We start from the raw sequence: 562,044 nt of genomic DNA, 5'->3' as shown, positions 1-562,044 counted from the left end.
TTCTCTCTGTCTCACTGTCTCTCTGTCTCACTGTCTCTCTGACTCTCTGACTCTCTGACTCTCTCTCTCTCTGTGTCTCTCTCTCTCTCTGTGTCTCTCTGTCTCACCTCTCTCTCTGTCTCTCTCTCTGTCTCTCTGCCTCTATTGTCTGCCTCTCTCTCTCTCTATGTCTCTCTCTCTGTCTCTCTCTCTCTCTGTCTCTCTCTCTCTCTGTCTCTCTCTCTCTCTCTCTCTCTGTCTCTCTCTGTCTCTCTCTGTCTCTCTCTGTCTCTCTCTGTCTCTCTCTCTCTCTCTCTGTCTCTCTCTGTCTCTCTCTGTCTCTCTCTGTCTCTCTCTCTCTCTCTCTCTCTCTCTCTCTCTCTCTCTCTCTCTCTCTCTCTGTCTCTGTCTCTCTCTCTCTCTGTCCCTCTCTCTCTCTGTCTCTCTCTCTCTGTCTCTCTCTCTCTGTCTCTGTCTCTCTCTCTCCCTCTGTCTGTCTGTGTCTGTGTCTCTCTATGCCCCACCCCACCTCTCTTTTCTCCCCCCAATCTCAATCGCAGGTTCCATAAAAACCTGAATCTGTCCGAAGTTCGGAAGCACGTTCCTGCTTCAGCGCCTGACGGCTGTGAAACTGACAGCGCGATATTTTTAAAAGCTGGTCTGAAAGAAGCAGTCAATGGAAATTTCTTATCTCCTGAAATATATCCGCGGGCCAGATGGAAACATTTGTGGTCCAAATCCAGGCATAACGGGCCGTATGTTGGACAATCCTGTTCTAGAATTTAGGAGAATGAGAGGCAATCTCATTGAAGCATACAAAATTCTTACAGGGCTCGAAGGGTAGATGCAGGAAGGATGTTTCCCTTGGCTCTGGAGTCTCGAACCAGGGATGCAGTCTCAGAATAAGAGGTAGGCCATTTAGGACTGAGATGAGGAGGAAATTCTTCGCTCAGAGGGTGCTGAATCTTTGGAATTCTCGACCCTGTGGAGGCTCAGTCACTGAGTATTTCAAGACAGATTGATAGATTTCTAGATATTAAAGGCATCAAGGGATATGGGAATAGTGCGGGTAAATGACGTTGAGGTAGAATATCAGCCATGATCTATTTTAATAGCGGAACAAGCTTTAGGGGCCAAATGGCCAACTCCTGCCCCTATTTTCTATGTTCCTATGCACACATACACGTGAAGGAAGTTTGCTTACTGAGTATGCAGTTGAGGTTTCAGTAGTTGCGGTGGATCTTTTTGTAAAAGACTGAGTGCCTCTGTCAGTACTTAATTTCTTTTTTTTTAATAAGTCTTGTACAAAGAATAACGATTGAAAGAAAAATGTGACTCTCTCTTTCAATATTGACTGGCTGACAATCTGGGAAGCTGTACAGAGTGTGGGAGCAGGACAAGCATTTTCAGTTGAAATCACAAGGTATTTTGGGTTAATAATTGATTGTATCTGTACTGACGTCAGTGAACCTCTCACTTTGTCAACCAGAGACATAGTTGGTAAGTACAGCCATATTGACAGCTATATAATAACCTCAACATCCTAACTTATAAGTCTGTACACTTGAGTAGATTATAATTGCTGTATTTCTTTTAATTTTTGGTTATGCTCATCTAAGGACAAGGGATATAAGTACTAGAGAATGCAACACATTTTTATCCTGTATCATATACTCAGAGCAGAATTTTGCCAGCCAGGTGAAGGCGGGCTCTGATGCACGCAGGGTGGGAAAGTCCCTGAAAATGACATCTGGTTGGAATCCTGACATTATCCCGTCCACTTCTGGCTTTCACCAGGGTGGGTTCCAAGTCCTGCAGAGAACCCGTGTGGGTCTGGCAGGAAAGCAATTGAGGTGATTTAAAAAAGGTAATTAAGAGCCTTTTTAACCATGAATTCCTCCTTTTCCAAAAGCGTGGCTTCAGTGCTCTATCTGCACTGCACCAGGGTCACTGAGGTGAGAGCACAGTGGGAAGAGCATCTTCAGTGAAACTGACCAGCTGGGAAACCTTTGATCAGTTTCACTGAAGAGCTCCAACCATGGCCATTGAGACACTGCTGTTCAAAGCACTTCTCTCAGAGTGCGTTCACTGCTTGACATGATTGCCAACTTCTTGGAAGTCACTTCACCACCTGTCTGGTACTTCACTCACCTACAACTGCACAACCCTGCTGCCGTTCTTTACCACGGCATGGGAGCAACTTATACAACTCCCCCTTCCACCTCTGCTGAGGATCAAGAACAGAAGTCACACCACCGCCAACTGCTCCAGTCGGAGCAACACCAGCAGCACCATCTGCCTTCTCCTCTGCTGCATGCCTTCAACAGGACAGAAGGGATGGACACCGAGATCCAGCTGGAAGGAGATGAGGCCCCCAACACGGGATCTACAGACAGAGGATTAGCACTCTACGTTTGAGTGCCAGTGCCTCAGGAAGCGCAGGTTCTCACGGCAGGTCACTGCTGACATCTAAAACCTCCTGGAACAAGACCTCCTTCCCAGTGGACCAGGTTGGCAAGCATTGATGATGGCCGACAAGGTACCAGTCACTGGAGGGCCATCACCCGGGCCCCTGCCTCTCGCCAAGGTTGTGTTCTGTCCTCCTGCAAGGAGAGAAAGCAGAAATGTGTGAGTGTTCATAATGGCTTGTGTGGAGAGGAGGGAAGGACATCATTTGTGGAGGGTGACTGTGAGACATGGGTGCAATAGGGTGAGGGTGGGTGATGGCTGTTTGGATAGGGATCAGGTGCCTACAGAAAGAAGAATGAGTGGAGCTGCAAGGTATGCTAACCTGAGGTGTGCTGGGCAGCAGAATGATGGGCAAGTCAGACTTGAAGTTTTAGCACCTGAAATTGTTATGGCACTCACCTGTCATGCCCTTCTGATCTCCTGGATCTTCTCGGTGCATTGTTTCCAGTTTGTAGGGAGTACACTCGTGTTGCTCACTTACTCAGCCACTTCATCCATGCCTGCCTGGTTGGACAGGTTGTCCTTTTTCTCCCGCTGTTGGGAGAGCTCACCTCCCTGCAGGCCCTCAGATCCCACAGCAGGACCTCCAGGTAAGAATGAGAGACCTGGAGAACAGGTTCCCAGGACTCCAGTCCATTCCTGTGGATTCTGCAGCCTCAAAAATCTCTGCTAGTGAGCCCTTGTAACCCACCCAGGGGTCCCTTTAATTATAAATCCTTCCTTTAACAGAATTGTTATGTCATCCTGCCCGTCTTCCCAGATTGATCAGGGAACCCAGAGGTGGGATGCTAATGTCGTTGCTATGGGAAATAACCTCGGCAAAGCATGCCCGTGCAGAAATCAGGGCCCCGGCCTGAAAATTGTCCCGCTGTTCCAGCAGGGACTAAGTGACGAAGATTCCGCCCTTGGTGTCTCTTCAGGTGTTTTCGAGTGGGGTACTGCACAGTGGAATGTAGAATGACGATTTTCCCGCTCTGCTCCAGCATTGCGCTTTGGCCTTGAACTCAGAAGAACACCTTAATGTATCAGTGTGACAATTCTATTTTTCTTTTAAATCTCTGATTGAGGTTCGCAATTTAGGAGCAGTTTTATTTTGCAAACTCTTGCCTACTACGATCTGGGTTGAGACTGCCCAAACTCATTTCACATTGGATCTTTGCACCTATCAATGAAAGATAATTTTCATCTCCTCAGTCTGGGTTGGATGTGAATCCAGTCCCAGAGATGAAAAAGCTGTCTGCTTAATCCAGTTGCCAATCAGTCTCCCACTGAGTTGTTTTTTCATTCAGTACATGTAGTTCACACTTGGATGTGGGTACAATAAATATTTGTCCCTGGTGGAATATTCTCAGCAGTCCTTCTGTTCTGCACATAAGTTTAGAAGCTGTTGTTTCAGTAACCATTTCAAGAACCGTGTAAATAGATACTGCATATTCATTCTGGTTGATTACAATTCCAAGCACTTGAGTGCACATAAACTATATGCAAAGTGTAGTAGTCTTGTGCATTTAAGGTTTGAAAGGTTCAATTTAGTTAATAGATGGCTTTTGAAAGGAACAAACAAGTCTCTAACCTCTTAAAAAAAAAAAGCCGTTTGAAGAGATAAAGATCACATGTTCCTTTATGATCCGAGTGTTTCAAGCCTGTGTCCTCAGTACCTTGCTCTATGGCAGCGAGGCCTGGACAACGTATGCCAGCCAAGAGCGACGTCTCAATTCATTCCATCTTCGCTGCCTCCGGAGAATACTTGGCATCAGGTGTCAGGACCGTATCTCCAACACAGAAGTCCTTGAAGCGGCCAACATCCCCAGCTTGTAGACACTACTGAGTCAGCGGCGCTTGAGATGGCTTGGCCATGTGAGCCGCATGGAAGATGGCAGGATCCCCAAAGACACATTGTACAGCGAGCTCGCCACTGGTATCAGACCCACCCCGGCGTCCATGTCTCCGCTTTAAAGACATCTGCAAACGCGACATGAAATCCTGTGACATTGATCACAAGTCGTGGGAGTCAGTTGCCAGCGTTTGCCAGAGCTGGCGGGCAGCCATAAAGACAGGGCTAAAATGTGGCGAGTCGAAGAGACTTAGTAGTTGGCAGGAAAAAAGACAGAGGCGCAAGGGGAGAGCCAACTGTGCAACAGCCCCGACAAACAAACTTCTCTGCAGCACCTGTGGAAGAGCCTGTCACTCTAGAATTGGCCTTTATAGCCACTCCAGGCGCTGCTTCACAAACCACTGACCACCTCCAGGCGCGTATCCATTGTCTCTCGAGATAAGGAGGCCCAAAGAAAGACATTGTAGCATGGATCTAGATATTCCAATTTGAGTGTAGGGCATCAATGCAGAATGGGCATGAAGCACTCTGGTTGTCCTAGTGCATGTGCTCCTCAACACGCAGTGTCTTGGCTTCTGTCAGGCCCTTTGGCAGGAAGGACAAAGCAGAAATGAGGCGGCTACGCAGCCATCATTTACATTGAAAAAACGTTGTCGTCTTTGCGTGTGATACACCTAATGAATAGTTATTGTGTTCACTATCCCAGAAACATCGATGAACCCTTTAATGAGCATGCTCACTGTGTTTTTCTTTTAATCTTCAATATGTTGTAACCGATTTAGAAGAAAAATAACTCAAACTGTGAATCTGTGATGCGCAGATATCCAGGGTAAGCCTCTTGGAAGAAATGTGAATTTGAGGGAGGGTGGCTCAAAGTCTGAAAGAAATGGCTGTGTGGTTTCAGTAATTGTCAGAAACCTTGTGCAGAAACTTTTGCAAGAATCATGTAGATGACTAAGCAACAGTTCTGTTAGAAAGTCTAATCCTTCCCTTTTACCCACGATATTAACTACAACACAAGAAGCTTTAAATTTATTTTTTTATTATGATGTCCTGGAGTTTGATAATGTAAATTAATTGATCGTTGCATCCATGCTATCTGTCAAAGGTTGTGAACCGCTCTATATAATAATACAAAATATGTTTAAGCCCTCTATCTGTGGCTAGATTCAAAATCCATCTTAAACTTTGGAGCCAATTTGCCTGATTTATAATTGATTTTAGATAAGTTTGGGCTGCTGTTGAATTCAAGCCCACTTTTCCATACTGTAGAAGCATTCAGATTTTTAATGGAAGACAGCACATCCCAGCTACTACTTTGTCATGTATGTAAAATAATTCTATTTGGTGGCTAGATTTCAGTAGAAGTTTTGATATTTGCACAACCTTGGCCTCCAATTTGCAAGCCACAGATTGTGCTGTTGCAGTTGCCTGACCAAAATAGAGCGATGCAAACCCCAAAGCTTACTCAAACATCCTTGTGACCTGTACACTGTTCTCACTTCCATTACCACCAGCTGAACTGGTTGAGGTGCCTGGTTTCTGTCCAGCAGACCCCTGGTTCATTCAACCCTTCCTTATTGAGCATCATAACCGTGACGAGAATGGCGAGTTAAGAGAAACAGAGCTGCTGGATGTGAAGTAAAAGCAAAGTGCTGGAATTACTCAGCAGGTCAGGCAGCATCTGTGGAGAGAGGATCAGAGTTAACGTTTCAGGTCTGTGACCTTTCATCAGAACTGGCAAAAGTTAGATATGTAATAGATTTTAAGCAAGTGACGCAGGGGTAAGGGGAAAGAGAACAAAAGGGAAGGTGTGTGATCGGGCACAGTGCCAAGTAGAATAAATGATAAAGATGTCATGGGACAAAGGCAAAGGGAGTCCTAATGGTGTGGTGAAAGACAAAACATTAGTCCAGAGAGATAGTTAATGACGGAATAATGAGCAGCTCTGTCCAAAAGCACAAACATGGTTAAAAAACAATAAAATAAAATACAATATAATAAAAAAAAAGGCCAGTCATGCTCTGAAATTATTAAACTCAATGTTGAGTCCGGAAGGCTGTCGAGTGCCTAATCGGAAAATGAGATGCTGTTCCTCGAGCTTGCGTTGATGTTCACTGAAACACTGCAGCAGGCCAAGGACAGAAATGTGGGCATGGGAGCAGGATGGTGAATTGAAATGGCAACCAGAAGCTCAGGGTCATGATTGTGGACTGAGTGGAGGTGTTCGTCATTTAATCGCTCCTGCCCTCTGTCTTATCCGCACCTTCCCTTTTGTTCTCTTCCCCCTGCTTCACTTGCTTAAAATCTATTACATGTCTAACCTTTGCCAGTTTTGATGAAAGGTCACAGACCTGAAACGTTAACTCTGCTTTTCTCTCCACAGATGCTGCCAGACCTGCTGAATATTTCCAGCACTTTGTTTTTATTTCAAGTTTCCAGCGTCCACAGTTTATTGCTTTTATTTTGCTGTTGAATGTGAAGGTTTTCCTGTTTAGATTTGTTCATTTGTAATTATCTTGATTTTTATTTTCCAATAAAAACCTCCTATAATCAGTTTCCAAAGCATTTTATGGCAATTCTGAAAACATGAGGTGGCTTGAGGTTGTGGCAGTGATATATTGAAACACTGTGGTTTTTACCCCATCATTACAAAGACCTTGGAAAAGATGCCCAGTTCAATAATCTGGGATTTTCTGGAGGGGACCAGAGAATCTGAGAGGGGGGAGCAAAAAAAAATCTTAACTGAAAGGGTGGGGCTGAAAGTAATTGAATTTATTTTTGTGCTTTTCTAATAGTTTAGGAGAGCTTGCAAGCTACAGAAGCTGATCATTTCAGTCATTATGAGCAGGATTTGCTCATCCATTTTTATCCCTCCTTCAGAGGAACTCTCCCTGTTGTCCTGGCCAATAGTTATCCCCCCTCAACCAATATTACTAAAACAGATGATCTGATCATTATTTCACTGCTGTTTGTAGGAGTTGGCTGTGTGCAAATTTACTGCCATGTATCCTCAATTACAACAGTGGCTACACTTGAAAAAAGTAATTCATTTGGCGGTAAAGCGCCTTTTGGGACCACCTGAGGTTGTGGAATGCGCTATATAAATGCACGTTCCTTCTCTTGCTTACATAGTTAAGGGGCTGTGTCATTTTGCTGGTGACAGTGAAGGACTTGAACAATTACAGAAGTGCTTTGCCCTATTAAGGCTGATACCACACCAACTAGGCCTGTGTCTTGCTTCACATTCATCATCATGACGAATGGCAAACCTACTGCATTCAGCTCATCACTTCTGCAGCGTTTTTATTTAACTCTGAACAATCTGTAGAGAAGCTTCTGCATGAAAACTGTATCATTTAATTGGTCCAGACATTGTGGTTTCTGAAATGATTATAGCAAACATGCAGCTTATTGCTGTTTTAGATCCTGCTGAGTGGGTGGTTTGCTTTCGCAGGAGAGAGTTTTTGACTTGGAAGCCAGCAATCTGTAAGACAACCATCCCTACATTAAAGACCAAACTTGGGTCATTTTTAGTTTGAGTGGGGCTGTGGTTCCTCATAGCATGAGAAAAGTTGATCAGCCTTCTGGTGTCGAGTATTGAGGTTTAAAATTCATTGATCTCTCCTGGAGTTTCTGGTTAAAGAAACCCCATGGATTTATGTTTAGTATCAGTAAAGACATATAACTACACAAACCACATCAATTGAAGGCTTTGTGAGAGCACCTGGTTCTTCAGAGGAATTCAAGAGTTTCTAAACTGCAGAACTTACATTTGAGTTTCTCTTGCATTAGATATTTTTACATCTCGGAAACAGTTTCTAGCTTGTTGCTGACCGAAATTCCCTTAATGTATTAACGTTTCTTAAGTTAAAATATAAACTTTAAAAAATCACTTCTTGCAGCTTACTCCCAGTCACACCATTCCCTTGCTCCACAGTTGGCTCACATTTTCTCTCTCAACCAACACAATTACATTACATGTTAATAAGTCATTCGCTTCATTACTGTGGGATCATTGTGCCTACATAACAACAATTACTGTATTGCAAAGTAATTTTTGTTTCACTCATTCAAGGCCCCAGTTTGTAACTTTCGGAAAATATTGCAGCAAGTGTCAATATAATAACAAAAACAGGAAATGTTGGTAGTACACACCAGGTCAGTCAGAATTTAAAAGGAGAGAAGATGTTCCAGTCGAAGAACAATGCCCAAAAAATCACATCCTGTGTTTTCTCTCTAAAGATGCTGACTAGCCCACTGAAAAATTCTATACTTATTTCAGGTATAGATTTGTTTTCACTTCTTAATATAATGCTGTCGACTGTGTATAGTTTTAATTTCCCACCTCCCATAGTGTGTTCTGCCTTGTTTTTAGAAGAGAGATCAATGTCTGGACTAATAAAATTCTGACTGGCTTAAAGCCATTATTGTGGTTGAAAGTGAAACAGCTTGGCAAACAGTTACCAGGTTCAGGAGGAAACCCAGCAAGACCATACGAGGGTCAAGTGAACTTTGAAGAGGCAGATGTGTTATCAATGATTGGAGGGAGCAAAGTATCATTCCCTGGATATGAAACACGATGTGGCACTACTATTGGCTATAAAATGCTTTAGGTCCACCTGAGTTCATGAAAGTCACTGTGTAATTGCAGGATTTTTTTCCTCCATCAGGGAAAAATGAAAATGTTACTAGTTTAGGCCAAGACAATGGGATGAGTCACAGCCAACTTAAAGCTGTGAGGAAGCACTGAGCCTTGCTTCCCTTCTCTACAGATGGAAATTCATTCGGGGGGGAAAAAATCAGTTGAACAAAGGGGTTGCAAGTTAAAAATTCCATTTATTTCCAGTGGAAATGAGAATTGATTTTGACCCTTTACTGGATTCCATTCAAAAGTATCAGATTCTCATTCAATGTTCTCATTTTTTCAAATGTTTTTATATACCGATTGTGTTTTTAAAAGAAAATAGCGGTACAAACTCCTAAGTGATTATTTGCCCCTTTTTTCCCCCTTGGTCTTGCAGATGTGCCCCACTTGAGCACAAGAGGCTAAGCTGCTGACCTATCACACTGAACAGACCCAATGGAGGTGTGTAAGAATAGCCCAGTGATAGGTCTTAATTGATTTTTCTCTGTTCTCTCCATGTATGGCGGGGGGGGGGGGGGGGGTGGTCGATGCTGCATGCCTTGCCCCTGCCCTGCATTTCTAGGAATATAGCTGAGATAGTTCATTCTGCAGGTACCAAGGCAAGTCCCACTACTCTGTGACACCACACTTTAATACTGCAGCACACCTTACTGCCAAGTAACCCATGGGGACAGTTTCAACCCTTTAAAACCAGGTGGGGTTGGCTCAGGTAAGAGGTTAAAAAGCTAAAAATCTGAAATAGCAGCCCAACTGCCCCACCCCACCCCCACTCAAAGAACAAAGAACAGTACAGCACAGAAACAGGCCATTCGGCCCTCCAAGCCTGCGCCGATCTTGATGCCTGCCTAAACTAAAACCTTCTGCACTTCCGGGGACCGTATCCCTCTATTCCCATCCTATTCATGTATTTGTCAAGATGCTTCTTAAACGTCGCTATCGTACCTGCTTCCACCATCTCCCCCGGCAACATGTTCCAGGCACTCACCACCCTCTGTGTGAAGAACTTGCCTCGCACATCCCCGCTAAACTTTGCCCCTCTCACCTTCAACCTATGTCCCCTAGTAACTGACTCTTCCACCCTGGGAAAAAGCTTCTGACTATCTACTCTGTCCATGCCACTCATAACTTTGTAAACCTCTATCGTGTCACCCCTCCACCTCCGTCGAAACAGTGAAAACAATCCGAGTTTATCCAACCTCTCCTCATAGCTAATGCCCTCCAGACCAGGCAACATCCTGGTAAACCTCTTCTGTACCCTCTCCAAAGCCTCCACATCCTTCTGGTAGTGTGGCGATCAGAATTGCATGCAATATTCTAAGTGTGGCCTAACTAAGTTTCTGTACAGCTGCAGCATGTCTTGCCAATTTTTATACTCTATGCCCCGACCGATGAAGGCAAGCATGCCGTATGCCTTCTTGAATACCTTATCCACCTGTGTTGCCACTTTTAGTGTCCTGTGGACCTGTACGCCCAGATCTCTCTGCCTGTCAATACTCCTAAGGGTTCTGCCATTTACTGTATACTTCCTGCCTGCATTAGATCTTCTAAAATGCATTACCTCACATTTGTCCGGATTAAACTCCATCTGCCATTTCTCCGCCCAAGTCTCCAACCGATCTATATCCTGCTGTATCCTCTGACAATCCTCATCACTATCCGCAACTCCACCAACCTTTGTGTCGTCCGCAAACCTACTAATCAGACCAGCTACATTTTCCTTCAAATCATTTATATATACTACAAAGAGCAAAGGTCCCAGCACTGATCCCTGCAGAACACCACTAGTCACATCCCTCCATTCAGAAAAGCACCCTTCCACTGCTACCCTCTGTCTTCTATGACAGAGCCAGTACTGTATCCATCTTGCCAGCTCACCTCTGATCCTGTGTGACTTCACCTTTTGTACCAGTCTGCCATGAGGGACCTTGTCAAAGGCTTTACTGAAGTCCATATAGACAACATCCACTGCCCTTCCTTCATCAATCATCTTTGTCACTTTCTCAAAAAACTCAATCAAATTAGTGAGACACGACCTCCCCTTCACAAAGCCATGCTGCCTCTCGCTAATAAGTTTGTTTGTTTCCAAATGGGAGTAAATCCTGTCCCGAAGAATCCTCTCCAATAATTTCCCTACCACTGATGTAAGGCTCACCGGCCTATAATTTCCTGGATTATTCTTGCTACCCTTCTTAAACAAAGGAACAACATTGGCTATTCTCCAGTCCTCTGGGACCTCACCTGTAGCCAATGAGGATGCAAAGATTTCTGTCAAGGCCCCAGCAATTACTTCCCTTGCCTCCCTTAGTATTCTGGGGTAGATCCCATCAGGCCCTGGGGACTTATCTACCTTAATGCTTTGCAAGACACCCAACACCTCCTCCTTTTTGATAATGAGATGACCGAGACTATCTACACTCCCTTCACTCGGCTCATCATCCACCAAGTCCTTCTCTTAGGTGAATACTGATGCAAAGTACTCATTTAGTACCTCACCCATTTTCTCTGGCTCCACACATAGATTCCCTTCGCTGTCCTTGAGCGGGCCAACCCTTTCCCTAGTTACCCTCTTGCTCTTTATATACGTATAAAAAGCCTTGGGATTATCCTTAATCCTGTTTGCCAATGACTTTTCATGACCCCTTTTAGCCCTCCTGACTCCTTGCTTAAGTTCCTTTCTACTGTCTTTACATTCCTCAAGAGATTCGTCTGTTCCTAGCCTTCCAGCCCTTACAAGTGCTTCCTTTTTCTTTTTGACTCTCACCAGACAACTTCCACTTTTAATGGAGGTGGGGCAAGCGGTCAATCTGCTCTCAGGAGGTGGGTTGGTCATTTAAATATTTTAATGAGGCTGTACGCCGTCACTTTACTGGATTCTATTCATAATCATAGTTAGCTGGGTTTTCCTGGCCAGGAAGAGCAGGAGTGTTTCCTCCAGGCCCAACATGCTTACCAGTAATCGCCCCCCTCACAATCGGGTCCCCGGACCATCATCTGCATCCACCCCATCCCCTCCCAAATGATCTCTTCCACATCCCCATTAGACCTATCTGCTCTCATCTTGGCTGCAGCCTTCTGCTGCAGGCTTTCCTGCCAAACAGGAAACCGGCCTGTTGATCAGGCTGCTGTGGACAGGAAACCTACACAAAATAATTAAGAATCCTGCAGTTAAAAATGCAAAGACATTCGGGAAGCTCATACTTCAGGATTTCACGTTCCTAACTCCATTCCCAATCTCTGAACATGCCTGGAGATGAGATTGGGACCCATGTTTTTAATATACTTTAGTTTTGGTCTCAAACGAAGGGGTTTGACCTTTGTTAGTATTCACCTGGTGATTTCGGTCTGTGACCTTTGAATTAATGTTTGAGTGCTGGTGTGGATTTGTGCACCACGTAAAAGATGCATCATTCAGACCTTACGTTATACATAAGATCATTGTCAGTCAAGTATCCATTCACTATTTATCTTGCTCTGAGCCACTTGAGACGATTACTCATAGAGTAAAATGCATAGCCCATTGGCCTGTTCTGTGAATTCTGTGAATCATTGGAAATTTATTCACCCCTACAGAAGAATTTACAGTGAATTCCTAAGCTCAACTCATGCATACCACCTCAGTCATTCTTCATGTGTGAGCCTAGACCATGATCAGCGTCATTGGGAATTGGGTTAGGGGGGAGGTGATGGCAGTGGGTGGATATGGATAAATCCCTCCTCCTCCAGTTAAGGTACTTATCCAAGCTGCAGGTTCCTTAACACTGTCGAAACCCTGACCTGTGATACTGTTACTTTTACAATTTGGTGCTGCTGTTTCTGTTGCAATTTGGTTGCATCCTAGAAATGTCTTACTATGTTTGAATTGTATGCATGGTGCTTTCCTGTGTTTTTGAAAAATCTTTTGCTCTTGTCTCCAAATAAAACAATGGATGAAATTGGAGAAGTGGGTGGAACATGTTCAAACAGAAGGTAATTTAACATGCCCTTTTTTCAACTCCATTTTGCTCTTGTATCCCCAGAGGGAGAGTTTTGTGCATGAATGAAAATCTTCACTCTTGTTGCAGGTGTTCTTTGTTGAAAATGGAATAGAAATCTGTAGTAGTGGAGAAGCAAATTGTTGTTGAGGTCACCTTTAAAATACTGGCAGTCCCTCATTATTTATTAATAGCCTTCATCAATGTGAGACCTGTTCTCACTTGCCTGAGCTTGTCTTCCTTCATCTCAGCAGGAAATTCCCATTGACATTTTTCAGCTGAGTTTGAGCGAGTCTGTAAATTGGGTCAGAGCCCAGAGGAGCTGTCAGCTGCTTGGTGTAGACGAGAAAGAGGCCAGAACGCAGCAGTTGCAGCCAGCTTCATCAGCTTCTGTAGCTGAAGCCGCTTCCCCTTCTTCCCTCCCGAGCTATCCCATCTTACTTGTTACTTACTGAAAATGTATATTGAACCTGAAATGTGATATTGGCACTGGCTGTGCACATACATTCCCAAAGGAACAGATTTTAGTCTGTTGCGATAGTTTTATTTTGTTGAACAGTCCCAAAACAAAATGATGATGCAGGTGAAATTTGCATTTGGAGGACAACACTGGTTTTAGTTTGCATTTGGTCATGAAACCAGTGGATGAAAACTGGCAGATGGAAAGGGAGAGAATTTGAGAAAGAGTTACTCTAGAGTGGTCCCTGATGCTTCCTGGCTGCCAGCTACTGGAGGCACCGGCATCACCCTGCGCCCAGACGTACTTCCACCCTTTTCACCTGAGGTTTGTCAAGCCAGCAGGATAAAGAGTATTTCTTTAAAAAATCGCGAAGAAATGAGGGAAATTACCCTACAAAAAAAAGCGAAGAGCAACAAAATTGATGTCAGATATGACCGAAATGAAGTATTAAGAAAGAAAGCCCTTTAAACATGCCGCCCATCACCTTCTTCCGGGTCATGGGTCACGCAGCCACCACATTACCTCCCACCTCTGGTGGTAGATTTATGGCGACCCCACCTGTCAGCTGCTAATTGACCGGCCGGCACGTGATCACAACGGGTCTGGAGGTCTGAGTGGGAGGGCCTTCGCCACCCGCTTCCACTTCTGCCTCTGCGACCCTGCTGCTAACAGTTAAATTCCGGCCATGGAGTCAACTTCCTCGTGTACATTGATGATACCCATTTCCATCTCCCCATCACCTATCTCAACACCAGCAAACCACCACCCTGCCCCCCCCACCCCCAGCTTCCTTTGCGCTGTTAGACTGCTTGTCCAACTTTCAGTTTTGAATGAGCTGCAGTTTCCTCCAGCACTGATTCCATCCCCCTGCATGGCCATTATCTCTTAATCAGTTTTCAACCTCAACATCCATTGGTTCTCAAACTTATTTATTTGAAGGACCCCTTTTCAAATGGATTCGTAATCATGGACACCCAATCTAAATTATAAAACCCATATTACAGAAAGTGTTACATGTAAAGAATGTTAAAAGCATTATTTAAAGAAAAAAGGTAATTACTTGTAGCAGTCTGGACTATTTAACTGATGTAGACAGTGATGAGACAGAGGAGATAACCAGAGATAAATGATAAGTGTGACTCTATAACACTGTCGTACACGCCAACTGCACAGTTTGTAATGTGGTTAAAGATTGGGCATGTATGACATTAAGAGACAGTCAGTTCACAGATCACATCAGTCAAATCAGTATGAACAGCAGTCACGCCATATTTAGGTGTTGAACAGACTCAAAGAAGGTTACTATTTTTTAATTTTTTTAAAATAACTTCCCATAAACCGATAAGTTTCCGTTCCTCCAATTCTATTAGAGTACTCACCTGAATGAGACATTCTTAGGAATATTTTACAGATCATTGGAAGCCCAGTTTCTCAGCATTATCTAATTATTCAAGGAATTTAGATTGCTGCAACATGGTGGAATATTTAAGTAAGTCCAACTGACAGCATTTCCATGATTACAAGAATCAAACCAACAAGAGATTAATATAAAAAGAAAATGCTGGAAATATTCAGCAGGCCGGGCAGCGTTATAATGGCACTTGCTTCACTACATGAGTCCAAATTGAATGCACAGCATCAGAGCAGCAGCTGGCCTCTCCTCCTCCCGCCGAATGTAAATGTGAGACTCACCACTGAAAACCATGGCAACCAAGGTAGCCACCACTGTGGTGAAAGCCTAGTGTTTGGGAGTGGACATCTTGTCAGTTACTCGAGCAGGACTATCACTAACTACCATTAATTTGTTCATTTATGCAAAGTAGATGGCTTGCCTTTATATCTTTCCTTTTCCCCTATGTGTTTCTTTTCTTTCTTTCTCTCTCTCTCTCTCTCTCTCTCTTTCTCTTTCTCTCTTTTTCTTTCTTTCTCTGTCTTTCTCTCTCTCTCTCTTTCTCTCTCTCTCTCTCTCTTTCTCTCTCTCTCTTTCTCTTTCTCTTTCTCTCTCTCTCTCTTTCTCTTTCTCTCTCTCATTTTCTCTCTCTCTCTCTCTCTCTCTCTCTCTCCACTATCTATAAACTTCAGCTCATCCAAAACCCTGCTGCATATATCCTATCACACATCAAATCTCATTGACCTATCACCCCTGTGCTCACTGACCCACATTGGCTCCTGGTCCAGCAACACCTCCCATTTAAAATTCTCAGCCTTATGTTTAAATTCAGCTTGACCTTCACCTCCCTATCTCTGTAACCTTTTCCAGCCCTAAAATTCCCTCCAAAACTCTGCATTCTTTTTCTCTCCTTGCCGCACTATTGGCAACCATGCCTTCAACCTATATCCTATATTCTGGAATTTCTTTGCTAAACCTCTCCACCTCTCTCTCCTCCTTTAAGACCCTCCTTAAAGCACATCTCTTTGACCAAGATTTTGGTCACTCCTAATAGCTCCTTTTTCAGTTGGGTGGCCATTTTGGTCTGATTACACATATGTGAAGCACCTGGAGACATTTTTCGACATTAAAGACACTGACCACCTCCAGGCGCTTACCCATTGTCTCTTGAGACAAGGAGGCCAAAGAAGAAGAAAGGTGCTATATAAAAGATGGTTGCTGTTGTTTCTCCAGTGATGGAGTAGATGAAAGTACCACATCATGTGCTACTCGGCAGTAGAAAGCAGAAAGTGCCAGGTTCTTCACCAGTAGGGTGCTGCAATTGGTATTGGTTTTCCCAGGCTAGGGAGGGGGCAAAATGGGCAGCGTTCTCATTCTTGATCATTATCTTGTGATCTCTGTCAGAAAGTGTGTATATATGTTCTTATCTCTCTAATGATGAGAAGGTCTGCTAATACTTGCGGTTTAGACACAATGTAAGGTGGTGTTCTGGAGGACAGACATATTGCAGAACAATACCTCAGTGTTAATCATCTCGACCTTCAGGAAATACATTATTGCCAGCTCTAAAATATAAGAATCATTGGCATGAAATCTCATTGTGTGTTATCCATTTGAAAATCCCTTGTCTGCTATTTAACATTTCAGCAAAAATAACCACGTTTCAATCAAGGTTACTTGTATCCAAATGATATTATTACAGTGCACTTTACCCCCTCCCTCATAATGCGTTATTGCCCCCTTCCAATAATAATGCCCCTTTCGTTTTATGCTGCAGTACATAGCTCCTTTTTCTTCCACAGTAAAATATTTACATTGACTCTGATCTATTTGTTGCCACATGTATAATGCATTTACTCCAGTAAGTCATTTTTGAAAAAAAAATCAGACAAGAGGTTTGTAAAGTTAAGAGATGTGACTGAATTCTATTTATTCAATCTGAGAACTTGTATTTATTCTCCAAGAAAAGTATGTAGTGGGATGTCATTTAATTGATGGACAAAATGGCTGAAATACTTAATAGGATCAATATCCAGCACACTTTGGAGGAAAAGAGCAAATTACACAGTAACTCAGGGATTTAATGATATGACTATTAGAAATTCTGACTAAAGTGATTACATCCAGCTCGCAAACTTAATGTACTCTCTACTCACAGGACGAAACATAGGAGCATTGTGCTTGAGCGAGGAGGTCAGTATTTACGGCAAATATTTGTATAAACTCGAAGGTGGAGAAATTCATTTGTGTAACACCGCTTCAAGTGGTGCTACACAGACTTCTGTCAGTTTCCCCCGGGGCAAGCAGTGCTGCGGGCCGCTACTTGCCTGGCACTTTTCATTTGATATTGTTGAAGAGCACCTTGCAGGTAGCGGCCCACGGCACTGTCTGTCCCATAGAATCGAGGTAAGTCTGTGGGCTTGACTTTACCGACCCCCTGACGTCGGGTTTCGTGATGGGGGGGGGGGGGGGGGGTTGCTAGAAAATGCTTCCTGGAGAGGGTCTACATGCACTCTGATGCTGGGAGGGCCCGACCCAATATTGTCAGTGGCGGCAAGAAACTCAGCTAAAGGGAGATAAAGACTGCTGCTTGGAAGAGGTAAATGCCTTAACAGCTTTACAGGGGAATTCTAACCTAATAAAATGGTCAGGGTTGGGTTGGGGAGGGGGTTGGCTGAAGTCTTTAAAATTTGATTCCCGATCCTAACCCGCCCACTTGTGACTTTAACTGAGGCCAGAAGGTGGGCTGGCAACCAACGCACTCCAAGGCAAGTTGGTACTTTAAATATGCAAATGACACTGCTAGCCTCGTTGCCATTCAGTTTTTCAACTTTAACTGCTGTCGACCGGGTTTCCTGAGTGTCTGGGAGCCTGACAGCTTCATCCAGGCATGGAGTGGCCTGATTCATGAGGTGAGTGCCTTTACACCTACCTCCTGGATCCAGCATGACTGCTGAAGAAGCCTCTACGATTGGCACTCCCCCACCGCAAAGCCTTCGATTTCCCAACTTTACCCTCGCCCCCCCCCCCCCCCCCCCCCAATCCCATCCCAGAGATTGGTAGCCCACTGGCCCACTTGATAGATTCCAACCCCTCGCACAGACCTAGCTGGCTCTCTGTTTGTTTGTCTGCCTGTCTGTCTCTCTCTTGGTCTCTATCTATAGCTGTGTGTCTCTCTCGCTGTCTCTGTGTGTGTGTGTGTCTCTCTCTCTCTCTCTCTCTGTGTCTCTCTCTCTGCCTGTGTGTTTCTCGCTCCACAGTCTTTCTCCACTTTGATCAGTTAACTCGGAAAATGCTGTCAAACAAATTTGTGTCTGCACAACACAGATTGCAAATGCTCAGTGAGGACAGCAACATCAAACTTCAATTCTTCACAGTGCATGGATAGAAATTCCAGTTACTACACAAGTTTTCTGAAGAAGATTGCTTAAAGAATAATTAGCAGAATGCATCAAAAGATTGTGAAGTTCAACAGTGTTCATTTTATTTTTAAAAAAGTTAGGGATTTGAAACTGTTTTCAATTTAATCATCTACACTTAAAATATAACTTTTTTACTAAAGTTGAATTTGTTAAAAGATGCATAAATGTAAATTAGTGATATTAGAAGAAAATATTGGGGTTTCTCACTTTTCATATTAACACAATATTATTCGAGTAAAGTTAGACAAAGAGACAATTAAACCTCATCAGTTCCACTAGACATTGTGACATTTACACAAATTCTGATGTGGGGCAAAGGCAATAAGATTTTTCTGATATTTCCATCAGTGTAAATTTATTGTCATGTGGACTAGCTTGAACTTATTTTAACCTCAATTCCTTGTTTATATTGTATTGTCATAAAATATTAGCAAATCAGTATTTTTGAATGGTTCAATCTCAGTGGAACATGCTCTTACTCCCTTTCCAGATCTATTTTATTAGTAAGTATTATTGATAAGGCAAATGTATTACTGACAGCACACAGTGTAGGGTTACAATACACAGTGAATAAAGGTTAGCAATTCACTCCCAATTCACCCACATTTGTGACTTTATAGTTTATATATGACTTGTCTATGAATCTGGCACACGTTTTCTGTAAACACTTAAGAATGTCTGCCCAAGACAATACTCGAAAACAGGATAGGCTACCTTGATTATGTATGAGCCATGATTTTTTTTTTGTCTAGCGACAACATCCTTATAAATGTTTCATGGCTTCTGTACAAACAATATTCATATACCAATCTAGACTTTGTACTATGCACTTGTTTGTACTGTTCAAAGGGTCAGTTTTGTGTTAATAGGTTGTCCTTCACTGGTAAGTTAATGGCACCTTCTTGCTTTGAAGAACCCTTTCCTTAACAATTAAGCCTCTTTGCCTGAATTTTGCCCTGGCGGGAACTTACTCAGTCCTACAGCCTTTACTGACTGGCTCCTGCCCAACTGGAAACTATGCCTGACCTCCTGCAGGGTCACTGACCCACCCCACCCTCTTCCAGGAATGGAACACAACCCCCCCCCAACAAACCCCAATGTTATCAGTTTCCCAGCTGTGGCTTCCTCCAGAACATTCCCCACTCGATAGGGAGCCAAGCCTTTCAGCCAGGCCGGCATCCAGAGGGGATTCTACTGACAAAAAAGTTGCACACAGCGGAGTTAAAACTCTAAGTTTTGTGGGGGTTGTTGTGTGGGGGGGGCGGGGGGGGGGGACACAGACTTTCAGTTTTCCCAACCACATCTGCTCCCCTAACCCCAGCTCAGAAAACGTGCCCCTGACTAGATCGGGATCATTCTTTGTAATGTTAATGATCTCCTGATTTATTTTAGAAAGGGCATGTCTATTCTGGAAGAACTTTTATTCATATTTTAAAGATAATTCATTCCTGGGCAGATTGGAAAACAACCCCCTCGCAGACTGTTGCAAAGAATATAGGCTACATTTTCCCGGCTGGCTGTGAGGAAGCTAGCTACTAGTGTGTAAAGTACTCAGGAAATGATCTCCTATACTTGAACACGTGCAATAAGTTTATCATTCAACTGAAAAGATGAATAGCAGACTACAGGAGTCACGTCAGGTAAGGTAAAGCAGTGGCAAGTATCAGCAGAGAATCCTGCTAAGGAGATATGGCAGCTGGGGGAGGCACAGTGCCAATTGCAAAGAAAGTGTAGATGAATCATACTCAAAATTTCAACTTTCTAATACTTGAGTAGTCCAAAAATATGGTCAGAATTGTAAATTCTTATGATTCAGTTATGTAAGTTGTTCCTTCTGAGGAAAAAAAGATAATACTTAAATATTCCAGTTAGACCTCAAACATTCAGTGGTTATGGCTGTGTACTTGAATTAGCATCCAAGCTTAGTTAAGTTACTGTGTACGCTGTTGGAAATTGCTTCAGAAAATTTGAAAACACCTGTAATTTGAATAGATTTGAACACCACCTCCCTCTTATTACAATGTGTTGCCATTTACTAGATATGTAAAATTAACATGCACTTGAGTCACTTCATTAAAGGAAGGTGATGCAAGGAATCTTTTATTTTCTTTGCCTTGATCTTATTTCTTTTTATATTAGCCCACATTTTGTTGCTTCACCTTGGCTTCCAGAGTCCAGTGGAAAGCTGGGTGAGCAAATGTTACGTTTCCCACCAGGCTTCCAATGAAAGACCAGACATAACATTTTATTGCAAGGGTAATGGAGTAGAAAAGTACAGAAATCTTGTTACAACTGTACAGGGCGTTGGTGAGACCGCACCTCAAGTACTATGTGCAGTTTTGTCTACTTATTTAAGGAGGGTGTACTTGCATTGGAGGCAGTTCAGAGAAGATTTACTAGGTTGATTCCTGCAATGAAGGGGTTGTCTTATGAGGAGTGGCTGAGCAGGTTGGATCTCTACTCATTGGAGTTTCGAAGAATGAGAGGTGGTCTTATTGGAACATAGAAGATTCTGAGGGAGCTTGATAGGGTAGATACTGAGAAGATATTTCCCTTTTGTGGGGGAATCTAGAGCTAGGAGACATAGTTTCAGAATTACGGGTTGTCCATTACAGATGGAGATGAGGAGGAGTTACTTCTCTCAAAGGGTCATGAATCTTGTGAAAACACGTGAACTTCAAAGAGAGAAAAGTCTCCTGCGTGAACAAGGTTTAAGCAGAATACTGGGCCCCAATGAAACGTAAGAACTACCTACAAAAGGACTATACCATGAGCTTGAAGCACAGTAACAAGATATTGCCTCAAACTGTTTGACTTTATCTTTTCTTCTCTTTTCTGTCCCTATTATGGAAAGATGTAGGAGCAACAGGGTGGTGGTGATAGGAGATTTTAATTTTCCCAACATTGACTGGGATTCACTTAGTGTTAGAGGTCTAGATGGAGCAGAATTTGTAAGGAGCATCCAGGAGGGTTTTCCAGAGCAGTATGTAAATAATCCAACTCTGGAAGGGGCCATACTGGACCTGGTGTTGGGGAATGAGCCCGGCCAGGTGGTTGAAGTTTCAGTAGGGGACGACTTTGGGAATAGTGATCACAATTTCGTAAGTTTTAGAATACTCATGGACAAAGACAAGAGTGGTCCTAAAGGAAGAGTGCTAAATTGGGGGAAGGCCAACTATACCAAAATTCAGCAGGAGCTGGGGAATGTAGATTGGGAGCAGCTGTTTGAAGATAAATCCACATTTGATATGTGGGAGGCTTTTAAAGAGAGGTTGATTAGCGTGCAGGAGAGACATGTTCCTGTGAAAATGAGGGAGAGAAATGGCAAGATTAGGGAACCATGGATGACAGGTGAAATTGTGAAACTAGCTAAGAGGAAAAAGGAAGCATACATAAGGTCTAGGAGGCTGAAGAAAGACGAAGCTTTGGAAGAATATTGGGAATGTCGGACCAATCTGAAACGAGGAATTAAGAGGGCTAAAAGGGGTCATGAAATATCTTTAGCAAACAGGGTTAAGGAAAATCCCAAAGCCTTTTATTCATATATAAGGAGCAAGAGAGTAACTAGAGAAAGGATTGGCCCACTCAAGGACAAAGGAGGAAAGTTATGTGTGGAGTCAGAGAAAATGGGTAAGATTCTAAACGAGTACTTTGCATCGGTATTCACCGAGGAGAGGAACATGACGGATGTTGAGGTTAGGGACAGATGTTTGATTACTCTAGGTCAAGTCGGCATAAGGAGGGAGGAAGTGTTGGGTATTCTAAAAGGCATTAAGGTGGACAAGTCCCCAGGTCCGGATGGGATCTATCCCAGGTTACTGAGGGAAGCGAGAGAGGAAATAGCTGGGGCCTTAACAGATATCTTTGCAGCATCCTTAAACACGGGTGAGGTCCCGGAGGACTGGAGAATTGCTCATGTTGTCCCCTTGTTTAAGAAGGGTAGCAGGGAAAATCCAGGTAATTATAGACTGGTGAGCCTGACGTCAGTGGTAGGGAAGCTGCTGGAGAAGATACTGATGGATAGGATCTATTCCCATTTGGAAGAAAATGGGCTTATCAGTGATAGGCAACATGGTTTTGTGCAGGGAAGGTCATGTCTTACCAACTTAATAGAATTCTTTGAGGAAGTGACAAAGTTGATTGATGAGGGAAGGGCTGTAGATGTCATATACATGGACTTCAGTAAGGCGTTTGATAAGGTTCCCCATGGTAGGCTGATGGAGAAAGTGAAGTCGCATGGGGTCCAGGGTGTAGTAGCTAGATGGATAAAGAACTGGCTGGGCAACAGGAGACAGTTGTAGCAGTGGAAGGGAGTTTCTCAAAATGGAGACGTGTGACCAGTGGTATTCCACAGGGATCCGTGCTGGGACCACTGTTGTTTGTGATATACATAAATGATTTGGAGGAAAGTATAGGTGGTCTGATTAGCAAGTTTGCAGACGACACTAAGATTGGTGGAGTAGCAGATAGTGAAGGGGACTGTCAGAGAATACAGCAGAATATAGATAGATTGGAAAGTTGGGCAGAGAAATGGCAGATGGAGTTCAATCAGGGCAAATGCGAGGTGATGCATTTTGGAAGATCCAATTCAAGAGTGAACTATACAGTAAATGGAAAAGTCCTGGGGAAAACTGATGTACAGAGAGATTTGGGTGTTCAGGTCCATTGTTCCCTGAAGGTGGCAACGCAGGTCAATAGAGTGGTCAAGAAGGCATACGGCATGCTTTCCTTCATCGGACGGGGTATTGAGTACAAGGGTTGGCAGGTCATGTTACAGTTGTATAGGACTTTGGTTCGGCCACATTTGGAATACTGCGTGCAGCTCTGGTCGCCACATTACCAAAAGGATGTAGATGCTTTGGAGAGGGTGCAGAGGAGGTTCACCAGGATGTTGCCTGGTATGGAGGGGGCTAGCTATGAAGAGAGGTTGAGTAGATTAGGATTATTTTCATTAGAAAGACGGAGGTTGAGGGGGGACCTGATTGAGGTGTACAAAATCATGAGAGGTATAGACAGGGTGGATAGCAAGAAGCTTTTTCCCAGAGTGGGGGATTCAATTACTAGGGGTCACAAGTTCAAAGTGAGAGGGGAAAGGTTTAGGGGGGATATGCGTAGAAAGTTCTTTATGCAGAGGGTGGTGGGTGCCTGGAACGCGTTGCCAGTGGAGGTGGTAGACGCGGGCACGATAGCGTCTTTTAAGATGTATCTAGACAGATACATGAATGGGCAGGAAGCAAAGAGATACAGACCCTTAGAAAATAGGCGACATGTTTAGATAGAGGATCTGGATCGGTGCAGGCTTGGAGGGCCGAAGGGCCTGTTCCTGTGCTGTAATTTTCTTTGTTCTTTGTTCTATTTGCATGTGTATATCGCATGTGCATGCTAGCATGGGTGCGTCATATATCCGTAGGCGTGAACCATATTAGAGTTTAAGTCTAAGTTTTAATAAATTTCACTTTTCTCCTTTAAAACTTAAGAAAAACCTGGTGTGTTGGTTTCTTTGCTTTATAATTGGAAAACTGTGAACAAGGACTCAAAAATGGGGAGCTCAAAACACAGTGTGTTTAAAATAAAACCCTGTTACAATAAGTCCAGGTAAAGACTGCAAATGACCCCTCGACACATTTCTCACCTGGTTGTAACAAAAGGCTTTGAATTATCTGGAGTAGACTGTAGGTTCAAGTTGTTAATGATAAAAGACAGCAGTGGAAAATCTGGAGAGAATAATGTAACATTTAAAAAATGTGTCCATTTATAAGTAATAACACAAGAATATACCCGTGCTCATTTTCTGTTGAATTAATTAAAATGTTCTATTCTTGTTATGTAACTGCAGTCCCCAAATGGTACATCTGCAGTTTGCATTCAATCACTAGTGCATTTCAGATCAAAGCTGTAATAATGATGTCCTGACATAATATGTTGCACTGAGACTCTGACATGTTCCAGAAAGAAACTCTGGAACTCTCAAATTGGTAAGAAGGGCTGTAGCTTGAGATTCTGTGTCCACACTGGCTACGAGACAATGCATCTAAGGCTTTCCCTCTGCTCAAGTAAATCTGCTTAATTCACTTGTTTTTCCAAGCACGCAAATAATGCTGCCACAAATCAAGCTCACAGACAAAGATATGTTCGGAATTCTTTTTAAATTGCGACTAGGTGAGCAAGTTCCTTTTCTTAACTTACCTTGATGAGCACAAACCTGCTGCTTTAACTATTAGCCAAAGAAAATTAATCCTGAAAAGGCATGACTGCCCTCTATGGTGTGGCAGGAGACTTGGGAAAAGGGGAAGAAATCATTGGGTGTGAGATGCAAAACTAGGAATGGAACAAAGAAAAACAGAAGTATTTGTGGTGTTTAAAAATAACAAAGGAATGTTGCTTTCTTTGTGTCACCACAATGAGAAAGCCCTTCGTGTCAGTTGGTAATTGGAATTTAACAGGGATGCCCTCTCTTGCCAGCTGAATTTGATTTTATTGTGTTGGGTTATTTGGACTGCTCATGTACACTCTGCTTCCTGAGGAACTCCTCATTTTCCCTTTCTCCCACAAACGATTGAAACCGCTGATGATGGGCCAGGCAGTTTTTCGCTTTTGCTACAAACAATGGCTGGAATTTTACAGCCCCTGCAGGGGAGGACTGATAGCAAGGGGGCCCTAAAATTGAGTGGGAGGCAGGTGAGAGCAGTTCCCATCATCTTCCCCACCCCCCCCCCAACCCCTATAATTTTATGCGGGGCGGCGGCAGCGAAAAATAGCCCTCCCACCCCAAGCCAATCAAGGCCCTTAAGTGGCCAATTAACTGCCAATTAAGGGCCTCCTCCCACCGCCGCTGGTATTTTACCTGTGGCGGGCAGAAAGCAAAGGCCGCAAGAATGCCACCAGGTAAAACGTGGTGACCCTCTTGTGGGCTGGGGAGGGGGCCTGCTGATCGGGCACCCTGTGCCCCACTGAGGGCACCCACACGCCCCAACCACTCCCAATGCACAATACTCCTGACTCCCCCCGCCTCGCTGTGGTCCGTGAGGCCCCAAAAACATACCTTCTTTCCAGGGCCATCGTCCCTCTTGCTGCCGTTGGCTGGGTGCAGTCCCACCAGTGGCTACTGCTCCTGGGGAGAAATGAAGCATTCTGTACACATCATTAAACATGTGCCTTATGTACCAAGGAAGTAAAGACCCTTAAAAAGATGTAGAAAAACAGATTTGATCATTTAAATTCTGAATTTCCATCACTCACAGGGTAGAGTCGTCCAAGCAGTCTATTTGATTTCCTTATATATTGTCACCCATCTTATCCCCCAAATGCAACTGCTAAGTCTGGTGATCTTGGTTCAACTAGCCTTTATGTTACACTTGTTAATTACTTTATGCATAAAGTAATACTGCTTGATGTTGGTCCTAACTTCGCCTTTCACAACCATGTACCCGTGCTGTCTTGTCCTGGTACTCTGGTATATGTTTCAGATTTACTTTATCCTGTTAAGCATCTTGTAAATGCTTATAAAATCTCTTTTGTTACGCTGCATTTTGAGCCTGAGTCGGAACAGCTATCAAGTCATTCCTCATAGCTGATTCCTTTAACATTGGGGAATCTACTTGATTGCTCTTATTTGCACTGCTATAGGACTTGTGTACAAGTGGCCAAACCGTACTGTATTCCAGGACCAACCTAAACAGTGCATTGAAAAGCTTGAGAATGACTTCTGGGGATTTGAGCTCCATTGATTCAGGACAATATAACCCAGTGTCAAGCTCATTTTGCCTATTGTTTCTGTGCACCTCCTGGGCATGTTGAGTTAATACACCAACAGAGTTTGGTACTATATTTGCCTCATTTGCCATTATTTTAATAGGTTAAAGTTTGCCTCTTACCCATATCACATGGTTCTGTGACTAAATGCAGTGTTCTGATGTAGGGATAGGCCATATAGAGGGGGAAAATCCCAGATAAGATTCCCTGTTTGTGTTAAATGGGCTGATTTCTACCAGGTTAACAGTTGGGATGTTTGCTTCAGTGCCCCAAAGTGGAGAAGGACAAACTCAGCTGGGGTCCTGCTCCTGCAAGTAAGCATTGGCCAGCTCAGCTGTGATGCCTCCATACCCATCCCCAGGTTAAATAGCACATCATAACTAATTTTCACATTAAGAATATTTATCTGGATGAACTTCTGCAAGTGAACCACTATGGAACCCATATACCTGAGCACAGCCAAGAACTTCAGGAGAAGGAAGAAAAGGGAACAAAACTGGGAAGGGGAAGAACAATGGGCTGCATTTCATGACACCAGATGATTGGGCAATTTCCCCTGTTAATCACACCTGGAGACTGCATTGCTGTAAATGACGGATTGATTTTATGCACAGAAATTGTCTGTAACTATCTCCTGTTAGTCAAGTGAGGAGAGGTCGAAGGGCTTCCCTCTTTTTTCCCCCCTTGTCTGACCACAACAGGTTTAATTTTTTCTTAAAGTGAACGCACTGGCCAATTCAGTAGGTGTTTGATTACTTACTTGCTACGATCAAGGGTAGTAATCTCTGGATTACTCCCAAGGCCACATGCCAGTGAGTGTAGAAATAGGAGAATACACCAGATGAATGCATGGCTGGAGAGATGGTACATGAGGGAGGTCTTCAGATTTCTGGGGCATTGGGACCGGTTCTGGGGAAGGTGGGGCCTGGACGGTCTCCACCTGAACAGGACTGGGGCAAATATCCTTGCAGGGGGGTTTGCTAGTGCTTTTGGGGATGGTTTAAACTAAATTGGCAGGGGGATGGGAACCCAAGGGCAGATTCAGATAGGACAATTTCAGGGCAAGGAACGGAAGGCAGAAAATTAGCAAGTAACTCTGAAAGACAGAAGAAGCAAAGGTTAAAAAGCACAGGAAATTGGCAGTATTAAAAGATATTTATTTAAATGCAAGGAGTATAGTAAATATAGCTGATGAACTGAGGGCACAGATAGACACGTGGCAACACGATATTGTTGCTGTAACAGAAACTTGGCGTAAGGTGGGGCAAGAATGGCAGCTCAATATCCCTGGATATAGAATTTCCAGACAGGATAGAGGGGGGGACAAAAAAGGAGGGGGTGTAGCATTCTTCGTTACGGAATCAATAACAGCTGTGAGGAGGGATGATCTGCTAAATGAATCATCAAATGAGGCCATTTTGGTGGAGATCAGAAATAAAAAAGAGTTTTCCTTGATTTTACCTGCCAATATTTTTTCATGTCCTCCCTTTGCTTTTCTAATTTCCTTTCCACTGCTAGGAGTGTATTATAGAGCCCCAAATAGTGAGAATGAAATAGAGGAACAAATATGTAGGCAAATTTCTGAGTGCAAAATCTACAGGGCAATAATAGTTGGGATTTCAACTACCCAAATATCAACTGGGATACAAACAGTGTGAAGGGCACAAAATTCTTGAACTGCATTCAAGAGAACTTTTTTAGCCAGCGTGTAACAAGCCCAATGAGAGGGGGCGCAATTCTAGATTTAGCTTTTGGTAATGAAGCTGGGCAAGTAGATGAATTAGCCGTGGGTGACCATTTTGGAGAAAGCGATCATAATGCAGTTCGTTTTAGCATTATCATGGAAAAGGACAAAGATAAGACAGGAGTTAAGGTTCTAAATTGGGGGAAGGCAAATTTTATGAAACTGAGGGGCAATCTGGCAAAAGTGGACTGGACACAGCTACAGGAAGGAAAATCAGTGGCAAACCAGTGGGAGGCATTCAAAAGTGAGATTCTACAGGCGCAGCATAGGCATGCCCCACAAAGATAAAGGGTGGTATGGCCAAATCTAGAGCCCCCTGGTTATCTAGAAGCTTACAGGGTGTGTTGAAGCAGAAAAAGAAAGCTTATGACGATCACAAAAATCTTTATACTTTAGAAAGCCTAGAGGAGTATAGAAAGTGCAGGGGTGAAGTGAATAAAGAAATAAGAAAAGCAAAGAGAGGACGTGAAAAATTATTGGCAGGTAAAATCAAGGAAAACCCAAAGATGTTTTATCAGTACATTAAGAGCAAGAGGATAACTAAGGAAAGGTTAGGGCCTATCAGAGATGAACAAGGGAACTTATATGTGGATGCAGACGATTTGGGCAGGGTTCTTAATGAGTTTTTTGCCTCTGTCTTCACAAAGGAGAGGGATGATGCTGACGTAGTAAAAGAGGAGTGTGAAATATTAGATACGATTAGCATAATGAGAGAGGAAGTACTAGAGGGTCTGACACCCTTGAAAGTGGATAAATCACCAGAGTCGGATGGATTGCATCCCAGGTTGTTAAAGGAAGCCAGGGAGGAAATAGCAGATGCTAAGGATCGTCTTCAAATCCTCACTAGATATGGGCTAGGTGTCAGAGGATTGGAGGTCTGTGAACCTTATACCATTGTTTAAAAAGGGTGTGAGGGATAGACCAAATAATTATAGGCCGGTCAGTCTGACCTCAGTGGTGGGTAAATTGTTAGAGTCAATTCTGAAGGACAGGCTAAACTTCCACTTAGAAAGGCACGGATTAACCAGGGATAGTCAGCAGGGATTTGTTAGGGAAGGTCATTTCTTACTAACTTAATTGAATTCTTTGAGGAAGTAACAAGGAGGTTTGATGAGGGTAGTGCAGTGGATGTGGTCTACATGAATTTTAGTAAGACATTTGACAAGATCCCGCATGGCAGTCTGGTCAGTAAAATGAAAGCCCATGGGATACAGGGGAATATGGCAGGTTGGATCCAAAATTGGCTCAGTGACAGGAAGCAAAGGGTGGTAGTTGACAGATGTTTCCAGTGGCGTTCGACAGGGCTCAGTGTTGGGTCCCTTGCTGTTTGTGGTATATATAAATGATTTGGACTTAAATGTGGGAGGCATGATTGGGAAATTTGCTGATGACTCAAAAATTGGCCGTGTAGTTGATAGTGAAGAGGATAGCTGTAGACTCCAGAAAGATATCAATGGTTTGGTTGAGTGGGCAGAAAAGTGGCAAATGGAATTCAATCCAGAGAAGTGAGAGGTAATACACTTGGGGAGGGCAAATAAAGCAAGGAAATACACAATAAACAGGAGGATATTGAGAGAGGTTGAAGAAGTGAGAGGCCTGTTCGTAGGTCCCTAAAGGTGGCAGGACAGGTAGATCAAGTGGTGAAGAAGGCATAGGGATTTCCTTTATTGGCTGAGGTATAGAATACAAAAGCAGGGATGTAATGCTGGAACTGTATAAAAAGCTGTTTCGGCCACATTTGGAGTATTGTGTACAGTTCTGGTCGCCACATTACAGGAAGGACATAGTTACTCTGGAGAGAATACAGAGGAGATTTACTAGAATGTTGCCAGGGCTTGAAAGTTGCAGCTATGAAGAAAGATTGGATAGGCTAGGGTTGTTTTCCTTAGAACAGAGGAGGCTGAGGGGTAATTTAATTGAGGTGTACAAAATTTATGAGGGGCCTAGATGGAGTAGACAGGAAGGACGTGTTTCCCCTAGCAGAGAGGTAATTACCAGGGGACACAGATTTAAGGTAATTGGTAGAAGGATTAGAGGGGACATGAGGAGAAACTTTCTCACCCAGAGGGTGGTGGAGGCAGAAACCCTTAATTCTTTTAAAAGGTACCTGGACATGCTGTAACCTGCAATAAAGGCCTGCTACCTGACCCGAACCCGACGGGACCCAACGACATGTGTCCGGGTCCGGCTTTCAGGCTCAGGTCGGGCCGGGTCCAGGTCAGGCCGATTCGGGTCGGGTCGGACACACATGGTAAGTGCTCTGCCGGTAAGTATTAAAAATAAAAAAAACTTACCTGAGCTGGGAGTCCGGGACGAAACTGAGTCTGTGCAGTGAGCTAGTGACATCACTATGACATCATCACACATGCGCTGCAGCTTCATGGAGTTTCCCAGTTGGAAGGTAATTAGAGGGGTAGTCGGGTCGGGCTTGGGGCAAAATTGGAGGGACGTGGATTGGTGGGGTTTGCGTCTGGTTCTTTTTCCCAACCTGAGCAAGCCTTTAACCTGCAAGGCTGTGGACCAGGTGCTAGAAGGTGGAATTAGATTGCGCGGCTAGTTTTTTCCGGCTGGCACGGACGCGACGGGTTGAATGGCCTCCTGTGCTGTAATTTTTCTATGTTTCTATGGCAGCTGGAGGCTTTGTTAAAATCTCATCAAAAGAATAGCATTTCAGACAGTGCAGCACTCCCTCAGTACTGCACTGAAGTGAGCTTAGATTTTGTGCTGACGTCTGGTGTGCAGATCCTGCCTGCTCCCCTCCCCTGCCCCCCACTCCCCAGCCAACCCCACACAGCCACTCTGGGGCACTGCAGCTTATTGTATTCATCATATACTGCCCTCAATGAAGTTGGATAACTCCGTACTTAACTGAGGTTAATCTTGGTGCTTTTCTGGCCTGCATAGGTCTGAACCATGGCATGTGAATTTACTCACTGAGTCATTGTGGTGCAAAATTATTTCCTCAAACAACTGGGGGTGGGAGTTGAGGTATTTTTGTCTCCCCATAAACTGGTAGCCAGTGTTTATCAAAACACATTGACATGATGCCATAATGCAGTTTTGGTTGGTCTTAATAACCTTAAAAAATCCTACTTGACATCCCCTCACTCTGTTTATCAACCAATCGGGTTACAAATATATTTTGACTTTGGAGCAGTGGGATATAAAAGATTCTCACAATTGTGGATTTCATACTTTCCAATGTTACTGGTTGATATTCTTACTCCCTTTATCATGTGGCGTAAATATATAATTTTGTATACCAAATCCTATGACAAGCCATCTTAACTTCATCTCAGATGCCACAGGAACAATTTTCCTGACCTGGTTCCCAGGCAACATCCAGTTCCCCAGGTACAAAGGTCACAAAATAGGGTAAAGACGCATTTTGTCTGGTTTCCATCCTTTCTACGTTACCCCAAGGTTTTTGGGACTTTCCTATGGGGGTTTGGATGAAACCGAATTGGAGCTTGCCTGCATCTGGAGAAGGAGTGGGTCCATTGGAAGCTTTCAAATCAGGCAGGACAGAGTGTTCCTGACTTCATTTTTCAGTGTGGGCATCGGCTAGGTATCCCAGTGCAGGAGTGCCTAAAGAACATGGTGCTTTGGCCTGCCACTGAGCCCCTGCCAGACAGAGGTGTGGGGGTAAGACACAGACTGGAGGTTAAAAAAAAATATGTTTTAACCTCTTTAAAATGTTGAAGTTTAGTCAGTATTTTCTGGCTATGGGGTGAAGGGCATAGAGAGGGCTTGAGGTAGGTGGGCCTGCACTTTGGCTATCGCTGAATTATATTGATAGTATATGACAGGAAATCCCATCTCTACTGGGCTTGTACAGGAAGCAGTGCCAACCAGAAGGAAAACAGTGCTATAATTGTAGGAAACATAATAGTATACAGGTACAGGAGTAAACCATATTCGGAAAGTTTCAGAAATCGCCACTGGGATCCCATTAGATAGACTATAGGTTTTCGAACTATCAGAATATGCAATCATGTGACTCCTTCCCAAAGAGAATATGGTACCTTTCGGTGCTCTGAGAGGGTCGAATAATAGACGTAACTCAGCTCACCACTAGAAGCGAACCTTCTATCAAGAGTAAAACCCAGAATGATGCTAATATTGGCAATGAGACAGCATGGTTGGTTAGTGGGGAGCAGTTCTTCTGACATTATAGAAAGAGGAAGAAAAGCAGTATGAGTGAATTTCAAGGTGTCATAATGTACTGACGTCTTGACACACTGTCCCATAGGGGCTAGTATTTTCAGCCTATATTTCGTGCATGCAGCCAGAAGAGTGCCAGGTGGAGATAAGGGAGGATGGATAGAAAACAGCCAAGGCTACTGTTATGCATTTGCCATCTCAAAATTGGCATTGGCAGAAGACTGGGAGAAAATTGTCTGCCTGCACTCTCCGCTTTCTGCTGGTCTACACTTAAACGTGGTAATAAGAAACTAGAGTGAATTGCTGTCATGTTGCCATATCCTAGTGGAGGATTTAGCCACTGCACTTCTGAGGTATATTTTATTGTTTCATCACACTTTGTCGTGTTCTCAGGAGACCCATACCTCATTGCTTGCACACCACATATATCCTGTTAGTCCAAGCCAGCAGGAAGATTTACAAAAGTACAATAACACAGCTGTACTTCAAGTAACATTTCTATTCAGATTCCAGGAGTCCCAAGTGAAGCCAACATTTTTTGCATTCATGCACAGACTGTGGCCCAGATTTTGCAGTATTAACTAAAACTGTCAGCGTTCGCCATCATTCCTCTTCTGAAACCGACAACAACCTCTGGAGCCTCCACATGCACAGTTAAATGCGGAAATCTGGAAATTACTGTCAGTGATTCTAAGCTTCCCCATAATGTGCACTGTTCAAGTCTCTACAAATTGTAATTGGTTAGAAATCACTGAACTAACGAAAACTTCCCTTTTTATGCTGTAATATCACTGCTAAAACCTCCAATAAAGTTGTGTCTTGTTAATGAGGTTCTCTACAAACCCCTAACTACTGCTGGAAATCTTACTGGCCTTGGAAGACAGTGCTATAATTGTGGGAAATATGTGTAATGTCAATTTTTTCAATTCTGATCATTTCAAATTTTTGATTTTTTTAAAGTTTGTCTATGATCTCCCAGCTTTTCATATGTATGCCCCAATCATCTATTTCATTCTCTGTAAACTTTATAAAAGGTGAAAGATAATAAATGCATTTTATTTCCTGGTTTGCTGTCTGTGAGAATATTCTCAATGTACTTGATGACATCACTGTTGCTGGACACCTGGAGATCCCCTCAGCTTGATCGTCTTAGATGCAAACTAACCATGGGCAAAGGGAAATCTGCACCATAAAGATCGCTAGATTGTTTTGGACAGTTTTCTTCAAGGTCAGCAGCAAGCACCATCCAAAGCATAAAATGCATGTCTGTAGGTTAAAACTTCAGTGACCTGGAGGCACAATTAGTTAACCTGTTGCAGCAAGGGCTATAGGACCTGGTTCTAAATGCCAACCATAGTATTCACGCTCCGGTTCTGACCCGCAGCTCCCATTTACCCCCACTGCCCACCCCACTCATTGTAATACTAAGCACAGCCACAATCCACAATAAGCATGAAACGGGCAAAAATCATCAGTGTCTTTGAGCTGCACTTCACGTTGCCCCTAACAATTAGTCTCAGGGGGCTTGGCAGAGGTTGAGTGAATATTTGCAGGCCCCTGACTGTTCTCTCGTACAGGGACCATTGTGTGCAGCCAGGGAAATTAGGATTTTAAAACTGCCTTCTCTCTCCAGTTCAGCTTTCTTTTCTTTGTGTACAAAGTCTTCCTCCACTAGAAAAGGCTTTGCTGCAGTTTCTATGGTGAAATGATTGTGTCTGTACTGAAAAGAGTGAGAGACAGTAAAGGGCATGCACATTAAATATCCATTTAGTTTCAATGTAGAAGAAATGTACATCCCTCAACACAAGCACCATCTTAAAACTGGTGCTGTTGTGATTAAGTGTAAGACAGTGCATTGCACTATCACAAATCAATGGTGACTGATTTGTCAGGGTGAAACAAAATATTCTGTGTTCACTAATTCTCTTTTGTCCTTTAAATTTCTTTCAAGATTTTTAGAGGGTTATTTTGGCCAAAGGGTGAAAACTGGCACTAAATGATACTGTGCAAATAAAATACACCTGCCTGAAAGTCTGTTTTTAGAACACAGTTTTGATCCTAATGTTGATTACCAGAATTTGAATTTGTCTGGAACTGCTGAACCAGAAACCTGCAGGTTCACCACTCAAGTGCTGATAAGATGCAATTTTTGTGGAGCAGCATATTCAGCCTCCACGTACTCCCTACACATCCAGGCAAATTTAAGTTAGAGAATTTAGGGCCACAAATACATTTCAGACAGAAACAATAGCTACCTTTATTTTGAAGAAGTGACTTGACAGACTGACTGATATATTATTCATGCGATCAGTGTCCATTCCAAAGTTAGCCATCTTGGGAGTAAAGCCTAAAAGCCGCAACCTCTTTTTCAACAGAAACAAAGATATCTCGCCACTTCCTTTCAGTTGCATTGTGCAGTTACCATTTCTCTTGATGTTTCTCAGCAGTGTTCCTCCCTTGGCTGCTTTCTCCAGATCAATTTGCAGTTGTGTCGGGACACATCACAGTATCTTTTCCTCTGTCTACTGAGCCCATTTACATTCTTTTCTCCATCAAATGACAAAACCGTGAATCTTCTGTGCTTTATCTCCCTCATCAACTATAGTCAGTAGCAAAAAGCAGAAAAAAAAGCTTGAAATGCATAGCAGGGGAAAATCAGCAAGTCAAAAATGTGAGAACAAGACCCACAGGATGTATCGGAAGAACGGGGCCAGTTAACCAAGCAAGAGTTCTGAGCACAAATGCAGCTTAAAGTGTACAATGTAGTAATCATTACAGAGACCTGACTAGAAGCTGGGCATGATTGGGAGATAAATATTTTAGGATATATGATCTTTAGAAAGGACAGAAAAATTGGGGAAAGGAGGGCGAGTTGCAATATTGATAAAAGATACAATCGAGCTCAATCTTGTCCTCACTCAACACGTTCACATTAACAGCCGATATTTTTGAATTGTGATTGAGCTTTTCCGAGGCCAACTGCAGTGGCCCTCTCTCTCCTGCAGTGGAAATTAGCTGATTACCACAGGTCGGGGATTAAACCTGGAACCTTCCTGGTCTGTGTGACTAAGGTACTTACTGGATTCATTTAACTAACCATTAGTGGAGCCAGAGTGATAAACTTAACATGGAAAAAATAAATTCTGTACATATATGTATTGTACAGGATGCACACAGCCTGAAATATATAAAGGTTCATCAATAACGTGCAGAAACTTCATGATGTTATCTCTAGTCAAGGTTGTGTTATTCCCTTGTCTCACACTACATTCTCTGAGTCAATGTGTTTCTTTGTTGTTGAAGCAGCTGAACATTTGTCAGATATATCTTTTTTAAAAGAAACACATTTAAGTACATAAGATGTAGACAAATAAGCCATGGCCACATCTTTGAGTTTAAGCAGCAACCTTCAAGAAAAGTTCCTCTCTGGCCTTAAAATTTCTGTTCATAGTTTCCATACTATCTGGTCTGGTTACTTACCACTGGTCTTTTCGGATATCAGCACAGTCCATGATTTCCATAATCGGTACCCACATTTTAGTGAAGATTCTATTTTGCACTGCATAAAGGCAGCCATTTTCTCAGTATATCCGATAATGCAGGTGATTAATCTATTTTTATTTGTTTTAGAGTCATTTGGATCCCTGAGCTTTCAACTTTTTTTTCTGGCTACATGCTGTACAGCACACTGCAGAATCATTTTACTCTGGATCTGTAAGGAGGCAGTTCCTATTTTAATTACTGTTTGGTTACTGCACAATTCTGTCATTTCTGTCCATAATGCTTTACAGAAATTGGATAGAATAAAGTTGTCCTCAGGGAAATTCTATAAATTGTAATATTCCAGTACAGTAGCCCCATCCTTTAAAGCACAACTGAGACTGTAATTCAAGTAATTGTAAAAAAAGGTACTGTCCTTCCTTTCATTCATAGTGAAGTGGACTGATGAGCACAGAATGACCCATGATATTCATGCTTTGAAATCTAGTGACACTTTCAGACCAAAACAGCACGCAAAACAGGATGCAGAAAAAGAGTGACTGTTGTGGGGGCCCCGAAGCATGTAGGTGGTTAAAGTTTTAGTTACCAGTTTAAAATCTCTCTCATTTTATGAGATCTTTACCTTTCTCGTCGATTACAGAGATCAGATGTGACTGCATTTTGTTTTTTGCTTGGTTCACAACAGGCAAAACAAAAGTATAATTTGTATAATGTTCTGTTGCAAATATATCTGGACCCTTCAGTTTTCTTAAGACTTGTGTGATGTTTGCAACTGGAGTCTCTCAACATTTGGTGAATCAAGGTTAAAAAAAAATTACATTGTATTTTAAAATCATCCATGTTTCTGATATCTGAGGCCCTGGATGGGGAAGTGGAAAAATATTCATGGGGAGGAGAACCAGAACATTACCCCTCACCTAAACATATTTGGGTGGGGGGGGGGGGGGGCGTTGTTTCTTCACATGTTTTGTGAACAGGCCCTTGGCAAAGGGTAAATGTGCTGTAAGAAGTTGTGATTTCAGCTGTGTGCCTGAGATTAAAATCAGTCTACCTGATATGTGACATTAATTTCTCCAGTTTTATAAAGTTCCCAGAGAGTAGAGGTCCACAATGCAAATTGTGTATGGGTCAGTAGTAATTTTCCTTAAACTACAAAGAGCCTTTATTCAGGCATCAGGGTTGGCTTGTGTTGGAAAAGTTAGTCATTCAGCATGACCTACATCTGAACCTAGAGTAGCCGACATGTTGGAGGCTATCTGAGCCTCATTTGACATGTATCTGATTTATGTTAATTCTGGCTCTGAACTGCTAGTTAGGAAGACTGGGTACAAAGAAGGAAGCATTCTATCACTGCACCATGATCCTTCATCTTAAACAGCATAAAATCTATAGAAAAAAGTTTATAAACTATTAGAGCAGCACTCAATCTGATTACAGGCCTAGAAATACAAGTTGACAACAACTTATTCTTCAGCTGTTTACAAGTTCAGTCTTCATTGTGGCCAACTGTTTGTTCATTTGCGTGAGCAGTCAACAGTTCTGGCCTCCGTTAATGTCCCAAATGTAAACATATTTCTGCATATTTAAATTAGGCCCATATCTGTTGTATGCTGTCTCTCTCTTGCACATGCAGGATGCTTCAGTGTGTGCAAGCCTGGAATGTTCACAGGCCTACAGACTGAAGCATGTTAGCTCAAAGATTGAAAGGTGTAGCTTTACGCTGTTAGCTACAGTTATGCTGTAAGGGTAGAGAACAGGTACATATTGATGTGATGCATGTACAGAGACAGATAGGAGAAATCCTTTCATATACACCATGAACACATTAAATATTGGACAGATGGTTGTTAAATCCTAAGTGGAAATCATTTTCTGGCCTATTTTGTACTCTATTGAAATTCTTGTTACAAAATTGAAAGATATTGCTACTCCTTGGGATCGTGGCACATTATTTTTGTGTGCTATAAGTGTCTTTCCTCCATTGTGGCTACTGATTATGGCAGGGAGCCCTGTGACAAAGTAGGTCCTTTAAAAAGGAATTAGGGCTTTTCAGTGGTATTCACCATTTTTATAGCAGTTGTGTAGGTGTTGACTACTTCATTTGACTTTATTCAACCTCTGTAGTGAACTGACATTCACATGTGTGCATGTGTGGGTGTAGCAGTTTTCTCTGTTGTGAATTGACCATGTTTAGCCTGATCATTTAGTTGTTTCAGCTGCTGTAGATAGTGAAAGCATGTTTCCTTTACTCCTGCACTGTTCACGGACATTGCAAAGAACTGATACATGCTAAACCCCTCTTATGCTGTCCTTGGACATTGCACAAAGTTGCTTTCATTCATCCCCGTCACTCACTCTAATCCCACACTGAATGAAAATCATCCAAGCCACACGGCTGGTTCTATATCAAACAGTCCCTCTAACATCACGAGTGTAGACTGCGTGGTTGCAGCCTCCAAACTTCTCCTTCAAACATATCCCTGGCATTCACTTTCTCTGCTGCTCACAGAGGAAATCAGGTGAAACTGAGAACTCTCAGTGTGAAGATGATAAATTTGTACAGAACTGTGACACAGAGCATTGTACACTTAGACACTGGGTCTTCAAAAACAAAGATTTTCTACTCAGATTGTAACAGATTACAACTAATTTAATTATGTACATTGGAAAGCCTGATTAAAGCATCGGACCTCAGTTCTTTTTCTCCTGTTCAAAGCTGTGAGTAGTGAGTGTTCCAGCATGACCAAGCTAGTGAACTGACTTCTTCTATTCCAGGGAGTTCATGAATCTAAGGGTGTGACGGGGGATTACCTGCGTTTGGAGTTGCTGATACAGAAGGTGGTGTCTCCGTACCTGGGAACATATGGTCTGCACATGGGGGACGAACAGGTTACACACTCAGCATGTTTTCTGGGTAAGAACATTCATAACCAGTTCTCCATTACAAATTACAAACTACAAATCATTGAGAAACGGAGTTAAGTAATTTATAGAACGGTCAAATTGAATGCCATTAGAAGAGGTGAGGTTTTGAAAAGAAATCCCAAATATATATAAGACTATTCACCAGATGAAAAGTATTAATGGCTTTTTGAATAGTCTGGGCATGATGGTGTTACTCATCTTTGACTCTTGAAAGCCATTCTATTACATGTTATATTTACCTGTTAACATGCTAATTGTGTTGCAGTGGTTGTGTTTGGCAGGTTATGATAGCTAACTATAATTTGGCCCTCTGACTTCTTCAAAACTCAGAGCAAACATAGGCCACATCTAGTGTCACACACTTTAGCTGCCATCCAATGCACTATCTATTGCCCCCATGTGTTAAACTTGAACTGTTTAAGTATGTGTGGGGCACCACAAAGTGCACTAGATTTGTGGCGTTGTCGACTGCAGATGTTACACTGGACTAACACAATATTGGCCCACTGCCTGAACACTCCCTTGGTTGAGTTTCTTTGGAGGCGGCACGTCAAGCAGGTCTGGTTCAGGAATGATCCGTAAATGCAGTAAATGTATATGTGTCACACCAAAAAGATAAAATATCCATATTTGTATGGCCCTAAGCCTACCACAAAAAGTGCACGTATTTTCCTTCTTGTAGTTGTAGGTGGGAGATCAACTTTTGGGATTGGATTCAACTCTAGATTTCAGGACTGAAAAGCAGTGTTTGAACTCACTGGAATACCTAGTTTCTCTTTGATTATATTATTAACTTTCTCTTTTTCATTAAGTTGCAATTTGCCTTTGTGTCTTTTGAGCATTTTGACAGTATCCATTCATAAATCACTTATATAATAAAAGCAAAATACTGCGGATGCTGGAAATCTGAAATAAAAACAAGAAATGCTGGAAATACTCAGCAGGTCTGGCAGCATCTGTGGAGAGAGAAGCAGAGTTAATGTTTCAGGTCAGTGACCCTTCTGCAGAACTGGCAAATATTAGAAATGTGAAAGATTATAAGCAAGTAAAGCGGGGGTGGGGCAAGAGATAACAAAGGAGAAGGTGTAAATAGGACAAGGTCACAGACTAGCTGACCAGAAGCTCATGGAGCAAAGGCAAACAATATGTTAATGGTATGTTGCAAGACAAAGCATTAGTACAGATAGGGTGTTAACCGATTAAAAATTGAACAGCTGCAAGTACAAACATGAAAAAAAAAGTGGGTAAGCAAACTAGACAAACTAAGATGAAATAAAACAAAAACAAAAATAAAAGAACAAATAACTAAAAATAAAAATAAAATGGGGGGCTGTCATGCTCTGAAATTATTGAACTCAATGTTCAGTCCGGCAGGCTGTAGCGTGCCTAATAGGTAAATGAGATGCTGTTCCTCGAGCTTGCGTTGATGTTCACTGGAACACTGCAGCAATCCCAGGACAGAGATGTGAGCATGAGAGCAGGGGGGAGTGTTGAAACGGCAAGCAACCGGAAGCTCAGGGTCCTGCTTGTGAACTGAGTGGAGGTGTTCCGCAAAGTGGTCACCCAGTCTGCGTTTGGTCTCCCCAGTGTAGAGGAGACCACATTGTGAGCAGCGAATACAGTATACTACATTGAAAGAAGTACAAGTAAATCACTGCTTCACCTGAAAGGAGTGTTTGGGGCCTGGGATAGTGAGGAGAGAGGAGGTAAATGGGCAGGTATTACACCTCCTGCGATTGCAGGGGAAGGTGCCAGGGGAAGGGGACGCGGTGGTGGGGGTAATGGAGGAGTGGACAAGGGTGTCATGGAGGGAACGATCCCTTCGAAATGCTGGCGGGAAGGGAGGGGAAGATGCGACTGGTAGTGGCATCACGCTGGAGGTGGCAGAAATGGTGGAGGATGATCCTTTGGATATGGAGGCTGATGGGGTGGAAAGTGAGGACAAGAGGAACCTTGTCGCCGTTCTGGGAGGGAGGGAAAGGGGTGAGGGTAGAGGTATGGGAAATGGGCCAGACACAGTCGAGGGCCCTGTCAACAACAGTGGGGGGTGATTCCTCGGTTGAGGAAAAAGGAAGACATATCAGAAACGCTGTCATGGAGGGTAGCATCATCAGAGCAGATGCGTTGGAGACGGAGAAACTGGAAGAATGGAATGGAGTCCTTTCAGGAGGCAGGGTGTGAAGAAGTGTAGTCGAGGTAGCTGTGGGAGTCGGTGGGCTTATAATGGATATTAGTAGACAGCCTATCCCCAGAGATGTAGATAGAGAAGTTGAGGAAGGGAAAGGAAGTGTTGGAGATGGACCATGTAAAGGTGAGAGAAGGGCGGAAATTAGAAGCAAAGTTGATAAAGGGGCAGGAGCAGGAAATGGCACCGTTACAGTCATCAATGCACTGGAAAAAGAGTTGGGGGAGGGGGCCTGAGTCGGACTGGAACAAGTCAAATCACTTATTCCTGCCAGGCTATTTTGCATTTTCTATCTGAGAGTGGGCAAACAATCTATTCTAGCCCTCTGTTATTTCTGTCTCCGCTGCACGTATATAATGACTGCTATCTGTGGTCCAAGCTTCTCTGCTTACCTTTTTTCTTCTTGCCTTGCCTTCTGCCCTTCAACCCTCGTCATTCTGCCTCTGCCTATCATTTTACTCTTACCGTCCCCAACTAAATTTTCCCAACCTACGTTACTAGCTGCACCTTTCCCAGTACTCACTCCTTAAGACTTATTTTTTTTCTGCTGCCTCAGGCTCTCATTCCTTCTTTCTACCTCAATCTAGGCAGTGACTGGCAGCTCTGCCCAGTAGTTACTCAAGTCGTCTGATTCCTCGTCTGAGGCATTATCCGTCTACCACCAAAACATTCTCCTGGAGTCAATCTCGCTAATCTTCCCTTTCCTTCTCTGGCTGCACCTCTCCACACTCCATAGCAAGTCTTCCCTGTAGCCATCAATTTCCCTGGTGCATCTCTAGTGGCTTTCCACAAATTTAAGATAAGCACAAGAAGAATTAAAGGGAAGTTTAGAAAAAACTTACTTTCCACAAAGAGTGAGACAAACAGTTGCTAAAGCAAATTCCATAAATTCCTTGAAAAGGGAATAAGAAGAGGTTATTAAAGGTTACAGAGAGCAATCTGAAGAGCAACATTAGATAGGGTAACTCTTGCAGAAGTTATGGTATGTTTTTGTACAATGGAATCTATGCACTTAACTCTGGGAAGGAGGGAAAAACCAGAGGCTAAGTTCTCTTGAATTAACTCTTTTCGCTAACCAGCCAGTTGTGGAGTAATTTTTTATGGGCCTTGGGAGGAGAGTAGGTGGACATTTGTGTTTCTCAACAGAAGGATAACTCCTGGTTTGCAGAGACCTAAAGAAAAGCAACGTGGAGACGATAATTTTAATAAGAAAACTATAATTTTATGGTAATAAAATTGCGTTGTTCAGTCTCGGCAAAAACACAAGAACAAACCATTATTTCAATAGACAAAGCTGCATCGCAGCATATTTTACAGACGTCATTTCAGTTCCAATGCCTCACTGAAACTTGAAGTGTGCTCTAACTTCTGAGTCCTGTTAAGTCTCACCCATTTGAAGTAATGTACATTCATTTTAGTTGTCAGAAATGATTATTTCAATGGACACAACTGTGTATGTTGAAGCAAGTTTGCAGTCAGGTTTGCTGGTTAATTCTCCCCCTCAATCTCAGTCGTAGCAGTGGCCTTGTTTTGACGTTATGGAAATGTTGTTGCTAAAAGGATAAATTATCTATTTCTCTTTAATAGAAAAGCGATTCTTTCCACGCTGTTCCAAATCAAATGAAATTCTGACCAAGAACCCAGTGGTGCGCTCAAAGAGCTACAACAATCCAATGCTAACCCCGGTTGCAGAATATGAAAGCGAAGGAAGTCTGGTCAATGGCACAAGCATCAGAAGGCACTCTGTATCAGAAATGACAACTTGCATTGAGTCTGAAGGCTATTTAAATCTCAGTCCCTGTGTCACTACCCCCACTATAGACCCAATGTCTGTCACGACTGCCACAACAGCACGGAACCACTTGCCAGGAGAGCAAGAGCGAGCCGGCATACACGCCATTAGTGAACTTCTCCAGTGCAAGACTATGAGCGAACCCATCATCAGCCAGCAGCAGGATCTTTTCCATGTTCAGGATCGCACAGATGCCCAAGACAATGCCTTTAAGTTGTCACGTAACCCTTCCTTGATACCTGCAGCATCATCCAGTCCTGAAAGCACAGGGGACAACATTTTAGAATCAATGGGCACAGACTCAGAGGGGATTTTTCTTGACTTTGGCCATAGATGTTCAGAGACGCCAACATACAGCAGAGAGATGAGCAGACAAAGTGTGGTGTGACATTAAGAACAGGGAAACTAATAATGTAGTGACGCAATAAAAGAAAACCCCACACAGCCAGGCTGTTGCACTGTTGCACTGCCAGTTATTAAATGCTCACATGTTTTTAAATTCATCAAATTGAAGGAAGAACATTTCTGATAAACACAGTCTGAATTTGAAGTATGAACCTAGAATGCTTTATGAAGACCAGCAACATCTTATGTCTGCAGTAAGTTCATCTGAACCTAAGCCTCTCCTGTTGCAATTTATATATTGAATGCCAGCGCCAAAACCAGCCTGAGCCAACGTAGCGAGAGACAAACTCCTAGTTTTCCCATTACTCTCCTCTCCCGACACCATTAATCTGTGGTTTTGCAGGGCCATGAACTGCAGGAGTATTTCTGCAGTGCACAAACTCAGATAGTATTGTTTTAGATTATTCTGAGTTAATGCTCTCTCTGGATTTGTTTTTGCTGCAATTCCAGCTTATGGCAAATTTACAGAGAAGCAAATGTGTAAATCTTACGTGACAGAAAGAGGTCAATATTTTAATGAAGTAATATTAAAAAAATAGGACTCAGTGAATTTTCCTACTCCACAATTGTTAGCACTGTTGAGCATAAGAGCCAATGGTTTTGACTTTTAAAATAATACTCAGACGATGTTGCCCAATTTGTGAACAAAGTGCATTCAGAAGTCACCTTCCTTTACCCATTGTAAATCATAAAAATACCCTAATTTCACATACTCTGCAGTGACTCACGTATTAGGTCTATGATTTGTGGATTTTTTTGAATGCTCATGATTCATGCGATAAATTTAAGCGTAGCTTTCTATGTGGATAAATCTATTGAATGAATTATGACTGCTTTAAAAAAAACTGAGTCTATGACAAAATCTACTGAACTACCCGTAATGCAGTCTTATACTGGCAGATATCTGAGCTGTTAGTGTTAAAGACTTTTAAATTGCTGATTAGAGGATGCCTGGAAGCAACGTCATGATTTCCAATACACTGACTTCATGAATGGGATCAGTTGGACTGAGGAAGTAACATAAAAGGAAATCCTGTACAAAGGAGTGTTCCCAACTTAATCAGCTATTCAGTAACAAGGGTGATTGAAAGATGTCGGTATGTGCACTGATATTTCCCTTAACAGGAGAAATCAATAGAATCAATTTCTCCTTTTTATGCTGCTCGGTGGCTTGATGTGTTAATCTCAGTCTCATTCTGCTGCTGTAGTTTAAAGTGAAAAAGATTTCCTGTTTCAGTGCTGAGGGATCCTCCATGGAATACCCATGTGAGAAAGCACTTTGTTACTTGAATGTAAAATAAGGGTGGGGGAAGAGAAGTGGATAAAAAAAAAAAACCCTGCACAGATTTTTTCCAAGGAATTCTGAAACTAGAAATGGATCAGTCCAGTCTTAGCCTGCCCAGTCACCCCAAAGCAGAGACCAATATATAAGGATAAACTGGATATCTTATTAATACATAAGGCAGTATAGAAAACCTGAACACAACCAAGCACAGCGTCTGGTGTATCAACTAATAAGAGAAGTTACCGAAGCAATAACTAAGTCTTGATTCAGCAGAGGGGATGAAGATGGGAAGTGTTGGGGCAGGCAGGGTTACCATTCCACATAAGCATAGTCATTTTACCACCTCATCCTTTTCTTGAAGATTCTGCATTTAGAATTCTTTCTTAACTTTTGTTTGTGGGGGATACAAACAGGTGCCTCTAGAGCAGTGTATTCATTTTTTTCAGCATTTTTCCCTATCTCTCCTATCTGACGGTGTTGACTGTTTTCTGGGTACCAGGCAGCCTCTGGCACCTAACTCATTTCAGCCTATTTGACTGTGGAGGCATTGCTGCCAACCCCAGCACTGTTTCACCAGGTATAGATAGCAATCAGGAACATTAACTAGAGGTTACTAAGGTAACTAGAGGAAACTAAACCCAACCGGATACTATAACACCAGTTGAGATCATTTAACTCAGCACAGAATGGAGATCAAACCTGGCACTTACCTGGTTTGTATGGCTGAACTGCCCTCTGGGTAAGCTTGCTGAGCTGGTGGAGTGAGTAGCAGAATCTTGGTGCCACTTTGACTCTGCACTTGGCAACTCTTGTTTCTGTTGCCTGTCACCATTTTATTTTACTGCACTGAAGATGCATGACCTGCCACTCACCATATTCTGTAGAAATCAATTGCAATAATTAAATGCAGTAGAGACCAGTTGAAAGGCACTTTGTTAATGAAAATATTACTTTAAGGAAAACCTTTGCTTATTCCCATTGCATTCTACAATATTTGCTTAACAGAGTCATTGGATATAGGGTATGTATTTGTTTTCCTTACCATGGATGTGCTCCATTATGAGGCTTACAAACTTGTATTTACAATTGTAAACTTTTCTGTAGAGTGATATAATATCACGAGAAAACTCATGAATATTAATGAACAGCAAATCTTACTTAACTTTCTTCACTTAATGACTGTCAGGTTGATCAATATATTGTTAGACAACTGACTTCATATGAGGTTGCTATAGAAATGTCCTACCTGAATTATATATGTTTTATCATGCAAAAGTGCAAGTTCGTTGTTTAGGACTGTAACAGTCTCAAGGTTTATTTTTATTTAATGGAGCTTGCACTGATAAGAGTAAAAATATTCCCATTTATTTGCTGGTTTCATGTTATTTCATTCCCGGTACATGTTGGATTTCCATGGGCGCCAGTCACCCTCTGTACTCAGGCAAGTGGTCATTGTTCAGCGAATGTTTATAGGCTATTTGACCATGGGGCATGCTATTAACTAACACACACACACACAATTTCCAACATTGATCATTGAAAAGTAATGAGCAGGCACACTAGCTGATCTTTCTCCGCCTTAGTTCAGGGACGCTGAGATCAATTAATTGCATCACTGCTACAGCTAGGGTGTTAATTAAACACTCACAAAGAATTCTCACTAATTTTCCCTGTTAATGTTTTCTTTGTTGACTTCAATTTTTAATTCTATTTGAACAGTGATGGAATTGTCAGGGAAATGTGATTGGAGGAGGAGCTGTGAGGCAGCTGAATGAACATCCCTTGTTGGAGCAGATGCACCCTGCAACTAATATCCTTCTGCGTACACTCATACACTTCTGCTCCTAAGTCCTTTGTGTTTCTTTTCTCCTAGGGATGAAATCAGCACTAAAACCGTCTAAACAAAACAATTTACTTATACTGAAAAAGGAAACAATTAATTATCAAAATCCATACCTTATGTAAATACAGTTTTAAAAATGAACACGCCAAGTGGGTTTATTTCAATTCAGTTTTTATTTTTGACCTTTCCTGAAGGGAATGACTCACCCAGAGGTGATACTAGCAACTCTCTGGTATCATGGTTGGGTTGCTACTGTTAATTTATGAATTTATACAGATCCGGATAGCTGCACCAGTGTTGTTGGGAGTGGATGTAGTGCAGGCTGGTGCTTGGGATGAGAATCCCTTATTGATTCAAAGCCAGTAAGGTGGTGCCCAGACCTGGAATCCACCCACCTTTCTCTGCCACATTCCTGGCCCACTGAATCCTTCTCTTTGCTAGATTTTCCGTGCTTCTCTCCTGGTCTGCAATTCTGCACAACCACTCATATCGTCTTTGAGCCCATCTTTTGTTTCACCCATTATCACACCTTTTTGAGTTGCACCATCACTCCTTTAATCTCTCCTGCCTTCCATCCCCCCCATCACAGACCTTCCCCTTTGTTCTTCCCTTGCCCCCAACCCACCCACTTTTCCCGAGCACTGTTCTGGCTTAAAAGCTGTTACGTCTCTTAATGCCTTCAGATTTTAGTGAAAAGCACGAAACATTGGGGAGAATTTTCCCATTCAAAGGGAAGCCAGTTCGGGTGCATGCAGGGAGATAAATCCCTTAAAAGTAACATTAGGTCGGGATCCAGACATCAGCCTGCCCCTTCTGGCTTTCACCCCGGCAGGTTTGAAGGCAAGGGGAAGCTCCAATGCAGCTATCAGGTAAGGGATTTATATATTATAGCAAGCAATTAATTGCTGTTTTAACCAAGGATTCTGCATTTAGCAGGCAGCAGACCGAGCTGTGTGGAACTCATCAGGGTCACTGAGGTAATTGCACAGCAGGGAGTGCTACTTCAGTGAAAATGAATGGCTGGGATGGCTTTGATCGCTTACACTGAAGAGCCGTGGCCATGGCCAGGTGAGAGGCTGCCGCTCCTGCTTGCAGGAGATTGCCAACTTCTTGGAGGTCACTTCACTTACCTGGAGCTGCACTTCCCTGGTGCCAGCCTTCACCATGGCATGGGAGCTGCTGATGCAGCTCCACCTTGCACCTCTGCTGAAGAGCAAGGGGAGCAGTAACACCAACAGCAGCTTCTTTCTCCTCAATCACATGCTGCTCCACAACGCAGAGGGGATGGACACAGATATCAAGCTCCATGGAGGCGAGAGCCCCAACACAGGGTCTACAGGCAGAGGATTAGCTCTGGCCAGCGATGCCCACATCCCATGAATTAATTTTAAAAAAATGTTTGTCAAACAGGTGTGTCAGCTATTTCTTAGTTTTTTTATGATTTATTCACACAGTGAGATCCTCCTTTTCTTCATGTTCTTGTTTAATGAAGGGCTGCTCCAAAGACACTTCCTCCTGTATAGGCAGCAGGTGTATGGCCAGCTGCACCATGTCGGAAACAAATTGATCCATTCATGAACAAGGTGACATTAATGAACAATGGATTCCTGTTGGGCAAAACAGATGCAGTGCTCTAAAAAGGCTATCTCTCAGCACCAACGCAATCAAATACATTGTTTTATGTTAGACAAAGGTCACGACATACTGTAAATTCTTCATTCTTTAGAAGTACAGCTTTCTTCTAACGATTATTCAATTATGTTAAATTGGTTAATGAGCCTGTGCGGAGAAGTTGGCTAAACTAACTTTTACTACAATTAACAGGGTTTGAATTTCCTGTGTATTTGCACCTGAAAACCTGTACAATTGAGCCACAAATAAAATAGCGCGGCCTAAACGATTGCAGCATTTTCAGCAGAAGCAAGTTATGTGCCTAACTCATTTATGATCAAATCTCCTCAATCATTTCCATTCATATACCAATCCTCTTACCCGAACGTATCTCTGCCTACAAAACTGGCCCTGCCAGCCAGATTACAAATACAAGCATCTGCAATTGCATTGGGCCAGAGGACCTCCTCAAAATGCAAGCAGAATTTCAGGCACAGCAGGAAACAGAAATTTTTCTGCTGTTTTTACTGGGCTTACGTGACCATCTTTGTTCATTTATCCTCACACAGAACTGCACTATGTTTTCTGTTTTGTCGAAGACAATTTATGACATAAGTTAAAACATCTCTGATTGCAGGTTAAACACGCTGTGCCGAATGTGTACGATTGATGGTTAAATGGGTTGGTAATTTTAGCTTTCATACTTGAAGAAATATATAGTGTGAGTTTGGCACTTTCCTTGGATTTATGTCCATTTTAAGTTTGGACATGTTCTTAAGCAATTCACAGGAAATCTGAGGGTAAACTGATATTGCCAGAATGGGCACAGTTTTGAGTCTCACTTCTAGGTTGTGCCACACAGAAAGGTCCAGGCTATTGTGTGGGTTTTATCTGAGGTGGAGGAGGGCTCTTTTTCATTAATAGTTGATTAATATTTGTCTTGATCTTAAAGTTTAACTATTTTTTATTTTGCTGCATTTTAAAATTCCATTAGAGTGAAGGTTATCCTGCTGCAGAAGGAAAGCTGTTGCTACCGAAAATCATTTAGCCAATCATATCTGTGTGGCCATTTGCTGAAGAAATCTAAAACTAATCGCACTGCCCTGCTCTCTCTCCCCATAGCCCAGTATCTTCCCCTGCTTCAAATATTTAGCCAATATTCTCTTAAAACCACCCACTGTTTCAAAGCACATCATGCTCCAAAATACCTTATGTACAAAGAACTTTCTCCTCACCTATTGGCAATAAGCGAGGGAATCTTAACTCAGAAAGGTGCTAGGAAATTTGCAAGAGCAGAAGACAAGGAAGATATTTTAAAAAGAGGTCGGAGGATGAGGTGCTGAAGGGAGTAGAAGGTACCAAATTGCGAGAGCAGAACAGGGAGACATGGGTTCAAACTGGTAAAAAAAAAATGAAATAATGTCAGAAACTTCACACAGAGAGTGATAAACACTTGGATGTATTGGATGCAAAAACTTGGAATCCTTTAGAACCAGTTAGATGCTGCAATGGGGAAACGTTAGGGTATTTCTGGACTTCTGGCTAGATGAACTGAGATAGTAGAAATGGCCTACCTCGTCTGTAATTAATTTGTAAAGAAGGCAGTAGGCTGAGATGGACCTAGCAAAAGAAGCCATGCCACCGCCATGATGGTTATGGTGAGTGATGTGATGAAATAAAGTGTCAGATGGAACAGCCTGATTTAGGGAGAATGTGTTACTCTCTGTGAGCCAGGTTTCACTGTAGTCCAGGATATTATTTAACCCAGTTAGGATAAGAGTTTAGGTGCTGTGATCCTTATCTATAAGGAAGCAGACATTTTGAAAGGCTATGTGCAGTCTATACATAGTAGGAAAGTGGCAGAAATGATCAGAAAGAAGGGGAAGAACAGAGGCAAAGACGGAGAGCAAATCAGTAGAGGAGCAGCAGTAATGGGTTGAGGCAGGAGGCAATTAAGGTCAGAAATGGCCAGTGACTGATTGAAGAAATCAAGAAAGTTGTAATGGACAAAAGTATAAAGTGGATGGGAGGCACTTAACAAGAGAAATGAGGATAGGGAGACCCTATTCTGGGACAGCAGACAAAATGTGCACACAATGGAGACAAAAATCCTAGCTATCCATTATTAAATGTACAAACTATCTGAATCCCATGATCAAATTCCAGTCTTATAATGACTCCCTATAACTACCATTCACTAAATCAGGAATATCCAAAGCTTTGTTTTTGTAGGCCACTAAGGTGAATGCATGGAGCTTTGAGAGCCATGTATCAGGTTTAAATGTCTTCCCATTCATTAATATCTCGATTTGCTGATATTTAACAGTTTGGATTTCATATTTATCCACCAATGAGGCAACTGTGCTACGACTTGCCCTTATCAAACTTCTAGGGAACCAAAACTCAAACAAGAAAACCAGCCAGCAAGAAATAAAAGCCCAAATTAAATTGAGTTGCCTGGGTTTCGTGGGCTAGATTTGCCAGGGTCTCATACCCATTGTAACCCATTGGTTTGTCCAGGGGTCCCCTGAAATTGAGGATTGATCTCCCAGGCACTCCAGAGAGCAAGCTGGGAAAAATCACTGCTGCTGTATCTGAAATGCTGCAGTTTATTCTTTACTGGCTCCTTCCCAGCTCGACACAGCTGCTCCCAGAGCCAGCCCAGAGTGAGTCTGTGCAAGTGCAGCCACCCCACTGTCAAAATAGAATGGTTTCAGTGGCACTGGGAATTGTGGGCATCCGGTGCCACCTTGCTGTTCTTGTATCAGATATCACATGATCAGGTATCACATGATCAAATCTCCACTCTGCCCAACAAGAGTTGGAAATCCTATCTCACAGCCATCTGTTAGCTGAATGTACACCCCTGGAAGCTGCTGAATAGCTGCTGTTAAATAGATTTTTGATAGACAAGGGAGTCAAGGGTTATCGGGTGCAGACAGGAAAGTGGAGTTGAGACCACAACCAGATCAGCCATGATCTTATCTTATGGTGGAGCAAGTTCAAAGGGCTAAACGGCCTACTCCTGCTCCTAAGTTCTATGTTCCTATGAAACGGGCTGCTAGGAAGATAGAGTTTAGCAAACTGGTAGCACTAATGCAAGCCTCACGCAATGTAAAAGCAGTTGCAATAGTGTGAATACCCCTGTACTTAAATGCAGATTATATCTTTAAACCTCAAGTATTAATGTCACTATCACCACTCTGCTGTTAGTTTACTGCAGAAACCCACAACCGTAGCTGTTTGTCTGAGGCCAACCTGCTTGTATAAACACACTTTAAGCTGTCCATAGTGACTATACCTTATCTTCTGTGTGTGTTCTTCAAATCTCCCCACCCTCCACCCTCCTGGCACTGACTCTTGCGAAGATACAGTCCCACCCACATCTGCAGCCCTCTGGTATCTCTGCCGAGTGGTCTCTTTTCATTAGTGAGCCTGCACTGTGATTACCAGCAAGCCATTTGAGTGAGCATGAGCCTCAAACTTTGAGCCCTGCACAGTACCTGAGGCCAGTCCTGTCCTTCTTAAAGCACAAATAGAAAAGTTAGGCTTCACCAAAACGAGAAATGTATCATATTGCCCTAATTCTGCCAGTCTGTTGGGCTTCAAAAATAAAACTGTTCCTGTGGACAGGTGCATGAGATCAGTAACTGCCTCCTTTAGTTGGAGCTTCTCACCGAGCCGTATAAAGTTTAGTCTGTGAAGGCCATCTAGTGCTGGTTATACAAAATTCCACTCTGAAACAAAAAATAAATGGATATAAAGGTCTGTCACCTAGTGTTCAACATTGGTAATATCATCACCTCAGTCTGATGCAAAAGATCCTTTTAAAAACAAAATTCTCTTTTTTCCACGAATATTTCTCCCCTCCCCTCCCCTCCCCACCTTTACTTCAAAGGCATCAATCGCTTGTTGGTGTACAGTTCCATGATTATTAGGCATCCTCTGGTACCTCACTGAAAGTTATTACTCAAATGTGAGCCTTCATCATGAGTGTTGGCAGGCAATTTGACTGTGAAGGCATCACAGCCACATCCAATCCTATCCACATATACCCACATCTGTTAGCAACCCAATATTTAAATGTGTGCACTTTCCAGAAGAGGTCATTGAATAGTGATTAGTAGTAGGAATTCTGGCTGCTTTTGGTTTGTTTTTGTCTCCATCCTAACCTAACTGGAGCATGATTATCACCATCCTGGCTGAAGTAAGACTTTATGGCTGGACTATTCACTGAGTGAAACCATTAAAATTGGAGGCAACCTACTGACATCAATAATGAATTGTTCAGAGGTAGGAGACGGAGAGTTGGGATAATAGGTATTTACTCCACTTGGCAAGATGTGCCCCAAGGATCTGTATGGGGGCCTCAGCTTTTCACTATATTACTGTTTAAAAAAGGGTGTAAGGATAACCCCAGCAACTACAGGCCAGTCAGTTTAACTTCAGTGATGGGAAAGCTTTTAGAAATGATAATCCTGGACACAATCAACAGTCACTTGAACAAATGTGGATCAATTAAGGAAAGCCAGCATAAACTTGTTAAGGGCAAATCATATTTAACTAATTTGAATGAATTTTTCAATGACGTAATAGAGAGGGTTGATGAGGGCAATGCAGTTGATGTGGTGCTCATGGACCTCCAGAAGGCATTTGTTAAAGTGCCGTATAACAGGCTTGCCAGCAAAGTTGAAGCCCATGAAATAAAGGGATAGTGGCAGCATGCATACGAAGTTGGCTGAGTGACAGGAAACAGAGCAGTGGTGAATGGTATATAGGGGGTTCCCAGGAGTTGGTATTAGGACCACTGCTTTTCAGTGACCTGGGGATATATGTACACAAATCATTGATGGTGGCAGGTCAGGTTAAGAAAGCGGTTAAGGCATACAGAATCCTGGGCTTTAGAAGCAGAGAGTAAAAAAGGCAAGGAAGTTATGGTGAACCTTTATAAAATACTGGTTTGGCCTCAACTGGAGTAATGTGTCCAATTCTGGGCACTACACTTTAGGAAGGATGTGAAGGCATTGGAGAGGGTGCAGAAAAGATTTATGAGAATGGTTCCAGGGATGAGAGACTTCAGTTACAAGGATAGATTCGAGAAGAAGAGGTCGAGAGGAGATCTGATGGAGGTTTTCAAAATCATGTGGGATCTGGACAGAGTCGATACAGAGAAACTGTTCCCATTTGCTGGAGTCGGGGACCAGAGGACACCGATTTAAGGTGATTCGCAAAAGAACCACAGGCGACATGAGGAAAAACTTTTTTATGCAACAATTGGTTAGGATCTGGAATGCAATACCTGAGAGTGTAGTGGCAGATTCAACTGTGGCTTTTAAAAGTGACTTGGATAATTATCTAAAGAGAAAAAATTTGCAGGGCTACAAGTGAAAAGGCAGGGGAGTGGAACTAGCTGAGTAGCTCTTACAGAAAGCTGGCACGAACATGATGGGCCGAGTGGCCTCCTTCTGTGCTGTAACCATTCTATGATTCTATATTTATCAATGACTTCAATGAAGGAATTGAGAGCATATCTAAGGTTGCTGACCCACTAAGGTGGCACAGTAAACATTGTAGGTAGAAGGAGAAAGTTGCAAAGGGACATTGATAAATTAAGTGAGTGGGCAAAACTGTGGCAGATGGGGTTCATTGTCCGAAAGTGTGAGGTCATCCACTTTGGACCAAAGAAAGATATATCAGTGCATTTTCTAAATGGTAAAAAGAACCTGAAGAACCAAGACAGCATGGAGTGGGCTTCGCCATCAGAAACTCCTTGCTCAGCATGGTAGAGCCTCCCTCAAATGGCTCGGAACGCATACTGTCCATCCGACTGCTCACCACCTCTGGTCCAGTACACCTACTCAGCATCTATGCTCCAACACTCTGTTCCGCACCTGAAGCTAAAGACCAGTTCTATGAACAACTCCATAACATCATTAGCAGCATCCCCAACACCGAACACCTATTCCTGCTGGGGGACTTTAATGCCAGGGTTGGGGCCGACCATGACTCATGGCCCTCCTGCCTTGGGCGCTATGGCGTTGGAAGGATGAATGAGAACGGGCAGAGACTGCTTGAGTTGTGTACCTATCATAACCTCTGCATCACCAACTCGTTCTTTCACACTAAACCCTGTCACCAGGTTTCATGGAGGCACCCAAGATCACGTCGTTGGCACCAGCTAGACCTCATTGTCACAAGGCGAGCCGCCTTAAACAGTGTTCAAATCACACGCAGCTTCCACAGTGCAGACTGCGACACCGACCACTCCCTGGTGTGCAGCAAGGTTAGACTCAGACCAAAGAAGTTGCATCATTCCAAGCAGAAGGACCACCCGCGCATCAACACGAGCAGAATTTCTCACCCACAACTGTTACAAAAATTTCTAAATTCACTTGTAACAGCCCTTCAAAACACTCCCACAGGGGATGCTGAGACCAAGTGGGCCCACATCAGAGACGCCATCTATGAGTCAGCTTTGACCACCTACGGCAAAAGTGCGAAGAGAAATGCAGACTGGTTTCAATCTCATAATGAAGAGCTGGAACCTGTCATAGCCGCTAAGCGCATTGCACTTTTGAACTACAAGAAAGCCCCCAGCGATTTAACATCCGCAGCACTTAAAGCAGCCAGAAGTACTGCACAAAGAACAGCTAGGCGTTGCGCAAACGACTACTGGCAACACCTATGCAGTCATATTCAGCTGGCCTCAGACACCGGAAACATCAGAGGAATGTATGATGGCATGAAGAGAGCTCTTGGGCCAACCATCAAGAAGATCACCCCCCTCAAATCTAAATCGGGGGACATAATCACTGACCAACGCAAACAGATGGACCGCTGGGTTGAGCACTACCTAGAACTGTACTCCAGGGAGAATGCTGTCACTGAGACTGCCCTCAATGCAGCCCAGCCTCTACCAGTCATGGATGAGCTGGACATACAGCCAACCAAATCGGAACTCAGTGATGCCATTGATTCCCTAGCCAGCGGAAAAGCCCCTGGGAAGGACAGCATTACCCCTGAAATAATCAAGAGTGCCAAGCCTGCTATACTCTCAGCACTACATGAACTGCTATGCCTGTGCTGGGACGAGGGAGCAGTACCCCAGGACATGCGCGATGCCAACATCATCACCCTCTATAAAAACAAAGGTGACCGCGGTGACTGCAACAACTACCGTGGAATCTCCCTGCTCAGCATAGTGGGGAAAGTCTTTGCTCGAGTCGCTCTGAACAGGCTCCAGAAGCTGGCCGAGCGCGTCTACCCTGAGGCACAGTGTGGCTTTCGTGCAGAGAGATCGACTATTGACATGCTGTTCTCCCTTCGTCAGATACAGGAGAAATGCCGTGAACAACAGATGCCCCTCTACATTGCTTTCATTGATCTCACCAAAGCCTTTGACCTCGTCAGCAGACGTGGTCTCTTCAGACTACTAGAAAAGATCGGATGTCCACCAAAGCTACTAAGTATCATCACCTCATTCCATGACAATATGAAAGGCACAATTCAACATGGTGGCTCCTCATCAGAGCCCTTTCCTATCCTGAGTGGTGTGAAACAGGGCTGTGTTCTCGCACCCACACTTTTTGGGATTTTCTTCTCCCTGCTGCTTTCACATGCGTTCAAATCCTCTGAAGAAGGAATTTTCCTCCACACAAGATCAGGGGGCAGGTTGTTCAACCTTGCCCGTCTAAGAGCGAAGTCCAAAGTACGGAAAGTCCTCATCAGAGAACTCCTCTTTGCTGACGATGCTGCTTTAACATCTCACACTGAAGAATGCCTGCAGAGTCTCATCGACAGGTTTGCGTCTGCCTGCAATGAATTTGGCCTAACCATCAGCCTCAAGAAAACGAACATCATGGGGCAGGATGTCAGAAATGCTCCATCCATCAATATTGGCGACCACGCTCTGGAAGTGGTTCAAGAGTTCACCTACCTAGGCTCAACTATCACCAGTAACCTGTCTCTAGATGCAGAAATCAACAAGCGCATGGGTAAGGCTTCCACTGCTATGTTCAGACTGGCCAAGAGAGTGTGGGAAAATGGCGCACTGACACGGAACACAAAAGTCCGAGTGTATCAGGCCTGTGTCCTCAGTACCTTGCTCTACGGCAGCGAGGCCTGGACAACGTATGCCAGCCAAGAGCGACGTCTCAATTCATTCCATCTTCGCTGCCTTCGGAGAATACTTGGCATCAGGTGGCAGGACTATATCTCCAACACAGAAGTCCTTGAAGCGGCCAACATCCCCAGCTTATACACACTACTGAGTCAGCGGCGCTTGAGATGGCTTGGCCATGTGAGCCGCATGGAAGATGGCAGGATCCCCAAAGACACATTGTACAGCGAGCTCGCCACTGGTATCAGACCCACCGGCCGTCCATGTCTCCGTTATAAAGACGTCTGCAAACGCGACATGAAATCGTGTGACATTGATCACAAGTCGTGGGAGTCAGTTGCCAGCATTCGCCAGAGCTGGCGGGCAGCCATAAAGACAGGGCTAAATTGTGGCGAGTCGAAGAGACTTAGTAGTTGGCAGGAAAAAAGACAGAGGCGCAAGGGGAGAGCCAACTGTGCAACAGCCCCAACAAACAAATTTCTCTGCAGCACCTGTGGAAGAGCCTGTCACTCCAGAATTGGCCTTTATAGCCACTCCAGGCGCTGCTTCACAAACCACTGACCACCTCCAGGCACGTATCCATTGTCTCTCGAGATAAGGAGGCCCAAAAGAAAGAAGAAAGAAAAAAGCTAGGAACTGAGGAGGAGCAGAGAGATTTGAGGGTCCATATGCAGAAATCATTAAAAGCTAGTGATCAGGTACAAAAAATAATTTAAAAGGCTAATGGAATGTTGAGATGGGGGCTGGAATATGAAGCAGTGGAAGTTATGCCATGTATTGTATACAGCTCTAATCAGACTGCATGCGACGTAACTGCGTTCAGTTCTGGGCACTGCAACTCAGGAAGGATATATTGGCCTTGGAAGGGGTGAGCACAGATTCACCAGAATGATACTGGAGCTAAAAAGGTTAAATTACAAGGACAGGCTGCATAGCCTAGGCTTGTATTCCCTTTTTTATTTTATTATTCTTTCATGGGATGTGGGCATCGCTGGCTAGGCCAGCATTTATTGCCCATCCCTAATTGCCCTTGAATAGTTGGTGGTGAGCTGCCTTCTTGAACCGCTGCAGTCCACGTGGGGTAGGTATACCCACAGTGCTGTTAGGAAGGGAATTCCAGGATTTTGACCCAGCGACAGTGAAGGAATGGCGATATAGTTCCAAGTCAGGATGGTGTGTGACTTGGAGGGGAATTTGCAGGTGGTGGTGTTCCCATGCATTTGCTGCCCTTGTCCTTCTAATTGGTAGAGGTCGCGGGTTTGGAAGGTGCGGTCTAAGGAGCCTGGGTGCATTGTTGCAATGCATCTTGTAGATGGTACACACTGCTGCCACTGTGCGTCGGTGGTGGAGGGAGTGAATGTTTGTAGATGGGGTGCCAATCAAGCGGGCTGCTTTGTCCTGGATGGTGTCGAGCTTCTTGAGTGTTGTTGGGGCTGCACCCATCCAGGCAAGTGGAGAGTATTCCATCACACTCCTGACTTGTGCCTTGTAGATGGTGGACAGGCTTTGGGGAGTCAGGAGGTGAGTTACTCGCCACAGGATTCCTAGCTTCTGACCTGCTCTTGTAGCCACAGTATTAATATGGCTACTCCAGTTCAGTTTCTGGTCAATGGTCACCCCTAGGATGTTGATGGTGGGGGATTCAGCAATGGTAATGCCATTGAATTTCAAGGGGAGATGGTTAGATTCTCTCTTGTTGGAGATGGTCATTGCCTGGCACTTGTGTGGCACGAATGTTACTTGTCACTTATCAGCCCAAGCCTGGATATTGTCCAGGTCTTGCTGCATTTCTACACGGACTGCTTCAGTATCTGAGGAGTCGCGAATGGTGCTGAACATTGTGCAATCATCATCGAACATCCCCACTTCTGACCTTAGGATTGAAGGAAGGTCATTGATGAAGCAGCTGAAGATGGTTGGGACTAGGATCCTACCCTGAGGAACTCCTGCAGTGATATCCTGGAGCTCAGATGATTGACCTCCAACAGTCACAACCATCTTCCTTTGCATTAGGTATGACTCCAACCAGTGGAGAGTTTTCCCCGATTCCCATTGACTTCAGTTTTTCTAGGGCTCCTTGATGCCATACTCGGTCAAATGCTGCCTTGATGTCAAGGGCAGTCACTCTCACCTCACCTCTTGAGTTCAGCTCTTTTGTCCGTGTTTGAACCAAGGCTGTAATGAGGTCTGGAGCTGAGTGGCCCTGGTGGAATCCAAACTGAGCATCACTGAGTGGGTTATTGCTAAGCAAGTGCTGCTTGATGGCACTGTTGATGACACCTTCCTTCACTTTACTGATGATTGAGAGTAGACAGATGGGGCAGTAATTGGCAGGGTTGGACTTGTCCTGCTTTTTGTGTACAGGACATACCTGGGCAATTTTCCACATTGCCGGGTAGATGCCAGTGTTATAGCTGTATTGGAATACAAAAGGTTAAAGGATGATCTAATTAAGGTGTTCAAGATGATTAAAGGATTTGATGGGCTGGATGGAGACTCCCTCGGTAAGGGGAGTCCGGAACCAGGAGACATAACTTTCAATTTAGAGCTAGGCTGTTCAGGGGTAATGTCAGAAAGCATTTCTTAACACAAAGGGCTGTGTAAATCTGGAACTCTCCTACCAAAAGGTTGTTGAGGGCCAGGTCAATTGAAAATTTCAAACTGAGATTAACAGATTTTTGTTGGACAAGGTATTAAGGGATATGGAACCAAGATGGATAAATAGAGTGAAGATACTGAGCAGCATGCTTTAACTGAATGGTAGGACAGGCTCAAGGGCCTGAATGGCCTACTCCTGCTCCTACGTTTCTAGAAACAGCTCACAGAAAGCACCTGACCATATCCACCTGCCTGCACCAAGCAGAGGCCAACCTTTTCCCCCCAGGGTAGGGAAGGAAACCCATGGAAACAGTCCTCACAACCGTACTGCTCTCATGCAGTTGCAAAGGCCTGGAAATTGGTATTTGCTGGTGTTGCTGGCCAGTCATGTGAGCATCACCATGGGTACAGTCCTGGAAATAGGTTCTCTGCCTGCTCCGTTAGCTTGGCAATGGTACATAAGACAACAATTTTTTTTAAAGCTATATATAGTTATTTAAAATAATGAAATGAGTAGAAGCATCCAATATTGAATTTTATTTCCTCAATAGTATAGAGAGGTTAAAAAAAAGAACCAAGTGTTTGGTTACAGTGCTGCTGAGATTTTGGGGGCTTTGTTTCAGCTTGGTTGAAGATAAGGATTTTACGTGAGGGAAGATCAGCATGTTGTAGAAGATAACCAGCAAACAATGCAATCTGCTGAGAAATGCTGAGCTTGTTCAATGACATCTACCAGAACAGGGAGCGAAACTGAGCACTGACTTCTGTAATTGCATTTACTGCAGGGACTCATGAGAGCAATGTCTGCAATTAAATGAACTCGGTCAGGTTGGAATTAGATGTTTGAGATACTGGTATTGGTTGCATTTAGTTTCCAGTGCATTCTCGTACTTGTGGCTTTCATACAATGTAATTAGACAATTTATGAAATACCGGGTGGAGTTGTCACACTTGAAAATGATTGACTTGGCATGTCTATACAAGACAAAGCTGCCCCATTAAGCACAAGTTATAGAAGGTTTGCAATTATTTACATCAGTTCACTCCCAACAGTTTTCATGAACCTGTGGACGTCTGGATTCCTGTGGCTTCCTCCATGACGACTTTAATTTATTTATTTATTTATTTATTGAGAGAGAGGCATTCCTTCTGGACAGTGGAAGTGGTTTCAGGTGTAGAAACAGATTAAAGGTCCACTGATCTTCCCCAACAATGGGTTTTAACCCAAATCTCAGAACCAGCACCCTTATTTTTTGTTCCTTACATAAGCACTCCTGTTGGACTGCTTGAATGAGGTGATTAATATTGTATTACTTAATGATAAAGGATAGGTAGTCTTGTGGGTCTACAGCCATCACAAGCTGCACTGTGACTGTTCAAAACCTTATAAAAATGCCCAGAAATCCTAAAAATGGTGTTTACATAAATGTTGCTGAACTCTTGAGGGGGAAAAGCACCATGAACATTCCAAAACAACATTTTGAGGGCAAAAAGATCTTTTGTGGTTAGCAACTGCTTCCCATTAATGGCTGGCGTTAAACACACCCAGGCTTGTCAAGATTGAATGGAGATTTGTTTTTTAGACCAAGATATGAAGTACCAAGAGTGGTCCAACTGCTTCCATAGAGCCATGGCCAAGAGAGTGAGCAAGAGAGAGAGAGAGAGAAAGGCAGCACCAGCACTCCGGGCGCACAGCTCAACCTTCTCCTGCCTTACACCAACCAGCAGCCACTGTGAATTAAAATTTTATCCCCTTCAATTTTAAACGATGGGCATCCCCAAGTTTTACCACTGGATAACAATATCAGTGTCTGAGCCAAGTGGTGAAGGAGCATCAGTGAGAATAACATCAATTCTCAGAAGCACTATATTTTCAGCAAATTGTGGCCCATTGAGCTGAGCCTCGGCACCTGGTATGTGCAGGTCTCAATCAGCCAGGCCAACTCTCAGAGCAAGTCACTACAGGGCCATTGACCTTCTGTTCCTGGCTCATCAAGCGGCGAATCCTGGCTCTCAGCTGCTGCTAGGGGTCTGGGCCACGGGTCTGTCCAAGCTTTTCGGCGATTGTGAGAACAGACACGAAAGTTAGTCTCAAGCTTCCAGATGATGTCTCCTGCTCCAGCGCCACTAACAGCTCCACTTGCACTACTCTGTTACACGTGTGATGACCTCACAACAATGTTAAGCCTGCAGGTTTAGCATTCAAGCACTGATTAGGCCCAGTTTTCATGGAGCAGTATATGTGAAATCCAAGCACCCACTTCCAATGAAGACATGGAATGGGCTGGCTGACACATAGCAGCACATTTCAAGATGACTTAGGGACCGAATGAGAGGGGGCACAGGTTCTCAGACGCAGCACGAGAGGTCCTGAAGGAGAAGGTGCAAAGAAAGAAGGATTTCCTGTATCCGCAGTGGGGGGAAGAAGGCCGCCTCATCCTCCTGTCCCAGCTGTCCCTCTCTCCTGCAGCAGTTGGTGCTGCTCTTCCTGGCCTCATGTCTTCCCTCCACCATTCGGCCCCTCGAGCGTGCTACATCGTTCAATACAACCATGGCTGATGTTCTACCTCACTCCACTTTTCAGACTGCTCCCCATATCCCTTGATTCCCTGAGAGACCAAAAGTTATCGATCTCAGTCTTGAATACTCAACAATGGAACATCCACCAACCCTCTTGGATAGAGAATTCCAAAGATTCACAACCGTCTGAATGAAGAAATTTCTCCTCGTCTCAGTTCTAAATAATCGGCGCCTTATCCTGAGGCTTGCCTCCATGTTCGAGAGTCTCCAGCTAGGAGGAACAACCTCTCAGTGTCTACTCTGTCAAGCCCCTTCGGAATCTTATATGTTTCAATGAGATCACCTCTCATTCTTCTAAACTCCAGAGAGTATTGGCCAAGTTTACTCAGCCTCTCACCATTGGACAACCCTCTCATCCCAGGAACCAATCGAGTGAACCTTTGCTGTACTGCCTCCAAAGCAAGAATATCCTTTGATATGGAGACCAAAACTGTGCACAGTATTCCAGGCTTGGGCTCACCAAAGCCCTGTACAATTGTAGCAAGACTTCCTTGTTCATGTATTCCAGTCTGCCTGCAATAAAGGTCAACATGTCATTTCTTAATTGCTTGCTGTACCTACACACTCTGAACATCAACATTTAAAAGATTCACACCTTTTAAAAAATATTCTTTACTGTTCTTATTACCAAAGTGAATAACCTCACACTTCCCCATATTATACTCCATCTGCCACCTTGTTGCCCACTCGCTTAACCTGTTTATATCTAATTGCAGCCTTTGTGTCCTCCTCAAAGGTTACATTCCCACCTAGCTTTGTACCGTCAGCAAACTTGGATACATTACTCTCTGTCTTTTTGTCTAAGTCATTAATATAGATTGTAAATAGCTGGGAGCTCAGCACTGATCTGTGCGACACTGCAATAGTTACAGCCTGCTAGCCTGAAAATGCCCTGTTCATCCCTACTCTCTGCTTCCTGTCCATTAACCAATCCTCCATCCATCCTAATATATTACCCCAACTCTATGAGCCTTTATCTTGTATATTAACCTTTTGTGTGGCATCTTATCGAATACCTTTTGGAAATCCAAGTGCACTACATCTACTGGTCCCCCTTTATCTACCCTACTAGTTACATCCTCGAAAAAATCTAATAAATGTGTCAAACATGATTTCCCTTTACAAAACCATGTTGACTTTGTCTGATCATACTATGATTTTCTAAGTGCATTGTTAAGACTTCCCTAATAATAGATTCCATCATTTTCCAGACAACTGATGTCAGGCTAACTGGCCTGTAATCCCTGTTTTCTCTCTCCCTCCTTTCTTGATTAGCAAAGTTACATTCGCTAACTTCCAATCAGCTACCCATGACCAATCATTCCCCTTCTCCTGGTAATTCCTATAAGCTGTCGGAAAGGCAGAATAGCACAGCACTTACTCTCTTTAAAGAAGAGAAATACTTGCATTTATATAGCACCTTTCACAACCTCAGGACATCCCAAAGCACTTTACAGCTAATGTAGCACTTTTGAACTGTACTCACAAACAGCAATGTGCTAATCACCAGATGATCTGTTTTTAAGTCGTGTTAATTGAGGGATAAATGTCGGCCAGAATACTGAGGATACCTCCCCAGCTCTTCTACAAAATAGTGCCATGGGGTCTTTTACAATTATCTAAGAGGCAGACGGAGCCTCGGTTTAATGTCTCATGTGAAAAACAGCACCTCTCCAGTACTGCACTAAAGTGTCAACATAAACTTGGTACTCAAGTCTCTGGAGTGGAACTTGCACTCAAAACCTTCTGAGTCAGAGGCAAGAGTGCTATCCACTGAGCCATAACTGACAATTTTAAGCCCTCATAGAATTTCCAGAATAAATGTTGAGTATTGGTGAAGTTTTGACAGTGTCCCAGAAACTATCCTGATGTGTTTCAAAATTCCTCTCCAAACCTCCAGCAGCAAGTAAATAGTAAAAGGCAATGTACCTTTAACTAGTGCTCAAAATCGTCTGCAATGACTAGTTTACTCCCAGTTCACTGGTCACTGCAAGGAAAGGGTGTTAGGATGAACACCATCCATCAAAATGCCATGCAGCCTCCTTAATAAGTGCCATCAGGCAAATTACATGGTAATCAGCTGCTTAACGATCCTCCTTGCAGACGTTCTTCATGCAAGCTTCAACTCCTTTTACCAAGATGGCATCCTCTGCTAAAGTGGTTTTTTCAGCTTAAGACCCCATCTTGGCCACGTCAAAGTCTCTTTACTGCCTCAAATATCTGAGGAAATTCACACCAGAAGAGTGGCCTAACCCTCAACCAATATTTGGCCAAACAATGTGAAAGAAGTTTGCACCTAATGGGTAGACCTGGCTTTTCTCAAGTAATTAAAAATGTGTTTATTTTAAGTCTTTAAAATGTACCTGTCTGAGATAGTGTCACCAATGAAGGGATCCTTGCAGTAAGCCACATCACTCCAATTGGCCAAAGTAGAAATAAGTGGGAAAGAGAGAAGTTGAGACAAAGAAGTCACGAAAAAAAGAATAGAAAACATTTGAGAGATAGAAGCTAAGGAGTTCAGAACACTGATAGCCAGGGATGGGTAAATTATTCAGCATGTTAAATTCCTGTGGACAAAAGCAAAGTTATTGTTACCGAGAGAATAAATATTGGCTGAGTTATGACGACAGATGGAGATTCACCACACTGATTTCCCAGAGGCAAACCTGAGTATCTTAGAGTGAGTTAAGACCATCAACCCGACTGCACCGACTCAGAAGGATAAAGTTGTGTCCTTTGCTAAAGCTGTGTGCTTAGCAGCATTGAGCTGAACCATTTGGAATTTTAACAAATAAAATAGCTGTCGACTTGTAAGCTATATATAGAGCCTAATCTAAACTAATCTTGCTGGCTTTATGTCAATGTCAGACTTTAAAAGAGGAATTTTAACATGGAGCAGCGTGTGGGTTTAGGAGCAAATGAAGAGTTAAAACCAGAGAAATTGAGAGCGGGATGGGAAGCTGGCTCCAATCCACCGACTTCCACATTTCACTCCAGCATGCGTGCACACAACCCACTCGGGCGAGGTGGTCAATCGCTCAATATGAGCACTATTTATACAGGCTTTGACTTTAATGTCGAGTTCACAGGTTTCCCGGGTGTCCTGCACTCCCCAGTGAAAATGAGGTGAGTCCACAGCAACAATAGAGGGGGTTGAAACAACCTCAGGCAAAGATGCCAATTTTTACTCAGTACTCTCAGTTGCTTTCTTACCTGCTAGTGGGAAAGGTTGTTCACAGTACTTTTGCTGACAGTTTGCTTTGTATTCTTTGGAGGTCTGTTCCATCATTGGTGGTACAGGATTGGTGGCACTTTGGATGCCTTAGACTGGACCTCAAATGAGAAGGAACATAATCCGCAGCAGCACCAGCAGCCTGCTGGTCATGGACCTGTAAATGCACAGGAGAGAGAGTAACAGCAGAGAGGTGCTCTGTTTTCCTACAACTCTATGTAGTGCAACCCCTCTGGCTTGTGCAGAAGTAGAGGCAGGCTGCACATATCACAGCTCTGTCTGCTAAGATGCTCTTGGCCAACATCCTCTAGGTCCTGCAGCCCATGAGGGTCCCACTAAACACTGCCCCACCTGCCCCTGTGCAGGGGCAGACTCGGCCATTAGGAGACGAGGCAGCATGTGGATTACTGCCTGAAGGCTGGACTGTGGGTGAGAAGTGGAAGCACTTTGAGTGGAGACCCCACACCCATGTCCCCTTTCACCATCATCCCTCTCATGGCCCAGTCACAGTTCACTGATGCCACTGTGCTTAGAAGGCCTGTTGGTGCATTGCACATTCGCTGCTGCTTCTCAATGGTTCTCCTTTTCATCAGCCCCAGGATACAACATTTGTGTGCAGCTGAGCTGTGCTTGCAAAGGGCTGCGCCCTCCAACATATACTCTGCACTACTGTCTCTGGCACCACCATCTGCTTTTGCTCACTTGTGAAGAGAGAGTCACCAGGTGGAAACCCAACTATCTGTCTAACCGGGCCGACTGAAGTGTGAATAGTTGAGATGGTGCATGATATAAGGAATCAGCTGCCAGAATACAGGGCATTCATCTGCATGATGCACTGAGCAAGGTCACATACCAACTGCACATTCAGGGAGTGGAACCCTTTGCAGTTACGGTACATCTCTGCATTTAGATGCAGCGCCTGCAAAGCCATGTGTGCAGTCAATGGAACCTTGCACCATGGGAAGCCCACTATTCTGGTGAAGCCACGCGTATGCTCCACCTGTTTCTCTTTGGTCAGAGAGAATGTAATGTACTCCCCTCTCTTGGCATGAAGAGGGTCAGTCACCTCCCTTATACAGCAGTTGATGACAAACTGGGAGGTGGTAGAGATGTTGCCTGCTCCAGCCTGGAAGGTTCCCAAGGCAAAGAAGTTCATGGCCACGGTCATCTTTGCAGCCACTGGCAGCACAGTCCTCACCCTGCTCTGAGGCTGCAGCTCTGCCTATAGCAGATTGCGGATTTCAATGAACACCTCCTTCATAGTCCAGAGATATCATACACACTGTTCCTCAGTGAGGTTGAGGTAAAAGAATTGCTCCCTGATGTTCCTGGGTGGATAGATCTCCTGCGAGAGCCTTTCTCCCTCTCCTTCTCCCTCTGTGAGAATCTTGTTCTCTGCTTATTCTCACTATAGTACTGCAGGCCAAGAGGGATGGGTTCTACAGCACCCATGACCAAAGCTTTCACCACATGGAACACCACGCCAGCATTACATACTAACTGATGTCAGTCAGTCTTCACAAAGACAGATTACCTGGTCATTATCGCATTGCTGTTTGTGGGTGTTTGCTGTGCGCATACTGGCTGCCGCATTTCCTGCATTACAACAGTGATTACACTTCAAAAAGTGCTACGTTGGCTGTAAAGCGCTTTGAGACGTCTGATGGGTGTGAAAGGTGCTATGTAAATGCAGGTCTTTCTTTCTTTGATGTTATGATTTGCCTACTCAGCATACGTTTGGTGGACCCTCCTAACGTCCATGCTAATGCCCTTGCCAAAATGTGCATGCCCAGCATGGATGCAATTTTGCACCCAAAACACCACCCACAGCAGCGAGAATACAGGCGCTACAGTGACACATTTTTACAGCCTATGGTTTTAAACTTCCCAATGTTTAATTTGGGGAATTGTGGCTCATCAACTATCAACATCCTGGGGATCACCATTGACCAGAAATTGAACTGAACCAGCCACATAAATGCTGCGGCTAACTCACCTCCTGACTCCCCAAAGCCTGTTCACCATCTATAAGGCACAAGTCAGGAGTGTGATGGAATACTCTCCACTTTCCAGAATGGGTGCAGTCCAACAACACTCAAGAAGCTCGACACCATCCAGGACAAAGCAGCCCACATGATTGGCACCCCATTCACCACCTTCAACGTTTACTCCCTCCACCACTGACGCACAGTGTCAGCAGTGTGTACCATCTACAAGATGCACTGCATCAACTCACCAAGGCTCCTTCAACCGCACCTTCCATACCCGCGATCTCTACCACCTAGAAGGACAAGGACAGCAGATGCATCAGAACACTGCTACCTGCAAGTTCCCCTCCAAGCCACACACCATGCTGACTTGGAAATATACCGCCGTTCCTTCACTGTCTCTGGGTCAAGATCCTGGAACTCCCTTCCTAACAGCACTGTTACATAAGAACATAAGAATTAGGAGCAGGAGTAGGCAATTCAGCCCCTCAAGCCTGCTCCACCATTCAAAACGATCATGCCTGATCTCATCTCGGCCTCAACTCCACTTTCCTGCCCGTTCTCCATAACCCTTCAAACCATTACTAATTAAAAATCTGTCTATCTCCTCCTTAACTTTACTCAATGTCCCGGCATCCACCTGTTGGTGTACCTACCCAAGGACTGCAGCAGTTCAAGAAGGCAGCTCACCACCACCTTCTCAAGGGCAATTAGGCATGGGCAATAAATGATGGCTTTGCCAGTGATGCCCACATCCCCCTGAACAAAAAAAAGATCATCCAGGACTGGATGTCAGACGTGAAGACAGCAAGAACGCAGAGAAAGTGGAGGAACCGAGAGGTGGTAGAGAGCTAGAGCTGAGTGGTATCAGCATACAGGTGGAACATGACACGTTTTTGGATAGCATTGTCGCGGGGCAGCATGTAGATGAGAAATAAGAGGGGGCCAAGGATAGATCACTTTGGGATCACCAGAGGTAACAGTGCAAGAGCAGGAAGAGAGACCACTGCAGGTAATCCTCTGGCTATGATTGGATAGATAAGAATGGCACCAGGCGAGGACAGTTTCATAGAAACATAGAAAATAGGAGCAGGAGTAGGCCTTTCGGCCCTTCGAGCCTGCTCCGCCATTCATTATGATCATGGCTGATCATCCAACTCAGTAACCTGTTCCCACTTTCACCCCATATCCTTTGATCCTTTTAAACCCAAGAGCTATATCTAACTCCTTCTTGAAAACATACAATGTTTTGGCCTCAACTGCTTTCTCTGGTAGCGAATTCCACAGGCTCACCACTCTCTGGGTGAAGAAATTTCTCCTCATTTCAGTCCTGAATGGTTTACCCCGTATTCTTAGACTATGACCCCTGGTTCTGGACTCCCCCATCATCGGGAACATCTTTCCTGCATCTACCCTGTCAAGTCCTGTTAGAATTTTATAGGTTTCTATGAGCTCCCCCGTCACTCTTCTGAACTCCAGCGAATATAATCCTAACCAACTCAATCTCTCCTCATACGTCAGTCCTGCCATCCCAGGAATCAGTCTGGTAAACCTTCGCTGCACTCCCTCTATAGCAAGCACATCCTTTCTCAGATAAGGAGACCAAAACGCACACAATATTCCAGCTGTGGCCTCACCAAGGTCCTGCATAATTGCAGCAAGACATCCCTGCTCCTGTACTCAAATCCTCTTGCTATGAAGGCCAACATGTCATTTGCCTTTTTTCCACCTGTTGGACCTGCATGCTTACCTTCAGCGACTGGTGTACGAGAACACCCAGGTCTCGTTGCATATTCACCTCTCTCAGTTTATAGCCATTCAGATAATAATCTGCCTTCCTGTTTTTGCTACAAAAGTGGAAAGCCTCACATTTATCCACATTATACTGCATCTGCCATGCATTTGCCCACTCACTCAACTTATCCAAATCACCCTGAAGCCTCTGTGCATCCTCCTCACAATTCACCCTCCCACCCAGTTTTGTGTCATCTGCAAATTTGGAGATATTACATTTAGTTCCCTCATCTAAATCAGTAATATATATTGTGAATAGCTGGGTCCTAGCACTGATCCATGCGGTACCCCACTAGTCACTGCCTGCCATTCAGAAAAAGACCCATTTTATCCGTACTCTTTGTTTCCTGTCTGCCAACCAATTTTCTATCCATCTCAATACACTACCCCCAATCCCATGTGCTTTAATTTTACACACTAATCTCTTATATGGGACTTTGTCGAAAGCCTTCTGAAAGTCCAAATAAACCACATCCACTGGCTCCCCCTCATCAACTCTACTAGTTACATCCTCGAAGAATTCTAGTAGATTTGTCAAGCATGATTTCCCTTTCGTAAATCCGATTCTACCACTGTTCTCCAAGTGCTCTGCTATAAAATTTTTGATAATGGACTGTAGAATTTTCCCCACTACCAATGTCAGGCTGACTGGTCTATAATTCCCTGCTTTCTCTCTACCTCCCTTTTTCAATAGTGGGGTTACATTAGCTACCCTCCAATCTGTAGGAACTGTTCCAGAGTCTATAGACTCTTGGAAGATGACCATCAATACATCCACTATTTCTAGGGCCACTTCCTTAAGTACTCTGGAATGTAGATTATCAGGTCCTGGGGATTTATTGACCTTCAATCCCATCAATTTCCCCAACACCATTTCTCTACTAATACTTATTTCCTTCAGTTCTTCTCTCTCACTAAACCCTGTGTTCCCCAACATTTCTGATATGATATTTGTGTCCTCCTTTGTGAAGACAGAACCAAAGTCTGCATTTAGTTGGTCAGCCATTTCTTTATTCCCCATAATAAATTCCCCTGTTTCTGACTGTAAGGGACCTACATTTGTCTTCACCAATCTTTTTCTCTTCACATACCTATAGAAACTTTTACAGTCAGTTTTTATGTTCCCCGCAAGCTTGCTCTTGTACTCTACTTTCCCCTTCTTAATCAATCCCTTGGTCCTCAATCCCTTGCTGGACAATGGAGGAGAGATGCTGAAAGAAGATGGTGTGGTAAACCATGAAAAATGCATAGAGGTTGAGAGGAATGAGTAGTAATAGTTTACCGCAGTCAAATTTACAGATTATGTCATTGTACTCTGATTAGGGCTATTTTGTGCTGTGGCAAGTGCAGAAACCTAATTGGAAGGACATCGAGTTACAGGAAATGTGGGGATGGATTTGGGAAGTGACAAACACTTTCAAAGACTTTGGAGAGGAAAGGGAGGTTGGAGATTGGGCAGTAGTTTGGGCTAAAGGGAAGGAGGGATACAGCAAAGGCAGAAATTTTAGTTTGTAAGTTCAATATCTGACTTCCTCTTTGATGACTTCAACAGGAAATGGTTAACAATTACTCAGTAGCTTATGTATATTCTGATAAGAAGTTGGTTAATGTCAGATGGTTCAAGTCAGCCAAATGCAGCTATCTAGTATTACCCTTGACATGTTTTTAGTTTTTAGAGATACAGCACTGAAACAGGCCCTTCGGCCCACCGAGTCTGTGCCGACCATCAACCACCCATTTATACTAATCCTACACTAATCCCATATTCCTACCACATCCCCACCTGTCCCTATATTTCCCTACCACCTACCTATACTAGGGGCAATTTATAATGGCCAATTTACCTACCAACCTGCAAGTCTTTTGGCTTGTGGGAGGAAACCAGAGCACCCGGAGGAAACCCACGCAGACACAGGGAGAACTTGCAAACTCCACACAGGCAGTACCCAGAATTGAACCCGGGTCACTGGAGCTGTGAGGCTGCGGTGCTAACCACTGCGCCACTGTGCCGCCCTCATGAAAGGTAAACTGTGGTAAAAATGTAGTGCAAGTGCACTGTTGCAGTTTACATTAATAATTGCTTAAAAGTTGAGATTTTCTACTTGTGCTTTGTGGCTACCTTGCTTCACCTCCTCCTAAAATGAGAAGTCCTGGGAGTTCCATGCAAGGTAAATATTTACGATCACAGAGGAATATACTGCACCCAGAGATATACAGCGATTTACCTGTACTTCTTTCAATTTTGTAGACTATATTCGCTGCTCATGCTGTGGTCTCCTCTTCATTGGGGAGACCAGACGCAGATTGGATGATAGCTTTGTGGAAATCTTCCATTCAGCTCGCAAGCAAGACCCTGAGTTTTCTGTTGCCTGTCATTTCAATTCTCTACATTGCTCCCACCCTGACCTTTCTATCCTTGGCCTGCTACAGTGTTCCAATGAAGCTCAACGCAAGCTCGAGTAAGAGCACTTCATCGTTCAACTGGGCACCTTACAGCCTTCTGGACTCAACATTGAGATCAACAATTTTAGATCATAACCTCTGCCCTCATTTTGTTTCGTGCTTTTTGCTGGTTCAATTTTTTTCTATTGTTTCTTTCTTAATTACTTTGCATTCAGATGGCTTCTACCCTGCCATTCACACATCATCCAAACACATCTTCTGTTTCTTTACTTGTCCCATTACCACTTCCTTTGTCTATGTACTGTGAAATCTTTTGCCATTTAATCTCTCCCGCCCTCTACCCAATTACAGACCTTCCTTTTTTTTCTTCTTCCCAACCTTCTCCCTTTCAGTTGCTCAAAGCCTATTACATTTCTAACTTTTCTCAGTTCTGATGAAAGGTCACAGACCTGAAACGTTAACTCAACTTCTCTCTCCACAGATGCTGCCAGACCTGCTGAGTATTTCCAGCACTTTCTGTTCTTATTTCAGATTTCCAACATCTGCAGTATTTTCCTTTTGTTTTATACTACTCTTAGTGTGAATTGAATTCTTTCTGGATGCTTCAATAGATTTCAATTGATTTTTGGGCACAGTCTTGTGAATTATTAGAACCTAATTGTTATAACTGATAGGGACTGGCATAAGACAGAGCTTTGGAGTTGAATTTTTCCAGCTTGCCTCTGATCTCGGCAGCAAGCTTCAAAAATTGTGGGGCGCACACGTGGGATTTACTCCACGGAGCCGCCGCAATATTTGGCATGGCGGCTCATTTAAATGGACGGGGCAGACCACCCACACACCCCCCCCCCCCCCCCCCGCCAATGACGTGGAGAAGGCGGGCGCGACATCCCTGGCAACGGCGTCCAGCACCACTGCGCATTTTTAAAGGGCTTCAAGCCCTTCAACTTCATTTAAATTTTTTAAGTTGTATATGTTTTAAAATTAAAGTTAAAAATTTACTAAAAGATTCAAGCCCCTCTCCCACCACCCCCAATGACTAAACAATTTATTAATCGCCCTCCCCCCCACAAAAAAAAACTTACCTTGCGATCCTAACCGAACGGCGATCCGAAGGCACAGGAGTCCCAGGCGGTGCAATGAGGTAAGTATTAATTCGTAAATTTGCATGTATTAACATATTTTAATTATGTTCTGGTAGCCGAGCGGCAGGGGGCCACCATGAGGCCTCGCCGCTGGCAGCAATATGGGGTGGGGCCTTCCCGGCGTCACGGCCCATGGCGGGCCTCTCCTGGAGGTATTTTCCGGGGACCCCCTCACCCCCGCCACAACCCCTGACATCAGGGGTCTGGTACAATTCACCCCATGGATTAGGTTGTTTCACCAGAATCAGTTCAAGGCCTTTGCACTATATCCACGAGGACTGAAACATTTATTCACTATGGTTTACTAGGATGTGGTGATTTTTTTATTTTTTTTATTTAGAGATACCGCACTGAAACAGGCCCTTCGACCCACCGAGTCTGTGCTGACCATCAACCACCCATTTATACTAATCCATATTCCTACCACATCCCCACCTTCCCTCAATTCCCCTACCACCTACCTATACTAGGGGCAATTTATAATGGCCAATTTACCTATCAACCTGCAAGTCTTTGGCTATGGGAGGAAACCGGAACACCCGGCGAAAACCCACACAGTCACAGGGAGAACTTTCAAACTCCACACAGGCAGTACCCAGAACTGAACCCGGGTCACTGGAGCTGTGAGGCTGCGGTGCTAACCACTGCACTGTAGTGATTTAAGCTGCATACATGCAGTACCTTGAATACATATCTTGATTTAATATCCATGCAGTTTATGTCCTACATCCAACAACTGGAAAAGCATTACCATAGATAACAACTCTTCCTCCTGTCATATTTTCAAAGTTGAAAGCAGGGAGAAGCAAAGTCTGATTTAGTCTCAGGAAACATGTGGATTCAAGGCCTCTGAATAGTTGATTTCCCACACCAGTTGAAGGAGATGAAAGTCAGATAAAATCCATGTGAAAATAACTATTTTATTACTTGCTATTCTGTTCGACAAGACCTGATAGCAAAGTAATTCAGGATTTATGTTTTGCCTGAAGCATTTACAATGGTGCTGTCAGAAAAGAATCAGGTACTGAACCTCTGAACTATCTCTGTTTTGTTTGTGATATGAGCTATCATTCCACAGATTTAAGACCAAGGCAGACAGACCTATCTGAGAAATATTCCAGCCTATGGCAGCAGGGTGATCATATCTACAAAAAAGATTTTTCAAGAATATAAGTGTGCAGACTGATAACTCACAACATCAGATTCTTTTGAGAATTCAGTTCACAATTTAGTGAAATATTCATTTGATGCTTGTAGGAATAACTTGGACTTTAAATCAGAAGGAAATGCTATTGATGACAGGTACACTTTGAAGTAAAGCAATGTTGCATTAAATTCAAGTGCTGTGTGACCATAATAGCCCTGCAATAAAATATTTGTATTCCTTTGAGGTATCTACTTGTAATAAAAGCTGGGAAATGATTGCCATGATTCAATAGTAGTTGTAAAATTAGTGAGTGAAAGGAGCACATATCAACTGGAATTTGTCTACTTTAGCTACATATTTGTAACAACACTGTCCCATGGCAAGAGAGGATAGTCAGAAAGTTGCATTCTGACCAAGGATGAAGTCTTGAAGGGGAACTTGTAAGCTTGCAATATGAAGAATCCTATACCACTGAAATGGGAATGGGCAGCATGATCAGTATCTGACCTTGCACCAGAAGAGATACAGTGATAAGATATTTATTGAGATTAACTACACCTGTAATGAGTGCCACATTCATCCACATGATGCTATCTCTAGGATCATATGTTAGTTCTGAAGGCTCTTTGGTCTGTACAGCTAACACTGGAATAAATCAGGAGGAGAAGTGATATATTAGTTTATTAGAATTTAGAGTGATTAGATTGGCTCTTTAAAAAAGGAAAGAACTTCAGAAGGTACAGACCAAGAAGAATTACTTTGACTACACAATTTGTTTCATATTAGACAAAATATATCTAAGGTTGTAGGAAACAACAGCACTGCATTCCTCCATCAAACACACTAAAACAATTCATTGGATTTTTGTAAGCTACTGCACCTTTAGTCACAATGTTTGGTGTGATTCATTGGATAATGAAAAAATGTAAAACATTGACATTTTTTAAAAAAGTGTTATGAAGATATTAGAAATGCATCCCTACATTTCCCATCCTTTCCCAGCAACTCACACTGTGTTCATTTCATTGAAAAGAGTGAGCTTTTGGAAATATTAATCATTAATGCATGACCTATGAGTGACCTAGTAATACTTTCTCTTGATTACTACACTGACTGCTTGTAACTGATGTCTGCCAGCTCTTCTTTACAGATGTGGCACTGGTCTATAAATGGCAGTAGGAAGAGACAATAAAATTGTACCTGTGTCAGTTCCATTTGCTGTGATCTATTGTTACAGCTGCTGCTTTCTGATCATTATTTATCATTATAGCAATCATTTAAAAATGACCCTTTTTACTGTTTTATGTATCAAGATGAAAAAGATATTGCCATGTTTGTGTTTTTAATGGTAATGTGAGGCACACTTGTTTATGACTACAGTGTGAACTTGATGGCCTCGCTATTTACAGGGAGGTGGGGGGGAGGGGGGGTTACTGTGGGCACCTATCACCGGCCAGGAATGCCAGGAACACAGGAATTCAGCAGGACCGCATTAGAATTTTTTTACTTTGGTTCTATTCCGTCAGCTTGTTAGATTGAAGATTGGCCAGCTGAATGACAGGAAAGCTAAGGGTGCAAGGCCACAGCTGAGGATCACTGGAGATGGTCCCCAGCAATATGGGTTTGGGGGTTTTGGGGAGCAAGGAGTGCAGCAGAGAGGAGGGAAGGACTTCTAATTGCAGGGTGGGGAGAAATAGTGGAGAGGTCTGGAGATCTCCGAGCTGGGAAGCAATAGAGATCGCAGGAGTTGGTGGGGGTGGTGGTGGGGGTCAGTCGAGCGCAGGTTTGTTTGAGGGGCCGGGACTGGGGGGGTGCAGTCTTGCTCCTCTTGGCCCACAAGCAGTGCTGGAAAAGCACCTACCTGCTGGATCTGGCATCCCCTGCGTCCCTTTAGGCTGTGAGTTTCCCAAGCTCCATGAAACCCATGCTGGATCCAAATCACGACACATTTTGAGGCACGGAGCCTCATTTAAATATTATAATTACTGATCAGTCTCTTGAGCAGGTGACTTAGCCAATCCCAAACCGCTCCAGTTAAACGGGAAGTAGGATGTATTGTAGTCGGGCTTCCTGTTTTTCGCAATTTAACCACCACCCTCCCCCCACCCTCCTGACACAGTCCCATCATCCTGGTGGGGTTAAAATTAGCCTCAGTGTGTCAATGTTAAACGATTGCAGTTTAGGTCCTTTCTGACTTTATTAAAAAGAAATTTAACTCACAACTGCCTGTGTTTCCAGTGTAAAATTGGCCTAAGACCTCCCAATTTCATGTTGTGGTCTGCCTCGCGCAAACAGTGTTGAAAGTGCACAAGACACCATATTGTCTTGGTAACCTTTAGTTCTCTAGGGCGCCTACCTGAAACAGGCATTACAAGCTCCTCAGAAATGCAAATCGTGGTCCTTTGCCAGTTGTAAACACCGAATGTGAAACTCAGGCACAACTATATGGAGCTTGCTCTTCCTGGTTGTACCATGTATTGAGCATCCTAACCAGCGATCGTTAAAGGGACTGCTGGAGGTCGCGCAAAAAAGGCTCAGGAGATTTTCGGTGTTCATTTGCATGAGACAACAGGAGCAGGTGTGCTCCTCCAAAACCCATAAGAAGTTGCAGCCTGCTCCTGGCATATTTGAAGCCCACTCAGCCACAATCTGTGTGTCACCTGAGGACAGGAAAAATATGGGGATTTCATAGCTGGAAGAAAAAACACCTTTCTTCCTGTTTGAGGTCAGAATGGATGAAACCATGATCTGAGGTCAGCGCAACACACGGACCTTATTTTCCAGCAGCTGAGTTCATCCATCACAGTCAATTAAACCACTGTCAGAAATGTGCAAGGGAAATGCTAATAATTGAGTAACTTTGAATATTTAATCACTGCGCCCAGCGCATATTGTGCTGATCATCTGTTATTCTTCTCTGAGCAGCAAGAACAAGGGTTAAAGTGGAGTCACAGTATTTATAGTGACAACCATGTGCATTTCCTGCTCAGTCAGCAAGGTAAGGGTTAATGGAAAAGGAATTTGAAACATATATAAATTATAAAAAAGTTACTGTTTAAAAAATTTCATGAAACAATTAATTGAAAGCAATGTTCTTTGCAAATTTTGAGAGGAATGGACATTTTGAAATTCATGATCTCACCATAGACACTATGGGGGGGGAAATACAGGTGGGGAGAGCATAAAACCAGGTGAATCGGGTGGGATGGTGGCAGGGAGGGTTCCCACCACCATCTCGCCTCTGCCAAAATTTAGTCCAGGGTGGGAAGGCCTGTGAATGGCCTTCCCCACCCCACCCGCTCCCCCCCCCACCCCCCGCCACATTGTCAATTGAGGCCCTTAACTGGCCAATTAACTCCCAAGTAAGGGCCTTTTCCCACCACAGCCCCAATTAACTGTGCGGCAGGTGGCCCTGTCGCCACACCGGAAGCACGGTATGGAAAACCATGCAGACTGCTTCCCGGCTCCATGGGAGGTGGGGGACGTTCCCTCATTAAAAGACACATAGTACTGAACAAGGGACCCAGCATCGAGAAGAGGGGGGCCCGCTGAGAGCCACCTCCTTGCCCTTGCTGCCGATCCCCCTCCCCACAAGGCTCTTCCTACCCTGACCTACCTGTGGCCTGGGTCCAGTGACGCTCCTCAGCCTCCAGAAAGTGCTCCTCCAGCAGCAGCCACCACCTCTGTGGTGGCATTGCATCTGCCAGCCTCAATAGCAGACGTAATGTACAACAACGCTGCGCTCCGGTTGATCAACGTGTACGCCCCGGTTCAATGCAGCGAGCGTCTGACCGTCTTCCAGCAGCTCCCACTGCTGCTGGCGACATCCAGGCTGGTCATCCTAGGCGGTGACTTCAACTGCATCATCGATGCGGCTGGACGATCCGGCAGAGACGACAGCAAACTGGACGCTACGTCCAGATTCCTAATAGAAACAGCTAAAGATGTCAAACTGCACGACGTCTTCAGCAAACCTGCAGACGGAGCTCAGGTAGATACACATGGTCAATTATCGGACGGGTCTGCCCATTCCAGGATTGACTTCCTGTTTGTATCCCGTGCTGTCACGGTCGGATCCACCGACGTCAAGCCGGTGTTCTTCTCCGGCCACTGCCTCTTACTGGCCAACTGTCACTTACAGGACGACCAGCGGGTTAGCAGAGGGAGGTGGAAGCTCAATGCTACACTGCTGACCCCAGAGAACGTTGAGGAACTCAAAAGGGATTACAAAGGTTGGAGAACTGTGAAACCCCTCTTTGAGTCTCCAGTTCACTGGTGGGAAGCAATCAAGGAGAACATCAAGAGGTTCTTTATCCTCAAAGGTGTTCAGAGGGCGAGAGAGAGACAGAGGGAAATGTCCTGACTCCAGAAAAGTATGCAAAATCTGCTGCGGCTGCAGTCGATGGGGGTTGTGGTCAAGGAGGACCTCCAAGAGATGAAAAGCCAGCAGGCCTCGCTCTTTGCCACAGAGGCCACCAAGGTCATCCTCCGGTCCAGAGTCCGCTCCATTGAGCAGGATGAGACGTGCTCGCGTTACTTCTTCCAAAAGGTACACACACAGCGCTCTGTTATCAGCAGCCTGAAGGAAGAGGATGGCTCGGTAACGTCTTCGCAGTCCAACATACTAAGGATCAGCAAATCCTTTTATGCTGGGCTGTATGACGCGAAGCCCACAAACAGCAGAGCCTCCCAGTCCTTCCTGTCATTTATCACAGAGGTCTTAGATGACAGCAGGAGGGAGGGACTGGACAAGCTGCTAACTCTGGACCAGCTGACAAAGGCCGTCGAGTCCTTCGAGACGAGTAAAACTCCCGGAAGCGATGGCTTACCGGTCGAGTTGTATGCGGCCCTGTGGGACTGGGTGGGCCCGGACCTTCTGGAAGTATACGAGAGTATGCTCCTGGCCGGCAGCATGTCAGAATCCATGAGGAAAGGCATCATCACCCTCATCTACAAGGGAAGGGGGAGAGGGCAGAAATCAGAAATTGGCGGCCCATCTCACTGCTTAATGTTGACTACAAGATTCTGTCCAAAGTCATAGCCAGTCAAGTTAAGTCTGCTCTGGAGTTGGTGATCCACCCTGATCAGACCTGTACTGTACCCGGCAGGAAGATCTCTGATAGCCACACGCTACTCAGGGATATGATCGCCTATGTACGGGACAGGAGGGTGGACCCCTGCCTCATCAGCCTGGACCAGGAGAAGGCTTTTGACAGGATATCGCACACCTACATGATGGACGTGCTTTCCAAAATGGGGTTTGGGGAGGGAATCTGCAATTGGATCAAACTGCTCTACACAAACATCAGTAGCGCAGTCTCAATCAATGGGTGGGAATCGGAAAGTTTCCCGATCCAATCTGGAGTCAGACAGGGCTGTCCTCTCTCTCCCCGGTCTTGTTTGTTTGCTGTATTGAACCCTTTGCTGAGTCTATTAGGAAGGATGCGAGCATAAGAGGGGTGACAATCCCAGGCAGCGGAGGCACTCAGGTTAAAACCTCCCTGTACATGGATGACATTGCCGTCTTCTGCTCGGACCCGCTGTCTGTGCACAGTCTGATGAGCATCTGCGACCAGTTCGAACTGGCCTCGGGAGCCAAAGTTAACCACGGCAAGAGCGAGCCATGTTCTTTGGGAACTGGGCTGACCGATCCTTTGTCCCCTTCACCGTCGGGCCAGACTATCTGAAGGTGCTGGGGATATGGTTCGGAAGGGCTGGGGCGTGCACCAAAACCTGGGAGGAGCGAGTAGCCAAGGTACAACACAAGCTGAGAATGTGGGGGCAGCGATATCTCTCCATTGTGGGCAAGAACCTGGTAATCAGGTGCGAGGCGCTCATGTTGTTGCTGTACGTGGCGCAGGTCTGGCCCATACCCCACTCCTGTGCTGTGGCGGTCACCCAAGCCATTTTCCGCTTCATCTGGGGATCCAAAATGGACCGGGTCCGGAGGGACACGGTGTTCAAACCTCTGGATAAGGGCGGGAAAAAAGTACCCAACATCGCCCTCATCCTGATGATTACCTTCATGTGCGGCTGCATCAAGCTGTGTGTAGACCTCCAGTACGCAAACTCCAAGTGTCACTACATGCTGAGGTTCTATCTGTCCCCGGTGTTGCGAAGGATGGTCCTGGTCACATTGTCTCGGAACACTCCATGCAGTTGGACTGTGCCGTACCACCTATCCTTCGTGGAGCAGTTTCTGCGGAAAAACACCTTTGACCACCGATCCATCAGGCAGTGGTCTGCACGGAATGTCCTCAAAGCTCGGCGGGAAAAGGAGACGGTGGATCCTGTCGGATGGTTCCCCGAGCAGACCGCCAAAGTCATTTGGCAGAATGCCTCATCACCAGAACTTTCAAACAAGCACCAAGATGTAGCTTGGCTGGTGGTGAGAAGAGCCCTCCCTGTCAGATCCTTCCTGCACGCCCGAAGTCTCGCCCCCTCCGCACAATGCCCTCAAGGTGGCTGTGGTGGGGAAGAGACAGTTGCTCACCTCCTTCTGGAATGTGTCTTTGTAAAGCAGGTGTGGAAAGAGATGCAGTGGTTTTAGTCAAGGTTCATCCCAAGCAGCTCTGTAACACAGGACTCTGTGCTCTACGGGCTGTTCCCAGGGACACACACCGAGATAAACATCAACTGCTGCTGCAGGACTATCAATTCGGTGAAAGATGCCCTTTGGTCTGCCCGAAACTTGCTGGTCTTCCAGCGCAGAGTTGTCCACGACCGAATGTTGCAGACTGGCACATTCCAAGGTCCAGGACTACGTGCTGAGGGACGCACTAAAGCTTGGGGCAGCCGCAGCAAAGGCTCAATGGGGAAAGACCACTGTGTAAGGTCCCCCCACCAAGCTGAACTGAGGGGCTGGATCCATGGAAAACCCCTCGAACTGTATCGGGAAAATTTTGTGTGCTGTAAAATGTAAAACTGTATATGGCATGACAAATGAAAAGGAAGGGTTGTGAGGCAACTCATGATTGTATTGAAGGAAACTGATTACTTTTGCACTGTTTGTATTTTTTGACTTGGTGCTGTTTGAAACTGTATTTTTAACAGATTTTTATGAATAAAGTATATTTTGGAAATTAAAAAAAAGCTGCCAGCAGCTCTCCAAGGGCGGGACTTCTGGTGCCGGGGTCCTTCATTCTGTAGAAGACCTGCTGCTGTCCGCTTAAATACCTGATTGGCACTAGATTCAGTGGGCTTCTGGAGAAGAGGCGATGTGGGGATCTCTGAGTTACTTTTCTGAATGTTGAGACCCCCAGCGCCAGAATAACATTTCCCCCATGTTCCCCTTTAAATCTGGAAAGTGAATTCTGGCTGGAATCTGAGTTTGTGAGTTATATTCATTGTCATAGTTACCCTGCCAGAAACCACACTGCCCTGTTCCCTAGGACAATGGAGCTTTGTTTTTGCCTTTTAGGATACGTAAGCAGACTTCTTCTTACTAGTAACTGAGTGTTGCTTAAATATTAGGCTGCATTTGCTGACAACGCAACCACTAGGTGGCACAGTACTTGCACATGTGCAAATGCAACCTCATGCACTGAAACGTCACTGTCTGTGACGTTTTTCGCAGCTGCCAGAATAAAGGTGGCACTGCTCAATTTATCACAAGAACAAAAGAAACCCAAATGCCCACAGTGGCTGCGATGGCTGCCTCCATCGCACCCCAACAGCTCCCTCCTGCCATTGCACTTCTCTTCGCCGCTGCCTCCCATGCCCGTCTGATCACCACTCGCTCCCTGCTTCACCCCCACCCACCCCACCCCCCTGCCACCTGTGCGTCACTCGCTCCCAGCCTCGCCACTTCATCCCCTCTGCTCTGCCTCTGCTTCTCGCACCCTCCCGCTTCTGCTCCCCACTAAGTCTGGCTCACAATCTCCCTCCCTTCCCCTGCCTATCTTGTCACTCTCCCTCGTTTTCCGTGTGTGGGGAAGAAAGGTGGCGATCGCGGGAGGGAGTGGGGACCAGAAGCGGGAGGGAGTGGGGAAGCAGAGGCAGAGCAGAGTGGGGTATGCAGCGAGGCCGGAATGAGTGGCCCACAGGTAGGTGGGGGTGGGGGGGGTTTGATGAAGCGGGGAACGAGCGGCCGAGGGAGAAGAAATGGCGAGGTGGGGAGTGAATGGTGAGCAAACGTTGCAGCACGCGATGACGTTTTCGCATGCATGTGCGATTTAATCCTGGCAAGCTGGGTGCTGATGTAGGCTGCGCATGCATGGCACCATACTGACAGCAAGGGTCCATTCTGCATGTGTGCGAAGCTGGAAGTGCTCTGATGACATCAGTGCTCTGCTGTGTTGTCAGGAGTCACTTTGTTTATTATTTCTACCTAATCTAAGTAATGAGTTCCAATTACACAGCATTTTGAACCAGATAATATTTAAGACATTAGTGCATTGTGACTTGTAATTTAGCACCAGAATAAAACACAACATAAACAAGAAAATGTTAATCAATTTCCAGGTCATGAACATCTGAGTCTATATGTATATCTTACACACCCGGGATGTTATGTGATTCTTGCTCAGCACTACACTGCAACTGTATTTGAACCAAACTGACTGCCATTAATATATAAAGGAACTTTATTCCACTGCCTCATCTGTGGGTAACAGATGCAAAAAAGCAGGTGGGGGGTTGTGGAAGGAGAATGGGCCCATTAAAATGTCACATAAAATCTTACGTGTTTGAAAAAATCATGTTATTTTTATAAGAAGTTTTATCAACAGAATGAACATCATTATTCTGAAATCTCAAGAGGGCGTGGGTTTTAGTTCACAGTTGTGGTCTCTCAGATAGTGCGGTTTTTCGAAGGCAATGAGTTGCCATACACATGAATGGTTCTGATTTTCAATCCACTTGAAATTGTTCCCAGTCAAATGAATGATGCTTTATTGTATTTTACTTGTAGGTCACATCCTGCACCAAAAGGCCCACTGCAGCTAGCGTGTAGTCTAATAAGTTGGAAATATTTCCAACAGCTATTGTGGTAAATTGTGAAGCACCACTGATAGAGACTAGGCAGCAGTTTCTTCACCCTGTTTGTCAGAACACAATGGAGAATAATTTGATAGTCCCACAAACAGCCATAGGGAAGGTTATACACGATTAACCTGCTCCCGTTGTTTCCCATGCAGGTAGCGCACCAGCTTCATAAAAACGCCAAAAACATTGTCGAGTGGCCGCACACCACAGCAAGAGCGTTGCGTTTCTGAAAGACTAGCACCCCTTAAAGATAGCCTGAATTACTTAAAGCCAGCCTGCATCCCTTAAAGGGGAGGCACATCTGTAGCAATTGCTGAAACTGTGGCCTGAATTTTATTAGGGCAGCACAAGTTGCGGCCGCGCGCTTTGAAGTGGGCGGTCTACCTGGGCGGAGCGGCCGCCACTGAGGCCCCGCGATATTTCGCATGAGGGCTCATTTAAATGGAGGGGGCAGAATGGCCGCCCCCGTTAACGTAGAGGGGCTGGACGCTCCGGCCCTGGCAATGGCATCGGGCGCCACCACGCAGGTGCCGCACCATTTTTAAACGGCTTCAAGCTGTTCAAAGTAATTTGAATTTTTAAAGTATTATTATTGTGCATTGTCTTCAAAAAATTAAATAAAAGCTGGAGGCCCTCCTCCCCACTTACCACCCCCCCCCCCCCCAACCCCACCCCCAAATGTTTGTTTTTGGGCCTATCTCACCAAAATTAACTTTATACCCAACCTGAACTTCCCCCACCCCCGCCCCCAATCTCGTTACCTTTGCCCTTCAACCCCTTCCCACAATCCCCACAGCCAATACAAAGTCTTTTCCCTGCTCCCCCACCCACCACCACTCCTGCCCTGATAATTTCACTCCTTCTCCCCCCCCCCCCCACCAATGTCATGTCTTGGAACTCCGAATGGTTTGGAACTCCAAAGGCACGGGAGTTCCTGCCAGCAACCAGAATATCGGTGTGTGATGGCTGCCGGGACAAGGTAAGCTTATTTGCATTTATTTCAATTAATTTTAATATTAAAATGAAGGCCCCACCGGCCGAACTGAGGCCTCGCCGCCACCAATAAAATGTGGCAGGGCCTTCTTGGAGTCAGGGGTCATGGCGGGCCTCTCCCAGAAGAATTTTCCAGAATCCCCCCCCACCCCCGCCATGACCCCTGCATTGGACGGCTAGTAAAATTCAGCCTTGTGTGTGGAAGAGAGTCTGAGCAGAAGAAGAGTGAATTATTGTGCAATAGGGGAGGGAGCAGCTCCAATGTTCCCTTACTCTGCACTGGACGTTTGGTGGAGGAGATGGAGAGGAAGTGAGACTTTATCTATCAACAGGGGGCCAGGAAGCCCTCCAGATAAACTGCAATGAAAGCAGATAACCATGGCGGTCAATGCCAGGAGTCAATCCCTGAAGGCCTGGATGCAGTGCTGCAAAACGTTTAATGAACTCACATGAATGGTCAAAGCCGGTGAATGCCGTATCCCACCAACTGTTCAACTAGTCTCACACACTGCTCAATTCAACACATGCCCATCACTCACTGATCATACCTAGCATTCATAGCTTCACCTCATCCTCACATACTTAGCACTGTTGCAAGCCTCACACCCACAACTCAACAGCTTGCTCATAATGCCAGCTATTCAACCAAATGGTCACACCATCCAAACAGACCCTATGACACTCACTGACACACTTCCCTCTCTCCAGGAGAAGGTGACACACAACTAGAGGCAACAAGAACTAACCAGAGGGGAAGAGGTGTGCCTGACTGTTCTAACCCCTGTGGAAGAGATGGTGCTGGCCATTATGTGAAGGGCCATTACTGAGGCCGTAGCCATCAGTGGGGTTGAAATCATTGAAGATGATGGTATCCTCATACCTAATCCTCCTTTGCACCTCCCCCTCATCCCACAATCTCTTCTGATTTACAAGCTACAGATCATTTAATCATGCATTCATACTTTCTTTACTCCCTTCATCACGACTTTACCTTTGTTCCTTTTGTCTTTCAAATACCCAAGAACTGCAACCTGCCCAGCCAGTGGAGGAAAGCCGAGAATACAGTGACGATGAAGACTTACCATCACTTGATTTCACATTTGCAGCCACCAGCTCGGATATTGACACTGAACACAATTTAGAGTATAGCATGGAGGTGGGATCTGAGACACTGGTGTTACAACCAGGTGAGAAAGGTGTCTAGGGGTCCCTCTCAGCCTTCACCTGGTCTTACCATAACAGGGTTTAATTTTATACACTGTTTTTAGCTCCCCCCTTGGTGAATTCTTATTCACTGCTTTCCAATTATAAGGCAAAGAAACCAGCACAAACAGTCTTTCTTAAGTTTAAAGAAGAAAAGTTGAAATTTATTAAACTTAAAACTCTAATTCAATTGACGCTTACAGCTACGCCCATGCTCGCATGCATACGCGATACACACATGCAAATAGAGACAAAAAAGAGAAGAAAAATAAAGTGGAAAGGGTTGAGGCAATATCTGAAGAGTTATTGTTACGGTTCTTCGAGCTCACTGTAGAGTCCTTGATTGTAGATAGATCTTGCTTTTCGTTGGGGCCCAGTATTCTTCTGAAACCTTGTTCGCTGTAGGAGAATTTTCTCTCTTGGGGTTCATGTGTCTTCAGTGGATTCAGAGGCTTGTGAGAAAGAGATGGGAGCAGACAGGAAAGAGATCTTCTCAGTCCAGGAGCAAACAGACATTCTGCCCAAACTGTTTATATAAATTCAAAAAATTCAGGTTGCCCAGCAGGTTAGTCATGTGACTAGCTGGTTTGACCATGCCCATTTGTGTATTCCGCCATCTTAGCAGTCAACCTGGAATGCGAGCTCCCCCACCTTCAATGTCTGGTGATCAAAAGTCCATTGTGGGTTGAATGTATCAGGGAATGGCTGCTTAGTCCTTCCAAACACTGTCTGTTAATGTGCAAATGTCTTTTCTAGCCACGGCTGATCTGTTTAACAAGTCCTTTCTTTACTCCAGTAACAGTTTAAAATCAATGATCATGACAAAATTAATGTGCCTCATTCTTGGCAGGTGGGGGCCCAGCAGACACTGGGCATAAGTGTGCTGCAGCCAGGACAGGGAGAAAGGAGAGCACTGCTGCCAGCTGTCCAGAAGGCGAAGTTGCACATGAGTACTGACGCAAAGAACTCAGAAGAGGGCTTTGATGGGTCAGGCTATAGGAGAAAGGCTGATGGGTGTACACACCTAAATGCTTGGTGCATTAGAAAACATGCCAGAAAGTCTGTGTTCAATGTCAAGCATGTACGAGTCCAGCACCAATTTGGCACAACGCTTTATGAAGAGCTTGGAGCCACAGAATGAAGGCGTTATGACTACTTCCAGGATACTGGCCATTGACTTGCATGATTTGCTGTCTATGATCACACAGCAGCTGGATGTTGAAGGAGTGGAATCCCTGTGGTACATCTCGGAGTTGACATGTGGCGCCCGCAAAGCAATGTGTATGCTGTCAATGGCACCCTGCATAATGGAAAGCCTGTAATCCTCACGAAGCTCTGCTCATCACTGTCAAAAGAGAATGAAAGGTCGTCGACTGCGTTTGCATATAGAACCTCAGTGACCTCCTTTGCGCCAGAGTGTATGGTAAACTGGAAGATGTTGCAAATATCATCTGCTCCAGCCTGGAAGGCGACAGATGCATAAAAGATGCCAGGATCCCCTTCATGGCCACTGGCAATGCTGTCCTTGCCCTGATCTGACGCTACAGTTTTGGCTGCATCAGGTGGCAGATTTCAGTGAACATGCCCTTAGTGAAGCAGTGACATCTGACACACTTTTCCTCATTGTGGTTTAGATTGAAGAATTGCTCCGTGTACACCCTGGGTGGGTATGGCCTCCTACTGAGAGCCCTCTCTCCTTCCTCCTCCTCCATCTTCCAGTAGCTTGTCCTGTTCTATGTCACCTCTGATCATTATCTCTGTCATGCTGTGTAGTCCACGGAGGATGCATACTAGTACACTATGTATGGGAGCAACTGGATTGTGCAGAATCCTTGAAGTCAGGACAAGGTCCTTCAGTGCATGCCACGCCACTCCCTATAGACTTTAAAAACTTAAAAGAACTTTAGAAACCACCAAACACTTCCACAATCACAGCAGCAGCCTGTAGAAATCAATTAGCAACTCACCTTTAACTAGCACTGGTGGGGGGAGACCCTTCCTGTTGCTGAGCACGTGTTCAGCTGTGTGTGTTTAAGAGATGAAACACTGAGTTTCAAAATAGCATTAATGGTGTCAAATCAATGTTATACGCTGACTGGCATTACAACCTGCCTACTCTGCATACTGTCAGCGGACACTCCCTGCGAATGTGTTAACGGCCTCACCAAAATGGCATCCAGCATGTCTCTCACATGAAATGTGTGTGCGCACCGCGGATGCCATTCTGGAGTCAAGGCGGCACTTGTAGCGCCAAACATATGGGCATTAAGTAGCCAAATTTTGAAGCCAATGTTTAATGAGGGGGTGGGCAATCGAATAAGAGGGGTAAAGAGGTGTATTGAGAAGACCACGTTTGTTGCCTGCTTTGTGCTGCATTTGCTGATCTCAGCTGGGGCCACAATGGGGCACCAGGCTAGAGAGTGGAAAAATCAATCCAGGGTTTATCTTCCTGATCACTAAGGACAGGATTAGGTTCTGGTCCTAAATTACAGTTTGCACATGCTCCCTTGTGGGATCATACATGAGGAATAGCAACTTGGCTGCTCGTGCCCATGGAAACCGTACCTCCAGCCAGGATTGCCAGAGAGGAGGGGGGATAAAATTGGGAAGAATTAAAAAAGAATTTTCATGTTGTAAGCGCTTCCAAACAATTAAATTTTTAGTTACTTGTTCCTGAAACAGGAAGCAGTGTATGTGACGTTTAGGCACAAAACAAAAGATTATATTTATGGCATCTCATTATGATGGCTGATAAATACATACTAACTGAGTCAGCATTGCAATGTAACAGGCCATGAGTTAAAATGAATGTGTAACCAGGATTGCAATTACATTCTGGGAAGCCAGCCAATATCTAACTCCTCAAATGTTTTATTCCATGAATACTTAAACAGAATATTTCTAGACACCATTAAAATTGTCTAATGTATCTGCAAAAAAGGATACTTGATGTACTGTGCTTGACCCTCCATTTCCTGTAGTGCATAAACTTGACCATAAAAAAGTAGGTTTTGAATAATATCGAGAAGCTCCTATAATTTTGCTTCAAATAATATAAGTCTTCCACTATTGGGCCGTCATGCATTCAAGTTAATTTGATAGCTCTTTTAGTGGGTAAATAAATCTTGGGACATGGTACTGAACTCTATGGACCAGAAAATCCCGGGTTTAATTTTTAATCTGTGGTGTGTTAGCTGATCTTAACTAGTGCAGCAGTTAGGTTTCTACAATTGGCTGCAGTTCCTGTGGATTGGTAAAGGGGGATAATCAGTCAAGGCTCCCATTCCTGATTATCTCTGCAGTGACCAGAGCTGAAGGTTGTGGAGCAGCTGTGATGTGGGCACCAGCGTCTGAGTATATGCTCATGGACAGCTCGTCCACAGCACAGGTGCCCCAGATGCCTTCTCCCTTCTTCCTCTTCCTCCCGAGTTGGCCTCCAAAGACTTGGTATCAAGGGCTGTGCCCTCATGATAGCAAGGTTAGGGAGGACACAGCAAATCACCATAAACTCTAGTGAGTACTGGAGGGCTCCCTGCAAGTGGACCAGGCAGAAGAATGTTGCTTCAAGACGCCAATGGTTTGCTCCACGATGTTCCTGGTGGCTGCATGGCTCTCATGATAGGTGTGGTGTCCTTGCGAGGTGGGGTGGTGGAGGCAGTAATGAGCCAGATGTGGGGCAGGTATCCCTTTTAACCCAGCAGCCAGCCTCTAGTTCATCGTGATGGCCTAAGGATGCTGAGTATGGCTGACAGCTGCAGAATGAATGCATCGTGGCTACTGCCAGGATAATGGTCATTCACTGAAAGGATCTTCTAGGCTAGGTCACACACCAGCTGGACGTTGATAGAGTGGTAGCCCTTGTGGTTACAGAACATCGCCTCACTAACACGTGGGGGTTGCAGAGCCATGTGCGTGCAGTCGATTGCTGCTAGCCTGGCAAAGCCATGTGCTTTCTCCTCCTGCTCTTTCTGGCCACTGAGAAGATGATCAAGTTCCCTGCTGTTCTACACAGGGCCTCTGTCACCTCCCTGACACAGTGATGGCCATCAAACTGCAAGATGTTGCTAATCTTGTTTGGAAGAATTCACTGGTGATCTTGATAGCTACTGGCAGTGCTGTCTTCACTCTACTGTGCAACTGAAGGTTGGTTGTAGGAAGTGGCACAGTTCAGTAACCATTCCTTGGTGAAATGCAGATACTTCAGACACTGCTCTTGGCTGAGCTAAAGGTGCGAAGTGCTCTCTAATGACCCTCAGTGGGTAGGGCCTTCTAATGAGAACCCTCCTCCGCCTCCCTCTGCGCACGGCTTCTCCTCTCTGCTGCCTTTGCTCCATTTCCAAATCATGCTGAAGCCCAAGAGGAACTGCAACTATAGCCCGCATTACTGAAGCAGGCTGTCTGCTGGCATGCCAACCAACTCCTCTGACTTCCTTGTCAAGATCCAGCCCCACTCCCTTCAAAATCCAATACATTGGCAGCACAGCGGCGCAGTGGTTAGCACCGCAGCCTCACAGCTCCAGCAACCTGGGTTCAATTCTGGGTACTGCCTGTGTGGAGTTTGCAAGTTCTCCCTGTGTCTGCGTGGGTTTTCTCCGGGTGCTCCGGTTTCCTCCCACAAGCCAAAAGACTTGTTGGTAGGTAAATTGGCCATTATAAATTGCCCCTAGTATAGGTAGGTGGTAGGGAAATTTAGGGACAGGTGGGGATGTGGTAGGAATATGGGATTAGTGTAGGATTAGTATAAATGGGTGGTTGATGGTCGGCACAGACTCGGTGGGCCGAAGGGCCTGTTTCAGTGCTGTATCTCTAAAAAAAAAATTAGCAAAACTCCTCCAATAGCAGAGAACACAGTACTTACACTAACTCTGACCTAGCAAAACAAAGTCAAAAGCACCTCTCCTGGAAGTTGGATGGTTAACCCTTTAAATAACATTGGGGGAACAAAACATGGACCTCTACACCACGTTTGTTGACCTGACTATGGCCCTCGACACAGTCAGTCGTGAGGGCCTTTGGAAGGTAATAGAGAAATTTGGCTGCCCTGAGAGATTCATCACAATGGTTCGACAGTTCCAGGATGACATGCTCGCATGTGTCCTGGATGATGGGGAGTTTTCTGACCCATTTCCCAGTCACTAATTGAGTTAAGCAGGACTGCGTGCTAGCACCAACCCTCTTCAGCATGTTTTTCTCGACCATGCTCTCTGATGCCTTCCATGATGGTGATCCTGGCATCGAAATCATATATCGCATGGATGGGGAGCTATTCAATCCAAGATGACTCCCAGCAAAATCCATCAAGATCTATAAAGCGAACAAGGGGCAAAAAAATGGGAAGAAAAAGATGTTAAATTTAATCCAGATCTATTTGAGGACCTTTAGTTCACAAATGCTTACAGTGTGCAAACCAACTAGAGTGAGGTCATCTTACTTAGAATATGTAAGTGCAGTGTTGAGGGCACCTGGCAGACAATTGTTTTCATGACTAAATGTGACATTGTTAAACTAGCACTGAATTCCTCCATTAGTAATGTACAGCAAAACATGACATCAGTCCCAGTTCACAGTGAAAACCAATTTGTCTACTTCCCAAATAACAGCATGTATTTCAAAAGCACACAACGTAATCACCTGAGCACACTGCCAGCTTAATCCAGTTCAATGCAACATGATCAGAAGTGACTATTTATTTAAGTGCCACTCAGACTTTGGAAAAAGGAAAATACATAATGATTAACTTGTTTAATCTAGATCGCAAACTGATTTGTGCTGCTGGATGGAGCCATTAGGTTTTGACAGCAACCTCTCTGTCACTTATGCCAGTAGCTGGGTATTGTTTTGTTCTGATTCATTTAAATATTAACTATAGAGTTTGAAAGTTTCACAGGAACTGAAACTTGAAAGAAGGCCAATTTAGAGAGGAAAAAATTGATTGCGCTCTAAATAAGGAAGGGACAAGGAGATTAGTTAATAATACAAAGAGAGAATGAAGATTTTTAAACTGGATATGGAGAGGGAGTCTGACCGCAACCACTGAAAAATAGAATTTGGAAGGTGATAACAAGGAATGAGAATTTACGTAAAGTAGGAAATAAATTAAGACACAATAAGCTTAAAGAGGCTAAAAAAAAGATATAACTAAGTGGGGAATCATGATACACAATTAACCTGTGCCTATTCATTGCGATGCAGGCAGCATGCAAACTTGATGCTGTTTGCTTATAATGATAACAGCATGCAACCCAAAGCTAATTATGCTGCTGAGTAGCTGCACATCTCTGCAGGCACCCAGGTTTGTGAGAGGCTAGCACCACTTTAAGCCAACCTCTTAAAGGGGAGGTGCATTCTGGCTGCAGTTGGTGCTGGAGCTGTTTGTGGAAGAGAGTCTGAGCAGAAAGAAGAGTGAAAATGTTGCAACAGGGAAGAGAGCATGCTCCAAGGTTCTCTGATGCAGCACTATTGGCCTTGGTGCAGGAAGTGAACAGGAGGAGAGAGGATGTCTTCCCACAGGGGGCCAGGAGGTCCTCAAGACAGACATTGAGAAGGCAGTGGGAACAGGTAGCTATCACTGTCAATGACAGCAGTGTAGCCTGAGGACCTAGATGCAGTGCAGGAAGAAGTTTAATGACCTCACACGAGTGGCCAAGGTCAGTAAAAGCATCTTGATATACCATTTCCTTACAAATGAAGCAATAGCTTCACACACAGCTCAATTCACCACACCTCCTTCAGTCAACTATCAACAAACTCTATCAACCACAATTCATACTTCACATTCATAGCTTCACCTCACCCTCACATACTTAGCATTTCAGCAAGCCTTACACCACATCTCACATTGCAAGCAATTCAACCATGACAGACACATCACCCAAACACATTGCACCACACTCACATATACACTTCACTCTGACTTAACCAAAGGCAGTAGGAGCTGACCAGCAGGGCTGCATGTACTCACCCTGATGGAGGAGACAGTGCCTGTCATCATTGGAGTGACCGTGACTGGGGCCATGGTCAGTGACTGGGCTGATACCAATGAAGATGATGGTATCCTCATACCTAATCCTCCTTCTCACATCCCACGTCCCCTTCATCCAACAAAGCCTTCTGACATACAAGCTACAGATGGTGTAAGCTTGTGCCTCTTGCTTCTCCACTTCCCCTATTTTTGTGCCTTTCTCCTCTCAGATACCCAAACACAGCCACCTGGTCAAGCACTGGTGTGTAAGTGTGAAGTGCAAAAGGAGAAGGACACTGATGAAGAAGAAATAACCTGACTTGATTTTACACTCATAACCACCAACTCAAATACTGGCAGTGTGTGAACTTTAGAGAGTAGCATAGAGACAGGAGCTGCACATGGTGATTGACCAGGCATAAGTGGCCTGTAGTTAGGGCAGGAGGTAAGTGTAGCATAGGAGCCAGCTTCCTGGAGGGCGAGGTCGCACACAAGTTCTGCTGCAGGGACTCAGGTGAGGAGTTCAATGGGCCGATGTATAGAACATGCATTCAGCAGCAGGTTGGGCTCTCCCCAATGCTATTTAAAGAGATCATCAATCACTCTCAGGTTAGCTCCTGATTAATTTCTACTGGCTCTGTCTAGTTTGTAGAAGTGCTTGGTGGTTTGGAGGGTTGGTTAAAGTTGCTGAAGTCGATTGGAATTGGTGCTGCATGTGGAGAAGGCCTTGATTTTGACATAAAGGGTTCTGGTCAGATTACTTGCTCCCAGTCATGGGTGCCTTTAGTTTCCATTCCCCTTGACCTGCAGAGAAAGGGAGATGGGGCAGAGGCAGCACAGAGGAGCACAAGCTGCTCACAGAAGGAGGAGGAAAAGGTTCTCAATAGGAGACCTTATCCACCCAGGGTCTTCTGGGACCATTTCTCTTATCCCAACATAAGCCAGGAGCAATGTGTGCATCAATTCTGCTTTACGAAGGTGGTACTCATAGAAATCTCCCACCTCTTGCAGACTTATCTGCAAATCTCAGAGCAGGGTGACGACAGTGTCATAGAGTCATAGAGAGATACAGCACTGAAACAGGCCCTTCGGCCCACCGAGTCTGTACCGACCAACAATCACCCAGTACTGCCAGTGATGGTGGTCCTAAATTTCTTTGTGTTGGGATACTTCCAGGCTGGAGTAGACGACACTGTAACATCTCCCAGTTTGCCATCCATTGCTATATAAAGGAGGTGACTCATGCTCTTTATGCCAGGATAGGGGAATACATTGTCTTCTCTCTGACCAGACAGAAGCAGTGAAGCATACATGTGACTTTGCCAGGATAACAGGCTTCCCCATGATGCTTCTTAGGCAGTCCCTCAGGAATTCCAGGGTTGTGGGTCCCTAGGTGACTGAATAGTCCAATTCTGGATCCGCACACACTGCCACAGGTGGGGCAAGTGGTGTTTGGTGAGGCGAGTGAATGGGATGCATGAAATTCCAAATGCTTCTTCTGCTATTTGTACTTGGTCGCTGTCTGGGCATGTTGACGTTGTTCGAACTGGCTGGCACCTTCACGGATGCTTCTTCTCCATTTTGGGCAGTCTCAGGCAAGAGATTCCATGAATCAGTGGAGATGTCACATTCTTTCAGGGAGGCTTTAAGGACATCCTTGTAGCGTTTCCTCTGCCCTCCTGGTAGCCGCTTGCCATGACAGAGCTTAGAGTAGAAAGCTTGTTTTGGGACTCTTGTGTCAAGCATGCGGACGATGTGGCCCGCCCAGTGTAATTTACTAGTCATAACCAGTGTCTCGATACTGGGAGTGTTGGTCTGAGAGAGGATACTGATATTAGAGTGCCTGTCTTGCCACTGAATTTGCAGGATCTTGCGGAGGCACCACTGGTGATATCTCTCCAGGGCTTTGAGATGTCTGTTGTACAGTGTCCATGTTTCCGATGCATAGAGGAGGGCAGGAAACACTGCAGCCCTGTAGACCATGACATTGGTGCCAGATTTGAGGTCTTTGTCATCAAACACTCTTTTCCTCAGATGACCAAAGGCTGCGCTGGCACACTGGAAGCGATGCTGAGTTTCATCATCGATGTCTGCCCTTGCTGAGAGGAGGCTCCCAAGGTATGAGAAGTGATCCACATTGTCCAGTGGTTCGCCGTGGATATTGATAGTCGGGAGGCAGTGCTGCGCTGCGGGAGGAAGCTGGTAGAGGGCCTTTGTCTTCCGGATGTTTAGCTTAAGGCTCATTCTTTCATATGCCTCCATGAATGCATCAACGAGGGTTTGTAGCTCGGCCTCTGAGTGTGCGTATGTGCAAGCGTCGTCAGCGTACTGCAGCTCAATGACAGAGGTTGGAGTGACCTTGGTTCTGGACCAGAGGCTACGTAGGTTAAATAGTTTGCTGCTCATCATGTAGTGTAGATCTACTCCCACAGGGAGCTTCATGGAGATGAGGTGGAGTGTTGCAGCGAGGAAGATGGAAAAGGGCGTTGGTCCAATGACACAGCCTTGCTTGACCCCAGTTTGCACTCGGATTGGGTCAGTGGCAGATCCGTTGGCAAGGATTACAGCTTGCATGTCATCATGCAGCAGGCAGAGGATGGTGACGAATTTCTCCGGGCAGCCAGGTTTAAGGAGGATGTTCCATAATCCCTTCCGGTTGATAGAGTCGAAGGCCTTTGTGAGGTCAAAGAAGGCCATGTATAAAGGTTTCTGCTGCTCCCTACATTTTACTTGGAGTTGTCTAGCTGTGAAGATCCTGTCCACTGTGCCTCTTGATGGGCGGAATCCACATTGTGATTTGGGTAGGAGCTCTTCAGCCACAGGGAGGAGGCGGTTGAGAAGGACTCTTGTGATGACCTTCCCTGTGGCGGACAGCAGGGATACCCATCTGTAGTTACCACATTCAGTCTTGTTGCCTTTTTTGAAGACGGTCACAATTACGGCGTCTCGGAGATCCCCTGGCCTGCTCTCCTCCTTTCAGGTGAGGGAGATGAGACCATGTATTTGCATCAAGAGTGCCTCTCCACCATATTTTAGAATTTCGGCGGGAATCCTGTCTACGCCGGCGGCCTTATTGTTTTTTAGCTGTCGGATGGCATTTTCGATCTCATCTCGGGCTGGGGTTATGCTGAGGTCATGGCGGGTAGCATGCTCTGGAATGTGGTAGATGTGTATGCATCCATGGTGCAGGGTGCCATCGACTGTGGATGCCACAACTCATTGTTGCAATGGATCACACCCACACAAGCATCATGCGATAGACAAAGCTAAGCAATGCCAGAACCAACGGGTCAGATCAAAGATCTGCAGTCCTGCCACATCCAGTCATGAATGGTGATCAACAATTAAACAACAGACCGGAGGAGGAGGAGGCGCCACAAATATCCCCATCCTCAATGATGGGGCAGCCCAGCACATCAGTGCAAAAGACAAGGTTGATGTATTTGCATCTATCTTCATCCAGACCTGCCAAGAGAATGATCCATCTTGGCCTCCTCCTGAGGTCCTCAGCATCACTGATGCCAGTCTTCAACCAATTCAATTCACTCCACATGATATCAAGAAATGGCTGAAGGCACTGGATACTGCAAAGGCTATGGGCCCTGTCAACATTCCGGCAATAGTACTGAAGACTTGTGCTCCAGAACCGGTCACGCCCCTAGCCAAGCTGTTCCAGCACATCTACAACACTGGCATCTACCAACAGTGTGGAAAATTACCCAGGTATTTCCTGTCCACAAAAAGCAGGATAAATCCAATCTGGCTATTTACTGCCCCATCAGTCTACTCTCGATCATCAGGAAAGTGATGGACAGTGTCATTGACAGTGCTATCAAGCGGCACTTACTTAGCAATAACATGCTCACCAATGCTCAGTTTCTGTTCTGTCAGGGCCACTCGGCTCCAGAACTCATTACAGCCTTCGTCCAAACATGAACAAAAGAGCTGAATTCCAGAAGTGAGGTGACATCAAGGCAGCATTTGACCAAGTATGGCATCAAGAAGCCCGAGAAAAATTAAAGTCAATGGGAATGAGGGGAAAAACTCTCCACTGGTTGGAGTCACACCTAGTACAAAGGAAGATAGTTGTGGTTGTTGGAGGCCAATCATCTTAGTCCCAGGATATCACTGCAGGAGTTCCTCAGGGTCGTGTCCTAGGCCTCATAGGCTTCCTAGGCTTCCAACCTCATAGTCCCACAATCCCAGACAGCCCGCCTCTACCTCCTTCCCAAAATCCACAAACAGGACTTTCCCGGCAGACCCATTGTGTCAGCCTGCTCTTGCCCCACTGAACTTATTCCTTCCTATCCTGACTCTATCTTTTCTCCGCTGGTCCAGTCTCTTCCCACCTACAGCCGTGACTCTTCTGACGCCCTACGTCATTTTGACAATTTCCAGTTTCCTGGCCCCAACCGCCTCCTCTTCACTATGGACGTCCAATCTCTCTACACCTCCATTCCCCCACCAGGACGGTTTGAGGGCTTTCCGCTTCTTCCTTGAACAGAGGCCCAACCAGTCCCCATCCACCACCACCCTCCTCCGCCTGGCTGAACTTGTTCTCACATTGAACAACTTCTCCTTCAACTCCACTCACTTCCTTCAAGTAAAAGGTGTTGCTATGGGTACCCGCATGGGTCCTAGTTATGCCTGTCTTTTTGTGGGATATGTCAAACATTCCTTGTTGCAGTCCTACTCGGGCACCCTCCCCCAACTCTTTTTCTGGTACATTGATGACTGTATCGGTACTGTTTCCTGCTCCCGCCCCGAACTGGAAAACTTTATCAACTTTGCTTCTAATTTCCACCCTTCTCTCACCTTTACATGGTCCATCTCTGACACTTCCCTTCCCTTCCTCGACTTCTCTATCTCCATCTCTGAGGATAGGCTGTCTACTAATATCCATTATAAGCCCACCGACTCCCACAGCTACCTCGACTACACTTCTTCACACCCTGCCTCCTGTAAGGTCTCCATTCCATTCTCCCAGTTTCTCCGACTCTGACGCATCAGCTCTGATGATGCTACCTTCCATGACAGTGCTTCTAATATGTCTTCCTTTTTCCTCAACCGAGGATTCCCCCCCACTGTGGTTGACAGGGCCCTCGACCGTGTCCGGCCCATTTCCCGCACCTCTACCCTCACCCCTTCCCCTCCCTCCCAGAACCGTGACAGGGTTCCCCTTGTCCTCACTTTCCACCCCATCAGCCTCCATATCCAAAGGATCATCCTCCGCCATTTCCGCCACCTCCAGCGTGATGCCACTACTAAACGCATCTTCCCCTCCCTTCCCCTGTCAGCATTCCGAAGGGATCGTTCCCTCCGTGACACCCTGGTCCACTCCTCCATTAGCCCCACCACCTCATCCCCTTCCCATGGTACCTTCCCCTGCAATCACATGAGGTGTAATACCTGCCCATTTACCTCCTCTCTCCTCACTATCCCAGGCCCCAAACACTCCTTTCAGGTGAAGCAGTGATTTACTTGTACTTCTTTCAATGTAGTATACTGTATTCGCTGCTCACAATGTGGTCTCCTCTACATTGGGAAGATCAAACACTGACTGGGTGACCGCTTTGCGGAACACCTCCGCTGAGTCCGCAAGCAGGACCCCGAGCTTCTGGTTGCTTGCCATTTCAACACTCCCCCCTGCTCTCATGCTCACATCTCTGTCCTGGGATTGCTGCAGTGTTCCAGTGAACGTCAACGCAAGCTCAAGGAACAGCATCTCATTTAACGATTAGGCACACTACAGCCTGCCGGACTGAACACTGAGTTCAGTAATTTCAGAGCATGACGAGCCCCCCCATTTTTAGTTTTTTTTTCTTTTTTCATATATTTTATTTTGTGTTTATTTTATTTTATTTCATCTTAGTTTGTTCAGTTTGCTTGCCCACTGTCTTTTTTCATGTTTGTACTTGCGGCTGTTCAATTTTCAGTCCGTTAACACCCTATCTGTACTAATTCTTTGTCTTTCAACACACCATTAACATATTTTTTGCCTTTGCTCCACGACCTTCTGATCAGCTATTCTGTGAGCTTGTCCTATCAATACCTTCTCCCTTGTTATCTCTTGCCCCACTCCCACTTTACTTGCTTAAAATTTTTTACATTTCTTAGATCTGCCAGTTCTGAAGAAGCATCACTCACCTGAAACATTAACTCTGCTTCTCTCTCCACAGATGCTGCCAGACCTGCTGAGTATTTCCAGCATTTCTTGTTTTTATTTCAGATTTGCAGCATCCGCAGTATTTTGCTTTTATTTTAGTGTCCTAGGCCCAATCATTTTCAGCTGTTTCATCAATGACCTTCCCTCCAACATAAGGTCAGAAGTGGGGATGTTCACTGATGATTGCACAGTGTTCAATATCATTCACAACTCCTCAGATACTGAAGCAATCTGTGCCCACATGCAGCAAGACCTGGACAACATTCAGGCTTGGGATGATCAGTGGCAAATAACATTTGCGCCACACAAGTGCTAGGCAATGACCAACTCTAATGAGAGAATCTAACTATCTCCCCTTGACATTACCATCACTGAATCCCCCACCATCAACATCCTGGGGGATCACCATTTATTAGTAACTTAACACTACTGTGGTTACAAGAATGGGTCGGAGGCTGGGAATTCTGTGGCAAGTAATTCAGCTCTTGACTCACCAAAGCCTGTCCACCATCTACAAGGCACAAGTTAGGAGTGTGTTGGATACTCTCCACTTACCTGGATGAGTGCAGCTCCAACAACACTAAAGAAATTCGACACCGTCCAAGACAAATCTGCCCATTTGATCGGTGCCCTATCCACTACCTTAAATATTCATTCCCTCCACCACCGACGCACAGTTGCAGTAGTGTGCATCATTTTCAAGATTCATTGCAGCGGTTCACCAAGTCTCCTACAATAGCACCTTCCAAACCCACGACCTCTACCACCTAGAAGCACAAGAGCAGTAGATGTATGGAAACACCACTCTCTGCAAGTTCCTCTCCAAGACACACATCATCCTGACATGGAACTATATCACCAATTCTTCACTGTCACTGGGTCAAAATCCTGGAACTCCCTCCGCAACAGCACTGTTGGTGTACCTACACCGCAAGGACTGAAATGGTTCAAGAAGGTAGCTTACCACCACCTTCTCAAGGGCAATTAGAGATAGGCAACAAATGCTGGCCTTGCCAGCAACGCTCGTCTCCCATCTACAAATAAAGAAAAAAAAATTATTCCTGATAGCTGTCCCAAATTTTTCACTTTTTCATATTCTTTCATGCGATGTGAGTTTTGCCGGCAAGGCCAGCATTTGTTGCCCATCCCTAATTGCCCTTGTCCTGTATACTCTCTAATATTCCTTCTAACTCACCTCCATTTTCTTTACTCCTAGCTTAACCCTTTAATACGAGAGAACAGCCTCATGGCTTCTCTCTGTACTAACTCCAAGTTTTGATAATTTAAATTTGTTCTTTGGGTATCGGTGATTCTGGCAATTTCCCTGAAAAGGTGATGGCGGTCCTTCTCTTGAACCACTGTGGTGAAAGTGCTTTCATGTTGGTGTTAGGCAGGATTTTGACCTTGTGCAAATGACGAAACATTGATATATTTCCAAGTCAGGATTATATTTGTCTTGGAGGTGAAATTGATGTGATGATGTTTCCATGATATTGCTGCTCTTACCTACCTTGGTGGTGGAGGTCATAAGGCTGAGGGCGTTCTGTTTAATTAAGCTTGGGTGTCTTGCTGCAGTGTATCCTGTAGTTAGTATATACTGCAGCCACAGTGCATGGGATGGAAAGGATGGTTACTGAGTTCACAGTCAGAGTCATAGAGTCATTTACGACAGAGATGGAGGCCATTCAGCCCATCGAGTCCATGCCGGCTCTCCACGGAGCTACAGTGTCAGTCCCACTCCCCGGCTCAATCCCCATAACCCTGCAAGTCTATTTCTCTCAGGTGACCATCCAACCTCCTCTTGAAGTCGTTGATTGTCTCTGCTTCCACCATCTCTGTGGGCAGCAAGTTCCAGGTCATTACCCCCCACTGTGTAAAAAAGTGCTTCCTCATATTCATGGGCGTCATCAAGCAAATTACTCTGTGCTGGATGATGTTGTGAAGCTGTACCCATCCAGATCAGTAACAAGTATTCCATCACAGTACACACTTGAAGCTTGTCGATGATGGACAGGCTTTGAGGGGTCAGGAGGTGGGCCACTAATTGCAGAGTACTCAGCCTTCTCCTTGCTGTTGTAGCCATGATTGTCTGTCCACACCTGCTTTTGGCCAGAGATAATCCCTCAACATGTTGATTGTGGGAGATTTAATAATGGTGGTGCTTTTGAGGATGAGGGGCAATTGGCTAGGCTTTTTCTTTATGTAACACATTGTACAGCGATTTGATATGTTGGCCTGGCAATTCATTGGCACCGTGCACATTTTTCAGGTGCCTAAGCATTTAATATCGTTGACGACAGACGCTTACTGTGCCCGACATATTGGTAAAGGCTGATAAAAAAGGTGTCCAGGGCTCAAGAAGTGTTAGTTCCTATATGTAAACATCTACTTGAGGTGCAAATTGAAAAATTAGTCTGTCTTGATCACAGCTGGCTGCAGGTGCTCTTTTCAAGAAAACATGGTTTCCATGTAGCCAAATTAGCAATCCTTAAATGGACTGCTGGAGGCTGCCACCAGAAAAGTCAGCTTGTTAGAAATATTTACCTGAATGTGGAGCCACTGGGACCATTGCCAACATCTATTTGGCCCCCTTCCAATTCTCTCTCCACCACCATCCCCCCCACCCCCTTACCCCCATCATTCTCCCTATAACTTCCCTATCACTTTTCAAAATATAACTTTTGATTTTGTTTATTTTCCGGGATTTTCCTTTTAATTTAAAGAAATTTTTCTGAGAGATCGCTCATTGTTTCTGGACTTGATGCAATAGTTTTTCTTAATTTCTTTATTTCCTTATTTCTTTTATCGAACTTCTGAGGATATTTTTCTTTGTAGAGGTTGTGGAGTTGCCTGTTACTTTATATTTTCACTTTAACAAGGTCAATACCAGTGAGAAAGGTGCAAAGGTAGAGTGTATGGGTGGCATGTCCTTCAGAAATAAATCAGAACATCCCAAGTTCAAATTCCGCTGTGTTTCGAATTGAATTGTTTTGGTTATGGTTGAAATGAAGTTACATTATTTTTGCACATACTATCATCAGTTTATTGATTTTCCTTTTTTTCCCATTATATACCATGTCCTTTATACTGTGGAAATCATAACTGAGTGCCCATTATTTTATACACATTCTTCCACTTATGTATTTCATTTTTATCCCTTACCAGCATATATTAATTTTTCCCCTTACCTGTATATTTTTTTCTTGAATGTCTAATTTTATAGGCACAATGGTGGTGTAGTGGTAATGTCACTGAGCTATTAATCCAGAGGTGCAAGCTAATTTCCTGGGGACCTGGGTTCAGATTCCACCATGGCAGCTGATGGAATTTAAATTCAATTAATTAATAGAAAAAAAATAAGTCTCAGTAATGGTGCCTTCACTATGGGACGTCCAATCTCTTTATACCGCCATCCCCCACCAGGACGATCTGAGGGCTCTCCGCTACCTCCTTGAACAGAGGCCCAACCAGTCTCCATCCACCACCACCTTCCTCCACCTGGCTGAACTTGTTCTCACTTTGAACAACTTCTCCTTCAACTCCACTATTTCCTCCAAATAAAAGGTGTTGCTATGGGTACCTGCATGGGTCCCAGTATTACCTGTCTTTTTGTGGGGTATGTCGAACATTCCTTGTTCCAGTCCTACTCAGATCCGCTATCCCAACTCTCTTTCTGTACATTGATGACCGTATCGGTGTCGTTTCCTGCTCCCGCCCCAAACTGGAAAACTTCATCAGCTTTGCTTCCAATTTCCACCCTTCTCTCACCTTCACCCAGTCCATCGCCAACACTTCCCTTCCCTTCCTCAACTTCTCTATCTCCGTCGCTGAGGATAGGCTGTCCACTAATATTCATTATAAGCCCACTGACTCCCACAGCTACCTTGGCTACACTTCCTCACACACTGCCCTCTGTAAAACTTCATTCCATTCCACCAGTTTCTCCATCTCTGATGCATGTGCTCTGATGATGCTACCTTCCACAACACTGCTTCTGATATGTTATCCTTTTTCCTTAACTGAGGATACCAGCCCCCCCACCACCCTCACCTCCACTGTGGTGAACAGGGCCCTCAACCATGTCCAAACCATTTCCTGCACTACTGCCCTCACCCCTTCCCCTCCCTCCCAGAACCTTTCCACCCCACCAGCCTCCACATCCAAAGGATCATTCTCTGCCATTTCTGCTACCTTCAAACACATCTTCCCTTCCCCTCTCCTGTTGGCATTCCAAAGGGACCATTCTCTCCGCGTCACCCTGGTCCACTCCTCTATTACCCCAACACCTCATCCCCTTCCCATGGCACCTTCCCATGCAATCACAGGAGGTGTAATAACTGCCCCTTTACCTCCTCTCTCCTCACTATCCAAGGCCCCAAACACTCCTTCCAGGTGAAGCAGCGATTTACTTGTACTTCTTTCAATTTAGTATACTGTATTCACTGCTCACAATGCAGTCGCCTCGACATTGGGGAGATCAAACGCAAATTGGGTGACCACTCTGCAGAACACCTCCACTCAGTCAGCCAGCATGACCCCGAGCTTTTGGTTGCTTGCCATTTTTATTCACTACCCTGTTCCCATGCCAACGTTTCTGTCTTGGGCCTGCTGCAGTGTTCCAGGGAACATCAACACAAACTCGAAGAACAGCACCTCATCTTCCGATTAGGCACACTACAGCCTTCTGAACTCAACATTGATTTTATTTTTAACAATGGGCCTGTTTTTAACATGTTTTTCAGGTTTTTGCTTTTGGACAGAGCTGTTTATTATTCTGCCATTAACAAGTTAAAGTAAGCAAGTCCAGTAGACGGGCCGGGCAGGGGCAGGACAGGGAGTGTGGAAGGTCTGATAGGCTAAACTGCATTTACTTTAATGCAAGAAGCCTTACAGGTAAGGCAGATGAACTCAGAGCATGGATCGGTACATGGGATTGTGATATTATAGCTATTACGGAAACGTGATTGAGGGATGGGCAGGACTGGCAGCTCAATGTTCCAGGGTACCGATCCTTCTGGCATGACAGAGGTGGAGGTAAGAGTGGAGGGGGAGTTGCACTATTGATGAGGGAGGACATCACAGCAGTACTTAGAGAAGATATCCCAGGGGGAATGTCCAGTGAGGCCATATGGGTAGAACTTAGAAATAAGAAAGGGGTGATCACGTTGATGGGATTATACTATAGGCCCCTCACTAGTCAGAGGGAAGTGGAGGAGCATATATGTAGTGAAATTACAGATAGGTGTAGGAATTATAGGGTTGTAATAGTAGGTGATTTTAACTTCCCTAATATTGACTGGGACTGCCTTAATGCTAAGGGATCAGATGGGAAAGAATTTGTTAAGTGTGTCCAGGATAGTTTTCTGAAGCAGTATGTGGATGGCCCTACTAGAGAAGGGGCTACGCTCGACCTCCTCTTAGGAAATGAGGATGGGCAGGTGGTTGATGTGTCAGTGGGGGAGCACTTTGGGACCAGTGACCATAACTCTATTAGCTTCAAGATAGTTATGGAAAAGGATAGGACTGGTCCTCAAGTTGAAGTTCTAAATTGGGGGAAGGCTAATTTCAATGGCATCAGACAGGATCTCTCAAAAGTTGAATGGGAGAGGCTGTTTATAGGTAAAGGGACGTCTGGCAAGTGGGAGACTTTTAAAGGTGAGATAGGAAGAGTTCAGGCCGGCATGTTCCTGTTAGATGAAAGGGCAAGGTTGGCAAGTTTAGGGAACCTTGGTTGACGAGGGATATTGAGGGTCTGGTCAGGACAAAGAAGGAGGCATATGTCAGGTATAGGCAGCTGGGATCAAGTGAGTCCCTCGAGGAGTATAGGGGATGTAGGAGTACACTTAAGAACGAAATTAGGAGGGCGAAAAGGGGCCATGAGATTTCCCTGGCAGATAAGATAAAGGAGAATCCTAAAAGATTCTATAAGTATATTAAGAGTAAAAGGGTAGCTAGGGAGAGAGTAGGTCCCCTTAACGATCAGTGTGGTAATCTATGTGTGGAGCCACGGGAAATGGGTGAGGTCTTAAATGAATATTTCTCATCAGTATTTACCGTGGAGTAGGTCATGGAAGCTAGTGAGTTCAAGGGATGGAACAGCGATATCCTGGAGCATATCAACATTACAAAGGAGGAGGTGTTGGAGGCTTTGAAGCGCATTAAGGTGGATAAATCCCTCGGGCCTGAACAGGTGTATCCTAGGATGCTATGGGAAGCAAGGGAGGAGATTGCTGGGGCCCTGGCAGAGATTTTTGTATCATCGTTAACCATGGGTGAGGTACCAGAAGACTGAAGGATAGCTAATGTTGTGCCTTTATTTAAGAAGGGCAGCAGGGATAAGCGAAGGAACAACAGGCCAGTGAGCCTTGCATCAGTGGTGGGAAAGTTATTGGAAGGGATTCTGAGAGACAGGATTTATATGCATTTGGAAAGGCATGGACTGATTAGGGATAGTCAGCATGGCTTTGTGCGTGGGAAATCATGTCTCACGAATTTGATTGAGTTTTTCGAGGAGGTGACCAAGAGGATTGACGAGGGCAGGGCGATGGACGTTGTCTAAATGGACTTTAGCAAGGCCTTTGACAAGGTCCCGCATGGTAGGCTGGTCCCGAAGGTTCGAACACATGGGATCCAGGGTGAGCTAGCAAATTGGATACAAAATTGGCTTGGTGATAGGAGGCAGAGGGTGGTCGTGGAGGGTTGTTTTTCAGTTTGGAGGCCGGTGACCAGTGGTGTGCCGCAGGGATCGGTGCTGGGCCCTCTGTTGTTTTTCATATATATTAATGACTTGGATGTGAGTGTAGGGGGCATGATTAGTAAGTTTGCAGATGACACCAAAATTGGTGGTATAGTGGACAGTGAAGAAGGTTGTCTAAGGTTACAACAGGATATAGATCAACTGGGAAAGTGGGCAAGGGATTGGCAAATGGAATTTAACGCAGACAAGTGTGAAGTGATGCATTTTGGGAAGTTAAACCAGGGCAGGATATATACAGTGAATGGCAGAGCCCTGGGGAGTGTTGTTGAGCAGAGAGACCTTGGGGTGCAAGTACATAGTTCCCTGAAAATGGCAACACAGGTAGACAGGGTGGTGAAGAAGGCGTATGGCATGCTTGCCTTCATCGGCCGAGGCACTAAGTACAAGAGTTGGGACGTCATGTTACAGTTGTACATAACGTTGGTTAGGCCGCATTTGGAGTACTGTGTGCAATTCTGGTCGCCGCACTACAGGAAAGATGTGACTAAGCTAGAGAGGGTGCAGAAAAGATTCACAAGGATGTTGCCTGGTTTGGAGGGCTTGAGTTATAAAGAGAGATTGGATAGGCTGGGTCTGTTTTCCCTGGAGCGAAGGAGGCTGAGAGGGGACATGATACAGGTATATAAAATTATGAGAGGCATAGATAGGGTAGATAGCCAGAGTCTGTTTCCCATGGTAGGGGTGACTAAAACTAGAGGGCATAGATTTAAGGTGAGAGGGAGGAGGTTTAAAGGAGATCAAAGGGGTTAATTTTTCACACAAAGAATAGTGGGTATCTGGAATGAGCTGCCTGAGGAGGTGGTGGAGGCAGGAACAGTCGCAAAATTTAAGAGGCATCTGGACGGGTACTTGAATGAGCAAGACATAGAGGAATATGGAATTGATGCAGGCAGGTGGGATTAATATAGATAGGCATTATGGTCGGCATGGACATGGTGGGCTGAAGGGCCTGTTTCTATGCTGGACGACGCTATGACTCTATGGCACTCTCTGGACTAATGCTTTGCTTTTTAATACTGCTATTAGCGCTCCCTTTGCCTTTGTTCCGTGACATCTTTGCCATTTAATCTTTCCTGCACTCTTCTCTATCACGCATCTTCCCTTTTGTACTTCTTCCCCCCTCCTCCTTTTCACTTGCTCAAAGCCTATTACATTTCTAACCTTTGACAGTTCTGATGAAAGGTCACAGACCTGAAACATTAACTCTGTTGCTTTTTCCACAGATGCTGCCAGACCTGCTGAGTATTTCCAGCACTTTCTGTTTTTATTTCAGGTTTCCAGCATCCGTAGTATCTTGCTTTTGTCATTTTCAATCCTTATTAGGAAGTATCCTGGGATCTTTACTGGTACTTTGGTATTGATTTCTACCACGTTGTCTATTATTCTGTGTAAATTGTAAATTAATGGTTTTATTTTATGTATACGCCTTACTGTTTTTAAAACTGAAGATACACAACTGGATGAAATGGAAGGTCTATGAGTTGGAGGTAGGTGCTTGGTATTGGTAAAGTGGCACTGGAGATATGGGCTTTACTTGGACTATGTAGCACTGAGAGTGATCCTGGACTTTAATAGCATTGAGGGGATGATCTGGAGTTTGGTAGCTCTGGGGTAAATTCCCTTAGGTTTGGTAATACTGGAGTGGAACTGATGGTATTTAGCAGCAATCCAATCCTGCCTTGATTCATTTTCAATGTCTAGCATTAGCCTGGCCATTTTACTGTCCTGTAATGATTCAATTACCTATTTTCTCACCATCAACGTCTGCCCTTTTTATTTGAACTTGTCTGTACCTTGCTCTCTAAGTCCATAACCGTTTCTTTAGACTGATCAGTGGACAGTTTTCATATCTCTTCACTCATCTATTATACCTGGCTTTTTCATTCATAAATATCTAACAGCAAACACACCTCATAGCCTCCATCTTTGTACCTCTTGACTACTCCCCTTTTAGTCTTCACCCCTCTTCCCCCTTTTAGTTTAAGTTTTTAAAAAAATCTGATGTGCTCCCTTATTGATTTTATTTCTTTCTGGTGCTCCCTTCTAATTTTTATTTCCTATAGGTGCTCCTTTTTAATTTTGGCTTATCTCAGGTGGTTGCTTGCATCATCTATTTCTCTCAGACACTTCTTTTCACCTTAGCTTCTCTCCAATGCTCCCCTTTAATCTTGACTTCCCTTGGGTGCTTCCCCTTTAAATCTATTTCAATCTACACTGCCTCCTTTAAGACAAAACAGTCACCAAGGTTATTGATCCCCTTTGAATTCTTCTTCACCATTGAATTAATCTGGTCGATGAGCCTTCACAACATATCCAAAGCTTTGGAGAGTGGAGATCTCTCATGGTGAAGTATCGCATCCTTTACTTCACCATTTCTGTTTCTTTTTGCTCTGATCATGATGACTCCCAATGGAGTCTTTCACCCACCTTTACTTATTTTGTTGGATGATAGCACTTGAACGCCCTGATGTTGTGAGATTTTTATTAAGATTGCTAGGGCCTTCTTGAAACTCAGTAGCCACGCCAGTTGATCAGAAGTTGTAATCTTCGAACCAACTCTTGAGTGTTTTTTTAAGTTAATAATTAGCAACATAGGCCACGATGGGATATTTGTAAGGTCTGCGTCCAGCGAAGTCCAGAGTTTTGCATAGTTACTGGTTCATTCATTCGATGTTGCCTAAATCAACATTATTGACTTCAAATACTTTGAAAAGATTTGTTCTGATGTTATCTGGAGGAGAGCATAATCTGTTCAGACTGGTCTGTTTCCCAGGTTCTACGGCAATGGTGAGGTAATCAGGAAGGTCGCCAGTGTAAGATCAAATTAAACCTAGTTTTCAGTGATAGCAGAAGACAAAATGTTGTGGTTGTGATTAATGATTAACTTCATTGAGTGATGTGCCTGACCAGGAAGACTGCAGCATAACTGTTACAATGGGTGTGTTAACAGCCACGTTGCCTATCAGATTGACTAAATGGGATCTTTCCTGTTAAATACCGGGAAAATTTCTGCTCCCAGTGACTCATTTGATTCCAATCTGTAATTAAAATGCTTGTGTTGCCAATGACATAAAAATAAGTTGGCTACAAGAAGTTACTAAGCTGAATATTGTAAATGCCATTTACACTGTTCTTCCAGGGTTTCCGTGGCTCTTCCACAGTCATGTGTCTCAGTTTAGACACAAAGGGCTGAATTTTAACACTGAGACATGCTCACAGCAGGAGAGACCGGCAGCGGGTCAGGAACCTGAAAGATCTAGGAGCGGACTTTGCCATGGATTTTTAACTCAGCCATGGCATTAGAATTCCACTAATGGGTCTCCAAACCAATTGGGGCAGACGGGCATGATGATGACTTGCAACTGGCTGTCAAAGGATTTCTATTTAAAGGAACCCCAGCAGGGGTTACAATTCATCCATTCCCCAAGTGTCAGCACATAGGCAGGAACTTCTGTGTTGGAATGCCAATGTGGGAAGGACACCCCTTCCATCCCCCACCCTGACCCCTAACCCCACAGTTCTCAGATACATCCCTGGAGGTAATGCTGCAAGGAATAAGGGCCCACAGAGATGTTATTCCCGGCAGATATGAGGAAGAGGCCATCATCTGAGAGCAAACAGGTGTGATTGGAAGTCGAGGAAAATGTGAGCAGCAGAAATGTAGTCCGCTGATCCTAGATACAGTGCCAAAAGACATTCAATCACTTCATCAGGGCAGAAAAAATTGAGTGGCGTGCCACCTTCAAGTACCAACTCCCTCACTCAGACGTCCCAAACCTTCTCCTGCACAGCACTCCTCAGACCAACAAACCTTGCCACTCCACCCATTCCTCTCTCTGCAGGTACCTCCTCACATCCCCATCTGAATACCCACTGGCACTCACCCTCATCTTATTTCCACCCATCCCTCACATTCACTCTCCATAAGTGTTAAGATCCCCTCCTCTCCACATAATCCGTTTCTGACATTCATAACTCTCTGCTTTCTCTCCTTGCAGAAGAGAGAGCAGAACTCCAGACAGAAGCAGAGAATCAGGGGTGGTCCTCGTTTCATTGCCACCGACCGCTGCAGAGGAGGGAGCATTGGAAAACAACTGAGTGCCTATCAACTGGAGATGAAGAGATGGGGATCTCCCAGATACTTGGTGACAGAATTAGCTATCACATAGCCACTTGGCACACGACAATCACTCAAGTTGACATGCAGTCACCTCTAACTGAAACATGATCATCAGCACAATGATGACTTTGAACCCTTTTCCTTTGTCCATTCTAATTCATGTTGTTCACTTCCTCTTGGTCTTTCAAGCATGATACAGGAGCTGGAGCAAGAGGAGGATGAGGATTCCTCAGAGGAGATCGTGCATTCTGAGGAAGACTGTCACATGGTTCATGTGCACTCTCCACCAGCTCAGATACACTCAGCACAGTGAGGCCTCCATGGAAGGTAGCTGGGTTGTCATATGATGAGTCACACTTCACAAATGAGCAGGTGCAGGTTTTGGAAACAGGAAGAGCAGTGGAGAGTCCCCTCAGAGGGCACAGGACACTCCAAGCTCTGCTCAGCTGGATGCAAAAGCTCAGTGTCAGAGGTCATCGACTGAAAGGACTACTCTGGATCAGTAACAGAAAATGTGCAAGGTTCTGTCAACATTTCCAGAGGCACTGCTCACCATTGGACAGAGATTGGAGGAGTCATAGGATCCTAGGAAACAGGAGCAGGAGTAGGCCATTCAAATAGATCATGGCTGATCATCTACCTGTGGGCAGTTTTTCTACACTATTCCTATATCATTTGATGTCATTAGTATCCAGAAATCTATCGATTTCTGTCTTTAACATGCTCAATAATTGAGCTCCACAACCCTCTGGGGTAGAGAATTCCAAAGATTCACCACCCTCTGAGTAAAGAATTTCCTCCTCTTCTCAGTCAAGAATTTTATAGAGTCATAGATTCATAGCATTATACAGCACAGAAACAGGCCCTTCAGCCCATTGTGCCTGTGTCAGCCATCAAGCACCTATCTATTCTAATCCCATTTTCCAGCACTTGACCCGTAGCCTTGTATGCTATGCATTTCAAGTGCTCATCTAAATACTTCTTAATGATGCATCACATCACACTTCTCAGGATCAAATTCCATTTGCCACTGCTCTGCCCATCTTACCAGCCCATCTATATGCTCCTGTAATCTAAGGCTTTCCTCCTCGCTATTTATGACACCACCAATTTTCGTGTCATCTGCGAATATACTGATCATACCTCCTATATTCACATCGAAATCATTAATATACACTTCAAAGAGCAAGGGTCCCAGCACCCATCCCTACGGTACACCACTGGTCACAGGCTTCCTTTCGCAAAAACAACCCTCGACCATCACCCTCTGCCTCCTGCCGCCATGCCAATTTTGGATTAAATTTGCCAAATTGCCCTGGATCCCATGGGCTCTTACTTTCTTGACCAATCTCCCATGCAGGACCTTATCAACAACCTTACAGAAGTCCATGTAGACTACATCAACTGCTTTACCCTCATCTACACACCTAGTCACCTCCTTAAAAAATTCAATCAAACTTGTTAGACATGATCTCCCCCTGACAAAGCCATGCTATCTTTGATTAATCCCTGCTTCTCCAAGTGGAGATTAATCCTGTCCCTAAGCATTTTTTCCAATAATTTTCCTACCACTGATGTTAGGCTCACTGGACTGTAATTACCTGGTTTATCCCTGCTACCCTTCTTGAATAATGGTACCACATTCACTGTCCTCTGGCACCTCTGCTGTGGCCAGAGAGAATTTGAACATTTGTGTCAGAGCCCCTGCAATCTCCTCCCTTGCCTCACATTGTGTCCCCTGGTTCTAGACTTAACAGCCAGAGGAAACATCCTATCCAGGTCTACCCTGTCATGCCCTGTACGAATTTTGTAAGTTTCATGAGATCACCCCTCATTCTTTGAAACTCTAGAGAAACAGGCTCAGTTTCCTCAATCTCTCCTCATAAGACAATCCTGCCATCCCAGGGATTAGTCTGGTGAACCTCCATTGCACTCCTTCTACAGCAAGTATATCTTTCCTTAGGTAAGGAGACCGAAACTGTACACAATACTCCAGCTGCAGTCTCACTTATACTTTTATACAATTGCAGCAAGACATCTTTCCTCTTGCACTCAAATCCCCTTGCGATGAAGGCCTACATACCATTTGCCTTCCTAATTGCTTGCTGCACCTGCAAACTAGCTTTTAGTGACTCATGAACAAGGACACCCAGGTCCCTTTGGACAGCAACATTTGCCAACCTCTCACCATTTGAGAAATACTCTGCCTTTTTGTTTTTTTGACCAAAGTGCTTCACTCCACACTTATTCACATTATATTCTATCTGCCATGTTCTTGCGCATTCACTTAGACTATCCAAATCCCCTTGAAGCCTCCTTGCATCCTCCTCATAACTTACATTCTTACCTAGTTTTGTGTCATCGGCAAATTTGGAAATATTACATTTGGTCCCCACATCCAAATTATTTATATAGATTGTGAACAGCTGTGGTCCAAGCACTTATCCCTGTGGTATCTCACTAGTAACAGCCTGCCAACCTGTGAATGACCCATTTATTCCTACTCTTTGCTTTCTGTCTGTTAACCAATTTTCAATCCATAGCAGTATATTTCCCCCAATCCCATGTGCTCTAATTTTGTTTACTAACCTCCTCTGTGGGACCTTATCAAAAGCTTTCTGAAAATCCAAATACACCACATCCACTGGTTCTCCTTTATCTAAGTAACATCCTCAAAAAACTCAAACAGGTTTGTCAAACATAATTTCCCTTCCACAAATCCATGTTGACTCTGCCTAATCATATCATTATTTTCCAATGTCCAGTTATCACATCCTTTATAATAGATTTTAACATTTTCCCTACTACTGACATCAAACTAGCAGGTCTGTAGTTCTCCGTTTTCTCTCTCGCTTCCTTCTGAAATAGTGGGGTAACATTTGCTACTTTCCTGTCTGCAGGAACCCTTCCAGAATCTATAGAATTTTGAAAGATAACCACTAATGCATCCATTATCTCTATAGCCACCTCCTTCAATACTCTGGAATGTAGCTCATCTGGTCCAGGGGATTTATCAACCTTCAATCCAATAAATTGTTTGAGTACTACCTTTTTATTCATACTAATTTCTTCGGTTCCTCATGTTTACAAGTCCCTTGGTTCCCTAGTATTTCTGGGAGATTTTCTGTGTCTTCCTCCGTGAAGACAGACACAAAGGTTTATCTCTCCGCCATTTCCTCATTCTCCACCACAAACTCTCCTGTCTCCGCTTGCAATGGACCCACATTAGTCCTTGCTAATCTTTTCCTTTTCATATACCTAAAGAAGCTTTTACAGGCTGCCTTTATGTTTCTAGCTAGGTTGCATTCATAATCCCTTTTCCCTTCCGTTGTCTGTTTTTTGGTCCTCCTTTGTTGGATTCTAAATTGCTCCCAATCCTTGGGCCTACTACTTTTTCTGGTGACCATATAAGCCACTTCCTTTGATCTAATGCAATCTTTAACTTCTTTTGTTAGCCACAGTTGATTCATCTTTCCTGTTGGGTTTTTGTGTCTCAGAGGAATGTATATTTGTTGTAAACCATGTAATACTTCTTTAAATTTTAGCCATTGCCTGTCTACTGTCAAATCTTTTCATGTATTTTCCCAATCCACCATAGCCAACTTGCCCCTTATACCTTCATAGTTTCCTTTGTTCAGATTTAAGAACCTAGTTTCAGAATGAACTATATCGCTTTCAAACATCATGTGAAATTCTATCATATTGTGGTTACTACTTCCTAATGACTCCTTTTACAGCAAGGTTATTAATTAGCCCTTTCTCATTCCATAATACTAAATCTAAAATAGCCCGATTGCTAGTTGGTTCTTCAACATACTGCTCCAGAAACCCATCTCGTACACATTCCAGGGATTCATCCTCCACAGCACTAGTGCTGTGATGGAATATAGGTATAATAGGCTTAATTAAGTAGAATTTGGAAATAGTGTATGATGCTTTTTAAAAGTAAAGATTGAATAAATGGTCAGTTTTTAGAACTTACTGATATTCCCCTTTAAGAAGGTAGAGTTAAATATTTCCAGGTCCCTGTTAGAATAGAACTTCTGTTGCCAGGGAATTGGAAGATAAACACACACATTGAAATATCCTGTGTGACATCAGTAAAAGGTAGCAAAAAACATAATTAGTTTATGGGGTTGTTGATGCAGACAAATCAGCTCCGGATGTTGCTTTAAGGTACCATTAAAAAGGCAATTATAGAAAATGGACTCACAGGAACAAGAGGTCAAGTAAACACAATTATAAACATTTTGACCAGATAGAGGCTTACAACGTCAGAAAACAGGGGGTTTCCAGTAAAACATTAAGTGGAAATGGTAATTAAAAAATAGGGTTTTAAAAGGAACACAGGAAGGTCACATAAATGCTGGAAGTCAGATGACACCTTAGAAATAGTATAAAAATGAGGGGTTTGAAAGCAAAGTTTATGGGTGTTGTATCCTCAAACAACACTTCTCATCCCATGCCTTACTTGGGGGATTTAAGGTAAAAGTTTACTTTAAACTGTGATGGATATTCTGCATATGCTAAGATAATTTTGCTGTAACATTAGCAAGGTTAAACTTTTGGATTCTATGTTAGAAATAAGAATGTGTGTTACATCTCTCAGTAATATTTGATATTGTGATATACTTATCCACTTAAGAAGTTAATTAATGTTAAATTCTTTAATAAATCTATAAAAGTTAATAAATCGTCTCATGTAGTATTCTGTTTACAGCTACAAGAACCCTCTTTGGACCCAAATAATTGTCTTGAGAATTTGTCTCGTTTGAACTTGATTAAAGGAGATTTATAGGAATGTACTCCTGATTTGGTTTAGTCCCTATAAAGGGTTAAAGTCATTAATCACTTCAGTGTGAATTAGGTATACCCAATCTGTATGGAAATTAAATTCGCTATTATTACGGTATTGCCCATACTATATGCAGCTCTAATTTCCTGATTTATACCATGCCCAACATTACCACTACAGTTTGGTGGCCGATAAACAACTCCTACCAATGTTTTCTGGCCCTTGTTGTTTCTTATCTCCACCCAAACTGATTCTATATCATGCTCCTTTGATCTAAGATCCTCTCTCACTAATGTACTGATCTCGTCTCTTATTAATAGCACTACCCCACCTCCTTTTCCCCTCCACCTATCCTTCCTAAATGATGAATAACCCTGAATATTCAGTTCCCAGTCCTGGTCACCCTGTAACCATGTCTCCGTAATGGCAATTAAATCATACCCATTTACCTCTATTTGTGCCTTCAATTCATCTACCTTATTTCAAAAGCTGCATGTATTCAGATAGAGTGCGCTTAACGTTGTCTTAACATTATTCCTCATTCCGATCCTATTTGAAGTTTACCTTTGTCTCGTCTGCCTTCTAATTTTGCTTACTTTTCTACTTCCTGTTTTGCTTCCCTCCAATCTGAGCTCCCTCTTAGATTCCCAACCCCCTGCCAATTTAGCTTAAACCCTCCCCAACAGCACTAACAAATCTCCCTGCGAGGATGTTAATCCCAGTCCTGCTAAGGTGTAACCCGACCATCCTGTACAGGTTCCCCTTACCCCAAAGCTGGTCCCAATGCCCCAGAAATCTGATGCCCTCCCGCATAAACTGGTTCTCCAGCTGTGTGCTCAATTGCTCAATCCCTCCTATTCCTATGCTCACTAGGACATGGTACTGGGAGTAATCCTGAAATTACTGCCTTTGAGGTCCTGCTTTTTAATTTCTTCCCTAACTCCCTAAACTCTGCTTTCAAGACTTCATCCCTCTTCTTACCAATGTTGTTGGTATCAATGTGGACCATGACCTCTGGCTGTTCACCCTCCACATTCCCTTTATCAACCTTTTTCAGAAAGCTGATTACCAATAAACCCTATGTTGTGGGTAGTACCTCCTGGCAGCTGGAGGCCTATGTTTTCCCCTGTATCCTGTGGAGTGTCAGGTGGCTGAGGAACAGGCAGCTGCTGTTCCTCTTGTTTCTCATAAGCTGCATATGCTGCTTCCATGCTGCTGTGAAGGTTGACAGCTAGGAAGTGCAGAGCAAAGTCAAAAAAGTCCAAGATAACAGGAATGACATCCAGTGTTGGAAATCACCTGCAAAGTGATGAAAGTGCACTCTCAGAAAAAGCCCCGTGAGTAAAATACTTTCACATAGGCAAAGAAACATCTGGCCTGGATCAGTATTTAAAGACTTTCCAGCCTGTCAATTTCACTGCCCCGTCAATCCCCACTGTGCTCCCACCTTGACGACTCTGGTGAATTTCACACAGTCGGGGAAACGCATGCACTGGCAGTTAAAGCCTGAATGCAGGGTTAAATCTTCATTCAATTGCCTTTTTACATATTTTAATTGCTGCCCCGATTGTCACATTGGAGATTTCCTGCACGCCTCAGCGGTGTCCAAAAGAACTTGTAAAACTGGTTTACTGTGTATATCAGTCATTCCCTACTGCTCATTTTCTGCCATGTTGGCAAATGGAGTCAAGCTTTAACATAATGGGCTGAGTCAAACTGATTCACTCTCCAAGCATCATCCAATAGGAACCAACATATTTTAAAGTAAAGCCAACATATTCCCATAGCCTCTTGCCACATCTCAAAGCACTTAACATACAGGTGCTTTGAAGTACATTTACCATTTTATGTAGGCAAATAGGACAGGCATTCTTCCCACAAATAGCAGTCTGATGAATGACCAATTTTGGTCATGCTGGTTGAGGGAGCAATGTTCATATGGATACCACACATCTTTGGATTGTAGCTTGGAATCTTGAACATCCACTTGTGGCACATTGGTTGAATATTATATCCAAAGGACAGCATTTTTTTTTCAATACTGCACTGGGGTCATTACACTGGATTGCATGCTCAAGGTCTGGAGTGGAGATTGAACACACATCTCCTCATTCAAAGGCAACAGTTCTATCAGCTGAGTCAAACTGACACTGTGGCTGGAATTTTATACCCCCCAAACAAGCTGGCTGGGGGGGGGGGGGGGGGGGGCGTAAAATGGAGTGGGAGGCTAGGGGGCTGTTCCTGACCCCCTCCCATCCACATTGTAAATTTACGCAGGGCCCTAGCGTTGAGAAACGGTCCCCCTTCCCCAGGCTAATCAAGGCCTTTAAGTAGCCCTTAAGCGCCCCCAATGTACAACACTCCCCTGCCACCCTAACCGACCCCACCCTTGCCTCACCAGGGCCCGACTGATTGTCCCCAGCAAGGCCCTAAGAACTTACCTTTTTTCTGGGGCCATCCTTCATCTTCTTCTGATGGCTGGGTGTAGTCCCAGCATTGTCTACAGCTCCTAGTGGCGCTGCTGGGACTAAGATGTGCCGGCCTGCTGATTGGTCAGCAGCTCCATTAGGCGGGACTTCCTGTCACAATGAGCTGGAAATCCCGCCCAAGACCAATTAAGGGCCTGGAGATCGTAAATTCCGGTCAGGCTCCCCAGGCCGAGAGAGGCGGGCTCCCCATCGACTTTTCGGTGGGTGGACGGGGCTCCCCCACCCAACGAAAAATTCCGGCCTGTGTTCCATTTTTCTAAGACTGGCGAAACGTGGTTACAGATTTTTTAAATTCCCAGCTGATTGGAGATATTACTGCTGCACATTTAAAGAATTCGCAATATGCCACATATAGTCTCAAAACCTGCACAGGTTGAAGGTAAAAATTAGTCCCAGTTAAAAACAGGCTCATAAGATTTTGTCCTACAAGGATGTCAATGTATGAAAATTTAAATCATACAATAAATTAATTTTCAATCTGCTGCAGAATGCACACAATTGCCCAATAACAAATAAACATTTATTAGATTAAATTATATAATAATTATAATTAATTTACAATATATTTTAAATTGACAGTATTATTTTTTTTAAGTTTCCTGATTGAGACAAAGATTTCCAATGAATATTCTTTAAATAATGTTTATTTTGAATTCATTAATAAACTCAGAAAAATAATTTGTATGCTGGATGACATTTTAAAACTGATGTCTTATTCCAGATTTCCAGCATTGATAGTATTTTACTTTTGTGTGACTTTATTTCAAATCTTGACAAAAACATAAAAGCTTTACCAAACATTTTTCATGACTGCATACAACTTAATAATTCAATTTCAAATAATAAATAGTACACATTGCTTGTTTATTCTTGACTTAGTTATTAGCTGGTATTTTAACTAAAATGTTTAAGTTTCAGATATTTCTAACTTTTTGAAAACATAGTAGTCCAGAAATATTCATTCTGAAAGGTGCATAATAATTTGACGTGGAAATCAGTAAAACAAATTCCAGTTGTCTTCTCTTGTTTTTCCCTCTCACATTCCGCCCATCATGTCTGCACCAGCTCTCTGAATGAGCAATTCACCTAGTGCAACTCCCCCACCTTCTCCCCATAACCCTGCACACACTTCCTTTTCATATAACTGTCTAATTTCCTTTTGAATGCTTCAATTGAACCTGCCTCCACCACACTCCCAGGCAGCGCATTCCAGACCTTAACCACTCACTGAGTGAAAATGTTTTTCCTCATGTCACTTTTGCTTCTTTTACCAATGACTTTAAATCTGTTCCCTCTTGTTCTCGATCCTTTCACGAGTGGGAATAGTTTCTCCTCATCTCCTCTGTTCAGACCCAGAACAATTCTGGGCGAAAAAGTATTTAAGGGCATTTTGAATCGGCCAAAAAGAATCTCACTCCTTCCCTTTAAAAGAGCTGGAAGAACTTGTGCAGCAGGTCGTTTAGAAGTACTGGCGGAAGCAATTGCCTCATTCCTGCTGCTCTGATTCTATGGAGAGTAAGTAAAGCCTACTCGGAGGAAACAGCATTTGTGGCTTGGCTAAGATTCTCTTTTGCTCGCGTGCTGTCTCCTTGCCAACGGCGCGAGCTCCTGGGCCGCGTTCTGACCGGGGTTTAATTTATTCACCTCCTCCATTCCCAGAGTTTGCTTCACTTGCAACTGAAAGGAGTTCATTCCAGAAACCAGGAGTGAAAGGAAAGTAACGCGCATGCGTTGTCTGGAGACCTTGTTATTGGAAAGTCACCTGGACAGAGTCAGTGCAGGTAACACACAGGGCAAAAAGGTGTGCATAAATCACAGGCTGGGCTTTTTAAAACATGGGGAGGAGTTAGTAACAGTCTGTTTAAAACATGGGAATGGATTACGAGCATTGGGCTGAATTTGTTTGAAACATCTTTCGTTACATCGGGGAGGCGGGTTCCTCAGGCAACTCAGGGTTTCTCTCGAGCTGATTGGATTTAAAGTGACCTGAGCTGAGATGACTGCAAGTCTCAGATAGTTTGAAATCCGTGCTCGCGGTGAGTGGTCTCTACAGACCGTGGCCTTAGACAAGGAAAAGAATGTGTGTTATTATCGCCATCACAGGACGTCCCAAAGAGCTTTATAGTCAATGACGTATTTAAAGTTTTATTAAAAAGTGAAACTGTAATTACTCAAAATAGGAAAGCTCGACATGTGGCGGTCTTGCTGTAAACTCCCCTATGGTGCAGTGGATAGATACTTAGCGTGGTTTTGTACAGACTGAGAAGGTCTCAGTTTCCATCAGTGTCTGTGATCTCGGCTAGTGTGACGGGGGAAGTGTCCCTGAGCTCGGGAACATTAGCCTGGCTTCCACTAGTGATCACTGCTCAGTACTAATTGCTGCAAAGTGCATATGTGCGGATGTTGGTCAAGAGGAGGATCAGATCCGGCTGTGTTGGTGGAGATTCAACATGAAGCTTCATGTAAAAAGTCTGTGCTTTGCCAGTGGAGTAACACATGTATGTGGCATTTCTGCGATGCACGCTGACTGGTAACCTACATTCCCAACTAAACCTGTTTTGTCACTGGTAGTCTATGTACTACTATTGGTCTAGACACTTTGTATATAAAGGTAAAGTAATTGACATTTGGCAATAAGGAATGCTTATTCCTCTGCATTCGTTTCCTTAGCAAAAGAACTTTACCTTTGAATACTTTGGAAGTTTACATTTTCAGAAATTAAGTGTTGTAAAATATAAAATTTATGGAAAGTAGATGATTTAAAAACTTGGAGAGGTAGGTCTTGTGTCCCACTAGTGAGCTGATCAGGCAAGTCACAAATGATGATCATTAGTAATACAATTAGTGCCATTGGTAGCAAATGTATCCTATCTGGAAATGCTCCATATTGTATTTTAATTTAAACTATGACTAATCCTTCCATAAGTAAATTGAGTTCTTTTTGTGGTGTTGTGTTGCATTGGGAGTTGTGTGGCAAAAGTTTCCTTCCCTGCCCTTCTGCCAATTTTCTCCCCATGCCTGCAGTAGGTACTGATGGTCAGTAGCAGCAGACAATATGACCAAAGAGCTATTGGAGTCGACCAATATCTTGCCCTCCAACCAATATCCACTCAAATACCTTTTCAGCGATAAATTCACTGGTTAGTGTTTCGGAATTGAAATCATTTTTAAACGATATTTTATTTTATAGGTTATGGGACGTAGTTGAAACTGTCTTTCAACGTAAATTTTCCAAAGAAAAATGATTTCCATTAATCAGGATGTGATATGGTGACATCACCTCCATAAAATCTTAAAAATAAAAATTAGCTGATGATGACATCATTGATAAAATGAATATTGTCTGGTGGAGACATTGCGAGCTTCAACAAGTTTGTGAACAAGTATGTAATTCTTACACAGCAAAAGAAACCGCAGGTTTTCTTTTGTAGTAAAATTTGTAATCAAAGATGTGTAATATCTGCTACAGTATCCAGTACTCAACATCTGATTGAAGGGGAGATGTACTATTGCCACAAAGTCATTATTGTATGTGCATGTTAGAGCTGCACCTTTTGTTGCAATGATTCTGTACTTCATAACCATATGTAAGATGACACTTGGAAGCAAATATTTTGTGTATAACAACACCCACCCCTCCTTTTTTTTTAAATTATTCGTTCATGGGTGTTCCCAGCATTTATTGCACATCCCTGATTTCCTCTGAAGGTCGTGGTGAGCTGCCTCCTTGAACCTCTGCAATCTGTGTGGTGGAGGTTTCCCATAATGCTCTTGGAGGGAATTCCAGGATTTTGATCCAGCTATAGTGAAGGAATGGTGATTGTATTTCCAGGTCAGTATGGTGTGTGACTTAGAGGGGAGCTTGCAGGTAGCAGTGTTCCCATGCACCTGCTGCCCTTGTTCTTCTAGGTGGTAGAGGTCATGCATTTGGAAGGTGCTGTCAAAGGAGCCTTAGTGAGTTGATACAATGCACCTTGTAGATGGTCCTCACTGCTGCTACGGTGTGCTGTGTTGGAGTGAATGTTTAAGCTGGCAGATATCATGCTTAGAGAACGGATTGTTTTGTCCTGGGTGGTGTCGAGCCTCTTGAGTGTTGCTGAAGCTTCTCTCTTCTAGCCAAGTGGAGAGTATTTCATCACACTCTTGACTTGTGCCTTTTAAATAATGGAAAGGCTTGGGGAGCCAGGAAGTGAGCTACCTGCAGCAGAATACCCAGCCTCTGACCTGCTCTTTGTAGCCACAGTATTTATGTGGATGATCCAGTTAAGTTTGTGGTCAATGGTGACCCCCAGGATGTTAATGGTGGGGGATTCCGTGATGGTCATTAAATGTCAAGGGGAAGTGGTTATACACTCTCATTAGAAATGGTGATTGTGTGGCACTTGTGTAGCAGAATCGTTGGCACATTTGTATGCATTACAGTCAATGGATTTCCGAAAGTGCCTTCTTTAAAATTACACAGTCAATATTTCTGGCCGAGCCTTTTGTCATCTGCCCATACCTCTCCCTTCCTGATTCAAGGCCTGTTTGTCTTGTGTCTACCTGTAAATCATCTTTAGGGTGTTGTTTTTGTTAAAGGGACTATATATAGTGCAAGTTGTTCTGCTCCCTTGTAATACCTTGGAATGTATCTCTGGTAAAACTTCAGACAAATGTTGGAATCTCTACCAGTGTCACTATTTTCCTTACAGTCTCAACTGTCAGTTTTGAGGATTTTTTTTATTGCTGTTAATTGTGCAAAACAAGATGACCTGCACCTGCCCTTACTCATTTTCTTTAAAGAAGCTATGCTACCTTTCCTCACCTAGGAAATAAGATCAAGTAGCAGCATGATGAACTTGTAGCTGGAATCTGATCAGCCCATTTTCATTCCAAATTCAGCACTGGTGCAGGTAATGGTCTACATTGCTGTATATTTTCAAATAGCGATTACTTATTACTTATTGCAGCAGCTTATTCGGAAGCAGAGAGTGCAAGCGAGTGATCAGCTGGGAAGGTCAGTTTCAAATTAAACTTCATTTCCTTTTGTTTCCGGCGGACCAGGGGGCTGCTGGGTAAGTAAAAACCTATATAGTTGGGCCGTGCTTTTGCTAACGCTGTTGGGGAGGGTTTAAACTAATGTGGCAGGGGGATGGGAACCAAATGAGGAGGTCAGTGGACAGTAAGGAGGGAGTAACTAAAGCCTGTAAGGAACTAGATAATGAAGTCAGCGTGACTAAGGGAAAGAGTAGGCAGGGAGCAGATGATGAACGCAAAGGGACTGGTGGTCTGAGGTGCATTTGTTTTAATGCAAGAAGTGTAGTAGGTAAAGCAGATGAACTTAGGGCTTGGATTAGTACCTGGGAGTATGATATTGCTATTAGAGACTTGGTTGAGGGAAGGGCATGATTGGCAACTAAATATCCCAAGATATCGATGCTTCAGGCGGGATAGAGAGGGAGGTAAAAGGGGTGGAGGAGTTGCATTACTGGTCAAAGAGGATATCACAGCTGTGCTGAAGGAGGGCACTATGGAGGACTTGAGCAGTGAGGCAATATGGGCAGAACTCAGAAATAGGAAGGGTGCGGTAACAATGTTGGGCTGTACTACAGGCCTCCTAACAGCGAGCGTGAGATAGAGGTACAAATATGTAAACAGATTATGGAAAGATGGAGGAGCAACAGGGTGGTGGTGATAGGAGATTTTAATTTTCCCAGCATTGACTGGGATTCACTTAGTGTTAGAGGTCTAGATGGAGCAGAATTTGTAAGGATCATCCAGGAGGGTTTTCTAGAGCAGTATGTAAATAGTCCAACTCTGGAAGGGGCCATGCTGGACCTGGTGTTGGGGAATGAGCCTGGCCAGGTGGTTGAAGGTTCAGTAGGGGGCTACTTTGGGAATAGTGATCACAATTCTGTAAGTTTTAGAATACTCATGGACAAAGACGAGAGTGGTCCAAATGGAAGAGTGCTAAATTGGGGGAAGGCCAACTATACCAAAATTCGGCAGGAGCTGGGGAATGTAGATTGGGAGCAGCTGTTTGAAGGTAAATCCACATTTGATATGTGGGAGGCTTTTAAAGAAAGGTTGATTAGCGTGCAGGAGAGACATGTTCCTGTGAAAATGAGGGATAGAAATGGCAAGATTAGGGAACCATAGATGACAGATGAAATTGTGAGACTAGCTAAGAGGAAAAAGGAAGCATACATAAGGTCTAGGAGGCTGAAGAAAGACGAAGCTTTGAAAGAATATCGGGAATGTAGGACCAATCTGAAACGAGGAATTAAGAGGGCTAAAAGGGGTCATGAAATATCTTTAGCAAACAGGGTTAAGGAAAATCCCAAAGCCTTTTATTCATATATAAGGAGCAAGAGGGTAACTAGAGAAAGGATTGGCCCACTCAAGGACAAAGGAGGAAAGTTATGCGTGGAGTCAGAGAAAATGGGTGAGATTCTAAACGAGTACTTTGTATCAGGATTCACCGAGGAGAGGAACATGACGGATGTTGAGGTTAGGGACAGATGTTTGATTACTCTAGGTCAAGTCGGCATAAGGAGGGAGGAAGTGTTGGGTATTCTAAAAGGCATTAAGGTGGACAAGTCCCCAGGTCCGGATGGGATCTAGCCCAGGTTACTGAGGGAAGCGAGAGAGGAAATAGCTGGGGCCTTAACAGATATCTTTGCAGCATCCTTAAACACGGGTGAGGTCCCGGAGGACTGGAGAATTGCTAATGTCCCCTTGTTTAAGAAGGGTAGCAGGGAAAATCCAGGTAATTATAGACCGGTGAGCCTGACGTCAGTGGTAGGGAAGCTGCTGGAGAAGATACTGAGGGATAGGATCTATTCCCATCTGGAAGAAAATGGGCTTATCAGTGATAGGCAACATGGTTTTGTGCAGGGAAGGTCATGTCTTACCAACTTAATAGAATTCTTTGAGGAAGTGACAAAGTTGATTGATGAGGGAAGGGCTGTAGATGTCATATACATGGACTTCAGTAAGGCGTTTGATAAGGTTCCCCATGGTAGGCTGATGGAGAAAGTGAAGTCGCATGGGGTCCAGGGTGTAGTAGCTAGATGGATAAAGAACTGGCTGGGCAACAGGAGACAGAGAGCAGCAGTGGAAGGGAGTTTCTCAAAATGGAGACGTGTGACCAGTGGTGTTCCACAGGGATCCGTGCTGGGACCACTGTTGTTTGTGATATACATAAATGATTTGGAGGAAAGTATAGGTGGTCTGATTAGCAAGTTTGCAGATGACACTAAGATTGGTGGAGTAGCAGATAATGAAGGGGACTGTCAGAGAATACAGCAGAATATAGATAGATTGGAGAGTTGGGCAGAGAAATGGCAGATGGAGTTCAATCGGGGCAAATGCGAGGTGATGCATTTTGGAAGATCCAATTCAAGAGTGAACTATACAGTAAATGGAAAAGTCCTGGGGAAAATTGATGTACAGAGAGATTTGGGTGTTCAGGTCCATTGTTCCCTGAAGGTGGCAACGCAGGTCAATAGAGTGGTCAAGAAGGCATACGGCATGCTTTCCTTCATCAGACGGGGTATTGAGTACAAGAGTTGGCAGGTCATGTTACAGTTGTATAAGACTTTGGTTCGGCCACATTTGGAATACTGCGTGCAGTTCTGGTCGCCACATTACCAAAAGGATGTAGATGCTTTGGAGAGGGTGCAGAGGAGGTTCACCAGGATGTTGCCTGGTATGGAGGGCGCTAGCTATGAACAGAGGTTGAGTAGATTAGGATTATTTTCATCAGAAAGACAGAGGTTGAGGGGGGACCTGATTGAGGTGTACAAAATCATGAGAGGTATAGACAGGGTGGATAGCAAGAAGCTTTTTCCCAGAGTGGGGGATTCAATTACTCGGGGTCACGAGTTCAAAGTGAGAGGGGAAAAGTTTAGGGGGGATATGCGTGGAAAGTTCTTTACGCAGAGGGTGGTGGGTGCCTGGAACGCGTTGCCAGCGGAGGCGGTAGACGCGGGCACAATTATAAAGGGAAAAATAGAATACACAACAATTAGGCCAAAAGATTGTTTTTGAGTAGATTTTTAAAGGAGGTGGAAAGGCTTAGGAAGGAACTTCCAGAAAGTTAGTCCCAACTGCTTGAAGATTCTGCCACTGATGTTTGATGGGTTGGGATGGGGGCATAGGGAATATTAAGTGGAAGGAGATTACAGATGTAGGATGGGGCAAGTTCATAGAGAATGATTTCAAGACCAAAGTGAGGATCTTAACATTAACATGCTGGGGATGTGGACCCAATATAAGTCAATGAAGACAGTGCTTTGTGGGATTCTTTGAGTTTTGTCCAGGAGTAAAAATATATCCTGTGCCCCAGCACTCTTCCCACTTTCAGTACATGTGTACTTGCAATAAAAAAGGGCTGTATTCAATATTCCCACAGGAAGAGCAGATTTGAAAGAAATTGTGCAAGAGGTTTTTAGGTGTTGACATTTTAAAAAAAAAAAATTGCTTTCAACAATGGCAGCTTGAAATCTCTTTCCCATTGATTTTTACTTTTTTGGAATTTGTTTTTGTCTAGAAACAGCACTTCTGTATGAGATTTAAATACTAGCCTGTAATATTTTAGTATATTGGAGCAGCGGTGTCGTTGTTATTCATGCCAGTTTTGCTGTATTGCCTGTTCAGCTAGCTGAGCATTGGATGAATTTATTGGTACAGTTTACTTGTAGAAAAATTCACACTAAGGCAATATGGTTTAATCTTGTGCAATTTGTTTCTTGAATGATGCTCTCAACTCACCACCTCAAATTGCTTCTGCTACGCCCACCACCATTACTTCACCCTAGTATTCTGCGACTCAGTGCTGTCCCCAGACAATGCCAATCTTTGGAAGGACAAAAGCTATAATTCTTGTTACGGCCACGTGCTGCGACATGGGTGGTTCCCGCTGTTCAACTCCATACCTGACTGCATCAAGTGTATTTGTATTGAGAGTTTAGCCCCTTTGTGTTTTATTTTTTCAAATAAACCGAAAGCGACAGGTTTTTTTTTGTAGATTTTTAAAAACAAAGTCAATTGTTTATTGATCAATAAGCCTTATCCCAAAATTGTCGCAGCCGCATGCACTCACGCATTTGAAGAAACTGATAGAGAAGGAAAAGAGGTAGGTGGGTTTTAGAGGGGGAAGGAGGGTTATGATAAACCTGTTGAATTCTCTTGAGACGCTAAACCCCAGATAGTTGCAGGCCTGTGGTGATTGTAGATTTCTGTCTTGTCTGAAGGTTCTGTCGAAGTTGGTGGGTCACTTCTAGCTCTATCTCTGCTGTTTGATGCAGATGTTGGATTTTTTTTCCAGCTGGGCATGTTCTTTCTGGAATGCCAGCAGTTACAAGTAGTGTCTGTGTCTGTCTTTTTTTTTAAAGGTAAAGCTGTCACTTCTCACCTCCTGTTAGGAGACATTCTGGTTTCTCCCATGGTGATCACACAATGTCCCAGGACGTGGCTACTTCGCACCTCCTTTTGTTTTAGAAGATATTCAATTCTGGAATGTTGCTATGATAGGTATGAGATGGGTTTCATTGTCCCCTTTTTGTCTTTGTCAGATTATTTGAATATACAAAAGGTTAATCGCTCTTCTCTTCAATGGCTATTTTGGACCATTGTTCACTTTTTCTTTAAAAAAGGTTAATTTTTTTTTTAAAGACAGTCAGTTTTATCATAACTCTTCAGAGTTACTCGGTGAATGTTGCACCTCCGAAGTGTGTGACATTCTACTCTTGGCTGCTTTTCACAGATCAAGTGGACATAGAAGAAAAGTTTCACATGGCCAACATTATACTTTATTGAAATGCTAAGAACTGTATGGATTCACAAATGGCCACATTAACAAACTGTTAAAAATACTGTAAGGGACAAACCATGCAACAAATGACAAAATGCTCAAACATCCTGCCAAAACACACTGCTGCTGCCATCGTTCATTGAAACTGTGTTACATAACACCCTCCATTAAATGCATATGGAGCATTTTCCTTTTGTGCCCCAGATTCCGGATGACCAGACCTAATTGTTATGTGAAATGTTCCTTCAGCACTACGGCTTTAAGTTGGCAGAACTGGATTGGCAGATTGTATACTACATTTGGGAAATGTAACGACCGTTGTAAAAGTTCAGGGGCAGGTGGACTGTTAATACAAAGATAAACATTACTTGTGCTTTGAGTATTTTTGGTCCTCTGTATGTCACTAGTTTAGCCATTTGTTGCATGTTGTCAGAGTGCTTGTGCATCTGAGTGCTTGGATGGTAAGTAAAGGTTTCCTCTCCACCTCAAAGCCGTTGTTATAACCTCCACTCCTCTCCACCTCTACAAGCCCACTCTCATCAGTTACTACCCCATAATCAATTTCTTTTTCCTCTCAGGTCATGGGCCGCACAGTGGTGCAGTGGTTAGCACCGCAGCCTCACAGCTCCAGCGACCTGGGTTTGATTCTGGGTACTGCCTGTGCGGAGTTTGCAAGTTCTCCCTGTTACCACGTGGGTTTCCGCCGGGTGCTCCGGTTTCCTCCCACAGCCAAAGACTTGCAAGTTGATAGATAAATTGGCCATTGTAAATTGCCCCTAGTGTAGGTAGGTGGTAGGGGAATTGAGGGGATGTGGTAGGAATATGGGATTAACGTAAGATTAGTATAAATGGGTGGTTGATGGTCGGCACAGACTCGGGCCGTGCTGTATCTCTAAAATAAAATTAAAAATGTCACCTTCCAACTTCTTGCTCACTCTTCCATTAGTCCCTCTTCAAATTTCTTCAGTCCAACTTCTCAACTCAGTGCTGAAACAGCCCCAAACAAAGTCATGAATGACATCCTCTGTGACTCTGACACTTTCCTCCTCCTCCTCGACCTCTCACTATAGTTCAACATGGTTGACTATGTCATCCTCCAAAGCCTCTCCTCCACTACCCAGTTCCATTGAAACTACCCTAGCATGGTTCCATTCCTACCTATTAAAGCATAACTAAAGACTCTTCAATAATGGTTTCTCTTTCTGTGCCTCATGCCACACTATCACCTTGAGTTCATATGTGCACCAATGATGCCCATCTGTACTTCACCACCTCTCAATTTTTTGATTGCTTTTGTATTTATCCAACACCCATTCAACCCATAATAATCTTTGCTGATTTATATTGGTCTTGCATCACCCAATGCTTCACATCCTTGTCCTTATCTTTAAAATCTTCCCATGGCTTCATCCCACCCTATCCCTGCGTCCTCCTCGAGCCCCCATTTCTCAGACTCTGGGCTCTTGTGCTACTTTCCTTCTCTTTGTCTCACCATTGACAGTACAGCTTCGTGGTCTACTGTTAAGATTCCCTTTCTAAAATAACTCTCGCACTTGCTCACACTCTCACAGGCTCTTTCTCAAGGGGATGGGAGAGGAAAATTCACACAGTAAATTTAAAAAGTGTGAGGTAAAGACCAGTAGGATATACAGGGTGAATGGGAATAGTTACCCAAATAAGATATGAATGCACATAGCTTAAGAAATAAAATAAGTGAGTTTGAAGCAAAAATTTAGCTTAAAGCAGTATGATATAGTAGCCATTACAGATACCTTGCTCTATGATGGGGAGCTATATATTCAAGGCTATAGGATATTTAGAAAGAAAAGGGAGTTTGGCAGCATTTTTTTTTTGTAAGTTTCTTCTCTTTGCCCTTTTAAGACGTTTCTTCATGTTCCTGTATTCATCCCAATGTACTCCTTTTCCTTTTCTGCAAAACTTGTAGAAGTAATTTTTCTTTATTTTACTTCTGAGTTATTGATCTATTTACGGTCATACTTGATTAGTCTGAGCTTGTAGCTTCTTGCTATGTATTTATGCTACATTCCTAGTATTCCTTCTAAAGGTATTCCATTTTCCTTTTATCCATAATCTCCACCCACCCGCCGCCCCCCCCCCTCCCCCCACCCAGTCAATTTGCTTGAGCTTTCTCTTTCTTTCAAGTTATCCTTTTTAAAATTGTATATCTGGTTCTGTGTCCTTGGAATTTTTGATTTGAATTCAATAGATTCTGGGTTTCATTGTGTAATCACTGACTCCCAACGTTGCCATAGCTTCCAGTTTCTGTACATTGTCTGAGCCATTTATGAATACCAATTCAAAATGAGTGCTTCATGTGGCTTCCTTTTGAAGCATTAGTCATAAAACAGTCATGCATTTCATTCACCAACTCCAGCTCAACCACTGCAGTTTTCCCAATTTTATATTAGATTGAAGACGCCCATTAAAGAAACTCCTGTTTTTTGCATATTCTTCCGAACTCTTCAGAGAACAAGCTGTCTTTCTTTGTACTCTTCCCCGCTGGTCTGTGGCATTCCCCTCGTGTTAGTTTGTTTTCTCTCACAACAGACATGTCAGCCCAGATTCGTTCTTTCTGCAGCAATTTATTTTCCTCAGAGTCAACATATAAGGCTACACTTGCTCCTTTTCTAGCCAATCTATCTTTTCTGAACACACACTACCCCTGATTACTACATTAATAAGCTCTTAGATTTTGCCTTCTTTTGGATAGTCCTATTACATCTACTTCACTGTTGCTACAGAACTTCCCATTTTGGCATTGTATTGCTAATGCTTCTAGCATTGCTGTCCATAGATATAATGCAAATTTGCCACTTTTCAGGTGCCCCAGTATCTGTCTTCTCCTAGTCTCCAGTTCATATATGTCTCTGAATTTCTCCGTCTTCACCCTCCTTTTGTTTACCTTCTGCTCCATGAACAGTCTTCACTGCAATCTGGTTGCTCACCTTCTCTCCTCTTCCATCTATCTAGTTTAAATGATTCTGAATTGCTGCCTCAATGTTACACATTGATCTAGATTGATACTTGGTTATACACTGCATCTATTTCCTCTGTACTAGTTATTTCTATCTGAAAGTGGTCCACTTTGTTATTTTCACACTCATTTAGCTACTCATTTACAACTTTGTGGAAGAAATGGGGCAGAAAGTGATTTAGTAACTGGACAGGCACATGGGGTGAGGACTACTGCTCACCTGAAGGATAAACACCAACATGGACTGGCTGAACCAGGAACAGCCTAGCCTGTTCAGTGTTGTAACTTTTGTTTATCTTGTTTTTAAATTTTTTTATTAATGTATAATTTTGGTTCTCCCCCACCTGTTTGAACACCGACTTCAGACTGTTTCTGTTAAAAGGTGAGGCCAGGCATGTCTATCGTTACATAATTATTGGCTTTTGCTGAAAGCTTGTGGCTCAGCTTTGTCGCACAATATTTAAAAAGTCATATCTTTAAGTATGTGTCTAAACAGTTTGCAGAGTTGAACCATAGGGGAACTGGCAGTTTTCAGTATTGCCAACATGTAGGAAGTGATACTAAAATTTCCTGTATTGATTTGCCAGTATTTAAATAAGCCACAACCCAACAAATCATGGGACTCGAGTGATGTCTTCTATGTTACTGACGCTAAGGATTTTTCTTGGTAAATAATGGAATAGGCAAAATAAAAGTGTTTGTATGTGTATTGAGGAAGCTGATGAGATCAAAAATTTTATAACTGTTGGAGTTATGAAAGCCCCATAAAATTGAACTGCCTTGTCCAGTTCCCAGTGACCGTTTGTGATTCGTTACTCACATACCTGTTGTGAACCTTGCCTTCAAATGAAGTAAGAATTTGACAGGCAGTCACACATGTTTAATAGCAGCCTCTTAAAGTGGCTAGTCCTGCACAATGTTTGTGCCCTGCTCAGTGTATAAATATGACACATGATGAGACAACACAATATCTAAATTACAGAATGTGATAAAGTTCAGTTTAATAAAACACAGCAAATATAAAGTAAGCAAGAGCAGATCTCACAATTATACATGGAGGGATACCATGAGGGAAACCAGGATATTCTTGAACATTAAGCAAACTGGCTACAAGTGCAGTTTTAATTGAAGAGCTGTGGACAGCAGATGTCTGTTTCCTTCAACATCAGCAGTACTTTTTTTTAATATAAATGAACCAATCCATAGAGACGCAGTGACATTGAAGACCCACAGTTCAGCTGTTTGCTCGCCATTTAATGCTATAAGCGCAATCCCTCCATTCTAGCAATAGAAATTGTAGATTTCTGGACTTAAAATTGCACTCCCTGTTTGAGCACTATTTACTGTTGGCCACTTTCATGAGGTGCTGTGTTTATATTCGAGCCACCACTGGTGGCAGCTTGACTTTAATGCTACAATATAAATAAGACACTATAATCCTCCTTCCACTGGCATAGAGTACTCCAGAAGTGTTTTTCTATCCTGAGCTGGAAAATTAAATGGCGACCATTGGCTGCATGGACCTTCTCTCTCTGGTCAATGCCAACTATTGAGGAAGGTTTAGGGCTAGAAATAACACTTGTCGTTCTGATTTTGAAACCACTTTGCACATGGAACCTTATACTTGTTCTTGTGTTTCTGCTGATACTCTGGGATCTGTCCTGGAGTAGAAATGCAGTGAATTTTCGACTAATGGTAACCAAGGCACAAGCGTACACACAAGCTATTCTATATAATGTTGAGATATCAAGGTTCTTGGATGGTATATTTCAGAACATTTGCCATTAAGAATGGGTGTGAAATGCAACCCAGATCCCTGGCTGCTGAGCCTATCCCATTTATACTATGGGCTGTATTTAACAACAGTGGAGATTCACATAAGAACTTAGTGCAAATTTACATTCTCAATTTTGTCAATACTGACTAATTATGCAGGACGTACATTGAGGGCTTCTATAGGTCAGCTAGCTTGTAGCCGGACCCAAAATGACAGAGTCTACTTAAGCTGACTGGCAGCAATGGTTTATATTGTAGGCACAAAGTAAAACCCACTCCAAGAGGTTATTTTTTCTCTAGTCTATGCCAGGAATAATGTCGCTTTCTCAGGCAGCACCTATGATAACCTGAAGTGATCCTGTAAATTATAAAATCGTTCAGCTGCATTTCAGGTACCTTAGCAGTACTTCTGCCCTTTAGTTAGGAAGGTAATCTGGTACCAATTCTTGGATGTCTTCTTTCCTGAAAAAAGGAACTATATAGTATCCTCCCAGTATCCCTTTCAAATATTAATATATATAAATTTAACATTTTCAAACAACCTTCTCGCTTCTGTCAACCGCTCTGTTTCTAACCCATTATAAATCATTGCCTATTCTATTAAACTAAGGGTGTAGCCACGCAGTTGTATCTAAATATGTAATTTACTGATCCATGCCCCTATTTTCATGTATGCTAATTACGTTAATTACTCTCAGGGTCTGTTTCTTTCTTCCTTTCTTCAAAAAAAAAATTACAAATTTCAAACTCCAGTAAACTCGAGTCTTTTACCAGCCAGCGTAAATGCCTTCCTATATGCTAATTTTCTCCATCAGGTTCCTTTTTTGCTTTTTAGCATAGCTTGGTCTATTTTTATTCTCTTTTAAACTGTAAATGATGCATTATCAAAGGATCAGGTTTGCAGATATTGCTAGACCTGACAGCATGACAGAACTAACATCAGAGTTGCAGTCATTTTTACCCTAGAAGCGCTTTAGTGATTTTTGTGGTTATTAATGTTGTTTTAGATCTCTCATAACTAGGCTCAGTCACTATTTCCTCCAAACCAATTTAATTCGAATATACCATTAGCATTCAGTGTTTTCAATGAAAATATACTTAAGATCAACTTGGATAGATGGGAATGTGGGAGACGTGTGGTTTTAATAAGTACTGTTCCCCGGGAGAGTACCTTGATAAGCGAGCTACCATGTTTAGATTAAATGGTGGTGGGGCACTGCATCTAACCTTTCAACACCTCTGTGCTTTATGAAACATCAATTGGAACTCTTATTGTTGGTTTTCATCCAGTTAAACCCTGCTATGAATGCTGACTGAGGATCAGGCTGCAGTCAAATAGCCTGAATATGAAACGGGGTCACTTTTGCTGGTAGGGAGGATGGTTGGCAATGGAACAGCATGAATCAGAGAATTGCAAGGTGCTGACATCTGATGGTTAATTTTGAGACTGTAAACATTGAGTCTTGTGTTTTTCCTTCGATTTTTTTTTTTTATGCAGAAAGCAAGGATATAAAGAGTTAAGGATTTTTCTTGATGGGTTTTAAAAACTCAAATTACTTTTAATAACAGGGAAATGTACAAATAAATTGCTTAAGGTATTTGCATAATAAACACTAAGAGATTAATGCAAGTGTATTCACAATATGGTTATATTATGCCAAATAATTGCTGAAGTACTATTTAATGATGCCAGATTAGATATTGTCATTGAAATATTAATGCTGTAGTATTTTTTTCTCTCCTACATCTCTAGTGACAGGCAATTTATTTACCTTCTATTGTGCTTCATGAAATCCATTTGAGGAGTAATCAAATTGCAAGCGAACTGCATTTTATCTCTCTGGCAACACCGTTTTTAAAAGGAATCCTTCAATTTAAATATCAAAAGAGGTTCAGTGTTGTGAAAGAAGACACACTGCCATACATTTCATTTTCATTCTGTTCAGGCAAGAAAACTTAATGAAAGCTTGTGATCTGGTACATATATCATAAATGAGATGTAGCATTATCACTGAGGAACAGAAAATGTAATTCTGAAAATAAATCAATTTCCTGTGACTATCAGAATAAAATGTTCTTTTTAGCCTCCAAACTTCCTGACTATTTTTAATAATATTTTGCATGTGCCAAATACTGGACAGTGTCCTCTTTTGTTCTGTTAAGTCGTTGGAAGTCTGCAATATATAAATATTCACTGGTGTTTTAAACTGTATTGGAGCAAGCTTATTCTTTGTTCTCCCTCCTGCCCCATTGTTTTCTGAATTTGTCGTAACCTTTATTATCATTGGTCTAGTTACAGCAGGACTATGCAACAATGGAGTGCTAAATTCGCCTCTCATCGGTGGGTTAGTGGTAGAGTGGGAATACCACCTACTCCAAGTTAATTGGGCTCTAACCCACTGCTATCAAGGTGGAATTTGAGTGGTAATACCATTCCTGATGGGAGGGAAATTCAGTTCTGGTGCTACCTTTAAAAGACTGTAGCCATTTAAAGGTGAGCATAACTTTGAGCCACGGTAGGAAGGAAAAGGTCTGAAGCAGCAAATAGAAGAACCACAGAGTTTTAGATGAATATCTGACATTAAGCTCATGAGAGAGCCTGTTGGGCACTGTGGGCAGAGAACTCCTTTAAGACAGTGGTGCAGCCTGTCTGGAATGAGGTGGTGGAGGCAATCAGTGCCTATGCCACTCCACAAACTGCCACACAGTGCAAGAGGTTCAATGACGTCACAAGAATGGTCAAGATATGTCAAGGCACTATTGCCAGTAGATATTCTCTATTGCTTTAAAAAAAAAACTTCAGTCAGCTTTTGACCTTTTGTACTCTTTTTTTCTTTCTCTGAACATCTGGGTGTTGGAGACTTGCTTCTGCAAAAAGTAACCTCTGCAAACATTCAAGCACCTTCTTTGCTCAAAGGCACCTGGCAGCTCTCATTGCCTGCCACGAAGTTACTGCTAGTCTTCAAGGTTATTTGATTGAAAGAGACCATGTACCTCCCATCACATCATAATTGGGGGAGGAAGTTTCTGTGCCACTCACCCTCCAGGAAAAGCAAGTTTAAAATCAGGATCACAGAGGTATAACTGGAGGAGGACTGGAAGTGCTGACAGTAATGAGTACAAATGGAGAAAAGATGCTGTAGGTTGTGGACAAGCAGACAAGATAGTTTGTAGGAGAGGGAGAGATGACCGAAGAAGGTTAGTAAATTCCAGTAATTGCCCACTGTAGATGTGTGCAGTTTTAGTCTCCACATTAAAGAAACGATATACTTGCACTGGAGGCAGTGCAGCAAAGATTTACTAAACTGAGATGAGGGGATTGTCCTATGATGAGAGGCTGAGTAAATTGGGCCTGTATTCTCTGGAGTTTAGAAGAATGAGAGGTGATCTAATTGAAACATACACGATTCTGAAAGGGCTTGATAGGGTAGAAGCTGAGAGATTGTTTCCACTGGTTGGGGAATCTAGAACATGGGGACATAGTCTCAGGATAAGGGGCCAATCATTCAGGACTGAGATGAGGAGAAATTACTTCACTCAAAGGGTTGTGAATCTTTGAAATTCTCTACCCCAGAGGGTTGTGGATGCTCCATCATTGAATACATTTAAGGCTGCGATAGATTTTTGGTCTCGCAGGGAATCAAGGGATATGGGGAGCAGGCAGGAAAGTGGAATTGAAGCCCAAGATCAGGCATGATCGTATTGAATCACGGAGCAGGCTCGATGGGCCATATGATCTACTTCTGCTCCTATTTCTTGTGTTTTTGTGTCTTCGTTTCATGTGCCTTCTCAAAGTATTGTAATGCCCTTACATGGAGTTGATTCCTGCTTTTAGGGGAATATCATTCTGTCTGTGTTTCACTCATGGGGTTGGGGGCTGGTGGGGGGGGGGGTGGGGTGGTGCCTTGCAGGAAGAGGCTTGCTACAACATTGACCACTCAGGCACTTCCAATGCAGAAATATCCATCCAGATCCAAAGCCACTTCCTCGCCAACTCCATCCAAGGGGCTGGATTTTACCAGCCCTCCGCATCAGGGGTCATATCAGGTGGCCCGAAAAATTCTTCTGGGAGAGGCCCGCCTCGACCCCGCCCTGCAAAGGTTGTTGATTTTTTTGGGGGGGGGGGGGTGTGGAAGAGGGACTTTGAGTACTTTAATGTTTTTATTAAAATTACATGCTATGGTTTCTTTAAATTTGCACGTGATTTGTCAGGGCTTGAAGCCCTTTAAAAATGGCTCCGGCGCCTGTGCAGTGGTGCCAGACACCATTGCTGGGGACAGAGCGGCCGCCCCCTCTAAGCCATCAGGATGGCCGTTCCACCCCCTCCATTTAAGTGAGCCCCTGCACGAAATATCACGGGGACTCAGCAATGGCCGATATGCGCGGGCGGACTGCCTACTTCAAAACGCGCTGCCATGATTTGCGACTGCTCATAAAATTCAGGCCAAGATGCCAGGAATCTTTGAAGAACATTAATGGCTTCTGGACTGGCAGCTTACAGTCCAGATACCATAGATGCTTTGACTAGGATGCTTTTGCAGCCCTTGCAAGACTTGGTTGGGACAAGTCAGTCTGTACTGACACCAACAAATATCTCTTCCGAACCAGTGCCCGGCAACAGTGGCTGCAAGTAGTGAGTGCAGGTGTTGCTTTATCTCCAGATGGTGGCACTGAACCTGCTGCCTTAAGGTTCGCTCCAAAGCTACAAATGAGGAAGCTTCAAACATAAGCCGATCATCTCTACCCACTTCAAGATAAAAGCTGCCAGAAGCTGGTCTCTCAGCCAGCTGGAATGAGAGTATCTGGGGCCTCAATGGCTTCACAAGGGAATCCCAGCCACCCGCTGTGCAACCACATTTTGCTAGTGGTAGTAAGTTAGGAGCACAATGAGTACATAAGGTGCCATAAAGTGGACAGTTAAAGGAAATGAACCTTCAGGGTCATGGGGATCGAGTGGCACTGACTGGACTGCTCCGCAGAGAGCCGGCATGGACTCGATGGACAGAGTAGCCACCATCTGTGCCATTCATGTCTCGTATGACTCTAAGGGATAGAATATTTAAAAGTTTATTTATTTGGAGATGCAGCACTGAAACAGGCCCTTCGGCCCACCGAGTCTGTGCTGACCATCAACCACCCATTTATACTAATCCTACATTAATCCCATATTCCTACCACATCCCCACAATTCCCCTACCACCTACCTACACTAGGGGCAATTTACAATGGCCAATTTACCTATCACCTGCAAGTCTTTGGCTGTGGGAGGAAACCGGAGCACCCGGCGAAAACCCACGCAGTCACAGGGAGATCTTGCAAACTCCACACAGGCAGTACCCAGAATTGAACCCGGGTCACTGGAGCTGTGAGGTTGTGGTGCTAACCACTGCGCCACTGTGCTGCCCAGGTTGTTGTAACTGAGATTAGAATTTTTGTGGATATGTTGTAAAGTAAATGTAGCTTGAGCACTTAAAAGTTTTCGCTACTTTTTTGTGTATTCTTGCTCTTTTCGGTGGGTCTGGCGATGGCAGTCCTCTTAACCAAAGCATCAGTAACCTTCCTGAATTTTGTCTTATGAAGGAACTTGGTAGAAGTTACTGACAGTGGAGGGACACTGTGAAGTGTGGGATGAAAACAAGCAGGTGTTAAATGGCTTTATTTGCTGATTCAATCTTTTTTATTTATTGCAGCTATCAGCTGCACCCTCCTTTCTTTGGCTGCTAGCTGCCTTGTCACAGATCCTCTCCTTTTCTGTGGTGTGGATGATGGTCCTGCTGCCTCGTCATCGTCCAGAAAAATTTTCTTCTTCACTGTATTATTAGGGAAGCAGCAAGCTGCAGTGATTCTAGAGATTCTCTCTGGATTATGTTGCAGGGCTCTCCCAGATCTATCCAGGCACATACAAGTGGAACTTGAGTTCCTTATAGTCTGCTGTATGATACTTGGTCTAGGAACATGGGTCTCATTGTCCCCCTCTGTGACAACTTTAATGGAGTCATCAGCCTTGACCTTAGAGGATAACCCTGGTCTCCAGTCAACAATTGGATTATCTGACTCCAATTCATGAGAGTTGGCATGGTGAATTATGACATGATGAAGGCATTATAACAGCTTCTTGAGTAGTATTATCATACAGGATAGTGACTGGCATTTCAAACTAGCTGGATATTTAGTAGAATTAAAGCCATTCCTAGCCATAAAATTGACTATTGTCATACGGGACTTTAAAGTGGCAGATAGTTCGATCAATTGCCTGTGGGAGCCTTATCACTCTCTCCCTCGCCATGGATATGAATAGCACTGTCCTCCTGACCAAAACATCAGTAACCTTCCTGATGCCATGGTGAGCAATACCTGGGTATTGTGACCAGGATCACATTGCAAAGAAATTCAGGGCAGCAATGTCCTTGATAACACAGACAATGCTGTTTAGTGGAAGTGAGCTGCAGATCTCCACCTAACAGTTGACATGTCTCCCCAATGGATTTCTGGGGACCGATTGACCAGAAAAGTCTAAATAGGGCATTCACAGTCTGTCAACGCTCGTGAGTACATATTATCATGTAAGGAAGATGCCTCACACTAAGTTTACAATCTAGCCTTCTAAAACGGTCTTGACAAGGTGGATTTGGAAAGGATGTTTCCTCTTGTGGGTGAGTCCAGAACTAGGGGACACTGTTTTAAAAACTAGGGGCTGCCCTTTTAGGACAGAGATGAGAGAAAAAATTTTTATCGGAGGGTCGTGCAACTTTGGAACTCTCTGCCTCACAAGGTGGTGGAGGCAGGGTCATTGAATATTTTTAAGGCGGAGGTAGATGGATTCCCTTGCCTAACAAGAATCTAAGGTTATCGGGGGTAGGTGGGAGTGTGGAATGTGAAACACAAACCGATCAGACATGATCTTATTGAATGGTGGAGCAGGCTTGAGGGGCCGAATGGCATACTTCTGTTCCTAGTTCATATGTTCGTATATACTCCACCCCCTCTTCATTGCTTAATAGAGGGGGTCCTGTTGGAAAATTCATGTCTCCAGGGCAAAGCAATACTTTAAACAAGGCTGACTAAAATTAGCAATAAAAGTTTTGACTAAACATCCAAGATATGAAATAAATTGACAGACAGGCAAAGTAATACCAACTTTCAGTAGCAACACATCAAATGGCCTCCTTGTCAGAGGCGGTGCTGGCTAAAATCAGTGCTGCAGTGAACTGCTGAAACACTTTGACGGATTGGCGATGTATCCTGTTCAAAGTCTTAAACTTTTTATATTCCTATTTCTTCTCGGCAATTTGCAAGTGGCGTGTTTTGATCATCACTCTGTCATTAATTCCTGAGACTTGATGCAGCTCAATCTTCTGCCAGCAGAAGAAGCATGCAGCCTCTATATTGATTGCTCTCTATCATCATATTTAAGTTGAGGGATGGAACCTAGTCATTTTTATTCAAAAAAAAGTCCTCTACTTTTCAGAGTATATTTCTTTAGTTTAACATAGTTTAGGATAACATAGAAGTTCACAATGCTAGTAATTCAAATAGTTCAATCTGAAAAGGCACATGGTAATGAAATAAGCAATAGTGAAACTAAATGAGTTTATGAATGACTCACTAATTTATTTGAGAGTCTGGCTCAATGAGTTGTGACTCACATATGTGTTGGTGGAGAGGAGGGAAAATCATTGGTACTAATAGACTAACATAATCGGTCTCTGTTTTTTAAAAATATATTCCTATTTCTTTTCAGTTTCTAATTTAATCAAAAGCGTGTTTCTTCATTGGAAAAAGCCATTTGTACAACATTCAGTGCAATTCAAGAAGCTGACATGAACCTGGAGCAGTTGGCTGAGAAAGGTAAATATAGATCCAAGAGTAATGTTTAACTTTGAGCTCAGTTCTTTGGAATTTGACAAGAAAGTTTAAAAAAAAAATAAAATAAAATAAAATTCCTACATGCAAACATGGAAGGTGTGAAGCAATTAAGAGTGAAGGGGACTGTTGGTATTGCCATAGCTTTTCACAATCAGGATGTTAAAAAGTAGGCTGCCTTTGCTTACAGCACAACCACTAGGTGGTGCAGTACTTGCACATGTGCAAATGCAGGCTCTTCAACTGGAACATCAGTGTCTGTGGCATTCAGGCAGCTGCCAGGATTAAAGATGGCGCTGCTCAATTTATTACAGGAAATGCTTATGGCTAGATTGTTCTCGCAAACTAACCTTACATTAAGTTGGATGGAAGCCCAGTAATATGCTACTATGTAGTTATAGGATACTAACTGTAATCCTCAGATCCATTTAATATTCCAGTAATCCTATTAAATACAAAAGGAATTTTATGATGAATTTCCATTGGAAGATAGTGAATTGATACCCCGATCGATGGAAGAGCAAAGCGGGCAGAGTATAAAATGTGCTGCTGATTTGTTTATATGACTGACCAGGACTGATTTCACCCAAATGTAGCTACTAGCTCCCACCCCACTGGCCGCTCTTCCCCCTTGGCAACCCGCTTTCTCCCCCTCCTCCCCATCGGCCCGCCCCCCCCACTTCACTGACTGATTGATTGTTCCCTGCTCCTTGGCACCCCGCTCACTGGCCACTTGCTCCCCGCATCCTTCTCCCCCCTCCAGCCGCTAGCTCTAGGCCGCGCCGCTTCCCCCCTCTCGGCCACTCGCTGCCAGGTTTGATCAGTAGGAGTGAGTGGCTGAGTGGAGGGAAGCGGCATGGTTTAGAGCTAGTGGCTGAAGGTGGGGGGGAATGTGGGGAGTGAGTGGCTAGAGAGCGGGGTGGCGCGAAGCGAGTAACAGTCGTCCAGGGGAGTGAGGAGGAGCAGCGAGGTCTGGAGTGAGCGGCTGAGGGGAGGTAGCGTCAAGGCGTGGAGCGAATTGCAGGGGGGGTGGTGGGTGTGGGGAGCGTGGCCAGTGGGGTGGGAGCGAGTGACCGAGATCGAGCTCCAGCCTCAAAGTCTCCCATTCAGCCGCTTCCTCCAGCCGAGTGGGGGGCTGCATACCCGATGATGCTTTATCGCACATGTGCGAAGATGGACCCGGCGCAGATACGCGTTGGCGCTGCGTGGTGACATCATCCTGCACGTGCGCCACTTAATCCTGGTAAGATGTAGCTGCGCATGTGCACAGCTTGGCACACACTGACGTCAGCGGGCCACTACTTTGTCAGGAGTCACTTTGTAAAAAAATAATCTTCGAGACATCCTGAATAAAAAGATTCTCACAGTAAGTTGGTTTTATATGAAGATATGAGCTGGTAATTTCTTTCCATTCCTCAATTGGATTAATGTTCACTATCCACAGCAAGAGATAAAATGCTCCTGGCTTGTGTCAATGCAGCCTCTAAGGTGCAGAACAATGAGCAAAGATGAACTTCCTTCGCTTTCTCTTTGTTCCTCTCTTCCTATCCAGAAGGGCCTAACCCAGCTCAGTGCACTAGGATGGTAGCTACAAGCACCTTTCTTAGTTCTCTAAGTTAGTATTCTGTTGTTTAGAGTATGTAAACGTGTAATACTAAACTTAATAATTTAGTTTCAATTCAGACAAATAAATTCCTGTTAATTTCTGTCCTAACTTCCAGAGGGAAACACCCCTTTTGTTAGAACAAATGTCTGTTAATATGCTCCAACAGAAATAACTTGCAAGTAAGCTTTTTAAAAAGATAAGGAAAATTATATCAATCTGATGATCGATGGATTGGGATTCCCTTAGGGAATGTTGCAGTGGAAACCATTCAGAAACAGTAGAAAGAGTGTGGGGGGAGGAAAGAAAAATATCTCAGTACTCTTTTTTTCCCCCCCTAGAAACCCGAGCGATGTAAATGAATGTGGTGGTACACCAAAATCCATTTTTTTTTTTTTTTGTTTTTGTTTTGTTTTTCGGCAGAACTTTGTAAAGATGAGGAAGACCAGAGGATTTTGAGTGGTGAAAGTTCTGTCTCTGTACTTACTCCTTTATCTGGAACGACTCCCCTGGATCTCAATCACCCTTTTTATGATGTTGCAAGGCATGGAATAGTCCAAATAGCAGGTGGGAAAATAAAACTTAAATTGTCTTTGCTCGTTTATCCATATTGTGACCTAGGAATAATTAGTACAAGAGTTTTGAGCTTCCTATTTAATGAATATGCATGTGTATATAGTATACAAAATAACCTATGAAAATGTACAACAGCATTATATTAGAGATAGTCAGCTTTGAGATGAAGAAACAGTGAGAGATATGCCCATCTATTGTGTTTGACTTCAAAGCTATTACATTTAAAACAGTGAGTTACAATATTGCAATGATAATGCGCCTGTAGGTGACGCTGTGAGCATCTTTTTATATAACATTATGTAATGGGGCCACTTAAAGCAAAAATAAGTAACCAACTTTTGGAATGATGAAAGAGGGGAATGTACATACAAACATACGGAGTAGGCCACTCGGCCCCTCGAGCCTGCTGCGCCATTTAATAAGATCATGATTGTAACCTCAACTTCACATTCCCGCCTACCCCCAATGACCTTTCACCCCCTTGCTTATCAAGAATCTGTCTACCTCTACCTTAAAAATATTCAAAGACTCGGCTTCCACCGCCTTTTGAGGAAGAGAGTTCGAAAGACTCACAACCCTCAGAGAAAATTTCTCTTCCTCTCTTTCTTAAATGAACGACCCCTTATTTTTAAACAGTGACCCCTAGTTCTAGATTCTCCCACAGGAGGAAACATCCTTTCCACATCCACCCTGTCAAGACCCCTTAGAAGCTTTATATGTTTCAATCAAGTTGCTTCTTACTCTTCTAAACTCCAGTGGAGAGAAGCCTAGCCTTTCCAATCTTTTCTCCTAAGACAACCTGCCCATTCCAGGTATTCGTCTAGTAAACATTCTCTGAACTGCTTCCAATGCATTTCCATCCTTCCTTTAAATAAAGAGACCAATACTGTACACAGTACTCCAGATGTGGTCTCACCAATGGCGTGTATTACTGAAGCATAACTTCCCTACTTTTGTATTCCATTCCCCTTCCAATAAACGATAACATTCTCTTAGCTTTCCTAATTACTTTCTGTACCTGTGTGCTAACCTTTTGCGATTCATGCACTAGGACACACAGATCCGTCTGCATCTCGGAGCTCTGCAATCTCTCACTGTTTAGATAACATGCTTTTTTATTCTTCCTGTCAAAATGGACAATTTCACATTTTCCCACATTAAACTCCATTTGCCAGATCTTTGCCTACTCACTTAACCTTTTCTATATCCCTTTGTAGCCTCCTTATGTCCTCTTCACAACTTACTTTCCTACCTACCTTTGTGTCATCAGCAAATTTAGCAGCCATACCATTGGTCCCTTCATCCAAGTCATTTATATAAATTGTGAAAAGTTGAGGCCCCAGCACTGATCCCTGCAGCACACCACTTGTTACATCTTGCCAACCAGAAAATGACCCATTTATGCCTACTCTCTGTTTCCTGTTAGCTAGCCAATCTTCCATCCATGCCAAAATGTTCCCACCTACACCATGAGCTTTTATTTTCCACAATAACCTTTGATGTGGCACCTTATCAAATATCTTCTGGAAATCTAAGTACAGTACATCCACTGGCTCCCCTTTATCCATAGCACATGTTACTTCAAAGAACTCCAATAAATTGGTTAATCATGCTTTTCCTTTTACAAAACCATGTTGATTCTGCCTGATTACCTTGAATTTGTCTAAGTGCCCTGCTATACCATCTTTAACAATAGCTTCTAACATTTTCCCTACGACATGTTAAGCTAATTGGCCTGTAGTTTCCTGCTTTCTGTCTCCCTCCCTTTTTTTGAATAAAAGAGTTATATTGGCTATTTTCCAGTCTAATGGAACCTTCCCTAAATCTAGGGAATTTGGTTTTAATTTTCCAAATCAACTATCTCACTAGCCATTTCTTTTAAGACCCGAGGATGAAGTCCATCAGGGGACTTGTCAGCCCACAGCTCCAACAATTTTCTCAGTACCACTTCCCAGGTGATTGTAATTTTCTTGGGTTCCTTCCTCTCTTCCATTTCCTGATTCAGAGCTATTTCTGGGATGTTGCTAGTATCCTCTATGTTGAAGACCGTGCAAAATACCTTGTTCAATTCATCTGCCATCTCCTTATTTTCCCTTATTAGTTCCCCAGATTCCCTTTCTGTAGGACAAATGCTTACTTTAACTTTTTTTAATAAATATCTAAAGAAACTCATTATCTGTTTTTATATTTTCTAGCCAGCTTTCTCTCGTGCTCTAATTTTTCCCTCTTTGTTAATATTTTAGTCGTTCTTTGCTTTTTATATTATGTCCAATCTTCTGACCTGCCACCCATCTTTGTGCAATTATATGCTTTTTCTTTAAGTTTGATACTGTCTTTAATTTTCTTAGTTAACCACGGATAGTGGGTTGTCCCCTTGGAATTTTTCTTTCTCGTTGGAATGTATCTATTCTGTGTATTCTGAAATATCACCTTAAATGTCTGCCACTGCATCTCTATTGACCTATCCCTTATCCTACTTTGCTAGCTCTGCTTTCATGCCCTCATAACTGTCCTTCTAAGTTTAAAATACTAGACTTAGACACGCTCTCTTCTCTCCCTTAAACTGTATGTAAAATTCAATCATATTATTATCACTGCTTCCTCGGGGCGCCTTCACAATGAGGTCATCAATTAATCCTATCTCATTGCACAATACCAGGTCTAGTATAGCCTGCTCTCTAGTTGGCTGCAGAACGTGATGTTCTAAGAAACTATCCCGAAAACATTCTTTGAACTCCCCTTCTAGATTACCTTTGCCCATCTGATTTTTCCAGTCTATATGTAGATTAAAATCCCCCATGAATGTTGCCATACCTTTTCTGACAAGCTCCCATTATTTCTTCCTTTTATACCCCGTCCTACTATATTGTTACTGTTAGGGGGCCTGTGCATCACTCCCACGAGCAACTTCTTGAATTTATCATTTCGCATCTCGACCCAAACAGCTTTTACAGCCTGATTTCCTGAACTTGGGTCATTCCTCTCTCTTATGCTAATACTATCATTAATTAACAGAGCCACCCCTCCACCTTTTTCCAAGCTTCCTGTCCTTCCTAAATGTCATGTACCCTTCAATATTCAGGTCCCAATCTATGTCATCCTGCAGCCATGTCGCTGTAATGGCTATCAGATTGTACATATTTATTTCTGTTTGTGCTTTCAGTTCATCTGTTTTGTTTCGAATGCTACATGCATTCATTACAGAGCCTTTAGTTTTGTCCTTTTTAAATTATTTTTGTAACCTCTAGCCTGCTTGCCTGCTATTTAGTGTGTCTACTTCAACGCCAGGAGCATCCGGAATAAGGTGGGTGAGCTTGCAGCATGGGTTGGTACCTGGGATCTCGATGTAGTGGCCATTTCGGAGTCATGGGTAGAGCAGGGGCAGGAATGGATGTTGCAGGTTCCGGGATTTAGATGTTTCAGTAAGAACAGACAAGATGGTAAAAGAGTGAGGGGGGGGGGGGGGGGGGGGTGGTGTGGCATTGTTAATCAAGGAGTGTATTACAGCGGCAGAAAGGACGTTTGAGGACTCGTCTACTGAGGTAGTATGGGCCGAGGTTAGAAACAGGAGAGGAGAGATCACCCTGTTGGGAGTCTTCTATAGACCTCCAAATAGTTCCAGAGATGTAGAGGAAAGGATAGCGAAGATGATTCTCGACAGGGGCGAGAGTAACAGAGTAGTTGTTATGGGGGACTTTAACTTTCCAAATATTGACTGGAAATACTATAGTTCGAGTACTTTAGATGGGTCAGTTTTTGTCCAGTGTGTGCAGGAGGGTTTTCTGACACAGTATGTAGACAGGCCAACCAGGGGCGATGCCACATTGGATTTGGTACTGGGTAATGAACCCGGCCAGGTGTTAGATTTAGATGTAGGTGAGCACTTTGGTGATAGTGATCACAATTCGGTTAGGTTTACCTTAGCGATGGGCAGGGACAGGTATATACCGCAGGGCAAGAATTATAGCTGGGGGCAAGGAAATTATGATGCGATTAGGCAAGATTTAGGATGCGTAGGATGGGGAAGGAAACTGCAGGGGATGGGCACAATCGAAATGTGGAGCTTATTCAAGGAGCAGCTACTGCGTGTCCTTGATAAGTATGTACCTGTGAGGCAGGGAGGAAGTTGTCGAGCGAGGGAGCCGTGGTTTACTAAAGAAGTTGAAGCGCTTGTCAAGAGGAAGAAGGCGGCTTATGTTAGCATGAGACGTGAAGGCTCAGTTAGGGCGCTTGAGAGTGACAAGTTAGCCAGGAAGGATCTAAAGGGAGAGCTAAGAAGAGCAAGGAGAGGACACGAGAAGTCATTGGCGGATAGGATCAAGGAAAACCCTAAGGCTTTCTATAGGTATATCAGGAATAAAAGAATGACTAGAGTTAGGTTAGGGCCAATCAAGGATAGTAGTGGGAAGTTGTATGTGGAATCAGAGGAGATAGGGGAAGCGTTAAATGAATATTTTTCGTCAGTATTTACAGTAGAGAAAGAAAATGTTGTTGAGGAGAATACTGAGATTCAGACTACTAGGCTAGATGGGATTGAGGTTCACAAGGAGGAGGTGTTAGCAATTTTGGAAAGTGTGAAAATAGATGTCCCCTGGGCCAGATGGGATTTATCCTAGGATTCTCTGGGAAGCCAGGGAGGAGATTGCAGAGCCTTTGTCCTTGATCTTTATGTCGTCATTGTTGACAGGAATAGTGCCGGAAGACTGGAGGATAGCAAATGTTGTCCCCTTGTTCAAGAAGGGGAGTGGAGACAGCCCTGGTAATTATAGACCTGTGAGCCTTACTTTGGTTGTGGGTAAAATGTTGGAAAAGGTTATAAGAGACAGGATTTATAATCATCTTGAAAAGAATAAGTTCATTAGCGATAGTCAGCACGGTTTTGTGAAGGGTAGGTCGTGCCTCACAAACCTTATTGAGTTTTTCAAGAAGGTGACCAAACAGGTGGATGAGGGTAAAGTAGTGGATGTGGTGTATATGGATTTCAGTAAGGCGTTTGATAAAGTTCCCCACGGTAGGCTATTGCAGAAAATACGGAAGTATGGGGTTGAAGGTGATTTAGAGCTTTGGATCAGAAATTGGCTAGCTGAAAGAAGACAGAGGGTGGTGGTTGATGGCAAATGTTCATCCTGGAGTTTAGTTACTAGTGGTGTACCGCGAGGATCTGTTTTGGGGCCACTGCTGTTTGTCATTTTTATAAATGACCTGGAAGAGGGTGTAGAAGGGTGGGTTAGTAAATTTGCGGATGACACGAAGGTCGGTGGAGTTGTGGATAGTGCCGAAGGATGTTGTAGGGTACAGAGGGACATAGATAGGCTGCAGAGCTGGGCTGAGAGATGGCAAATGGAGTTTAATGTGGAAAAGTGTGAGGTGATTCACTTTGGAAGGAGTAACAGGAATGCAGAGTACTGGGCTAATGGGAAGATTCTTGGTAGTGTAGATGAACAGAGAGATCTTGGTGTCCAGGTACATAACCTGGGTAGCAACTTTCAGGGATTTAATAGGGCTGGTAAGAAGGCATATGGTGTGTTAGCTTTTGTTAGTAGGGGGATCGAGTTTCGGAGCCACGAGGTCATGCTGCAGCTGTACAAGACTCTGGTGAGACCGCACCTGGAGTATTGCGTGCAGTTCTGGTCACCGCTTTATAGGAAGGATGTGGAAGCTTTGGAAAGGGTGCAGAGGAGATTTACTAGGATGTTGCCTGGTATGGAGGGAAGGTCTTACGAGGAAAGGCTGAGGGACTTGAGGTTGTTTTCGTTGGAGAGAAGGAGGAGGAGAGGTGACTTAATAGAGACATATAAGATAATCAGAGGGTTAGATAGGGTGGATAGTGAGAGTCTTTTTCCTCGGATGGTGATGGCAAACACGAGGGGACATAGCTTTAAGTTGAGGGGTGATAGATATAGGACAGATGTTAGAGGTAATTTCTTTACTCCGAGAGTAGTAGGGGCGTGGAACGCCCTGCCTGCAACAGTAGTAGACTCGCCAACTTTAAGGGCATTTAAGTGGTCATTGGATAGACATATGGATGAAAATGGAATAGTGTAGGTCAGATGGTTTCACAGGTCGGCGCAACATTGAGGGCCGAAGGGCCTGTACTGCGCTGTAATGTTCTAATTCTAATTCTAATTTACTCTTAGATTTGTACTCACTGTCCTTTCCTGTCACGGTCTGTTTATCTTTTCCCAAATGAATACCTTTCTCTCTTGCCTTGTCTCTACTCTTTGATTTACCACATCTTCCCAAATTTAATCCCTTGCCCCAACTGTTTAGTTTAAATCCCTCTCTACTTCCCTCGTTATGCGACTCGCTGGAACACTGGTCCCAGCACAGTTCTGGTGTAGACCGCCCCAACGGTACAGCCCCCACTTTCCCCAGTACTGGTGCCGGTGCCCCACGAGCCAGAACCCACTACTACCACACCAGTCTTTGTGCCATGCATTCATTTCTCCAATTATCTTTGCCCTACTCCAATTTGCATGTGGCTCTGGTAATAATCCAGAGATTATTACCTTTTTTGAGGTTCTGCTTAATTTGGTGCCTAACTCCTCATACTGACTATACAGAATCTCTTTCCTTGTCCTGCTTATGTCATTGGTACCTACATGGAACATGACAATTGGATTCTCCCCCTCCCACTGCAAGTTCCTCTCCAGCCCTGAGCAGATGTCCCGAACCCTGGCACCAGGCAGGCATCACAGCCTTCTGGACTCTCGCTCTTTGTTGCAAAGAACCGTGTCAATCCCCCTCATTACACTGTCCCCTACTACCACAACTTTCCTTTTTGCTCCCCCTATTGAATGGCACCCTGTATCATGGTCAGTCTGCTCATCCACACTACAGCCCTCGCTCTTGTCCATACAAGCTGCAAGAACCTCAAACTTGTTGCTCAATTGCAAGGGCGAAAGCTCCTCCACTCCCACCTTCTCGATCCCCTTACCTGCCTGATTCGCAGTCGTACCCTCCTGTCTCTGACCACTGAACAACACACATAACCCCATCCTAAGGGGTGTGACTGCCTTCTGGAACAAAGTGTCCAGGTAACTTTCCCCCTCCCTGATGCATTGCAGTGTCTGCAGCTCAGCATCTAGCTCAATGACTTTGAGCCGAAGCTCCTCAAGCCGCAGACACTACAGATATGGTTGCAATGGTTTGCCATGGCTTCCAGCAGCTCCCGCATAGTGCAGCCGTGACACATCACCTGTCCTGCCATCTTTATTGTGTTAATTTAATTAAATTTATTAATTTATAGTTCCCCTTGTGCCCTCCAGCAGCACTCAGGAAAAATTGTAACAAAAATGTTTGTTTATACTTAAAAAAAAACAATTCCAACAAAGTCAGCTTTAAACTTAAGGAAATGCAGAGCATCTTTTACAATATCAGCATGATGCATGTGTCATGCAGACCCTCCCCCCAACCTGCCAAGACTGAGGCACATTAATTTTGTTATATGAACATTGATTTGAAAACTGTTGCTGAAGTGAAGAAAGGACTTGTTTTTAAAAAAAAAATCATCAGGGCCTTGGCTGGAAAGACATTTGCATATTAACAGACTGTGCTTGTGGAGACAAAGGGATTACTTCCCTTATCCAATTTAACCCACAATGGACTTTTCGTACCATTGAAGGTGAGGGAGCTCAAATTTCAGGAAGTTTCTGGGATGGCCCAATCCACAAACTGATGTGGTCAGACCAGCTGTTTGTGACTAGCCTGCTTGGCAAAATGTTTTTTCTGAACTATACAAAGAGTTTGAACTGAAGAGGAAAGACTGTTTGCTCCTGGAGTGAGAAGACCTCTCCTGTCTGTTCCCATCTCCTTCTCACAAGCCTCTGGACCCACTGAGGACACGTGCACTTCAAGAGAGAAAAGTCTCCTACATCGAACAAGGTTTAAGAAAAATACTGGGCCCCAACAAAAAGCAAGACTACCTACAAACAAGGACTCTACAGCGAGCTCTAAGAACAGTGACCAAATCCATCTTCGGAGATTGCCTCAAACCTTTCCACTTTATTTCTTCTCTTTTCTGTCTCTATCTGTGTATGTGTGTATCGCGTGTACATGTTAACGTGGGTGCGACGCATATCCGAAGGCGTTAACCAAATTGGAGTTTAAGTTTAATAAAGTTCAACCTCGTCCAGGATTTTACCCACAGACAAACAAGAGAAATTGAAAGTGGGAAGCCAAATTGTTCCCAATCAAAAAAAAAGAGCAATATTTCAATACGGGTAGGTTTTCTTGTGGTTGTGTGTGTTAGAATACTAACATGTCTACAACTGAAGCGAGTATCTCCCCAAGCCAGGGGGAAGTAACTTGGGATAAGTTAAAAGCACTGTCTATGGAGGAGTTGAGGAAAATGGCTGTGCAGTGTGGGATCACTGTCCGTGCGTGCCAAGGCTAAAAAGTCTGAACTGAGGCTAGTAGCTAACCATTTTTCCCTTGAATCTGAAGAAGCAGAAACTGGGTTAGAAGCAGACTCCGACAGGGTATTGTTAGCAAAGGTACAATTGGTACAGAGGAAACTTGAATTTGAGGAAAGGGAAAAAGAAAGAGCCTTCCAGAAGGAATTTGAAAGCAAGAGAGGAGAAAGAAAGTGAGAGACGAGAAAGAACCTTCCAGAAAGAATGCGAAGAAAAAGAGCTGAGACGACTTGAGTTAACTAGGGGGCAACAGAGTAACCCCCAGTGAAAGCATGGCCAATATGGAGGAGTGTAATTCAGGGCTGGGTACAGAATTGTTAAAACTATCTCAACTAATCCCAAAATTCAATGAGATAGATGTGGAAGTGTTTTTTGTATCTTTTGAGAAACTGGCAAGGTAGCTAAAATGGCCAGCTGACACCTGGCCTCTTTTATTACAAAGCAAGCTAACCAGAAAAGCCCAAGAGGTTTGTTCCCTGTTGCCAGATGAGAGTTCATCAAATTATGAACTGACAAAAAATGCTATCCTCAGGGCATATGAATTAGTACCCGAAGCCTGTCACCAAAAGTTTAGAACCCTCAAGAAGCAAGCTAATCAAACTTATCTGGAGTTTGAAAGAAGTAAGCAGCTGGCTTTTGACCAGTGGCTGAGGGCTATTAAAGTACAGCTCAGCTATGAGAATCTTAGAGAAGTAATTCTGTTAGAGGAATTTAAACACTTTCTCCCACTCTCCATAAAGACCCATGTAGAGGAGCAGCGGGTTCAGAGAGCCCGGAAAGCAGCCGTTCTGGTTGATGTGTTTGCTTTAATTTATAAGTCGGTTTCCCGGGGAGAACCTTTCCTAGTCACCCCCACAAATCCAAAAAGGACCAAGGGTGGGAAGGTGATGGAGCCTAAGCAGTCCTGGGAGAGAAAGAAAAGCAAGAGACACAGGGGGCCCTCCTCTAGCCAAAAAGAAAGTTGCTGTGCACAAGTGTGAGACCCGGAGACCTGTGTGCTTCCATTGTAATCAGGCAGGTCATCTAAAGGCTGACTGCTGGCAACTAAAGGGAAAACCTGTAGGATTAATCAGGGCACATCCGCTCAGTGAAGAAGGAATCCTCGAGGAGAGCACAACAGAGCAAGCTGTAGCTTTAACTGCAGTAAGCGTGCAACCCAGGAAATTACTACTGCAAGTGCAGGAAAAGTTAATAGGATTGCTGAAGACTGTCAGGGTTTTGTGTTTGAAGGGAAAGCCCACATTGATTCTCAGGGACACTGGCCACTAGATCCCTTTCACTGGGAAAAGGCCTAACCTTTCCTCCAGAGAGCACAGTGAACTCCAGAATGGTGGTGAATGGTATTGGAGGGCAGTGTATGCCTGTACCTGTACACTGGGTGCACCTGGAGTGCGACCTAGTTTTGGGACCGGTGACTGTAGAGATTGTCTGTAGTTTGCCTGTGCACGGGGTTGACCTGCTGCTAGGTAATTATCTGGCGGGGGTGAAGATGGTAGCCCCCCCAGTAGTGAAAGAAAAACTGCAGGAGGTCAGAGAGACAGTACAGTGGCAGGAGACGGTTCCCTGCAGTTTCCCTGAATGTGTAATGGATAGGGCCATGATCAAACCAGCTCCCCCAGAGGAGACTGCATTGGCACTGCAGGCAAATGACCATGCAGTCTGTCTGTCCGAGTCTTTCTTTGGGAACTTAGAGGACCCAGGGAGTGAATTAAATAAATTTTCCCTAGCTGAGGCTCAGCGAGCCGACCCAGTATTGCTAGAGTTAGCACAGGCTGCCCAGTCTGAAAGTGAAGCAGAGGGAGTCCCTGATTGCTACTGTTTAAAGAATGAGGTACTGATGAGGAAATTGAGTTCTCCTCACAGACCTGAGAGCAAGGAGTGGGCAGTAGTTCACCAGTTAGTGGTGCTGCAGAGGTACCAGAGAGAAATATTAAGGGCCCATGAGACTACAGTAGCTGTACATGCTGGTATACGAAAGACCAAAGCCCGCATAAGACAGCAGTTTGACTGGCCAAAACTCCAAAAAGATGTGGTGGAGTACTGCAGGAGTTGCCACGTGTTAGGAGGATCCTCCTGCAGAGGGCTGATGAACTGTAAGGGACCCCTGTCGAGTACAAAAGGGGACAGGCAGGCTCAAGGCTGGCAAAAGGTTAGAAAGGGAAGGGGAAAAAGCGACCAAGAGGGCAGGTTAAAGGAAGTCCGGGAGGAATCCTGGATGAAAACCTCTACTGTCTGGTCAGCCAACCGTGAAATATTTGAAAGGTTAGACCCCCACATCCTCCTATGTAAATACAGACACCAGAAGACTCCACCAGAGTTGCTAACAGCATTTACAAGAACCTGCAGAGACAAAGACAGACCTCTAGGGGGCAGAGAAACCATGAAGGTGATGCCTCACCTTGTCGAAGTGCCACAGGGGAGTGTAGTAGAGTCTGCACAAATACCTGCAGGCAGGAGTGTGTCAGAACACAAAGGGGAAATTAGCAAAGAATCCTCCCCCACAGTCAGGAAAAAAAGAACACCCATCCCCTGAAGTCAAAAGCCTTTGCATGACTCTGCAAAGCACTGAAGGAGTTCAGGATAGACCTGCCCACTACTGACTCTCCTGGGGAAAAAAAAATTCCAACTCCGGGCTTATTAAAGCTAACCATCTCAATGCCACCCTAGGCAGTCATGGAAATGGGCAAACTGGAAAAAAAACTTCCCCAAAGAACCATATGTTTATTGGGATGCCAAATAGGGGGTAATTAAAGCAGCACTGCCACTAAGAAAAGATAGGTTGTAATAAGTTTTAGAATTTATGAATGAATGAGAGAAGTGCATGTTTTTTTTTGTATCTTATATTTTCTCTCAACCCTTCTAATGAAATGTACTTTTCTCATTGCATTTTATTCCTCTGGGTGTGGAGGTGTCATGCAGATCCACCACCTGCCAAGACTGAGGCAAATTAATTTTGTCATATGAACATTGATTTGAAAACTGTTGCTGAAGTGAAGAAAGGACTTCTTTAAGAAAAAAAAGAGATCACCAGGCTCTTGGCTGGAAAGACATTTGCATATTAACAGACAGTGTTTGTGGAAACAAAGGGATTACTTCCCTTATCCAATTTAACCCACAATGGACTTTGAGCACCAGACATTGAAGGTGAGGGAGCTCAAATTTCAGGATGACTGCTGGGATGGCCAAATCCACAAACAGACATGGTCAGACCAGCTGGTCATGTGACTAGCCTGCTTAGCAACATGGTTTTTCTGAATTGTACAAAGTTTGAACTGAAGAGGAAAGACTGTTTGCTCCTGAAGTGAGAAGACCTCTCCTGTCTGCTCCCATCTCTTTCTCACAAGCCTCTGGACCCACTGAGGACACATGAACTTCAAGAGAAAAGTCTCCTACATCGAACAAGGTTTAAGAAGAATACTGGGCCCCAACAAAAAGCAATATCTACCTACAATCAAGGACTCGACAGCGAGCTCTCAGAACAGTAACCAACACGATCTTCGGATATTGCCGCAAACTTTTCCACTTTATTTCTTCTCTTTTCTATCTCTATCTGCATGTGTGTATTGCGCATGCAAACTAACGTGGGCGCATCGCGTATCTGTAGATGTTAACCGAATGAGAGTTTAATAAATTTCAACCTTTTTTTTTAAACCTAAAAAAACCTGTTTAGCTAGTTCCTTTGCCTTATAATTGGATGTTAGTGAACAAGAATTCACTAAGGGGAAGCTAAATAAAAAGCGGTGTGTTTAAAATTAAATCGTGTTATGGTAAGACCAAGTGAAGGCTGAGAGGGAACCCTAGACCTCTTTCTCACCTGGTCGTAACACATGTTCTTGAAAATCAATGAAAAGGACCATTAAAGAACCAGCTGTAAAAGCACTCATGGCCAGCTACAGCTGAATGAGACCGACATGAAGTTTCGCTGCAGACTGTGGGGCTGAAATGATTGGTAGAAAATAAATCCTTCCTCCCCACTGTTCTCTTACCTTCTGGGAGCGGAAAGGAGCGGAGCGGACCTTTGGAGAGAACGCCAACAGCAGAGCCCATAAATTCAGCCCGAAGATTGAGGCCCAGTCTTTTACCTTTTGGGAGCGGAGAGGAGCGGAGCTCTTCCAGAGCGCCGGAGTTTTGAGAAAAAAAAGCCAACGGTGACGTCAAAGGAGAGCTGCAAGGTGATTGGTTGGTGAGTAGCAGTTGTTAGTGTATTTAAATATCTTTTTAAAAAAAGGGGAAAGTTTTTTTGTTGGAAAAAACCTCTGGTGATAAGGGGAGTACTACTAAAGTGTTTTTTTTTTTAAGGACTTTAGATTGGAGTGGGTAGAACAAGGCCTCTAGTGTAATTAGTATTTTTTAATTAAGGGAGTAACTAATTAATCTAAGGGTAAGTCATGACAGGAGAGCTTAGCCCCGTAATATGCTCCTCCTGCGCTATGTGGGAAATCAGGGATGCTTCTAGTGTCGCTGACCACCATATGTGCAGGAAGTGTATCCATCCGCAGCTACTGGCTACCCGCATTACGGAGCTGGAGCTGCGGGTGGATTCACTGTGGAGCATCCACGATGCTGAGGACATCGTGGGTAGCACGTATAGTGAAGTGGTCACACAGCAGGTAATGGCTGCACAGGCAGAAAAGAGATGGGTGACCACCAGACGGAATAGTAGGCGCAGGCAGGTAGTGCAAGAGTCCCCTGTGGCCATCCCCCTCGCAAACAGATACTGTTGGAGGAGAATGACCTCCCAAGGGAAAGCAGCAACAGCCAAGATCGTGGCACCACAGAGGGCTCTGCTGCACAGCAGAGGAGGAAAAGGGGTGGAAGAGCTATAGTGATGGGGGATTCGATTGTAAGGGGTGCAGATAGGCGTTTCTGTGGCTGCAAAGGAGACTCCAGGATGGTATGTTTCCTCCCTAGTGCTAGGGTCAAGGATGTTTCGGAGCGGCTGCAGGACATTCTGAAAGGGGAGGGTGAGCAGCCAGAGGTCGTGGTCCATATTGGTACTAACGTCATAGGCAGGAAGAGAGATGAGGTCCTGCAAAGTGAATATAGGGAGTTAGGCAGAAGGTTAAAAAGCAGGAACTCTAGGGTTGTAATCTCAGGATTACTCCCTGTGCCACATGCTCGTGAGGGTAGGAATAGGCGGATAAGGCAAATTAATGCGTGGCTGAAGAGCTGGTGTAGGCGGGAGGGCTTCAGCTACTTGGATCATTGGGACCTCTTCTGGTGCAGAGGTGACCTGTACAAGGACGGGTTGCATCTGAACTGGAAGGGGACCAATATCCTTGCGGGGAGGTTTGCTAGTACTACTCGGGAGGGTTTAAACTAGTCTTGCAGGGGGGTGGGACCCAAGGTAGTAGTCTCTCCGATGAGATAGTTGAGGCAAATGTAGAGGTTAAAGCAAGCAAGTCCAGTAGGCAGGACAGGGAGCGTGGAAGGTCCGGTAGGCTAAACTGCATTTACTTTAATGCAAGAAGCCTTACAGGTAAGGCAGATGAACTCAGAGCATGGATCGGTACATGGGATTATGATATAGCTATTACGGAAACATGGTTGAGGGATGGGCAGGACTGGCAGCTCAATGTTCCGGGATACCGATGTTTCCGGCGTGACAGAGGTGGAGGTAAGAGAGGAGGGGGAGTTGCACTATTGATTAGGGAGGACATCACAACAGTACTTAGAGAGGGTATCCCGGGGGGAACGTCCGGGGGGCACGTCCAGCGAGGCCATGTGGATAGAACTTAGAAATAAGAAAGGGGTGATCACTTTGATGGGATTATATTATAGGCCCCCCAATAGTCAGAGGGAATTGGAGGAGTATATATGTAGGGGATTGACAGATAAGTGTAGGAATTATAGGGTTGTAATAGTAGGTGATTTTAACTTCCCTAATATTGACTGGGGCTGCCTTAGTGCTCAGGGATCAGATGGGGAAGAATTTAAGTGTGTCCAGGATAGTTTTCTGAAGCAGTATGTGGATGGCCCTACCAGAGAAGGGGCTACGCTCGACCTCCTCTTAGGAAATGAGGATGGGCAGGTGGTTGATGTGTCAGTGGGGGAGCACTTTGGGACCAGTGACCATAACTCTATTAGCTTCAAGATAGTTATGGAAAAGGATAGGACTGGTCCTCAAGTTGAAGTTCTAAATTGGGGGAAGGCTAATTTCGATGGCATCAGACAGGAACTCTCAAAAGTTGAATGGGAGAGGCTGTTTGCAGGTAAAGGGACGTCTGGCAAGTGGGAGGCTTTTAAAAGTGAGATAGGAAGAGTTCAGGGCCGGCATGTTCCTGTTAGATGGAAGGGCAAGGCTGGCAAGTTTAGGGAACCTTGGTTGACGAGGGATATTGAGGGTCTGGTCAGGACAAAGAAGGAGGCATATATCAGGTATAGGCAGCTGGGATCAAGCGAATCCCTCGAGGAGTATAGGGGATGTAGGACTACACTTAAGTAGGAAATTAGGAGGGCAACAAGGGGCCATGAGATTTCCCTGGCAGATAAGAGAAAGGAGAATCCTAAAAGATTCTATAAGTATATTAAGAGTAAAAGGGTAGCTAGGGAGAGAGTAGGTCCCCTTAAGGATCAGTGTGGTAATCTATGTGTGGAGCCATGGGAAATGGGAAAGGTCTTAATGAACACTTCTTATCTGTATTTACTGTGGAGAACGTCCTGGAAGCTAGTGAGTTCAAGGGAGGGAACAGCGATATCCTGGAGCATAACAGCATTACAAAGGAGGAGGTGTTAGAGGTTTTGAAGCGCATTAAGGTGGCTAAATCCCCAGGGCCTGACCAGGTATATCCGAGGATGCTACGGGAAGCAAGGGAGGAGATTGCTGGGGCTCTGGCAGAGATTTTTGTGTCATCGTTGGCCACGGGTGAGGTACCAGAAGACTGGAGGATAGCTAATGTTGTGCCTTTATTTAAGAAGGGCAGCAGAGATAAGCCAGGGAACTACAGGCCGGTGAGCATAACATCAGTGGTGGGAAAGTTATTGGAAGGGATTCTGAGAGACAGGATTTATATGCATTTGGAAAGGCATGGACTGATTAGGGATAGTCAGCATGCCTTTGTGCGTGGCAAATCATGTCTCACGAATTTGATTGAGTTTTTCGAGGAGGTGACCAAGAGGATTGACGAGGGCAGGGCGATGGACGTTGTCTACGTGGACCTTAGCAAGGCCTTTGACAAGGTCCCGCATGGTAGGCTGGTCCCGAAGGTTCGAACACATGGGATCCAGGGTGAGCTAGCAAATTGGATACAAAATTGGCTTGGTGATAGGAGGCAGAGGGTGGTCGTGGAGGGTTGTTTTTACAGATTGGAGGCTGGTGACCAGTGATGTGCCGCAGGGATTGGTGCTGGGCCCTCTGTTGTTTTTCATATATATTAATGACTTGGATGTGATTGTTGGGGGCATGATTAGTAAGTTTGCAGATGACACCAAAATTGGTGGTATCGTGGACAGTGAAGAAGGTTGTCTAAGGTTACAACAGGATATAGATCAACTGGGAAAGTGGGCAAGGGATTGGCAAATGGAATTTCATGCAGACAAGTGCGAAGTGATACATTTTGGGAAGTTAAACAAGGGCAGGACATATACAGTGAATGGCAGGGCCCTGGGGAGTGTTGTTGAGCAGAGAGACCTTTGGGTGCAAGTACATAGTTCCCTGAAAATGGCAACACAGGTAGACAGGGTGGTGAAGAAGGCGTATGGCATGCTTGCCTTCATCGGCCGAGGCAGTGAGTACAAGAGTTGGGACGTCATGTTACAGTTGTACATAACGTTGGTTAGGCCGCATTTGGAGTACTGTGTGCAGTTCTGGTCGCCGCACTACAGGAAAGATGTGACTAAGCTAGAGAGGGTGCAGAAAAGATTCACAAGGATGTTGCCTGGTTTGGAGGGCTTGAGTTATAAAGAGAGATTGGATAGGCTGGGTCTGTTTTCCCTGGAGCGAAGGAGGCTGAGAGGGGACATGATACAGGTATATAAATTTATGAGAGGCATAGATAGGGTAGATAGCCAGAGTCTGTTTCCCATGGTAGGGGTGACTAAAACTAGAGGGCATAGATTTAAGGTGAGAGGGAGGAGGTTTAAAGGGGATCACAGGGGTAATTTTTTCACATAGTGGGTATCTGGAATGAGCTGCCTGAGGAGATGGTGGAGGCAGGAACATTAGCAACATTTAAGAGGCATCTGGACAGGTACTTGAATGAGCAAGGCATAGAGGAATATGGAATTAATGCAGGCAGGTGGGATTAGTATAGATAGGCATTATGGCCGGCATGGACGCAGTGGGCCGAAGGGCCTGTTTCTATGCTGTATGACTGAGTATCTATATCCGAGGCATCTAAACCTCTCCCTAAAGAGATGCCCCCATAAGATTCCGACATTAGAGGAATTGAATCCCAAGTTCACGAGCCAAATTCTTCTCCACGTTGGATGCTAAACATGGATATTGGTCGGTGCACCTAGCTGAGGAATCTCAAGAAGTCACCACTTTCAGAACACCATTGGGAAGATACTCCTTCCAGAGACTACCCTTCGGCTCGTCTGTCAGTCAAGATCTGTTTCAGCAACATATGGACAGAATTAGAGAAAACTTGCCTGGCTGCATAGTCATTGCCGATGACATTGACATTGTGGTGATGGGCAAAATCAAAAAAGAATATGTTCGAAATCTTCATTCACGGATGGCAGTAGTTTGTCATGCAAGGCTCGTTTTTTTAACAGCAAGAAGTGCCAGGTGAATGCAAGTCAGATCAATTTCTTTGGCTCCATCTATTCAGGTTGTGGAATCCGTCCTGACCCAGGCAAAGTCAAAAATGTAAGGCATGTACCTGCCCCACAAGACTAAGAAGATCTACAGAGATGTCTGGGATTTTTCAACATTTTGGCACCGTACATTTCAAATGTTTCTGACAAAACATCATTGCTGAGAGAGCTCTTGAAGAAAGATGTACCATTTTTATGGCAGAAGGACCATCAGCATATGTTTGTGTCTCTCAAACAAGCGTCAGCAGAAACCTGTACCCTGCAGTACTACGACCTAAGGAAGCAGGCAATCCTGGAAGTTGACACCTCACAAACGGCGTGGAGCATTCATCCTATAGGATGGCAAACCAATTGCACTTGGCTCCAAATGTTTATCCTCAGCACAGTCCAATTACTCAAACATAGAGCGTGAAACATTTGCTCTGGTGTTTGGGATCACAAAGTTTCACACCTACATGTTTGGTAAGCAGTTCAAGGTGGAAACTGACCACAAACCACTGGAGATGATCTGGCGCAAACCATTGACAAGCGTACCACCTCGACTACAGCGACTTTTAGTGAAAGTAATGGGGTATGACTTCGTCTGCTACAAACTGGGCACTAAAATGGTCACCTCGGATACGCTGAGCAGATTGCCAAACCCAAGCAAGGATGAAGAATTTCCACTGGATCTAAAAGTAGACAGCATGGACATCGAGGTGGAAGATGTGCTCAGAATCGACTTATTGCATTTTGGTCAGCACAAATGTGACGAAATACAATCAGAAACAGCAAATGACCCACAACTAAAGGCACTGTGGAGAGTCATCATGGAAGGCTGGCCTGACACAGTAAAAGAGGTGCCAGAAACTCTCATGCTTCTGGACTTACAAAGATGAACTTCGTATCTTGAGAGGCGTCGCCTTCAAGAGAAAACAAGTGATTGTGCTCAAAGCTCTCTGAGAGGACATCCTTTCACAACTTCACCAAGGCCATAGGGACATAGAGCGGACAAGATGACTGGCACGAGACACTGTTTATTGGCCAGGGATCAATAATATTAAAAGGTTAGTGAGCATGTATGACGCATGACCCAGCCACAACAACGCAAAGAACCTATACACCCTCGTAAGATTCCGTCAGTCCCTTGGTCCAAAATTGCCACTGACCTATTTTCTGTTAACGAAGAAGACTTTATCCAATTGTCAGACAGGTAAAAGACACTGGCCATCGCAGAGTGCTAGTGCTATATTCAGTCTATTCGATGCACCTGAAGAAATCCTTTGTGACAATGGGCTACAGTATATGGGATATGTGCACCAAATGGGGCATAAGCCATGTGACGTCCTCTCCACATTAATCTCGGTCTAATGGTCTCGCCAAGCAAATGGTTCGTACAATCAAAGCACTTATCCCAAAGTGTAGGACAACAAAACAAGATTTTCGTGTTGCCATGCTCCATCTCAGAGCTACACCTATGGATATGGGCTTACTGTCACCAGCAGTGATCATGTTTGGCAGGCAAGTGCGAACAACTCTGCCAAGCCATCATCTGTCCAAACTCTCTGAGATGCAGGCGATACTGCTCGAAAAAGAAAGGAGAATGAAGATGGTGCATGACCAACGCGCAGGGGCAGGACTATCTCGGGTACATGTAGAACAAAAGGTCAGAGGTCATACACCCCACAATGAAAACATGGTTGCCTGCAGAGGTGTATGGTGAGCCTAGGTCCTATGAGATTACAAATTCTAGCGGAGCGGTGTTGGCAAACGATATGGAAGACAACTGAGAGAGGTGTGTAGTACTCTAATTGCACACGGCGGACTCGAGGGAGCACACTCCGACGATGAGGGTGTGACAGATCAGCAGGACGGCAGCCAACGCATTGCCAGCATGCCTGCAAACACAGGACAGCCAAGGTTGAAATCCACATCCCCAGAAGGTTATACAATTACCAGATGTGGAAGAGTTGTTAAACCACCAAAACAATATATGGACTCTTAAGCCTCTACATTTGTAAATTCCACAATCTCTATCCATGTGTAAATAATTTTAATATCTAATTTTATGTATTTTTACTATTAGCATTCGAGACATCTTTGGAAAGAAAGGGGATGTTGTGTTATTGCCTTTAAGAGTGATGTCCCTTTAAGATCTTAGTATGCTAATGAGCCAAGTACTAGGACACAGTCATGTGACTACAAGCCTGAGTCATTGCAACAGTAACACCTAGAGGCAAGTTCTGTAAATAGTTAGCTCTGTACTTACTGTATATAAAAGTTTAGCTGTTAATAACCCTGTTTGAGATCTTCAATCCACTGGACTCCACGCATCTGATTTATGTTGTATCAGACAGCATAAAAATAACTCATTACAGTTAATGCCTTAAACTCATTTTTCAAGAGGGATAATTGATCCCAGAGGTGTTCAGACTTTTATTGTCATTCAGACATTTGTGTTGTAGTATTTTCCATTTTGGTGGAATCCCCATGTATCATTGATCACAGCAGAGAATAGAACTCAGGTTATGGCTAGGACATTTTTTCTGAAAGGATTTCATCATATCAATCATCCAGGAAGTTCTGTGTATTGGAAGTGTCCCTAGTTTCTGTACTCATCATAAAAGCTTTGGATATGTTTGGTTTCTTCATTAGACTTCTGAAGAGTGCTGGCAGTTCATTATATGGTGGCTACACTCCTTTTGGTTTATTCTATTAAAACTGACAGCACTGAAATTAGGAATTTATACTTGTATTATTGAGTCCTTTTATTTATTAAGTTTATAAATGGAATGTGGCAATGAGAGGCCCAAAAGGGACTGGATTGTTATTTTAGTGCACTAGAGTGTTTGCCTTTCATTTTACTGTGGGTTTTGGGCAGGATGATTCAGAGTGTTTACAATAACAATTCTTCCCCACTTCGTCCCAGGATGGACATAAGTATGTGCTTTTTGTGCCCCGATGGCCATCATTATATAAATGTGTCCTGTATGATAGCTCATGGGGATATTCATCCGCTCTCTCTTTACTCACTACCAACAAAGAAGAATTTGGAAGATCAATTGCATCAAACTGCAAACATAAATTTCATTTTGTATATAAAATTGCAATATTGGGCAGCAAATAACTTTATACATGCAAGTGCAGAAATTTGCAGATGACTCACAGTACCAAATCATTTGACCCATTGGTGCTGTAACCAGATCTGGGTGTAAAATGTTGTTGTTCAGAGTACGGACATATTTTGTGTTTAAATAGCAAGGCTCTTTCCAGTGCAGTACAGGAACTGTAATTGGCAGTATTCTGCTGACACACAATGTATATGAGCTGAAAAAAAAACATCATTGTGTCTGCTGGGTGTACATCTTCCTCTGTGTAGTGTTTTAATGTAGAAAATTGAGTTTTATCTGGTTTCTTTCCAAATAGGTGATGACAATTATGGAAGGAAACTGGTTATTTTTAGCTGTTGTCGAATGCCTCCTTCCCATCAACTTAACCATCGGAAGTTGCTTGAGTAAGTTCCAACTTAATTTTCTGTAACAAGATCTTGCGTTAGTGATCCCAAGAGACATGTTGGCATTTCTGTACTCTCCTTACTGAGAGTGTGGTACAGTTTAACACTTCCTCTCTTGTTCGAGAATTTGTTTGCTCTAAATTGAAGCAACATCTTTTAACTTTCTAAAATTAATTTGGGAAGATCAAAAGTGAAAATATTTTATACTTCAAAATATTAATTACCTACAAATAATTTGTAATTTAGAGGAATGGGATTTTATTAAGTCAAGTTGTTACATTTGTTTTAAATTACATTTAGTTGCTCCAGAACATCCCGACCTAGGTAGACCCCTCCCAACACATCAGCTGCACTGATGGTCATAATTATCAATATGTTGCACCAGTGGGTGAATTGATTTATTGGAATTTTCTAAACTTGACTGCAATTTCACACTACACAGTAGGATTAAAAATTGGTCTGACAGTGCCACCTTGTGGTATGTAACATATGGGATATTGGTATTCTGCTAAATCTATCTTGGTCCTCATTTTAGTTGGTAGTTTCTTTGTCTGCCTCCCAGCATACCAGCGAAGGCTGGTGGGCAGATCTGACCTGTTGTCCGTGTTTTTCTAATGTTTCTTTACATTCAGTTCACACTTTCCTTTTCCTCACTCCAGTCCTGTATTTAAAAAGAAAGCCATGGGAAATCAGTAGCTTGCTGCGCAAGGGGGAAAAAAACCCATTCCTCTGTTCATTGGGTAGTCTGCGTTATAAGTGCTTTATAAAAATAATTTATTAGAACACATTGTTAGCCCTGCCTACAGAATGATTCCTTTCTGTCTCATGAATGAATTCTGATTTGAAAGTACCAGCAATAGATGGGTGTTATTTATTTTAATAATTTTGTTGACTTGAAGCTGGTTACCTCAGCTCACTTGTGTTGGAAGCAGTGATCTGGTTTTGCCAGTTAGTATTGTGGAAAGTAAGTTGCATTTGACGGAATTTGCTTGCAAATGAAAGGTCCTGGCACCTGCAATGTTTGAAACTGCATCCTTTTGATATTTACAGCTATTTTAGAATTGGCAGGCAGAGGAAGGGGGGAATTGGTCTAGGTTACACACCTGGTCGTTCTTTGCTGATCACTAGTGGATCTGTAGATGTTGAGTGAGAACAAGCTTCAGTGGAGCAATAAACCCAACCCCCTCCCCCACTTAGTTGAAAAAAACCAGGTGTCTAGACGCACCAATTTAGGAATATCCAATAGGTGAGGTAATATTGGTCATAATTCAACATCTGTCATCACTGTCAGGAGAGAAGAGGAGAAAATTGGAGTTGCAACAGTAGTATCACTAACAAAAAGTATAGAAGAGAATACAAAAGACAATCCATTTGACAGATTTAGATTGTGCTCTCAAACTGAAGTATTCTCAATTTGCCCACCAGTGATTAAAACCTTGCCGTTCTCTCCCACAATCTACAAGTGAATTTGCTTTTATTGTAGGTTGATCTTTAGAAAGTTGCCATATTTTTGTTGAGGATAATCTCTGTCAATGCCTTGTAAATGTATATATTGAAATGTACACTCTGTTTTCTAATATAATCAATATCAGTTTCTGGCACTATATCTCTGGTCAAAGTGGGTCTTGTACAGATTTAAGAGTGGCTTAAATTTCAAACACCTGCAAGAGTAGCCATGACTTTTTCATCGATGTTTAAATAATTTGCTTTGCTTTCCCCCAACCTATCCAGATACCTGAAGTACACACTGGACCAGTATGTTGAGAGCGATTACATTCTTGTTTACTTTCACTATGGGCTCAAGAGCAGCAACAAACCATCTTTAAGTTGGCTACAGAATGCCTACAAGGAATTTGACAGAAAGTAAGGCAATTTCTTCCTAATTAGTCAAACTGGGTCATTCTTTGCTAGTAAATGGTATTAAGGTACCAATTTGATTATCTATGCATTCCAAATCATTTATTTGGATAAAGAGAATACTTTGTTTGTTTTCCATTTTGGGTGAGCAAGTACTTTGCATCATCCACTTGCAGTCGCACTGTTGCCTGATTCTGGTCTCCATATCAGCCCATTGGAGACCACTTCATGGTTAGGCCTGGAAATATCACTTTGTGGCACAACTGCACATATTGGATTTTCCACAGAAGTTAATGCTGAATTAGTTGCGTGCATTGCCATGCTCATATACTATCTTATCAATGCAAGCATGTTGTCACATTACACTTACTGGTTTCAGCAGAGAAACGCAGAAGGTCATTGTTCTAGGAGTGGATCAGGAGCCCAGTGGAAAAACTGAGTTTTCACTTTTCTGGGAAATAAGTAGGTGAGGCTGTTATTATAAACAAATGCTAGCAGCAAATGCATATTTCTGCTGCTACAAAGTAACAGGACCTTGGGCTTTGACTGTACAACTCCCCAGAATGTTTAGTGCTGACTAAAGAAAAGCCAAGGCCAGTTTAAAATGTACAAATCAGATGTCTAATATAGGAGAAAAATGAAATGGCATGAACTTGCATTTATATGCATCATCTTTCCCATCCCATAGATCTCCCGAAGTACTTCGCAGTCAATGAATTGTTTTTCAGATGCAGTCACTGTTGTTCTGTAGGCGAATACAGCAGCTAATTTGCACATGGGGAAATAGGAACAGAAGCCATTTAGCCCCTCAAGCCTGTTTCGCCATTCAGTGAGATCATGGCTGATCTGTGACCTAAATCCACATACCTGCTGTGACCTAAATCCACATACCTGCCTTTGCCCCATTTCCCTTAGATTTTTGTTAGTCAAAGATATCTTCAATCCCTGATTTAAAATTAACAATTGGTCTAGCATTAGTTGTCATTTGTGCAGGAGAGTTCCAAATTTCTACCACTCTTTGCATGTAGAAATGCTTCCTAATCTCACTTCTGGAAGTCCTGACCCTACTCCTAGACTCCCCAATCAGTGGAAATACTTTCTCACTATCTAACCTAGCTGTTCCCCTTAATATCTTCAATCAAATCACCTTTAACTTTCTAAATTCCAGGGAATGCAATGCTAGTTTGTGTCATCTCTCTTTGTAATTTAACCCTTGGAATCCAAGTATCATTCAAGTAAACCTGTGCTGCATTCACTCCAAGGCCAATATATTCTTCCTAAGCTGTGGTGCCCAGAACTGCTCCAGGTGTGGTCTAACCAGGAGTTTGTGTCGCTTAGGCATGACTTCTACCCTCTTGTATTCTAGTCCTTTAGATATAAAGGCCACCATTCCATTAGCCTTTTTGAATACTTTCTATACCTGTTCATGACATTTTAATGATCTATGTATTTAAACCTCCAAGTCCACAGTTTCTAGTTTTTTCCTCATTTGGAAAGTACCCTGTTCTATCCATTTTAGGCCCAAAACTGATAACCTCAAATTGGTCTACATTGAAATTCATTTGCCACAGTTTTGCCAATTCACTTAATCTATCAATAACTCTTCATAATTTTACACTTCCATCTACACTGTTTACAATATCTTTGTGTCATATGTGACTTTCTATCCTATCATCTTGAGTCAAAGAACAAAGAACAGTACAGCACAGGAACAGGCCATTTGGCCCTCCAAGCCTGCGCCGATCTTGATGCCTGCCTAAACTAAAACCTTCTGCACTTCCAGGGACCGTATCCCTCTATCCCCATCCTATTCATGTATTTGTCAAGATGCCTCTTAAACGTCGCTATCGTACCTGCTTCCACCACCTCCCCCGGCAGCAAATTCCAGGCACTCCCCACCCTCTGTGTAAAGAACTTGCCTCGCACATCCCCTCTAAACTTTGCCCCTCTCACCTTAAACCTATGTCCCCTAGTAACTGACTCTTCCATCCTGGGAAAAAGCTTCTGACTATCTACTCTGTCCATGCCGCTCATAACTTTGTAAACCTCTATCATGTCGCCCCTCCACCTCCGTCGTTCCAGTGAAAACAATCCGAGTTTATCCAACCTCTCCTCATAACTAATGCCCTCCAGACCAGGCAACATCCTGGTAAACCTCTTCTGTACCCTCTCCAAAGCCTCCACGTCCTTCTGGTAGTGTGGCGACCAGAATTGTAGGCAATATTCTAAGTGTGGCCTAACTAAAGTTCTGTATAGCTGCAGCATGTCTTGCCAATTTTTATACTCTATGCCCCGACCGATGAAGGCAAGCATGCCGTATGCCTTCTTGACTATCTTATCCACCTGCGTTGCCACTTTCAGTGTCCTGTGGACCTGTATGCCCAGATCTCTCTGCCCATCAATACTCCTAAGGGTTCTGCCATTTACTGTATACTTCCCACCTGCATTCGACCTTACAAAATGCATTACCTCACATTTGTCTGGATTAAACTCCATTTCCCATTTCTCCACCAAGTCTCCAACCGATCTATATCCTGCTGTGTGCTCTGACAATCCGCAACTCCTCCAACCTTTGTGTCGTCCGCAAACTTACTCATCAGACCAGCTACATTTTCCTCCAAATCATTTATATATACCACAAAGAGCAAAGGTCCCAGCACTGATCCCTGCGGAACACCACTAGTCACATCCCTCCATTCAGAAAAGCACCCTTCCACTGCTGCCCTCTGTCTTCTATGACAGAGCCAGTTCTGTATCCATCTTGCCAGCTTCACCTTTTTGTACCTGTCTGCCATGAGGGACCTTGTCAAAGGCTTTACTGAAGTCCATATAGATAACATCCACTGCCCTTCCTTCATCAATCATCTTCGTCACTTCCTCAAAAAACTCAATCAAATTAGTGAGACACGACCTCCCCTTCACAAAACCATGCTGCCTCTCGCTAATAAGCTCGTTTGTTTCCAAATGGAAGTAAATCCTGTCCCGAAGAATCCTTTTCTACTAATTTCTCTACCACTGACGGAAGGCTCACCGGCCTATAATTTCCTGGATTATCCTTGCTACCCATTTATTTATTTAGAGATACAGCACTGAAACAGGCCCTTCGGCCCACCGAGTCTGTGCTGACCAAGAACCACCCATTTATACTAACCCTACAGTAATCCCATATTCCCTACCACCTACCTACACTAGGGGTAATTTACAATGGCCAATTTGCCTATCACCGGCAAGTCTTTGGCAGTGGGAGGAAACCGGAGCACCTGGTGACAACCCCCGCGGTCACAGGGAGAACTTGCAAACTCTGCACAGGCAGTACCCAGAATTGAACCCGGGTCCCTGGAGCTGTAAGGCTGCGGTGCTAACCACTGTGCCACTGTACCCTTCTTAAACAAAGGAACAACATTGGCTATTCTCCAGTCCTCTGGGACCTCACCTTTAGCCAATGAAGATGCAAAGATTTCTGTCAAGGCCCCAGCAATTTCTTCCTTTGCCTCCCTCAGTATCCTGGGGTAGATCCCATCAGGCCCTGGGGACTTATCTACCTTAATGCTTTGCAAGACACCCACCACCACCACCTCCTTTTCGATAATGAGATGACTGAGACTATCTACACTCCCTTCCCTAGGCTCATCATCCACCAAGTCCTTCTCTTTGGTGAATACTGATGCAAAGTACTCATTTAGTACCTCACCCATTTCCTCTAGCTCCACACATAGATTCCCTTCTCTGTCCTTGTGGGCCAACCCTTTCCCTAGTTACCCTCTTGCTCTTGATATACGTATAAAAAGCCTTGGGATTTTGATTTTATTTTTTATTTAGAGATACAGCACTGAAACAGGCCCTTCGGCCCACCGAGTCTGTGCCGACCAACAACCACCTATTTATACTAACCCTACAGTAATCCCAAATTCACTACCACCTACCTACACTAGGGGCAATTTACAATGGCCAATTTACCTATCACCTGCAAGTCTTTGGCTGTGGGAGGAAACCGGAGCACCCGGCGAAAACCCACACGGTCACAGGGAGAACTTGCAAACTCCGCACAGGTAGTACCCAGAATTGAACCCGGGTCCCTGGAGCTGTGAGGCTGTGGTGCCTGCCACTGTGCTGCCCAATGTTTGCCAATGACTTTTCCTGACCCCTTTTAGCCCTCCTGACTCCTTGCTTAAGTTCCTTCCTACTGTCTTTATATTCCTCAAGGGATTCATCTGTTGCTGGCCTTCCAGCCCTTACGAATGCTTCCTTTTTCTTTTTGACTAGGCTCACAATATCCCGCGTTATCCAATGTTCCCGAAACTTGCCAAACTTATCCTTCTTCCTCACAGGAACATGCCGGTCCTGGATTCTAATCAACTGACGTTTGAAAGACTCCCACATGTCAGATGTTGATTTGCCCTCAAACAGCCGCCCCCAATCTAAATTCTTCAGTTCCTGCCTAATATTGTTATAATTAGCCTTCCCCCAATTTAGCACCTTCACCCGAGGACTACTCTTATCCTTATCCACAAGTACCTTAAAACTTATGGAATTATGGTCACTGTTCCTGAAATGCTCCCCTACTGAAACTTCGACCACCTGGCCAGGCTCATTCCCCAATACCAGGTCCAGTATGGCCCCATCCCTAGTTGGACTATCTACATATTGTTTCAAGAAGCCCTCCTAGATGCTCCTTACAAATTCTGCCCCATCCAAGCGCCTAGCACTAAGTGAGTCCCAGTCAATATTGGGGTAGTTAAAATCACCCACCACTACAACCCTGTTACCTTTTACATCTTTCCAATATCTGTCTACATATCTGCTCCTCTACCTCCTGCTGGCTGTTGGGAGGCCTGTAGAAAACCCTCAACATCGTGACTGTACCCTTCCTATTCCTGAGCTCCACCCATATTGCCTCGCTGCACGACCCCTCTGAGGTGTCTTCCTGCAGTACAGCTGTGATATTTTCCTTAACCAGTAATGCAACTCCCCACCCCTTTTACATCCCCCTCTATCCCGCCTGAAGCTTCTAAATCCTGGAACATTTATCTGCCAATCCTGTCCTTCCCTCAACCAAGTCTCTAATAGCAACAACATCATAGTTCCAAGTACTAATCCAAGTTCTAAGTTCATCTGCCTTACCTGTTATACTTCTTGCATTGAAACAAATGCACTTCAGACCACCAGTCCTGCTGTGCTCCGCAACATCTCCCAGCCTGCTCTTCCTCTTAGTCTTACTGGCCTTATTTACTAGTTCCCCCTATGTTGAGTCGTTGATGAGTATGGTGAATAGTTGATACCCCAACACAGATCTTTGCAGGATACCGTTAGTCTTATCCTGCCGATTGGAGTACTTGCCCATTATTCCTACTCTCTGTCTCCTGCCATTCAACCAATTTCCTAACCAGATCAATAGGTTGTCTTCAATTCCATGAACTTCAACTTTAGTAACAATCTCTTAAGAGGGCCTTTATAAAATGCCTTCTCTAAGTCCACATAAATAACATCTGTAGACATTCCCTTGTCCACTACTTTAGTCACCTCTTCAAAACTTCAGTGAGGCTTGTTGGGCATGACCTCCTCTTTACAAATTCACGCTGGCTCTCCCTGATCAGCTGAAAATTTTAAAGGTGTTCAGTCACCCTATCCTTAATTATCAACTCTGGTTATTTCTGACAACAGATGTTGGGCTAACTGGACTAGAATTTGCTGTTTTCACTCTTTTGCCTTTCTTAAATAGCAGAGTGACTTGTGCAATTTTCCAGTCTAAAGGAATAGTTCCCAAATTGGTAGAATTTTGGAAGATTATAGTTAGGGCATCGGCAATGTTCTCATCCCCTTTCTTTAAAACCCTGCGATGGAAACCATTTGGTCCTGGGGATGTCACCCTTTATTGCCATTGTTTTCTTCATTGCTGTTACTATGCTTACGTTAATTCTGGTGAATCCCTGTTCCAATTCCACATTAGTTTCCTTGGGATGTCTAGCATGCTGACCTCTTCCTCTTCAGTAAATACTGATGCAGAGTTTTCATTTCATGCCCGCCATTTCTTTATTTTCATTGACAATATCACCATTATCAGTTTTCAAGGGGCCCACATTGCTCCTGACCACCCTCTTTTTTTTTCTAATGCAATTGTAAAAAAAGGTTTGCATTTTTGTATGCTTTTTTGTTTAGTTTTAATGTTGTCTCTTGCCTCTTTAGTCATCTATGATCATTTTCTTTGGCAAGTAAAGCTCTTGCCCCTTGGGTATAAACTCGTTCTGTATCACACATTCTGTTTTGAACACCTCCCAATGAACTGCTGCCTTTTTACCCATTGATAGATTTTCCCAGTTTACTGTGGACAGTCTCTGTCTCCTCATAGTCAGCCTTACCTAAATCTAAAATTTTAGCTGTTTCGCGTTTCTCCCTTTCAAGCACTCCGTTGAATTCTTATCACATCATAATCTCTCTTAAATGTTCATGCAAAGTTAGGCTATTAATTTAATCTGGCTCATGATTCGTTAATAAATCTAAATCTAACAGCAAGGTCCCACAAATAACAATGGCATGATTAACCATTTAGTCAGTCTTTGGAGGTGTTGATTGAGGGATGAATGTTGTGCGGAACACTGAGGGGACTCACCTGCTCTTCCTTGAGTAGTGCCAAAGGATCGTTCATGTCCACCTGGAATATTCAGACAGGACCTTGGATTAATGTAGCATCTGCAAAACAGCATCTCCAGCATTGATGCACTCCTTCAGTACTACAATGAATGTCCTAGGTTATGTCCTCAATTTCTGGAGTGGGATTTGAACCAACGATCTTTTGATTCTGACAAGAATTCTACCATTGGGCCAAACTTTCACTTGAAACACTTGTAATGAGCAGTTTCCACCCAAAGTATTTACCTAACTTCCCTTTTCAGCTGCTGATGGATCCATTGTGCATTATTTTTTTTTCTGTACTACTTGTTTGCCCCCAGTTTAAAATACAGTAAATGACATGAGTTGTGACTGGGACAAGGATTCTAACATTGAGAAGAAAACTTTGCCAGTTGGCAAGGTCTACTAAGATTTCTTTTTCCCATTGAACAATGGTGTCCTTTGCATGTCAAGTGCTTTGAATTATTTGTCTCTGCCTGTTTTGAGCAAAAATACTACTTGTACCATTGCATTTTGTTTTGCCACGAGGGATCCTAAGAATTTTGCTGGTTTGTATTTTCTAACTTGCATTATAAAACTTTTTATTCTTCCAAAAATTGGCTTTTTAAAAAATGCAAAGTGGCAGAAAATTACTTTGGAAGCTGATGGTTTGAAGCAATGATCCAGAAAACACTGCAAATATGTTTGTGTTGTGAGGTCGAAAATGTTTTAGAAAACTTTCCCTAGCTGCTCTAATTGACATTTTTGTGGAGTTTATTATTTTTTTTCCCCTATGGATCTGACCATACTCAGTCCAAAATTAGTAATATCATCCAAGGTGTTTATATCGATGCTGGGCCTCAAAGATAAATCTTGACATTGTTGCTGTTTCATAAATCAGAAGTCCACTAAAATATTTTCTTTTTTCCTGAAGTCTGTTATATCAGACAACAACAGCCTGTAAACATGAAGCTATAGTGAAAAATTATGAACAATGAAAGCCTAATATTTTTTCTATAGTAAGTTTTAGGGGATAATGCTTGGAGTTTTGAAGAGGATCTTTGATATTGACAGATCACAGTTTCTATACATGTATTTAATATATATTCAAAGGAGTGAGGAATTGTGTATGGACAGTTCTTGACAACACTGAAATGTCATGTGGTTTCCTTGTATGCTTTGAACAAAGGGAGATTGTAGTCACATTACACGTTCATGACAAAGTACGCCTGTATTGGCCATTGGTTAAATTGTGCTGCTTAGCTTCCCAATATTTCTGTTGGTAAATGCACTCAGTAGTATGCAACTAACCCATACCGACCAGGAAAATCCGATCCATCGATAGGCTGGGCTGAGTTATCTAAGACTGGTCATGATGCCTCTGGATTGATTCTCCTGATCGTTATCTGGTGGTAATGAAATGTACTTTTCAATTTTCACTGAATCTAGGATTCCCTTGGCTCCAAGGACATCCGGTCTAATGCAATGATTTGACACTTACATAAGATAAGTTAATGGGTGTTTTTCAGCTCCTTTTAATTCAAAAATGTTTTTTCCTTTTTTTAGATACAAGAAAAATCTCAAAGCCCTTTATGTTGTGCACCCAACAAACTTTATCCGAATTCTTTGGAATATTTTCAAGCCACTTATAAGGTGTGTTTTGTGAAATGGCCTGTAATTACACTTGCTCAGACCCATAAGAGAGCAAATGAAAGATGAATAGTGAGACAAGATGTCTGATTCCTGTCCGAGACAATGGGCTGAATTTTGTGGCTGATGGGAGGTCCTACCATTGATTGCTGGGGCGGCATGTTGGTGGTGGCCAATTAAGGACAGCAGCATGTCCCCAAGAGCTGCCGGCCCAATCAGAGGGCCAGTAATTCAACAGTGCCTAGCTGCAATACGAGGGAGCGGGCACCTCATTGGTGGGCTGCCCGTGAAGAGGGATAAGTGTGGTTAGGGGCAGCCGGGGTCAGGAAGGCAGGCCTGGCGATTGCAGGTGTTGTTGAGTACTGATGGTGCATTGCTGCGAGGGCAGCCATTGCCATCAGGGGGTCCCTCTGTGGGCCATGAAGTCCCCATAAAGGAGGACCCTCAGAACTTGCTAGTAGGCTGCCAGGAGAGCAGCAGGCCCTTCTAACACAGGCAAAGTGCCTGCGGAGGCGGGAACTGGTCATTAATTGGCCACTCAAATAGATCAATTGGGCAGCCAAGTAGCCAACTTTCCTGCCGCTGGCAATATGGCATGACGGCAGGAAAATGTTGAGCTCCTCTCCCGATGCCTTCTGCTGCCAATTTGCCAGCCTGTCTTCAACGGGCTGCATTTTCCTGGCCCAATGTGTAATGAATTATTTTTATGTTGTCTGATGCAACATAAATGAGATGCGTGGAATCCCATTGGTTGAAGATCTCAAACAGGTTTATCACAGCTAAACTATTATACAGTACAGTTAACAATTTACAGGACCTGCCTCTAGGTGTTACAGGTAGTCACTCTGGCTCCGAATCACATGGTACTTAACTCATTAGCATACTAAGATCTTAAGTGGTTAGCACTGCAGCCTCACAGCTCCAGGGACCCGGGTTCGATTCTAGGTACTGCCTGTGCGGAGTTTGCAAGTTCTCCCTGTGACCGCGTGGCTTTTGGCCGGGTGCTGCGGTTTCCTCCCACCGCCAAAGACTTGCAGGTGCTCGGTAAATTGGCTGTTGTAAATTGCCCCTAGTATAGGTAGGGAATATGGGATTACTATAGGGTTAGTATAAATGGGTGGTTGTTGGTCGGCACAGACTCGGTGGGCCGAAGGGCCTGTTTCAGTGCTGTATCTCTTTTTAAAAAAAAATGTAGTTGAGTGTATACCCACGTTAGATTTTTGAAGCCAAATTGTTCATTTTTTTGGCTGCCTCAGTCACTTTTCTCATGGGGTCAAGCAACAATTGCTGCCAGAATCGGGAACACAAGAAGCAACGTCACTGCAGGCTTGCGTTTTAAAATAAGTTTAAATTTATACAACACTGTTATGGTGGCAGGTGAAACATCTCAAAGTTTCTATAACAATAGGGCGGCGCAGTGGTTAGCACCGCAGCCTCACAGCTCCAGCGACCCGGGTTCAATTCTGGGTACTGCCTGTGTGGAGTTTGCAAGTTCTCCCTGTGTTTGCGTGGGTTTCCTCCGGGTGCTCCGGTTTCCTCCCATGTGCCAAAGACTTGCAGGTTGATAGGTAAATTGGCCATTAGCAATTGCCCCGAGTGTAGGTAGGTGGTAGGGAAATATAGGGACAGGTGGGGATGTGGTAGGAATATGAGATTAGTATAAATGGGTGGTTGATGGTCGGCACAGACTCGGGCCGAAGGGCCTGTTTCAGTGCTGTATTTCTAAACTAAACTAAATAGTCAGATGACTGTGTGCTGGTACAGGTGCCTCTCCCACTCCCACTTCTGTTCTCTCATTTTTGAGTTTTTTTTCTTTTTCTCCCCCACCTTGTTCCTGTCCCTTACTTCTGAATTCTCCTCTTTTTTCCCCCTGTACCCCATTCATGGCTTTGAAAACTCATGTCTCCTTTCCGCCCCCCCCCCCTTTCCAATTCTGGCAGTGCTCCCTTTTTATCTTTCTACCCCTTCCATGATTTGGCATGTTACTTTCATACTCCAGTCCATACCCTTACTCCCAATTCTGGCATTTCTCCTAGTTTCCTCCAACCATCTTGATTTCTGCTAGCTGTCTTTCTCCCATTCTGTTCTCAATTCCACAGGCTTCTTTTTTGCTGTCCAATGCCCAATATTGTAAACTGGGACAGTTGTTTGGCTGCTGGAGACTGGCTGAGAACTGAGTGTAGCTGTGAATTAGTAACGGGCTGCAGGCTGGTTTGAAGAAAGGGCTGGCTGACTGGCTGGTAGCTGTAGATGGGTGGCTTCTGATCTTTGGCTGGTGGCAAGTGAGGGGCATGTGGTGATTGACTTCTACTGTTTCGGTTGGCTGTGATTTGGCTGATGGCTGGTTGTCGTTAGTTGGCTTCCAATGGGTGGCTGGGTGGTGGGAATTGGTGGGTGGCTTCTGGTGGTTGGCTGTATGGCTGGCTGAGGTTGAGGGTTGGCTGGTTTACGTGCTCAGCTACTCACTAGATAAACTCTCAGAGCTATCAGGAGCATCTTTTGTGTTTTTAATTGCTTTTGTTTTTGCATGTAATAAAACTGTTTATACACCATAAACAATTTCTTTATCTGTAAAACAACTCTACTGAAATACTGCAAGTAGAAGAAATTATTTCCGGAAATGTTAAGCCTCCAAACACCACTAGCAAAGAAACCTCCTGCATGATGTACAGTGCACCCACTTCTAAAATTGCCTTCCCTAAGTATTTTTATTGGAATAAAATGATCCCCATCTACAAAAGCATTCTTGCTCGAGCTGATATTAGAAATAAGTACAAAATTTTGATTTGCAATGTATAGATTTTGAAATTTATCTTCCAGAAAGGGCACTTTTAAAATTTTCTAATCCATTGTCCAATTTTCTTTTAGTCATAAATTTGGAAAGAAGGTCATATATGTAAATTACTTAAGTGAACTAAGAGAACATCTGAACCATGATCAGCTCATCATCCCTTCAGAAGTAATCAGGTATGTATCGTGATTATGTTCAAATGCACAGATTGTTTTTGTATAGAAATGTATGTAGGTGTCTTTTTTTTCCCTTTACATCTCCTATATTATTAAAACGCATGAACTGTAGTTCTGTCATTGTTATTGCATGATAGGCTAACAAGAGACACTGTATGAGGAAGGAGGATTTAATCTCGGGCTTTCCTCTCTTGCTTTTGTCACCTGTTGCCTGAAATTGAAATATCCTATTGCTGGGGGCATTTGATCCAGTGTCCAACTGAGAATGGGTAAAACTCTCACTTAAGGCTGCTGAGATTCCCAACCTGTTCTCCCACTGGAGCAACTGACTCACTAGTATATAAATTTGTACATAATGAAATTGTTGAACTGAAATTCAGAAGAAAAAAGCTATATAATTTATTATCTTTCATCTTTTTACAGCTCTCCAATGGTAAACTAATTCCTCCATTTTTATTAAATTACTATGGCTTATCACTTCACTGTTTTTGCATTCCCTTTCAAGTGCTCTAAACTTCAAGCCCTCTGAGATATAACATTTTTATTTTTCCTGCTACTCATTGTAATTCAGTGATGTAACAGCAGAATCTTAAGCTCTTAATTTTAAAACAGAATATGATAGTGGAGTTTTGCTTCAATTGTACAGAAACTTGGTTAGACTGCACCTGGAGTACTGTGTGCAGTTTTGGTCCCCTTACTTTAGGAAGGATATTATTGCCATAGGGGGAGTGGAATGAAGGTTCATCAGACATGTTCCTGGGATGGCAGGATTGTCCTATGAAGATAGACTGGGGAACTGGGCCTGTATTCGCTAGAGTTTCGAAGAATGAAAGGTGACCTGATTGAAATCTACAAAATATTTCAAGGGATAGGCAGGGTAGATGCAGCTAAGATGTTTCCCTTGGTTGGGGAGTCTAGAACCAGGGGACACAATTTCAAAATAAGGGGGAAGTCACTTAGGAGAGAAATGAGAAGAAATTTCTTTACTCAGAAGGTTGTGAATCTTTGGAATTCTCTACTCCTGAGGGCTGTGGAAGCTCAGTTATTGAGCATGTTTAAAGCAGAGATTGACAGATTTCTAAATACCAATGACATAAAGGAATGAGGGGATAGTGTGGGGGGAAAAAGGCATTGAAGTGGATGATCAGCTGTGATCGTATTGAATGGAGGAGCAGGCATGATGGGCTGAATGGTCTACTCCTGCTCCTATGTTCCTTGTGCAGTGCTTCGTGTGGAACTGACTATAAATATCAATTACCAGTGCCAGCAGAAATGACTCAGGAAGGCTTCAACTTCTATATTGTTTGTCTGTGCTGAGTTAGATGATCACATTTGGTCCAACAGTGTGGCACTGGAAATGGCCTTGGCTGCTCTGAGCCAGAGAAGGGAAAACATTAGCCAGGTTCTTATTCCCGGTACTTAACAGTAACGCCCACTGCAAAGTGCAGAACTCTGGATGAAACTCAACTGTGGCATCCTCCACAGTTGAATCGACTGATGAAACCTTGCTGTCTAGGCTGGTACATGAAGATCCTCTTACCTGCTGGTGGGTGGCTGGCAACACTTGGAGTCATACTGCAAGGTAAGTTGGCACCTCTGGGGGAGGGAAAAATAGGACAGAAACTAGGTACAGAAAAAAAATTCTATAGAAAAGTGTCTGATATACATGGACCATACTGTGCGTGGTCAATTGTGTTTTTCCCAATTTTAAAGTAGAAAATAAAGGTGTTGGGTGGAAATTTGAAATTCAACGAGGTCTTAGAAGCGGTGATATCAGGTCAGTTGCTCAATGGAAAGGAAGATCAGGCAACTTGTGCATTGGCCACCCATAATATAGCCTGCTTTCAATGTGCTACTGCTGGTTTTATATCCCTGCTGAATGTTAATCCCATTATCACTGACACGGAACCTAAGTTAACAAGCATCTAGCGCTTCCAAAGGCATAACAAATCAAAGTAGCACATTCACATGACTTTGTGTAGAGAAATTGTAACAAATAGGTGAGTTCACTATTTCAATTCCCTCCCTTCATAATTTCTAATATTTCTGAATATGTAAAATATATAAATCTTTTATATGGTAACACTTAATTTTTATTAAATAAAAATGTAGTGTGTTTTTTTTTTAAGTATATACAATCTTTGGCTTTATAAATGGAGGCATAGAGTACAAAAGCAAGAAAGGCATGCTAAATATTTATAAATTACTGGTTAGGCCTTTGTTGGAATATTCTGGGTACCACACTTTAGGAAGGATGTCACAGCCTTGGAGAGGGTACAGAGGAGATTTACTAGAATAGTACCGGGTTGAGGGACTTGATTTCTAAGGAAAGACTGGAGAAGCTGTGATTGTTTTCTTTAAAGCAAGGAAAGTTAAGGGGAGACTTAGTAGAGGTGTTTAAAATTGAGAGGTTTAGATAGAAAAACTGTTTTTCCATGGCAGGAGAGTTGGTAACCAGAGGACACACATTTAAGCTATATGGCAGAAGAGCCAGTGCTAGGATGATGATTTTTTATGTAACTGGTTATGATGGATCTGGAATGCACCGCATGCGAGGTTAAGGCCTGCTCTGATATAAAATTGAAACCCGACCCGGGCGCAACCTAACCACAGCCAGCCCGAACCTGACCCGGGCCCGCGTCCTCTAATTTATTTTCGTGCCGGACCCAACCCGAATATCGCAATAAATTTAATTTATCAAACATGGTATTATGCTCTACCTTGTCCAAATGGTAATACTTGTGATCCTGTTCATCTGTTTCAGTAGCAGGCTATTACTGCAGATGGAGTTGTGGGGAATCATGAGTGAGCCTTATCCCTTGAGTTCCCGGAGGCAGCCCTGTCCAGCCTGGCCTGACCCGACCCGAGCCCGAATGTTGGACTAGGAATATAGACCTGACCCGACCAGAACCCGTCACATGTAGTCAGGTCTAGTCGGGTTCGGGTCGGGTAGCCAGGCTTTAATGCGAGGGTGGTAGAAGCAGATTTAATAACTTCTCAAAATGGAATTTGATATATACTTGTAAAGGAATAAATTGCAAGGCTACAGAGAAAGAGCAGTGGAATGGAACTAATTGGATAGCACTTTCGAAGAGCAGGGATAATAAGCTGAGTGACTACCTTCTGTGTTGTATGATTTTATGACATCTGCTGTCCCTCTTGTAGATGCCCAAGCTATTGTAAAGCCACTAAATACAATAGTTTGATTTAACTTTGTTCCTCAAGATCTCTTGCTTCCGATGTGCACTTCCTTGAGACTGTTAAAGCCATATACGACGTAGTAACGCTGAGTGGAATAACTGTAAACATTTCATAGCGTGTGGAAACACTTTTAATAAAGTGATAAATTCTGTTATGAGATATGACATGAGCCAATAAAATCTATCTGCTGGCCTTGGACTGACTTTATTGCAACTTTTACTGGACCTTTTAGGAAGAAAAGAAAAATACAATAAAGTGCTTTATGCACAAATAGAAAAGGTGTTTGTTCTCAATGGTATTAGATTTTGGAATGATGGAAGCTTGATCTTTAAGTTGATATCCATTGTAGTGCTGTCATTAATGACAGCACATGAAGGACATCTGATCACTGCTCACATTGAAACTAGTGTTGAAATATTTGTGTATAAATTTGGAGTGTTTTAGAGATGACTATAGAGGCTACCATGTGTACAGTTTGAAGTATTGTTAGTATGATTGTAGGATTATGCTTTTGCTTTCACAAAAGTTTTTAAGTTGCTTGGGTTTGCATGAGTTTTGGAATCTGTCAAAGTGAATTAAATTGTGAACTGGAAGCAAGGCAAGAGTTTTTTTTTTGCAATGCATAAAAATTGTATGTGGTTGTCAAAAATCTGCCTGCTGACTTTGACTTCTGGACGTAAGTACATTGCATTTTTTCCTGTCTGTTTTGGGGTCAAGGGGAAGCATGAAATGTGGTGGGGAGCTGTTCTGCCAGTTCATTGACCTCCATCACCATTAAGGAATGATCTGTTCAAAGTAATGGTGGATGATTTTGTTTCTCCTGTTTTTTAAAATTTTTTCTTCTTTTTTTTCTCTCTCTTCTCTCTTTCTCTTTTTCTCTTTCTTTCTCTCTCTCTCTCTTTCCCGCCATGGTGAAGAGGTTTCAGCAAGAAATTCCAGAGCTTTGGACCCAGGCAGACGAAGGCCCAGCCACCAATGGTGGAGCAGTAAAAATTGGGAATGCTCAAGAGTCCAGAATTGGAGGAGCACAGATATCTTGGAGCGTAGTAGGGCTGGAGGAGATTGGAACCAGGGAGGGCTTAGGCCATGGAACTATTTTGAAGGGAAGGAGGAAATTCTGCTCTTTGGCATTAGAGGCAATATGCTTGATAGAAAGGTAGTCAGGAACAGAAAGAAGAATAGGGGTAAAGGGTTATGTTTCAGGTTGGTGAGATTTGTGTCGTCTGTGTTCCAGGGATCTGTGCTGGAACCTATTCTTTTTATACAATTTTGGGCACCAGAGTGATGATCCAAAAAGGTGCTAGTACTAAACTCGGGGCTATGCAGACTCTGGAACATTACAGTAGGGTATTGACAGGTTAACAAAATAGGTAGATAGGTGGTATTTGCAGTTCAATGCAGAAAGATGTGAATTAATACATTTTGAGAGAAAATAAATTATATGATTTATAAGAGTGCAGGATCAAAGGTTCAAAGATGCAGATACATAGATCTTTCAAGGTGGGTGTGTATGTAGAAAAGGTATTGGCCCAGATTTTGTGGTTGTAATGACAGTGAAATTGTCAGCATTTGCCACCAGTACAACTGTGAAAATTACAGGAACGTCTGGCGTCTGGACGAGCATAGTTCAATGCGGAAATCGAGAGGTTACTGTCAGTGATTCCCTGTTCCTCTACAGGGTGCACTGTTCAAGTCCCTGTAGATGGAAATCATTTGAAATCACTTGAATTGACATGAACTTCCACTTTTACGCTTCTAGTCTCACTGTAAAAACCCTTGGGGGGGAAGTTGTTACACCTTGTTGAAGTTTAACTGGATTTTTAATGGTGTACTATGTTCATAATTACTGATGAACAACGTCTCTGGCCCTGAAAAACTAATTTTATATTTGTGGAATATCAAATCTCCATGATCATAACTTATATTTAATCTTAAAATTTGTTTGGTATTTCAGCTTCTGCTTTAATCCCTGTCTATGGTCCCAATCTTCATTTTGCTGCCTATAAATTGATTAAAAAGTGAAGGATCAATGATTTTTACTTCCTGGTTTGCTGTCTGTGAGAATTCCTCAATGTGATTAGCTGCTTAGCCTGTTTGATGACATCACTGTTGCTGTATGCTGGAGATTCCCTATAGTTGGCACCAGAATCAAACACTCATCGGGACAGGAGAAATCTACATTATGGAGATCACTAGATCTTTGATGTCAGCAGCGAGTGCCATCACTTCACTGCTGACCACAAAATCTGGGTCAATAAAAAGGTAAATTAGACTTTAAGGTCTATACAAAAGGATCTCAAATACAAGAACAAGAAAGTGATGTTGAATTTGTACAAGACGTTGGACAGACTAGATTTGGAGCATTGGGTCTAGTTCTAGACACCCAATAGGAATGTTATTAGAGCTGTGGAAGCGACACAACAAAATTTGCTGAGGTGGTAGCAGGAGGAGCAATTGTAGTTCTGAGGAAAGATTTGAAAAATTTAGGGTTTTTTCATTGGAGTATGGAAGGCAAGGGGTGGTCTAATAGAGGTTTTCAAAATCATGAAATATTTAGAGTGGAAAAAGTAGCAAATAGTTGTTTTTATTGGTTGGTCAGACACTGCAAGATAGTCTTGAATCTAGTCTATCACTAGAAGAATGCTGGAGGAAATCAGAAGAATATTCCACCACCCTCCGCCACTGCCTTCCACCACGGGGTTATTCAAACCTGAAATACTTTACCATAAATTCAGACCGAGATTATAACATCATTTAAAATGGAGATAGATACATATTTGATGAGAGAATATAAACAAATACAGGAAAAGGGCAGAGAAATAGAATTAGAGTAAATAGCTGCAGTTGAAGAGCTAGCAATGGCACATTCATGATTTTGTTATTTATATGATTCTAACAACTTTTAACCACTTTTTTAAACTTAAACTAAATTGTAATGGAAATCTGTTTCAAGCAGAGAGTGAACTCCTTTCATCAGATCACAAGGTTCATACTGTAGTGCTGTTACTTTTTCCTCAGCATGTAACAGAGAAGTCATTTTCTATATTAAATATAACCACTGTTCATTATAATGTTTCTATGGTGCAGGCCTGTGCTTCTAGCCTATTTGTTACATTTGTATATTATATTGCATGGCAATTCACTGGAATGTCAACTTTAAAATAATTCATATGTTCATTATTTGAGAAAAGAGTTTATTTGAAAAAAACATTTAAATTCTATACCTGAAGTATTGTTTGGGCATGTTTGTAACCTTGAGATAAGTGATACTGCTTTTAAATCACAATGCTGATTTTACATTTGAATTTGGCAGTGTTCATTGGAACAGTTTTGTCATTTTAATTCTACAGATGTATTGTTTTCACGATAATGGAGTTGGAGCTGACCATCTCCGTAGAAGAAGAATGGCCACTGGAGCAGTATGCTCCTTTTATGGAGGTGCAGTTCCTGGTGGCTGAGTATATAGAGCAGCACTCTGTGAAATTTGCTGCCCATCCTCCTTTTAAGAAAGTGTAACAATGGGAACTTGAAGGGGAGATTGTGGTGGGGTAATTACAAAAGCCTAATATGTTAATCATATCTGTATCTTTCTGTCAGGTATGATGAAAAGCTGAGAGCTTCCCAAAAGGGAGGATCACCTCGACCAGCAAGGACTCCCCCACCCCGACCTCCACTTCCCCAGCAACAATTTGGAGTCAGTCTCCAATAGTGAGTCTTCATCTGTTTCATTCCTACTTTTATTGTGATTAATTTTACAATCTTATAATAGCTTATTCAAAAAAAAAAATTAATCCAAACAACAAATAACTTGGATACATTGCTAGGTTGATTGCTCAGCTAGGAAGCTCACTGGCAATGCTCAAAGGAATATTATCGTAAGACCCTCAAGTTAAATTAACAAATATGAGCACTCTTCTGCCCTTTTGCCTCTCTGACACTAAGGCCCTGATATTTATGGGGAGGTGGTGATGTTGAGGCTGAAATCGTCTGAAGAATCCAACAAGGATGGCAGAGCCCCATTTGCATCTTGTAGGTCTGCCTGCTAGTCCGCTTCTAGTCAGATGAATAGCATGGTTAGGGGCTAGGAGGTCCATGATCAGGACAGCTAGGGGGAGGAGGTTTGCAATTGGGGAGGCTTGGAGGAGAAGACTGGCGATAACAGCTGGGGTAAGGCCGAACGCTTCTTTGACGGCCCTAGGGGAGCACACCTGCTCTTCTTGTCCCACATGGAATATTAAAAGAGCCACTTAGCTTGGGGAACTGGTAGTTCTCACCTCCATTTCACTGAGTTTCTTGGCTTCCGGGACACCCGTTTTTCAGCAGTTAATTCTAAATTGGGTTCACAGTTGCACTTTAGGAACCCAGTTTGAATGCGTCATTAAGCATTCTGCACAGTGAGATTCTCGGACTCATCGTTATCCACCACCATAAAAGTGATAGCAAGGGCATGCCATGTTGGGGTTGTGTTAAGTGCATTTCAGATCTTGACCACCCCCTCAACGCTCTTCCACCCATCATGGGGGATTAATGTCGAGTCCTAACTCTTCCAAGCTATAGTTCTGACTGCTGTAGCCTTCTGGCACCTCGCCCGAGGACATTCTTCATTTGTGACCCTGTTGATACACTATTCAATTGTTTGTGGAGTCACAGTGCCTCTTGATCATGTCCACATCTGAAACAGAGCAGTGTTCATTGGATAGCCAAGAGCAGTGGGAATCCTGACTGTATAGTGCAAGGGTGCCTGGGTGAATTGTAGTATCTTTATCCACGACTTCAGCACAGATCTGGGATTGATCCTTGAATTATTTGGTAACTTTTTGTTCAGTTTTTTGTCATTGCAGCAGTCAAAAGGGTTTGTGTGCAACATGATGTTTATCTTCTGGAAGGGTTACATAATAAAAGTTTGTTACTAATGCACAAAAAATATTTGCCTTGCCATGTTCTGCAATCCTAATCACAATGCACTGCCATCACCCTCCCCCCACCCAACCCTTGAAAATAGTGAAATGGCTGTGTGACCAATATGGTGGTGGTTTGTTATTCCTGACCCTGGAGAGCTTATCAATGGTGCACATCTTCTTCGATTGTATCCAGTTTAGGGCCCCTTCAACAAAAGATTGCCTTACAGTCTTATTCTATGAAGATGTTTCATTTCTCAGCATTCTCATGGTACATTCAAAGCAGTGTAATGAGTCTTAATGGACAGGAAGATTTTCTGGAATTCAGTGTGTGGATGATGTATGAATTTTAAAGCTCTGAGTTCTTTAGGGATCTGTTATAACTGATCCGTTATTGGGGTAGTTACAAATAGTGAAATATAAAACAAAAGCCCAAACCAATTTGTATGTTGCACTTTAAGGAAGTGCATATCTAATTGGAGCCAGAGTATCTCCACTTATGGCTTCTCTTCCTACTCCTGTGCCTTTTACCTCCTGGAGTTACCCAAAGGACTATCTTTGGCCACCTCCCTATTTCTCATCTTTATGCTGCCCTTGGCAACAATGTCTGAAGACACAGTCAGGTTCCACATAGAGCTGAGTGTCCTCAGTGTATATCTCACCATCACCTCTCTTGATCCCTCAGCTGCCTCTATTGCCAAACTGCTTGTTCGACATCCAGCCTTGGATGAGCCAAAATTTCCTCCAGTAAACAGTGGGAAAACCAAAACCATTGTCTCCAGACCCTGCCACAAACTCCATTCCCTAACTACTGATTCCATCCCCCTCACTGGCTGTCTAAGGGTGAACCAGACTATTTGGCATTGTGCTGAATTTCTGGCCTCCTGTCCACCTCCATGACTGCTTTCTTCCATCTCCATCGAATTGCCTGTTCCCTACCCCACCACCGCAGCGTTTTCAGCCCCCCCCCCCCCCCCTCCCCAACCCCATCGTGTCCAGGCGTTAGTTACCTACATACTATTTCCATGCTTTCCTAGCTGGCCTGCCATTTTCCACCCTCCATAAACCTAAGGTCATTCAAAACTCTGCTGCCCATATCCTAAATCGCACCAAGTCCCATTCTCTCATCATCCCTGGGCTCAGTGATGTACATTGGTGCCTAGAACAGCGAAGCTTGGATTATAAAATTCTCAAGATGATGTTTAAATCTCTCCCAAGCCTTTCCTCTCCCTCTATGTAACCATTTGTAATCTGTTCATCCTCCACTTCTGACTTCTTGTGCATTCCCCACTTATTTTGCCCCACCATTAGTTCCTAGGTACCCAGCTCATTACTCCCTATCTAACTGTTTCTTCATTGCAGCAGGTCAAGAAGGCAACTCACTGCCACCTCTCCAGGGCAAATAGGAATGGGCAATAAATGCTGCCCTTGTCAGCAATGCCAGATCCCATGAATGGATAAAAACAACTCTCCCTCCCAAACCTCTCCAGCGTGCTCACCTTTTTTAAGATGCTTCTGAAAACCTACCTCCTTTGATCAAGTTTTTGGTCACCTAATGTCAACTTAGCTGGCTCAGTGTCGGTTTTTGTCTGATTACACTCCTGTGAGGTGCCTTGGGATGTTTTACTACATTTAAGATGCTATAAGAATCCAAGTTCTTGTATATGGGGCTTTTCACAAAGTAAGCTTTTTTAATTTCAAGAAATTTTAATAAAAGTGATTTCTATGCAACTAAACTGTACAGATGTGACCATATTCATTACTTTTTTAAAATATTAGTCTCCGAGACAAAGGAAATGGAGATCTTATTCCCCTGGTAATGAGGCAAACTGTACTGTTCCTGAAGCAGAAAGGTATGTTTCATGTCATTTCTCTGTGTTAAGGATGTTAAGAGTGTTGCCTCCTAATGTGATTTATCTTTCAGCAATTGTAGCCCCACCCACTATGGATATGAGTTTGGGAAAAAAATCTACTTTAATTACTTACTATCTTTGTAAGTCTGACCAGCTGGTACCTCTTGCTTTTGGCTCCATCTTTTGTTCTTTATTCATCAACTTCTTGGTCTTACTATCTCCTCTAGCCTCAGAAGGAAATTATACATCTCTCTCCATTGCTGTAGTCCCCCAAGAAGCTTGGTTTCATTTTTCAATCCTATCATTTCATTTCCTCTTTATTACTTCTCAATGAAACTCAAAACCCATTATTATATTCTGTCCCACATGTGGGGTGACACTTTTACCATGTTCCTAACACTCCTGGATAGGATGCAGACGGAAATGCATTAATCTGATAGGTGTCCTGCTCTTGTCTAGCCACCAGCCTTTCTAGTCTCTATATTTTATTAACACTATTTTGGTTATTGTTCCTCTGAACTTTGCATGCTTATCCTTTCTAAACTTCAAGTTTGGCATTTTACATGCTCCTGTTCCTCTATGTATCATCAATATATTGCTGCCTGGTCTTCTGCTGTAACTCATTTTTTTTCTAGCACCTTGAATCTGTGAAATTTCTTATCTCTCTCTCTGTCTTTCCTTCTTGCTAAAATATTTGCTGAGATCCTGCCCACCACCATATTACCTGGAGCCTTCTGCTAGGTGGGCTGGAGTCCACTTGAAATCCGTGGGAGCCTCATTACTGCACGTAAATTGGGGTCCGATGATGCAAGTAGGACTTGGATAAGGTTTACAGGGACAAGAAAGTTGTTAATGTCATCCTTGGAGAAAAAAAAAAACAGTTGAAAGTTACACTCTCTAAACTATGTTCTCTGATATCAGGAATAGATTTCTTCCCTGCACTTCGCGTAACACAATTCTGAACCCATTCTGTCTTCATATGGTTTCCTTACATGGAGCACACGTCTACATATTGACAGCTTCTTGAGGTTAATTTGGATCTTGCTGTTGATCATTAACCTGTCCTTACTGATTGATCTTTCCCACCGCCATCACCCCCTCCACTCCATGCATTCTTCAGCGTTATGCACCTACAACTTGAGGGGCGTGAGTGGGCAACACACTTCCAGGCATCATCCTTCAATATTACTCTAAAATGAGTTGCTTACAGGTATTTTTAAAAAAGGACCAAAGATGACCTTTTACTCTTTTTCTCTCTCCATACCTTTCTCTCCTCATTCCTCACTTCACATTACTGTGGAGAAGTAATTCACTTTTGTTCAGCTGTTTCCCGTAATGGTGTAACTGAACCAGAAATGCGGCAGTGGATTGTGGACACAAAGCTGGTGCATGGTTACTGATGGTGCTGTTCCTGGATGTCACTCACATTTGCAGTGCTGATGTCACTGTTGTCATGGTTGATACTTATGCTTTGTAATCCCTCTCCAGCATCCATCATTCTCTATTTGAAAGAACATTGGAATTTTTTATTAACATGAATGAATGGAAAATTTTGGTTGTGCTATCGTGATCAGCTCTTGGCCGGGAAGATCTCAAATGCCACCATGTCTTTTTCTTGAATTGCATTTAACACATTAGAGAGTAACAATGTTGAAATTAAGAGAACAACTTGCTGAAAATTTCAATATTTTGTTTACAGCACTTCAAACTGAAGGTTTGTTCAGACGATCAGCCAACATCCAGGTCATAAAGGAAATCCAGAAACTATATAATCTGGGTAGGTGTCCACCTGGCCATCTGTGTCACTGAAGTCACCAAAGCATTCACTTATAATACAGGAAGATAAAGAAATAATGGCTGGGATGTCCAGTTCTCTGACTTTTGTTTTTTGTTCTGGGCACATATTTGATAACTTCCCAGTGCTGGTGATAGTTCAATGCAGGAATATTTCTGTTCATTATGTATTTGAGCTGTATTCACATTAATGATTAGGGGTTACACAAACGCGGATTATTGGTTTGATTCTCCTTCTTGTGACAATGACATTAAAACATGTTTTTATACTGGTGCTTGTTTAGTTGAAATTCTGGATGAGTGGAGTGAGTGCACTGGCTTCTGTCTTTTACACAAAAGAAAATCTGCCCGCTCCCCCCCCCCACCCCCCAATTATTTCAACAGAATCATACACGCTATTTTTCTTCAGCCTCTGAGTAGGATAAGAGAGCCAAATTTAGTAGTACAAACATTGGAATGCCAGTCAGAAGTTGGTCTGAACGAAAGATCCTGGACATTAGATTTCCGCTCCAAAAGAAAAATCAATTTTGTATTTCAGTTGTCATGAATGCACGCTATGCCAAATAATTTTTTATTTTAATCTTTCAATTGGAAACCTGAATTAAACTTTAGAAATCAGGGGAAAAGACATATAAAAGGTGACTGCTAGCAGCTAAAATGGCCACTGCAATTTGCATCAAAATACCCTGCATTTCAATGTATCAAGGTGGAGACGTAGGTCTGGTCAGTCTCCATCCAGAACAATGGCCTGGGAATTTTGAATGGACTACCTATCCTGTACTCATTAACAAGACATAAGGCAATCTTGCTCTCGTTCGCACTCGAGCTCTCTCCCTCTCTCTCTCCCTCTCTCTCTCCCTCTCTCTCTCTCTCCCTCTCTCTCTCTCTCTCTCCCTCTCTCTCTCGCCCTCTCTCTCTCGCCCTCTCTCTCTCTCGCCCTCTCTCTCTCTCGCCCTCTCTCTCTCTCGCCCTCTCTCTCTCTCGCCCTCTCTCTCTCTCGCCCTCTCTCTCTCTCGCCCTCTCGCACTCCCTCGTTTACACTCAAACCTGTTCAATTGGTTCTTTTATGATCATGCCACATGTGGTTAAACACACGCTCAATTGGTAAGCATATCAACTTTGTAAAAGAAATAAACAGTATTGCGGTCAAACAAGGTGAGGGACAAGAGGAGAGCCTTTCGACCCTCGCCTATCATAACACAGATTAAAATATTGAAATTTAACAATGTAATTTATTAAATGAGACTTCATTAAAACCATCAAGTTTAACAAGTGATGGTATACAAGTTTGAATTTGGATTAATTACTACCGTTGTCCAAGTCCACAACTGTTGATGGTTGGTAGAAGGCAAACTAGATGAATTCTTTTTTAATCATCTTGCAATCCCTATGTTCCCACATATTATCAGAACCATTAATTTATGGTGAGAAAGGATGAGTGCTGAGGGTTGTAAGAGCAAAAGGTGTTAAGAGTCCACAAAAAGGCAGAGAAAGGTGGGAGAAGGAGTAGTGAGAACACATGTATGTCGAGGTTGGGAGAAGCAGAAGGCATTAGGAGAGTGCAGCCATGGAAAATTTGAGATGCGGAGTGGTGGAAGGGAATGTGGATTCAGTGTGGGAATAGCAAAAGGGTGCTGGTGTTTGGGATGCTGAGAAGTGGGAGTTATTGGAGGGCTGTGAGGGGAAGAGGAGTGGCAACAGTGTGATCTTGGGGTATGGGTGCGCTGGGATTGCAGTAGTGGGGTTTGGAAGTAATGTGCAGGGATGTGGTGATGGGAAGACGGGAGTTGCAAGTTGTGCCACTGTTGGGACAGTAGTGCTGGGGTATCCTGTTGGGATACAGTACTATTGGGGAGATTGCAGTGTGAGCATTGGGAGAAGAATTCGTGGATGGAGGAGGTAAGGAATTGTGGGATCTGAAGATTGTACCCAGAGTGTGGTAGGACCGGAATGGGCTGTTGGGGTATGGAATCAAGAGTATGGTATATTTGAGACCAATAGAATAGAATAGCAATATGGGGGTGTTGTGGGGAGTGGTGTGGATTGTTGTTGAGTAAAGCACAATGATGAGGGTTTTGTTGAGGTATAGGTCAACAGTGGCATGGGGTAGGAGCTGGGACTGATGAGAGGAGCCAAGAGGGAATGAGCATTGAGGGGGGCTGGGGCCAGGGGTGGAGACAGCAAGAGGAAGTAGCAATGCTAGGTGGAAAACACTCAAAGTAGTAATGCTGTCAGGGTCTGGTCAGGGCACTTGTTGGGATGGTCCAGTGGAAGCATGATTCTAGCAGGGATGGTGATGCAAGAAGCCAGAAGACGCATACCCCCACTGCCAGTCGGAATACAATGTCAACTTTCTTTGAGATAACAGCTGGGAGAATGTAGCAAATTTGCAACTGGAAGGACTCCAAATGTATGTTTAAATGGGAAGCAAAGATAAACATATATGGTAAGGACAGACAGGCAAACGTAACGGAGGAAGTAATTAAGAATGGTTAAACAGGATGTGTGCACTATATGCAAGATTTTTGATATCAATATATTGTAGAGAGAAAAGATATATCCTTGATTCCATCTTTTTCAGGAAAACCAATTAAATTTGAGGAGTATGGAGATGAGCATATTCCGGCTGTTATCTTGAAAACTTTCCTCCGGGAGCTTCCACAGCCACTTCTAACCACTCACATTTACGACCAGGTCCAAAGCATTGGAAGTAAGTAGAAGTTAGATTTTTTTTCTTTTTCCCCGCCCTCTTTTTATGTGTTTAATTCAAGTGCACAGTTTGAGGTAGGAGATGCTGTCCTTTCTCCATTATTGACCCAATTAATGTCTGCAGATGTTATTGCAAACCGTCTGCTAGGAATTATGAAACTGTAACAGCACGAATCTGGTGCACGATCCGATTTTTGCCTCCACCTTCCATTTGCTGGTGTGATACCGAGCCTGTGTAGAAACCTATGCACTTTGTATGTTTGTGATGTTGCTTATATTTACTTAATATTGAAAATTAGAGGTTCCTAAACTTTACTTATTACGTACCCTCTTGCAGATCTACCAGCTGTCTGCGTACTCCTTTCAGCGTACAGGTTTAATATTTTAATCCCTTTAATGTCCAAACATTGTACAAAATCTACAACTTCTTGTGCACATCTACAACTTAAACAATGGCTGAATAGTATTATATGTGATTGTTCAAGCATCAGTGCATAATGTTTGGGTGATAGTTTGATTTGTGAGTTTTCTATACTAAAGGCGCTGACAATAACTTGGATTTAATTCCAGTGAGTCGTGAAAATCCACTTTTGAAAAAGTAAGCTGTAGGTAACAGTATCAAAACCTTGTTAGCCCTGTCTGGCAATTTGGGGAACTCTGTTCACATTTGGACCCAAAGCTCAATCAACTGCTTTTGTTGAAACTCAACCCACAGTCTACCATTACTTGAGTTGTGCAGGAGGTTTTCTTACAGGCAAGACCTGCAGCATGGATACATCAGAAAAATTTGTGAAGGGGTAGCAGATCCAGCTGTGGTGTTTCCCATTGAGGGAAAGTACTCACGTAATCTTCTCACCAGTTCAGTGGGATGTTGCTTCATGTTAACTTAGCTGCATTTATATGACAGTGTTTTCAGGAATTCATGCATGCTTGGGAAGATTTCAGTTTTGTTTTCCTCCACAATGCGAGCCCAGAATTCCAGATTTTTTAATCATTGACTCAGTTTTGGCTTGGATATTGGAGGTGGTTGCACTTAGCCTTTGAAGCCCTGGATTTAGCTCATTCAGGCGAGAGAATATATCTGACAAGTAGCCCAGCTGTGAGAACCAGGCTATGTCATGCAGACTGAGAGAGTATGGGAATGGGTGGTATGTAAAGGATAACTTGATCTTGGAGTGAAGTGCAAAGAAACATGCCATGTAACAGCTATCAAACTCTCTGTGGTGTAATAGATTGACGTGCTTGCTTCCCAACTCGTTAGAGTAGAAAATATTTTGGAATTCAAGGGTCAAGCTTTTACAAAGCTGTCGAGCAACTGGAAGATCTCCTCAGCTGCTGTTCTGGTTGACAGTGACCGACAAAACAAAATATTCTCCTGTATTGCACCTTCGTACATATACTGCATGTACACCAGATAATGAGCTAAGCCTGCCACATCTGTGGATTCATCCAGCTGCAGGCCAAAGTACTCACTACTAATGAAAGGCTCACAATTGAGCTAGGATGTCATCTCCATGTCATTAATTCAAAGTGACACTGTTGTTTGATGGCACGAATTGAGTTAATTTTTGGGCCTGCTGTCTAAGCATAGTGCTTGCCATGTCTATAGCTGCAGGTAGTATTAGTGCCTCTACTATAGTGTGAGGCTTTCCTGACTTCACAACTCTAAACTCACTGAGGCTTCAAGGGCCTTAATATTGTCATCAACAGCAGCAGAGTGCAAAACTGTGTTGCTCGCCATTGGCTGTGCCTGTGACCACTTAAAAACAAAAAAAATGTTGGCGGTTTGCCCATGTCTGTTCATGTCTTGCTTCCAAGTGCCTGTGTAGAAGAGATGGTTTTAAGCTGTTATTCGATAGGACTTCACCAGATAACACAAACTGCAGTTACGAATATTCACCTCTCCAGTCCAAGTAAACCCCATTTTGATGTACTTTTTGTCATAGAGATCCTGTTTTGTGCCTGGTGTCAATGTTTTGCGTCACAGGCTGAGATTTGCATGTTGAGACAGTAGTTGTCTCACTAGCGATTTCAGCAAGTGCACTGGTACTGGCAAGACAAATTTCATTACTTTTGCTTCTCATCACTGATGCGTTGTGTGTTCTTAACACTAACTGTCTTTAGCCATCTGTCCATCTTTCGTTGTTAGCTGCCGGCAGATATCCTTTTGGGCCTCCTTGTCTCGAGAGACAATGGATACGCGCCTGGAGGTGGTCAGTGGTTTGTGAAGCAGCGCCTGGAGTGGCTATAAAGGCCAATTCTGGAGTGACAGACTCTTCCACAGGTGCTGCAGAGAAATTTGTTTGTCGGGGCTGTTGCACAGTTGACTCTCCCCTTGCGCCTCTGTCTTTTTTCCTGCCAACTACTAAGTCGCTTCGACTCGCCACAATTTAGCCCTGTCTTTATGGCTGCCCGCCAGCTCTGGCGAATGCTGGCAACTGACTCCCACGACTTGTGATCAATGTCACACGATTTCATGTCGCGTTTGCAGACGTCTTTATAGTGGAGACATGGACGGCCGGTGGGTCTGATACCAGTGGCGAGCTCGCTGTACAATGTGTCTTTGGGGATCCTGCCATCTTCCATGCGGCTCACATGGCCAAGCCATCTCAGGTGCCGCTGACTCAGTAGTGTGTATAAGCTGGGGGTGTTGGCCGCTTCAAGGACTTCTGTGTTGGAGATATAGTCCTGCCACCTGATGCCAAGTATTCTCCGGAGGCAGCGAAGATGGAATGAATTGAGACATCGCTCTTGGCTGGCATACGTTGTCCAGGCCTCGCTGCCATAGAGCAAGGTACTGAGGACACAGGCCTGATACACTCGGACTTTTGTGTTCCGTGTCAGTGCGCCATTTTCCCACACTCTCTTGGCCAGTCTGGACATAGCAGTGGATGCCTTACCCATGCGCTTGTTGATTTTTGCATCTAGAGACAGGTTACTGGTGATAGTTGATATTGGCCGGCAGATATAGTGGAATGGATACAACCAAAAAGAAAAGCTGGCTTAGTTCTGAGCTTAGTTAGGCTGGACAGTTGCTGTAGGTGAAGGCTGTGAATGTCATTGTTTCTGTGTACCTGGTACACCTTGAAGTAAATTGACTACTTTTATGTAACAAATTCCCACAGAGTTCTAGAACTTTGAGAAGACCATTCTAAAAATACATGAAATAAATACCAAATAAAATCCATCCTTTAGACAATTTCTTCTGCATATCCGTGCCCGCCAGCCTGCACAGAGATGCCTCAAGTAGCACAGTTTGGGAATTTCCAGTGTATATCTAAACCCACCCACCAATGGCAGGGCAGTAGATATCAACATAGCATCTTATAATATGCATTAATACCATCATTTAATATTTATCTAATTGTGTGGCATGCCAGCAAGTCCAACTTAGCCTTGTACACTGGGCACTCCATTTCCTTAGGTATGGAGCAACATCATGAATGCATGTGGATAATGTGACATTCATTGTTTGCAGGCATCTGCTGGTACTGGAGTCTAGAGCTAGTATGACCTAGTCAACTCAGCTGATGTGTAACCAGAATATTGTCTTGAAAAGTCAGGACTCAGGCCAAGATAATGAAACTTACATTTCTGGTACAAGTTTTGCTGCTTTCATCTACCTCAAGGAAAAAACTAATGATTTCCCTCGTAACCCACATGTTTAAGGCAGTGAGGAGCGGAGCGTAGTCACCAGTACAATCTGACGTGTGCTGGACCTGCAGCTGCTGTCTAGATTCGTACTTGGAGAATGAATATTTGGATGAGGCACAGCAGATTGCTTAGCATCTGTGTAAGGGTGAGGGGGCTGAGGGAATCTCATTATCATTTTGTAGGTTTCAGTGTTGCAATTCCTGTACTACAGAGACATTACCAATTGGTGAGAGAACTACGTTAGGGGAGAGAATTTTGTAAGGCTGCATTTGCTGACAACGCAACGCTAGGTGGAGCAGTTCTTGCACACGCACAAATGCAGGCTGTTCAACTGGAACATCAGTGTCTGCGACGTTCGGGCAGCTGCCAGGATTAAAGATGGCCCTGCTCAATTTATCGCAGGAAATGCTTATGGCTAGATCGTTCTAGCAAACTAACCTTACATTAGATTGGATGGAAGCCCAGTAATATGCTACTACGTGGTTTTAGGATATTAACTGTAATCCTCGGATCCATTTAATATTCCAGTAACCCTATTAAATGCAAAGGGAATTTTATGATAGTGAATTGTCACCCCCAATGAATGGAAAAGAAAATCGGGCAGAGTAGTAAATGTGCTGCCAATTTGTTATTGTGAATCGTTTATATGACTGACCAGGACTGATTTTCACCCGAATGCAGCTACGAGCTCCTGCCCCACCGGCTGCTCTCCCCCCACCCCTGCCCCTAGCTGCTTGCTCCAGACCTCGCCGCTGCCCACCCCACTGGCCGATTGTTCCCTGTTATCGTCACCCAGTTCTCCGGTCACTCACTCGCTCCCCGCAACCCCCCACCCCCCCGCCCCAGCCGCTGCTCCAGCTGCTAGCTCCAGGCCGCGCCGCTTTCCTCCTCTCGCCCACTTGCTCCTACATTTGATCAGTCTCCATGTGCCACCCGAAGAAACAAGGCAGGCCACAAGGGGGGACGTAGGAGCGAGTGGCCGAGAGGAGGGAAGTGGCACGGCCTAGAGTTAGCGGCTGGAGGGGGTGGTGGTGGTGGTGGTGGGGAAGCGGGGAGTGAGCGGCCGGAGAGTGGGGAGGAGCAGCAAGGTCTGGAGCAAGCAACTGAGAGGAGGAAGCGTTGAGGCCTGGAGCAAGTTGCCAAGGGGAGGAGAGCGGCTAATGGGGCAGGAGCAAGTAACGGGGATCGGACTCCAGCCTCAGTCTCCCATTCAGCTGCTTCCTCCAGCCGAGTGGGGGGGCTGGATACCCAATGACGCTTTATCGCGCATGTGCAAAGATGGACCAGATGTGGATACGCGATGACATCATCCCACGCACACGTCACTTAGTCCTGGCAAGATGTAGTTGCGCAGCTTGGCGCATGCTGATGACGTCAGCGGGCCGCTGCGTTGTCAGGAATCACTTTGATTTTATAAACCCGCACCGAGTCATTGATGCCAGCCGTAGAACCCTCACTTTTACCTCGGCTGAGATCAGCTAACTTGGCATAAATCAAGGATCATAGCTGTTGGTAGTTGCAATAGCTCAGTATTTTTACAGCACTCAACAAACCAAAGCATTGTAATTCCTTGATGTACCAATTACTGTTGAATCCATAATGTATGTGACTGGCTTCAAATGTACTTTTAAGTATGTTCTGTGACTTTTTATGATGGATATGAAAAAGCTGAAAGTGTAAGGGGTATCAGAGATTTGAACTAAGAGGGTTTACGCGTATTTTGTTTTCTCTCAATGAATTGATTTTGAAGGTTTGATCAATATTAGAAAATGCAGTTCTTTTGCTTGTGTTGTTTTTATTACATTGCTATATTTCAACTGTTTTAAAATCTCGAAGCTCCTCTGATGGATGGCATGCACTTACTTACATTGCCTACTAGGGTATACAGACCAGAAATGACCCAGTTTCAATTCCTGCCCTGCATTACATTTTCCACTAGTAGCTTGCACTGCAGTGAAGGGTGCCACAGTGGGCTAAAGAGGAGAAAATTGGCTGGGATTCTTGCTTCTGTTTACTATCACGTGACCACTTTGAGAAAGGTTTGTGTGTCAGTTGGGGGCCAAACTGGGCTTGACAGCGATGTCGTCACAATCACATAGCCTGCCAGTACACATTCTCTAGGCTCACACGTGAGATGTGTTTACATTGGAGGAGCCCCTATGGAACAGCCCTCCCCCCATGCCCCCGCCCCAGAGTGAGAGATGGTGACATAAAAGGAGCACTGAAGGGCTGACATTGCCTGTGGAACTGTATCCTTGGGTGAGGCTCTGCCTTCAGGAGCGGTAGCGAATAAATTGGGGTGACAATTAAAAAGTTACAGTAAGTATTTCCATGATGCTTTTTGTCTGCTTTACACAGAATCTCTGTAGTAGATGTTCACAGTTCCAATGGCAAGTCCTGTAGGTGAGTGTTTGTTGCAAGATATTTTTCCTTGATGAGGGAGAGAAAAGAGGAGTCTTTTTTCCGGTAAAGTGGAGCAGAATGGGCTTACTCTGCTATGAGACAATCCAAAAAACAAGTTCTAAATTACAATGTTCATAGATTCTTGCTGGCATGAACCTACCTGTTCATCATTGGAGTTGTGCTCAAGCCTCCAGAAAGACATGCCAGTTCAGAAGATAAACTGAGGTCTGGTCAAATGTAAAAAGCAATTTAACCATTAGCCTTTTCTCTTTGCCTGGTGCTTATGAAATATGGATCATCTCCCAGCCCTGGATATAGCTGCTAACTTAAGCCAGTGACACATTTACATTTTGCTTGTAGGATGTTGCACTTGTTATGTGCACTTGTTTAAACATTAACATTCTGTAGAATCATAGCAAGGGAACACTGGCAAAATATATTTAGACTGCAGGTGCAGATGATTTCATGTCGACTGTTGCACATAAATTGTTGTTAAAGTCCTTTTGCCTTAGAAAATGCACATTCAAGTTTTGTCTGACAAATTCATGGTACTCCTGGCCAATACTATCCTGAAATTCTCTGTACATTTGCCTAATTCTTTAGATCTAGTTTGAGCAATTCTAGATTTAAAGTTTGTTTCTTTTCTACATTCCTAATCTGCAAAAAGTATTTTTGTCTAGGTGTTTATTTTTGGGAATTTTGCCTCGGGTAATTAGAAATTTTATCTCAATCTGTTAATGCAGGAGGGTTTGATGAGCTCAGCTAGCACAATGGTAAGACAATATTTGAACTCCAATATCCCTGAGTTCAGAAGGGGCAAAATAACTTCTCGACCTTTACTCTGACAAAGTCCACATGTGCATTTATTGGGTTAAGATATGGAGCTGAATTTTACAGATCCCCCCCCCCCCCCCCCCCCACCCCCAACGTCGAGTGTCGTGGTTGGGGTGGGGTGGGGGGGTCAGAAAATGCCTGCGGGAGAGTGCCACCCCACACCCCAATCCTGGGAGGGCCCGGCCTGATATTGCTGATGGCGGCCCCCCTACCGCTCGGCGATGGGACCGTCATGGAAATAAATTTTAAAATTAATTAATTATACTTGCGTTCCCGCCTTCCGTCCCACCACTATATTCATGCTGCTGGCCGGCATTCCTGCACCTTCGGATCCCTGTCCGGGGAAACGAGGCAGAACACGAGTGGGGAGGAGGTAAGTTTCTCAGTGCAGGCGGTGGAGGGGGGAAACGGGGTCAAAGAAAATCATTGGTGCAGGCGAAGGTGGGAAGGGTTTTAGGTTAAAGTTTATGCACACTTTGGAGGGGTGGGGGGAGGTTAGGTGGTCAAGGTAAGTGGTTTGGGGCGGGAGAGGGCAAGTAATTTTATGGTTCTTGGTGGGAGAGGAGCAAAATAAATGTATTTTTTTTATTAAATGTATCTTTAAATATTTAAATTGAACAGTAGGACGCGAAGCCCTTTAAAAATGGCATCAGCGCCTGCACGTAGGCAGCTGATGCCATTGCTGGGGGTGGACTGCCCGCCCTGGCTATTTAAATGAGCCGCCACGCTTAGGATTGTGGCAGCTCCGCAACGTGCGGCCCGCAGAGGCGGGCTGCCATTGTTTAAATCAGCGGCGGGAATGTAAAATGCAGCCTCTAATGCCCCAGTGCTTCACTAGCATGTCAGTAATCATGGTCTGGGCTCAAACAAAGGACAGCTCCCTAAGTGAGATACTGGAAGGATCCTGATGCCTCCAAGGAGAGGGGAAAGGCAACAAACAAGAAAAATACTGGACAGGACAATAAAAAGGCAATTTGACTGAAAATTGGTAAATTATGGGGATAAATGGTATATTCTGCAGTGGTTATTGAAGAGAATGCTCCCTTTAAAATGCAAAAACTGCTGGCCTGATTCAGGGATCCAATTTTTGCGTTCCCTCCCTGATCCAGATTTTCTTAAATAAATGTCATCATGATGTCTCCTCCAAAGTTGCTCTATAATGAAATTGATGGCCGCAGGGGTATATTATCTATGGTGCTGGCTGTGGCATCCTTTTTAATTAAAAAATTCAGTGCTGCAGATATTTGCCAGAATTTTCATTTGTTTTTAAATTGTAACAATAACTTTATGTTGAATGGGCTATAATGAGATTTGTTAATGTCAGTCAGTAAATAAGAAATTTGTCTTACTAAAGTCATAGTCATAGAGAGATACAGCACTGAAACAGGCCCTTCGGCCCACCGAGTCTGTGCGGACCAACAACCACCCATTTATACTGATCCTACATTAATCCCATATTCCCTACCACATCCCCACCATTCTCCTACCTATACTAGGGACAATTTACAATGGCCAATTTACCTATCAACCTGCAAGTCTTTGGCTGTGGGAGGAAACGGGAGCACCCGGCGGAAACCCACGCGGTCACAGGGAGAACTTGCAAACTCCGCACAGGCAGTACCCAGAACTGAACCCGGGTTGTTGGAGCTGTGAGGCTGCTGTGCTAACCACTGCGCCACTGTGCGTGCTGGTGAGAATAAAATATTGTTGCATTTTCATAACGAGTATGCCAGAAGCACATTTGAGGAGAATGTCTGGGGATAGGTGCGAAGAGCTTTGCTGTGCTCAGAAAGGTACAAAATCAAAGATGGTATGTGTGTTACAAAAGACAGTCGGGGAATTTTTCCAGGCAAGGGGAGGCGGGTTTGTGCGTGTGGGGGGCATTAAATCCCCTGAAATTGTTGTCGGCTCAGGGTCCTGACATCATTCTGTCCTCTTCCAGGTTTCTGCAGGGTGGGATTGAAGGCCAGAAGGGAACCCCTTTAAATCTGTTGGTTAAATTATTAGGGTAATTAAAAAGCCAATTAAGATCTGCTTTAACCCTTATTTCTAGATTTCCCAGCTAGGGAACCTGTTTCCCAACTGCAGGGTTAACAGGGTCACCGAGGTGAGTGCACAGTGAAAAGAGCTTCTTCAGTGAAACTGACAAGCTGTGCAGGCTTTGATCAGTTACACTGAAGAGCTCCAGCCAATGGCCATTGCGAGACAGCTGTTCATAGTATTACTTCTCTGAGAGTGCTTTCACTGCTTGACAGGTGATTGCCAACTTATTGGAAGTCAGTTCACCTGTCTAGCACTTCACTCACCTTTTAGCTGCACTTCCCTGCGGCTGACCTTTTGCGGCATGGGAGCAGCTTATGCAGCTCCACCTTACACCTTCGAGAGGCAAGAGCAGAGGCCACACCACTGCCACCAGCAGCAGCACCAGCTGCTTTCTCCTTAACCACCTGTACCTCCACAGTGCAGATGGGATGGATGCAGAGATCTAGCTGGAAGGAGGCGAGACCCCCAACACAAGGTCTACAGGCAGAGGATCAACTCTCAACATGTCTAAGCACCAGTGCCTCCGGAAGCTCAGGCTGTCACAGCAGGTCACTGCTGATATCTGCAGCCTTCTGGAACAAGACCTGTTCCCCAGTGGAGCCATGGACATGCTTTGCCACTAGCCAACAAAGTGCCTGTTACAGTTGTTATGCAGTTGGTTTAAGATCTAACTGATTCATACACTTTTAATTAATCCTAGCCGTTGAAAGCAGCCTGCGAGTAACTCGATGCAAGCAAATAATGCAGAAAGTTCCAGAACACAATTACATCGTTGTGAAGTACTTGATGTGTTTTCTTAACATGGTGAGTATTGAAAAAAGTATTCTTGTAATGCTCTGTATGTCATTTACAAAGATCAGCATTAGATCAGTTACACATATGTCTGTGGTTTAGAATTGCAGTGGTATCTCTTGAGAGGAGGGAAGCTTAAATAACCATTTTTTAAAAATAGATTGTAGGAAGCTGATGTGCAGCCACAGATGACATCTCCCTGCAGTTGATAAAACTCATTCACTGTATAAACGGAGTGTTTCACCAATAGCACCATGAAACTGGGCACTGAGCCATTTTGTGCTTTTGCTTTATTTTCCCTCATTCACCCCCTCAAATCTGCTCTCCTGTCCTGAAGGTGCTTACTTTTGTTGGACTGTAGTTCCTCTGAAATTGGTAACCCTCTAGTACCATGCCCAAGTTGCCAGACCTTGAATTTGAGTCTGGATGGTGAATGTCAGTGGGCCATTCGGACTTGGACTGAATCACAGCCGAATCTGATCTGTCCCCATTCTGAGGATTGCATGCACAATTTCCAGCCAAGGTCACTAGATGCACATTAGAAGTGGGTGCCTTGACTAATTCTGTTCCCTCACTAGTGCAGAAATATGAAGCCTATTCTAATATTCAAACAAATGTCCTGTTAGTATCAGTGAACACAGCACAAATTGGGGATCAAACCTGGGATCTTCATGTTTGACAGATTAGGCCATTGGTGGATGCATTGCTCTTGTGCAACTCCATAGCATGAATATGCTATTCAAGGAGTTGCTGATGCTGTTAGGTGAAGGAGCGAAGTTAGCATTCGTAATAAGACAATCATTGAAATGTCCAGGCTTAATGGCTATCTATGTTAATATCAATTCAATTCCTAAACATAATTCTGCTGGAGATCCTGATGATGAAACTGGCACTTTAAACTGCGACTACAGTTGAGATCATTAGAAGTACTGAATTTTGTACTGATCGGGGAACTGAAGCACCTCTCGTTAATGATTATGGTCTGTACTGCTGCTAAGTTCATTGCCTTCACCACTGGCAGATTTAGTAACTCCAAGAAAGGACACCCAATGATATCAGCAGGTATTTACTGCTCCAACATCAGTGGAGATAGTCATTAATCCAAGTTCCTCAGCTACAATTAGAATGGAAAGGATATTTCTCTCCGTCTTCTCCCATCCTGCTCCTGATGGACAAGAGAAATTGGCAGTTAATTGTGTGTCCTCAAATCTTGGTCTTGCATATGTCATATAGAATAGCCTAGTTATGGGAATGAAAAATAACAGTGCTATGTAGTTTTATTTGAGAAAAGCAGATTAAATTCAAATAACAAATACAAGATATTAGTGTGCTGTATGATAAAGCGACATGCAACACAAGCCTTAGTCCCATGAATATGCTGGTGGTGAATAGGAGAGGCTGGTATGAAATGTAGATAATGGGGCTTCCACTGTACATAAATTGTTCTCCCGATATTACTGTGCTCAATAAACTAGAATACTCTCTGAGGAAGACCATTATTTCTATGTATAAACTAAAATATTGAAAAGAAAAATTGAAAAAACAGAAGATAGTAATTCTTGCTGTTTATTTCAGAAAAGTTCATGATAGTGCCAGTAGGTTCTTGTTATACATGCAGAATACTGAGGGAGAAATATACAAAACAAAACCTTTCTTTTCCTCCATGTATGTTCTCCCTCCCCTATTGAGCATTTACTGTGAATATGGAGTGGTGGTGAGTCATTACTGTTTGTCCCTCCCATCTGCTCCTAACTATCTTACTGTTTCAAATACCCATATCTGGGTGCCTGGGTACATAAGCTTCCTTTAATTGAGAGTCCAGTCATAATAGTTACACCTTCAATAAAGCATGTAGCCCTGTGATGTAAAATAAATGGATGTAAATTAGGGTTGAATGAAAAAGAAAATGATACCTTTTAAACTAGAGGAGCATGTGTGTTGGTACACTATATTAGACAATCTTTCCAAGTGTGTGTGATGGATTATTGTTCATTGCTACCTTTTAATATAATTAGCTTGTGACGTAATTTATTCTTGTTGGGCTGAAAAACACTCGTGCAGGATTGGCCTGTGGTATTTCATTTTTGCCATGAAAGAACTGGCAAGTCCCATCACTTCACACCGTTCATTTAACTTTTTTATTTTTGGGAAGAAGTTGCATATTTGGAAACATTTTCACCAACAGCTGGGTGATACAGTCAAACAGATGCTGTTTCTATGATGCATAGCTAGTTTCCGGGCCTAGAAGTGTCCAGTGCTTTCATCACTGTGCCATCATATTTGATGCATAATTGCTCAACATTTTACTGGTAATATGTTTATTGAAAAACTATTGTGAGTAATCAATAAAGCACCAATTTGTCCTGTGCTTTAATTGAAAATTGCCATTTTAGTCATTGACTATATTTATCCATCAGATGACTATGATTTAGGTCCTGGGCTTTGTAAGACATGTAGCCTTAAGTGTGAATAACAGGAATAAATACCTAGAACAGTTCTGGTAACTAAATCTAAAATGAAGAAAATTGTGTGTGTGTTATATGTAAAGATATTGCTTGCTTTTAAAAAAGATGCTGAATTTCCCACCCAGCTATTAGTGTCTTTTCACAAGGGTCAGCAGTTCCAGACTGAACCCTCATGTGCCCCATACTGGATTGAAGCTCCAACCACTGTTAGTGAATTGCATTGCTCTGTTGCACAGTCTTTGCCCCATATCCCATGTCAGTACTATAATCAGCATGGCTTAGAGGTATTCACTAGTGAGAGGGACCTGGTCGTTTGTGAGGACAGCGTGGAACAGGCTGATATGCTCGAACAGGTTAAGAGGGAGGATGTGCTGGACAGATAAGTCCCTGGGGCCAGACGGGATATACCCAAGGATATTACGGGAAGCGAGGGAAGGGATTGCTGCGCCTTTGGCGATGATCTTTGCGTCCTCACTGTCCACTGGAGTAGTACCGGATGATTGGAGGGTGGCAAATGTTGTTCCCTTGTTCAAGAAAGGGAATCGGGATAACCCTGGGAATTATAGACCAGTCAGTCTTACGTCGGTAGTGGGCAAATTATTGGAGAGGATTCTGAGAGACAGGATTTATGATTATTTGGAAAAGCATAGTTTGATTAGAGACAGTCAGCATGGCTTTGAGAGGGGCAGGTCATGCCTCACAAGCCTTATTGAATTCTTTGAAGATGTGACAAAACACATTGATGAAGGAAGAGCAGTGGATGTGGTGTATATGGATTTTAGCAAGGCATTTGATAAGGTTCCCCATGGTAGGCTCATTCAGAAAGTGAGGAGGCATGGGATACAGGGGAAGTTGGCTGTCTGGATACAAAATTGGCTGGCCCATAGAAGACAGAGGGTGGTAGTAGATGGAAAGTATTCAGCATGGAGCTCGGTGACCAGTGGCGTTCCGCAGGGATCTGTTCTGGGACCTCTGCTCTTTGTGATTTTTATAAATGACTTGGATGAGGAAGTGGAAGGCTGGGTTAGCAAGTTTGCTGATGACACGAAGGTTGCTGGAGTTATGGATAGTGTGGAAGGCTGTTGTAGGTTGCAACGGGACATTGACAGGATGCAGAGCTGGGCTGAGAAGTGGCAGATGGAGTTCAACCTGGAAAAGTGTGAAGTGATTCATTTTGGAAGGTCGAATTTGAATGCAGAATACAGGCTTAAAGACAGGATTCTTGGTAGTGTGGAGGAACAGACGGATCTTGGGGTCCATGTCCACAGATCCCTCAAAGTTGCCACCCAAGTTGATAGGGTTGTTAAGAAGGCATATGGTGTGTTGGCTTTCATTAACAGGGGGATTGAGTTTAAGAGCCGCGAGGTTATGCTGCAGCTCTATAAGGCCCTGGTTCGACCACACTTGGAATATTGTGTTCAGTTCTGATCGCCTCATTATAGGAAGGATGTGGAAGCTTTAGAGAGGGTGCAGAGGAGATTTACCAGGATGCTGCCTGGACTGGAGGGCATGTCTTATGAAGAAAGATTGAGGGAGCTAGGGCTTTTCTCATTGGAGCGAAGAAGGATGAGAGGTGACTTGATAGAGGGGTACAAGATGATGAGAGGCATAGATAGAGTGGATAGCCAGAGACTTTTTCCCAGGGTGGAAAGGGCTATCACCAGGGGGCATACTTTTAAGGTGATTGGAGGAAGGTTTCGGGGAGATGTCAGAGGTAGGTTCTTTACACAGAGTGGTGGGTGCGTGGAATGCGCTGCCAGCAGTGGTAGTAGAAGCAGATACATTAGGGACATTTAAGCGACTCTTGGATAGGTACATGGATGATAGTAGAATGAAGGGTAGGTAGTTAGTTTGATCTTAAAGTAGGTTAAAGGTTCGGCACAACATCGTGGGCCGAAGGGCCTGTACTGTGCTATGTTCTATGTAAGTAAATCTATATGTTGCATTGATGGTCCAACATGCTTTACATATTGTTAGAATCTAATTAAGTCTATTGTGTCTTAGGTGTCCCAGGAGAGCATTTTTAATAAGATGAACCCATCAAACCTCGCATGTGTCTTTGGAGTGAACCTGATCTGGCCTACGAAAGGACCTGCAACATTGCATGCCCTACCCCCAATAAACATGTTTACTGAGTTACTGATTGAGTACTACAACCAAATCTTCAGCTCCAGGATTCTGCCCAATGAGGTGCTGCCATAAACACTACTTCAAACATTGCAGCTAACCTCAGTAAGTAACCGGAACTTAATGAAAACCTATGTTACTGAAGGAAAAGCCAAATCCTATAGTTGGTTCTGAATTAAATTACATTAGCCACAGACCCTGAGTGAGTGGATATCACTTCATGATGCTTGAACTTCATTGGTCACTTACTAATACAAAGGTGGTGAAGGAGCAAGCAAGCGGTATAAAATGATCAAAGTTTTTTGAATGGTTAGTCTCATGCCACCCAAATCCTCCTCTTAATTCACTCTATAAAACAAGAAAACTGATGTAAAAGTCAGTATTTGCTTTTATAACGCCAGTGGCATTGTTTATAAAAATCATAGACTTTTGAAATGACTGCTATTTTTCACTTGATTTAGCAAATTCTAGTTTTGACTGTAGTAGGGTAAGTGCAAACTGGGCCCCAAGCCTTTTTTCCTGCTGCACCATGGGTGTGTGTAGTACACAGATTAAAATGCAAGAAAATAAAATTACTTAAAATTTGGTGCCAAAGTGAAAATTCTACAAGGCCAATTTATTTTGTATGTGGTGGGAACAGAATCTTAGTATGAATCATGCACTTGTGCCTTAAAATAGTATTAATCTTTTGTTGCACATTGGTGTTCAGGATATGAGAACTACCAGAGTCCAATGTTGCCCTATCCTATTTCATTAATGGAAGGGAGAAGTGACTAACCAATTAGTAAGTCCAAATGTAATTAACATCGCTTATTATTGAAGAAAACTCGTGGGCAAATTTTTATGTTCTTGAGATAAGAGAGTGCTAATTTTCTTGCAAGTATTTGCAAACTGGCGATTAGAACAGTAAAAGTGCAGAACAAAGCTTCAGCTCAAAACCGCTTCCTCTGTATTAGTTTACACATTCTGCACATGGATTCCCCTTCTGGGTGCTCAGTGGCCATAAATGCTGAAATATGAAGACTTTAATGGAAAGATCCTGGAACCATTTGCAGCCTGGTTGAGACTACTCCGGTTTCTTTCACTTTGGACTATTGCTGGTGTTGGAGGGAAGAGTTTCAACTTGTCAGATTGGGCTTGCTTCAGTCCTAGGTGTTAGTAGTGAAAGGAGACTAGCCCACTTGTATTACAAATTTGCAATTTACATTTAACAGGGAAAGGAGCTTGTATTTTTCCTATCCACTGTGTATTTATATTTTTGTTAAATTAATAAAATGTGGCATAGACTACCTTGCCTGGTTTTGTTAACATTGCATGTTAATCATTTTATACAAGGAAACAAAAATGAATCTTTCCCTTTTGATTTCTCTGTGGTTACTATTGCTGCTGGTATAAACAGTAGTAGTAAAATATTTTGTAATAATGTTACACAGCATTAACTGTGTAAAATACAGCTTACACCAACCAATGCAAAAGTTAAGATAGAGGTAAGACATGAAAAATGAAAGCCTTCAACCAAGTCCCTTATCCCCAAATGAGAACACAGATAAACTTTACAGTCCAGCAACAATGGTGCACCTGTGGCTGATTAATTTCCTGAAATTCTGATGAAAGGACTTCCCTGCCTATGTGCTGAATGTTAAACTGATGAGCGAGTGGCTCATCTCAATGTTTAGAAAAAGAGTTTAATGCTTTATGGTGCAGCACATCAAAAGAGTCACAAGGCCTCAGTGCTTTTTTTGGTCAGAGTTAGAAAAACCCATTAGATTACCGAATTCTAGAAGTTCATATTAAATTTTGATCTGCATTTTTCATAATTATTCCTAGGCTTTGTTTTCTACAGTTTCCTATGAATTAAATTTTTTATGTTTGTGGGAAGATACCATATTCTTTTCATCCTTTTGTATCCAACAAAGGGGTACATTGCAAGTTCTGTAATGCAGTACAATCTGCTTGACTGGTCTTTTGCTGCCATTTAATTTTTTTACTCCTAATAAATTGATTTGCAGTTTATAGCACAAGTCACAGAGAAACCAATGATCATTTTTCCATTAATTGCTGGCAAGGAGAATAGAAAGAAACTTGTGTTAGTTCCTCAGTAGCAGTGAGAAAGTTATAAGAATGAGGCCATTCTGTTCTTTTCAATCTGAGCAGGGGTACATTAACAAATTTTGTGTGTAAAAGGCCACAGTTCAGTATATGAGGAGCAAAGACTAAATTACAGGGGCGTTCCTTGGCACTGAACTTGCCTCTGATCCTTGGTCATCACCCCTAATCCTTCTCCAATGACTGTTCGTGGTACAAGTTGTTGTAATTGTTGCTCGTGGCTCAACCTTGGACTCATTCTCCATCAGCTGAGGACCTCCTCAATAAATAGCTGTTTATCTTTCCCAGATCAAAACCCTCCTCCATTCATCACCCAATCCTTTTGACTCTTGCTGATCATACACTTTACAGTAATCTTACATTCTTCTCCCTGCATCATCATTGTGTTGAAATCGAGACTTATTTCAGTTACCTGCGATAACTTGTTCCTACAGAGCCTTAAATTTTTTGCCTCCCTCACTTACTACTTCCTATAATCTGCAGATTTTTCAATTCCAAGCTTGATGTCACCTAATCACTATTGCTTGGTGGTTGATGTCTTTTTTTCTACTGGTTTCAACTTTGGTGGTCTGCACTATGATTTTTGGCACTTTTGCCAACACTACTCAAAAATGCCTAATATCACTATCGAGCACATTGGTGACTGCTTCCTATTGTGACACCTCACATGATGTGACCTAAATAGGGATTTTGTTGCCAACTCTGATGAAATTAATCAGCTGTAAAATTTGCTTTAAAAATTAATGTGGACGCATTTTCTCCAAAAAATATCAAAGGTGTACAAACGATTTCAGTTTATCTGAAGAGATTTTGAACAAGAAATATCCTTAACCTTCATTGAAACAGTGTACAACACCAGATGGAGGCAAGAGTGGGAAAGCGAATTGCCGTGGAAAGTAACGGGGTAATCGTGGACCGAAATGGATGTGTTTGGCAAAGCGGTCACCTCCACGTTACATTATTTTGATCCATTTTTAAAAAGTTGTTCATTTGTGACATAGGTTCTGATGAAGGGTCTACACCTTAAACGTTAACTTATCAATGCTCTTCAGAGATTCTCAGTTCAAAAATTCATACCCTTTCTAAACCAGAAGAACTTCACAATGTTCATATGTATCTGCTTATAACCATCAAAACAGGCCCATACAACTGAATGCCCACTTCCAAACAGTAGGTTGAAGAGGTGTTGCCACTGTCTCTATAACACCTTGGAAGAGACTAGATGCACAATAGTTGAGGGCTGTGGTGACACTGACCCTGTTGGCAGTGTCATCCCTGTTTCTAAGAGACAGTATAACTCTGTCACTACTTCCACAGTGAAGCAGATAGACCTCTGGATAACTAAGACCTGCATAATGCACCTCTCTTTCTGGCTTGTTAAAACTGGACAAGACAACTTCATGGAGAATGAACATTAAGGCCTCAAGCTGCATTTTGAGCATTTACAATATGTGTTTAGAATCTTGGTGACCGAGGATTGTGCTAATGATTGCCCTTGAGTTGCCATTTGTTCCATGGACTGCAGCTCCGTTCATTCACAACTTCCCAGATCTGGGTAATGGGCTAGCCATTATCAGACCATGCAGAGTGCTTGGCACACCCTCTAATGACTAGAAAATTGCTGTTCAAATAACATCTTGTTTTTTAGTGCAAGCCATGTGAGGTCCCAGGTCGACAGCTGAGGTAAGATGTGGGCTGGCCATTAGTATCTTGTTCCTGCTATGACTCCACCACCTGCTCTTGTTCCCTTGTACTGATTCACTTGGCGCACCCACTTTCAACCTACATTTTCTAGGTTTGAATGCACCAAGGCTGATGCTTTCTATGTATGGAGCTTTGTGGGGAACACAACAACTTCTCCTTGAGGATGGCGCCAGAAATGGAAGAAATGTTAGATTGGTGGCTGAAGTAGAAAATAATTAATGGTAGGTTCTGCAAAATGTGTTTGAGGTGAGGAATTATAAAAAAATGCTATTAGCCCCTGGGTCTGGGAAGTGTTACAACTGAGGCAGGAGCAATGCACTGTCAATTCAGTCCCATTACTCCATAGGTCACAGCATATTATTAAAGTTTCCCACCTATCAGAAATTGGCCAAATTAAACACTTTATTAACCCCAAGAATAAAACACACCAAACCAGGTATCTTTAAACAACAAATTAACTATTTATTAATAAACTAAATCTTAAACAATATTGAGATATTCCTCCTAACCTTCATCCACACACACAAACATTCAAAAGCCAACGTTTATCCAGTTTTAAAATTATGTTTTAAATTATGTTCCCGGTTCAGTGGGGTGTCCCAGAGTTGAATAGTGAGATGCCACTCAAAGTCTCCAGGCAAGTTTGATAAACAGTCTGTAATAGATCAGCATTCACGACACTTCGGCTGCAGTAGGCATCATACAGATCTTTCAACAAGGAATGTAATAATAGACTGCTAATTCAAAAATCAAAATAGATCTATCAGTAGAAAGTTTACGTAGAATGCCAGAGCTCCCAGAAATACGAAAGACAACAGAAAATCACTCTTGAGACAGAGACTGCTTAGAGACAAAGTAAAAAGGAATTTGCTACCTCCAACAATGCAAAGATTCCTTTCCAGGGGTCCTTTTCTCTTTGGCCTACAGGCTGTGTTTCGCCTAAAGTTGATTTTCTGCAGAGACAGAAATCCTTCCTTCAAGGAGAGCACACTTCGCAGGTCTGCCAGATCAAACCGGTTCTAGCCAGTCTTTACACACAGTCAAACTGATACAATACGGCATGTTACCTCTCTCTTGCGGTTGCTTAGGAACAGGCGTGTAGCTCGCACACACTGTTCCCAGAGAATAGTAAAATTTCTCTCAGTCTTAAAGGCATACAGATCCCCCTTAGTTTTTAAACAGAGAAAAAAAAACCCGTCCATAACTGAAGACCTCTAAATCCACCAAGTTCAGCATTGTCTGCTATGATGATTGAAGCGTCTAAAATGAAGAGTTGCGTCAGTTCTGATCTGTACTTTTTTAAATGTGTTTAGGGGTCCAGTAAATTGAATAGTGCTGGAAGTTTGTGTAGAACGTAAGTGACAGCCAAGTAGTCATTCTGCATGCTAACCTGCATGTGAATACATGAACATGGATCATGCTAAGCTTGCTTTGTGGGATCATCTTTCCAAAAGATCATGCAATTGTCACACTGTTCAGTGGGAGTATTAAGCTGTGGTGCGCCTCACTGAGGGGGGGGGGGGGCAGTTATTTTCCAAATACTTACCATGTTATACACTGACTGAGGTAACATGCTAAGAAATGCTTATTGGCTTACATACGGTCTCCAACTAACTGATAAAGTGTATTTCTGTCTAGCCTGACCTTGACAGTCTATCTGAAGCAATTAGCTTTCTTGTTTTCCAATTAGCATTCATTCTGGTAGCTTGATGGCTTTTCTATGAGAGGGGTACCATGGTTGTCAAAATGGGCAATCCTCATTTGTTGCAAGTCTGATATCAACCATTTTCTGTTTGAAAATGCAGGTGGTCTTGTTCAACCATGATTTCTTCTCTGCACAGCAACAATGAAGCTGGGTGAAACCACCCCTTTAAACAGCAGCTCCACCCGTGCACTATTGTTTTAATCTCATAGTTAACCAGGTTTGGTTCTTGCTCTCTAAATATGGCCACACTAGAACTCATGAAAACAGGGAACACAAAGCTCTTATTGCTCTGTGGTCTTGGTTTATTATTATAACACTTGGATTCTGGAGTCCCGAGTGTAACTGGTAGTGGATTATCTGGCTCTGTAGCTCTTCAAGGAGAAAGTAGGCACACTGTTTGACACTCTGGGCCATATCATCACCAACTGAGGCATCTGGGGTAGGAGAAGGCACCTATTATGTCAATTTTGATACTTTCAAATATTTTTATTGGTATTAAATTTGTTTGAGCATTTCATTGCTGGTGTGCTTTCATTACGTAAAAGAAATCACAAAATTTAAACAGAAGTGAAAGAGCATCTTGAAAAATTAGTATGACAATGCCAGAGGGCACTACTCTTACACAAAGACCAGAAATGGGTTTCAGATTTTATTATGTGACCGATGTATAGAAGGTGAAGTGTATCGATTAAAGTATATCTGAAAAGTTTCTCTGCACAAATTAATATAAAATGAAATTTAAGGTATATAGTGCACAACTACTGTTGTGAAACTAATACCATCTTCATCAAGCAAAGGATGAGCCTGCGGCAAAGTGGTACCATTCCTGCCTCGAGTCAAAGTACAGGGTTTTAACTACATTCCACTTGCATTGGAGACTGAAGTACTGGCTCTGAATTCTGAGTTGACTTCCAGGAGGATACTTGAATCCAGAGGTTGTGGGAACCTATAAAACACTGCTGCAGTATAGAGTTAACCACCTGATCAGCTGCTATAAAGATGGTTGTAACCATGGAACGCGCATTTATATTGCAGTCTGTCAGACAGTTAATCAGCCTGAATATCTTTTCCGTGGGGATTAGTGAAGTAAAGATATGAAAACAATGCAAGCTAAGATCTCATGGCTTTAAGGTATCCAAATACTTTTTATTCTGTAATCACTTGGGGACCACGTGCCCAAAACAAATAAAGGTTGCATATTGGACTGAGTTTTGAAATTAAGTAATTTCGAATGGGTAGCCTATAATTCAAGCAATTAAGTTAATGACACCCAACCAGGATCTGTGATGAGTCCCAGGGTGTCCGTTGCTTCCTTTTGGGACATAAACTTGAGCTCAAGCCTCATATCAGAACTTCTACTCTAAGCTGCAGGTAGGGCTGCAGTTTCAAAGAAGGATTCAGAGGCATTATCCTTCACTTAAAACTTTAAACTAAGGTTATGTCTGTGCTAGTAGATGAAGATGCAATAGCACTATTTGAAAAGTAGGAATCCAGCCTCAAATGTCACCAAAACCACAACTGATGGATCAGCTCGTAGTGGTCAGTGGGACATTGCTGGTGCAGATTGGTTACTACATTTGTTATCAGTAACTGCATTTCAGAAGTGATTCATTATATAAAGCATACCGAGATACTTTGAACAGAATTTTAATTGCCAGCGGGAGGCAGGTTCGGGTTTAGAGGATGAGGAAGTTTAAGACCTGAAAAGTGACATCGACCCAATGTGATCCCGCCAACTTCCAGGTTTAACCGAGGTGGGTTTGCAGGCAAACCCCCTGTAGAGCTGTCTGGTAAGTCATTAAAATAGGCCAAGAAGCAATTAATTCAGGATTTAACCAGACATTCGACCTCTACCAACTATAAGAACAAGGGCAGCAAATGCATGGGAACACCACCACCTGCAAGTTCCTCTCCAAATCACACACTATACTGACTTGGAACTATAATTATTGGAGCTTGTAACAAAGGTAATGTAATAATTGTGGGGGATTTTAATCTTCATATAGACTGGGACAATGAAATTGGCAGGAGTCTCTAGAAGATGAGTTTGTAGAATGCTTTTGGGACAGTTTCTTGGAGCAATACATTGTAGATCCAACTAGGGATAAAGCTATCTTTGACATAGCATTGTGTAATGAAGCAAGGTTAATAAGTAATGTCATAGTAAAAGATCCACTGGGAAACAGTGATCATAATACCATTGAATTCCATGTTAAGTTTGAAAGTGACATGCTCCAATCACAAACAAGAATCTTAAATTTAAAGCCAATTATGTAGGCATAAGGGGAGAACTGTCTAAGGTAAATTAGGTAAATAGACTAAAAGGTATTGTGGTAAATGAACAGTAGGAAACCTTTAAAGAAACAATTCAAAATGTTCAACAAAAATACATACCTCTGAAAAACAAAAACTCAGCCAGAAAGACATGGCTTACTCAGAAAGTTAAGGATAGTATTAGATTAAAAGAAAAGGCTTACAATGTTGCAAAAAAAAAAAGCAGCAAGTCTGAGGATTGGAAGTGTTTTAGAAACCAGCAAAGGGCCACCAAAAAGATGATAAAAAAAAGGGAAAAAATAAACTAGCCAGTAACACAAAAACAGATTGTAAGAGCTTTAACAGGTATATCAAAAGGAAGAGAGTAGCTAACGTAAATGTTGGTCCCTTGGAAGTAGAGACAGGAGAAATTATCATGGGGAATGAAGAAAAGGCAGAGGCATTGAACAAATATTTTGTGTCTGTCGTCACAGTAGAAGACATAAGTTTCATACCAAAAATAGACAGTAACCTAGGGGCTAAAAAGAGTGAAGAAATTAAGGAAATTCATATCACTAGAGGAAAAGTATCGGAGAAACTTAAGGGACTAAAATCTGACAAATCTCCAGGACCTGATAGCCTACATCCTAGGGTTCTAAAAGAGATAGCTGTAGATATAGTGGATGCACTAGCTGTGATTTTCCAAAATGCCTTAGATTTGCAAATGGTCCTATCAGATTGGAAGTTGGCAAATGTTACAACTGCTTTTCAAGAACGGAGGGAGAAAGAAAACAGGGAACTACTAGGCCAGTTAGCCTAACATCAGTCATCGGGAAAATACTGGAATCTATTGAGGAAGTTTCAACAATGCACTTAGAAAAGCACAGTATGATTAGAACAAGTCAACATCGTTTTACTAAAGAGAAAACCGTTTGACAAATTTATTAGAGTTTTTTTGAGGGTGTAACTAGTAGGGTAGATAAAAGGGAACCAGAAGATGTAGTATACCTAGATTTCCAAAAGACATTTGATAAGGTACCACAAAAAAGGTTAATTGGCATGATAAGGGCTCATGGAATTGGGGGTAACATATTAGCATGGATTGATGATTGCTTCCTGTCTGTTAACCAATGAGTGGGCATAAATGGGGCATTTTCAAGTTGGCAGGCAGTAAATAGTGGAGAGCCACAAAGATCAGTGCTGGGGCCTCACTTAGATAAAGAGACAGAGTAATGTATCTAAGTTTGCTGATGAGACAAAGGTAGGTGGAAAGATAAGCTGTGGGAGGACACAGAGACTGCAAAGAGATATAGACAGGTTAAATGAGTGGGCACCAAGATGGCAGATGGTGTATAATGTAGGGAATTGTGAAGTTATGCACTTTGGTCGGTAAGAATAGAAAAGCAGAACATTTTTTTTTAATAGGCATGCAACTTATCGATGTTAAAAGAGACTTGGGTGTGCTTGTATAAGAAACGCAGAAGATTAACATACAGGTACACCAAGCAATTAGAAAGGCAAATGGCATGTTGGCCTTTATTGCAAGAGGATTCGAGTTCAGGAATTAGGAAGTATTGCTACAATTGTACAGGGTTTTGGTGAGACCACATCTGGAATACTCTGCAGTTTTGGTCTCCACGTTTAAGAAAGGATACACTTGCATTGGAGGCAGTGCAGCGAAGGTTCACTAGATTGGTCCCTGGGATGAGGGGACTTTCCTATGATGAGAGACTAAGTAAATTGGGCCTGTACTCCCTCAACTTTAGAAGAATGAGAGGTCATCTCATTGAAATGCAAGATTCTAAGATAGGGTAGACACAGAGATCATTTCCGCTGGTCGGGGGATCTAAAACATGGGGGCACAGTCTCAGGATAAGGGCCGATCATTTAGGATTGAGATGAGGAGAAATTACTTCACTCAAAGGGTTTGGGTCTTTGGAATTATCTACCTCAGAGGGTTGTGGATGCTCCATTGATGAATACAATTAAGGATGGGATAGACAGATTTTTGGTCTCTCAGGGAATCAAGGGGTATGGCAAGCGGGCGGGAAAGTGGAGTTGAATCCTAAGATCAGCCTTGATCATTTTGAATAGAAGAGCAGGCGCGAGGGGCCATATGGTCTACTCATGCTGCTATTTCTTGTGTTCTTGTATACTGCCGTTCCTTCATCATTGCTGGGTCAAAATCCTAGAATTCCTTTTCTAACAGCATTGTGGGTGTACCTACACCACATGGACTGCAGCAGTTCAAGAAAGCAGCTCACCACCATCACCTTCTCATGCACAATAGGGATCAACCATAAATGCTGGCCTTGCCAGCAACAGCCACATCCTGTAAACGAGTGTAGAAAAAAAAGACAGGTACTGAAAATCAGATCCTGCTCAAAAGAGGTGAGACCCTCAACACAAGATCTACAGGCAGAGGATCAGGTTGATGCTGACATCCACACCCTTCTGGAACAGGACCTCCTTCCCTATGGACCAGGTGGGCACACATTGACAGTGGCTAACAAGGTGGTGATCACTGGAAGGCCCCCACCCCAGTTCTCTGCCTCTCCCTGCAGTTCTGCACTGCCTTCTGCAAAGAGAGAAAGCAGAGTTGTGAGTGTGAGAAATGGATTGTGTGAAGAGTAGGAAAGGGCAGCATTTTTGCAGGGTGACTGAGGCATGGGTGTGAGATGGCACAAAGCTGCAGGTGCATGAGCGTTTTGGCAGGGATGTGAGGAGGTGCCTGGAGAAAAAGGAATGAGTGGAGCTGCAAGCTGTGTTGGGGTGAGGAAAATGCTATGAAAGTCAGAGTGTGGGGCTTGGTACCTAAACATTATGTGCTAACTTTTCCTGCTTTTCTGAGGTCCTTGAACCTCTTGGGGCACTGTCTCCAGGTTCAAGGGACTACACTCCTGCTGCTCACTCCCTCGGCATGCCAGCTTGGTTGGAGAGGCTCACCCCTTCCCCTGTCCTCGACAACCTCAACTCATTTCAGTTCCTCAGATCCCGAAGGAGAACCTGCAGGTAAGAGTCTAAGACCTGGAAGACCAGCCTTCCTAGGTTTCCTTTCCATTCTTGTGGTAGCTGAAGCCACAGGGATCAATGTACAAGGTCAGACATTCTGACCCCTGCCTGGGTCCTAGAAATCCTGCCTGCCCTCTCTGGTCAGGAAACATGGAAGTCGTGTGCTAATACTGTGCTGAGTTGAAGAGGCATGGTAAATGCTGCGTCAACAGCAAACAGGTTCCTGCCCAGCAAACAGCCTCCCATTGCGTGCAGGTCTGTTCAGATAAAATTTTTCCCTATGATTTGGTAAGTGATATATAAATGTATCTAAGTCACTTACCCTTACTCAACTGGTTCTTTTCAGTCAGTTTGGAATTTTGATTCAAAAGAAACACTCCCACTTAGATAAACGGCATTGTAGTCACTGCCAGTAACCATAATTTCAGTCCTCCTACTAGATCTGTTATGCACCCTGATAACAGTTGTGGAGAAATCCACAGTCCAAAGCAACAGTACTACATGTTAGTTAATGTGTAATAGCAAATAAGTTACAAAAGTATGAGCAAATACATGGAAGATGGGGGAGGAGGAGAAGAAAAACAATTCAAAAAATGAATAGGTTGTCTGCTATGGTACAGAGTTTGACCTTGAGCTACCAGAATCCATCTCTGAGTATTCTAACCTGAGGTTGGGCCAGGAATACCTAAATAATAAACAAAAAACTTTTTTTGGGTGGGTGTGGGACTACAAGAAGTACAAACAAGAGGGGCGAAAAAAGACAATAAGTACCAAATGTCAACTATCAGGTTGTTTTTCATTTAGAATATTTTTGCCATTACATGAAGCATGGATTTTTAAAGAAAATGTAACTCATTTACAAATCTGTCATCTGAACACTTTCTGCATCTGGTGGTAAGCTTTTTTTTTAAAAAAATGCTTTTTGTGTTTTTATTATTGCTACACTACCACACCTTAGAACAAAATGCTCACAAATCCACTCAACATATCATTTGTACTTTGACCTTCTACATTCCATGGGCAAAACCACACAGATATCAACAAAGTAGTAGAACAGTATAATACTGATTTGTTTTCTTACAAATGTATAACAAAGAGAATTCATTCAATAGTGATTACTTAGATGTGTGTAATATATATATATATATATATATATAAATAAAACTTTTTGCTTTAAGCACCCATCCAGTGGTTAGTGTGCACCTTTGTTGTATTTTGAGAGGAAGTAGTACAGCACTAATGCCCATCTAAATATTTTGTTCCATGCATACAAGCAACAAGCAATGTAAGCAAATATTTCAGATACAGCTGGACTACTATTTTACCTAAAGAGTCAGAACAAATCAAAATGAATAACCAGGAACAGCATGCAATACCGAAGAAAGGTGGCACAGATTGGATTCCTCCACTTAACTGAATTTATGAACTCAGATGTTACTTTAATAAACTACTAAAAGTTAATATAAGGTGTCAGGAAGCAGTGGGAAAAAAAAGCTGGCAAGTCGTCTTCAGGCTATTTGTATAAGATGGAGAATTGAGAGCAAGTTGCCATTTAGAAATTGACATACAAAACTAGATAGGGTGCAATATGTTGCTTAAATTAGAACTTCTAGTACCATGAACTATCATGGTAAAACACATTCAACAGTATGACAAAACTCAAAAAGTGAAAATAGGAAAAAATAAAAAGACCATTTGTGTGATGATACAATGTTGATTTTTAATTTTTTTCTTTTCTCTTGTCCCAGTTTATTTAAGACATTTCTTTTACACAATAAACAATTGTGACAATGTTTCTCAGTTCCATTAATCTGCTTAGCACTGCTCTGCCAAGTGAACCACCTTAAACTAGAAGAGCAGGCATCCTACTCTCTACAGTATTTTCTGTACATCGATTAACCTAGTCACCCAATCAAGTGTAACGTGATCACAAGCACTACCATGTTTTTCCTAATTGTATTTACAATGTAATATGATTTGATATTATGTAAAAATTGATAGAGGTGGTGTAGCTGTGCTTTTTCGCCCTTCATAAATTCTGCCTTTAAAGGCACTCTGCATGCTTGTTGGCTAAGGGATTCAAAAAGGCCCATTCAGAACAAAAAACATCAAATATATCTACAACACAAGTTAAAGAGTTTATTTTGCATCTTTTAAAATAAATCTGCTGTCTATATATATATATATATATATAGCAGTTCCTGCATTAGTTGTGGGTTACTTATTCAGATAACTCACTTGTGCAGCAAATAAAAACAAAATTATATGCAACGAAATAATGTTTTGCAGAGTTTGTGGTAGAAGCATGAAGACTACCTTGAAATCAGAATAAATAAATGAATACAAATTATTTCTTCTAGTGGCGTACTCTGAAGTCTTTTTCATTTTGCAACATAATAGAAGGCATGAATAGAACAATGCTTCAGTGATATCCTTGACCATCTTTTAGTTATACATGAATATGTAATGGGATATTAAAATAACTGCAACAGAAATTTGTTACTTAAGGCTCTTATATGTATGGCACCTAAGGATAGTTAGTGCAAGATTATTCCGCTACTGTGGTAACAGATCACGCATTCAATACACTACTACACATTTGGAATGCTGTCAAAATCTTTGCACTGAACGCAGTGTGCTTTTGAGAAGCCTGAGTGTTTTTTAATGCATGCTTGCAGCATGTTGAAAATACTATGCAGCTGATTTCCTTCAGATTCTGCTTTATATCTGTAGCTAATTTTTGTTACCAAATCTTCCTCAAGGAACATTGCACCAAAAAGTAAAGATTCTCAAAACCTGAAACTACTACACTTAAACATTTTGATAAAGATCCATTCAACCACCCTGTAATAATTTAGAATCTGATCATATTATTTGTGCAACAAACTTTAACACACAATGAAATTACATCAATCTACTTTCCCACCCAAATCCTCCATATTAACCACTCTTAAAAATAAAAACTATGCATTAAAGCTTCAGGGAAATTAAATAGTGGCACTTGCGAGAGAGCTACTGTCAAATCACAAGAATTGTTTAGAATACAATTAGTGGCTGCTCCTTTAAAGTCTGCAATTAGTTGTAATAAAAAGGAGTAAATACTGTTTGCTTAAAGTTCAACTCCACTTTAGTGATTGGGACCTAAAATATCATGCACTCCAATCATCAATTTTGGTTCGTCTCTACCTGAGAAATGCTTCTGATTGGAAAATGGGAGGATAAGGGCTAGGCCTAACACATACAAGGTATCCAGACTTTTAGAATTGAGTGAGTTAATTTTTTTTGGCTTTCTTACTATTGGAATTTTAATCTTTTTATAAATTCCAGCTTGCAATCAAGTATGCCTGTAGCAGTACAGCATTAAAGAAAACTCACCCACAGTGTGGGCATTGTTTAATTCTTCAGTGTATCAACAAACAGGAGCCCCACTATGCTAAAATATTGTATTTCACCCTGAAAACTACGAAGTGCAGATTTATTATTTATATTTTAAAATTAAATATTTTTTTTGAAGTGGAGCCTGAAAGAACCCTGCACAAGTAAAATGCTCATTGATTTCACATTGTATAAATTAAATTAAAAGTCACCAGCAGCTGATATAGCTCACCTACACTGATGAAACTTGGTGAATTGAGAGAGTGGTGGAAAAAGTTCCTGTGTAATTTTTGAGGTGGTTGACACCTGAAACACAATAAACTGTAAGCATGTGCGATTGAAAATGTCAACTTATAGGTGGGCCTGAACAAAAGGGAACCATGTGGGGGCATGTGCACTCCAGCCACAAACATTTGCTCTTTTCTTCATGGAGAGAAAATGAAGCTTGCTGTGAACAGAGATGGCACATGGAACATTTTATTTGCAGATTCAAAACTGAGGGGGTTTAAGGAGCCAGCAGGACAGGCGTCTTTTATATATCTATAAAGGAGGAGACTAAAAGACAGGCTTGATAGCTATTATTAGTATGTCCACTGTATGTGTTTGTTTGTTTCTATAATACTGCAATGAAATATTACAACTGAATTCAGAAAGCTGGGATATGTAAAAGGGCATGTTAAGAGGCTTGATTGTTCGGATATACTTTGAAGCTACACCTTGTGAAAGTCAACGCATCTCTCACTGGAGTATGGGATGCAGTTACCTGACAGCAAATGGTTTCATAAAAGCATGTACAAGCAGATTTCACAATTCAGTTTTAATTTTTTTTAAAAAAAAGAACTACATTGGCAGAATTAAGATGAATTCACTTTCAATGCACATTAACCACTGGAAAGCTCCTTTGAAGATCTATGCTAAGAGGCCAAGACTTCTTTCTGCACCCCCCCCCCCAAAAAAAAAGTCGCAACCACTTAATATTTGAAAACCGAACAATTTGTTTTTCTCTTTAGTCATCAAAAAACATTTAACCTGAAACATTTACATTGCAAGCCACATCAAAATGCATATTGGCATTAAACCAGTAGCATCTTGTGGTTCTCTTTATTTTTGTTCACCAGTAAAAGAATATAAAATCTTGTTCATTGAAGTGTTGACTGTAATAAAATAGATTTGCATTGCACTGCACAGTTTTTCCCGGAATTGTGAAAATGGTTGAAGGGACCATGCACTGCCAGAGCAGGCCTAAAGCTTCCCATGCCAAATAGCTGTGGCCTCCCAAGGTGCAGACCCTCTATTATCAGGAAGACTAGCTATTGAATCAAGTAGCTGTCCTACATTAGTCAAAGCCGATTGGAGTATCATTTACTAAATAGGAAAGGAAAGAAGGTCCACAAAAAGCTGTAAACCCTTATAAAATTTGTGTCCCTTGACTCCAGTATTGACATTTTCAATGCCAATTATTTATGATGATTCTGAGGCAGTTTCATGTACTGTTTAACAGATATTCCCCATCCTTCCCTCCCCTCCACCCGGTAACTTCATCACTATCCCAGGGTTTGTTTAAACTGTCAATTTTCTGTGATACAAATACAGTACTGGAGGAGGAAGAAACACATTTTTGGCATTTTTTAAAAATATAAACCTGGCAAATACAGTACTTCAAAAAAAAAAAAAAATAAAACATGGCTTCCCTAAAATACTCACTATATGGTTTAAGAACTGATCTGCACAAAAATGTCAACGAGAAGTTGCAAAAAATGTTTTGCATTTGTATTCATTAAATACTTGATAAAACATATTTCATAGGCATCAGCAGGAAAATACTGTACTTATTATCCCACCTTAAATACTAACCTCATACTTTATTTTAAATATGTGTTTCTTACCTATATTAATACTGAAAAAATTAAACTTTGTTTGAATGCTCTGAAGACCCTTACATACACAATAAAACCATTTTTTGCGCGTCACCTGAATAAATGTCAGACATTGTCTTGCATGTTAAACTTAGTTACAGTAATGTACAGTCCTAAAAAACAGATCCCCATTTCACCGGAAAATGCTTTATATGTTACAGCTTTGTTGCGTTAATTGTCAATCTACTGCAGTATGTTCCATTGTTTTCTTCTCTCTCCCATGAGGCAAACTGGTGTTCAAAACACCGGCTGTGGAGAAATCAAAAACTTTTTTTTTTCAGCGGCCATTTTCTGGTTCCAGAATCAATAGGTTAAGGCCAACATAAAAATAAAATAAAAAAATTAAAATCTCTTTAGCTTTCAAAGTAGTGGCTTAAAGGATTGCAGTCACAGTACAAACTACCTGTATGGTGCATTTTTTGCTCCAACATTCTCTGTACTGCATCGATCGGTTATCAACCCCCACTGTTTCCACACATAAAATTGTGTAAATATTCCCAACGACAGTAATTAATCTGGATTTGTCCAGTTCCTTTAGTTCTTTCCTTGTGATTGCTGCTTCAATGTGGCTGGAGGGGTCCCTACTGCAGCTGAAGGCTTGATCCATGGGAGGGAAACCAAAGGGGATGCTCGAGAGGTGGCTGTGGTTGTCATCATTGTAACCTGGATCACTTGCTCGCTCTGCATCAGCCTAATCAGGGTTTTCACACGTTCCAGTGAGGCCTGAGTTCCTTTCTGTTTAGCTATGAGATTCGTTTTCAATTCTAAACATTTCTGTTAAGTAAATAAAAGTTAGACAGCAATTCTTGAGTTGATATATTTCATTGATTAGAAAACTGCTGAACAAATCACTATTCTAGTCTCTATCTGGACATTATAATCTTATTATAGAACAGACTATTCAGCCCATCAGGCCAGTGATAGCTCTTGAGTGAATATTACTACTCAAATCAGAAATTTCCCTTTCCCCTTTTGTTATTCTTTTTGTAAAACTATCCAATTTCCCTTTAAATCATATTGTAATCTCTGCCTCAACTGCTACTTATGGTAAAGCATTTCATGCTCTAATAAACTTCGGAATGAATAATATTCTTCTAACTTGCCCCTCCATTTTTCTAGTGATAATTTTGAGTCCACTGCCCCCTTGTTCCCAATTTTCAGAACAGTGGAAACAATTGTTCACTAGTCGCCTTTTTTTAAAGCCCTCATCTCAAAATTTTTCAAACCCTTCTTTGTAAGTATAAGCTCTGATTGCTGGTGATAGTCTAATGAATGTTTGCTGTTTCCTTTCTATAATTTTTAATATCCTTCCTGCAATAAAGTGTCCAGAATTGTAAACAATGCTCCAACTACAGCCTAACATCTTGTAAAAATTAAACATCACTTTTCCTTTAATGTCCCCAACTACCACACCACCACCACCCACTCCCAAGATTAAAACTCAGAATCCTGTTTGCATTAGGACAAGGAAAACACTGGGACCAGTTTAAATTCTGCTGACAGCATTATATGGGTGATATTGTATTGGCTGCTCATTATACAATTTAATTTGTTGTATAATATTTTTATTGCAAAAGAATTGGAAGACTATATTAGTGAAAGTTGACAGTGGAAAATTGAATGGGAAATGTAGAAATGGTAATTTACAATGGGAAAGTTGACACAAAACTATGATCAAATAATGTGACAACCGAATGTAAGGTCTGCAACCAGCATTGTGTGCTGACATGACTTTTAATGTACAACAGATACACAGTACTCCTGAACTAAAGCGATAAACCTGTTAATACTTCTCTTTGTTCTGCACCAATGTTACTTCTTTATGCTTTCAATTGCTATTATAACTCAAATCAACACTTTTACTGCTATATTTTTCTACTTCAAACTATTTTGACAACAGAACTAAGCTGTATTTTTGAAATGTCATAATTTTAATGAAATTTTAATGTAATTATAAATGGTTAAAGAAAGCCACAAAGTTTTTGGGTCTATTTTAAAAAAGGTTCCTTTACTATTCACTGTGAGCTAAATCACAAGCAATTTTAATTTTTTTAAAAATCAGTTTGCTCCACAACTGCTTTTGACAGTAGCCCATCCAATTGAAATACACAGAAACAGAGAACTGGTCTGGTGTTATATATTTGAAATCTTTGCAATTAGAACAGAATATTAAGGAATTATTTGATTGTATTCTTTAAAGATTTCAGCAATTGCACTGCAATATACTCCTTTCCAAATACTTGTGAGTTCTTTTCAACCAGCATCTCATCTACATCTGTACACGCGTCTGCATGTGTGTCTTCAAGTAAGCTCATGCAAGCAAGAGGAGGAGAGAGATTGGTTTCTGTCCTGTTGAAGTTGATTATTGTAATAGAAAAGCATTTGAATAATCCCATAAGTCAATTTTGACCATACAACTAGGTGGTGGCAAGCTGATGAACTATAATTTTTAAAAATTCATTCATGGGATGTGGGCGTCGTTGGCTAGGTCAGCATTTATTGCCCATCCCTAATTGCCCTCGAGAAGGTGGTGGTGAGCTGCCTTCTTGAACCGCTGCAGTCCATATGAGGTAGGTACACCCACAATGCTGTTAGGAAGGGAGTTCCAGGATTTTGACCCAGCGACAGTGAAGGAACGGCGATATAGTTCCAAATCAGGATGGTGTGTGACTTGGACGGGAACTTGCAGGTGGTGATGATCCCATGCATCTGCTGCTCTTGTCCTTCAAGGTGGTAGAGGTCGTGGGTTTGGAAGGTGCTGTCTAAGGAGCCTTGGTGCGTTGCTGCAGTGCATCTTGTAGATGGTACACACTGCTGCCACTGAGTGTCGGTGGTGGACGGAGTGAATGTTTGTGGATGGTGTGCCAATCAAGTGGGCTGTTTTGTTCTGGATGGTGTCGAGCTTCTTGAGTGTTGTTGGAGCTGCACCCATCCAGGCAAGTGGAGAGTATTCCAACACACTCCTGACTTGGGCCTTGTAGATGGTGGACAGGCTTTGGGGAGTCAGGAGGTGAGTTACTCGCCGCAGGATTCCTAGCCTCTTACCTGCTCTTGTAGCCACAGTATTTATCTGACTACTGCAGTTCAGTTTCTGGTTAATGGTAGCCCCTTAGGATGTTGATAGTGGGGGATTCAGTGATGGTAACGCCATTGAATGTCAAGGGGAGATGGTTCGATTCTCTCTTGTTGGAGATGGTCATTGTCTGGCACTTGTGTGGCACAAATGTTACTTGCCACTTATCAGCCCAAGCCTGGATATTGTCCAGGTCTTGCTGCATTTCTACACGGACTGCTTCAGTATTTGAGGAGTTGCGAAAGGTGCTGAACATTGTGCAATCATCAGCGAACATCCCGACTTCTGACCTTATGATTGAAGGAAGGTCATTGAAACAGCTGAAGATGGTTGGGCCTAGGACACTACCCTGAGGAACTCCTAGTGATGCCCTGGAGCTCAGATGATTGACCTCCAACAACCACAGCCATCTTCCTTTGTGCTAGGTATGACTCTAACCAGCAGAGAGTTTTTCCCCATTCCCATTGACTCCAGTTTTGCTAGGGCTCCTTGATGCCATACTCGGTCAAATGCTGCCTTGATGTCAAGGACAGTCGCTCTCACCTCACCTCTTGGGTTCAGCTCTTTTGTCCATGTTTGAACCAAGACTGTAATGAAGTCAGGAGCTGAGTGGCCCTGGCAGAACCCAAACTGAGCATCACTGAGCAGGTTATTGCTAAGCAAGTGCTTCTTGATGGCACTGTTGATGACACCTTCCTTCACTTTACTGATGATTGAGAGTAGACTGATAGGGCGGTAATTGGCCGGTTTGGACTTGTCCTGCTTTTTGTGTACAGGACATACCTGGGCAATTTTCCACATTGCCGGGTAGATGCCAGTGTTGTAGTTATACTGGAACAGCTTGGCTAGGGGCGCAGCAAGTTCTGGAGGTCTTCAGTACTATTGCCGGAATATTGTCAGGATCCATAGCTTTTACAGTATTCAGTGCCTTCAGTCGTTTCTTGATATCACGCGGAGTGAATCAAATTGGCTGAAGTCTGGCATCTGTAATGCTGGGGACTTCAGGAGGGGGCCGAGATGGATCATCAACTTGGCACTTCTGGCTGAAGATTGTTGCAAATGCTTCGGCCTTATCTTTCGCACTAATGTGCTGGGCTCCCCCATCATTGAGGATGGGGATATTTGTGGAGCCACCTCCTCCAGTTAGTTGTTTAATTGTCCATCACCATTCACGACTGGCTGTGGCAGGACTGCAGAACTTAGATCTGATCCATTGGTTATGGGATTGCTTAGCTTTGTCTCATTGCATGCTGCTTATGCAGTTTGGCATGCAAGTAGTCCTGGGTTGTAGCTTCACCAGGTTGGCACCTCATTTTGAGGTATGCCTAGTGCTGCTCCTGGCATGCCCTCCTGCACTCTTCATTGAACTAGGGTTGGTCTCCTGGCTTGATGGTAATGGTAAAGTGGGGGATATGCCGGGCCATGATGTTACAGATTGTGGTCGAGTATATTTCTGCTGCTGCTAATGGCCCACAGCGCCTCATGGATCCACAGTTTTGCATTGCTAGATCTGTTCGAAATCTATCCCATTTAGCACGGTGATAGTGCCACACAACACGATGCACGGTATCCTCAATGAGAAGGCGGGACTTCGTCTCCACAAGGACTGTGCGGTAGTCACTCCTACCAATACAGTCATAGACAGAAGCATCTGCAGCAGATTGGCGAGAAGGTCAAGTATGCTTTTCCCTCGTGTTGGTCCCCCCATGACCTGCTGCAGACCCAGTCTTGCAGCTATGTCGTTTAGTACTCGGCCAGCTTGGTCAGCAGTGGTGCTACCAAGCCACTTTTAGAGATGGACATTGAAGTCCCCCACCCAGAATACATTTTGTGCTTATTCCAAATGGCATTCAACATGGAGGAGTACTGACTCATCAGCTGAGGGAGGGCACTAGGTGGTAATCGGTAGGAGGTTACCTTGCCCATGGTTGACCTGATGCCATGAGACTTCATGGGGTCCGGAGTTAATGTTGAGGACTCCCAGGGCAACTCCCTCCCTACTGTATACCACTGTGCCATCACCTCTGCTGGGTCTGTCCTGCCGGTGGGACAGGACATGCCCAGGGATAGTGATTGCAGCTTCTGGGACATTATCTGTAAGGTATGATTCCGTGAGTATGACTATGTCAGGCTGTTGCTTGACTAGTCTGTGGGACAACTCTCCCAACTTTGGCACAAGCCCCCAGATGTTAGTAAGGAGGACTTTGCAGGGTCGACAGGGCTGGGTTGATGCCTAGGTCGATGCCGGGTGGTCTGTCCAGTTTCATTCGTTTTTATTGACTTCGTAGCAGTTAGGTACAACTGAGTGGCTTGCTAGGCCATTTCAGAGGGCATGTAAGAGTTAACCACATTGCTGTGGGTCTGGAGTCACATGACGGCCAGACCAGGTAAGGACATTAGTGAACAACAATCGACAATGGTTTCATGGCCATCATTAGACTAGCTTTTAATTCCAGGTTTATTAATTAAATTCAAATTCCACCTTCTGCTGTGGTGGGATTCGAACCCATGTCTCCAGATCAATACCGTGTCTCTGGGTTACTAGTCCAGTGATAATACCACTATGCCACCGCGTCCCAATTGTGATGATACTGGAACTTGTCTTCATTATGAAAGTTTAATCACTTTTCTGACAGGCTGTTGGATGGAAAGGTCCTGTGAGAGGAAAGGTGGGGGGAGGGGGAGTAAAAAAAAGAAACGATGCAATTGATATGACTTGTCTCTATGCAAATGCACCCATCTGGTTGCAGAAAAGCTCATGATCACAACTGTACTGCTTTCTTAACTACATTAGGAGATGGCAGTGCCATCCGATATCAATGGACACTGAAGAGATGACAAAAAAAAGGAAAGAGAAATGAATGTAAAGAAGGAATATATAATGGATTCTTTAATCATTCAACCACAACCAATACATAAGGGACTGAGATAGTTATGTAATCTTACCGTGACAGCACTACTGAGCAGTCTGTCCTTCACCTCCAGCTGTTCATGCTCACTCTTTAACTCGCTCCCTCGCTTTAACAGCTTCCTCTTCTCCTCTTCTTTCACTGTGAAAGTAGCAATAACAAAATGCTACGAGTTTTCTGAACCTAATTATTTTTAACACTACTTTTTTATTTTATAGGAGCCAATTACAAACAATTTCTCTTACTGCAATATCATACAGACATTTATAGATAATCAACCCAACATAACAGTTTTATTCCTCAATCATGTCCGCTGAATTATTTTATTTTTAATCTGTTTCCAAAATTCAATTAGAGATTCTGAAAAATCATCAGGACAATTTTTAAATAAAGCTATTACAAAAATTATGAATAAACATTATATTGTTCTTCTACTTATTTATGCTAATGCTTGAAGATGTTGGTTTAAAAAAAAAGTACTGATTACATTATTGAAGCACTAGCCTGAGGAATTTACTCAGCCGTGACTGTAGGAGGAAGTTAAATTATATCAAGAAACATAAATTAATTAAGCAAACAGTGTCTTGATTTCAGCTGTGTATGTTAATTAAACTCTCTTACACTTGTAGGCTTAGTAACCATTCCCAAGTCAGCACTGTTACCCAAATTCATCAGCCTTCTAATGTTCCAAATCGAGATTCCTTATTTCACTGGCATTCAAGCTGACCTGCCTTTTATTTGGTGGACACATTTATTTGCTGAAAGAGAGTATCATGGGACAGTGGATTTCTTAATCCCAAAGAGGAACAACCAAATAGAACCAATACCACCATCCATACACATCTCCTTGATCAGTCCAAAATGACAATAATACACTATGAAGGTAGATGTGGCCTTGATTGTATAGCTCTTCTAGATAAAGCAGCAATCATGGTGACAGACGGCAACAGTAGGAGCCATAATAAAGTTGAAGAATGTCCAACTCACACCCTATCATTTTATTAGTATTTATGAAAATTAAGTCTATCAAAGTGCAAATGCCAGGTTTTGCAGATTTTCTCTTCATCCATTCCTCTTCTGCCCCACACTTTCCATATCAACACATGCTCCCTTTGGACGCTGGGATGTCCTAGTTCATAGACACCTTCATGACATGGCCAAATTACAAGAATGTGCAATTTTGCCAAACGGGAAGGGATTCCTCTCACAGGTTTTCCTCCATTGCCCCAGACTGCCCTTTCAAGAGTAGTGGAAACTCACTGGTATAGATATTCAACTTGCTGCCAGAGCATGAAACTACTGTTAAGGATCAGCCACCTGTAATAGAAATTGCCCAATTTTTAGTTTCATTTATTTAAATGGAAATGAAACTTAGTTTCCGTAACAGGTAGTTATCGACGACGTGAGCTTCGTGTCTTGGTGGCAAGTTGAAAATCTACCCATTATCTCTGGAAAGATGGGAGTCTTAATGTCAGTCAGGTCTAGGATTTGAATTCTGGTCATCTTGGCAGTTATCCAGTGATCCAGTGTTGTAGCAATTTGGCTGCAACTAACAAGCCGTTCCTGGTATGAGACGTTCACTACATTTTCATACCCGCTTTATGTGCAAGATAGGAATGGACGATAGCCAGGGTTCCAGGCCACGAAACGTTATCTTCCTTCTTTAATACCTGCATGGGCAAGAGAGATACATTTTCTGGACCATAAAAAATGGTTTGCTAGTCACTCTTAAATACTGCTACAAGTAGGCCCTGGGATTACTGATTGAAATAATTATAAAAGGTAAACTGACCCAAAAACAGAGCTTTCTACGCTGATTTGTTCAAAATAAAATTACATTTATACAGTGCTTTTTCAGGTCTCTCAGAAATATCTCAAAGCATTCCATATACAATGAATTACTTCAAAATAATAACTGTTGTTATAGAGGCAAACATGGTAGCCATTTCATCAATGAGAAGAATCGGAAGTTCATCTATTTTTGGTGGTGTTGGTTGAGAGGCAAACATGGTATACAGGCCTTAAGAAGACTCTCTGCTCTTCTTTAATTAGTGTTTTGAAATGAATCATTTGTAACAGCACCTTGGTGCTCCAGATGCCTGGTGCACAAGATATGTGGATCGTGTTATCACAGCATATTGACCAGCAGCTGGTAGTGCATCAGGAAAAGAAACCAAAGCCACATTTCAAAGATTTTTTCCTGGTTCAGTGCATGATTTGGGCTATTTTCCACAATATCTCGACCTTCATTCACCAGGTTTGAAAGGGAGGTTCTTCCTGTTGACAGCTTAGAGGTTAAGTATTGATAGGCTAGTTAGGAGGAAACACAGCAACTTAGCAATATTGAGGTCTCATGAAGATGGCCCAGAAAGCCTAGTGTCAGGTCAAATTTGAAAGCGTGCTTGGCAATTTCTTTGGATTTCACATTACACCATTTGATAGCAAGACTGAAACTTTGGACATAGCCAGAAAATATGAAACAGTAAATGCTAGAAATGCACTCCAGGTCAGACATCCTCTATGGAGGTAACAGACAAGTTAATGCTTTAGTTGTAATCCTTCATCAGAAATGAAAGAAATGTACAATCATTCAAACAGAACCAGAATAAAGGGAGGGGGAAGACATATCTGATCAGTGAATAAACCTGTGATCCACTGAAAGGTAACAGGAAACATTAGATGGCTGAGATGGTCTTTCCATCAGATGATAAGTGCAAAATGAAGAAGAAAAACAAATGCAAATCTCTGGGGCAACAAGAGGTTAAACAGGAGAAGCTGGCAAAAGTCTGAAGAAAAGCAGGCCTGCAGCAAGGTCAGGGATTCATGTGCCCACAAGGTGTTCTAATGAAGGGATCCCAACACAATGCCAATCTGCTGCGCGTTCTTGCTCCCCATCCCATGCCAACAAATCCATCCTACATCTCCAACATCCCTTTGTTGTGAAGAAAGCGGAGTTTATAGTTAAGGCCTGAAATAATTGAAGTTAACGTTGAGGCCTAAGGGCTGCAGGATGTCCTATAAAAAGATAGGATGCCATTCCTGGAGCTTGCATTGAGCTTCATTAGAATAGTGTAGAAGGTCCAGGCTGGAGAGATCAGAGTAGGGGTGGAAGTCAGACAGGAAATTAAGGCAAGGGAGCTAAGGGTCACACTTACAGACAGGATGGAAATGCTCAGCAAGATGGTCACCCAATCTGCTTTTTGTTTTTACAGTGTACAGGAGACAGCACTTATATTAGCAAATACAGTGTTGCAACATCTAGCCATTAACCTCCTCCCACATCACTGTTCAGGAATCCAAACACCTCTTCTGTGGAAGACATCAATTAACCTGAACTTCCTCTAATCTACTTGACTATTTGCTGCTCAAGGCACAGTCATCACTGCATTGGAGACCAGATACAGATTAGGTGACTGCTTCATTGAATACATTTATTCTGGCTGCAACTGTGACTTTTAGCTCCACGTTAATTTCCCATCCCACTCCCATGCTCACCTCTACATCAGTGGATTTCTACAATGTTCCAATGATATTCCACACAGCTACAGGAACAGCACCTTATCTTTCTACAGCCCTTTGCAGTCGATACTGACTTGAATAACTCAAGGCCTTAACTAAGCTTCCACTTTCCTTATAATAGGGAATGCTGGTGATGTGGGATGGGTCAGTCAGTGTTGTGGGGAGGGAAGATAGGTTGGATGTTGGTTGGGGAATCCACTGTCAGAATGCCATGTTGGAAGGAGACTGTTCTCTTAGTGGTTCATTTTTTTTCCTTCTCCTTAGGCTTGTAGTCTCTGTCACCACCCCAACTTCCTGTTTCCTAACCTATTTCTCTCCCACTGTCTCAACTAGTCACACATTCATTATTTCTATGATACTTCTTCCCATCATTTGATAGAAATATCATCTTATCTATCTAACCATCTACTTTTCTTTTAACAGATCCCATTCATTAATACAGGTTTTTTCTTCTTCCCCACCCCACCCCCAACCGTTGTTTTGAATCTATTTTAATGCTAGTTAATTTTTCCACCTCTGATGAAGGACTACACCGGAACATTAATTTGTTTGCCTGCTCGCCACAAATGCTAACTGTCCTGCTGTATGTAACATTTTTTGTTTTTGCTTTGAATTTCAGCATATTTTCTACTTTTTAAAAATCAGGAAATGTGAAAGTTTGTGCCCTCTCTTACAGCTTCTCAAGCACTCTGTTGCAACTCTGGTTCAGCCAGTACAGTTGGATATTGATCTGATATGTTCCAAGGTTAATTTGCCCTATTTTCAATTATCATAGATCAAGACTGGGTGCTGCTTTGCAATCCAAATTGCCATCAAACAGGATGTGCTCCAGGTCTTTCACAAGCTGTTTTGCTATATTTGTATTTTCTGGGTACATGGAAATACAAAGGTTCCATAATCACTCAAAATGTGGTTTGCTATGTTGGTTGGGAAGAAGGTTTCTAGAACTATTAATGGCTGCATGACTCTGACCTAGTCGGTATGGTTAATTAGGAAGCATGAAAATCTCCCATGATAAGTACTGATGCATGATACAATAAAAAGTAAAAACCACATGTTGCAGGCTTGTAATGGGGGCCAGCTGCTGCTGTGGGGTAAATCAGTAGAGGCTTGCATTAGGATCTGTAGGTGTTAAAGCTGTTTGGGGAGTAATTGTAGGTTCAAGTGGGCTTTCAAAACAGCAACTTGCATTTATATATCACCCTTAATGTACAAAGTTCAGAGGCGTAATCAAAAAATTGGATGTCAAGCCAAAGGAAATATTAGGAGGGGTGGCCAAAAGCTTGGACAAAGAGGTATTTTTAAGGATAGTCTTAAAGAGAGAGAGGTGAAAAGACAGAAGGATTTAAGTGGCGAGGCCATGAGTGAATTTAAATATGAGGATAAGAATTTTAAATTTGAGGCATTGAGGGACTGGGTACCAATGCAGGTCAGCAAGGACTATTGATAGGTGATAATAGGAAAAGGTCAGTAGAATTTTGGATGAGTTCAAGGTTTTCAAAAGGGATTTTAAAATTACCTAAAGAAGGGAAACAGTTGACAACGCCAGATAATGCATTAAGACAAAGAAGTTGAATTGGCAGGAGCTACAGACAGGTGGCAATTCTTTGTGTGAGCCTATACATCAACAGGCTATTCAACCATGCTGAACATCACAGATGCGTGCAATCCTATCTCCACCTGAAATGCACACATAAGCACTTCCAACAAGGAACACTGGACTGCAAGTGGAAGCAGAAATCATGATGATTTTCCCTCCTAAAATAGGAGGGCTAAGACCAATTTAATACTCCAGCTGAGATCAGCTAACTCAGCACACAGCGTTTCTGGGACCTTCCAGGTCTGTGTAGCCGAGATATCACTTCCATAACCAGCTGAGCCAATGGTAAAATTATATTTTGCTTACAAAAATGTGGTATTTTATTTGTGTAAGAAAATTCTTTTAACAATAAAAAACTGAGACCTGTACCTTTTCCTGGCATCTGGGGCAGACCCACACCCCCTTGGGAATGGTCTTGAGGGGAGGCTCCAAGCATTCCAGATGATAGACACGAGAGCAAGTGTCACACAGAAGTAGCTGACCACTACGTTTGCACACTGTACAGTAATCCTCATGGATGTCATCCTGCAAAATCAAGGAGGGGCAAATTACTGGATTAACTGAAATGAATTTTAGCAAATCGCAAAGAGTGGTACCTCTAAGGAAGTTTGGAAACTTTGGGTGAAAGCATTTGTGAATTTAAAACCCTTCTCAAATCCACATCAAGTTCCTTCGCCATTAGTGTGATGCCATCACGAAACACATCTTCCCCTTTGCTCCCCTGCCAGCAATCCGAAGGGACTGTTTTCCCTCCGTAACACAGTGCGGCACAGTGGCGCAGTGGTTAGCACCGCAGCCTCACAGCTCCAGTGACTCGGGTTCAGTTCTGGGTACTGCCTGTGCGGAGTTTGCAAGTTCTCCCTGTGACCGTGTGGGTTTCCACCGGGTGCTCCGGTTTCCTCCCACAGCCAAAGACTTGCAGGTTGATAGGTAAATTGACCATTGTAAATTGCCCCTAGTGTAGGTAGGTGGTAGGAGAAAGGTGTGGATGTGGTAGGGAATATGGGGTTAATGTAGGATTAGTATAAACGGGTGGTTGTTGGTCGGCACAGACTCGGTGGGCCGAAGGGCCTGTTTCAGTGCTGTATCTCTAAATAAGTAAATAAAAAAATAACACCACTCTTCAATCTCCCCCAACACTCACTCCCCATCCCACGGCACCTTCCCATGGAAGCACAGGAGATACAACACCTGCTCTTTTACCTCCTTCTTTCCCACTGTCCTGGACCCGAAATACTCCTTCTGATTGAATCAGTGATTTACATGTGCTTCTTTCAATTTAGCATACTCTATTTGCAGTTCATGATGCAATCTACTCTACACTAGGGAGACCAAATGCAGGCTGGGTAACTTCTGTTTATCTGTAAGTGTGACCCCGTGCTTTTGGTCACTTGCCATTTTAATTCTCTGGCCCACTCCCGTTTTGAACTCTGTCTTTGGCTTCTTATACTGCTCCAATGGAGCTCAATGTAAGCCCAGGGAACAGCAGCTCATTTTTCGATTAGGCACTTTATAGCCTTCTGGACTCAACAATCAGTTCAACAATTTCAGATCATAACCTCTGCCCTCTTTTTTTTTAAGACGGCAGCTGTTGGTGATGATTCTGTTATTACCATATACATCTCCTGTAGACCTAACTTTTGTTTCTTTACTTGTTCCATTACCCATCCACATTTGCCTTGCACCATCATCCCCATCACTTAATCATTTCTGCCTTTGATACTATCACAGACTCACCCTTTTGCTCTTTCCTCCACCCCTCCCCCCACCCCCCAGCCTGTGCACTTGCTTAAACTTGTTACAATGGTAACATTTCCCAGTTCTGACAGAAGGTCATCAATGTGAAAACAGGTGCTGTCAGACCTGCTGAGCATTTCTAGCATTTTATGTTTATTTTAACAAGGCATAGCGTGGGAATCAAAACCTGGAACCTTCTAGTCTGTATGACAGTTACATAGGCCTGGAAACTCCTTGGAGCTGCTTCCAATCTGATGTTACTTCAATAAAACTGTGGCAGAAACCCCATTTATATGCCGCTGCTGAATTTTCCGCCAATAACATGTTTTACCAACTAAGCCACTGGAGAACTTCACTTAAATAATAATCTGGATCAGTAGTCATACAGTGGTAACTTGTCACATTCTAGTAATTTTAACAGCAAGTCCTATTAAACATCAGCAGAAAGTTTTATATTTAATGCGCATCTAAGAATTAGTACATTTCGTTTGCCACAGAGTTGTATATACATGCAAAGTACATTACAAATAATTAAATTTATTCATATGAGGAAGCTACTGCATTATTTTAAAAACAGATATTTAGTAAAAAGTGGCTTGGAGAAATTAAAGCTTAGAAAAGTCTTTTTTAGTACTGCAAAGTAGACACAATCCCTAGAACAGAAGCCACAAACAGAAAGAGACAGCTTGTCATTTATATCCTGAGATTAAACCATGCTGGAGCTCAATAAATACTGCCAATTATAACCAACTATTGCAAGATTTACATCCTCAAACCAGTGTCCTTGAAATTCTGCTTTTTGCAAATATGATGGTTTCCTAATAACCTGCTTCACTCAATGTAGCTGCAAACCTCTCCAGAATGCTGCCCTAATGGATTGTACATCTGATAAATGTGACATTTTAAAAGCAATAATAATTTTTTGGGATAAATCACACACAGGCTTAAATATAGAGATAGACCTTGTACTGTACTGCTCATGTTTTGCATTAGTAAAAATCTCACATTTTTGAATGCCAAGACATTCAAACAGAAAAAGCCATAGAATGGAGGAGACATACCTTCCAACAAAGGTCCTCATTGGCTTGCATGTCAAGGAAAGAGGCAGAAACAGGTTAGTAAGAGCTGGTTTATAGAACTGCCTGGGATCAGGATCGTAACATGGTTTCAGTGAGTAGACTAAATACATGAGGTAGTGATTGGGGCTTCTTGGATCACCCAAATTATACTACAAGGACACTGAAAATTAGATACCATATACAATTGCTTTCAATGGGTTTGCAGGAGAGATGGAGGGGGCAAAACTAATTTTTTTTGGTGTAAGGAGCTTATAGGAATCCGGCTCTATTGACTAGTGTTTCTTCCACAGATGCACCAGTTTCAAAGTCATTGAAAATTCCCCAAATCCCTGGTTTAAATGTTATCTTCAGCTAAGTACCTAAATAAATATCTACATGCAAAATATCTAGGACAGAGACAAGATACATTTCTTTAGAAAAATAAAATCTGCATTGCATCCCATTACATTCACAAAAATGGTTCACCTAATACTTCTCAGTTACTTCTTTTCTCTTATACTTATAAGTACTGTTTTGCAATGCCAAAAAGTTTAAAAAGAATTGGGGCAGTAAAAGATATTTATAGTCGCAATTATCAATACACATTGTCCATGTTGCCAAGGAAGCATTGAATGGAATAACCATCTCCAACAAGAGAGAATCTAACCATCTCTCTCCCCTTGACATTCAATGGCATTACCATCGCTGAATCACTCACCATCAACATCTTGGAGGTTACCATTGACCAGAAACTTAACTGGACCAGCCATAAAAATACTGTGGTTACAAGAGCAGGTCAGAGGCTGGGAATCTTGTGGTGAGTAACTCACCTCCTTACTCCCAAACCCTGTCCATCAACAAGGCACAAGTGTGATGGAATACTCTCCACTTGTCTGAATGAGTGCAGCTCCAACAACACTCAAGAAGTTCCACACCACCTAAGACAAAGCAGCCCGCTTGATCGGCACGCCATCCACCACCTTAAACATTCACTCCCTCCACCACCGATGGAGAGTGGTTGCAGTGTGTACCATCCACAAGATGCACTGCAGCAATGCACCAAGCCTTGTTGGACAGCACCTGCAAACCCAAAACCTCTACCACCTAGAAGAACAAGGGCAGCAGACACAAGGGAACACCACCACCTGCAAGTTCCCCTTCAAGCCACACACCATCCTGATTTGCAAATATATTGCCGTTACTTCACTTCCGCTGGGTCAAAATCCTGGAATTCTCTTCCTAACAACACTGTGGGTGTATCTACATCACATGGGGTGCAGTGGTTCAAGAAGGTGGCTCACCACCACCTTCTCAACAGCAATTAAGGATGGGCAACAAATGCTGCCCTTGCCAGCGATGCTCATATCCCATGAATAGTTTAAAAATTATGTATTTCACAACAAACAGAAAGGCAAAATTGGAGAATGCCATTCATGTACTTTCTGTAGAGAGTTCTGTTAATGGCATGTGCAGTTAATATCAGAAACAGATAATAGATACCATCTGGGAGTTGAGTGACAGCTGCCACTGAAGAGCAAAGAGGTTGGATGGGCAAGTAGCTACAAAAGAATGATTGAAAAAATGACCTATAGTTAATAGGTAAAAAGCAGCATTACAGATGGGCAAAGATAAATATTTACTTTGGAAACTCCTCTCAACATTCACACTGCAGGGCAAATATAGGAACACAAACTACAATACACAATCATGTTCCCTCTTTCCAAGCTGTTTATTTTTAAAAAGGGCACAGATACATCCAAATAAGCAAGTCCTATATTGGGCCAAAATTCTGAAATCCAAACTTTGGCTGCAATCGGGATGTGTTATGGAGTAGTACTCAAAAGTATGATGATGGAGATGGACACCACAATATGTCGCTCCATCTCTGTCCTCTTTTCCTTCAGCAACCTACATAACTTAGGAGAAAGTGGTTTCAAGCCCTAACTCAAAGCACGAGTGACTGTTCCTAAAACTAAATATTGGATACTGATGTGACAAACCTCACAGACACAAAGCATGTAAAAGAAAAGGAGGTAAACACTTTAACTCACTAGAACTCATTGACTGTGCAGCATAAATTTCAGGTCGCATGTAGTACCTCTCATCAGGTTTCATATCAGCTCTCAGACTGATCTGAAGTTTTAACTTCCAAGAAGTTTTACACATGTTCTCCTCACTGGTGTTTAGCAATGAAAGCATTTATTTTGTAGAAACATTATGGGCTGAATTTTATTAGCTCACACATCACAGTGGCACGCTTTGAAGTCTGCGGCCTTCAGAAACAGAAGCGCCGCCGCTGAGCCCCCGCGATATTTTGCACGGGGGCTCACTTAAATGGAGGAAGCTGAGCAGCCACCCCCAATGACGTAGAGGGGGCGCCTGCTCCATCCCCGACAATGGTGTCAGTGCCACCATGCAGGCGCCGGCGCCATTTCTAAAGGGCTTCCAGTCCTTAGCAAAAATGTGAAATTTTAAAGAGAAGCTATTGTTCATTTAAAAAAATAATTAAAAGCTGGAGGCCCTTTCCCAAACCCCGACCAACGTTTATTTTGTAGGCTGATATGATAAACCTTAACTTTATTCCCACCCCAAACTTTTCCCCCAAATTTGTCACATTTGCCCTTCAACTCCTTCCCACCATCCCTACAGCTAATAAAATAGGTTTTCCCCGCTCCCCCCACCCCACCTTGATAATTTCAGTCCTCCCCACCAGTGCCTCGCCTCGGACCTCCGAACGGAGTTCTGAAGGCACGTGAATTGCAGCTGGCAGCCGTAAAATCGGCGTGGGACGGCCGCCAGGACAAGGTAAGTTGATTTGCATCTTTTCTTAATTAATTTTAATATTTAAATGAAGGCCCCGCCCGTAAAATGTGACGGGGCCTTCTCAGCGTCGGGGACACGGTGGGCTGCTCCCACAAGTGCTTTACAGAGCCTCCTGCCACGACCCCCAACATCAAGGGGTTGGTAAAATTCAGCCCTATGTTCCCATGTACCTTCCACTACAATGCAGCAAAATTGACCAGCTGGTAGTAGGAATGGTCAATTCACTCTCCTTTTGCTCACTTAATATAAATGAGCAAAAATAATTATGACTCTATATAGGATACACTTAAATCATACATTAAGGGGGAGTACCTTAGGTGGAAAGAAAAATAGAGTATGATTTGTTCAGAAAGTAGTGCTGAGTACTAGATACTGGACTAGCAAACAACAGTTCACGACCAAATCCTGCTAAGGCAAGCTGTGAAACGGAATTCAAAAATCTGGTAATTTGCAGGCTCGCATCAGAAAATAATGATGAAAACTGCAGATTGTCTTAAAATCCAACTGAAGAATCATAGAATGCTTACAGCACAGAAGGAGGCCACTTGGTCCGTCGAGTCCGTGCCAGTTCTCTGCAAGAGCAATTTAGCTAGTCCCCTGCCCTTTCCCCGTAGCCTTGCAAATTTGTTCTCTTCACGTGGTTATCTAATTCCTTTTTGAAAGCCAAGACTGAATCTGCCTTCATTACCCTCTTAGGCAGTGCACTCCAGATCCTAACCACTTGCTGTGTAAAAAAGCTTTTCTTCATTTCATCCGTGGTTCTTTTGCCAATCACCTTAAACTTGTGTCCTCTTGTTCTCGACCCTTTTGCCAATGGAAACAGTTTCTCTCTATCTACTTTGTCTAGACCCGTCATGATTTTGAACATTAATGTCTTTCAGGGAATGGAACCCGCCACCCATACTTGTTCTGGTCTAATGCAATTCCAGCCCCACACTATGCAGTTGATCTGATTCTTCTCAAAGCAACATGGTTTGGGCAATAAATACTGCCTTGCTGGGGTCATCCAGATCCTAAGCACATAACAAACAAAGCCCCCCCAAAGATTGAGCAACATAAAAAAAGTTAAGTAAGCATTTATATTTTCTTAAAACATAAAATTTCCTGCCCTATGGAAACCTGCTATTTCAGATCTTGATGTTTTGATGTGGAAGGGGAGTGGCGGGGGTTGGCGTACTCACTTTACTGCTGTAGTTACAATTTAAAACCAGCCTGGAATCAATATGGAGTTGCTCAAGAATTGGAGAACATGTAACTATAAAGGGCATGTGGTATATTAATGGAGAATTAATCTTCCCTCCTTTATATTTATGTGCTTTGAGTCTGCTTGCTACATCAGTATTTCTCTCTTCAAGAAATATAAACTCCATAACATGATTGTCCATTTAGACCAATAATGAACGCAGCAGCTTCTTCCAAACACGTCTTGTGTCAGTGCAAAGAATGCAATTGCTTCTCCTCCCATATTTATTTGCAGAAAATATATACAGTAATGCAGGTTAATAAGGTCATAAAAAGCAAACAAAGCACTGGGGTTCACTTCTAGAGGTATAGAATTGAAGAACAGAGAAATTATGTTAAATTTGTATAGAACTTTGCTTAGACCACACTTGGGAGTACAATGCACAGTTCTGGTCTCCATATTATAAAAAGCATATAGAGGCACTGGTGAAAGGAGAGGTTATACCTATCAGGAAAGATTGAACAGGCTGGGGCTCTTTTCTCCAGAGGTGACTGACAGAGGTCTTTAAAATTTCAAAAGGATTTGATAGGGTAAACCTTGAAATGCTTTCACTTTTGGAGGAGATAAAAACTAGGAGCCATAAATGTAAGTTAGTCATTAATAAATTCAACAGGGAACTCAGGAGAAGCTCCTTTACCCAGAGAGTAGTTAGAATGTGAAACTCGCTACCATAAGGAGCAGCTGAGGTGAACAGCATAGATGCTTTTAAAAGGAAGTTATATAAATGCATGCTGGTGAAAGGAATAGAAGGATATGCTGATAGGTTAGATCAAGAGGGCTGGAAGGAGGCTTGTGTTGACCATAAACACTGTGATGGATCAGCAGGGCCAAATGGCTTGCTTCTGTGCTGTACATTCTATGTAAGCATAGATATTCCAATCTCTAATGCTTTGGCACTTGCTATTGATCTCAAGTTTAATTCAACCTGAACACCCTTCACTAATAAAAACTGCAAAATTTTGCTCAAGGTGAGGAATGTTAATGCTGGACGATACAACTCTGTCCATTTTGAACATTCAGTATCAGCATCAAGTATTCATTTCCAACTAATTATATCATAGTAGATGCGGAATAAAGCTCTGTCTACTCTGTCCAATAATGGGCCTTAGGCCTAATGTCAGAAGATCCTTTCCATTTATTTGTACATCCTGCTAATAAAATACTTGAATATAAAGTTTAAAGGATTAAGCCACATCAAAAGCTGGACCAGTTAAAACTAGGAGTTAGGACAGGATCAGTGCTGTAAGGTCTCACACACCACATCGGAATCTCCTGCATTTACAGCCATTCTCTTCCTGTTAAGAGGCATATCATACCATACTAGCGACACAAGCTTTATTTGACTAGTTTAAGATAAAGTAAGCAAGCTAAGTGTTACAGATTTTGTTAAAATTCAATAACCTTCTTCTCCCAACAAACTAAGGCACCATTTTCAGTAGCAAAAGAGATCTAACCCACCACCCAATAAAATATACATTTTGGAGACTGAGCATTCATACCTTTCAGTAGATGCCTTTTATACTTTTACATGCATTTGTAGAATGAAGGGATTGGATGAACTTAGAAATACATACCTCTTGTTGAAATATATAAAGAACCGTTCAGGTAGCTTGTTGCAATTCGTTTACGCTGGGGAAAATATAAAAAAAAGTCAGACTTCATGAAGACAATATTTTTAAAAAGTGGCCACAATACTTTGTATAAGTAATATTCCATACATTTATATGGAAGGTTGTCACATCAAAATATTTCAAAGTACTGTTACACAGGCAAAGGCAACAACCAGTTTGTGCTAAGAGCATCCCACAATTATGAGATCTATCTTTAAGGTGGTGCTGACTGATAAAGGAATGCTGGCCAGACAGTGAGAGAATTTCTACTCTCCATTGAATAGCGTCATGGAATCTTTTAAAGTCTACTGAGAGAAACAGGTGGGGTCTTTGTTTAAAGCTCCATCTTATTAGTGCAGGAATCTCTCAGTGCTGCACTAGAATGTCAACCTATGTTATGTGCTGAAACTCTGGTGAGGTGCATGAAACAAAGAGTGAGAGTGCTACCAACTGAACTAAGCTGACACATTTGCTTCCATGCCTTAAGTGTAATTAAATGCTTCAACTGTGGCACATACCATGGTCACTAGTTTTACAAGTAGCATAACCTTTTACACAAAACCACTCAGCAGCTGTGTTCATAGAAATGTTAATTTTATTAAAAACTCTACTGGAGGTACAAGAGGACGGGTGTAGAGCGGATATTTTAATGAGTACTGGGTTACACAGTCAAATCTTTGAATTGAATAATCTATCCACATTCAGATCAAGCACCTGCGGCTGAACCTTTAGCCCTTCCTTATTGCAGAAACTGAGTCGCAGAGACTTGGAAATGGTGGGCAATGACCTACCACTCCATAGCTGCTTTTGTCGTGGCCGTTGCAATTTTCATTAGGGCCTAATGCTGAGCAGACAGAGCAGCCCTCAGAGCCAGGTGATACACCCATTTAAAATGGAAATTGCCAATTATGGACAGAACTAGCTGGAGTGTGCAGTATCAGATGGTTAACTGGCCAAAGAAGATCCCAAAAAGAAAAAAAGACTTGCATTTATATAGCACCTTTCATGACCACTGGACATCTCAAAGTGTTTTACAGCCAATTAAGTACTTTTAAAGTACAGTCACTGTTGTAATATAGGAAATGTGGCCACTAATTTGTGCGCAGCAAGTTCGCGTGGGCAGCAATGTAATTATGACCAGGTAATCTGTTTTTGTGATGTTGATTGAGGGATAAATATTGGCCAGGATACTGGAAAATGGTTAAACGCAAATTCCTCTTTCATTTGCTGGGTACGGGAAGAGTAAGAATGCTCAAAAATCCAGACACTCTGGCTCCTCTTCAAACACCGGAAGGGCCACCCAACCCACACTCCTAAGTTCTTAAGCCTGTAGCATGGCTGGATCAAATGATGTTGTGTTGTGATACAGTGGGCTGTCCTGAGGTGCTCAAACTCTGGCCGCAGCCTGCCATCCCAATGCAAATGAGGCTTGTCCTTCAAAATGGATCAGGCCTGCTGTCATAACTACCATTCATCCAGCCGGTGCAAGCCACTTTAAGTCTACTTGGGGCGGGGGGGGGGGGTGGGGAGCATTATAAAGAATTCACCCCATCAATCTCAACTTCTGGGAAATTGGTGGCAGTACCTCAAGGAATCAGAAACTTTCTCAGTGTGCAATTAAGAATCATAAGGGATTCATTCAAAAAGAGCACCCAGTTGAGAACTTGAATTTTTGTTGTGCCTTTAATATATAAAAAAAACACCTCAATGCATTTTATAAATGGGTGTTGGAAATGGAAATCAAGCCAAAGAGGCAGAGATTAGAAGTGAAAAACTTGCTGGTGGTGGTTTTTGATGAAATCTTTTTCAAAAAAGGTTCAGAGTTGAATAGACGAAGAGAGTGATTCCATACAGCATGGGGAGGCGATGGAGGAGTGGTATTGCCACTGGAATGGTAACCGAGAGACCCAGGCTATTGTTCTGGGGACAGCAGAAGGTGGAATTGAATTGAATTAATAAATCTGGAATTAAAAGCTAGTCTAATGATGACCATAAAACAACTGTCGATTGTTGTTAAAACCCATCTGGTTCACTAATGTCCTTTAGGGAAGGAAATCTACTGTCCTTACCTGGTCTGGCCTATATGTGACTCCAGACCCACAGCAATGCCCTCTGAAATGGCCTAGCAAGCCACTCAGTGGTATCTAACCGCTACGAAGTTAATAAAAATGAAATCGGACAGACCACCCAGCATTGCCCTCCTTACTAACATCTGGGAGCTTGTGCCAAAGTTGGGAGAGCTGTCCCACAGACTAGTCAAGCAACAGCCTGACATAGTCATACTCACAGAATCATACCTTACAGACAATGTCCCAGACACTGCCATCACCATCCCCGGGTATGTCTTGTCCCACCGGCAGGACAGACCCAGCAGAGGTGGCAGCACAGTGTTTTACAGTCGGGAGGGAGTTGCCCTGGGAGTCCTCAACATTGACTCCGGAACCCATGAAGTCTCATGACATCAAGAAAAAGATGGGCAAGGAAACATCCTGCTGATTACCACCTAGTGCCCTCCCTCAGCTGATGGGCCAGTACTCCTCCATGTTGAATGCCACTTGGAGAAAGCACTGAGGGTGGCAAGGGCGCAGAATGTACTCTGGGTGGGGGACTTCAATGTCCATCACCAAGAGTGGCTCGGAAGCACCACCACTGACTGAGCCCTAAAGCACATAGCTGCTAGATTGGATATGCGACAGGTGGTGAGGGAACCAACACAAGGGAAAAACATACCTGACCTCGTCCTCACCAATCTGATTGCCGCAGATGCATCTACCGATGACAGTATTGGTAGGAGTGACCACCGCACAGTCCTTGTGGAGACACAGGCCCGCCTTCACATTGAGGATACCCTCCATCGTGTTAAATAGGATAGATTTCGAACAGATCTAGCAATGCAAAACTGTGGATCCATGAGGTGCTGTGGGCCATCAGCAGCAGCAACAGAATTATACTCAACCACAATCTGTAACACCATGGCCCGGCATATCCCCCACTCTACCATTACCATCAAGCCAGGAGGCCAACCCTGGTTCATATGAAGAGTGCAGGAGGACATGTCAGGAGCAGCACCAGGCATACCTCAAAATGAGATGTCAACCTGGTGAAACTACAACATAGGACTACTTGCGTGCCAAACTGCATAAGCAGCATGCGATAGACAAAGCTAGGCGATCCCATAACCAACGGATCAGATCTAAGCTCTGCAGTCCTGCCACATCAGCTGTGAATGGTGATGGACAATTAAACAACTAACTGGAAGAGTTGGCTCCACAAATATCCTCATCCTCAATGATGGGGGAGCCCATCACATCAGTGCAAAAGATAAGGCTGAGGCATGTGCAACAATCTTCAGCCAGAAGTGCCGAGTTGATGATCCATCTCGGCCTCCTCCTGAAGTCCCCACCATCACAGATGCCAGACTTCAGCCAATTCGATTCACGTCGCGTGATATCAAGAAACGACTGAAGGCACTGGATACTGCAAAGGCTATGTATGGGCCCTGACAATATTCCAGCAATAGTACTGAAGACCTGTGCTCCAGAACTTGCTGCGCCCCTAGCCAAGCTGTTCCAGTATAGCTACACCATTGGCATCTACCCGGCAATGTGGAAAATTGCCCAGGTATGTCCTGTACACAAAAAGCAGGACAAGTCCAACAAGGCCAATTACCGCCCCATCAGTCTACTCTCAATCATCAGTAAAGTGATGGAAGATGTCATCAACAGTGCCATCAAAAAGCACTTGCTTAGCAATAACCTGTTCAGTGATGCTCAGTTTGGGTTCTGCCAGGGCCACTCAGCTCCTGACCTCATTCCAGCTTTGGTTCAAACATGGACAAAAGAGCTGAACCCAAGAGGTGAGGTGAGAGTGACTGCCCCTGGCAACAAGGCAGCATTTGACCGAGTATGGCATCAAGGAGCCCTAGCAAAACTGAAGTCAATGGGAATCAGGGGGAAAACGCTCCACTGGTTGGAGTCATACCTAGCACAGGTTGTGCTTGCTAGAGGTCAATCATCTCAGTCCCAGGACATCACTGGAGAAGTTCTTCAGGGTATTGTCCTAGTCCCAACCATCTTCAGCTGCTTCATCAATAACATTCCTTCAATCATAAAGTCAGAAATGGGGATGTTCGCTGATGATTGCACGATGTTCAACACCATTCGTGACTCCTCAGACACTGAAGCAGTCCATGTAGAAATGCAGCAAGACCAGAACAATATCCAGACTTGGGCTGATAATTGGCAAGTAACATTTGCGCCATACAAGTGCCAGGCAATGACCATCTCCAACAAGAGAGAATTACCATCACTGAATCCCCCACTATCAACATCCTAGGGGCTACCACTGGAGCACTGGAGTAGCCATATAAATACTGTGGCTACAAGAGCAGATCAGAGGCTAGGAATCCTGCAGCAAATAGCTCACCTCCTGACTCCCCAAAGCCTGTCCACCATCTACAAGGCATAAGTCAGGAGCGTGATGGAACGCTCTCCACATGTCTGGATGGGTGCAGCTCCAACAACTCTCAAGAAGCTCGACACCATCCAGGACAAAGCAGTCCGCTTGATTGGCACCCCATCTACCACCTCCAACATCGACTCCCTTCACCACCGACGCACGCTGGCAGCAGTGTGCACCATCTACGCACACACACCATCCTGACTTGGAATTACATCGCCGTTCCTTCACTGTCGCTGGGTCAAAATCCTGGAACTCCCTTCCTAACAGCACTGTGGGTGTACCTACCTCACATAGACTGCAGCGGTTCAAGAAGGCAGCTCACCACCACCTTCTCATGGACAATAAGGGATGGGCAATAAATGCTGGCCTAGCCAGCGATGTCCACATCCCATGAATGAATAAAAAAGCATGAGTGAGGCAGTTGAAGGCCCTACCATCAGTGAATAGTCTCACTGAATAGTGAAGCCTGTAGTGGGGGACAAGGACATCATTTTTCCTAATGTTGAGCTGGGAGGAAGTGGTCAGTTGCCCGGGATTAAAGGGAAAAGAAAAAAAAGTTTACATGACTATTCTTGAGAAACGTCTGCATGTTATTACAACATGCTACTTACCAAAAATCTGCATTTCAAACATGGTTAGTTTTTTAAAACCAATTTGACTAGTTAATCTCTCATGGAATTGCTCACAGACAAAATTTGCGTCAACCGAAGGCAACTGTTCTCTTTCCTTTACACTAATGCTATATGTTTATGTTTCAGTGTCCTTCTGTTTGCCTTCAACAGGCTGTCTCCCTTTTTATTTGTTTCACTCCATTTTAACCTAGGCCCATGAGATGAAAGGTCAGCCAATTACACCACCGAATCCCATGTGATATTGATTTTTTTTTAAACAATGGAGAGGTTTGAAGAATATTCTTTATGCAGAGGGTTATTGGGGTATGGAATATTTTTCCACAATGAGTGGTTGGGTCAGATACTATTGCATTTTTTGAAGAGAAACATTGGATGAGAGGTTATAGGAAATGAGCAGGGTAATGAGATTATTTTTGGATTGCTCTAGCAAAGAGATTGTACAGACAAATTGGGCCAAATAATTCCTTCTATGGGCATAAAGCAGAGTAGGTGAAGAATCAAAATGGGTGCTCAAAGGATTTAGAAAAAAGATTTTTCAGGCCTCATCATGAGTTCCTTTAGTGCGCAAGGGAATTTTTTTTCAGAAATAATGAAATGAGAGTCGCACAGAAAACTTTTAATTATACACATACATATTTACAATATCTGGTGACCAACAAGCGCATGGGACACGCTTCCTCTGCTATGTCCGGAGTGGCCAAGAGAGTGTGGGAAAATGGCGCACTGACACAGAACACAAAAGTCCAAGTGTATCAAGCCTGTGTCCTCAGTACTTTGCTCTACGGCAGCGAGGCCTGGACAACATATGTCAGCCAAGAGCGACGTCTCAATTCATTCCATCTTCGCTGCCTCCGGAGAATCCTTGGCATCAGGCGGCAGGACCGTACTACCAACACGGTAGTCCTTGAGGCGGCCAACATCCCCAGTATATACACCCTACTAAGCCAGCGGCGCCTGAGATGGCTTGGCCATGTCAGCCGCATTGAAGATGGCAGGATCCCCAAGGACACATTGTACAGCGAGCTCGTCACTGGTACCAGACCCACCGGCTGTCCTTGGATCCGCTTTAAAGACGTCTGCAAATGCGACATGAAGTCCTGTGACATTGATCACAAGTCGTGGGAGTCAGTTGCCAGCGATCGCCAGAGCTGGCGGGCAACCATAAAGGCGGGGCTAAAGCGTGGCGAGTCGAAGAGATTTAGCAGTTGGCAGGAAAAAAGGCAGAAGAGCAAGGAGAGAACCAACTGTGTAACAGCCCCGACAACCAATTTTATCTGCAGCACCTGTGGAAGAGTCTGTCACTCTAGAATTGGCCTTTATAGCCACTCCAGGCGCTGCTTCACAAACCACTGACCACCTCCAGGTGCTTACCCATTGTCTCTCGAGGCAAGGAGGCCAAAGATAGGAGAGAGAGATAGACCAATTAAATAATCAAGTTTGGTGGGAAAGATTATACATGAGAATAGTTTTCACAATTTATTAATTGATGTCAAGGATAATAACAGAGACAATGCATCCTACTCATTGACTGTAAAAGCTCTGCCAGAGCTCTACGAGGCTACTGCTTACAGACAAAGAATTATATATAGTTCCTGCACAACCAAACTTCAGTAGCATGATGCACTTTCATGCACTGAGCAACAGGAGCATTTTTCACAAATGTCAGACTTCCACTCTGTCCTTAATGACAATGATGACGAAAGAAACCAGAGGTTAAGATTGGAGCTTTATTTGGAAGTAATGCTTGAACATAAGAGCACAAGAAATAAGTACAGGAGTAGGCCATTTGGCCCCTTGAGCCTGCTCAGCCATTCAATAAGATCATGGCTGATCTGATTGTGCCTTAACTCCACTTTCCTGCCTGCCCCCTTGTAGATCAAAAAGCCACCTTGAATATATTTAATGGTCTAGCCTCCACTGCTTTCTGGGAAAGAGAATTCCAATGACTAATGACCCTCAGAGAAGAAATTCATCCTCATCTCAGTCTTAAAAGGGAGACCCCTTATTTTGAAACTGTGCCCCCAGTTCTAGACTCCCCTATGAGGGGAAACATCCTCTCATCATCTACCCCATCAAGCTCCCTCAGAATCTTCTATGTTTCAGTAAGATCACCTCTCATTCTTCTCAACTCTAATGAGTCGAGGCGCAACCTGCTCAACCTTTCCTCACAAGACAACCCCTTCATTCCAGGAATCAGTCTAGGAAACCTTCTCTGAACTGCTTCCAATGCAAGTATATCCCTCCTTAAATAAGGAGACCAAAACTGTACACAATACTCTGGGTGTGGTCTCACCAACACACTGTACAGTTGTAGCAAGACCGCCCTACTTTTATACTCCATGCCCCTTGCAATAAAGGCCAACATTCCATTTGCTATCCTAATTACTTACTGTACCTGCATGCTAACATTTTGGCGATTCATGTACGAGGACATGCAAATCCCTTTATTTTGGTGATTCATGTATGAGGACACCCAGATTCCTTTGTACCGCAGCATTCTACAGTCTCTCTCCAAGTTCTGCTTTTCTGTTCTTCCTGCCAAAGTGGACAATCTCACATATTCCACATTATACTCCATCTGCCAAATTTTTGCCCACTCACTACCTATCTATATCCCTTTGCAGACTGTTTTCTCCTCACAACTTGCTTTCCTACCGATCTTTGTATCGTCAGCAAATTTGGCTACAATACAATCGGCTCCTTCATTCAAGTCATTCATATAGACTGTAAATAGTTGAGGCCCTGGCACTGATCACTGTGACACACCACTAGTTACAGTTTACCAACCTGAAAAATGACCCATTTATCCTGATGCTCCGTTTCCTGTTAGTTAGCCAATCCTCTATCCATGCTAATATACTACCTCCAACACCATGAACTCTTATCTTGTGCAGTAACCTTTAATGTGGCACTTCATGGAATGCCTTTTGGAAATCCAAATACATAAAAAAAAATTCTTTCATAGGATCTGGGTGTTGCTGGCAAGGCCCTTGAGAAGACTGTGGCAAGCTGCCTTCAAGAATTGCTACAGTCCATCTGGTGTAGGTACATCCATAGTACTGTAAGGAAGGGCTTTGATCCAGCAACCAGTGAAGGAACAGTGATATAGTTCGAAGTCAGGATGGTGTGTGGTTTGGAGGGAACTTGCAGGTGGTGGTGTTCCCATGCATCTGCTGCTCTTGTCCTTCTAGGCAGTAGAGGTTGAGCGTTTGGATGGAGCTGCCAAAGAAGCCTTGGTGAGTTGCTGCAGTGCATCTTGTAGATGGTACAGTCTGCTGCCACTGTGCACCGGTGGTAGAGGGAGTGAATGTTTAAGATGGTGGATGGAGTGCCAATTAAGCGGACTGTTTTGTCCTGGATGGTGGCGAGCTTCTTGAGGGTTCTTGGAGATACACTCATCCAGGCAAGCGGAGAGTATTCCATCACACTCCTGATTTGTGCCTTGTAGATGGTGGACAGACTTCGGGGAGTCAGGAGGTTAGCTACTCACGTCAGAATTCCCAGTCTCTGACCTGCTCTTGCAGCCATAATATTTATATGGCTGGTCCAGTTCAGTTTCTGGTCAATAGCAACCCCCCAGGATGTTGATAGTGGGAGAATTCAGCAACAGTAATGCCATTGAATGTCATGGGGAGATGGTTAGATTCTCTCTTGTTGATGGTCATTGCCTGGCGTGAATGACAACTCTGTCTTTATACATTTGTAATTGCCTTTATTCAAGTTTAAGACATGAGTTTCAGACCCAAGTTTCTCACCCTCAAAGTGAACGTGAATTCTATCATGTTATGATCACTCTTGCCTAAAGGATCCTTTACTATGAGATGATTAATTAATACTGTCTCATTAAATATTACCAGAAGTAAAATAGCCTCTTCCCGGTTTTGTTCCAGAACATATTGTTCTAAGAAAATGTCCCAAGTGCACTCGTCCTCCAGGCTACCTTTGCCAATTTGATTTGTCCAATCGATAAGAAAATTAAAATCACCCACGATTCTTGCACTACCTTTATTGCAAGCCCCCATTATTTCTTGATTTATACTCTGTCCTACAGGCGGCCTATAAACTATGCCCACCAATGACTTCTTGCCTTTGCTATTTGTTATGAAAGTGCTTCCATTTTTTAATATTTTCTGAGGACTCATGTCTTAGAATTGTGCAGATGGATTCATTGGAGGATTCCATAGATGCTGGACTTTTTTTTTTTAAAAAGCGTCACTGGAAGGCCTCAGTTTAAAGACAATATTTACTGGATGTCACATGTCTTCAGCTAAGTAAACAACAGGTGCCTTCTGACTATAGGAGCTGTTTACAAGAGAATTGACATGTCACGATTTATGGTGCTCAAGAGTGGATTCCATTTTTGAATACTGTTGAGTGTCAGTTTGGAGGTCAGCCTGCGAAAAGAGAAGACCGTTCATCTCTTCTCCAACACTGAGAAACCCTGAGACTCAAGTGTGAGAGAGAGAAAAACCGAAGCAGCATTTCTCCTGAGAAGCTTCTGGAAGATTTCCTCTCGACATCTCCTGAACGAACTGCTTCTGAAAAGATCCCAGTGAGCTGTCTACGTGTACTCAGATGCCAGACTGTATGCCATCTGGAACGCAACATATCTTATCCTTTTCCTTCAAGAATTAGGTAGTACTTTGGCCAAAGCACCTTTACTTTTCCTTTAACCGTTGTGTGTGTGTGTGTGTGTGTGTGTGTGTGTGTTGGGTATTTAGAAGGGAATATATATATTTACTGTCATATTTCAAACTGTGTTAAAGCTTTGTATCTTTATTGACTAAGTCTTGTTTTATAATAAATTAATACTTTTGTTGTTTATTAAAGAAATCTGGTTGGTGGATTTTATTCTGAAACTAAAGCAGAGTATATAAATGGCCACACTGGTAACTGGGTACACATTTAAAATATGTCGTGACCTTTGGAGAACTGGAACTAGAGAAAGACAGTGCATTTGGTCGCAACATATTTCTTACCTCCACCCAAACTGATTCTGCATCTTGATCTTCTGAGCCAAGATCATTTCTCACTACTGTACGGATCGCATCCTTTATTAACAGTTACACTACCTCCTTTTCCTTTCTTTCTATCCTTCCAAAATGTCAAATACCCTTGAATATTCAGTTCCCAGCCTTGGTCACTCTGCAACCACGTCTCTGTAATGGCCATCACATCATACCCATTTATTTCTATTTGCGTTATCAATTCATCCATCTTGTTACGAATACTGTATGCATGCAGATAAAGAGATTTTAATTCTGTCTTTTTACCATTTTTCTCTAGTCTGAACCCATTTGCTACTGCACTCTTAAGTTTATACGCTCTGTCCCTTCCGATCACCCTCTGGTTATCACCACCCGTATCGCTACCCTGCACTATTGCCTTGTCCTTTCTCACTAACTTTCTAAATCTCCCCTCCTGTGAATGCTCCCCCCTTACTATTTAGTGCAGCAGTTTTATTTTCGCTATTAAATTTTCAGAGAAGAAAACAGCTGATAGACTGATGCCAGTGTAAATATTACATTTACTGGTTCCAGACAGATATGATTACGATGACTCATTGGTAGAACTTCAATGCAAATTCACTGGATGCTTGATCTAGAAACTCCTCCCTTGATGACTGAGCTCTATACTAGGATTTAACATTATTGGTGCTAGATCACTACTAGTAAATACCAAATGCAAAACACAACAAAAATATAATTCAGAAAATATATCTCATGTACCATTTTTCATATATGTGTTAAATCACCTACATTAAAAAAAAAATCAAAGGACAGTGTAACCTAACAATGAACAATGTTCAACCACTGTTATGACTGCAAAACTTTTAACTTGATTCCTTGCAGCTTAAAGAAACAGAACATTTAAACATAGCTGGAACATTTGCAGAAATTCTTAGGCTCCATTTTAATTCACTTCAGTTTGTGGTATGTATAATAGTAATCAAAGGAGTAATTTACAGAATATGGCAATAACTTACCATTTGTGTGCACTGCATGTATTATTCATTGTGTTAGGATTGTAAAGAATAAACTGGTCTAAGCGGATCTTGATGAGATGGAGGACTGAACCTGTTTTTGACAAATGACATTTAACTGACTCAGAAAAACTTCACGTTATCCAAACATACAGAGTAATGCCATTTACCTCTGGCTCAAACAATCCGCTGTATGTTGGATTGGCTGTGCTTCTTCTCTTTCTTTCCTGGCGTCTGCTTTGGATTTCTGTAACCATTAGAACATTTGTTATAATCAAAGAAATCCCAAATGTTTTCTTTTAAACGAAAACTAATGAACTAAAAGAAATGTTTTAAAATCAATATGTTCTCACATTTTCTTCAGTGGTGCTCATTAATTTTAGCTGTGATGTGATAAATAAGGCCTTATATTTGTACCATGTCACTATCACTAACCAATTTACAGAAACTATAATTCGAACACCATTCTAACTATAAAAAAAGTAGAGGATTTAGATTTTCAAAAGCTAGTAATGTGGCAAAATAAATGATACTGGTTCCTGTAACATACATAGAAAACACCTTGAATAGGATGCTTAATTGGCTGTATTTATAATCCTCAATCTTCAGAAAAAGGATTAGAAAACTAGATGATAAAAATAACTTTGGAAAAAGCACATCTGTAAATGAGAAAAATGCAACTGTCCCAATCAGATTTTATGTATTCCCCACACAGCTGTAATGATTTTTCATAGAAATGCACTTGCATAGTAAGGTAGACTTTTGGCTTAAATCATAAATTGAGGCGAGTATGCTGTTTACAGATCATCAAGTTGAACGATGCAGGTATTTGCCCTAGGGACGAATAACAATTTAATGGATTTGTATCAGCAAATTCTCAAGAGCCAGAGACAGAATCATTTTGTTAAGAAAACATTTTATTTTACACTAGGAAGTATCTAATCATATTAAGAATTACTGTCCTGTTATAAATGTGGCCCACAAATAGCTCTAATGTTGTGATGTTGTGATCCATAAGCAGATGATTATAGAATCGCAGAATCCTACAGCACAGGAGGGGGCTTTTCAGCCTGTTGTGCCTGTGCCGGCTCTCAGAAAGAGGGGTTCAATTTAGTTCCACATTCCAGCATTTTTCCCCATTACCATGCAAATGTGTACTTTTAAGTACAAGTCCAATTCCCTTCAGAAAATTCCTATGGAATCTGACTCCAACAACCTTTCAGGTAGTGTGTTCCAGATCTTAACAACCCAGAGGTAAAAAGAATTCTCATTTCACCTCTTGTTCCCTTGCCAATTGTTTTAAATTTATGATCTCTGGTTACCAATCCACATGCCAGAGGAAACAGTTTCTCCCTACTTGCTCTTGCAAAACCCCTCATAGTTTCGAATACCTCTATTCGGTCTCCCCCTAACCTTCTCTGTTCAAAGGAGAACAACCTCAGCTTCTCCAAGCTCTCCACATAACTGAAGTCTCTGGTCCCTGATGTCATCCTGGTTAACCTCCTCTGTACCGTCGTGAAGGCATCCTTGACATCCTTATGTATGGTGCCAAGAATAGTATATAACAGTCTAGCTGAGGCCTAAGCAGTCATTTGTAAAGGTTTTGTATTCAATGACCCTATTTACAAAGCCAAGTTTCTTGCCGCCTTCAAAGGTTTGTGAATATGCACCCCCAGGTCCCTCTGCTGTTTTACCCCCTCAAAATAGTACCATTTAGATTTTACTGTCTTTCCATGTTGTTCCGCTCAAGTGCATCACTTTACACTTGTCTGTATTAAACTGTATCTGCTACGTGATTGCCACTTCACCAATCAGTCTAGGCCCTCCTGAAGTCGACCATCATTCTACTCACTACGTTGCTGAATTTTGTATCATCTGAAATTTTGAATTTGTACTCCTTACCCAAGTTCAGGTGATTTTCATAAAGCAAGAAGAGCAGTAGTCCCAATACAGACACCTTGGGAACCCAATGACTTCTCTCCAGTCAGAAAAACATCCATTCACCATTATTGGCTCCCATCCTTTAGCCAATTACATAACCAAGTTATCACCATCCCTTTAATAGCATGTGCTTCAGTTTTCCGAATAAGTCTGTGGTGATATTTTATCAAATGCCTTTTGAAAGCCTATATATATACATCTACTTCATTACCTTCCTCAACCCTTTCTTCATCAAAGGTCTCAAATCAGACCCAATTTGTCTAACACAAAACTGTACTGGCTGTCCTTCATTACCCCATTCTTCTCCAAGTGAAAATTAATTTTGTCCCTGAGAATCCTACCATGGATGTTAGACTGATTGGCTTGTAGTTACCAGGTTTATCCTCTCACTTTTTTTAGAAAAGGGTGTAACATTTCCAATCCTCTAGTCCGTTGGCATCACTCCCATATCCAAGGGGGACTGAAAGATTGTGGTCAGAGCTTCTGGCATCTCCACACTAGTTTCCCTCAGCAACCTAGGATGCATCCCATTTGGATCAGGTGGCTTGTTAACTTTGAGTTATGCCAATCTATTTAGCACCACCAATTTATTTTTTATCCTATCCAATATCTCGACTCCAACATTAACTTCATCTGCTTCTTTTGTGAAGACAGATGCAAAGTACTGAGTCAGTACTGCAGTCATGCCCTCTGCTTCCACAAAAGGGTTTTCCTTTTTTGTCCTTAATCGGCTCAACCATTCCTTTAATTATCCTTTTACTTCATATATGTTCATAAAAGATTTTTGGGTTTCTTTTTAAGTTGCCTGCTAATCTTTTCTTATACTCTCTCTTTGCTCTTATATACTTTTTTAAACCCCTGCACTCTTTGCACTCTGACTGGTTTTCGACTGTATTCCGCACCTGACTTATGTCATAAATTCCATTTTTTTTTTGTTTTATTTTAACCTATTTCCTTGGTTATCCAAGGGGATCTAGCTTTGGATGACCCATCTTTCCTCTACCCGAAGTATGTCTGCCTTGAGCCATTGCTCATTTACTGTTTTCCTGACCAACCTTTGTTTCCAGTTCAGCTATGCTCGATCCTGTCTCAAATCACTGAAATTGGCTCTCTTCCACTTGGGTATTTTCATCTTTCATTTGTCTTTGCCTTTTTCCATAACCACTTTAAATGTTATTATATTATGATCATGTTGCAACACTTTACATGCCCTATTTCATTCCCCAGAATCAGATCCAGACTGCTTCCTTCCTTCCTTCCTGTTGGGTAGAAACACACTGATTACGAAAGTTCTCCTGTCTGCATTTCAGGAATTCTTCACTCTCCTTGCCCTTGACGCTCTTCCCCCAATCCATATAAGGGTAATTGAAGTCCCCTAAATAGACAGCTTTATTATTTTTACATTTCTCTGATATTTGCCTACAGATTTTCTCCTCCTTCTCACTATTTGGGCATCTATAAAAAACACCAATGTAGCAGCTCCTTTTCTGTTCTTTAACTCTAACCAAATAAGTTCAGTCTTTGATCGGTTATCTGTTACATCATTCCTCTGCAGGACTGTATTATCCTTGAACAATACTGCCACTCTTTCCCACCACCCCTACCTCCTGTTTCTTTTTTTTACTATACATCTCAAATATACTATAGTCAGGAATGCTTAGTTCCCATTCCTACCTATGTTTATGCCTTTACATCCTAAACGCATGTGCCGTCTTGCACCTGTAGCTCATCAACCTTATTTGTAACACCTCTCACATTAACACACATTCATTCCAAAACAATTTTTGTTGGCTTTGCTCTGTGCCTCCATCTAATTTCTGCTCTTTATATACTATTCTTTGTTCTGTTGCTATTTGTCCCTCCTAGTTTTCTAGGGACCTTGTTTCTCCTTTTTGCTTCTGCCTGCATTCCCCTGAGGTATCATCACCCTCAATGGTGTTCAACACTGAATACTAGTTTGTGAATGGGCACTCCCAGAGGATTCCTGGACTGCCTGGTGGTCATCTACTCTTTCTCTACCTGAACTCTGTCGTTGTGGGGTCACCACCTCCTGAAATGCGCTATTCATGAAACTCTCACATTCCCGTATGCACTGCAGAGATGCCACCCGCCCCTGACTTACTGAATGTGTGTTTTTCCACACCTGTGTTCTGGAGTTCCCACACGGCATAGGATGTACATAAGATGGGCCCTAGCTATCCCGCCATGTTAGCCAAATTATAGAAAATAATTTTTTTTTAACCTTTAAGGCTATTTTAACCATTTAGTTAACACTAAAAAGTGACTACTAAAGAAAAAGAATTTAAATTTTTACTCAACTAGTATAATAAAGATCAAAGTAGTCCATTAAAGTCTGATTGCTCTCCGTGCCCATGCCAGATAGGATCATAAAAGGAAAATGGTGAAAATCTGAACTAAAAACAGAAAATGCATAAAGTATACGGCAGGCCCAGCAACATCTCTAAAATTAACATGGAACTCAGATTAAAGGTCGGAAACATTTTTCTTTATAGATGCTAATAATCTCCTTTTCTAACATTTTTGATTTTTAGTTCTAATGGGGTCATACAGACCTGAAAACAAGTGTAAAAACAATTATATGTACAAAACTCCAATAATTTTCCTGAAAGGTACAATAGTCTTCAGGGTATTACCATGTTATTAGTCAATGATGTTGTCAAACCACATGCTGATCCAGTTTCTCAGGTGAGGAATTAAAATACATAAATTGATGTCTCACTTCATATACTAGTTAGACCACAGCTGGAGTACTGCATGCAGTTCTGGTCACTGCACTATAGGAAAGATGTGATTGCACTAGAGAGGGTACAGAGGAGATTTAACGAGGATGTTGCCTGGACTGGAGAATTTTAACTATGATAAAAAATTGGATAGGCTGGGGTTATTTTCTTTGGAGCAGAGAATGGAGAAATAATAGAAGTATATAAAATTATGCTGGGTCTAGATAGAATGGATAGGAAGGACCTTTGGTTCAGGGGTCCGTAACAAGGGCGGCACAGTGGCGCAGTGGTTAGCACCGCAGCCTCACAGCTCCAGGGACCTGGGTTCGATTCTGGGTACTGCCTGTGTGGAGTTTGCAAGTTCTCCCTGTGTCTGCGTGGGTTTTCTCCGGGTGCTCCGGTTTCCTCCCACAAGCCAAAAGACTTGCAGGTTGGTAGGTAAATTGGCCATTATAAATTGTCACTAGTATAGGTAGGTGGTAGGGAAATACAGGGGCAGGTGGGGATGTTTGGTAGGAATATGGGATTAGTGTAGGATTAGTATAAATGGGTGGTTGATGGTCGGCACAGACTCGGTGGGCCAAAGGGCCTGTTTCAGTGCTGTATCTCTAATCTAATCTAAAAGGGGATATAGATTTTAGGGTAGGATGTAGCAGGTTTAGAAGGATTCAAGGGGAATTTTTTCACTCAAGAGAGCGGTGGGGACCTGGAACTCAGGTGATAGAGGCAGAAACCTTCATAACATTTTAAAAGTACTTGGATGTGCACCTGAAGTGCTGTAACCTACAAGGCCACAGACCAAGAGGTGGAAGTGGGATTAGGCTGGATGGCTCCTTGTGGGCCAGCACAAACACGATGGGCCAAATTGTCTCCTTCTGTGCTGTAAATTTCTTTGACTCTATGACTTGGTAATGAAAAGATCATGACATTCTCATCATGCCACTGCAGCGGTTTAAACCTCAAATCTGTAACCTCCCGATTAACGAAATATCATTGATCTAAAACGTTAACTTTACCTCCTCTCTCCACAAACGCTGCCTGACCTGCTGAGTGTTTGCAGCATTTTCTGTTTTTAATTCCTGAATGAATAGGTTTTTTTCCCCCTATATTCTAATGTTAGATAGCAAACTTTGAAAAAATATCTCCACACAGTGAGCTTTTGATTTCAATCAAGCCATCTGAGATAAATATGAAGCAGTGTCAAGGCAGCAAAATTGGGAAGAGTCAATCCACAATGCTCTTGCAGAATTTCTGCCAGCTGCTACAGGATTCACAGTAAACAGACTTATGGAACTGGTTAGCTAAAACCTTTGAGACCAAATATGGTGCCTGCTGCAGAAGAGAAACCAAAACACAAAGAATTTACTTTTTTAAAAAATTAGCATTGGTTCATGAAGTGCAATTTGACTTACCTTCCAGGTGCTCTGTAGTAACCAGGCCTAGGGACACCATAAAGGCAAGTTTCTGCAAATTTAAAAATATATATTATCGGGAGTTTCTATGAAGCCAGTCCCACCATGGGTCAATGATTCTCAACAACAAAAACAACCTGAGTTTATATGATGCTTTTAAAGTAGTGAATCGTCCCAAGGTGCTTCCATAGGACAGTTATCAAACAAAATTTGACATCGAGCCACATATGGAGATATTAGGACAAGCACGGTCAAAGAGGTAGGTATTAAGAAGTGCCTTAAGGGAGGAGAGGTAGAGAGGTGGACATGCTTAAGGAGGGAATTCCACAGCATAGGGCCCCGGCAGCTGAAGGTACAGCTGACAATGTTGGAGTGATTAATATAGGAATGTTCAAGAGGCCAGAATTGGAGGAGTGCCAAGATCTCAGAGAGTTGTGGGGCTGGAAAAGATTACAGCAATAGGGAATGGCAAGGTCATGGACTGATTAGAGAACAAGGATGATAATTTTAAAAATCGAGGCTTTGCTGAATCAGGAGCAAGCACGGGGTTGATGGGTGAAAAGGACTTGGTGTGAATTAGGATAAGGGTGGTACAGTATTGGATGAGTTCAAGTTTGCGGAGAGTGGAAAATGGGAGGCCAGCCAGGAGACCATTGGAATAGTCAAGTCTAGAGGTAACAAAGATATGGGTGAGGGTTTCTGCAGATGGGCTGAGGCAGGCAGAGAGACAGGCAATGTTAGAGGGGTGGAAGTAGGCAGTCTTGATGAGAGGATATGCAGTCCGAAGCTCATGTCAGGGTCAAATAGCATGCCAAAATTGTAAATAGTCTGGTTCAGCCTCAGACAATGACCAGGGACAGTGATGAAGTCAGTGGCTAGGGAACAGAGTTTATGGTGGGGACAAAGACAATGCATTAGCTTTCTCAATATTTAGTTGGAGGAAATTTCTAAATGATGTCACTGAGGGGCAGCATGTAAATGAGAAATAGGAGGGGGCCAAGGATAGGTCCTTGGGGCACTCCAGAGGTTGAATGATGTGGGACTGAGAAGAGAAACCATTGCAGGCAATTGTCTGGCAACACAGGATAGGTAAAAATGGAACCAGGTGAGGGTAGTCCCATCCAGCTGGACAATGGAGGGGAGGCATTTGAGGATGACAGTGTGATCAATCGCGTCAAAGTTTGCTGATGGGTCGAGAGGGACGAGGATGGAGAGTTACGACGGGCGCAGTCACATAGGTGATTTTAATAAGGTCCATTTCAGCGTTGTTCCGGGGTGGAAATCTGATTGGAGGGGTTCAAACTGGAGTGGCAGGAAAGATGGGCACGGATTTCAGCAACAACAAATTTGAGAACTTTAATGAGGAAAGGGAGGTTGGAGATGAAGATAAGCATCTGCTGCTCTGCTAATCAAATGTCTGACCTGAACTCCACAATTATTGCAGAAAATGTCTGTTTATATTACCTGCTTGTTAGTTTGCTGTAGTAGGATGACACAACCTAAACCTATGTATGGTCCATTTCCTTCACTGGAGAGACAGAACAAAGTGTTCATATCAGCAAATCTATTCTGTCAAACATAACCAGAATAGGCCATTCAGCCTCTTGAGCCTCTTGAGCCTCTTCCAACATTCAATTACCGTATTTGCCAGACTATAAGATGCACCTGGATTTTAAAAGGAAATATTTGGGTGATATGACCATAAGATGCACAGCACTTTTAGGCAACTTTTTTCCAGGAAAAAGTGAATCTTATGGTCCAGCCAATAAAGTAGATCATATATTTTATATTTTACTCACTTTGGTTCCGTATCCCAAAATACTCTTAACCCAACAAAAATCTACTGATCTCAGTTCTGAAATTCCCAATTGACCTAGCCTCAGCAGCTTTTTGGGGCAGAGAGTTCAAAATTTACACTACCCTTTGTGTGAAGAAGTGCTTTCTGACATTACCCCTGAACAGCCTAACTATAATTTAGTTATGCCCCTTGTTCTGGAAGTACTTTCATTCTATCTAGCCAATCAAATCCTTTATCATCTTGAATACCTCTATTCGTTCAGTCTTTAATCTTCTATAATCAAGGGAATACAAGCTGAGTCTATACAACCTGTCTTCAGAACTTAACCCTTTTAGTCCCAATATCATTCTGGTGAACCTGCACTGCACCTTCTTCAATGCCATTATATCCTTCCTAAGGTATGGTGTCCGGAATGAAACAAAATACTCCAGATGTGGTCTAAAAGAGATTTATACAACTGTAGCATAACTTCCACCCCTTTGTATCACAGCCCCCTTGAGGTAAAGATTTACATTCCATTAACCATTTATTTTTTGCACTTGTTCTCTAGATTTTAGCGATTTCTGTACATGGACCCCTGAAGCTCTCTGCTCCACCACAGTTTCTAGATCCTGACCATTTAGAAAATACTCTACCATTTTTAGGTCCAAAGTGGATAACCACATACCATCCTCATGCTGAACTTCATCTACCATAGTTTTGCCCACTGTTGTAAATGCTGGACTTTGTAACATGATTATGTTTTTAAAAACTGTGATCTTTAAAAGTTTAATTTGGAATCTGAGAAGTCAGGTGACTTCACATCCACTCGACTGAAGGACAAGACAGAAATCTTGGTTACCAGGACAACAGAGAACACAGAACAAAGACTTTTATTGAAAAACAGAGACTGCAGGGTTAACACCTGAAAAACAATGGGCTTCTCCCTCCCAGACATTTGGATTGTAAACAAGCGGTCAGTGATTTTGAAGGTGCAAATGTACCAGACAGCTGTTAACACCTGTGCACAACGGAAGACTTCTGGACTTTGCAGATTGGAAAAGGACAATAAGCTATTGATGTTTGGTCCCAGATAAATTTAACAGATTTTCTGAGGGGAGACAGGCTGCACAGAAGACCAGCAGTGGCAGCCTCAAAGCAAGCAGTAAGAAAGACAACCAGCGGAGGCAGCCTTGAGAGAGAGGGAACACCTGCTCTCGGAAACCCGGTGAAAGGCTGTGAAGACTTGAACCTGTTTTGAAAGCTGAAGTTTGCGGAGAAGGAAAAGGCCAACAGTACCACCAGGAATTACCTTATTCATAGCTGGCCAGGTCAAAAGTGCTCAGAGAAATAAGCGAAGAGGACACTGACTTTGAGAAAAAGTCTGGGAGATCCAACCCATTGCAATTGGGACGAGTTTGGGACTTTTAACCGCAAAGATTTCACCATCATGAAGGATAACGTATAAATGTGGTGTAAGGTTTTCAAGTATTTTAGTAAGTAAAGCAAAATACCTTTCTTTGCATTTTGGGGTATCAGCTATTTACAAAGTGGTATTTAGTTAATGGGGATATATTTAGTTGATATAATGAAAGTCTTAAAACGTGAAATCTTGTAGTGTAATTCTTGAAATTGGTCTGGAGGTTCATACCTTTTTTTTTTATGTTAATGGTCTCACTGAGGTCATAACACCTACTCATTTAATTTATCAATGTCCCTTTGCACCTTTCTGCTGCCATCTACACCACTAAACACATCAACCCTCCTATCCCCTTATCAGCATTCAGAAGGCACCACTCCCTCCATGATACCCTGGGCCCCCAACACCTGCTTCCCCTCCCACTGCACCTTCCCATACACACGCAAGAGATGCAACACCTGCCCTTTCACCTCCTCTGTTCCCACTGTCCAGGCCACCAAACACTCGTTCCAGGTTAAACACGATTTATTCATACTTCAATAGAATCAGAACAATACAGCATAAAAAGAAGCCATTCAGCCCATCGTGCCTGTGCCAACTCTTTGAAAGTCCCACTCCCCAGCTATGACCCAAAGCCCTGTAAATATTTCCTTTTGAGCATTTATCCAATTCCCTTTTGAAAGTTACTATTAAATCTGCTTCCACCATCCTCTCAGGCAATGCATTCCAGATCACAACTCAGTGCATTTTCCTTATATCAGCTATGCTTCTTTTGCCTATCCTCTGAGATCTGTGCCCTTCTGGTTATTGATCCTTCTCCCACTAGAAAGTTTCTCCTAATTTATCAAAAATGTTCCTTATTTTGAAAACCTCTATCAAATCTCCTCTTGACCTTCTCTGCTCTAAGGCAGACTCTCCACATAACTGTAGTCCCTCATCCCTGGTATCCTTCTAGTAAATCTCTTCTGCACACTCTCTAAGATCTTGGCACCCTTCCTAAAGTAGGCTGCCTACAATTGAACACAATACTCCAGCAGAGGCCTAATCAGTGTTTTATAAAGTTTCAGCATAACTTCCTTGCTTTTGTATTCTATGGTTCCACTAATAAAGCCAAGGATCCCATCTGTTTTTTTAGTGGCCTTCTCAACTTGCCCTACCGCCTTCAAAGATTTGTGTACATCTACCCAGGTCTCTCTGCTCTTGCAACATCTTTAAAATTGTACCATTTAGTTTTATGTTGCCTCTCATTCTTCCAACCAAAATGCATCACTTCACACCACCTGCATTAAATTTCATCTGCCCGGTTTGTGCCCATTTTATCAGTCTATGTCTTCCTGAAGTTTTCACTGTTTACTACATTTGAGTTTCACCTCAGGTGTAAATTTTGAAATTATGCCCTGTACACCCAAGTTCAAGTTATTAATATGTATCAGAAAGAGCGATGGCCTGAATATTGACCCCTGAGGAACACCAGTGTCCTTTTCTCCAGTCCGAATAACAACTCACCACTACTCTTTGTTTTCTGGCCCTTAGCTAATGTCACTACCATGCTACCACTTAATCCTATGGGCTTTAATTTTACTTCCAAGTCTATTTTGTGATACTTTGTCAAATGCCTATTAAAAGTCCATTTACATATCAATCATACTACCCTCAGCATCCTTCTCCTTTACTTAATCAACAAATTCAATTTGCCTTTAACAAATCAATGCTGATTTTCATTAATTGGCCCACACTTTTCCAAGTGATAATTAGTTTTGTCGCCAACTGTTGTCTCTAAAACTTTCTCCACCCTGACATTAAGTTGACTGGTCTGTAGTTGCTAGGTTTATGCCCCTGCTCTTTTTTTTTTTGAACAAAGCTGTACACATTTGTAATACTCCAGTCCTCTGGCACCACTTCTATGTCTAAGGAATGTTAGAAGATTGTGGCCAGAGCCTCTGCAATTTCTACCCTTGCTTCCCTCAGAAACGTAGGATGCATCCCATCCAGACCAGGTGGCCTTTCTACTGAGTACGGTCAACTTTTTGAGCAGGTTTCTTTATTTTTGTCCTATTCAATATTACTATCACCTCCTCATTCACTGTTACATTGGCAGCATCTTCTTCTCTAAAGAAGATAGATGCAAGGTACTCATTTTAGTATTCTGCCTCCACATGAAGATCTCCTTTTTGTTTCCTAATTGGCCCCACCCTTATTCCACCCTTTTATTAATTGTTGTTCAAGAAAGACTTTTAGTTTCCTATTATGTAAGTCACTAATCTATTCTCCTACTCTTTCTTTGCCCCTCTTTGTCTCTTTTTTAGATCTCAACACTTTCTGTATTAATTTTGGTTCTCTACTGAACATGAACCTTACATTTGTTATAAGTCTCCTTTTTCTGTTTCATTTTAATCTCTATATCTTTAGTCATCCACCTATAGCTTTGAATACACTTCCTTCCCCCAAGTGGGAATGTGCTACTCTGTACCTGAACTATATCCACTTTGAAGGCCTTGCATTGTTCAAGTACAATTTGCCTACCAATTTTTGATTCTAATCCACCTGGGCATGATCTCTTTTTAACACAATGAAATTAACCCTCCTGCAGTTAAGTATTTTAACATTTAATTGATCCTTGTCACTTTCCTTAACTACCATATATACCAGAGTAAAAGCCGATCTCGTGTAAAAGTCGACCGATGACCTTTAGCCAAAAAATCTTGAATTTTTCCTATAGCTCACGTGAAAGCCGACCTTAACTTTGAGAGCGCAGACAGACATTCTAATCATGCAGTAGAATAAATATCCAAATGTTCAGCTAGGACCCCCACATTCTGTCACTATGGCGTCAAGGAAGAACAACAAATAAATAGCGCAGTTTCAGCTGAAAGTTGTTGCATTTGCAGAGAAGACGAATAATTGTGTGGTAGCAAGAAAATTCTAAGTATCAGTGAAGAATGTCAGAGATTGGAGAAAGTTTCCCACACCGCTTATGAAGATGTCAAAGAATAAAAATGCCAACAGGGGAAAGCCTAGCAAGTGGCTGCTATTAGGTAGTAAAGTTGCAGAATGGGTCAGTGAACATCGCTAGAATGGATACATAGTTTCCCTCCCATCCATCCGACTCGGTGCCTTGAAATAAGCAAACAAGGCATGGCAGATTTCAAGGCCAGTGCAGGATGGTGTAACCAGGTTCATGCAGACACTATTTAGTACTTCGCCAAAAGACTAAGATTTCACAGCTTCTACCTGCTGAACTTGACAACAAGATCACCAAATTCCACTGATTCATACTCAGACATCAAGAGATGGCTACAGTTGGGCTTGCATCGACAACATGGACAAAACTCCCACAAATCAAAATTATGTCAGTCTCCGTGGTGGCTATTATTTTGTTAATAAAAATTCACCAATAAAAATGAGAAAAAAACCTCACTCTTTGTGTTAGGAGAGGAGTTGAACACGTGGCTGCAGGGATGGTGCAGGAGGGAGGGTTTTGGTTTCCTGGATAATTGGGGCTCTTTCTGGGGTAGGTGGGACCTCTACAAACAGGATGGTCTTCACCTGAACCAGAGGGGTACCAATATCCTGGGGGGGAGATTTGCTAGTGCTCTTCGGGGGGGGGTTTAAACTAATTCAGCAGGGGAATGGGAACCTAAAATGTAGTGCCAGTGTACAGCATGTTGAGAGTAGTGAGGTCAGGGATAAGGTTACAAGGACGCAAGAGGGCACTGGCAAGCAAGAACCTGGTTTAAAGTGTGTCTACTTCAACACCAGGAGCATCCGGAATAAGGTGGGTGAGCTTGCAGCATGGGTTGGTACCTGGGATCTCAATGTAGTGGCCATTTCGGAGACATGGGTAGAGCAGGGGCAGGAATGGATGTTGCAGGTTCCGGGATTTAGATGTTTCAGTAAGAACAGACAAGATGGTAAAAGAGGGGGGGGTGTGGCATTGTTAATCAAGGAGAGTATTACAGCGACAGAAAGGACGTTTGAGGACTCGTCTACTGAGGTAGTATGGGCCGAGGTTAGAAACAGGAGAGGTGAGGTTACCCTGTTGGGAGTCTTTTATAGACCTCCAAATAGTTCCAGAGATGTAGAGGAAAGGATAGCGAAGATGATTCTCGACAGGGGCGAGAGTAACAGGGTAGTTGTTATGGGGGACTTTAACTTTCCAAATATCGACTGGAAATACTGTAGTTCGAGTACTTTAGATGGGTCAGTTTTTGTCCAGTGTGTGCAGGAGGGTTTTCTGACACAGTATGTAGACAGGCCAACCAGGGGCAATGCCACATTGGATTTGGTACTGGGTAATGAACCCAGCCAGGTGTTAGATTTAGATGTAGGTGAGCACTTTGGTGATAGTGATCACAATTCAGTTAGGTTTACCTTAGCGATGGGCAGGGACAGGTATATACCGCAGGGCAAAAATTATAGCTGGGGGAAAGGAAATTATGATGCGATTAGGCAAGATTTAGGATGCGTAGGATGGGGAAGGAAACTGCAGGGGATGGGAACAATCGAAATGTGGAGCTTATTCAAGGAGCAGCTACTGCGTGTCCTTGATAAGTATGTACCTGTGAGGCAGGGAGGAAGTTGTCGAGCGAGGGAGCCGTGGTTTACTAAAGAAGTTGAAGCGCTTGTCAAGAGGAAGAAGGCGGCTTATGTTAGCATGAGACGTGAAGGCTCAGTTAGGGCGCTTGAGAGTTACAAAGCTAGCCAGGAAGGATCTAAAGGGAGAGCTAAGACGAGCAAGGAGAGGACACGAGAAGTCATTGGCGGATAGGATCAGGGAAAACCCTAAGGCTTTCTATAGGTATATCAGGAATAAAAGAATGACTAGAGTTAGATTAGGGCCAATCAAGGATAGTTGTGGGAAGTTGTGTGTGGAATCAGAGGAGGTAGGGGAAGTGTTAAATGAATATTTTGCGTCAGTATTTACAGTAGAGAAAGAAAATGTTGTCGAGGAGAATACTGAGATTCAGGCTACTAGGCTAGATGGGATTGAGGTTCACAAGGAGGAGGTGTTATCAATTTTGGAAAGTGTGAAAATAGATAAGTCCCCTGGGCCAGATGGGATTTATCCTAGGATTATCTGGGAAGCCAGGGAGGAGATTGCAGAGCCTTTGTCCTTGATCTTTATGTCGTCATTGTCGACAGGAGTAGTGCCGGAAGACTGGAGGATAGCAAATGTTGTCCCCTTGTTCAAGAAGGGGAGTAGAGACAGCCCTGGTAATTATAGACCTGTGAGCCTTACTTCGGTTGTGGGTAAAATGTTGGAAAAGGTTATAAGAGACAGGATTTATAATCATCTTGAAAAGAATAAGTTCATTACAGATAGTCAGCACGGTTTTGTGATGGGTAGGTCGTGCCTCACAAACCTTATTGAGTTTTTCGAGAAGGTGACCAAACAGGTGGATGAGGGTAAAGCAGTGGATGTGGTGTATATAGATTTCAGTAAGGCGTTTGATAAGGTTCCCCATGGTAGGCTATTGCAGAAAATACGGAAGTATGGGGTTGAAGGTGATTTAGAGCTTTGGATCAGAAATTGGCTAGCTGAAAGAAGACAGAGGGTGGTGGTTGATGGCAATTGTTCATCCTGGAGTTTAGTTACTAGTGGTGTACCGCAAGGTTCTGTTTTGGGGCCACTGCTGTTTGTCATTTTTATAAATGACCTGGAAGAGGGTGTAGAAGGGTGGGTTAGTAAATTTGCGGATGACACTAAGGTCGGTGGAGTTGTGGATAGTGCCAAAGGATGTTGTAGGGTACAGAGGGACATAGATAGGCTGCAGAGCTGGGCTGAGAGATGGCAAATGGAGTTTAATGTGGAAAAGTGCGAGGTGATTCACTTTGGAAGGAGTAACAGGAATGCAGAGTACTGGGCTAATGGGAAGATTCTTGGTAGTGTCGATGAGCAGAGAGATCTTGGTGTCCAGGTGCATAAATCCCTGAAGGTTGCTACCCAGGTTAATAGGGCTGGTAAGAAGGCATATGGCGTGTTAGCTTTTATTAGTAGGGGGATCGAGTTTCGGAGCCACGAGGTCATGCTGCAGCTGTACAAAACTCTGGTGAGACCGCACCTGGACTATTGCGTGCAGTTCTGTTCACCGCATTATCGGAAGGATGTGGAAGCTATGGAAAGGGTGCAGAGGAGATTTACTAGGATGTTGCCTGGTATGGAGGGAAGGTCTTACGAGGAAAGGCTGAGGGACTTGAGGTTGTTTTCGTTGGAGAGAAGGAGGAGGAGAGGTGACTTAATAGAGACATATAAGATAATCAGAGGGTTAGATAGGGTGGATAGTGAGAGTCTTTTTCCTCGGATGGTGATGGCAAACACGAGGGGACATAGCTTTAAGTTGAGGGGTGATAGATATAGGACAGATGTGAGAGGTAGTTTCTTTACTCAGAGAGTAGTAGGGGCATGGAACGCCCTGCCTGCAACAGTAGTAGACTCGCCAACTTTAAGGGCATTTAAGTGGTCATTGGATAGATATATGGATGAAAATGGAATAGTGTAGGTCAGATGGTTTCACAGGTCGGCGCAACATTGAGGGCCGAAGGGCCTGTACTGCGCTGTAATGTTCTAATTCTAATTTGATATCAATTGACCTTTTGTTTCATGTTTTGTGAGCTCAAAATAAGCATGGATTTCAACCCCTCGAAAATATTACTCGTGCAAAATTCGACCCCCAAAATTTTAACCTCAAAGTCTCAGAAATTCGATTTTTATACGAGTATGTTTATATAGTATTCTAAAGCTGATATTATGATTACTGTTCTCCAAATGTTCCCTGACTGAAACATGCTCTACTTCCCCCCACTTCATTCCACAGAACTAATCCCAGCACTGCTTTCTTCCTTGTTGGGCTGGAAACATACTAAGAAAATTTTCTTGTGCACATTTCAAGAATTCCTCCCTCCTTTACCCAGTTACTATCCCAGTGTATATTAGGATAACTGATGTCCCCCATTATCACTAGTCTGCAGTGCTTGCATCTTTCAATAATTTCCTGCAAATTTGCTTCTCCATCTCCTTCTCATTATTTGTGGCCTATAGTACATACCCAGAAGTGTAATAGCTCCTCCACTGTTCCTTAGTTCTAACCAAATAGACTCTGTCTTTAACCCCTCAACTACATCAATCCTGTCCAGTGCGATAATAGTTTATTTGATCAATACTGCTACCCCAACTTTTTTTTCCTTCCCTAGCTTTCCTGAATACCATGTAGACAGGAATATCAAATTCCCAATCCTCCTCTTCCTTGAGCCAGGTCTCTCTTGGCACTCTATCACAGTCCTTGGTGACTTGTGCCTGCAGCTCACCAACCTGATTTACCACGGTATGCACATTTATGCACATGCACGCCAAATTCAGTTCCACTGCCTCGCATTTGTATGCTGTCTAATCCCCCCATTTTTGAACTATTCTTTACTCTAGTCCTATTCATGTCTACCAGTCTTCTGTGAACCTAGTTTCTCCTCTCAAATGTTTCACTCTGGTGTTACCCCCTGCCAAATTAGTTAAATTCGCCCCCACAGCATTAATTAACCTCCAGGGAAATCATTGGTCTCAGCTCTGTTGAGGTGCAACCCATCCATTTTGAACAGTCCCTCCTGTCCCCAAACTGGTCCTAACGTTCCATGTGTTAACCTGTTTTACCATACCATTTCTATACTCATTAGCGGTTGGCACTGGGAATAATCCAGAGATTACTATCTTTGAGGTCCTGCTTTCTCCCCAGCTCCTGAAACTCTGACCACACCTCAACCATTTTTCATCCTATATCACTGGTTCCCATATGGATGACAACTTCTGGCTGTTCCCCTTACACCCACAAAATGTTTTGCAACCTCTCAGTGATGTCCTTCACCTTTGGAGACATCTCTCCATGCGCTGCATACTTTATTCGCTGCTCACTATGTGGTCTCCACAGCACTGGGAAGACCAAACACAGGATTGGGTGATCACTTTGCTGAGCACCTCCATTCAATCCACATATCTGACCCTGAGCTTCCAGTCGCTTGCCAGTTTAAATCTCTATCTCACTCCCACTCTGGCCTTCCTGTCCTCGGTCTCCTACATGTTCTAATGAAGCTCAACAGAAACTCGAGGAATAGTACCTCATCTTTTGAACAGGCACCTTACAGCCTTCCAGACTCAACATTCAATTCAATGATTTCAGACTGTAACCATTGCTCCCATTTTTTCAGACGACAGGTGCCAGTAATGGTTCTGCTATTGCCATTTATGGCTTCTCTAGAACCAGCTTTTGTTTTACTTGTCCCATTACCATCCCCTTTTGCTTTGCACCATTACTGCTTTCGTCACTTAATCACTCTTGCTTTCCACCTCATCACAAACCTTCCCTTTTGTTCTTTCCTGCCCTTTACTTGTCATCCAACTTGATTAAAAACTGCTGTATCTCTAATCTTTTTCAGTTCTGAGGAAAGGTATCCTCAGATGCTGCCTGACCTGCTGAGTATTTCCAGCATTTTCTGTTTTTATAACACCACTTACTCTGCAACCTAACTTAGTGCTGTCTGCAAATTTGGATATACAGTTTTCTATTCCATCATCTAAGTCATTGATAAATATATGAAAACCTGAGGCCTTAATTCAGATCCTTGGGGGACACCACTAGTCACATCCTTCCATTTGGAGTATATACCCATTATCCATTTTGTTATTTTTATAACTTGTGTATTGCAAAAAGCCATGAAATCTTGAGCTACAAGTTACTTATACTGACGTTTTTGTTGAATCAGTGGAATTTATTTGATATTTCTCATTGAAATCAATACTGTAGGAACATCACAGAAGTAATTTTATGTAGGTGTTAATTAATCTTAAATTATTCTATACTTGTCATTTTTTGATTTATAAATTATTAAATTCATCTCACTATAAAACAAAAGTCAAATATCTTATTCAGGGTTTGGTGATACAAAGACAGCTAATTAAGGTAAATGCAGTTATATTTGCAAACAGTGAGCAAAATCACATGATCAAATGTCATTTGATTAAGCATCATTACCATGTGATTGAATGCCATGTGATCAAATAACAGATGATCAAATCTCCAGGAATAGATCAAACCAGATTTGGTAACCTTGTACCCAAATTATTGAACAAAAGCAGTCCAAGACCAGAGCCCTGTGCAACACCACTACTCACTTCAAACCGCTCTGATAAATTTCCTCAACTCCCACTCTCCATTTCCTCCCTAAGTTTTTAATCCAACTTGCTACCATCCCCCAATTTTATACCCGTTAAGCTTCTCTAATAGACTCCTGCATGGTACCTTGTCAAAGGCTTTCTAAAAGTCCATGTACATCATATCTACTGCATTTTCTCCATCTACTTGATCTATCACTTCTTCAAAAGAGTTCTCTCAGATCTGAAAAGTGTTACGACTGAGATGGGAGGGGTGCACTGTCTTTTCTAGTTCCACTTCTCCACAGGTCAGAACATATATTTAAATGTTTACCCAGTTACCAATACGGGCAATCCTAGACTCTACTCTTTATCCCAGAATAAAATACACCAACCAGATTTCTTTAATAAATAAAATTACCAGTTTATTACAAAACAAGACATAACCAATAACGGAGCAAAGCATTAACACACAGACTGAAGTATGAAAGTTCCCTTTTGCCTTCGCAACGCTCCCCCCCACCTCCCCACACCCACACAGGTTAATGGGAAAAAATAAAGATTTTCTCTTTAGAGCTCTGTTACAAAAAAAAGACAAAAAAGAATACTTTGGCCAAATACTTGCTAATATGTGAAGAAGAAAAAAAGATATGGAAAGAGATCAGTTGACCCTTTTTGGTTTGACATCCCAAATACACATAGATGGCTGTCACTGGGATCTTTCCAGAACAGTTCTTTTCAGGCGACGTTGAAGATCAGTTTGGCAGGCTTTTCAGGAGAAATGCAGCATCAGTTTCTCTATTTCTTACATTTGATTCTCAGGAAGTTCTCAAAGAGATGGAAAAGGGTGTTGATGGTGACTCCTCTCTTGGCTGGTTTTCTCCAACTGCCTTCAAAACAGTTCACACCCCAACACACAGTCCAAAGCAAAACCAAAAACAATATCTCAAGAGTCATACCTCCTGAACCCTATAAATCCTGACTTGCCACTTCTCTGTAAACATCTCTCCCAAGTCAAAAAGTTCCTGCTGGGTATTTACCTGAAGATAGGTGACTTCCAATAAATGTTGTTTTCAAACAAGACCTCTCAGTGTCCTTTCAATGACCCCAGTGAAAGAAAATCCATGGAATCCTTTTCAACTTTCCCACATAAAACAATGTCCATAATGATAAAATACGAGTCCTCAAAAAAAAAAACTAACAAAAAATATAGAAGCACCATTATAACACAAGCACAATCTTCCTTTCTGAAATTTGTGTTGGCTGCTTCGAATTATTTTTTCTTCATCTAGATATGTTAATTTCATGTTTAATTAAAGATGTCAAAATTTTGTCTTTCACAAATGTTAAACTAACTGGCCTCTAATTATCAAGGCTAGCTCTCCCTTTTTGAAAATGGATATTACACTGGTTATTCTCCAGTTGTCCAGAACACACTGACTCAAATTAGAACCCTGAAATATAATTTCTTCCCCTATTTTCCCTTGGGATCTTTGGATATATCCGGCAAGGTGTAGGCACTAATTAGTCCTCCGTTAGCCTAACTAACTTATCTAACATTTTGTTATAATATTTCATTGTTATATCTAAAACTGTTAAAAATGAAGGGACTAGAGTGTGTCCACGTTAACAAATTATTTTGATTGGAGGGGGCTAGGGGTCATGTTTATAAGTTATGCAATGGCAGAACAAGGTTAGATGGTAGAACGTTCTTTTTTTTAAAACCAGAGAATAGCAGACCTTTGGAACAAGTTGCCGGTTCATGCAGTGAGTGTTGATTCTCTGTATATCTTGAAAACAGAGCAGGACTGGCTCCTGGTTGTGGCAGAGATTATATCATAAAGAAAAGTAGGTGTCGAATAATACAAGTCATGGTCAATCTGATCTCCTGGACTAGTTTTGATTGCCTACAGGGTTGGAGAGGTTTTTCAAAGAAGTCATGGAGCACAGAATGAAGCTATTTGGCCCATCATGCCAGCTCTTTGAAAGCTATCCAATTCGTCCGACTTCTCTGCTCTTTCCCCGTGGCCTTGCAAATATTTCTAATTCAAATATATATCCAATTCCCGTTGAAATTTATTGTTGAATCAGCACCCACTGCCCTTTCAGGCTGTGCATTCGAGATAACAATGGTTGGCATCCTTCCATCTATGAAAGATGATGGACACAGCAAACAATCCGTTTAGGTGGGACGTCTTTCCTTGATGCACCTTTGCTGATGGCTGTGAAGGCCAATCCTTGAGGGGCAGGTTCTGCCATCAGTGCTGCACGTGAAGCTGCCAAGTCACGCTGTGAGTTGTTGTTTTTGATATTGGTGCGTTGCCAAGCTGCTGTAGCAACTGCTCATCGTGGTAATGCACACCAGTTCACAGGATGTGTCGGCATTTCCCTCTTTCACCAGCTCGTGACTCCCAGGTGCGATAGTTGACATTTAAGACCTTCAGGTCACGCTTACAAGCATCCTTGAAGCGGAGCTTTGGGCGCCCCACTTGCCGTCTGACCCCAGCTACCACACCGTACAGAAGGTCCTTGGGTGTGTGACCGTCGTCCATCCTGTGGACTTGTCCGATCCACTGAAGACGCCTCTGTTTGATTAGTGCCAACACACTTGGGAGCTCTGCCTATTACAGGACTGCCGCATTTTTGTCCTGCACGATAAACCTATAATGTGCCGCAGGCAGTGAAGATGGAAATTATAGAGCTTCTTTTCCTGGTAGCTGTAAGTCGCCCATATTTCACAGCCATACAGCAAGGTGCTGAGAACAAAGGCCTAATAAACCATCAGCTTGGTCCTAAGGGTCAGCTCGGTGTTATCCCATGTGCATTTCGCAAGTCGGCGAAAGGTGGTAGCTGCTTTTCCTACGCCTGTATCTAGCTCTGCATCAAGCGACAGATTGTCTGTCACCATGAACCCAAGGTAGCAGAATTTGCTAACCACTTCCAGTGGGGTGTTATTTAGTCTGATCAGGGACGGAGATGCAATACCTTGTCCCATGATCACGGTTTTCTTGATGCTTATAGTCAAGGAGAACAAGTTACAGGCAAGGGAGAGACAGCCCACAAGTCTTTGTAGCTGAGTTTCGTGTGAGCGACTAGTGCAGCATCAACATCGTAGAGTAGTTCTCTGATCAGGACGCGATGTGTTTTTGTCTTCACCTTGATAGGATGTACAGCTTGCGTCTGACCTAGTGTCTAAGTAGACTACTTCAATATCTTCAGGTAAAGTGAAGGTCAGGAGCATAGAGAAGAAGATGCCAAACAGAGTGGGGGCAAGACAACAACTTATTGTGTAAAAAATGTTTCCCTCATGTTACACCAGGTATTTTTGCTGAGAACCTTAATTGCAAGTCCTCTGGTTACCCACCCTTTTATTTTATTTATTTATTTAGAGTTACAGCACTGAAACAGGCCCTTCGGCCCACCGAGTCTGTGCCGACCATCAACCACCCACTTATACTAAACCTACATGAATCCCATATTCCTACCCCATCCCCACCTTCCCTCAATTCCCCTCCCACCTACCTATACTAGGGACAATTTATAATGGCCAATTTACCAATCAACCTGCAAGTCTTTGGCTGTGGGAGGAAACCAGAGCACCTGGTGAAAACCCACGCGGTCACAGGGAGAACTTGCAAACTCCGCACAGGCAGTACCCAGAATTGAACCCGGGTCGCTGGAGCTGTGAGGCTGCGGTGCTAACCACAGCGCCATTGTGCCGCCCCACTCCCACTGGAAATAGTTTATCCTTTTTACTCCATCAAAACTGTTCATTATTTTGAATACCTATCATCAGCTCTCCCCTTTATCTTAACTGCTTGGAGAATAAATCTCACTTGCTCTAGTCACTCCATGTCTTTCATCCCTGGTATCATTCTAGTAAATCTTCTCTGCACCCTCTCAAAGCCTTGAGATCCTTCATAAAGTATGGTGTCCAGAATTGGTCACAATACTCGAGCTGGGAACTAACCTGTGTTTATACAGGTTTAGCATAACTTCCTTGCTATTGTAATCTAAGCCTCTATTTATAAAGCCAAGGATCCTGAATGTCTTTTAAACAGCTTTCTCATCTTGCCCATTTACCTTCAAAGGTTTGTGCATATACACCCCCAGGGTGTCTCTGTTCCTCTGCATTATCTTTGAACCATTGTACCATTTAGCTTATACTGCATCACCTCATTCTTCCTAACAAAATGAATCACTTCACACATCCCTGCATTAAATTTCAATAGCCAAGTGGCTGCCCATTTCAACAGTCTGTTACTACCTTCCTCACTGTTCACTACCTTTCCAAGTTTCACATCATCAGAAAACTTTGAAGTTATGCCCTGTAAACCCAGGTCCAGGTCATGAAAATACATATCAAAAAGAGGTCCCAACAGCAACCCCTGGGGGACAGTACCGCACACTCCCCTCCCATCTGCAAAACAACTATACACTACTACTCTCTTCCCTAGCCAATTCTGTATCCACGCTGTCATTGACCCTTTAATCCCATGGACTTTGGGTGCGTTAACAAATTCTATTGTATGGCACTTTATCAAACATCTTTTGAAAGTCCAGATACACATCATCAACTGCACTACCCTCAGCAACCGTCTCCATAACTTCATCAAAGAACTCAATCAAGTTAGTAGAATGAATGAAGGGTCACTGACCCGAAACGTTAACTCTGCTTCTCTTTCCACAGATGCTGCCAGACCTGCTGAGTGGTTCCAGCATTTCTTGTTTTTATTATAGTAGAATACAATTTGATTTCAACATATTTCATTTTCTGGCTTTCATTTACTAACCTATATTTTTCCAAGTGCCAATTAACTTTGTTCGGATTAATGTCTCAAAGTTTCCCTACCACCAACATTCAGCTGACTGGGCTGTAGCTTAAACAAGGGTGTAACATTTGCAATTCTCCAGTCCTCTGGTGCCACTCCCATATCTAAGGAGGATTATAAGATTGCGGCCTGGGTCTCTGCAATTTCTATAGTTATTTCCCTTAGCAAACTAGGATACTTCCCATCTAGACTGGGTGATTTTTCTACTTTTTGAGTGCTGCCAACCTTTTTAATATGTCATCTATCTATTTTTATCGTATTTACTTTCTCTACTATCTCATCCTTTACTATGACACTTGCAGAATCCTCCTCTTTAGCGAAAACAGATGCAAAACATTCATGTAGTACCTCAGCCATGCCCTCTGCCTCCACATGATCATCTTTTTGGTCTCTAATCGGCCTTATCTGTCCTTTGATTATTTATATATTGTCGGTTTCTGGTGGGTCGGAAATGTCTGAATCATGATTTATAATGCATCACAACCGTACAGGAAATCCTAGATAGATGGACTAGTTGGTCTTTTCCTGTCTGACATTTTGATATGTCCAAAAAAGAACAGGTCCCAATGGCAGGAAACACTTACAAACAGAGAAAAACAAGTCTAAATTTAATACAAAAGCAAAACACCGTGATCTAAAATGTTAACTGTTTCTCTCTACACAGATGCTGCCTGACCTGAATATTTCCAGCATTTTCTGTTTTGCTCCAAATGTAATACTGTGGATATGAATCCATTAAATCAAATACCATGGGGAAGGGGCTTCTACTGGAATTGAGAGGGAGCAAATAAGCAGAGACACAAGCCATGATGAGAAAACTTTGTGAATCTAAGTGCAACACAGAAAGAAGGAAGAATATTGAAAAAGAAAAATCAGGGCTTACTTGTAAGCAAGGAAAGCTACAAATTCTCTGCACAGAGGGTTAGGGAACATGACATTGAGGATCAATGATCCTCTGGCGTGGGACCACAGCATGTCCGTCGGTGGTGTGAGTGGGAAATCAGGAGAAATAAATCGGATCCACTAAAACATAACCATCGTTGGGTGAGAAGTAGAAACTGGAGAGGATTTCCAGACCAAACAGGGAGCAATATTGGGGTCCAATGATAGTTTGGAGTGGTAACCAAAGCAGGCCACCCCTCTGACCAACTGAATTGAAACAGGTTCCTTGTCAGGTTGGAAGCAGAAACTTGAGTGGGACTTTGAGTGTGGACCAATGTGGGGTGAGGTGTGGGAAATGCAACAGGCCTCACAATCAATTGAGTGTGAAAATTAGATACTGCTTCTTTGTGGATCAGGATAGGGAACTGGGATAGACCTATTCCATAGGATGAAGTGCAAATAAATTACTCAATTAAAAAAGTTAACATGTAGAATAAAGTTAACTGGATGGAAACAGTGGACAGAAGAAAGTTCTCTGCAATTATACCTTCTCCCTTAAACAATACATTTAAAAGTTGTGTGCAAGTGCAAATTTAAAGTAAGGAAATGCAACCACTCCCTTTTCACTTGAAACATCTTTACCTCGGGATTTTCTTCTCTCTTCGATTTTGTGGAAAGATGGCCCTGAGGTTGTTCTCCTGAAGTTTTCCTTTTCTCTGTCAGATGTTCTGTTTGGGTCTGACTTTGTGGCTGAATGATGAATACCTACAAAAAAAAGACAATAGGTGCGTGACCATACATCCACAGGATTCTATTTTTAGCATACAAAATAATATACTCAAGTAACTGAAAGATTTTGAATGCTGCATTCTGATGATCAAAAATCTTAAATGTGTGGAACATTAACTTACATAATCATCTTCAGGACAAGCTCATGAAGTGCATAAATGTTAATTTACTATTTAGGGTCGGATTAACCTTGACCGGACGCTTAATCCACAAATAACTGGGGTTTCTGAACTACCATTACCACTCCCTCTTGTTTCCTCTCACCATGCACCCCAAGCTGAGCACCCATGCCTTTCCCCAAATTTGCCATGGTCAACCTGCCCCCAATAATACTCATCACCAGGCTTTTCGTGGCAACAATCTGCATCACCTTCCCCAATGCTCCCACATTTTTCCCCTGCTAACCTACTGCTCTCTGTCTTTCCGGTACCTGGTTAACAACTCTCCCAGTCCCACTACACCCTGGAACCATCTTCCCAGTGCTCACAAACACTTGGATCACTCTCCAATCCCTGAACCTTTCCCTTCTGCCACTATCCAACATCAATCACTCACAGTTTCTTGTGTTAGAACTCAAATAGCCAGGTGATGAAGGATAGAACTGGAGCCTAGTCTTTATACAATTACAAGCTTTTATTTACAGAGACACACATTATATATCATACACCTCCAATTCAACAACCATAGTGTCAGCTTGCTCCTCACAGGCAAATCCCCAGTTAATGCCAACCACTTGAATACAATTAAACACCCAATTAATAGATTCACTTCTCTCTCTAAATAAAAATAAGACTTTTTTGACATTTTGGTTGTAAATATAATTGAAGTACTTCCACACTATGTAGAAAGCATTACATTGTGAAATGCCCCTCCTCCAGGATCCCCAACAATTTTTTCATGCATGCATTTCTTTTTGTAAAACAATCCAACAGTTGATGGTTTGTATCTACCCATTTAATTTTGGAGATTTCCTTTCTCTCCAGCTTTTGTATCAAGTCAACAGGATCAATCCATAATCTTTTCTCACTCACTGTAAAGGGTACAATGAATGATTGTTTACATAACATGCAATGGGTATGCTACCCTCAGCATTTCCATTGTATAGGATGTCACTTTAAATATTTTCCAAATAGAATCCCATATCCACTACCTCCACGAAAGCCAGCGTTTCAGCAGCCAGAGTACTTTTAACACTTCTATTTTCGTAGATTTCCAAGCTAAAGGACAACACTTCCCATTTTCACCCACAATAAATGTTGAAACCAGCTGCACTAGAATGCCCATCAAGATGATCAGCATGTGAAGCATCGCTGCAAATGACTAGCTTCATGTCCTTGGGTCACCTAAGGATGGGAACTTAAGTACACATTTATCCAGATTTAATTTTCTTAATCTTTTACTGGAGAGCAAGAGGAGCGGCCTAGGATAAAACAACGCTTTAGAGTGGACCTGCGAGAGAGCAAGTGGAGCACAGTCAAGAGTCGGAGCTTCAAAATTACCAAGAAAAAAAAAACAAGCAGCGACATCACAGGACAGCAGGTAGGTGATTGGTTGGTGAATAAACACGGGAAGTGTGTCAAACTCAGAGCTAAGAATCTGTAACTTACTATTACTTTATTAAATTAATAAACTAGATAAAATAATTGATCTATAGAACTAAAATAACCGATTGAACAATAATTTTAATGAATTAAATAAGTAAACAATTTAGACAGACATAGTAAAACAGGTGGTATGCTATAGCATACTGCAGCATGTGGGAATTTCTGGACAACATTAAATTGCCTTCAGCTCAAGGAACTTCAGCTCAGAGTTGCTGGGCTGGAGTCTGAACTGTAGATATTGTGGGGCATCAGGGAGGAGGACAGTTGCCTGGACAATTTGTTCCAGGCAGCAGTCACATCCTTTAGGTTAATTATTCAGAGGCAGGAGGATGTGACTAAAATCAAGCAGCTATGGGGATCCAGGATATAGTGATAGAGGAGTCTTGACCGTGTCTTTGTCCAACAAAAGTACGAGGTACTTGCTGCCTCTGTCGATGAGAACAAGGAATGCAGGGAGGATGGGCAAACTGACCATGGCACCATGGTGCAGGAGGCCATTCAAAGTGGGGGGGGGGGGGTGGGGGAATAAAAAGGAATGTAGCAGTGATAGGGGATAGTATAGCCAGGGGAATAGATACTGTTCTCTGCAGCTGAGACTGGAAGTTCCGTAGGTTGTGCTGCAGGCCCGGTGCCAGGGTTTGCGACACCTCCTCATTGCAGGACAAGGACTTGGACTGGGAGGTGAAGGATCCAGTTGTTGTGGTCCATGTAGGAACCCATGATATAGGGAGAACTCAATGAGGTTCTGCGGAGGGAGCTTGAGGAACTGGGTTTTAAATTAATAAACAGAACCTCAAGGGTAATAATCTCTGGATTACTACCTGAGCCACATGCAAATTGGCATAGGGTCAAGCAGATTAGATATGTCGCTCTAAGAATTGTGTTGGAAGAAGGGGATTTGATTCATGGGGCACTGGTACCAGTACTGGCAATGAGGCAGCTGTTCCGTTGGGATGGGCATCAATTAAACTGGGCTGGGATCAGCATTCTGGTGAATTGTGTAACTAGGGCTGTAGAAAGGGCTTTAAATGAAAAGTGGGGGTTGGGGGGGGGGAGGGGTCAGGTAAAGGGAAATTTCGAAGTCTAACGAGAAAAGTTACGGCAATGAAGCAGTGTCATAGTTTGGGTAAAGACAAGCAGAGTGGGACAGGAAGGTATAAAGAGTTTAATGGTAATAGTGCATCAGCGAATAAGGTCCATGCAAAGAATAGTGGCAAACAAAACATACAGGCTCTACCTAAATGCACAAAGCATTTGTAACAAGATAGACGAACTAGCAGCACAAATAGAGATAAATGGGTTTGATCTAATCTTCATTACAGATACATGGTTGCGGGTGACAAAAGTTGAGAAATAAATATTGCTGCGTACATAACATTTTGAACAGACAGGCAAAGTGGAAAAGGAGTAGCCCTGAGAATAAAAGATGTCATAAGTAGTATAAAAGGATCCTGGCTCAGATCAGGAAGTAGAATAAGGATGGGTGCAGAATCCTGGTGGGAGTAGTTTACAGGCCCCTTAATGGTAGTTATACCTTTGGACAGAACATTAAGCAAGAAATAACTGGAGTTTGGCAATGTAATAATTATGGGGGACTTTAATCTTCATCGAGACTGGGCAAATCAAATTGGCAAAAGGGAGTCCAGAAGATGAGTTAGTAGAATGCTTTCATGACAGCTTCCCAGAACAATACATTGTGAAACCAACTAGGGATAAAGCCAATTTAGATCTAGTATTGTGTAATGATGCAGTATTATTTAATAATCGCATTGTAAATGATCCTCTGGGGAAAAAGTGATCAGAATACAATAGAATTTTATATTGTTTGAGAACGACATAGTTGAGTCCAAAACAAGAATTTTAAACTTAGACAATGCCAGTTGCATAGATCTACGCGGAGGGCTGGCTAAGCTTAACTGGGTAAATAGATTAAAAGATATGGTGGTAAATATTCTCCATGGCAACGCCTCTACCAATAAGAGTTCACTTGCCAACCAATCAGCACTCTTTTCTCATACAGTATAAAGTCGTTGTTTTCTCTTACATTGGTATTCTTGTGGATTGTCCTGATGAGTGCACGAGGAAAAGCTTTGATAACATGACTCTATTTTCAGTAATACTCAAGTTCTGTGCCAAACGACAATCTGTCATTCTTGTTGTGAGCACTCACATGGAGTTTTAACAGCAAAGAAGGCGGCCACATGGCTCATCGAGTCCATTGCCAGCTCTGGCTAGGCCATCGCCACTCGCTGCGTAAAAAGGTTCTCTCTCACATTCCCCCCTGTACTTCTTGCCCAAAACCTTAAATCTGTGTTCCCTCATCCTTGTACCATCAGCTAAAGGGAATACCTTTTCTTTCTCGTCCTTATTTAAAATGGTCATAAGCTTGTACATCTGTATCAAATCTCCCCTCAATCTTCTTTGCTCAAGGAGAACAACCACAGCTTCTCCAACCAACCTAATAGCTAAATGTCCTCATCCCTGGAACCATTCTGGTAAATCTCTACTGCACCCTCTCAAGGGCCTTCACATCTTCCTGAAGTGTGACGACCGGAGTCGTATAAAGGTTCAACATTACTTGACTGCTTTTGTACTCAATGCCTCTATTTATGAAGCACAAGATCCCATGTACTTTGCTAACAAATCTCTCAATATGTCCTTCCATCTTCAATGATCAATGCACATGAACCCCTGTCTGTGCACACTCTTTAGAACTGTGCCATTAAGTACATATTGCCTCTTGCTATCTCTTCTGCTAAAATGCATCACCTCACACTCCTCTGTATTAAATTCTGCCACTTGTCTGCACACTCTGCTAGCCTTTCTAAGTTCTGTTGTAGTCAATTGATAACATCCTCACTGTTTGCCACACCTCCAAGTTTGGTATCATCAGCAAATTTTGAAATTTTACTCAATATTCAAGTCATTTATATATGTTAAGAAAAACAATGGTCACAGCACTGACCCTTAGGGAACACCACTGTCTAGCATCCACCAGTCAGAAAAACAACCATTTAACATGACTCGCTGTTTTCTGTCCTTAAGCCAATTTTTTTATCCAAGCTGACATTGACCCTACTATTCCATGAACCTTAATTTTGCGAATCAGCCATTCATGTGGTATTTTATCAAACATTTTCTTAAAATCCATATGGACAACATCCACTGCATTCACTTCTTCAACCTTCTCGATTCCTTCATCAAATGTTTAATTAGATTAGTTAAACATGATCTGCCTTTTACAAACCCATGTTAGCTCTCCATTATTTTCCTTTTCACTACCCCTCTCAACTGAACTGTATTTGGCCTGGTCCTTGCTTAAAGAATTCACCTGATCGGCATCCAACACCATCTTTTTTTGTTTCATCATATTCTCTATCTCCCTCGTCTTTCCCTCTTGTTGGAATGTACCTGGCCTGTACCTGAAGCATCTCCTCCTTAAAAATCACCCATTGTTCCGTTGCAGGTTTTCCTCTCAAACTTTGGTTCCATTTTACCCTGGCTAGATCCCTTCTCACCCCAATGAAGGTAGCCCTCTTACAATTTAGAAGTTCTACTTAACATTGTTCCTTGTTCTTCTCCATTACTAATCTAAACCTATAATACGATGATCACTCTTACCCAAGTGTTTTCCCACTGACACTTGATCGACTTAGGGTGGCACAGTGGTTAGCACCGCAGCCTCACAGCTCCGGTGACCCGGATTCAATTCTGGGTACTGCCTGTGCGGAGTTTGCAAGTTCTCCCTGTGACCGTGTGGGTTTCCGCCAGGTGCTCTGGTTTCCTCCCACAGCCAAAGACTTGCAGGTTGATAGGTAAATTGGCCATTGTAAATTGCCTCTAGTGTAGGTAGGTGGTAGGAGAAATGTGGGGATGTGGTAGGGAATATGGGATTAATGTAGGATTAGTATAAATGGGTGGTTGTTGGTTGGCACAGACTTGGTGGGCCGAAGGGCCTGTTTCAGTGCTGTATCTCTCTATGATCTATGACTTGGCCCATCTCATTCCCCAGCACCAGATCCAGCAATGTCTCCTTCCATGTTGGACCGATAACATACTGGTCAAGGAAGATCTCCTGAACACAGTTCATAAATTCCTCCCCATCCTTTCCCTTCACTCTAACATTATCCCAATCAATATTTGGGTAAGTGAAGTCTCATAGTTCTTGCACATCTGTATGATTTACCTGATTTGCTCCTCTATCTCTCTCACTATTTTGGAGTACTAGAAAGTACTCCCAGTAGCGTGATTATACCTCTTTTGCTTCTTAATTCTCAAGGACATCCTCCCTCCCTTTTGAACACTGCAATATCTTTCTTAATCAGTATTGCCACCCCAGCTCCCTTTTCTCCTTCCGTATCTTTTCTGAACACTTTGTATTCGTGAGTATTAAGCACCCAGTCCTCACCATTTTTAAGCCACATTTCCATTACTGCCACTACATCACATTCCCACAGGGCTATTTGTGCTTGTAGCTCACCAACCTTATTCAGCACACTTTGTGCAGTTACATACATGCATTCCAAATCTGTCTTTGCATTCCTTATAGTACTTCTTAGTCTGCAATCTAATATGGTACTACTTCCTTCTCTAGTATTATCCAATACACTTATTCCTTTATGCACCTTAATCCTCTTTTCTCTTTCTATATGCTGGTGCCCAAACTCCTGCCAATTTAAAGCCTCCCCAACCAGACAAGTGAACCACCCGAAGAGGACATTGGTCCCAGTCCTGTTGAGGTGCTCCTGTCCCCAAACTGACCCCAATGCCCCAAGAATCTGAAGCCATCCCTCCTGCACCACGCCTCAAGCCACGCATTGATCCTCCCTATTTCTATTCTCACTGGCACGTGGCACTAAGAGTAATCCAGAGATTACTCACTTCGAAGCCCGACTTTTTAATTTCCTCCCTTGCTCCTAAAAGTCTGACCATAGGACCTCAACACCTGCCCTCTTTATGTTGTTGGTACCGACGTATACCACAACTTCTGGCTTACTCCCCACCCCCTGCAGAATATTCTTCACCCTCTCCAAGTTGTCCTTTACCCTGGCATCAGCGAAGGAACACGCTATGCGGGACTCATGCTGACGGTTACAAAAATGTCTTTGTCCCCGTCTATTGAACCTCCTATAACGACTGCATTTCTACACTTTACTGTGCCCACCCCGCTCCCGTGCAGTCCCTTGCTCATTGGTGCCATGGTGTGGACTGCATTCCTTCAAGGTGTCGTCATTCCCAGCAGTCTCCAAAGCGGAGTACCAGTTTGAGAGTGGAATACACCTGAGGATTCCTGCACTTCCTACTCTTCCGGATGGCACCCATCCACTATCCTGAACTCTCTCTGCTTGTGGGACAGCCACTTCCTGGAACGTACAATTCAGAAAACTCTCAGCCTCCTGATGCTCCGCAGTGACTCCAGCTGCCCCTCAAGCTCAGAAATCCTAAGCTTAAGCTCAAGCAGCTGGAGACTTCCTACACACGTGGTCCTCCATGATACATGAAGTATCCTGAAGTTCCCACATACCACAAGAATTGCAAGCACAGGTCTCAGCTGCCTACCCATGATCTAAAAAGAAAAACCTTTACTCCCTCTTTTAGAATCTAGTATTTCTTCTTTCTTCTTTGGCCTCCTTGTCTCGGGAGACAATGGGTAAGCACCTGGAGCTGGTCAGAGGTTTGTGGAGCAGCGCCTGGAGTGGCTATAAAGGCCAATACTAGAGTGACAGACTCTTCCACAGGTGCTGCAGATAAAATTGGTTGTCAGGGCTGTTTTGCAGTTTGCTCTCTCCTTGCGCTTCTGTCTTTTTTCCTGCCAACTGCTTAGTCTCTTCGACTCGCCACACTTTAGCCCCCCCTTTATGGCTGCCCGCCAGCTCTGGCAATCGCTGGCAACTGACTCCCACGACTTGTGATCAATGTCACAGGACTTCATGTCGCGTTTGCAGACGTCTTTAAAGCGGAGACATGGACAGCCGGTGGGTCTGATACCAGTGGCGAGCTCGCTGTACAAGGTGTCCTTGGGGATCCTGCCATCTTCCCTGCGGCTCACATGGCCAAGCCACCTCAAGCGCCGCTGACTCAGTAGGGTGTATAAGCTGGGGATGTTGGCCACCTCGAGGACTTCTGTGTTGGAGATACGGTCCTGCCACCTGATGCCAAGGATTCTCCGGAGGGAGCGAAGATGGAATGAATTGAGACGTCGCTCTTGGCTGACATACGTTGTCCAGGCCTCGCTGCCGTACAGCAAAGTACTGAGGACACAGGCTTGATACACTCGGACTTTTGTGTTCCGTGACAGTGCGCCATTTTCCCCACACTCTCTTGGCCAGTCTGGACATAGCAGTGGAAACCTTTCCCATGTGCTTGTTGATTTCTGCATAGAGAGACAGGTTACTGGTGATATTTGAGCCGAGGTAGGTGAACTCTTCAACCACTTCCAGAGCATGGTCGCCGATATTGATGGATGGAGCATTTCTGATGGCCTGTCCCATGACGTTCGTTTTCTTGAGGCTGATGGTTAGGCCACATTCGTTGCAGGCAGCCGCAAACCTGTCGATGAGATGCTGCAGACACTCTTCAGCGTGAGATGTTAATGCAGCATCGTCAGCAAAGAGAAGTTCCCTGATGAGGACTTTCCGTACTTTGGTCTTCGCTCTTAGATGGGCAAGTTTGAACAACCTGCCACATGATCTTGCGTGGTAGAAAATTCCTTCTCCTGAAGACTTGAACGCATGTGAGAGCAGCAGGGAGAAGAAAATCCCAAACAGTGTAGGTGCGAGAACACAGTCCTGTTTCACGCCACTCAGGATAGGAAAGGGGTCTGATGAGGCGCCGCTATGCTGAATTGTGCCTTTCATATCGTCATGGAATGAGGTGATGATACTTAGTAGCTTTGGTGGACATCCTATCTTTTCTAGTAGTCTGAAGAGACCACGTCTGCTGACGAGGTCAAAAGCTTTGGTGAGATCAATGAAAGCAACGTAAAGGGGCATCTGTTGCTCGCGGCATTTCTCCTGTAGCTGACAAAGGGAGAACAGCATGTCAATGTTCGATCTCTCTTTTCGAAAGCCACACCGTGCCTCAGGGTAGACACGCTCGGCCAGCTTCTGGAGCCTGTTCAAAGCGACTCGAGCGAAGACTTTCCCCACTATGCTGAGCAGGGAGATTCCACGGTAGTTGTTGCAGTCACCGCGGTCACCTTTGTTTTTATAGAGGGTGATGATATGCGCATGTCCTGTGGTACTGCTCCCTCATCCCAGCACAGGCAAAGCAGTTCGTAGAGTGCTCAGAGTATAGCAGGCTTAGCACTCTTGATTATTTCAGGGGTAATGCCGTCCTTCCCAGGGGCTTTTCCGCTGGCTGGAGAATTAATGGCATCACTGAGTTCCAATTTTGTCGGCTGTACGTCCAGCTCATCCATGACTGGCAGAGGCTGGGTTGCATTGAGGGCGGTCTCAGTGACAACATTCTCCCTGGAGTACACAACCCAGCGGTCCATTTGCTTGCGTTGGTCAGTGATTGTGTCCCCTGATTTAGATTTGAGGGGGGCGATCTTCTTGATGGTTGGCCCAAAAGGCTCTCTTAATGCCATCATACATTCCTCTGATGTTTCTGGTGTCTGAGGCCAGCTGAATATGACTGCATAGGTGTTGTCAGTAGTCATTTACGCAGCGCCTGGCTGTTCTTTGTGCAGCGCTTCTGGCTACTTTAAGCGCTACGGATGTTAACTCGCTGGGGGCTTTCTTGTAGTTCAGCAGTGCAATGCGCTTAGCGGCTATGACAGGTTCCAGCTCTTCAAAGTGAGATTGAAACCAGTCTGCATTCCGCTTCACGCGTTTGCCATAGGTGGTCATAGCTGACTCATAGATGGCGTCTCTGATGTGGGCTCACTTGGTCTCTGCATCCCCTGTAGGAGTGTTTTGAAGGGCTTTTTCCAAGTGAATTTAGAAATTTTTGTAACAGCTGTGGATAAGAAATTCTGCCAGTGTTGATGCACGGGTGGCCCTTCTGCTTGGAGTGATGCAGCTTCTTTGGTTTGAGTCTAACCTTGCTGCACACCAGGGAGTGGTCGGTGTCGCAGTCCGCACTGTGGAAGCTGCGTGCGGTTTGAACGCTGTTTAAAGAGGCTCGCCTTGTGACGATGAGGTCCAGCTGGTGCCAACGACGTGATCTTAGGTGCCTCCAAGAAACCTGGTGACAGGGTTTATTGTGAAAGAACGAGTTGGTGATGCAGAGGTTATGATAGGTACACAACTCAAGCAGTCTCTGTCCATTCTCATTCATCCTTCCAATGCCATAGCGCCCAAGGCAGGAGGGCCATGAGTCATGGTCGGCCCCAACCTGGCATTAAAGTCCCCCAGCAGGAACAGATGTTCGGTATTGGGGATGCTACTAATGATATTATGGAGTTCCTCGTAGAACTGGTCTTTAGCTTCAGGTGGGGAGCAGAGTGTTGGAGCATAGATGCTGAGTAGGTGTACTGGACCAGAGGCGGTGAGCAGTCAGATGAACAGTATGTGTTCTGAGCCATCTGAAGGTGGCTCTATCATGCTGAGCAAAGAGTTTCTGTTGGCGAAGCCCACTCCATGCTGTCTTGGTTCTTCAAAATCCCTACCCTGCCAGTAGAAACTATTAATTTTGATCAATTTTTGAGCCTTTAGACCTCAGCTCTCGGGTCTCGCTCCCTCTCTGGGATTGCTTTTTTTTTTAAATACCCGAATGGCACCTCTTCCGTCACTTAACAAATTCCCCGAGCTTAGTCCTCAGTAGAAACAGTACTCTGTAGAACTAGACTCCATGCTACTTACCACTATCCAGCCCATGACCTACTACATTCTGTGCCTCAGGACCCTCATCACAAATAACATGAACATTTGATGTATAAGGTACCTTGTTTACTTCAAACAGCTGCTCAGAATTTGAGATTTTATGATTGATTCCGATTAATCATGAGGAATGAACCTTGAAAGTTTGATTGCCATGCTTGACAGGTATTGTCTTACCATAATGACCTATAACCTTACAAGGGCCTTTCCATTCCTTATGACCCTCTCTTTTATGGTATGCCAAATCTCCTGAATTGAACTCTTCTGAAATGGTCTAATATTATACCTCAGTGCTCTATGAATTTTCTTGGATACCTTAGCCTTGCTAAAAACCAGTCTCCTTGCATGCAAAGCATTTAATTCCTCAGAAAAAAATGCAACTAATTATGGTGCCTTCCAGAAAAGGAGGATCACAAAAACTAGTTAGTAAAGATTATATCGTCCAATCGTTTGAAGAGAATTCTTTGCATGAACTGCTGATACTAGGGCAGTTGACAATTTCTACTCTGATCAATAGCCAAAATTTTACACACCATTTCATCAATCAGCATGATCCCTTTCACAAAGACCATTGCTAAATGGATTCTCAGCTGCTGTATTCATGACAACGATATTCATATTCTCACACATATCTCGGAACTCATTCGCAAATTTACTTCCATTTTTGGTCAAAAACATTGCTGTTGTCCCAAGTCTAGTCCCTAGCCATTTCTCCATTATTTTATCTATGATAACTTATCCTTACTATATATTAGTACAGAATACTAAATTTAATAGCCAGGTCAATACAACGTAAGATGAAAACATTTCTGTCTTTGTCCCATAGTTTTAGATCCAAGGCAACTACCTTGTTCAAGTCACGTGCCAATGGCAGGCATACAACAGGACATGGGGGCATCGTTCGATACTACTTAAGAGATTTCACAATTCTCACTAATCTCTTCTTTTAGCCTTGTACATTCAACAACTACACCTATATCTTTGGCAGGATTTTCAACCGTTGACAAGTAGGGTGAGCAAATTTTCTATGTAACTTTAGGCAACTTGCTTTTTCTCCTCTCTTACCCTTATTACCTGATGCCATTAATACTCGTCTAACACTCTGATGAGAAACATTAAATTTTGTTAAGGAAATACAATAATGTCCTGACCAGGTAAACTACAGAACAACTGATTTCCCCCAAATGACTGCCTTATCATGCTCCATGTCCAGTTTCATTTCTGCCTGTATCATAGAAGGTTTACCTAACATAGATATCTCACTAAAGACTACATCAGTGCTTATAAAATGGCTTACTCCAGCTATTTTAGATGATATTAGAATTCTTTTTAGTGACCTCAAGCTGTTGTCATTGCCAAACCTAAAGCAAGTAGTAATTTTTTGTTTCTTAACCTTGTGTCGATCATCACTACTTAGTGAATCAAGCTAACGTTTTAACCAATATACCCCACATGCTGTTGACGTGCATGCACTATCCAATACCACAGAATTAAAAGAGTCTGCAACTAGTACATTCGTCACAGGATTAAAACTCATGGCCAATAGAATTTGTTTGAATTCATCATCCTCTTCTTCAGAATTATCTTCATGATATGTCATTTCAAAGACTCTGTCTCTTCACTCTAGGCAATTCAATGCATAACGATACTTTGAGGCACATCTAAAGCACCTATTAATCGTCTTCTGATAAAACCAGTTTAGTTACACGTGCTTTCATCACCATTCGACTCATCTTTAATCCTTCCGTTCTATTGATGCCTGCATCTAGTATCTGGACTATTTCGAAATCTTCCATTCTGTGTGCTATAGCGGAATGTCTCATTTGTTCCATGAAGGCTTTCCCAAGATTTTGTTTTAAGGCAGCAGACATCTGATTCAACAGAGGGCAGGATTTCTGCCCCAATATGGGGGTGAGAATGGAGGTGGGCAGGTGTATAATTGCGCACTGGCAGTTGGCATGTTGGCATCCTGCCATGGGCAATTTTGCTGGATGCCGGATAGGGGTGGAACGGCTGCAAGCGGTGGGTAGTTTATTAAGCTAATTAAAAGGCCAATTAAGGCCAGGGATCAGCAGCAGACCAGGAGCCAGTGTTCCAGGCAGGCTTTCAAGATGGAGGTGCCCTCTCTGTCCCATACTTGCAATGGCAGGCTTCAGCTCCTTCTGTGCTGGAGGTTCTCCTATTGGCCCTCCAGTTTTGAGAACCTGCCTGCCATCCTTAAGTGGATGGAGAGCATGTCATCTGGCCACTATTTGGCCTTTCAGGCAAAAGTCGAGGTCGGTGACTGTTCCGGACACAGTGCGAGATCAGGACCCCCCCTTGACCTCAAAGTCAAAGACCCGATCCGAAACGCTAAATCTTGTCCAGAGTCTTCTTCTCCGAGAACTGAACACCAGGTAGAACCAGTTGCTTATCTAGGAGATACTGTACCACAATCTGGTAACTTAAAAGCTAGTACCAATCTACTGATTCCCCAAATTGAACTTTATCAATCTTTTATACAAATTGTTAAAGTCCATGATATATTGTTCCATGGAGTGTTCATTCGTTTTCCGAAATCTATCAAATTCTGACCAGGTCTTATAAGCATTTAACAGATCATCTTTCTTGTAGATTTTAATCAGTTTACAAAGTCCAAACCTTCATCACTATTCAACTGAATGGTATCCATCTCAGGAAAAAATCTTGCTTCTGATTTTACTTCCTGTAAGAAGTGACAATGCCAATGCCACACCTTCTTTTCTCTTTAATAGAGCAGTAACCCATGTCCACATATCAAGCTCATTCTTCCACTGGTCATATGATACATGCTTCAAGAACACTGGAGAATAATCATACCCTGACAATTTAAACTTGCTTTCTTCCATTTTCCACAATAGCCACTAGGATTTTAGTTTTATGTCTGAAGAAAAATGCATGGTTTCCAACATTCACCTTTAGGCAACCATTCTTTACTACCATGTAACAATTCAAACAGCCAGGTGGTGAAGGATAGAACTTGAGCCTAGTCTTTATACATTTAGAAGCTTTTATTTACAGGGCTACACATTACATATGTATCTGCAATCCAACAACCACAGTTTCAGCCTTCTCCTATATATACGCACAGGTGAATCCCCAGTTAATGCCCACCACTTGAATACAATTGAACACCCAATTAAAATACAATTAACATCTTGTTCTCTTACACCAACTTTTGCTGCCACCTTTGACAATTCCCATACTGAATGCAGAGTGCTTACCGCTACTCACAACTCCCTTCTACGTCATATTCCAAATGCCATACCTTCTCCATTCCCACACTCCAATGCCTTCATCTATTTCTCCACACATTGATGCTTTCCCACCACTTGCCGTTCACACATTGCATTTTCCACATCTTCCCTGACTTTCTGCACACTACCATTTTTTTTGCTCCTTCCACCTTCCTGCTCATCCGTCCCAACATATTTTCCTACCATAAATCAGTGGGTCCAAGAATACACTGACTGTTGTATGACATGGGTGGACAAAACTGGATAGCCCCTGAAATCAGGCGTGGAATGGTGATGCGCAATTAACCCGCACCCGTTCAAAGTAATGCAGGCAGCATGTAAACTTTGTGCTGCCTACTAATTATGATTGCGCGGTGCAGCCCAGTGCTGAATATGCTGTTGAGTGGCTGTATGCCTCAACTGAGGGGCCCTTAGTCATGCAAGACCCGCACCACTTAAAGGTAGATTGTGTTATGACCAAGGCGGGAAAAATGTACTGTTAATTCAGTCGCACTTCTCCACAGGTCACAGCATATCAAAAATAAAGTTTCCCACCTACCGAAGAAATCAAACACTTTATTTGTCCCCCAGAATAAAGCACACCAAACCAGGTTCCGAAGAAGGGTCACTGACCCAAAACTTTAACTCTGCTTCTCTTTCCACAGATGCTGCCAGACCTGCTGAGTGGTTCCAGCATTTCTTGTTTTTATTTTAGTTCAGGAGATTTGGTCAACTATAAAAGAGAGGGCCATAAGGAATGGAAGGGCCCTGGGTAAGGTAATCGGTAGAGATGGTAAGACAGTAGTTATCAAGCATGGAAATCAAACTGTTAAGGTTCATTCTTCACGATTAATCCGGATTGATTGCAAATTCTCAGAATCTGAGCAGCTGATAGAAGAAAAAGAGGCACCAGGTACCTCAAATACTTATTTTGTTTTGTGCTGAAGGTCCTGATGCACAGGAAGATCAAGAGTTGAATAGTAACGTAACCGATCATGATGCTCAGGAAAGAACTATCGCATCCAAAGGCCAATTGCCTCGAATAGGTACTTGGGTGACATATATTCCATGGAGGGATGCAACAATTGTGGGACGTGCAGGAAAAACTACAGGAAAGTTTAAATATTGATTAAAGATTCAAGATGATAGCCAAGAAGCCAGAGCCATGGACTGGCAGAATGGGGTGAAAGAGTGGAGGGTAAGAAAGCGCAGTGCAAGTTTTGATAATGGTTCTGGAAGTGACTCTTGCGTAAGGAAACATCACGTAGTAGAGAAATAGCCCCCGATAAAGTGCAAGGGAGATCTAGCAGTCGTGCTGAAAGACAAACTGCTCAAAGAGGCTGCAGTTTGAATAGATTCCACAATGAAATGAAGGCTAGAGGGTGGTCTCGGAATAGAACTAGAACCATAGAAAAATTATGGCACAGAAGGAGGCCATTCAGCTCATTGTGGCTGCGCGGCCAAAAAAACTAGCCACCCTATCTAATCCCACCTTCCAGCACTTGGTCCATAGCCTTGCAGGTTACAGCACTTCAGGTGCATGTCCAGGTACCTTTTAAAAGAATTGAGGGTTTTTGCCTCCACCACAGTCCCTGGTTGCGAATTACAGACACTCACCATGCTCTGGGTGAAAAAGTTTTTCCTCATGTCTCCTCTAATCCTTCTGCCAATCACCTTAAATTTGTGCCCCCTGGTAATTGACCTTCCTGCTAGGGGAAACAGGTCCTTCCTGTCTACTCTATCTAGGCCCCTCATAATTTGGTACACCTCAATTAAGTCACTCCTCAGCCTCCTCTGTTCTAAGGAAAACAACCCGAGCTTATCCAATCTTTCCTCATAACTGCAACTTTCAAGCCTTGGCAAAATTCTTGTAAATCTCCTCTGTAATCTCTCCAGAGCAATAATGTCCTTCCTGTAAAGCGACCAGAACTGTACGCAATTCTCCAGCTGCAGCTTAACCAGCGTTGGAAGTAGAAGTCCTCATGATTGTCAAGTTTTAGTGGCTGCCAATAAACCTGAAGATAAACTAATAAGAGAAGCAAAACATAAGGAATTAGAGAGTTGGAGAGAGTTTGGAGTTTATTCGGAGGTATCAGATAGGGGACAGTCAGTCTTATCACATAGATGGATTTGTACTGCAAAAGTCCTTTCCGATGGAACTTATAAGGCTAAAGCGAGGTTAGTTGCGCGGGGTTTTGAAGAGCAATTGGGTGATACCAATGTTCGAGTGGACTCTCCCACAGCTGGAAAAGTAATCTTGAAAATCCTTTTGGCCACATATTCATGGGAATGTAGATCCATTCACATAAAAGCTGCATTTCTGCAAGGTGATACTTTTCAGAGAGATGTGTACCTGAAACCACCTAAAGAGGCAGCAGATACAGAAGGAAAATTATGGAAACTGAACAAATGTGTCTATGGCCTCAATGATGCTTCCAGGGTGAGGTATTTCTTGGTGAGATCTGTTTTGTTGAAAATTGGTTGTGTTCAACTCAAAGCAGATCCCGCAATGTTTTATTGGCATCATAAAGGGAAATTTTCAGGCATCTTCATGATGCACATTGATGATTTCTTATGGGGTGGCACTGCAGATTTTGAGAAATATGTTATTAATAAGATTAGGGCAGAATTTAAGATTGGAAGTCAGGCTTGTGGGGCCTTTTAATATATTGGTTTAGATATTAAGCAGACGAAGTCTGGAATAAGTCTGAATCAACAATCCTACTTAGAGAATGTTACTTCCATCCTGGTTAATCATGTTAAGTCATCATAGAAAGATGATGATCTATCTAAACCAGAGATTAAGCAATTGCGAAGCCTGGTGGGTCAATTAAACTGGTTGGGCTCTCAGATTAGATCTGATGTTAGTTTTGATATGCTGCAATTAAGCACGATGATGAAACATCCAAAAATTGAGAATGCTTTAAGGGCAAATAAAACGCTGAAAAAACTAAATCTGGAGAAATGTGTACTGAAGTTAGGTGACCCAAAGAACATGAAGCTAGTAATTTTTAGTGATGCTTCACAGGCTAATCTTGCTGATGGGTATTTGAGTGCAGTTGGCTTCATAATATTTTTGATAGGCGAAAATGGGATATGTTGTCCTTTAGCTTGGGAAGCTAAGAAAATAAAACGGGTGGTTAAAAGCACTTTAGCTGCGGAAACACTGTGGAGGCAGTGGATATGGGGTTCTATTTGTCAAATATTTTGGGTGAAATTCTGAACAAGGGACATACTGACGATAGGATACCCATTGAACGTTATGTGGATAATTGTTCTTTGTGAGACAATATACACTCTATAAAAAGTGTCAGTGAGAAAAGGCTACGTATTGGCCTTGCTGGATTGAAACAAATGCTGGAGAGAAAGAAATTCTCCAAACTTAAATGGGTAGATGCAAGTCATCAGCTATCCAATAGTTTCAACAAAAAAAAATGCGAGGACAAAGCAATTGCTAGAGGTGCTAGAGGAGGGTCGTCTCACAATGTAATTCTTTGTACCCAATATGGAATTTATTTTGAAATGCTCTTTGAGCACGTTAATACCTTGTGCATAATATGGAATTTATTTTGAAATGTTCTTTGAGCATGTTAATCCAAGTTGTATTGTAAAAAGAAAGAAGGGAATCTGTTAATTGTGTGTCAATGGTTTGATCATATGCGGGTAAAGGGTGTTAATTGGGGTTTTAGTTGAGCACTTATAAGCAGACACTCACTGAGACTGGAGAAGGTTTTGAGTGAGGAGCTACGTGTTTGTAATCCTTTGTGCACAATAAAAGTGAAACTGAGTAAATAGAAGCTCCAGCATTATCCTTCGATAACAAGCTTTCTGGAATTTAACACTGAAGAAACAGCAACACTCAATTTCACACTTGCAGGCACCAGCTCATATGCTGGCACTATGCAAAATTGAAAGGGTAGCTTATAAGTGGGATCTGCACACGAAACACTGGTGGACTGCAGACAAGATTGGGGGAGAGGATAGCATAGGTGCCAACTCCTCAGAGGGAAGTTCTGCAGCAGGGGACTCAGATGAGCACTTCTATAGGGCGAATAATAAAAAAAGACTGATGGGCATACACACAGAAATGCTTGAGGTCTGGCCCCAGAAAGACTGCTGTTACTGACGAGCAGCATGAAGGAGTCTGGCTCGAACTTGGCACAGGGCTTCATGCAGAGCTTGCAGCCCATCCTTTCCAGTGTGGAAGTGGTGGCCAACTTCATGAGAGTACTTGCGCAGCTGACCACAATACAGCATCTGGGGGCCAATGTCTTAGCTTCAATTGTTGGACAAGTAGAAGCCACCAATCTTTGAGTTCTGCATTAGAAGCTCAGACTGAGGTCATGAAATGTCAGCTTGTTGCCATGCAAGCTCAAATTACTGCCTTCAGGGTTGCAGATAACAGTGCTCAAAAGGAGCTTTCAGGGTCTCACAGCAGTCCAGCAATGTGTGTACCAGCAGATTATTCAGACTGCTGAGGCCTCGCCTCGGGCTAGTGGCAGTGGTTCCATGGAGCTCGAACCTGCTGTCCTCTCTCAGGATGACAGCACTCATGTTAGCACTCCACCAATTCCCTTGCTGTTGTCCAAGCTGCCCATGTTGAAATGGTGCAGTCCAAAGCCAGGCCATTGGGGCCCAGAGCTGTTCGAGGGTGTCCTGCAAGGCGATCTGCAGTCTCCCCCATGGAAAGACAGCAGCCTTCTAACAGCCACGCTGCAGCCACGGGGTAGCACTCTGTAGGAACACTAGGAACACAAAGACATCTGTAAAACAGGCACAAAGAGTATGCCCAAAGGTGATTAAGTTGAGTATTGCATGGGATATTAGATTTTTATTTATTTTATAATGCATCATGACTGTGGCAGGATAGGGGGCATTTGCCAGCATGATGTACTGAGCGTTGCCACATGCCAACTGCTTATTCAGCGAGTGTTAACCTTTGCTGTTATGGTACATCTCACCATTGATGTGCGGAACCTGCAAAGCCACATGTGTGCAGTCAACGGCACCCTGCACCATGGGGAAACCTGCTATCTTGGCAAAGCTACGTGCACACTCCGTCTGCTTCTCTCTGCTCAGAGAGAAGACAATAAAGTCTTCTCTCCTTGCATAAAGAGCCTTCGTCACCTCTTTGATCCAGTCATGGATGGTTAACTGGGAGATGTTAGACATGTCGCCTGTTCCAGCCTGGAAGGATCCAGATGTTAAGAAATTGAGGACTATAGTAACCTTCACTAGCAGTGGTGTCCTCACCCTCCTCTCGGGCTAAAGGTCTGGTTCCAAGAAATGGCAGAATTTTGTGACCAGCTCCTTTTTGAATCGCAGACGCCAAACACACTGCTCCTGGCTTAGATGGCGTAAGAAGTTCTTTTATGTTGTCTGATGCAACATAAATGAGATGCCCGGAGTCCAGTTAATTGAAGATCTCAAAACAGGTTTATTACAGCTATTGTATACAGTACAGAGCTAACTATTTATAGAACTTGCCTCTCGGTGTAATTGCTGCAGAGTGACTCTGGCTCCAAGTCACATGACTGTGTCCTGGCACTTAGCTCATTAGCATACTAAGATCTTAAAGGCAATCATCCAGCATGCCCTTTCTTTCCAAAGGAAAGTCTCGTATGCTAAAAGTAAAATAACACAAAATTAGATAAAATTATTTACATGGGTATAGAGATTGTGAAATTTATATGTGCAGAAGCTTAAGATTCCATATATCGTTTTGGTGGTTTGACAACTCTTCCAGATCTGTTTAGGATATGAACTTCTGGGGACGTGGCTTGTCTTGGGTGTCCAGGGTTTACAGCCATGTTGTCAATGCTTTGGCTGCCGTCTTGTTGTTCTGTCACACCCCCACTGTCGAAGAGTGCTCCCTCGAGTCCGCCGTGCACAACTGGAGTACTACACACCTCCCTCAGTTGGCTTCGGTTCCTTCTCAACATTGCTCCTCTAGATGTTGTAATCTCATAGGACCTAGGCTCACCGCACACTCCAGACACCTCTGCAGGCAACTATGCTTTCATTGTGGGGCGTATGACCCTGATCTTTGGCCCTACATGTAGCTGAGTTAGTTCCACCCCTGCATGTCAGTCATGCACCATCTTCATTCTCCCCTGTTTTTCGAGCAGTGTCTCCTGCATCTTGGAGAACTTGGACAGATGATAGCTTGGCAGAGTTGCCCGCACTTGTCTGCCAAACATTATCTCTGCTGGTGACAGTAAGCCCATATCTATAGGTGTAGTTCTGAGATGGAGCATGGCAGGATAAGTGCTTTGACTGTGTGAACCGTTTGCTTGCTGAGACCATTAGACTTTGGGTAATGCGGTGAGGATGTCACATGGTTCACGCTCCATTTGGTGCACATATCCCTGAAAGGTTTGCCTGTATAGTGCAGCCCATTGTCAGAAATGATTTCTTCAGGTACACCGAATAGACTGAATATTGCACACAAAGTGTCTTTGACCTAACAATTGGAAATTTGGAAAAATAGTCAGTGACTAAGATAAATTCTTCTCCATTAACGGAAAATAGGTCAGTTTTGGACCAAGGGACTAATGGAATCTGAGGTGACCATTTTGGTACCTGATTTATAGCAGACGTCGAAGTCGTACCCCTGTACTTTCACTAAGAGTCGCTGTAATTGAGGTGGTGCGCTTGTCAATGGTTTGCGATAGATCACCTCGTGGTTTGTGGTCAGTTTCTACCATGAACTGCTTACAAACAGGTAGGTGTGGAACCCAGTGATCCAAAATACCAGAGAGCAAGTGTCTTATGCTCTATGTTTGAGTAATTGGACTGTGCTGAGGATAAACATTTGGACCCAAATTCAAATTGGTTTGCCATCCTGTAGGATGCACGCTCCTAGCCCTTTCCGTGAGACGTCGACTTCCAGAACTGTCTTCTTCCTTGGGTTGGCAGGGTACGGGTTTCTACTGACAATGCTTGATTGAGAGACTCAAACATATGCTGATGGTCCTCCTGCCATTTAAATGGTATGTCTTCCTTTAAAAACTGTCTCAGCGATGATGCTTTGTCAGAAAAATTTGGAATGTATGGTGCCAAGAAGTTGAAAAATCCAAGACATCTCTGGAGGTCTTCCTTGTCTTGTGGGGTGGATATATGCCTTACATCTTCGATTTTGCCTGGGTCAGGACAGATTTCACAACCGGAATAGATGCAGCCAAAGAAATTGCTCTGACTTACATTCACCTGGCACTTCTTGCTGTTCAAAACGAGCCCTTTGTTACGAGCTACTGCCATCACTGAATGGAGATTTTGATCACGTTCTTCTTTGGTTTTGCCCATTACCACAATGCCATCGGCAATGCATATGCAGCCTGGCACTTTTTCGATAATTCTGTCCACATGTTGCTGAAACAGATCTTGACTGACAGATAAGCCAAAGTCTCTGGAAGGCATATTTTCCAAATGGTGTCTTTAAGGTGGTGACTTCCTGAGATTCCTTAGCTAGGTGTACTGACCATGTTTAGCATCCAACTGGGAGAAGAATTTGGTCCCTGTAAACTTCCTCTCATGTCAGAATCTTGTGGGGGCACCTCTTTTGGGAGAGGTTTAGATACCTCGGATCTAGACATTCCCTGATTACTCCATACTTTTTCAGTATGCATATGATTGAGCTGAACCAGTCTGTGTGATGATGCACACGGTGGATGCCATTGCATTCCATAGCATCTAATTCGTGCTTAATCTTTTCTTGTATGTGCATGCTGCACTTTCTGGGAGGATCTATTGACGGAATTGCATCCTCTCTGAGGTGCAATACGGCATCGCCTTTGAAATTTACAATGGTGTCGAACCTGCCCGGGTATATTGTTGCAGGTCGTGGACCGACTCAACGTGGGTACCTTTGGTCTCTTCTGTAGTGGGTACCTTGGTGACCTCGTGGATGGTCACAATGTTGAGGTTCTTACATGCTGGTAGTTCTGCCACTGCTGGTCTGTTCATGTCTACTAGATAGAATATTTGTGATTTCCATATCAGCTTGCCACAGCTGCACTGTATTGTCAGTGTGCCACTGCAAGGAATGGGTAGCCCGTTGTATGCAGATAACTTGGCAGGTGTCAGTTGTATGATTGATTTCCAACGATTCCAGTACATATCTTTCAGGACTCGGACTGGTAGGATATTTGCACTAGCGCCAGTGTCAATCTTAACCTTAAGTGTGTGTTTGCCAGCCTTCTTTGGGCACATGATGTTAATAGTGGTGAATGCTTCCAGTTGCTTGGCTTCATCAACATGATGTGTCAGGTTTACAATGTGGAATGCCTGCTCATCTTTTGACTGAGAATTGCTTCTCTCGGAGTCTTGTCTCAGGTTTTCACTATGGATCTCGTGTATCGGCTTGCGTTTATGTAGGTCTCTGGTGCTTTCTTTTGCTGCTGTTACCCTGTTGTTGCACCTCTCTTCTGTTTGCTGCTGTCCTACTGTGACTTCTGGCTGCGTCTTTGGAGCCAGATTTCTTGCATAGGTGGGCCCAGTGTCTTTTTGCACCGCACTCCTTGCACAGATCTTGAAATGCAGGACAACTTTGCCGTGAGTGGGAACAACCACAGTTAGCACATAGCTTGTTTGATCTTTTCGACCTGGTTATCGTGCCGACACTGTTGGCTTCATGTAGTGCTTGCAGTTGCTGTGTCCAGCTACAATGGTTTTGTATTTCCTGCCATCTTCAAGCAGCGCATCAATGCTGTGACTTTTCTTTTTCTCCAAGAGGTCTTTCTGAAATGCTTCAATGGGTGTTGAGGCAATCACCAGCTCCATTATTCAGTTTGATAGCTCAGCTTCTGAGAAGTCGCAGTCATTGCCCTTACTATGGCATCTACTGACGAACTGGTCTACTGATTCCTGTGGTTGCTGTCTATAGGACATCAATTCTAGGCAGTGAATTCTAAAATTTACTTGTATTCAGAGCGGATCTTCCAACACTTTCCATATCTTTGTAGGATCTTTCTGGTCTTCTTCAGATAAGCCAGAGGTATTGATTCTATGTAATCCCTCATTTCCAACTGCTATTAGTACTTTTGCAGCCTGTTTCTACAATTACTTGGTCTATAAAGCATAACTGCATTCATTGTTTGAAAAGTTGGAACACAGATAGGATATCCATGGCCTTCCAGTTCATGCTGGGAAATTTGATATCCATCTTCCTGCTGTTCCTTTGCTTAATACTTGCTTTAAGACTTGTTCTATGACTCTGCACTGCTTCCCCTTTAAGAAGCAGTTACTTAGGCTTGGTGCTTTGATTAACAGGAGCAGGTGTTTGCTAGTGCTGTGTGTTTATCTTGCTTCCAGCACTAAGCCTGTTATGTTTACACAGCTGTCCAATAGGCAGTTCAATATCTTTTCAAAAATAGAGTTTGTTTTTGTAGCACTTAAGATGGTCTGTTTGCATTGCTGTTCACTAGCTGCTAGAGTTCATACTCGACTGGTTTTGAGAGTTTTTTTTTTAACTGCAGTTTTGTGAATGGAAGCTGTTATTCAGGCTCGAGTGGTTTAATCGTTCTTTAAAAAACTTTTGTTAAATGGATGAGGTTCTGCAGAGATCAGGGTTTTCCCACATTTTTTCTAACAGACACCTCCTGTAATGGAACCAACCTCAATCAGCCTGGGAGGGGAGTCGGGTATTCTGCTTTTTTTTTTAAAAGGAGGCTTTAAAAAAAAAAAAAGAAATTTTAAGCACTTCAGAGCTTTTGAAAAAGAATCGATCTTTTGAAGGACTTCAAAGCTTTTTTTTCCAAAAACAGTATCCCTCGCCTGTTGGCACTGTGACTCACTCGATTTACTTGCAGCCTGTCGTTCTGAACTCTGTCTTCTACAGCTTGAAGTGTGGTTTTTTTTCCTGTTTGAGCCAGTATTTTTTAAACTTCCTCTCCAGTGGCTGTTTTTGCCTGTGGTCTTGAAACCTAGACTTTGTTTTCTCACCACAGCTGCCACCATGTAATGAGTTCCTTTATGTTGTCAGATGCAACATAAATGTGATGCCTGGAGTCCAGTTAGTTGAAGATCTCAAAACAGGTTTATTACAGCTAACTATTATATACAGTACAGAGCTAACTATTTACTGAACTTGCCACTAGGTGTTATAGTTGCAGTGTGACTTTGGCTCTGAGTCACCTGACTGTGTCCTGGTACTTAACTCATTAGCATACTATGATCTTAAAGGGATATCACTCTTAAATCACACAACAGGTGGAGGTAGCATCTTGTCCTTTTATTTGCTGAATCTGCACTATGTCCCTCTCATGGTACAGCCCAAAGAGATTGCTACCATAGACCCCATAATTGATGTGCTCAGAATGCTCACAAGCAATGTAGCATGAAGTCTAGCTCGACTGAGTCCTCTGAGACAGTGTTGAACTCAGGATTTTGGTAAGTATGGGAATCTCAAAGGTTGATCTCTTTCTAAAATCTAGTCAAGTTTGCATTTCGCATTTAACCTTAACTTTAGCATTAAATTGTAGTTTCTTTCAATCTTAGTGGTTATCAAGCTGCTTGCTCGTGTCAACTGAACAGTTAATTAGGTAGCTAGTTACTATTGGTTCCCTAGTCAGCAGGCCCTGACTCATGTCTCTGAAATTCCAGCTAGTATAACTACAGGAGGCTTTGAATAAGGAGTAAGTAGCACAAAATCCATCTTTAGATTAGTATCTGAGCCAAGCGCAAATTAGCATAGATTAAATAACGTCGTCAATGGTTTGGGAGAAATGGGTTTCGATTCTTGGGGCACAGGCACCAGTACTGGGGAAAGAGGGAGCTGTACTGTTGGGATGGCTTTTACCTGAACTGTGTTGGGACCAGTGTCCTGGCGAATCATATAACTAGGGCTGAAGACAGAGCTTTAAATTAAATAGCAGGGGACGGAAGGGAAGGGTTCAGGTGAGGGGAAATTTAGAAAGGTAACAAGAAAGATCAAAGCAATATTCAGGGTAGTGATACGGGTAATGATAACCAGAGTGTGACAGGAAGGGAAAGAGCAAACAAACATAAGAGTGCACCATCAAATAAGGTCAGAGTAGGGAAATATGGAAAAAATGACAGAATTCAAGGCTCTTTATCTGATTGCATGTAACATTCGTAAAAAGATGGATATATAGAAAGCATAAATAGAAATAAATGGGTATGATATGATAGCCGTTACATTACAGCCATCGCAAGGTGACCAAGTCTGGGAACTAAATATTCAAGGGTCTTTGATATTTTAGAAGGATAGGAAGGAAGGAAAAGGAGGTGGGGTAACTCTGTTAATAAAGGATGAGATCAGTATAGTGGTGAAAAATGATCTTGGTTCGCAAGATCAAGATGTAAAATCAGTTTGGGTGGAGATAAGAAATAGCAAAGGGAGAAAGGTCACTGGGAAGAGTAATTAATAGGCCCCCTGATAGGAGCTACACTGTAGGAAAGAGTATAAATCTAAAAATAATGGGGCTTGTAAGAAAGGTACTGCAATAATCGTGGACAATTTTAATCTTCATATCGATTGGACTAAACAAATTGGCAAAGGTAGCCTGGAAGATGAGTTCATAGAGTGTTTAAGAGACTGTTTCTAAGAACAATACATCCTGGAAACAAACAGGGAGCAGGCTATTTTAGACCTGGTTATGTTTAATGAGACAGAATTAATAAATGACCTCATAGTATAGGATCCTTTTAGTAAGAGTGATCATAACATGATAGAATTTCACATTCAGTTTGAGGATGAGAAACTTGGGTCTGAAACAAGTGTCTTCAGCTCAAATAAAGGCAATTACAAGTGTATGAAGACACAGTTGGCTAAAGTGGACCGGGAAAATAAATTAAAAGCTAAGACAGTAGAGAAGCATTTAAGGAGATATTTCATAACTCTCAACAAAGATATATTCCATTGAGAAAGAAAGACAGAGAAGGAGTCACCATCCGTGGATAACTAAGGAAGTTAAGGATGGTATCAAATTCAAAGAAAAGGTGTACAATGCTGCAAAGATAAGTGGTAGGCCAGAAGACTGGGAAAATTTTAAAAACCAGCAGAGGATGATTTTAAAAAATAAAGAGCGAGAAATTAAGAGTATTAGAGTAAACTAGTAAGAGATATAAAAAAAAGACAGTAAAAGCTTCTACAAATATATAAAAAGAGAGTAGCTAAAGTAAACGTTGGTCCCTTAGAGGAAGAGACCAGGGAACTAATAATGGGAAAGAAGGAATTGGCAGAGACTTTGAACAAGCACTTTGTATCTGTCTTCACAGTAGAACACACAAAAAGCATCCCAGGAATCGTAGAAAATCAAGAGGCAAAAGGAAGGGAAGAACTTCACTATCACCAGAGAAAAAGTACTAGGAAAAAAAATGGGACTAAAGCCCAAAAGGTCCCTTGGACCTGATGACCTGCATCCTAGGGTCTTAAGGGAAGTGGATTGTGGGAAGGTCCCAGTAGATTGGAAAAATGCAAATATAATACCTCTATTCAAGAGAGGAAGACAGAAAACAGGCTTGAGGGGCCAAATGGCCTGCTCCTATTTCTTATGATCTTAAGCAATGCCTTCCCCATGTGCAGCACCACTTGCTGCTGATTTCACCAACTGTCAGCAACTCCACAAAACACCAGAAAAAAATCATCAGCAACTAAGCTCCAATTTGTTAATGATCTCTTTAAATTGAGTTGGTAGGGGGTCTTTCTAGCGGTTAAAAATACACAGCTGCACATGTGTTTGAGAGGTTGTTAACAAGAGGCGAGGTTCAAAATGGCAGCACCAGGGTCAAATCAGTGTTACATGAAGAGTGACATCATGATCTGCCTGCTCTGCACACCTCACGCGTGTATGCATCATGCTTGTGCTAACGCCCTCATCAAGATAGTGTTTGGCATGCTCTGCGACAGATATGAGCGAAAGCAGCGTGAAAACCTTTTGGGTTCTAAAATGGCATTGGTCACACCAAAACAACCAGTGCTATAGAGCCCAAACTTTGCAGTCAAGATTCCCATTGTATAAAACTGCGCATATGCCAACTTGGCCAAATCAAACTCAGCACCATCACCCACTCTACCAAACCTAACGCCACTTCTGCAGTATTACCAAATTGAGCACCACCACTGCACTTCCATAAAAACCAGTAGCATCCACCCCTCTGTGACCTAAATCAACAGAGCACCCACCTCACTAATGCTAAATCTTACAAAGCCTTCCAATTCCACCCCTTTTCTCCCATGCTATGTTCACGTTCTACCTACCTACAACTGTAAACACCTTCCCACTATCTTCCACTCTATCCTGCGCTAATAAAGTATACGTGCCTTAAGAACCATATAATAATCATCTTCGTTTCCATGGAAAAATGATCAGTTATCAAATTTGATTCCCAAAACACTACTATAGGACCTCGAATACCATGCAGTAAAAATGGAACTCAGATTTCATTAAACATTGTCCACTACATGTTGTATTCTCCAGTTGACAGAACAGTGCTATGGAGAACTCTTATTGCACTGAAAATGACTCAGTATGTCCATAGATCCAATCAAATACTCTAATAATGGAGTTTGGAGAATGCAGCAGTACAGAATGAATAAGTTGCACAGCTTATGAACCATCCAGTATTCAATGAACAGAAATTTTCTCCAAATAAATATTGGGAATTGTCTTTGGTCCCCGCCACGGATCATCCCTTCCCCTGGCCACTATCTGAAGCTGAACCAGGCCGCTTGCAATCTTGTTGTCCTACTTGACTCCCATAGGAATATCTGACCCCTATCCGCTCAATCGCTGAGACTGCCTACTTTGACCTCCGTAACTTAGTCTGCCACCGCCCCTGCTTCAGCTCGCCTGTTACTTAAACTCTCACTCATGCCTTTGCTACTGCTAGACTTGACAATTCCAATGTTCTCCTGCATCCTCCATAAACTGGAGCTCATGCAAAACTTTGCTGCTCGCATCCTAACTTGCACCAAATCCCGTTCACCCCTCACCCTCATGCTCGCTGAACATTGCGGAAAAGCCTCCATATTAAAATTCTCATTTTGGTTTTCAAATCCCTCCATAGGTTTTCCCCCTTCCTATCGCTGTACCTTCCTCCAGCCCTACAATGCTCCAAGATCTCTGCACTTCTCTTATGCATTACCAATTTTCATCGCTGCACCATTGGCAGCCGTGCCTCAGCTGACTAGCCCTAAGCTCTGAAACTCCCTCTCTAAACTTCTCCATCTCTCTACTTCACCCTCCTTTTTTAAGATGCTCCATAGGAACTACTGCCTTAAGCTTTTGGTCATCTGTCCTAATATCTTATGGGACTTGGTGTCAAATTTTGTTTGCTAGTGCTCTTGTAAAGCACCTTGGGATATGTTATCGCATTAAAGTGCTACATAAAAGCAAGTAATCACTTTTGATTGATGGGTTCCTTAAACAAAACTGTTGTAATGAATGCTGCACTGTGGAAACAATTCTGTTTATATATTCCTAAAAAAGTTAAAATTTCCTTCTTTTTAATGATTTTGGCAATTTTGTTTTAATTCTACCCACTCCTTCCCAACTCAATTACTGGGGTGCAGTCAATGCTGCCAACCATTTCTAGTAATGGCAAGCTGTGACTCTCCCTAGATGTTTCAGTTTGTGGCAGCATCACCATCAAAAGCCATGGAAGGGAATATTAGACTGGAAAAGCAGACTAATGTGCTATCATTCATTCTGCGCTGAGACAAGACATTTTGTTAAGAACTGTAGTGATCAAGTTATCCAGACCAAGAAACTGCATGCTGCAAAGATAATGGTTATGAATTTACATGATGCAAATTCTTCCATGTAGCTAAACAGGGAGGGAAGTCGACAGGGAGAAGGAAGAATACTTTTTCCAATGTAGTCCCTCATTCGGTGGTTAACTAAAAAAGTTAAAGATAGTGTCAAACTTAAAGAAAAAGCATATAATTGTGCAAAGATGGTGGCAGGTCAGAAGATTGGACAGAATATAAAAAAACAGCAAAGAATGAATAAAAGATTAATAAGGAGAGAAAAATTAGAGTACGAGAGAAAGCTAGCTAGAAATATAAAAACTGATAGTAAGAGTTTCTATAGATATTTTTAAAAGTTAACAAAGTGAGCATTGGTCCTATAGAAAGTGAGTCTGGAGAACTAATAAGGGAAAATAAGGACATGGCAGATGAATTGCACAGGTATTTTGCATCGGTCTTCACTATAGAAGATACAAGCAACATCCCAGAAATATATGTAAGTCAGGAAATGGAAGGCAGGGAGGAACTCAAGAAAAGGGAAGTTGTAAAGAGCAAATTGCTGCAGCTGCGAGCTGACAAGTCCCCAGGTCCTGATTGACTTCATCCTAGGATCTTAAAAGAAGTGGCGAACGAGATAGTTGATGCGTTGGCTTTAAATTTCCAAACTTCCCTAGATTCGGAGAAGATTCCATTAGATGAGAAAATAGCAAATGTAACTCCTTTATTCAAAAAGGGAGCGAGACAGAAAGCAGGAAACTACAGGCCAGTTAGCTTAACATCTGTCATAGGAAAAATGTTGGAAGCTATTACTAAAGATATCATAGCAGAGCATTTTGAAAAATTCAAGGTAATCAGGCAGAGTCAACATGGGTTTGTGAAAGGGAAATCATGTTTAACCAATTTATTGGAGTTCTTTGAAGAAGTAACATGTGCTGTGCTATATTTTACTTCGATTTCCAGAAGGCATTTGATAAGGTGCCACATCAAAGGTTACTGCAGAAAATAAAAGCTCATGGTATAGTGGGTAAGATATTGGCATGGATGGAAGATTGGCCAGCTAACAGAAAACAAAGAGTCGGCATAAATGGGTCATTTTCTGGTTGACAAGATGTAACAAGTGGTGTGCCACAGGGACCTCAATTTTTTTACAATTTATATAAATGACTTGGATGAAGGGACCGAATGTATGGTTGCTAAATTTGCTGATGACACAAAGATAGGTAGGAAAGTAAGTTGTGAAGAGGACATAAGGAGGCTACAAAGGGATATAAAAAAGGTTAAGTGAGTGGGCAAAAATCTGGTAAATGGAATATAATGTGGTAAAATGTGAAATTGTCCATTTTGGCAGGAAGAATAAAAAAAGCATGTTATCTAAATGGTGAGAGATTGCAGAGCTCCGAGAAGCAGAGGGATCTGGGTGTTCTAGTGCATGAATCACAAAAGAATAGTACAGAGGTAATTAGAAAAACTAATAGAATGCTATCATTTATTGCTAGGGGAATTGAATATAAAAGTAGGGAGGTTATGCTAGTTATACAGGGCATTGGTGAGACCACATCTGGAGTACTGTAATGGTCTCCTTATTTAAGGAAGGATGTAAATGTGTTGGAAGCAGTTTGGAGAAGGTTTACTAGACTAATACCTGGAATGGGCAGGTTGTCTTATGAGGAAAGGCTGGACAGGCTAGGCTGGTATCCGCTAGAATTTAGAAGAGTAAGAGGCGACTTGATTGAAACGTATAAGATCCTGAGGGGACGTGGAAAGGATGTTTCCTCTTGCGGGAGAATCTCGAACTAGGGGATCACTGTTTAAAAATAAGGGGTCGCTCTTTTAAGACAGAGATGAGGAGAAATTTTTTCTCTGTGGGTCGTGAGTCTTTGGAACTCTTTTCCTCAAAAGGCAGTGGAAGCAGAGTCCTTGAATATTTTTTTAAGGCAGAGGTAGATAGATTCTTGATAAGCAAGGGGGTGAAAGGTTACAGGAGTAGGTGGGAATGTGGAGTTGGGGTTACAATCAGATCAGCAATGATTTTGTTGAATGGTGGAGCAGGCTCGAGGGTCGCGTAGCCTACTCCTGCTCTTAATTTGTATATTCGTATGTATTCCAAAATTTAAAAAAAAAACATTATTTTCCATAAAAGGTCAATTTTATTGCACTCATGGAGAGCCTCTCTTACTGTTAGTTCATTCCAGTGATGTCATTGATGAGCACCATGCAGATGCATTTGAGAGTGTTTTGTAATTTAAAATCGGCCTGATAGCCACTTGGGAAACAATACCATTGACTGAGGATGCAGAAAGGGCAATGCAATAAATTAGAACACCGCAAGATTGGAACTGGATTCATTTATCTCTGGATTACATACAAATATATTATAGTCTGGTCTGACTGTACCAGATTTGTTTATTTTCCCTTTGTCAAACATTTTCTTCAAAAGCTGTCCCTTACCTTGTCTGTGCTGAGTAGAAGAGGTTGGACACTGATAGTGTCACTGGTCAGGGAGACAGTATTGCTGCTCATGGAGCTGCCATTGTTTGGCGAAGCAGAAATGATTGCAAAAGCCACGCCAGCACTGCTGATTGGTGTGGAGACCAATGGTGACTCTGCAAAACTTTGTGTTTGGCCAGTTGGTGTCTGCAAATGGTTGACAGTGTTGATGGCATTAGGAAGAGCGGGACTTGGGTTCTTGATGCTGACTACAGTGGTCTTCTGAAGAGACTGAGGCTGACTGGAAGTCTGGTCACGGCACAGAGTGACTGAGAGGCTGTCTGGAATCAGGGTCTTTGGCCTAACCTGCAGAAACAGGCAAATCATAATATCCTAAAACAGATTTTAAAAATTATTTCCTTAAATAGTTGATTAAAACTTTCACTCTGCTTTACTCAAGCGTTGTCTATGCTTAACAAGCAGCCTAACATCATGAACAACCGTTTATATACATGCATGCATTTCTTTGATATAGGACAGCCAGAAACAACTTGAATTAAGGTACATGCTTCACAAAACAGAATCTGTAGTTACTGAAATCACTAAAGCTAAATATTGTGTGTTGAATAGCTAAAGAACAAGCGCAGAGTCCTCCTTTTGCATGTTCCAAAAACCTTGGTTTAAATTTATGATTTATATTTTAAGTGCGACACATGCAAGCATTAGGATACCTGAGCACGGACAGCTTCCCAGCACTTCAACAGAGTGGCATGTGAATGAGTTTTCACAAGAAATGCCAGTAGACAATTTTACCAAAGGGAAGATCATAGTCAAAGATAATTCTGTTTTCATCTGGCAATCACTCAAGTACTTTCCAGCAAATGGTCACTAACTGACAATTACAAGTGGAAATCCTGGATTATTTTACTTGTCCCTAGTCAAAAGACACTGAGGCTATCTGTAGTGTCCCCAATGCAACCTGACTAAGATCAATTAATTTAGCATAGGCCGAACATCAGATCTGGAACCCTCCAGGGGTAGGGAGTTGAGGAAAGAAAGGTTCTTGCTGTTCATTATCTATAGAAAATTTCTAAATGTGTTCTTGATACATGTTGTCACCCAGGCCCCCACCTGCCAAGACTGAGGCACACATTATTTTGCCACATGAACATTAAAACTTAAAATTGTGGCTGTGAAGAAAAGAGGGCCTATCACAAGGAATTGCTAAGCCCCTGACTGGAAAGACATTTGCATAGTAACAGACAGTACTTGGAATGGACAAAGGGGATACTCCCTGCTCCAATTTAATCCACAGTGGACTTTATATTACTAGACATTGAAGCATTCCAGGTTAACTGCTAAAATAGCTGAAAACATAAACAGACGTGGTCAGACCAGTTTAGTCATATGACTAACTGACTGTTGGGAGTTTATTTTGAATTTGCACCTGCCAGAGGTTTGAACTCAGAAAGCTGTTTGCTCCTGGACTGGAAAAGACCTCTCTCCTGACTACTCTCATCTCATTCTCACCAGCTTCGGAAACCATGGAAGACAAGTAAACTCAAAGAGAGAAAAGTCTCCTGCGTGAACAAGGTTTAAGAAGAATACTGGGCCCCAACGAAAAGTAAGAGCTGTCTACAATCAAAGACTCTACGGCCAGCTGGAAACACAACAGCAACAAGAAACCCCCTTCAGAGACTGCCTCAAACACCTCTACTTTATTTTTCTTCTGCTCTTTTCTGTCCCTATTTGTATGTGTGTATCGCCTGTGCATGCTAGTATGGGTGTTAACCAAATTAGTGTTTAAGCAAGTTTAATAAATTTCACTCTTCTTTAAACCTGGTTGTGTTCATTTCTTGGGTTCAAGTGTTGAACAAGGATTCACCAAGGGGATAGCTCAAAACACAGTGCATTTAAAATTAAACCCTGTTACAATAAGATCAAGTGAAGGTTGAAAAGACCCCTTGACACCTTTCTCACCTGGTCCTAACAATATGTTTAGAATTTCATTATGAATTAAAGCAGACATTTTCTATGGTAATGCTTTATATGCCTAATGAATAATCAAAAGTACCACTTCTGGGTTTTCTTGCCCATTAGGGTAAGGGGAATGCAAAAATATTGCTTTTTTTGATAACTGGTGCTAACACCAAGCACTCAGTACATAGCTACATGGTAAGTAAAACTGTCCATCTTAAATTAGGTACGTATGAATTTTTCCATTCTTATAATAGCTGTCCTAGAAATTGCCAATTTAGCAACGATTTATGCCAAATTAGTTTTGGGTCTAGGATTACACCAACTTGGAAATAATCATACCAGATCCAGCTACAATTATTCCATGGAAATGGTTTCCTTTATGACTGCACCAGGTTCAAGATAGATTAGCTACCTTGCACAATTGCACCAATTTATTTTGGCCTGAATCTAAATAATAATTCAATACCTGTAATCACCAAAAAATCTATGCCCTTGCATGACCTTAGAGAATAGTTTGGCAGTATTGTAATGTGTGAAGCATGCATACCATTCCAAGAATAAAAACCATCCTACAATTTCTTCATACATCTACCGTAGGAAGATACCAAATAGCATAAATTGGTTGCAGGGTGGCTACTCATGATGGAACCACAATAAATCAAACCTAAGAATCAATCATAAGGAATCATAATATGCAGCAGTCAAATCAACACAGCAGTATTTAACGAACATGTAAAGATTACCCTATATGGCAGCCCAATTGGAAGCCGATTGCTTCCTCGGGATCAACTTACCCTCTCATTTTTTTTTTTAATATACATAATTGCAGTGCACAGTGTCTTTTATGGGCTGCTTGGTTACCAGCTTTTCTTGATTCTTTGCACCACTGGAAATAAGTAACTGATTTCAGCAACTGCTGTGTGTAAGAAACATTATAACTTAAGGTTCTATAAATATCTGCAATACTATAATAGCACTGGTGCAGCAATGTAAGTTCGGGGACTTTGAGGAGTAAGTAGTAATGTGGTGGCAGTTAAAACAATGGGACAAATAAAACTAGGAAGCAAATTTTGAGTTGAACTGCTACACAATCCTGAAGACTGCCATGTCAAAATGACAAAATCAAAATGGCTCATCTACAATGGAGACATGCAGTCCAATGACTTTGAGCAGACTTAAAATCACATGATACAAGAGATTTGAATAATGGAATAAAAAAATTAAGGTCCCATTTGGGAAATAGTGAATATTCTTGGAAATAGCTGAACATAATTTTGAAATAGCTTCCATAAAACAGAAGACCAATGGCCGTTCTTGTAATGAACCAAGTATAAATGTGTCATGGAAGACAGAAATAAACAAACTAAATGCAAACAAAATTGGGTCTTGAGAGAGCAATTGCAGGTACTGCAGAATACAAAGGACATCATACAAGAAAGGTTCAACCAACATGGTAGAAGACGACAGTGAAAACTTTTTCAAATGTGAGAAGACCCACTAATGGATACCCTGAGCTAAATGATCATGGTACACATTGAAAACCCTGTTTTAGCAACTGTTGCCTTTTGATAAGCCACCAACTGTGGGAATATTTTAGTTCAGATGCAAATGTTTGGTCCTCAACTAAGATCTACTGTTCTGCAACAGTAGAAGCATTGACTTGATTCATTGCCAGAATGTGTGCCTGCATGTTCCCTCCAAAGTACACCATTCTGACTTGGACATGTATCATTCCTTCATCGTTACTGAGACAAAATCCTGGAATTCCGCAAATCACATTATCATGGAACGCCAACAATGACCTGCATTATATAGCACCTCCAATGTAATTAGGGAGGTAACTCTAGAGTATGAGGTCCAGATGGCTAAAGGTATGGCCACTAGTGGTAGTTGGCGTGGTTGGGGGGGGAAAGAGAGAGAAGGATGGATAGATGGTCAGTATCAGAGGAACATGAGTTTGGAGGGTGGGGGTCTTCTAGGACTGGAGCAGGTATAGAGAGGGGAAAGAATGTGAAGGCATTTAAACACAAAGGTGATCATTTTACATTAGAAACACAGGGAACTACAGATCAGCAAGGATAGGAGTGATTGGTGTGCAGGATTTGGTGCAAAATATAGTATAGAAGGCAGCAGACTTTTATATGAGTTTACTGAGGGTGGAGAGTGGGAGGCCAGTGAGGGTGGCATTGGAATAGTCGAGTCTGGAGGTGATGGAGAGATGAATGAGAGTTTCAGCAGCAGCTGGGTTAATGCAGAAGTACAGACAATTGATGTTGTGATGGTAAAAGTATGAAATAAATATAGCATATGAAGAGTAGCTTGCAGTCAAACAGAACCAGATTAGCAACAAGCTAGTTCATCCTGAGACAATGTCTGAGGAGGGAATGGAATTGGTGGTGAGACACAAAAGGTGGTTTCAGTCTTCCCAATGTTTAACTGGAGAAAATTGTGCTGAGGTGCAGCTGATGTTGGTCATCTTGCGTGTAAAAACTGATCATATGTACGTGGATGACGTCACCAAGGCACAGCACCTAGATGAAGAAGTGAAAGGAGCCAAGGACAAATCATTGTGGATCTTAGAGGTAACCGAGTACAGACAGGAAGCGAAGCAATTGCTGGAGATGCTTGGGCTACAATCAGATAAGAGTGGAATCAAGTGAAAGAAATACCACTGAGCTAGGCAGCGGAGTAAAGATGTTGAAGAAGAATGGTGTGATCGACCGTGTCAAAGGCTGCAGATGTTAAACAAGTAGACGTCCAGTCACCAAAATGAGGAAGCCGATGGGAGTCTCTGATCCACAACTGTTTTATTGGCAATTCATAGTTCAGTCCAAACATCAGTTCCCACTCTTTCCTTCTGGACTAACTCTCTGTCCAGAGGCAACTCCCCAACTGGGCAAAATCCCCACCCTTAGATACAAAACTATAATGAGCATCACCTGCTCTTTAACACTGAAATGAGTCCTGTTTAATTAAAGGGACCAGCATTTTCAAAATTGTCACAGAGAGGTTGGGGGAGGAGAACAAGGTGGGATAGTGCACCACCGTTACAGTCAGAGGATGTCATTTGTGATTTTGGCTAAGGCTGTTTCAGTGCTGTGGCAAGGATGGAAACCTAACTGGAGACACAAAAACCTAACTGGAGAGATACAACAGGGAGTTGCAAGTAAGATGGGCACAGATTTGGGTAGCAAGTTTTTTTTTTAATAGGGATGAACACAAAGCGGTGGAATTGGTTGGTGGATGTGGATCCTAAGGGATACAAGGAAATGGTCCAAGATCACAGAGTCTGTGATACACTCCACAGGTATAGAGACGCCATGAAAAAAATGGCAAGATCAAGGGTCTGGCCATAAGTATGGATAAGAAAGAGATGGAGGGAGAAATTTAGGGAAGACAGGAAATCAATGAATTCAAAGAACAGGAGGCAAAGGAGCTAAGATAAAGAGTAAAACCATTGAGCACGAGCAGTTGCTCAGTGCAGAGGCAGACAAGTTACCTTAGTGAGGAACTTTTGGTGGGGGGTGTCAGTAGACAATATGAATATAAAGGAGAGGTGAGAGGGGTGGAACATGGCGAGGTGCTTGAAGGAAGAGAAAATACCGGAGGAGTAAGGCGAAGAAAGAAGGTGCAATTTGGCAATCACGGCCATGCTACCACTTGACGGCTTGGGCGAAGCAGGTAGTAGAAAGTATAACCAGGTGGGGAGGATTCAGTAAGGGACAAAGTGTTGCCACCCTTGAACTATTTCTGTCAAAGCCATATGTCTATGCAATCATCCACAATAAGATCACGAATGGCAAAGGCCTTGTTTGCAATTGAAAGGAAAATCTGCAGCAGCACAAGGATTACAACAGTTCAATAAAATCCAGCACTGCATTCTCAGGGCAACGAGGGATGCCAGCCTACAACCTGTGAACACATTTTAAAAAACTGTTTCTACTTGTATCTTTTATCAGGTACAAACAGCAAACCCATACAGCAACTTCCCATGTCCTTCAGCAGAAATGCAAGAGTTGAAGATTGTTTGGGGAGGCAAACAGGTTCATGGCCAGACATTCAAATCCTTAACTGTTGTCATGTACACCTACAAAAGATTGAACTGAGATTATCTGGTGATTCCAGTGTCAGCAGTATAGGCAAACTGTGCCACAGTAGAAGGATTATGAACATCATCCTTCCTGTATGTTGACATGGAGTACTGTAGCATTTCCTTTCAATTGAATACAGATTACTCCACAGTAAATCTGAAACTGCTTCCAAGCAGGTGGTGCTGCCCTCAATTCCAGGCAGATGGACCATACAGTCTATTAAATTTCAGTGTAGGTCTTGCAAGTGGTTGCCCCATCCAGTAGGGTTTTCACCCATTACCACCATCAGCTGCAGTTAAAAAAAAATGTTCTAAAGGCCTATTTTGTTGGTGCTATTTGGCAGCAGAGGGAAATCAGTCTTTCTTTCATATTCTCTCTTAGCCCTTCTACTTTTTTTTTGCTTTTATTAGTATTTCTTCTGAAATTCTGCTCTGTTGATTTTAAAATAAATTTTTCACCTCACCTTTTCAATCCATAGAACTCCAGTTTTTCTTCCTGGTGAGAATTTTTTTGGTCTATATTTAGTCATCTTGTACTTAGATATTTCCAACAGTTTTCTCGACTTTATCTGCAAACTTTCTCGCATAATCTGAGCGAGATCTATTCCATCCCTCTAAAAATTTGTTCCTTCCCATTCCACAAAATTGGCTTTTTGACTTTTTTCCTATTTTATTTTGGAATCATAGAAACTTACAGCGCCAAAGGAGGCCATCCGCCTGTCATGGCTGTGCTGGTTCTTTGAAAAAGCTGTCTAATTTAGTTAGGCACCCCAGCTTTTTACCCATAACCCTGTAAATTAGTCCTCATCGAGTATTCTGACCACAAAACTAATTAGGCTATGATCACTGGCCCCGAAGTGTTCTCTCAGCTTCAGGTCTCTTAATTATCTGCATTAATTATCTCACAAGATGATTTCAAACTGCATCTTTCTCCACTGCACTTGTAACATATTAATTTAGAATGCAGCCCTAAATGTAACCCATGAACTCTCTCTCTCACTTCACACCACCCTCGCACCAAAAGCCATGAACATTTGAAGCGGACGGAAAGGAAGTGTGTTCATACAAGAATAAGTAAATAATAAACTAGCCAATTGTCCTGTGGTGCTAATCACAGTGAGTCAGAGGATACTCTGCATTGCAAAACTTGTGTTTTAGCATTTAGCACACTGAATTACCAGGGCTACTAATTTACAGTGACTGAACAAGAAAAACTCTCTCTTTGGCATTTTTATTAGACAACATTCTGTGAGTGGTAACTGCATTTTTGGGTCAAATTACATGTATATATATATGTACACATGAAATCTGTAGACGCGGCCTTAGTGATCTTATATGTTGTTTCAATTTCATTTGTTTTTAAATAGGATATGCAACTAAATGGTCAGGGAAGATCTTCTCACGCAAGCAGGAAGCACAATGGTATTGGGAAGCTTGGGGAGGATTATTGGGAAGGCAACATGGGGACGGGATGGGGATTTAGATTCAGAAGAAGTCAAATTGGGTGGTGGAATGTGTTAAAATTTTGCATACACGGAGTGGTCTTGTTTGGAGAAGGTTTGGAATATTCAGGGAGGGTGAGTATTAGGCCACATTTGTCTTCATCATAACCCTGTTTATGTGGAAATATCAACAGAAACATTAATAAATGTCTGCAGTTACACAATGCATGGCTGCTTCAGAATACGGACTATAACTTTACTATATGAGTTCTAAAAAACTAACTATTTTCAGTGATTAGTGATTGACTGGATAGCAGAGTCCACAACAGGAATGTCTGTCACCACAGCTGTACAAATACTTAATAAAATTTGTCTCATCTGCCACCCTGAGACATATGTGAGCTACTACACATGAATTCAAGCAGTACTATCAAAGACCTGTGATCTTTCGTGACACTGTTCTGGTCTATATAAGATTCAGTCTATAAAATCTTAAAATTAATACTGCACTTGCTGTTATTTCTAAAAGCATTAAGCAGTTTAACAGAAAAAAACCTAAAATTTAATTCCCTTTTGTTCATTCTTTCACCACTGCTCCCCTTGCCCAAAATTATATCATTAAATCATCAGCTTGCCATGCTTTTCCCCCCATCTCTTCCCCTTCCCTGATAGGTTGGACTCCAAGTTAGGGTATGGTTCCATGGCTGTTAAGTTGCCCTTTGGTACTTTGTTAGCATTGTTACAACTGGGGCAGGAGCAGTGCACTGTCTTTCTCAAGTTCCACTTCTCCACAGGTCACAGCATATATTAAATATGTGCCCAATTACCAATACGGCCAATTATATACTCTGTCAGGAGAACCGCAACCTGCCAAGACTGAGGCACACATTATTTCACCACATGAACATTGAAATTTTAAAAATTGTAATCTCTGACTGGAAAGACATTTCCATGGTAACAGACAATGTTGAAACAACGGGGATCCAGCAGTTGTTCCTCCCATACACAGAAGTGATCAGACCATTTTTAATCACATGGCTAACTGCCTGTGACAGAAATTTGAACCTCCAACCAAGGATGTGAAGAGACTGTTCCATATAAGGAACTAGTCACATGACTAACCTGCAGGGCAACCTGGGAGTTTTTTTTGAATTTGAACTCCCAACAAAGGGAATCGAGGGAAAAAGCCATGTGCTCATGGAGTAAAGACCTTTTCTGGAATTGAGAACATCTCCTCTCCTGTCTGTCTTCCTGCCTTCATCTCTTCTCACAGAACTGAATCTTGTGAAAACACATGAAACTAAAAGAGAGAAAGATTTCCTGTGTGAAGGCGGCTTTTTAAGACGAATACTGGGCCCCAACGATGTGCAAGACCATATCTTCAATACAGAACTACAGCAAGCTCAAGAATCAGTAACAATATATTGCCTCAAACTGTTCTACTTATCTTTTCTGTCCCTATTTTTGCATGTTTATATCGCGTATGCATGCTAACATAGGCGCGTCATATATCTGTAGGCGTGAACCATATTAGAGTTTAAGTTTAAGGTTTAATAAATTTCCTCTTTCTGCTTTAAACCAAAGAAAGCCTGTTTGTGCTCAGTTCTTTGCCTTATAATTGGAAACTATGAACAAGGATTCACACAAAGGGGGAGCTCAAAACACTGTTTAAAAATTAAACCCTGTTACAATAATACCAGGTAAAGATAGCAAAAAACCCCAAGACATTGCTCACCTGGTCGTAATTGAAATTTGGTGATAGCATCAGGATTGTTACCCACAGACAAACGAGTGGAAATTAGAAGTGGAAGCCAAATTGTTCACGATCAAAAAAGAGCAAATCAAGACTAGTTTTCTTGTGGTTGTGAGGGATTGAATACTAACATGTCTGCAACTGGAGCAAGTAGCTCTCCAAACCGGGGTGAAGTAACTTGGGATAAATTAAAAGCACGGTCTCTGGAGGAGTTGAGAAAAATGGCTGAGCAGTGTGGGATCACTGTACGTGGCAAGGCGAGGAAGTCTGAACTCCTAAGGCTAGTGGCTAGCCATTCTTCCCTTGAATCTGATGAAGCAGAAGCAGGGTGTGAAGCAGACCCAGACAGGGTGCTGCTAGCAAAGATAGAATTGGAACAAAGGAAAGTTTAATTAGAGGAAAGAGAGAGGCAGGAGAGGGAGAAAGAGCGAGCCTTCCAAATGGAACATGAAAAATAACAAAGACAGGAGATGGAACAAGTGAGAGAGGAGAGCGAGAGAAAGAATGGGAAGAAAGAGTGTTACGGCAGCTTGAGTTAGCTAGGGGACGACAGAGTAACCCAAGTGAAAGAATGGCCAATATGGAGGATCAGAATTCAGGCTTGGGTACAAGATTGCTAAAACTCACCCAATTGATTCCAAAATTCAATGAGGAAGATGTGGAAGCATTTTTCGTGTCTTTCGAGAAACTGGAAAGGCAGCTAAAATGGCCAGCTGAGACCTGGTCTCTTGTACTGCAAAGCAAAATAACTGAAAAGTCCATGAGGTCTATTCCTCGCTGCCAGATGAGAGTTCATCAAACTATGAACTGACCAAACATGCTATTCTAGGGGCATATGAATTAGTACCCGAAACCTATCAGCAGAAGTTTAGAACCTTCAAAAAACATGCCGATCAAACCTATCCGGAGTTTGAAAGAAGCAAGCAGCTGGCTTTTGACCAGTGGCTGAGGGCTTTAAAAATACAGCTCAGCTACAAGACTCTCAGAGAAGTAATCCTGTCAGACGAATTTTTAAAAACTCTGCCATTCTCAAGAAAAACTCATGTCGAGGAACAGCGGCTTCAGGGAGCCCGGCAAGCAGTGTTCTGGCCAATGAATTTTCTTAAATCCAGAAGTCGGTTTTCCAGGGGAGAACCTTTCCTGATCACCCCCACAAATCCGAAAAGGACAACGGGTGGGAAAGTGATATCGGCCTAGGCAGTCCTGGAAGAGAAAGGAAAGCAGGAGACACAGGGGGCCCTCCTCCAGCCAAAAACCAAGAGTGAAACCCGGAGACATGTGTGCTTCCCTGTAACAAGGTAGACTATCTAAAAGCTGACTGCTGGAAATTAAAGGGGAAACCAGTAGGGTTAATCAGGGCACACCCGCTCAGTGAAGACGAGGGCCTGATGGAAAACACGGACCGGGCTGTGGCTTTGACGGTAGTAAGGGTGCAACCCAGGAAGCTTACTACATCCAGTGCAGGAAACATTGATAGGATTCCTGAAGGCTACCGGGGTTTTGTATCTGAAGGGAAAGTAACCCCATATCCCTCGGTCTGGGGCAAGCAAGCCCATAGTGATTCTCAGGGACACAGGGGCCACCAGATCCCTTTTATTGGGAAAAGGCCTGGCCTTTCCCCCAGAGAGTGCAGTGAACACCTAAATAGTGGTGAATGGTATTGGAGGGCAGTGTATGTTTGTACCTGTACACTGGGTGCACCTGAAGTACGACCTAGTTTCGGGACCGGTGACTGTAGGGATTGTCCCTCGTTTGCCTGTCGATGGCAACTCTTGCAGTACTCCACCACATCCTTGAGTTTTGGCCAGTCAACTGCTGTCTTATGGCAGGCTTTGGTCTTTTGTATACCAGGATGTACAGTCACTGTAATCTTGTGGGCACTTGTTAATATTTCTCCCCTGTACGTCTGTGGCACCACTAACTGGTGAACTACTGTCCACTCCTGGCCCTCAGTCTGTGAGGACCTCATCGGTACCTCATTCTTTAAATAGTAGTCAGGGGACATGATCAGTATATACCAGTGTCTCTCGGTAGTCATGGCGGATATATACTGCAAAATGCCTAACAGTCAATATTAAGCCCAGGGTTTCATTTTCTATTGCTGAACATCTCTCTTGATGTCGTGTTAGCTTTCTGGAAAAGTATCTCACTGGCCTTTCTATGCCCAATCCACCGTCCTGCAACAGGACTGCACCGACCCCCAGCTCACTAGTATCATTCACCACCCCAAAGGGCTTAGTAAAATCCATGGCAGCCAAAACCGATTCACTGAACAAAATGGCTTTCAGCCTTTCAAAAGATGCTTGGCACTCTCCTGTCCACACTATCTTGACTTTCTTTTTTTGTAGCAATTGCATCAGTGGAGCAGCTATATTACTAAAATATGGTACAAACCTGTGGTAGAAACCGCACATCCCCAAAAGCCTCATGATTTCTCATTTAGTCTTAGGGGCAGGGAACTCCATCAATGCTCGTACTTTTGCAGTTCTTGGCAACACCTGTCCTTGCCCTACTACATAGCCTAGGTAGGTTATCCGTGCTTTTGCAAATTCACTTTTGGCAAGGTTCATCACCAAATCAGCTGACTGTAATTTTTGAAATAGAGCTTCTAGTTGTTCCAAGTGGTCCTTCCAAGTGTCACTGTATACCAGCACATCATCAAGGTAAACCACACATTTAGTAACGCTGGCTACCACTTGGTTCATTAGTCTCTGAAAAGTTGCTGGGGCATTTTTTAGCCTTAATGGCAGTACACGGCATTGGAAAAGACCATCTGGTGTGACAAAGGCCAATATTTCTTTAGCTTGGGTTGTGAGAGGAACTTCCCAGCATCCCTTCAACAAATCTATTTTGGTAAGAAACGTGGCACTGCCAACTCTGTCAATACAATATTCTAAGCGAGGAATTGGGTAGGAGTGCGCCTTGGTTACTACATTAACCTTTCTGTAGTCTGCACAAAATCTAGTTGAACTGTCAGGTTTAGGCAATAACACGACTGGGGAACTCCAGCTGCTTTGACTGGGTCCAATTAGGTGGTTTTCCAACATGTATTGGATTTCTGCTTTCAACTGGGCCTCTTTCTCTGGACTTAAACAATGGGGATACTGTTTTTTCAGAGAGTATTCTCCTACATCCACATCATGTATGGTTAAGGTTGTACATCCTGGTTTGTCCCTACAAACTCTTTTAAATGCTGTGAGTAGCCTTAAGTCTTCTCGTTGTTCTGCATCTTTTGAGAATGGCCTAGGCCTCCTTCTGCCTCATACTCATTATCCCTTTCATCCTTCACTGTCCCTACTACCTGTGCATGCTTATCCGCCTCCCGGTCGTGATAGTGTTTCAACATATTGATGTGACACAGTCGATTCTTTTTCCGACAATCTGGGGTGTCAAATCAAATAATTTACTTTACCAATCCTTTTGAATACTCTATATGGTCCACTGAACCGTGCTTTCAGCGGTTCACCCTGTAAAGACAACAATACTAATAACTCATCCCCTGGTTGAAGCACATACGAACATATGAATTATGAGTAAGTGTAGGCCACTCAGCCCTTCAAGGCTGCTCCACCATTCAATAAGTTCATTGCTGAACTGATTGCTCCACATTTCCACCTACCCCCGATAACCTTCCACCCCCTTGCTTATCAAGAATCTATCTACCTCTGTCTTAAAAATATTCAAAGACTCTGCTTCCACCACCTTTTGAGGAAGAGAATTCCAAAGACTCACAACCCTCAGAGAAAAAAAAATTCTCATCTCTGTCTTAAATGGGCGACCCCTTATTTTTAAAACAGTGGCCCCTAGTTCTAGATTCTCCCACAAGAGGAAACATTCTTTCCACATCCACATCCACCCAGTCAAGACCCCTCAGGATCTTATATGTTTCAATCAAGTTGCCTCTTACTCTTCTAAATTCCAGCAGATACAAGCCTAGCCTGTCCAATCTTTCCTCAGACAGCCCACCCGCCCGTTCCAGGTATTAGTCTAGTAAACCTTCTCTGTACTGCCTCCAGCGCATTTACATCCTTCCTTAAATAAGGAGACCAGTACTGTACACAGTACTCCAGATGTGGTCTCACAAATGCCTTGTATAGCTGAAGCATAACCTCCCTACTTTTGTATTCAATTCCCGTCGCAATTAACAATAACATTCTATTAGCTTTCCTAAATACTTGCTGTACCTGCATACTAACCTTTTGCGATTCATGCACTAGGACACCCAGATCCCTCTGCATCCTCTCACCATTTAGATAATATGCTTCTTTTTTATTCTTCCTGCCGAAGTGGACAATTTCCCACATTATACTCCATTTGCCAGTCTTTGCCCACTCGCTTAACCTATCTATAATCCCTTTGAAGCCTCCTTATGTCCTCTTCACTACTTACTTTCCTATTTATCTTTGTGTCATCAGCAAATTTAGCAACCATACATTCGGTCCCTTCATCCAAGTCATTTATATAAATTGTAAAAAGTTGAGGCCCCAGCACAGATCCCCGACACACCACTCGTTACATCTAGTCAACCAGAAAGTGACTCATTTATGCCTACTCTGTTTCCTGTTAGCTAACCGATCTTCTAACCATGCCAATATGTTATCCCCTACACCATGAGCTTTTATTTTCTGCAATAACCTGTGATGTAGCATCTTATCAAATGCCTTCTGGAAATCTATGTACAATACATCCACCAGAGCACATGTAACTCCCTCAAAGAACTCCAATAAATTCAATAAACATGATTTCCCTTTCACAAAACCATGTCGACTCTGCCTGATTGCCTTGAATTTTTCTAAATGCCCTGCTAGAACGTCTTTAAAATTAGCTTCTAACATTTTCCCTAAGACAGATGTTATGCTAACTGGCCTATAGTTTCCTGCTTTCTGTCTCCCTCCTTTTTTGAATAAAGGAGTTACATTCGCTATTTTCCAATCTAACGGAACCTTCCCCGAATCTAGGGAATTTTGGAAAAATTAAAACTAATCTGTCAACTATCTCACTAGCTACTTCTTTTAACACCCTTGGATGAAGTCCATCAGGACCCAGGGACTTGTCAGCCTGCAGCTCCAACAATCTGTTCAGTACCACTTCCCTGATGGTAATTTTGAGTTCCTCCCTCCCTTCTATTTCCTGACTTACCGCTAATACTGGGATGTTATTTGTATCCTCAATGGTGAAGACCGATGCAAAATAGCTGTTCAATTCATCTGCCATCTCCTTATCATCCATTAATAATTCCCCAGACTCAGTTTTTATAGGACCAACGCTCACTTTGTTAACTCTTTTCTTTTTTAAATATCTAAAGAAACTCTTACTACCTGTCTTTATATTTCTAGCTAGCTTTCTCTCGTACTCTAATTTTACCTTCCTTAGCAATCTTTTAGTCATTCTTTGCTGTTTTTTATATTCTGTCCATTCATCTGACCTGCCTCCCATCTTTGCGCAATTATAGGCTTATAATATTTGGTTCTTGGCATGCTTATCTGCCCATTTCTTCATAGTTGTTTGGGAAGCTTTAAAAGGTGTTCCTGAGCCACTTTGCAGGCTCCTGTGAGCCGCTCCCGGAACACAGATGCATAATCTAACACAGAAGATTCATCCCTCTGTTTTAATAACCTTTCTTTGATTAGTTTTAGAGGACCTCTTACCTCATGTCCATAAACTAATTCAAAAGGACTAAAATGGCAGACTCATTAGGTGAACTCTCAGTGGTAAACATAAGAAATTCTAGCCCTTTATCCCAATCATTGGAATATTCATGACAGTATGCCCTGACCATCATTTTGAGCGTCTGATGGTACCTTTCTAAAGCCCCTTATGTCGGTGGGTGGTAGGCTGAAGACTTAAACAGTTATACCCAGATTATTCATAACTTCCTGAAAAATTTTAGACATTAAATTAGAACTTTGATCCGACTGAATCTCAACTGGTAATCCATATCGAGTGAAGAACTGGGTTAACTTCTCTTACCACTACCTTAGCAGAAATTGTTCTCAAGGGAATGGCCTCTGGGAACCGAGTAGCCATATCCATGATAGTCAGTATATATTGATGTCCCACTTTTGTTTTTGGTAAAGGTCCCACACAATCGACCAACACTCTATTAAATAGTTCCCCAAAAACTGGTATGGGAATTACAGGTGCAGATTTTTTGGCAGGTTGCAGTTTTCCCACAATCTGGCACGTTTTACAAAACTGCACCACATCCTTGGAAAGACCTGGCCAGTAAAAATGTCAACTTATACGTGATTGGGACTTCCGGATCCCTACATGTCCCGCCATAGGAAGTTCATGTGTTATCCTTAATATTTCCCAGCAATACAGTACCGCTATCTGATGAACTACCGTCCATTCTTCATCCGCAGGTCTGTGAGGAGGTCTCCACTTCCTCATCAGAATCCCATTTTTAATATAGTAGCCTTCCAAAACTCCCTTTGCTTTAGCTTCGGTTAGAGCTGATTGTGCCACTTTAATTAACTCAAAGCCTTGATCAGAGAAAACTTACTGAACATTTCCTTTGGATTATCCAACTCCTCAAAGAAAGTTTCAGACATTCGGCTGTCTGTCTGTGGTGCCAATTTGATCTCCGACAATGGACTTTTTTAGCCATTGCTCAGGTCACTATAGGAGGGAAAAATTCCTGTAACCTTTTCCTGCAACTGCTCCATCTCCTTGACTTCATTTGGTCTTTCCATGACTACCGGAGAAGCTACTACCTTCGCTCTGGCCAAATCATTACCCAGCAGTAGGTCAATTCCGTCTACAGACAAATTATGGACAACTTCTACAATTACCATTCCAGACATTAGATCACACTCCAGGTGCACCCGATACAAAGGTACAGGTATATACTCCCCAACAACACCATTCACTAAAACCTTGGCATTCAATGCGTACTCTGATGGAAAAGTTATGCTTTTCCCCAGCAAAAGAGTTTAGATTGCTCCTGTATCCATCCCTAAGTATAACTGTAAGATAACCTGCCTCACTTGAGGGATAGGGAGTTACTTTTCTTTTTGACCAAAATTCCCCATCACTCTCAGGTTTCCTGTTCACATCCCCTGCACTCACTTTTTTTTTACTTGGCCTTACAGCTGCAGTCAGAGCTACAGCTTATGCCTTGGCTTTGAATACCCTAATAAGTCCCATGGGTTTAGGTTTACCCCACCACTTCCAGTATTCTGCATGAAGGTATCCCACCTTACAGGAACACTGAGGCTTTCAGACCTCACTTGGACCCTCAGCATTTTCCTTTCTGGCCTGAGAAGATCCCAGGGCGTTCTGAGCTGTTCCTTCTTGTCCCCAGCTACTTGCCTTCTTTTCACCCTCCCACCTTCTATCCTTCTTGGGTTTGTGGGGGTGGCGGACAAAGGGTTTGGGCTTGTAAGCAAGCTCGTAAGCATCAGCGATCTCAGCTGCCTGTCTGGCTGTTGAAACCTTCTGGTTCTCTACATAGGTTCTTACGAAGAGAAGGAATTAATTTTTAAATTCTCCTTGGAAAATTATTTCCCCAAGGGTCTCATACGTGGCCTCTACTTTTAGTGCCCGCATCCAAAGATCAAAGTTAATTTGCTTTATCCTCTCAAATTCCAAATAAGTTTGCCCAGGCTGTTTCCCGAGGTTCCAAAATTTCTGCCCATATGCTTCAGGGACTAACTCATAAGCAGTGGTAATAGCCTTTTTTGCCATCTCAATCAGCAGAAGCCTCCTCAGAAAGCATAGCATAAACTTCATGAGCTCTGCCAAATAACCTGCTTTGCATGAGCAGTGTCCAATTTTCTTTCACCACCTCATCTGTTTAGCTAGCATTGCAAAAGAAATGAAAAATGCTTCTACGTCCCTTTCCTCAAACTTTGGGAGGGCTTGCACAAATTTAAATAGCTCTCCACTGGATCCTGAGTTGCAATCAGATTCTTCCTCCTCAAAACTTTCACTGGAGTCAAAGCCAGCCTTTTGTTTTAGTCCCAGCTTTTTTTTAAAATTCGAACTCCCTTTCTCACTCCCTTTCTCTCATTTCTTTTTGAAATGCTCTCTCCTTTTCCTCTCTTCCTTTTCCCTTTCTTTTTCTCTTTCAAGTTGCTTCATCTGCAATTGAATCCTAGCTAATTCAACTGAACCACCATCTGGATTGCCTTTTCCTTCTTCCAATTTCCAATGGTGTGCTATTACTTCAATTATGTCTGCTTTCTTAGCTGCTGGTTTTAACTCTAACTTTGACTTTACTGGCAATTCCTTTACGCTAGCCTTGGTTAAAATTTGCAGATCACTCAAGCATAGATCCTCCATCTCCAGAAAGGTCACAGCAACTGACAAAGCCATTCTGGTAGTGTAAACTTTACTCTAATGCACAAAAAAAGGTGCTTTCCTTTTCCCCTTTTAAATTATTATTACCCCACTTACAACTGCATGCCGTTGACTTTGGGTTACCCTGCTCAGAGCCCCCAATTATATATTACGACCAAGGCGGGAGGAGTGCACGGTCTTTCTCTCGTTCCAATTCTCCACAGGTCACAACATATATTTAAATGTTTACCCAGTTACCGATACAGCCAATTATATACTCTATTTTTATTTCAGAATAAAATCCACCGAACAGGTTTCTTCAATAAACAAAAGTATTAATTTATCATAAAACAAGACGTGGTCAATAAAGATGCAAAGCTTTAACGCAGTTTGACATATAACAGTAAACATATGTATTCCCTTCTAAATACCGAACACACACACACATACAAATGTGCGCGCCGGTTTAAGGAAAAATAAAGATGCTTTGGCCAAAGTACTTGTTGCTTCTTGAAGAAAAAGGATATGATATGTTACGTTCCAAATGGCATAGAGTCTGGCATCCGAATACACGTAAACGGGTCACTGGGAGCTTTTCAGAAGCAGTTTGTTCAAGAGATGTCGAGAGGAAGCTTCTCAGGAGAAATGCGGCATCAGGCATTTTAGCCATCACATGCTGGATTTTTCAGGGGTTTGAGAGAGGTGGAGAAAGATGAGCTGGGTGCTTCTCTCTTAGCAGGCTGACCTCCAACTGACTCAAAACAGTATTGAAAAATGAAACCCACTCTTGAGCACCATAAATCTTGGCATGTCACATCGCTTGTAAACAACTCCCATAGTCAGAAGGCACCTGTTGTTTACTTAGCTGAAGAAATGTGACATCCGGTAAATCTTTTTAAACAGAGTCCTTCCAGTACCTCTTTAAAAAAGCGAAGTCCAGCATCTATGGAATCACTTCAGTCCTCCAATGAATCCATCTCCACAATTCTAAAACACTAGTCCTCAAAAAATATTACAAACAAAGCACTTTCATAACATACACAGATTATTCCTCCTGCTCTGTACTGTGATATTGCCAAATTTATGCCATAGTAGAAAAATACAAGTAGAACCAACACAGTAGCCAGGATACAATGCAAATTATAATATGCAGTACATGCCTGCATGCAACAAGACCTGGACAGCATTTCAGCTTGGACGGTCAAGTGGCAAGTAACATTCACGCCACACAAGTGCCAGACAATGACCATCTCTGACGAGAGAAACCAACCATCTCCCCTTGACGTTCAATGGCATTACCATCGCTAAATCTCCACCAATCGCCTGGGGGTTATCAATGACCAGAAACTTAATTGGACCAGCCATATAAATGCTGTGGTTACAAGAGTTGGTCAAAGACTGGGAATTCTGCTGCGAGTAACTTGCCTCCCCACTCCCCAAAGCCTATCCACCATCTACAAGGCACAAGTCAGGAGTGTGATGGAATAGTCTCCAACTACCTGGATGAATGCAGCTCTACTAACACTCGAGAAGCTCAACACCATCCAGGACAAAGCAGCCCATTTGTTTGGCACCCCATTCAGCACCTTCAACATTCACCATCTATAAGATGCACTGCAGCAATTCACCAAGGCTTCTTGGACAGCACCTTCCAAACCTGCGACCTCTATCATCTAGAAGGACGAGGCCAACAGACCAACACCACCTGCAAGTTCCCTCCAAGTCGCACATTATTCTGACTTGGACCTATATCGCCATTCCTTCACTGTCACTGGATCAAAATCTTGGCACTTCCTCCTTAACAGCACTGTGGGTGTATCTACCCCACATGGACTGCAGCGGTTCAAGAAGGCTTCTCACCACAACCTTCCCAAGGGCAATTAAGGATGGGCAACAAATACTGATGTTGCCAGCGATGCTTACATCCCAGGAACAAATGAAAAAAATGCACTAAAATTTCTCAACTGTACCTTTGCCGTTATGCAGATTTAATACATGTGCAAGCAGGTTACTGTTGTCACACAAAAGTTTCTTCTATAACTTGGAATACAACAAGACTTGTCCTGCCTGACGGCAACCTTATTGGGGCAAATGATGTGCTGGAAATAAAGCCCTATATGTTTACATTCTTCTGTTATTAGCCCAAAAGCACAGGGAATCTGTAGTTGGGCAATGAACAAATACAAAATTGTGAATTTACTGCAGATTTTGACATGAGGCAAAACGAGGGGACTCAACAATGAGAGACAGACATTAATAGCCTGGATTTTGAGACCAGTGCAAACTAACAACACTTGCTGTGCATTACGCTTATAGCTGCTTACAGGCTTTTTGTGGGCTTTTGCATGACAATTTATGATGATCAGGGGCCAGATTTTCAAAGCTCACTGAGTGCGAGAATGGATGCGAGTGCTTTTTAAAGACTGTATTCTTGAAGGTCAGCACCTCCAGAACGCGATGCCATTTTTAAAGGCGCATCGGTAGCAAGGGACGGGTTGGGCGGACGTTCCAATTAAGTGCCTGTTCAACTCATTAAAATGAGCTTATTAGCAGGCTTGTCACTATCAGTTCACAATTATTGAAGGCCGGGAACAGGGAAGGTATCATGGGGGGGGAAAATAGGACAGGGTTGTGAAGATGTGAACAGTGTGGAGGACTCTGAGGGCTATGGGAAGGGCTGACTGAAATAAAGCAGAGGCAGCAAATAAAACTCAGCTTTTGCAGATGTGCCTTAGTGTAGCTATTGCTGCAGTTGAAAGAATTGAATTTCTCATCGGTAAGTAGCAGGAAACCAGAGAGTGACTTGAGCCTGATGGCATCACAGGGGCAGCTGGGGTTGGCAGGGTAAGGCCTGGTGAATGCACAAAGCCCAGATGAGGGAGTACAAAAGCGAATGGGCTAGTCTGACATTAGGAAGAGCAGCCAGGATGAACTATGGCAACCTCCAGGATAGCAGGAGGCCAGAAGAGCACAGTGGGGGGGGCTGCAAAGGGAGGAAGGCACTACCCAAGACATCGGGTGCACAGCTCCAAGAGGTAGCTACCTGCAAATGTCAGCGCCAGTGTTGCAGGAGCCTGCGCCTATACAGGCAGATTGTCTCAGTCCTGCGTGCGTTGATCCACAATGACCTCAGGCTTCATGGCCCCCAAGGCAGTCCCCTACCTGCAGCCATCAACATCTCAGTCGTCCTGAACTGGGTCATTCCAGGGATCAGCTTTGGACCTAGGTGGCATCTCGCAGTCAGCATCTCATTACGCCATCAGGCAGGTCAGGGATGCCCTTTTCAGGAGGGCAGGGACTACACCCACTTTGACATAGCTGGGCGTGCGCTGGCACAGAGGGAATTGGGTTCAGCCTCCATCGATGGATTCCCCAGGAGCAGGGCATCATCACTTGGGTCTATGTGGTCATCAAGGTACCCAGCGACCGGCAAGTGAGATCCATCAACAGGAAGGGCTTCCACTCCCTCAATGTCCAACTAGTCTGTGACCACAAGAGCTTCCTCTGTGTGTGTGCTCACTTTCCTGGCAGCTGCCATGACTCCTTCATCCTCGGCCAGTCCAGGCTGCCTCAGTCCTTCATTCCATCCCCCAAAGTGCATGGCTGGCTCCCAGGGAAATCCCTTTAAGAGATGATTACTGGCCCATCTCCCAGAGCCCCAGACAGAGGCACAGAAGTGAACGTAACAATGTCACCTGTTGAGCAGGCCATCGGGTTTGTCAAGATGCAATTCTAGTGCCCAGGTCAGTCAGGTGGCAACCTCCAATACCCTCCTGCTAGGGTCTCAGTCATTATGGTGGACTGCTGCGTTCTCCACAACATGGCTCTCCAGAGAGGTGTGGACCTCGAGGACAGTGAGAGCCTGGAAGGTGACAGCTCACTGGGGGAGGAGCAGTGGGTTAAGAGAGAAGAGTGAGCGGAAGACAGTCACACTGAACAGAGAAGTGCCCCCGCTGCACACCACAGTGGCCTCTTCCTGCCACCCTCCGGGAAGAGGACTCCCTTCTCTCCATCATGACCTCCAGCATTAGATCCAGGTGGGCACTGGTGAAGAGAGGGTCTGCCCTACCCCTAGTGCCAGACCTTCAGCTCCCCTGTGACATCTCATTCCCCTTTGATGCCTTGGAAGGCAGATCTCTCCTTTAGGACAACCAGCAGCCTCAGTGATGGCTACCATGGAAGTCTACATGTGTCGGGGTCGGGTCGGGTCGGGCGGGACACACGGGGTCAGTGCTGTGCCGGTAAGTATTAAAAATAAAAAAAATAAAAAACTTACCTGAGCTGGGAGTCCGGGACGAAACTGAGTCTGCGCAGTGAGCGAGTGACGTCACTATGACGTCTCACTCATGCGCTGCAGCTTCTTACAGGTTTGATGTCAGGAACGCAAGTAAAGGGATGGTTGGGTCGGGCCGATTAATGGCGGGTTCCGGTCGGGTCGGGCTCAGGCCCGCTGTGGCTTGGTCGGGTTCAGGTCAGGTTGATTTCCCCGACCTAAAGCAGGCCTCTAATCTACATGAGCCCCAAACTTGATCTGACCCATTGCCATTTTCAAAAACACTGGCTCTAAGAGGACAGAAAACCTGTTTCCACACCAATTAAGGGCTTTCCTACTTAAAAATTGCAATCTGAATCAGCTTGCCGGAGGAGGCAGGATTCAGACCAAAACTAGATCCGGTTCTGGTTTCCTGTCTCCAAAATGAAAATCTAGCCCCAGGTGTGATACAGCACGGTGACCTCTACAGGGGATCTGGGACCTGTGTGAACAGCATGCATCTTCAACCAACCAATCAGATTGAAGTATCCTTACTGAGGCAGCAGAGTCTAAACCAGGAAGTGTAAAGTAGATTTTATAATGAATTCAATATTCATGTGGAGAAAATAAAATAAACAGGAAAGAAAGATGGGATAAAAAAGATAAAGAGACAAAGAAAAAGTAAAAAAAAATTAAGTTTTTTATTTTCAACAGTAATTAATATCTGAAGGAATAAGACACCACAAGAAGTAAATTTTCAGTGTCAGAGAGATTGTCTGACAGTAATAAAGACTTATCACACCATTAAAAATTTAGCTATACTTGAATGGACAAGTATTAACCTTTTCTTGCCTGTTTAGTGGTTATCCAGGTGGTAAATAGCACTATTTCACACTCTTCGTGTGTTTGAATGCAGAATCTCTTGAAGTACCAATACAGCGAAGCTTGTGGAGCAGCAGAGCAACCTGCAAAGCAACGTCTTGATTTCCACGTTTAACTGCGCATGTCCAGATGCTATAAAGTGCTGTCTGATTTACTCTATAATAATGGTGAGCACTGATCTTATTCGCATTGTAAAATCCAGGCCCTTAATGTTTAGCAGCAAGAGGAGTCTTACCACTTGCACTCTAAAAAAAAAATCAAATAGTTAAAGAGATCTACTATTAACAATTGCTGGGATGTTTGCTGCGTTAAAATCAAATTCTGATTACATCAAGTCAACATACTTGAAGTTTTTGGCCCCAACGCAACAGGGCTCAATTGGATTTAGTAGCGATATGGCTGTTCTAAGATGTTTCAGCAATTATTCCTCTCCTTACCCTAAAGAAATGATCCACGGATAATATTCCACAGGTGTGGCAGCCCTCAAGTGAACATTCAACTATGGGTTCACAGCCAAACTTGATTCTATCCTAAGCTACTGTCCACACACAGGCATTTCCCCAAAAAAGTCACAGTAGTGATCCAGAATGAGAACCTGGACTCATTCTCTCTCTCATCCCCAGCTAAAGAATGCTGAGGCCTATGCCAGCACTCTCCCTCAAATTGGTGGCTGTCGAAGATGACTGCAGTTTTAATTATGTACATTAATTCATCTCATTGAACTGTGTGGCTGAAGAATCTCTCGAAAGAACTTTCTTAGATGGTGTCTATTCTACTCCAAAACCATTTAAACAAATATGAATTGTTTACTCATTTCATGTAAGATGCTGTTTGTGCATTAGGACAACAGCTAGCAGCACTCTGTGCTGCAGTACAGACAATAATTAGTGGCAAGTAATGATAATTTCTTTACATGCGAGTCTATCACTTTTAGTGCTTTTGTTGGACTAATACAACAAAGATATTGGGTATGGATCTGTTTTAGTTCTACTCACCATTAGGAAGATTAGTAAACACTATTATACAATGCAATTATTAGTTAGAAATTCTTTCAATTTCATATTGGGTTTTATGAACAAACAGCCCACATTTTCTCTTCAATCACTTCTCCATAATTTAACGATAACTGATATCTGGCACTAACTTTACAGTTCTAATACATTATTAAGTTGAAAGTTAAAGCAATAAAAAAACCTCAACATAAGAACACAAGAAATAGGAGCAGAAGTAGACCACATGGCCCATTGAGCCTGCTCCACCATTCAATACGATCATGGCCAATCTTTGGCTCCAATTCCACTTACCTGCCCGCTCCCCATATCCCTTGATTCCCTGCAACACCAAAAATCTATCTATCCCAACCTTAAATTTATTCAATGATGGAGCATACACAACCCTATGGGGTAGAGCATTCCGAAGATTCACAACTCTTTGAGTGAAGTCATTTCTCCTCATCTCAGTCCTGAATAATTGACCCCTTATCCTGAGACTGTGTCCCTGAGTTCTCTCAGCTTCTACCCTATCAAGCCCTTTCAGAATTTTGTATGTCTCAATTAGATCGCCTCTCATTCTTCTAAACTACAGGGAATATAGGCCCAATTTACTCAGCCTCTCATAAGACAACCCCCTCATACCAGTAACCAATCGAGTAAATCTTCGCTGTACTGCCTCCAGTGCAAGTATATCGTTTCTTAAATGTGAAGAGCAAAACTGCACACAGTATTTATTCCATGTGTGGTTTTACCAAAGCCCTGTACAATTTTAGTAAGACTTCTTTATTCCTGTACTCCAACCCCTTTGCAATAAAGGCCAATACACACATTACTTTGATATCACTCATTATCAACTACTAGGACCTCATAACAACAAATGGATTGAACAATGCAATATCAATTTAGGTCCAGCATCAGATACCGGACATATCAGCACAACAGAATTATCATTCAGCCTTCAACCGTTTTATTATCTTTACCTGAGGTAGCACTGCTGGTCCTTGGCCTGCCAACCTCTGCAAAGAGCTGACCTGGGGGACCTTAATGGGCACTGCAGTAACAGTTCCCAGTGTCTGTAGAAGGAAGAAAAATGAAAATATAATTAGAGTTTAGGTCAGTGTTCATTTGTAGATTACCCTCCAGATTTGAAATTCTGATTTCTAGAAAATTTGAAATTTCTAACATGACAATAACAATGAAACTTCAGCACTTTAATCTTTAATGATCTTGACTGAAAAATAAACCTTTTCCTCAATGAGAAACAGGGAAATGTGAAAAACTTAAATCCTGCACACAAACTCTGAATATATTTTATTCCATGTGAGAGTGTTTGGCGGCTGAAAGACTACTTGCACCTTTAAAATAATTCAATCTTTTAAATTTGCACTTCAGCAAAAGTTACACTCAAATAATTTATTAAAATGGATTAAAATGAAGAGTTAATTTGGGAGAATTGGTCGGCATACTGATTGTCCAGGCTTCTCTCTCATCCGTAGGGCATGGATTTAAGAGTAGCACAGACAGATAATATGAACAAACACAAATCTTCTAATTCATTATCGATCGGTATTTTCATTCAGGTCCACAAAAGTGGCTCGTGCAGTAGATTAAAATTCACTCAACACAACATGGAGTGTCTTGGGAGATTCTGTCAAGAGCATCTGATCTATTTAAATATCTCCAAAATATATCACTGTTCTTTCATCATTGCTGGATCAAAATCCTGGCACTCCCTACCTAATAGTGCTGTGGGAGTAACTATACCATACTGACTGCAGTGGTTCAAGAAGGTAGCTCACTACCACCTTCTCAAGGGTAATAAATACTGGCTTTGCTAGCGATGCTCACATCCCATGAATGAATAAAAAAAAACTGAGAACACTGGATGCTCATGGAAAGTGGGACAGTATTCCAAAATTAAAAGCAAGTTATATTTGCTCCCACCCAGCTTCAAATGTTTTGGGCGTGAATAATAAGCAGCCACACCTCAAAATGGGGTTTCTATACCTGGGCAAGAGTAGCTCATACATCTCATTGTTAGCTCTGGCTCAATAATAGCACCTTCACCTTCAAGTCAGAAGGTTGAGGGTTTGAGCCCCATTCCAGAGACGAGCACATAATCTAGGCTGAGACTTCAGTGCAGTAATGAGGACATCGTCTCGCAGATGAAATGTTAAACAGTGGCCCCGACAGCCCTCTCAGGTGGGCGTAAAAGATTCCGTGGAATTATTTCAAAGAGCAGCAGGGGAGTTCTCTGGCCAATATTTATCCCTCAACCAACATCACTTAAAAGATTACCTGGACATGATCATATTGCTATTTGTGGGACCTAGTTGTGTGCAAATTGTCTGCCATGTTATCTACATTACACCAATGACAACAACTGAAAAAGTACTTCATTGGCTGTAAAGCAGTTTGGGAAATGAAAGACGCTATTCAAGTTCTTTCTTTACCTTATAAAGCTGTGGAAACCCTTGTTTTTAAAGGTCATACCAGAATCAGAAATGTCAAGGTTTGTATACATTGCTGTAAACAAAAATCTCTGAAACATATTCACAAAAACACGCAATTCTGCTTTAATTTTTTTTAAATAACGTAAGCGCTTTCAAAAAGCACTGGATTTAACTGACGTTTAATTATTTTGTACATTTCCCTGCATCCTCCACTCCCACTTCAAAAAAGTGAAATCCTGTGAAGACAATGTTTAGTTTTCTCCGAAATGATGACTTTTTCATGTAACAAAAAAGCATATTCATTGTATTATACAAGTAATGCAGAATAATTGTATTCATGAGTTCAATAAATACAGGAGCCTGAACTGACATTTCAGTACATGATGCACAATTCAGTTAAGTGTTAAGTAGCTGTAACTGCAGAGATGATTCCTATTTTCACTTTCTTTCTCAGTAGTGATCAATGCTGCATGAAAAGATGCTGGCATTCAAGTTTGTGAACTTCACAATGGAAGAACTTTGTCATTTTCACACTATGATTCAAAATATCAGTGTAATATGCATTGTAATATTGGTCTAAAAATGTACTATTTGTTTTGTTCCAACAAATGAAACAACACAAATCTTTTAGGCAAAAATAATGTGTTCACAACACTCGCCATTATTAGTTTGTAAAAGAAAAAACAGCAATCTGTGGCAAGGAAGAGATATGCTCTAAGTTGTGAATCACCACAAATTGGACATTTGTGCCGCTCTGCAATTAGCCTCGCATGAAAAGGAACTCAAGTCAACTTCCCATGAATGTCAAGAAACTGTTGGATTTGCACTATAAATACAAACTAAACTTGCCACAGAAAATTAGGGCTGCTATTTCTTAGGGCACTGTGAATGGGGTGATTAATGGGCCTAAATGCTTTTGGAGGCCAAGAAAGGAAACATTTGAAACTGTGCAGTCTCACTCCTGCAGGTAGTGAATTGTTCCTAGAGGATTTTAAAATTTAAAATGTTTAAATTTGTTCTTAGCTTTCCCTATTTATTTCCTTCTCTGTGTATAATTTGGCTCTAATTCACCCTATTTCCTTCTCTTTTGTTTTCTCTGCTTTGTTCTCTATCCTTAAACTTAATTTGTTTAGCAGATAAAGTATTGACCCCATAGGTTACCAATGTTTCACATTCCCGTCGACCTCGTTGTGCCATTATCAATTCTCACTTACAGCAATTTGTCGCATATGAATAATTGGAGCTGACGGGTGAGGAGAAAAATCCAATTCACATCACATGCGACAAGATGCCCTGCACCTACAAATTCTGTGCCATTATGTTTCGAATTTTACAAGAATGAAAGCTGATTTTAAAACTAATTCATTCTTATGTTTGACCTTAGTATCCAACAGTCTAAACCCACACTTCGTTAACATACTGTATTAGTATTCTCACATTACAATTTGCAGGCACTAGCAGCCCTACCAGATGCTGCTGATACTCTGAAGTAAAACTTTCATTGGGACTAATCCTTTTTCAGTATTTAGAACAAAGAAACTGTATTGCTGCAAACAATTGTTATGTAGATTTAGAGATACAGCACTGAAACAGGCCCTTCGGCCCACCTAGTCTGTACCGACCATTAACCACCCACTTATACTAATCCTACACTAATCCCATATTCCTATCACATGCTCACCTGTCCCTATATTTCCCTACCACCTACCTATACTAGGGGCAATTTATAATGGCCAATTCACCTATCAACCTGCAGGTCTTTTGGCTGTGGGAGGAAACCGGAGAACCCGGAGGAAGCCCCCGCAGACACAGGGAGAACTTGCAAACTCCACACAGGCAGTACCCAGAATTGAACCCGGGTCGCTGGAGCTGTGAGGCTGCGGTGCTAACCACTGCGCCACTGTGCCGCCCTTCATTTATGCAACACGTACTTCTGAAAAGGAATCACTGGATGAGTATGGCTAATTGCCAGCTCTCTAACTTTATTTAAAATATGCTGAGCCGTTGCCCGGCCAAAGCCGGAAGAAACAGAAACAATAGTGGCAGGAGGCAGAGTGTGATGGTCGAGGGTTGTTTGAGAGAGTGTAAGTCTGTGACCAGTGGTGTACTGCAGGGATCGGTGCTGGGACCCTTGCTTTTTGTAGCGTATATTAATGATTTAGATGTGAATATAGGAGGTATGATCAGTAAGATCACAGATAACACGAAAACTGGTGGTGTTGTAAATAGTGAGGAGGAAAGCCTTAGATTACAGGACGATATAGATGAGCTGGTAAAATGGGCAGAGATGTGGAAAATGGAATTTAATCCTGAGAAGTGTGAGGTCATGCATTTTGGGAGGACTAACAAGGCAAGGGAATATACAATGGATGGGAGGACCATAGGAAGTACAGAAGGTCAGAGGGACCTTGGTGTACTTATCCATAGATCACTGAAGGCAACAGCACAGGTAGATAAGGTGGTTAGGAAGGCATATGGGATACTTTATTAGCCGAGGCAAAGAAGAGCAGGGAAGTTATGATGAAGTTGTATAAAACGCCAGTTAGGCCACAGTTGGGAGTACTGTGTACAGTTCTTGTCACCACACTATAGGAAAGATGTGATTGCACTGGAGAGGGTGCAGATGAGATTCACCAGGATGTTGCCTGGGCTGGAACATTTCAGCTATGAAGAGAGACTGGATAGGCTAGGGTTGTTTTCTTTAGAGCAGAGAAGGCTGAGGGGGGACCTGATTGAGGTATACAAAATTATGAGGGGCATAGATAGAGTAGATAGAAAGAAACTTTTCCCCTTAGCAGAGGGGTCAATAACCAGGGGGCATAGATTTAAGGTAAGGAGAAGGTTTAGAGGGGAGTTGAGGAAGAGTTTTTTTCACCCAGAGGGTGGTTGGAATCTGGAACACACTGCCTGAAAAAGAGTGGTAGAGCCAAGAACCCTCACAACATTTTTTTTTTAAAAAAAGAGATACAGCACTGAAACAGGCCCTTCGGCCCACCGAGTCTGTGCCGACCATCAACCACCCATTAATACTAATCCTACACTAATTCCATATTCCTACCACATCCCCACCTGTCCCTATATTTCCCTACCACCTACCTATACAAAGGGCAATTTATAATGGCTAATTAACCTATCAACCTGCAAGTCTTTGGCATGTGGGGGGAAACCGGAGCACCCGGAGGAAACCCACGCAGACACAGGGAGAACTTGCAAACTCCACACAGGCAGAAGAACTATTTAGATGAGCACTTGAAACACCACAGCATACAAGACTACGGGCCAAGTGTTGGAAAATGGAATTAGAATAGAAAAGCTTGATGGCTGGTGCGGACACGGTGGGCCAAAGGGCCTGTTTCTGTGCTGTATAACTCTACGACTCTATGTAGTCATACGGGAGCGCAATTTTGGGAATGCAGTCAAACACTGAGGGACCCATGGGATTGATTCCCAACAGGTTAGGTGGTTTTCGGGGGGGGGGGGGTGCGGAAAAGTGGGGAGAGAAAGAGTACCAACCGGTTGCACTACTGGGAGAAAGAGGGAAGGCCCATACTGGGGAGGCCCACAGGTTCCTTGAGGGGTCGAGACAAGAACTCCTGATCTTCCTTGGTCACAAGGAATCCTCAAAGAAATTTTAATAATGCACTTAACTTGGCTCCCTTTGTTTCCTCCCATCAGGTTCTGTTAGCAGCTATGGCCTCCTGATTTCTGGAGTTAAAATTGATTTGTGGCAATAAGGACATAATCAGGTCATGATTTTAGCATGCGAAGAGGGCCACTACCCTACTCACATGGTGGGGCGGGGGTGTGGGGGAAGCAGTGGGGGGGATCCTGTTTCTCAATGGAATTAGGCTTGGTTAAAATAGTAGAGGTGCAGGAATATGTTGGGAATGCAATGTGATCTCACTGCCATTTTAATGATGTGCCCAACATGTTTGCGGCAAGTGGTGGATTAAATTAATGCTAATGTTTTTCAATATGGGCATTTGCAATGTCTATATTTCAACATCCAAGAATAACTTGCAGTTAAATATGAACATGCAAATGCAGGAGGCAGACTTTGTTGATTTGCAAAGTTAATATCCACTTTTCTTACCTGTGCATAAAATGCTTTTGTTTAAAGAAAATCAAAATTTTCATGAGTATTATTCACTGCAGACTACAGAATAAAGCTCTCAGAAATATTTGTTGAATTTCTATGAATTATTGCACTCATTACCCCTTCAAATTAAAAGTAGTAGAATCAGTTGACATTCTGATCTTTCATTCTCACTGTGGTACCGCTCTAGTATTACTAAATTGACTCAATTTTCTTTCCCAGTAGAAAAATTTGTACATAAAATGTTCTGGCTCAGTAGCATGGCAACATATTATAATTAGAAATTGGATTAGATTAATTGATCTTGGCGTAATTTCCTCTTCTGGCTACTTTATTTACTTCAATAACAGTAACTTATATCTATATAGTGCCTTTAACATAATAAAATGTCCCAAGGCACTTCACAGGAGCATTATAAAACAAAATACGACACAGAGCCACAATAGGAGATATTAGGTCAGATGATCAAAAACTTGGTCAAAAAGGTAGGTTTTAAGGAGTGGCTTAAAAGGAGGAAAACAAGGTGTAGAGATATGGGGAGGGTATTGCAGAGCTTAGGGTCGAGGCAACTGAAGGCACAGCCACCAATGGTGGAGTGATTAAAATCAGGGATGCTCAAGAGACCAGAATTAGAGAAGCGCAGATATCTTGCAGGGTTGTGAGGCTGAAGAGATGAGAGAGATAGGGAGGGACGAGGCCATGGAGGGATTCACAAACAAGGATGAGAATTTTAAAATCAAGATGTTGCTTGACGAGGAGCCAATGTAGGTCAGCGGGCACAGGGGTGATAGATGAACAGGATTTGGTGCGAGTTTGGCAGCAGAGTTTTGGACCTCAACTTAATGGAGGATAAGTTGGCAAAGTCTGCAATATCCTGCAGGGTCAAGAAGTTTCATCATGGAGCTCATTCCATATATAATCAAAAGGAAACATCTGAGGATCAATCCTTGGTCCTCTCCTCTGCCTCATCACATGCTGCCACTTGGTGCCATCAGCTGTAGAAATGGGCCTGGATTTTGCAGCAGCATTGACAGCAAACGTGTCAGCGTTTGCCGTCTTATTGCCTCTGAAACTGACAGCACGCCTGGACTCTGCAGATATGCAGTTGAACATGGAAATCCATAAGTTCCTGTCAGTGATTCTATGCTTCTCCAGAAAGTGGGTTACTGAAGTCTCCCAGAATTAAAATCATTGAATTGACGAGAACGTCCACTCTTGCACTGTTAGTCTCGTTGCAAAAAACAGTTGAAAAAGCTACACCTTGTTAAAGGAGATGTAACTGGGTTTCTAACAGCATGCTAAGTTCATAATTACCGCTAAACAGCCTCATTGGCTCTACAAGAGTAAATTTGTTTCTCAATGTCAAATGTCCCTATAAGAAATTCCACATGTTTTTAAAATTACATTTTTTGAATGCTTATGATATTTTAGCTTCTATCTAAATTCCATGTGTTTGCCACAATCATTTAACTTGTTATCTGCAAATTGTTACGGTGAAGGGATTCAGTGTTCTTGTACTTCCCAGTTTGCTGTCTGTGAGAATACTTCCATGTGATTGACTTACTCTGCTTGGAAACATCACTGTTGTTGGACGTCTGGAGATCTCCTTGACTTGGCGGATGATTCAAACTGGCATCAGGAACGAGAAAGTCTGCACCACAGAAATCGCTAAATCTTTGTGGGCAGCTTTTTTCAAGGTCAGCGGCAATCATTGGTGCTTCACCGCTGACGGCAAAATCGAGCCCACGGAGTCAGCTTCGGCAGCCAACATGATGACACCCAGCTCTACCTCTCCACCCATCTAGCAGTCCATCCACTGCCAGTCTTTTGTCAGAGTGCTTATCCAACTCCCAGTCTTCAATGAGCCACAATAACCTCCAGCTAACCACTGGGAAGGCAAAAGCCATCGTCCCTTATGTTAAAAATCCCTCAATGACATCATCCCTCCCCATCTCTGCAACCTCCTTCAGCCCTGAAACTCCCCCACATCCCTATAATTCCCCATTCTTCTGTCAGGCAAGCCCCGACCTGACAAGAATGAGGAAATTTAATTTTGCCACATGAACATTGATTTTAAACAGTTGTTGAAGAAAGAACTTGCTTTAAAAAAAGCAATAGGAAACTTTGGCTGGACAGAGTCATTAGCATACCAACAGACAGTACTTCAAAAGGACAAAGGAGCTATTCCCTGCTCCAATTTAATCCACAATGGACTTTTGATTACCAGACGTTGACGCATTCCAGGTTAACTACTAAGATGGCCAAATACACAAAAAGCGGCACTGTGGCGCAGTGGTTAGCACCGCAGCCTCACAGCTCCAGTGACCCGGGTTCAATTCTGGGTACTGCCTGTGTGGAGTTTGCAAGTTCTCCCTGTGTCTGCGTGGGTTTTCTCCGGGTGCTCCGGTTTCCTCCCACAAGCCAAAAGACTTGCAGGTTGGTAGGTAAATTGGCCATTATAAATTGCCCCTAGTATAGGTAGGTGGTAGGGAAATATAGGGACAGGTGGGGATGTGGTAGGAATATGGGGATTAGTGTAGGATTAGTATAAAATGGGTGGTTGATGGTCGGCACAGACTCGGTGGGCCGAAGGGCCTGTTTCAGTGCTGTATCTCTAAATCTAAACATGGTCAGGACAGTTTGAGTCACATGACTGACTCTTGGTGTTTTTTGAATTTGAACTTCAAACAAGTAATTTGAACTCAGAAGGCTGTTTTCTCCTGGACTGAGAACACCTCTCTCCTGTCTGCTCTCATGTCGCTCTCACCAGCTTTGGAAACCACTGAAGACACATGAACCCCAAGAGAGAAAAGTCTCCTATAGTAAACAAGGTTTAAGAGGAATACTGGGCCCCAACGAAAAGCAAGACTACTTACAAAAGGGCAACAGTGAGCTCGAAGCACAGTAAAGAAGAAACTCTTCTGATTTTGCCTCAAACCTCTCCAGTTTATTCTTCTTCTGCTCTTTTCTGTCCCTCTTTGCATGTGTGCATGCTAGCATGGGCGCATCGTATATCCGTAGGCGTTAACCGAATTAGAGTTTAAGTTTAAGGTTTAATAAATTTCACTTTTCTTCTTTAAACATAAGAAAGCCTGTTTATGCTCATTTCTTTGCATCATAATTGGAAAGTGGTGAACAAGAATTCACCAAAGGGGGAGCTCAAAACACTGTGTTCAACATGAAACCCTGTTACAATAAGACCTGGTCGTAAACATTTCTGACTCTGATCTTCTTTGCACCCCTGCTGCCCTTTGCCTCATATTAGTATCTGTCTAGCCTTCACGTACTGAAACTCCCTGCCTTACCTCTCAGACTCTCCACTTCGCTCTCTCCCCCTTAAGCCATCTTAAATGCAACTCCTTGACTATTTTTTTTCCCCCTCATTATCCACCCCCTCCAAAATATCTCCTTCTTTGAGGTTTTTTTTAAATAATTGATGCCTCTGCGAAGTTCCTTGGGAAACTTTTCTATGCTAAAAGTACTATATATATTTTTATATATATATTAAAAATATATATATAATATAAATATATGTTGTTGGTAACAATGGGATATGGAAACTACGAAAATACAAACAGATAATGATGGGAATACTCAGCAGGTCAAGCAACACCTGTGGACAGAAAAAACAAATTTATGTTTCAACTTGATGACCTTTCGTCAATATTGGAAAAATGGAAAACAGGTTTTAAGCAGGTACAGAGGCAGTGAATGGTTGGGGAAAGAACAAAATGTGGAAGGGTTGTTTCCTCTTGTGGGAGAATCTAGAACTAGGGGTCGCTGTTTAAAAATAAGGGCTCGCCCATTTAAGACAGAGATGAGGAGAAATTTTTTACTCTGAGGGTGGTAAGTCTTCCTCAAAAGGCAGTGGAAGCAGAGTCTTTTGACTATTTTTAAAGCAGAGGTAGATAGATTCATGATGAACAAGGGGGTGAAAGGTTATCGGGAGTAGGCGGGAAAGTGGTGTTGAAGTTACAATCAGATCAGCCATGATCTTGTTGAATGGCAGAGCAGTCTCAAGGGGCTCAGTGGCCTACCCCTGCTCCTAATTCGTATGTTCGTAAAAGGGAAGGTCTGAAATAGGGCGGAAAGCAGACAACAGGAGCAATTAAATCAGAAAAGGGATGATGGCGCCAGCAAAAGGAGATAGTAATGGGACAAGAAACAAAAAATAGGTCTACAGGAAATATACATGTTCATAGCAGAATCATCACTAACAGCTACCATCGGAAAAATGGGCAGCGGTTATGATCTGAAATTGTTGAATTCAGTGGAGTCTGGAAGGCTGCAAGGTGCTTATGTGAATTTGAGGTCAGTAAGCTCGTGTTTACATTAACTTTCATTGGAACAGTTTAAGAAGCTGAGGATGGACATGTCTGAGTGTGAGTGGGGCGGAGATTTAAAATGACTGGCAACCAGAAACTCAACATCATGCTTGTGAACTGAATCCAATGTACAGAAGACCGCATCGTGAACTGCGAATACATTATACTAAATTGGAAGTACAAGTAAATTGCAGTTGCACCTGTTTGAGGCCTGAACAGCGGGAAGGAAGGGAGGTAAAAGGGCAGGTGTTCCATCTTCTGCGCTTCTTTGGGAAAAGGAGAAGACAACTGAAGAGTTGACTAGGGTGTTGCGGAGGGAACAGTCCCTTTGGAATGCTAAAAGTGAAGGGGAGGGAAAAGGTGTGTTTGATGGAAGTTTCACCAGACTGATTCCTGGGATGGCAGGACTGACGTATGAAGAGACATTGGGTCAATTAGGCTTGTATTTATTAGAGTTCAGAAGAATGAGAGGGGATCTCCTAGAAACCTACAAAATTCTAACAGGACTGGACAGACGAGATGCAGGAAGGATGTTCCCAATGGCGGGGGACTCCAGGACCAGGGGTCACGGTCTAAGGATAAGGGGTAAGCCATTTAGGACTGAGATGAGGAGAGATTTCTTCACCCAGAGAGTGGTGAACCTGTGGAATTCTCTACCACGGAAAGCAGTTAAGGCGAAATCATTAAATATATTCAAGAAAAGGAGTTAGATATAGTTCTTAGGGCTAATGGGATCAAGGGATGCGGGTAGAAAGCGGGAACAGGTTACTGAGTTTGGATGATCGGCCATGATCGTATAGAATGACAGAGCAGGCTCGAAGGGCCAAATGGCCTATTCCTGCTCCTATCTTTCTATGTTTCTATCACGCTGCAAGTGGTAGAAATGGCAGAGCATGTTCCAATGAATGTGGAGGCTGGTGTGATGGAAAGTGAGAAGGTTCTGGGAGGGAGAGGAAGGGGTGAACAGAAGTGCAGGAAATGGAATGGACACAGTCGGGAGCCTGGTGGAGGGGAATCCTCGGTTGAGGAAACTGGAAGGACTATCAAATGAAATGCTAAACGTAACTGCTCTTCAGTGGCCTCAAACTATATTTTTCACACACCAGCTGCCAGCTAATGAATGCTCTTTATATAATATATTGTTGGCGTCAGCTGTGGCTCAATTGGTAGCACTTTCACCTCTGAGTCAGAAAATTCCAGGTTCGAGTCCCACACAGGACTTGACCACAAAAAAAAGCAAGGCTGACACTCTAGTGCAGCTTGGAGGGAGTGTTACACTGTTGGAGGTGTCATTTTTCAGATGCCTGCCCTTTCAGGTGGACGTAAAAGATCCATGCAGTATTTCAAAGAAGAGCAAGAGAGTTATCCCCAGTGGCCTAGCCAAAATCTCTCTCTCAATCAACATTATAGAGAAAGAATATCTGGTCATTAACACATTTCTGTTTGTAGGACTTTGCCATATGCAAACTGGCTGTTGTTTCCGACATTACAACAGTGCCTAGACTTCAAAAGTACTTCATTGGCGATAAAAAATTTTTTAACATGTCCAGTTGTCATGAAAAGAACTATATAAATGCAAGTCTGGTTTTCTTTTTTAATTTGTTTATAAGCTTACATTGTAAAAATGCATTATACTAACTTTGACTTTGTATTCACTATGCATACAGTTCATATACTTAAGTGCATTAAGGAACGAGTCTGAAATATATACCATGTATGAATAGCTCTTGTATTTGCAAAATAAATATGTTCCTTTTCCAAAAATTAGTCAATTAGATCCATTTCCAACATCCATGCTCTTATCTGTCCAGATCCATAGCCATTGCTCATCAGTCACAAATGTTGTTGCCACCTTCTCCAATGTGAAAAATAATCTTCAAGTGATTAGTTTTCGTGGAGTGAATGATTTTACCTTTCTCTCCGTCCTTTTAGACCAAGAGAATAAGCATCAATGACAAAAACGTTGAGCAAAATACATCACTTCTGTTCACGACTCAGCCTTAAATTTGTTCAACGTCACAAATGCAATCAATAATGTATTCTCAAAGGTGGCCTCACAGACTGCCCCAACAGAACAGTTATGGCATAGAAGGGAATATATGATAGACACAATGCATGTGCCCTATTACTTTGCTGTTCTTTGGAGTTTTGTACTGCTTACACATGTCTGCTAATGAGGTCAATACTCATTTATGCTGACAGTAAACATATCTTAAAAATTATTATTTTTTTTACAAAGGCAAAGCAGAGCATTAAAATTTTTGTATGAAAACACTAATATAAAAACTACATTACAGGTTAAAAATTTTTAACAACTGGCATTAGTTTTTTTTAAAAACTGCTCGTTTGCAACCCCACACACCTACAGCTCTGCATTCTTAAGGATAAAAAGGTGCCTTCCGCTTCTGCATTCCTCTTCTCTAATAGCATGGATAGCAAAAGGCTACATGTTTACACAAAGCCAGAAACTTGAACCAATACACCTCAACAAACTGAAGATTTTGTATATTTAATATATATATTACAAAATGTCATGCACACAGACAAAAGAAAACTGATGTCAATTTATGATGACTGGCTATTTTCTCCCTTAGCACAGTATCAATAATAATTTTCCATAGTGCAAATGGTACAAGTTATTATGTGCTAGAAAATGTTGCTAAGCAACAGCTGAGCAAATTTAACTCAATTCCTGAATTATTGCTTGCTAAATAATTGCAGGCTTTCAGAATTACGCTTATTTTGGGCTTTTCAGCACATAGGCTAACCTTGAGTGAGCACTTTTCTTAAATGTAAGGATGTTTGAATGCAACTAACAGGCTCTCTACAATATTTTATCTGACATTGGCAATGACCTACTTATAAGCATTTTGTATGTGCTATATTAATTGATTCAAGATGTGAAAACTCAGACTAGCTTCATAGCGCATGATTTCAGTAATCATTGCGTCTCAAGGACAAAATTTATTCAAATAACTATTAAAAAATTGTGAAAAAACATGATATAGGAGTGGAACAGTTCCAGACTTTCCCAATGCTACTGCTGATAGAGCTTACTATAGAGAAGAAAATGGTTCTCAAAAAATTTGCAGAACTCAAGGTGGACGTGTTACCAGACCTTCAAGGAATGCACTCTAGGAGGTTGATAACAAAGGCTCTGGCCATGATGCAAAATCTTTGTTCAAGAGGAAGGAGGAGGATAAACCAAGTATCTAGAAATCAAGTTGCAACGCATGTCTTAATCACGTCTTAACCAAGGACAGCCCACACAGATTCGTTAAAGACAAGTCATGTTTGACAAGATCAATAAAAATTTACTGAAGGCCTTTTTAGATAGATAAATGGAATGCAATAGATGCAAGTGTACATGGATTTTCAGAAAGAGCATAGAAAGATGCTTCAGAAGAGGCTTGTTAGAGGATTGCAGGATACGGTGCAACAGAAAGTTCAGCAGCTGTGACAGAAAATTTGTTGATGGACAGGGGTAAATGGATGCTCTCTGACAGAGAAGGGTTGAAAATGATGCATCCCAGGGTCGTTGCTGTGCCCACTTTCAGTATGATTTGAACTGCGCTATAGGGAAACAGTCTCAAAATTTGCTGGTGATATTAAAAAAAAGATTTGACATACAGTGAGGAGGAGTATCTAAGACTTGAGGAAGACAAACACATTAGTAGAATGTATAGACAGGTGACAGATGCAATTTAATATTGGTAAGTGTGTAGCAATACATTTTGAGAGGAAATAAAGGAGTGGGAGGGTATACTCAATGGAAAGGTCCTGAAGGGCATGAATGAACGGAAGGATCTAAGGATTCAAATATATAATGCCATAAAAGAGTAAGTGCGGGTGGATAAAACACTAAAAATAAAACTTGCATTTGTACAGCACCTTTCATTACCTCAGGACACCCCAAAATGCTTTAGAGGCAATAAAGTACTTTTGAAGTATAGTCATTGTCGTAGTGTAGGAAACACAGCAAACCCCCACAAGCAGCAATGGAATAAATGATCAGATCATCTGTTTTAGATTATGTGCTCAAGTCTCAGCAAGGGGGCTTGAACTCACAACCTTCTGACTCAGAGGTATGAGTACTACCAAGCCAAGGCCAATACCTTGAATGTTTAATAAAACTTTGTTTTATAAATGGAGCATTGAATACATGAATAAAGCAGTAATTATCAATTTAAACAGTACATTGGTTAGGCCAATAGAATACAGTGTGCGGTTTTGGGCACCCCATTATACAAAGGACATTAAAGCAATGAAGAACGCACATAGTAGATTCACCAGGATGATACCAGTGATGGGAAACTATAGTTAAGACACATTTGAGATATTGGGACTATGTCCATTGCAGCAGAGAAAATCAGAGGTTTTTAAAATTATATGAAGTTTTGATAGGGCAAATGGGAAAAGACTGTTTCCTCTGGTCTGGCTGGGGTGTCAATAATAAGAGATCATCAATTTAAACAGAGGTTAGGAGAAGCTTTCTTAGTTGTTGGAACATGGCAGTTTTGCCACAAGGAATAATTGAGGCAGAAATCACTGCTTCTTTTATAGGAAAATTAGATAGATATTTGAAGCACAGAAAGAGACAAGGCAATGGGGAAGCAGCGGGGAAGCAGAATTAATTTTGAGTATCATCTTGATTTAAAAATTCTCATCCTTGTTTTCAAATCCCTCCATGGCCTCACCCCTCCCTAACTGTAATCTCCGCCAGCCCCACAACCCTCCAAGATATCTGCACTCATCTAATTCTGGCCTCAAGGATCCCCAATTTTAATTGCTCCCTGCTTTCAGCTGCCTCTGCCCTAAGTTCTACAATTCTCTCCCTACACCTTTCCATCCCTCTTTCCTCCTTTAAGACACTCTTTAAAAACTATCCCTTTGACCAAGCTTTTGGTAATCCACCCTAATATCTCTTTATGTGGCTTGGTGTCATAGTTTGTTTTATAATGCTCCTGTGAAGCTGCTTGAGATATTTTACTATGTTAAAGGAGCTATATAGGTTGTTGTTGCTATTGAGTTGCACTGACAAAGAACTGGTCCAAAGATGTGTCATGCTCACGCAGGAGAAATTATGAACTATATAATGAACTTACTTAAACTCAAAACAGGCAATTTTCCAAACCCAAAACAGGCACAATATCCAGGCTTGGGCTGATATGTGGCAAGTAACATTGATGCCACACAAGTGCCGGGCAATGACTATCTCAAACAAAAGAGAATCTAACCATCTCCCCTTGACATTCAATGGCATCACTGACTCCCCCACTATCAACATCCTGGGGGTTAACACTGACCAGAGACTGAACTGGAGTAGCCATATAAATACCATGGCTGCAAGAGCAGATCAGAAGCTAGGAATCCTGCAGCGAGTAACTCACCTCCTGTCTCTCCAATGCCTGTCCACCATCTACAAGGAAAAGTCAGGAGTATGATGGAATAATCTCCACTTGCCTGGATGGGTGCAGCTCCAACACTCAAGAGGCTCGACAACATCCAAGACAAAGCAGCCTGCTTGATAGGCCCCACATCCACAAACATTCACTCCCTTCACCACCGACGCACAGTGGCAGCAGTGTGTATTTTCTACAAGATACACACCAAGGCTCCTTAGACAGCACTTTCCAAACCAGCGACCTCTACCAACTAGAAGGGCAAGGGCAGAAGATGTATGGGAACACCATCACCTGCAAGTTACCCTCCAAGCCAAGCACCATCCTGACTTGGAACTATATCGCCATTCCTTCACTGTCGCTGGATCAAAATCCTGGAACTCCCTTCCTGGCATCACTGTGGGTGTGCCTACCCCACATGGACTGCAGCAGTTCAAGGTGGCGGCTCACCACCACCCTCTCAAGGGCAATTAGGGATGGACAGTAAATTGTTATGACCAGTGAGAAAGGTGTCTAGGGGGTCTGATACTATCTTCACCTGGTCTTATTGTAACAGGGTTTAATTTTAAACACTGTTTTGAGCTCCCCTTTTTGTGAATCCTTGGTCACAGTTTTCCAGTTATAAGGCAAAGAAACCAATTCACGCAGGCTCTCTCAGGTTTAAAGAAGATGAAATTTATTAAACCTTGATTAAACCAACATTGACTGGGATTTGCTTAGTGTTAGAGGTCCAGATGGAGCAGAATTTGTAAGGAGCATCCAGGAGGGTTTTCTAGAGCAGTATGTAAATAGTCCAACTCGGGAAGGGGCCATACTGGACCTGGTGTTGGGGAATGAGCCCGGCCAGGTTGTTGAAGTTTCAGTAGGGGACTACTTTGGGAATAGTGATCACAATTCCGTAAGCTTTAGAATACTCATGGACAAAGACGAGAGTGGTCCTAAAGGAAGAGTGCTAAATTGGGGGAAGGCCAACTATACCAAAATTCGGCAGGAGCTGGGAAATGTAGATTGGGAACAGCTGTTTGAAGGTAAATCCACATGTGATATGTGGGAGGCTTTTAAAGAGAGGTTGATTAGCGTGCAGGAGAGACATGTTCCTGTGAAAATGAGGGATAGAAATGGCAAGATAAGGGAACCATGGATGACAGGTGAAATTGTGAGACTAGCTAAGAGGAAAAAGGAAGCATACATAAGGTCGAGGCGGCTGATGAAAGACGAAGCTTTGAAAGAATATCGGGAATGTAGGACCAATCTGAAACGAGGAATTAAGAGGGCTAAAAGGGGTCATGAAATATCTTTAGCAAACAGGGTTAAGGAAAATCCCAAAGCCTTTTATTCATATATAAGGAGAAAGAGGGTAACTAGAGAAAGGATTGGCCCACTAAAGGACAAAGGAGGAAAGTTATGCGTGGACTCAGAGAAAATGGGTGAGATTCTAAACGAGTACTTTGCATCGGTATTCACCGAGGAGAGGGACATGACGGATGTTGAGGTTAGGAACAGATGTTTGATTACTCTAGGTCAAGTCGGCATAAGGAGGGAGGAAGTGTTGGGTATTCTAAAGGGCATTAAGGTGGACAAGTCCCCAGGTCCGGATGGGATCTATCCCAGATTACTGAGGGAAGCAAGAGAGGAAATAGCTGGGGCCTTAACAGATATCTTTGCAGTATCCTTAAACACGGGTGAGGTCCCGGAGGACTGGAGAATTGCTAATGTTGTCCCCTTGTTTAAAAAGGGTAGCAGGGATAATCCAGGTAATTATAGACCAGTGAGCCTGACGTCAGTGGTAGGGAAGCTGCTGGAGAAGATACTGAGGGATAGGATCTATTCCCATTTGGAAGAAAATGGGCTCATCAGTGATAGGCAACATGGTTTTGTGCAGGGAAGGTCATGTCTTACCAACTTAATAGAATTCTTTGACGAAGTGACAAAGTTGATTGATGAGGGAAGGGCTGTCGATGTCATATACATGAACTTCAGTAAGGCGTTTGATAAGGTTCCCCATGGCAGGCTGATGGAGAAAGTAAAGGCGCTTGGGGTCCAAGGTGTACTAGCGAGATGGATAAAGAACTGGCTGGGCAACAGGAGACAGAGAGTAGCAGTAGAAGGGAGTTTCTCAAAATGGAGACGTGTGACCAGTGGTGTTCCACAGGGATCCGTGCTGGGACCACTGTTGTTTGTGATATACATTAATGATTTGGAGGAAAGTATAGGTGGACTGATTAGCAAGTTTGCAGACGACACTAAGATTGGTGGAGTAGCAGATAGTGAAGGGGACTGTCAGAGAATACAGCAGAATATAGATAGATTGGAGAGTTGGGCAGAGAAATGGCAGATGGAGTTCAATCAGGGCAAATGCGAGGTGATGCATTTTGGAAGATCCAATTCAAGAGTGAACTATACAGTAAATGGAAAAGTCCTGGGGAAAATTGATGTCCAGAGAGATTTGGGTGTTCAGGTCCACTGTTCCCTGAAGGTGGCAACGCAGGTAAATAGAGTGGTCAAGAAGGCATACGGCATGCTTTCCTTCATCGGACGGGGCATTGAGTACAAGAGTTGGCAGGTCATGTTACAGTTGTATAGGACTTTGGTTCGGCCACATTTGGAATACTGCGTACAGTTCTGGTCGCCACATTATCAAAAGGATGTGGATGCTTTGGAGAGGGTGCAGAGGAGGTTCACCAGGATGTTGCCTGGTATGGAGGGCGCTAGCTATGAGAAGAGGTTGAGTAGATTAGGATTATTTTCATTAGAAAGACGGAGGTTGAGGGGGGACCTGATTGAGGTGTACAAAATCATGAGAGGTATAGACAGGGTGGACAGCAAGAGGCTTTTTCCCCAGAGTGGGGGATTCAATTACTAGAGGACACGAGTTCAAAGTGAAAGGGGAAAAGTTTAGGGGGGATATGCGTGGAAAGTTCTTTACGCAGAGGGTGGTGGGCACCTGGAACGCATTGCCAGCGGAGGTGGTAGATGCGGGCACGATGGAGTCTTTTAAGATGTATCTGGACAGATACATGAATGGGCAGGAAGAAAAGAGATACAGAACCTTAGAAAATAGGCGACATGTTTAGAGAGAGGATCTGGATCGGCGCAGGCTTGGAGGGCCGAAGGGCCTGTTCCTGTGCTGTAATTATCTTTGTTCTTAAACTTAAACTCTAATGCGGTCAATGCCGATGTATATACAACGTGCCCACATTAGCATGCGGTACACACATGCAAATAGGGACAGAAAAGAGAAAAGCTAAGTAGAACAGTTTGAGGCAATGGTCCTTGATTGAAGATAGGGTCTTGCGTTTCGTTAGGGTCCAGTATTCTTCGTAAATCTTGTTCACGTAGGAGATTTTTTATCCCTCCCGAGTTTCTGTGTCTTCAATGGTTTCAGTGCCCTGAGAGATGAGCAGGTAGGAGAGGAGAGTTTGTCTCAAACCAGGAGCTTTCTGATCTCAAGTACTGTGTTCTCCAATTTAAAACTCAGTTCAAAGCTCTGCAACAGCCAGTTAGTCATGTGACCAAAACTGGTCTGACCACTTCTGTGCATTGGGGAAGCAACTACTGGGTCCCCATTGTTTCAACATCGTGTGTCATGCAAATGTCTTTCCAGTCAGGAACTTGCAATTTTTAAATTTTACTGTTCATCTGGCAAAGTCCTGTGTGCCCCAATCTTGGCAGGTGGGGAGTTTGCCTGACAAAATGCTGTCTTGGACAACAATGCCCACATCCCATAAATGGAAAAAAAACTTTTCCTACAAAAGGAAAATCCTTATCCTGTACTGCTAGTACACATGGAAACTGCAAGAAACCTGAGCCAATTTTCATGTCTGGGCAAGCCCCGGAGAAGGCAATAAAATGTAAATGACTCATTCTGTGTTAATGGCTACTTCTCTCCAATGAATTGTGTTAACAATGGCATTGCAGATTTGGTAACTCCAAACTCAAACTCTAGAGAATGGGTGAGGAAAACACTCCACTTTATCAAGATGGAATGAAGATGATTAACACCCAGACTCCACTGTCTAACAATGGCCTCACCATCAGACACCATTTATGAGAACAATGAGAACAACTCTTGTTCAATCACAGAAACCAGGTTTCTGATAAGGACTTTTAATGAGACACATTCGGTGCCGAAAAAGCCAGAAGGAAGGAGGAGAGATCCATCTATGCCATCGAAGGGACAGGATACTGCCTAAGATTACCAGCTTTGAACTACATGCAGGCAGCGACTGGAGTTTGGCCTTGAACTCCCTACATAAGAAATCATTCCCGGACTTCGCCAGTGACATTTAGCTGGAATATAACAAAAGCAGTCTGCAACTGCGCATCAGTCTTCCTGAATCTCCCAAGTCTTTCTTCAGTGAGCAAGGAAAAATAATACAGGCCTGCACTGTTTCAAGTCTTCATCCTGGGGGAAAGCAAGTTAAACAGAGGACGCTTTTAAATCATCAGACCTAAAAGCATGTTATCGTTTAATTTCTATCTTTTATTGTTTGTGTGTATCTGTATGCGTGAGTGTGTGGGTGAAATTGTGTACATTCTCGAGTGTTATACAATAAACACATATCTTTCTTTTAAACTTATGGGAAAACCTGTCATTTGTCTGTTTGTTGACCACTAAAATGCTCAAGGGATACAACACATTTTTTAAACAAAACATGATCTTTGGTCAATCGAGAGGTGTAAAAAGGGGGAACCATCCCTATCATCTCTCATCTGTCTAACATGCTGAATGGCCTCCTCTTGTACTTAAACATGCACAGCCCTAAAAACAAAATTAGATCTGAGTTTTAAACAAAGCTGTGTGAATCTTCTCCCCCTAGTTCAATACAAAAATATATTTTTGATACTAACAGCACTCCTTCAAAATAAACAGCTTTACAAAAATTCTCAGTTAAATCTAACAGTTAGATCCACTTTCATTTGACATCAGTTATATATCCAAGTCACAGCAGCCTGGCTTAGACATATATTGCTGTTCCTTCATCACTATTGGATCAGTATCTTGGAATTCCCTGCTTAACACCATTGTGCCAGCAACATCACCACTAAGATGCAATGGTTCAAGATTTTTAAAAATGCTTCCATGGGATGTGAGCATCACTGGCAAAGCCAGCATTTGTTGCCCATCCCTAGTTGCCCTTGAGTTGGTGGTGGTGACCTGCCTTCTTGAACCTCTGCAGTCTATCTGGTGTAAGTACATCCACAGTGCTGTTCGGAAGAAAATTCCAGGTTTTTGACCCAGCAACAGTGAAGTACGGCAATATAGTTCCAAGTCAGGATGGTGTGTGGCTTAGAGGGTAACTTGCAGGTGGTGGTGTTCCCATGTGTCTGCTGCTCTTGTCCTTCTAGGTGGTAGAGGTCGCAAGTACGGAAGGTGCTGCCGAAGGAGGCTTGGCGAGTTGCTGTAATGCATCTCCTGGATGGTACACACTGCCGCCACTGAGCACCAGTCGTGGAGTGAATGTTTAAGGTGGTGGATAAGATGCCGATCAAGCGAGCTGCCTTGTCCTGGATGGTATCGAGCTTCCTGAGTGTTGCTGGAGCTGCGCTCATCCAGGCAAGTGGAGAGTATTCCATCACACTCCTGACTTGTGCCTTATAGATGGTGAACAGGCTTTGAGGAGTCAGGAGGTAAGTTACTCATCACAGGATTCCCAGCATCTGAACTGCTCTTGTAGCCATGGTATTTACATGCTGGACCAGTTAAATTTCTGGTCCCAGGATGTTGATGGTGGGGGACTCAGCTATGGTAATGCCTTTGAATGTCAAAGGGAGAAGGTTGGATTCTCTCTTGTTGAGATGGTCATTGCCATTTGTCAGCCCAAGCCTGAATGTTGTCCAGGTCTCGCTGCACTTAGACACCCCCTGCTTCAGTATCAGAGGAGTCGCGAATGGTACAAACTGTGCAATCATCCGCGAGCATCCCCACTTCTGACCTTATGATGGAGGGAAGGTTATTGATGAAAGAACTGAAGATGGTTGGGCCTAGGACACTATCCTGAGGAACTCCTGCAGCGATATCCTGGGGCTGAGACGTATGGCCTCCAAAAAACATAACTATCTTCCTTTGTACTAGGTATGATTCCAGCTATTGGAGAGTTTTCCCCAATTCCCACTGACTTCAATTTTGCCAGGATTCCCTGATGCCACACATGTCTAAATGCTACGGCAATCACTCTCACCTCACCTAGTCAACCACCATCTTCTCAGGGCAGCTAGAGAGGGGCAATTCAGCCTTGCCATCTCAAGAGAATTTGAAAAAAAAAAATTGTTATTCATGATTAAATTTGAATATCCAAGCCATAGGAGGCTTTGTAATAACATGGAAGCATGAACAGATCAAAATTATCAATTAAAAGAAACATCCATCCAAATTTTATAAAGCATCAAAATAGTTGGCAGCACAGTCTTTGAACACCAATATACTGTCCTATATGATGATGACACTCAGACTTAATTCCCTACTCCGCTGAGCCTGGTTTTGAACAGAAAGGGGAAGAAGACAAAGAAGCTTTATTGGAGTACCCTCTGATTCACTATCCTGCATATTCTTGAAGCAGGTGCATATCGGACAAGACCAAAGAAAAAGCCATGAGGACAATATTCCAACTATAAGATGAAATAACATGCAAAGGCTGGACTTTTACAAAGGGTTAAATATAGTTTGAACAACTGTTTCTAAATTCTTAAATTAGAAATTTCACTCCAAATAGGAAAAAATACACAATATAGGGAGAGAATTTAATATAAAAGGACGGTGAATCTGGAACATATAAGTACTTCCAAATGCATGAATAAATTTAGAACTGCATGTTTGAGAGTATATCGAAGTGAAACATTTCAAAGAAATTATAAAATGTAGTCCAATATTAAACTTTTTTTTTTAAATGCTATTTTATTAATACTGGCCTATGATTTCAATTAGGGAAAAAAGCTTGCATCTTAAATATTAGCTGTCAACATGCATTAAAATATAATCTACTGATCAACATGTAACAAATGTACTAAAACTAAGATTTACAAAACATTTACTTTAAAATATTTCATTATAATTACATTTCCATCTTAAATATTAAATTACTTTCAGGTTTCATCAAGAGATCAAATGTAAAATTCTCTGGTTCCCCATCTTGTTGTACTGACAAAGAAGCTCGCATTTCATATGTCTTTCTTCTAAGCTGCACTGGAACCCTCCAATTATCCTGGTCACAAATTGGAACTGTCCAACACCGTAGTCAAGAAGTTGAGTACTTTTCCAAAGTTTATGCTCTTAAAAATAGTTCATCTAGGACACATTTTCGATTTCCAACAAGTGATTTCATGAAACAGCAGCAATACATGTGATCAAGGCCACTATTCACCATCTCATGGTGAAATACTGAGTGGGCAATAAGCACAACTATGAGGGAAGGCAAAACAAAAGTAGATCCCAAGTTGTCAGTGTGCTGCTCTTATTCACAGAGTAACTGAGTTGGGACCTTGTCACTTACACTCTCAGCAACAGCTTGCTCAACAGAAAAATCTCAATAAAGCACAAGAGAAAATAGGTTTGGTCAAAAATAAGCACATTTCTACATTTTCTGCACTGGTTCCAACTTGATTTTGTTTCCAGTCCCAAGCCAATCACAACACAAATAACTCTTGCACAGCAAATATAATCAACACACAAAAGCAAAAAAATCTCAATAGCTAATGTCCTCTGAAACTGCTCTTTTAGTGAGTTTAATTTTTTTTTAAAGTTCATGTAACACTACATCAGGAAAGAGCAAAAATGATAAAACACTGTGACCTGTGAAAAACATTACAAAAGTAAATTATACAGCAATTTGAAAAACCATTAAGTTCCAGAACAAGATTGTTAGTTAAAGGGCAGACTACTTACGTTACACAAGGAAAATATTCTGTTTCTAGATATTCATAAGAAGTTCTGGTGCATAACCGTCATGGTGATTAACTGGTCACTAATATTCTGATCATGTCTTTATAACAGAATCATTCATACTCTCCATCTTATCCAGCCACCAGGAAACGCTAAAAGATTTCGCATTTTTTCCAGAACAATGAAACAAGCAATGCAACAGTCAAATTAAGGTTTCAGGAAAATCAACATATTCAGTTGTTTTTTTAAGTGAAAAAAACTCAATATTACCATAATCAAATTGTAAATATTACATAAATATACCAGCCTAAAAATGCTCAAGGTTCTCTCCTGCTCAATAATCTTTTAAACTCTTATTATTTGCTTCATGCTCAATCAAGTTTGAAATTTGTTTATCTAGACTACTCCTGAATAGGGCACTTTATCATCTAGTTAAAATTTGAATTATTCAAGACTCCAGAATTCATAAAAATAAAATCCACAACTCCCTGTAATTTATGGCCACACACAAACACTGACGTAGTGGCAGCAGTGTGTACCATCTACAAGATGCACTGCAGCAATGCATCAAGGCGCCTTTGGCAGCACCTTCCAAACCTCTGACTACCAACTAGAAGGACAAGGGCAGCAAATGCATGGGGACACAACCACCTGCAAGTTCCCATCCAAGTCACACACCATCCTGACTTGGAACTATATCGCCGTTCCTTCACTGTCGCTGGGTCAAAATCTTGGAACTCCCTTCCTAACAGCACTATGGGTGTACCTACCGCACGGACAGCAGCGGTTCAAGAAGGCAGCTCACCACCACCTTCTCAAGGGAAATTAGGGATGGGCAATAAATGCTGGCCTAGCCGGTGACGCCCACATCCCATGAATGAATTTTTAAAAAACTAACAGAACACTGTATAAATGCAACCCAGAGCTGTCTCATTCAATACTTCTGTTCAACATTCCATATTGCTATTCTTGTTCTCTGTCTTTTTCACATTGCACTCAAGGTATTTGCCTACCTCACCGAAGGTAGGCAAATAGTCAAAGCCAGACTTGCATCAATTAAATTCTGAGGACCATTCGAATGCTATGCAAGTTCACTGACACCTTTAAATTAACCTCCCTCTACAAAAACATCTTGCCTCTTACTTGGCACCTTTCAGATACCTGAGCTACGAAAAACACTGTTTTCTAAGTTCCGCTGAGAGTGTGGGATCAGTAACAGTACAACCCTTATTAAATACAACATTGCACCCCACATATAGACACTTGAAAATAGAGCACTATTCCTTCAATGGAATTGCATTATACCAAGTCGAAAGGCTCAATAATTGTTGTTGGACCTTAATATACATCATATATCTGATCTAAATCATTTAAATCACTTGGTTTCATTTCTAAACGGATTACCACTTACTATTTGTTTACTGTAATGTTTGGCATAACAGAACAAATACTTATATTGCTACAATCCTTCTACGTACAAAATATCTACTGCAATGATTTAAGCATTATGACAGTACATGAACAAAAATTGTCATCAGACAATGCAGAACAAAGTCTTTAGCAGCTGAGATCACAAGCACACTCCCTTCTTACCAATACATGCAAGAATTGGTTTTAAAATTACTGGTTAGTTCTGGTCAGGGCTCAAGCCAATGATACACAAAAACTCTCTCACAGCAAAAAAGTAGAGAATGTAATCAGACTGTAGCAGATTTTTTGACACCGCACAATTCACCGGGAAGGAATACCTAGAAAACAATTTACATGTCTTGGAGTCACAGACAATTTCACACAAAATTCAGTATCAATACTTCATGAAGGAACAAATAATTTTAGAAGAAATGTTAGCGCTCTTCCAATTTGCTGAAAAAAGGTGGCTTCATTTTTAAAAAACACAATTTTTATACAGTTCCCTCAAAAGTCTTCCTGAGGCATTACGACAGGCATCAAGCTGCCTCATTCAGCAGGGACAGGACAACAATCAAGACAATATCCCCTGATAGGAGATTGTAGAGAAGCGAGAAAACTCTCCCAGGTTTCATTCCAACCTTGAGATGGAAGTGGTCCCAAGCAAAAAAGCATGAATTCCAATGGCCTGGATTTGGAAAAATTCATGCAAGTACACTCCCAAAATGCAGCTCATCGATAAGACAGCTATGGAAATAAAAGCCATAATCTCAATGGAAGACATTATTTACAAGCAGGCTGACCCAAATTATTTTTTGGGAAGTTCAGCATTACAGCTGCTCATCAGCATTGCAGGCAGTAAATGGCAGTTCTTGAATTACTCGTTAAAAACAGCTTAACCATATTTCGCACAAATTTATATGAAATCAAGCCAAGCTATAAACAGAAGCGTGAAGTTTAAATTTTCTTCTAATCAGAGAAAAATGCAGTTTTAAATTAACCATGAAAATAAAATCACTGAAATACCTACCTTTGTTTTACCCAATTCACAATCCACTCCAACCCCTCCCCCAAAAAACACCACAAACATTTCCTTTTTGTTCATCCCCCTTCAGTCCAGTCAGTTTTCCATTGTGTGGGTTAGATTATAATTACACCCATGATAAATTACAATCACAATGATTTACACAATCAGAGTGAGCTCACAAGTGGTGGTTACTGTGCCTTGCAAGATGACTGGAAAATGATACTGGCACTGATTAAACCATATAACCAGACTCTTTTAGAGTGTTGCTTTATCTGCACGTACACAAACTTGCATTTAATTTCAAGACGTTGCAAATGCTGACATTTCTCAATACTTAAGTTGTATAAATAGAATACCAGATTACAAAAGGACATGTTCTTCATGCAAAAATTAACACGCTGCACATCTAACACGGCATTACAAAATATTTTAATTTTTACTTTAAGGTAGAAAGAGCACTAGCCAACATACAACGCACTCCCAGGTGAAGAGATGTTGTTCTGTGAAAAAATGTTGGGAAGGCAATTAAGTGTGACAAATTTTTCAGCTTGCCTTTTGCTAAGTGCTTTCCCCTCAACAGCACAGAGATTAAGTTCTCAAAAGATCTCAGCCTATATCGCACACCAAATTGTTTCAGCATGTTACACCATGCTTTAAAACTAATTCCGAGTGTAGTAATGAACCACTTTATCTGGAAGATCCCAGGTTTTTCTTAAAAGCAGTCTCTGTTGAGTTAGCGGACACACACACACATTCAAGAATGCATCACTGTTTAGTGATCAAAGATGAAATCTCGCCTTTGATCACCCACAGAATCAAACTGTAATGCCAGCAAGACTGCCACTGCTGTGACCGTTATCTCAACATACATCATGGATCAAACTGGGGATTTCTCTGGCTGTACTGCTGAGTGCAAAATTGGACAATGTATGTACCCACCAAGTCACTGTGAATGCCCTCTCTAGAATCCTATCTTGAACATCAAGATAATACAACACACTGTAGTTCCAACCTAGGAGCACAATGAAGGTGCAATTATATGTCTGGAATTCTCATCTCAGCTCTTAACGTCAGGCATGTTGCTGTAAAGAAATTCTATAACTCCTCCTCTGGTCTAAAGAAAAACAGTAGAAAAAAAAAGAACAAGCCTTCAATTCAGTTTCAGCTGACCAGCAGTTTTTTTTTTAATTTGATGACTCAGCATGCCAAGCATTCCCAAAACTGTGCAAGAGAGGTTCACAAGCATCTCAGGATCCCATCTCTTCATCATTGATCACTGAACTAAGATCAGTTGATTAGTTACATATATAAAAAAAATTGCTGGATGGCAAATTCCCAATAAAACAGTTTTTCCTGGTTGTAGCAAAATTGTGTTACATGAAATCTTTGCTCAACACCTATGTAGAGGAGACAATTGTAAAACTTTAATACAAATGTATTACTAAAAAGATTACTAAGAACGAAATTTTTTAAAAATTCATTGGTGTACATTTCCAAAATTTACTTTCTGATAGAAGCATATGTACATGAAACTATACTTTCAATTTAAACCACCAATACTGATGGAAATGTCAACCCATAAATACTTTTCTATTTATACATTATCAGTCTTACATATGCATGCACTTCCAGTCAACAAACCAATTTTTCACAACACTTTTATGTCAACGTAACGTTGAAACTACCTAGTTCAGCTTTTGAAAAGGAATCCTGTACGAAACAGATGCAGGCTCCGGTTGCTGGGGCTTTGAGATATCACAGAATCGTTACAGTGCAGAAGGCGGCCATTCGGCCCATCGTGTCCACACTGGTTCTCTGACAGAGCAACTGCCTCAGTTCTATTCCCCTGCCTTTTCTCCATAACCCTGCACATTCTTCCTTTTCATACAACTGTCTAATTCCCTTTTGAATGCTTCAATTGAACCTGCCTCCACCACACTCTCAAGCAGCGCATTCCAGACCTTAACCACTTGCTGCGTGAAAAAGCTTTTTCTCATGTTACTTTTGCTTGTCTTACCAAATACTTTAAATCTGTGCCCTCTCGTTCTCGATCCTTTCACGAGTGCGAACAGTTTCTCTCTCTCTACTCTGTCCAGACCCCTCGTGATTTTGAATACCTCTATCAAATCACCTCTCAGCCTTCTCTTCTCCAAGGAAAATAATCCTAACTTCTCCAATCTATCTTAATAACTGAAATTCCTCATCCCTGGAACCATTCTCGTGAATCTTTCTGTACTCTCTCCAATACCCTCACCTTTTTCTTCAAGTCAGGCTCTTAGAATTGGACGCTGAGGCCGAACTAGTGCCTTATACAAGTTCAACATAACTTCCTTGCTCTTGTACTCTGTGCCTCTATTAATAAAGCCCAGGATACTGTTACAATCCCTCAGGACAAAGCCCCCAATCAAAATATATGATTCGGATCGCGGTGGGAGCAATGCACTGCCAATTTAGTCCCATCGCTCTACAGGTCGCAGCACATTTCTTTCAGCTTTCCAAATCAGAAAAAAGGAGCCAAATTGAACAATCTAGTAACCCCCGAATGAAGCGAACCAAAGCAAGTTTATTTAGATATCAACAAATTAACTATTTATTCCAGAAAACTAAAATCTTAAACACTATTAAGATAAACCAATATCTAAAGACCTTATAACTTATTACTTAAAAATCTAACTCCTGCATTCGCATACATAAGCTCGGTTTTAAATTAGCTGACTGAAAAAATAGAAAAAAAGTCTCTGTAAAGTATGTTCCTGATGTTTGGTCTTCCAATACAACACAGTCAAAGTTCACTTGCAATCTTCCAAGGCCCGATGAAAAAAGGGTCCCTCAAAGATAGGGGTTCAGCAGTTCAGCTGTTGTAGTATTAAACTCTTTTTTCCCAGTGATGAACACAGCAGACATCAATAATTTGTTGTAAAAGAAAAAGCTTTTTCTTATTTTTTATGGAATTAATTCGGCTTGAAACTTTGTAGAATTCTGAGAGAGAAATAACAGCTTTTTTTCCTTCAGTTTAAACTGTCTCAGAGCTCTCAACTAACTGCTGCTCAGCTAATTTTAAAAGTCAAAACTGTAACTTTGAATCTCGGGTCCCCTCTCTCTCTGTGGCTGTTGCTTAGCAACCAGGATGCACTCTGGCTCACTGAGCCTCTGGAACTTTCTGCCTTAAAGATGCACTGATCTTTTGATGGTCTTAAAAGGTGTACCACAATATTTCCCGAGGAGAGGAATAAAATTAACACAAGACCGTGACACCTCCGCCCCTGGCAAAATGAAACACCATTCCCAAAATACGTTTCATTACAATGCAAGAAATAGAAATTGTAAAAACACTAACATTTTTTCCCGCATTTATGCGCCATTCATTCTCCTAATAATTTACAGCATTCTCTTTATACTATCGTCATCTATGTAAGTTAAAGAACAAAGAACAGTACAGCACAGGAACAGGCCATTCGGCCCTCCAAGCCTGCGCCGATCTTGATGCCTGCCTAAACTAAAACCTTCTGCACTTCCGGGGACCGTATCCCTCTATTCCCATCCTATTCATGTATTTGTCAAGATGCCTCTTAAACGTCTCTATGGTACCTGCTTCCACCATCTCCCCCGGCAGCAAGTTCCAGGCACTCACCACCCTCTGTGTAAAGAACTTGCCTCGCACATCCCCTCTAAACTTTGCCCGTCACCTTAAACCTATACCTCCAGTACCCTATTTGGGGAATCATAAGACTTCAAAAAAGGAAACAATAAAATGTAAATATAATTTACCAACAGCAATCTCTGGTACTTTTTTTTTTAAATGCAGAAAACTAGTAGAGTGTGGAAATTAATAGAAAATTCCAAGTTTTGTTAAAACCCAGCATCACTTGTTTGTATTAAGATTTCACCAATGTCACTTTGAAAGCTTATGATTCAAAGGTGATTCAATAAATCATATTTAAGTTTCAAACAAACCTTCAGGAAATCAGAGAAAAATTGAAACTTGTAGAGAGGACTTAGAGTCATCCAAGGCACAGGAGCCCATGCTGGCTCTCCACAGAGCTATGCAGTCAGTCCCACTCCCCGGCTCGCATGCCTTAGCCCTGCAAGTCTATTTCTCTCAGGTGGCCATCCAACTTCTAATTGAAGTCACTAATCATTTTCGCTCCCACCACCCTTGTGGGCACAGAGTTCCAGATCAATACCATGCGCTGCATAAGTGATTCTTCATATTCCCCCTGCATCTCTTGCCTAAAACTTTCAACTTGTGCCCCCTAATCCTTATACCATTAGATAATGGGAACAGTTTTTCCTTGTAAAACTTATCCAAGCCGGTCGTAATCTTGCACACTATTAAATCTCCCTTCAATCTCTTGCTTCAAGGAGAACAAACCCAACTTTTCCAACCTACCCTTGTAACTAAAATCCTCCATTCCTGGAACCATCCTGGTAAATCTCCTCTGCACCCTCTCAAGGTAAAGGCCCACTCAGGTCTGCAAATGAGACCCAACCTGAGCCCGACAGAACCCCATCCGACCGAGTCCTTCCATTTTCCCCCCCCTGCGCCCAACCATCAATTAACATACCTTCTGTTTTTCACTTGGTTCCTTACCTGCACAAACTTAAAATAACTGTAGCAAAACCACCTTTAAAGTCCAAAAAGTAAATTAACATGAAAGTCACTTACCTGAGGTGGTGATAGAGCACATCCGATCCAGCCGACAAGAGCCTGAATGCCGGACCCGGAGGTACAACCCAACCCGTCGTCGAGTCCGGGTCGGGTAGCAGGCCTTTATCTCAAAAGGCCCTCATGTCCTTCCTGAAGTGTGCTGACCAGAACTGGACGCAATACTCCAGTTGGGGCCTAACCAGAGCTTTTGTACTCAATGACTCTATTTATGATGCCCAAGATCGCATATGCTTTACATGATTAAATCCGTGACAAAGCGTCGGTGATAACATTATTTTCCCCCGAAATGTGTACAACACTTAGATGTTAAGTCTGTAACAACAGACTCCATCTCAAGATTCTAGCATTTCAGTTTTTAAACTTTTCCACAAATGTTAATGGGTTATGGTCAGTGTATATTTATATTTCTTTATAGTCCTGGCAGACATATATCTCAAAATGTTTGAGAGCCCTAAAAGTTCCAATGTTTCTTTTGCCACAGTGGAATTTTTAGGCAATTTTTTTCTTTGGCCTCCTTATCTCGAGAGACAATGGGTAAGCGCCTGGAGGTGGTCAGTGGTGTGTGGATAAGTATATAAGTATATATAAGTTTATAAGTATATTAAGGGCAAGAGGATAAGCAGGGAAAGAATAGAGCCCATTAGGGACCAAAGTGGCAATCTGTGTGTGGAGCCAGAGGATATAGGTGAGGTTTTAAGTGATTACTTCGCATTCGTGTTCACTATTGAGAAGGACAATGTAGGTGCAGAGATCAGGGAGGGGGATTGTGATATACTTGAACATATTAGTATTGAAAGGGAGGAAGTATTAGCTGTTTTAGCAGGCTTAAAAGTGGATAAATCCCAAGCAGCAGATGAGATGTATCCCAGGCTGTTATGTGAGGCAAGCGAGCAGATTGCAGGGGCTCTGACACAAATTTTCAAATCCTCTCTGGCCACAGAAGAGGTACCAGAGGATTGGAGGACAGCGAATGTGGTACCATTATTCAAGAAGCGTTGCAAGGATAAACCAGGTAATTACAGGCCGGTGAGTCCAACATCCGTGGTTGGGAAACTACTGGAAAAAATTCTGAGAGACAGAATTAATCTCCACTTGGAGAGGCAGGGATTAATCAGGGATAGTCAGCATGGCTTTGTTAGGGGGAGATCGTGTCTAACTAACTTGATTGAATTTTAAAGGAGGTGACTAGATGTGTAGATGAGGGTAAAGCAGTTGATGTAGTCTACATGGACTTCAGTAAGGCTTTTGATAAGGTCCCGCATGGGAGATTGATCCCATGGGATCCAGGACAATCTGGCAAATTGGATCCAAAATTGGCTTAGTGGCAGGAGGCACAGGGTGATGGTCGAGGGTTGCTTCTGCAAGTGGAAGCCTGTGACCAGTGGTGTACCGCAGGGATCGGTGCTGCGACCCTTGCTGTTTGTAATGTACATTAATGATTTCGACGTGAATATAGGAGTTATGATCAGTAAGTTCGCAAATGACACAAAAATTGGTGGCGCTGTAAATAGTGAGGAGGGAAGTCTTAGATTGCAGGACGATATAGATGGGCTGGTAAGATGGGTGGAACAGTGACAAATGGAATTTAATTCTGAGAAGTAAGGTCATGCATTTTGGGAAGACTCACGAGGCAAGGGAATATACAATGGATGGGAGGGCCCTAGGAAGTACAGAAGGTCAGAGGGACCTTGGTGTACTTGTCCATAGATCACTGAAGGCAGCAGCACAGGTAGATAAGGTGGTTAGGAAGGCATATGGGATATTTGCCTTTATTAGCTGAGACATAGAATATAAGAGCAGGGAGGTTATGATGGAGCTGTATAAAACGCCAGTTAGGCTGCAGTTGGAGTACTGTGTACAGTTCTGGGCACCACACTATAGGAAGGGTGTGACTGCACTGGCGAGGGTGCAGAGGAGATTCACCAGGATGTTGCCTGGGCTCGAGCGTTTCAGCTATGAAGAGAGACTGAAAAGGCTAGGGTTGTTTTCCTTAGAGCAGAGAAGCCTGAGGGGGGACCTGATTGAGGTATACAAAATTATGAGGGGCATTGATAGGTTAGATAGGAAGAAACCTTTTGCCTTAGTGGAGGTGTCAATAACCAGGGGGCACAGATTTAAGGTAAGGGGCAGGAAGTTTAGAGGGGATTTCAGGAAAAAAAATTTCAACCAGAGGGTGGTTGGAATCTGGAACACACTGCCTGAAGAGGAACCATCACAACATTTAAGTAGTATTTAGATGAGCACTTGAAATGCCACAGCATACAAGGCTACGGGCCAAGTGATGGAAAATGGGATTAGAATAAGTAGGTGCTTGATGGCCGGCACAGACACGATGGGCCGAAGGGTCAGTTTCTGTGCTGTATGACTCTGCTTTTATAACTGTTGTTAAAGCGATAGCTTGATCTGCTATACACTCAGTCAGTGTCTTTTCCTCTGTACTAGCTTTGCGCACCCCAAGTCCTATGAGTTTACCTCGCTGTTTCCAGCACTCTGAACTAAGATGACCCATTTTGTGGCAATGATAACACTTCAGCTTGCGAACCTCACTTCTACTCTCAGCACCTTCCTTTCTGACCTGAGGTGATTCTGGGGCATTCCCAGCTGTTCCTTCTTGTCCCTAGCTACTTGCCTTCCTTTCACTCTCCCACTTTCTATCCTCCTCGGATTTATGGGGGTGACGGACAAAAGGTTTTGGCTTATTCACAAGCTCAAAGTCATCAGCAATTTCCGCTGCTTGCCTAGTTTTCAAAACTTTCAGGTTATCTACATGTGTTCTCACTACTGAAGGAATGGAGTTTTTAAACACTAAGAGAATCAACTCCTGAAGATTCTTATACGTGATTTCCCTCTAATGCCCATATCCAACGGTCAAAATTAATTTGCTTCACCCTCTCAAATTCTACATATGTCTGCCCAGCCAATCTCCGTAAGTTCCAAAACTTCTAACGGTAAGCTTCAGGGGATAACGAATATGCAGCGAGTATAGTCTTTTTTGCCATCTCAATCTGCAGAAGCCTCTTCAGAAAGCATGGCATAAACTTCATGAGCTCTGCCGGCCAACCTGCTGTACATAAGCAATGTCCAACTTTCCTTCAGCCATTTCATCCGTTTGGCTATTTTTTCAAAAGATGTGAAAAATGCCTCTACGTCCCTTTCCTCGAACTTTGGAAGAGTTTGAATAAATTTAAGCAGCTTTTCGCTGGGTCCTGAGCTAAATTCAGGTTCTTCCCGACCCAAATTTTCTCTGGATTCAAGACGATCTCTTTTAGCCTAAATTCCCTCTCTTTTTCACTTTCTCTCTGAAGTTCAAGTTTTCTCATTGCTATTGCTTTTTCTTTTTCCCTTTCCTCTTTTTCCAAATTTTTTTATTTCTTGTTCCTGCTCAAGTTATTTAGTTTCTAACAGAATGTTAGCCAATACCACTGCATCACTCTCTGACTTACGACCTTCTTGTTCCTCTTCTTCTAATTCCAGATGTTGGGCTATTATTTCCCGAGTTGAGAAAGAAAATAAGACAAGACCGTGAAAATACTGTATGCTTTGTTAACCCCGCTCAACCTGTCCTGCCACCTTCAATGACTTATGTACATATACACCTAGGTCCCTCTGCTCCTGCACCCTCTTTAGAATTGTACCCTTTATTCTATATTGTCTATCCATGTTCTTCCTACCAAAATGAATCACTTCACATTACTCTACATTGAACTTCATCTGCCACCTGTCTGCCCATTCCACCAACTTGTCTATGTCCTTTTGAAGTTCGACACTATCCTCCTCACAGTTCACAACGCTTCCAAGTTTTGTATCATCTGCAAACTTTGAAATTGTGCCCTGTACACCAAGGTCCAGGTCATTAATATATAATCAGGAAAAGCAAGGGTCCTAACACAGATCCCTGGGGAACTCCAATACAAACCTTCCTCCAGCCTGAAAAACATCCATTAACCACTACTCTTTCTTTCCTGTCACTCAGCCAATTTCGCATCCATGTGGCTACCTTTTATTCCATGAGCTACAAGTTTGCTCACAAATCTGTTGTGTGGCACAGTATTAAATGCCTTTTGAAAGACCATGTACATCACAACAGCAGCATTGCCCTCATCAACCCTCTCTGTTACCTCCTCAATAAACTCCAGCAAGTTAGTTAAACATGATTTTCCCTTAGGAAATCCATGCTGGTTTTCCTTAATTAACTCGCATTTGTTCATATGACCATTGATTTTGTCCAGAATTATTTTTTTCTGGAGATTTTCCCACCACCTAAGTTAAAGTGACTGGCCTGTAGTTGCTGCACTTACCTTTACACCTTTTTTTGAACAAGGATTTAACAACAACATATTTACAATTCTCCAGTCCTCTGGCACCACCCCCAAATCTAAGGAAGACTGAAATATCATGACCAGTGCCTCTGCAATTTCCACCCTAATGCTAACTGCCAGTCTCTCTTCATGCTCTCTCTATGCTTCTCTTATTTCCTTTCTCACTTCCCCTCTGGACCTTCCATATTCAGCCTGGTTCTCAATAGTATTTTCTACCTGACGTCTGTCATAAGCACACTTTTTCTTCTTTATCTTAATCTCCAACTCTTTTGTCATTCAGGGAGCTCTGAATTTGTTTGCCCTAATTTTCCCCTTCGAGGGAACATACCTTGACTGTGCCCGAACTCTTATTTGAAGGTAGCCCATTGTTCATCTACTCATTTTCCTGTCAGCTTTTGACGCCAATTTATTCATCCCAGCTCCATTCTTACCCCATTGAAGTTGGTCTTCCCTCAGTTAATTATTCTTACCCTGGATTGCTCTTTGTCCTTTTTCATTGTCAGCCTAAACTTTATGAAATAATGATCACTATCCCCGAAATGCTCTCCTACTGATAGTTGATGGACTTGGCCCCTTCCCAAGAACCAGGTCTAACAGTGCCTCCTTTTTCTTTGGACTAGCAAAAAACTGTTGTCGAAAATTTTCCTGAACACACTCTAGGAACTCTTGCCCCTCACACTACTATTATCCCAGTCTATGTTTGGATAATTAAAGTCCCCCATTATAACCACCCTGTAATTTTTGTACCTCTCTGTAATTACCTTGCAAATTTGTTCCTCCATGTTCTTCCCACTAGCTGCTGTCCTGTAGACAACACCGAGCAATGTAACTGCATCTTTTTTGTTCCTTAGCTCTAGCCAAATTGATTCTATCCTTGATGCCTCTGAGACATCCCTTTTATCCAGCACCGCAATGCTCTCCTTAATCAATACTGCCACCCCTCCCCCTTTTTTCCCTTTCCTATCTTTCCTGTGCACCTTGTAAGCAGAAATATTTAACACCCAGTCCTGCCCTTCTTTAAGCCAGGTCTCTGTTATAGCCACATCATATTTCCACATGGCAATCTGCGCCTGTACCTCACCAGTCTTACTAACCACACTCCATGCATTCACATACATGCACAACAACTCTGATTCAGACTTTATTACTTCCCCCCCTTACTCTGACCCCACCTAATAACTTATTATTCCCTACTCTCGTGCTATCTATCTTCCCAGTATTCTGTGCACCTTGGTATTCCTCTCTAATACTTGCTCCTGGTTCCCACACCCCAGACAAGTTACCAGTTTTGCTTCCCTCCAATATGAGCTCCCTCTCAGGTTCCCACCCCCCTGACAATTTAGTTAAAACCCTCTCCAACAGCACCAGCAAATCTCCCTGCAAGGATATTTGTCCCAGTCCTGCTAAGATGCAACCCGTCCATCTTATACTGGTCCTACTTGCCCCAGAACCAGTCCCAATGTCTCTGAAATCTGATGCCCTCCCTCCTACACCAGTCACGTGTTCAATCACTTAATTCTCCTATTGCTATGCTCACTTGTACGTGGGACTGGGAGTAATCCTGCGATTACTGCTTTTGAGGTCCTGCTTTTTAATCTCCTTCCTAGCTCCCGAAAACTGCTTTCAGGACCTCATCCTCCTTCTTACCTATGTCATGGGTACCAATGTGGACCACGACCTCTGACTGTTCAGCCTCCCCCAGAAGAATGTCCTGCAGCCTCTGTGACATCCTTGACCCTGGAACCAAGGAGGCAACACACCATCCTGCAGTCACGTTTACTGCTGCAGAAATGCCTGTCTGTTCCCCTAACTATTGAATCCCCTATCACTATTGCTCTTCCACTCTTCTGCCTCCCCTCTTGTGCGGCTGAGTCACCTGTGGCGCCACAAACTTGGCTCTGACTGTACTCCTCTGAGGAACCATCACCCTCATCAGTATCCAAGATGGAAAACCGATTAGCCCTGCATGACCTGCCTGGTTCTCTTAGACTGCCTGGCGGTCGCCCATTCCCTATCTGCCTGCATGCTCCTAACCTGTGGTGTGACCTCCTCCCTAAATGTGCTATCCACATTGTCCTCCGCCTTGTGGATGCACAACAGTGACTCCAGCCGGAGCTCAAGATTCTGCAGCCGATGACACTTCCTGCAGATTTGTTTGTCCAGAATACATGGTGCGTCCATGACCTCCCACATGCCACAGGCTGTACATTCCACTCGGCAATGCTGCCCTGCCATACCTTGACTTTACAGACTATCTATTATAAGTATAATAGCTTACCAGGTACTCTCCAAACAGCTCCTTCCGCTGCACTGAAGCAAGAACCAAATACTGGAGGGTTGAAAAAGTAGAGAAATGGAGCACCTCCTGCCCCCTTCACCGAACTCGCCACTCACCAAACTTGAACCTTTACGCTCAGCTTGCAAACTGCACGCCGTTTGCAGGCTGCACCCGGACCTCTTGAAGCTGAAACTGCAGCAACCAGATTTGACTGGTCATCAACTTAACTGATCAGCTACTCTACAGTAGAGCCTGTTAATCCCTGCCTAAGACTGTGAGAAACTTACTTTACTTTCTTAACCCTACTTTATCTAGAGGGTAAATCCAAGTTAAATGCTAACTGCAGACCAGACTTTCATAAAGATAACACTTAAAATCCCCTCTCACCAAACTCAAATCTCCACACTCAGCTTGCAATCTGCACATCGTTTTGATATATGAGTCACTCAGTTCTTCCTGCTGCTTTTGCTATTTTGTTTTTCTTCCACCTTTTTTTAAAATGATAACTAAAAATCTGTTTTAAATTAATAGATATCTTAAATTAATTTATTTCTTGTTCCTTATTTTAAATTAATGAATCTTTCTGTTTTGCTTAAATAAAAACAGAAAGTGCAGGTCAGGCAGCATCTGTGGAGAGATTAACAAAGTTAATGTTTCAGATCGGTGGCCTTTTATCTGTTTTGCTTCCTTTCTGCCCTCTCTATAACCCAAAGTTTGCGCCCGAATACCAGCTTTTCCCAACATCACAGCCTGCCCTGCAACCTCATCTGAACCTCCTGCCAGTTTTTTCCCCACCCATTTTAAATTTAGCTTTTTTACTTTTCCTCTACAGCAGCCTTCACCATTCCACTGCTCAACACTAGCTTCACCATTGTTGTTGCCTATCCTGCTCTTTTGCTTGCCAGATTCTTGCTGGTGCTGCTTTTTCTTCACCTGCTGCAGCCCACCACCTCTGGGCTGCACTTCACCATTTAAGGCTCTTTTTACCCTTGCATTCATCTTGTTCTGGCATTACTGCTTCTTCAGCCCTTCCAGGAAACAGATATCAGGGGAAAGAGACAGAAATAGAAGGGGAACAAGAGATACGTAAGAAAGAGAGAGCAAGAAAAATGGAGAGAGAGAAAATGGCGAGAGGAGAGAGAGAGCTGGTAAGAGACAGCAAAACAATAGTGGAAGCCAGAGGCATGGTGGGGAAGCCAGAAGCATGGAGGGAGAGAAATGGAGAGGGAGTAAGAGTGGGGGAGGAACAGCGAGAGACAGAGAGTGAAGAGTGCAAGAGAGAAGGAGAGAGATGGAAAGAGGGTTGAATCTTCAGAAATTCATCCACAAACCCATTTGTGGCTTTAGGTAAGGAATCCATTTTCTCATCCAGCAAGAATCTGACAGTTCCTTTACTTTTTCCCCCCAAACATTTCCAAACAAGTCATTGAATCTTAGAACACTAAAGCACTAGAGGAGGTCATAAGGACCGTCAAATCTGTGCTGGCCTGGGATGTTGCAATCTCACATCTTTATTTCAGCTAAGTTTCATATTTAAATATTAACAATTGCCCTTTCCTGTTAAGACTGTTCACTTAGATGGCACCTGTACTTTAGTATACCTGCTAACATCAGCAACTATAATTTCTTTGTTGACAGGAAGAAAGAAAAATTGCGATTGAGACGGTGTTGATTTTATTTTCAGGGCAATGCTTGAAATTTCTGTTAAAAAGCTATTTGCTTCTGGCCATTTTTGAAGTTTAATGATAAATCTATTTTATAGGAAAAAAACTGCAAAAAATCCAATTTTAGGCATTTTGAGGTAATTTTTGATTATAGGATTTTTTATTAAAGGTCAGCAAATCAGCAAACTTGCATTATAATCCTTCAAATGTTAAAGCAGGAACACAAAAATAGAACCAGCTGATAAGAGGAGAGAGGCTTGATGATACAGAAAATTGTGTGTGGGGACAGGGTAAGGAAAATGATCAGCAGCAATGTTGCAAGGGGTGGCTGTAATTCCAATTTTGGGCCTTGGCTGGCCCCCTTCTCAATTTGCTCTATTTCCTTTCCTTAGTAGTAGGAGCTGACATACAGCCAGGGCTCTGGATTACCTACCCAACATATTTGCAGCCACTAGATTTTTTTTCTTTTACAGGGGGGCATCTCCACCCTCCAGTTTCATCAGAACCTTTCGTCACTGACAATATGTCATCCACCTGAAAGGTTAACTCTATCTCTCTACACAGATGCTGCCAGAGCTACTAAGCATTTTCAGCATTTTCTGTTTTTCATTTCAGATTTCCAGCATCCACAGCAGTTTGCTCAGACTGTTGCATTCCTGGGTCCCACGACTTCACAGGCACTTTCCAAAATGATGTTTTTGCTGAGCTCTCTTATTTATGTTTGAACAGTGGCTATGACCATGATAGAACCTTCCTTCCATGCACCTGAGAACTTCTCTTACTAACGTTACATCGAGCCAGATCAGGTGCAACCACCAAGGGCAGAATTTTTAGCTTTCACCAGGGCCACTAATGGAGGCAGGGCTTTTCCCTGGAGGCAGGGCTACCCGACTGCAAGCGGCGGGTAGCCAACTGAAGTAATTAAAGGCCTATTGAGGAAGGCCGACTGGGATTTTCCAGTCAGCCTCCAGGTTACCACAGGCGGCAGGGGTCAGTTTGGCTGCCTATGGACAGCCTCCTGGCAGTGGACCAAGGGGCCGACACTCCAGGCAGGCTTAGAGGCTCTCCCTGCCTGCCTGGGTTTAGCAGCAGTTGTCGCAGCCCGACATGTGGGGTGGGGGGGTGGCTCCTCCCCAGAGCACTGAAAAGGCCATTTTTTAAGTTTTAATTCAATTTTGGGCACACTCTCTCTTTCTTGCTTACCTGCATAGCATCCTGCTGCTTTCAAGCTGGAAGGTCTCCTACTGGCCACCAGCTTTGAAAGCCCACCATCCTTAATTGAACGACAAGCCCATCCTCTGGCCACTAATTGGCCAATTTAGGGAAATCACAGATGACTGACTGTTTCCCCACAGAGTGTCAGCTTCTGATCCCCATTTGAGCCTGACGGTGGGGTTCAGAAGCCCGCAAGAAAACCCTGCTCCATCCACATCAACTTAGAGAGGGTCTTGAATAATGCTTTAATGACCAAGCCCTGTACCAATTCCAAAACACATACTGTCAGTAAGATTCCTGACACACAAGCTAACATAAAAGCAAGTAGAAAGAGAAGCAGAGTTAACGTTTCGGGTCAGTGACCCTTCTTCGGAACTGACAAATATTAGAAAAGTCACAGATTATAAACAAGTGAGGTGGGGGTTGGGCAAGAGATAACAAAGGAGAAGGTGCAGATTGGACCAGGCCACATAGCTGACCAAAAGGTCACGGAGCAAAGGCAAACAATATGTTAATGGTGTGTTGAAAGACAAAGCATTAGTACAGATTAGGTGTGAATATACTGAATATTGAACATCAGCAAGTGCAAACCTGAAGAAAAACAACCTGAAAAAAACAGTGAGTAAGCAAACTGAACAAACTAAGATGAAATGAAATAAATGCAAAAAAGATTGTAAAAAATGTAAAAAGGAATGCAAAAAAAAGGAAGAAAAAATAACTAAAAATGAAAGTAAAGTGGGGGGATGTCATGACAGCCCCCCACTTTACTTTCATTTTTAGTCATTTTTAGTTATTTTTTCTTCCTTTTTTTTGCATTCCTTTTTACATTTTTTACAATTTTTTTTGCATTTATTTCAGTTCATCTTAGTTTGTTCAGTTTGCTCACCCACTGTTTTTTTCAGGTTGTTTTTCTTCAGGTTTGCACTTGCTGATGTTCAATATTCAGTATATTCACACCTAATCTGTACTAATGCTTTGTCTTTCAACACACCATTAACATATTGTTTGCCTTTGCTCCGTGACCTTTTGGTCAGCTATGTGGCCTGGTCCAATCTGCACCTTCTCCTTTGTTATCTCTTGCCCAACCCCCACCTCACTTGTTTATAATCTGTGACTTTTCTAATATTTGTCAGTTCCGAAGAAGGGTCACTGACCCGAAACGTTAACTCTGCTTCTCTTTCCACAGATGCTGCCAGACCTGCTGAGTGAATCCAGCATTTCTTGTTTTTGTTTCAGATTTCCAGCATCCGCAGTATTTTGCTTTTATAAAAGCAAGTAGCTTCAACTTATTAACCAGATCGACAATTTCTCCTTGATAAAAATCCACAATTCTTCCAGGCATCTATGTATTAAAATAAAAAGGAAAGACTTGCTTTTATATAGTCCCTTTTATAACTTCACCATGTCCCAAAGCACTTTACAGCCAATTAAGTAATTTTTATTGTAGTGCAGTCAATGCAAGAAAAGTAGCACCCAATTTGCAGACAGCAAGGTCTGACTAACAACAATGCCATAAATGACCAATAGTTTGTGATGTTGGGATGATGTAGGACTTTGAGGTAATGGTTCTCCCATGCACCTGGTGCCTTTGTCCTTCTAGACTGTGGAGGTCATGAGTTTAGGAAGTGCTGCCAAAGATGCCTTTGATGATTTTCTACAGTGCATCCTGTAGTTAGTACACACTGCAGCCACAGCACATCAGTGGTGGAGGAAGCAGATATTTAAGCTAGTAGATGGGGTGCCAATCAAATAGACTGCTTTTGTTGATGTTGAACTTGTGTTGTTGCAGCTGTACTCATTCAGGCAAGTGGAGAGTATTCCATCACATTTCTGTTTTATGCTTTGTAAGTAGTGGAGATACTTTAGTGAGTCAGATGAGTGACTTACTCCTCTGACCTGCTCTAATAGTCACAGCATTTATACGTTGGTCTATTGAGTTTCTGGTCAATGGTGACTCCCCCACCCCGGATGTTGATGGTGGGAAATGTGACAATAGTAATGCAATTGAATGTCAAGGCTGGTGGTTACGCTCTATCATTGAAGATGGTCTTGGCTTGGCACTTATGTGATACAAATGCTAGTTGCCACTTATTAGCCAAGCTTGGAAATTATCCAGGTCTTACTGTATGCAAGCATGGATGCTTCATTATCTGAGGAATAGCAAATGGAACAGAAACCTGTGCAATCATCAGCGAATAGCTGCATTTCTGAAGTTATGATGGAGCAACATCATTGATGAAGCAGCTGAAGACAGTGGACTTAGGACGCTGCCCTGTAGAACTTCTGCAGTGATGATCAAATTCATCTCGTGTCCATGTTTGGACCAAGGCTCCAATGAGTTCTGGAGCCAAATGGTCCTGGTGGAATCCAAAATGAGCATCAATGTGCAGGTTATTGTAAACTAAGTGCCACTGGATAGCACTGTTGATGATTTCTTCTATCACTTTGCTGATGTTGAGAGCAGGCAGATTGGGAGGAATTGGCCCTGTTGGATTTGTGCTCATTTTTGTGGGGTGGACATACCTGGGCAATCTTCTACGTTGTCTACAGATGCCAGTATTACATCTGTGCTGGAACAGCTTTGGTTTTCATCCCCACCAATCCCCTTTCCCCATTCCTAGAGTCTATTCTACCCCTTCTTCTTCTGTAAAGTGGTCATAGATGTCTTCCTGTATGTGAGGAGTGCTATATGAATACAAATTGCTGTTGACATTTCTTGAAAAATCTATTGTGACATTTTAAATGCAAAATTTATATGAAAAAAAAAGGAAACACTAGGTTTTCCTCCCAACTCACTTATTTACTCCCTTGTATCACTAAGTTGTCATGCCTTTGGAATGATGCAAAATATTGCATTCTATTAGACACTAAAACAAGTAATGGACTTTGCTGTTGCTTCTGCAACAATTTCTTGCTGTAATTGAAAGGTGTTATTACTACCTCACTTGTACCTGTGTTTCTTTTATTTTTGATGAAAATCCAATAAAATGTAATTTATAGATTTACTTTCCTAAAAGCAAATGCAGCAAAAGCAAACCTTAAAAATGGTTCCTTCTTTCATGCTTTAAGATTATACATCTCCAGGACAAGATGAAATGGAATGCAAAACCATACATGATCACCTCCATTATTGTTCCTCATCCTTTGCAAGTTGTGTCACTTAAGAAGTGAGAAAACAACTTCATAAAAAATGTACACAATTATCCATTAAGTTGAAACCTTTGATAGGAGGCAGAAGAATTCACTTGCCATTGGATAATTAATAAAGACTTAATGTAGCATCTACATATCCTGCATCACAAAAGATGCTTTTAAAATTTATGCCCTCTTAATGAACACCAGATTCTTTACATCAGTGTTGTGCCCTCATCCCAGATATCCCACTGCCCACCCAGTTTGCAAACACATTCCTTGCTTTGTTGCGTGTTTAGCAATTGTTCGTTCCCCGACAGGATCTACCTGTGAATTTGATGTCTCTGGTACTCTCCTTCCAGTGGAGTTTAAATTGCTCCCTGCCAGTTTGTTGGTTGTTTGGAGGTTGATTGGGGCCATCTGTGGAGGATCTGTGCTCGCTGCCTTCTGTCCATTAATGTGTGCAGTTACCATAGTGATGGGATTCTTAGATGGCACCACTGAAATTGCTATGCTCTGGTTGGGTGCCTTGATGAGTGGAATAGGTTTGGTACTCCCAATAGGACAACTTCTTACTGCAAGCTTCTGAAAGAGAAGAGGAAAAGAATATTTCAATTTCTTGTTCAATACAAACTATGCACAATTAGCTGAAGAAAATTTAGTGAAACAAAAAGTCTACTCAATTCATGTTAGTTAAATCACTTAAAACATATACATGCTGGTTTTATAATGAAATATTTCATAAAATAGTAATACTGAACAAAGTTGATGTTCTTATTCATTGCCTGAGTTTGACCCAAAATAAATTAAGAGAACCTCACAAATGTAATGCTACAAAAATAAATGATATTCCTTTTAAAGAGATATTTCTAGAGCCCCAGTCTTTCTTGACATACTTGTTTGGGATGGGGAAAACAAGAAAAGCATTACTGTTAATAGAAAGTACTAACAGTGGAGGCCCAAAAAGATTTAGGGGCTCATGTACACAGATCACTACAATTGAAAAGGCTAATGGAATGTTAGCCTTCATAATAGATGGCTAGAATATAAAGAGGAGGAAGTTTTGCTACAGCTATACAAAGCCTTGGTTCGACTGCATCTGTAGTACTCTTTACCTCCTCACTATCCCAGGCCCCAAACACTCCTTTCAGGTGAAGCAGCGATTTACTTGTACTTCTTTCAATGTAGTATACTGTATTCGCTACTCACAATGTGGTCTCCTCTACATTGGGGAGACCAAGCGCAGACTGGGTGACCGCTTTGCGGAACATCTCCGCTCAGTCCGCAAGCAGGACCCTGAGCTTCCGGTTGCTTGCCATTTCAACACTCCCCCCTGCTCTCATGCTCACATCTCTGTCCTGGGATTGCTGCAGTGTTCCAGTGAACATCAACGCAAGCTCGAGGAACAGCATCTCATCTACCGATTAGGCACACTACAGCCTGCCGGACTGAACATTGAGTTCAATAATTTCAGAGCATGACAGCCCCCGACTTTACTTTCATTTTTAGTTATTTTTTCTTCCTTTTTTTTTGGCATTCCTTTTTACATTTTTTACAATCTTTTTTTGTATTTATTTCAGTTCATCTTAGTTTGTTCAGTTTGCTCACCCACTGTTTTTTTCAGGTTGTTTTTCTTCAGGTTTGCACTTGCTGATGTTCAATATTCAGTATATTCACACCTAATCTGTACTAATGCTTTGTCTTTCAACACACCATTAACATATTGTTTGCCTTTGCTCCGTGACCTTTTGGTCAGCTATGTGGCCTGGTCCAATCTGCACCTTCTCCTTTGTTATCTCTTGCCCAACCCCCACCTCACTTGTTTATAATCTGTGACTTTTCTAATATTTGTCAGTTCCGAAGAAGGGTCACTGACCCGAAACGTTAACTCTGCTTCTCTTTCCACAGATGCTGCCAGACCTGCTGAGTGAATCCAGCATTTCTTGTTTTTGTCTGCAGTACTCTGTTCACTTCTGGGCACTGTACCTTAGAAAGGATATATTTGGCATTGGAAGGAGTGCAGTGCAGATTCATCAGGATGTTACTAGGGCTCCAAGAGTTAGATTATGAGGAGCAATTACATAAACTATGTTTGTACTCCCTGCAATATAGAAGTTTAAGGGGTGTTTTGATTGACTTTTACAATTTTGAAAGGAAATGATAAGGTAGAGAGAGATCGAGAACATTTTTCCCACCAGTGGCGGAATCTAGGACAAAGAGCCATAACATTAAAAACAGAGCCAAGCCATTCAGACGAGAAATTAGGAAACACTTCTTCACAAAAAGGGTGGTAGAAGTATGGAACTCTCTCACATGAACAGCAGTAGATACTAATTCAATTCATCATTTTAAATTTGAGATTGGCAGATTTGTTAGACAAGGGTATTAAAAGATATGGAGCCAAGACAGATAGATGGTGTTAAGATACAGATGATCCATAATCTCACTGAATGTCAGAATAAGCTCGAGGGGCTAAATAGCCAACTCCTGTTCCTCCGTTCCTATCAGAAAAGTTTTTTAAAAATCAGGTAGTCCTCCAGTTAGCAGAAAGAATTAATAAGGAAGTAGAATATCAGGATAAGTAGAGTGGCTTCGATTTATCAGTGCAGAGAACCCCCCCACCCCCCCCCCACCGCCCCACCACAGTCTCTAAGTGTTGAATTCAAACAGATATTCAGTACAATGACCACAATAGTAATACTGAACAAAGTTGATGTTCTTGTGTCAATGACCACAATTTACAAGAGATCATGAGAAAAACCACAGCACCATTGAGCAAATGGCTGCCAAGGGCAAGAATTAAAATTGCACAAATACAGTAGCAATGGAGGATTCATAGTTAGGGGAATCCACAAGCACTCCTGAGGTCACAACAGAGGGCAACAGTTAAAAATACTTCAATGACATAAGAAATTTTATTGGAGTTCTGCAAAAGGAATTTTGAACAATTAGCAGATAGATTCAAGAGCTGAAGTAATCTATTATTTCCAGTGCACATGCTAGTCACACAGAAATATCAAGTTAAGGGAATTAACTGCTTGGTTGAGATGGGAGGGTTAAATCCTAGGACTTTAGGATCAAGTCTCAGGCAGGAATGGCCTCGACAGGCATGGACAGGTTTCAACTGAACAAGGCTGGGACAAAAAGAGGAAACAGAAAGGACAGCAAAAGGAACAAGGAGTGTAGAAATGACACAAAAGAAAAAAACAAATCAGAATGAAGGCAATGTAAAATGAGTAAGATAGCCAAGCAGAGAGGTGAGTTTCAGTCAAATGTATGAAAAAAGCACAAAATATTGTGAATAAGATAGGTAAGCTAGAGTCACAAATTGCGATGTGGTGGTATGACATAATAGCATTAACAAAGGCGCAATTAGGCTAAGGAAAGACTGGTACTCACAAACTGGATTTTCTTGTAGGAGTAGACAAATTAAAATGAAAGTTAAAAATAGATTAAAAATCTAGGGTTAATAATGCAAAAGAAAATCAATAGGAAATAGAGGGGATGTGAAAAAGATTAGAAAGACTATTAGGAGTTCTGAATTTGGGCAAACTGTATTAAGGACAATAGCATGGGGTTTTACTGAACACACGATGTAAATGAATAGTTAAAGAAAGTGTAGAGATGAAAAAGCAAATTTTATGGAGGTTGCAGGAATGACAGAAAGACTAAATGAGTACTTTTCCCTCAGTTTTCACAGAAGGATGTGATAGTGGGAATAATAGGAGGAGGAGCAATTAAGAAAGATAAAGATAGACAAGGAAGTACCACTGAAAAAAATTGGTAGAACCCTTAGTGGGAAAAAGGCACAAATCTTTGCACCCAAGAGTGCTTAGGTAAATCAGCAAGGAAATAGGAGAGGCTCTGGCCATAATCTTTCAAAGATCCTTCGATAAGGAAGTTGCGCCAGAGAACTGCAGTGTTGCTAATGTAGTACCTCTGTTCAAAAAGTAAGAGATAAATAAGGCAACTATGGACCAGTCATCCAAACATAAGTAGTGGAAGCAGCATCTAGAGGCTGTAATACGGAATAAAATTACTATATGCCTACAAAGACATAGGGGATACCTCAGAGGGTGGGAATCGGAATTCTGAGGCCAGAGTCAGGTGGATCGGAGACCTCGCAGGGCAGGGGATGTTGGTAGGGAATGCCCAATTGTGAAGACTTCCCAGGTAGGCACCTGGATCCAGCAGGTAAGTGTGAATCCACCCAGTCTTCAGGAAACCCAGCCGACAGTAATTAAAGTTGAAACGTCAACAATGAGGCTCGCAGCAACAGCATTCCAGCTAGTCCCATTCCCCCACCCTTTCCCCTTGGGCCTGCAAATGTTTTTCCTTCACGTACATATCTAATTCTCTTTAGAAAGCCTCTGTTGAATCTGCCTCCACCACTCTTTAAGGCAGTGCATTCCAGATCATAACCACTCGCTGCATAAAAACATTTCTCCTCATCTCATCTTCGGTTATTTTGCCAAACACCTGAAGTCTGTGTCCTCTGGTTCTCAACCCTTCTGCCAATGGGAACAGTTTCTCTATGTATTCTGTCTAGACCCGTCATGATTTCAAACGCCGCTATCAAATCAACTCTCAAGCTTCTCTGCTCGAAGGAGAACAATCCCAGCTTCTCCAATCTATCCACATAGCTGAAGTCCCTCATCCCTGGATTCAATCTCTTAAATTTCTTCAGCACCCTCTCTGAAGCCTTCACACCTTTCCTAAAGCGTGATACCCAGAATTGGACACATTACCTCAGTTGTGGCCAAAACAGTGTTTTATAAATGTTCGTGATAACTTCCTTGCTTTTGTACTTTATGCTTATATTTATAAAGCCCAGGATCCCACATGCCCTGCCAACTTCAATGATTTGTGTACATATACCCCCAGGTCTCTCTGTTCTTGCACCCCTTTTAGAATTGTACCCTTGAGCTTGAGGAGGCTCTGCAAACATCCTCAATGATGGGGGAACCCAGCATGTCAGTACAAAAGACAAGGCTGAAACAATTGCAACCATCTTCAACCAGAAATGCCTAGTGGATAATCCATCTAGGCCTCCTCCTCAGGCCCCCACCAACACATGTACCAGTCTTCAGCCAATGCGACTCACTCCACGTGATATCAAGAAATGACTGAAGGCACTGGATACAGAAAAGGCTAAGAGCCCTGACAACATCCCAGCAATAGTACTGAAGACGTGTGCTCCAGAAGCAGCCACACCTCTAGCCAAGCTGTTCCAAAACAACTACAACACTGACATCTACCAAACAATGTGGAAAATTGCCCAGGTATGTCCTGTCCTCAAAAAGCAGGACAAATCCAATGCAGCCAACAACCCATCAGTCTACTCTCGATCATCAAACTGATGGAAGATGTCGTCGACAGTGCTAGAAAGTTGCACTTACACAGCAATAATCTGGTCACTGATGCTCAATTTGGGTTCCACCAGAGCCACTCAGCTCCAGAACTCATTAACAACTTGGTCCAAACATGGGCAAAATGACCAAATTCAAGAGGTGAGGTGAGGTGAGTGGCTGCCCTTGACATCAAGAAATCCTAGCAAAATTGAAGTCAATGAAAATCAGGGGGCAATCTCTACACTAGATGGAATCATACCCATCACAAATAAAGATGGTTGTGGTTGTTGCAGGTCAAACACCCAAGCCCCAGGACATCATTGCAGGAGTTCCTCAGGGTGGTGTCCTAGGCCCAAACATCATCAGCTGCTACACCAATGACCTTCCATTTATCATAAGGTCAGAAATGGGGATTTCGCTGATGATTGCACAATGTTCAACACCATTCGTGACTCCTCAGATACTGAAGCAGTCTGTGTCTACATGCAGCAAGACCTGGACAACATTCAGGCTTGTATTGATAAGTGGCAAGTAACATTCGCGCCACAAAGTTAAACATTCATTCCCTCCACCACTGGTGCACAGTAGTAGCAGTGTGTTCCATCTACAAGATGCATTACAGCAGCTCACCAAGTAATAACCATCTCCAACAAGGGAGAATCTAACCATCTCCTCTTGACATACAAAGCATTACCATTGCTGAATCCCCCACCATCAACATCATAAGGATTACCACTGACCAGAAACTTAACTGGACCAGCCATATAAATACTGTGGCTACAACAACAGGTCAGAGGATGGGAATTCTGCAGAGAGTACCCCACTTCCTGATCCCCCAAACCCTTATCCACCATCTACAAGGCACAAGTCAGGAGTGTAATGGAATACCTTCCACTTGCCTGATGACTGCAGCTCCAACAACACTCAAAAAGCTCGAAAGCATCCAGGACAAAGCAGCCTGCTTGATCGGCACCCAATCCACCACCTTAAATATTCACTCCTTCTGCCACTGGTGCACAGTAGTAGCAGTGTGCTCCATCTACAAGATGCATTACAACAACTCGCCAAGCCTCCTTCAGCAGCACCGTCCAAACCTGCAACCTCTGATACCTAGACAGACAGGCATGGGAACACCACCACCTGCAAGTTCCCCTCCAAGCCACACACCATCCCGACTTGGAACTATATCGCCGTTCCTTCACTGTCGTGAGATCAAAAACCTGGAACTCCCTCCCTAACAGCACTGTGGGTGTACCTACACCAGATGGACTGCAGCGATTTAACAAGATTGCTCACCACCACCTTCTCAAGGGCAATTAGGGATGGGCAACAAATGCTGGCCTTGCCAGCAATGCTCACATCGCATGAAAGGATTTTAAAAAAGCCTCTCCTTGTACTTCCTACCAACATGCATCACTTCACACCTCTCTGCATTAAATTTCATCTGCCACATGTCTGCCCATGCCATCAGCCTGTCTGTGTCCTCTTGAAGTCTACCTCCATCTTCCTTACTGTTCATTAAACTTTCAAGTTTTATTTCATCTGCAAATTTGTTCCCCGAAGGCCTAAGTCCAAGTCATTTGTATATATCATGCAAAGCGGTAGTCCCTGTACTGACCTCTGGGAAACCCCACTGTATACCTCCCTCCAGTCCAAAAACAACCGTTCACGGCTACTCTCTGTTCTGTCACTGAGCCAATTTTTTTCCATGCTGCCACTGCCCCTTTTAATCCATGGGCTTCAACTTTGCTGATAAGCCTATTATGTGGCACTTTATTAAAAGCCATTTGGATGTCCATTTACGCCACATCAACTTTCACTGTTACCTCCTCAAAATGCTCAACCAAGTTAGTTACACACAATTTGCGTTTCACAAATCTGTGCTGGCTTTCCTTAATTAATCCACATTTGTCCAACTGACTGTTAATTTTGACCTGAATTGCTGTTTCTAAAAGATTCCCCACCACCAAGGTTAAACTGACTGGCCTGTAGTTGCTGAGTTTAGCCTTACATCTTTTATAAACATGGATGTAATATCTACAATTCTGCAGACCTCTGGCACCACTCCCATACCCAAGGAGGATTGGAAAATTATGGCCAGTGCCTCTGTAATTTCCACCCTTACTTCCCCAGCAACCTAGGATGCATCCCATTGGGACTTGGTGACTTATCTCATTTTAAGTGCAGCCCAGCCTTTCCAGTACCTTGTTTATCAATTTGTACCCCATCCAGTATTTCAACTACCTCCTCTATTACTGTAACTTTGGCAGCATCTTTTTCCTTGGTATAAATTAATGCAAAGTACTGATTTAGTACCTCAGCCATGCCCACTCCCTCCATGTGTTGGTCTCCTTTTCCATCCCTAATCAGCCCATCCTTCTACTGTTCATATTTGTCTTTTGGACTTTTGGATTCCCTTTTATGTTAGCTGCCAATCTATTCTTAAAGTGCCTCTTTGTCCCTCTTATTTCCCTTTTCACTTCCCCTCTGAACATTCTCTATTCAATCTGGTTCTCACTTGTATCATCAACCTGACATCTGTCATATGCCCTCATTTTCTGCTTCATCTTCCTCTCTATCTCTTTCACCAACCAGGGAGCTCTGGTTTTGGTTTCCCTACATTGTCCAATCTTGGGAATGTACCTAGACTGTAACCAAACCATAACCTCTTCAAAGGCTGCCCTTTGCTCGATTACAGTTTTGCCTTCCAATCTTTGATTCCAATAGACCCAGGTCTTCAACTAGCTGAAATTGTCCATCCTCTAAATTCAGCACTTTTTATTCTAGACTGCACCTTGTCCTTTTCCGTATCTAAACCTTATGATACTATGATCACTGTTCCCTAAATGCTCCCCTCCTGACACGTGCACCACTTCATTCACCTCATTCCATACAACCAGATCTGGCAATGCCTCCTTCTTCTTTGGGCTGAAAACATACAGATCAAGAAACTTCTCCTGAACACACTTCAGAAAGTCCTTCACCTGTTTGCCTTTACACTACTTCTATCCCAGTCTTCATTAGGATAACTGAAGTCCCCCATTACAGTTCTTGCACTTCTCTATAATTTCCTTGCAAATTTAATCCTCCACATCCTTCCCACTAGTTGGTGGCCGATAGAATACACCCTGTAATGGCACCTCTATTGTTTCTAACCTCTAATCAAATAGATTCTGTCCTGGACTCCTCCAGAACATCCTCTCTTTCCTTAATCAACACTAATAACCTTCCTCCTCTCTTTCCTTCCCTATCTTTTCTGAACACCATATCCAGGAATATTTAGTACCTGCCCTTTTTGAAGCCAGGTCTCTTATTGCCATGACATCACATTCCAATGTGGCTATTTGTGCCTGCAGCTCACCAACTTTATTTACCATACTTCATGCATTTACACACATGCACTGCAAACTTATCTTAGGCCTTCTTATATTCTCTCTGATCCCACCTAATACAGTACTACTTATTTTTGTGCTATCTGACTCACACAATCCCTGGTTTCCCTTTTCTAAAGTTAGTTAGTTAGAGATACAGCACTGAAACAGGCCCTTCGGCCCACCGAGTCTGTGCCGACCATCAACCACCCATTTATGCTAATCCTACACTAAATCCATATTCCTACCACATCCCCACCTGTCCCTATATTTCCCTACCACCTACCTATACTAGGGGCAATTTATAATGGCCAATTTACCTATTAACCTGCAAGCCTTTGGCATGTGGGAGGAAACTGGAGCACCCGGAGGAAACCCACGCAGACACAGGGAGAACTTGCAAACTCCACACAGGCAGTACCCAGAATTGAACCCAGGTCGCTGGAGCTGTGAGGCTGCGGTGCTAACCGCTGCGCCGCCCCATCCTGCTGCCTACCCCCCCCTGCCAAATTAGTTTAAACCCTCCCCTACAGCACTAGTGAACTTCCCCATGAGGACATTGTTCCCAGCTCTGTTGAAGTGCAACCCATCCAGCCTGTACAAGTCCCAACTCCCCTGCTTGAAGCCTGCTCGAAGTTATCTATGATGCCCTCATATCTATCCTCACTACTCAATGTATATTTCAGCTAATGCCCTTCCAATATTCAACATACATGCATTAATTTCACTGGTAATCATTGTTTAATCCCTTTGCAACATGTTAACATAATTAAACGTGAATTTAGAATAAAATATCTTGAACAGTTCTTAATATTCAAGTAAACCCTTAAAAGAAATTTCAGAAATTAAAAGGAGTTGTGTGGTCTCAACATCTTGATTTATTCTCAAAAACACCTGAAATCCTCACACTTTCAACTAGAGTCCTGAAGAAATCCCAATTAATGATGAATCCTACAGTCATTTAATATTACTGAAGCTCCTATTATGTTTACAGCATATTTCAGAAAAGACAGGTCTTATGTTGGGATTAAAATCTCGAGTGGCATTGCAGGATAAAACTAAGTTCATCTTCCCATGTGTAAATTTTAAAGCTGCAACCAAAAATATAAATAATTTTCTATTGTCTATTCCATGTAAGATTTCTTTTGGCAATCTGATTTATAAATTTCAATCATTTTAAAAGCAACAAATTCACAAATGTTCAGAAGTTAAAGTGACTGCTCCATACTCATCTAACTCAATTCAAGTGTCTCTCCATCTTCAATTAAAAAAAAACAAAAATGCACCCTTAATTCAAAATTTCCTGGTGAAGCATGCTTCTGGACCATCTCTCCCCACCCGACTCCTTCCTTAAGTAATTCCCAAGTAAGGGCATTTGGAAGGACTTCTTTTGGGCCTCCTTATCTCGAGAGACAATGGATACGCGCCTGGAGGTGGTCAGTGGTTTGTGAAGCAGCGCCTGGAGTGGCTATAAAGGCCAATTCTGGAGTAACAGGCTCTTCCACAGGTGCTGCAGAGAAATTTGTTTGTTGGGGCTGTTGCACAGTTGGCTCTCCCCTTGCGCCTCTGTCTTTTTTCCTGCCAACTACTAAGTCTCTTCGACTCGCCACAATTTAGCCCTGTCTTTATGGCTGCCCGCCAGCTCTGGCGAATGCTGGCAACTGACTCCCACGACTTGTGATCAATGTCACACGATTTCATGTCGCGTTTGCAGACGTCTTTATAACGGAGACATGGACGGCCGGTGGGTCTGATACCAGTGGCGAGCTCGCTGTACAATGTGTCTTTGGGGATCCTGCCATCTTCCATGCGGCTCACATGGCCAAGCCATCTCAAGCGCCGCTGACTCAGTAGTGTGTATAAGCTGGGGATGTTGGCCGCTTCAAGGACTTCTGTGTTGGAGATATAGTCCTGCCACCTGATGCCAAGTATTCTCCGAAGGCAGCGAAGATGGAATGAATTGACTACATAATTCTAAATTAGCAGTCTATGGTCTTGGATGTAAACACCACTTCCTGGGTAAATGTTCATAAAGTAGCACTGAAGCTACCTCTTTCCATAACTTTTCAATGACCAACCCACTCACTAATAAAACAAAAAGTAGATTTCACAGCAATAGATTTTAAGTTTTCTCTTCCCACCCTCCTTATGCTAGTTACAAAAATGAAGGTTTTTTCTTCTGTACCTTTACTGTTTGATTTTCCATCCATCTATTCAATATGCTGCAGTCACAAAACAAAAAGACTGATTTATTTCCAACCATACTAAATAGCCCCATCTGTACTCTCAGGTGGATGTAAAACATCCCACGGCACTATTCCAAAGAAGAGCACAGGAGTTATCCCAGTGTCCTGGCCAATATTTATCCCTCAATTAACATCTGATCGTTAGCATACTGCTGTTTGTGGCAACTTACAAATTGGCTGCCATGTTCTCTACATTGTAATAGTGACTACACTTAAGAAGTACTTCATTGGCTGTAAAGCACTTTGGAACGTCCTGAGGTCATGAAAGGTGCTATAAAAATGCAAGTCCTTTTTTTCCCCCATATAAAACACTGGTTTGGCCTAAGCTGGAGCATTGTGTCCAATTCTGGGCACCACACTTTAGGGAGGACGTGAAAGCTCTGGTGGGTAGAGTGGAGATTTACTAGAATGGTTCCAGGGATGAGGAATTACAGTTACATGGATACACTTGCAAAACTACAAGCACAGAAGGCTAAAAAGAGTTTTGATAAGGATGTTTAAATTCATTAAGGGTTTAGATACAGTAGATAAAGAAAAATGGTTTCCAGTGGTTGAAAGGTAATAACCATAGGGTAAGGACCAGAAGTGACAAGAGGACAAACCTTACTACAGAACAAGTGGTTAGGATTTGAAATGTACTCACTGGTGGAAACAGATTCAACAGTAACCTTCAAAAGGGAATTGGATAAATACTTAGAAAAAAAAATTGCAGGGATATAGGGAAAGAGACAGAGAGCAGGAATAACTGGATTACTCTTAGAAAGAGCTGGCGGAGACTCAAAGGGCCAAACAACCTTCTTTTGTGCTGTACTATTCTATGAATCTTTTGTATTAGAGGTAGATTTTGCAGTTTCCAACCCCTTCCCTCCTCTTTTAATTGCAGAAAGGGCATCAAACTGTAACAGATGGTAACACGGCAAGAAAAATCCAGAATAATGAAGAAAAATGATTGACATGGCTCATGAAACCAGTGAGCCCCAAGAAACCTTCCAGTTGGGATTACATTTACAAGTGTCAACAGAAAATGGTGAGCGCACATTTTTCCCGAAGAACAAGATTGCTGAAAGCTAGTGGTCAGAATGCTTTTCTAATTCAACAGTTTAAAAGATTGTTCATCAAATGCAATCAAGTAAAAACATTTTCATTGAATTTCCATTTACAAGAGATTGTATAACTTCAGTATAAGGAATTTTTGGTGTGGTTTTATTTAATAAATCAATTAATATTCAGCTTTTAAACATATTTTCAGATATTCAAGAGGTCAATTTGAAATTTGAATTTTGTAATAAATGTAATTTTCCTTTTTACTGTATAAACCCCCGGGATAGTAACCCTCATCCCTACCAAAAAAAATCACTCCGGCACACAGATCAAAAGCAATCATTATTTTCTTTGAGTGATTGGAATATTTCGAGGTTGCTGTTGTAAGTTTCGCTACAGGTTGCTCAATAAGTCGTGTTACGATCACCTGCTTCATGGTTTGTATTAATTTTCTAGAGTTAACATTTAATTTGGGAATTGAATTTTTTTAATGCAAGACAAATGAAAATACCTGGTTTGAGAAACTGGCAAACAAACTCGGGTGGATACAAATCAAAGGGTGGCCCGTGTTTATTTAGTACGGTTATATTGGGAAGTGTAAAGACCTTGCACAATGGGAACCTCTCAACTTCTTAATGGAGACAGTGTGTCTGCAGCTGCCGTAATCATGGGTTTAAATTATTCATATGATTTCCCAGGACAAAAGGGGAGATTTGGAGTTGGAAATAACTGGTTTAAATTGCCATCTGGGACATCCCACATGTATCACTTTTCTATGGAGATAGATGATGCAGGGGGTGTCTGTTGGTTTTTTGATCTGTGTGCTTGCTGACACAGTCAGTTGGCATTTAGACAAGCAGTTGCTTCTTGGAAATCAGTTAGACTCAGGAGCAAAGAAGTCACCAGGAACCAGGGCTGCTTCTATTTTGAGGCAGGCCCGTGCTCAAGCTGGGAAGTCCAGATTCAGGTGGTGACCTCACATTTCAGAAGACTGAGAAACTAAGGAAATCAAAGTGAATTCCTAAGAGCTGTAGTACACTTTGGCTTGGTCCCAGAAGAAGTGAACAAACCAAGATCCCATAACGTATAGGGAAATTCTTGAGGTGGAAGGAACAGTCGAATAGGAGTGTTCTGTTGAGATTTAGAGTTTGAAGTATATGTCTTCATATTCTGTTACGTTTTTAAGTTTAAAATACAAGTGTTTCCAAACTGTAGTGCGGTTAGTAGGGTTTTGCTTCCTTTAGATCTTGTAAAGTTTTTTGTTTAAAACATGTAATCTTGCAGCATAATTCTGTCAGTAATAACTGGGAATTTGACTTCCTCTTTTTAAAAGTTACATTTATAAGTGTCAACGGAAAATGGTGGAACCTGTCATAATGGAAAAGTGCTGGTCCTGAACATTAGTGAACAGCTTGCTCTCCCATCTACAGCACAGCTTAGGCTGCCCCACATCAAACCACATATCAATCAGAAACTCCAGTTTCAATTTCACCACATAATGCCACAGGCAGAGTGCAATGTATGTATGTGAGCACACATTTTTCCAGGGGTGGCAACAAATCCACAGTGTGAGATGGGTTCGCTGGATTTGCTAAAGTTCAAGCGAAAAAGATGTCACTGTGACTTCTACTGTATTTATTGAAAAGCAGAATGGCTCTGTCAACTGCTGAGACCTTTCTGGGATAGAAAGATTTATCCCCGAGTGTTTTGCAGCAATCAACAAAAATTAAGTGGATAGCGTTAGAAGAGTTGAAGATAGAGTTAAAAGCAGGGGCTAAAAAAACAGCACTAGTGGAGACTTTAGCACAGCGTTTGGAATTTGGAGAAAAGGTTGACCCAGATAAAACACAGATTGAGTTAGCTAGGATTCAGTTGCAAATGAAGTAACTTGAATTGGAAAAATAAATGAAGCAATTCAAATTGGAGAGATAGAGAAAAGCAAAAACTTGAATCATACATCCAAAGAGAAAGGGAAGCAATACAATTTGCATTGGAAACAGAAAGGCTTTGTTTACATGGACAGGGAATAACTGGTAGTTTGGATGATGATTTGAGTTCCACTCTGGGCTTTGATTTAAGAAAGAATAGTCACCTAATACCTAAATTCATTGTGGAAGGGGATGAGAGATAGTTTGTCGCATTTGAGAAAATTACTACAAGGTTAGCTTGGCCAAAGCATTAGATGTTTACTCAAGTCTTTCAGAGGAACAGTCTTTAGATTATGACACAGATAAAAATGCGGTACTTAAAGCATATGAGTTGGTACTTGAAGCTTATCAATTAACATTTCAAAATTCGGCAAAGAGACAAAATCAAACTTTTGTAGAATTTGCTACAGAGAAAGAAATGATTTTTGACCGTTAGTATCGTTCAATTAAACTTAAACAGAATTTTGAAAATGTGAAAGGGGTGTTTTTAATGGAGGAATTTAAAAAGTGTTCCAACAAGTATTAGGACACACCTAGAACAGCATAAAGTTTCTAATACAAGAGAAGCTGCTATTTTAAACTGATAGTTATGATGTATCCCGTAAACAGCTAGTGGGTGGTAGCTCTTCATTTGCAAATCCACACAGCAGTTGGGAAGATAGAAAATAGGATAGTAAAATTGAAAAGATAGATACCTCTCCAAGTGGTAAAAAAGACAGTATAGAGGATAGGAGCAAGTCAAAAAAACCAACATGTTTTCATTGCCATAAACATGGACCTGTAAAAGCAGAGTGTTGGAATTGAAAGCTGAAAGCTGTAGCTTTCATGAGCGTGGGTAGTAATATTGCACCAAAAACTGAGAACGGTGAAAAATCAGTACTAACGTATTTAAAGTGGGTGTAAATAGAGGCTTAAAAGATTATGAGGGTTTTATATTTGAAGGGGAAGTCCTCTATTCTCATCTAAGGAAAGACCCAGAAAGATCGTTATCCTGAGAGATACGGGTTTAGCTCAGAGCTTAATGTTGGGACAAGATTTAGGCTTTTTTTCAAAGAGATCACTGAATAAAAATGTATTGATACAGGGCACCAATGGGGATTTTGTACCCATCGCATTGTCAAGGGCGAATTTAAACAGTGATTTGGTAAAGGGATCAATTATTGTTGGTGCTGTGTCTAAACTACCCATTAATCAGGTTGATTTTGTATTAAGAAATGTTCTCGCAGGAGCTAAGATTTTTCCTGTTTTCTGGAACAGTGGGCAAGAGTACGAGAATTGTTGCTGTGAGTAAAGACCCCTCACCTGTATGTAATTCTCTTGGGCCAAAGAGTAAATTAAACAAACTGACCGATGTGTCCACACCATTAACGAACTTAACAGAGGCAGCAAAAGTAGCCAAAGAATTTCAAATTAAAAGTTCTCCCAAGAAGGACTTAGACTTCAGACTAACCCTGAAGAGTTAATGGGACATGACACTGAATCAAAAGGTGCCTGCCAATGCTGAGACAACACAAGGTACAGCAGCAGGAATCCAGGCACATCGACAGATTACAAAAGACCACTTGAAACCCCAGAGTGATTGGGATGATATTATTCAGGAGCTGCATGAACAAATCACAATGTTAGAACAGAAAGTGGAAATCCAAAATGAAGAAGCTATTGATTGCACTCGCAGTGTTTTAAACAAGGCTCATTATGACTGGGATCAAGAAAAACTGCAAGATTGTTTAAAAAACAAACCAACAGGAATATCAAGCATTTTTATTTAAACATCAGGACAATTTGAACAATCTTCTTAAAGTGCCTCGAGAAAATTTTGACTGACAAAAGAATGAGTTATTAACACCGAAAGAAGCAATTTTAAACATGCCATCTCAAAAAGAGAATCCTGAATGCTCGAGTCTGGGCAATGGTCATAAAAATAAAGATATGCTTGCAGTTAAGCAGCAGGAAGACTGTTTAACTGTGGAATTAATTGGGACATTCTTTTAGAACTTAAACAATGAAGCTTCTGGAAATAGGGAACAGAGTAAAGTTTAGAAGGTGAAATCTGAACAAACTGATTCAAAGACTGAGTTTGAAAATTCACACCTTGTTACGAATGCTTCTATTTTTTTTGGTAAACTTTGAAGATGTGTTTCAAAACTGAAAAGATTCTATAGATGCTGGAACTTGGTGTTTTTTTTTTCTCAAGGGATGTCACCAGGAGGTTTTTGGACTGAGCTTGAAAACAAACAATTACCGGAAGGCACCTGTCTGCAGATAATGACCTGCACACGGGGTTGTTTTTGACTTGGGGAAAGATGTTTGCAGAGAAGTGACAGGTCAAGGTTTATAGGGGTCAGGAGGCTTGGCCTTGTGACATTGTTTATGGTTTAGCTTTGGACAGTGAGTTGGGGCATGGACAATGGTTTAAAAAGACAGTTGGAGAAAACTTGCCAAAAAGACCAAAACCACCCCAACTCCGTCTGCTCCATTAGTTTGGAAAAAGCCTGCCAGTTTTCCATCTCTCAAGGAGCTGAGAAGCAAGTGTTAGAAACAGACTGAAACTGTGGCTGGATTCCTCCTGTAAGGCCTGTGTCTGAAACTTCTGTTGCTGCATTTCCTGGAAGCCTAACCAAACTGATAGTCAACATCGCCTGAAAAGAACTGTTCTAGGAAGATCCCAGTGACAGCGTCTACACGCATTTGGCATGCCAAACCAAAACACATCTTAACATATTAAAAAAAAATCTTCTCTTTCTTCAAGAATTAGCAAGTAATTAACCCAAGTATTTTCTTTGGTCGTTTTTGTAATAGAGCTCTAAAACGCAAATCCCTTTATTTTTCCGATTAACCAGCGTATGTGTGTGTGCGCATGTCTAAGAGTGAGGAGCTAAGTGATAAAGGGATCTGGGTGTTTATGCTTTACTTCATTAACTGGTTAAAACTTGTTTAACAAACAACAAAACTATCAGTTTATTATAAAAGAAACCTGGTTGGTGTGTTTTAGTCTGGGAAAAATTAGATTATATGATTCACCGTATCAGTAAGTGGGAAAAAAGTTAAATATATTTTGTGACCTGTGTAGAAGTGGAACTAGAATAAAGAGTGTTAATTTAAATATGGAGATGAAGGGCCCACCGCCAGGCAGCGGGGCAGCCACACTGAAGTCCCCCCCACCCCCAATAATATGTGGTGGGCCCTTCTTGACGTCACAGGTCGAGGCCATGACGCGTGGGGTAAAGGGGCCAGTAAAATTCACTAAGTGTGTCTGCAGCTGCCGTAATCAGGGGTTTAAATTATTCATATGATTTCCCAGAACAAAGAGATGATTTGGAGTTGGAAATAATTGGTTTAAATTGCCATTTGGGACTTCCCACATGTACCACTTTGCTATAGAGATAGATGATGCAGGAGGTGTCTGTTGGTTTTTTGATCTGTGTGCTTGATAACAGTCAGTTGGTTTTCAGACAAGCAGTTGGCTTTTGAAAGTCAGGTGGACTCAGGAGCAGAGAGGCCATCAGGAACCAAGGGCGTTTCTGTTTTGAGGCAGGCCCGTGCTCAAGCTGGGAGGTCCAAATTCAGGAGGTGATCTCATACCTCAGAAGACAGCTGAGAAACTAATGAAATTAAAGTGAATTCCTAAGAGCTGTGGTACATTTTGGATTGGTCCCAGCAGAAAAGTGAACAAACTGCCAAGATCCTGTAACATATAGGGAAATTCTTGGAGTGGAAGGAACAGCTGAATAGGAGTTTTCAAATTGTAGTGTTTTGCTTTGTTTAACTCCTGTAAAGTTTTTTGTTTTAAAACATTAACTCTTGTGGTGTCATTCTTTCAGTAATAACTTTTAACAGGAAAAATTCAATATCCTCGTTAATGGTCCCTAACGTGATTACAACAGTAGGAAAAGTGCTGTTAAGAATGCGGCCGTTAGTAAATATGACTTTAAAAGAAATCACTTGATGTATATGTTGAATTACAAAGCCTTTACTTGCAGCAATGCCATTTAAATGAAACAGTCGTAGCAATACAGGAACAAGAGTAAACCATTTAGTCCTCAAACCGCCATTCAACAGCAGGTGCTGAGGAACACCACCTCCAACTCACACACCATCCTGACTTGGAAATATATCGTTATCCTTCATCGTCGCTGAGTCAAAATCCTGAAACTAAAAACTCCCGACCTACAGCCCTGTGAGTGTACCGACAATACATGGGACTCCAGCGGTTCAAGGTGGCGGCTCACCACCACCTTCTCAAGGGTAATTCGGGATGGGCAATATATGTTGGCCTGGCCAATGACACCAGTATCCCATAAGGAAATTAAAAATTGGATCATGCCCATCTGTACTTCAACCTCATTTACATGGCTTTTCTCCACATCCCTTGATACCCTCATCTAACAAGAATCAGTCTAAAAATTTCAATTGATTCAGCATCCACAGCCTTTTTGGACAGTATTCCAGCTTTCCATTATCTTTTGTGTGAAGAGATGCTTTCTGATTTCACTCCTAAATACTTTAGATAAAATTTTAAAGATCATGCCCCCCGTTCTGGATTCCCCACCGCAGAAAATAGCTTCTCTGTATCCATTCTGTGACCCAGATTTTGCAGTGGTAATGACGCAAAACTGCCAGCAATCGCCATCATTACTCCATACATGCGCAGAATAATGCAAAAATCCAGAAGTTGCTGCCAGTGATTCTCGACCTCTCCAGAGTGTGCTGTTAAGGACCTCCCCGCCAGAATGCAATCAATGGGACTAATGAGAACTTCCACTCTTATGCTGTTAGTCTCATGCTAAAAACCCTTGAAAAAGTTATACCTTGTTGAATGAGGTGTAAATGAGATTTTAAACAGCGTATTAGCTTCATAAATACTGCTAAACACCCTCGACGGCCCAGAATGTTAAACTGTGCGTTGATTTTAAAAAGTCAACATATTTCTATTTCCATGATTTTTCAACTTTTTTTTTTAAAGTTAATCTATACTTTAGTTTCAAACTTAATCCAAACATCATTTATTTCATTGTCTGAAATTTTAAATTAAAAGGATTCAGTGGTTTTAACATTCTGCTTTGATCTCTGAGAATACTTCAACATGGCTGGTTGCTTGTCCCATAGGCAGACATCACTGCTGCTGCATGCCTGGAGATCCCCTTGACTTGGCGCCAGGAAAGGGGAAGTCTACACTTCTAGCAGAGATTGCTAGATCTTTGTGGGAAGCTTTCTTTGAGGTCAACAGGGAGAAGCGCTGTATTGCTATTTGACTGTAAAAGCCAAGCCAATGAATCCTTTTACCATTTTAAACGCCCTTCAACTTTCTAAACTAAAGGGAATACAAACCAAGTTTGCATAACTGGTCTTCATAACTTAGCCCTTAAGCCCTGATGAACCTGTGCTGTACCCCCACTAAAATAAATACATCCCGAGGTCTGATGCCCAATACTGAACAAAATTCAGATGATCAAAGCTCTGCACCATTGAAGGAGGACTTCCTCCCCTTTGTATTCCAGCCCCATGAGATAAAAGCCAACGTTCCATTAGCTTTTTTTTTTTAAATTACTTTTGTACCTGTACATTAGCTTTTAGTGACACCAAAATCCCCTTTGCTCCTTCACAGTTCTTACTTTTTCAAAATACAGAAAATATTCTGATTTGGCTTTCTCAAAAGTCATATTTCCCAACATTGAATTCCATCTGTCAGAATTTTCCCACTAACCTGCATGTCCCTTTGTAAATTCCTGCTCCCATCTGAACAGTTTACTATATCTTCTAACTTAAGTGTCATTTGCAAACTTGGATATACAACTCTGTGTTCCTTCAGGTCAATCAACAGAAGGAACCAGTCAACAACACACAGGATGGATGTGGTAGGTGCATTCATTTGTTTAAAATTGAACATAACAGAGCCTCATAAGTCTATATTGCCTCACCCTATCCCTTCTGCCAAAATGCATCACCTCACACTTGTCTGTATTAAGTTCCATCTGCCGCTTGTCTGCCCATTCTGCTGGCCTATTTATGTCCTGTTGCAGGTAGCTTGTATCATCCACAGTGTTTGTCACTCCTCCAAGTTTAGTATCATCAGCAAATTTTGAAATTCTACTCTATTCCAAGATCCATGTCAGTTTTACATATAGCAAAACACTGCAGTGGTTATTGCACTGACGCTTGGGGTTCACCACTGTCTACTATCCTCCAGTTGAAAAAAACAATCATTTACCACAACGTGCTGTTTTCTGTCCCTAAGCTAATTTTTTTTAATCAAGTTGGACATTGACCCTCCTGTTCCATGAGCCTCAATTTTGTTAATCAACCTTTTATGTGGTACTTCATCAAATGCTTTTTTTAAATCCATATAGACAACATCCACTGCATTCCCTTCATCAACCTTCCGTGTTACTTCATCAAAAATTCAATTAGATATGTCAAGCATGATCTGCCTTTTAGGTTGGAAAAGATGGGGTTGTTCTCCCCAGAGCAAAGGAGGTTGAGGAGAGAATTGATAGAGTGTAAGTTAGACAAGGAAAAACTGTTTCCATGACCTGATAGTACACGGACGAAGGGACACAGATTGAAGTTTTAGGTAAGAGATGCGGGGGGAATGTGGAACTTTTTTTGTGCAGCGAGTGTTAATGACCTGGAACTCCCTGCTCACAGGGGTGGTGGAAGCGGAGACAATGATTACAGAAGGAAATTGTATGGGCACCTGAAGGAAATAAACTTACAGAGCTACAGGGGTCAAGCGGGAAGTGAGGCTGACTGGACAGCTCCACGGAGAGCCAGCATGGACTTGATGGGCCGAAAAGCCTCCTTCTATGCCGTAATGACTCTGTGACTAAGTGTAAAGCTTACTTCTCCTGGAGAGAAAAATTGAGTGAAACACATACTCCATGAATGGCATTGAAAAATTTCATATGAAGCTGAAAGGGGCCTAGGAATTTTCACAGACTCAATCCTCAACATGTCCAACCAATTCGGACAGCAAATAACAATGCAAAAAAATGTTGAACTATACAGCCAATGAAGTAAAAATCATAAGAAGTCACAATAAATTGTCCAGTGATCTGATCAGACCACATCACAAATAGTACTTTCAATTCTGGTCATCGAGACATAAAGGAGTCAATGCCAAAAAAGAGTCATCAACTGATCCCTTATATTAGAAATCGGAGTTATGAGGAAAAGCTGGAGAAACTTTAGCTTCGCAGCCCAGTAATCAGACATTTGAGAGGGTTTTTTTTTTAAGGTTTAAAAAAAGTTAAAATAAATAGAAAAAGTAAACCTTGAATATTACTTCAACCTGTGAGAATTGGCTTAAGGGGTCAAATGGTAAAACTAGTAAATTTAGGACTGATATCAGGAAGTTTTTCTTCACATGGGGCCTGATAGCATTGTGGTAATGGTACTGGACTAGTAATCCAGAGACCCAGACTAATCCCACCACGACACCTGGGGAATTTAAATTCAATTACTAAAACCAGAATAAAATGTTAGTCTCATTAATAATGATCATGCAACTACTGGATTGTTGTAAAAAAACTCTGGTTCACTTGTGTCCTTCAGGGAAGGAAATTTGCCATCCTTACCTGGTCCAGGCTACATGTGACTCCAAGCACAAAGCACTATGGTTGACTCTTATCTGCCCTGTGAAATAGCCTAGCAAGCCTCTCAGTTGTATTAAACTGTTACAGAAAGTTGAATAAAACTGGACAGACTGTCCAGCATTGATCCTGGCACCAGAAATAACAAAGGCACACCCTGTGCAGTTGACACTGCAAAGTCCTCCTCAGTAAAATCTGGGGACTGGTGCCAAAATTGAGAGAGCTGTCCTACAGACCAGTCAAGCAACAGCCTGACATAGTCATACTCGCTGTATCAAACCTCACCCATGTCCCAGACTCCTCCATCATCCTCCTTGGGTATGACCTGTCCAGACCCACCAATGGTGGTGGCACAATGATATACAGTCAATACACCAGACCCCATGTAATATCATGGCATTAGGTCAAACAAGGGCAAGGAAACGTCCTGCTGATTACCACTTCCCACCCTCCCTCAGCTGATGAATCAGCGGTCCATCATATGAACACCAGAAGCACTGAGGGTAGTTGGGGCACAGAATGTACTCTGGGTGGGGGACTTCAAAGTCCCAAGAGCACCACTCTTGACCGAGCTGGCCAAGTCCTGAAGGACACAGCTGCTTGAATGGGTCTGTGGCAGGTGGTGAGGGAAGCAACAAGAGGGGAAAACCTGTTTGACCTTGTGCTCACCAATCTACTTGTCACAGATGTATCTGTCGATGACAGTATTGGTAGGAGTGACCAAAGCACAGTCCTTGTGGAGATGATGTCCCATCTTCACACTGAGGACACCTCCACGATAAATGGGATGGAATCAGAACAGATCTAGCAGCTCAAAACTGGACATCCATGAGACACCGTGGGCCATCAGCAGCAGCAGAATTGTATTTAACCACAATCTAACCTCGTGGCCTGGCATATTCCTCATTCTACCATTACCATCAAGCCAGGGGTCAAACCCTGGTTCAAGGAAGCGTGTAGAAGAGCATGCCAGGAGCAGCCCCAGGCATAAGTGAAAGTGAGATTCCAACTTGGTGAAGCTACACTACAGGAGTGCATGCATGCTAAAAGGCAGCAGCAGCATGCTACAGACAGAGCTAAGTGATCCCACAACCAATGGATCAGATCAAAGCTCTATAGTCCTACCACATCCAGGCATGAATGATGGTGAACAATTAAACAACTATCTGGAGGAAGAGGCTCCAAAAGCATCCTCATCCTGAAGAAGCCCAGCCCATCAGTGCAAAAGACAAGGCTGAAGCAGTTGCAACCATCTTCTGCCAGAAGTGCCAAGTAGACAATTCACCTTGGCCTACTCCTCAGCTTCCCAGCATCACAGATGCCAGTCTTCAGCCAATTCAACTCACTCCACGTAAAATTAAGAAACGGCTGAAGGCACTGGACACAGCCAGGGCTTTGGGCCCTAACAGCATCCCAGCTGCAGTACTAAATACTTGTGCTCCAGAACCAGCCATACCCCGAGCCAACCTATTCCAGTACAGCTACCACACTGACATCTACCAAACTATTAATTTTTTTCTTTTATTTTATGTCGAGGGGGCCTTTATTCCTCAGGCCCCCCCCCCATATACATTTCATAAAATAATTAAAATCTAATAAATAAATCAAAAACTCAAATTAAAATAGCACTTTCGGCATCGATGATGCATTCCAGCCCCTGCAGTGCCTACCAGTCGCAGAAGGCCTCAAGCGAACTGGCGGACACCACATGCTATCTACCCGACAATGTGGGAAATTGCCCAGGTATGCCCTGTCCACAAAAAGCAGATCAAATCCAATCAAGCCAAGTACCACCCCATCAGTCTGCACTCAATCAACAACGAAGTGATGGAAGGTGTCGTTGACAGTACTATCAAGTGGCATTTACTCAGCAACAACCTGCTCACCGATGCTCAGTTTCACAGAATCACAGAACTGTTACAGCAGAGAAGGCGGCCATTCGGCCTGTCGTGTCTCTGGCAGCTCTCCGAAAGAGAAATTTACCTCATGCGACTCCTCCACCTTCTCCCGTAGTTCTGCATTTTCTTCCTTTTCAGATAACAATCCAATTCCTTCTTGAATACCTCGATTTGACCTGCCTCCACCACACAGAGGTAGTGCATTCCAGCACCTAACCATTTCCTGCGTAAAAAAGATTTTCTTCATGTTGCTATTGCTTCTTCTGCCAATTAACTTAAATCTGTGCCCTCTTATTAACAATCTTTCCACCAATGGCAACAGTTTTTCCCTATCTACTATTCTCAGCACGCATGCACCTCAATCCCCCTCAGTGCTTGCCAGGTTCACTGCCAGGCTCTTATGTCTTACTGACCTATATCTAGATTTCAGGTATTGTTGTTTCCAAAGGGTCTAGTGGCACCTGATGTTTTGAAACCATTATTTACCAGGGACCCAGAGACCCATCACCACCCCCCACCGACTCTCCTGCAGGTGTTGACTCCTCCTGCGATATGGCTCTATAAAACACTCGTGTGGACCCAGAGTGCTGATTGGCTGATTTGATCGGTAGGAGGACTGTGGAAGGAGGACTCCCTATCCCTGATGTACAGTTGTGTCCACTGCCCAATAGCAATGAGTGAGATTCCTTGTCTACTTAAAGAGGGAATGCTGAATTTTCCCTTATGATTAATGACCAGGGAAGAAAATTCAGAAGCTGCATGCGCTGAAACTGCAAACTCCCATGATTCTGATAGCCGACATTGACGGTGGCCAAAAATACAACAGGACCCGTTTTTCATTAAAAGAGGAATTTCACTTACAGCTCTGTTTTTACTCTATGCCTTTGCTCCTTCTACAATGCAGTCATAAGAACGAAAATTCTGAACCAGTGAAAAAATCACTGCGACTAACAGTGCGAGGGATCTGGGCCAACATCACAGGGATACCACCAGTAACCTAGCAATTCTTCAGGAATTGTGTGCCCTTCCAACTGTCTTGTTATTTTAGTTGCCTCGCAATGTTATATAATCGCAGTATTAGGTTCCTCCAGGGCCACATAGCACCAGAACTCATTACAGCCTTGCTCCAAACATGGACAAAAGAGCGGAATTCCGGAGGTGAAAATGACTGCCCTTAACATTAGGTAGCATTTGACTGAGTGTGGCACTAAGGAGCCCTAGCAAAATTGAAGTCAATGGGAATCGGGGGGAAACTCTGCACTGACTGGAGTCATACCTAGCACAAAGGGAGATGGTTGTGGTTGTTGGAGACCAATCATCCAAGCCCCAGGACATCACTGCAACAGTTTCTCAGGGCAGGATATATTCGTATGGCTGGGGAAACAGTTATAGTTCAATGTCGAGGTTAACAATCCATTCAACGGCTTCAGCTGATGCAGTGTGAATGGTTGTGATGTCACCAGGAATGGATCTCTCAGGGCAGGAGTTCAATATGTAGGCGATGGTCTGACTTGGATGACCACAGCCATAATTTGAGCTGGTCCTCATATTCCACTTGTCGAGCAAGTGGCCACATGTTCTCTGGCCTGTCCTCAAGCAATTGAATGTCGTCCAGATTACCCGAGGGAGGCTGAAACCTAGGACTTCATCATTCGTGTCAGTTACCAGGTTGCGGTTAGCAGTCAACCAGGAAGTGAGCCATCAAGAGGCGAAGCTATCATTGGTTTGTAGGGAGTAGAGTGTGTTCCAATAAAGCTATGATATTTCAGGAAAGTGTGTGGGGTTTTTTTTTTTTTTTTTTTGAGGACCTGTATCAATGGGAGTGCTTCGCTACTTGTCAGCCATTGGTGTTCTTTGAGAAGCACGTTTTCCCTGCGGACATCAGGAGGTTCAATGTGTGTTAGCAGAGGAAGCCACTTGAGCTGTGTTGGTCTCGACATTGCAGAAATAATCCTCATGATCTTCCAGAGGTGGATATCTAACACATTTGTGTGGTGGCTCCTGGGCTAGGTTGAGCAACAGTACTATGCTGTTGGGCAGACCAGGGCGAGTGAGGTACTGCATAGCATGCTGACTCTACTGCGCCAGGTGGTGCTCGCCAGTTTCCTTCTGAGAGTCACTCTCGTCTTGACTGTACATTGACCTACTGGCAACACCTCCGAACAGTGGAACCTAGGTCAAGAGTGATGGCAAGGTATTTTGGTGATCGGCCGACCGCTCACCCACGACCTCTGAACTGGATGTGACGTTCTTCTCTAGCCTCCGAGTTGTTCAGGTGGAAGACAAACGACAATCTGGGTGGCATTTGGTCGGAGTCTCCATTTTCTGCCGTAGGCTTCCAGAGAACATATAGATCTTCAGTGAATGTTTTCTCAATGTCCTGAATTTCCTTAGCCTGGAAAGCCAGGGCCAAGTCGTTAGCATACATGAAGAGCTGTGACTTTGTGGGAGGGAGGTCACTGGCGAAGGGCCGGTGCGAGAACTGATCACTGTGGGGAGCCCACTGTTGGTTATGCGTGGGCGGCTGATTTGATCTGTGAAGTGCACACAGAACTATCAGTTGCGATCATGGAGTTGATTAGTTGTAGGGTTTTCACACAGATGATTTTGGAGCGTTTCAGCAGCATGGCTGTATGCCATACTGTCATGGGCACAGGATAAGTCAACAAAGGCAGTTCCTGCTTTCAAACCTTTTTGAAAACCGGCCTCAACACGCGAGCTCAGTGTCAGGACCTGCTCGGAGCAGTTGTAGCCTGTGTGAAAACCTGCCTGTTCAGGCTAGGGGGGCAATTTCTGCTTTCAGGATGAGACCTTCAGAAAACACTTCATCCCTCAGGATAGTGTCCTCAGCTCAACCATCTTCAACTGCTTCATCAATGACCTTTCCTCCATCATAAGGTCAGAAGTGAGGATGTTCACTGATGATTGCACCATGTTCAATACCATTCGCAACTCCTCAGATACATAAGCAGTCCATGCCCACAAGCAGCAGGACCTGGACAACATTCAGGCTTGGATTGATAAGTGTCAAGTAACATTGAGGCCACACAAGTGCCAAGCAATGACCATCTCAAACAAGAGAGAATCTAACCATCTTGCCTTGACATTCAATGGCATTACCATCGTCGAACCACCCCCACCCCATTAACATCCTGGGGGTTAACATTGACCAGAAACTTAACTGGACCAGCCATATAAATACTGTGGCTACAAGAGCAGGTCAGAGGTAAGTAACTCACTGCGGCGAGTGACTCACCACCTGGCTCCCCAAAGCCTGTCCACCATCTACAAGGCAGAAGTCAGGAGTGTGATGGAATACTCTCCATTTGCCTGGATGAGTGCAGCTCCAACACTCAAGAAGCTCGTCACCATCCAATACAAAGCAGGCCGCTCGACTAGTACCCCAGCCATCACCTTAAACATTCACTCCCTCCACCACAGGCGCAGAGTGACTGCAGAGTGTACCATCTACAAGATGCACTGCAACAACTCGCCAAGATACCTTTAATAGCAACTCTATCACCTAGAAGAACAAGGGCAGCAGACACATGGGAACACCACCACCTGCAAGTTACACACCATCCTGCCATTCCTTCAATGGGTCAAAAACCTGGAACTCCCTTCCTAACAACACTGCTGCCATTCAAGAAGGCCGCTCACCACCAACTTTTCAAGGAAAATTACGGATGGACAATAAATGCTGGCCTTGCCAGTGACACTCATCCCAAGAACCAATAAAACAAAAAAAAAGTGATCAACAGATGGCTTCCAAATGCAGTAGTGAAGGTGAAAATCCTGAAATCATTTAAGAAACAAGTGAATGCTGCAATGGGGAAAAGCTTTGGGTGGTTCTGGATGGATGAATTAGATGGGCCAAATGGCCTTATTATTTATAATTATCTTGACTTTGCTCTAACTTGCCATCATTCATAACCAGATATCTTTCTTGCTTTTTTTCATAAAACTAATTACCACAGCATTAATTGCTATTGCTGCATCTGTTCTCCACATCCACTACTCTGTAGTGAGAATGGATGACAAAGGAATACATCTTCCTTCCATATGAGGCTCATTAATATGAAATCATTTAACTTCCAGCGAGAGAGAAGTTTAGCTTTCACTTATTGCAGCTGATATTGAGTCACTACATCCAGCACTCTGAAATTCTCTCCGAAAACAAAATGATCCTTCTAACTTGCCTCATCATCCTAAAAGTTCTTATCTACGTCTTCGGTCTGCTCCCATATTTCTGAATTGTTCTCTTTTCCCACTTTCTGCTTTGTAAATTAAATATCACAATGATTACATGAAGAGTGCTATATAAATACAAGTTACTGTTGATAATATTTAACTACTGACATTTCAAAAAAGTTTGACTCCTGGTTGAAACACATATACTGGGGATAGAAAGAACAACCTTCCCCTGTAAATTGATCATCTAGCTGATATTTTAAACTGGGAGAATTTGAAGTGAAAGAAAAGTTTTGGTAGCTGGGGCTAGTTTTGCTCGAAGCACTCCCATTTTTAAAAAATGAGAAAATAATGGCCGTAAGAATTTATTTGACAGAGACTCTTCCAAGTTTGCTGAGTTACTTGTGTGATAACTATTATGGATAGCATTTCCATTACAAGCATCAGTAGCCGAAACCCAAATCTGCTACGAAACTGCAAAACTTAAGAAAAGTGTACTGCAGACTGAGAATTGCATTGGAGCTGCTCCAGGATGCTCCCTAAAATTGGCTTTTGACAAAGAGGTTGCAAGTATTAACTTGTGTGTGTGTCTATGTAGGTGATAAAACTTTTTTTTTTTAAGGTGTAGCTTTGTGCCCTTTTATAAATGAACGAATGTCATTTCTTCAATAAGTTTTCTATCCCCTTCAGGTATAAATTCAGATTATTTTTACGTAATATAGAATCATAGAATGGCCTCCTTCTGTGCTGTAACCATTCAACCCATCACATCCGTGCCAGCTCTCTGCAAGAGCAACCCAGCCAGTTCTATTCCCCCGTCTTTCCACATAGCTCTGCAATTTTCCCCCTTCATCCACTCAACTAATTCCTTTTGAAAATCACAACTGAATCTGCCTCCACCACCCTTTCAGCATGCCAGATTGTAACTTGCTGTGTCTAAGATTTTCCTTATGTTGCCTTTGGTTTCTTTGCCAATTTAAATCTATGTCCTTCAGTTCATGACCCTTCCTCCAAAGGGCTTTTCTCTATCTACTCTGTCTAAACTCATGATTCTGAGCAGCTGTATCAAATCTCCTCTCAACCTTCTCTGCTCTGCAGAACAATCCCAACTTCTCCAATCTATCTACATAACTGAAGTCCTTCATCCTTGGAACCATTCTTGTAAATCCTTTCTGCACACTAAGGCCTTCACATTCTACCTAAAGCCCAGAATCAGACATAATACTCCAGTTGTGGCTGAACCAGGGGTTTATAAAGGTTCTTCATAACTTACTTGCTTTTGTACTATTTATAAAGCCCAGGATCCCAAGTACTTTTTTTTTTAAAACTGCTTTCTCAACCTGCCCTGCCACCGACAAACATTTGTGCACATATACCCCCAAGTCTCTCTGTTCCTGCACCCCGTTTCGAATTGTACTCCTAAATTTATATTGTTTCTCTTTGTTCTTCTTACGAAAATGTATACCTGCACATTTCTCTGCATTCAATTTCACTCACTGTTCATTAAACTTCCAAGTTTGGTGTCATCTGCAAATTTTGAAACTGTGCCCTGTACAAACAAGTCCAAGTCGATAATATATATTGTGAAAAGCAGTGGTCCTAGTACTGACCCGAGAAAACCCACTGTATACCTTCCTCTAGTCCAAAAACAAACATTCACCACTACTGTTTCCTGCGCTTTAGCCAATTTCTAATCCATGCTGCCACTGCCTCTTTTATTCCATGAGCTGCAACTCTGCTGACAAGCCTATAATGTGGTACTTTGTCAAACATTTCTGGAAGTCCGCATCGACCCTCTCGGTCACCTCCTCAAAAAGCTCAATCAAGTTATTGTCATTTGGTAGTAAAGAACTTGTGTTCAGCTGAAAAGAGAGACATGTTGTCGAAGCTTTTCTTCTTGCACTCATCAGGACAATCCACAAGAATACCAATGTAAAAGGGAAAGCAACAACTTTATACTGTATAAGAGAGTGATTAGCTAGCAAGTGAACTCTGATTGGTAGAGGCGTTGCCATGGAGAATGCACCAGTTTATGGTGACTGACAGTTAACTGTCAAACTTTGTTTGAAATTTAAACCAGGCAGCTTGACTCTGATTGGTCAAGGCATTGCCCTGAGGAATAAATCAGCAAATGGCTGTCACTTATTTTGTTTAGCTGTGCCTGTTTCAGCAGAAACAGTCTTAAAATTAGACCTAGGCTATTCAGTATTGAAATCACGGAGCGTGATGGAAATCTGGAATTCCCTCGCCCCAGAGGGTGTGGAGAGATACGATACAAATGCTCATAAATGGATATGAGGTACAGATCAGTCATGATTTGAATTGAATTAAATTAAAGAGGTGGTTCGAGGGCTGAATATCCAACTCATGTTCCTATATCCCTGTGTACTCCTATAAGGCAAAAAAGGTGACACAAAAAGAGAGTCCCACAGATAAACAGAGAAATTAAAACTAAACACATTTAAAGGGGAGACATGATCAGAATTACAAAAATAACTTGCATTTATAATGTAAAAAAAAATCCCAAGGACCTTCACAGGTAAAAACTGGACTCAGAGCCAAAAGAGACGACATTCGGAAGGGATGTCAAAAGCTTGACTCGAACAAGTGAGTCTGAAGGAAGATCTTAAAAGGATAGGAAAAAAAAGATTAGTTTCGGAAGGGAAGTCCAAGGCTTGGGCCTTAGGCTGTCGAAGGTATGGCCACCAATGGTGGGTCAAAGTGAGGTGGGGAAGGGGTTGCGTAAGATACAGCGATCGGAACGGGAGAGAGGTCAGGCCACTAAGATATTCCAGTACAAGACCAGAATTTTAAATTTAAGGTGCTCAAAGGCCAAGGGCCCCGTTGATGGTAAGCGGGACAGTGCAGGATAGGATGCAGCCAGCAGTTTTAGAGGAGAAGTCGTCTGTGGAGAGTGGAGGACAAGAAGCTAGCCAGAAAAATACTGAATTTATCGAATCGGGAGATGATCAAGACGTCAAGGAGGATTTCAGCAACAGATGGGCTGAAACAGAAGTGGACACCGCCATGGAGGTGGACACAGACAGTTTTAGTGAAAGGAATTTGAAGTTTGAAGCTCAACTCAGGCTAAAACAGAACGCAGAGCGTACAGACTGATTTCACCTGAGACAATGGCCAGGGAGTGGAAATCAAGTCAATGGTAAGGATACAAATTTTGCAGCACTGGCTGATGACAATGAATGTAATTTAGCTAGTGGAAATTGCAGTTCACCCAAGACTGGATGTTGAAAAACCATATAGGTGGTGGCGGGTTCAGGAAAGGTAGAGTTGGGTGGATCAGTGTAAAATTGGAGCTAATAATACTAAAGACAATCATGCTGAAAATGTAAGCTAAAAAGGAGATTAGAAGGGCTAAAAGGGAACATGAAATAAGGCTATCAAGTAAAATAAAATCAATACACAAGAGCTAAATAAAAGGTAGAATAGTTAAAGAGCAATTTAGACCACTCAAGAATGAAGGAGATATGGTGAAGATATGAAATAAATATTTTGTGCTTTCTTTTTACAAATGGTGGAAATGAAAATGTAGAGACTAGAAAAGGATATGTAGCAAATGTTTCAGATAAATGCGGAAAAGGAATTGGCTCTAAAAATTTTAAGAACAAATCAGGGTCAGTGCTATGGCCTTGATAGTATGCACCGCAGGCTGTTGAAAGAAGTTTGAGAGGAGATGGAGAGGCTTTGGCAATAATTTTTCAATCCTCAAATATGCAAGTTGTACCACTGGACTGAAGTGTAATAATCTAACAGCTTTGTCCAAGAAGAGAGAAGGATAAACCAGGTAATTATTGGTCAGCTTATCAGTTGTGGGCAAAAGCTCAGAACCCATAATTCGAGATAAAATTAATAAGCATTTGGAAATGTGTGTTAAACAAGGGCAATCCACATGCATTTGTTAAAGAAAAGTTGTGCTCGACAATGGAATTCCTCCAAAACCTACCCTCAACCCCTCTGACCTTATAAACTACCTCCAACCTCACTTTTCTCTCCAACATGCTTGATCATTTTGTCACTTTGTAAATCCGTGCCCATCTTTCTTGCAAATCCATGTTTCTCTCCAATCAGGTTTACATCCTTGCCACTGCAAATAAAACAACCACCTGTGACTGGGCCATGGTGCACTATTCTACCTCAACCACTCTGCAACCACATTATCATTCTTCTCCAAAGCAGCTTCTGTTTTCCAGTTCAGTGGAATTGCCTTCACCTGGTGGAATTGCCTTCACCTGATACAATGCTTACATATTTGATTGCAGCCACAGCATCTCCTGGAATGGCTTCTCTTCGTACCCCCGCAGTTATCCCTAGAGACTCCCTCCCTTTAATCCACATACTGCTCAATGGTGACATTATATGAAGACAACTTCCACAGGTATGGTGGAAAATACTTTTTGGACCATTTTTCCAGTAACTGAATTTGTGACCCAAAAAAGGGCCTTAAACAAAATAAAATTTTGAAAATATTAGATAATTCACAATGTGATTAAATTACCCAAATTAGTTGTCTTCTATGTCTTTGCACATTGAATGGATAATCCAGCATTGTCCCCACGTTCCAACCACCAAGAACAGCTGAAAGAGTTTCCAACTATTATGGTGCAAATACAATTTGCAGGATTTCCCAGCAGGCAGAAGAGTACGACCCCTCAGGCTGAGCGAATATGAGAGTTTCTTGTATGATTTTCATCTGGAGGTTGAATTCTCAAACTTTTATTTCAGGCAAGCCTCAAATTTATAGAATTGAATGCTCCTTTTCTATTCTAAAGTATTCACAAACAGGCAACACCAATTAGTAGCACCTGTGATTTCTTTGAGTTAGAAAATGAAATAAAGATTGCACATCAACATATTTCTTAGTTGAAAGTTTGAAGAGTATCTCAGCTTCTTTCTCCACTTTATTTAAACCCATGTGCAAGTTGAGTTTGCATTCCTGGATTAATTATAATTAGCTGGTGTCCATGACAACCATTCTCGATTTTAATCTGAAAATTCAGGTTAAAAAATATCATCCTTCTGCAACAGTTTTGGGGCTCCAAGATAATTTTTTTTAAACTTGAGACACTGTAAATGATAAACCTGACCATTTAATGATACCTTTCCAGTACAATGCAGAGATCAAGCGAAACACAACAATGAAGTATAGGTTGTTAAGTATTAACAATTAAAACACAAGTTCCAAAACACATTCAAAAGAGGAATTGAAAATACCAGTGCCATGTGTGCATAGTCTTTTAACCTATTGAGAATTTAAGATCTGTTGCAGTTTTTAAAATAACATTAAAGTAAAATAGAATAGCTGGGATAACATACACAATATATTCAATAACCTAGCCTTCAATCACCTAGTCCCATTCCTATGTTCCTATCTGCATCCCTTTGTGTGTCTGTTTTTCCACTGGTTGGATTCTTGTACGGTATAATTTGTTAGAAATTTTGGTCCGCAATAGCTTTTCACTCAAGTTGAGCATCGTACATTCTGTTAAGTGAACCTCAAGCTCCGTACAAACTCGAATTTACTTTTACGGCCTATTATCTAATTGAATGATAATGCCACAATGAGACCTCATTATGTGTGCTGGATATTGCAAACTCGTACATACCACATGCGTTCTCCTATCTTTTCAGGAAGGTGAACTGAAAAGCGCTGTAGCGAGACAACTGCAAACCAACGAACTGGTTCATTTTGCATGAAATACATGAATGAACAAAATATAGTTTTCACAATGACATTCAATTTCCCATTGCTCCATGTATCACAAATTGGCACTAACCTTAGCATGTGTTATTTCTCAGTTTCACTAACTATTCTACACTGAAGCCTGCCTAAGACTGACTTTTACAAACAGAGATAGAAAACAAAGACTAACCTCTGATTCTAGCTCAGCTCTCTGTTGAGACTTGGCAAGCCTTCAAAACTACAACCTTAAATGGGAGCAATCTCCCCCCACTCCTTTATGTGGTCGCCATGGCAACTTCTTGATCAGTTCAGATAAACCTCATGACTGGGCATACTAAATTAAGACAATTCTAACATTAAAGGGTCAAACAACTTCTCACTGCTTCAAAATGGACATGGTACACATGAATACTCAATTACTGACAGCTGCTTCATCTGGTATTCTAATTAATGGTCACAATTAACATCATAGATAGCTTGCTTCTGTCTGGGAGTAAACTGAATCCAACTTCACAGCAACGTTACAATACAAATTATATCAAAATTCCTTTTATATCAAGTAGGTAAAAATCTCAAAATAGTAACACTTGCTATAATCCTATTCTTCCAAAAAGTACTGAATTGACTCCATCACTGATCTGCACATTCTGCGAAGCGGTTTTGCTGTAATTGGCTGCATTCCTTCTCAGTTTGTTGTGCCCTCTGAATTGATTAACAAACTCGGATATAATTTTTCTTGTGTCTATGAAAAGAATGAACGAATTTCTATTATATTTTGCATGTCTGAATGTCTTAAAGATATCAGGTTATAAGGTTTATAGGGAAAATGGTAAGTGCGGGGGGGGGGGGGGGGGGAGGAGGAGGAGGAGGAGCCTTAATGGTCAAGGATGAAATAACTTCAAAGATAAAAGATGTAATGAGAGGTAAGCAGGCAGTGGAGGCTTTATGGACAGAATTAAGAAATAGAAAAGGATTTAAGACTGCAGTGGGAGTTGTGTATAGGTGTCCTAGTAGCAACTATGAAGCGGTAGATTATATATGTATGTAGCAAAGGCACAGTGGTTTCAATGGGGGATTTTAACTTTCATACTGATGGCAATAAGCAGGCTAGCTCGCATCAGAAAGGTAGTAAGTTCCTGGAGAATGTTCAGGATTTTTTTAAAATTAACTAATGGGATGTGGGTGTCACTGGCTAGGACAGCATTTATTGCACATCCCTATTTTCACTTGAGAAGGTGGTGGTGAGCTGTCTTCTTGAACCACTGCAGTCCATGTTAGTACACCAACAGTGCTGTTAAAAAGGGAGTTCCAGGATTTTGACCCAGCAACAGTGAAGGAATGGCCATATAGTTCCAAGTCAAGATGGTGTGTGGCTTGGAGGGGAACTTGCTGTGGTGGTGTTCCCATGCATCTGCTGCCCTTGTCCTTCTAGGTGATAGAGGTCACTGGTTTGGAAGGTGTTGTCGAAGGAGCGATGGTGCGTTGCTGCAATGCATCTTGTAGATAGTACACACTGCTGTCGCTGTGTGTCAGTGGTGGATGAAGTGAATGTTGAAGGTGGGGAATGGGTGCCAATCAAGCGGGCCGCTTTGTCCTGGATGGTGTCGAGCTTCTTGAGTGTTGTTGGAGCTGCACCAATCCAGGCAAGTGGAGAGTAATCCATCACACTCCTGACTTGTGCCTTGTAGATGGTGGACAGGCTTTGGGGAGTCAGGAGGTGAGTTACTTGCTGCAGGATTCCTAGCCTCTGACCTGCTCTTGTAGCCACGGTATTTACATGGCTACTCCAGTTCAGTTTCTGGTCAATGGCAACCCCTAGGATGTTGATAGTGGGGGATTCAGCGATGGTAATGCCGTTGAATGTCAAGGGGAGATGGTCAGATTCTTTCTTGTTTGAGATGGTCAATGCCTGGCACTTGTGTGGCACGAATGTTACTTGCCACTTATCAGCCCAAGCCTGAATATTGTCCAGGTCTTGCTGTATTTCTACACCGGCTGCTTCAGTATCCGAGGAGTTGCGAATGGATTCTTTCTGAAATAATGGGCTGGATTTTCCCACAGGCTTCAGGGTCCAGATGTTGGGACCAAACGGAGATCCCAAGTCCCCACTTGCCAGCAGTGTACCCGACGATGCAATCTTCCCAGAAGTGGCCTCCTATTTAGCTGTCTCCATGTTCACCACCCTGTAAAGGGCAGCAGGCAAGCCTCGACAGCCCCAGTGGAGAGGTGGGAGCTCCTGAGGGAGTTGGGGACAGCGAGGGCAGCTCAACATGGAAGTACCCTCAGAGGTGTGGATATTAGTAAAAGATTGTGAGGGCCAAAGCAATCAGGCTCCTTGGAGTGGAGGGGAAATCCTTCCCGATGCATCATTTGGTCCCTGGGTGCAGCCTTTCCTACCCACGGCCCTGTCAATGAGGCATAGAGCCTCTAGCTGATGGCCCCCCTCAAATCTGCCACAGAGAAGGCACCTCCACTGATCCTGTGGTCTCCACACGTAATTGGGGGCGGGGGGCCGGTCCACTGCCGGCAAAATGCCAACGAGGCTTCAAAATCACCGCTAACTTGGGCCTTGACGATGTTAATTGGCTGACCGCCTCCATGGAGATGGGCAGCTGATCCTAATTCCAGCTCTCCCCGGAAAGGACCCCAGCGGCCGAAATGCATCAGGAAGCTGTCCCAATGTAGTTCCGCACTATTTTCCCAGCCGTCTGCCTCCATCCCCTTTCCACAGGGCTGGGAGAATCCAACCCACTATAGGAACATAGAAAGTAGGAGCAGGAGTAGGCCATTCAGCCCTTCGGGCCTGCTCCGCCATTCAAAAAAGATCATGGCTGATTGTCTAATTAAGTACCCTGTTCCCACTTTCTCCCCATATCCCTTGATCCCTTTGGCATTAATATATCTATCCTTCTTGAATATATTTAATGACTTGTCCTCCACTGCCTTCTGCGGTAGAGAATTCCACAGGTTCACCAACCTCTGAAGAAATTGCTCCTCATCTCGGTTCAAAATGGCATGCCCCATATCCTGACTGTGACCCCTGGTTCTAGACTCCCCGGCCATCGGGAACATTCTCCCTGCATCTAGCCAGTCTCGTCCTGTTAGAATTTTATAGGTTTCTATGCAATCCCCTCTCATTCTTCTAAATTCTAGTGAATGTAGGCCAAGTCGACACAATCTCTCCTCATACGTCAATCCTGCCATCCCAGGAATCAGCCTAGTAAATCTTCTCTGCACTCCCTCCATGGCAAGAACATCCTTCCTTAGATAAGGAGACCAAAACTGCACACAATACTCCAGATGTGGTCTCAACCAAGGGCCTGTATAACTGTAGTAAGACATCCTTGCTCCATGACTCAAATCCTCTTGCAATGAAGGCCAACATACCATTCACCTTTCTAGCTGCTTGCTGCACCTGAATGCTTGCTTTCAGCGACTGGTGTACAAAGACACCCAGGTCTCGTTGCATCTCCCCCTTTCCCAATCTATCACCATTCAGATAATAATCTGCCTTTCTGTTTTTACAACTAAGTGGATAACCTCACATTTATCCACATTATACTGCATCTGCCATGCATTTGTCCACTCACCCAACTTATCCAAAACATATTGGAGCCTCTTTGCATCCTCCTCACAGCTCACATTCTCCCCCAGCTTTGTGTCGTCTGCAAACTTGGAAATGTTACATTTAGTTCCCTCACCCAAGTCATTAATATATATTGTGAATTAATATGTCCTAGAATCAACGAGGAGGGCGCAGTGATTAGCACCGCAGCCTCTCAGCTCCAGCGACCCAGGTTCGGTTCTGGGTACTGCCTGTGCGGAGTTTGCAAGTTCTCCCTGTGACCGCGAGTTTCCTCCGGGTGCTCCGGTTTCCTCCCACATGCCAAAGACTTGCAGGTTGATTGGTAAATTGGCCATTGTAAATTGCCCCCAGTGTGGGTAGGTGGGGATGTGAGAGGGAAATGGGATTAATGTAGGATTAGTATAAATGGGTGGTTGATGGTCGGCATGGACTCGTTGGGCCGAAGGGCCTGTTTCAGTGCTGTATCAGTCTATGACTCTAGGATGCAGGCTTTATTAGATGTAGTAATAAGCCATGAGTCAGATTTAGTTAACTGCCTAACATTATGTGAACATTTATCTAATAGCAACCATAATATGATCGAGTTTCAAAGATAGAAACACAAAATGGCTACTAAGATTCTAGATTTAGGCAAGGTTGAAATCAATGCCCACAATAAACTGAACAAATAAAAACAGGAAGTGCTGGAAATACTCAGCAGGTCAATTAATGTTTCCGGTCTGTGACCTTTCATCATGTTCTGATGAAAGGTCACAGACCTGAAACATTAGCTCTGCTTCTCTTTTCACAGATGCTGCCGGACCTGTTGAGTATTTCCAGCACTTCGTTTTTATTTCAGATTTCCAGTATCTGCAGTATTTTGCTTTTATTTTAGTAAACTGAGCAAATCTGTTAACAGGCAAAAGACCATAGATCAGTGGGAGGTGTTCAAACATAACAGTGTGATACAGATCCAGTTTCTACTCTGAAGGGGCAAGAGCTCTATTTGTCAAAAAAACTCATGATTTAAGAGGTAAGCGACAATATACAACTAAAGGAAAAGTAGAACAAAGAACAAAGAAAATTACAGCACAGGAACAGGCCCTTCAGCCCTCCAAGCCTGCGCCGATCCAGATCCTCCATCTAAACATGTCGCCTATTTTCTAAGGGTCTGTATCTCTTTTCTTCCTGCCCATTCATGTATCTGTCTAGATACATCTTAAAAGACGCCATCGTGCCCGCATCTACCACCTCCGCTGGCAACGCGTTCCAGGCACCCACCACCCTCTGCGTAAAGAACTTTCCACGCATATCCCCCCTAAGCTTTTCCCCTTTCACTTTGAACTCGTGTCCTCTAGTAATTGAATCCCCCACTCTGGGAAAAAGCTTCTTGCTATCCACCCTGTCTATACCTCTCATGATTTTGTACACCTCAATCAGGTCCCCCCTCAACCTCCATCTTTCTAATGAAAATAATCCTAATCTACTCAACCTCTCTTCAGAGCTAGCGCCCTCCATACCAGGCAACACCCTGGTGAACCTCCTCTGCACCCTCTCCAAAGCATCCACATCCTTTTGGTAATGTGGCGACCAGAACTGCACGCAGTATTCCAAATGTGGCCGAACCAAAGTCCTATACAACTGTAACATGACCTGCCAACTCTTGTACTCAATACCCCGTCCGATGAAGGAAAGCATGCCGTATGCCTTCTTGACCACTTTATTGACCTGCGTTGCCACCTTCAGGGAACAGTGGACCTGAACACCCAAATCTCTCTGTACATCAATTTTCCCCAGGACTTTTCCATTTACTGTATAGTTCACTCTTGAATTGGATCTTCCAAAATGCATCACCTCGCATTTGCCCCGATTGAACTCCATCTGCCATTTCTCTGCCCAACTCTCCAATCTATCAATATTCTGCTGTATTCTCTGACAGTCCCCTTCACTATCTGCTACTCCACCAATCTTAGTGTTGTCTGCAAACTTGCTAATCAGTCCACCTATACTTTCCTCCAAATCATTAATGTATATCACAAACAGTGGTCCCAGCACGGATCCCTGTGGAACACCACTGGTCACACGTCTCCATTTTGAGAAACTCCCTTCCACTGCTACTCTCTGTCTCCTGTTGCCCAGCCAGTTCCTTATCCATCTAGCTAGTACACCTTGGACCCCATGCGCCTTCACTTTCTCCATCAGCCTGCCATGGGGAACCTTATCAAACGCCTTACTGAAGTCCATGTATATGACATCTGCAGCCCTTCCCTCATCAATCAACTTTGTCACTTCCTCAAAGAATTCTATTAAGTTGGTAAGACATGACCTTCCCTGCACAAAACCATGTTGCCTATCACTGATAAGCCCATTTTCTTCCAAATGGGAATAGATCCTATCCCTCAGTATCTTCTCCAGCAGCTTCCCTACCACTGACGTCAGGCTCACCGGTCTATAATTACCTGGATTATCCCTGCTACCCTTCTTAAACAAGGGGACAACATTAGCAATTCTCCAGTCCTCCGGGACCTCACCCGTGTTTAAGGATGCTGCAAAGATATCTGTTAAGGCCCCAGCTATTTCCTCTCTCGCTTCCCTCAGTAACCTGGGATAGATCCCATCCGGACCTGGGGACTTGTCCACCTTAATGCCCTTTAGAATACCCAACACTTCCTCCCTCCTTATGCCGACTTGACCTAGAGTAATCAAACATCTGTTCCTAACCTCAACATCCGTCATGTCCCTCTCCTCGGTGAATACCGATGCAAAGTACTTGTTTAGAATCTCACCCATTTTCTCTGACTCCAAGCATAACATTCCTCCTTTGTCCTTTAGTGGGCCAATCCTTTCTCTAGTTACCCTCTTTCTCCTTATATATGAATAAAAGGCTTTGGGATTTTCTTTAACCCTGTTTGCTAAAGATATTTCATGACCCCTTTTTGCCCTCTTAATTCCTCGTTTCAGATTGGTCCGACATTCCCGATATTCTTTCAAAGCTTCGTCTTTCATCAGCCGCCTAGACCTTATGTATGCTTCCTTTTTCCTCTTAGCTGGTCTCACAATTTCACCTGTCATCCATGGTTCCCTAATCTTGCCATTTCTATCCCTCATTTTCACAGGAACATGTCTCTCCTGCACGCTAATCAACCTCTCTTTAAAAGCCTCCCACATATCACATGTGGATTTACCTTCAAAAAGCTGCTCCCAATCTACATTCCCCAGCTCCTGCCAAATTTTGGTATAGTTGGCCTTCCCCCAATTTAGCACTCTTCCTTTCGGACCACTCTCGTCTTTGTCCACGAGTATTTTAAAGCTTACGGAATTGTGATGACTATTCCCAAAGTAGTCCCCTACTGAAACTTCAAACACCTGGCTGGGCTCATTCCCCAACACCAGGTCCAGTATGGCCCCTTCCCGAGTTGGACTATTTACATACTGCTCTAGAAAACCCTCCTGGATGCTCTTTACAAATTCTGCTCCATCTAGACCTCTAACACTAAGTGAATCCCAGTCAATGTTGGGAAAATTAAAATCTCCTATCACCACCACCCTGTTGCTCCTACATCTTTCCATAAGTAAACAAAGAAAAGCACAACAAAGCAAATCCTGATGTATGAGAGGGATGCAAAGAGCAGCGACGGGTAACAAAACAGTTAATAAGAGCTACAAAAAGGGAGTATGAAAAGAAATTTGCAAGGGATATCAAAATCAACACAAAAACATTTTACAATTCACATTAGGAAGAAAAGAAAAAGCAGTGATGTTGTCAATGAAAATAAGGAAATGGCAGACTGCTGAATATCACTTCTGGTCAGTTTTTAGAGTAGAGCAAACGAATATTGAATCAGGGACAAGGACTCACCAAAATTAGTTGAGCGAAATAACAGTAATGAAGAAAATAATGGCTCTAAAGAAGTGACAAATCCCCAAAGCCAGATGGTTTCCACCCCAAGATTTAAAGGAAGTCGGTGAGATCATTGCAGCTGCCCCAACTATAAGCTTCCAAAGATCTCTCAAATTGTGAAGTATTCCCTTAGATTGGAAAATTTTGCATGTCACTCTGTTATTTAAGAAATGAGAGGGGGAAATGAGGGAATTAGCTTAACATCTGTTGTCAGAAATTACTAGAGTCTATAATTAACAGAATGACTGAACACCTTGAAAATTTTCACTGATCAGAAGGCCAACATGAATTTTAAAGGGTAGGGCATGCCAGGCGAACATGATTGAATGTTTTGAAGAGGTGGCTAAAGTAATGGACAGGGAATGTTTTGAAGAGCTGGCTAAAGTAATGGACAGGGAATGTTTATGGATGTTATCTATATGGACTTTCAAAAGATATTTGCTGAAGCCCCTCAAAGAAGACTTCCAGCTGAAGTTGAAGTTCATGGACTTAAAGGCAAATTATTGACCTGGTTCGGAAATTGGCTGAGTGGCAGGCGACAGATTAGAGATAGTGGGCAGGTACCCTAATTGCTAGGATGTGACTAGTGGTGTCCCGCAAGGATCTGTGTTGGGGCCTCAACTATTCACCATATTATTAACAACATAGATGATGGGATAGAAAGCCACATAGCCAAGTTTACTGATAAAAAGATAGGAGGCATAAGTAGTGTCGATGGAAGCATAATATTACAAGAGGTATTAACAGCAATTGGTGCTACATCAATAATTAATTTTAAATCGGAGGATGACAGATGTTGGCTAAACAAAGATATTAAGGGATATGGGCCAAAGGTAGGTGTGTGGAATGATCTCTGAGTGGCGGAACAGGTTTGAGGGATAAATGGCCTTTTCCTATGTTTCTAATGTTGGATCTAATTTTTACACAGCAAGTCCCACAAAAAAAAGCTAACCAGGTACTCAGTTTTGGGAGCATAGGTTGGGATGTTAATTCAGCAGCTCAGAGGAGACTCAAAAGATTTCAATATGATAAAATAGGATCTGGCCAAAGTGGACTGGGAGCAGCTACTTGTAGGAAAGTCTACATCAGACCAGTGGGAGTCATTCAAAAAGGAAATAGAGAGTGTTCAGGGCCAACATGTTCCCGTAAAGGTGAAGGGTAGGACCAACAAGTCCAGGGAGCCCTAGATGTTAAGGAACATAGAGGATTGGTCAGGAAAAAAAAAGGAGGTTTATGGCAGATTTGGAGCGCTGAAAATAGCGAAGGCCCTAGAGGAGTATAGAAAATGTAGGGGATACTTTAAAAAAAGTAATGAGGAGAGCGAAGCGGGGGCATGAAAAAACACTGGCAGGCAATATAAAGGAAAATCCCATGGCATTTTATAAGTATATTAAGGGCAAGAGGATAACCAAGGAAAGAGTAGGGACCAAAGTGGCAATGTGTGGGGGGAGCCGGAAGGCGTAGGTGAGGTTTTAAATGATTACTTTTCATCTGTGTTCACTATGGAGAAGGACGATGTAGGAGTAGAGATCAGGGAGGGAGATTGTGATATATTTGAACAAATTAGCATTGAACGAGAGGAAGTATTAGCAGTTTTAGCAGGCTTAAAAGAGGATAAATCCCCAGGCCCAGATGAGATGTATCCCAGATGTGAGGCAAGGGAGGAGACAGCAGGGGCTCTGACACTAATTTTCAATTCCTCTCTGGCCACAGGAGAGGTACTAGAGGACTGGAGGACATCGAATGTGGTACCATTATTCAAGGGTAGCAGGGATAAACCAGGTAATTACAGGCTGGTAGGTCCAACACCAGCACTGGGAAACTATTGGAAAAAATTCTGAGTGACAGGATTAATCTCCACTTGGAGAGATAGGGATTAATCAAGGATGGTCAGTATGGCTTTGTCAGGGAGAAATCACGTCCAACAAATTTGATTGAATTTTGCGAGGAGGTGACTAGATGGGTAGATGAGGGTAAAGCAGTTCTTGTCGTCTATATGGATTTCAGTAAGGCTTTTGATAAGGTCCCATATGGGAGATTGGTTAAGAAGGTGGATCCAGGGCAATTTGGCAAATTGGATCCAAAATTGGCTTAGTGGCAGGAGGCAGAGGGTGATGGTCGAGGTTTGTTTTTGTGATTCGAAGCCTGTGACCAGTGGTGTACTGCAGGGATCGGTGCTGGGACCCTTGCTGTTTGTAGTGTACATTCATGATTTAGACTTGAATATAGGAGGTATGATCAGTAAGTTCGCAGATGACACAAAAATTGGTGGTGTCGTAAATAGTGAGGAGGAAAGCCTTAGATTGCAGGACGATATAGATGGGCTGGTAAGATGGGCGGAGCAATGGCAAATGGAATTTAATCTCGAGAAGTGGGAGGTGATGCATTTTGGGAGGACTAACAAGGCAAGGGAATATACAATGGATGGGAGGACCCTAGGAAGTACAGAGGGTCAGAGGGACCTTGGTGTACTTGTCCATAGATCACTGAAGGTAGCAGCACAGATAGATAAGGTGGTTAGGAAGGCATATGGGATACTTGTATTCTATGCCTCAGCTAATAAAGGCAAGAGCAGGTAGGCTATGATGGAGCTGTATAAAATGCTAGTTATGCCGCAGCTGGAGTATTGTGTACAGTTCTGGTCACCACACGTGATTGCACTGGAGAGGGTGCAGAGGAGATTCACCAGGATGTTGCCTGGGCTGGAGCATTTCAGCTATGAAGAGAGACTGGATAGGCTAGGGTTGTTTTCCTTAGAACAGAGAAGGCTAAGGGGGGACCTGATTGAGGTATACAAAATTATGAGGAGCATAGATAGGAAGAATTTTTTTCCCTTAGCGGAGGTACCAATAACCAGGGGGCATAGATTTAAAGTAAGGGGCAGGAGGTTAAGAGGGGATTTGAGGAAACAATTTTCACCCAGAGGGTGGTTGGAATCTGGAACACACTGCCTGAAGGGGTGGTAGAAGCAGGAACCCTCACAACATTTAAGAAGTATTTAAATGAGCACTTGAAACACCATCGCATAAAAGTTTATGGGCCAAGTGCTGGAAAATGGGATTAGAATAGATAGGTGCTTGATGGCGGCATGGACACGATGAGCCGAAGGGCCTGTTTCTGTGATGTATAACTATGACTCTATGACCTCTTGCATCCAGTGATCTTAAGTGGATCTTTTTCCAGGTGGCAGGCAGTGACTAGGGGGGTACTTCAGGGATTAGTGCTTGGGCCCCAACTCGTCACAATATATATTAATGACTTGGGTGAGGGAACTAAATGTAACATTTCCAAGTGTGCAGATGAAACAAAACTTGGAAGCCTTGTGAACTGTGAGGAGGATAGTGTAGAACTTCAAAAGGACATAGACAAGTTTGTGGAATGGGCAGACAGGTGGCAGGTGAAGTTCAATGCAGAGAAATGTGCAGTGATTCATTTTGGTAGGAAGAACATGGAGAGACAAAAGAGAATAAAGGGTAAAATTCTAAAGGGGGGTGCAAGAGCAGAGGGACCTGGGTGTACACGTGCATAAGTCATTGAAGGTGGCAGGGCAGTTTGAGACAGCAGTTAATAAAGCATACAGTATCCTGGGCTTTATTAATAGGGGCGTACAGTACAAGAGCAAGGAAGTTATGTTGAACTTGTACAAGACACTAGTTTGGCCTCAGCTGGAGTACTGCATCCAGTTCTGGGCGCCGCACTTTAGGAAAGACATGAGGGCATTGGACAGAGTACAGAAAAGATTTACGAGAATGGTTCCAGGGATGAGGAATTTCAGTTATGAAGACAGATTGGAGAAGTTAGTACTGTTTTCCTTGGAGAAGAGAAAGCTGAGAGACAATTTGATAGAGGGGTCTGGACAGAGTAAAGAGAGAAACTGTTCCCACTTGTGAAAGGATCGAGAACAAGAGGGCACAGATTTGAAGTATTTGGTAAGAGAAGAGAAGCAAAAGTGAAAATGAGGGGAAACTTTTTCATGCAGCAAGTAGTTCAGGTCTGGAATGCACTGCCTGAGAACATGGTAGAGGCAGGTTCAACTGAAGCATTCAAAAGGATATTAGACAATTATATGATAAGGAAGAACGTGCAGGGTTATGAGGAGAAGGCAGGGGAATGAAACTGAGGGAACTGCTCTTTCAGAATGGTTCCAGGGATGAGGAATTTCAGTGCGGATACGATGGGCCAAATGGCCACTTTCTGCACTGTAATGATTCTGTAATTCTGTGATACAGCAACTCACTTCATTCCAATCAGAACTGTGGTTAAACTGCTGATGGTCTAATATATGCTATTCACTCTCAGCAAAAAAGACTGGTATTGGCATGGCACAAAATCAGCGAAAAGGTGTTACAGATGTGAATACCAGCAAGTGACAGCCACCATTTCAGTTATAATTCTGCAGGTAATTGTATTAAAGAGGTATTCCTTGACAGGCACCTAACTTTGTGAAAAATCCTTTTGTTAGCTGTGTTATGCAGAATGCCAAAAATGACTTGGAAAGTGCTGTACAGAAAAACAACCAACTTTTTCAGATTCATTAATGGTCTGCAACTTGGTAGCACTGGTCATCAATATACCAGGGTCAGCTGGAATTGGGCCATCGTAAATTAGTGATCTGCAGCACAAAAGCTAGTGAACAACTGCCTGACAGCAAAAAAAGCTTGCATTTATCTAAAACATCATGATATCCATCAGAAGCACCCCAAAGTCTTCATAGACAATACGTTACTCTGAAATACAATGACTTATGTGTGCAAACATGACAGCCATTTATGCACAGTGAGACTGCCAAATTGGCCAAGGCACCAGGAGTGTTCTTGGCTTTTGGTTCAATAGATGCACAGGATCTTCAAATACCCAACTGAACCACAAGATAAATGACATGTACCATATCCTGGAGAGCTACCAAGTGACCCAAAGTGACACAGCATCTATCTTGTTTCAGATGGTACTGCAATTTATTTTCATCTTCATTTTGTCCATAATCTTGTTACGACCGACCGCTCCAGTCAAAGCCCCAATCAAAATATATGACTCTGATTGTGGTGGGTGAAACGCACTGTTAGTTCAATCCCATCCCTCCACAGATCGCTGAACATATCATTTTAAACTTTCCAAATTAACGACCCAGCCAAATTGTACCATCTATTAACCCCCGAATGAGGCTAACAAAACCAAGTGTCTTTAAATCAACAAATTAACTGTTTAATTAGAAAAACTAAATTCGTAAATACGAAGACATAAACTATAATTTAAAATAGAAAAAAAATTAGAGTCCCTGCAAATTTACATTCCTGCCAGATGTGTAACAGTCCAAGGTTGCTTGAAGTCCTCACAGCCGTCCGATGGGGACAAAAAAAGTTTCTTCAACAGTAGAACAGTCCGTAGTCTAATTCACAAGTTGGAATGATTCTCTTCTTCCAGCGATTAATTCAACAATTAACAACTTGCAAACACATTTTTTAATGCATCAATTTGGCTTTAGAATTTTTGAGGGATAAAAGATCACAGTCTAACTTCTCTTCCTTCAGGTTAAATTATCAGAGATCTCTGTTTTGGCTTGACCTTTATTATTATTCTCTCAAAATTCAAAAGAGACTAAATTCTCTTCCTTCAATTTGAATGGTCTGAGCGCTCTCCTTTTAGGTGCTAACACACAGCTGTCTGTCTGTGTCCTCTGTTAGAACAGGCTGTTTGTACTATAAGCCAGTTCAAAATTAAATTGTAACAAACATATCTCTCGATGCTCAGTCCGAATGGCTGTATTCCAGCCTTGAAGGCACACCGCATTCTTCCGGAAAAAAAACTACAGGACCTGACTATCAAGTAAACCAGTCTCTATTTTGACATGAAAGCTGAAATAACCTCAGGTAACCTAGCGTATTACAAGCCTTGGGCTAGAAAAGTTGAAGTCCAGCTGGTGATCCTGCTTTTAATATGATTCCAAATAAATGCTGATGGCAAGTGCATATATCAGCATGATATGAAAATGGAATCTGGTTTGACTGTGATGCCATCACAGAAAACAACCCTCCAACATTCATGAAGAATGGCCACTTAGCCAAGGTGCTAGAAACCTCTCTCAACATGAATTACCACATTCAATTACCAATATTGGGGGAAAAAGTACAGAGAAAAAAATAGTTTTAAAAGATTGATGCATGAAACTATTATATAAGATACCAAAGTGTGCTAGTTAAATTGCAAATTTTTAATTACAGATCCTGGGAAAAGAAATACGCCAATCAGCAAAAAGATAGCCATGTGCATTTCCCAAGGATTAGGCATTTACAAGTAAAACTCTCATGTTCAAAATAGGGGTCTAGTCTTTCAACATAATCAACTAGATTCATTTAAAAAAAACAAATCCAAATACAAATAACTTTGAAGTTGCTCTATTATTTTTACAGGCTTCCTGGGAAATAGATCATACAAACTCAAAACCAACCAACCAGCTATGCAGTTTCCTTCGTACCTCTAGCCTTGTGTTACAAAGCAGTAAGAATGATGAGTTCATGCTGTAGCATTTCAAATGTTGTCAGATTATTATTTTTTTTAAATAAACAATTGAACTATAAGGCTTACAAAACAATAGGAATAAAAGAAAACTCAACTTGCAGGAATAAATAATTAACCCATTATAATGTTGACCTGGAAGATAGCAAAACAGAATTTTCCTTTAGCCTAAAAACCTGCCATATTAAAACAGCAACAGAAAAAAAATGACTTGTAAAAGGTTAAGCGTTTAAACTTAGTGGTATCCTTGAACAAAAATGGCCAAGAACGGGCACAACTTACTCCAAAGAGCATTAGTCAGCAAGAGTAAGGGAAGTAACAGTTGGTAGTTTGCAAGTGCTTTAAGAGTGAAAGGGTGAGGGTAAGTAGCAGATACAAGTACTGTAGAATGCAAACAGATTTAACCAATTCGTAGACAGATGGGCCAGCTATCATGGCAAATGCATGCAGTAACCAGAAAAATCCACCAAAAGGGAAGATAAAACACATCACAAACTTTCAAACTTTGACAGAATCTTATACTATAAACACACCCATACACTTACTTACATATATGGTAAGGTGCAAATCAGCTCTTAACCCCTTTGTCAGCATTTCACAGGAAAACTCAGCTTTCCTTCACTCAGACTGGTATTTGACAGGATCAACCAACATGGTCAGTTGGATGTTCAGTTTGAAAGCTGCTAGAAGTAATCAGTTAGACGTACATTCTCCTACTGTTAGTTCTGCATGAACTTGAAGCAGAAAGGTTCAAGATAAGCAAATCATTTCTGAAAGTTGCAGCTACAGCAGCTCCTCCTTCAGATTGACTGCATTGTGCAAGATGCTAACCATTGATTTGTAATGAATAATTTACCAACGTAGCTGTTTTGTAAAAATCCATATTACAGTAGAGGTGGCCAATATTCTATCTGGGCTCTGAGAAATCTTGACTTTAGAAAAAGGAAAGTATCAGAGTTCTAGTTTGAGAACTTTGAGATCTGTGTTGGCTCAAAGCTTGTACTTCAGTATTTCATGTTCCTAAAAGTCAACATGGCATAGCTTGGAGCAGTTCAGTCAGTACAAAAAATGATCTTAGAAAGTCAAATTCTAAAAACATAACAGATAGTTCCAAAAGCATTTTCTTTGAGGGCCGCTTTTATTGAAATAGTATTGTTTTCTGAATCCCTTAAAGTTCTGTTATACAGCAGTGAAAATACAAAAAATATACTCATGAAATATTAATTGTAGTGCTGTATGCAGCATAGTGGATATATTACACTTTTAAAAGTTATGAGTAAATATTAATTACAGGCATGCATGCAATCTAGGAAAATGGCAAAAGCTGACAAACTACAAGAAAAAACTGACAAGTCACCCAAAAAAAACCATAAATTAACTTGCAATACAATTCCTTTCACATTATCATGATATTTCTGAGTGCACTATCGCCAATTAATTACTTTTGAACTGCAGTCACTGTTGCTTTGTTGGCAAATGCAGGAACCAAATCTGCGCACATCAAGATCCCACAAACAGCAAATAAAATAATGAATCAGTTAATCTGTTTGGTGTTGGCTGAAGGTCAGCATATACTCACCACTGAAAAACAGCATTTTCACTCCACAATCTCTCCCTCAGTAGTGCACTGAAATTAGTCTCCATTGTATAAAACTTCTTTGGGGGAAAACACTGCTGTAACTGCAACTTTCAGAAATGATCAGCTCACCTTAAGCCTTTCTGCTTCAAGTTCATACAGAACTAACAGTAGGAGAGAAAACACGGAACTACAGACCAGTTAGCCAAACATCAGTAGTAGGAAAAATGCTAGAATTTATTATTGGGGACAAGGTAACAAGGCACTTATAAAATCATAATATGATTAAGCAGAGTCAACATGGACTTAAAAAGGGAAATTGTGTTTGATGAAAGTTACATTTTTTTTTGAGGATGTAACCAGTAAGATGGATAAGGGGGAACCAGTGGTTGGAGTGTATTTGGATTTTCAGAAAGCGTCCGATAAGGTGCCACTCAAGAGGCTGTTGCACAAAATTATGAACTTATGGGAATGAACTTATGGCAATGGACAATGAACTTATGAACAATGAACTTATTAGCATGGACTGAGGATTGGTTAATGGACAGAAAACAAGAGTCGGAATAAACAGGACATTTTCCGGTTAACAGGTTGTAACTAGCTGGGTACCGCAAGAATCAGTACTTTGGCCCGAGCCATTAATCTACATTAGTGTCTTAGATGAGGGGAGTGAGTGTAACGTAGACATGTTTGCTGACAACACAAAGTTAGTTGGGAAAGTAAGCTGTGAGGAGGACAGAAAGAGGCTGCAGAGGGATATAGACAAGTTGGGTGAGTGAGCAAGAACACGGCAGATGGAATAATGTGTGATGTGAAGTTATCCACTTTGGCAGGAAAAATGAAAAATAATTTTTTTTTTTTGAATGGTCAGAGACTGGGAAATATTGCATTCAGAGTGACCTGGGTGTCCTTGTTCATGAAACACAGAAAGTTAACATGTAGGTACAGCAAGCAATTAGGAAAGGCAAATGGTATGTTAACTTTTGTTCCAAAAGAGATTGGAGTATACGAGTAAAGAAGTCTTACTGCAATCATATGGGACATTTGGTAACATCACACCTAGGAGTACTGTGTGCAGTTTTGGTCTCCTTACCTAAGGAAGGACATATTTGCCCTAGGGGAAGTGCCATGAATGTTCACTAGATTGGTTCCTGGGATGAGGGATTGTCCTATGAGGAGAGACTGAGCAGACTCGGCCTATATTCCCTGGAGTTTAGAAGAATGAGAGATGATCTAATTGTAACATATAAAATTCATAAAGGACTTAACAGGGTAGTTGCTGAGAAAATGCTTCCCCTGCATGGGGAATCTAGAACACAGGATCACAGTCTCAGAATAAAGGGTCAGCCGTTTACTACGGCGATGTGAATTTTTTTCACTCAAAGGGTTGCGAATCTTTGGAATTCTCTGCTCCAAGAGCTGTGGATGCTCAACAAGTATATTCTAAGCAGAGGTCAATAGGCACTAAGTAAATTAAAGGATATGGGGATAGTGCAGGAAGGTGGAGTTGAGGATGAAGATCAGCCATGATCTTACTGAATGGTGGAGCAGGCTCGAGGGACCAAATGACCTACTCCTTCTCCTATTTCTTATGTAGAGGTGCTTACTCATTTCACTCCTGAATGGCCTGGCTCTGATAGAGATTATGCATCCTTGTTCAGAATCCTCCCTCTGCCAGAGGAAAACATTTCTCCCTATCTATCCTACTGAATCCCTTGATAATTTTCAATATCTCGATCACAACACCCCTCAGTTTCCTAAACTCAAAGGAATACTAGCCAGGCATAGATTTTTAAAAAGTCAGGCTCTTTTACTGTTTCAAATGTATTATATGTATTTTCACTGATCATTCTACATGCTTTCCTACATACAGTTCCTAGTTTTTGACCATTTGAAAACTAATTTTTCCTACTGGGGAGAGGGAGAGATAGTAGGAAGAAAGGAAAGAACAAAAATGGAAAATACATTAAGCCGGGTTTCTAATTCATATGGGACCCCTCAGTTTGAATAATAATGTTGCGTTATATACAAGTTATCAACTGAAGAGCAGTTAGGTAGAGTCTGAAAAAACAATTACCGACTTGATATCTCAGTGCAAAGTTTCAAGAAGCAATACTCACTTCATAATGGCAGGTGATAAAAAAACATTTGAAGTAAATGCACTGGATGTAATTTGCAGGAATACGGGTCACAAAATTTGGTTCCATCATGTCACTGGTGCCAGTGCTACGAAAGCCTCGAACTCAAAAAATGTTGGCTGGATGCTTCTGGCCATGTTTGACGCACCCCCTAACAAGGGCGGCCGCGCGTGAACTGGAATGCAGAGTGGACAGATCATGGCGTCAAACAGTCTCTAACACTGATTTGGCATGCGATCCATGATTTTGGACCACATAGATTCAGTTAACGCCCTCTCTTTTTCACTCCCAGCTGAACATGCATTCAGTTGCATGATGGAACCCCACCACACTAGTACTATTTAAAGGGCCAGCCATCCAACTTGCAGATGATGTGCTTTTGACTTTGTTTTACTGGTGCAGAGTTAGTGGAAGTACTGTTATTGGAGGAGTTTATCAAACTTTTTGAATCTTCAAGGGAGTGATGCTGGATCTTGATAAGGTCAGAGGAGTTGGTTGGCCTGACAGGAGAAAGCCTACTTCATTAATGGGGACGATAGCTGCAGTTCCTCTTGGGCTACAGTATGATAGGCAGCATAGAGGGGAAGCAATGTGCAGAGGAGGCGGAGGAGCACTCTGAATAGAAGGCCGTACCCACCAGAGGACTTGAGAGAATACTACTCTGACCTCCACCTCAGCCAGGAGCAGTGCATGAGGCACCTGCATTTCAACAAGGAGATGGTGACTGACCTGTGCTACCTCCTACAACCCAACCTGCAGCCTCAAAGCAGGGCAAACGCACTGCCTAATGACAGACAAGGTCACTGTTGCCCTAAATTTCCAAGCCAAGTAGATCCTTCCAGGCAGGATCAGGCGATTTTAGCAACATCTTAGTTCACTGTCCATCACTGCATCAGGAAAGTGACAGAGGCCCTGTATAGATGGAAAGGGGACTTCATCCTCTTCGCCCTGGCCGAAACGAAGTAGCAGAGAGCATGTGGACTTTCCAATGTTGCAGCGTGCAATCAAATGCATGCTCGTGGATCTGCGGGCCCAGCATGTTAACCTGGAGATGTTCCGTGACCACAGGGGCTATCACTCAACTTCCTGTTGATGTGTGACCATGTCCAGTACTCAATGAAGCACATTTCCAAGTTCATGGTGGCCTGCTGCATCCTCCATAAACTTGCTATCATGAGGGTGCATCCCTTGTCACCAGGCCTTTGGAGGCCACCTTGGGAGAAAGAAAGAATAATCCAGGACCCATTTGCTCTTGACAAGCCATCCGTAAGCAGGTACTCAGAATTTGGTTCCCCTGAGATGTTATCCCCATATCAGAATTGCTCCACAATTCCCTACCTCTAAAACCTTTTTTGCTGCATACCATCACAGCATCCTCATGGACAAAATCCACCAACAAAATACCATTCCGTAACAAACCTTATCCAACAGCACTTCCAATTATACAAAAACTAATCACCCTCATGAATTCCCTTATTCCCTGTCCTAGTACTCCTATATAGTGGCCACAGCATGGCTGGTGTTAGGTTGCTGATTTCCAGTGGAGAAGACTGCAGATGACCTTGGAGAACAACCTTGATCAGATTCGGAGCTTGTCTGCTCATCTTCCGACAGCACCACCCAGCATGGGAGGAAGCAGTCTGGGCTCGCTGGCTAAAAGGCAACAGCAAGCTCACTGGCGGAGCAGCAATGGTGGAAGCATGACTGCTGTCATCCTGAGAGGGGACAGCAGGTTTGTGAACCACGGACCCTGGAGTGGTGCCTAAACAAACCTAGCAATCTGTTGGAAGACAGATTGCTCCTCTACGACCTGAGCTTGTGTGCCCCCTTTGATATCTGGCATCTGCAGCAATAATGGCAGCAGTCTGAGCCTGCATGGCACCAATCTGGGCTTGAATGGCAACAAACATGGATCATTTGACCTCAATCGGAGCTTCAACTGCAGCACTGAGATGTTGCGTGGCTTCTGCCTCTGCTGCAATGGAAACTGAGACATCGGCCAACAGAAGTTGCATCATGGCTGGGTCCACCAAGAGCTGTCATGGAGTTGGCCACCACTTCCACGCTGGAAAGGATGGTCTTCAAGCTCTGCGGAAAGCTCTATGCCAGGTTGGAGTCAGACTCCTCCATTCTCCTTGACTGTGACAACAGGCTCTGTGGCAGGTCTGCCAATGCACCAAGTACCTCAGTGTGCATGCCCAGTTTTGTCCTGTATGCTGCCCCAAAGCCCTCACCCGATTCCTCTGTAGCAGAACTCATCTGCATCTTCACCCTCCGGTGAGTTGGCATATGAACAGCCCACTTGCATCCTGTGACTCACCACGTGCTGATCCCAAGTCGATGTTACCCTCTGTAATTCACAGCGCCAGTATCTGAGCTGGTGGCTGTGTTTGGCAGATCAAATGACGGTACTTTTTAAATCAGAAGTCTCATGGATCTCGCACCCTTCATGATAAGGTTGTACTGGCTGACCAAGCAGCAGTTCTTGGGTATCTGATTAAAGAAATGCAGAAAGGGAGGGTTGGGGTGAGGGAAGGGGGTATAGGATGGAAAGTAAGAGGTCCATGGTCACTCCATTCGCAGTTTGTACTTCATGCCAGATACCATGATGAGGGAGAGGTGGAATTTGAGAAAGGGCATAAGGCAGGAACATACATTCATCCTGAATGTTTTTGACAACACTGGATGTTATACCCTCAGTCGCAGCCAGCCCCATGATGTGGAGCACTATCTCAAGAGGGCTCAGTTGATACAGGCATGCCTGTTCCCCACTGGTTCTCTGCTGCTCCCTGAGTTATGGGCCACCTTCTCCTGCAAGAGAGAGAGAGAGAAGAATGTCAGTGAGTGTGTTGCAATGTTTTTGGGCGATGTGCCTGCCATAGCTGAACAGCTGGAGGCATGTGGAAGCAGTGTGAAGAGAGTGTGAGGCGGACAGCATTGATATATGTGTGTAAGGATGAAATGGAGTATCTGAATAATGGGCATGAGTACCGACTGCTGATGAGTGAGTGATGGGACTGTGATGCATTGACCAGCATGAGAGGTTGGTGGGACAGTGAGTAGGAGATCGCCTTTGTAGATGTATTCACTGACCTTGACAACCCATGTGAGGTCACTGAACTTTTTCAAACATTGCAGCCAGGTCCCTGGGGCCAGACTCAGGGAATTGATCTCCTGGCTGCCTGCTCCCATTCCCTTCTCAGTGAGCCTTAAGGGCCTACTGTTGAATGTGCAGCTAATGAGGAGCATATTTTGCACTGGGCTGCACACGGAGATCATTCAGATGTGCAGGAAGTTTGCATGCTGCCTGTCTCAACGGGACCAAGTGCACGCTCTCCGCATACAAAATGGGCTTTATCAACTTTTTCACCCATAGTCTCTAGAATAAGCAGTCTCAGAGTCTTCGGAGAGGGTTTAAACTAACCTGGCAGGGGGATGGGGACCAGCAAGTAACATTAGAGAAGAAAAACAAGGTACACAAAGAACTGGGAGAGACAAATAGCACTAGAGTAAGAAATAGTAAGGTACTATGTCGGGTTAGTGTGAAAGGGAACGTAATAAGGCATAAATTGAGTTTACTGTGCATGGACGTGAACACGGGATGTAAATAAGGTTGGCGAGCTGCAGGTGGCCATGTGGGAATATGATGTTGTGGCAATAATGGAGACCTGGCTCAAAAAAGGGCAGGACTGTGTACCAAATATTCCTGGATACAAGCTGTTCAGGAAAGATAGGGAAGGAAAGAAAGCAGGAGGGGTGGCAGTTTTGATTCAGTCGAATATTACAGTACTGGAGAGAGAGAGGATGCCCTAGAGGGGTCAAGGTCAAAACCTATTTGGTTAGAGTTAAGAAACAACAGAGGTACCGTTACACTACTGGGTGTTTGCTATAGGCTACCAACTAGTGGGAAAGGTGTAGAGGAAGAAGTTTGCAAGGAAATTACAGACAGGTGCAGAAACTATAGAGTAGTTATAATGAGGGACTTTAATTATCCTAATATAAACTGTGATAGTAATAGTGTAAAGGGCAGGTAGAGGGAAGAATTTCTAAAATATGTTCATGAGAATTTTTTACATCACTGTATTTCTGGCCCAACGAGGAAGGCGACAATGTTCGATCTGGTTCTGGGGAATGAGGTAGGGCAAGTGGATCAAGTGTCAGTAGAGGAACATTTAAAGGACAGTGATCATAGTACCTTAAGGTTTAAGGTAGCTATGGAAAAGGACAAGGTGCAATCCAGAGTCAAAATAATTAATCGGGGGAGGGCCAATTTTAATGGGGTGAGAACAGATCTGGCATTGGCAGGCAAAACCATAATGGGCTGTCTTTGAAGAGGAGATAGTTTGGATACAGTCGAGGTACATTGCCATGAGGGGGAAAAGGTAGGACAAACAAATCCAAAGCTCCCTGGATGACAAAGAGATAGTAAGATAAAGTAGAAAACGGATGCATATGACAAATTTCAGGTTGATAATACAAGTGAGAACCAGGCGGAATTAAGAATGTTCAGCAGGGAAGTGAAAAAAGAAATAAGAGCAGCAAAGAGAAAGTAATCAAAAGAGATTGGCAGCCAGCATAAAAGGGAATGCAAAAGTCTTCCGTCGGCATATAAATTCTAAAAGGGTGGTAAAAGGAGGGGTAGGACCAATTAGGGACCGAAAAGGGGATTTATGTATGCATGGAGCAAAGGGCACAGCAGAGGTACGAAATGAGCACTTTTCATTTGTCTTTATCAAGGAAGATGCTGCCAAAGTCATATTGAAAGAGGAGATGATGGATGGGCTAAAAATTGATAGAAAGGAGATATTAGAAAGGCTGGCTGTACTTAAAGTTGATAAGTCACCAGGACCAGACCAAATGCATCCGAGGATGCAGAGGGAGTCAAGGATGGAAATTGAGGCGGCACTGGCCATAATCTTCCAATCCTCCTTAAATACAGGGTGATGCCCGAGGACTGGGTAATTGCAAATGTCATTAGCATTGTCATGTGTTCTCGCACCTACACTGTTTGGGATCTTCTTCTCCCTGCTGCTCTCACATGCTTTCAAGTCTTCAGAAGAAGGAATTTTCCTCCACACAAGATCAGGTGGCAGGTTGTTCAACCTTGCCCATCTAAAAGCGAAGACCAAAGTACGGAAAGTCCTCATCAGGGAACTCATCTTTGCTGACGATGCTGCATTAACATCTCACACTGAAGAGTGTCTGCAGAGACTCCAACAGGTTTGCAGCTGCCTGCAATGAATTTGGCCTAACCATCAGCCTCAAGAAATCAATCATGGGACAGGACGTCAGAAATGCCCCATCCATCAATATCGGTGACCACGCTCTGGAAATGGTTCAAGAGTTCACCTACCTAGGCACAACTATCACCAGTAACCTGTCTCTCTATGCAGAATTAAACAAGAGCATGGGAAAGGCTTCCTCTGCTATGTCCAGAGTGGCCAAGAGAGTGTGGGAAAATGGCGCACTGACACAGAACACAAAAGTCCAAGTGTATCAAGCCTCTGTCCTCAGTACCTTGCTCTACGGTAGCGAGGCCTGGACAACGTACGTCAGCCAAGAGCGACATCTCAATTCATTCCATCTTCGCTGCCTCCGGAGAATCCTTGGCTTCAGGTGGCAGGACCGTATCTCCAACACAGAAGTCCTCGAGGCGGCCAACATCCCCAGCATATACACCCTACTGAGCCAGCGGCGCTTGAGATGGCTTGGCCATGTGAGCCGCATGGAAGATGGCAGGATCCCCAAGGACACATTGTACAGCGAGCTCGTCACTGGTACCAGACCCACCGGCCGTCCATGTCTCCACTTTAAAGATGTCTACAAACGCGACATGAAGTCCTGTGACATTTATCGCAAGTCGTGGGAGTCAGTTGCCAGCGATCGCCAGAGCTGGCGGGCAACCATAAAGGCGCGGCTAAAGCGTGGCGAGTCGAAGAGACTTAGCAGTTGGCAGGCAAAAAGTCAGAAGTGCAAGGAGAGCCAACTGTGCAACAGCCCCGACAACCAACTTTATCTGCAGCACCTGTGGAAGAGTCTGTCACTCTAGAATTGGCCTTTATAGCCACTCTAGGCGCTGCTTCACAAACCACTGACCACCTCCAGGCGCTTACCCATTGTCTCTCGAGACAAAGAGGCCAAAGAGATAAGCAAATGTTAGAACCTTGTTCAAAAAAGGGTCTTAAAAGGATAAACCAAGCAACTACAGGCCAGACAGTTTAACCTCAGTGGTGGGAAAGCTTTTTAGAAACGATAATCTGGGACAAAATTGACACTTGGACAAATGTGGATTAATTAAGGAAAGTCAGCGTGGATTGCAGGACAAAACATGCTTAACTAATGAGATTGAGTTTTTTGATGAGGTAACAGGGACAGTTGATGAGGGTAATGTGTTTGATGTGGTGTATATGGACTTCCAAAAGGCATGACTTAACAGGTTTGTCAGCAAAGTTGAATCGCATGGAATAAAAGTGACAGAGGTAGCATGGATACGAAGTTGGCTGAGAGTAGTGGTGACGGTTGTCTTTCGGGCTGGAGGATTGTATATAGTGGGGTTCCCCAGAGGGCAGTGTTAGGACCACTGCTTTTCCTGATCTTATTAATGACTTGAACTTTTGCGTACAGGGCACAATTTCAAAATTTTAAGATGACACAAAACTTGGAAGTTTAATGAACTTCAAGAAGACAGAGACAGGCTGATGGAATGAGTGAACATGTGGCAGATGAAATTTAATGCAGAGAAGTGTGAAGTGATCCAATTTGGTAGGAAGAACAAGCAAAGACAATACAAAATAAAAGATGCAATTCTAAAGGGGGCACAGAGGAACTTGGTGGTATTAAGTACACAAATCGTTGAAGGAGGCAGGGCAGGTTGAGAATGTGGTTAATAAGGCATACGGGATCCCGGGGCATAATGTACAAAAGCAAGGAAGTTATAGTGAACTTTTATAAAACACTGGTTTGGCCTCAACTGGAGTACTGTGTCAAATTCTGGGCACCACACTTTAGGAAGGCATTGGAGATGTTGCAGAAAAGATTTACTAGAATGGTTCTTGGGAAGAGACTTCAGTTAGATAGACAGATTGGTGAAACTGGGGCTGTTCTCCTTATAGCAGAGAAGGTTGAGAGGAGACTTGATGGAGGTGTTCAAAATCATAAGGGGTCTGGACAAGTAAACGAGGATAAACTGTTCCCATTGCAGTAGGGAACCAGTGATCACTAATTTAAGGCAACTGGCAAAAGAACCAGAGGCGACAAGAAGAAAAACATTTTTGTAAAAAACAGCACTGCCCGAGCGTATGGCAGAGGCTGATTCAATTGTGGCTTGCAAAAGGAAATTGGATAATTACCTCTAGAGAAGATACTTGCAGAGCTACGGGGAATAGGCAAGGGAGTGGGACTAGCTGAGTTGCTCTCAAAGTGCGACACGGACACAATAAGTTGAATGGCCTCATGTGCTCTTACCATTCTATGATTCTCTGAACCATACCTGGACTGAAGTCATATTATACAGAAGGTGCATTTATAAAGAAAGACTTCTAGATCTCAGCCAGTATTATGGGCCCCATATCTACTTTGGATTGCTTCCAGCCCCGATCATCTGGATTAGTGCTTCCAGTTCTCCAAGAACCCAACTTCCCATCCAGTAACCCCAGGATTTCCAGAATCGCATCCACCTGACTCTATTCACTCACAGCTACATTCATTAGTCCCACACCTCAGTTTTCCCAAGTGTTCTGCAAACTACCCCAAAAACCTCCTTGGCTGCCCAGCCACCCCAGAAGTCCTCCAAGGTCCCAGACCACAGTGCCAACAAGCGCACCTAGCTCCCAGCAATCTCACATCTCATCCACATAATGAGTCCAAGATCCACCCCTCCCCCACACTGTAGCAGGCTGTAGACCCCTCTCACATTAAAATCCCAACCTTTAACTTCCTCCCATCTCGTTCCTCACCACCCCGCTCCATCTTCTCATTCAATCGCCCATAATGCAGCACTTCTTTGACTAAAGGAGTGTGCAACAACCTTACAGACACATTTGAGACACTTAAAAAGGAAAGAATTACACAAAGGCAAAGAGAGAGACAGAGTGAATACTAACCACAGTGAAAAAACTAAATTCTTAGTGAACTCTAAACCCAAAGCTAGGTTTGACTTGCAAATATACCGATTCCAAAAGCTAGTGGAAATCCAAAGAAAGTTTAACTTGTCATATGTGTACTTCAGTGAAGAGCAAGGGTGGATGTGATCCCACCAGCAGTGGTGAACTTCATTAATAATTGTGTGAAAAATCAATTCAAAATAGATTAGTTACATATTATAGAAAAAATTCTTATGTTCTGAGCCTGCAATTTCCATTCCACTTTCCTCATCAGTAAATTTTGCTTGTTGCTGATACCTTTGATTTGTATGCTCCCTACCTTATTGGAAATTTATCTACATAATTCTTCATCTTGAATTGATATGTTACTTATTTGTTCAATTGTGATTTGACACTATTTTATAAATATGAAACAATCCAAATCAAGTGCAAGGAGATAGAAAATGCACAGAAGAACCTTTAAGTCAAGAAAACATTTTTTGCAGTTTCAGCAAATTTTACATTAGTGTTTACTAACAGCAAGTAGAAAAATTGGATACCAAAGAAGTTCCAAGAATATTCACAGAAAATAAGTAATTAGTTTTAATTTTGAGTATCACTAAAATTCAAGAAAACAAGCAAAAGACTTAAATAAAGCTAGTCAAGCTAAATGACTACCCACAATTATTAAATGAAGCTCAGACACCATTGCTGCTGGGATCACGACTATCCTTGCCCTTTACTGAAGTTCACAGTGTCAGAGAGCACATAATTTGCACATAGGTCAGCAGGTAGACATACCACTATTAGTGCAGCAATGGGGCCTGCCAACCTATATAAAATCGGAAAATCTGAAGCCTTCTTGACTTTTGGGGGAAGGGGGCATCTGCCTGTACCCCCCCCCCCTTTTCAGGGCACAAAGTGTTACCTTGCCCACCTTCCCTTACAAAATAACTGCCAGTGTTCAGGGGTTCAGTCAGCTTCCGTGCCCTGGACAACCTCAATGGGTCAAGTTCTGCCCATCCATATTGGAACAACAGAATTTAAATGTACATTTAATGCAACCCACATTACAGACATGCATGTCAGCATTTGTAAAACATTCGATTGATCATCAAGAAGGAAAACTGAGCTGGACAGATTAAGAACAAAAACAGATCCACATTAGTTCAAGCACAAAACATTAAATTTAAAATTAACTAATTGTAGATCAATGTCATTAAAAAATTGGTTTTGAAGTTCAAACAGTACTTCAAACAGGAACGTCTGATTTAAAGTTCAGTTTAAATTATCTGACATTTCAGTGTTTTTGTTTAAATGCAAGAAAAGCAAACTATCAAGATTGTCTCAGTAGTAATCTGTAGACGTGAGGTAGTAAATCTGACTAAAATCCTACTTTGACACAAAATAATCATAATCATGCACATATTTCTTTTTAATGACACCACCTATGAGCAGAATAGGGAAGGAAAATCTCCAGTGCAATGTCACCACCAAACACATCTTCCTCTACCCCACCTTTCAGCATTCCGACCGATCCCTACGCGACCCCCTGGTCCACTCCATCACTCCCTCTCCTTCCCACAGCACTTTCCTACACAGGCACAGGAAGTGCAAAACCTAGCCTTTTATCTCACTGTTCTCACCGTCCAAAGGCCACAAATATTCCTTCCAGGTGAAAGTGATTTACTTGTACTTCAATTTATTATACTACTATACTCGCTTCTCATTATTTGGTCTCCTCTATATCGGGGGAGACTAAACGGAGATTGGGTAAACCCTTTGTGGACCACCAACATTCAATCCACAAGTATGACCGAGCTTCTGGTTGCCAATCATTTTCCGACACGGTTCCAATAAAGCTCAAAGGAAGCTCAAAGAACAACACTTCACATTTCAATTAGGCACTTTACAGCTTCCGGGACTCTACACAGAATTCAGTAATTTCATTTTTCCAGACAGCAGTGGTTGGTGATGATTCTGGTCCTTCTCATTTACACCTCCTCTCGCTCCAACTTTTGTGTTATTACCATCTTCTTTTGCCTTGCACCATCATCCCTTTTGTCATTTAATCCCTCCTGTCTTCAACCTCAGCACACACCGTCCCTTTTGTTCCAACCCACTTTTCCTGCCTTTTTACTTAAAACTTATTACTTCTCTAACTTTTTTCAGTTCTGACGAGAGGTCATTGACCTGAACGGTCACTGCAGATGCTGCCTGAACTGCTGAGTATTTCCAGTCATCTCTGTTTTAGTATTCGATTATGTATTAATGTATTAACATTGGCTTTAGAACACATGCGAAGACCAATTTTGAGAAAACTACACTCAATGCTTTAGTAAAAAAAAAAATGTCTGTTCTTATCAGTAGAGTCTCATGGTATATTTCCTTATCCACCATGTCAATCATGTTATAAATGAACTCCAGCATAAGCCTCTTTTCCTGAATTCGGATTACCTGTACTGAAACAAGTTATGCTCTTACCAGGTGAACAACTCAACTGTTTCAAAGTCTTTCCTCTACAATGGATACCAAGCTTACAGGGTATTGTCTCACTTTAAAAAAAAAAGTTACATTACCACTTTCCAATTATCAGGCATCATTCCCTCATTCAACAAACTTAACAAAATATCAAAATTTCACTAATTTGAAATCCCATCTCCTTATGGACCTGTGGATACAAGTTGTTGGTACCAGAATCCAACCTTTGTACTATATTACCCTTAATTTTCTACAAGCCTACCTCCTCTGCTATTCCTTGAAATTTGTTTTACCAACAAGGGCATTGTTCTGTTATTCTTATTGGGTAGACAGATTTGAACTATTTCATAACCCTAGCTTATTTGTCCCTGGATTAGTTTCCCATTTATACTTATTTGAAAACTTGCTTGTTAGCCTGATAGATACAGGCATTAGTCAAAGTAGCAGTCAAACAGAACATCTCAGTGTACACTGAATTAGTTGATCAAAACTCAGCAGAAAGAATAGACTGAAGGGGAAAACAAAAGCTCGCATTTATATAGCATGTTTAAAGTCGAAAAATGTCCCGTGGTGCTTCACAGAAGTAATGAGGGAAAAAAAGACCAAGCAAAAAGGTGGTGAGGAAAATTAACAAGATGACAAAAACTTGATCAAAGAGGAGAATGAGGGAGGAATAAGACATTTATTTAGAATTTTCATAACCCCAAAGCACTTTATTTGGTTTTTAGAAGTGTAGTTACTGTTTTGAATGTAGGAAACGTAGCAGCTAATTTCAGCACAGCAAGGTACCACAAACAGCAACACAATAATGATCATATAATCTGTTACAGGTTTTAAGGGCTACCCTCTAAAAACGTGGCTGATGACATCTGAAGAGCTGAATGATGTCAAGGAAAGGTACAACAGAAGCCACCTGACCATCAACTGAACAAAGAACAAAGAAAATTACAGGAACAGGCCCTTCGGCCCTCCAAGCCTGCGCCGATCCAGATCCTCTATCTAAACATGTCGCCTATTTTCTAAGGGTCTGTATCTCTTTGCTTCCTGCCCATTCATGTATCTGTCTAGATACATCTTAAAAGACGCTATCGTGCCCGCGTCTACCACCTCCGCTGGCAACGCGTTCCAGGCACCCACCACCCTCTGCGTAAAGAACTTTCCACGCATATCCCCCCTAAACTTTTCCCCTCTCACTTTGAACTCGTGACCCCTAGTAATTGAATCCCCCACTCTGGGAAAAAGCTTCTTGCTATCCACCCTGTCTATACCTCTCATGATTTTGTACACCTAACTGCAGTGATAGAACAAGCAATCAAGATGTTATGATGTGCTATAGGTGCCTTGACAGATCTAGGGCACCCGTCCAAGTATCCAGAATGATAGTGCTCTGAGTCTTGCACAACAAAGCTCAGCAATGAGGACTAGAGCTCCAGGAGGTGGTAGGTGCTGAGCACACTGCCCTCTTCAGGAGCAGCAGCAGCAACATGCGTAGTATGGTGTGGCGAAGACACCAGCACACAACTGCCCAAGGTGGCCTGAGTCAGTCACAGTTCACAAATTGAGGCAGTGCAGCCATCTGGCAGACAAATTCTAAACCCAGTAGCCCCACCTGCATCCCTCCTTAACTTCAATCCAGAGCACTTCCACATTCAACAATTAATCCCTTTCACAAACACACTCATTGGGCATCTTCAACTCATCTTACCATTCTTCACAAGGCATGAAATAGACAATTCAAAATCCATAATCAAAAATGACAGAAATGTAACTATGTACACCACTCATGTATACCTTTATGTAACTACAATTCCTTACTCTTCCTTTTTCAACTACTCCTATGTGGTGCAACCCCTGTGGCTTCAGCAGAGGTAGAAGCAGGCTGCTCATATCCCTGCTCAGATGCTCTTTGCCAACGTTCTCTGGGTTTTGAAGTCTGCAAAGACTGGCCCACCTGTACCTGTGCAGGGGCAGACTCGGTCACTGGGGCAGGAGGCAGCCTGTGGCAAATTTTGTGGGACGTCAGCAGGTCAGAGTGAAAGCACTTTAACCAAAGTCCCAAGTTCCATGTTCCCTTTCTCCATCTTCCCTCTCATGGCCCACCTGCACTTTCTTGCTAGTAATGAGCTACAGAGCACTTTGCTGCACTTCAGACAGCCAAGGCTAGGTTTTCATCAATCCTGTTTAAGGTGGCATTCTGAGTGTGCCAGCCTTGGTTAACTCCAAACAAAGCCTTCTGTTTTGAAGTTCAGTATTTTTGCACACCTTCGTGAGCATTCGGGAGAGGTGGCGGCGGCGGTGGCATAGTGGTAATGTCACTGGACTAGTAATCTGGAGTCCAAGCTAATACTCTGGGGACACAGGTCCGAATCCCACCACAGCAGATGGTGAAATTTGAATTCAATTAACAAATCTGGAATTAAAAAGCTAGTCTAATGGTGATAGTTTCACAATCGTCATGAAACCGTTGTCGATTGCTGTAAAAAACCCATCTGGTTCACGAATGCCCTTTAGGGAAGGAAATCTGCTGTCCTTACATAGTCTTGCCTACACCTGACTCCAGACCCACAGCAATGTGGTTGACTCTTAAATGCCCTCCAAAATGGCTGAGTAAGCCACTCATTCAAGGGAAATTAGGGATGGGCAATAAATGCTGGCCTAGCCAGCAATGCCCACATCCCACAAACGATTAAAAAAAAACTACTGGATTCAAGACACTCACTTACTATACCCTAGCTTATCAAACATTACTGAGTCATGATTAAACATAATAAGGTGATAAGACATAAGAACTAGGAGCAGGAGTAGGCAATTCAGCCCATCGAGCCTTCTCTGCCATTCAATACGATCATGGCTGATCTCATCTCAGCCTCAACTCCATTTTCCTGCCCGTTCTCCATAACCCTTCAACCCATTTCTAATTAAAAATCTGTCTATCTCCTCCTTAAATTTACCCAATGTCCCAGCATCCACCGCACTCTGGGGTAGTGAATTCCACAGATTCACGACCCTTTGAGAAAATTAATATCTCCTCACCTCGGTTGTAAATCTGCTACCCCTTACCCTGAAACTATGACCTCTTGTTCTAGATTGCCCCACAAGAGGAAACATCCTCTCTACATCTATTTTGTCAATCCCCTTAATCATCTTATATACCTCAATTAGATCTCCTCTCATTCTTCTAAAGTCCATAGAATAAACGCCTAAACTGCTCAATCTCTCTTCATAAAACAAACCCCTCATCTCTGGAATCAATCTAGTGAACCTCCTCTGAACTGCCTCCAATGCAACTACATCCCTCCTCAAGTACGGGGACCAAAACTGTACGCAATACTCCAGGTGCGCTCTCACTAATGCCTTGTACAGTTGCAGCAACACTTCCCTACTTTTATACTCTATTCTTTTAGCAATAAATGCCAAAATTCCATTTGCCTTCCTTATCAACTGCTGTACCTGCATACTAGCTTTCTGTGATTCATGCACGGGGACACCCAGATCGCTCTGCACTGAAGCACTCTGAAGTTTCTCTCCATTTGCCTTTCTATTCTCCTGTCCAAAATGGATAACCTCACACTTATCCACCCATGTTAAACTCCATCTGCCAAATTTTGGCCCATATATCTAATCTATCCATATCCATTTGTAGATTTCTTATTTCTTTATTGCAACTTACTATCCCAACTATTTTAGTGTCATCTGCAAATTTGGCTATAATACCTTCTATACCTGCATCCAAGTCATTTATATAGATTGTAAATATTTGAGGCCCCGAAGACTGAACCCTGTGGCACCCCACTAGTTACATTTTGCCAACCAGAAAAGGACCCCTTTATCCCGACTCTGTTTTCTGTTGGTTAGCCAATCCTCTATCCAAGCTAATAAATTGCCCCTAACCCCATGTCAACTTACCTTATGTATTAACCTTTTGTGTGGCACCTTATCAAATGCCTTCTGGAAGTCCAGATGTACTACATCTACAGGATCCCCATTATCCACGTTGCTTGTTACATCTTCGAAGAACTCTAGCAAATTAGTCAAACACGATTTACCCTTCATAAAACCATGCTGACTCTGATGGATTGCGTTTTGTCTTTCTAAATGTCATTACTACTTCCTTTATAATGGATTCTAACAATTTCCCAACGACAGATGTTAAAGTAACTGGTCTATAGTTTCCTACTTTCTGCCTCCCTCCCTTTTTGAACATTAACTTTTTTCCAATCCAGTGGAACCTTTCCTGTATCCAGGGAATTTTGGAATATTATAACCAATGGATCCACTATCTCCGCTGCCACTTCCTTTAAGACCCTAGGATGCAGGCCATCAGGCCCTGGGGACTTGTCTGCCTTCAGCCCCAATAGTTTGCTCAGTACTTTTTCCCTAGTGATGATTGTTCTAAGTTCCTCCCTTTCTATAACCTCTGCATTATCTGGTACTATTGGGATGGTACTAGTGTAAAATAACTTTTTGACCAAATTAACATTTGACAAACTGAGTAATGAAGCAATCCTACATCATCTTTAGACATGTCCTCTTCAGTATTTCATAATTTATTTTTATTTTATTTAGAGATACAGCACTGAAACAGGCCCTTCGGCCCACCAAGTCTGTGCCAACCAACAACCACCCATTTTATAGTAATCCTACATTAATCCCATATTCCCTACCACCTACCTACACTAGGGGCAATTTACAACGGCCAATTTACCTATCACCTGCAAGTCTTTGGCAGTGGGAGGAAACCGGAGCACCCAGCGAAAACCCACGCGGTCACAGGGAGAACTTGCAAACTCCGCACTGGCAGTACCCAGAATCGAACCCGGGTCCCTGGAGCTGTGAGGCTGCGGTGCTAACCACTGTGCCACCCATTTATCTACCAGACCAATATTTGGTCAATTGAAATCCCTCCTGGTGAAGGCCACTGATATTTTTTTGTGAAACAACTGCGTAAGTCTGGATAACAGAATTCCAACAGTGATAAAAATGTAACTTAACAAAAACAGAATAATTATTCAATCAATGTAGACTAGTAGGTCTAATTATAAGTAGACAGAAACACAGAACAATACCTAAAACATGTAAAAATCACAATCACATCAAATATAATGGAATTTGACTTTGATCAGACAATGACCTGCCTCTGGTTAACATTCTGGCCTTTTTACAGGCCCCTAGGCTTAAAACAACGCATTTTCCTGCTTTTCTCTCTTCGGTCTAGGGAGATTCTGTAACAACTTACCCCATCCCTAATTCTTGGCCAATTTTAAGCTAAGTCGTCAACAGAAGCTTTGCACTTCTAACAATGTACTCCCGACAAGGACTTAAAGCAGCTATCCTACAAACTGCTAGATTCAGGAATTTATAAAACAACAGAAGATTTGGGCAGCACTTTGACAAGTGGAGCTAACTTCAGAAAAACTCAAATCCAATCAGAACTCAGCCACAAAAATCACATCCCACTGACTATTATCCAGAGTTCCAAATCCAGGAATCATCACGATGTATACAATCCTGATTCAAGCAGAAAAACAATCTATAATTAGACTAATTCTCATTATGCAGCTAGTTGAATTTTGCTTATCCCACTAAATAGTTTTATGTAACAGATGCCAGTCATTCTCCATATTTTAAAGAAAACACAAATTTTGCACAGATATTTTTATTTCTAAATTGACTCTTGCAAATTAACAGAATTACAAATCAATCACAAAAATCCTAACCTAAGCACAACATCGCATCAAGTTGCATTTATGAGAATTTTCTGATACATCATTTTCTGTAAGCATCATTCCATTCAGACGACTGATTCAGTAAAAAAAAAAGCTAAATGAAGCAGGCTAGTTATGATTAAGTGACTTTGGTACTTTTGAATGCATATAAATGCAAGTTAGTGCTGTTTAGTTTCCATTAATACTGTACAAGCAAATGCCTCTGTTACCATCATTTTCATCCCATCGCAGGTTATTAAAGTGATAACAGATTTAATGGCCAGAATTTTACGTAAGCCCTGTTGCTAGGACCAAAAGCAGGGGTGGGGTGGGAAACAACCCCACTTTGGCCTCGTGTCCCGCTGCCCATCGGCAGCAGCCAATTAAGTGACTGCTGCCGGGGCTGACATTCCATTAAGAGTGGCAGCCCACCCCCAAGAGCTGCCAGTTGAATCAGAGGGCCGGCAGCTCAGCGGTGCCACTGTAGGCGGTGGCCACTACTGGGGCTGCACCTGCATCAATGCTCATGCGCCCTCACAGTCAGGTAGGTGGGGTCTAGGGGTGCCTTTGCAAAAAAAGTAAACCTGTTGCGGTCAAACAAGGAGGGAAAAAAAGGAAACCATTCAACCCCTTCTCGACTGACTAACGACCCAGTTACACGTCGTTCAATAAGGTGTAACTTTTTCAAGCGTTTTACAGCAAAACTAATGGCGTAAAAAGAGGACATTCTCCTAGGTTCAATAAATCTACCTGATTGCAGTCTGGGAGCCTTCAACAGTGTGCCCTACAGAGAATCGTAGAATCATTGACAGCAACTTCTGGATTTCCACATTTAATTGCAACTTCTGGAATCCAGGCATGTACAATCAGTCTCAAATGAGTAATGATGGCAAAAAGTGGCTGTTCTGCTGTCATTAATACCACAAAATCCAGGCCAACGAAAAGGTGGAAAAACTGGTTTAAAGCAGATAAACCATGCTGTGATTCCCATTCCCAATTCCTTGCCCGGTATTTATAATCTACCCCATGATCTATTTCTCTTTATTTGTTGATAAACAATTGATTCATCTAATAAAATGGAAATATGCATTCACAAACTGAAAACTGGTATACAACCGACAGAAATATCTCAAAGCTGTAAACAAACAAATTATCTACTTCTGGTCTAAATGAAAAAGTAATTCAATGTGTTTTGCAGTTTTTAAAAATATGTACAATTTAAATCAGCATTTAAACTCACAAGAAACTGGCCCACTGCTTACAGAAGCCTACGTGCATAGTTATTTTTGCATATTGTTACAGCCACATGGTGAGGGATGTGGGTGGTTCCCAATGTTTAACTCCCACCTGACCGCTGCAAGTGTTTTTTGTTGTTAGGGTTTAACCCCTTTGTGTTTTCTTGCAGGTTAATTATTTATTGAGCAATACGCCTTATCCCGAAATTGTCACAACCGCATCCACTCATGCATTCACTCGTGCTCGCACATACACAGACGAAGAGACAGAGAGGAAAAGGCGTTTTAAGGGGAAGTAGGTTCCAGGGGTGACAGTAAATCTGCTGAATTCTCTCAGATGTCAACTTCTCGTTGGTTGCAGACCTGAGGTGTTTGTAGGTTTCTCTCTTGGTTGAAAGGTCAGTTGAAGACAGTTAATCGCTTCACATTCACTGTTGCGAAAGTAATGAAGTAGAATTTTACAGCAGGGCGCTTCCCTTCTGGCTTGCTGGATTTTTCCCAGCCTCTTAGCTGGAAACAAGATTCTTGGTGATGCTTCTTTCTGGGTGTCCCCCTCCCTCTCGTCAGGGAGCTACCTTTAAGGTCAAAAATGGTTTCACAGCTTTGTCTCTGTTGGGAGAAGTGGATCTCCCTCCCTGTGGTGACCAACGACGACCTAGAATGTGGCTACTTCACACTTTGTTTGTTTCAGAAGAACCCATTCAATTCGAAAGTGTCTCTTGATGGGTTCAGAATGAGAATAATCCAGTTATGATGTTTCCACTTTATACTTTCTTTGTTTCAGAAAAACCCATTCAATTCAGAAATGTTTCAGCATGGGTGTAATTGACCCCTCCTGGCTCAAAAGGCATTGCTTTGTATATTCAAATTGTCTGACAGGGACAAAAGCCAGGTAGTATACTTTCAGCAGCCATTTTTAGCAGCATTGTCCATTTTATTTTTAAAAAGGTAAAGAATTTTTTTGATAACACTTCCGCTTTAGTCTGTATTTTTTTCCATCGTCGCACTTCTTGTACGCGTGACAGTACTGACACGCTAATTTTATGCTGCAACATTTTTGCTGGGGCACAACTGTACATTATACTTGCACAGGATCATACCGCACAGAAGGCGGCCATTCGGCTCACTGTGTTCATGCCAGCTCTTTGAAAGAGCGATCCAATTAGTCCCACTCTGTTCTTTCCCCCATAGCCTTACAACTTTCAACTTGCTTTTTTTTGAAACCTCAAGTCGCTTCTGGAAGGAAATTTAGATAACTTTTCTCAAAAAAAATTAATAGTTTTCCATAAAAGGGTTCTTTCTGACAGCAACTTGTGCTAGCCTTAATCTACAACAGGGATTTATGCAGAACATTTGAGGCCATTTATAACATTCATTTTGATATTACAGAAAAATACATCGAAGTAGAGAGCAAGAAGAACAATGAAAAGAAAAGGTTTTATGTTCTGTGACCTCGATGTACATTTTTAAATATATATAGCATCCTTTTTAGATCATAGTTGTAAATCTTATCTAATGTATTCATTTCATTCCTTCAGATATTAATTTTACTTATCATGGTTAAAGTAACAATTAGCTTGTACCTGTTGAAATTCTAATGCAATAGCAGTTTCAAATAATTTTATTCATTAAAGTGAACTCTTGAATAGCAGAAAAAATATTTTAAATAACCTGGCCTGTTACATTATTAGAAATACTAGATGTAAAACTGATAACTTGTCAACTGAAAAATCAATGTCCAAGAAATCTGGGGGAAAATGGCATTGCAATTGCTATTTGCTTATGTACTTCCACATCATGGGCATGGACAGTCAGCCTTTCATTGGCACAAAAGTATAAAGCTTTCTATTAACAAGCATACAAGGAACTGGTTTTAAGGCTGTCAGCTAATCTTAAAGGCAATGCAATTGTTCATAAACCTCTTGAATTTACTATTTGTGTATTCACAGAATCAGAGGATTATTACAGTGCAGCAGGTCATCATTCAGACCATCATGTCTGCACTGACTCTCCAAATGAGAAATTCACCTAGTGCCATTCCCCTGTCTCCCCATACCCTACATTTTCTTCATTTTTAGATAATAGTCTAATTACCATTTGAACGCATTAACTGAACCTGCCTCCACCACACTCTCAGTCAGTGCATCCCAGACCTAAACACCACTTAATACGTGAAAAAGCTTTTCCTCGTGTTGCTTTTGCTTCTTGTGTCAATTACTTTAAATCTGTGCCCTTTCGTTCTCGATCCTCTCACAGGTGGGAACAGTTTCTCCCTATCTACTCTTCCAACCCCCTCATGACTTTGAATATCTTTATCAAGTCAAGTCTCAGCCTTCTCTTCTCCAATCTATCTTCATAACTGACCATTCTCGTGAATCTTTTCTGCACCCTTTCCAATGCTTTCACATCTTTCCTAAAGTGCGGTGCCCAGAACTGGATGCAATACTCCAGCTGAGGTCGAACTAGTGTCTTATACAACTTCAATATAACCTCCTTGCTCTTGTACCCTATGCCCCTATTAATAAAGCCTAGGATACTGTATGCTTTATTAACTGCTCTCTTAACCTGTCCTGCCACCTTCAATGACTTATGCACATATACACCTAGGTCCCACTGTCCTATACTCCCTTTAGAGTTGTCTCCTTTATCTTCTATTGTCTCTCCATTGTCTTTCTACCAAAATGAATCACTTCACATTTCTCCACATTGAACTTCATCTGCCACTTGTCCGCTTATTCCACTAACTTGTCTACGTTCTTTTCAAGTTCTACACTATCCTCCTCACAGTTCAACTGCTTCCAAGTTTCGTATCATTGGCAAATTTTGAAATTGTGCCCTGTACACCAAGGACTAGGTCATTAATATACAACAGGAAGATCAAGGATCCCAAAACTGACCCCAAGGGAACTCCACTACAAACCTTCCTCCAGCCCGAAAAATATCCATTAACCACTACTCCGTTTTCTGTCTCAGCCAATTTTGTATCCATGTTGCGACTGTCCCTTTTACTCCATGAGCTATAACTTTGCTCATTGTGTCCCCACACAAATGGTTTCCCTGACTCGAAAGCCCCCTTTGTTCAAAATTATGGTGCATCAATTGGGTGAATGAGGTAAATACCAAAACTATTTGTTACTCAAAGCCATTTTGAGGATATTCTGACAAGACTGTGGAACATGTAACTCAGTGGCAATTACTGACATAGATCACAATTATCTAGGTAGCTATATTGGAAGCCCAGTAGTGATTTTTAAAAGCTGCAAAAATAACAGAAAAAGAAATGTTAGGTGATTCTGACCAATCACCACCACATTTCCAAATCTCCAAGGTTCCCAAACCAAATAATTAGTACCAATGACCCAAGATAGTTTACTTACCGATCAGACTTTTAGCCTTATTGGGACACAGATCCACTGTAAAAGCAGAATAATACATTATGCATTACAACTGATCATAAGTTGCACAGTAGTTAGCACCGCAGCCTCACAGTTCCAGCAACCCGGGTTCAATTCTGGGTACTGCCTATGTGGAGTTTGCAAGTTCTCCGTGTCTGCGTGGGTTTTCTCCGGGTGCCTCCCACAAGCCAAAAAGACTTGCAGATTGGTAGGTAAATTGGCCATTATAAATTGCCCCTAGTATAGGTAGGTGGTAGGGAAATATATAGGAACAGGTGGGGATGTGGTAGGAATATGGGATGTGTAGGATTAGTATAAATGGGTGGTTGATGGTCGGCACAGACTCGGTGGGCCGAAGGGCCTGTTTCAGTGCTGTATCTCTAAACTAAAAACTAATAAGTATGCAACAGGAGATCACTACTACATAAAAATAAGTCTACCATACATCCGGAGGACATAGACATTTTCTGCTGTGTCTGTAGAGCATGTTGTATCTTGAATGACTTATATTCCACATTGAGTTTTTTTCTTTGTCTCCATTTTCCAGTCATTAATAAATAACCAAGAAACAAGCATCAACAACGAATGCAACCCCAATCACCACCTACCCTCCCCCACCAAAGACATTACGGTATCAATGCCAGTTCAACGCCAACCTTACTGATTTACTGTAATAAGTCAAATTGTGTTTTATGAGAGTACTCTACAAGTCCTGCTGAATTCAAGACAGAAAATATCAATGATTCGGTACTTATTTGTATGGAAGCTGAAAGTCAAGGACCTTGATTATTGAAAATTTGCTAATTAAGTAGTTAATTCTATTTCTTACTTTTTTAAAGCATAAAATACAGAGGAAGATATTCCAAGTACAGGACACAGACCATAAGAACTGTGCATAATGAGTCTTTTTGCATTATAATTATTAGGGAGGAGGTATTAGTGGTTTTAGTAGGCTTCTTCTTTGGCCTCCTTGTCTCGAGAGACAATGGGTAAGCGCCTAGAGGCGGTCGGTGGTTTGTGGAGCAGCAGCTGGAGTGGCTAGAAAGGCCAATTCTAGAGTGACAGACTCTTCCACAGGTGCTGCAGATAAAATTGGTTGTCGGGGCTGTTACACAGTTGGCTCTCTCCTTGCGCTTCTGTCTTTTTTCCTGTCAACTGCTAAGTCTCATCGACTCGCCACTCTTTAGCCCCGCCTTAATGGCTGCCCGCCAGCTCTGGCGATCACTGGCAACTGACTCGCACAACTTGTGATCCATGTCACAGGACTTCATGACATGTTTGCAGACGTCTTTAAAGCGGAGACATGGACGGCCAGTGGGTCTGATACCAGTGACGAGCTCGCTGTACAATGTGTCCTTGGGGATCCTGCCATCTTCCATGCGGCTCACATGGCCAAGCCATCTCAAGCGCCGCTGGCTCAGTAGTGTGTATATGCTGGGGATGTTGGCTGCCTCTGGAGCACTCCTGCCACCTGATGCCAAGGATTCTCCGGAGGCTGCGAAGATGGAACGAGTTGAGACGTCGTTCTTGGCTGACATACATTGTCCAAGCCTCACTCCCGTAGAGCAAAGTACTGAGGACACAGGCTTGAAACACTCAGACTTTTGTGTTCGTGTCAGTGCACCATTTTCCCCACACCCTCTTGGTCAGTCTGGACATAGCAGCGGATGCCTTTCCCATGCACTTGTTGATTTCTGCATCGAGAGACAGGTTACCGGTATAGTTGAGCCTCGGTAGGTGAGCTCTTGAACCACTTCCAGAGTGCGGTCACCGATATTGATGGATGGAGCATTTCTGACGTCCTGTCCCATGACGTTCATTTTTTTTTTTAGGTCAAATTTGTTGCAGACAGCCGCAATCCTGTTGATGAGTCTCTGCAGACACTCTTCTGTGTGGAATGTTAATGCAGCATCATCAAAGAGAAGTTCCCTGATGAGGACTTTCCATACTTAGGGCTTCGCTCTAAGACAGGCAAGGTTGAACAACCTGTCATCTGATCTTGTGTGGAGGAAATTTCCTTCTTCTGAAGACTTGAACGCATGTAAGAGCAGCAGGGAGAAGAAGATCCCAAACAGTGTAGGTGCGAGAACAGAGCCCTGTTTCTCGCCACTCAGGATAGGAAAGGGGTCTGATGAAGCGCCGCGATGCTGAATTGTGCCTTTCATATTGTCATGGAATGAGGTGATTATTAGTAGCTTTGATGGACATCCAATGTTTGCTAATAGTCTGAAGAGACCACGTCTGCTGACAAGGTCAAAGGCTTTGGTGAGATCTATGAAAGCAACGTAGAGGGGCATCTGTTGTTCGCGGCATTTCTCCTGTAGCTGGCGAAGGGAGAACAGCATGTGGATCTCTCTGCTCGAAAGCTGCACTGTGCCTCAGGGTAGACATGCTCAGTCAGCTTCTGCAGTCTGTTTAAAACCACTCGAACAAAGACTTTCCCCATTATGCTGAGCAGGGAGATTCCAGGGTAGTTGTTGCAGTTGCCGCGGTCACCCTTGTTCTTATAGAGGGTGATGGTACTGGCATCGCGCATGTCCTGTGGTACTGCTCCCTCATCCCAGCACAGGCAAAGCAGTTCATGGAGTGCTGAGACTATAGCAGGCTTGGCACCATTGATAATTTCAGGGGTAATGCCGTCCTTTCCAGGGGCTTTTCCATTGGCTAGAGAATCAATTGCATCAGAGTTCCGATTTTGTTGGATGTTCGTCCAGCTCATCCATGACTGGCAGAGACTGGGCTGCATTGAGGGCGGTATCAGTGACAACATTTTCCCTGGAGTACAGTTCTAGGTAGTGCTCCACCGAGCAGTCCCTTTGCTTGCATTGGTCAGGGATCATTTCCCCTGATTTGGACTTGAAGGGGGGGGGGCAGGTGGTGAGGTGATCTTCTTGATGGTTGGCCCAAAAGCTCTCTTAATGCCATCATACATTCCTCTGATGTTTCTGGTGTCGCAGGCCAGCTGAATATGACTGCATAGGTGTTGCCAGTAGTCACTTGCACAGCGCCTGGCTGTCCTTTGTGCAGAACTTCTGGCTACTTGAAGTGCTATGGATGTTAACTCACTGGGGGCTTTCTTGTAGTTCAACAGTGCAGTGCGCTTAGCGGCTATGACAGGCTCCAGCACTTCAAAGTGAGATTGAGACCAGTCTGCATTCTACTTCTCATGTTTGCCAAAGCTGGTCATTGCGGAGTCATAGATGGAGTCTCTGATGTAGGCCCACTTCGTCTCTGCATCCCCTGCAGGAGTATTTTGAAGGGCTTTACCAAATGAATTTAGAAACTTATGCAACAGCTGAGGATAAGAAATTCTGTTTGTGTTGGTGCGCGGGTGACCCTTCTGCTTGGAGTGATGTAGCTTCTTTGGTTTGAGTCTAACTTTGCTGCACACCAGGCAGTGGTCAGTGTTGCAGTCCGTACTGTGGAAGCTCTGTGTGATTTGGACACTGTTTATAGAGGCTCGCCTTGTGACGATGAGGTCCAGCTGGTGCCAACGACGTGATCTTGGGTGTCTCCATGAAACCTGGTGACCAGGTTTAGTATGAAAGAACAAGCTGGTGATGCAGAGGTTGTGATAGGTACACAACTCCATGCAGTCTCTGTCCATTCTCATTCATCCTTCCAATGCCAATGCGCCCAAGGCAGGAGGGCTATGAGTCATGGTCGGCCCCAACCCTGGCATTAAAGTCCCCTAGCAGGAACAAATGTTCGGTATTGGGAATGCTACTAATGATATGATGGAGTTCCTTGTAGAACCAGTCTTTAACTTCAGGTGGGGAGCAGAGTGTTGGAGCATAGATGCTGAGTAGGCGTACTGGGCCAGAGGCTGTGAGCAGTTGGATGGACAGTATGTGTTGCGAGCCATCTGAAGGTGGCTCTATCATGCTGAGCAAAGAGTTTCTGATGGCGAAGCCCGCTCCATGCTGTCTTGGTTCTTCAGGATCCCTACCCTGCCAGTAGGTGGTGTAGTCTGGCTCTCTTAGAGATCTGCTCGCAGGGAGGCATGTCTCCTGAAGTGCTGCAATGTCCACACTGAGTCTACTGAGCTCGTTGTTAATGATGGCGGTCTTCCTAGAGTCGTTGATTTGTGCAAGGTCTTCCGACAGGCCAGGACACATAGTTCTGACGATCAGCTTGTAAAACGAAGGGCTGGTACCTTCTTTCCCTTTTTTGTCGTGCTGTTTGGTGCGGTGTCACAGTCCACTTGTTGGGCAATGACCCTGAGCTCCAAGCACCCATTAAAGCAGGTGGACTGTGGCGGGACAGGACCTTTCTGACCGCGGGCTGCCTGGTTTGAGGTGGGCAGTAGCTGTCAAGTGAGATGCGATGACTTCTCACACCTTAAAAGTTGATAAACCCCCAGGCCCAGATGTGATGTATCCTAGACTGTTAAGTGAGGCAAGGGAGGAGATTGCAGGGGCTCCGACACAAATTTTCAAATCCTCTCTGGCCACAGGAGAAGTGCCAGGGGACTGGAGGACATCGAGTGTGGTACCATTATTCAAGAAGGGTAATAGGGATAAATCAGGTAACTACAGGCTGGTGAGTCTAACATCAGTGTTAGGGAAACTATTGGAAAACATTCTGAGGGACAGGATTAATCTCCACTTGGAGAGATAGGGATTTATCAAGGATAGTCAGCATGGCTTTGTCAGGGGGAGATCATGTCTAACAAATTCGATTGAATTTTTCAAGGAGGTGATTAGGTGTATAAATGAGGGTAAAGCAATTGATGTAGTCTACATGGACGTCAGTAGAGCTTTTGATAAGATCCCGTATGGGAGATTGGTCAAGAAGATAACAGCAATTGGCTTAGAGGCAGGAGGCAGAGGGTGATGGTCGAGAGTTGTTTTTACAATTGGAAGCCTGTGACCAGTGGTGTAACGCAGGGATCGGTGCTCTAACCCTTGCTGTTTGCAGTTTACATTGATTATTTAGACGTGAATATAGGAAGTATGATCAATAAGTTCGCAGAGGACATAAAAATTGGTGGTGTCGTAAATAGTGAGGAGGAAAGCCTCAGATTTCAGGATAATATAGATGGGCTGTTAAGATGGGCAGAGCAGTGGCAAATGGAGTTTAATCCTGAGAAGTGTGAGGTGTTGCATTTATGACTCTATTCCTGGGATATGAGCGTCACTGGCAAGGCCAGCATTTATTGTCCATTCCTTGAGATGGGTGTGATGGACCTCCTTCTTGAAAAGCTGCAGTCAATGTGGTGAAGATACTCTCACAATGTTAGGCAAAAAGGTACCAGGATTTCGATCCAACAACAATGAAGGATGGGAATTTGGAGTTGATGAAATTCCCATACACCTGTTGTATTCAAATACAACTATTATACTGGCATGCATTAGAACAAATGGTTTCAAGTGCAGACATAAGGAACATATGCTAAGCCTTTATAAATCACTGTTGAGACCTCAAATAGAGTATTATGGCTAATTCTGCAGAGATCTACCAGAATTATACCAGGATGAGGGACTTCAGAAGCTGGGATTGTTCTCAAGAGCAGGGAAGGTTAAGGGGATATTTCATAATGGTGTTAAAAATTATGACAGATTTAGATACAATAAAAAAGGAGAAAGGAATGAACCAACAGATTCAGGTCAATGATCCTATTTTCATAGCTCCAAGGGACGATGAAAAAAAAAAGATCTGTAGGAAAGAAGAGGGCCAATAAAAGAAAGCTAAACAATGAACCACAATTTCTCGAACAATGTGTTAATTGGGCATTAACTGGGGATTCACTTGTGTGCTTATATATAGCAGACTGAAACTGTGGTTGTTTGAAAGTGCAGGTTTGCAATGTGGGACAGTGTACATAAAAGTTTATAAGGTGTGTAAAGATTAAAGAAGATGGTTGTGATTGTTGGAGGTCAATCATCTCAGTCCCAGGACATCACTGCAGGAGTTTCTTAGGGTAGTGTCCTAGGACCAACCATCTTCAGCTGCTTCATCAATTACCTTCCCTCCAGCATAAGGTCAGAAGTGGGGATGTTCGTTCATGATTGCACAATGCTCAGCACCAATCACGACTCCTCAGATACTGAAGCAGCCCGTGTCCAGATGCAACAAGACCTGGACATCATCCAGACTTTGGCTGTTAAGTGGCAAGCAACATTCACACCACACAAGTGCCAGGCAATGACCAGCTCCAACAAGAGAGAATCTAACCATGTCCGCTTGATGTTCAACGGCATTACCATCACTGAATCCCCCATCAACAACATCCTGGGGGACCACCATTCATTAGAAACTGAACTGGACCAACCATGTAAATACTGTGACTACAAGAATGGGTCAGAGGCTAGGAATTCTGTGGCAAGTAACTCGCCTCCTAACTCACCAAAGCCTGTCCACAAGGCACAAGTCAGGAGTGTGATGGAATACAAGGCCACATAGCTGACCAAGAGGTCATGGAGCATAGGCAAACAATATGTTAATGGTGTGTTGAAAGACAAAGCATTAGTACAGATAGGGCGTTAACGAACTGAGGATTGAACAGCAGCAAGTACAAACATGAAAACAAAAAGTGGGTAAGCAAACTGAACAACCTACAATGAAATGAAATTAACAAAAGAAAAAAAAAATTGTAAAAAATGTAAAAAATAAAAAATAACCAAATAAAAGTAAAATGGGGGGCCCCGTCATGCTCTGAACTTATTGAACTCAATGTTCAGTCCGGCAGGCTGTAGTGTGCCTAATCGGAAAATGAGATGCTGTTCCTCGAGCTTGCGTTGATGTTCAGTGGAACACAGCAGCAAGCCCAGGATAGAGATGTGAGCATGAGAGCAGGGGGGAGTGTTAAAATGGCAAGCAACCGGAAGCTCAGGGTCCTGCTTGTGGACTGAGCGGAGGTGTTCCGCAAAGTGGTCACCCAGTCTGCGTTTGGTCTCCCCAATGTAGAGGAGACCACATTGTGAGCAGCGAATACAGTATAATACATTGAAAAAAGTACAAGTAAATCGCTGCTTCACCTGAAAGGAGTGTTTGGGGCCTGGGTTAGTGAGGAGAGAGGAGGTAAATGGGCAGGTATTACATCTCCTGCGATTGCAGGGGAAGGTGCCATGGGACAGGGACAAGGTGGTGGGGTAATGGAGGAGTGGACCGGGGGTCACGAAGGGAATGATCCCTTCGGAATGCTGACAGGGGAAGGGAGGGGAAGATGCGTTTGGTAGTGGTGCCTGATTGGCACCCTACCCACCAGCTTCAACATTCACTCCCTTCACCACCGACACACAGTGGCAGCAGTGTGTACCATATTCGAGATGCACTGCAGCAACTCACCAACGACCATTCAACAGCACCTTCCAAACCCGCTATCTCTCCCACCTAGAAGGACAAGGGCAGCAGATGCATGGGAACACCGCCACCTGCAAGTTCCCCTCCATACACACACCATCTTGACTTAAAACTATATCGCCGATATATAATTATATATCATTAGGTCACTCTTACTAAAATCATATGCAACTTTTCATGCTTGCATCTGAATCTGTTCGAACATTTGCTAATAGTCTGCCTCATTACACACTTTAAGCTAAGCTAACAACTTGAAGGACTAATTTATGGAGTGAGGGGGAAAAAAAAGCAGAAAAATAATCCCTGAAAAGGTTTTCTTGAAAAACCAGATGATGTGAGAGTCACCGAGGTATACTGACCACTTTTAGCACAATATTGTGCAAAAAGATGATTTCTCAAAATCCCACAGTAAACAGCTGGTTAATGTTTTAAGAGTCAAAGTTTTTACAGGCATGTCAACATCCATAAACTGAAGCAACCATTTTCATAACAGCAGCCCAAATTTTCAAATTTCTGTGGCAAATGACAAGTACATTTTGCTGCAAATATAATTTTTAATGTAAACTTTGCTAAGAAAAGTATATGAAATCCCTCCCTCCATTTACTTGATTGGAATTCTGTATTTTTCTCTCTATGGTGATTAATTTCATAATCACACAAACAAATGGGCCATTCTCACAATACAAGTTTTTTTTAAATCAGTGATGAATGCCACTCATGTTCAGTTAAAATCTGTACATTACAGACATCCCAAATCAAATGCTTGTAGCTTGACCAAAAGATACAGCATTTACATTTACCTTGGCTCACTAAGTAAAAGACAATCGTGTTTAAAAAGATTATATCCCTTCAGATCCAGCAATAGGTCAACAATCAAAATCAGATATAAATTCTTAAAAACTTATTGTAACCCAGTTAGTTACACAGGTAAATATAGTACACCAACACACAGTCTTCGGGTCACCTAGTTTTCCAGCTTTTAAAAAGAATAGCACTGGTTAGATCATTCAAATTCATATGAAATACTTTAATAAGGCAATGTTTTATCTTCACCTATCTTAAGCGCAATGAGGGATGGGCAGCAAATGCTGGCCTTGCCAGCGGCGTCATATCACATGAAATTTTAAAAATCCAGTATTATAAAAAGACATCTCTGTACTCTTACTATTATCTCTAGCATAGCATTACCAACTGTACACAAGCAGAATTTTACCACGTTCCATCATGTGAATTACAAGGAAGACCAGCTCCATAGCAAACAGCGTAGGGCAGAAATGATTTAAAATCAACTAGAGCCTGACCTCATGAAACTACACTACGGATGGGAAATCTTATCGAAATGGCCATTCTTCATGTGTGCTCTGAGAAGGTGAATGACAACAGACTGCTCAATGGCAGGTCAGGTCACTCAAGCACAACCCAATCCCCACCTGTCGTCCACATGCATAAACTTCCAGCAGGGGTCCCAAGATAGTAATGTACTGTTGAATAATAACTTGTGAATGTAATGAACTAGATTGCAAACAGTTAATCAGAGTAACAGCAGAATTTAATATAGTTTGCTAATGTGATACTGTCAATTCTTTGCTTCATAGATCACAAGGTCACTAAGCATATTGTAGCTGTATGCAGGTTTACCTTTTTGTTTGAGAAAGAATGTAGTTTTAAAGCATAACATTTTGAAACAGCTAATCAACATCTGGAATGTGGTGACACCATATGAGAAACAAACAAATCATATAGCATGCAAATGCCCTCATGGGGAATGCAAAGTCTGGATGTATGAAAATGATCTGCAGGTCTTTAAGTTGAGAGATTTCCAAAGTCAGAACAATTGTATGAAAAGATGGGAATGTGCTGGCATCTTTAATGTCATAAAAGGTCCCAAGGTTCCAGGCACCGAGTCAAATAAGGGCATTTTTATTTTCCATTCATGGGATGTGAGCATTACTGCCAAGGCCAAAATTTGTTGCTTGTCCCCTTGAGAAGGTAGTGGTGAGCTGCCTTCTTGAACCACTGTAGTCCTTGTGGTGTAAATACACTCAGAGATATTAGGGAGGGAGTTCCAGGTTTATGACCCAGCAAAAGTGAAGGAAGAACAATATAGTTCCAAGACAGCATGGTGTGTGACTTGGAGGGGAACTTGCAGGTGGTGGTGTTCCCGTGCATCTGCTGCACTGTCCTTCTAGGTGGTAGAGATCACAGGCTTGGAAACTTCTGTCGAAGGAGTCTTGGCAAGTAGCTGCAGTCCATCTTGTAGATGGTACACACTGCTGCCACTGTGCGTTGGTGGTGGAGGAAGTGAATGTTTAAAGGTGGTGGATGCAGTGCCGATCAAGCGAGCTGCTTTGTCCTGGATGGTGTCAAGCTTCTTGAGTGTTGTTGGAACTGCACTCATCCAGGCAAGTGGAGAGTACTCCATCAATCCATCTCCTGGGGAGATGGTGGTGTATTGGCAATGTCAATAAACTAGTAATCCAGAGGCCCAGGATAATACCCTGGGGACACAGGTCCAAATTCCACCATGGAAATAATCTGGAATTGAAAGCTAGTCTCAGTAATGGTGCCATGAAACTATTGACTGTCGTAAAAACCCACCAACTCACTGATATCCTTTAGGGAAGGAAATCTGCCGTCCTTATCTGGTCTGGCCTACACGTGACTCCAGACCCACAGCAATGTGGTTGACTCCTAACTGTCCTCTGAAATGGCCTGGCCAGCCACTCAGTTGGCAAGGGCAATTAGAGATGGGCAACAAATGCTGGCCTTGCTAGCGTGCCTATATCCTGGACAATTTGCCACATCGTCGGGTGGATGCCAGTTTTGTAGCTGTACTGGACAGCTTGGCCAACAGCATGGTTAGTTCTGGAGCACAATTTCTTAATACGACTGCCGGAATGTTGTCAGGGCCCACAGTCTTTGCATAATTCAGTGCCTTCAGCCGTTCCTTGATGTCACTTGGAGTGAATCAAATTGGCTGAAGACTGGCATCTGGGATGCGAGGGACCTCAGGAGGAGAGATGACCATAAGCTTGGTGAAGGAGGTAGGTTTAAGGATCACCTTGAAAGAAGAGAGATAGACAGCCAGAGAGGTTAAGGGAAGACATTCCAGAACCTAGGGCCTCGGCAGCTGAAAGCATGGCAACAATGGCACAGCAATTAAAAAGAAAATCAGGGTTGCTTAAGAGGCCAGTATTAAGATGAGCGCAGATATCTCAGAAAGTTGTGAGGCTGGAGAAGATTACAGAGATAGACAGTGGCAAGGCCATGGAGAGATTTGAAAACAAAGATAAGAATTTGAAAATCGACAATTTGCTTGACTGGAAGCCAGTGGAGGTTAGCGAGCAGGGAGGTGATAGGTGAATAGCACTTGATGTGAGTAAGGACATGGGCAACAGAGTTATGGATGACCAGGTTTAAAGAAGATACAATGTGGGAGACTGGATAGGCATCCGTCGGAATAGTCAAGTCTAGAGATAACAAAGGCATGAATGACGGTTTTAGCAGATCAGCTTAGGCAGGGACGAAGTGATGGATGGAGGTGGAAATAGGCAGTCTTAGTGATGGCATGGATGTGTGGTCAGAAGCTCATCTCAGGGCCAAATATGACAGCAAGGTGATGAACTGTCTAGTTTAGTCTCAGACAGTTGTCACAGAGTCATTTACAGCAGAGAAGGAAGTCATTCAGACCATCGAGTCCATTCTGGCTCTCCAAGGGAGAGGGATGGGGTTGGTAGCTGGGGAATGGAGTTTGGAGCGGGGCTGAAGACAGTGGCTTCAGCCCTCCCAATATGTGAAGTCTAAAATCAGCAACAGCAGCCATCTGACCAGAAAAGTGTGGTAAAGCTCATTTAAAGGCCGAGAAACAAAAAGGGAGTTGCAGTCAAAGCTGTCACACAGTGATAAGGAAGGGTATAAAGGAGAAGGTCTAAACCTAGGTGGGGGTGCTACAATGAATCTCAGTTGGTGGAATCAATGCGTCCTCTTATAAAAGATAGCCCCATAGTGATATGCAATCCAATGTCTTCTTAGTACTATGGTCATGTTGCTGCTTTGTATGTGAAGTCTGCTATTAATAAAATTTAAATTTATACATACACAACAGTGTCTGATTCAACAGGCCAGAACCCAAATTATATTTCAAGATACAGTATTTTCTTGAACAGAGCCCTGCCTGATTTTTCCTCGCTAGCCCCGAAGAGTACCAAGTCAAATTGCAGTGCCCTGTACTAAAAACCCAGTTTAGATCAGCTAACTGAGATGACTGAAAGCAGTATCTTGCTCATGGCTCAGCTTAACCAGCTAGCCATTGAGGGCAGCTACATAACAGTTCCTACTCACCAGTAAAAGCGCATGCAAGCACTTTTTCAGAAATGTGCCGAGTTGAAAGCTCTCACCATGGGATGATTCAGCAGATATTAACTTTTAAGTTACTGACCTGACAACTTAGTGGTCAAGTACAAAACATTTACATACCATTTGGCACACTGACAATTCCTAGCACTTCTGCTTCCTCAAATAAAAAAATGTCCAATGGCAGAAAATCATTTGCATGTTTGAAGAAAACAAGGAACAGAGGTTAAGATAACAGTTTCCACATGTAAACTGTTAGGATACCTATTTTGAAAAAAAAAACAAGGACGACAAGAATGAATTTGGTCAAAATGGAATGAAACATTTTCAGTCGGCTGACAAATCAATGACATTCACAAATGGACAGATATGGTCAGAACACATGGTTTCCTTCTTCTACACATAAAAAAGATTTAAAACTAGTTCTTTAACCATACATTATTAAAATAATTTACTTGTAAGATCTTAATATACGCAACGATTTGTAGCATTAACAAATCGAACAGATCTCAGTTCTCTGAATCAGTAAAAACAATACAATGCTGGGCAGTTCAGTTTGACTTCAGTAATCACCAGTATCATTTAATATTTCAGACTTCATATCTCAGCTCTATAAAACGATTAATCAAGCTGCCATCATAGGAACAGGAGTAGGCCATTCAGCTCATCGAGCCTGCTCCGCCATTCGATATGATCATGGCTGATCATCAATGCCTTCAAGTCTGCAGAAGAAGGAATTTTCCTACACACAAGGTCAGGTGGCAGGTTGTTCAACCTTGCCCGTCTAAGAGCGAAGACCAAAGTACGGAAAGTCCTCATCAGGGAACTCCTCTTTGCGACGATGCTGCATTAACATCTCACGCTGAAGAGTGTCTGCAGAGTCTCATCGACAGGTTTGCGGCTGCCTGCAACAAATTTGGCCTAACCATCAGCCTCAAGAAAACGAACATCATGGGACAGGACATCAGAAATGCTCCATCCATCAATATCGGCGACCACGCTCTGGAAGTGGTTCAAGAGTTCACCTACCTAGGCTCAACTATCACCAGTAACCTGTCTCTCTATGCAGAAATCAACAAGCGCATGGGAAAGGCTTCCACTGCTATGTCCAGACTGGCCAAGAGAGAGAGAGTGTGGGAAAATGGCGCACTGACACGGAACACAAAAGTCCGAGTGTATCAAGACTGCGTCCTCAGTACCTTGCTCTACGGCAGCGAGGCCAGAACAATGTATGTCAGCCTGGAGCGACGTCTCAATTCATTCCATCTTCGCTGCCTCCTTGGCATCAGGTGGCAGGACCGCATCTCCAACACAGTGGTCCTCGAGGCGGCCAACATCCCCAGCTTATACACCATACTGAGTCAGCGGCACTTGAGATGGCTTGGCCATGTGAGCCACATGGAAGATGGCAGGATCCCCAAGGACACATTGTACAGCGAGCTCACCACTGGTATCAGACCTACCGGCCGTCCATGTCTCCACTTTAAAGACGTCTGCAAACGCGACATGAAGTCCTGTAACATTGATCACAAGTCGTGGGAGTCAGTTGCCAGCGATCGCCAGAGCTGGCGGACAGCCATAAAGGCGGGGCTAAAGTATGGCGAGTCAAAGAGACAGCAGTTGGCAGGAAAAAAAGACAGAAGCGCAAGGGGAGAGCCAACTGTGTAACAGCCCCGACAACCAATTTTTTCTGCAGCACCTGTGGAAGAGTCTGCCACTCTAGTATTAGCCTTTATAGCCACTCCAGCCGCTGCTTCACAAACCACTGACCACCTCCAGGCACTTACCCATTGTCTCCCGAGACAAGGAGGCCAAAGAAGATTCCATGTGCTTTAATTTTTCTAACCAACCTCCTGTGGGGGTCGTTACCAAAAGCCTTCTGAAAATCCAAGTATCCTATTACAAAGGTAATTACATAGGCATGAGGACAGATTTGGCCCTAGTGGGCTGGGCAGGAAGACTAAAAGGTAGGACAGTTGATGAGCAGTGGCAGATGTTTAAGGAGATAGTCAAATCCACCCAACTAAAATATATTCCAGAGAGGAAGATTCTAAGAGGGGGAAAAAACATTCATGGCTGAGCAAGGAAGTTAAGGTTAACAGAAAGACAAAATCTAAGGCATACCATATTGCAAAGGCCAGTGGCAAGCTGGAAGATTGGGAAACTTTTAATGATCAACAAAGGGTTACTAAAAAAGTAATAAAAAGAGCAAAGAGATTATGAAAGAAAACTAGCGCAAAATATAAAAACAGATAGCAAAAGCTTCTATAAGTATATAAAAGGGAAGAGAGTACTAAAGAGAATGTTGGTCCCTTGGAGGATGAGACTGGAGAGTTAATGGTGGGGAACACAGAAATGGCGGAGACACTAAATCAGTATTTTGCCTCCGTTTTCACAGTGGAGAACACGAGTACCATCCCAAAAGTAACAAGTAATGCAGAGGTTATAGGAAGGGAGGAACTTAGAACAATCACAATCATTAGGGAAAATGTACTGAGCAAACTATTGGGATTGAAGGCAGACAAATCCCCAGGACCTGATGGCCTATATCCTAGGGTCTTAAAGGAAGTGGCAGCGGAGATAGTGGATCCATTCGTTATAATATTCCAAAATTCCCTGGATGCGGGAAAGGTTCCACTGGGTTGGAAAAATGCTAATCTAACACCCTTATTCAAAAAAGGAGACAGAAATTAGGAAACTATAGACTAATTAGTTTAACATCTGTCGTTGGGAAATTGTTAGAATCCATTATTAAGGAAGTAATAACAGGACATTGAGAAAATCAAAATGCAATCCATCAAAATAAGCATGGTTTTATGAAGGGTAAGTCATGTTTGACTAATTTGCTAGAGTTCTTCGAAAATGTAACAAGTAAAGTGGATAATGGGGATCCTGTAGATGTAGTATATCTGAACTCCAGAAGGCATTTGATAAGGTGTCGCACAAAAGGTTAATACACAATGTAAAATCACATGGGGTTAGGGGCAATTTATTAGCTTGGATAGAGGATTGGCTAACCAACAGAAAACAGAGTCGGGATAAAGGGGTCCTTTTCTGGTTGGCAAGATGTAACTAGTGAATTGCCACAGGGTTCGGTCCTCGGGCCCCAACTATTTACAATCTATATTAATGACTTGGATGCAGGGATAGAAGTTACTATAGCCAAATTTGCAGATGATACTAAAATAGGTGGGATAGTAAGTTGCAATAAAGAAATACGAAATTTACAAATGGATATAGATAGGTTAGGTGAATGGGTCAAAATTTGGCAGATGGAGTTTAACATGGGTGGATAAGTGTGAGGTTACCCATTTTGGTCAGGAGAATAGAAAGGCAAATGGAGAGAAACTTCAGAGTGCTTCAGTGCAGAGCGATCTGGGTGTCCTCGTGTATGAAACGCAAGAAACTAGTATGCAGGTACAGCAGGTGATAAGGAAGGCAAATGAAATTTTGGCATTTATTGCTAAAGGAATAGAGTATAAAAGTAGGGAAGTGTTGCTGCAACTGTACAAGGCATTAGTGAGACCGTGCCTGGAGTATTGCGTACAGTTCTGGTCCCCGTACTTGAGGGATGTAGTTGCATTGGAGGCAGTTCAGAGGAGGTTCACTAGACTTATTCCAGAGATGAGGGGTTTGTTTTATGAAGAGAGATTGAGCAGTTTAGGCATTTATTCTATGGAGTTTAGAAGAATAAGAGGAGATCTAATTGAGGTATATAAGATGATTAAGGGGATTGACAAAGTAGACACAGAGAGGATGTTTCCTCTGGTGGAGCAATCTAGAACAAGAGGTCATAGTTTTAGGATAAGGGGTAGCAGATTTAAAACAGGAATGAGGAGAAATTACCTCTCAAAGGGTCGTGAATCTGTGGAATTAACTACCCCAGAGTGCGGTGGATGCCGGGACATTGGGTAAATTTAAGGAGGAGATAGACAGATTTTTCAATTAGTAAAGGGTTGAAATGTTATGGAGAACGGGCAGGAAAGTGGAACTGAGGCCGATAGGAGATCAGCCATGATCGTATTGAATGGCGGAGCAGGCTCGAGGGGCTGAATTGCCTACTATTGCTCCTCGGTCTTATGTTCTTATGTTCTATGTCCACTGACTCTCCATTATCAATTCTGTTAGTAACATCCTCAGAAAAACTCCAACAGGTTCAACAAACATGACTTCCCATTCATAAATCCATGTTGACTATGCCCAATCAGATCAGTATTATCCAAGTGTCCATTTATCACATCCTTTCAAATAGTTTCTAACATTTTCCCGACGACTGATGGAAGGCTAACAGATCTGTAGTACCCGGTTTCTCTCTCCCTCCTTTCTTAAATAGTGGGGTGATATTTGCTGCCTTCCAATCTGCAGGAACCATTCCAGAATCTACAGAATTTTGGAAGATGATCACCAATGCATCCACTATCTCGTTAGCTACCTCTTTCAACATTCTGGGATGTAGAATATCAGATCCTGGGGACTTATCAACCTTCAGCCCCATTAACTTCTCCAATACAAGTTTCTTACTAATAGTGATTTCCTTCAATTCCTCATTCTCCCTTGGATCTCCAGTTCTGGGAGATTTCTTATATCTTTCTCAGTGAAGACAGACACAAAGTAATCATTTAGCTTATCTGCCATTTCTCTATTCCTCATTATAAATTCTCCTGACTCTGCCTGTAATGGACCCACGATTGTCGTGGCCAAATGTTTCCTTTTTATGTACCTGCAGAAGGTTTCACAGTCCATTTTTAATGTTTTTTGCTAGTTTACAGTCACATTCTATTCTCCCTTTTTCAGTTTCTTGGTCCTCTGTTGTATTCTAAAATCCTCCCAATCCTCAGGTTTACTACTATTTCTGGCAACTTTAAAGGCCTTTTTTTTTTAATCTTATACAATCATTAACTTTTTTTGTTATCCACGATTGACTGCCTTTTCTTTTGGCGTTTTTGTGCCTTGAAGGAATGTATAATTGCTGTAAATTATGTAATGATGCTTTAAAGACTATCCAATGCCTATGTACGGTCATACCTTTTAATGCATTTTCCCAATCCACCTCAACCAATTTGCCCCTCATTACGTTTATAATTTCCTTTGTTCAAATTTAACACCCTGGCTTCAATTGAACTACCTCACTTTCAAACATAACGTAAAATTCTATATTATGGTTACTCATTCCTGGTGTATTAACTTTTAAGAAAAACATATCTTTATTAATCTTAGGCTTTGATATCCAGCAGGTAAATATCACTAAATTTTTAAAAATCTAAGGTGACGTTACTTTCCATTCTACTGTAATTTAACTCCAAACCTGGAAGCAATCTCCCTTAACTGGAATGGGTGCCATATAACGCCCTTTTAATTTCATTTCTTCACATAACATCTCCAAGACAAGAGGTCAATTATGTACAGTTTTTTTCAGGACCAGTGGGTTTTGTTTATTTTATGTAAGGAAAATCATTCAAAGCAATTACATTTGACTTCTTGAGTGTAAATTCATATACAAACATTGACATCTACTGGTATTTCCTGGTAACACAATTACATACCGAGTACTTTGTTTTTAGCTTTGCAGAAATCTGATATAGTTCACTCTGGATATGTATTCCACAGGTTCTAGCCAAGCATGTCTCCTAGACAGACAGCACTGATGTTGCTTCTCATCATTTGTGTTCCTGTTTTCCTGTAGACATGCGGTATAAGTACAAGGACAAGTCCAGCATCTCATCATGTAGTGACCATATTGCATTGTACAATTAACAGATTTTAGGTAAGTTCCTGTATCAGTCAGCATGTAAGTTTTACATCAGTTTCTCAAGAGTCAATCAGATATGCATTTTATAGTAAATATAAAGTAAACAATCTTACAACTATAATATGGATTAGCAATATCTTTACAACAAGCTTGCTAGTTGCTGGATTGTATTGTTAGCTAGGGTGTTCTTTTAATAGTTTTAAAAGAGTGAAGTGATCCTGCATTTGGTCATGGAGACCCTGCCATGGCAGCAGCATAGAAGCAAGAGATTTTGTTAGAAAAGGAAAAGGAAGACAGGTGGTCTTAACTCTGATCACCTCAGTTTAATTAGCTCTACACCTTCTTTGGCCTCCTTGTCTCGAGAAACAATGGGTAAGCACCTAGAGGCGGGCAGCGGTTTGTGGAGCGGCGCCTGGAGTGGCTAGAAAGGCCAATTCTAGAATGACAGACTCTTCCACAGGCGCTGCAGATAAAATTGGTTGTCGGGGCTGTTACACAGTTGGCTCTCTCCTTGCGCTTCTGTCTTTTTTCCTGCCAACTGCCAAGACTCTTCGACTCGCCACTCTTTAGCCCCGCCTTTATAGCTGTCCGCCACCTCTGGCGATCACTGGCAACTGACTCCCACGACTTGTGGTCAATGTCACAGGACTTCATGTCGTGTTTGCAGACGTCATATTAAAAAAACTATAGCCTCCTTAAACTTAAGTTATCAAATGAGACTTCACTAGCTTTTTCCTTCATTCCATATATACGAACATTCGTACATATGTAAGCCATTCTACCCCTCGAGCCTGCTCAACCATTCAATTAGATCATGTACCTCAAATCCAAGCACACAGCTTTGATCTATATACCAATAAAAATGTGTGTTTCTCAGTCTTGAACATTTCAATTGACCCAGCATCTTTTGGATGGAAAGGATTCCACATTCTCACTACCCTTTGTGATTTCACTTCTTGATGACCTAGCTCTAATTTTAGGATTTTAAGCATAAAAGGAAAGTAATCCTGACTCTCTTAAAAGATCCTTCACTTCTTACCTTAAGGCAAAGTTAGTGTTGTGAATTGACCACATATTCAACAATTGCTTCGTGACTTAATCAGCCATCAGACTAAACTCAGGATTACATTTGCATGTTCTTTCCTATATTGCAACCATAATGAGTAAATAAATTGAAAATATTCCAACCAATCAGACAGGAGCTGTAGCTGCCTGGAGTCTGGTAGGTTGAAAGTTCACACCCCAGATTTCTTATTTGGTGAATTAGGAATAAAGCACCAAGCAGTGGTCAACCATTTTCTCACTTAAGGGGAATAAAAGGAAAGAAATTTGAACTGAAGCCAGCCCAATATGGACCTCAAATAAACTGGATCAAAAGCAGTATTGGCACTGCCTGGAAGCAAGTCACCTGGAATAGTATAGAACTTATGTAGCAACAAAGCACAGAATCAGAGAATATGACAGCACAAAAATGGGACATTTACCCATCAGGTCTGTCACGCTGTGTTTCTCCAAAGTAGCGCCTACCCGGTGAAGCTACAACACATGCATGTTAAACAGCGGAAACACTATGCTATAGACAGAGCTAAGTGATTCCACAACCAACTGATCAGATGAAAGCTTTGCAATCCTGCCAATTCCTGTTGCAAATGGTGGTGTACAATTAAACAACTAATGGAAGGAAGAGGTACCATCCCACTCTCCTACTCACTCCCTCTTACCTATTAACATTTATCATTTTCAAAAATAGTTTCTGGGAAAGAATTCCACATTCTAACACCTTACATGTAAATGAATTTTTCTAACTTCTCCTCCAATGGAAACAAATCACTGTTTACTTTACTATAAGCCTTCATACTTTTCCAAAGACATCAGTATGGTCAACGCTTAATGTTCTCAGATCAGAAGAGGGCCTTTGGTCCCTCAGCACCTGCCCTTGAGGAGAATGAATGGGACTTGTGAGTGGTGAAGATCAGGGGTGGGGGGAGGTTGGCAGAGAGGGGTAGTGGATGGATGGCCCAGTGGAGAAGAGGTGATTAACAGCAGAGCGAGGAGATGGAAAAAAAAAAAAATCGGCCCTTTTATTGCTGATCTCTCAGGGAATCAAGGGGTATGGCGAGAGGGCGGGAAAGTGGAGTTGAATCCTACGATCGATGGGCCATATGGTCTACTCCTGCTCCTGTATCTTATATTCTTGTGTATGTGCCCTTTGTCTTCTGTTAATTGTCTATTATGTATGCTCTTAGCTTTTTTAATTATTTTAATATTTGCTTTTAGGATGTGGATGACACTCAAGACATTTTATTGCTGAACCCTGAGGGCATTAAAGGTCAGCCGTGTAAATACAATCTCCCACGGCATCATACACACCAAGTCAGAATATAGTCTCTCTTTTACTGTCAGTGTTACTATTTTTTTGTGTAAAAAATGTATTGCCAGCTCCTTCACAATCCTGAATCTGTGCCTTCTTGTCCTGCTGCATCTAAAAGTACTGCACTGAGTTTATTTTCACTTAACTCATTTTAGTATCTTATGCACCATCAAGTCCCCACTTGAGATGTCTCTTTTCAGGCTGTAAAGCCTCAACTTCATCACAGCTCCTCTCTTGGTCAACAAGAATTATCCATATCATTGCACTTTGTTCCAGGTTCTATAAACTTATTAAAATTCATAATATGGTTCCAATTGTAGAACTTCAGGATTTTTTTTTTTTTAAAGCTGTTACATTATACAAAACACACGGGCGGCACAGTGGTTAGCACCGCAGCCTCACAGCTCCAGGGACCCGGGCTCAATTCTGGGTACTGCCTGTGCGGAGTTTGCAAGTTCTCCCTGTGACCGCGTGGGTTTTCGCCGGGTGCTCCGGTTTCCTCCCACAGCCAAAGACTTGCAGGTGATAGGTAAATTGGCCATTGTAAATTGCCCCTAGTGTAGGTAGGTGGTAGGGAATATGGGATTACTGTAGGGTTAGTATAAATGGGTGCTTGTTGGTCAGCACAGTCTCGGTGGGACGAAGGGCCTGTTTCAGTGCTGTATCTCTAAATAATAAATAAAATAAGACAGGGACACAGAAGACAACCTGGTCGCATTGTGGGACTAATACTGTACATGTTAATTATTTCATTAGGGTCAAATTAATTTGTTCTCAGTCTAAGGCAACACTGTCAAGGGCTATCTATTGCCCATCTTTAGTTGTCCTGAAGTGTTGATGGTGGTGGTGGCCTGCCTTCTTGAATCGCTGCAATCCTTGTGTGGTGATGCTGCTCCCACGTCAGTGTTCGGTAGGAAATTCCAGATTATTGACCTAGTGACAATGAAGGAATGGCAATACAAGTCCAAGTCAAGATGGTGTTGGAGGTAAAGGCTGTTCAAGCACTCAGGGGAGGGGTTGTTGCTGAAGTATACTTAGTATTTTTGAGCTACTAGTGAGCTTGCCATGAAGAGATACAATCCTCAGGAAAAAGTAGCTACTGATACGTTACCCTTTCTCAACAACTGAAGAACCAGGAAGTGGGGAGGGGACCCTCAATTAGATGCTTGGGAAAGCAAGAGCTTAATACAACTTAAATAAAACTCAAGCGTGAAATAACTTTAAGGAACAGGGAACTAATGTAGTGAATTCACAAACTGCAGGAACATGGTTCTTAGTGCCTGTATGCTTCCTCTGAGGATAACGAGCTTGTTAGCAGCCCTTCCTGGTTTGACATGTTTAATCCATCAGAGATAGATATGGTCTTATCTGTGATGCAACCATGTCAATCATCACTATCATGGCTTTTGACAGGGTTAAATATATAATCTTTAGAACATTTTTAGCTAATCAGGTGATTTTCACATTATAGAAGGTGGTCATTCGGCCCATCGTGTCTGCACCAGCTCTCGGAATGAGCAATTCATTTAATGCTATTCCCCCGCCTTCTCCTGTAACCCTGCACATTCTTTCTTTACAGATAACTATCTAATTCCCTTTTGAATGCCTCAATTGAACCTGCCTCGACAACACTCTCTGGAAGTGCATTCGAGATCCTAACCACTCACTGCATGAAAACGTTTTTTCTCATATCGCCATTGCTTTATTTGCCAATTACCTTAAATCTGTGCCCTCTCATTCTTTCACGAGTGGGAACAGTTTCTCCCTATCTACTCTGTCCAGACCCCTCATGATTTTGAATATCTCTATCAAATCACGTCTGAGCCTTCTCTTCTCCTAGGAAAACAGTCCCAACTTCTCCAATCCATCTTCATAACTAAAGTTTCTCCTCCCTGGAACCATTCTCATGAATCTTTGCTTCACTCTCTCCAACGCCTTCACATCTTTCCTAAAGTGCAGCGCCCAGAACTGGATGCAATACTCCAGCTGAGGTTGAACTAGTGTTTTATACAAGTGCGACATAACCTCCATCTTCAATGACTTATGCACATATACACGCAGGTCCCTCTGCTCTTGCAACCCCTTTAACATTGTTCCCTTGTTTTTATATTGTTTTCTTCCTACCAAAATAAATCACTTCACATTTTAAAAGTAGTTTTCATCTTCAAGTAGACAAAAGAATAAAAAAAGAGGCATAAAGGAAGAAAAATAAAAGCATTTTAGTTCTGTATTAAAAGAAATAAGATACAAAAAAAATGGGACAAAAGTAAAATGGAAAGTTTTTAAAAATAATAATAAGAAAGGCAAAAGGGATGGGGTAAACAGATGCTATACTTAAAATTCATTCAATTAAAATTGTATTTTAACTTATTACAGTAATGTAGGGGCTCTTGACATTTGAGTAGCTTTATTACTGTAACGGTGTTCAATTCGCAAAAGTGTAGGAACTGAATGCAAAACTAGCTATCTCAAAGAGATGTCATTTTGCAAGAGACGCATCATTTTCTTTCACCAGCTGGCCATTTAAGAGCTTTGAAAGAATTGAACAAGTTACAACAAGGGAGTACAGGATGTATAGTATATAATGACAGCGTTTAGAAATAAAGGCTTAGGGACAGAATGGTAATTCTACAGTTTATCTGGAACACAAATCTGTAAGGCAAGAGTCCAGCCATAGGCGAGCTTGTGGAGCCTGTCCTTGAGTAACCCACGTGCAAAACTAACTACTGATACAATGGTAACAAACACAAATATAAAACAAATCACTCAAACCATGGTGATGGAATGCTCTGATATCCTCTATTTAGATTACACTGCTAAACTTAAGCAAGGTACTTCCATTGAGGTTCAATGAGTGAATGAATGCATAGCAGAAAAAACAGAAATTAAACACTTTAAAGATCTGCAGTTTTTATTTACTTAAATTTTATTGCACCCAAAATAATAACTTACAGAACAAGAGCTTGGAACTGGAGGAACACTTCCAATTTTTTTGAGTTCAGTGTCAATATCAACTATTCCCAGATCAGGTGTATCACAAGACAGAGAAAAAACCATGAATTCCACTCAAAACATGCCTTAACCTAAACTCAGAAAAGTATCTTATTACCTTCACTTTCCATACTAGCCTTTTTGAACAAGGCTTTTACCACTTTTATACAACAGCAATACACAGAAGGATAAAACAGTTTTACAAAACCCATCGGCATTTTAAGTTTTAAGCTTGAAAATATGCAGCAGGAACTGATTTTAAAGCATAAAAAATAAAATTGGTGAATTTTTATTGCAATTTTTATGAGACAATCCAAGAGCTAAATTATAAAATAGCTTGTGAACTTGAGATCTAAATTAGTTGACTGTTTCATCACAGGAACAAAGGATTACACTTCAACCAAATCAGGATTTATTGGCAAAAACGTCAAAGCAGTTTGTGTATTCCTGAGGTAAGATGCTAAGAATAAAGTGCGAAGATGGGAAAATAAATGAATGTGCAGAGCTCTATCTGCAAACTGGTTTCCTATATTGCCATGTAATAAAACGTGTTGCTATGATACAGGCTGCTAAAGAAGTTCATTAAAGGCCATTAAACAAAGCTGCCAGACTTGACTCATTTTAAAGACTGCTTATTTGATTTCAGACTGTGTATTCATAATTAGAATCCACTGAGTGAGCGATTGTGGAATTCTCACCAGCTCCACTGTACATAAACAGCTGAGCAAAAACAACTCTAAATAACTGACTTATTGGAAACCAAGTAACACCCCAATCAGACATGGACTATCATCTGGGTTTTGTAGTTCAGTAGAGAAACTTCCAACAGTGCCAGATTATGGAGATACAATATTGTTAACTTCTAACAGCAACGCTTCCTACAACTCTCAAAGGTAGCAGCTTGTGGTAGGCTAACAGCAGCCATTATTTGTTTCTGAGGCAAGATTGAGACCGTCAAGTTGACTATTCATGATGTCAACACTGCTGATTTTCTCTTTAACCCTCCAGTTTCAGTGGTGCCGGGATTGCAACGAGAAGCAACTGGCTAAATTTTTCTTTCCTTTCCCTAACCAGGGGATGAATAGAGGTTGTAATTTAAATACATCAGCTTTCTGATCAGTTACACCTCAGTGGTAAACCAGGAAGCCCTGAAAAAGCACTTTATTTTAAAGATTAGGATCCAAACAAACTACTGAAGACTGCAAAGAATTCCCAATCTACCACTATTAAAATTACTTTGACTGCTGCCATCATGAATACACAGATTTGTAGAGCTGAACTCAAAGCAGTTTCCAAATCTGATTTTTCCCAAGCTTATCTTATTTTGATTCAAACACTTGAGTTAAGTGCAGATGCTAAAATAGCTTGAACCAGCACAATAGTTCAGGGGAACAGTGTTTTCAATGGGCCAGTACTCAGTAAAGTTACAAACTCAAAGCTGGATTTAATTCAACATACTCCTGCCCAGAAGTTCGACATGTTTAAAATGTTCAATGTTAGCAAATGAGAGGTGGTACATTTTGGTTAAAAAAATTATACTTTGAATTCGGAGAGCAGGATGTTTGGATGATGTGGAAGGGAATAGAAATTGAGATGGGCGGGAAAAAAAAAGATTCAGGTTCATAAGACATTAAAAGCAGCATCTCAAGTGGATAAGGCCTTAAAAAGCTAATGAATATTGGCCTTTATGAGAAGATGTACAGAATATAAAAATCTGCAAATCCTCAAGTGAGACAACTGTTGGGAATGGTGTGTACAGTGTTGCACTCCACACAATAGGAAGGATATTGAGGCAATACAGATTCATTCAGAAACTAACTGGTGTAAGGTAACACAAATAAAAACTGACTTCAAAAACTGGGGCTGTTTCTGTTAGAACAGAGGAAGAATATGGGGTGATTTCATAGAGATGTTTAAAATTACGTAGAGATGGGACAGTGCACATAGAAACAGACTGCTTCCAATTGAGCAGTCTAGAAGATGATGACACAGATACAAGATAAACGTACAATATTTAGAACAGAGAGCTGGAGTAATTTTTTTAAAAAGTACTGAGGGCTGTGAAGCTAAATACCAAAGTTAGTGATTTCGGCAGAGATCATGTCAACTTTTAAGAATGGGTTAGATAGATGGTTGAAGGAAAAGGGAATAAAGGGCTATGAAACAGGGCAGACACAAGTTTAGAACTACTCTTCAGGTGGAGGAAAAGCACAAATGCAGACTGGTTAGGCTAAGCTGCCTGTTTCTGTGCTATAACTTCTATGTCATTTTATATATAATTAAGGTTGCCATCCCCATCTCTCTTTCATTAATTTAGCTGATAAATGCAAGCCTTTGGGCAAGATACTAATCCATAAACACCAAAAGGTTTAATTCCCCGTTTGTGTTCCATTACCTGATCTCAGTAAAGGCAGGTGTGTAAAATTTTCCTTTGGTGCCATCGGACCAAGCAGCAAAAGAGTAATGAACAAAATTATCCAGGGTTCCTATTCCTGATTGCTATTTATTCATTCCAATCAAAAGTGCACTTTTATTTTTGCCAATTTTCCCCCTTCCTCTGCTGAAGGCTGGCACTACAGAGTTATAGGTCCAAACGCACAGTGTGTGTGTGCTGGTCTAGATAATGAATGTTGGTATACAATTCTACCCTATTCCCATTAGATATCAACACATGCACTCTCTCTCAGATTGCTAACTCAAAATCACACCGCTATTTTCCCCTTTCTCCACCCAAGGGAGGTTGAGCACAAGTGTGGCATCCTAACTGCTGTCCCACCTGAGGTCAATTAACAGAAGTTGGCAAAGATTGAATACCCAACAGTTACTCACTGTCTTGGTTCACACACGAAGAATGATCACTGAAAAAAGGAACTAAAACAGAGTGGGCACTTGTGAAACCACATAAGAGCAAGAGCCAGTGCCTGTAAGAGCTAGGAAGATATTGTTGAAAAAAAAAGTTTCAGGTCTCTGAAAAAGAAACCATGACAATTCATCTTCAACCTGTTTCTTATGGTCTGTCTTGCAGTTCAGGAAAAGAGAGTTTATTTTCTCATCGAGCTATGTAGGTGCTACACCAAACTATTGCAACACAGGGAAAAATATAAGTTGGTGCTGTTGACAGCAATATATAGTGTGAGGCTGGAATTTTAACAATCTGTACTTTTAAATGGAATTCTGTTCTTAGCATGCATTCTGAATTATTTACCTGCAACACATACTAGAAAAAAAGCTAAAAATACAACATATGCTCAAACTTCTGTATGCATGTTAAATCTAGGCATGCTAGATACCTATCTGATCAAAGATGCCATAATACGAGCGTGCAAAGAAAGCTGCACTGATGACATCCAGAAATTTCAAAAGCCCAAAATGATTATGTGCCGTTCTTTATTTTATGTGCTAAATAATGTGCACGGAACAAGCAATTTAAGGCATGGTACGATAACATATAATTACTGGCACCATGTCAGACAAAGTAATACAAGTGCATAAGTCTGGTTGAATAAATTACATTAGTTCAAATGAGTGGACTATTGGGGGAACAGCGCAAGCTCAATCATATTGTCTGTACTACATCAAAAGAAAGATGAAAAATAAGATAATTATTTTACCTGGAAGTAGTTTCAAATTTTAGAACCATAGAAAACAGGCCATTGTGTCTGCGCCAGCCGAAAAATCTAGCCATCCAATCTAATCCCACTTTACAGCACCTGGTCTGTAACCTTGCAGGTTACAGCACTTCAGGTGCATGTCTAGGTACCTTTTAAATGAGTTGAGGGTTTCTGCCTCTACCACCATCCCTGGAAGTGAAATCCAGACACCCACCATCCTCTGGGTAAAAACGTTTTTCATGTCCCCTCTAATCCTTCTACCAATCACCTTAAATCTGTGCCCCCTGGTAACTGACCTCTCCAATAGGTGAAAACAAGTCCTTCCTAGGCCCCTCATAATTTTTCACACTTCAATCAAGTCACCCCTCAGCTTCCTCTGTTCTAAGAAACTCAACCCTAGCCGATCCAATCTTTCCTCATAGCTGCAACTTTCAAGCCCTGGCAACATTCTTGTAAATCTCCCCTGTACTCTCTCCAGAGCAATTATGTGGTGACCAGAACTGTACACAATACTCCAGCTGTTCCCTAACCAGTGTTTTATAGTTTCAGCATTACAGCCCTGCTTTTGCATTCTATACTTCTTACTTGTACTTCTTTCAATGTAGTATACTGTATTCGCTGCTCACAGTGTGGTCTCCTCTACATTGGGGAGACCAAGCGCAGACTGGGTGACCGCTTTGCGGAACATCTCCGCTCAGTCCGCAAGCAGGACCCCGAGCTTCCGGTTGCTTGCCATTTCAACACTCCCCCCTGCTCTCATGCTCACATCTCTGTCCTGGGATTGCTGCAGTGTTCCAGTGAACATCAACGCAAGCTCGAGGAACAGCATCTCATCTACCGATTAGGCACACTATAGCCTGCCGGACTGAACATTGAGTTCAATAATTTCAGAGCATGACAGCCCCCCACTTTACTTTCATTTTTAGTCATTTTTAGTTATTTTTTCTTCCTTTTTTTTGCATTCCTTTTTACATTTTTTGCATTTATTTCATTTCATCTTAGTTTGTTCAGTTTGCTTACCCACTGTTTTTTTCAGGTTGTTTTTCTTCAGGTTTGCACTTGCTGATGTTCTATATTCAGTATATTCACACCTAATCTGTACTAATGCTTTGTCTTTCAAAACACCATTAACATATTGTTTGCCTTTGCTCTGTGACCTTTTGGTCAGCTATGTGGCCTGGTCCAATCTGCACCTTCTCCTTTGTTATCTCTTGCCCAACCCCCACCTCACTTGTTTATAATCTGTGACTTTTCTAATATTTGTCAGTTCCGAAGAAGGGTCACTGACCCGAAACGTTAACTCTGCTTCTCTTTCCACAGATGCTGCCAGACCTGCTGAGTGAATCCAGCATTTCTTGTTTTTGTTTGCATTCTATACCTCGGCCAATAAATGAAAGCATCCCATATGCCTTCTTCACCACTCTATCTACTGGTCACCTTCAGGGACCTGTGGACACACACTCCAAGGTCTCTCAATATCCTCCCATTTATTGTGTATTCACTCGCTTTGTTTGCCCTCCTCAAATGCATTACCTCACATTTCTCTGGATTGAATTCTTATTAGCCATGTTTCTGCCCATTCAACCAAACCATCGATATCATTCTGGAGTCTGCAGCTATCCTCTTCACTATCAACTACACAGCCAATTTTTGTGTCATCAGCAAATTTCCCAATCATGCCTCCCACATTGAAGTCGAAATCATTAATATATACCACAAGCAGCAAGGGTCCCAATGCTGAGCCCTGTGGAACGCCACTGGAAACCACTTTCCATTCGCAAAAACATCCATCGACTACTACCCTGTTTCGGATCACTGTGCCAATTTTGGATCCAATCTGCCATATTCCCCTGTATCCCATGGGCTTTCATTTTACTGACCAGTCTGCCATGAGGGGACCTTGTCAAATGACTTACTAAAATCCAGGTAGACCACATCCACTGCACTACCCTCATCAATCCTCCTTGTTACTAACTTGATTTGAGTTTTTTAAGGAAGACAGACATGACCTTCCCTGAACAAATGCATGCGGACTACCCCTGATTAATCCATGCCTAAGTGGCAGTTTATCCTGTCCCTCAGAATTAATTCTCATAATGTACCCACCAAGGTCAGATTGACCAACCTATAATTATTTGGCCTATCCCTCGCACCCTTTTTAAGCAATGGTCCGATGTTCGCAGACCTCCATTCTTCTGGTAGTATCTCATGAGAATTTGAAGATGATCCTCAGCACATCCGCTATTTCCTCCCTAGCTTCCTTGAACAACCTGGGATGCAATCCATCTGGCCCTGCCGATTTATCCACTTTCAAGGATGACAGACCCTTTAGTACTTCCTCTCTCATTTTGCTCGTCATATCTGATATTTCACACACTGAGCAATCAGCAAACATCCACACCTCTGACCTCATGATGGAGAGATGGTCATTGATGAAGCAGCTGAAGAAGGTTGGGCCTAGGACACAGAAACGCCTACAGCAATGTCCTGGGGCTGAAACGATAGGCGTCCAACAACCACAACAATTTTCCATTGTGCTAGGTTTGATTCCGACCAGTGGAGAGTTTTCCCCAATTCCCACTGACTTAAATTTTTTAAAGTTTATTGATGCCACACTCGATCAAATGTTGCCTTAAGGTCCAGGGTGGTCACTTCCATCTCACCTCTGGAACTCAGCTCCTTTGTTCATGTTGGAAGGCTATAATGAGCTTTGGTGCCAAGTGGTCCTGGCAGAACCGAAACAGAACAGCGCCGAGCAGGTTATTAGTGAGTAAGTGCTGCTTGATAGCACTGTCAACGACACCTTCCATCACTCTGCTAATGATTAAGGGTAGGCTGATAGGGCAGTAAACTGCCAGGATTGAATTTGTCCTACCTTCTGTGGACAGAATGGACCTGGGAAATTTTCCATTTTTTCATGCAGACACAATACTGTAACAGCTAAACTAGAAGAGCAACTAGGTCTGAAGCACAAGTCTTCAGCACTGTAACCAGGATGTTGTCGGGGCCCATAGTCTTGGCTATATCTAGTTCACTCAGCCGTTTCTTGATATCATGTGGAATGCATCAAATTGGCTGAGAGCTGGAACTGTTACAGTGGGGACCTCAGAAGGCGACCAAGATGGATCATCCACTTGGCACTTCTGGCTGAAGGTAGTTACAGACACTTAACCTCGTCTTTTGCACTCACCTGCTGGGCTCCAACATTTAAGATAGGGATGTTGATGGTACTTCTTCCTTCCATTAATTGTTTCATTGTACACCACCATTTGCAACAGGAATTGGCAGGATTGCAAAGCTTTCATCTGATCAGTTGGTTGTGGAATCACTTAGCTCTGTCTATAGCACAGTGTTTCCGCTGTTTAACACGCATGTGTTGTAGCTTCACCAGGTAGGCACTTCATTTTTATGTATGCCGGAATGCTGCTCCTGGCATGCTTTTGTGCATTCCTCATTGAATCAGGATTGATAGTAATGGCAGTGAGGGATATGCCAGGTCATGAGGTTAGACTGTAGAACACAATTCTGCTGTTATTTATGACCCACAGAACCTCACGGATGTCCAGTTTTGAGCTGCTGGATCAGTTCTGAATCTATTCCATTTAGCACTGTGGTATCGTCATACAGCACGATGGAGGGTATCCTCAGTGTGAAGATGGGGCTTCACCTCCGTAAGGACTTTGCGGTGGACACCAATACCATCATGGACGAATGCACCTGTGACAGGTAAATCGGTAAACACGAAATCAAGTAGGTTTTTCCCCACCTGTTGGTTCTCTCACCATCTGCTGCAAGCCCAGGCTGGCAGCTATGTCCTTCAAGACTCAGCCAGCTAGGTTAGTAATGCTGCTACCAAGCCACTTTTGGTGATGGACTTTGAAGCCCCCCACCCAGAGTACATTCAGTGTCATTGCTACCCTCAGTGCTTGTTCCAAGTGGTGCTCCAAATGAAGGAGAACTGATTCATCAACTGAGGGAGGGCAGTGGGTAATAACCAGCAGGAGGTTTCCTTGCCCATGTTTGACCAGATTCCATTAGACTGCATGGGGTTCACAGTCAATGCTGAGAATTCCTCCCAACTGTATACCACTGCGCCACCAACTCTGGTGAGGATGGTGATAGAGGAGTCTGAAAGGTATAATTCTGTGCATATGACTGTGTCAGGCTGTTATTTGGCTAGTCTGTGTGATAGTTCTCCCATTTTTGACACAAGTTCCCAGATGTTCATGAGGATGACTTCGCCAATGGCTGGTCTGATGCAGGGTGGTTAGCCCAGTTTTATTCTTCTTATGCTTCGTTGTAGTGGTTTGATACAACTGAGTGGCTTGCTTGGCCATTTCAGAGGACAGTTAAGGGTCACTGCATTCTTTGTGGGTCTGGAGTCACATATAGACCAGGTAAGGATGACAGGTTTCCTAAAAGGACATTCGTGAACCAGATGGGTTTTTACAACAATCTGGTGGTTCACCATTACTGATACTAGCTTTTTTTTCCAGATTTATTTAAATTTATTGAATTTAAATTGCACAAATGCCGTAGCAGGATTTGAACGCATGCCTCCAGATCACTAGTCTAGGCCTCTGGATTACTAGACCAGTAACATAACCACTGTACAACAGTTAAGTGTACAATTGAACTGTGGTTCTCAAATTGGGGTCCACAGAGACTTTCCAAGGGATCCGCCAAATAACGTGAAAATGCTTACTGAATGGGAGCTGCTCTTACGAGTGGGTGACCACCTAGGGCACCGTGGTCCAGAGTAAGTGAATAAGCAGCATGCAGTCACTACATATGCAGCACAGAGCATGCTGGCTGTTCACCTAGGAGGGAGCCGCACATTGGAGAAGTATTGGGCATGACACAAAGATCACCAGGTAGACCCACAGTTACCAAGGGTGGTGGTAGGCACCAGGTGAGTTCAGTTGTGCTCAAGAGAGAGGGATTTACATACTTAAACTCAAAAAAAGGGCGCCAAAATACAGGTTCATCAAAAGCGACATTTTTCTTAAGGCTGGAAAGAAAACGTGCAGATCCTGTCTGGAAGTGGAGAATGATTTACGAACGTCATTGTCAAACATCACACCTAGGATACACATTCTCTGCAGTGAGAAGCCAGCATATCCATTTCAGTAATATCTAAATAAATACCAGTTTTCTTAAAAGCATTATTGAAACACACTTTCCAGACAGCACTCTCATATAATGAGTATTAGACATTATAATAATTTAGATGGGGGGGAATGTTAGTGATGAATAATCCAATCGAAAACAGGTCTTTAACCAAAGAGGTTTGAGAACTTCTGATCGACAAGATGCACTGTAGCAACACACCAGTGAGTCTTTGGCAGCACCTCCCAAACCCACAACCTCTACCACCTAAACGGACAAGGGTAGTAGGCATATGGGCACACCAACAACTGCAGGTTCCCTCCAACTCGCACACCATCCTGACTTGGAAATATATTTCTGGTCCTTCATTGTCGCTGGATCAAAATAATGGAACTCCCTCCCTGACAGCACTTTGGGAATACCTTCACCACTCATGCTGCAGCTGTTCAAGGTGGCTCATCTGCATATTTTCAAGTGACAGTTGGGAAGGTAATAAATGCTAGCCTTCTAGCGACGCCCACATCCTGTGAACAAACTAAAAAAAACTCAGTTTTATCAAACTGTGCAAGGCATTAAATTGGGATATGCAATAAATGCCAGCCTTGCCAGTGCTGTTCACATTCCAAAAGGTGATTTTTTTTTTTTTAATGACTTTTTTTTTTAGAAAGAGGAAAAATATCATGTAAAATTTGGACTTCCAAACAGGACCAAATTTCTAATATTCTGTCAAAGAACTCCAGTTTTACAGAAACTATGATAGCTCAGACACATGCTGAAAGGCCACAATCAAAACAAAATACACAACTTGCATCTAACAGCAGGAAGCACACATGGTGTGGGAGGGTGGAGAAAGAGAGACTTCTACAGATTTAACATAAAAATTTGCCTTCCCTATTTCAAAAGGGCTTATTTGAAAAAAATGAAGTTAACAATTGGATTTAGAACTTCTCAACCTTGATATCATCTTAACACTCTATGTAACAGAATGCAAGTCCTGAAAGTAAATACTAAAATTAGAACCTACCACTGCCATTATAAATTGTAGCAACAAGGTTTGGAGCACCTGGGGTTGTTCACCAAGGAGCAAAGGAGATCGAGGGAAGATTTGATAGAGGCAATAGCGACAGATTGACCCAAGACAGACAAAGAAAAATTGTTCCCATTAGATCATGATACAAGGAATTAGGGGGCATAGATTCAAGGTTTTGGGCAAGAAATGCAGAGGGGATGTGAAGAAGAACTTTTTCTACAAATGAGTGGTAATGACCTGGAACTTGCTGCCTACAAGGGTAGTGGAAGTGGATATGATTAATGATTTCAAAGAGAAATTGGGAAATAAAATTGTCAGGCTACAAGGATACAGCAGGAGAATGGGCAGCACAGTGGCGCAGTGGTTAGCACTGCAGCCTCACAGCTCCAGCGCTGGTTCAATTCTGGGTACTGCTTGTGCGGAGTTCTCCCTGTGACTGCGTGGGTTTTCTCCGGGTGCTCCGGTTTCCTCCCACAGCCAAAGACTTGCAGGTTGATAGGTAAATTGGCCATTATAAATTGCCCCTAGTATAGGTAGGTGGTAGGGGAATTGAGGGAAGGTGGGGATGTGGTAGGAATATGGGATTAGTATAAATGGGTGGTTGATGGTCAGCACAGACTCGGTGGGCCGAAGGGCCTGCTTCAGTGCTGTATCTCTCTGAATAAATAAAATAAAATAAAAAATAAATGGAACTGACTGGACTGCTCTAGAGAGCCAGCATGGACTCAATGGCCGAATGGTCTATTTCTGTGCCATAATGACTCTAGATGTACTGTTAAAGCGGAGATTCTTTTGTAAATAAAATGATACTTTGCCCATAAAAAGTATTTTAACTATTCATAAAGTGGTAATCTAAAAATGACATTGCGCATAAATACATTCATAAAGACATTGACAAGTGGCTGAACCTAACAGAAGCAACAATTGCAAAAGACAGACTGAAAACTATATCCGTAAAGCAGATTAGTATGAATTGTGGTGATCTTTAGCCTGTGATGAATTCAAACAAATATCGCTCTGAATTATCTCAGACTAAGCACACATAGACTTTAAGGATGGCATGTTAATAGTTAATTTAATCCAGAACGCTCATTTAAACCCTCTAACATGCTTAAGTCAACTTCTGTACATCATGTATATCTGTCAGAAATGAAGAGTTTCATGTTAGCTGGACTTCCACAATTTCCCATTGTCACTTATTTTCACCTCATGCTGGTACCAAATAAACTAGCCATGTTAAATGACAACATCAGACCAGTTTTCCAGAAATTGAGCAACAATAATTAGAGAAAATCAATTGGTATTACTCAATCATCGCATATAAAACAAACACACAAATATATTTTCCATACCTAAATAGTTAATTAAATCTGTTTTAATATAATTGCCCACTATTTAGGCAGGAACCCACTGCAGTTAGAATACTAGTTTTTTTTAATTCAAACTACAGCAAAGGCATGCTTTAAACTACATTTCGCCACATTGCTGCTGTCAAAAGGTTATAATCAGAACTATGCTGCTTCAGCAGATTTATGACATGCTGGAAATTACAACTATATATTAAAAAAAAGCAACTAATACAGAAAAGGCTAAGGAGGTTCCGATCTCATCACCATGAGAACATTTCCAAAGACAGAGAGAGCAATAAGCAGTTTTTAAATTCTAGATTTAATCTTTTGAGTAACTTTTAACTTTCAGAATAATCAAATGACAGAAGTAAAACTGAGGAGGTGCAGAGAATATGCAAAATTCAAGCTGAAAACTATTTAAATAAAAAAATGCTTTAAAAAAGTTCTTGTGATCCACAACGGTGATTGCTACTCGAGTACAGCATTTGCTGGTGAACTATTTTGTATCCATGCCTGAGTCAAGCACAAAAACAACATAGCTTGTTCAATTGCTGTTCTATGCAGGACTAGCTGGTTGCAAGCATATGGTATTAACCACATTAAAATTGGCCTCAATGCCCCTGAGCTGAAGAAAAATATATCAAATAATTCAGACAGTTGCAATTCCAATCGCAATCCAGTAACCCTGTTGGACATCAGGTAAGGATAGTTTCAGACTCACCCATTATGTATCCTTTACCAAAAAAGCCTCCTGACAAAGTCTAAGCAAGAACCATACACATATTTGGGCGGCGCAGTGGTTAGCACCGCAGCCTCACAGCTCCAGGGACCCGGGTTCGATTCCGGGTACTGCCTGTGTGGAGTTTGCAAGTTCTCCCTGTGTCTGCGTGGGTTTTCTCCGGGTGCTCCGGTTTCCTCCCACAAGCCAAAAGACTTGCAGGTTGATAGGTAAATTGGCCATTATAAATTGTCACTAGTATAGGTAGGTGGTAGGGAAATATAGGGACAGGTGGGGATGTTTGGTAGGAATATGGAATTAGTGTAGGATTAGTATAAATGGGTGGTTGATGTTCGGCACAGACTCGGTGGGCCGAAGGGCCTGTTTCAGTGCTGTATCTCTAATCTAATCTATAAAAGGACAGCAATTTGGCACCTGTGAAACATACCTCATTAAGAGTGCTTCCAGAATGGAGGAAGGGTGAAAAGTAGAAAAAGGAAAAGAACTTTACCTACTTCTGCTTTTATTTTCAAGCTCTAAGAACATAAAATATATTTGAGGTATAAGAAACTTTTTAATCTCATCATATAATCAATGATTCCAACAAGACATATCAAGGGTCAAAGCATTGTTACACCATCTTTTAGTTTGGTAAGGAATTCCAAGTCAATTTAAGTAAACTGTTACATACCAACACTAGTTTTTAAAGTAGCATAAATATTAGTTACTATTTACAAGAGATGCACTGCTTATCAAACAACTTGTTTTTAAAAAAAAGAAAAATTAGAAAGAGGAAAACACAAAAGGTTACAACAAAACTAACTTAACTGCAATCATGAAAAATTGGTAAACACTAGCAGCATTTCAGTAAAAATGAAAAGTAATATTTAAAAAAGACACACACACGCAGCAAATGGGGTCTTTGTATATTACATCATGTTATGTGAAGGATAATGTTCTGTTCAAACAACAGTCAAGTGACACTAAGAAGCATTATTACTGTGCTTCATTACATTAAATTATAATCAAACAACCTCATAAAGGGAAAGGGTTTCCTATCAACATTTGGTCACTGAAAGCATGTAGTGAATAATTTCAAAGCCAGCAGCTGCCCAAGTAACAAATCACAGAAAAAGAGACTGCATTATCACTGATTTACTGACAAGGCAACAAAGTATCAAATCAGGATCATCATACTCCATTTGTACTAAAATGCATATGGATTTTGAAGTGGGACTTTTTCCCCCACCATATTTACTTATTAGTTTCAGCGTATGTACCAGAAAGATTTTTTGTTGCTTACACGTTAGCTGTGTCCTAACTATGATAACTTGGCCAGCTATTATTTACTCACTGCTGACTGCTTTAAACCCCTTTTCATTTTGTGGGCCCTTAATCTAAATTTTGTTCAATTTTACACATTATTGATTCTCATGCTTTTAGGCTATTTTGTATGTAAGCACTCAATGAGTAGGAAAATCTTATATCTTGCAGCAAAATAGAAATTTAACAGCTTAGTTACAAAAACAGATTTCCTGCCTTCTTTGAGTCATAACTACAGCAATCCAGATATTCTAAGGGTTTGCAGATTCATAATTTAATTTTAATCAATACAATGGACTACTTACACAATGTTACATTTTTATTGCAGAATTACGTCGGATTGGAGGGAGGGGATTTAGTTTCTGTTTCAGTTATATACACGTGCCAAAGTTGATTTCCTTGAGTAAATAACAATGCAATGAATTAATTTTCTTCTGAAGCACCCTTAATTGAAATCGATTTACAGGAATGTTTTTTCACTTGATTAAGTGTAATAGTTTTACATGAATCGAAATATATCACACTTGATTACAGTATGCTATTAACCCAACGTTTAAAGAAATGGAAGTGGAACATTCACATTCAATTCCAGAACAAAAGCTTTTAACCTCCCTATGTACTGGATAAGGTGGGGAGAAATAATAAAGCTGTAACAAACTTTTCAAAGCCCATTCTCTCAGAACATGACTAAAGCTACAATGAGTTACAATTTCTTTCAAATGGTAAATTAGAATAAAATGAACATTAAGTAATGGAGAATAAAGTGATCAAGTAGTTCACAACAGATCTACGACATCCCAAGTAAAGGTAAACCTTTTTTGGCACTTCAGAGATTCAAGAAATAAGAGTTAACAATGCTGGCTAAGTCACAGGATTAAAAGATCAAAATTATAACCAGTACACTGAAAAACCCAGAAGCTCAACAGTGCATCAACAATCTTCTAAAATCTAGCATGAAATATCAGTTACGGCACTTCATTAGGGACTTGCTTTTCCCAAATATAGTTCAAATTACAAAAAAAAAGTTGTTTCTAATATCTGATCATACTATGGAACTCAATACAAACTGGTCCAATACGGTGTTGCTCACTTGGAAATAAACCACTAAGATCATAGGCTCCCTCGTAGTTCAGTGAGTAAACACAACGCAAAACTCGAGTCACAGAAGTCGGAAATTTCCAGTTTTAATCTTGGGTTCAATCACTAATTTGTGCTAAGTGAAATGATTTCAAAGGGAGAGGCGACACCCATACCCAATTGTTAACTCCTACAGAAAAATTGCATGAGTGGACAAGTGCAAGTGTGAAGTCGCTCTTTCGTGCTCAAACTGTCCACTAATATTTCTTGTTTAGTTTCACATGTGAAGAATGTCCATTTGGGCAAGGTACTGGAAAGCTACTGGTTAGCATAAAATCATACTCCAGTGAAAGTAAGCACTTCCATAGAGAGAAATGTTCATCTGTTTTAACATGCAGTAAAGTGCAGTTAATTTGCACTTTAAAATTTCATGAATAATTAACTGTAATGTAACAAAGCACCATTTTATTTTCCTAATAGTTAGCTCTCAGTTATTACTGTATTTGGCCAAAAGATTCCATGCTCTTTCCACCTAAGTAAAAGTTTGATTAAGTGATGAATAAAGTAGAAGCAAACACTACAGCTTTTGATACACATTTTTTATTCTAACTACAGTACAAAAATGCTGAGTGATCAAAAACAAAAATCCCTTCCTCCACAATTGGGGGAGGGAGACATTTTTTGGTGAATTAAAACAACTGATTTGATAAACATATAGAGATTATAACCAGTGGTCTACGCGCACCCTCTCCCCGCAACCCCCCCCCCCCCCCACAAAATATCAATGCCATCAAAATGGTAATGTTAAGCATGAATGAGGCCCATCCCCCTCCACACTTCAGATTGCGATTTCTTCATAGTTTTCTCCATGTTAGGGAAAAAACACAACACCCCTTACTTACAAAATGGAAGCTTCCACTACCAAATTGAATGTGCTGGCAAAATAAATAAATAATAAAATATACCGATTTACTTCTCTCACACCCCGCCCCAAAAAAAGAAACTGTCATACTTTACATCAGTCGCTATTAAACCGACAACAAGATCACCGATTATGCTTACATATGCCCGTTTCGATCTTTAACAAAATTAAGATGCAGTGCTAACTTGGTGCTGCAAGCTGCATTCCAAAAGAAACAAGATCAATGGAGTTAAGAAAAACTCAATATACGGAGCGTTTGGATTTGAAACCTCTCAAAATGCTTCATGGGAATTACGGTTAAGCTTTCCGGACAATAATAGGGAGGATAAAAATGTGATCTTTTTGCAAAAATACACAAAATAGTTGAGAAGCTTAGTGCTGGACAGAGCCAGAGCAAGCTGTCTGTTCAATGGCATCTGTTCGTGGTGCTGAATTTTTTTTCTATTGTAATAATCAGGGTTCTCCGCTAGAAGCCAAGCTCCATCAACTGCTCCAAGTATGCAAAGTCGGCCTTCGGAGTTCTCGGACACCAATATTCACGCACTTCGACATTTTCAGATCCCTCCCAAAATAAATCAAGTCCTGAGCAATATCCTGCTCATTAAATTCACACAAGAGAAGAAAAAGGAAAGTGGTGGTGAACCCAAATCAACCGCTAACACGTCAATTCAGAACAAGGAGTCGGCAAGTAAGAGCTTTGTAACTCAAAAAACAATGAACTATTTAAGTACTCTGGCAAGAATTGGGTAGGGAAATTGACAATAGAAATCGGTATTATAAACTTAACGTGCAAATTAGTTGCCAGATTTTCCCCTTCTCTTTCTATACTTGGAAAATATGTCGACCTATCCAAAATGGACGCCTCAGAATTTGCCAACTTAAACGCACGCCACAACTTCACTTCATTTAGAAGCAAACTAATCTCAAGACATAAGCCAACATTTTAATTTTAGTCGTTCATCTGTATGTATACAGCTTTCGTCACACATTGCTTTTACCTTGTACGGTTACATGTTAATTGTTCACAACCCCCATTCCCTTCCCCCACAGTTACTTTTAGTGAAAGTCATCGTAAATGTTAAATCGCTACTATATACATCAATACGTCGCCAAGAATTAAACCAATTTCTTACTTGTTTCTCACTAAGAGATGTTATTCGGGATTGTCTTTCGTGGAGCTGTTTCTTAAGTTCTCCGTTCTGGAAAAAATGTATTTTTAAATAAAAATGACACGTCTGCGATGTGACATAGCAGAAAATTAATACTTTATCCAATAAAGTGTGAACAGTTACTGTTTAATATGCACACTCTACAGTTATGCTGACTACCAAATGAGATCTGCACTGATAAAGTTTCTGATCGTCTTCCCGAACACACAGATAAGAAAATACTTAAAGAATTAGATATTTTACCTGTGGATCTTGCTTCATCTGTGCAACTAGTTTCTAAAAACAAAAAATTATAATATTGATGTGATTTTAATATAAAAGGTCAAAGAGCAATATAAGTTATCATGATTGGGAGGAACAAAGAGGCACGCAAACACAGAGTCAGTTTCGAGCATCTCATAAATATTCAAGTCTCGTACTAATCTCCTCACCACACACACATACACACAAGCCAACCGCAATATTACTCCAAATCTTTGTCGCTCTGAACTCGAACACCAGCAAAAACTCGTCTCAAAGTTAAAGATCTTGGATGCAAACAACATCGCCAGCGGGTTATTGCTATTAATTGATCCTAAAATCCAAAGCGTCGCTAAGAAATGCCCAGTTTATTCCGGGTTTGATTTGCTCTCTCTCTTTCTCTCTTTTGACCATAAAGGGTAAAATGTTTTTTTTTTACCTGATGACACTGGATTTCTACTTTCAGCGCCTCTTGAAGGCTTTGCATCTCCATGGCTGGACTTCAAAAGCACTTTTTCAGACACTTTGAATCCAAACGAAATGAAGTTAGTTGTTTGTGTGCGTCCGATCGCTGGCGTGAATGTTTTACGAGCGTGTCTGCGATAATCAAAAACTTAACAGCTTTTAAATAAATAAATAAGCCGGCAATAAACAATCGAAAGAACAAGTAGACACAGTCTGCAAAGCAAGTTCTTGCCTCTCTTGCTAGTACGGACACAGGACTCATCACTCACTTTACGCCATTTTTCACAAAACTCTCCCGAAAACAAGTCGGGGAAGGGCCGGCGGCTCCGGACTGAGTGCTCCCGCTGCACCGATGCCAAAGCTGCGAGGCCGCCGAGTAACGGACTCCGGCCGGTAGTTTTCCGTTAACGGTTTGAGCAGTGAATCCGGGAACTATATTCAGCGGGTACGAGCGCGCGCCTGGATTTCACTTTGCCTCGAGGAAAAGTTGTGCCTCGGCTGCCAATGCTAATGCTGAGTACCCGGATGGAGCAATGGAACCCTGCCGGAGGAGGGCAGTGCGCATGCGTGCTCGCAGCAACCTACACCAGCTGCACACATTGCAACTAACTTTCGCAGTTGCAATCTGTTCAAACATCTATATATATTATTGTTTAAAACATTTTTTTTTAAGTTTTTGAATTCGGAATAGGAAAATAGCAGAAACTGAAATGAATAGCTATTTTTAAAAAAATATTCATGCGAGGAAGTAGTTTGTTCCAAAGTGCACTTCATAATCCCAATGCAGCAAATATTTTGTAGCGGAAATTTACTTAATTCAAATCTTTTAAAGTTTTATTCAGTTCCAAAGCGTGGAGGGATTAAAATAGTTTAAGGAGAGGTTGTTTATTAGATGTTCATTCTTCCTGTAGTAAATCAACCTTATAACATTAATAGATTTTGGTTATAATGGTGGAGAATTTTCGTGGACTGGAGCTGATTGAGTAGAGTACATTTTCGGGAGGAAAAGGTGAGAAATGAAATGACTTAAAAATTTAATTCGAGTAATTTTTTGTGCACATCTAAATTTGTAGAGCAGAGGACGTGAATTTGCACAAAAACAACTTAATTAACACTTCAGTATTTTAATCTCATCCCATGCTTGATGGACGGGTCTTCTGTTCAATCAGAAAGCGCCAGCATCTGCTGTAGGCGGGTGACTGCTCCTTCGGCTGATTGCATCGCCGAGGTGCGCATGCGCCTGTGTTAATTACATTGTTACGTACCCATTTTTTTCAATAAAAAGAAAAATAAAGAACAAGTTGTAGTGTTTCAACGTTATGTCTGCAAGCTGGGCTACTTGACTAGGTTCCCGATGCTTTTTTAAAGTCTTTTTTTAGTCCGTCAAGTTTGATTCATTAGTTGTAGTTTAACGAAGAGGAAGGTTGCTGTTGAAGAACAAAAAAAATAATTAGAATGACAAGAGTGTGAGTGAGGACTGTGCAAGGGCACCGCTCTCAACCAATCACAAGTTGCGCCGCAGACAGGAAACGTTCTGAAATGGAGTGTTTTATGACGTCACCGTACCAATCAGCGCGAGGCAGAGGTGGGACTTGGCGTGAAGTAAAGTACAGAGTTGTGAGAAAGAGAGATTAGGCATAAAAGCAATAGCTTTGACGTCTCTGAGTATTGATGCGAATGAGCCAACACCATAAACGGTTACACTAGTGGACAGAAACTTGCATTCCCCAAATAGCAATTCGAGTCTCAACATTCCTGGTTGGATGGAAAAAAAGGCGTTTACTTTTTAACTAATGAATCTTGCTTTTCAACACCTTGCAGCTTGATTTTAAAGAGTGCCGGTGCTGAAGCAACCAACTACAAGATGCAAGTCACTTTAGGAAACATAGTGTTACAAGTAAATAGCTAAGAAGATTGATTCTTCTAAATAAACAGCCAGAGTTGACGTGGCTGCTATTATTTTCTGCATTTTTGTGGTTGCTACTGGACCACTAAATGGAGGGCATATTACTGATGAGGGAGGGCGTAGAGAGAAGCACCACGAATATGCATTTAGCATCTACGTACAATCCGTTAAATGACGTTATGATTACCTTGCAAATAACGTGCCGCAGATCCTTTTGTTGAAATGTTAAAACATTCTGGATCTTTTTAAAGGTTTATGGAATTATTCATGACATATGGAAATGAATGTGTTTTCAGCCCCCATCCCCCTCCTAACCTTGGATCGACAGTGCCACTGCTCTTGTTCAGTTACTGTTACTTTTCATTCCTTGGGTAGGTAGTGAAACTCTGGAGCTCCTCTCTTAAACGCCCATTTTGCTGTTACCTTTGAACTCCATCGACTTTAAACACATTTATACAGCAAAGTCAATATTGCAGCGTTCTTTATTGTGTCTCTGGTTGCGTAAGTAAACGCCTTTGCATGTACATATAAGTAGTATCAAACCCAAATTGAAGGAAAAAGACCATCCCCTCTTCCCCGCCCCATGGCATTGTGATAGAGGTGTATATAAAAACTAAAGATTTTTTTTCACTTTACACACAAAATAAAATTTCTAACCCAAAATTGTCCTGTAGGATACTAGAAATGTGTAAGGTCTCTTTTAAGTATTTCAAGCCTGGTTTCTTCAAATATGATAAGCTTACATTTTACCTCTGCAGCTTATGTTGGTTGATCCATCAGGAGGATGTTCAGGTGTAAAAATATTTTTGTGTAGAATAAATTGGAATAGGGGAAGAAAACTGAATCTTTGCTCTACTTTCGCTAGTTTAATATTTCACATTTATTGGTAAACTATGGTGCTGAAATCTCAGCTGGGAATAGATACTAAATGTTTCAGCATATGCAAAGTTTAAATTCATTGAGACCACATTTAAAACCCGTGTTCAAGCCACATAAAATGTGCCTGAAAAATTAATGTGCCTGAAAATTGCTAAAAATGATAGTTCAAATCACATATTTACATATATCTGGTATATTAAAACAATTCATCTGTGCAGATGTCATATGTCATTATAGTTGCATTGGAATCTTAAAAGTGCTGGGTAGTTTTGAGCTGTGGCCTGAAAGTGATGAGAAAGAATGAATTGAATTTATATCATACCTTATTGCACTCCCAGGATATCTCAAAGTCCTCCATAACCAATGAATTACTTCTTAAAGTGCAGTCACTGTTGTTATGTAGGCAATTACATTCTGATTGATCTAAGCTTCTATTTACTAAACAATCAGACTTTGTGTCCTGAAGGGACACAGTTCCACTTTAGCAGAATAACAAACTGGACATGACATGGTATAAAACTCCTGCTCCTTTAAAAAATATTTCTATTAAGTTACATTAGTGGTTTTCCTGTGGTGTGGCTCACTATGTGTCCAAAATGAGCTCCTTTTCATCTTGTCTTTCATTTTTCATGTTGCTGTTTTTCTTTCATTTATGTGATGCTTTCTGCTTGCATCTCTATGTAACTTGGCTTATGTGTCTGCCTTTTCTGGTTCTTTATCTGTCCTCTTTGTTTTTGTTTTTTTTGTCTCAAATTATTTGACTTTTCATATATTTTATTAGTCAGAGGTATGGGTTAGTTGGGGAGAGGTACTGTAATGATAGCCATGGGAGGGCCAGCCAGTGCTGTAGGAGCCTTATCGCCACCTTCCCGCTCCACCTCTCCCTCATTCTTACTTGCCCTTTTTCTCCTACGTTTCCCCCCCCCCCCCCCCCCCCCCACCCTCCTCTCCACAACTCTCTCTCTCTCTTGCTCCCACTCAGCCTCCCCCCAACATTTCTTTCACTATCGCCCTGATCCCCACCTCCTATAAGCCCGGTATCATTCTGCTGAATCTGCACTATACCCTTCCAAAGTCCAAAAGATGCTTGCTGACAATGTAATGCCCAAAGCTGTGTGCAGTATTCCAGATGAGTCTGAGTAAGGCTCTGTATAAAGGAAGCATAACTTCCTTCCCTTTGTACTCCAGCCCCCTTGAGATTATGGCCAACATTCTCTTTATGAGTTTTTTTTAGCTGTGTACCAGATTTTAGTGATTAGTGTATCTAGATGCCCAAATCCCTTTGCTTCTCCATAGTTCCTAATCTCCCACTGATAAAATTTTCCAACTTGTCTTTCTGGGATCCAAAATGAATTACCTCATACTTGCGCACATCAATCACCACACCAGAGTTTTCCCTGCTTACTTAATCTGTTGATGTCCTTTTGTAACTTCCTGGTCGGATCTACACAACTTACTGTGCCTCCTAACTCGGCATCTTCTGTAAACTTGGATATACAACTCTCTATTCCTTCATTCAGGTAATTTTTGAATGACGGTTGGGATGGATGTTAATTTAAGTGCCACAGCCTCCTCTGTTTTTCCAGGGTGCTCCTTCACATATTTGATGAACTTGTACTTTTCCTCAATGGTAAGTAAGCATATTGTATTTCTGGTTAGCCATATTCTCAAACTGTTCTGGTTCCACTCAACAGCATGCTGCACTCCAGTGGGGAAGGCTGGCACTTCCAGGCACTTGAGAGTGATCACATGCTGAATTTGAATAAAGCAGCACATTTCATTGCTTGAACTTCAATTCTGGTGAAGCAATGAAAGTAAAAACAGTTTTGGCATGATTCCAAGTTACTTGACAATGCAAATAATGGAGTAATGTAAACCAATGATATGCTCTCTGATCTTTAGAGGCTCAAGCTACTTTAGCATCTTTTTTTGGCATTTTTGTTCCAACCATATATTTTATGCTAGGTTTGGGGTACTAAGGTTTCATATACATTTTGTAATGTCTGTAAATAGTTTTAGAAGCACCAGTAAAGCCAAAAAAATTCATGTTCTGGATGTGTGTGCCGTTTTCACTGTTTGATGTTTACCAGCTATGCACAATATAAAAAGTAATTTGCAGAGGTAAAGTTTTTTTGGAAGTTAAGATAACTTCAGTAATTTCAGTACATCTTAACTTTTTTTTACAATTAACATTTATGTGGCATTGGTTAATTAGACAGAAAGAACATGTATTCACATAGCACCTTTCACAACCTCAGGACATCCCAAAACACTTTACAGCAAATGAAGTATAGTCACTGTTGGAATTGTAGCAGCCAGTCCATGCACAGCAACGTTCCATGTAGAGCAATGAGCAGATAATCTTCTTTGGTGATGTTGGTTGAATGATAAATGTTGGCTGGGCTGTTGTATTATCTGGGGTTTAGGCTAATACAAACACAGTCAAAAGGCTGGCATAAAGGTTGAACACCGAGCTTTATTGGGAGGCTGCTTCTTGCTTCTGCTTAAATGTACTACTGACCGAGCAATATGGCTGCAACACGTGATATTACATGACTTCCTGTGATGTATGTATTTACATAAACATATATTCAAATGATTATACTTATTGTATCAAACATATTATCTTAACATACTAACCAATGTGCTATCACAACATAGGCCACTGGGGAAAACTCCACTGCTCTTCAAGCTATGCCTTGGGAATTTAACGTGCACCTAAGAGAGGAGACAAGGCCTCTATTTCTTTAACATCTCATTCAAAAGATGGCACCTCTAACAGTGCAGCACTCCCTCAGTACTGTACTGATGTGTCACCCTGGATGATGTGCTGAAGTCTGAGGAGTGGGACTTAAACAAATGAACTTCTGACTCACAGGCGACAGAGCTGCCACTGAGCTGAGGCAGACACTTAATTTAGATGAGGATTGTTCATCTGATTTTTTATCCTCATTGCTTAAAGAAAATCAGCAAAGGTGTCCTACCAGCCATAATTATTCTTAAAACCAAAACTACGGCCTTTAAGCATAACAAAACTCTTTTTTTCTCAAAGTGCTCACTATTTATAGCATGAATTTCTTATAAATATGGATTATTTCCTGGTGTCTCAATGGTTTTTCCTTGGGTATTAATCATTTAAAGGTGAAATAATGAAGTCTGTGATATCAGTAAGACTGGGAAATCCTGTGTCCCACTGGAATGATTTATGAGAAAGATCTCTTATTTAAACTACCCTTTGTAGGATATCTTACAGTAATTTTTCCAAGGCTTGAGTTAAATGCTAGCTGACCATTCAAATTGGACAGTAAGTTTCTGTTTTATTAGTTAGTAATCTAATCACCAAGAGACCTAAAGCTCAGTATCTAGTTTCTATATTATCATCCTGATCATTAATTTTTATTTGATTCTGATCAGTTTGGCATAAAGTAAATTATAACCACAAACAAATGTTTGTGAAAACAAAAAGAGATTGAGGGCTCTATAGTTGTTTTTAATTCACTATCTCTCCTAGCCATCCCCAATTTTCTCCCCTCCCTGAACGTGCTGGTTCATGCCAAGGTAGGAGTTTGCAAATCCCAGCAGCGTTTGGTATCTCAACCAAGTGTCCACGTTTCATATCTGGGCTAAGAATTAACCTTTGTAGACTATTTGACCATGGAGGGTACCACTGCTGAATTTGATCCTGTCCTCGTCCAACAAAAGGTAGTGGAAATCTGGAACTCTCTTTCTCAAAATGCTGTTGAGGGTTGGTCAATTGGAAAAATTCAAAACTGAGATAGATTTTTGTTAGGTAAGGGTAGAAAGGGATATGGAGCAAATACAGGTAAATGGAGTTGAGGTAACAGATCAGTTATGATATTGAATGGTGGAACAGGCCTACTCCTGTTCCCATGTTTCTAACATCTACAAACATGCATTTTCCAGCAATAAGACATTGGATAGCAATCAGGTGTGAGGCCAATTGTTGTGTCCTAGCTACTAACTGGCTGACATCAGCTAACTTAGCACAGACTAGAGATAGAACTTGGGATTTTTCTGGTCTCTGTTGTGCAGCAGGATAAGGAGATGGATTTGTCCACTGTCATTTCACATTTTTAGTCTAAATTATAAGAGGCTATAATATTGAATAAAATTTGAGTTCTTGCAGGAAATAATTAAGTGTGTAGACAAAAGAAATGCAGTAGATGTTGTATATGGATTTTCAAAAAGCATTTGCTAAGCTGCAACATAGCAGAACTGTTGATTTAAAATTAAAGCACATGATATTAAAAGAACAGTGGCAGTATGGATATGAAGTTAGTCAACGGACAGAAAACAGATGATGATGGATGTTTTTCAAAACCGGAAGAATGTAAACACAAATGTCTCTGAAAGGCCAGTGTTGGGATCATTGCCCTTCTTATAATTAAAATCTGAAGATGGCACAAAAATAGGAAGCCTGGTTAACTGTGAAGACTATAAGTGATTTCAGGATGATGTAGACAGATTTGTAGATTTTCCACATAGATGTCTGATAAAAGTTAGTGTGGAGAAATGTGACGTGATACAGTTTGAGACAGAATAAGGAGAGGACAAATACATTACATGATAAAACTTTTTAAGAAGTAGAGAGACTTGGGAGGTCATATACACAATCTTTACAAGTGGGAAGACAAGTTTGTAAAGTTTTTTTTAAAAAAGGTTTTATAAATTGGAGTATAGAGCCCAAAAGCAAATAAATAACGGTAAACCTATAGAAATCATTGGTTAGCTCACAGTTAGAATATTCAAAGTCATGAAGAGGACACAGGAGAGAATTCACTAAGATGATACCAGGGTTAAGAAGCTTTAGTTATGAGAAGAAAGTAGTGAACATTAGAACAAAGAAAGCTGATAGGAGGTCTGAGGGGTTTTGATAAGGTCAGAAGTGGGGATGTTTGCAGTTGATTGCACAATGTTCAGCACCATTCACAACTCCTCAAATATTGAAGCAGTCCATGTAGAAACACAGCAAGACCTGGACAATATCCAGGCTTGGGCTGATAAGTGGCAAGTAACATTCACGCCACACAAGTGCCAGGCAATGATCATCTCCAACAAGTGAGAATCTAACGATCTCCCTTTGACATTCAATGGCATTACGATCATTGAATCTCCCACTATCAACATCCTGGGGGTTACCATTACCCAGAAACTGAACTGGAGTAGCCATATAAATACCGAGGCTAGGAATTCTACGGTGAGTAACTCACCTCCTGACTCCCCAAAGCCTGTCCACCATCTACAAGGCACAAGTCAGGAGTGTGATGGAATACTCTCCACTTACCTGGATGGGTGCAGCTCCAACAACAGTCAAGAAACTTGACACCATCCAGGACAAAGCAGCCCGCTTGATTTACACCCATCCATAAACATTCACTCCCTCCACCACCAATGCACAGTGGCAGCGCTGTGTACCATCTACAAGATGCAATGCACCAAGGCTCCTTAGACAGCATCTTCCAAATCCGCAACCTCTACCACCTAGAAGGACAAAGGCAGCAGATGCATGGGAACACCACTATCTGCAAGTTCCCCTCCAAGTCACACACCATCCTGACTTGGAACTATATCGCCGTTCCTTCACTGTCACTGGGTCAAAATCATGGAACTCCCTTCGTAACAGCACTGTTGGTGTACCAACCCCACATGGACTGCAGCGGTTCACGAAGGCAGCTCACCACCACCTACTCAAGGGCAGTTAGGGATGGGGCAATAAATGCTGGCCTTGGCAGCAACGCCCACATCCCATGAACAAAACAAAAAAATGGTGAACAACAATTTCCAATGGTTGGTGCATCTGTAATGAGAGGGCATCCATTTAAGAACAAAGAGAGAGGGTTTTTTTGTTTTTCATAACTTCATATTCTTCCCCTGAAGAACACTGAGCTGGTTAAAGGATTTGCAGGCTGATTAACAGGCTCATGGGCTGTGATGTGAACACTCCCTCCCATGTAGGCTGCTCGCTATCCTGTTTAATTTCATCAGTTGACAGTAAAGCACTGGGCGAGCCCAGAGTCGACCAACATTGGAAGATGGAGCAAGGGTTGTTGATACCAGTTAATAGGGTAGCTAGTCCTATATGGCTGTCGGGTTTTATAGGCTCCCACAACTCATGATTGGGAGTGGGGGGCACCCAGCACTTGGCACTCGTATCCACCAAACGCAAAAAGCCCACTGGATATCAAACCAGAATTCAGAGTCGGAACTCCAATCTCCACTTGATGGTACTTTCTGGAGCAGGTTTCAAAGCCTACACCTTCTAACCCACAGATGGGAATACTATCATTAAGTCAAAGGATGGAGAGAGAAAATAAATATTTGAAGAAGGAAAAATTAAAGAGGTACGGGGAAAGAGCAAGGAATTGGGACGAGTGGATTGATCTTTCAGAAAGCCGGCACAGACATAATGTGACAAATGGCTGCCTTCTGTGCTGTAAAATGCTATGATACTATGCATAAAAAGCAAAATAAACAAGAACTTAATGACCTCACCTCCATATGCACAGGTTAAAAATCACTGATACCTTTTTAAATGATTTCCCAAATTCCTGTATTAAAATGTAATTCTAAAGTAAACTAAGGTTTTTGGGCGGCACAGTGATGCAGTGGTTAGCACCGCAGCCTCACAGCTCCAGCGACCCGGGTTCAATTCTGGGTACTGCCTGTGTGGAATTTGCAAGTTCTCCCTGTGTCTGTGTGGGTTTCCTCCGGGTGCTCCGGTTTCCTCCCACATGCCAAAAACTTGCAGGTTGATAGGTAAATTGGCCATTATAAATTGCCCCTAGTATAGGTAGGTGGTAGGGAAATATATAGGGACAGGTGGCGATGTGGTAGGAATATGGGATTAGTGTAGGATTAGTATAAATGGGTGGTTGATGGTCGGCACAGACTCGGTGGGCCGAAGGGCCTGTTTCAGTGCTGTATCTCTAAAAAATTAAAGTAACCTATCTTTTTAAAATAAATTCTACCACCAAAATATTTTACTACTTTCTTGCTGTCAAAATATTGTTCTGTTTTACTGTACATATGCACTTATAGTTTAATGTGTGCTTTGTCTTGACTTGCTTCAGTTGGCAGCACTCTGACTTCTGAGGCAGAAGGTTGTGGTCTCAAGCTCCACGTCAGGATTTGTGTGCATAATCTAGACTGCCACTTCAATGTAGTACCAAGGGATTGCTGTATTGTCAGAGGTGCCATAATTGAGATAAAATGTTAAACCAAGGCACTATTTACCTATTCGAGTCATAATAAAGATGTCAGAGCAGGAGTTTTCCTGGTTTTCTTATCAATGTTCATTCCTCAATCAACATTTCCAAAATAGATTAACTGATTATTCATTTTACTGCTATTTGTCGGAACTTGCTGTGCTCAAATTTATTTTTCGTTTGCCTGCATAACAACAGTTAGTACACTTCATTGTCTGTGAAGTGCTTCAGTACATATCAAAGCCCTATGTAATTACTAGTTTCTTTATCATTATGTGTGAGGCTCTTTCTTACCACATTGTAAATGTTTCAGAGTCTGTTATTGAAAAAGCACAGAAAGGCAAACAAATTCATGTATAAGATGCAAGCTGTAGACTGCTAGCTACTCTGTTTAATTTCTTCAATTGACAGTAAAGTATTGCCAGAGTCTGCCAACATTGGAAGATGGGGCATGGGGATGTTTGTTGAGGTGGGGGGGGGGGGGGGGGGGGGGAAGAGGGGTGGTTTCAAGATCTGGCAGCAATGCGTAGGATCCAGGATCGTGGAAACACTGAGCAAGAAGACTTCTGGGGTTTTTGCACTCTGGGTGTGGAATTAGGGGGTTTAGCTGAGGAAAATATGCCTAACCTGTTTCTGACCTAGGGTACCACCTCTGGACCATTAGTGGCAGCCTCCAGTCTAAAGCCAGATTTAGTGTTGTTAAAGTGTTACTGGATGCACAGACTTCCCTTGCTGAAACAGGCATAAATGATGTTCAGGAACAGGTAGGCACCTGGTGTTTGGGAAGATGGGGTTTGGTAACTGACTGTACAGGGCACTCCTTGGATATTAGCAACACTTGGCAGGAGTGTTTGGGGTATGGAGCATGGGCAGGGAAGGGTGCTGGATGCTGTCCAGGATTCTGGTCAGCACTAGGAGACTGCCTGGGATAAAGCAGCACTTGTCAGGAAGCATGATGAGAATCGCTGTACTGATCTGTTTCCAGCATGTCGTTCTGCCTCCAACTCCCATTCCCCCACTGTCTTCACCCACACTCTTCCAAACAATCCTTAGCCTCCCAGACATGTACTGGACCTAAAGCTGGAAGTGCCTAAATTTAGGAACTGGTCAGGGTAATCACAAAAGGAGCTAGTTGTACATGAATCTACTGGGGCAGACACCCGGACAGTTCTATGCAGCCTGGAAAAGGAGATAGCAGCCACAAAACAAGTGAGACAAATTAAGCCCAAGTCTCTGTCAGAGATTGGCCTCATGACAAGCTTAAAGTAATTTTCAGCAGGAATTGGGCAATTTCATGTATGCTGAAATACCTTTTGCAAATTGTTTACATGTCTACATGTTTTAACATTGTGTTTTTTCTTGTCTATATGCAAGCTGAGGGGAAAATAGAGACACAGAGAAATCGACTGATGCTCGCTGTGGAAATGTTACAAATTGCAATGCTCAGAATTCACATGTGGTTGAGAGGCTTTGATCAGGGAAACACTTCCACTGATTGGTGAGTTGGTAACGAGAGGCCATCAATTAGGAACAAAGCCAGAGGTTAGGAGAGTGTTTTTCTTTACATCGATGGTTGTTAGGAAATGAAATATTTTACCAGCAACATTGGTGAAAGCGAAAGCCAAATTATATTTTAAAAGGGACATGTTGAAAATGTAGAAAATAATATGGGGACAGGGCAGGCAAATGAGACTATGTGCACAGCTCTGTCAGAGAGCAGGCATTGTTGCAATGAGCTATAAAATTCAATGGTTCTATAACTTCCACTGTACTTGGGAGAGAAAAATACCTCGTATATGCCTCAGCTTTAGATAGGCTGAGACATTAAAGTGAAACCTTTAATTAAAGTATTCAAAGACACAAAAGACAATTCAATGGGTAAATCTAATGATACTGTTCAATTTGTGTAGTGGATGACCTTACAGTTCCCCATGTTAAACTCCATCTGCCACAGTTTAGCCTACTCGCTTAACCAATCAAAAGTCCCCGCGTATGCCCATGCACAAGTCGGTCCTTTTAATTTACCGCGACTGCATGGCCGTGCAAAAAATATTTACAGGGCCATGCACTTAATAAATCACTCGCACATTCCAAAAATAAAATTAGAGGGAAATTTGGTCAGCACACTTGGATATATGGCTCTCTATTCCTTTGTCTAAGTCATTGATATAGTAAAAAGCTGAGACCTCCGTAGAGATTCCTGGAGGATACCACTAGTCACATCTTGCTAATCGGAGTATAAACCATTTATCCCTGCTTTCTGTCCCCTTTCTCCTTACCAATTTAGTCATCATACCAATCGGTTCCCTGCAATTCCATGTACTTTCATTTTTGCTGACAGTTCTTGTGTGGAACCTTCTCAAAAGCCTTCTAGAAGTCCATATAAGTAACATCCATAGACACTCCTTTATCTTTTCAAAAAATTCACTACTTAGTGAGACATGACATATCTGTTACAAATCTCTGATCAGTTCATATTTATCCAATGTGGTCAGTCACTCTGTCCCAAATAACAGTTTCTGGTAACTTCCCCACAACAGACTTTAGACTAATAGGTCCATAATTTCCTGGTTTCTCTCTCCCACACTTCTTAATGGCATGGCATTGGCAATTTTCCAATCCAAGAGGGACAATCACTCCACCAAGAGAGTTTTGGAAGATCATGACTAAAGCATAATAAAATATTGACATAGTTTCCTATTAAAAATGTTGATATGAAAAGTGTGACTCAACAATTATAACAGAAGAAGTAAGGTTAACATGGACAGAAATTGTGCTTTTTATGCAAGATTTAATATATTATTAGCAATCTGCCATGGCGTTGCTCACAATGAGTCAGAACATGCTCTATTTTAAGCTAAGAACGGCCAGTGAGAAATTGCACGGAACAATTATTTTGGCCCAAGTGGGGAGAGCATTAGTTGAGCATGAGCCAAGGGAGCATTTCTGATGTCCTGTCCCATGATGTTTGTTTTCTTGAGGCTGATGGTTAGGCCAAATTCGTTGCAACCAGCCGCAAACCTGTCGATGAGATTCTGCAGACACTCTTCAGTGTGAGATGTTAATGCAGCATCGTCAGCAAAGAGAAGTTCCCTGATGAGGACTTTCCGTACTTTGGTCTTCGCTCTTGGACGGGCAAGGTTGAACAACCTGCCACCTGATCTTGCGTGGAGGAAAATTCCTTCTTCTGAAGACTTGAACGCATGTGAGAGCAGCAGGGAGAAGAAAATCCCAAACAGTGTAGGTGTGAGAACACAGCCCGGTTTCACGCCACTCAGGATAGGAAAGGGGTCTGATGAGGCGCCGCTGTGCTGAATTGTGCCTTTCATATTGTCATGGAATGAGGTGATGATACTTAGTAACTTTGGTGGACATCCAATGTTTGCTAGTAGTCTGAAGAGCCCACGTCTGCTGACGAGGTCAAAGGCTTTGGTGAGATCAATGAAAGCAACGTAGAGGGGCATCTGTTGTTCGTGGCATTTCTCCTGTAGCTGACGAAGGGAGAACAGCATGTCACTGGTCGATCTCTTTGCTCGAAAGCCACACTGTGCCTCAGGGTAGACACGCTCGGCCAGCTTCTGGAGCCTGTTTAAAGCGACTCGAGCGAAGACTTTCCCCACTATGCTGAGCAGGGAGATTCCACGGTAGTTGTTGCAGTCACCGCTGTCACCTTTGTTTTTATAGAGGGTGATGATATTGGCATCGCGCTGTCCTGTGGTACTGCTCCCTCATCCCAGCACAGGCAAAGCAGTTCGTAGAGTGCTGAGAGTATAGCAGGCTTGGCACTCTTAATTATTTCAGGGGTAATGCCGTCCTTCCCAGGGGCTTTTCCACTGGCTAGAGAATCAATGGCATTACTGAATTCCGATTCTGATGGCTGTACGTCCAGCTCATCCATGACTGGCAGAGGCTGGGCTGCATTGAGGGCGGTCTCAGTGACAACATTCTCTCTCCAGTACAGTTCTAGGTAGTGCTCAACCCAGCGGTCCATTTGCTTGCGTAGTCAGTGATTGTATCCCCTGATTTAGATTTGAGGGGGGCGATCTTCTTGATGGTTGGCCCAAAAGCTCTCTTAATGCCATCATACATTCCTCTGATGTTTCCGGTGTCTGAGGCCAGCTGAATATGACTGCATAGGTGTTGCCAGTAGTCATTTGCAGAGCACCTGGCTGTTCTTTGTGCAGCGCTTCTGGCTGTTTTAAGTGCTACGGATGTTAACTCGCTGGGGGCTTTCTTGTAGTTCAGCAGTGCAATGCGCTTAGCGGCTATGACAGGTTCCAGCTCTTCAAAGTGAGATTGAAATCAGTCTGCATTCCGCTTCACGCGTTTGCCATAGGTGGTCATAGCTGACTCATAGATGGCGTCTCTGATGTGGGCCCACTTGGTCTCTGCATCCCCTGTGGGAGTGTTTTGAAGGGCTTTTTCAAGTGAATTTAGAAATTTTTGTAACAGCTGTGGATAAGAAATTCTGCTCGTGTTGATGCGCAGGTGACCCTTGGAGTGATGCAGCTTCTTTGGTTTGAGTCTAACCTTGCTGCACACCAGGGAGTGGTCGGTGTCGCAGTCCGCACTGTGGAAGCTGCGTGTGGTTTGAACGCTGTTTAAAGAGGCTCACCTTGTGACGGTGAGGTCCAGCTGGTGCCAACAACGTGATCTTGGGTGCCTCCAAGAAACCTGGTGACAGGGTTTATTGTGAAAGAACGAGTTGGTGATGCAGAGGTTATGATAGGTACACAACTCAAGCAGTCTCTGTCCATTCTCATTCATCCTTCCAATGCCATAGCGCCCAAGGCAGGAGGGCCATGAGTCATGGTTGGCCCCAACCCTGGCATTAAAGTCCCCCAGCAGGAACAGATGTTCGGTATTGGGGATGCTACTAATGATATTATGGAGTTCCTCGTAGAACTGGTCTTTAGCTTCATGTGGGGAGCAGAGTGTTGGAGCATAGATGCTGAGTAGGTGTACTGGACCAGAGGCGGTGAGCAGTCGGATGGACAGTATGCATTCTGAGCCATTTGAAGGTGGCTCTGTCATGCTCCATCCATCAATATCGGCGACCACACTCTGGAAGTGGTTCAAGAGTTCACCTACCTCAGCTCAACTATCACCAGTAACCTGTCTCTCGATGCAGAAATCAACAAGCGCATGGGAAAGGCTTCCACTGCCATGTCCAGACTGGCCAAGAGAGTGTGGGAAAATGGCACACTGACACGGAACACAAAAGTCCGCGTGTATCAAGCCTGTATCCTCAGTACCTTGCTCTACGGCAGCGAGGCCTGGACAATGTATGTCAGCCTAGAGCGGCGTCTCAATTCATTCCATCTTCGCTGCCTCCGGAGAATCCTTGGCATCAGGTGGCAGGACCGTATCACCAACACAGAAGTCCTTGAGGCTGCCAACATCCCCAGCTTATACACCCTACTGAGTCAGCGGCACTTGAGATGGCTTGGCCATATGAGCCGCATGGAAGATGGCAGAATCCCCAAGGACACATTGTACAGCGAGCTCGCCACTGGTATCAGACCCACCGGCCGTCCATGTCTCCACTTTAAAGACGTCTGCAAACGCGACATGAAGTCCTGTGACATTGATCACAAGTCGTGGGAGTCAGTTGCCAGCGATTGCCAGAGCTGGCGGGCAGCCATAAAGGCATGGCTAAAGTGTGGCGAGTCGAAGAGACTAAGCAGTTGGCAGGAAAAAAGACAGAAGCGCAAGGGGAGAGCCAACTGCGAAACAGCCCTGACAACCAATTTTATCTGCAGCACCTGTGGAAGAGTCTGTCACTCTAGTATTGGCCTTTATAGCCACTCCAGGCGCTGCTCCACAAACCTCTGACCACCTCCAGGCGCTTACCCATTGTCTCCCGAAACAAGGATGCCAAAGAAGAAGAAGCCAAGGGAACAAGGTGTCGCAAGTTGGTCACCCAGAGGCAGAAATGTGAGCAGGGCAAAAGAACATGAATAATTGATTTTAAAAACGGTCATTCCAAGTTGTAAAAAAGGTCAGCTCGTTTTAACATATAAAAGTTGGTTGTTTACAGTTTTTGAACCTAGGTTCTGTGGGTAGTGGAGAAAAAGAAAGTGGGAAACATAACAGCCAGATGCAGCAGCACCATGTGTCTGGACACCACTAATGCTTTAGTGAACGTCAAATGTCGACATTGGGTGTCCATTATAAGAGCCGACATAGGATTTCTTTATTATTAATGTTGACACAGAATCAAAAATCATTGTACATGGATAAGGAAGTGTGCAGCACAGGCATGAGTTGTACTGTAATACTAGGCCCATGTTACTGTACACAAGTGGTCAAGACCAAAGGTAATGTTCAGATGAAGTCTAAACGACCTATGTAAACTCATCATTTTGTAATTGCAAATTCTGGGCACTGGGTGGTGCTGTTATCTTTTGCTCATGAATTACTCAATGTTTTCTGAAGGTATTTCATTGCCTTTTTGTCTCTCGTTGAGTTTTCTATGACAATTTTTTAAAATTACATAGCTCACAATAATAACATTTATGAATTAAATTGCAACTTTTTTTTTGAAATTTTTTATTCTTTCATGGGATGTGGGCATCACTGGCAAAAGATTTGTTGCTCATCCCTAATTGCTCTTGACAACTGAGTGGCTTGCTAGAGCAATTAAGAGTCAACCACATTACTGTGGGTCTGGTGTCACATGTAGCCAGACCAGGTAAGGATGCAGATTTCCTTCCCAAAAGGACATAAGTGAACCAGACAGGTTTTTATGACAATCGATGATGATTTCATGGTACACCATTACTGAGACTAGCTTTCAATTCCAGACTGTTTTTATTAATTAATTGAATTTACATTCCACCAGCTATCGTGTTGGTATTTGAACCCGTGTCCCCAAGGCATTAGCCACTTTCCAGCTCTTGGTCTGTAGCCTTGTAGGTTACAGCACTTCAAGTGCCTAGCCAAATACTTTTTCCATGCAGTAAGGGTTTCTGCCTCTACCATCCTTTCTGGCAGTGAGTTCCAGAACCCCACGACCTTCTGGTGAAAAGAGATCTCCTTAACTCCCCTCTAATCCTTCTACCAATTACTTTAAATCAATGCCCTGGTTATTGACCTCTCTGCTAACAGAAATAGGTCTTTCCTTTCCACTCTATAGAGGCTCCTTATAATTTTATACGCTCAATTAAATCTCCCCTCAGCCTCCTCTGTTCCAAGAAAAACCCCAGCCTATCCAATCTTTCCTTATAGCTGAAATTTTCCAGTCCTGGAAACATCCTCATAAATCTCCTCTGTACTCTCTCCAGTGTGATCACATCCTTCTTAATGTGGCGACCAGAACTGTACACAGTACTCTAGATATGTCCTAACTAGTATTTTATACCGTTCTAGTATAACCTCCCTGCTCTTATATTCTATGCCTCAGCTAATAAAGGAACTTATCTCATATACTTTAACTACCTGTCCTACTACCTTCAGGGATCTGTGGACACGCATTCCAAAATTCTTCTGGTCCTCTACACTTCTTAGTATCTACCATTTATTGTGTATTCCTTTGTCTTATTTGCCATCCCCAAATGCATTACCTCACACTTCTCTGGATTGAACTCCATTTGCTACTGTTCTGCCCACATATCCAGTCCATTGACACCTTCCTGCAGTGTAGAGCTTTCTTCTTCACTATCAACCCCACAGCTAATTTGTATAGTATCAGCAAACTTCTTAATCATGCTTCCTACATTTAAGTCTAAATCATTGATATTTACCATGAACATCAAGGGAGCTGGTACTGAGTCCTGCAGAACCCCATTAGTTCAAGCCTTTCAGTCACAAAAACAATGTCAACCATTACCCTTTGCTTCCTGCCACTGAGCCAATTTTGGATCCAATTTGCCGCTTTCCTTCAGCTCCCATGGGCTTTTACTTTTCTGAGCAGTCTGCAAAAGCCTTGCTAAAATCCATGTAGACTGCATCAAACTCATCAACTCTCCTTGCTACCTCCTCAAAGAGTTCAATCAAGTTAGTCAGACTCGACCTTCCCTTATCAAATCCATGCTGGCTGTCCTTGATTAATCCATGCCTTTCTAAATGAGGATTTATACTGTCACTCAGAATTTTTTACAATAATTTTCCCACCACCGAGGTTAGGCTGATTGGCCTGTAATTACTCGGTCTATCCCTGTCTTCCTTTTTAAACAATGGTACGTTAGTAGTCCTCCAGTCCTCTGGGACTACACCTGCAGTCAAAGAGGATTGGAAAATGATGGTTAGTGCCTCCACTATTTACTCCCTTACTTCTCTTAATAGCCTGTGATACATTTCATCTGGGGCTGGCAATTTATCTACTTTCAAAGATGCTAAACCTCTCGCTATGTTTATTTCACACTCCTGTTCCATAACTACAATGTCTACATCATCCCCCTCTTTTGTGAAAACAGATGCATATCATGCCTACATGGTTGCCTTTTAGTCTCTGATCAGCCCACTCTTTCCTTAGTTATCCACTTGCACTTAATGTATTTATAAAACATCTTATGGGTTTTCCTTAATTTTACTTGCCAATATTTTTTCATGCTCTCTCTTTGCTTTCCTAATTTCCTTTTTAATTTCACCCTGATGTTGTGATCTGAATTTACTTTGTGCAGTCTAACAATGTGCAGTGTACCTAATTTCTTAGGACGCATTAGTGTTGTTCAGTCAGCTGGACTGGTGAAATATTTTTCTCTAGTTGTAACTCTTACTGCTCTTCACTGGCCAATTAGGATGATACAAAAAGTCGAGAGGAATATAGAAAATGGAGGGGTGAAATCAAAAAGAAAATTAGGAAAGCTAAGAGAGAACATGAAAGAATATTGGCAAGCAAAATCAAGGTGAACCCAAAGATGTTTTATCAATACATCAAGAGCAAGAGGATAAATAAGAGTAGGGCCCATAAAAGACCAAAAAGGTAACCTCTGTGTAGGGGCGGAAGATGTTGGTATTGTTCTTAATGAATACTTTGCGTCTGTCTTCACAAAAGAGGGGGATGATGCAGATATTGTAGTTAAGGAAGAGGGGTGTGAAGTATTGGATGTGATAAACATAGGGAGAGAGGAAGTATTAATGGGATTAGCATCCTTGAAAGTTGATAAATCACCAGGGCCAGATGAAATGCACCTCAGGCTGTTAAAAGAAGCAAGAGAGGAAATAGCAGATGTTCTGACCATCATTTTCCAGTCCTCACTGGATACAGATGTGGTGCCGGAGGATTGGAGGACTGCTAACGTTGTACCTCTGTTTAAAAAGGAAGTGAGGGACAGACCGCATAATTACAGGCCAGTCAGTCTAACTTCAGAAGTGGGCAAATTATTGGAATCAATTCTGAAAGACAGGATAAACTGTCACTTAGAAAGGCATGGATTAATCAAGGACAGTCAGCATGATTAAGGAAGATCTTGTCTGGCCAACTTGATTGAATTTTTTGAAAAAGGTAACAAGGAAGATAGATGAGGGTAGTGCAGTTGATGTGGTCTACATGGATTTTAACAAGGCTTTTGATAAGATCCCACATGGCAGACTGGTTAAAAAAAAATTCCATGGGATCCAGGGAAATGCAGCAAAGTGGATAAATTGGCTTAGAGGCAGGAAACAAAGGGTAATTGTTGATGGGTATTTTTGCGACTAGAGGGCTGTTTCCAGTGGCGTTCCGCAGGGCTCAGTACTGGGTCCCCTGCTTTTTTGGTATATATTGACGATTTGGATGTAAATGTAGGGGGTATGATCAAGAGGTTTGCAGACAACACAAAGATTGACCGTGTGGTAGATGATGAGCAGGATAGCTGTAGGCTGCAGGAAGATATTGATGGTCTGGTCAGATGGGCAGAAAAGTGGCAAATGGAATTCAACCTGGAGAAGTGTGAGATGATGCATTTGGGAAGGTCAAACAAGGCAAAGGAATACGTGATTAATGGGAAATTACTGAGAAGTGTAGAGGAAGTGAGGGACCTTGGAGTGAATGTCCACAGATCCCTGAAGGCAGCAGGACAGGTCGATAAGGTGGTTAAGAAGGCATATGGAATCCTTTCCTTTATTAGCCGAGGTATAGAATATAAAAGCAGGGAGGTTATGCTGGAACTGTATAAATCATTGATTAGGCCACAACTTGAGTACTGTGTACAGTTCTGGTCACCTCATTACAGAAAGGATGTAATTGCACTAGAGAGGGTACAGAGGAGATTTAAGAGGATGTTGCCGGGACTGGAAAAATGCAGCTATGAGGAAAGATTGGACAGGCTGGGGTTGTTCTCCTTGGTGCAAAGAAGGCTGAGGGGAGATCTGATTGAAATGTACAAAATTTTGAGGGGCCTGGATGGAGTGGAGGTGAAGGGCCCATTTATCTCAGCAGAGAGGTTAGTGACTAGGGGGCATAGATTTAAAGTGATTGGTGGAAAGATTAGAGGGGAGATGAGGAAAAACTTTTTCACCCAGAGGGTGGTGGGGGTCTGGAACTCACTGCCTGAAAGAGTAGTTGAGGCAGAAACCCTCAACTCATTCAAAAGGAGTCAGGATATGCACCTTAAGTGCCATAATCTGCAGGGCTATGGACCAAATGCTGGGTAGATCGTTTTTCAGCTGGCACAGACACCTTGGACCAAGTGGCCTCTTTCTGTGCCGTAAACTTTCCATGATTCTAAATAAAATTAATCAAACAAAAGTACCTCCATTTTAAAGGGACACAAATGATAACATCCGAATCAAATAAAGCAAAGGAAACATATCAAAGTAAAAAATATTATTTTCTGTTTCTAACAGTTTCTGCTTGGTTATTTTTCTAAATTATTTGAAAAAATGCTAAAGTACAATTTCAAAAGCTTAATGCAGTTAGTTTGTACTCAGTATTCTTTTCTTAAATAGACTATTTTTATGTTGGACTATTTTGGAGAAAATTACCATGTACTGATGACACACCTGATGCAGTTTTTGTTTGTGTTCTATAAATTTCAGAAAGCATATTAAGCTGAGAGCGAAAGAGCATGTTTGGTTCCCTATCTAGATATTTTGCCTGGTGAACATAATTCAGATCAGATTACGGTACCTAGATAACATAATTTAGATCAGATTAGTCTATCTGCTTCAGTAATTCTGAAGTTAGGGGCAGAGTGCAACATGATGTTCAAACCAGCAATTAATGAAGGCATGATGGATGTTACAGAGGATACAGTCTGTGTCAGATAATTTCTAGTCTTTCTATCCTTATGATGTTGCTTCAATTTAAGATTTAAAATTAGAAAATAATCTTCACAAAAGAGTGTTCAAATTCCATATTGTTTGAAAAACATTCAGTGCCACATTGCATTTGTTATTAGCTTTACTTTTCGCTAAGAATCCCAAGGAAATGACTGCTGCATTATTCAAAATGGCCATCTGGCCTATCTACATACATCAAAAGTGAAAGTAAAATGTTAATATATTTGTTAATTACATCTACTCCTCCAATTGGAGCATTTATAATGCAAGCATATTATTTGGATCCATCTGTATCAACTTAATGGGCCAATAAAAATTTAAATCGTCACTGAGCTAGGCATGAGGAAACCAATGAGAATGACTGTTGCTTACTAAAAGTCTCAGGGGTCTACATTATTACCTATTTTTTTTTAAACAAAGAACACTTGAAATTGTGTGATGTTGATAAAAATCTGAGCACAATGCAATACAGATTTTGTCACATTTTCTATAGTTTTATTTAACAAGCGATAGTAACAATAATAGTAATTGATTACAGATGAACAGTCACTCATTATGATAAACCTCATGTCTCCAAATAACTCCTATTCAATACAAACACTCCTGCAGTATCCAGGATTCCTAGCATCAGTTTGCTTTTTTATTTCACCTGCACAGTAAAAGCAAGTTTTAAAATGAAAGTTTACCACTTAGTGAAAGCAGCCATTGACTGCTGTGGAGAGATCATTGGCAGTTGTTTATTACTAAGTCATACTGTCACGCAGCTTTTATTCAGAAATGGCAATGAATTTTAAGGTTTTTTTAGTTTTATCATTTTATCTGCGCAATAATTGTCTCCACCTGCAAAGTAGCTAAAAATAGGTAGAAAAGTAGAAGCAGCAAGGCCTTTATTTGATATTATATAGTAAAGGAAATGCATGTGAAGCTTTTTCAGAAATAATATTGATGGTGTACTGCTGCATGATTTAGGTGCACAATGTGGAACTTTGATGACCATTGTAATTGCATTACAATTGGGTTCCAGTCACTGTAGATGGTGTTGAGTATTCATTCATCAATATAGTTTGAAAAATTCTGAGATCACTAGTCAGTCTTTTCTTCAAATTGAAATGGACTTTGAAAGAGGGGAGAGTGAAGGAGGGAGGACAAAGAGGGTTAGGAAGGTAAAAGGAGCGGAAGGGAGGAAATGGAGGGCAGGTGAAGAAAGGAAAGGGATAGAGTGAGGTGAGATATGGAAGGAAAGAAGATGGAAGGAGGGACAGAGGGAAATGGACAAAAAGAGAGGAGAGGAAGGGGAGAGGAGCGACAGTGGCAGGGAGACAGCGATGATAGATGGAAGGCAGCGAGATGGGGTAAATGGGGAGGTGAGGTAGAGAGGGAATTACAGGAGAGGGGAAAACAGAGAATTTTTACTAATAGATGTTTTGATGGGATCAAGAGCGGCCCAAAAAGAGTTTTTTTAAAAAGAGAGGAATAAAGGACTAATGGCCCCAAGAGTACAAAAACAAAATAGGCAGATTCATGCTGGTGATGACAAAGACAGATCATCAACTGAAAGAACAGTTCGTGAGGGCAAGGTCAGGCTGGTAGGTAGTTTTATGATGGTGGAGGACTCAAGCAGCCAAAAAATGTACAGGTGCACTCAGAGCCAAGGCTCTTGTCTTGAAGCAATAGATGATGGGAATGGGAATGACTGACTCCAGGCCAAGTATGGGTAAGAAAGGCTCAGCAGGATAATTACAGAAAAACAATCAAATGTAATTTGAGGGGAAATTGTGACTTGTTGAGGAAAAAAATGTTAAGTAAATTTTTTAAAAATGTAAGATTAAAACTTTAAAAAAAAGAATTTATCTGCATGATGAGGAATCCATCATGGTAGTGATTTAGAGTGGAAAAGAAGCCACTACTACTCCAAAGTGTTATCCAGTAACCAGAGCATGAAACTGCAGGCAGATTCAAACCAAGCTTTTTAATGAAGTACAAGCAGTTATCCTTTGACATAATATTAGCAAACACTTGTATTAAGCCCTTATAAAAGCACCACTTACAAGCATACCAGGCGCTACATAAAATACTGCAACCCACTTAACAATTTTAATATATAATAGATTATAAATTTTGTTTCCCTTCATTTTTATTTAATTTTAGGTCACTTGCACCATGCACTTTTGTCTACCTGACCCTGCTGCTGAGAAATAGACAAAAGCTCCTCGTGACTCACCCTTGGCTTTTTGGTCCATCATGTGGATAACCGGCTATGAATGTATGCATGTACCAAGCTACACTATTATTCAACAGTTTCTAAATTTAATAAATATTGAATTATGGCAGTATATAAATGTGTCTGTAAAGATCTGAAGCATCATTAACTTTTGGACACTTTCTGACAATTTCTAATTGTATTTGTAAACCTAGATCCGATTTTGGATCGAGCCTTTAAAGCTGGCTTTCAACTAACTTTTTAAACACTTGTTCATATTTCCCACTTCCTTTAGCAACCTGGGATGCAAGCCATCCGGGTCAGGTGACTTATCCACTTTACATCCTGCCTATCAATTTTCACCCCATCCATCTGATCCTACCGATATTTTATCAGCATCTTCTTCTTCAGTAATTAAACACTGATACAAAGTACTCATTAAGTATTCTAGCCTTGCTCTGCACCTCTAGGCCATATATCACCTTCTTTGTCCCTAATAGGCCCAATCCCGCCTCTTACCACCCGCTTACTATTTACATACCTATAGAAGATTTTTGGGTTCCCTTTTATGTTAACTGCCATTCTATTCTGTATTCTCTCTTTCCAGTCAGACCACCACAGTCAGCAACTAGGGGATAAGGATCGAACTCCTTTTCTGCCTCCAGAAGCCCTCAGTAAAGCGAGCCCACCATTATGCACGTAGCCCAGCGAGCATTCAGGACTACGACTTCAACTGAGGACTCTGGAACTGATAAATAGCATTTAAATTCTATTTATTCCGGACTCTACTCCGACCACCAAAGCTGTTTTCCCTCTGTAATCTATTTGTGTGTATGTGTGAGAATCTCGTGTGAATGTGTGTGTGAATGCGTAGAGTATTTTAGTAATTTTAACCTGTTTAGAGTATTAAGAATAATAAACTTACATCTTTCTTGTTTAAACTCAAGAAAACCTGTCTGATTCGTTCTTTGGCAATTATATTAGAGGAACAGGGGCAAGCGCTCACTGAGGTGGTGAGTTCAATCACTGTGTAAAAAGGATAAACCATGTTGCAGTCAAACAAGAGAAGGGGCGAAAGGGGGAGCCTGAGACCCCCTCCTCACCTGGCTGTAACAGAAATTTGGGGGCTCTAGTCCGTGATTGTAACCCACAGCCAAATGAGAAATTGGAAGCAGGAAACCAAATTTATCCCTATCAAAAAAAACTTCAATACAGGTTTTCTTGTGGTTTTGCTGCTAGAATACTAATATGTCCACATCCGAGGCCAGTACCTTCCCAAGCCAGGGTGAAGTAACTTGAGATAAGTTAAAGGCCCTATCTATGGATGAGTTGAGGAATGTAACTGGGCAGTTTGGGATTACGTTCAGTACAAAAGCTGAGGAATCTGAAATCCTAAAACTTGTGGCCAATCATTTTTCACTCAAACCTGAAGATTCAGAAACAGGGTTAGAGTCAGAAACAGACAGGGTAATGTTAACTAAAATACAATTGGAACAGAGGAAACTCGAATTGTAATTCCACAGGGAAGAGAGGGGAAAAGAGAGAACTTTCCAGAAGGAGAAGGAGGAAAGAGAGCTAAGGCAGCTTGAATTAAATATGGGGCAACACCGTATCCCCAGTTAAAGCATAGCTAGTGAGGAGGCCATGGCTAGTTAGAGCTGTGTGCTGAGCTCTTAAAGTTCTCCCAGTTGATTCCAAAGTTCAATGATGGAGATGTGGAGGCATTTTTTTGTCACTTTTGGAAAGCTTGTAAGACAGTTGAAATGGCTGGTCGCGAGCTGGACACTGTTGTTACAAAGCAAGCTAACAGGAAAAGCCCATGAGGTTTATTCACTGTTGCCAGATGAAAGTTCATCAGAATACAAAATGACTGAAAATGCTATCCTCAGGGCATATGAGTTAGTACCGGAAGTGTGCCGCCAGAAATTCCAAACCCTCCGGAAGCAGCCTTATCAAACTTACCTTGAGTTTGAAAGAAGTAAGCAGCTGGTTTTTGACCAATAGCTAAGGGCCCTTAACGTACAGGCCGCATATGAAAACCTCAGAGAGGTGATTCTTCCTGAAGAATTTAAAAACTCACTTCCCCTTTCTATTAAAACACACGTAGAGGAACAAAAGATTCAAAGAGCCAGGCAGGTCGCAGCTCTGGCTGATGAATTTGCTCTCATACATAAGTCCATAGCCCAAGGGAAACCCTCACTGCGTCACCCCCACAACCCCAAAAAGGATACAAGATGGGAGGGTGATAGGAACCCAACCAGCCCTGGGCAAGAAAGGAAAGCTGGACACACATGCCCTGCTAAAGCCAAAAAAGATGGTGCTGAGAGCAGGAGTGAGACCCGAAGACCTGTGTGTTTCCACTGTAACAAGGCAGATCACCTCCGAGCTGACTGCTGGAAATTACGGGAAAAGACTGTAGGATTAATCAGGGCACACCAGACCAGTTCAGGAGAAGGGCCCCAGATGGAAAGCACAGCAGAGCAGGCTGTGGCTTTAACTGCAACAGCAGTAAGACCCAGTAAACATACTGCTGTGGGTGCAGGCAAATTTAACAAGATCCCTGAAGGTTATCAGGATTTTGTATCCAAAGAGAAAGTAACCCCATACCCCTCAAGTGGGGCAAGCAAGCACATTATCATACTCAGGGATACAGGGGCCACCAGATCCCTTCTGCTGGGAAAAGGCATGACCTTTCCCCCAGAGAATGCAGTGAATGTGAGAGTGTTAGCGAATGGTATCGGAGGGTGGGGTATGCCCGTATCTTTATATTGGGTGCACTTGGAGTGCGACCTAGTTTCGGGACCGGTGACCGTGGGGATTGTCCCTAGTTTGCCAGTGGGCAGGGTCGACCTGCTCCTGGGTAATGATCTGGCAAGGTAAAGGTGGTAGCTTCTCCAATAGTGGTAGAGTGACCAAAGGAGGTCAGAGAGACAAGGCAGTTGCAGGAGACAGTCTCCAGTATTTCCCCTACCTGTGTGGTGACTAGGGCCATGACCAAACCAGCTCCATCAGAGAAGACTGAACTGGCACTCCCGACAGATCCTGCTGTCTGGTTGTCTGAAATCTTCTCTGGGGAGTTACAGGACCCAAGGAATGAGTAAAACAAATCTTCCCTAGTTGAGGCTCAACAAGCCGACCCAATATTAAGGAAGTTAGCACAGGCTGCCCATACTGAAACTGAAGCACAGGGAGTCCCCGAGTGCTACTATTTCACTATTTGAAGAATGAGGTGCTAATGAGGAAGTGCAGCCCTCCTCACAGACCTGTGGACACTGAGTGGACAGTGGTTTACCAGATAGTGGTGCCACTGAGGTATCATACAGAAATATTAAGAGTCGCCCATGAGCTTACAATGGCTGGACATGTCAGTATAGGAAAAACCAAAGCCCACATAAGACAGCATCTTGACTGGCCAAAATTTCACAAAGATATGGTGGAGTTCTGTAAAACTTGCCACACATGCCAGGTTGTGGGGACGCCCCAACCTGCAGTAAGACTTACGCCCCTCATTCCCATACCGGCTTCTGGGGACCCCCCTTAGCTGAGTGCTGGTGGACTGTAAGGGACCCCTACCGAAAACAAAAGGGGACAGACAAACACAGATCTGTCAGACATTTAGGGAAGAACGGGACGGAAAGGGCAGTGAGGACAGGTTAAAGGAGGGCCAGGAGGATTCCCAAATGGAACCCTTACTGTCTGGTCAGCCAACCCTGAAATGTTGGAAAAATTAGACCCTATACCCTCCTACATAAATGCAGGCCAAAGAAGTTCCCTACCAAGGCTGCTAACAGCATTTACAGAAACCTGCAGGGACAAGGAAAGTTCCCAAAAAGGCAAAACAACAGTGAGGCCTCACCTAGTTGAAGTGCTGCAGGGGATTGCAGTGGGAGCTGGACAGATACCTGTGAGCAGCAATGACCCAGAGGACATGGGGGCAATTAGCAAAGAGTTCCTCCCCACAGTAAAGAGAAAAGCGAAAATAAAATGCCCTAAAGTGAGCAGCACTTGTATGACTTATCAGAACACTAAAAGTGAGGTCAGGGTGGATCTACCCACTGCAGAACCCAACGATCAGGGCCCTAGCCCAAAGCTAATCAAATCCCACAATTACACTTCAGAATTCAGCAAGAACAGGGGCCCAGAGGAAATTTCAGACGCCTCACATGTGCTTAAAACCAATTTATTACCCACTACCACTATAGGGAGAAAAATTATCAAGGTACTGGAACCTGAATGGTTAAGGCCACGCGTTGCAGAAACAGCAGCTGAGGGATTAAAGTTTGTACATACAGTATAACTTGCCTTAAACAACACTGGAAATTTGCAGACCCCAAGCTTCCCTAACGACCACATGTTTATGGAGGTGCACCTCTCCAGAAAATTACAAATTGATACTAAAGAAACTATAAACCCATTTGACAACACATAACCATCCCAGACAAACTCCAAGAAAAAGGGGAAATTAAATCACCATTGCTGTTGCAGAGAAAAACAAGTGGTAACAATTCTAAGACTCATGGGTGAATCTGGGAGTGAATGGGAATGAATATGTGTTTTTCTGTTTTTTCTTTTCCTCTCTTTTAATTAAATGCTCCCATCATCACATTTCATTGTGCATGATATGGGGGTGTCAGGAAAACCCTAAATGCCAAATGGGAAATATTAATTTCATCGGTTGGACACTTACATGAGACATTTAATGGAAAAATCCTACAAGTTGACTTTAAAAAAATAGCAGCCAAGATGCCCTAGGAAGGAACTTAAGCAAGGAATTAGGAGGGCTAAAAGGGGTCATGAAAAGTCATTGGCAAACAGGATTAAGGAAAATCCCAAGGCTTTTTATACATAGATAAAGAGCAAGAGGGTAACCAGGGAAAGGGTTGGCCTGCTCAAGGACAGAGATGGGAATCTATGCGTGGAGCCAGAGGAAATGGGTGAGGTGCTAAATGAGTACTTTGCATCGGTATTCACCAAGGAGAACGACTTGGTGGATGATAAGCCAAGGGAAGGGAGTGCAGATAGTCTCAGTCATCTCATTATCAAAAAGGAGGAGGTGTTGGGTGTCTTGCAAAGCATTAAGGTAGATAAGTCCCCAGGGCCTGATGGGATCTACCCTAGAATACTAAGGGAGGCAAGGGAAGAAATTGCTGGGGCCTTGACAGAAATCTTTGCATCCTCATTGGCTACAGGTGAGGTTCCAGAGGACTGGAGAATAGCCAATGTTGTTCCTTTGTTTAAGAAGGGTGGTAAGGATAATCCAGGAAATTATAGGCCGGTGAGCCTTACGTCAGTGGTAGGGTAACTATTAGAGAGGATTCTTCGGGACAGGATTTACACACATTTGGAAACAAACAAACTTATTAGCGAGAGACAGCATGGTTTTGTGAAGGGGAGGTCGTGTCTTACTAATTTGATTGAGTTTTTTGAGGAAGTGATGAAGATTGATGAGGGAAGGGCGGTGGATGTTGTCTATATGGACTTTAGTAAAGCCTTTGACAAGGTCCCGCATGGCAGACTGGTGCAAAAGGTGAAGTCACACGGGATCAGAGGTGAGCTGGCAAGATGGATACAGAACTGGCTCCGTCACAGAAGACAGAGGGTAACAGTGGATGGGTGTTTTTCTGAATGGAGGGATGTGACTAGTGGTGTTCCGCAGGGATCAGTGCTGGGACCTTTGCTGTTTGTAGTATACATAAATGATTTGGAGGAAAATGTAGCTGGTCTGATTAGTAAGTTTGCGGAGGACACAAAGTTTGGTGGAGTTGCGGATAATGATGAGGATTGTCAGAGGATACAGCAGGATATAGATCGGTTGGAGACTTGGGCGGAGAAATGGCAGATGGAGTTTAATCCGGACAAATGTGAGGTAATGCATTTTGGAAGGTCTAATGCAGGTGGGAGGTATACAGTAAATGGCAGAACCCTTAGGAGTATTGACAGGCAGAGAGATCTGGTCGTACAGGTCCACAGGTCACTGAAAGTGGCAACGCAGGTGGATAAGGTAGTCAAGAAGGCATACGGCATGCTTGCCTTCATCGGTCGAGGCATAGAGTATAAAAATTGGCAAGTCATGTTGCAGCTGTACAGAACCTTAGTTAGGCCACACTTAGAATATTGCGTGCAATTCTGGTCGCCACACTACCAGAAGGACGTGGAGGCTTTGGAGAGGGTACAGAGGAGGTTTACCAGGATGTTGCCTGGTCTGGAGGGCATTAGCTATGAGGAGAGGTTGGAAAACTCGGATTGTTTTCACTGGAACGACGGAGGTGGAGGGGCGACATGATAGAGGTTTACAAAGTTATGAGCGGCATGGACAGACTGGATAGTCAGAAGCTTTTTCCCAGGGTGGAAGAGTCAGTTACTGGGGGACATAGGTTTAAGGTGTGAGGGGCAAAGTTTAGAGGGGATGTGCGAGGCAAGTTTTTTACACAGAGGGTGGTGAGTGCCTGGAACTTGCTGCCAGGGGAGGTGGTGGAAGCAGATACGATAGCGACATTTAAGAGACATCTTGACAAATATATGAATAGGAAGGGAATAGAGGGATATGGGCCCCGGAAGTGCAGAAGGTGTTAGTTTCGGCAGGCATCAAGATCGGCGCAGGCTTGGAGGGCCGATTGGCCTGTTCCTGTGCTGTACTGTTCTTTGTTCTTTGTTTGCAATTTACAGTTGAAACACTGGGAGAGGGAACTGGAGATGAAAAGTCTAACCAAGCCCAGCCAGAACAATGGTTTTCTCTCAGTGATTGAATTACCAAGAATGACTTTCTCAACACGGTCGTCTAGGCCATTCCCACCCATTGACTTTGAAAGAGCCAACCTCCCCCCAAGTGTGACTGGACATCCTGAGGCATGTAGCACCTTGAATTCCAGAGAAGATTTCAGAAAAAAAACTAATTTAAATAACAAAGGGGTTTGATAGAACCATGTGACTGCTTGCGCAGCTCTGAAGGAACTGCAAGTTTTGTCACACAGACAGCAGACAGGCAGTAACTGAAAAGCCAGCAACGAAGCAGGCTTTCTCTCTCTCCTCAGAAAATATCAGGAAAAGACCCAGCTGCGACTGGGAACCCCCTCAAGCCTACAGACCGCCTTAGCCAGCAACTAGGGGATAAGAATCAACCACCACCCTTCTGCCTTCAGGAGCTCTGAGCAAAGCAAGCCAATCACCGTGCACATGGCCCAGCAAGAACTTCAAGACTACAATTTCAGCTGAGGATTATTAGGCTCACATACTGTATTTAAATTCCATTCATTCCAGTCTTTCATCCAACCATGTTTCCCTCTGTAATCTATTTATGTGCTTGTGACTCTCGTGTGAATGTGTGATTGAATGTGTAGTGTATTTTTAGTATTTTAAATCGGGTTAGAGTGTTAAGTGTAATAAACTTACCTCTTTCTTGTTCAAACTCAAGAAAACCTTTCTGATTGTTTCTTTTGCAATCACGTTAGAGTTAGAGGAACAAGAGCAGACACTCACTGAGGTGGTAAGCTCAACCACTCTGTTAAAAAAGGGATAAACCCTGTTGCGGTCAAACAAGAGAAGTGACAAAAGGGGAGCCTGAGACCCCCTCCTCACCTGGTCGTAACATATCCAACACTCTTTCTTCTTTATGCACCTTATTAATTTTTTCTACTTCTATATGCTGGTGCCTACTCCCCTGCCAATTTAGTTTAAACCCTCCCCAGCTACACTAGTGGACCTCCCCGTGGCTACTGTATGTGAGAGCTGGTGGACACCAATGTGATCCATGGCAAACACGTCTGCAGTAAGTGTCTGTGGCTCGAGGACCTTCGGCTCAGAGTCAATGAGCTGGTGGGCAAGCTATAGACACTGTGATGCATCAGGGAGGGGGAAGGTTACCTGGACACTGTTCCAGAAGGCAGTCACTCCCCTTGGGATAGGGTCTTCTGATTTGGTCAATGGTCAGGGACAGGAGGGTGTGACTGTGAGTGAGGCAGGTAAGGGGATCGAAAAGGCAGAAGTGGAGATACCTCAGCTATTGCAACTGTCCAACAGGTTTGAGGTTCTTTCAGCTTGTGTGGATGAGAGCGAGGACTGCAGGGTGGATGAGCGAACTGACCATGGCACCGTGGTAGAGGAAACCATTCAAGCGAGGTGAGTAAATAGGAATGTAGTGGTAGTAGGGGACAGTATAGTCAGGGGAATAGACACAGTTCTCTGCGGCCAAGGGTGAAAGTCCAGAAGGCTGTGTTGCCTGCCCGGTGCCAGGGTTCGGAACATCTACTCAGGGCTGGAGAGGAACCTGCAGTGGGAGGGGGAGGATCCAGTTGTCGTGGTCCACATGGGTACCAATGGCATAGATAGGACTAGGAAAGAGGTTCTGCATTGGGAGTATGAGCGGTCAGGGGCTAAATTAAAAAGCAGAACCTCAATCTCTGAGTTATTACCTGAGCCACGAGCAAATTGGTGTCGGGCAAATAAGATTAGAGTGTTAAATGCGTGGCTCAAAGATTGGTGTGGGAGAAATGGTTTTTGATTCATGGGGCACTGGCACCATTACTGGGGAAAGTGGGAGTGTACCATTGGAACAGTCTACACCTGAACTGTGCTGGGACCAGTGTTCTGGCGAGTCGTATAAATAGGGCAGTAGAGAAGGCTTTAAACTAAATAGTGGGGGCGAGGGATCAAGTGAGGGAAGATGTGATAATTTAAAGAGCGAGGAAAAGGAAAGAGAGTAAGATAGCAATAAGGGTAATGATAATTAAAGTGTGGCAGGAAGGGACGGAGCGTACAAACTTTAGCATGTATCAGCAGATAAGGCTAGAGATTGTGAACTAACGGGGTGGTGGGGGGAGATTTTGGGTGAAGGGAGATTTACAAACTTTGAAAGAAACAATTCAAAATGTTCAACAAAAATACATTCCACTGAAAAACAAAACCTCAGCAAGAAAGACCCATCCATGGTTCACTCAGGAAGTTAAGGATAGTATTAGATTAAAAGAGGCTTACAATGTTGCAAAAAAGAGTAGCAAGTCTGGGGATTGAGAGTGTTTTAGAAACCAGCAAAGGGCCACCAAAAAGTTGATAAAAAAGGGAAAAAAGAATGAGACTAAACTAGCCAGTCACATAAAAACATATTGTAAGAGCTTTTATAGGTATAGATAAAGGAAGAGAGTAGCTAAAGTAAACATTGGTCCCTTAGAAGCAGAGCCAGGTGAAATTATCATGGGGAACGAAAAAATGGCAGCGCATTGAACAAATATTTTGTGTCTCCACAGCAGAAGACACAAGTTTCATACCAGAAATAGACAGTAACCTTGGGGCTAAAAAAGTGAGGAAATTAAGGAAATTAATATCAGCAGAGAAAAGCTATAGGAGAAACATAAGGGGCTAAAATCTGACAAATCTATGGGGGCGGTGCAGTGGTTGGCACTGCAGCCTCACAGCTCCAGCGACCCGAGTTCGGTTCTGGGTGCTGCCTGTGCGGAGTTTGCAAGTTCTCCCTATGAGCGTGTGGGTTTCCACCGGGTGCTCTGGTTTCCTCCCACAGCCAAAGACTTGCAGGTTAATAGGTAAATTGGCCATTGTAAATTGCCCCTAGTGTAGGTGGTAGGAGAATGGTAGGGATGTGGTAGGGAATATGGGATTAATGTAGGATTAGTATAAATGGGTGGTTGTTGGTCGGCACAGACTCGGTGGGCCGAAGGGCCTGTTTCAGTGCTGTATCTCTCTATGACTCTAACCTGATGGCCTAGGGTTCTAAAAGAGATAGCTGCAGTGATAGTGGATGCACTAGCTTTGATTTTCCAAAATTCCTTAGATTCCTATCAGATTGGAAGTTGGCAAATGTTACACCGCTTTTCAAAAAAGGAGGGAGATAAAACAGGGAACTACTAGGCCAGTTAGCCTAACATCAATCGTTGGGAAAATGCCAGAATCTATTATTAAGGAAGTTTTAACAATGCACTTAGAAAAGCACAGTGTGATTAGAACAAGTCAACATGGTTTTACTAAAGGGAAATGCTGTTTGACAAATTTATTAGTGTTTTTTGAGGATGTAATTAATAGGAACATAGGAAGATAGGAACAGGAGTAGGCCATTCAGCCCCTCGAGCCTGTCCCGCCATTCAATGAGATCACAGCTGATCCGCGGCCTAACTCCATATACCTGCCTTTGGCCCATATCCCTTAATATCTTTGCTTAACAAAAATCTATCTCAGATTTAAAATGAACAACTGTTCTAACTTCAACTGCTGTTTGTGGGAGAGAGTTCCAAACCTCTACCACCCTTTGCATGAAGAAGTGCTTCCTAACATCTCTCCTGAACAGTCTGGTCCTAATTTTTAGACTACGCCCCCTAGTTTTAGAATCTCCAACCAGTGGAAATAGTTTATCTTTATCTAGTCTGTCTTTTCCTGTTAACATCTTGAAGACTTCGATCAAATCACCCCTTAACCTTCTAAATTCTAGCAAAAACAGGCTTAATTTGTGTAATCTCTCCTCGTAACTTAACTCCTGTAGTCCAGGTATCATTCTTGTAAACCTACGTTGCACTCCCTCCAAGGCCAATATATCCTTCCTAAGGTGTGGTGCCCAGAACTGCTCACAGTACTCCAAGTGGGGTCTAACCAGGGTTTTGTACAGCTGCAGCATAACCTCTGTGTCTTTATACTCCAATCCTCTAGATATAAAGGCTAGCATTCCATTAGCCTTTTAAATTATTTTCTGCACTTGCTTGTGGCATTTTAAAGATCTATGCACCTGAACCCCCAAGTCTTTTTGAACATCCACTGTACTTAACCTCGTCCCATTTGGAAAGTACCCTGCTCTATCCTTTTTTGGTCCAAAATGGATAATCTCACACTTGCCCGCATTGAAATCCATCTGCCACAGTTTTGCCCGCTCACCTATTCTGTCAATATCTCTTTGCAATTTTATGCTATCATCTAGACTATCTACAATGCCGCCTAACTTTGTAGCATCAGCAAATTTGGATATATAACTTACTATGCCAAGATGCAAGTTGTTAATGAATAATGTGACGAGGGTAGATAAAGGGGAACCAGTAGATGTCGTATACCTAGATTTTCAAAAGGCATCCAATAAGGTGCCACACAAAAGATTAATAGGCAAGATAAGAGCTCATGGTGTTGGGGGTAATATATCAGCATGGATAGAGGATGGGTTAATGGACAGCAGGCAAACAGTGGGCATAAACGGGGCATTTTCAAGTTGGCAGGCGGTGAATAGTGGAGTTCCACAAGGATCAGTGCTGGGGCCTCAGCTATTTACAATCTATATTAATGACTTAGATGAGAGACAGAGAATAATGTTTCTAAGTTTGCTGATGATACAGAGGTAGGTGGAAAGTTAAGCTATGGGGAGGACACAGAGAGGCTGCAAAGAGATAGACAGGTTAAGTGAATGGGCAACAAGATGGCAGATGGAGTATAATGTAGGGAAGTGTGAAGTTATTCACGAAAAAAAAGCAAAATACTGCGGATGCTGGAAATCTGAAATAAAAACAGGAAATGCTGGAAATACTCAGCGGGTCTGGCAGTATCTGTGGATGCTATTGTGAAGTTATTCACTTTGGTTGTAAGAATAGAAAAGCAGAATATTTTATAAAAGGTATGAAACTTGTAAGTGTTGATGTTCAAAAAGACTTGAGTATGTTTGTACAAGGAATCCAGAAAATTAGCATGCAGATACAGCATGCAATTAGGAAGGCAATGGCATATTGGCCTTTATTGCAAGGGAATTGGAGTACAGGAATAAAGAACTCTTGCTACAATTGTACAGGGTTTTGGTGAAACCACATCTGGAATACAGTGTGCAGTTTTGGTGTTCACATTTAAGGAAGGATATACTTGTGTTGGAGGCAGTGCAGTGAAGGTTCACTAAATTGGTCCCTGGGGTGAGGGGGTTGTGTTATGATAGGCTGAGTAAATTGGGCCTATATTCTCAATAGTGTAGAAGAATGAGAGGCGATCGCATTGAAACATACAAGATTCTGAAGGGGCTGGATAGGGTAGACACTGAGAGATTGTTTCTGCTAGTCAAGGGATCTAAAACATGGGGGTACAGTCTCAGGATAAGGGGCCGATCATGAGGAGAAATTACTTCACTCAAAGGGTTGTGAATCTTTGGAAGTCTCTACCCCAGAGGGTTGTGGATGCTCCATCCTTGAATACATTTAAGGCTGGGATAGACAGATTTTTGGTCTCTCACAGAATCAAGGGATATGGCGAGCAGGCAGGAAAGTGAAGTTGAAGCTTAAGACCAGCCATGTTCTTACTGAATGGTGGAGCAGGCTCAATGGGCCATATGGTTTACTCCTGTTCCTATTTCTTGTGTTCTTGTGACACTGGTCCCAGTCCTGTTGAATCGCAACCCAATAATTTTTGTACCTCTCTGTAATTTCTTTGCAAATTTGTTCCTCCACGTCCTTCCCACTAGCTGGTGGCCTAAAGACAACACCGAGAAATGTAACTGCATCTTTTTTGTTCCTTAGCTCTAGCCAAATTGATTCTGTCCTCGACCCCTCCGAGACATCCTTTTTCTCCAGCACTGCAATGCTCTCCTTAATCAATACTGCCACCCTCCCCCGTTTTTTCCCTTTCCTTTCTTTCCTGTACACCTTTTTTTTTTAGAATTAGAACATTACAGCGCAGTACAGGCCCTTCGGCCCTCGATGTTGCGCCGACCTGTGAAACCATCTGACCTACACTATTCCATTTTCATCCATATGTCTATCCAATGACCACTTAAATGCCCTTAAAGTTGGCGAGTCTACTACTGTTGCAGGCAGGGCGTTCCACGCCCCTACTACTCTCTGAGTAAAGAAACTACCTCTGACATCTGTCCTATATCTATCACCCCTCAACTTAAAGCTATGTCCCCTCGTGTTTGCCATCACCATCCGAGGAAAAAGACTCTCACTATCCACCCTATCTAACCCTCTGATTATCTTATATGTCTCTATTAAGTCACCTCTCCTCCTCCTTCTCTCCAACGAAAACAACCTCAAGTCCCTCAGCCTTTCCTCGTAAGACCTTCCCTCCATACCAGGCAACATCCTAGTAAATCTCCTCTGCACCCTTTCCATAGCTTCCACATCCTTCCTATAATGCGGTGACCAGAACTGCACGCAATACTCCAGGTGCGGTCTCACCAGAGTTTTGTACAGCTGCAGCAAGACATCGTGGCTCCGAAACTCGATCCCCCTACTAATAAAAGCTAACACACCATATGCCTTCTTAACAGCCCTATTAACCTGGGTAGCAACCTTCAGGGATTTATGCACCTGGACACCAAGATCTCTCTGTTCATCTACACTACCAAGAATCTTCCCATTAGCCCAGTACTCTGCATTCCTGTTACTCCTTCCAAAGTGAATCACCTCGCACTTTTCCGCATTAAACTCCATTTGCCATCTCTCAGCCCAGCTCTGCAGCCTATGTCCCTCTGTACCCTACAACATCCCTCGGCACTATCCACAACTCCACCGACCTTCGTGTCATCCGCAAATTTACTAACCCACCCTTCTACACCCTCTTCCAGGTCATTTATAAAAATGACAAACAGCAGTGGCCCCAAAACAGATCCTTGCGGTACACCACGAGTAACTAAACTCCAGGATGAACATTTGCCATCAACCACCACCCTCTGTCTTCTTTCAGCTAGCCAATTTCTGATCCAAAGCTCTAAATCACCTTCAACCCCATACTTCCGTATTTTCTGCAATAGCCTACCATGGGGAACCTTATCAAACGCCTTACTGAAATCCATATACACCACATCCACTGCTTTACCCTCATCCACCTGTTTGGTCACCTTCTCGAAAAATTCAATAAGGTTTGTGAGGCACGACCTACCCGTCACAAAACCGTGCTGACTATCGCTAATGAACTTATTCTTTTCAAGATGATTATACATTTTACCCACAACCGAAGTAAGGCTCACAGGTCTATAATTACCAGGGCTGTCTCTACTCCCTTTCTTGAACAAGGGGACAACATTTGCTATCCTCCAGTCTTCCGGCACTATTCCTGTCGACAATGACGACATAAAGATCAAGGACAAAGGCTCTGCAATCTCCTCCCTAGCTTCCCAGAGAATCCTAGGATAAATCCCATCTGGCCCAGGGGACTTATCTATTTTCACACTTTCCAAAATTGATAACACCTCCTCCTTGTGAACCTCAATCCCATCTAGCCTAGTAGCCTGAATCTCAGTATTCTCCTCGACAACATTTTCTTTCTCTACTGTAAATACTGACGCAAAGTATTCATTTAACACTTCCAGGAATATTTAACACTCAGTTCTGCCCTTCTTTCAGACAGGTCTCTGTTATAGCCACAACATCATATTTCCACAAGGAAATCTGCACCTATACCTCACCAGTCTTATTAACCACACTCTGTGCATTCACGTACATGCACATTAACCCTGATTCAGACTTCAAAAACATCTAGCAACTCAAAACTGGGCATCCGTGAGGCGCTGTGGGCCATCAGCAGCAGAATTGTATTCAACCACAATCTCTGACCTCATGGCCCGGCATATCCCCCACTTTACCATTACCCTCAAGCTGGGAGACCAACCCTGGTTCAATGAAGAGTGCAGGAGGGCAAGCCAGGATCAGCAACAAGCATACCTAAAAATGAGGTGCCAGCCTGGCGAAGCTGCAACCCAGGACTACTTGCATGCCAGACAGCACAAGCAACAGGCAATAGACAGGACTAAGTGATCCCACAATCAACATATCAGATCTAAGCTCTGCAGTCCTGCCACATCCAGTCATGAATGGTGGTGGACAATTAAACAACTGACAGGAGGAGGAGGCTCCACAAACATCCCCATCCTCAACAATGGGGAGCCCAGCACATCAGTGCAAAAGACACTGATGAAGCATTTGCATCCATCTTCAGCTAGAAGTGCCGAGTGGATAATCCATCTCGGCCTCCTCCTGAGGTCCCCAACACCACAGATGTCAGTCTTCCACTAATCGATTCACTCCATGTGATATCAAGAAACGGTGAAAGGCACTGGTTACTGCAAAGACTATGGGCTCTCACAACAATCTGGCAATAGTACTGAAGACATGTACTCTAGAACTAGCTGCGCCCCTAGACAAGCTGTTCCAGTACAGCTACAACACTGGCATCTACCCGGCAATGTGGAAAATTGCCCATGTGTGTCCTGTGAATAAAAAGGACAAATCCAACACGGCCAATTACTGCCCTATCAGTCTACTCTCAATCAACAGCAAAATGGTGGAAGGGTTGTCGACAGTGCTAACAAGCGGCACATGCTCAGCAATAACCTGCTCACTGACGCTCAGTTTGCGTTCCACCAGGGCCACTCAGCTCCTGACCTCATTACAGCCTTGGTTCAAAGATGGACAAAAGAGCTGAACTCGAGGTGAGGTGTGAGTGACTGCCCTTGACATCAAGGCAGCATTTGACCAAGTATGGCATGAAGGAGCCCTAGCAAAACTGGAGTCAATGGGAATCAGGTAGAAAACTCTCCGCTGGTTGGAGTCATACCTAGCACAAAGGAAGATGGTTGTTGTTGTTGGAGGTCAATCATCTCAATCCCAGGATATCACTGCAGGAGTTTCTCAGAGTAGCGTTCTAGGCCCAACCATCTTCAGCTGCTTCATCAATGACCTTCCCTCCATCATAAGATCAGAAGTGGGGATGTTTGGCAATGATTGTTCAATGTTCAGCACCAATCGTGACTCCTCAGATATGAAGGAGCCCATGGCCATATGCAGCAAGATCTGGACAACATCCAGACTTGGGCTGACAAGTGGCAAGTAACATTCGCGCCACACAAGTGCCAGGCAATGACCATCTCAAACAAGACAGAATCTAACCATGTCCACTTGATGTTCAATGGCATTACATCACTGAATCCCCCACTATCAATATCCTGGGGGTCACCATTAACCAGAAACTGAACTGGATCAGCCACATAAATGCTGTGGCTCAATAAGATCAATCATAGCCTGGGATTTCTGCGGTGAGCCACTCATCACCTCCTGTCTCCCCAATGCCTGTCCACCATCTACAAGGCACAAGTCAGGAGTGTGATGGAATACTCTCCATTTTCCTGGATGGGTGCAGCTCCAACAACACTCAAGAAGCTCGACACCATCCAGGACAAAGCCGCCCGCTTGATTGGCACCCCATACACCATGTTCAACATTCACTCCCTCATTGACGCACAGTGGCAGCAGTGTGTACCATCTACAAGATGCACTGCAGCAACTCACCAAGGCTCATTCGACAGCACCTTCCAAGTTCTCAACCTTTACCACCTAGAAGGACAAGAGCAGCAAATGCATGGGAACACCACCACCTGCAAGTTCCCCTCCAAGCCACACAGCATCCTGACTTGGAACTATATCACTGTTCCTTCACTGCTGCTGGGTCAAAATCCTGGAACTCCCTTCCTAACAGCACTATTGGTGTACCTACACCGCAAAGACCTCAGCGGTTCAACAAGGCAGTTTACCACCACCTTCTCAAGGGCAATTAGGGATGGGCAATAAATGCTGGCCTGGCCAGCAACACCCACATCCCCCAAACGAATAAAACAAGATCAATAAGCCAATATTATGAACATAAAGAATTTTTGTTCACACACATAAAATTATATAAAGAGCCAATTACACCATAAATGTTACCCAAACAAATAAAATAATGTGAAAAGGGTATTTATTTATTTATTTTTAAATGAGAGATTTGGAATCTCAGAGTGGCCCACAGGTCAATGAGATGGAGACCATCGTGCAGCAAAAGCAGCTGACAAGTGTGCTGAGGGAGTGGCCCAAAACAGTCCCCTGAGAATGAGCTCTAGATCAAGCAAAGGTGGGCAGAGAGGCAGAGAAGTGACTCAAAACGGGTCACGACAATCACCTCGGGTACAGGCTAGGGTGTGTGGCTGACAGGAAGCAAGAGCAACATAGAATTGGTATTTCTTTGGAGTTCCGAGATCACTCACCATTTTTAACATATCGCTCGTCGATCTCCTTTGATGTTACACTTGGGACCTCAAGAGCAAGTGCAGTTTTGAGGTGAAGGATAGTTAGCAAGCAGGCAGGGAATGGAGAGGAGGCTGAGGAAGGAGGGAGGGAGAAGAGAGGTAGTCAGGGTTAAAGATAGAGAGAATGAAGAGATGGGGAGAGGAAGAGGATGATGGGAACAGGAGGACAGGGAAGGCATGAGGATGATGAAAAGTGGGTTATTGGGAGAGGAGGCAGCCCGAAAACATGTTTAGTGGGTGATGGTGAACATTGGAGAAGGTCTGGTTGTGTTGGAAATGATGTACCTCAGTGTGGTGGTGAGGATTGGGATGTGGGGGAAAGACTGCTCTGTTACTTACTGCATCCAAATGACCAAAGTATTGCTCAGGTGGGGAGTGGAGACAGATAAAGGTATGGAAAGGCTTGGTCTAGATTTGTAAAATTATATTCATGGGGAGGGGGAGAGGTTAACATAAAATTGGTCAATTGTATGGGGACTGATGATCAGTGGAGGTTTTCTAGAACTCCTGCTAAGTTGGTTAAAATGACCAGAATTATTCCCACCTCTGCCCTGCCTCAACTCATATGTTGCTGAAACCCTAATCCATGTCTTTGTTACCTCTAGACTCAACTGTTTCAATGCTCGCCTGGTCAGCCTCCCACCTTGCACCCTCTGTAAACTTTACCTCATCCAAAAGTCTGCTGCCCATATCCTAACTCACACCATTCTGTTCACCCAATACCCCTGTACTCACTGACCTACATTGGCTCGCAGTCTGGCAACACATCAATTTTAAAACTTTTATCCTTGTTCTTAAATCCCTCTCTGGCCTCACTCCATGTGATATTTTACTACTCTATTGCTCTAGCCAGAGTCCCAAAGAACCATAGGCATCTCTCCCCTTAGAGAGGTAGGTCTCCATGAACTACCACAGTTGGTATAGGAATTGAACCAGTGCTGTTGGTGTCTTCCTGTATTTCATACTAGCTGTCTAGCCAATTGAGCTAATCAACCTATTTTATTATTCTAAAGGTGCTATATAAATGCTCGTTGTTGCTCTTGGGCAGAGTTCAAATAAAATCATTCAATTGAGAAGCCTGGGCTTAAAATTGTCAAGTTTAAGCTCAGTGGGTGGAAAAGGGATAACACAATGCTGCTGAGCTTGACGGGAATTACAAATGACAAATAATGTGCTAGTGAGATGGAGTTACTTGAGTGGGAACAGAGTTTTTAAACTAGAGGGAATGCTGAAAAGGATGATGGAGGGGTTCCAGAAGTTATTTTTGGATATGAATACACATGAAGTGGAAATTCAAGCTTGACTTGAACATCAGTGGCCTACTGGTTCTAGATTATGAATCTGCATCTATGGCTGTATATTTGCACACAGTTGGGAGCACACATTTCAGCATTGTTGGAGGGAGAAGTTTTGCAAGTGTCAAAAAAACTCTACATGCCAAATGGGAAATATTAATTTCATCGGTTGGAACCTTGCCTGAGACTTTTACTGGAAATTCTTACAAATAACCTTTTTAAAAAAGTAAACTGGCAGCCAAGATGGCCACTGCAATCTATATTTGAAACACCAAAGGGATAGACTGGAGACAACACAATTGACTCAACCTAGCCAGAACAATGGGGTGCTCTCTGATTGAATTACCTGAAATGGCTTTATCAACACGGTCATCAGGAGCCATCGACACCCATTGACTTTGAAAGATCCAACCCCCTGCCAAGTGTGATTGGACAGCTTGAGTAGAGCCTTGAATCTCAGAGAAAATTCCAGAAGGAACTCATTAACACCACAAAGCGGTTTGGTAATGTCATATGACTGCTTGTGCAGCTCTGGAAAGACTGGAAGCTTTGTCAGACAGAAAGCAGAGTAACTGAAAAAAGCCATCAATGAAGCAGCTCTCTCACTCTCCAGTCTGACCGCCACAGCCAGTAACTAGGGGACAAGGATCGAACCCCTCTTCTGCCTTCAGAAGCCCTGAGTAAAGCAAGCCCACCACTGTGCTTGTGGCCCAGTGTGGACTTCAGGACTATGATTTCAACTGAGGACTCTGGGACTGATAAATTGCATTTAAATTCCATTTATTCTGGACTCTACTCCAACCACCAAAGCTGTTTTCCCTCTGTAATCTATTTGTGTTTCTTTTTTATTCATTGATGGGATTTAGGCAGAATCACAGAATCGTTACAATGCAGAAGCAGGCCATTCAGCCCATCGTGTCCACACTGGCTCTCTGAAAGAGCAATTCCCTCAGTTCCATTCCCCTGCCTTCTCCCCATAACCCTGCACATTCTTCCTTTTCATATAACTGTCTAATTCCTTTTGAATGTTTCAATTGAACCTGCCTCCGCCACTTTCTCAGGCAGCGCATTCCAGACCTTAACCACTCACTGTGTGAAAAAGTTTTTCCTCATGTCACTTTTGCTTCTCTTACCAAATACTTTAAATCTGTGCCCTCTCGTTCTCAATCCTTTCACGAGCGGGAACAGTTTCTCTCCATCTACTCTGTCCAGACCCCTCATGATTTTGATTACCTCCATCAAATCACCTCTCTGCCTTCTCTTCTCCAAGGAAAACAGTCCTAATTTCTCCAAACTATCTTCATAACTGGAATTCCTCATCCCTGGAACAATTCTTGTGAATCTTTTCTGTACTCTCTCCAATGCCCTCACGTCTTTCCGAAAGTGCCGGGCCCAGAACTGGATGCAATACCAGCTGAGGCCGAACTAGTGTCTTATACAATTATACATAACTTCCTTGCTCTTGTACTCAATGCCTCTATCAATAAAGCCCAGGACACTGTATGCTTTATTGACCGCTCTCTCAACCTGTCCTGCCACCTTCAATGACTTATACATCCAGGTCCCTCTGCTCCTGCAACCCCTTTAGAATTGTACCCTTTATTCTATATTGTGTCTCCATGTTCTTCCTACCAAAATGAATCACCACATTTCTCTGCATCACTCGCTAGGCCAGCATTTATGGCCCATCCCTAATTGCCCTTGAGAAGGTGGTGGTGTGCTGCCTTCTTGAACCGCCTCAGTTCATGTGGGGTAGGTACACCAACAGTGCTGTTAGGAAAGGAGTAAATGGCACTCACTGCTGCCACTGTGCGTCAGTGGTGGAGGGAGCGAATGTTTGTGAATGGGGTGGCAATCAAGCGGGCTGCTTTGACCTGGTTGGTGTCGAACTTCTTTAGTGTTGTTGGATCTGCATTCATCCAGGCAAGTGGAGAGTATTCCATCATACTCCTGACTTGTGCCTTGTAGATGGTGGATAGGCTTTGGGGAGACAGGAGGTGAGTTACTCGCTGCACGATTCCTAGCCTCTGACCTGGTCTTGTAGCCATGGCTGTTCCTGGTCAATGGTAACCCCCAGGATGTTGATAGTGGGGGATTCAGCGATCGTAATGCCATTGAATGTCAAGGGGAGATAGTTAAATTCTTTCACGTTTGAGTTGGTCATTGCCTGGTACTTGTGTGATGTGTGTATCTGACTCTTGTGTGAATGTGTGCGTGAATATTTTAATAATTTTAACCGGTTTAGAGTGTTGCGAATAATAAATCTACATCTTTTTTGTTTAAACTCAAGAAAACCTGATTGGTTCATTGGCAATTATATTAGAGGAATAGGAGCAAGCACTCACTGAGGTGCTAAGGTAAAAAGGATAAACCCTGTTGCAGTCAACCCAGAGAAGGGGCGAAAGGGGGAGCCTGAGACCCCTCTCCTCACTTGCCCGTACCACAAGATTTCCATGGCTATTGTCCAGTATGACTGGCGGTGCCAAGTATTTATATGTCGGTAGGTCACAGTTATGAAGGTTGAGTAAGGAACATCCTACCAGATTTGTCCTTAGATCGATGTTAGATAGAGCTAGAAGCAAAACTTAGGTGGCAGGTGAAGTTTTTTTTATTCATTTATGGGATTTGAGCAGCACTAGCAAGGGCTGTGATGAATGGATAAATAAAAGCAAAATACTGTAGATGCTGGAAAACTGAAATGAAAACAGAAAGTGCTATAAATACTCAGCAGGTCTGGCAGCATCTGTGGAGAGAGAAACAGAGTTAACGTTTCAGGTCAATTACCTTTCATCAGATCTGGAAAATATTTGAAATGTAATAGGTTTTACACAAGTGAAAGGGGGGGGGAGGGAGGAAGATGAACAAAAGGGAAGGCTTGTTATAGGGCAGAAGGCAGGAGAGACTAAATGACAAAGATGTCACGGAACAAAGGCAAAGGGAGTAGTAATAGTTGCAGTAAAAGACAAAGCATTTGTCCAGAGAGAGCGATAATGGCAGAATAATGAACAGCTATGTCTAAAAGCAAAAACATGTAAAACAACTTTAAGACCAGGTCATGGTCTGAAATTGTCGAATTCAATGTTGAGTCCAGAAGGCTCTAAAGTGCCTAATCGGAAGATGAGGTGCTGTTCCTCGAGCTTGTGTTGATCTTCACTGGAACACGGCATCAGGCCGAGGACAGAAATGTGGGCAGGAGAGCAAGTTAGTGAATTAAAATGGCAAGCAATCGGAAGCTCGGGGTCATGTTTGTGGACTGAGCAGAGGTTTTCCACAAAGCGGTCACCCAGTGTAGAGGAGATTGCATTGTGAGCACCGAATATAGTATACTAAATTACTAAATTGAAAGAAGTACTATAAATCGCTGCTTCACCTGGAAGGAGTGTTTGGGGCCCTGGATGGTGAGGAAAGAGGAGGTAAAAGAATAGGTGTTACACCCCCGGTGATTGCATGGGAAGATGCCATGGGAAGGGGATGAGGTGTGAGGGGTGATGGAAACATAGAAAATAGGAGGAGTAGGCCATTCGGCCCTTCAGGCCTGCTCCGCCATTCAAAAAAGATCATGGCCGATCATCTAATTCAGTACCCTGTTCCCACTTTCTCCCCATATCCCTTGATCCCTTTGGCATTAAGAAATATATTTCCTTCTCGAATATATTTAATGACTTGGCCTCCACTGCCTTCTGCGGCAGAGAATTCCACAGGTTCATCACCCTCTAAGTGAAGAAATTTCTTCTCATCACGGTTCTAAATGGCATGCCCCATATCCTGAGACTGTGACCCCTGGTTCTGGACTCCCCAGCCATCGGGAACCTCCTCCCTGCATCTGGCCTGTCTAGTCCTGTTAGAATCGTATAGGTTTCTATGCAATCCCCTCTCATTCTTCTAAACTCTAGTGAATATAAGCTTAGTCGACCCAATCTCTCCTCATGCGTCAATCCTGCCATCCCAGGAATCAGCCTGGTAAATCTTCTTTGCACTCCCTCCATGGCAAGAACATCCTTCCTCAGATAAGGAGACCAAAACTGCACACAATACTCCAGATGTGGTCTCACCAAGGCCCTGTATAACTGCAGTAAGACATCCTTGCTCCTGTACTCAAATCCTCTTGCAATGAAGGCCAACATACCATTCACCTTCCTAACTGCTTGCTGCACCTGAATGCTTGCTTTCAGCAACTGGTGGACAGGGACACCCAGGTCTCGTTGCACCTCCCCCTTTCCCAATCTATCACCATTCAGATAATAATCTGCCTTTCTGTTTTTACAACCAAAGTGGATAACCTCACATTTATCCACGTTATACTGCATATGCCATGCATTTACCCATTCACCCAACTTGTCCAAATCACATTGGAGCCTCTTTGCATCCTCCTCACAGCTCACATTCCCCACAGCTTTGTGTCATCTGCAAACTTGGAAATGTTACATTTAGTTCCCTCACCCAAGTCATTAATATATATTGTGAATAGCTGGGACCCAAGCACTGATCCCTGTGGTACCCCACTAGTCACTGCCTGCCACCCGGAAAAAGACCCCTTTATTCCTACTCTCTGTTTCCTGTCTGTCAACCAATTCTCAATCCATTCCAGCATATTACCCCCAATCCCATGTGCTTTAATTTTGTACACTAACCTCTTATGTGGGACCTTATCAAAAGCCTTCTGAGAATCCAAATACACCACATCCACTGGTTCTCCCTTATCTATTCTACTAGTTACATTCTCAAAAAACTCCAGTAAATTTGTTAAGCATGATTTCCCTTTCATAAACTCATGCTGACTTTGTCCATTCCCGTTTATGCTTTCCAGGTGTTCATTATCACATCCTTTATAATAGACTCGAGCATTTTCCCCACTACTGATGTAAGGCTCACTGGTCTGTAGTTCCCTGTTTTTTCTCTCCCTCCTTTTTTAAATAGTGGGGTTACATTTGCCACCCTCCAATCTGTAGGAACTGCTCCAGAGTCTATAGAATTTTGGAAGATGACCACCAATGCATACATTATTTCCAGGGCCACTTCCTTTAGTACCCTGCAATGTAGATTATCAGGCCCTGGGGATTTGTCAGCCTTTAACCCCATTAATTTCCCTAGCACTATTTTTTTACTAATACTGATTTCCTTCAGTTCATCCCTCTCATTAGACCCTTGGTTCCTAACAATTCTGGGATTCCCTAACATTTCTGGGAAGTTATTTGTGTCCTCCTTTGTGAAGGCAGAACCAAAGTATGTGTTTAATTGTTCTGCCATTTCTTTGTTCCCTATTATAATTTCCCCTGTTTCTGACTGTAAGGAACCTACATTTGTCTTCACTAATATTTATCTCGTCACATATTGATGGAAGCTTTTACAGTCAGTTTTTATGTTTCCCGCAAGTTTACTCTCATACTCTATTTCCCTCCGCTTAACCAACCTCTTTGCCCTCCTTTGCTGAATTCTAAACTGTTCCCAATCCTCAGTCCTGTTGCTTTTTCTGGCAATTATATATGCCTCCTCTTTGGATCTAATACTATCCCTAATTTCTTTTGTAAGCCATGGTTGAGCCACCTTTTCGGTTTTATTTTTGCGCCATACAGGAATGAATAATTGTTGTAATTCATGCACATGTTCTTTAAATACTATTCATTGCCTATCCACCGTCAACGCGGCGCAGTGGTTAGCACCACAGCCTCACAGTTCCAGTGACCCGGGTTCAATTCTGGGTACTGCCTGTTTGGAGTTTGCAAGTTCTCCCTGTGTCTGTGTGGGTTTTCGCTGGGTGCTCCAGTTTCCTCCCACAGCCAAAGACTTGCAGGTTGATAGGTAAATTGGCCATTATAAAGTGCCCCTAGTATAGGTAGGGGAATATAGGGGCAGGTGGGGATGTGTAAGGAATATGGGATTAGTATAAATGGGTGGTCGATGGTCGGCACAGACTCGGTGGGCCAAAGGGCCTGTTTCAGTGCTGTATCTCTAAATTAAATAAAAAACCCTTTTAGTAAAGTTCCCCAATCTACCATAGCCAACTCGCACCTCATACCTTCGTAGTTTCCTTTATTTAGATTCAGGACCCTAGTTTCGGATTCAACTACTTCACTCTCCATCTTAATGAAGAATTCTATCATGTTTTATTTTTATTTTATTTATTTAGAGATACAGCACTGAAACAGGCCCTTCGGCCCACCGAGTCTGTGCCGACCAACAACCACCCATTTATACTAATCCTACATTAATCCCATATTTTCGACCACATCCCCGCCATTCTCCTACCACCTACCTACACTAGGGGCAATTTTTAATGGCCAATTTACCTATCAACCTGCAAGTCTTTGGAGGTGGGAGGAAACCGGAGCACCCGGTGGAAACCCACGCACACAGGGAGAACTTGCAAACTCCGCAGTACCCAGAATTGAACCCGGGTCGTTGGAGCTGTGAGGCTGTGGTGCTAACCACTGCGCCACTGTGCTGCCCATGTTATAGTCGCTCCTCCCCAAGGGACCCCACACAATAAGATTGTTTATTAATCCTTTCTCGTTGCACAATACCCAGTCTAGGATAGCCTATTCTCCAGTTGGTTCCTCAACGTATTGGTCTAAAAAGCTGTCGTGTACACACTCCAGGAAATCCTCCTCCACAGTATTATTGCTAATTTGGTTTGACTGATCTATATGTAGATTCAAATCACCCATGATTACAGTTGTACCCTTATTGCATGCATCTCCAATTTCCTGTTTAATGCCATCCCTTACATCTCCACTACTGTTTGGGGGCCTATAGACAACCCCACCAACGTTTTCTACCCCTTGGTGTTTCATACCTTCACCCATACAGATTCCACACCATGATTTTCTGGGCCAATATCCTTCCTCACTATTGCATTGATTTCCCCCTTTACTAGCAATGCTACCCCACCTCCTTTCCCTTTTTGCCTGTCCTTCCTAAATATTGAATACCCCTGGATGTTCAGTTCCCATCCTTGGTCACCCTGCAGCCAAAAAATCAAGGAGTAGACCAGGGTGTCGCAGAGGGAATGATCCTTTTGGAATGCTGACAGGGGAGGGGAAGGGAAGATGAGTTTGGTGGTGGCATCACGCTTGAGGTGGCGGAAATGGCAAAGGATGATCCTTTGGGTATGGAGGCTGGTGGGGTGGAAAGTGAGGACAAGGGGACCCTGTCGAGGTTCTGGGAGGGAAGGGATGAGGGCAGATGTGCGGGACATGGGTCGAACATAGTTGAGGGCCCTGTCAACCACAGTGGGGTGGGGGGGGTGGGGGGGAAGGGGAATGCTCGCTTGATGAAAAAGGAAGACATACAAGAAGCACTGTTGTGGAAGGTTACATCATCAGAACAGATGCGATGGAGATGGAGAAACTGGGATAATGGAATGGAGTCCTACAGGAAGCAGGGTGTGAGGAAGTATAGTCCAGGTAGCTGTGGGAGTCAGTGGGCTTATAATGAACATTACTAGACAGCCTATCCCCAGAAATGGAGACAAAGAAGTCGAGGAAGTGAAGTGAAGAGTCAGAGTTGGACCATGTAATGGTGCGAGATGGGTGGAAATTGGAATCAAAGTTGAAGTTTTCCAGTTCTGGGCGACAGCAGGAAACGGCATGGAATACAGTCATCAATGTACCGGAAAAAGAGTTGGGGGAGGGGGCCTAAGTAGGACTGGAACAAGGAATGTTCGATGTACCCCAGAAAAAGACAAACATAACTAGGTCCCATGCGGGTACCCATAGCAACACCTTTTATTTGGAGGAAGTGAGTGGAGTTGAAGGAGACGTCGTTCAATGTGAGAACAAGTTCAGCCAGGCGGAGGAGGTTGGTGGTGGATGGGGACTGGTTGGGCCTCTATTCAAGGAAGAAGCGGAGATCCCTCAGACCGGGTGGGGGATGGAGGTGTAGAGAGATTGGACATCCATAGTGAAGAGGAGGCGGTTAGGCCAGGAAACTGGAAATTGTTGAAATTACATAGGGTGTCAGAAGAGTCATAGATGTAAGTGGGAAGAGACTGGACAAGGGAGAAAAAATAGTCAAGATAGGAAGAAATAAGTTCAATGGGGCAGGAACAGGCTGAAACAATGGGTCGACCAGGACAGTCCTGTTTGTGGATTTTGGGAAGGAGGTAGAAGCGGGCTGTTCAGGATCAAGGGACTATGTGGTGGGAAGTTGTAGAAAGAGGAGCTCCAGAGGAAATGAGGTCAGTGACAGCCCTGGATGTTCGGTGGTGGGGTCATTCCGGGGGAGATAGGAAGAAGTATTTGAGAGTTGGCACTCAGCCTCTGCAAGGTAGAGGCTGGTATGCCAGACAACAACAGCACCACCTTGTCAGCAGTTTGATCACAAATGTCAGGGTTAAATCTGAGAGAATGGAAATGAACAGAGCTGCGATGAATGGCTTGTCTGGGTTTGGAGTATTAAAAAAATTACATTTTCCAAGATGTCTATGCTCCATCAAATGTATTGGTGCAGTGTTACCTGGTAGAAAGTATTAGAAATTGTATTTGACAGTTCAGCAAAAAGGCTTCACATAAAGTGATGTTAGGTGGAATCCAGTCCTACTTAACCAGTTACATAACATGATGCTCACAGAATTGACATCTGTCTTTAAACTTCACAAAAGAAAAGAAAATCACTGGGGATCAATTTGTGTGGGGAGTTGGTTTCTCCAATTTTTTCTAAATAGAATCACAGAATTGTTACAGCACAGAAAACCATTCGGCTTATCGTGTCTTCACCAGCTCTCCGAATGAGGAATTCACCTAATGCTATTCCCCCGCCTTCTCCCCATAACCCTGCACGTTCTTCCTTTTCATATAACAGTCTAAACTGGTGACAGGCCATCAGCCTACTGCGATAATAATTCAAAATGCTCTCTCCAAGTTGATACAATCTGGAAGTTTGCACAGTTTACAATTCCCTTTGCTCCTCAGTACGCTTTACGTGAGATGTTGCAGACACAGTGGCCCTTCGCCATGGGAGCGCTTGTCCTGCACTGGAGATGAGCTCGGCTTGCAGAGGGAGCATGCGCACGGTTCGCCCTCCGGCACAAAATGGCGGAACTCCAGCAAAGCTGAAGCTGTGAGTAGGGGATTGAGGGAAGGAATGCGGAGCAACATAGTACGATATTTATAGATCAACGAGGGGAAATCAAAATTATTACTTTTTTTTAGGCCTTACCCTGGCATAGCGACTGACTTATCGATAAAGACAGAATCACCTATTGCAGGTGAGTAAATCTTTTCCTGTCTTACCCTGGGCTCGCAGCGAGAATTCCCAGATTCAAATGGTAACCGTTGGTTTGCGCCGCTCCAAAAACAAAAGCCTGAAATGTGCGACAATCTTGGTTGGAATGTACTTATTTAGGGATAGAAGCAGGTTTGTATTTTATAACTGGCTTCTTTATACATGCAGATGGCGCCGGGTAGGGGTAATATTTAAAATAAAAAGGTAAGTGGCATTTTACCGAGGCCTTGACTCACTCGGAGGAACTGATCGTGTGTTCGGCTGTCTCTATGATCTTTTCCCCAGCGTTTTTCTCCTGACATTTGGAGAGATGTAAAACGGTGTGAGGCACTGACCGATGTGAAATATTGCGCTGACAGTATTTAACAATCTTTTCTTTAAAACGAGTCGAGCTAACTTGCTGGCCCTGGTCACGCCCCCAGCGCGCGTTGCCGGCCATGCCGGCTTTTGAATGGTCGATTTGCTTGTCAATCAAAGCCGGCTGCTGGCGCCAGGTTAGGTTGTGATCCGCTTTGGCCACATGCGTACGGCTCGAGTGAGAGGAGTGTTCTCTGGAAGATATTGCCGCGATGAAGAAATGCTATCATTGTTGAAAACCCTTATTTTGGGAGGGAGAGATGTCTCTTAAAATATGTTTAAAAAACATTCCAGATAGTAAAGGAACTGATATCATGCTGGAAGGTATGCTCTAGTGAGTAAACCAGGTTCCCAATGGTGGTGGAGGGGGAAAATACGGTGGTTTTGATCACTGAATTAGTTGGGAGAGGCCTTGTGTGCATCTTGACAAGTTTACTGCAAGAGTTTCTAAGGAGTACTTAATATTGCATGTGAGTTTATAGATTTGTTGAGCCATACAAATCAGGAAGTTTGCAGGGTTGTAATGAATTAGTTGGTGTAGGCTGGGATGTTATATTACAGTCATTTAGAATGGCCTAAAACGCACTGGTTTAGGATTGACATGGTTTTCACTCCTTGTTGTTGCCCTGTGACGCCAATTGGAACAGTGTTCAAGGAGGGAAATATGGAATTGGTGATCGATTAGTCTGCTGATACGTTCTTGTGGTTCGTCTGTAGAATGCTTATATTGATCTCGTTTTAATTACGGCTGTATTTGGTGCTGTGGCAAATGAATGCACGAACGGGAAAGGCGGGCTTGTGTTTCGAATGATTGTCGTTCAGTTTTTTATAGAATTGTCCAAATGGCTGCTATTTGGAACTATTGCGTAACAGAAGCACTATCACTGCAATCAGTTTTCCCTTTTTAAAATTCGCATTTTAATGTTTTTTTCGGACTGGAGGAAGGTGGTGTTCCCCAGTGGTCAGTAATAGGACCACTGATTTTTCTTTATGTATGTTAACGACTTAGACTTGGGTGTAAATTTGAAGATGACAGAAAACTTGGAACTGTGAGGAAGATGGTGATGGATTTCGAGAGGTCAGAGACAGGCTGATGGTAGGTGGACATCTGGGAGATGAAATTTCATGTAGACAAATGTGAAGCAATACATTTTGGTGGGAAGAACAAGGAGAGGCAACATAACCTCAAGGGTTTCAGTTCTAATGGAGGTGCAGGAGCCGAGGACTGGGGTGGGGATATATGCACAAATCGTTGAAGGTGGCAGGACAGGTTGAGAAAGTGATTAATAATGTATACGGGATCTTGGGCTTTATGAAGTGAGGCATAGAGTACAAAAGAAAGGAAATTAGGAAAAAAGTTTATAAAACCCTGGTTTGGCCTAAACTGATGTGTCCAATTCTGGACACCGCACTTTAGGACAGATGTGAAGGCTTTAGAGAGAGAGGAGTAAAGGTTTACATGAATGGTTCCAGGGATGAGGGACTTCAGTTACAAGGATAAATTGGAGAAACAGGGGCTCTTTCGAGAAGAGACGGTTGAGAGGACATTTGATAGGGGAGGCGGTGGTGTAGTGGTAATGTCACTGGACTAGTAATCCAAAGGTCCAGGCTAGTCCTCTGGGGACATGGGTTCGAATCCCACCATGGCAGATGGTTAATTCGAATTCAACGAATAAATGTGGAATTTTTTTTAAAAAAAAAGCTCGTCTCATGGTGATTATGAAACCATTGTCGATTGTAAGGACTGGAGACAGAGCAAGAGGAGTACGGCGGGAGCAGAGGTTTAAAAAGCACGCCAAAAGCCCAGAGTCGGAAACCAGAGACAGAGCGAGAGGAGCATGGCTTGAGCAGCAGGAGCAGAGCAGGAAAAAATAAAGTGACAGAGTGACACCAATCAACAGTGAGAGCAGGGAAACAGCGCCACCAGGGTGAGTATACAGGGAGGCATTTAATTTAAATCAAACATAGCACCCAACATCACAGGCGAGCATGCAGGTGATTGGTTTGGGAAGAAGCTACCTGTTTGGTGACTATCTGGTAAGTGATTAAGGTCCATTCTAATCCTAATGTTTAAAATAATAACGGAACTAGTGGTAAGCTTAATAAAATATATTTTTAAAATAAATAATTGAATGAAATAACTGGTTAATTCAAACATAGTAAGGATGGCAGGACAGGTAATGTGTCACGGTTGCAGCATGTGGGAGCTTCTGGATGCCAGCATGCTAGGCAAACATGTTTGCAGTAAGTGTTCGTAGCTCGAAGAGCTTTGGGTCAGAGTCATTGAACTGGAGATCGAGCCGCAGACACTGCGACGCATCAGGGAGGGGGAATGTTACCTAGACGTTTTGTACCAGGAGGAGGTCACACCCCTTAGGATAGGGTCATCTGATTTGGTCAGTGGTCAGGGACAGGAGAATGTGGCTGCAGCTGAGACAGGTAAGGGGACCCAGAGTGCAGGAGCACTCGCATTTGCAATTGTCCAACAGGTTTGAGGTTCTTGGAGCTTGTTTGGATGAGAGTGGGGGATGCAGGGTGGATGAGCAACCTGTTCATGGCATCATGATACAGGAAGCCATTCAAGTGGAGGGAGGAAAAAGGAATGTAGTCGTAGTAGGGGACAGTATAGGTAGGGGGATTGACACTGTTCTCGACAAAGAGTGAGAGTCCAGATGGCTGTGTTGCCTGCCCAGTGCCAGGGTTGGGACATCTGCTCAGGGCTGGAGGGGGAGGATCCAGTCCTTGTCTATGTAGGTACCAACGACATAGGCATGACAAGGAAAGAGGTTCTGCATAGTCAGTATAAGGAACTAGGCACCAAATTAAGAAGCAGAACCTCAAAGGGTAATCTCTGGCTTATTACTTGAGCCACGTGCAAATTGGCATAGGACAATTAAGATTAGAGAAATTAATGTGTGGCTCAAAAATGGTGTGATAGAAGTGGGTTCCAGTTTGTGGGGCACTGGCACCAGTACTGGGGAAAGTAATGGCTGTACCATTGGGATGGTCTGCACCTGAACTGTGCTGGGGCCGGTGTTCTAGCGAGCCGCACAACTAGGGAAGTAGAGAGGGTTTTAAACTGATTAGTGGGGGCAAGGGATCAAATTTGGGAAGATATGGTAAATCAAGGAGTAGAGACAAGGCAAGAGAGAAAGGTATTAATATGGGAAATGATAGCCTCTGACAGATTTGTACGCTGTGTCCCTTCCTAAGAGTAAATCAACAGATAAGGCTAGAGGTTACAAAAAGCCAAAAGACTTGCAGGTTGATAGGTAAATTGGCCATTCTAAATTGTCACTAGTGTAGGTAGGTGGTAGGGAAATATAGGGACAGGTGGGGATGTTTGGTAGGAATATGGGATTAGCGTAGGATTAGTATAAATGGGTGGTTGATGTTCGGCACAGACTCGGTGGGCCGAAGGGCCTGTTTCAGTGCTGTATCTCTAATCTAATCTAATCTAATAATAAAAGGACAAAACTAAAGCCTCTATCTGAATGTATGTAACATTCAAAACAAAACACATGAAGTGAAAGCGCAAATAGAAATAAATAAGTACGATATGATAGCCATTACAGAGACGTGGCTGCAGGATGACATAGATTGGAACCTGAATATTGAAGGGTACATGGCATTTAGGAAGGACAGGAAGCTAGCAAAATGTGGAGGGTTAGCTCTGTTACCTAATGATGGTATTGGCAGAATAGAGAGGGTTGACTTAAGTTCAGGACACCAGGATGTAGAAGCAGTTTGGGTAGAAATGAGAAATCATAAAGGCAGGAAGTCACTTGTGGGAGTGGTGTACAGGCCACGTAACATTAACCACACTGTAGGATGGGGTATAAAAAGAAATAATTGCAGCATGTCAGAAAGGTACAGCGATAATTATGGTGGATTTTAACCTACATAAAGACTGGAAAAATCAGATGGGCAGAGGTAGCCTAGATGAGCAGTACATAGAATGTTTTTGGGATAATTTCTTGGAACAATACATTCTGGAGCCAACCAGAGAGCAGGCTATCCTAGACCTGGTATTGTGCAACGAGATAGGATTAATTAATGACCTCATAGTTAAGGCGCCCCTAGGTAGCAGCAATTTTAAAATGATTGAATTTTACATACAGTTTGAGAGAGAAAAGAGTGGGTCCAAGACAAAGTATTTTAAACTTAAATAAGGGTAATTATGAGAGCATGAAAGCAGAGCTAGTTAAAGTGAACTGGCAAATCAGGTTAAGGGATAGGTTAATAGAGATGCAGTGGCAGACATTTAAGGGGATATTTCAGAATACGCAGAATGGATACATTCCAACGAGCAAGAAAAATTCCAAGGATGGGACTCCCCATCTGTGGTTAACTAAAACAGTTAAAGATAGTATCAGACTTAAAGAAAAAGCCTATAATTGTGCAAAGATGGGAGGCAGATCAGAAGATTTGACAATATAAAAAAAACAGAGTGACTAAAAGATTGATAAGGAAGGTAAAATTAGAGAACGAGAGAAAGCTAGCTAGAAATATCAAGACCGATAGTAAGACATTCTATAAATATTTTAAAAAGAAAAGAGTTCAAGTGAGCATTGGTCCAATAGAAAGTGAGTCTGGTGAATTAATAATGGATAATAAAGAGATGGCAGATGAATTGAACGGCTATTTTGCATCGGTCTTCACTATTGAGGATACAAGTAACATCCCAGTATTAGCTGTAAGTCAGGAAATGGAAGGGAGTGAGGAACTCAAGAAAATTACAATCACCAGGGAAGTGGTGCTGTTGGAGCCGCGGGCTGATAAGGCCCCAGGTCCTGATGGACTTCATCCTAGGGTGTTAAAAGAAGTGGTGAGTGAGATGGTTGATGCGTTAGTTTTAATTTTCCAAAATTACCTAGATTCAAGGAAGGTTTCATTAGTTTGGAAAATAGTGAATGTTCCTCCTCTATTCAAAAAGGGAGGGAGACCGAAAGCAAGAAACTACGAGCCAGTTAGCTTAACATCTGTCTTAGGGAAAATGTTAGAAGCCAATTTTAAAGACGTTATAGCAGGGCATTTAGAAAAATTCAAGGCAATCGGGCAGAGTCAACATGATTTTGTGAAAGGGAAATTATGCTTTACCAATTTATTGGAGTTCTTTGCGGGAGTTACATGTGCTGTCGAAAAAGAGGAACCAGCGGATGTATTGTACTTAAATTTCCAGAAGGCATTTGATAAGGTGTCACATCACAGGTTATTGCAGAAAATAAAAGCTAACGCATCAGCTATCTCACTTGCCACTTCTTTTAACACCCTAGGGTGAAGTCTATTAGGACCTGGGGACTTGTCAGCCTGCAGCTCCAGCAATTTGTTCAGTACCACTTCCCTGTTGATTGTAATTTTCTTGAGTTCTTCCCTCCCTTCCATTTTCTGACATAGCAGGTAACATATTGGCATGTATAGAAGATTGGCTAGGTAACAGGAAACAGTAAGCGTAAATGGGTCATTTTCTGGTTGGCAAGCCGTAACGAGTGGTGTGCCACAGGAATCTGTGCTGGGGCCTCAACTTTTTACAATTTATATAAATGACTTGGATGAAGGGACCGAAAGTATGGTTGCTAAATTTGCTGATGACACAAAGATAGGTAGGAAAGTAACTTATGAAGAGGACGTAAGGAGGCTACAAAGGAATTGAGTGAGTGGGCAAAGACCTGGCAAATGGAGTATAATGTGGGAAAGTGGGAAATTGTTCACTTTGGCAGGAAGAATAAAAAACCATATTATCTAAATGGTCTGAGATTGCAGAGCTCAGATGCAGAGGGATCTGGGTGTCCGAGTGCATGAATTGCAAAAGGTTTATATGCAGATACTGCACTTAATTAAGAAAGCTAATAGAATGTTATCGTTTATCGCATGGGGAATTGAATACATAAGTAGGGAAGTTATGCTTCAGCTATACAGGGCTTTACCACTTTTTTTTTCAGGTTTGCACTTGCTGCTGTTCAATATTCAGTGTATTAATACCTAATCTGTACTAATGCTTTGTCTTTCAACACACCATTAACATATTGTTTGCCTTTGCTCCGTGACCTTTTGGTCAGCTATGTGGCCTGGTCCAATCTAGACCTCCTTTGTTATCTCTTGCCCCACCCCCACCTCACTTGCTTATAACCTGTGACTTTTCTAATATTTGTCAGTTCCGAAGAAGGGTCACTGACCCGAAACGTTAACTCTGCTTCTCTTTTCACAGATGCTGCCAGACCTGCTGAGTAGTTCCAGCATTTCTTGTTTTTATTTCAGATTTCCAGCATCCGCAGTATTTTGCTTTTATTAAATAAACGGGGCATTGATTTCAAGTAATTGGTAGAAGGATTAGAGGGGAGTTGAGGAATATGGGGATCTGGAACTCACTGCTTGAAAGCGTGGTAGAGGCAGAAATCCTCAGCAGCTATAAGTACTTGAAGTGTCGTAACCTACACAGACACGGATCAAGAGCTGGAAAGTGGAATTAGACTGGATGGCTCCCTGTTGGCTGGCATCGACATAAGCTGAATGGTCTCCTTCTGTGCCATAAATTTTTTTGTTTTCTTTATTGTATTTGAATTATATAAGATGAAGTGTTTTATGTATTGTACATAAGTTTAAAATTGAATGCTCATCAAACTTTCTTCTCTGGGTGAAGTTTGTGATGCAACTTAGGGCGATAAGTTAAGATGGAATAAGTTAAGCTAGTTGGATTGGGATGCATTGTAACTAAACCATGTGTAATAGTCAAGGCAACTCATTGTTTTGTGAGGCAGTAACAAATTGAAGGTACCAGATAGTGTCAGGCTATGCAAGCAAAGCTAGTGCGATTCACCAGCAGTCCCTGATTCTCTGATTAAATTATTGCCTTGAAGCATACTTAGTCAGTGCTGCTCTTTGTACTGAACAGTAATTTATGGTCTCTAAACAAAATGCACAGAGATGCGTTATCAGAATTTATACAGATGTATTATAGCTTTTGAATTATGGCAGGAAAATATTTATGATCGAGAATAATGCTTGTCAAATGATTATGAGGCAACAATCTCTTTCAAGGGTATGGGTGATGTCATAAACTGCAAGAGCAAAGCTTGAGTGGTTTATACAGTTACCTGAACCCAAATTTAACTGATACCAACCTTTCCTGCTTGGTTCCCTCCTGATCACCTCTACCTTGGTTCAAAGCATCAATTCCCATATATATGTTGAACAGCTTTGACAATGTATGCTCTTGGAGGGTCTCAGGTCTAAATGAGAACCAAATTAATGGAGTTGGGGCCCCATTTGAGAGGAGATAATCCTCCAAAATAGATTATTCTTTTAAATTTGATTTTGAGAAATTAAAATAATTCTTGTGTATGTGTGCATCAGAAGAAATTAACTAATAAGTCTGGAAGGCCCACCTTGGGTAAAGGGAATTACCAAGGTAACTAATATGTTTTCCTTTTGTCGTTTAGATTGAGTCCTTCATGTTCTTAGTTAATTTTCTTATAACTTGTATTGGACTTGAACTTTCCTCTGTGAAATATGGTGGGAACTTTCCAATGAGTTTATGTGATAAGTAATTTCTCATTATTGTGTCACAGCTTGTGGAATACAGATGATATTTATGATTGCACAGTAAATTTTTATGGGGGAATTGGTTCGCACAATGTTTAGACACTATTTTGTATTCAGGATCAGTTAAAATCGAGCCAACATCGAGGGGTTGAAAATCTCCTTTTGGCATAAGCATCTTGCATGACATGTGTTTGGGCAGTCTTCCTTTTTCTTCTTTGGTTAAATTTCTCCCCCATCATGAAAGTATTAACTTCATGTTGGGGGATGGTGCTGGGTATTTTTAAGAACCTTGTTCAAGTGATACCAACAATTACTTGTTTTTATATAACATCTTTTACGTATTATTGCAGATACTATCTTATTTGCCTGCTCAGGTGAATGTAAAAGTTCTGTTGACACTATTGGAATAACAGTGTGTTCGCCCAGTGTCCTGGACAACATTCCTCTCTCAACTAACGCCACCACAAACTGATTATCTGGTCTTTGACTGTTGTATGAGGAGAGATTGGGGAAACTGGGCCTGTATTCTCTAGGGTTTCGAAGAATGAGAGATGATCTCATTGAAACCTACAGAATACTTAAAGGGATAGACAGGGTAGATGCAAGATGTTTCCCCTGGTTGGGGAGTCTAGAATCGGGGGACACTATTTCAAAATAAAGGGATGCCACTCAGGATAGAGATGAGGAGAAATTTCTTTACTCAGAAGGCTGTGAATCTTTGGAATTCTCTACCTCAGAGGGCTGTGGAAGCTCAGTCATTGAGTATGTTTAAAGCAGAGATTGACAGATTTCTAAATACCAATGACATAAAAGGATATGGGGATAGTGTGTGGGGAAAAAAGCATTGAAGTGGCTGATCAGTCATGATGGTATTGAATGGTGGAGCAGGCTGGATGGGCTGAATGGCCTACTCCTGTTCCTATTTGACTTGTGTGGAACCTCGCTACTTGTAAATTAGCTGGTATTTTCTTACATTAGTGACTGCAGTTCAAAAGTAATTCATATTTTGTGCACTAAAGCGCTTATGCAGCCAGTGTTATAGTTTTTGTTATGATTAGCTGACTGACCTAAAATCAATCAAAAGAATAATCTTGCCAATTTTGTTTCAGTAACACCATCATGGCAAAGAGAACTGCAGACAAGGAACTAACTGACAGGAATTGGGATCAGGAAGAAGAATCTGAAGAGGTGCGTACACAGTTTCTGTCAGTAGTGAATGGTATCAACTTGCCATATTAAAGTGCAAGTTTTTTTGGATGGGGTGGGGGGAATTTGGGTGCCAGGATAAACAGTTATATGCAGTGTACCATGTTAAATCACGGGTGGGAAGGAGAGGATGAAGTGAACCTGAGTCCACATGCCAAATTTGGTGGTGCATTGGCAGCTGGTGAGCAGTGAAGCAAAGTTTGGAAAATTCTATATGCCACCATCTATTGGAGAAAGATATAGAGGAACAAATTTGCATGGAAACAAGAGGGGTGCAGGGAGTAGTTGTAATGAGAGACTTTAATTATCCAGATATAGTGTAAAAGACAGAGGGGCAAGAGTTCATGAAGTGTGTTGGGGAGAATTTTCTAGATCCGTATATTTCTGGCCCAGTGAAGAAGGAGGCACTGCGGATTGAGGTGGGTTGAGTGTCAGTAGGGTAACATTTCAGAGACAGTGATCTTAGTGTCATATGTTTCTGGTTAGTTATGGACAAGGAGCAATCGAGGGTTTAAAAAAGAAATTAATTAGGGGAGGACCAACTTCAATAGGGTGAGAACAGACCTGACCCATGTAAATTGGAAACAAAGAATGGCTGATAAAACTGTAATTGAACAATGGGCTGTCTTTAAAGCGGAGAGAGTTCAGTTCCAGTCGAGGTATATTCCTACGAAGGGGAAAGGTAGGAGAAACAAATCCAGAGCTCCATGCATGACAACAGTGATAGAGTAAGATGAAGTAGAAAAAGGGTGCTTATGACTCCTCAGGTCGCTACTGCGAGCCAGGCTGACTATATAAAGTTCAGAGAGGAAGTCAAAAAAGAAATGAGGAAAGAGAGAATGAGAAGAGACTGGCAACTAGCATAAAAGAGCATTTAAAAGTCTTCTGTAGGCACATAAATAGTAAAACGGTGGTAAAAGGAGCAGTGGGGCTGATTAGGGACCAAAAAGGGATCTATGTATGGAAGCAGGAGACATGGCTGCGATACTAAATGGGTACTTTGCATCTGTGTTTACCATGGAAGAAAATGCTGCCCAAGTCATAGTAAAAGAGCAGGTGGTTAAGACACTGGGCTAAAATTTGATAGGAGATATTAGAAAGGTGGGCTGTGCTTAAAGTTAAGTCACCAGGACTGGATGAGATGCATACAAGGATAGTGAGGGTGGAAATTGTGGAAGTACTGGCCATATTCTTGCAATCATCCTTAGATACAGGGGTGGTGCCAGAGGACTGCAGAATTGCAAATGTTTACACCCTTGATTTAAAAAAAAAAGGGTGTAAGGATAAGCCCAGCAACTACAGGCCAGTCAGTTTAACCTCAGTGGTGGGAAAGCTTTTAGAAACAATAAATTCAGAACAAAATGAAGTCACTTGGAGAAATGTGAATGAATTAAGGAAAGTCAACACTGATTTGTCAAGGGCAAATTGTGTTTAACTTGCATGAGTTTTTTTAATGAGGTAGTGGAGAGGGTTTTTTTTTAGATTAGAGATACAGCACTGAAACAGGCCCTTCGGCCCACCGAGTCTGTGCCGAACATCAGCCACCCATTTATACTAATCCTACACTAATCCCATATTCCTACCAAACATCCCCACCTGTCCCTATATTTCCCTACCACCTACCTATACTAGTGACAATTTATAATGGCCAATTTACCTATCAACCTGCAAGTCTTTTGGCTTGTGGGAGGAAACCGGAGCACCCGGAGAAAACCCACGCAGACACAGGGAGAACTTGCAAACTCCACACAGGCAGTACCAGGAATCGAACCCGGGTCCCTGGAGCTGTGAGGCTGCGGTGCTAACCACTGCGCCGCCCTTTGATGAGGGTCATTTGGTTGATGTGTACATAAACTTCCAAAAGGCATTTCATCAAGTGTCATACAACAGGCTTGTCAACAAAGTTAAAACCTGTGGAATAAACGGACTGTGGCAACCTAGATGTGAATTTGGCTGAGTGACAGGAAACAGAATAGTGGTGAACAGTTGTTTTCCGGCTGGGGGAAGGTGTATATAGTGGGGTTTCCTGGGGTCGTTGTTAGGATCACTGCATTTCTTGATCCATATAAATGACCTAGACTTGGGTGTACAGGGCACATATTTTCAAATGACACAAAACTTGGAAATATTACCTTCCGGGAGCGGAGCGGACCTGTGGGGAGAACGCCGAGAGCGGAGCCTATAAATCCAACCAGAGGACCGAGGCCCAGTCTCATACCTTCCGGGAGCGGACCTGTGGGGAGAACGCCAAGAGCAGAGCCTATAAATCCAACCCGAGGACCGAGGCCCAGTCTCTTACCTTCTGGGAGCGGAGCGGACCTGTGGGGAGAACGCCAAGAGCAGAGCCGAAAAATCCAACCCGAGGATCGAGGCCCAGTCTCTTAACCTTCCAGGAGCGGAGCGCAGTCGAACCTCTTCAAGCGTGCTGGAGTTTTGAAGAAAAAAAAAGCCAACAGTGATGTCAGAGGAGAGCTGCAAGGTGATTGGTTGGTGAGTAGCAGCTGTTAGTGCATTTAATTATCTTAAAAAAAAATAAGGGGAACATTTTTTTTGGTTGAAATAAAAAACCTCTGGTGATAAGGTGAGTACTACTAAAGTGTTTTTTTTTAAAGGACTTTAGATTGGAGTGGGTAGAACAAGGCCCCTAGTGTAATTAGTATTTTTTAATTCACGGAATAACTAATTAATCTAAGGGTAAGTCATGACAGGAGAGCTCAGCCCCGTGATATGCTCCTCCTGCGCTATGTGGGAAATCAGGGACGCTTCCAGGGTCCCTGATGACCATGTGTGCAGGAAGTGTATCCATCTGCAGCTACTGGCTACCTGCATTACAGAGCTGGAGCTGCGGGTGGATTCACTGCAGAGCATCTGCGATGCTGAGGACGTCGTGGATAGCACGTTCAGTGAGGCGGTCGCACCGCAGATAATGGCTGCACAGGCAGAAAAGGGATGGGTGACCACCAGACGGAGTAGTAGGCGTAGGCAGGTAGTGTAGGGGTGCCCTATGGCCATCCCCCTCTCAAACAGATATACCGCTTTGGATACTGTTAGGGGGATGATCTCCCAGAGGAAAACAGCAACAGCCAAGCTCATGGCACCACGGAGGGCTCTGCTGCACCGCAGGGGAGGAAAAGGGGTGGAAGAGCTATAGTAATGGGGGATTCTATCGTAAGAGGTGCAGATAGGCGTTTCTGTGGCCAGAAACGAGACTTCAGGATGGTATGTTGCCTCCCTGGTGCTAGGGTCAAGGATGTCTCGGAGCGGCTGCAGGACATTCTGAAAGGGGAGAGTGAACAGCCAGAGGCCGTGGTCCATATTGGTACTAATGACATAGGCAGGAAGAGAGATGAGGTCCTGCAAAGTGAATATGGGGAGTTAGGCAGAAGGTTAAAAAGCATGACCTCTAGGGTTGTAATCTCAGGATTACTCCCTGTGCCACGTGCTAGTGAGGGTAGGAATAGGAGGATAAGGCAAATGAATGCATGGCTGAAGAGCTGGTGTAGGTGGGAGGGCTTCAGCCACTTGGATCATTGGGATCTCTTCTGGTGCAGAGGTGACCTGTACAAGAGGGACGGGTTGCATCTGAACTGGAAGGGGACCAATATCCTTGCGGAGAGGTTTGCTAGTACTATTTGGGAGGGTTTAAACTAGTCTTGCTGGGGGGGGTGGGACCCAAAGTAGTAGTCTCTCCATTGAGATAGTTGAGGCAAATGCAGAGGTTAAAGCAAGCAAGTCCAGTAGGCAGGCTGGGCAGAGGCAGGACAGGGAGCGTGGAAGATCTGGTAGGCTAAACTGCATTTACTTTAATGCAAGAAGCTTTGGAGGTAAGGCAGATGAACTCCGAGCATGGATCGGTGCATGGGATTGTGATATTATAGCTATTACGGAAACGTGGTTGAGGGATGGGCAGGGCTGGCAACTCAATGTTCCGGGTACCGATACTTCCGGCGTGACAGAGGTGAGGTAAGAGAGGAGGGGGAGTTGCACGATTGATTAGGGAGGACATCGCAGCAGTACTTAGAGAGGAAATCCCAGGGGGAACGTCCAGCAAGGCCATATGGGTAGAACTTAGAAATAAGAAAGGGGTGATCACTTTGGGATTATACCATAAGGCCCCCAGTACTCAGAGGGAATTGGAGAAGCATATATGTAGGAAAATCATAGATAGGTGTAGAAATTATAGGGTTGCAATAGGTGATTTTAACTTCCCTAATATTGACTGGGACTGCCTTAGTGCTAAGGGATTAGATGGGGAAGAATTTAAGTGTGTCCAGGATAGTTTTCTGAAGCAGTATGTGGATGGCCCTACTAGAGAAGGGGCTACACTCAACCTCCTCTTAGGAAATGAGGATGGGCAGGTGGTTGATGTGTCAGTGGGGGAGCACTTTGGGGCCAGTGACCATAACTCTATTAGCTTCAAGATAGTTATGGAAAAGGATAGGACTGGTCCTCAGGTTCAAGTCCTAAATTAGGGGAAGGCATCGGACAGGAACTCTCAAAAGTTGAATGGGAGAGGCTGTTTACAGGTAAAGGAACGTCTGGCAAGTGGGAGGCTTTTAAAAGTGAGATAGGAAGAGTTCAGGGCTGGCTTGTTCCTGTTGGATGGAAGGGCAAAGCTGGCAAGTTTAGGGAACCGTGGTTGATGGATATTGAGTGTCTGGTCAGGACAAAGAAGGAGGCATATGTCAGGTATAGGCAGCTGGGATCAAGCGAGTCCCTCGAGGAGTATAGGAGATATAGGACTACACTTAAGAAGGAAATTAGGAGGGCGAAAAGGGGCCATGCGATTTTCCTGGCAGATAAGAGAAAGGAGAATCCTAAAAGATTCTATAAGTATATTAAGAGTAAAAGGGTAGATAGGGAGAGAGTAGGTCCCCTTAAGGATCAGTGTGGTAATCTATGTGTGGAGCCACGGGAAATGGGCGAGGTCTTAAATGAATACTTCTCGTCTGTATTTACCGTGGAGAAGGTCATGGAAGCTAGTGAGTTCAAGGGAGGGAACAGCGATATCCTGGAGCATATCAACATTACAAAGGAGGAGGTGTTGGAGGTTTTGAAGCGCATTAAGGTGGATAAATCCCCAGGGCCTGACCAGGTGTATCCTAGGATGCTATGGGAAGCAAGGGAGGAGATTGCTGGGGTCCTGGCAGAGATTTTTGTTTCATCGTTAGCCATGGGTGAGGTACTGAAAGACTGGAGGATAGCTAATGCTGTGCCTTTATTTAAGAAGGGCAGCAGGGATAAGCCAGGGAACTACAGGCCGGTGAGCCTTACATCAGTGGTGGGAAGGTTATTGGAAGGGATTCTGAGAGACAGGATTTATATGCATTTGGAAAGGCATGGATAGTCAGCATGGCTTTTTGCATGGGAAACATGTCTCACAAATTTGAATTTTTCAAGGACGTGACCGAGAGGGCGATGGACGTTGTCTACGTGGACTTTAGCAAGGCCTTTGACAAGGTCCCGCATGGTAGGCTGGTCCAGAAGGTTCGAACACATGGGATCCAGGATGAACTAGCCAATTGGATACAAAGTTGGCTTGGTGATAGGCAGAGGGTGGTAGTGGAGGGTTGTTTTTCAGATTGGAGGCTGGTGACCAGTGGTGTGCCACAGGGATCGGTGCTGGGCTCTCTGTTGTTTGTCATATAAATTAATGACTTGGATGTGAGTGTAGGGGACATGATTAGTAAGTTTGTAGATGACACCAAAATTGGTGGTATAGTGGACAGTGAAGAAGGTTGTCTAAGGTTACAACAGGATCAACTGGGAAAGTGGGCAAGGGATTGGCAAATGGAATTTAATGCAGACAAGTGCGAAGTGATACATTTTGGGAAGTTAAACCAGTGCAGGACATATACCGTGAATGGCAGGGCCCTGGGGAGTGTTGTTGAGCAGAGAGACCTTGGGGTGCAAGTACATAGTTCCCTGAAAATGGCAACACAGGTAGACAGGGTGGTGAAGAAGGCGTCTAGCATGCTTGCCTTCATCGGCCGAGGCATTGAGTACAAGAGTTGGGACGTCATGTTACAGTTGAACGTAACGTTGGTTAGGCCGCATTTAGAGTACCGTGTGCAGTTCTGGTCGCCGCACTACAGGAAAGATGTGAATTAAGCTCGAGAGGGTGCAGAAAAGATTCACAAGGATGTTGCCTGGTTTGGAGGGCTTGAGTTATAAAGAGAGATTGGATAGCCAGAGTCTGTTTCCCATGGTAGGGGTGACTAAAACTAGAGGGCATAGATTTAAGGTGAGAGGGAGGAGGTTTAAAGGGGATCAAAGGGGTAAATTTTTCAGAGTAGTGGGTATCTGGAATGAGGTGCCTGAGGAGCTGGTGGAGGCAGGAATAGTAGCAACATTTAAGAGGCATCTGGACAGGTACTTGAATGAGCAAGGCATAGAGGGATATGGAATTAATGCAGGCAGGTGGGATTAGTATAGATATGCATCATGAACGCCTCCTTCTATGCTGAACAGATAGTTAGAATACATTTGCGTGCAGTTGATAGCAATTCAGTGAGGGGGGGCTTGGAATTAAGTGGGCGGCGGGTGGCCCTCACTTGCTTTCAGATCCCTGGCTGTTGAAATCTAGTAGCACCAAGGTGAGGCCTCAGTGCTGAGACTGGAAGGCAGCCATGAGGAGCACTGGATAGGGGAAGAGTGGGGAGCAGAGGCCATTGTCGGCTTGCAGTGCTGTGAACTCTGCACAGGTGGGCCTGGTCTCAGGTGGCAGTACTGGGTGGGCTTTGTATCTGGTGGTATGCATGGCCTTGGCTGAGGGGTGGCCATACTACTGGGTGGGCACTGAGCCATTAGGTGGTAAGCCAAGAGGAATAGCAAAGGCAAAGATGCCAAGGCATCACCAAGCAATGGGTCTCATGCACCCTATGTGCGCTGCCAGACAAGTCGGGCAGAGAGGGCCATCGGATTCAGGGCCATTGTCTAGGTACAAGGTGTGATAGACTGCCCACATGTGGCCATCAAGGCTTCAACAGCCAACCAACCAACAGGAAGGGCTTTCATTCTATCAATGTTCAACTGGTCTGCGGCCACCAGAAGCTTTTCCTGCAGGTGTGTGCCTGCTTCCTGGGAAGCAGCCACGACACCTACATACCTCAACAGTCCCAGGTGCCGCAGCTTTTCTGGTCCCTCCACACGCCTTCAGGGATGGATTCTCAGGGACAAAGTCTACCCTTTGAAGACATGGCTACTGATGCCTGTGAAGAACCCTCGCACTGCAGCAGACAAGTACAGCACTTGCCACAGGCCCACCCAAGTGACCGTCAATCAGGCCATTGGGCTGCAAAGATGAGATACTGGTGCCCTGGATTGATCTGGTGGAGCCCTGCCATATGTCCCAGAGAGGGTGTCTCATATTGTGGTGCTCTGCACAGTCTAGCACTGCAGAAGGGGGAGGACTTGCATGACGAGAACATGATTGCCACTCCTCCACCGACAAGGAGGAAAGCGATGAGCAGGCAGCACTGGATAATGAGCCCCTTGCTCCGGAGGCCAGGCACATTGTCTCTTGCTTCCTTGGCCTGTCATTGAATCTCATACTTACCCACTTCCAGCCACCATTCCACTCCTCCTCCCTTTCAAGGCTCACTTGAACCTCCCTGCTGACCAGAGAAGGACTCCAGGGGCCTTGTCCTTCTCTCGCCTTGCCACTGCTGCGTTGAGCTCATGGACGATGGTGTGCAGGTCTGCACGAATTTGTGTATCTGGTTCTCCATGAGGGTTGCCAACCTCTCGATGGAGGAAGCCATGCACTCACATGCCTGAGACGTGGCAGCACTCATGTCATGGATGGACTCCTCCGTTGTCTGCTCATGGCTGCACATTGCCTCTGACATCTCTCTGCAACTCCAGCATGCTGTCTGCTGTCAACACCAGAGGCTTATCAGCCTGGGGCTCAGCATGAGTCTGGCCGCCCACAGTCCTCTGTCAGTGGCCTCAGCTGCTCGGCCACATCTGCGATGCTCTCACCAGCTTGTGACCCTGTTTCTAAAGCCAAGTGGAAGCCCACTAAGGTGGAAGTATCTGCGATGGTGGAAGGTGCAGGAGAGTCATGTGACAGTGCATCCTCTGACTGCTCCTCTGCCTCAGAGGTTAACGGCTGCCCCCCTTCTGCTGAAGTCTCCTGAGAACCTTGACTTACATGAGAGAACACAAACGTGTGGGTTAGGCTGTGCAGATCTCATCATGCCAACCATGCGTAATGTGGATTAGAGGTGTGTAAAGGAAGACCGACCCGAACCCGACATTCCATCGGATCCCGTCGGGGTCAGGTTGGGTAGCAGGCCTTTACCCATATACTGATGTAAAGGCCTGCCACCCGACCCGACCCCAACGGGTCCGGAATTCAGGCTCGCGTCAGGTTTCCTTTGCACCCCTCCAATGTGGATCTCCAGAAGTGAACTGTATGTCAATGGAAGACTTTCCTCGCTTTCCTACGCAGAGACACCAGTCTTGCCATTTGCTATTGAGCGGCCGTCCTGGGTCCCACGAGCTCCAGTGCCACGCCCTCAACGCTTGTTGCTGTTTCTGCCTGAAGAGAGAGGAAGAGGCCCAGAGAAAAGAGGAATTGCTACACTCTGGAGAAACACTGCTTTGGAGAAAGGGCGCCTGTGTCTCGGGTGGGGAAAGTTGCTGTTGCCTCCAGTCAAGAATTCCTGTCTCCAGAGTGAGTTCTGTAGTTGCTGTGCTCTGTGGAGAAGGCTCCCTTGCTGAGAGTAAGTCCTGTTGACTTGTGTTTTGGAAGTTCCTGAACTCTCAAGAAAGTTTCGACTGTTAGACAGCTACTTTAAAATTTAAATAGACCTGTTGCTATCACCTGTTTGTGAAAGATTTGTATGACATCTGCTGCAGACGAATGACCTTGAACGTCTGCCCACCACAGACTGTTCATTAATTTCACCTGGAGACATTGAGTGGCATCTGACTATTCAACTCTAGGACCCTCGCTGATCCAGGAAAATATTACCAAAGTTACAAAATTTTATTATTCCTAAGAAACTGTTACAAAGTCAATATCTCTGTTTTTTTCCCCAGTTAACCATTGATTTTTGAATGTATATGTGTGCATGAGGCAGGGAACATTAAGGAGTTATAAAATCTTTTCATACATATAGATTTATCTCATTGTTTGAAACTTGGTTCATTAATACATTTTTTTGTTTAAAGAAACCTGGTTCAGCGTGCTTTATTCTGGGGATAAATGAAGTGATTAATTTGGCTGTTTTTCTGGTAGGTGGGAAACTCTACTAATATGCTGTGACATGTGGATTAGTGGGACTGAATTAACTGTGCCTCCTGCCTCGGTCGTAACACTATGCAAAGCTTCCAGTGCAATGTTATTAGCTTACAATTGGGTCATATTACTTTATCTGATCTGGAGGCAGGATGGAGGAAGATTTGAAATCTGGTTTGATTTTAGACTGGTTGCCGTCAGACGAGGAATGCTTCATGTGACCCCTGAGTGCCAGAGGCTGTTTGATCATAGATATATCACAGCCAAGTCTGATTTTGTTCTTGCCCAATGCAAGATGAGAATTTGCATTTATATAGTGACTTTCATGACCTCCGAACATCCCAAAGTACTTTACAAAGTGTGGTCATTGTTGTAAAATAGGAAACGCAGCAGCTGATTTGCACACAGCGCAGTTCCACAAACAGCAATGTGATAATGGCAAGATCATCTGTTGTCATTTAGCATTGTTTGAGGAATAAATATTAGGCAGGACACCATGGAGAACTGCCCTGCTCTTCTTTGAAATAATTCTGCAAGATCTTTTAGGCCCACCTGTGAGAGCAGACAGAGCCTTGGTTTAATGTCCCATCTAAAAGATGGCACCTCTTATCATGCAGCACTCCCTCAGTACTGCACTGAAATGTCAACCTAGATGTTTTGTTGAAGTCTCTGGAGTGGGACTTGAATCCACAGCCTCTGAATTCGAATCGTGAGTGATACCACTGAACCGTACTTCACATCTCACCGCAAATATTTCCAACAAGAGTTGATGTATAGTGTGCAGTTACTTTACTCAACCGTGTGCTAATGTAAAGACAGAAAATCCTGGAACTGCTCAGCAGATCAGGCAGCATCTGTGGAGAGAGAAACGTTAACGTTTCAGGTCAGTAACCTTTCAGAAGAACTCATCTGTTCTGATTGGTTCTGGGTCTGAAACGTTAACTCTGTTTCTCTCTCTACAGATGTTGCCTGACCTCCGTATTCCCAGCATTTTATGTTTTTATTTCAGATTTCCAGTATCTGCAGTATTTGGCTTTTGCGTCCATGTGCTAAGCCCAATTTCAGGACCCTTATCCACAATGATAAACTTAAGCAGTATAGATTGTGGATTAAACCTAGCAAATTTCTGGTTTGTGGGGTTTAGTTACTCACTAAGTTTCTGATAGAGGTGGAACTCACTTTTCCTTTTGTTTAGTTTAGTTTAGAGATACAGCACTGAAACAGGCCCTTCGGCCCACCGAGTCTGTGCCGACCATCAACCACCCATTTATACTAATCCTACACTAATCCCATATTCCTACCACATCCCCACCTGTCCCTATATTTCCCTACCACCTACCTATACTAGGGGCAATTTATAATGGCCAATTTACCTACCAACCTGCAAGTCTTTTGGCTTGTGGGAGGAAACCGGAGCACCTGGGGGAAACCCACGCAGACACAGGGAGAACTTGCAATCTCCACACAGGCAGTACACAGAATTGAACCCGGGTCGCTGGAGCTGTGAGGCTGCAGTGCTAACCACTGCGCCACTGTATTGCTGCTTTATTACCTATTCCAGCCCTTTGAGTTGGTAACCGAAGCTGTACCAGACAGTGAAGCAAAATAGAGTCCAGTAAGTTCTTCAGGCTAATGATCTGAAATACTGCATTAATTTCATATCCAAGTTGTCCCTCTTTTCTTTCTAGCTCTCTCTTCTCATTCCCCCAATCCCTGTTCTTCCCTTAAAAACTGCATTTTCATAAAGTTTGGCTGTTAATGCAACTTTTATGAAATGTAAATTTATCTTGCCTGTCTGAGAAGTTATCGGGTACATCTAAAGCTGTACATGGGGCTCGTTCTGTATGCTATCTAGTCAAAGGCTTCAGCTGAGAATTGACTTCTGTTTTTGGGAGCAATGAATTTCCAAGGTTATTGGACTTAAATTGTCACTATCTTGCTTTGATCCTTTTTTCACTACCCATTGTTGGAGAAAGTTGAAATAATTTTGTTCCATGCCACTAGGGGATAGCTTTATTGACTTTAAATGTATGAAGGATGCTTTAAATGTTGCCCAGTCTTTGTTTGATACAATTGCTGCTCTTCAATAAGATTTTGATTGCTGATCTTGCGTCGTATTATTTTGCTTTACAAAGCAACGGGCCATTTGGCCCAACAGGTCTAAACCAGTATTTATATTCTTCTTGGAACATGTGAAGTAGGCAAGCTAGGCTACTCAAGTAATTATGTGGTATTAGGTATTTAGCCTAGTAAAGAATTAACAGGACCCTAAGAGCGAACTGGGAACAGATACTGGACGCTAACAGGCAGAGGCAGCAAAGTACTGGATGTACCAGGAACCAAGGTTAGGCCCCTGGTTTGGAATTTGGTTAAGACAAAGAATAGTCATTTATCTCCTGAGAATAGGTGCTTCTCAGGCTAGGAATATTATGTTTCCTTAATACTGAGGCATATTTTATGGTATAGCCACAGCTGCTCTGATAAGGGTGATATAGGATTGGAACCTAAGCAATTTGAGAGCCTGAGTACATACTACATTTATAATTGGATAATGGGGTTTTTGTTGTAAATTTGTGATTAGTTGGTGTTTGGTTTTTGATTCACAGTAAAAGTAAAAAAAAGTGTGTGTGTGAGAGATTCTGCAGTTGTGTAGCCATACAAGGCTTCTCCCACCCTTTTTCATCCAACGTATCCTCTTCCTTTCTCCCTCGTGTTGATCTGTGTGGCCTCTCTTTTCTCCCAGCCAGAGGAAGTTCTGCCAGGCCACCCACGTCTGGAAGCAACTTGTTTCAGCATAAGATTATAAATGACCAAAAAAAACTAGTTTAGTACCAGCCATATAATTCCCTGTCGAGTATTCAAACTTTAGCCAAGTAGAGCCAAGCTCCCGAAACAGACACTGATGCACCAGCAGCCAGAAGAAATAATCCAGAAACTGAACTGTAAGTTCATAATTCCTTTTAAATGATGGTGGGGGGCAGTGTGCGGAGTTGTCTTCATTCTGTTTGTGTTCGGCTGTGCAAGGTTAAGGCAGGGATTGGCGAGAGTGTCGAGTTTGAAGATGGCAGAGCTGGCATCAAATCAGCAGTGTCCACTGATTTATGTTGCCATCTTGCTGCTCTACATGTTGCTGGTGGTGATTAGGCACATACATGCGAACCCCTTTACCAAGATGGTGTCCTGCATGCTTCCTGTTGAAGTGCACATGTGCATCTCGTACCCCATTTCCTATTCTTGTACGATTGCATAATGCCAAAAAGAAGGTGCAACACGTTCCAGTTTAGCTCCTATGGATTTTTCACAACCTCAGGACATCCAAAGAATGTGAAATGTAGTCTGTTACAATGCAGGAAATGTAGCAGCCAATTTGCATGCAGCAAGATCCCACAAACAGCAATGTGATCATGACTTGATTGATCTGTTCTAATCTGAGGGACAAATATTGGCTAGGAGAAAAGGGGCCATGATAACATGGAAACAAAATTAGCTGAGTGACGGGTAACAAGTGGATAGTTGTTTTTCACACTGGAGGAAGGTGATGTTCCCCAGGTTCGGTATTCGGACCAGTGCTTTTTTTGATATGTTAATGTCTTAGACTTGCATGTACAAGACACAATTTCAGAATTTTCAGATGCCACAAAACTTCTTAGTGTTGTTAACAGTGAGAAGGATAGCAATTTCAGGAGGACATAGGCTGATGGAAAGGGCAGAGATGTAGCAGAGGAAATTTTAATAAAATATGAAGAAATACATTTTTGTAGTGAAAAGCTAGAAGAGGCAATATAAAGTGGTACAATTCTAAAGACTGTGTAGGAACAGGGAAACCTGGGGGTATATGTACACAAATCGTTAAGGTGTCAAGGCAGGTTGAGTTTGGTTAAAAAGGCATATGGGATCCTGGACTTTATAAATGGAGGCATATAGTACAGAAGCAGGCAAGTTATGGTGAAGACTTATCAAACAGTAGTCTAGTTCCAACTGGAATATTGTCTCCAGTTCTGGGAACCACACTTTAGAAAAGATGTGTAGGCTTTAGAGAGGGTGCAGAAAGGATTTATGAAAATGGGAGAATGCTTGCAAGAGTGAGGGACTTCAGTTACATGGATAAATTGGGGTTTTCCTTCGAGTAGAGAAGGTCGAAAGGAGATTTGATAGAGATGTTCAAAATGACGAGGGCTCTAGACAGAGTAGATAGACAGAAACTGTTCCCATTGGTGCAAGGGTCGAGAACCAGAACAGAGAAACAAACCAAAAGCAACATGAGGGAAAACATTTTTACACAATGAGTGGGCTGGAATACTCTGCCTGAAAGTGTGGTGGACACAGATTCAGTCATGAATTTTACCTGAAGGGGAAATGTTTGCAGGGCTATGGGGGGGGGGAAAAGTGAGGGAGTGGGACTAGCTAAGTTGCTCTTGCAGAGCCAGCAAAGGCTGTACAGGCCAAATGGCTTCCTTCTGTTATGTAACTATTCTATGATTTAGGGCCCCATCAATTTCACAGTCACAGCATTTTAAGAATCGTGAATTTCATGATTTCACATTTTAAATCATATTTTATAGAGTCAAAACAAACCATGAAAATATTCTATTTGAAACAAAGACGAAAGGTTTCTGGTTTCAAATGGCATTTATTGTATACTCCAAAACTATTGTAAAAAGCTGACTATAAACGGGTCGCATTCTTTACTCTCGAGCTTCCATATCCTTTCACTTGATGTGCTGCACTAATGGTTGTGGCCATTTTTGATTTGCTCATTCTGGTATTCTCACTTGTCTACTAACAGCACTTGAAACTGCTACACTCAACTGCACCAGAAGCCCTCCCTCATTTACCAATCAGCGAGTTGAGCCTTGTCAATCAGTAAAACGTGCAAAGTTCGCAACATGCCCAGCAATCAGCGAGGTGAGCCTTGTGTCAATCAGTCAAACTCTGCCAAGTTTGCAAAATGGCTGATTTCATGGAGCCCTGAGATTTCACTGTCTGTGATGCATTTTTAACTGCCATGACTTTGGTAGGGCCCTATGTATGATTCAGTGATACTGCTGAGGTCTTCCATGTTGCTCATCAGATAGCACCTTCAGAATTTTTACGTCCACCTGAGAGGGCAGATGGAGCTTCATTTTAATGGCTCATCTGAAAGACAACACTTCCAGCAGTGCATCACTCCTTCACTATAACACTGAAATGTTGGCCTCGATTATGTGCTCGAGTATTTGGAGTAAGACTTGTAGTTACCTGACCGTCAGCTGGTTATAGTTATTGTCAACTATCCTGCTGACCAAAATGGGGCATGCAACCCAATGGCCACACTGCAGATAAGTTCTGCTGTAACTATATTATGCCACTCACTACTAAATAGTAATGCTCACAAGTGAGCAATAAACATTTGAGGGTTATTTAATCTGATTAGAAACTTGTTCCTGGAGTGATATAAACTAATTTTCCAATACTGGCAGATCTCTTCAGTATATGCTATTGCATAAAAACGGAACTGGTATTTACAGCATCGTACCCTATCTTCCAACTCTCTCAATGAATCGCTTTTGAAGTGCATTCACTGTTGTGTACAAATGCAGCAGCAAGTAGGATGTAGTAATGTCCTACAATGGTGAGTGAGATGAAATTCCAGCTTTGGCACTTCTTGAGAAAGGCATGTTGGCAAAAGCACAGAGAATTCTCTGTTCTTGTTTGAATAGGCCACGTGTTTTAATGTCCTCCTGAACTGCTAGAACACACAACCTCCAGACTCCAGGTGAGAATGTAACTGAGCTGCACTGATATTGCAACTTAAAAACTTTACTATGGATAACAGGATGTGGAATTATTAGTTGCATATATTTTTATGACTACTTTTGCTTCCTAGGCAGGAACCTTCTCAGTTGCAAGTGAAGATGTGTTGAAAAACAGAGCTATCAAGAAAGCAAAACGCAGAAACCTCCTCACTGAGGCAAGTCATGTAATATGACTCTTTAATTACATTTTAGAGTATATTATGTGGAGTTTTGCACTTTCAGACTTTTATTTAAAATGTCATTGAAACACCCTCCCAGCTAGGCTTCCCTGCTCTTCAGGATTCGGAGAGAAATGAGGCAAGTCCCCTTCTCCATGGATCAGACAAACTTACACTAAATTAAAATTCATCTCTAATTCCATGAACATGAGCAGGATATTCCCAGCTAAAAATGTTTCTTGAGTTCTGTGGATAAGCCATAATCACATTGCAGTCTATGATCTGAAATAATAAAGCTACAAAAAGGGAAACACTTGCCATTTTCCCAATCCGTTCAGGATTTTCTGACCATATAGAAAATTAATATATTATCCTAAGAGTTAAAGTAATAAAACATTTGGAGTAAAATATTAATTCTATTTGTAGCTTCCAAAAGCCAATGAAAATTGATGCTATTTCTGTAGTAATGGCTTTCAAAATTTAAGTACCATGATTCTTTTTATCTCCACCCTGCAGTCTTGTTCCCATCTCACCTTTTCAATCTGCATCATTGTTTATTGCCCTGGCAATGAGTGAAGTGACCTGATATATCCAACTATATTAAACCTGTTAAGCATGTTAGTTAGCATCTAGCATTATGTAAGTTTGTCTGAGCTGTGGAGATGGGGACTTGTTCAGTTTCTCACTCAATCCTGGGGACCAGGGAAGCTTTCCTGGTCAATGGCAATTATTCAGATTTACTGTTAGATATTTTTTGAGGACAATGTATTTTCATTGGATGGCTATCGAAAGCATCTTTTTTAGAGAAAGGAAGAACTGTTATATTTGCAGCTAACTTCAATTTTTACAGTTTGAAATATATTTAATATTTTCTATTGGTTTAACTTGAAGTTGACATTTTTGAGACCTTCCATTTTGATTGTAAGTCCACATGTCTTTATCTGCTCATCTTGAAGATTGTTTGTTCAATTCAGTTTGTCTGTTCTTCTCCCTAACCTGTTGCAGTATATTTAAGCTGAAACAATTTGAATCCTTAATTACCTATTCTGCCATGAAATCTATCACCATTTGATGCATTGGGTTTATTTAGGAACTGTAATGTCAGAAGCTAGTTAACAAAACACCAAATGATTTGTTGTGAAGGTCTTTAAGGAAACTACAAGGATAATCTCTTACTTTTCACTCCTGTCTTACATTGCAATTCTAGGGATTGTCAGATAGAATGCCCCAGACTGTCTTTGGACTGCCCCTAATCTGGGTGCCGCAATGGCCAAGCCACAGGAAAAATGGTGGCTGAGCTGCAAAGACACCCTTCTGCCTCGTTTGCAGATGTAGGCCATCATCTACCTATTAGGAGAAATCTTGGAGCAACCTGCTATTGTGGTTTTATGTCCACCCCTCCCTTTTTATGACCTTTCATACCCCTTTGCATTCTCCGTGTTAATTCCAGGAAAAGTATGCCTTCTCAGTCACCAAGCATGTTAACTGCATTTGAGAGAGCATTCAGTGATAGAGACGTCAAAACCAAGTATCAAACAGCAAAAGAATGGTAGTGCTGGAAGTCCAGCAGTCTCTTGTTTAAAATAAAAATCGCAATTTTAATTTTAGTCATTGAAAACTTCTTGTGTAGTATTTCTTTTATCAATGATTTGCAGCACACAAAATTGTTCAGTGCAGTATGCATTATGTTTTAATGGTGATTATTGAATAATTTATTTTAAAGCACATGGACATTAAACCCTGGGGAGGTCAAGTTTTTTTTAAAAATAAAATCTATAGGAGTTATTTGAACTTTGAAACTTTGTAGTGTTCACTTTTGTTCAACTTAAAACATGAAATTCTAGTTGCCTTGGGGGGAAAAATAGTATGCATCTCACAGCAGTAAGTTTGCAATTTAATCCATCCTTCATAATTGTCCTGGGAGGTTTGCACAAGTAACATCAAAATGTTCTGTGCCTTGCTGTGAAGCTTGGGATGTTTTGACATTCATAGGAACTGGTTTCCAATTTGTTGTGAACCTACTGCATGTTCGCACTTGCCCTTAGAAAAAAATAATCTTGCATGCTGGGCTGAAGTTTGACATAAGTATTATGATTTGTGCAGTACAGCCTGTTCCTTCTGAAAAACCATTGCATTCTATCTTGGGGAACATTTTTGCCCAATTTGAATTTATTATTTAGGGATAGAATAACTAATTTTAAATGGTAGGTTTTAAGACTTGTGTAGTATTTGTTGGAGATATTTTGACTAAAGGTATTGAAATGTGAGTTGATTGAAAGGTGTAGATGTAGGTACTCGCTGTAGGTGGGTATATTTCAGCACTTTAAAGTATATAGACTGAGTTTATAATTTAATTTTGATAGAACTGCTCTTGCAAGGGATACCTCTGCTTGGCCTGCAACTGTCTTAACTTTTTGTATGTTACAGATGTAGCACTGTAACCCAGATTGATTATTTAGATGCCTCTAGTCTTTGTGCAAATAAGCTGTAATTCTTTGCACAGCTTTTGCTATTGAGCATTAACTCCGTTTCCGGGTATGTTGTAACTGTCTCTGTCTTATTGTAACTGTAACTTCTGCAGTGTTGATGCTTCTGATACCCACTTTCATTCCTTTACATTAAGTTGTTTCACTTCACTTTATGGCCTTTTCTGTTTACTTTTGTTGACTCACTTTTCCACCATTTAATTCCAAATTCTTTTTGAATATCCAGCATTTTCTTCATTTGCATCTCCTCCTAATTTTGCAGATCAATTTTATTCATAGTTATGTGCTATTTTGCACATGATTATTTAGTTTAGGCTGGTGAGGCTTAAATTTCCCTTATACTTACTATACAGTTACCTCAGAAACTGGTGTGTTGAAAATTTGTAACTGCAGGTAGTTGATATACTTACAGCATGATTACTGCTCAAGGTCGACTTCAATGCGATCTCTTGGATCCTCTAACTCTCCATGTACAAATTACACAAACATGCGCCTTTTTTATTGGGCTGCTACTTCATATGCATACTGAACATTTTTAAATGGCAAGAGCAAAGGATCTTGGCCTTTAAGCAAACTTCATTTACAATTCAAAGGAAACTTTAGTGCAAAAGTAAAATACTGC

The 562,044-nt window shown here is 42.6% G+C and overlaps 4 protein-coding genes and 1 pseudogene across 20 annotated transcripts in view; 3 read left to right on the top strand and 2 right to left on the bottom strand.

The window, feature by feature from the left end:
- Positions 1 to 45,293, top strand: part of LOC137379669 (proline-rich protein 5-like) — a 185,655-nt gene extending 140,362 nt beyond the window's left edge. For all 6 annotated transcript variants that reach the window (XM_068050840.1, XM_068050842.1, XM_068050843.1 and 3 more), the window contains 2 exons: positions 38,110 to 38,248; positions 42,032 to 45,293. In XM_068050840.1, coding sequence (XP_067906941.1) covers positions 38,110 to 38,248; positions 42,032 to 42,624 — 732 coding nt within the window. In that variant the 3' untranslated portion in view covers positions 42,625 to 45,293. The remainder of the gene's footprint in view (positions 1 to 38,109; positions 38,249 to 42,031) is intronic.
- Positions 45,294 to 116,274: 70,981 nt separating this feature from the next.
- LOC137379671 (rho GTPase-activating protein 8-like) lies at positions 116,275 to 203,273 on the top strand. Of its 6 annotated transcripts, none has more exons than XM_068050846.1 (14): positions 116,300 to 116,370; positions 116,515 to 116,636; positions 137,164 to 137,270; positions 139,312 to 139,455; positions 160,044 to 160,131; positions 161,863 to 161,994; positions 170,161 to 170,247; positions 173,113 to 173,211; positions 180,010 to 180,120; positions 183,090 to 183,163; positions 184,863 to 184,940; positions 187,539 to 187,667; positions 197,301 to 197,404; positions 201,862 to 203,273. In XM_068050846.1, the coding sequence occupies exons 3-14, from the start codon at positions 137,243 to 137,245 to the stop codon at positions 202,057 to 202,059; spliced, it is 1,272 nt and encodes a 423-aa protein (XP_067906947.1). In that variant the 5' UTR covers positions 116,300 to 116,370; positions 116,515 to 116,636; positions 137,164 to 137,242; the 3' UTR covers positions 202,060 to 203,273. The 6 variants fall into 6 exon arrangements, with proteins under 6 accessions (XP_067906950.1, XP_067906947.1, XP_067906948.1 ...); XM_068050847.1 differs by lacking the exon at positions 116,300 to 116,370 and adding an exon at positions 131,176 to 131,368 and having other exon boundaries at positions 116,377 to 116,636; XM_068050849.1 differs by lacking the exon at positions 116,515 to 116,636 and having other exon boundaries at positions 116,275 to 116,370.
- Positions 203,274 to 214,481: 11,208 nt separating this feature from the next.
- Positions 214,482 to 484,242, bottom strand: phf21b (PHD finger protein 21B). The gene is made up of 15 exons (XM_068050837.1): positions 483,656 to 484,242; positions 483,220 to 483,252; positions 482,941 to 483,006; positions 372,324 to 372,581; positions 329,111 to 329,203; positions 304,478 to 304,822; positions 273,487 to 273,609; positions 254,798 to 254,849; positions 248,874 to 248,950; positions 237,592 to 237,646; positions 231,955 to 231,977; positions 229,526 to 229,681; positions 225,632 to 225,707; positions 224,075 to 224,178; positions 214,482 to 218,829 (listed from the first exon to the last, which is right to left on the bottom strand). Exons 1-15 carry the CDS (start codon positions 483,707 to 483,709, stop codon positions 218,590 to 218,592), a joined length of 1,755 nt encoding a protein of 584 aa, XP_067906938.1. The 5' UTR covers positions 483,710 to 484,242; the 3' UTR covers positions 214,482 to 218,589.
- Positions 484,243 to 534,431: 50,189 nt separating this feature from the next.
- The window catches only part of nup50 (nucleoporin 50), a 71,492-nt gene continuing 43,879 nt past the window's right edge, over positions 534,432 to 562,044 (top strand). The window contains exons 1-4 of one of the 7 annotated variants that reach the window (XM_068050831.1): positions 534,432 to 534,614; positions 536,731 to 536,916; positions 543,640 to 543,718; positions 558,850 to 558,933. In XM_068050831.1, coding sequence (XP_067906932.1) covers positions 543,650 to 543,718; positions 558,850 to 558,933 — 153 coding nt within the window. In that variant the 5' untranslated portion in view covers positions 534,432 to 534,614; positions 536,731 to 536,916; positions 543,640 to 543,649. Of the gene's footprint in view, positions 534,615 to 535,164; positions 535,323 to 536,713; positions 536,917 to 543,639; positions 543,719 to 558,849; positions 558,934 to 562,044 lie in introns of those variants that run through there. The other 6 variants (XM_068050832.1, XM_068050833.1, XM_068050830.1 and 3 more) reach the window with 6 other exon arrangements.
- LOC137379770 (trichohyalin-like) overlaps positions 561,565 to 562,044 on the bottom strand; it is a 3,653-nt pseudogene continuing 3,173 nt past the window's right edge.

Source organism: Heterodontus francisci, chromosome 18, assembly GCF_036365525.1.
Source record: "Heterodontus francisci isolate sHetFra1 chromosome 18, sHetFra1.hap1, whole genome shotgun sequence".
In the NCBI taxonomy this organism is placed as follows: domain Eukaryota; kingdom Metazoa; phylum Chordata; class Chondrichthyes; order Heterodontiformes; family Heterodontidae; genus Heterodontus; species Heterodontus francisci.
The sequence above is the reverse complement of the archived record's forward strand: the minus strand, read 5'-3'. Positions and strand labels throughout refer to the sequence as shown.

Bases quoted from the DNA above. Each gene is read 5' to 3' on its own strand.
- phf21b (XM_068050837.1), bottom strand. From the start codon at position 483,709: ATGGAGATGCAAAGCCTTCAAGAGGCGCTGAAAGTAGAAATCCAGTGT. The intron at 273,610-304,477 runs GTAAGGGACAGC...TTTTTTTTGTAG, and splicing joins TTCTACTCAGCACAGACAAG to GTATTCATCATTCAGCCACA. The intron at 218,830-224,074 runs GTAAGATTACAT...TTTACTTAACAG, and splicing joins TGCTCAGTAGTGCTGTCACG to AAATGTTTAGAATTGAAAAC.
- LOC137379671 (XM_068050849.1), top strand. From the start codon at position 137,243: ATGAACCTGGAGCAGTTGGCTGAGAAAG. The intron at 160,132-161,862 runs GTAAGTTCCAAC...CAACCTATCCAG, and splicing joins AACCATCGGAAGTTGCTTGA to ATACCTGAAGTACACACTGG. The intron at 173,212-180,009 runs GTATGTATCGTG...TCTTTCTGTCAG, and splicing joins ATCCCTTCAGAAGTAATCAG to GTATGATGAAAAGCTGAGAG.